This window comes from Amblyraja radiata, chromosome 11 (genome assembly GCF_010909765.2).
Source record: "Amblyraja radiata isolate CabotCenter1 chromosome 11, sAmbRad1.1.pri, whole genome shotgun sequence".
Lineage (NCBI taxonomy): Eukaryota > Metazoa > Chordata > Chondrichthyes > Rajiformes > Rajidae > Amblyraja > Amblyraja radiata.
In genome coordinates, this window is record NC_045966.1 from 38,503,844 (window position 1) to 39,032,869 (window position 529,026).

The window sequence follows — 529,026 nt, forward strand, 5'->3', positions numbered from 1 at the left end:
GTGAGGGGTCAGCCAGAGATCCCTCCCCCCAGGGCATCCGGACATCCCACCCCTCGGAACAGAGAGAGACCCCCCCCCCCCCCTGGGGCAGACACACCTCTCCATCGTCAACGCCCCATGATCAACCCCCACCCCATCCAGCGGGCACAGGGGTGGGGACAGATGGGGGAGGAGGAGGGAGGGGGGGGGGGAAGGGGATAGGCGAGAGGGAATGTGGGAGGGTTAGGGAGGGGAGGGAGGGAAAGAGGTGGGGAGAGGGTCAGGGGGGTTGGAGGGAGGGTGAGGGAGGGAGGGAGAGGGTGCTCTAACGCATTAATCTGTTGCAGGGAAGGGTAGCGCGTGTGGTAACAGTAGCCCTAATACCACCCCTCGCTCCCCCCTCACTAACCCTGTGGCCAGGGTTCATCGGCCACTGACGGCAGCTTAGACGAGGTTTATCTTCCCGCTGGAATCCTCGTGCTCATGAATTGTGCTATTTTTACCAGTTGTAGACACTCTAATGTTGGACCAAGTGGCCTTCCTTGTGTGTAAAGCAGCATCTGCAGTTCCTTGTTTCGACATAGTTGCAACTTTTAGCAAAAGGTTTTGTTCATGGTAACCACTAATCACCAGTTAACTAGAGATCCCACTCAGCAGTGGTACTAATGTAGTCAGTGTAACCAGCTGAAGCATTTGATTGTTCAAAAGGGAACTGCAGATGCTGGAATATCGAAGGTAGTCGGGATAATTTAAGGTCCTTAGTGGAATTAAGGTAGGCCAGGAATTTTTTATTAAAGAGGTGGATCTTCCGGTCTGAAGAAGGGTTTCGGCCCGAAATGTCGCCTATTTCCTTCGCTCCATAGATGCTGCTGCACCCGCTGAGTTTCCCCAGCAATTTTGTGTACCTTCTGTAGCATTTGATTGTTAGCTTTGCCCGGCTCACCAGAAACATTAAACCTGGTAACTAAAGTTTAACCTCACTGTAATACTTTTACTTTTAGTTTCAATAAACATTAATTAACTCCTCTTGTTTCCATCTGATTTGCACCTCTTGGTCACGTTGGGTTTTTCAGTGACTGGAAACAAACGCTGAATTTGTCTAGCGCCGATCCGAAGCCAAGGGTTAACCCCACTGGGCGGCACGGTGGCACAGCGGGTAGAGCTGCTGCCTCACTGCGCTAGAGACCTGGGTTCGATACAGCCTACGGCTGCTGTCTGTACGGAGTTTGTACGTTCTCCCTGTGACCGCGTGGGTTTTCTCCGGGTGCTCCGGTTTCCCCCCGCACTCCAAAGACATACAGGGTTGAGGGTTAATTGGCTTCGGTAAAATTGTAAATTGTCCCTAGTGTGTAGAGGATAGTGCTAGTGTACCAAATAATGAAAGGTCTGGATAGAGTGGATGTGGAGCAGATGATTCCACGAGTGGGAGAGTCTAGGACCAGAGGGCACAGCCTCAGAATAAAAGGACGTACCTTTAGAAAGGAGAGGAGGAGGAATTTCTTTAGCCAGAGGGTGGTGAATCTGTGGAATTCATTGTCACAATCGGCTGTGGAGGCCAAATCATTGGGTATTTTTAAGGGGGATTGACATATTTGTGATTTGTATGGGTGTAAGAGGTTATAGGGAGAAAGCAGGAGAATGAGATTGAGAGGGAAAGATAGATCAGCCATGATTGAATGGCAGTTGACTTGATGGGCCAAATGGTCTAATTCTGCTCCTAGAACCTAAGAACTTATGGTTCCATTTTGTGAAGGAGTTATGATTTTGCCTCCCTCGAGCTGTATCAAAACCAATACTGGAAGTTTTGTTTAATTTACGCTTCAAGTGGTGGAGATTGCTTGCCTGGTTACAGGCCATTCGGCCCTTTGTGACCAGGACAGCCTGTTTGGTGGTCTGCACCGTGCTGGAGAGCCCAGCAGAGGGCGGTGGTGACCACAGAATGGCAGAGAGGTAAAGAGTTGAATCAATCCGCACAACTCCTCACTGAAATATTAAGTTCCAGATTATTAAACAATAATCCATCGCAACCTCCACCAGGTTATTTGTAAATGGCCAAAGCTCCCTAGACAAAAGATTCCTGAACTTATTTTGGATTCCACCATCTGCAAGTGAGATGTCACTGAAATCTGCTCAAGAAAGAGTCCAGAATGTTTGATCATCATGTGTATCGGCAATGGAACAATTAAATTCTTACTTGTTGCAGCTTTACCAGCCCGTAAACACAACAATACACTGATAAATACGTACTATCTACCTCATCAGGGACCCTTGGACCATCTTTGATCGGACTTTACCTTGCACTAAACGTTATTCACGCTATTCCCTTTATCACGTATCCGTACACAGTGGACGGCTCGATTGTAATCATGTACAGTCTTTCCGCTGACTGGATAGCATGCAACAAAAACCTTTCACTGTACCTCAATACATGTGACAATAAACTAAACACATAAACTCATAATAACAACAAAATGTAATAATCAATAACCACAATACTAGTGCAAAACTGGTCCATAGTACAACCAAAGACACAGTCTGTAGATCACAGTTGATGAGGTTAGTGTTGTGCAGCGTTCAAGAGCCTGATGGTTGTTGGGAAGAAACTGTTCTTGAACCTGGATATCACGGTTCTCGGACTCTTCGTGATGGTTACACGTGATGGTACCAGCGAGATGAGAGCATAGCCAAGGTGGTGTGGATCTCTGATGATACTTGCTGCCTTTTTGAGGCAATGCCCCCTGTAGATCCGTTCAGTGGTGTGGAGGTCAGTACCCATGATGGAGGCAGTGTTCACCACTCTCTGCGATCTCCATCGTTCCTGGGCGTTCGAGTTGCCAAACCTGTCAGTGTGCTCACTACTGTACAACTGTAGACGTGCAAGAGAGCATTGTAGATACAAGGAACTGCAGATACTGGTTTACAGAAAAAGACACAAAGTGCTGGAGTAATTGTATTATATTGTATTGTATTCAATTTATTGTCATTGTCTCAATTAGAGACGACGAAATGAATTTCCCTTATAGGCAGTATCATAAAAATAAATAAATAATAAATAATAAAACTTATTAAAAATAAAATGGAATTACAAAAAAGCACAAACACAGAAAGTCCACGACACAACATAACATAAATGGCACCAAGGTGAGGAAGGCACCATAGTCCAGCCAGCCTCCCCTCCGTTCTTCCCAGATGTTCATCCGTGGTCGGGGCCTTCCGAGCACCCGCAGTCGCCGCCCTGGGTGGACAATGTGTACAATGTGGACGGCTTGATTGTAATCATGTATAGTCTTTCCGCTGACTGGTTAGCATATAAAAGCTTTTCACTGTACCTCGGTACACGTGACAATAAACTAAACTAAACTAGTTGAGGCAGGTAGTAAAACAATATTTAAACGTTCTCCAGAGATGCTGCCTGACCCACTAAGTTCCTCCAGCATTTGTGTCTTTTGCAGTTCCTAGTGTCTATATTTTACAGCTCCACTTCAAAATCATCGCACGTATCCACCTATCACTCGCCAGGCTTTATCTTGCTCCCTCCTCTCTCTTCCAGCTCCCGCCCCCCACTCCATCAGCCTAATGAAGGATCCTGACCCAAAACGTCGTCTCCTGACCATTTCCTCCACAAATGTTGCCTGACCCGCTGAGTTCCTCCATCACTTTGTGTTTTATTCAAACTGCGCCTGCAGTTCCCTGTGAATCCTCTGGGGGTACTCGGCATTCGTGGAGACAGCGAGTTGACAATTTGACAGCAGTGTAGCAGGTTCGATCCTGACCTCGGGTGCTGTCGGTGTGGAGTTTTTACTTTCTCTGTGTGATCGTGTGGGCTTTCTTTGGGTGCTCTGGTTTCCTCCCACATCCCAAAGACGTGCGGGTTTGTAGATTAATTGGCTTGGGTAAATTGCCCCTAGTGAGTAGGGAGTGGATAAAAAAGTGGGATAATATAAAACTATTGTGAATGGGTGATCATTTGTTGGCATGGTCTCGGTGTATCCAAAGTCTAAAGTTAAGTCACTTTGTGTATTTTAGATATAGCACGGAAACAGGCCCTTCGGCCCAACTTGCCCATGCCGACCAAGATGCCTCATTTACACTCGTCCCAATGCCAGGGTTTGGCCCATATATCTCAAACCCTATCTTGTCAATGCACCTGTCCACATGTCTTTAAAAAACTGTTACAGTACCTGCCTCAACTACCTCCTCTGGCAGCTTGTTCCATACACCCACCACCCTCTGTGTGGAAGAGTTGCCCTTCAGATCCCTATTGAACCTTGGCCCTCTCACTCCATCGTGGTTTGTTGTTAGGGACTGATTTGTTTGGAAGTTTTCTATGTAAGGTGGCGAGGGGGCAGAGAGGCTGTATTGGCCGGGGACAGGGCTACACTGACGGGGAGTGGGAAGGGAAGAGTGGAGAGGGGAGGGGAGAGGGGAGGGGAGGCGAGGGGAGGGGAAGGGGCGCTGCCCGATGCTCCACTGCGTTTCCTGCCCCAGTCAGAGCTCGGCGTCCGGAGCCGGTGCTGCACTCCACAGCCTCGCAGCCCAAACCACAGCCGGGCAGGGAGCGCCCGAGAGCGGCCGTCAGACATGAAGGGAGCGCTCGGGATTACTCTCTGGATCTATGTGGGAGCGCTCTGGCCACCAGGTGAGCGTAGAAGTTCTGTCAACCTGTGGAGAGGGAATAGGAGAGAGGGGCGAGGGGAGAGGAGAGGGCGCTGGGGAGTGAGTGAAGAGGGCAATGGGGAGTGAGGGGAGAGGGTAGAAGGGAGAGGAGGGAGGGGGATTTGGAAATGAGGGGGGAATGAAAGGGCAGAGAAAGATGAGAGAGAAAATGAGAGGGGAATGGGAGAGTGAGCAAGGGGTGAGAGAGATGAGAGGAAGGGGGAGATGGGGGAGAGGAAGAGGGAGATGAAACAGAGAGGGGGTGAGAGAGAGAGAGAGAGAGAGAGAGAGAGAGAGAGAGAGAGAGAGAGAGAGGGGGGCTTGAGAGGGAGGAGGAGATGGGGAGTAGAGGGAGGAGGAGATGGGGAGTAGAGAGAGGAGTGAGGGGAGTGAGAGTGGAGAGGGGAAGGAAAGAGATCAAGAGGGGGGAATGAGAGAGTGTGAGATTGAGAGAGAGAGGGGAGATGGGGAGAGATGAGAGGGGAGATTGGTTGGGGATTGAGGGTTTGGTTTTGGGGGGGGGGGGGGGTTCCCATGTCGCAGGAGGGTCGGGCCGGTAGGCTGCTCGTAATCGGGCTCCGTGCTGTCAAAGCCTCCGTCCTGTCCCATCCCGCTCCCTGGGTGGGGGTCGGCATGTACCTCGCCCAGGGGGGCCGGCAAACGGGCAGAGGCGCGGCCGTTTTCCCCCACCCGCCTCTCTCCCCCTCCTCACCAACCCCCTCCTCTCCCCTTTCCCCCTTCTCCCCCCTCCCTTCCCCTCCCTCCAGCTCCTCTCCCCTCCTCTCCCCCCCTCCCCCCACCTCCTCCTTCCTGTTTTATTCAATATTCTATTATTTAGTTCAATGTACTGTAACCATTGACTCATTGGCCCTTGGTGTGTGTTTATGCCCATTGTAAGCAAGTGACCGCAGTCTGTACATCTACAGAGGGATTTTGGGGTCCAAGTCCCTAAAAGTGGCAACACAAATAGAGTGGTAAAGAAGGCGTATATTTGCCTTCATCGGTCGGGGCATTGGGCACAAGAGCAGGGAGCAACGTTGCAGCTCTATAGGACTTTGGTCAGGCTGCATTTGGAGTATTGCGTGCAGTTCTGGTCGCCCCATTACAGGAAGGACGTGGAGGCTTTGAAGAGGGTGCAGAGGAGGTTTACCGGAATGCTGCCTGGATTAGAGGGGTTCAGCTACAGGGAGAGGTTGGACAGACTTGGATAGTTTTCTCAGGAACGGCAGAAGTTGAGGGGAGACTTGATCGAAGTAAATAATATTAATAGACCTGACAGAAGCACATAACATTACGAGAGCTGTAGATAGGAGAGACAGTCAGAACCCTTTCCCCCCAGGGTGGAAATGTTAAAGACTAGAGAACTTAGCTTTAAGGTGAGAGAGGTAATGTTTAAAGGATTTTTTTTCCACAGAGGGTGGTGGGGTCCTGGAACGTGCTGCCAGGGGTGGTGGTGGTGGAGGCAGATACGATAGTGGTGTTTAAGAACTTTTAAATGACGTGAAGGGCTATGGATCACGTGCAGGCAAAGATTGGTTTATCTTGACATCAAGTGTGGGCCGAAGGGCCTGTCCCTGCGCTGTACTATGTTCTCAACCTCTCAGTTCCTTCCTACACAGTGTACAGATACAGGATAAAGGGAATAACGTTCAGTGCAAGGTAAAGGCCATTTAAAGATAGTCACCAATGAGGTAGTTGGGATGTCAGGACCGCTCTCTAGTTGGTGATAGGATGGTTCAGTTGCCTGATAACAGCTGGGAAGAAACTGTCTCTGAATCTGGAGGTGTGCGTTTGCACACTTCTGTACCTCTTGCCTGATGGGAAAGGGGAGAAGACAGTGTGATCGGGGTGAGACTGGTCCTTGGTTATGCTGGTGGCCTTGGCGAGGCAGCGTGAATAGAGAAACTGGTTTTCCTGCTGCATCTAAGTGTGATGTAGAAACAAGGAACTGCATATGCTGGTTAATGCACCAAAGAACATAAAGTGCTGGAGTAATTCAGCGGGTCAGGCAGCATCTTTGGAGAACGTGTATAGGCGATGTTTTGGGTCAGACATGTTCTCCAAATAACTTTGGGCAGAGCAGTGGTGCAGCAGTAGAGTTGTTGCCTCACAGCACCCAGAGACCCAGGTTCGATCCTGACTGCGGGTGCTGTCTGTACAGAGTTTGTACGTTCTCCCTGTGACTGCATGGGTTTTTTCCGGGTCCCCTGGGTTCCTCCCACATCCCAAAGACGTGCAGGTTTGTGGGTTAATTGGCTTTGGTAAAATCATAAATTGTCCTTCGTGTGTAGGATAGTGCTCGTGTGCGGGGTGATTGCTGGTCCGCACGGACTACATGGGATGAAGGGCTTGTTTCCGCACTGTATCTCTAAACTAAGCTAAAGTAAAGAGGTTGTCTGTCCTGCTGAGCTAGACCAGCACTCTTGTCCGTTTGTCATAAGGTCATAAGTGATAGGAGTAGAATTAGGCCATTTGGCCCATCACGTCTACTCCGCCATTCAATCATGGCTGATCTATCTCTCCCTCTTAACACATTCTCCTACCTTCTCCCCATAACCTCTGCCACAGAAGGTAGTTGAGGCCAGTTCATTGGCTATATTTAAGAGGGAGTTTGATGTGGCCCTTGTGGCTAAAGGGATCAGGGGGTATGGAGAGAAGGCAGGTACAGGATATTGAGTTGGATGATCAGCCGTGATCATATTGAATGGCGGTGCAGGCTCGAAGGGCCGAATGGCCTACTCCTGCACCTATTTTCTATGTTTCTATGTTTCTAACCTCTGACACCTGTACTAATCAAGAATCCGTGGATAAATGTGAGGTTATCCATTTTGGTGGCAAAAACAGGAAAGCAGACTATTATCTAAATGGTGGCCGATTAGGAAAAGGGGAGATGCAGCGAGACCTGGGTGTCATGGTACACCAGTCATTCAAAGTAGGCATGCAGGTGCAGCAGGCAGTGAAAAAAGCGAATGGCATGTTAACTTTCATAGCAAAAGGATTTGAGTATAGGAGCAGGGAGGTTCTACTGCAGTGGTACAGTGTCTTGGTGAGACCACACCTGGAGTATTGCGTACAGTTTTGGTCTCCAAATCTGAGGAAGGACATTATTGCCATAGAGGGAGTGCAGAGACGGTTCACCAGACTGATTCCTGGGATGTCAGGACTGTCTTATGAAGAAAGATTGGATAGACTTGGTTTATACTCTCTAGAATTTAGGAGATTGAGAGGGGATCTTATAGAAACTTACAAAATTCTTAAGGGGTTGGACAGGCTAGATGCAGGAAGATTGTTCCCGATGTTGGGGAAGTCCAGGACAAGGGGTCACAGCTTAAGGATAAGGGGGAAATCCTTTAAAACCGAGATGAGAAAAACTTTCTTCACACAGAGAGTGGTGAATCTCTGGAACTCTCTGCCTCAGAGGGTAGTTGAGGCCAGTTCATTGGCTATATTTAAGAGGGAGTTAGATGTGGCCCTTGTGGCTAAGGGGATCAGAGGGTATGGAGAGAAGGCAGGTACGGAATACTGAGTTGGATGATCAGCCATGATCATATTGAATGGCGGTGCAGGCTCGAAGGGCCGAATGGCCTACTCCTGCACCTAATTTCTATGTTTCTATGTTTCTAATCTATCTATCTCTGCCTTAAAAATATCCATTGACTTGGCCTCCACAACCTTCTGTGGCAAAGAATTCTACAGATTCACCACCCTCTAACTAAATAAATTTCCCCTTTTCTCCTTCCTAAAAGAAATGCTTTAATTCTGAGGCTATGACCTCTGGTCTTGGACTCTCCCACTAGTGGAAACATCCTCTCCACATCCACTGTATCCAATTCTGTATGTTTCAATGAGGTCCCCCCCTCATTCTTCTAAACTCCAGCGAGTACGGGCCGAGTGCCGACAATCGCTCACCACAGGTTAACCTACTCGTTCCTGGGATCATGCTTGTAGGCAGCAGTTTGTGAGCTGCTGTTTGGTTTCACACAGGAACCCGCTGCTCTCAGGGGTGAATCATAACGACAGGGCAGCAGTAGGAAAGGTTCTGATTCATCCAGACTTTCCGTTCCCTGCGCCAACGGTGAGCGTGAGTTAGCGAGAGGCTTCACCGCTGAGCCACAGTCCCTAGGCACTCCCGCCCAGCAACAACACACAGGGTCTTGAGATAACTACATACAAGAGAGAGTTAGATTTAGCTCTGAGGGTTAAAGGAATCAAGGGATATGAGGAAAAAGTAGGAACGGGGTAATGATTTTAGATGATCAGCCATGATCATATTGAATGGCGGTGCTGGCTTGAAGGGCAAAATGTCCTCCTCCTGAACCTATTTGCTATGTTCCTATGTTTCTTTGACTCTGCTGTCCACCATTAGACCAACACACAGACAGGACAGCAGGTGAAGGCAGTCAGGGCCAACCCTCACACCTTCCGCCCTGTAGCCGTGCCTAGGTTCACAGTCAGAGTCATGCAACGTTCAAACAGGCCCTTCAGCCCAACCTGCCCACACCAACACTAGTCCCACCTGCCTGTGTTTGGCCCATATCCCAAACCTTTCATATCCCATGTACCTGTTTAAATGATTTTAAACGGTGCAATAGTCCCTGCCTCAACTACCTCCTCTGGCAGCTTGTTCCATACACCCACCAACTTCTGTGTGAAAGTGTAACCCCACTATTCCTATTAAATCTTTCCTCTCTCACCTTAAACCTATGTTCTCCCATCCTTAATTCCACTACTCTGGGCAAGAGACTCTGTGCTACCTGATCTATTCCTCTCATGCTTTTATACACCTCTATAAGATCACCCCTCATCCTCCTGTGCTCCTAGGAATAGAATCCCAGCCTACTCAACCTCTCCCTATAGCTCACACCCTCTAGTCCCGGCAACATCCTCGTACGTAAGTGTTCGCTGCACCCGTTCCAGTTTGACAACATCCCAAACAATATGTTATGGTCCAATTTCTCTGATGGGAGGGGAGTCAATGTGTGGGGAGAGTGGGTGATGGGGGAGAATGTGGTGGGCTGTAGGAGTAATCCCTGCCTTGGCAATGCCCCTCCCACGATGCCGAGATGTGTTGAGAGAGTCAGCCTGGAGTCTGGTCTTGATGTCTGGTCTTGGGCCTGGAGTCTCAGTGAGATGGGGTAGCGGTAGAGTTACTGCCTTACAACGCCAGAGTCCCGGGTTCGATCCTGACTTTGGGTGCTGTTTGCACGGTGTTTACACGTTCTCCCTGTGACCGCGTGGGTTTTCTCCGGGTGCTCCGGTTTCTTTCCACACTCCTAAGACGTGCAGGTTTGTAGGTTAATTGGCTTCGGTAAAAATAGTAAATTATCCCTAGGTACACAAAAATGCTGGAGAAACTCAGCAGGTGCAGCAGCATCTAGGAGCGATGGAAATAGGCAGGGTTTCGGGCCGAAACCCTTCTTATCCCTAGTGTGTGGGATAGTGCTGGTGTACAGGGTGATCGCTGGTCAGCGTGGACTCGGTGGGCCGAAGTGCCTGTTTCCACACTGTATCTCTAAAGTTTGAAAGTATTTAACGCTGAGATCCCCCTGGGAGAGTGGGAGTACAGGCGGCGGCAATCCCCAGAGCAGGGCCTTCACTGAAGACCGAACATGTGCTCGCTTTGTTTCATTTTGGTGAAATATAATCTTGAAAGCATTTCCCATCACCCTGGACTGTCTAGTCGTTAAGCTGTGAGACTAGTAGAACTGTGAGCAGTTTTGGGCAGATGTGTGACAGGTGTGTACGGTACTGGGGAGAGTGTGACAGACGAGTGTGTAATCCCAGGACTGCACAGTCCTTTGGCCACCTGCTTGGTGCTGACCAAAATGCCCCATCCACACTAGTCCCACCTGCTTGTATTTGGCCCATATCCCTCTAAACCTCTCCTATCCATGCACATGTCCAAATTTATTTTAAATGCTGTTATAGTACCTGCCTCAACTGTCTCCTTTGGCAGCTCGTTCCATACACCCACCACCCTCTGTGTGAAAATGTTGTCCCCCAGGTTCCGATTAAATCTTTGCCCTCTCATAGAGTCACACAGCAGGAAACAGGCCCTTCGGCACAACTTGTCCGTACCGACCAAGATGCCCGATTTAGTCCCACCTACCCACGTTTGGCCCATATCCCTCTAAACCTTCCCTGTTCAATACCTGTCCAAATGTCTTTCAATATCATAATTGTAACCACTTCTTTTGCTTCCTCTGGCAGCTCGTTGCAGATACGGACCACCCTCCTCTGAATAAACAAGTTGCCCTCTGAGGACCCTCTTAAATGTCTCCCCTCTCACCTTAAGCTTGTGCCCTCTAGTTTTGATAATCCTCTACCCTGGGGAAAAAGACTGTGAGCATTCACTTTATCCATGCTCCTCAAGATGTTGTACACCTCAATAAGGTCACCCCTCAGTCTCAGTCTCCTCCAAAGAAAGAGGTCCTAGCTTATCCAAACTCTCCCTGTAATTCAAGCCCACAAGCCCATGTAACATTCTGGTGAATCTCTTCTGCACCCTTTCCAGCTTAAGGACATCCTTCCTGTAGCTAATTGAGGCAATGTCTGTGTCTGTGTGTGTCTGTGTGTGTGTGTGTGTGTCTGTGTGTGTGTGTCTGTGTGTGTGTGTGTGTGTCTGTGTGTGTGTCTGTGTGCGTATGTGTGTGTGCGTATCTGTGCACACGTGTCTGTGTGTATGCGTGTGTCCGGGTTGTCTCAGGCACGTTGTACAGTAGTTTGTGGTGTGGGGGTGTGTAACAGGGGTATTCTGGTGAAACACAAAGTGCTGGAGATACCCAGCAGGTCAGGCAGCATCCGTGGAGGGAATGGACGGACGACATTTCAGGTTGAGATCATTCTGAAGACCGGTCAGTCAGACAATCAGTGTGAAGAAGGGTCCCGACCTGAAACGTCACCTATCCATGTTCTCCAGAGATGCTGCCTGACCCGCTGAGTTACTCCAGCACTCTGTGTGGATTATTTTGGAACCAGTATCTGCGGTTCATGTGTCCGTACCTGAGGGACTTTTGTTGCCAGTGGATATTTGATGTTTCGCTGAAGGTCAGTGTCCAGGCCGGGGAGTGGCGATCCGCGGCAGATCTGAATGAACCGCCCGAGGTTTCAACATGCGGTGTTTACGGAAACATCCGGTGGCTGGGGAGAGGTGAAGGTGAAGATGAGGGGGCTGTTTGTGCCGTTTCCTGCCGTGTTCTCAGGGACGGGACAGGGCTCCTTCCTGTAGCTACACGCACAAGGATCAGGCATTTCCGTGACCTACTCCACGCCCACCCGTGTGTGCTCCAAGCAGCTTCACAGGCAGGGAAATACATGCTCCATGCCCCCCCCCCCCCCCCCCCCCCCCCCCCCCATGCCTCCAGTCTTTGCCACTTACTCCACTCTGACAATCATCCCCCCCGCCTGTATCCACCCATCGCTTGCCAGCTGCATTTGGAGTATTGCGTACAATTCTGGTCGCCCCATTACAGGAATGATGTGGAGGCTCTGGAGAGGGTGCAGAGGAGGTTTTCCAGAATGCTGCCTGGATTAGATGGAATTACCTACAATACGATTCCACAGAATTTTATTAATCCCTAGAGGAAAACTGGTCTGCCAACAGTCATAAAACACAAGATACATGGCATGAAAGTGACAAGTGGAAAGTCCAGGATTGGGGATGTGCAAAGATTGGGGAATGGGTGGGGGGGAGGGGAGGGGAGGGGGGGAGGGGAGGGGAGGGGGAGGGGAGTCAGTCTACCCCACGACAGAAGGGGGAGGAGTTGTATAGTTTGACAGCCTCAGGGGAAAAAGGATCTCCTGCGGCTGCGTTCTGTACTGCATCTTGGTGGAACCAGTCTGTTGCTGAAGGTACTCCTCAGGTTGACCAGTGTGTCACGGAGGGGGTGAGCTGGTAATGTCCAGGATGCTCCGCAGTTTGAGGAGCATCCCCTCCTCCAAGACCACCTCCAATGAGGTTGGACAGACTTAGATTGTTTTTTCTGGAACGTCAGAGGTTGACGGGAGATTTGACACAAGTAATATATAATTTTATGAGAGGCATAGATGGGGTGGACAGTCAGAACCTTTTTCTGAGGAGGAAGGGATAGAGGAGGGAGCAAGGAGGGGAGGGCGGAGGAGGGAGGGAGGGTCCAGGGCGGGAAGTGGGATGTGGGAGGGAGGGGAGGGGGAGGGAGGGCTGGTGAGAGGGGCGAGGGGCGGGGGAGGGAGGTGGTTGGGAGATAGGGCCGTAGTGTGGCGGGGGGGGGGGGGGGTTGGGTTGGGTTGTGTTGAGTGCAGTGACAGGCCGGGAAGCCGGCCCCTCTCACTGGGATCATCCCTCTCTCCAGTGCCAGCTCCAGGTTCCTCTCCGGGGTCAGCAGTGCATGGGAAAGGAAAGGCTGGAGGATGGTGCGGAAATCCTCTTCCTCCCGTGCTCCTGGCCCGGCTTTATATAGCCCGGCTCGAAGGGACCGTCCGGTCCAGCCTGCCGGCCACAGATAAGTGGCGGCAAGCTGTGTGGCGATGGGTGTTAGTGTGGAAACCAGGGGGAGAGTCCACCTCCACAATTATCCTTGGCAGCGATCGATCCCCCCAGCCTGATGTTCAAGCTGGCTGTCGCAAGGCGAGGCCCTTTGTGCCATCCCTGCTAGCCCCAACACATTGGCCATTTAGACTGACAGCCCTGGTCACACAGTGACACACATAAACCTCTGCTGCTTGAGACACGGGTGCAGGCGGATAGGGACACACGGGCACGCTCGCACACGCATACACGAGCACACAGAGGCACAGATGCGCACATAGTCATGAATACTGATGCACGCACACATCATGACATAGACATATAGCCATACACGCACACACATGCACATGTACAGTATGTACACATACACATACACACACACTCCGGTTTCCTCCCACATGCAAAGACATGCAGGTTTGTAGGTTGTGCAGGAAGGAACTGCAGATGCGGGTTTATACCAAAGATAGACACAAAATGCTGGAGTAACTCAGCGGGACAGGAAAAGAATTGGCCCTCTGTAAATTGCCACGAGTGTGTAGGGAGTGGATGAGAAAGTGGGATAACATAGAACTAGTGAGAACGGGTGATCGATGGTCGGCATGGACTGGGTGGGCTGAAGGGTCTGTTTCCATACTGTATCTTTCGATCAACCAGTATCTCCTTCTCCATCAAGAAGATTTATCAAATAGAAAGAACTGTGATTTAGGAATGCCGAAATTAATTGCATGAATTCTGAACAAATTCCTGCCTTTAGACGTTAGAGGAACAGCGTGGAAACAGGCCCTTCGACCCACCGCGTCCGCGCTGACCTGTGATCACCCCGCGCACGAGCACTATCCTACACACTAGGGACAATTTACAATTTTTACCGAAACTACAAAACCGACAAAACCGTACGTCTTTGGCGTGTGGGAGGAAATCGGAGCAGCCAGTGAAAACTCATGCAGTCTCAGGGAGAACATACCTTTAGAAAGGAGATGAGGAGGAATTTCTTTAGCCAGAGCATGGTGATTCTGTGGAATTCATTGCCACAAATGGCTGTGGAGGCCAAGACATTGGGTATTTTTAATGCAAAAATTGGTAGATTCTTGATTAGTAAGGGTGTCATGGGTGTTAGGGAGAAGGCAAGAGAATGGGGTTGAAAGGGAATGATAGATCAGCCACAGGGAGTGTTGTTCCTCGGGGAACAGGCTGGTATGATCGCCCCCTGCTGCCATGAAGCCAGACTCCTGGGGTCAATGGACCAAAGGTAGGTTAATCACCCATATGATTGAATGGCGGAGTAGACTTGATGGGCCGAATGGCCTAATTCTCTTCCTATAATATAAATATACAAACTGCATACAGTTAGCACCCCAGGTCCGGGTCTCTGGCACTGTGAGGCAGCAGCTCTACCCGCTGCTCCACTGTGCAGCCCCATCAAGTCAAAGTCAACTGCACACACAAGTCACTACTTGCACTGTTGCACTCACTGGGTGAGTTTGAGACTGAGGGATCTCCGTTACACACACATCCTTTGCCTCTCGGGTGGAATTCATCCATCAGTCTCCAGCAGTGGCCATCCTTACACACATTTCGCCATTGTGTCTATCTTTAACACAGGAAGTGGTTCCAACAGGAACATCCTGTTCACAGTTCCATCCTTGCCCTCCATGAAGAGGAAGGAACTGGGATGAGATGGGACCTTTGGTCCTTTGACCCCAGGAGACTGGCTTCATGGCAACAGGGAGAGAATGGACGATCATACCAGCTTGTTCCCTGAGGAACGACACTCAAAAATACTTCGACCTAGAGAGTAGTACAGCACGGAAACAGGCCCTTCGCCCCCAACTCATCCTATTGTTTCTGTGCACTTTCGACGGCTCGATTGTAATCACGTATAGTCTTTCCACTGACAGGTTAACGCACAACCAGAGCTTTTCACTGTGACAATAAGGTAGAACTAGCCCTCGACTCCTGGCAACATCCTTGTAAATAAAGCTTAGCAACTTGGAGCGCAGGAGGGTGAGGGGTGATCTTATAGAGGTGTACAAAATCATAAGAGGAATAGATCATGTAGATGCACAGGGTCCTTTACTCAAAGTAGGGGAATTGAGATCCAGAGGATATAGGTTTAAGGTGAGGGGGGAAAGATTTAATATGAACCTAATGGATAACTATGTTATAAAAAGATTGGTGGGTGTATGGAATGAGCTGCCAAAGGCGATAGTTATGTAGGAACATAGAAAATAGCTGCAGGAGTAGGCCATTCGGCCCTTTAAGCCAGCACCGCCATTCAATATGATCATGGCAGATAATCCAGATTCCTGCTTTCTCCCCATATCCCTGGATTCCGTTAGCCCGAAGAGCTATATTTAACTCTCTTGAATACATCCAGTGAACTGGCCTCCACTGCCTTCTGTGGCAGAGAATTCCACAGATTCACATCTCTCGGGCTGAAAAAGCTTTTCCTCATCTCAGTCCTAAATGGCCTACCCCTTATTCTTAAACAGTGACTCCTGGTTCTGGACTCCCCCAACATTGGGGAAAAAATTCCTGCATCTAGCCTGTCCAATCCCTTAATCATTTTATATGTTTCTATAAGTTTCCCTCTCATCCTTCTACATTCTAGCGCATATAAGCCCAGTCGATCCATTCTTTCATCACAAATGTCAGTCCCGCCATCCCGGGAATTAACCTAGTGAACCTACTCTGCACTCCCTCAATAGCAAGAATGTCCTTCCTCAAATTAGGAGACCAAAACTGTACACAATACTCCAGGTGCAGTATCACCAGGGCCCTGTACAACAGCAGTAGGACCTCTTTGCGAAAAGATTTGAGTATAGAAGCAATAAAGGCCATTAACATGCCATTAGCTTTCTTCACTGCTTGCTGTACCTGCATGCTTACTTTCAGTGACTGATGTACAAGGACACCTAGGTCCCATTGCACCTCCCTCCAACATTCTGATCATAATCTGCCTTCTTGCTCTTGCCATCAAAGTGGATGACCTCACATTTATCCACATTATACTAGACCTGCCATGCATCTGCCCACTCACGCAACCTATCCAAGTCACCCTGCAGCCTCATAGCATCCTCCTCATAGCTCACACTGGCACCCAGCTTTGTGTCATCCGCAAACTTGGAGATGTTACATTTAATTACTTGTGTAAATCGTTATTATATATTATATATTATAAACTGGGGTCCTAGCACTGAGCCTTGCGACACCCTACTAGTTACTGCCTGCCATTCTGAAAACGGCCCATTAATTCCTACTCTCTGCTTCCTGTCTGCCAACCAGTTCTCTATCCATGTCAATACTCTACCCCCAATACCATGTGCTCTAATTTTGCACACTAATCTTTTGTGTGGGACCTTGTCAAAGGCTTTTTGGAAGTCCAGATACACCACATCCACTGGCTCTCCCTTATCTATTCTACTTGTTACATCCTCAAAACATTCCAGAAGATTAATCAAGCATGATTTCCCCTTCATAAATCCATGCTGACTTTGACCGATCCTGTCACTGCTTTCCAATTGCACTGCGATTACATCTTTAATATTTGACTCGAGCATCTTCCCCACTACCGATGTCAGGCTAACTGGTCTTTAATTCCCTGTTTTCTCTCTCCCTCCTTTCTTAAAATGTGGGGTTACATTAGCTACCCTGCAGTCCACAGGAACTGATCCAGAATCTATAGAATATTGGAAAATAATCACCAATGCATCTACGATTTCTAGGGCCACCTCCTTGAGTACTCTGGGATGTAGACCATCAGGCCCTGGGGGTTTATCTGCATTCAGTCCCAACAGTTTACCTAACACCATATGATGACTAATGTTAAGGCAGATACTATCGCAAAGTTTAAGAAACATTTGGAGAGGTATATGGATAGGATAGGTTTAGAGGGATATGGGCCAAACGCTGGCTGGTGGGACTAGTGTAGATGGGACATGTTGCCAGATGTGGCCACAGCCTTACTCTATGACTCCATAACTGTACACCTGACACTAGCAAACACTTCAGGCTGCTTCACCATTCACCAGCTCCGGCTAACTTCATTAACTTGGTAACTGAGTTACCAAAGGCCACATAAGTCCCAGCTAATCCATTGTCACTGAGTGGCTTGGTGATAGCTTTAAGACTGTAGCCCTTGTTCTAACTAAGCTGTCATTCCCACCCTCACTCCCAAACAAGTAGAACACTTCCTCATAGGCACATGGAACTGCAGATGCTAGTTCCAAAAGAGGCACAAAGTGCTGGAGTAACTCAGCAGGCCAGCGAGCATCTCTGCAGAATGTGGATAGGTGACGTTTCAGGTCGGGACCCTTTTTCAAACTGATTGGAGGGGGAATGGGGGGGTAAGGACAAAGACCGGCGAGTGATAGGTGGAGAAACAAGGAACTGCAGATGCTGGTTTACAAACAAAAGGACACAAAGTTCTGGTGAAACTCAGTGGGTCAGGCAGCATCTCTGGAGAACATGGATAGGTGACGTTTCGGGTCGATACCCTTCTTCAGACCGCGTTAGTTACCTAATATTGCTCCAAACAGGCACTTCAATAACGGGATATGTCATTAAAGCAGGCAACCAGGTAGGCGTGATGGCCAGCATTGATGTTGTGGGCTGAAGGGCCTGTTTCTATGCTCACATGCTGACTACAGGATGCGCTGGAGATTCAGGAGTGAGCTGTGAGTTGCAGAAACCAAGGTAACGTTTCAAGTCCATTCCCTTCTCCCTCCTGCAGGCAGCAGGGTGGCGCAGCGATATAGCTGCTGCCTTACAACGACAGAGACCCAGGTTCGATCCTGACCACGGGTGCTGTCTGTAAAGTATGTTCTCCCTGTGCCCCCATGAGTTATCTCTGGGTGGGTGCTCCAGTTCCCCCCCACATCTGAAAGACGTACAGGTTTGTAGGTTAATTGGCATCTGTACATTGTAAACTGTTCCTAGTGTATAGGATAGTGCGAGTGTATGGTGATTACGGTGATTGGTTGGCACAGACACGGTGGGCCGAAGGGCCTGTTTCCACGCTGTATCTCTAAAGTTAAAACAAAAAACTAAAATCTTCTGTCAGAACGAACAAACTAGCTTAAAGCAAGGACGGGGGCAGTGAAGAGGGAGGGGAAGAGGGGTAAGGAAGCTGGGAGCTAGTGCCGAGAGCAGCAGGGATTTGAGTGTGAAGGCGTGGCTCAGTGAGGAGGGAGCGCTGGATCTAGAGGTGTGGATGGATGTCCGTGTACGCTGGCCAGTGACAGCCTTGCCAGATGGCACTTGGTATGTAGGGCAGAGGGTCACGGAACAGAACGGTAACCTCCCCATCCCCAGCCTCTGCCACACTCCCTCTGCGTGCTGGTCCAGCCCCGTACCAATGAAAGATTATTGGCCTGACATGTTGCGATGGCTTCCCTTCCCAAAGATGTTGTCCGACATGTTACATGTCCGTGTTAGTCTGAACTAACCCCACAGGCCCATCACGCTGACAGCGACAGTATGTGTGTATACGCGTGTGTGCGTGCGTACATACCTGTGTGAGTATGTTTGTGTGCGTGCCTATGTGTGCCTGCCAGTGTGTGTGTGCATGCATGCCTGTCTCTGTGTGTGCATGTGTGTTTCACATTCCTAAACCTAGTTGGTGGGACTGCATGTGGAGTATTGTGTTCAGATTTTGTCACCTTGCTATAGGAAGGGTATTGTTCAGCTGGAAAGCTCAACATGGATGGGTCACGTTTTGTGCCCTAACACGTTTTGTGTCCTAACACCTATCCATGTTCTCTGGAGAAGCTGCCTGACCTGCTGAATTACTCCAGCACTTTGTGTCCATTTGTGTAAACCAGCATCTGCAGTTCCCTGCTTCTTCAAGAGTACAGAGAAGATTTACGAGGACTTGAGGGCCTGAACTATAGAGAGAGAGGTTGGGCAGGCTAGGACTTTCTTCCTTGGAGCGCAGGAGGATGAGGAGTGATCTTGTAGAGGTGTGTAAATTCATGAGGGGAATAGATATGGTGAATGTTCAAAGACTTTTACCTGGAGTAGGGGAATCCAGAACAAGAGGGCTAAGGTTAAAGGTGAGGGGGGATCGATGTAATAGGAACCCGAGGACAAACATTTTCACACAAAGTATGGTGGGTGTATGGAATGAGCTGCCAGAGGAGGCAGTTGAGGCAAGTTCTGTTGCAAAGGTTTGGAAATATTTGAACAGGTACGTGGAATGGACAGGTTTAGAGGGATATGGACCAAACACGGTCAGATGAAACTAGTGTAGATGGCCGAACGGCCTGTTTCCATGCTGTATAACTCTGACACAGGGTGGCACGGTGGCGCAGCAGTAGATTTGCTGCCTTATACTAGAGAAGCACGTTCGATCCCGACTATACATGCTGTTTGCACGGAGTTCTCCCCGTGACCTACGTGAGTTTTCTCCAAGATCTTCGGCTTCCTCCCACACTCCAAAGACGTGCAGGTTTGTAGGTTATTTGGCCTGAGTTTGTATACTTGGTATAAGTGTAAAGTTGTCCCTAGTATGTGTGGAGCAGTGTTAATGTGCGGGGATCGCTGGTCGGCGCGGACTCGGTGGGCCAAAGGGCCTGTTTCTGCACTGTATCTCTAAACTAAACTATACTGCACACAAGGTGTTCTTTGTTGCATTCAACTGAGGCCGTGCCCGCACTGGCATGCCGAAATCTCTCCGCACCTTATGTGGGCTGTGTCCACACTGGCCACTCGACAGCAGAGGCCATTAAACACTGACATGATAGCACCGATGGGTTTGATGAGGTCCCTGGCAGAACGTTCTGGCCAGCAGCCAACATTGTCACTACCTGTATTCCAAAGGGTGTTTCCTTATGAGAAAGAAAATCAAACCCGTTTAACTCCTGAGAGGAATAGATTGGGTAAATGCTGTCTTTTCCCCAGAGTAGGGGAATCAAGAACCAGAGGACACAGTGAGAGGGGAAAGATTTAAATGGAACCTGAGGGGCAACTTTTTCATGCAGAGGGTGGTGGGTGTATGGAACGAGCCGCCAAAGGAGGTAGTTGAGGCAGGCTCTATAACAACATTTGGACAGGTATATGGATAGGACAGGTTTAGAGGATTCTGGGCCAAACGCAGGCAGGTGGGACTAGTGTAGATGGGACATGTTGGCCACATGGGCAAGTTGGGCCGAAGGACCTGTTTCCGTGCTGCATGACTCTGTGCCGTTATAACTCTTTACAATTGAACATCCCGGCCAAAATGATCAGATTCAGCTTGATGCTTCCGAACAGCCACAGTGCCGGTGAGTAATGAACGGTTTAGGAAGCTGCCTCTATAGGGGTGATCACTGCAGTAGGTTTCACACAGTAAGCTTCACATAGGAAGCCGATCAGTAAGGAAGCAACAGCCCAAGTAATGAGGCAGCTTCTGCAAACATAGAAGAAAGCAGGGTTTGTCTGAACCATGGGTTACAGGTGCTGTCTGTGTGAAGTTTGCACGATCTCCCTGTGACCGCGTGGGTTTCCTCCAGGTGCTCCAGATTGATCCCACATCCCAAAGGCGTGCTGGTTTGAATGTTAATTGGCCCTATTGCGTGGGGTGTGGATGAGAAAGTGGGATAACATAGAACTAGTGTGAACGGGTGATCGTGGACAGTGGGCCGAAGGGCCTGTTTCCACACTGTATATGTAAACTAAATTGAGACTAAACATCCCTGTGTGTATCAACAGTACCCGATTATAGATCAGTCTGAAGATGGGTCACAACCCCAAACATCGTCTGTCCATTCCCTCCACGGATGCTGCCTGACCCACTGAGTTTTTCCAGCACCTTGTGTTTAGCTCAATAGTCATTGAGTCACACATTGTGGAAACAGGCCCTTCGGCCCAACTGTTCATTCATTCATTGTATTGTGTTCCCACTCCTAGCCTTCTGGGCAGCAGGGTGGTGCAGCAGTAGAGTTGCTGCCTCACTGCGCCAGAGATCCGGGTTCAACCCCGACTATGGGTGCTGTCTGTAAGGGGTTTGTGCGTTCTCTCTGTGACCTGCGTGGGTTTTCTCCAAGATCTCGTTTCCTCCCTCATTCCAAAGACATGCAGATTTGTAGGTCAATTGGCTTCGGTAAAAATGATAAATTGTCCCAAGTGTGAAGATTAGTGTGAAGGGGCCCGTCCCACACGCAGATTTTTTGGTGACTGCCGGCACCCGTCATTGGACGCCGAAAAATGTCAACATGTTGAAAATTCAGCGGCGACCAGAAAGACGCTACGCCTGTTGGGGTGACTGAGGTGACTACTCACGACCATACAGGCGACACCCTGGCGACATGTCGCGGGGTGAAGCTTGTATGGTCGTGAGTAGTCGCCCAAAGAGTCGTACCCTGTTCTAGTCGCTGCTGGATTTTCAACATGGTGAAAATTTTCGCCAACCTGTAACGACCTATGACGGGTGCCGGCAGTCACCGAAAAAATCGCGTAAGTTGGACAGGCCCTTGAGCGTGCGGGGATCGCTGCTCGGTATGGATTCGGTGGGCCGAAGGATCTGTTTCTGCGCTGTATCTCTAAACTAAACGAAAGCAATTCCATGCACCGCTCCTCGCTCCCTGTGCTCTAATCACTGGGACAGATTGGGCAGAAGATTAGGAGGAGGGTTGGAGACAGGATCGGTACATAAGGTTGCAAATCGACCTCTGCTGCTGGTTGTCCAAGGTTCATTGGTTTCTTTGGCAGCTTCCTTCCATGCTGGGTTGTGTGCCTGAGCTAAGTGACCCTGTTTACAGCTGAGCGGTGCCCCCGGTGAACGTAACCTGCCTGGATGCGAGCTGGTCTGACACAAACACTCCAGCTCTCCTTGGAAGAGCAGCCGGTCAGAGCGCAGGAGGAAGCAATCCAGCAGCGCTCCCTTTCCAGCTCGGAAAACTGCACAGATGGCCGGGAAGATCCGCCGGCTATTTATCCCCAGAACAGGAAAAGGGAAATGCAAAACACAAAACACACAGAGACCCGGGACATACATCACATGTAGACAGGCACACGCGGTGTCAGACCGAGGCATGGTCACACACACACACACACACACACACACACACACACACACACACACACACACACACTCACACACAAGCACACGCGCACACACACACACACAGTCAGACAGAAGCATGGTCACACGCACACACACACACGCACTCAGACAGCGGCATGGTCACACACGCACATACACATACACACACGCGCGCGCACACACACACATACACACACTGTCAGACAGAGGCATGGTCACACACACACGCACATACACACGCACACACACGCACACAGTGTCAGACAGAGGCATGGTCACACACACACGCACACACACACGCACACACACACGCACACAGTGTCAGACAGAGGCATGGTCACACACACACACACACACACACACACACACACACACACACACATAAACAGTGTCAGACAGAAGCATGGTCACACACACATACACACGCATACACGCACACACACACACAGTGTCAGACAAAGGCATGGTCACACGCACACGCACACACGGTGTCAGGCAGAGGCATGGTCACACACATACATACACACACCCACACACGCGCACACGCACACGTGCACATGCACGGTGCCAGACAGAGGCACGATTCACACAGAGTGGTGAATCTGTGGAATTCATTGCCACAGATGGCTTTGGAGGCCAAGTCATTGGATATTTTTATGGTGGAGATTGACTGACTTGATTAGTAAATCACCCCATACACTAGCACTATCCTACATATTAAGGACAATGAACCTACAAACCTGCACATCTTTGTAATGTGGAAAGTACCCGGAGTACCCGGAGAAAACCCATGCGGTCACGGGGAGAACGCACAAACTCCGTACAGACAGCACCCGTAGTCAGGATTGAACGGGGTTCTCTGGTGTTGTGAGGCAACAGCTCTACGAATGTTTGATTACCGATTACAAGGGAAATCGCACGGGAATAAAGGTTTCAAGACTGTGGATGAGGAATGTGAAATTACAGATTGAAGCGTGTGCAGTGTGCAATGTGCAATTTTCTGAGAACCAGTCGCAAACTTGCTGTGCATAAACAGTGTGAAGGTGCTCAACATCAAGAGTGTGTGACTGCTATAACCATTCTCAGCTCAAATCGAGTTGAATCTCTGAGTGTAAAGATGTGAAATGGTCAAGTATTGAGGCTGAGCAGTCTCTCCACATTGAGAGAAGGTGCCACGTAAAGAAGGTGTCATTGTTGACTTTAGACTGGGTAACTTCTCCGCCCAGTGTGGTCACTGCTCACGGTGACTGGTGTGACATCTTCGATTGTGGGGAGAGATTTCTGAGTATAAAGGGAAGGGTGATTGTATTATTGTGTGAAACGTTGTGTGAGAAATGGCCAAGTGCAAAGTATTAAACTGCTGGGGTTAAACTTGATCAGAATAAAGGCTAATAGAGTGAAACTGCTGTGAAAAGCGATGAACTTTAAAGTGTTTAAAGTGTTTAAAGTGTTAGATCACTGCATGCAGAGTGTGGCGTTACCGGGGCACTGGGTGTGAGCTTACAGGGGATGCAGAGTGAAGTGTTTGCGTGCAAACAGTGTGAATTTAGTGAACATCACACACAAAACCTCGCAGTGTGGTGCCAATAGCTGAGAGTATAAAATTACTTCTTTTTGCGTATGGCGTGCACAGCCTAAAGTTGTCGGACAACTTGTTCTATTTGATCTTATTTGATTGTGCACTCCGGGTTGATTGCATTCGTTGAAACAGGGCGGACCACGTTGCAATCTCCCACTGAGTTTTATGTACAGTTGAGGTGTACAAAGTGTGGACCTGCTGAGTAAAAACTGTGCAGCCTCTGAATTCAATAAAAATCTGGTTTCCGATTATTCAGAAATCTCTGGTTCAATATCAGGCAGGCAAGCAGTGCAGAAGTGTGAAAAAGCACACCTCCTGATTCTGGAACCGTTTCTCCCCAGTTGTTATCAGGCAACTGAACCGTCCTCTCACCAACTAGAGAGCGGTCCTGACCTCCCATCTACCTCATTGGAGACCCGCTGACTATCTTTAATTGGACTTTACTGGACAAAACATAATTTCCTTTATCCTGTATCTGTACACTGACAGCTTAATTGTAATCATGTACAGTCTTTCCGCTGACTGGATAGCACGCATCAAAAACTTTTCACTGTACCTCGGTTCACGGGACAATAAACTAAACGAAAAAAATAACAATGAAAGGCTTTTTGTTTGTATGCTATCCAGTCAGCAGAAAGACTATGCATGATTACAATCGGGCTATCCGGTGTAGAGATACAGGATAAAGAGAATAACGTTTAGTGTAAGATAACGTCTAGAAATTGCAATCATGTATAGTCTTTCCACTGACTGGTAAGCACGCAACAAAAAAGCTTTTCACTGTACTTTGGTGCACATGGCAATAAACTTGCACTAAATTAAACTTGCATTAAACTGAACATAATCTAAACATAAACTAAACTAAACTACTGTAACTCATTGGATGATTTTCCACAGTTGCTGTGAACAAAACAGAAGCTGGGCAAATATTCCCTTTAAACCCACTGGGGACTTGGTTCTCCCACTATGTCTAAACACCAGGGGCCTGTTTCCTGCGCTCCCTTTAAACTCACCAGGCTCCTCACTCAGGTCACTGGAACATTTATTGGAATGTTGTTGCAGTATCGGAAAAAAAGAGGATTACAAGCCTGTTGGGGTGTTTGTAGAAATAGCCCAGAGAACCTGCCAGCACTTGTGAAGATAGACACAACATTCTGGAATAACCCGGCGGAAGAGGCAGCATGTTTGGATAGAAGGAATGGGTGATGTTTCGGGTTGAGACCCTTCTTTAAACTGAGTCAATGGGAGAGGGGGATACAGAGATAAGCAAGTGTAAGGTGTGAAAACATTAACAAAGGGGATGTAGCTTAAAGAAAATGTAGAATAGATCATTTTTAGGCAGGATAAGGTAACAACAAAGCAAACAGAGATAAAATGTAAAAGAGGACAGTCAGACTAGTCGGAGAACTGGGAAGGGGGGAGGGATGGAGAGAGAGGGAAGGCAAGGGCTACTTGAAGTTAGGGAAGTCAATGTTTGTACCACTGGGGCGTAAGCTGCCCAAGCGAAATATGAGGTGCTGTTCGTCCAATTTGCGCTGGGCCTCACTCTGACAATGGAGGAGGCCCAGGACAGATAGGTCAGTGTGGGAATAGGAAGGAGTTAAAGTGATTAGCAAACGGGAGATCAGGTAGGTTTATGCGGACTGAGCGGATGTGTTCAGTGAAACGACCGGCGAGCCTGCGCTTGGTCTTCCTGATATACAGGAGTCTACACCTGGAACAGCGGATACAGTAGATGAGATTGGAGGAGGTGCAAGTGAACCTCTGCCTCACCTGAAAAGACTGTTGGGGTCCTGGGAAGGAGTCGAGGGGGGGGGGGGGGGTGAGGTATAGGGACAAATGTTGCATCTCCTGCGGCTGATGTGGTTTGGGTGGGAAGGGACGAGTTCCTGATTCAAAGAGTTTTACCAGATAAAAAGAGGGCCATTGTTCAGTATAAAAGTTTAAAGTGCAAAGTGATGAGTTTGAAGTGTGCAATTACTGAGCACAGTGTACAAGGTGTGAACTTTCTGAGTACAAGGTGTGCGCGGATGTTGGGTGTGGAGTGAATTAACAGCGGAGAAGGCAGAGTGTAGGGAGTGGGAATTTCTGAATGGAAAATGTGAAATGGGTGAGAGTTAAGAGAGTTAAGAGAGTGAACAAACTCATCATAAAGAGGGTGACATTTTGAAAGGGTATAGAAGAGGTTTGTCAGGATGCTGCCTGGATTAGAGGCCGTTAGCTACAATAAGACGTTGTACAGACTTGGAGACACAAGAAACTGCAGAAAAAGACACAAGTGCTGGAGTAAATCAGCGTGTCAGGCAGCATCTCTGGAGAGCATGGATAGGTGAGGTTTCAGGTCAGGACCCTTCTTCAGACTGATTGTATAGGGGATGGGGGAAAAGCTAGGAGAGAGATGGGGCAGGTTAAAACTTGACAGGTGGACACAGGTGAGGGGTTTTGATAGGCAGATTGTTTACAGAGAAAGGTTGAACAAGTTACGTCATTATTCTTTGGAGCGCAGAAGGTTAAAGGGGGACTTGATAGAGGTCTTTAAAATGATGAGAGGGATAGACAGAGTTGATGTGGATAAGCTTTTCCCATTGAGAGTAGGGAAGATTCAAACAAGAGGACATGACTTGAGAATTAAGGGACAGAAGTTTAGGGGTAACATTAGTGGGAGCTTCTTTACTCAGAGAGTGGTAGCTGTGTGGAATGAGCTTCCAGTAGAAGTGGTGGAGGCAGGTTCGATTTTATCATTTAAAAATAAATTGGATAGGTATATGGACAGGAAAGGAATGGAGGGTTATGGTCTGAGTGCAGGTAGATGGGACTAGGGGGAGGAAAAAAAAAAAGTGTTCGGCACGGACTTGAAGTGCCGAGATGGCCTGTTTCCGTGCTGTAATTGTTATATGGTTATATGGTTGTTGGAACAAAGGCACAGTGGTGCAGCGGTAGAGTTGCTGCCTCACTGCGCAAGAGATCCAGGTTCGATCCTGACTCCAGGTGCTGTCTGTATGGAGTTTGTACGTTCTCCCTGTGCAGGTGGAGTTTTTCCGGGTGCTCTGGTTTCCTCCCACACTCCAAATGCTTGCAGATTTGTAGGTTTGTTGGCTTCTGTAAACATTGTAATGTGTCCCTATTGTGTAGGATAATGCTAGTAGTGTATGGGGTATTCGCTGGTCGACTCGGACTCGATGGGCCGAAGGGTCTGTTTCCGCCTTGTATCATTAAAGTCTAAAACCTAAAGGCCAGAGTTTGAAATTAGAAAAAAATTACTGCTAGAGTAATTCAGCGGGACAGGATGCTGCCCGACTCGAGTCCGGCACTTTTTTTGGACAAATTAGGGTGATTTCTTTGGAGTGCCAGAGGTTGAGGGAATTCCTGATTGAAGTCTATAAAATTACGAATCGTAGATAGGGTAGACAGTCAAAACCTTTTTCGCCTGGGCATCATGTTCAGCACAGACATTGTGGGCCGAATGGCCTGTTCCTGTGCTGTATATTCCATATTCTATGATAAGATTATGTCCTATGAAGAGGTAGGAGACCGTTGCTGTAAAGGGTGCCGGTAGACTGGTATAAAGTGTGGCAGATTACTACTGGTGAATGAAGACAGAGCAGGCAGGAGATACTGGGCGGCAGTGTTGGTGTCTGTACAGAAGGTCCCAGCAGCACACATTATCTGTCAGCAAGAGAGCTCAGAGGAGAGAGAGGAGCAAGGCGGGTGAGTGATGGAGAGCAGAGGAATGTTACTGATTGTCAAAGACTTGAGGTCACAGGATACAGGGATGAGTATAAATAACACAAGATAAAGGGTGGATATTCCAGTGGGGAGATAGAGCTGGAAATGGCCAGAGTAGCAAGGAGGACGGAGAGTGACGGGTCTGTGTGTGTGAGAAGTGAGGGTGTCGCTATGCGTATGTGTGTGTGTCTACACATATATATTATGTACATATATACACGCACTGAACTTTTTTGTTCATTATATTGTTTACAGAGTACTATGTTTACACATTCTGTTGTGCTGCTGCAAGTAAGAATTTCATTGTTCATTGGAACATATGACAATAAAACACTCTTGCCTCATGAGTGTGAGAGATCTTTGAGTGAGGGTCTCTGAGTGTGTGAAGAGTAGAGTTGCCAACTGTCCCGTATTAGCCGGGACATCCCGTATATTGGGCTGAATTGGTTTGTCCCGTACGGGACCGCCCTTGTCACGTATTTGACTGCTACTACTCGCGTCGAGGGGACTGTCGGGTCGGAGCGCCACGTCCAGCCCCGCCTCACCCGTCCCGACCTAGTGCAGCCCATGGAGTGCAGCAGCAGCGCCTCGCCCGTGACCCCGTCGGTCAGCAGCCCGGCCAGCTGTCCGACCTTCAGACCTTTGCTTACCACAAACACCACCACCCCTCCTTCTCATGGCCGATCATTGGTTCATGAGTTGGATGGGGAGCCGGATTTTGCGTGCGACATTGCGCGGCCCGGGCCAAAACTCCTCAGCTGGCCCACCGGCTGGGCTTTGTGTGCAGTCCAGCATCCGGGCCAACTCATCATTCACCCAGCCACGGCCGAGTCGGTCAACGAATTGCCGTCGGGAATTTGTCCCTTATTTTGACCTTTAGTCCTTTATTTGGGAGTGAGAAAGTTGGCAACCCTAGTGAAGAGTGAGAGGTCGCTGAGTGTGAAGAGTGAGGGTGGGGAGTGAGGGGGACCTTTATATATGGGGAGAGTGTGAGGTTTCTGAGTGGGGAGAGAGAGCAGGGGTCTCTGTAGTGTGGGGTCTGTGCTCAGAGTGGGGGGGAGGGGTCTCTGCGTGTGGAAAGTGGAGGGTCTCATTATGGAGAGTGGGGGTCTCTGTGTGTGAGGAGTCTTTGGGTGAGGGGTCTGTGTGGAGAGTGAATGAGGGGGTCTGAGCACGGAGGGAGGGGGATGTCATTGAGGAGATGTAGGCTAACATCTGGAGTAAGAGGGGAAAATGGTGGAAACACCCTGCGGGTCGGCCGGCATCTGAGGGGGGGAGACAGAGAGAGAGAGAGAGAGTTAACATTTCAGGTCGATGGCCTTTCATCGGAATTGGGAGAAGTTGGAAGTCTGACATGTTGACTATTGCCGAGACGTGGGGGGAGGGGCGGCAGGGGGGAGGGGGTGAAGCGAATGTCCCTGGGGGTCGGAGGTCACGATGGAGCGACTGACCAGCGGGGGAGGGGCGGCAGGGCCGCGGAAGTCTGGTCATCAGAGGCGATCTGTCCACAGAGGCGTGACGGACATATGAAGGCGGGAGAGGAGAGGAACTCGAGGAACAGGGAACGTTGGCTGTGGGAGTCATAAGCCCAAGTTGGTGATCACAAATGGTGAAGGGTGCAAACATTCAGCTGTCCAGGGAGAGCAGCAGAGCTAACGTTGCAGGTCTTCACCTTCCATTAGAATTGGCCGGTTCTGTCACAAACTGGAAATGTTGGTTATCTGAAACTTGTTGAATTCCGTGTTAAACATCAAGGCTTCATAAGTCACAGGTACAGAATTATGCCATTTGGCTCATCGAGTCTACTCCGCCATTCAATCATGGCTGATCTATCTTTCTCACATAAACCCCCTTCTCCCCATAACCCTTGACATCCGAACTAATAAGAATCTGACAACCTCCGCCTTAAAAATACCCAGTCGGAAAATGGTCTACCGAGTCCGCGCAGACCAGCGATTATCCCGTACACTAGCACTAACCTACACACTATGGACAATTAACAACTCACAGAAGCCAATTAACCTATAAACCAGAGCACCTGGGGAAAACCCATGCAGTCACAGGTAGAATGTGCAAACTCCATATAGACAGCACCCATAGTCAGGATCGAACCCGGGTCTCCGGCGCTGTGAGGCAGCAGCTCTACCGCTGCGCCACTGTGTCGCTTTGCGTTCAGTCTCCAAGAATGACCCGGAACTTCCTGTTGCTTCTTCCCACTTCCTGTGTGAGTTCCCGGCAGTTGGCCTGTCCACGGTTACCGGGGAGACGAACACGGAACAAGTCTGTGTCTCCCAACCAGCGATGATACTGCACTCAGAGAATAACGCTGAATTCAACACTTTGTGGTAACAATTCCAGTTTGTGTAGATCCGACCAGGTCTGGTGAAAAGTCATCATCTAGGAATGTTAGATACAAGGAACTGCAGATGCTGGTTAATACACCAGGTACAATGTGCTGGAGTAACTCAGCGGGTCAGGCAGCATCTCTGGAGAACATGGATAGGTGGGCATTTCGGGTCTGGACCCTTCTTCAGACTCATATGTCACCTATCCAATATCCGCCAAAGATGCTGCCTGACCCACTGAGTTACTCCAGCACTTAGTGTCCAGTGAGGAATGTTAACTCAGTTCTCTCTCTCCACGGACATTCTCCACTTTTGTTTCAGATTTCCAGCACCGGCAACATTTTGTAACCAAAGATAGACACAAAGTGCTGGAGTAACTCAGCGGGTCAGGCAGCATCTCTGGCGAAAAGGATGGGTGACATTTCAAGTCGGACCCTTCTTCAGACCCCGAAGGTCTGAACCATTCTTCAGTCTGAAGAAGGGTTCCAACCCGATACGTCACCCATCCCTTTTTCCAGAGATGCTGCCTGACCCGCTGAGTTACTCCAGCACTTTGTGCCTAGCTTTGGTGTAAACCAGCATCTGCAGTTCCTTCCTACACGTTTTTATGGCCCACAGTTTCAGCGACGATTGGTTGCTTTTGTTCCTCACCTCTTCCTCCTGAGTCCTCGCCTGGTACGTACACCTCTCTCAGACAGATCGGATCTGAGGACCAAGGCGTCACCGCAAGCCCGGCCAACACCGCCACCTCTCACGTCATTCACTCGCTCCTGGTTCCCGTCCTGTCACGGACATTCCCTTTGCTCTCTCCACCTCCCTCCCTGCTCGGCAACACAAGACATGGCGAATTTCTAACACCTCAACCATGATGGAAGGTCATCGACCTGAAATATTAACTCTGTTTCTCTCTCCACAGATGCTGCCTGACCTGCTGAGTATTTCCAGCATTTTCTGTTTTTTTCTAAAGATTGAGTTGGGTGAGTATAATGAGTGTGTATTTGCTCAGTTCAGGTCACGGGCGACTCTTGTCCTTGGAGAACTGGACGTCATTCTGTATAGTTTGGTTTGGTTTTAGTTCAGAGATACAGCATGGAAACAGGCCCTTCGGCTCACCAAGTCCATGACGACCATCGATCACCCGTTCACGCTAGTTCTATGTTATCCCACTTTCTCACCCACTCCCTACACACTGGGGGCAATTTACAGAGGGCTAATTAACCAACAAACCCGCACATCTTTGGTATGTGGGAGGAAACCGTAGCACCTGGAGGAAACTCATGCGTTCACAAGGTGGCCGTGTAAACTCCACACAGACAGCACTCGAGATCAGGATCGAATCCGGGTCTCTACCACTGCGCCACCCTATAAAGTGTGAAATATAGCTGCCTCCAAAGTGTGCGAGATCTGAGCACAAAGACTTGGGAGAATGGAGAATGAAGAATAAGGGGTAAGCCATTTAGAACGGAGACGAGGAAACACCTTTTCTCACAGAGAGTTGTGAGTGTGTGGAATTCTCTGCCTCAGAGGGCGGTGGAGGCAGGTTCTCTGGATGCTTTCAAGAGAGAGCTGGATATGGCTCTTAAAGATAGCGGAGTCAGGGGATATGGGGAAAAGGCAGGAACGGGGTACTGATTGGGGATGATCAGCCATGATCACATTGAATGGCGGTGCTGGCTCGAAGGGCCGAATGGCCTACTCCTGCACCTATTGTCTATAATGATCATCGTTGATAATAGATAATCACTTTGTATGAACGAGGAGATTTGTCAAAGGCAGTTCTTGTCTCAGTAACTTGAGAGTTATTTCTTCTGTTATTACAGAGGGGGTCGATGAGGGAGTTATGTTGGAGGTGGTATATGTGGGCTTCTAAAAATGATGATAAGGTGCCAAATAATCTGCCTTTCAGCAAAACTAAAGCCATGAAGTAAATGGGGCTTTGGTAGCACGGTTTGCAAGTTGTCATGATGCTCGACAACCAAGAGTTGGGTATATCTGTGGGGTGAGAGTTTGTCAGCTGTCTCTGCAAAACAACTCAACGACTTGTTGTCAAGCTAGAAAGAATGCAGAGAAGATTTACAAGGATTTACGGGCCTAGGCTACAGGGAGAGGTTGAGGAGGCTAAGACTTTATTCCATAGAGTGCAGGAGGATGAGAGATGGTCTTATAGAGGTGTATAAAACCATGAGAGGAATAGATCGGGTAGACGCACAGTCTCTTGCCCAGAGTAGGGGAATCAAGAACTAGACGACATACGTTTAAGACGAAGAGGGGATGATTTAATAGGAACCCGAGGGGTAGCTTTTTCAGAGGGAGGCTGGGTGTATGGAACGAGCTGCCGGAGGAGGTAGATGAGGCAGGTACTATAACAAGATTAAAAATACATTTGGACAGGTACATGGATAGGAAAGGTTTAGAGGAACATGGGCCTACGCGGGGCAGGTGGGACCAGTGTAGATGTGGCGTGTTGGTTGGTGTGGGCAAGTTGGGCCGTGGGGCCTGTTTCCACACTCTGTGACTCCATGACTCGGGCTTGGATCTACAGGTCACATCCCAGACTGGTGAAACTTGGAGGGTAGTGTGGGATAGTGCTAATATGCGGGGATTGCTGGTCGGCGTGGACCCGGTGGGCCGAACAGCCTGTTTCCGCACTGTATCTCTAAAACGAAAACGAAATCTTTGATTTAATGTACAAACTCCGTTCAGACAGCGCCCCTAGTCAGGATCGAACCCGGGCCTCTGGCTCTGTGAGGCAGGGACTCTACCGCAGCACCACCGTGCCGCCCCAGTGGAGAGTGGAGAGTGGAGGGGTCTGTAGGTTTGGGAAGTGAGGACCAGAAATGGAAATAAGAACAGAAACTGCAGGAAACACTCAGGAGGTTGGGCACCATCTGTGGAGAGAGGATGAGAGATAATGTTTCAGGTCGATGACTTTGCATGTAAACTGAGGAAAGTTCCAGATCAAACATGGCGGGGGAGGAGAAGGCGGCTGGAGGGGGCGGCGGATGTAACGGAGGGGGAGGTGGAGCGACACAGGAAGTGGTGGCGCGGACGGGAAGGGGTGAAGGCGGGTGGCAGAGTGACGTCGGGGGGGGGGGCAAGGATGGATGGAAGGGGACGATGGAAAATGGAAGCGGGGAGAAACGAGGGCGACAAACGAGGTCGGGGCCGTGAGATACCGAGCCTGCAGACGTTAGAAACGTGACGTAAAGCGGAGAACGCTGGAATTCTCTTCAGAGATGTCCGTGGCTGGGAACAGAGTTCATGTCGCAATCTACAACTGGTCACCGGGACTGGTCAGTTTTGGTCACCAATTGGAAAGGCTCCTCGGTGAACAGTCACTACATAACCTAGTGCTGCAACTTGCCCAGGCCAAGATATTTCTCCTCCTTCCCTCCCGACAGCTTTGGGCTTCCTTGGACTTCATTTCGGGGCAAAGGGGGGGGGAGATCTCCCAGTGGATGAGTGGAAGTGGGAGAAGGTTGTGACCTCATGGTCACCTTTGCCCAACCATCGAGGGGTTGGCTGAGGCTGTGTCTGGGTTCCCCAAACTGTAGGCAAGACCACATCATGGACACAGATGCCCCGCACTGCACTGCACCAGAACTATCCTTCTTAGTGAGGCAGAGATACACTTGCACAGTTAGCGCGTTGCATTTGACAATCACAATTGGAGAAACTCAAGTGTGTGACTGCTCAGTGGGACATCTGTATTCCTACAGTCAGGGGGACACCACTAGCCAGTCTCCCCTCGCTCCAACCCTCCCTCCCTCCCGCTCCCACTCTTCCCTCTCTGGCTTTGGCCCCTTGCACGGCTCCAACGAAGCCCAATGTCGCCCTGCTCACCGCCCCCATCCCTCGGTTGCGTCTCTGCGGACGTGCCCTGGAATTCTGCCGTTTCAGATAGCCAGCCTTTCCAGTTCGTGCTAGAACTGACCAGTTGCGACAAAGGTGACCGACCTGCGATGCCAACACTGTTCCTCCCTCACGGATGTTTCCGGAGTATTTGCAGCAGCTTCTGCTTTATTGCGGGTTTCTAGGATCTGCCTGGATTGTCTCACCGCCACAGTGTCGTTTGTTCTCCTTCGTCGCTCCTTCCATTTTCATTCACGCCCTTCCGTTTCACGCTCCTCCTGACGGGATCGCTGCGATCAGCTGGCCTTCGCCTCCCTCTCCCTGTAATCACCGCCTGATCATTCAGTCTCTCCCCCTCTCCACCCCGTCACGCACAACCCGCTCATCCCTCCACCTCTACCCCTTCTCTGCAAGCATGTTTGATTTCCAACTTTCCCCAGCTCTGACAAGAAGCCATCCTCCCCGAAACATTAACTCTGTTTCTCTCTCCACAGACGCTGCCCGGCCCGCCCAGTATTTCTGGCATTTTCTGTTTTTATAAAGAGCAATAGTTGCCTGAGTATAAAGCGCAAGAAATGGGTGAGTATAAAAGGTGAGCTTTAAGACGGAGTCGCCATCGTTTATAAAGTGAGTGAAACCGCTCAGTACCGTGAGTGCCAGGTGCATCAAAGGGAAGGTCAGATCACAAAGTGCAAGGAGCAGTAACGGAGGGACATTGGTGTCTGTAAAACAGTGACACAGCACGGAAACAGGCCCTTCAGCCCAACCTGTCCACCCCGACCAACCTTTCCCATCAACACTAGTCCCACCTTCCCGCGTTTGGCCCATATCCCTCTAAACCCATCCTATCCATGTACCTGCCTGAGTGCGGTTTACATGTTGTTATAGTACCTGCCTCAACTACCTACTCTGGCAGCTTGTTCCATAGACCCACCACCCTCTGTATGCCAATGTTGCCCCTCAGGTTCCTGTTAAATCTAGCCCTTAAACCTATGTCCCCTGGTTCTTGATTCCCCTACTCTGGGTTAAAGACTCTGTGCATGCATCCTATCTATTCTCCTCAAGATCTTATACCCTTCTAAAAGATCACCCCACGGCCTTCTGTGCTTCAAGGAATAAAGTCCTAGCCTGCCCAACCTCTCCCTATAGCTCAGGCCCTCGTGTCCTGGCAACATCCTTGTAACACTCCAAAGTCTAGTGCAACAAAGGTCTATAGTTCATATCTGAGGAAGGATGTGCTGGCGTTGGAGAGGATCCAGAGGAGGTTTACGAGAATGATCCCGGGGATGACTGGGTTAACGTATGATGAGAGTTTGACAGCACTGGGCCTGTACTCGCTGGTGCTTAGAAGGATGAGGGGTGCCTCATTGAAACTTACCAACTAGTGAAAGGCCTGGATAGAGTGGATGTGGAGAGGGGGTTTCCACTAGTGGGAGAGTCTAGGACCAGAGGGTGCAGCCTCAGAATAAAGGGATGTACCTTTAGAAAAGAGATGAGGTATTTCTTTAGTCAGAGGTTGTTGAATCTGTGGAATTCATTGCCAAAGACGGTGGTGGAGGTCAAGTCATTGGGTATTTTGAAAGTGGAGATTGACAGATTCTTGATTAGTACGAGTGTCAGGGATTATGGGGAGAAGGCAGGAGAATGGGTTGGAAAGGAAAAGATAGATCAGCCATGATTAAATGACGGAGTAGACTCGATGGGCCGAATGGCCTAATTCTGCTCCTATGAATTATGAACTTATGGAGAGATACTTCCACAAGAGGGAACGTTCTCTTGCGCCATCTTGCTAACATCCCGCGGGATCTTAATGTTTTTACCGCGTCCTCTCTCACTCTGGGGACAAGAGAGTGCAGATGCTGGAATCTTGAGCAAAAAAACACAAAGTGCTGGAGGAACTCGGCAGGTCAGGCAGCGTCTATGGAGGGAATGGACAGGTGACATTTTGTCACGGGACCCTTTGTCAGGCCTACTGGGTCAGAACGTAATGGAACAGAAGGAGAAGAGTGGGTGTCGGAAACGGGGAGCAGTGTGAGAGGGTCTCACGTAACTCCCGCCGGAGAGGGGAGGAGAACAACCTCTGCAGAGAGGAGATACAAACCCTGTCTTCGTAAAACATCCTGCCCATTCCAGGTGTTAGTCCAGGAGTCCTTGTGTGTAATTGTCACGTGTACCGGTAACGGAACAATGAAATTCTTACTTACTGCAGCTTTTCAAGACCATGAAACGATAACACACATAGCATATGATAATAAATACAATAAATTAATAATCAGTAATAGTAGGTATATGTGCCATAAATGTGCAAAACTAACATCCGTAGTTCAACCAATGACACAGTCCGTATAAGATCATGTAGAAACAAAGAACTGCAAATGCTGGTTAATGTACAAAAGTGCTGGAGTAACTCAGAGGGTCAGGCAGCATCTCTAGACGAAAGAATGGCCCTGACCTGAAACATCACCTATAATACTCTCCAGAGATGCTGCCTGACCTGCTGAGTTTCTCCAGCACGTGATGTCCATAGAAGATCATAGTTGCTGAGGTTGATGTTGGGCAGTGTTCACGTGCTTGAAGATTACTGGGAAGAAGCTGTTCTTGAACGTGGAGGTCACGGTTTTCCATCTCCTGTAGTTTCCTGATGGTAGCAATGAGATGATGGTGTGGCCAGGGTGGTGTGAGTCTTTGAAGATGCTGGCTGCCATTTTGAGGCAGCACCTCCTGTAGATCCATTTGATGGTGGGGAGGTCAGTACCAGTGATGGACCAGGCAATGTCTACCACTCTCTGCGATCTCCTTCGTTCCTGGGCGTTCGGGTTGCTGAACCAGGCAATAGTGTTGTCTGCACAATAGTCTAACCCATGAGGTCAGCAGGATGGAAGAGTTGAAGCAAGGGGGTGAACACCCTGTCCTCATCAACAGAGCCGCTGAAGAGAAGGTGGGCAGCTTCAAGCTCCTAACTTCCATATCACCAGCAACCTGAGCTGGTCCCTTCACACTGATGCCGTGATCAATAAAGCACGTCAGCCTTTCTACTTTGAGAATATTCGGCATGTCCACGAGCATTAATAAGAGAGTGGGCAAAAAGAGATTCACCAGCCATTGCCTGGAGTAGAGGCCTGTGGAGGCAACGAGAGATTGGACAAACTTGACCTCCCAAAGTGCATGACTTGTCCAAATTACATTCCATCTGTTGGGGATCTGGCCAACTTTCAGGCTGTATCTTGAAACCACTCTCTGCGACCCCACCAGTTTCCGAGTCATCAGTAGACTCACTGATCATACTCCCTCCATTCTCATCCAAGTCCCTGATAGATGCTACAAACAACACCAACCATGAAAGGATCTTTCTGCCTTTTGGTGAAACCGCCTTTCTTGCTTCTGAACTCGAACACGTATGCTCTAATGACGAGTCATCGAGCTGCAATATTAACTGTGTTTCTTTCTCCACAGATGGTTCCTGACCTGCTGAGTGTTACCAGCGATTCGTGCTGTGTTATATTTGAGTCTGTCTAATCTCTTCTTATTCATAGAACAGAGAACAGTGCAGCACAGGAAAGGGACTTCGGCCCACAATATCCATGCCCAACATGATGCCTAGTTAAACTAATCTCCGATTCCCATGATCCATATCCCTCCATTCCCCGCATATCCATGTGCCTATCTACAAGCCTCAAATGCCACTATTGTATCTGCCTCCGCTACCACCCCCGGCAGCACGTTCCCGGCCCCCACCACCCTCTCTGAAAAAAAACTTCCCCCACACGTCTCCAATAACCTCTCACCTTAAAACTATGCCCTCTAGTGTTGGACATTTTCACCCTAGGGTAAAGGTTCTGACTGTCTACCCTATCTATGCCACTCATAATTTTATATACTTCTATCAAACCCCCCCCCCCTTAACCTCTGATGTTCCAGATAAAACAATTCTAGTCTGTCCAACCTCTCTTTATAGCTAATACTTTCTCATCCAGACCCCAGCATTCTGGTAAACCTCCTCTGCACCCTCTCCAAAACGTCCACATCCTTCCTGAAATGGGGTGACCAGAACTGCGAGCAATACCCCGAATGCAGCCTAACCAAAGTCCTATAGAGCCGCATCATGATTTCTTGACTCTTGTACTCAAAGCCCCGACTGATGAAGGCAAGTGTACTGTACGCCTTCTTTACCGCACTCTCTACTCAAGTGTTGCCACTTTCAGGGAGCTCTGAACAATATTGTATTCCATTCCAGGAAAAGAGCAGCTTCGGCAGACTGTTGAATAGTTGGAGTGATTTGAATCTCTCTGTTTTTCCGTAGGTCTGATAAGAGGTTCCTCCATGACAGCTCCCACCATCGTCAACGTCACCGGGACGGAGTACTCCATCACTGCAGGGGGCGCTCTCTCCATCACGTGCAGGTGAGTGCGGCAACTGGTGAGGCTACTACCATCCTGCCTAGTTTCCTGCGTCTGACCCCCAAACACAATCTCTCCTCGTCCCAACCCTGGCGGAAACAGCCACTAGTCATGGAACTGCAGGTGCTGGGATCTTGAGCAAAAAAACACAGAATGCTGGAATAACTCAGTAGGTCAGGCAGTATCTCTGGAGAACATGGATAGGTGATGTTTCGGGTCGGGACCCTTCTTCAGATTGTTTGTAGTAGCGAGGCATGAGGAATCACGTGAGGAATAGACTTGGTAAATACACAGTCTTTTGCTCAAAGCAGAGGAATAAAGCACCAGAGGACATAGGTTTAAGGTGAGGGGGGGGAGGAAGATTTAATAGCAACCTGGGGGGTAACCTTTTCACATAAAGGGTGGTGGGTAATCGGAACGAGCTGCCAAAGGAGGTAGTTGAGGCAGGTACTATCGTAACGGTTAAAAAAACATTTTTGACAGGTACATGGATAGGATAGGTTTAGAAGGATACGGCCAAACGCAGGCAGGTGGGACTAGTGTAGATGTGGCATCGTGGTCAGCATGGGGCAGTTGGGCCAAAGGGCCTGTTTCTACGCTGTATGACTATGACTCTAGCAATGGGCATCCAGCCGCCACTACGGAAGTTAGCTATCCAGCCCCTCTACTTATAGAGTTGCACAGCCCTTTGGCCTAACTCGTCCATACCAACCAAGATGCCCCATCTACTCTGGTCCCATTTGCCTGCATTTGGCCCACCCACTGTGGGTTTTCTCTGGGTGCCTCGGTTTCCTCCCACATCCCAAAGATGTGCGGGTTTGTAGGTTAATTGGCTTCTGTAAATTGCCCCCAGTGGGCAGGTAGTGGATGAAAGTAGGACAACAGAACTAGTGTGTACGGGTGATCGATGGTCGATGCAGACTCAGTGGACCAAAGGGCCTGTTTCCACGCTGTATCTCTAAACTAAACTCATCTACTTCCTCAGTCCCCTGCTCTCTTCTTCTCCCCAGCCAGAGGTCACCTGGTCTTCCCTATGCCATCTAACCCCACTGGCAAGATTTGCCCCCTCCTCCCATCCCTGCCAAAGAACACCCCTCCAACTCAATGTTCTAGTCTTTAGACTTTACTTTAGACTTTAAAGATACAGTGTGACAACAGGCCCTTCGGCCCACCACGCGGACCAGCGATCACCCCGTACACTAGCACTATCCTACACGCTAGGGGCAATTTACAATTTCTGGAAGCCAATTAACCTACAAACCCGCACATCCTGGAGAAAGTCCACATGAGTCCCGGGGAGAACGTGCAAATTCTGTGCAGGCAGCACCTGTAATCAGGATCATAGAAGCATAGAAACATAGAAACATAGAAAATAGGTGCAGGAGTAGGCCATTCGGCCCTTCGAGCCTGCACCGCCATTCAATATGATCATGGCTGATCATGCCTTCTCTCCATACCCCCTGATCCCTCTAGCCACAAGGGCCACATCTAACTCCCTCTAGCGTGGCTAGATCGAACCAGGGTCTCTGGCACCATGAGACAGCAGCTCTACCGCTGTGTCACTGTGCCACCCCGCTCCATTGAATACTTTGCCATTCTACTACCTCCCCTCCCCTCATCCCCAGCGCCTCTCTGATAGACATCTGGGTCAGCTGGAGTCTAATAGACAATAGGTGCAGGAGTAGGCCATTCGGCCCTTTGAGCCAGCACCACCATTCAATGTGATCATGGCTGATCATCCCCAATCAGTACCCCGTTCCTGCCTTCTCCCCATATCCCCTGACTCCGCTATTTTTAAGAGCCCTATCTAGCTCTCTCTTGAAAGCATCCAGAAAACCTGCCTCCACCGCTTTCTGAGGCAGAGAATTCCACAGACTCACCACTCTGTGAGAAAAAGTGTTTCTTCGTCTCCATTCTAAATGGCTTACTCCTTATTCATAATGGTTCGGCTCAGCTCTGGTGATGTTTGAGATGACGTTGATATTACCAATGGCTCAACTCAGTCAATTAAAACCAAACTAAGCAACGTGCTTTAAACTCACCTCACCCCCCGCCCCCTGGGTTCTCTGCCCCCCACATCTCCCCCCTTAGCAATGCCCTGGGATCAACAGCAAAGGCTAAGGCTTTCCTCTGTGTGTGTTTCTGGCCTGCAGCCTGCTCAAGCTGAGAGCGATTAGGGAGAATTTATTTTTTTTCTCTTGTCTGACCATCTACAAGATTGGCAATATCTGTGTAACTGCCAGAGAAAACAGCTTCCCAGTATATTGTGATAGATAAAGAGTGCTGGAGTAACTCAGTGGGTCAGGCAGTATTTCTGGAGAACATGCATTGGTGACGTTTCACAGAGTGCTGGAGTAATTCAGTGGGTCAGACAGTATCTCTGGAGAACATGGAAAGGTGACGTTTCGGGTCGGGACCCTTCTTCACACTCAATCTGAATTCAAGGGCGGCACGGTGGTGCAGCGGTAGAGCCACTGCCTCAACATCGCCAGAACCTGGGTTCGATCCTGGCTGCAGGTGCTGTCTGTGTTCGGAGTTTACACATTCTTCCTGCAACCGCATGCGTATTGTCCGGCTGCTCCAGTTTCCACCCACACTCTAAAGACGTGCAGGTTTTTAGATTGATTGGCTTAAGTTAAATTGTAAATTGGCCCTAGAATAGTGTTAGTGATCGCTGGTCGGTGTGGACTCTGTGGGCTGAAGGGCCTGTTTCCGTGCTGTATCTCTAAGCTCATCTATCTATTTTCTCCAGATGCTGCCTGACCTGCTGAGTTACTCCAGCAATGTGTGTCTATCTTTGGAATAAACCAGCATCTGCAATTCATTTTTATAATATCCCAATATCTTATATCCGGCCCTTGTCAATCACGACCGTTATATATCGGACAGCTAACACTAAACCAGCAACGGAAACTGGAACACAAAGTGCTGGAGTAACTCATCAGGTTGGGCAATATCTCTGGAGAACACACAGAAGATGTTCCCCACGGATGCTGCCTGACTCCAACATTTTGTGTCTGCTGATTTATACCGAAGATAGACACAGAGTGCTGGAGTAACTCAGCAGGTCAGGCAACATCTCTGGAGAAAAATGATAGGTAACATTTTGGGTTGGAGTCCTTCTTCAGACTGAAAGTATAGGGGAGGGAACTGGAGGTAAGAAAAGACAAGACCAGCAATAGATGACCAAGGAAAGGTGGAATCCATAAGGGCCCATTGTCGGCTGGGGAAGAGGTGATAATGAAGGGATACGGAGATGCGGACAGTGTAACTGTTAGGACTAGAGTGGGGGGAGGTGTGAGGAGAGAGAATGCAGGGGTTACTTGAAATTAGAGAAATCAACGTTCAAATCAAAAAGACTACCTGCCCTTTTGTGTATTAAACATCTTCTGAGGGATACTGTTTATGTCCCTTTACCCAGAGAACACCGGAAAAGAGGCTTCATCCTCAGCGGTTCCCTCTGGCCATGGTTTAGGAGGAATAAGAGTCAGACAGGGAATGGGTAGATAACGTTTCAGGTCTGGACCCTTCTTCAGACTGGAGGAATGAAGCAGGAAATTGCAGAGCTTAGGGGAGGCTTTAGTTTAGTTTAGAAACATAGAAACATAGAAAATAGGTGCAGGAGTAGAGGCCATTCGGCCCTTCGAGCCTGCACCGCCTATCAATATGATCATGGCTGATCATCCAACTCAGTATCCTGTACCTGCCTTCTCTCCAAAACCCCTGATCCCTTTAGCCACAAGGGCCACATCTAACTCCCTCTTAAATCTAGCCAATGAACTGGCCTCAACTACCTTCTGTGGCAGTGAATTCCACAGATTCACCACTCTCTATGTAAAAAAGAATTTTCTCATCTCGGTCCTAAAAGACTTCCCTCTTATCCTTAAACTGTGACCCCTAGTTCTGGACTTCCCCAACATCGGGAATAATCTTCCTGCATCTAGCCTGTCGAACCCCTTAAGAATTTTGCAAATTTCTATAAGATCCCCCCTCAATCTTCTAAATTCTAGCGTGTACAAGCCGAGTCTATCCAGTCTTTCTTCATAGGAAAGTCCTGCCATCCCAGGAATCAGTGTGGTGAACCTTCTCTGTACTCCCTCTATGGCAAGAATGTCTTTCCTCAGATTTGGAGACCAAAACTGTACGCAATACTCCAGGTGTGGTCTCACCAAGACCCTGTACAACTGCAGTAGAACCTCCCTGCTCCTATACTCAAATCCTTTTGAGATACAACGCGTTTAGGGATACAACGCGGAAACAGTCCCTTCAGCCCACAGAGTCCGTGACGACCAGCGGTCAAGTGTCAAGAGTGTTTTATTGTCGTAGATCCCAGATAGAACAATGAATTTCTTACTTGCAGCAGCACATCACAATATGTAAATATGGTACACTTGTGAACAATATAATAAATGAGAAAAAAAGTTCAGTGTGTGGGTTTGTATATATATACTAACACTATTGTTGAGTTACTCCAGCACTTTGTGAATTTTTCTGCGGTTTATCCATTCTGCTTGTTAGATCTTCACAAGGAACTCACATAAACCTCTTGTCCTTTCATAAGCAATGCCGGTTCCCCTCGTCCCGCTGAGCTCCCTCTGTGTCCATATCCTGATCTATTCATGGATGCCAGCATTTCCCACGCCTGATCACGGCTGCACTTGCCCCTGGTTCTCTGAACACCCTTGACACACTTGCTCTTAACAACATAAACAATACCGCACAGCAACAGGCCCTTCGGCCCACAATGTCTGTACCGAAACATGATGCCAAGAACAACTCTTATTAACCTCCTAACTAATCTTCTTGGACTGCACGTGATCCATATCCATCCATTCCCTGCATATCCATGTGCTTATCCAAAAGTCTCTTAAACGCCACTATTGTATCAGCCTCCAGCACCACCCCCAGCAGCGCTTTCCAGGAACCCACCACCCTCTGACCCACATATCTCCTTTAAACATTACCCTTCTCACCTTAAAGCTATGTCTTCTAGTCTTTGACATTTGCACCATGGGGGGGGGGGAAAGGTTCTGACTGTCTACCCTATCTAGGCATCTTGTAATCTTATAAACATCTATCAGGTCCGGCATTCCCTCAACCTCCGGCATTCCAGAGTAAAACAATCCACGCCTCTCCCTGTAGCTGACGTCCTCTAGTCCAGGCTCCATCTCTCACGGACCGTTCGTTCTGTGTGCTTGTTTCAGGGGTCAGAGTTCCCTGGGCTGGTCGTGTCCGGGGAAGGTGAGCGTGGAAGAAGACAGCAAGTCGCCGCTGTTCAGGCCGGAGGAGGCGGGAGGGAGGAGCGTGAGTGTCAAGGATTGCAAGGGTTCCCCTGCACAGCAGTACTGCAAGACCTTGGTGCTAACGAGGGCGAGAGCCAGCGACACCGGGTACTACCGCTGCCATTACCACTTCGCCGGACCGATAGTGGACGGGGTGAATGCGATCAGCGTGTACATCTTTGTGAAAGGTAAGGAGCACTCTGTCACGGCTGGTGGATGGGAGGGGACTGTCACCTTACTGCGTGCTGAAGGACCACGATTCATGGGACCTTTTACCAGATAACTGGTTAGACAATAGACAATAGGTGCAGGAGTAGGCCATTCGGCCCTTTGGATATTGAGGAGCGGTTGAGGGCAGCACGGTGCGCAGCGGTAGTGTTGAGACCCGGGTTCGATGCTGTCTATACGGAGTTTGTACGTTCTCCCTGAGAAGTTTTCACCGTGTGCTCCATTTTCCTCCCACGCGCCAAAAACGAACAGTTTTGTAGGTTAATTGGCGTTGGTAGAATAAAAAGGTAAATTGTCCCTATGTGTGGTGCGAGGCCAGTGTACGGGGTAACTGCTGGTTGGCACGTGTTCCACGCTGTATCGCTAAAGTAAAATCCAAACTACAAGCAAAGTCAAGCGGTTGATTTGGGAATACTGAAGAGTGGTTGAGGTCAGACAAGTGCCGGTGTAATTTTGACTGGGATTACTGGCTGGCGTGTAGCCCAGGCAATATCCGCCGTTATTCTGTCCTGGGATTATAATTCCCCATTCCTGGGTTGTGGGATTTGCTGCAGAACTCCAGAGGGACAGATCTCTGCCTGATAGACACCAGCCTGTTTCAATTTCCACATCCCAATCTCAAAGTGAAACGGGAAAACAAACTAATCTGCAGATGTTGGAATCTAAATGAAAAGCAGAATTGATTGATTGGTTGAAAGAAGCAGCACGGAGGCAGGCCCTTCGGCCCGCCGAGTCCATGCCAGCCTGTTCACACCAGTTCTATGTTATCTCACTTTCTCATCCACTCACTACACACTGGGAGAACGTGCAGACTCCACATACGTAGACACAGCACCTGAGGTCAGGATTGAACCTGGGTCTCCGGCGGTGTAAGGCAGCAACTCTACCGCGACACCACCGTGCCACCCCTTGTAGCCCACTTTCTTCCCAGCTGTTATCAGGCAACTGAACAATCCTGTAACCAACTAGAGAGCGGCCCTGACTTACTTTCTACCTCATTGGAGACCCTTGGACTATCTTTAATCAGACTTTACTGGATTTTATTTTGCACAAAACATTATTCCCTTTATCCTGTATCTGGACACTGTGGGCGGCTCGATTTTAATCATGTATAACCCTTCCGCTGGCTCGTTAGCACGTAACAAAAAATATTTTCACCGTACCTTGGTACACGTGACAATAAACTAAATTAAACAAAACAGTTGCCCGTTCCCCCTGGATCCAGCACCTGCCCTGGTCACACCTTCTCCACCCTCTGCCCTCGTGCACAGCTTCAGATGTGCGAATGTTGGCAGGATGTCCCACACATCACATCTCATCACATCCCTTAGTCTAAGGGCTTTAAACTATACGTAACCTTAAAGTGTGACAACTGTTTAACCCTCAAGAATAAGCCATGTTTTTGTTACTGAACTGATTTGAAGTAAGAAGGCACTGTTTTAAAATGCTGCTTAAGTTTTGCAAATTTTGAGTTCCTTTAGTGTTACATGGCAGAGAGGGAGGGAGAGAGTGAGAGAGAGAGATAGGGAGAGGAAAAGATGGGGAGAGATGGGGAGAGAGAGGGAAAGATGGGGTGAGAGGGTGAGGGAATGAGAGAGAGATGGAGAGAGGGGCAGAGAGAGAGAGACAGAGGGAGAGAGATTCAGAGAGAGGGAGAGAGAGAGAAAGAGACGGAGGTAGAGACACAGTTACGGAGGGAGAAACAGGGAGGGAGATACGGAGGGAGAGACAGGGATGGAGAGAGACTGGGAGAGAGAGATGGAGAGAGAGACGGAGAGAGGGAGACAAGGAGATGGAGACAGGGTGAGACAGAGAGGAAGAGACAGAGAGAGAGAGAGACGGAGAGACAGGGAGAAAAAGACGGAGTGAGAGAGAGAAACAGGGAGAGAGAGAGAGACAGAGAGAGAGAGACAGAGAATAATGGAGAAAGAGCAACAGAGAGAGAGAAAAAGACAGAGAGATAGGGAGATAGACAGGGACAGAGAGGGAGAGACAGACAGAGAGGGAGAAAGAGTGAGGGGAGGGAGAAGGGAGAAGAGGAGGAAGAGAATAATGAGGAAGTGTTTGTTCAGTCTGTATTTAGAAGAAATTGAATAATCCTACATCTGTCTGAACTAGTTATGCCAAAGAATAAGTTGAGAAAGGAAAAGACGAGGTTTTTTAAGGGTCAAAGTTTAAAGGAGATGTGCGGGCAAGTTTTGTTGCAGATGGTTTTCTGGTGCCTGGAATGTGATGTCAGGGCTGGTGGTGGAAGCTTTTGGATGGGTACATGGATATGCATGGAGAGGAAGGATATGGATCATGTACAGGCAGATAAGAAGTGGTCTTGGCGCCATGTTTGGCACAGATATTGTGGTCTGAAGGGGCTGCTCCTGTGCTGTTCTGTTCTATGTTGATATAAATGGGTGGATAATGGCTAGCAGGGACGTGGAGGGCCAAAGGGCTTGTTTCCGTGCTGTATGTCTCTCTGGTACCCACATAGTAACCCTGCCCACACTAACCCAACACGTGCACTACTCTGAGAGGGAGGGAGAGGACGAGGAGGGTGAAGCGAGGAGGAGAGGAGAGGAGAAGGGGAGAGAAGAGAAGGGGGAGAGTGGGGATGGGGAGGGGAGTAGAGTAGAGAAGAGGAGAAGGGAGAGTGTGGGGGGAGGGGGAGGGGAGAGGGTTGAGGCGAGGAGCCCCGGTGTTGGGGTCTCTCACTATCTCTCCCCAGGCTAGTGCCACTGCAGAATGAGGTGGGGATGGTGGGGGAGGGGTGGAGGGAGATGGGGACCAGGCCCAGATGGTGGTTCACAACCAGCCAGACCCTTGCCCTGTGTTGGAGCTCCAGGACGTGGCGACATCTACCCAGGCAGTACCCAGGGTTAGACCGAGAAACCTCGCTCTCCGAGCTCCGTCCTCGACTCCCCTCAGCGACAGCTTCTGCAGGGGCCTCAATGGCTCAGTGGCTCTTGGTTGTGATGCATTGCTGCAATGGTGCAATGTCTCAAGGGTTCAATGGGTCAATTGATCAATTGCTGAAGAAAGTGTGGAAACAGGTCCAACTTGCCCACACCGACCAACATTTCCCATCTACACTAGCCCCACCTGCCTGTGTTTGGCCCTATCCCTCCAAACCTGTCCTATCCACATACCTAATTATTTTGTGAACGGTGCTATAGTCCCTGCCCCAACTACTTCCTCTGGCAGCTTGTTCCATACACCTGTGAAAAAGTTGCCCCTCAAATTCGTATTAAATCATTCCCCACTCACCTTAAATCTATGTCCTCTGGTTCTCGATTCCCCTTCTCTGGGCAAAAGACTCTGTGTGCCAATGTTGCATTGTTAACATGGTATATAGTTCCCTCAGTGCCTCAATGGGTCAGTGGTGCTTTAATGTCACATGTAGGGAAATTCCTGTTTTTGTAGATTAATTTAGAGATACAGCATCAAAGCAGGCCTTTCGGCCCACCGAGCCCATGCTGACTATCAATCGCCTGTTCTATGTTATCCCACTTTCTCACCCACTCCCTACACACTAGGGCCAATTAACCTACAAACCCGCATGTCTTTGGGATGTGGGAGGAAACCGGAGTCCCCGGAGGAAACCCACGTGGTCACAGGGAGAACATGCAAACCCCGTCAGGATCGAACCCGGGCCCCTGACGGTGTAAGGCAGCAACTCTACCCGCTGCGACACTCTTTTTTTGCATACAGTCCTGTAAATATCTTACTAAACACAGGCACAATCACACTCAAGTACAATAGTGTAAGAATAATAGCTTCAGCTGAGGCAGTGCACAAGAGCCACCACATTTCTGCCGCCACCTTGTACCCTTCAAGTTCAAAGTTGTCCAAGAATGTAGAGTCTTAACTTGGAAAATGACAGCAAGTGCTGGAGTAACTTAGCGGGACAGAGGGCATCTCTGGAGAACATGCATAGGTAATGTTTTGGATTGGGAGCCTTTTGTGTTTTAACTGGCATCTGCAGTTCTTTGTTTCTATATACTGAGTCGTAACTTATGATGAGAGTTTGACAGTACTGGGCCTGTACTCGCTGGTGTTTGGAAGGATGAGAGGGTCTTCATTGAAACCTACCGAATAGGTAAAGGCCAGGCTAGAGTGGAGGTGGAGAGGATTTTTCCACTAGTGGGAGAGTCTAGGACCAGAGGCCACAACCTCAGAATGAAAGAAAGTGCCATTAGAAAGGAGATGAAGAATTTCTTCAGCCAGAGGGTGGTGAATCTGTGGAATTAATTGCCACAGACGGCTGTGGAAGCCAAGTCATTGGATACTTTTAAAGCGGAGATGGACAGGTTCTTGATTAGTACGGGTGTCTGGGGTTACAGGGAGAAGGGAGGAGAATGGAGTTGAAAGGAAAGATAGATCGGCCATGATTATATGGCGAAGTAGATTCGATGGGTTGAATGGCCTAATTCTGCTCCAAAACGTATCAACTTGGCTTCCTCTCTGGAATCTTCGCTGCTTTCCCATTTGCCGCTGCCACAATGCCGACCAAAGAATTCACTCTACATAGGTGCAGGTGGCAATAAAGTACCATTGAACCGTTGAACCCACGAGGCCAACCGATCTATGTTAAATATTAAATCTGACTCATCCCACCCAGCAGAGAGGATTCTGAGAACCAACCATTATATTGGGAGCAGACAAACCAGGTCATTGGTGCAGCGAGGGAGAATATTACAGCCGGCGGGCTTCCTCGGAAATGAATCGAGACAATACCCAAGTTGGGCTTTGATGCCGGATTGTGATCTTAGCCCAGGGGCTTGGTCTGCTCAATAGCAATTTTCAATAGTCACCAGTCATCAGATCTTCACTGGAGGTCACATTCCACAATCTTGGCTCAAGGGATGGCAGGCGAAGGATCCTGACGTGAGGACCCTGGGTTTGAGTTGGGGCTGGTGGGAGAGGGGAGCGTTGGATGGGTGGCTGGATCTGAGCAAGGGCAGGAAGCAGGGGAGTTTCTAAGCATCGCGGGGAGGGGGATGGAGAAAGTCCAAAGGATCGGTGATGGTTTTCTGCCCGGTGTTCCTCAGGCCTGTTGTGGGAGTCGTGTTGAGAGGTCGTTTGTGGCATTTCTCCGGTTGACTGCTCCATTTTGCCGGGGGTGGGGGGGCGGGGGGGGAGGGTAGTCCAGATGGTAAAGACGGGCAGACACCACACCAGGGGTGAAGAGTGCGTCAGCAGTGTTTTAATTGTCAAACGCTTCAGCAGGGGGAACAATAAAACTCTGGTCTGCTGCAGCTTTACACACCCATAAACACAGCAACTCACAACAAATACATTGTCATCTCTGGCCTTTGTCCAACCATCCACCTATCAGCCCTCCTCACATGTGTACCCATCTATCACTCACCACCCTTTGTGCTGCCCCTCCCCTCTTCCAGCTTTTGCCTCCCCCCCCAACTACAATCAGTCTGAAGAAGGGTCCCAAACTGAAACGTCGCACATCCATGTATATCTACCTTGACTCTTGTGTATTGCCACAGCTTCATCTACTATTCTTACCCTCTTGTATTGGACTATGATTGTGCATGTGTATCTTCCTCTTCTTCTTGCGTATGGCGAGCACAGCCTAAAGTTGTAGATCAAGAATAGACATCCAGGCCAGGACAGCATCAGTTACTGGGTGGATGGCTTTTCTTTGGGCATCAAAGCATGTGTGTAGTAACTATATGCAAAAAATCAGGGGTTGCAGAATGGCACAGCGGATAGAGTTGCTGCCTCACACAAAGACCCGTGTTCAATTCTGACGACGGGTACTGTCTGTACGGAGTTTGCACGTTCTCCCTGTGACCGCGTGAGTTTCCTCTGGGTGCTCTGGTTTCTCAGAAGCTGTTTCTGAATGTACAGTGGTGCAGTGCAACTTGTAGGTGTGGTGTAGTGTGCAAGAGGCTGATGGTTGCTGGGATGAAGGTCACGGTTTAGAGGCCCCTGTACCTTCTTCCCGATGGTGGCAGCGAGATGAGAGCATGGCCAGGGTGGCACGAGCTGCCATCGCAGAGTGTGACCAGCGTGAGAGAGAGGATGTGTCGTCCATCAGCCATGAAGAGGAGGCTGTTCAGCCCTTCAAGCAGCTAGCACCAATCCATGGGATCGTAGCCTATCTCGGGCATCTCTATGTCCACTGTTCCTCTGGAGCGGCACAGTGACGCAGAGGGTAGAGCTGCTGCCTCACAATGCTACAGTCCCGAGTCTGATCCTGACCATGGGTGCTGCCTGTACGGAGTTTGCACGTTCTCCCTGTGACCATGTGGTGGTGCTCCGGTTTCCTCCCACACTTCAAAGACGTGCAGGTTTGTAGGTTTGTAGGTTAATTGGCTTCTGTAAATTGTAAACTGTCTCAAGTGTGTAGGATAGTGCTGGTGTACGGGGTGATCGCTGGTCGGCACGGAATCAGCGGGCTGAAGGGCCTGTTGCCACAATGTATCTCTAAAGTCTAAAGGTCCAAAGCACAGAAACAGGGCCATCAGCCCACAGATACCATCAGTATCCATGCTGACCAAGATGCCCCATCTATGCTAGTCCTAAACTAGAAACTAAGAACTGCTTTATCAATTGCTTTAGTTCGCTACACTGACCACGTTCGTACTACTGCCGAGAGGGATCGCTAGTTAATTAGTGATTAGTGGTTACCATGAACAAAACCTTTTGCAAAAACATGTTAAGTGGCAACCATGTAGAAACAAGGAGCTGCAGATGCTGGATAACACAAAAAGACATAAAGTGCTGGAGTAACTCAACGAGTCAGGCAGTGTGTCTGGAGAACATGGATAGGTGATGTTTCAGGCCTAGCCCCTTCTTTTACTCAAGAAGAGTCCCGACCTGAAACATCACCTACTCATATTCTCCACAGACGCTGCCTGACCCGCTGAGTTACTCCAGCACTTTGTGAAACGCTACTTATCCACGTCCTCCATAGATGCTGCCTGACCCGCTGCGTTAATCCAGCACTCAGCGAGCCTGTTGCTGCACAGGGATGGTTTGGGTAAAGTGTCGGTGGGTGAGAGGAGGCCAAGTTGAGGGTTGTTTTTCTGACTGCTCTACCCTGCCGTGTGGGGGGGCTGAGGCTGTGAGCAAGAGTGGTGTCAGGGACAGGAAGTGTGTGCCGTGTGTTTGCATAGAGGCCGGGACCGTATGCTCCTGGGCATCCCAGGGGAACGCGGACAGGAAACCCTCCTTCCCCACTTTGTTTACAAAGCTGCCGCTTGGACCTGGTACAGAAAGAAGGAGGAGGAAATGGGACGGTGGTCTGTGTTGGGACCAGGGTTCAACATCAGTGCTGGGACATGCTCGTCCCGCACTCCCCAACCTCATTGGAAGAGCTGAATCCGACGCCTTGGGTCCTCCTCTGATCGGGGACTGTCTTGCCGTTATATACCTGAGGCAGAGGATTTGAGGGTGGTTTACTCACCCAGGAATGGTTGGGTTAACGTATGGTGCGCGTTTGACGGAAATGGGCCTGTGCTCGCTGGAGTTTAGAAGGATGAGGGGACCCCTCTTGGAACCTACCAAATAGTGAAAGTTCATGGATAGTGTGGATGTGGAGAGGATGTTTCCACTGGGCGAGTCTAGGACCAGAGGGCACAGCCTCTGAATAACAGGACGCATCTATAGGAAGGAGATGAGGAAGAATTTCTTTAGCCAGAGGGTAGTGAATCTGTGGAATTCATAGACTCAAGACCCTGTCCCACTTGGGCAACCTCCACCGCGACCTCTGGCGAGTTTGCCCGCGACCCATAGTCACGGCAAGGTCGCCACGAGGTCGTAGGAGGTCTTCGTCACTCTCCTTCATGGTCGAGAGTGGTCTCCGCGTAGTCGAGGCTTCAGCTAGGTCGCTGCGTATTTTTCCAAATGTTAAAAATTGACCGCAACTAAAAATAGGTCGCCGTGGGAAAAATCGATTATTTTTTAGTCGTAGGTCTAGTCGAAGTCGGTCGTAGTAGGTCATGATGCTAGTCGTAGGTACTCGAAGGTAATAACTCCGGGGTGAAAAAGAGGTCAGTAGAAAAAAAAGGTGATTTAAACAGCAGAACATCACCTCTTTCACTCCAAGGCATGTTCATTCGTAGCTGGAGAGCTTTTTGGAGAGGAGACTTGTGTTTTAGAGATGGCACCAAAAAGGCAGCAGCGCAGGGGGTGGGCACAACCCTAAAAAAAAACTGCCATGCAGGTGTTTCCCACCCAGGCGAAGGAGTGGCAGGAGGTGATGCCACAGGAGGTGATAGTGTAGGAGGAGGTAGCCCTGCATGAGAGACCCCTGGAGGAGGAGACCAGGGTGGTAGTATATGTCCCCACCACCACCCCATCCTTCACTGCCTCGTTTGAAGGCAGCAAAGCAGCCCTTTCTCCTGTGTCTGACACAGCATCAGAGGCAGATGCCCCATTGGTGGTGAGGGAGGGCTGGAGGAAGGTTATGCCCTACACCTTCACCAGGCATCAGGAGGGGGTCCTTGAGGAATATTTCCAGCAGAATGCCATCCTGTACGATAAGGATAATGAGGGGTACAGGGACAGGGACAAGTATGGCATGCTTGCCATCCACTGCCGCACATGTGTGCTTAAAGTTCCATCTTTTGTCAAAGCCCAGCACCACTCTATTCCAGTCATCTGCTGCATTGGGACAGTCCATCACATCATCTCCATTCACCCATTGAGACCTCTTCTTGTGCTGCCTCTTCACCCCTGCTCTTTGCCTTTCTTAAAAGGCTGCTGAAGCAAAAGGGCTACTGCAAACAGAGTAGTTGTATTTTTACTAACATCCTCCAAACTAGTTCCTTCCTTGCTTGCACGGTTCAGAATGATTTAGACAAAACCTGGGAGGCATTTTTTAGTGAGAAAAAAATGCAGACATGACATCATTTTATCAGGTGATCATTTGAGCTGTAAACACTCATCACTGGCCGTTGTTAGTTTTCAGTGTGGTCCTCTGAGGTGGAAGGGGGTCGTGCTCATTCACAGACCAATTTGCCGAAGACCATCCTCGAGTAAAACGTACATGGTCAAAGCCAGTCTTCAACATAGTCGAAGGAGGTCTTCTTCATAGTTGAGGGAGGTTTTCAACATAATCGTAGGAGGTCGTGCACATAGTCATGGAAGGTCAGAGGTCATAGGTCGTAGGTCACCGCGACCTTGATTTTTAAAAAAGAGTCGCTTAAGGTCGCCAGAGGTTGTGGTGGAGGTCGCCCAAGTGGGACAGGGGCTTCAGACGGCGTTGGAGACCAAGTCAATGGGTCTTTTTAAGGCGGAGATCAACAGGTTGGTGATTTGTAAGGGTGTCAGGGGTTATGGGGAATCAGGGGAATTACTTTCCTGAGAGGGAAAGATAGATCAGCCATGATTGACTGGCGGTGTAGACTTAAGGGGCCGAATGGCCTAATTCTGCTCCCATAACCTATTCACCTAAGAACTTATAATACCCCACTCAAAAACATGGGGTCACCACCAACACCACCTTAACTCTGACGTGATTTGCTGCGTAAAGCTTTGTTTTGCTTGCTATCCAATCAGATCAGATAATACCATACATAATTACAATCAAGCCAAGGTCAAGTCCAATAGGTGGGGCAAAGGGGAAGGTACAGAGTGCGGAGTACGTGGGCCCTCTGTCTGGGGGGAGAGGATGATGCTGCATTAAAGTGTTTGTGTTCATTTCAGATCTCCAGAGCCCGTTCCTCAGCACGTCGCCCAACGGCACCCTACAGCCTCAGGTTCTGATTGTGAACAGCTCGCTGGTCACGGTGCCCTGCTTGGTGACCATCCCATCCCTCAACGTCACTCTGCGAGAGGTGAGACATCACTAACCTGTCTCCCCACAAAGCCCCCCACCCCACAGAACCACCACGGTAGTGCAGCGGGTAGAGCCGCTGCCTAACAGCGCCAGAGACCCGGGTTCGATCCTGACTACAGGTGCTGTCTGTACAGAGTTTGCAAGTTCTCCCTGTGACTGCGTGAGTTTTCGGGTGCTCCAGTTTCCTCCCAATAGACAATAGACAATAGGTGCAGGAGTAGGCCATTCGGCCCTTCGAGCCAGCATCACCATTCAATGTGATCATGACTGATCATAGAAACATAGAAAATAGGTGCAGGAGTAGGCCATTCAGCCCTTCGAGACTGCACCGCCATTCAATATGATCATGGCTGATTATCCAACTCAGTATCCTGTACCTGCCTTCTCTCCATACCCCCTGGTACCCACAAGGGCCACATCTAACTCCCTCTTAAATATAGCCAATGAACTGGCCTCAACTACCTTCTGTGGCAGAGAATTCCAGAGATTCACCACTCTCTGTGTGAAAAATGTTTTTCTCATCTCGGTCCTAATAGATTTCCCCCTTATCCTTAAACTGTGACCCCTTGTTCAGGAATCTCCAATTACTATCCCGTTCCTGCCTTCTCCCCATATCCCCTGACTCCGCTATCTTTCAGAGCCCTATCTAACTCGAAAGCATCCAGAGAACCTGCCTCCACCGCCCTCTGAGGCAGAGAATTCCACAGACTGCAAGAAGTGTGGGTTTATAGATTAATTGGCTTCTGTAAATTGTCCCTAGTGGGTAGGATAGATCCAGTGTGCAGGGCGATGGTTGCGGCAGACTTGATGGGCCGAAAGGCCTGTTTCCACGCTGCACCTCTAAAGTAAACAAAACTAAACCACTGGATCCCAGAACAGTGGTGGAAATGTATATCCACGTTTTACACATCCCAGTGGGAGATCCCACCAAACGCCCCGGACAGTATTCCTGGATCCAAAGGGTCGACAGATGGCACAATGGGCTAAGTGTTCGGCTGGCAACCTGAAGGTGGCCGGTTTGAATCCTGCTTGCAGTGTGTACTGTCGTTGTGTCCTTGGGCAAGACACTTCACCTACCTTTGCCTGGGACTAGAGACGGAAATTAGCTACTGATTGGCTACAATCTCGCATATTTACATGCAAATGTTCATTAATATGCACTGTCCCTATAAACAAAAAAAAACAGACAAAAAACAAAAACAAAAAAAAAAAAAAAAGAATCAGGACTCTCCTTATCTTGGTGGACTCAAAATGCTGGAGTAACTCAGCGGGACAGGCAGCATCTATGCTGCCTGTCCCGCTGAGTTACTCCAGCATTTTGTGTCTACCTTCGATTTAAACCAGCATCTGCAGTTCTTTCCTAATCTCTTACGTATATTGTGGTGATCACCACAGGTTTAGACTTGAGACTTTACTTTAGACTTTGGAGATATGGCACGGAAAATTGGCCCACCGAGTCCGCGCTGACCATCGATCACCCGCCCCACTAGTTCTACGTTAAACCACTTTCGCATCCACTCCCTACCCACCCGGGGCAATTTATAGAGGGATAATGAACCTACAAACCGCTCGTCTTTGGAGTGTGGTAGGAAAACAGAGCGCCTGGAGAAAACCCACGCGGTCACAAGGAGTACGTGCAAACTCCGCACAGACAGCACCCGTGGTCAGAATGGAACCCGGGTCTCTGGTGCTGTGAGGCAGCAACACTACCGCTGCGCCACCGTGTTTTTGCTCTAGACCCAAGCATCACCGTTCCTGGTGTCTCCAGACTCTCTAATTCGTTCTCCTTCTGCCCACTTGCAGGATCCGACATCTGTCATCTATCCCGATGGAGTCAATGTCTTCTGGGACAACAGGAAGGGGATGATCATTCCTAGGCAGAGGCTTGATAACCTGCTGTACGTGACCTGCGAGACTGTCGTTGGTGCCAGAGTCTTCTCATCTGCACTTTACATCATCCAAGCCTTCGGTAAGCTTCAATGTACCGCGACCTCTTCATCCTCTCCCCCTGACTCTCTCCCACGGTCTGGGTTGTAATCGAGAGCTTTCATCTGCCACCATGAATGCCGGGTACATCATAACCTCCATTGCAATGGGACGGCACAGTAGCGCAGCGGGTAGAAATGCTGTCTCACAGCGCCAGAGACCCGGGTTTGATCCTGGCCTCAAGTGCTGTCTGTGTGTGTGGAGTTTGCACGTTCTCTCTGTGACAGCGTGGGGTTCCATGGACCATGGAACAGGTTGGCCTGTTTCTCTGCTCTATGGCTCAGTGGCCATGACTCTGTGAATGTGACTCTTTATCTCTATGACTGTGGGCAGAGCTGTTCCCAATCCAAGGTGCGATACATCCCAATCGGATACTTTCCATATTGCGTCTGCATTAGACCTGAGTTGAGGTCATCTCCACAGAACTGATTAATTGTCGTTTGAGCTCCAGGGACTGAGAGAACGCTCCCATTCATTCTCGCCTAGCTTGTATTTGGATCCGCTCTTGCCCTCTCACACCATATTCACCCCGTTAATATCCAACACCTGTGGGACGGCACAGTGGCGCAGTGGTAGACTTGCTGCCATATGGGCCTGTCCCACTTAGGCGATTTTTTCAGCGACTGCCGGCAACTGTCATTGTCGTAGCAGGTCGCTGAAAAACTGGCGACTGGACCCCCCCTAGGACAATGTCTACAACAACCTACCACCCAGTCGACGTCAAGCTACGGCAAGCTACCGACAACCGGCGACCCATTAGGATGTCCACCTACGACCGCCTACGACAAGATGCGACAAGGTAAGACAATTGAGTCACCGGTACCTGACGCCGGTTGACGTAGGTAGTCGCCAATGGAATTCACCAAAATCAGCACCGGCGATAACACACGCCATCCTGTCGACAACCTACAACAGGACCTACGTCAGGAGAAGCCAAGCTACGCTCGTTGGCGTCAAGCCATCCGTCACTGAAAAGTTTTGAACATTTCAAAATCCAGCGGCGACCAGAAAAACGCTACGATTCTTTGGGCGACCGAGGAGACGACTCACGACCGTACAGGCGACACCCCGGCGACCGTGTGGCAACAGCCTAGTCGCCTAAAAAAATCGACTAAGTGGGACAGGGGCATTACGGCACCAGAGACACGGGTTCGATCCTGACCACAGGTGCTTATACCGAAAGGATGGGACACCTAAATGCCAACAAACCGTTAGGCCTCCCATCCTTTCGGTTAGTAGGTGTGTCGTCTTTGTAATCTTTCGGTTTATTGGCGTTTCGGCCTCGTTTCCATTCGGTTCTTTGGCTTCGACTTCTTTGCTTCGGCCTCTCGTCCGTCGGCACCACGTCCACACACGGTGTAGGATAATGCTGGTATACTGGGTGATCGTTGGTCAGCACAGACTCCGTGAGCCAAAGGGCCTCTTTCCGTGCTGTATCTCTAAAGTCTAATGTCTTCACCCCCCCTTCTTCCTCCCTCCCAAGGACGGAAGATCTACAACATCATCCTGACCGTGGATCGGCCGCACCTGCTCGTCGGGGAACGGCTGGTCCTCAACTGCACTGTGGAGGCAGAGTTCAACGTGGCTGTGCACTTTGACTGGGCAATGCCGCGGGATGGGGTAAGACAGTGAGACAGGCGCGTGGTACCCCCCCCACCCCCCCAATACTGAACATCAGCACCGTTACCCACAGCCCACAGATTCTGCCCCTCACTGACCACATGAAGATAGACACAAAATGCTGGAGTAACTCGGCAGCTCAGGCAGCACCTCTGGAGAAAACCTCTGTAGAGACTTCTTCAGTCTGAAGAAGGGTTCTGACCTAAAATGTCACCTATTCCTTTTCTCCAGAGACGTTGAGTTACTTCAGCACTTTGTATCTATCTTCGGTGTAAACCGGCATCTGCAGTTCCTTCCCACACATCACTGACCACATGCCGGTTATCCAACACCAGTCACAGGCCATCGGTGCAGTTATAAATGCAGCGATGTCTCAGGTTTACCATGAAACAGGTGGGAACCCTGGGATTTGCGATTGTGTTCCCTTCACTGCAAGCCCTCACAAAATGGCTGCAAATCTACTGCTCTTATGGCGGGAGTCAGTGGGTGGGGAGAGTCACAGAGTAGCATGTGTAGCATGGGGACAGGCCCTTCGGCCCACCTTGCCCATGCCGACCAAGTTGGCATTCTCTATTATTCGCATTTGCCTGCATTTGGCCCATATCCCTCTAAACCCATCCTATCCATTTCTCTGTCAGAATATCCTTTAAAAGTCATAATAGTATACACACCGCCCAACATGTCCCATCTACACTGGTCCCACCTGCCTGCGTTTGGCCCATATCCCACTCAACCTTTCCAATCCCTGTACCTGTCCAACATTGTTTTTAATGAAGTAATTGTACCTGCCTTAACTACCTCCTCTGAGTGAAAAAGTTGCCTCTGAGGTTCTTCTTAAATCTCTCCCCTCTCACCTTAAGCCGGTGCCCTCTAGTATTACAATCCTCTATCCTTGGGGAAAAGACTGTGAGCGTTCACTTTATCCGTGGTTCTTGTGATCTTGTACACCTCAATAAGGTTTGCCAACTTTCTCACACCCAAATAAGGGGCAAATGGTCAAAATAAGGGACAAATTCCCGACAGCAATTCGTTAACCGATTCGGCCGTGGCTGGGTGAATGATGAGTTGGCCCGGGTGCTGGACTGCACACAACGCCCAGCCGGCGGGCCAGCTGAGGAGTTTTGGCCCGGGCCGCGCAATGTCAAAGTCCAGCACCCCATCCAACTCATGAACCGATGATCGGCCATGAGAAGGAGGGGTGGTGGTGTCGGCGGTAAGCGGAGGTCCGAAGGTCGGACAGCTGGCCGGGCTGCCGACCGACGGGGCCACGGGCGAGGCACTGCTGCTGCACTCCATGGGCTGCACTATGTCGGGACGGGTGAGGCGGGGCTGGACGTGGCGCTCCAACCCGACAGCCCCCTTGACCCGAGTAGTAGCAGTCAAATACAGGACAAGGGCGGTCCCGTACGGGACAAACCAATTTAGCCCAATATACGGGATGTCCCGGCTAACACGGGACAGTTGGCAACCCTACCCCTCAGCCTCCTACACTCCAAAGAAAAAATTCCCAGCTTAATCAACCTCTCCCTGTAACTCAAGGCCGCAAGCCCAGGGTAGTGTTGGGTGATGGGGGAGAGTGTGTATGGGAGGGGGTTCAATGGGTGGGGGAGAGTGGGTGATAGGGGAGAGTGTCGTGAGAAGTTTGGACACTAATGAGGTCTCCCCTTTTTCAGATTGTCAAAGGTGACCCATCGGTGGTGAGAAGGAACCACAAACGAACGCTGGAGACCGGCGTGGAGCTGAGCAGCAGCCTGACCCTCTACAACGTGTCCATGGCGGACCGAGGCATTTACACCTGCAAGGCGGACAACAGCTTTGTTGTGGAGGAGCGCACCATAGAGGTGGTGGTGCACGGTGAGACCATCACGCGGCACACCGGGCGTGGGGGAGGAGAGGGAGGGTGACTTCAGCACCGTCAATGTAGACCGGCGGCTGTGTACAGTCAAGAGTGTTTTGTTGTCCTATGTCCCGAAACGGAACCTTGAAATTCTTACTTGCAGCAGCACAACAGATATGTAAACACGTCGTTTAAGAAGGAACTGCAGATGCTGGAAAATCGAAGGTAGACAAAACTGCTGGAGAAACTCAGTGGGTGAGGCAGCATCTATGGAGCAAAGGAAATAGGCAACTTTCCGGGTCAAAACCCTTCTTCAGACTCTGTAAAACCCATGATAAACAGCAGGAAAAGTTCAGAATGTATACCATCTAATTAGGACTCTCTTTAATCAAACTTTACTGGACTTTATCTTCCACTAAACGTTATTCCCTTCATCAAGTCTATACACTGTGGACTGCTTGGTTGTAATCATGTATAGTCTTTCTACTAACTGCTTAGCTAGTAATAAAATCTTTACACTGTACCTCGGTACACGTGACAACAAGAAACTAAACTAGGTATGTATACTGTTGCAAAAAACAAAGTCTGTAGTGCAACCAAAGGCACTGTAGCAGTATTCACGAGCATGACGGTTGCTGAGAGGAATTTGCTCTTGAACCTGAATGTCACGGTTTACAGACTCCTGTACCTTCTTCCTGATGGCAGCAGCGATGTGAGAGTGTGGCTTAGAAACATAGAAAATAGGTGCAGGAGGAGGCCATTCGTCCTTCGAGCCAGTACCACCATTCATTGTGATCATGGCTGATCGTCCCCAATCAATAACCCGTGCCTGCCATCTCCCCATATCCCTTGATTCCACTAGCCCCTGGAGCTCTATCTGACTCTCTCTTAAATCCATCCAGTGACCTGGCCTCCACTGCCCTCTGTGGCAGGGAATTCCACAAATTCACAACTCTCTGGGTGAAAACGTTTTTTCTCAGTCTTAAATGGCTTCCCCTTTATTCTAAGATCCTCTGGTTCTGGACTCGCCCAACATTGGGAATATTTTTCCTGCATCTAGCTTGTCCAGTCTTTTTATAATTTTATATGGTGGTGTGGATCTTTGATGATGCTGGCTGCCTTTATGAGGCAGCGCTTCCTATAGATCCCTTAGATGGTGGGGAGGTCAGTATCCATGATGGACCATGCAACAAAAAAGCTTATCACGGTACCTTGGTACACATGACAATAAATAAACTAATGTAAAGTAAACTACACTAAACTAAATACACTACACTACACCAAACGACACGAAAGACGGACGAATATGCAGAGAATGGAGGGATATGGAATATGTGCGGGTTGAGGAGATGAGTTTAACTTGGCATCATGTTGGCACGGACATTATGAGCTGAAGGGCCTGTTCCTGTGCTATACTTTTCCATGTTCTACAAATAAGGAGAGATTAGACAGACAGATGATAAACACAAAATGCTGGAGTAACTCAGCGGGACAGGCAGCATCTCTGGAGAGAAGGAATGGGTGACGTTTCAGGTTGAGACCCTTCTTCAGACAGACTGATGTACTCAAATGTAACAAAGCAGGAACGGCTGCTTTCCTGTGCTGTACTGTTCGATGTGTTGGTGCCGGTTTGGATGCTGATGGCTCTGACCCGCTCTATCCTGTTACTCACAGAGAGGCCCTTCATCGTGCTCGAGTACAGCAGTGGGCCGGTGGTGCAGGCCAGGCTGGGCCAGAGGGGCCTGGTGCTGAGGGCAGGTGTTCGAGCCTACCCTCCAGCAGTCTTCCAGTGGTGAGTCTACCCGTCGCCGTCCTCCCCCTCCCCCACCTCTCCTCTCCTCCCCCTCCCCTTCTCCTCCTCCATTCCCCCTCTCCTCCTCCTCTCCCCCCGCCTTTCTCCTACCTTCCATGTATCCTCCCTCCTCCCCACCCACTCTCCCCTCTTCCCCAGCGCACAACTCACTCTCTCCTCCCCTTCTCATCCCTCCACCCTCCCCCACCTCCTTTCCCCTCACACCTCCCCCACTCTCTCTAACCTCCCATCACCCCACTCATGCCCTGTGATCACTCACGCCCCTTCCTCTTCACCCCCTCCTCCTCCACTCATGCCCTGTGCTCCTCCCCCTCTCATGCCATTCCATCTCCCCTCAACCCCCCTCATGCCCCCTGCCCCCCCATCCTCTGTCTTCCCCCCCCCCCCCCCCCCTCCACTGTTGGTGTGCCCGGTGCAGGTTGAAGGATGGGCAGCCGGTGCGGAGCGGGGGGCAGGGGAAGCCGAGCTTGGACATCGGTGAGGTGACGGAGCAGGTCGCTGGGGTCTACACCCTGCTGGCCCGCAACCCCCGGAACCACTTGCAGGAGGAGCTGCAGATACGGCTCGTTGTCAATGGTGAGTCATTACAGCACGGGGACAGGCCTTTCGGCCCATCCCACCCATGCCGGCTCCTATGCCAGCACCGCCATTCATTGTGATCATGGCTGATCGTCCCCAATCAATAACCCATGCCTGCCTTCTCCCCGTATCCCTTAATTCCACTAGCCCCTATCTAACTCTCTCTTAAATCCATCCAGTGACTTGGCCTCCACTGCCCTCTGTGGCAGGGAATTCCACAAATTCACAACTCTCTGGGTGAAAAAGTATTTTCTCACCTCAGTCTTAAATGGCCACCCCTTTATTCTAAGACTGTGGCCCCTGGTTCTGGACCACAGTCTTAGAATAAAGGGGAGGCCATTTAAGACTGAGGTGAGAAAAATATTTTTCTGTCAGTGTCTTTTAAACTGATGTCCTCGGGTTCTTGATTCCCCTCTGTACATTTCTGTGTGTTCACCCAATCTATTCCCCTCTTGATTTTATACGCCTCAAAGATCACCCCTCAGCCTCCAGCGCTCCAATGAATAAAGTCCTAGTCTGCTCAACCTCTCCTTGTAGATCAGACCCTCGAGTCCTGCCAACATCCTTGTAAACCTCCTCTGTACTCTTTCCAAGTTAACCACATCCTTCTATGCCGCAGTGGGGAAGACCACAGTTTAAGGTCGTTCCGCTGCTGGACTTTGAGGGGCAGAGTCCAGTGGGGACACCCCACAAACAAGGCAAAGGATATCACCCCAGGGGGCCACATGAATGGCAAGGGTGCTGGGGATAATGAAACTCGTGAACACTACCTAATACAACACTCATGAATGAATATATGTATGGCCGCGGAGAATGTCAGAAGTTTTTGCACCGTTCTTGTATTGTTTATAGTTTACTTGTATTGTATATATTCTTCATTCTGAATAAAATTTACTTTGGTTAATAATAATAATAATTTAAAAGAAATGAAAAGAAACAAAAAAGCTCTCCTGTGACAGAGGTGATCTCACCTGGATCTCAGGTGTGGAGGTGACCTCAGGTGTGATGTCCTCACCTGGACATAGTTGACCTCAGGTGTGTAGGTGATCTAACGTGGCCACAGTTGACCTCCAGTGTGGGCACTGACTCCTCCGGGTGTGTGCCGGGGTTGTTGGGCTGGGGTGGACATGGGCAGTCGGTGATGTATCTATTCCTGACCGGGCTGGTGATCCTGCTGCCCCAAGCCTCTCTCCACTCCAACTCTATGCTTCTCTCTGCCCCCTCAGTGCCACCTCAGATCCACGAGAAGGAGGTGGCGTCTCCCACCAACATCTACCCCAAGGGAAGCCGCCAGACCCTGACCTGCACCGTCTATGGAGTCCCCACCCCCCCGCGGGTGTTGTGGCAGTGGAGACCCTGGGGACCGTGTGGCCTCAAGTCCCACCGCAGTCTGTGAGTACCTCAGTCCCTGAACATCGCCCCCTCCCCCCACCCTCGCTCCTCCCCTCCCCCCCTCTCTCATCCCCCCCCACTCTCCCCCTTCCTCTTTCCCCCTCCCTCAATCCTCCCCCTCTCCTTCTCCCCCACTTTCTCTCCTCCCCCCACCTTCTCTCCTCCCCTCCCCCTCCCTCTCTCCTTCCCTCTTCTCCCTCTCTCCTCCCCCCATCCTCCCCTACCTCTCCCCCCTCCCTCTCTCCCCCCCCCCCCCCTTTTCCCCTCGCGGCCCAGCCTGCCTCTGCTCAGTACCGCCCCTCCTATTGGTCTTGGCTTTTGGGTCAACCATTTGAACAAAACCAATCAAGTGACCGCGAAACCAGGGAAGGTGTTAAAGTCTGACGTTGTACAAAGCTCACAACAAACACCAGGAAAACTGAGCTTCGCCAGTGGCAGAGAACACAAACAATCAAGGCCGCGTTCTATTTTGGGTGATAAATTTTGTCGCAGTTAATGAAGGTGTCACTGGGCTTTTTTGGAAGAGTAAGCACTTCACATTCCGCACCTCCAAATAACCGGTCAAACGCCAACATTTTCAGGAAACAGACAGGGCGATGAATCCTTCACACCCTGCATCCGGCCAATATCTTGCTGTTTGTTTCATGCGGGAGGATGCTGGAGTGATCTGTCCTTTCCGGCACCTTCCTGTTTTTCTGCGTCTGCCTCGGAGTGTCACCTCGAGAGTCCCCCTGGACAAGGCTCGGTCTTCACCGCACTGAATCTGTCTCAGCCACATCCTGTGCTGTCAAACGCTGCAGACACAACAGAGCGAATGGCTCAGCGCTCCTGTCCCTGCGCCGGGACCAATCTGCAGAGTCAGCAAGATCTCGCCGCGACCCCTCACTGGGAACCCGGGAATTTTATCACTCAACCCAAAACATCTTGGTTTAGTTTAGAGGTACCCGGAAACAGGCCCTTCGGCCCATCGAGTCCACACCGATCAGTGATCACCGCATACGCTAGCATTATCCTATATAATTACAGAAGCCAATTAACCGACAAACCTGCACATCTATGGAGTGTGCGAGCTAACCGGGGCACCTGGAGAAAACCCACTCAGTCACAGGGTGAAAGTGCAAACTCCATACGAGAGCACCCATAGTCAGGGTCCAACCGGGGCTCTGCCACTGTGAGGCAGCAGCTCTACCTGCTGCGCCACTGTGCCGCCCTAACTTCTTGTTTCATCGAAGCATGGAAGCTTACAAAAGGCTGCTCAGCCCTTTGTGGTCATGCTGTTTCCTTCCCGGTGCGAAGTTATCCACAGAGCTGTACAGTGTGGAAACAGGCCCTCAGCCCACCTTGTCCCTGCAGACCATGTTAGCATATTGGACAAATCCCACCTGCCTGCATCTCTCTCTAAACCCACCCGATCATATATCTGTCTAAATAGCTTTTAAAAATTGTAATTGTATCTGCTTTTATAACTCCATCTTCACTGCCCTTCTCACAGTGTGGCACTCCCTCAGTACCGCCCCTCACCCATCCTGGGCACCACATTTTCGGGTGGATTTATTGGGGGGGTTCAAGTGCGCTCTCGAAATTTTGTCCGGATTAAAGGAGGTACCGGACCACCAGTTGATGGAGTTGTAGATTGATCCTCGTCTCCGAGTGTTCTGACCCCTCCCAGCCCTTCCCTTCCCCGACTCGAGTCCCAACATTCATCTCCTTGTCTTCCTTGTTCTCCTGGTGTAGGGGTCGCCGGGACACAGCGCCACGCCACGCCCAGGATCGAACCCACGACTGCCAGGACTGGAGAAACATCTCGGCTGGAAGAATGGTCAACAACATCGAGAGCATTGAGACCAGCACCGAAATGCTGGAGGGAAGGAACAAGGTAGGACCCTCCCTCCCTCCATGCCTCCCATCCATCCCCTCCCTTCCCTCCCCCCTTTCCCCCTCCCATCCATCCCCTCCCTCTTCTGCACAAGGACCCAAAACATCACCCATCCACTTTCTCCACAGTTGCTACCTGACCCGCTGAGTTACTCCAACAGCCAAACACAAAATTCTGGAATAAATAGTGCTGAGGAATATTCTAGCATTTTAATTTAGTTTAGTAGTCTAGAATTTTATTCCTTGGAAGACAGGGGGCTGAGGGGTGATCTGTAGGCTTTAGAGATACAGCGCGGAAACAGGCCCTTCGGCCCACCGTGTCCACGCTGACCAGTAACCACTCCGTATACTAGCCCTGTCCGAGACACTAGGGACAATTTACAATTTTACCAAAGCCAATTAACATACAAACCTGCATATCTTTGGAGTATGGGAAGAAACTGGAGCACCCAGGGAAAATCCGCGCAATCATAGGGAGAACGTACAAACTCCGCTCAGACAGCATCCGTAGCCAGGATCGAACCCAGGTCTCTGGCGCTGTGAGGCAGCAACTCCACCATTGCGCCAATGTCAACTTTGTGCCTATATTTGGTATAAACCAGCATCTGTAGTTCCTTCCTACACATTTTACCTGCAATTCTTTGTCTCTAACATCAAGGAAGTCCTATTGTAGAAACCAGGAACTGCAGATGCTGGTTTACCCAAAATGGACACAAAGTGCTGGAGTAACTCAGCGGGTCAGACATCATCTCTGGAGAACACAGATAGGTGACATTCTGGGTCAGGACCCCTCTTAAGATTTACATTTGTATAGCACCCACAATGTGGTAGGAAGGGGTAGCATTATCTTGCAAATCCTCAAGTACTTAGGGTAGAACATTCGTTCTACCCTAATGAGGTAGCTGGGGCTCTGGCCTCCTCTCTCTCCATCTCTTCACCCACCTTCCCCTCTCTTCCTTCTCCCCCCTTTCCCCTTCTTTCTTCCCCTCTCTCTCTCCCTCCCTCTCTCTGCTTCAGTCACTCTCTCCTCTCTCGACAGACAGTCAGCAAGCTGGTCATCCTCGCTGCCAACATCTCCGTCATGTACAAGTGTTCCGCGTTCAACAAGGTCGGCCACGACGATCGAGTCATCTACTTCTATGTGACCAGTGAGTATCACGGTGCCCGAGGGAGGGCAGACAGCCCAGTGTCTGTGTATGTGTGTCCGTGTCTGTGTGTCTCTGTGTGTGTGTCTGTCTGCATGTGTGATTGTGTGAGTGGGAGAGACTTTGTGTCAGACTGTATGTTTGTGTGGCAGTGTATGTGCACGTGTGTGTGTGTGAGCCCTGCCTGTGACTTCCCGTGTCCGTGCCACCTAGTGTCTGTGGCGTCCCGTGTTCATGCCGCCTGTGACCCCCCCCGTATCCGTGACCTCCCATGCCGTGTGCTGCCCCATGACCACATGTGTCCATGACAGTCCGTGTCCGTGACCTCCGGTGTCCATGCCACCCCGTGACCCCCGTGTGCCCGTGACCTCAGCATGTCCGTGACCTCTGTGTGTCTGTGATCCCCGTGTGCCCGTGACCCCCGTGTGCCCGTGACCCCCGTGTGTCCGTGACCTCCTCGTGTCCCTGACCCCCGTGAGTCCGTGACCTCTGTGTGTCCATGACCTCCTCGTGCCCCTGACCCCTGCGTGTCCGTGACCTCCATGTGTCTATGACCCCCAAGTGTCCGTGACCCCCGTGTGTCTGTGACCTCTGTGTCCCTGATCTCCGTGTGTCCGTGACCCCCGCTGTCCCTGAACCCCGCGTGTCCGTGACCTCCGCCTGTCCCTGATCCACGTGTGTCTGTGCCACCAGGTATCCCGGAGGGCTTTGGCATCGAGCTGCAGCCGTCGGAGGCTCCAGTGGAGGGGCAGCGGGTGCAGTTGCGATGCAGTGCAGACAACTACACCTACGAGAACGTGCAGTGGTACCGGCTGCTGCCCAGCGCACTGGAGGGTGAGCTGGGGGACCCGCCCGTGCTGGAGTGCAGGAACATGCACCGCTACGCACGCAGGCTGCCGGCGCAGGTGACGACCGACCCACGGGTCCGGGGACTGGCGTTGGAGCTGCACATCAACAGCATTGCCCACAGCGACGAGGGCGACTACGTGTGTGAGGTGCAGAACCGCAAGACTGGCGAGAAACATTGTCACCGCAAATACCTGCTGGTGAGAGGTGAGCGCACCTGTAGAAAGGAGGCGAGGAGGAATATCCATGCTCAAGGTGGTGAATCTGGGGAATTCATTGCCACAGATGGCGGTGGCGGCCAAGTCATTGGGTATTTTCCTGGTAGATAGAGATTGTGCCGGCACAGTGGCGCGGTGATAGAGTGGCTGCCTCACAGAGCCACAGGCCCAGTTGTGATCCTCACTACTGTCACACGTAGTTTGGGAATTGGGAAAGTACAGAGGCCCAGGTGGACTGAGCATCCTGACCGTGTCCAGCATAGGGGGTGGCGGCGGGGCCCACTGTCGGAGAGTCCTGGCAGATGGACCAAGTAAGAATAAATCCCAATCTTCCCACAGCTCAGGAGAGGCCGGGACTTCTGGACAATCTCACCGACCTCTCCATCAACGTCAGTGCCTCCATGGAGATGAGGTGTCGGGTCACCGGTTCTCCACTCCCCTCCGTCGCTTGGTTCAAGGATGACAAGAGACTCCACCAGATCTCAGGTAGCTCCTGTCTCCTCCTATCACCCACTCTCTCCCCCCCCATCACCCACTCTCCCTCCTCCCCCCTCCCCCACGTCACCCACCCTCCCCCTGTCACCCACTCTCCCCCCCCCCCGTCATCCACTCTCCCCACTATCACCCACTCTCCTCCCATCACCCACTCTCCCCCCATCACCCACTCTCCCCCCTCCCCCCCATCACCCACTCTCCCCCCATCACCCACTCTCCCCCCATCACCCACTCTCCCCCCGTCACCCACTCTCCCCCCCCCCCACCACCACCCCTCCCCCCACCACCCACCCTCCCCCCCTCCCCCCCATCACCCACTCTCCCACGGCACCCACGCTCCCCCACCACCCACTCTCCCCAACCACTCGCCCCACTATCACCCACTCTCCCCCCACAACCCACTCTCACCCCCTCAGTCACCCACTCTCCCCCCGTCACCCACTCGCCCCCCATCACCCCCTCTCACCCCCATCACCCACTCTCGCCCCCTCCCCCACTCTCCCCCCCCACCACCCACTCTCCCCCCACACTCCACTACTCTCCTCCCCCCACCACCACGCTCCCCATTCACCACTCTCCCCCGTCACCCTCTCCCCCCGTCACCCACTCTCCCCTTCACCCACTCCCCCCCCCCTTCACCCACTACTCCCCCCCGTCACCCTCTCCCCCCCCGTCACCCACTCTCCCCCCCCACCCACTCTCCTCCCCCACCCACTCTCCCCCCATCACCCACACTCCCCCCCCACCCACTCTCTCCGTCACCCACTCTCTCCGTCACCCACTCTCCCCCCCCCCCACCCACTCTCTCCGTCACCCACTCTCCCCGTCACTGTCTCTCCCCGTCACCCACTCTCCCCCCCCCCCGTCACCGAACTCTCTCCCCGTCACTGTCTCTCCCCGTCACCATCTAAACACCGTATGCTTGACTGTAGGGGTGGTCTTCAGCGAGCTGAATCAGACTCTGACGGTGCAGCGGGTACAGATAGAGGATGCGGGGGTGTACCGCTGCATTGCATGCAACTCCAAGGGCTGCATCAACTCCAGCGCCGTCGTCACTGTGGAAGGTACGTCTTTGCCGCTTGTTCACAAGTTCGCAACGTAGGAGTAGAATTAGGCCATTCGGCCCATCGAGTCCACTCCGCCATTTAATCGTGGCCGAATTCCGCCTCCTAATCCCATTTTCCTGCCTTCTCCCCATAACCATTGACACCCGTTCTAATCAAGAATTTGTCTATCTCTGCCTTAAAAATATCCACTGGCGGCCTCCACAGCCCTCTGTGGCAATTAGTTCCACAGATTAACTACCCTCCGGCTGAAGAAGTTCCTCCTCACCTCCTTTCTAAAAGAGCGCCCTTTAATTCTGAGGCTATGACATCTGGTCCTAGACTCTCCCACCTGTGGAAACATCCTCTCCACATCCACTATATCAATGCCTTTCATTATTCTGTAAGTTTCAATGAGGGCCCCCCTCAACCTTCTAAACTCCAGCGAGTACAGGCCCAGTACTGTCAAACGCTCATCATATGTTCACCTACTCATTCCTGGAATCATTTTTGTAAACCCCCTCTGGATCCCCTCAGGGGAGCCAGCACATCCTTCCTCAGATATGGAGCCCAAATTTGCTCACAGTACTCCAAATGCGGCTTGACCAACGCTTTATAGCCTCAGCATTACATCTCAATTCCATCACACCACCAGTCGGAGAGGGTAGCGGAGGGGAGGAAGCACATCAGTAGCAAAGATACACACAAAATGCTGGAGTTACTCAGCGGGTCAGGCAGCATCTCTGGAGAAAAGGAATAGGTGACGTTTCAGGTCATGACCGAGAGTCGGGGAGAGGGAAACTAGAGATACTCCAGCGATGCTGACTGACCCGCTGAGTTACTCCAACATTTTGTGTCTATCTTCGGTGTAAACCAGCATCTGCAGTTTCTTCCTACACACCAGTAGCAAAGCTCAGTATCATCCAACAAGAACCCAGTAAAGTTGCTGCCTCACAGCGCCAGTGACCTGGGTTCAATCCTGACCTCGGGTGCTGTCCGTTCGTGGGGTTTGCAGGTTCTCCCTGTGGCCGCATGGGTTTCCTCCGGGTGATCTGGTTTCCTCCCACATCCCAAAGGCGTTCAAGTTTGACGGTAAATTGCCTCTTGTGTGTCGGGAGTGGATGAGAAAGTGGGAAAACATGTAACAAAACATGTAGTGAGAAAGGGTGATCGATGGTTGGTGTGGACTCGGTGGGCTGAAGGGCCTGTTTCCATGCTGTGTATTTCAATCAATAACTCAGGAAAGTGCACAGATCCCAACACCCCTCCTCTCCCCGCTCCATCGTTGGTCAATACTTTGGTCAATGCTCAGTGGTGCTTTATTGCCATGTGTACAAATGCACAGTGAAATTATTTTCTAACATACAGTCCAGTAGAGTGTTGCACATCCCCGATTAGCAAGTGTACAGGAATAGTCCACTGGTCCCGCATGCAAGGGGCGCTAGGTTATGGCGGCAGTTTCAAGGTCCAGTGCGTTCCCTACTTGTTATGAGCGGTGCCCGATCCAGGCGAGTCCCAGCCGTCGCCTTCCTTGGACGTTCGGGTCGACCAGTGAACTGACGTCTCACTCCTCGTCCGTTCCTCTGTTCCCGGGGAGGCCTCCCGCAGACGACTTTGAGGGCAGACCCTGGTTCACTCTCCTACCGGCCTTGCGCCTTCAATGGTTCAACAGTGCGTTATTCGTCACATATGCAACTGCACGGTGAAATTCTCGTTGCTTAAATTACTTATGCAGGCGCCACCATTTTTGGCGGCAATTAAAAGTCTAAAAGTCCAGTCGGCCCGCGCGCTCAATGTACTGGAGCAGTTCCTTCGAAACGACGTCCCTCTCCTCTCCTGGCCATTTTGTGTCCCAGGGGTGCCTCCTGCTGCCCACCTTGAAGGTGCTGGAGGCTTAACCACAGTGCACCCTTGTACCGGACTTGCTCCTCGTGTCTGATGTCTCCAATTCCCTCCCGGTCCCACCGACCGACGAGCCTTCGGGCAGGTTCCCAGTGCTGCTGACTGAGCGATCTGGTGGGCACCGCGGCATTTGCTGCCCACTCCTCACCCCGCCACACTTTCAACAGGAGCTGACGACAAATCGAACATCGAAGTGGTGATCCTGGTGGGGACGGGCGTGATTGCCATCTTCTTCTGGATTCTCCTCATCCTCATCTTCTGTAACGTCAAGCGAGTGAGATTCCTGGGGGTAAGTGTCACAGAAACCTCCTTTCCTCAATTTGATCCAATTTAAATGAAAGTCCAGACTGCTAAACTTTAGCACCGGTAAATTGGTTTATTATTGTCACCTGTACCAAGATACAGTGGATACCTCTGTTTGCGAGTGACCCAATTAGATCTTTGGTTTAAGGTGGGCAGGGCGCAGTTGTGAAGCCCTTGATCTCAGGGATGATGTGGTTAACGTACGAGGAGCGTTTGACGGCTCTGGACCTGTACTTGCTAGAGTTTAGAAGAATGAAACATACTGAATAATGAAAGGCCTGGATAGAGAGGATGTTTCCTCTAGTGGGAGAGTCTAGGACCAGAGGGCAAAGCCTCGTAATGAAAGGACGTACCTATTGAAATGAGGAGGAATTTCTTCAGGCAGAGAGTGGTGAATCTTTGGAATTCATTGCCACAGATGGCTGGAGAGGCCAAGTCATGGAGTATTTTTAAAGCAGAGATTGGTAGTTTCTTGATTAGTATGGGTGTCGGGGTTATGGGGAGAAGGCAGGAGAATGGGGTTCTTCTTCTTCTTGCGTATGTCTAGCACAGCCTAAAGTTGTAGGACAACTTGTTCTATTTGATCTTATTTGATTGTGCACGCCAGGTTGATTGCATTCGTCGAAACAGGGCGGATAACGTGAAGGTTGCAATCTACCACCCCAGAATGAGGTTGAGAGGGAAAGATAGATCGGCCATGATTGAATGGCAGAATAGACTCAATAGGCTGTATGGTCTAATTGTGCTCCTATGACTTATGAAGAGATACTCCCAGAAGGGGTGACACAGTGGCTCAGCGGTAGAGTTGCTGCCTTACAGCGCTTGCAGCGCCAGAGACCCGGGTTCGACCGCGGCTATGGATGCTGTCCGTACGGAGTTTGTACGTTCTCCCCGTGATCGCGTAGGATTCCTCCGAGATCTTTGGCTTCCTCCCACACTCCAAAGATGTATAGGTTGGTAGGTTAATTGGCTTGGGTTTGTATACTGGTAGAAGTATAAATTGTCGCTAGTGTGTGTAGGCGTGTGTTGGTATACGGGGATCGCTGGTCGGCATGGACTTGGTGGGCCGAAGGGCCTGTTTCCGCACTGTATCTCTAAACAAAAGAGAGCTTTCTCTTGCCACATCTTGCCAACATCCCTTGGGATCTTAACGTTTTAATCAAGTGCTCTCTCACTCTACAGACAAAAGGGTATAGATGCTGGAATCTTGAGCAAAAAAACTCCAAAGTTTCTTATGGTGGAAGACTGCTCCTATGTCTTATGATCAAGACCTTCATGGCAAAGACCATGAAGACCACATGGTAGTGCTACTGCCTCACAGCACCAGAGACCGGGGTTCGATCCTGACTACGGGTGCTGTCTGTATGGAGTTTGTGCGTGACCTGTGTGGGTTCTCTCCAGGTGCTCTGGTTTCTTCCCACACTCCAAAGATGTGCAGGATTGTAGTCGAATTGGCTTCAGTAAAATTGAAAATTGTCCCTCGTGTGTAGGATAGTGTTGGTGTACGGGGTGATCACTGGTCGGTGCGCACTCGGTGGTCCAAAGGGCCTGTTCCCGCTCCGTATTTCCAAACTAAACTGAACCATCAAACCGGCTTGTGCAGTTTGACACCCGAGTCCAACAATGCTCTCTGTTCCAGACCAGCCCAGCTGATATCAAAACCGGATACCTGTCCATAATCGTGGACCCAGATGAAATCCCTTTGGACGAGCAGAGTGAATACCTACCCTACGATTCCACCAAGTGGGAGTTTCCTCGGGCCAGGCTGCGACTGGGTGAGTTTCCATCCCATCCCATCCCTCTCGTTGACGGCACATTTGCCCAGCCGACGGTTCAGAGGCTCACTCACACCCGGATGCTGTGTGTTCTCCTCAGGAAAGATCCTGGGTCACGGCGCCTTCGGGAAGGTGGTGGAAGCCTCGGCATTCGGGATCGACAAGAGCAGCAGCTGCAGGACTGTAGCAGTGAAGATGTTGAAAAGTGAGTGAGTGACCACTGTGACCCAAGCCTCATTGCTGGGCCAGAATTCATGATTCATACCTCAACATCATGGTGGAAGGGAGTCAGACGTTTAGTTTAGGGAGGAATTGCAGATGCTGGTTTAAACCAAAGACAGACACAAAAAAGCTAGAGTAACTCAGCGGGTCTGACAGCAACTGTGGAGAAAAGGAATAGGTGACGTTTCGAATAGGTTGAGACCTGAAGAAGGATCTGTCTTTTGTGTCTGTCAGACGTTTCGTTTATTTCGTTTAATTTAATTTAGTTAAGTTTAGAGATACAGTGCAGAAACAGGTAGAAATGTGAAAACCCACACCTCCAGATTCAGGGACAGTTTCTTACCAGCTATTATCAGGCAACTGCACCATCCCACCAACTAGAGACCATCCTATCACCATCTACCTCATTGGAGATTCATCTTAGATCAGATTTTACTGGCTTTGTCTTGCACTAAACATTATTCACGATATTCAACTTTATCATGTATGTGTACACCGTGGATGGCTCGATTGTAATCATGTGTTTCAGTCGACTGTATAGCACGCAACAAAAGCTGTTCACTGTACCTCATACATGTGACAATATACTAAACTCAAACCGAGTCCGGGCTGACCAGCAATCATCCCTGCACACATACACCGACACACTATTGACAACTTTACAATTTATAGAAGCCTTTGGAGTGTGGGAAGAAACCAAAGTACCCTGAGAAAGCCCACGTGGTCACGGGGAGAATGTACAAAGTCTGTACAGACAGCACCCTAAGTCAGAATCGAACCTGGGTCTCTGGCGTTGTAAGGCAGCATCTCTACCGCATGGTTACCTGTTACCTGTGCATTTTGATGATGGTGCTTTCAAGGACCAGGAGCACTGTAACACTGATTTAAAACATTGTGGCGGCACAGTGGCACAGCGGTAGTGTTGCTGCCTCGCAGTGCCAGAGACCCGGGTTCGATCCTGACTATGGGTGCTGTCTGTACGGAGTTTGTACTCTCTCCCTGTGACCGTGTGGGCTTTCTCTGAGTTTGAGGAATAGATCGGGTAGACGGACAAAGTCTCTCGCCCAGAGTAGGGGAATCGAGACACAGAGGACATAGGTTTAAGATGAGGGGGGTAAAGTATAACAGGAATCGAGCTGCCGGAGGAGGTAGTTGAGGCAGATACTATCATATTGTTTAAGGAACATTTAGACAGGTATATGGATAGAATAGGTTTAGAGGGATATGGGCCAAACGTAGGCAAGTAGGACTAGTGTAGATGGGACATGTTGGTCAGCATGGGCGTGTTTGGCTGAAGGGCCTGTTTCCGTGCTGCATGACTCTATAACTCCATAACTGTAAGCTCTGCTTGCGTCTACACTCCAAAGATGTACAGGTTTAGCAAGTTAATTGGCTTCTGTAAAATTGTAAATTGTTCCTAGTGTGTAGGATAGTGCGAGTGTACGGAGTAATTGATGGTCAGCGTGGTCTCGGAGGGCCGAAGGGCCTGTTTCCATGTTGTATCTCTAAAGTAAAATCTGAACGACATTTGGACAGGTACATAGTTGAGTTTAACTTTAGTTTAGTTTATTGTCACGTGTATTGGGATACATGGAAAAGCTTTTTGATGCGTGCTATCCAGTCAGCGGTAAGACTACACATGATTATAATCAAATCGTCCTCAGTATACAGATATAGGATAAAGGTCAACAAGGATACACCATTTAGTGCAAAATAAAATCCAATAAAGTTCGATTGAAGATAGTTCGAAGGTCTGCAATGAGGGAGATATGGAGGTCAGAACTGCTCTATAGCTGGTGATAGGATGATTCAGTTGCCTGATAACTGCTGGGAAGAAACTGTCCCTGAATCCGGAGGTGTGCATTTTCACACTTCTATACTTCTTGCGTGATGGGAGAGGTAAGAAGAGGAAGTGACCGGGGGTGAGACTGGTCCTTGATTATGCTGGTGGCCTTGCCGTCAATGGAAGGGAAGGTTTGTGAGATGGTCTGGGCTGTGTCCACAACTCCCTGCAATTTCTAGTGGTCTTTGATGGAGCTGTTCCCAAACCATGCCGTGATGCATCCGGATAAAATGCATTCTACGGCGCATCTGTAGAAGTTGATGAGGGTTGTTGGGGATGTGCCGAAGGTTTACAGGGATGTGGGCCAAACGTGGACAGATGGGACTAGTGTAGATGAGGTGTGTCAGTCAGTGTGGGCGAGTTGTTCCAAAGGGCCTGTTTCTATGATCTATGACAATGACTGATACAGCATGAATTCCCTTGTTTAGATGGAGCCACAGCCAACGAACACAAGGCACTGATGTCTGAACTCAAGATTCTCATTCACATCGGGAACCATCTCAATGTCGTTAACCTCCTGGGGGCCTGCACCAAAGCAAATGGTAAGTAGGGCGGAAAGGTGGCACAGCGGTAGAGTTGCTGCCTTGCAGCACCAGAGATCAGGGTCCGATCTTGACTATGGGTTGCTGTCTGTACGGAGTTTGTACGTTCTCCCCTTGACCACGTGGGTTTTCTCCTGGGTGCTCCGGTTTCCTCTCACACTCCAAAGACGTACAAGTTTGTTGGTTAATTGGCTTTGAAAAGAAACATTGTCAATTGGCTTGAGTGTAGGATAGTGATGGTGTACGGAGATTGCTGGTCGGTGCAGACTCGGTGAGCCTGTGCCTGTTTCCGCGCTGTATCTCTGAACTAAACCGTTTTGCCAGCAGAGTGGTGCAGCTGGTAGAGCTGCTGTCTCATAGCCTCCTCTTGCGATGGGCCTGGTTCTGGCCGTTTTTCACTCCCTGCTCCCCCACAGGTCCGCTGATGGTGATCGTGGAGTATTGTAGATACGGAAACCTCTCCAACTACCTGAGGAACAAGCGGGAAGATTTCATCCCCTGCAGGGTAAGGTTTGCCTCTCTGCCCGGACTCTTCATGGTCCTTGTCCTTGCTCAGACATTGAATCAGCTCAGCTTTGTAAAATGGCCCAGCCTCTCCACAAAATCCCCAACCTCGGATCCTGGAACCATAGAGGAAAGCTCAACATATGTATCCTCTCTTTACACTTCCCAATTCCCTTGGGTGGCACAGCGGTAGAGTTGCTGCCTTACAGCATCAGTGACCTGGGCTCAATCCTGATTACGGGTGCTATCTGTACGGAGTTAGTATGTTCTCCCTGCGACCTCGTGGGTTTCCTCCGGGTTCTCCGGTTTCCACCTACATCCAAAGACGTATAGGTTTGTAGGCTACTGGGCTTGGTAAAATTGTAAACTGTCCCTAGTGTGTGTAGGATAGTGTTAGTGCACGGGGTGATTGTTCGTCGGCACGAACTCGATGGGCCGAAGGGCCTGATTCCAATGGGACACCCTTCTCTTTACGAAAAGTATAGATAGCCTTCAGCCCACAATGTCCGTGCCCAACATGATGTCGTTAAACTGATCTCTGCATGCACATAATCCAGATCTCTCCATTCCCTGCATTGCCTAAGAAAAGCCTCTTAAGCACCACTATCGTATCTTCCCACAGATCACCCCTGGCAGCGTGTTCCAGGCCCACACCACTCTCTGTGTAAATGAACTTGCCCTGCACATCTCCATTAAATAGCAATGTTACAAAATTTTGAGATTTAAAAAATCAAGTCTACAATTTATCCCATCAGATAAAGCATAAAAAGAAGTTTAATTTGACACCTAATTCACTTTCATATCTTAAGTATTAAAAAAGTTATGGCCATTTTCATAATCGGAAAATTAGCATCTTGTTCCCTATTGCTTTTCCATTGACAACACAAAAGCTGTGATCAAGGACAGTCAAAAGCCCATAACTTTCTTAACAATTAAGAGAACTGAATGAAATTTTCAGTTATTATAGATTGAAGCATTCTAAAACAAATATGAAACAATCTTACTTGGATGACCTGAAATTAAAGCATATAATTAGTTAGTTACCCAATTGTAGCTAATTACAAAATTCAATTACTAGATCTTAACATCTATCTATTTCTTAAGAAAAGGTTAACATTTTTAAAAAGGCTAAGTGTCCAAATAACATTCACGCAAGAATTCACAATATAACATGATTTTTAAATCTCATTGTCATGAATTTATAGGCCAAATGGAAGGAATTTAGTGTTTAATTCCTGTAAATTAATGGGCATTTAAATCATCTTGCGAGTGGGATTTTGTGGAACGCGCTGGTTTGGAACGTTGCGGTTGCAGTGAATTTAAACCCCATATTGGCAGGAAAAATACTGCCGGTTCGTATATTTACATAATTACATTTTCGCAACGTGAAATTTTGATTAAAGGCATCCTAAGAAGCAAGTTTATATGAAAAAATAAACGGCATACCTTGCCTTGTCCCCTACGTGAGATTCGTCCCGTTGTCGGCGTTGACGGCATTTGAAGTTGATTTTAATTTTATTCCAACAATTAAATTATCCAGCGGTAATTTTAATAAACTTAATAAAACGGCAGTTGAAGCGATTTTTCTTTAGCAACTGCCTGACAGAGATCGATTTGAATAGGCTGCAGAAAAATTGCATTTTAAACCCGCCCCCCTCTCAAAGGACCAAAGTCGCGCACACGGGCAGTGGCAGAACTGCAGCGCCGCTGAAGGTAAGTTTTGTAACATACCTAAATTAAACTTTTCCCTCTGACCTTGACATTTCCTGGAGAAAAAAGGTTCTGACCATCTACCCTATCTATGTGTCTCATAATTTAATAAACTTCTATCAGGTCTCCCCTCAACTTCCAAAGCTCCAGAGAAAACAATCCAAGTTTGTCCAACCTCTCCCAGTAGCCGATACCCCCCAATCCAGGCATAGTTCCGGTAAACCTCCTCTGCACCCTCTCCAAAGCTTCCACATCCTTTCTGTAATGGGGCGACCAGAGCTGCGCACTAATACTCCAAATGTAGCCTGATTAAAGTTTGATACATCTGCATTGTGATGGAGTTGGACCATAGGATCGCATCGTACAGCAGAGCTAATATTGCCATTGTTAACTCTTCAAAAACATTCTTCAATCAGCCTCCTCTCCAGAATTTCCCTCGCCACTCTGTACACTTTCCCTTCAGAAATCTCTCAAATTCTCTTTGCAAGGTTCCTGTTGGCTACATTACTACGCCACATATCATGGCAAACACTGCGTAAATATTCCTCCGCTCTGTGACCCTCTCGTCCTTCCTGCCATCAAAGGCAGCTTCTCCTCTCTGTCTCCCTCAGCGGCCTTCGTTATTATTCATCTCGATGTAAATGAAGCAGCACAAGGCTTGGCTCGTTAGATTGGCTCATTTCCTTGTCTATGTTTTCCTGGGGGGGGCTTGGCCTTTGATGGTGAACTGGTAACTCTATCCCCCTCAGTCGGTGGACTCCTGCCAAGAATGAAATGTTTTCAGACGATCTGGTGGTCCAAAGTGCACTGAACAACACAGCCAACTGCCTCCAGCACCCCCTGCACTAATCCAGGGTGACCCCTTCCCCAGAACCAACTCAAAGGATCAAAACAAACCATGAACATTTCCATCACCCGCTATTGCAATCTCAGGACATTCTGAGAGCTTCACAGCTGAGCAAATACGTCCAAACCTGGCCAGGTATTGAAAGGGAAGCACGTTGAGTAGCCCTGATGCAATGGCCGGAGAGCTGGCTGTGTCTGAAGCTTGTAGAACACAGCACGGTACAGCACAATGGGCCCTTCGGCTCACAATGTTTGGACCGAATATGATGTCATTTCAAATTGATCTCATCTGCCTGTTCATGACCCATGTCCCTCTACTCCCTGCACTTCCATGTGTCACAGAGTTATACAGCATGGAAACAGGTCCATCGCCCCAACTTGCCCACACCAACCAACATGTCCCATCTGCACTAGCCCTACCAGCCTGCATTTGGCCCCCTCGAAACCTATCCTATCCATGTACCTGTCTAAATGTTTCTTAAATGTTACAATAGTCTCTGCCTCAACTACCTCCTCTGGCAGCTCATTCCATGTGCACACCATTTAGCCCTCGGGTTCCTATTAATCTTTCCCCTCCCTCACCTTAAACCTATGTGTTGTGGTTTTTGATGCCTGTGCCCATCTAAAAGCCTCTTAGACCACCACCGTTGTATCTGCTTCCACCGCCAACCTGGCAATGCACTCTAAACCCCACCACTCTCTATGTAAATAACCATGGCCTGCTCATCTCCATTAATCTTTGCCCCTCTCACCTTATAGCTATGCTCTCTAGTGTTGGACATTTACTCCCTGGGGGGGAAAAGGTTCTGACTGTCCACCACAAATATTGGGTGATAGGGAGCAGAATCATGTGGGGAATAGACAGGGTGAATCCACAGAGTCTTTTACCCAGGGCAGGGGAATCAAGAATCAGAATAGATTTAAGGTGAGAGGGAAAAGATTAAATGGGAACCTGAGGGGCAGAGTGGTGGGTATGTGGAACGAGCTGCCAGAGGAGGTAGTTGAGGCAGGTACTATAACAACAGACATTTGGACAGATACATGGATAGGAAAGGTTTAGAGGGATCTCCTCTCCAGGGCTGTGGCGATGATTGGTTTATGTGTGGCAGGAGCGGGTGCCGATGGTGAGGAGCCAGATGATCTCCATGGTGGAGGTGGTGAAGGGTCTGGAGAACCGGGGCCAGGTCGGTTCCGGCGAAAGCCCGGTCTGCATTCGAACGGCCATGGAGAAGATGCTGAGTCACACCAGGGACCTGGTGGAAGGTGAGAGACAACAAAAACAGGGACACAAAGTCAAGTCGGTTGTCAAACATCTAAGTGCAGATGTAGGAACAAGGAACTGCAGATGCTGGATTACACAAAAGGACACGAAGTACCGGAGTAACTCAGCGGGTCAGGCAGCATCTCTGGAGAACGTGGATAGGCGACGTTTCGGGTTAGGCCCTTCTTGCACGAATCTGAGGAAGGGACTTGACCCGAAACCTCTCCTATCTATGTTCTCCAGAGATGCTGCCTGACCCGCTGAGTTACTCCAGCACTTTGTTTAACCCAGCGTAAACAGCTGGTTAGAAAACTGGAAGCTGAGGGGTGCAGAGTGTGTGAGGGCAGGTGAAGGGGGTGGGGGAAGGGTAGATGGAGGGGGAGGGGAAGTGGAGGAAGGATAGATGGGGCAGGCGAGGTGGAGGGGGTGGGGGATGGGTAGTTGGAGGGGGAGGGGAGGTGGAGGAAGGGTAGATGGGGGAGGGGAGGTGGAGGGGATGGGGAAGGGTAGATGGAGGGGAGGTGGAGGAAGGGTAGATGGGGAGGGGAGGTGGAGGGACGGGGGAAGGGTAGATGGAGAGGATGGGGAGGTGGAGGAAGGGTAGATGGAGGTGGAGGGGGTGGGGGAAGGGTAGATGGAGGGGATGGGGAGGTGGAGGAAGGGTAGATGGAGTGGGTGGGGGAAGGGCAGTGTGAGGCTGAAAGAGGTCACTCTGATGGAGCAGTCCGGGCTGTGGGGTTGACTGATGGGGAGGGAGATAAGGTAGATGTGGCGGATGGGAAGTTGGAGGTGATGTTAAGTTGGGGGGGGTTCATGGGTTTGGGGTGAATGGGAGTTGATTGGGGTTGCAGAGATGGGGAGGTGTCGTATGGGGTAATAGGGAGGGATAATAACCAGTAAGTAGGGACGTGGATTGTGGCAACAGGGAAGTGTTTTTACACTTCTGAACCTCTTGCCTGATGGGAGATGGAAGTGCCTGGGGTGAAATTGGTCCTTGATAATGTTGGTGGCCTTACCAAGGCAGCATGAAGTATAGATGGAGTCAATGGAAGGGAGGTTGGTTTGCTTTAAGGTCTGGGCTACATCCACAACTCTCTGCAATTTCTTGTGGTTTTAGATGGAGCTGTTCCCAAACCACTGTTCCTTCCAACAGTGGATGACCTGTGGCAGTGTCCCCTCACGCTGGTCGACCTCATCTGTTACAGCTTCCAAGTGGCCCGTGGAATGGAGTTCCTGGCATCGAGGAAGGTGAGACCTCGGGCAGGGTGGGGGCGGACTGGGGTGGCGGGAGATAGCTCGGAAGAGGCAGTGTAGCTGTTGACATTATTGTCAAGTCATCGAGTCATACAGCACGGAAACAGGCCCTTCGGCTCAACTTGTCACTGCCAACCAGTATGCCCCATCTGTGCTCGTCACATTTATCTGCGTTTGGCCCATAGCCTTATATAGACTTTAGAGATACAGCACAGAAACAGGCCCTAAGTCCGCAACGATAAGTGGTCACCCCTGAACGCTAGCACTATCCAACACACTAGGGACAATTTATATTTTTTACCAAACAACCAATGACCTGTGGGCATGTCATTGGAGTGTGGGAGGAAAATGGAGCATCCATAGAAAACACACGCGGTCATGGTGAGAAAGTACAAACTGAACACAGACAACACCCATAGTCAGGATCGAATACGGGTCTTTGGCGCTGAAAAGCCCCTGTCCCACTTTCCCGAGTTACTCACGAATTCTCCCGAGTTTTCCCCTGGATTCAAACTCGGAGAATGTCTGTAGCGAGTCCGTAGCAGGCCGTAGATATTTTGTAGTGGCTCGTAATGCCAGCCGTAGGTACTCGGGGCATCAGGTAAGTCGGGACGTTTTTTCAGCATGTTGAAAAAAGTCCTCGAGTAAAAAAAATAGCCCCGAGTACCTACGGCTGGCATCTCCGAGTTTAAGTCAAAGGGAAAACGGGATAATTCGTGAGTAACTCTGGAAAGTGGGACAGGGCCTTAAGGCAGCAGCTCTACCGCTGCACTACTGTGCCAACCTCTAACGCCTTCCGATCCACGTACCTGTCAAAATGTACTTTAAATGTTGTTATAGTACCTGCCTCAACTACATCCTCTGGCAGCTCGTTCCATACACCCACCACCTTATTGTGTGAAAAAGTTCCACCTCAGATTCCTATTAAATCTTTCTCCTGTCACCTTAAACCTATGTCCCCTGGTTCTTGATTCCTACACTCTGGGTAAAACAGAGCATTCACCCTATTTATTCCCCTCGTGATTTTATACGCCTCTTATACGCCTTATCCTGAACTCCAGGGAATATAATCCTAGTTTACCCAACCCCTCCCTATAGCTCAGGCCCTCAAATCTTTCGTAAATCTTCTTCCAGTTTATGGCGTAGCTGGAAGAGCTACTGCCTCACAGCGCCAGAAACCCAGGTTTGATCTTGATCCTGGGTGCTGTCCATTTGGAGTTTGCATGTTCTCCCCGTGACCGCATGGGTTTCCTCCGGGTGATCCGGTTTCCTCCCCCATCCCAAAGAAGTGCGGGTTTCTAGGTTAATTGGCCCCCTGTAAATTGCCCCTAGTGTGTAGGGAGTGGATGAGAAAGTGGGATAACATAGAACTAGTGTGAACGGGTGAACGATGGTCAGCGTGGACTCGGTGGGCCGAAGGGCCTCATTCCCTGCTGTCTAAACTAAACTAAAGCACCAGTCAGGAATTAAATTTCTCTAAACTAAAAAATAAATAAAACTAAACAGCAGGGAGGATTTTCTTCCCTGAATCTAGTGGTTTGCACTTTCAAGCTATTGCATCTTCTGCCTGTAGTATAGATGGAGTGGATGGTGGGGAGTCTGGTCTGATGGAAAAGGGGCAGCACAGTGGTATGGCGGTAGAATTGCGGTCTTACAGTGTCAGAAACCCGGATTTGATTTTGACTACGAGTGCTTGTTCCTAATATGTAGGATAGTGCTAGTATACGGGTGATCGCTGGTCAGCGCAGACTCGGTGGGCTGAAGGGCCTGTTTCTGCCCTGTATCCCTAAAATCTAAAGGTGCTATCTATGGTGTTTGTGTTGAAGTTGGTAAGAGTTGTTGGAGACATGCCGAAATTCTGAGGAAGTAGAGGCGTAGGTTTGCTTTCCTGACCATGGCGTCAATGTGGTTGGCCCTGGACAAAGTGTTGGGGATATTTATGCCTGGGATCCTGCCAGTCGTCCAGCTCTGTGAACGAGCAGTGGCAACGACTGCAATAGGGAACCGAATACGCTTCTGGGACAGAAGTATAGAAGAGATTAGAATCAAGAAATGCCAATGCTGGTCAATACACAAAAGGACCCAAAATGCTGGAGTAACACAGCGGGTCAGGCGGCATCTCTGGAGATCATGGATAGGTGACGTTCCTGGTCGGGACCCTTTTTCAGACTGAAATGCACCTGCCCATGTTCTCCAGTGATGCTGCCTGACCCGCTGAGTTACTCCAGCACTCTGTGTCCTTTTGGGACAGTGGTATGGAACGGCACAGTGATAGAGGTGCTGCCTTACAGCACCAGAGACCCAGGGTTTGATCCTGACTACAAGTGTTGTCTGTACAGAGTTTGTATGTTCTCGCTGTGATCTCGTGGGTTTTCTCCAGGTTTCCAGGTTTCCTACCACATTCAAAAGACGCACAGATTTGTAGGTTCATTGGCTTTGGTCAAAATTGTCCCTTGAGTGCAGGATATTGCGAGATTACAGGGTGATCGCTGGTCGACGCGGACTCGGTGGGCTGAAGGGCCTGTTTCCACTGTACCTCAAGTCTAAAGCGTGTCAGGAGAAATGGCTGGGATCAATCTTTCCAAGAGACGGCACGAGCTCGATGGGCTGATTGGCCTCCTCCAGCTTTGCAGAATGATTTAATGAAGTTGGGGCAATGCTCAGTGACACAGAGGATTCACCGGCACTGGGAAAGATTGAGGCAGTGTTCCTGAAACAGGAAGGGGATGTTAAATGTGTTTCCCCCTGCCACTGAAACTACACTTCAAAAAGTAGCTCACTGGCTGTAAAGTGCTTTGGGATGTCCTGAGGAGCGAGAGATAATCCTTCGTCCAAGCTCTCCTTCCTTTTCTCTTCTTTCCTGTTTGTGCTGGGAGTGTTCCACGGGCTCTGTGTCCCTCTGCCTTTGTCCAGCCACGACTCCACACTGCTCCCTGCTGCTGCCTGCAGGGAACTGCAGAGGGGGTGCAGAATACACTGATTGCTGGAATAATTCATGCAGGATGTTCCCCTGACTCTCAGTCTGAAGAAGGGTCTCGACAGGTGTAGGTGGGTTGGTGGTGCGTGTGAGGGATGGTGGTATGGCGGTGGCTGGGTGTATGGTGTGTGGGCAATGTGCTGTGTGGCAGGGGATGTGGTGGCACGAGAGGTGGGGGTGTTTCCTGGTCAGGACGCCCCCCCCCCCCCCCCCCCCGGGATCGTGAGATGAGCCGGTGCCACGGACTGACCCGCACACGCGTGTGCAGTGTATCCACAGAGACCTGGCGGCCCGCAACATCCTCCTCTCTGACAACAACGTGGTGAAGATCTGTGACTTTGGGCTGGCGAGGGACATCTACAAGGATCCCGACTACGTGAGGAAGGGCAACGTGAGTGTTCACACACCGACTGACTGAGTCCGGCACAGAAACTCCCCTTTCGGCCCACCCCATCCATGCTGACTCCTTCCCCTATCTACACTACGCTGTTAGCCTCCCTGTCGATACATCCTCGGGTGACACATGACCCATCCCAGAGAACGATCGGAGGAAATTGCCTCCAACACTGGCTATTTTAATGTCCCCAAACCAACAAGGAGGCCTCCTGACAGACTCGCTCCCCACCCTTTGCCTAAGACTCAGAAGAGGGGGCTGAGGTGCATCTGGAACTTGAGGAGCAGCCCCTTCGAATACCAAAAAGTGGTAGCAACCACTCATTCTTGCCCTGAGATTGAAGGATGGGACATTGTGAAGGCAATTTCATCTGGATTTACTCTTAGAGTTGTAGAGTCATGTTTCTCAGGTCCTTCGGCCCAATTTGTCCTCGCTGACCAAGATACCCGATCTACACTAGTCCTGTTTGTCCCATATCCTGCAAAACTATCCTCTCCACGTACTTGTTCAAATGTTGTGATATTATCTACCTCAACTACCTCCTCTGCCAGCTCGTTCCATACACCCACTATCCTATGTGTGGAAAAAGTCACTCCTCAGGTTCCCACTAAATTCTTCCCCTCTCACAAATCTATTCCATCTGGTTCTTGATACGCCTATCCTGGGAAAAAAGACTCAAACACTCATGTGCCATTAAGCTGGAAAGGCTGCTGAGATTTACGAGGATGCTGCCAGGACTTGAGGGCCTGAGCTACAAGGAGTGGTTGGGCAGGCTAGCACTTTACCCGATCTATTCACCCTATCAATTCCCCTCATGATTTAATACATCTCTGTATGATTTCTCCTCAGCCTCCTGTGCTCCAAGGAATAAAATCCCAGCCTGCCCAACCTCTCCGTGCAGCTCAGGCCATTGAGCCCTGGCAACATCCTCACAAATCTTCTCTTTTAGTTTAGTTCAGTTTATTGACACGTGTACATAGGTACCGTGAAAAGCTTTTGTTGTGTGCTAACCAGTCAATACATGTTTACAATCAAGCCTTAGATAGACACAAGATGCTGGAGTAACTCAGCAGGACAGGCAGCATCTCTGGAGAGAAGGAATGGGTGACGTTTCAGACTTCATTTGAACAAGTTCTCCTCTCTCGGATTCAAGAGTCAAGAGAGTTTTATTGTCATGTGTCCCAGATAGGACAATGAAATTCTTGCTTGCTGCAGCACAACAGAATATGTAAACATAATACAGAACAGTAGATAAAAGTTCAGTATGTCTATATACCATAGACCATATATATACATAATAAATAAACAGATAAAGTGCAATAGGCTGCTATTGTTCAGAGTTTGTTTGATGGCATGTTTAATAGCCTGATGGCTGTGGGGAAGTAGCTGTTCCTGAACCTGGATGTTCCAGATTTCAGGCTCCTGTACCTTCTTCCCGACAGCAATGGAGAGATGAGTGTGTGGTCAGGATGATGTGGATCTTTGATGATGTTGGCAGCCTTTTTGAGGCAGCGACTTTTTGAGGCATTGAAGAAGTTCTCCTTCTCTCTCCAACTTGAGGAAGTCCTTTACAATCAAGCTGTCCGCAGTGTACAGATACAGGATAAAGGGAATACCATGAATCATGTTTACTGCAAGATAACGTCTAGTAAAGTCTGATCAAAGATAGTCCGAGGGTCTCCACTGAGGTAGATATTAGCTCGATTGCTCTCTAGTTGCTGGTAGTATGGTTCAGTTGGCTACATTCTCTCCAGTTTAATGACATTTGAGCGTTTGTTTCCTGTTGGAGGGGGTGTGCAGGATGGGTTGTAACACCCACTCTCCCTGTCGTTTTACAGGCTCGACTCCCACTCAAGTGGATGGCTCCGGAGAGCATCTTTGACAAAGTCTACACCACCCAGAGCGACGTTTGGTCCTTTGGAGTCCTGCTTTGGGAGATCTTCTCTCTAGGTGAGGACTCTTAGATTTAGATTTAGTTTTACAGATACAGCGCGGAAACAGGCCCACCGGGTCCATGCCGACCAGCGATCCCCGCACATTAACACTATCCTACACACACTAGGGACAATTTTTTACTAAGCAAATTAACCTACAAACCTGTACTCCTTTGGAGTGTGGGAGGAAACCTAAGATCTCAGAGAAAACCCACGCAGGTCATGGGGAGAACGTACAAACTCCGTACAGACAGCACCCGTAGTCAGGATAGAACCCAGGTCTCCGGCGCTGCATTCGCAGCAACTCTACCGCTGCGCCATGGTGCCACCAGTGCAACCAAAGAAAACCCACGCAGTCACAGGAAGAACGTTCAAATTCCACAAAGACAGTACCCATAGTCTGGATCGATGGTAGGGTTTAGGAACTAATATTCTCTGTAGTTGTCACACAATATTTTTAGATTTTAGACATTACAGATAATGTGTAAATCGGCCCCTCGTTCCACCGAGTCCGCACCGACCAGCAATCAAACCGTACACCAGCACTATCCTACACACTAGGGACAATTTATAGAAGCGATTTACAAACCTGCAAGTCTTTAGAGTGTGGAAGGAAACCGGAGCATCAGGAGGAAACCCACGCTGGTTCTGGTCTGCCTGTTGCTGCTCTATCGTCCTTGATGCCAATCTGCACTCCTGTCTCTTTCCAGGTGTCTCTCCCTATCCTGGGGTCCAGATTAATGAGGAATTCTGCCAGCGATTGAGGGAGGGTACCAGGATGCGAGCTCCCGAGTACGCAACGGAGGAAATGTAAGGACGCGTGTCTGGACTTGAAAATGATCCCATGACCAAAAGGGCTCAGTTACAGTACTGTGTTCAGTTTAGCATGGAAACAGGCCCTTCGGCCCACCAAGCTCACGCCAACCATCGATCACCCGTTCACACTAGTTCGATGTTATCCCACTTTCTCATCCATTCCCTGCACACTGGGAACAATTTACAGAGGGCTAATTAACCTACAAATCCGCACATCTGTGGGATGTGGGAGGAAACCGGAGCACCCAGAGGAAACCCGTGTGGTCACAGGGAGAAGGTATAAATTCCGCACAGACAGCACCCAAGGTCATTATTGAACCCAGGTCTCTGGCACCATGAGGCAGCGGCTTTACCCGCTGTGCCACTCACAATAGTCTCCCCAATTACCAAGGTACCTGGAGCCCCCCTGGCGCAGTGGGAGAATTTATCAGAGCTCAGAGAATCAGCACAATGGGAGGCCATTAGACCCATTGTACTTGTGATAGGTCTTTGAAAGCGATCTCCAATTAGTTCTCCTGACCCCCCCCCCCCCCCCCCCATACACACACACCCACACACTTCCCGCATCAGTCTGAAGAAGGGTTTCGGCCCGAAACGTTGCCTATTTCCTTCACTCCATAGATGCTGCTGCACCCGCTGAGTTTCTCCAGCATTTTTGTGTAACTCCCGCATCAAAGGGTTTCCTTGTCCTAAATTTATACAATTTACTTTCTGTTCTCATCATATTTTCTGGCAACTATTTCCAAATGAGATTATACCTGTGTTTAAGAAGGAACTGCAGATGCTGGAAAATCGAAGGTACACAAAAATGCTGGAGAAACTCAGCGGGTGCAGCAGCATCTATGGAGCGAAGGAAATAGGCAATGTTTCGGGCCGAAACCCTTCTTCAGATTATACCTGTGCCGTTTGTGTTGAGACAGTGTAGAGGGAGCTTCACTCTATGTTTGATCCTGGCTGTGTGCGATGGGACAGTATAGAGTGAACTTCACTCTGTGTCTCACCCTGAGAGTATGTGATAGGACAGTGTAGGAGGAGCTTCACCCTGTGTCTGAGCGTGAGAGTGTGTGATGTGAAGTGAGGAGTGAGCTTCACTCTATGTCTGGCACAATGTGACAGAGGGAATAATGTCCTGAGCTGAGGGAGAGATGGGAGAATTGAGAGTGGGGCAGCTGTTAACCTTCGACAAGCTCTTTCTCGATGAGTTCCAGTGCACAAGTGACTAACACTAACCTGCTTATTCTGGTAGCTACCGTATTATGTTGAACAGTTGGCATGGGGAACCTAAAGACAGACCAATCTTCTCAGACCTGGTGGAGATCCTCGGAGACCTGTTGCAAGCTAATGTCGAGCAGGTGAGACTTCCTCCAGCGACCGTGTTACTGGGTGCAGCAGAGTTGTCAAATCCTGGCGTCATGGTCGGTTGATGTGCCGCCCCCTGGAACTCTGAGATCAGTCCGAGGCAGGAAACTCATCCACCTTCCTCATCTCCCCGAGTGGACCGGCTCTCACCCGGGGTTGCCCTGTAAATTCTGCTTCCTGAACCGTGGAAGAGTTGACCATTGAGTCCAAACCCATTCATGACCCATGGGGGGGGGGGGGGGGGGGCAGAAAAACATTGGCCATGGGGTCCATCCCATTCCTAACCCATGGGAGAATTCACCATGGTGTCCAAACCTATTTCTGACCTATGGGAGGCAGACGAAAAGTTGACCATGGAGTCCAAGCCATTCTTGACCCCAGCTAATGCCCCTCTTCCAATCCACAATGAGGGACAGAAGGCCCAGCATGGGAGTATGAAGAGTGACATACATGGGAGGAACAGCTTTATACCTCTCCGTCTCTGCAGATGTTCTCAGACCCACAGTGACCAGCGACCGGCCCCCTGCCCCATGGTCCTCGGTTCAAGTTCCGGTCCTCAATCTGACCGCGTCCCTACCCCCTTGCACATCATGGCCCCCATGTTCCTCAGAGATGTTGCCTGACCTGCTAGGTTACTCCAGAACTTTGCGTGAATGTTTTAGGATGTCCGCTTTGTAAGTTATGCCATGTATAGTCAAGGCTTTATTTCCTTCCAGGATGGGAAGGATTATATCCCCCTGAATATGTTACAGGCCAGGGAAGGAGAGCTGGCCTTTTCTCGTTTCCAAACGTCCTTGGCTCGTGGAGATGGCGAGATGTCCGAATGGAGAATACGATGTGACAGTATAGGACCGCGGTAAGCAATCTGTTGGATCAGGCTCCCACCCGACTCAGACACAAGCACAGAATCAGCCCCATCCAACTTCCATTACATTCCAATCCACTGTCCACTGGGTTGTTCCTCCACAACTATTCCACCTCATCCCCCTCCCATCTCATCCCACCTCATCCCCGTCCCACCTCATCCCCGTCCCACCTCAACCCCCTCCTCACCTCATCCCCGTCCCCACCTCATCCCCGTCCCACCTCAGCCTGGTCCCACCTCAGCCCCCTCCCCATTTAGTTGTGAGTTGCGTTGAGCTGGTGCTGGGAAGTGGGTCTTGTTGAGTGAAGCCCTCCGTCTCACTGGAACTTATTTCTCTACAGATACTACAACTGTCTCTCATTGCCAGGATGCACGGCCGAGGGACATCAGATGAAGTTTGCCACAAGGGTGAAAACGTTCGAAGATATCCCAATGGAGCAGGCTGGGAACTCCATGCAGAATGTGAGTAATCCTTCGCCAACAATGTCTTTAGACTTTAGACGGACAGCGCAGAAACAGGCCCTTCGGCCCACCGATTCCACGCTGACCAGCAATCACCCCTACACTAGCACTGTCCTACACACTAGTGATTATTTACAGAGTCCAATTAATCTACAAACCTGCAAGTCTTTGGGATGTGGGAGGAAACCGGAGCACTCAGAGGAAACCCATGCAGTCACAGGGAGGATGCAGAAATTCTGTACAGACTCCTACAGTCAGAATCAAACCCAGGTCTCTGGCACTGTGAGGCAGCAACTTTACTGCTGCACCACTATGTTGGGGAATCATAAAATAGAGGGAACAGGTTTAGGGTGAGAGGGGATAGATAGGAACTTGAGAGGCAACATTTTCATACAGATACAGGTGGGTATTTGGAATAAGCTGCCAGAAGAGGTAGTTGAGGCAGGTAGTCGAGGCAAGTGAAGACACTTGGATGGGTATATGGACAGGAAAGTTTCAGAGGAATGTGGGCTGAACGCGGGTATGGGACTAGTGTAGTGAGGCATCTTAGTCCGCATGAAAGAGTTGGGCCAAAGGGCCTGTTTCCGTGCTATATGACTCTACAACTACATTGTAGACTCTACACCCATTCATCATTGGTAGCATGGCAACTAGCTCTCTCTTTTCATACACATCTCCAAAATTAGTCTTGAATCAGAGGCAGACCTTCTGATGAATAGTAGGTGCCCAGGTCTGCCATCGGGCTGCATTAGGGCCACAATTTCATTCTGCAGGGTCCCAGGCAGAGGCTGGGACGACAGCACCAGCTGGTTTGTAAGGCTCACAGGTTAGACCAGGGCATTGCCTACAGAAACTACCTACTGGCACTTGAGTTGAAAAGGTAGCCAGTAACATCAGAGACCCACCATCTAGCAATGTTACAAAATGTTGAGATTTTAAAAATAAAGTCTGCAATTTATCCCATCAGATAAAGCATAATTTGATACCTAATTCACTTTCATATCTCAAGTATTAAAAAAGTTATGGCCATTTTCATACTCGGAAATTAGCATCTTGTTCCCTATTGATTTTCTATGAAAATAACAACAAAGCTGTGATCGTGGACAGTCAAAAGCCCATAACTTTCTTAAACATTAAGAGAACTGAATGAAATTTTCAGTTATCATAGATTGAAGCATTCTGAAACAAATATAAAACAATCTTACTTGGATGACCTGAAATTAAAGCATATAATTAGTTAGTTACCCAATTGTAGCTAATTCCAAACTTCAATTACTAGATCTAAACATCTATCCATTTCTTAAGAAAAGATTAACATTTTTAAATAGCCTAAGTGTCCAAATAACATTCACAAATAATTCACAATAAAACATGATTTTTAAATCTCATTTACATTAATTTATAGGCTAAATGGAAGGAATTTAGTGTTCAATTGCTGTAAATTAATGGCCATTTAAATCAGCTTTCGAGTGGGATCCTGTGGAACGCGCTGGTTTAGAACGTTCCCATTGCGGTAGATTTGTACCCCAAATGCACATAAAAATACTGCGGGATTTAATGGGGCCCCAAATTAGCTACTCGCAACATAAAACTTTGTATAAAGGGATCTTAAGCGCTTTTTAATGTAAAAATAAACAACCTATCTTCCGTTGTCCCCTGTATCAGATCCGGCCCGTTGTCGGCGGTCGCGGGTTTAGAGGATAATTTTTAACCTACTATAATAATTAAATAAACCCTATAAATGTAAAAATAGCTCCAGCGAACAAACCTCCAAGCGATTTTTCGTCAGCAACTAAGTAGGCTGAACAAGCTCGATTTGAATAGCCTAGGGAAAATCGCGTTTTAAACCCGCCCCTCTCTAAACGGCGCCAAAATCACGCACACGGGCTGTGACAGATCTGCAGCGACGCTTAAGGTAGGTTTTGCAACATACCTACACCATCAATTCACTCCTGCCATCAAGAGGAAGGTGCAGAAGCCTGAAAACCATGACCTCCAGGTTTAAGTACATCTTCTTCCCAGCAACGAGCAGACTCTTGAACACTGGACAGGATTAATCTCAGCAATAAACTGTCTTTGGTTGCACTAAGGATTTGAGATATTTTGTACTAATATTGGGGTTATTAAGTTATAGATTTTATTAAAATTATGTTATCTATGAGTATTATGTTTACAGGATCAAAGGTCTGGCAGCTGCAGTCCATTGAGTCTGCAGATACAAGTTCTGGACACAATGGCGCAGTGGTAGAGTAGCTGCTTCACAGTGCCCGGGTTCAATCCTGATTACGGGTGCTGTCTGTACGGAGTTAGCATGTTCTCCCTGTGACCACATGGGTTTTCTCTGGATGCTCCGGTTTCCTCCCACATTCCAAAGACGTGTGGGTTTTCAGGTTAATTGGCTTCTGTAAATTGTCTTTAGTATGTAGGATAGTACTAATGTACGGGTGATCGCTGGTCAGCATGCACGCAGTGGGCCGAAGGGTCAGTTTCCCCGCTGTGTCTCTAAATTCCAAATTGTAAAAATATCATGTGACAGCTACAGGGAAAATTAGCTCCTAATCTCTTCCGTCCTTCCTTCCAGGACAACCAGACGGACAGTGGGATGGTGCTGGCACCAGAGGAGCTTGAGAAGATGGACGCTTCACATGAACATCAACTGGCCTTCAGGTGAGACAGAAGGTGTGGGCGGCACACTCGGCTTTGCCTTCCTGAAGTCAACGATCAGCTCCTTGGTCTTCCTGACGTTCAGAGCCTTCTGTCTGGCCTCCAGGATGAGACAGAGCCCATGTCTCATCTTCAGCTCCAGATGGAGCCCATGTCTGACCTTCAATCCAAACAGAACCCATGTCCAATGTCCAGTCTAAACCGAACCCATGTCCAGCGTCGAGTCCAGGGGAACCCATATCATAGTCATAGTCATACGGCTTGGAAACAGGCCCTTCTGCCCTACTTGGCCATGCTGACCGAAATGCCATATCTACACTAGTCCGACCAGCCCAGTTTTGGTCCTCTAAACCTTTCCTACCCTCTACCTGTCCAAGTGTTTCTTAAATGATATGATAGTACCTGCCTCAGTTACCTCCTTTGGCAGCTCGTTCCATAAACTCACCACCCTTTGTGTGGAAAAGGTTGCCTCTTGGGTTCCTATTAAATCTGTCCCCCCTCACCTTAACCCTGAAGAATGTCTGAAGAAGGGTCCCGACCAGAAACGTCACCCATCCTTTTTCTCCAGAGATGCTGCCTGACCCGCTGAGTTACTTTAGCACTTTGTGTCTATCTTTGGTATAGACTAGTATCTGCGGTTCTTTTCTACACCTTAAACCTTTGTCCCCTGGTTCTTGATTCCCCTACCCTGGGTAAAGTATCTGGCCTTCAGGCCCCGGTGAGGCATCGTCTAACCAACTCCCCACCACTAGTGAGGACATGTGACGCTAACCCTCGTCCGCTCTCTCCTCTCCAGCAGGAAAGCCTCAAGTCCAGCATCGGTGCCCAGGGCATGCCGGCTGACCGATGGGCAGGCTGACCGGTGCCGGCCTGGTTCGGACTGGTGCCCCGGCGTCCACAGCGGTGACTGTGGACACACCTTGCAGGCGGGCGGGGAGTGCGAGGAGCGGAGGGTCCAGTCCTCAGAAGCCGGCCTCCTGAACATCATCTCCCCCTTCTAGGACTCATCCCCCATGGAGGGGCAAACGCTGCAGGATTCTGGCTCAATGCAATCCTCGGACGTCACTCCAACGAACCCCTCACTCACGCTCGGACACTGCTCTGGATCTGCCGCGGTGGCTCCGGATCGGAACCTCTGGAGAATTCCAAGCCTGGCGTGGTCCAGAATCATCCACCAACCACCCAGATCCACTCCACTGCCTGGAGTCTGTCAGTTCAAAACCTGTGCTGTCGAATATTAGCTAAATAACCATCCGGACTGGCCATTATCTCATTGTTCAAAGACTCCTCCTGAAAGATTCATTCGAATCACATTTCTTTCTGCATCTACTGTCTCAAAGTCGAGTCGCTTACTCGGAATCCATGAGTGTTTAAAATATGTTTTATGAAATATTGAACTTTTTTTTGTGAGTGCCCCTTTGTACCAAGTTGGGGAGTGGGATAAGTCAGTCCCTCTCGTGGAGGGGTCTGTGGTGAGATTGTCAGTGCTTTACCAAGAGGAATGTCTGTGTCAGTTCACCTCCTGCTGGGAAAGCTCATGAGGGTTCCTTCCTGCAGATCCGATCCCTTCAGTGATCTCCCCCTCCCTCCTCCAGACGTGCCCAGCCTCATTGCTGTAACAGACCTGGTTCAGGAGACCTCCCTCTCCCCCAGAGTTGCTCGATGGGTAGACTGACTTGGGTGGAAGATCACTGGTGGGTTTGAGGGGAGGACAACTAACTCTGGCAAGTGTTAAATCAACCTTTTGATCACTTTTTGGATTCAGAGGAATTCTAATGATGTTACTGATTGAGTTCGAGTTATTCTGATGCTTTGAAACTAATACTGTTGTTATTAATTCTGGGCAGGTGCCTTGCCCAGTGGAGGTATGTGATACTCTGGACTAATTATCCACTGGTCTCTTTCCACATCACATTCAATGTCGTAAAATGAACCAAGCCATCTTATATTGGGAGGGGTTATCGAACAAAAACTAACCATGGAGTCACCAGACAAGGTGCACGAAAATGGCGGCCAGTGGCGCAGTGGTAGAGTTGCTGCCTCACAGCGCCAGAGACCCGGGTTCGATCCTGACCTCAGGAACAGTCTGTACAGTTTTTATGTTCTCATCATGACTGCGTGGGCTTTCTCCGGGTGCTCTGGTTTCCTCCCACACTCCAAAGACATGTAGGTTAGTAGGTTAATTGGTTTCTGTAACCTTTAAATTGGCCCTATGTGTGTAGGATAGTGCTTGTGTAAGAGCTGATCGCTGGGCGGCGTAGACTTAGTGGATTGAAGGAGCTGCATCTCCACAAATCACCCTATTGCCCAAAATACTATCCAGTGTCAATGTCCCATCCAAAAACCTCATCCTCCTCATCTCAACATCACATCTACCAAAACTCCATAACTAACCTCCAGTCCCCATTGCTCCACTCACCCCACCTCTCCCTCCGTGTGTCTCTGCGGCCCGGACTCATTGGCCACAGTTGGTGCCTAGTTTCATGTTCATAAGTCATACGAGCAGAATTAGACAATTCGGCCCATCGGGTCTACTCCACCATTCAATCATGGCTAATCTATCTGCCTTTTCCTCTCAACCCCATTCTCCTGCCTTCTCTCCATAACACCCAACACCCATTCTAATCAAGAATATATCAATCTCCGCCTTAAACAGCCTCCACAGCCTTCTGTGACAATGAATTACGCAGATTCGCCACCCTCTGGCTAAAGAAATTAATCTCCTTTCTGAATTCCCCCCTTCCAACCCCCCACCCCGTTCACTGCTCTGAGCTCCATATTAAGGCCCCTGTGATTTAATAAGTGATATCACAGTGCCTAATGTTCTCCTTGATCGTGGATTTGCTGCTGACTCCTTTAATTATATTTCCTGGTTGTTATCACATACCTTCGCCTCAAAACTGGAAATGCAACCGGGGAGGGGCTTGTTGCCAACGGGTACACTGCAGCTAGTAAAGATGGAGGTTTGTAAGGAGCTACAGAGGTAACATTCACAGGCAGAGCTGCTACGTGTGACTCTCCTTCCTCTCTCTCCCTCTTCCGCATTGTCCTCATAGAGTCGTACAGCATAGAAACAGACCCAACTCAGCCACGTTGATCAACATGATCAATCTAAGCTAATCTCATTTACCTGTGTTTGGCCCATATTCCACTCTAAACCTTCCCTGTCCATGGGCCTTACATCTTGTATACAATGTAATTGTACCCACCTCTACCATCTTAGGGGCGGCACGGTGGCGCAGCAGTAGAGTTACTGCCTTACAGTGCCAGAGACCCAGATTCAATCCTGACTACGGGTGTTGCCTGTATGGAGTTTGCACGTTGTCCCCGTGACCACGTGGGTTTTCCCCGGGTGCTGCGGTTTTCTCCCAGACTCCAAAGACGGACAAGCTTGTAGGTTAATTGGCTTTGGTAAAAATTGTAAATTGTCTCTAGTGTGTAGGATAGTGCTCGTGTAAGGGGATCGCTAGTTGGTGCGGGCCGAAGGGCTTGTTTCTGCACTGTATCCCTAAAAATAAAAATAAAACACCTCCTCTGGCAGATCGGTCCATACACCCACCACCTTGTGTCGAAAACCTGCCGTACATGTTGAATCTTTCCCCACTCGCCATAAATCTATGCCCTCTAGTTTTGGACTCCTCCATCCCTGGAAAAAGGTCTGTGACCATCCACCTTATACATGCCCCTCGTAATTTTATTTACTTCACAAATGTTACTTCTCAGCCTCCTGCGTTCCATGTATCTGTCCAAATGTCTCCTAAATGTTGTTACTGTTCCTGCCTCAACTACTTCCTCTGGCAAGGCGAGTCACTGTGGCGGATCTGTGTCTGTCGCCTCCGTGTTTCACATGTTACTTGGTGTGGGGACACGCGTGTTTGAGAATGAATCCTGCAAAACCATTGGCGCTGCCCCTGATTGTTTACAGTTCCATAATAATAACGGGGAAAAATCTTTACAGATCATTTTATATGGCGGGGTGGGAGGGGGAATGATATCTCACTTATAGAAGGAATTGCTAAAAGTTACACTAAGAGTTATCTACATTTAACGATTTGCAGCATGATAAACGTTTTCCTGTGTGTGTGATGTATATTGTACATAGCATATTGTGGGCAACTGGATATGGGATGTTTCCGAAGCATGTATAACACGGAAATAAAAAACATCTTTGGATTGTGAAGCTCTGAGGAGCTGGCTCCCCTGATTAATTCCCACAGCAGCCAAACTTCTCGATCTTGGACTTTAGCCGCACAGAGAGAAAATAAAGCTTGCTGGTGCGGCTCTCGTTCACCCATCCAATCGCCCCGAAGGATCTTATAGCCAAGCCGCAACATTTCTAATGGAGAACAGGGGGCGGCACAGTGGTGCAGTGGTAGAGCTGCTGCCTCACAGCGCCAGAGACCCGGTTTGATCCTGACTACGGGTGTTGTCTGTACGGAGTTTGTATGCTCTCCCTGAGACCGCGTGGGTTTTCTCCGGGTGCTCTGGTTTCCTCCTCCACTCAAAAGACGTACAGGTTTGTAGGTTCATTGTTTTTGGTAAAATTGTAAATTGTCCCTAGTGTGTAGGATAGTGCTAGTGTATGGGGTGATCGCTGGTCGGTGCGGACTTGGTGGGCCAAAGGTCCTGTTTCCACGCTGCATCTCTAAAGTCTAAAGTAAAGAATGTTCAGCAGGCAGTCATTACACACTCAGGAATCTCCTAACAGCCAGATAACAGGGTCACAGCATGCAAAGTTCTTTACACAGAGGGTGGTGGGTGCCTGGAACTTGCTGCCAGGGGTGGGGGTGGAGGCAGATACAATAGTGGTGTTTGAGTGGCTTTTAGATAGACACATGGATACACAGGGAATGGATGAATGTGGATCACGTGCAGGCAGAGGAGGTTAGTTTAATTTGGCGTCATGTTCAGCATGGACATTGTGGGCTGAAGGGCCTGTTCCTGTGCTGTGCTGTGCTGTTCTACATTGGGGCACTTGTCTCCAGAAAAGAGTCTGAGAGATTTACTCAGTAAAGGCCTCCATAGCGATGGAAGTTCCTTCGGCCCAACTTGTCCGCGTTGATGTACTGGGCTAGTCCCCTCTGCCTGTGTTTGGCCCATATTTCTCTAAAGTTTCATATACCTAGATCTGCCAACATGTTTGGAAGTTGTAATTGTATTCGCTTCTATAGCTTCCTCTAACAACTCATTCTAGATACGGACTACCCTCTGAGTGAAAAAATTGCCCCTGAGGTCCCCCTTATATTTCTGCCCTCACCATAATATGTCCATTCTCTTCACCATTGGTTGAGGGGGTGACTGACAATCCTAAACCTCCTGTCTTCAACCGAGGGGGGGGGGGGGGGGGGTAGTAGTCATGCTGCCTCCTACAAAAATTGTAATCCAGTGTTCCCATAGACCATACCTGCAGCATCTGCCTGCATTCCCAGCTGGAAATCGAGGAAAGATTGAGGGAAAATACAGTCTTGGGATGTATAAACCTCGTTGAGAAAAGGTAAACACAAGTCGGAGATACAAGAGACTGCAGACGCTGGAATCTCAAGCACAAAACAAAGTGCTGGTGGAACTCAGCGGGTCAGGCAGTATCTGTGGAAGGAATTGACAGACATTTCTTGTTGGGGCTTTTCTTCAGACTGAAATGTCGTCTGTCCGTTCCCTCCACAGGTGCTGTCTGACCTGCTAAGTTCCTCCAGCACTTTGTGGTGTGCTCAACGTGTGAGTGGGATTTGGATGAATGGGTATAGGAATTGCAATATATGTAGTAATAAATAATTCTGAGGTACAGCAGCTCAGAAATAATGTGATTGTGGCAGGGGCCTCCAAATGATAACTTCTGAATATAACCATTTTGGGGCAGTGATTACTCGAGTGGGCACAGCCTATCTTACACTAAAGCATAGTTTCTGTGGAGGAGATTCAGTAGGTGGGGGGAGGCGGTGATGGGGGAGAGTGTCCATGGGAGGGGATTCAGTGGGTGGGGAGAGTGTATATTCGAATTACTGTAATCAATTCCCAATTCCTGGTTTGTTCCTTGTGTATATTTCTCATGCCATTGATCCACTCTCTGACAAGTGTTTGTGTCACTTGAGCTTCACAGATGTAAGTTACCTTCATCAATTAATTATTTTCACATTTTTTTTTCAAATTGGTATTTGTTGACAGTGTCAGTTTCCTGGAAGATTTATTACATCTTTCAGTTGGTGATCTTCAATCAATAGCAATTTGCTTAATAACATGATATATGAAGTAAATGACAGACTTTTGTTCAATCTTTAGTTACAGTTAATTGTGAAGGCCTTTTTAAAAAATGACAGACGTTCCCTATTGATTCCTATCTCAGGTTTTACTATAATAGTAAAATAAGCTGAAAATCGATAAATGGTTCTCTATTTCTTGTACTTTTGATTTAGTGTGGGAACATGAGAAGGGATTGGAAGCATGAGAGTTCAGTCTATTTCTCAGATAACAGATTCAAAAAGCATATTCATTCAACAGAGTCAGAAGAAACTGCAGATGCTGGAATCATGAACAAAGTACAAAGTCACAGAGGAACTAAGCAGATCAGGTATCCTCTGTGGTGGAAATTGACAGGTAATATTTTGAGATGGGACCCATCTTCTGAAATGTCATCTGTCAATTCCCTCCACAGATGTCGCCTGCCCCGCTGAGCTACTCCGACACTTTGTGTTGTATTCATTATAACAAAGAAAACTTAAATGAAGTACAATTCTGGAAAACTTCAATGAAGTACATTTCCTCACATTGATAAAGAGCTCAAATTGGTTTTTTTTTAATTAGAAACCGTCACATATCTCAAAATACATAATGCTCTGATTAGCCATAAAAATATAAAAGGACAAATTTTTTAAGTCAGAGACAATAAATGTTGTGACACAATGGCCAGAGATGAAAAGACAAAATGTGTGATATAAGGATGATAGAAGAGGCATGAACTGTGAAGCTAGAGGAAGGAATGTGGGTAGAAGGTGGGGAGGGCGGGAAGTTGGGGAAAATGTGTTAATCCAAGTTCATACCGTTCATATCCTTGCATGGATGCTGCAGTTTCACTGCTCAACACCAGAGGGAGCAGCGAGCACGACACAGTATCGTGATAGAGCCAACAGACGCAGAAACACTGGCCCGGGACAGAGTCGCAGAATATTTTATTTATCCGAGAGGGCATATGGAGCTACCACACTCGGTGCTGCCCCTACCACTTTCAGTACTGCCCCTACCTCTTTCAGTACTGCCCTCTCAGACAGCAAACGTCCTCACACCTGCCCTTTAATTGGAGTAATTTGAACCAAAGATAATCGATTTCAGTATCAGTATGTGTGTGAGATATCTTAGAGAGGAAACAAGAAGACCACCTGATGGTTGGCTAATGTCTTAAAGGGATGAAGGAGCATGGAATCAGATAGGACACAAGGAACTGCAGATTACTGGCTTACAAAAAAAAAGCCAGATACACTGCGGAAACAGGCCCTTCGGCCCACAGGGTCTGCGCCGACCAGCACTATCTTACATACTAGGGACTATTTATAATTTTACCAAAGCCAATTAACCTACAAACCTGCACGTCTTTGGAGTGTGGAGGAAACCGGAGTACCCGGAGGAACCTACTTGGTCACAAGGAGAATTAACAAATTCCGTAGACAGCACCCATAGTCAGGATCAAACCCAGTCTCTGGCGCTGTGAGGCAGCAACTCTACCGCAGCGCCACCGTGCCACCCCATTGTGTTGGGATGCATCACAGTTTAGTTTGGGAACAGCTCTGCCCAAGAGCACAAGAAATTGCAGAAAGTTGTGGATGTAGCCCCATCCATCACACAGACCAGAATTCCCACCATCGGCTCTTCTTGACCAGTCGAGCTCTGGTTCCCATCAATCCCTCGACAAGGGAGATGGCCAGTGCTGTTAGGCACTGGAGTGGGAGTGTTAGCTCCCTTGGCGGACTTGCCCCTGCTCCTGAGGTAGTCTCGCTGGAGTTTTTAGCTCCATGACCTTCCTCTGGCTTGGAGAAACAGACACTCTTGTTTCTTGTTTGAAGTGCTGATCCCATCTTCCGTGTCTGTCTCCAGCCTGAGGTTGGTCCTGACCTTGCTGTTAGAGGCTGTCTGCCGTTTTCGGGCGGCATTTCAGCGGTTCTCGGGCGGCGAGTCTCCTTGTCGGGAGTCTGCAGGGGTGCCGGCCGGTTTTAAATTTCCCTCCAGTCCGCTGCTGTTGGTCAGATAGCTGTTTTAGCGGACTGGGCATCAGCGCAGCACCCGTGTCTGTGGACCACAGCGTGTGCGGTCCCGTTGCCGCCTCTCCCCCCTCCACTGTCGGCTCCTTCCCTGGAGTCGAACGGGGGCTGCTTCCCTCTGCTGCTTTGCTCCCCCTGGAGCAAAAACAAACGCAAAGACCGTCCTTAAACTGAAGGTAAGTACTTACCTAATGTTCCTTTCCTTCAGACTCGTAGCGGGAGCGCCTGACTCCCGATGCGCCGCTGTTGCACTGCTGGCGTTAATGCCGCGCATGCGTGCTGAGCGGGCTCTTCACGGAATCACTCACGTGACTCCGAAGTAAAATCAAAGACTTGTCCCTGTCCCTGTCCCACCCTAGTCATTCTTTCTTCTCCCTGCTCCCGTCCGGCAGAAGATACAGAAGCTTGAAAACTTGCACCACCAGACTCAGAAACAGCTTCTTCCCCTCTGTTATCAGATTATATCTCTGTAGATATATTCTGCACACTTCTTATTTATTTATTTTTAAGTAATACCAAATGTACTCATGTATGGCATGATTGGCCCCAATAGCTTGTAAAACAAATCTTGGGACAAGTGACAATACAGTAACCCAAACATCTACCCCTCTAAGGCTTCCTCTTTCTAAGTCCGTGCCTCTGTATCAGAGGTCAGTGGGGTTTGAACCAGGCACAAAGATGACACAATGTTCTAGTGAACTAAAGTTGTCTGAAACCAAATCGGGCTTTGCGATGAATCCAGCAAGGAGACAGAAGACAAACTGAGAGAGTAGTGATTTCAATTCCCATTTCTGAATCCCACTTCTGCTTCAGCAGATTACGTAACCATCTCTGATCACATATCCAGCTAGAACTCTTGCCACATCTTCATCGTTCTTCCCCCAACTGGCCCTGAGGTATTTAAAGATGTGACCCCCCTCTCTCGCTCTGAGGTAACGTGCACATCTGCTGCAACATTTTTTGCTGCATAAGGAAATTTTGTAAGTGGCTTGTCCCGGAATAAAAGAGGCAGGAGGAACTGCAGGTTCTAGAGCCCTGAGCAAAACATCAACTGGAGGAACAGCTGGTCAGACAGCTTCTGTGGGGGGAATGGGCAGGTGACATTTCAGGTCGGGACCCTTCTTCAGATTGATCCAAACACTTCAACCTGAGGAAGAGTCCTGACCCGAAATGTCACCTATCCATTCCCTCCACAGATGCTGCCTGATCCGCTGAGTTACTCCAGCACTTTGTGCTTGCTCAAGGTTCCAGCATCTGCAGTTCCTTCTATCTCTGTGCCCCTTAGTTTGAGTTTCAGTTTGAGTTTAGTTTATTGTCACTTGTACCGAGGTACAGCAAAAAGCTTTTGTCGCATGCTAACCAGTCAGTGGAAGGACAATACATGATTACGATCGAGCCATACACAGTGTACAGATACACGATAAGGGGAATAACATGAATAACGTTTAGTGCAAGATAGAGCCAGTAATGTCTGATCAAAAATAGTCCGAGGGTCTCCAATGAGGTAGCTAGTAATCTTATATGTTTCAAGAAAATCCCCTCTCAATTTTCTAAGTTCCAGAGTATACAGGCCCAGCCGCTCCATTCTCTCAACATATGACAGTCCCGCCATCCATGGAATTAACCTTGTGAACCTACGCTGCACTCCCTCAATAGCAAGAATGTCCTTCCTCAAATTCGGGGACCAAAACTGCACACAATACTCCAGGAGTGGTCTCACTACGGCCCTGTACAACTGCAGGACCTCTATGCTCCCATACTCAACGCCTCTTGTTATGAAGGCCAACATGCCATTCACTTTCTTCACTGCCTGCTGTGCCTGCATGCTTACTTTCATTGACTGATGAACAAGGACTCCCTGATCCCATGGTACTTCCCCTTCTCCCAACTTGACACCATTTAGATAATAATCTGCCTTATGTTTTTGTTACCAAAGTGGATAACCTCACATTGTTTTAAATTTCATGTGCGATGCTCCGCTATTCCCTGGGAAACGTCTTTTCATTTTGCACTGTACACTGTTGCTTGCAAGATGACAATAAAGGTTCACAAAATTGCTGGAGGAACTCAGCGGGTGCAGCAGCATCTATGGAGCGAAGGAAATAGGCGACGTTTCGGGCCGAAACCCTTCTTCAGACAATAAAGGTTGATTGATTGATTTATCCACATTAAACTGCGTCTGCCATGCATCTGCCCACTCACCCAACCTGTCCAAGTCACCCTGCATTCTCATAGCATTCTCCTCACAGTTCACACTACCACCCAGCTTTGTGTCATCTGCAAATTTGCTAAAGTTACTTTGAATCCCTTCATCTAAATCATTGATGTATATTGTAAATAGCTGTGGTCCCAGCACCAAGCCTTGCGGTCCCCCACTATTCACTGCCTGCTATTCTGAAAGGGACCCGTTAATCCCTACTATTTGTTTCCTGTCTGGGTTAGACGGATATGGGCCAAAAGGCAGGCAGGTAGGTCTAGAGTAGATGGGACATGTTGGTCGGCATAGGTAGGGTGGGCCAAAGGGCCTGTTTCCACGATGTTTGACTTTAACACTCCACTCCAAAGCCCTATAGGGTGATTTCACGAAAGGTCACTGGAGCGTAAATCCCCACTCACGTGACCGAAAATTTTAACTGGGGGACAAGCGTCACTTCCGGTACATGTTAGTGGATGGGAAAACACGCACTTTCACACCCGTTAAAAACATCGAAAACGGCCAGTTTTTGAGCTGCAATTAAGTGAGTCAGTCGGGGTGACCGTGAGGAACAGCTACTTAAATTTACAGTCCAAAAAAAAGATAGAAACTAAGGTAAATACAAGAGGGAACTGAAGGTGTAAAAACGGCGGAAGTTGATTGCCGACATTTTTCTTGGAGATTTAAAGATCCAAAATATCGGGAATTATCGCGTTTGCTCGCTGCATTTCATCAAAAGTGGCATTATTGACTTTTTATCTTTATTCATTTGTTATATGAAAAGTATTAAAAGTTAGAAATCCTTCAGTAAAATTGCAAAATCGCCCATGGTTCTCGGGTGGGTTTTAACATGCAAAATGAAAACGCTTCTGAAGCTACATTCACCATTTAAATAATCGTAAACTCTCAATGCGTTTGGAAATCAATTTTACTGAGATGCAAGCTTACGATTATTTAAATGGTGAATGTAGCTTCAGAAGCATTTTCATTTTGCATGTTAAACCCACCCGAGAACCATGGGCGATTTTGCAATTTTACTGACGGGTTTCTAACTTTTACAACTTTTCATATAACAAATGAATAAAGATAACAAAGTCAATAATGCCACTTTTGATGAAATGCAGCGAGCAAACGCGATAATTCCCGATATTTTGGATCTTTAAATGTCCACGAAAAATGTCGGCTATCAACTTCCGCCGTTTTTACACCTTCAGTTCCCTCTTGTATTTACCTTAGTTTCTATCTTTTTTTTGGACTGTAAATTTAGGTAGCTGTTCCTCACGGTCACCCCGACTGACTCAGTAAATTGCAGCTCAAAAACTGGCCGTTTTCGATGTTTTTAACGGGTGTGAAAGTGCGTGTTTTCCCATTCACTAACATGTACCGGAAGTGACGCTTGTCCCCCAGTTAAAATTTTCGGTCACGTGAGTGGGGATTTACGCTCCAGTGACCTTTCGTGAAATCACCCTATTCATCTGCACCCGTTGGAGGTGCTATATAAATGCACCCTCTAATTCTGACAAGAACTGACCGCAGCGTTATTCGTACCTGGGGTGGCGAGGCCTCTCCCTCAACACAGTGTGAAGCGCGCCTCGTGTTCGGGGTGTGGGGGGGAGAGAACGAGAGAGCCACCGCGCATGCGCTTTGCCATCATGGGGGCTCGGAACCGCCTCTGCGCGTCTACAAAGGGGGCGGGGAGGGCAAGAGGCGCCGTTATGCGCGTGCGTGGTGGCGTCGCTGGGCCACGAGCCGCGCCGCGGGAACCGCCTCCGCGCGTGTGTACAAGGAGGGGAGGAGGGAAAGTTGTGCGCACGTGCCGAGCAACCGGGGTGGGGGAGGAGGAGCGGGACCCATGCGCATGCGTGTTGGGAGGGGAGGGGAAGGGGAGGGTGCGAAAGCTGTCAAAAGCCGGAGCGGATGTTTTTAACGGACACGCGGCGGGAGTTGACCGCGCACCGAGTGATTCGCGATCGACCTTCTACACACTCATCCCCCACTCACCTCGAAAACAATGGAAAAGCTGAAGTAAAGTGGGTCGGGCTTTGATCGGGAGAGTGGGAAAAGGCTGCTGGAAGATGAGGCGGGTGTCGCACGCCGGGCGGCCGCAGTGGGCCATCTACTTGTGGCTGGTGCTGGGGGTCGCCGGCCGCGCCGCCGCGCTCTCCGACCACCTGAGCGACCAGGGCAAGCCGGTGGTGGCGGAGGTGAACATGTCGTACGTGGAGCCGGGCAGCGGGCGTCTGCGGCCGGTGCCGGTGCCGGGCCGCGCCGGGGACGGCCGCTACGGTCTGGATTCGCTCAAAGCCGGTGTGGTGGACGGCACGGTGCTCGCCCCGATGCCCGCCTCTGCCCGCAGCCGCCTGGGCTGCGAGCCGCACACCCGCTTCGCCGTGCCGCCCAACACCCAGCGCTGGATCGCGCTGCTGCGCCGCGGCAACTGCTCCTTCAAGGAGAAGATCATGAACGCGGCGGCGAACCGGCCCACCGCCGTAGTCATCTACAACAACGTGAGCGACGAGGACCTGGTCAACATGGCACACAAAGGTGAGAGGTGGGGGCGGATGGAGGGACGGGAGGAGTGAAGGTAGAGGAGAGTGGGGTGACGGTAGATGGAGGGAGAGAGGAGGGGGTGAGGGTGGAAGAGTAAGGATAGAGGGGGGAAGGGGTAGCGATAGTGGAGGAAGGGGTAGTGAGGGTGAAGGGAACGGGATTAGAAAGGGAGGAGGGTTCAGTTGGGAATGTTGAGGAGGAATGAGGATAAGGGATGGTGTCGAGTGATGAAAAATCCGGGTGGTGTGGTGAAAAGGAGGAACGAGGGTGGGGGATGTTTAGAGTGAGGAGGAACATGAGAGCAGAGTGTGTGGTTCAGTCAGGAGGAATGAGGCTGGCGGAGGCTGCCTGGAGTTAGGAAGAGGATGGTGGAGGATGCTGCCTAGAGTTAGAAGGAATGAGGGTGGTGAGGAGTTGTCTGGGGTGAGGAAGAGGAGGGTGGATTATGCAGCCTGAAATCAGGAGGAGGAATGAGGGTGGAGGATGCTTTCCAGAGCGAGAAGGAGGAAAAGGATGGCGGAAGATGCAGTCATAGTCATACAACACAGAACCAGCCCTTTGGCTAAATACCGACAAAGATGCCCCATCGACACTCATGCCATTGTCCCCGCATTTAGCCCCTATCCCTCTAAACATTTCCTATCCATGTACCTGTCCAAAAGTCTTTTAAATACAGTCATCATACCCTGCCTCAACTACCTCCTCTGGCAGCTCGTTCCACCGCCCTCTGTGTGAAAAAGTTGCCTCTCGGGTTCTTATTAAATCTTTCCCCTCTCTCCATAAACATATGTCCTCTAGTACTTGATCCCCCTAATCTGGGTAAAAGACTATGCATTCACCCTTCTATTACCCCCATGATGCTATACATCTGTATAAGATCACCCCTCGGCTTCCTGCACTCCAAGGAATAAAATCCTAGCCTGTCCAACCTCTCCTTATTGCACGGCCCCTCAAATCATGGAAGTATTCTCGTAAATCTTCTCAGAAGTGAGGTTGCGGTATGACAGTGGCAGATGCAATTGGGAGTGAGGAGGAGGAAAAGAATGGTGGAGTTGCAGGGAATGAAAATGAAGAGGTGGGTGGAGGATGCTGCTTAGAGTGAGGATGATGCTGCCAGCAGTGAGAAGGGGCTGAAGTGGGGGAGATGGGGAGAAGTAGAATTTCTATGGATCGGAAGTTAGGAGGGAAATATGTGAGTGATGATCCTGCCGTAAGTGAGGAGAAGAGTTGGGGGGGGGGGGGGGGGGGGGGGGGGGGAAAGGAGTGGGGCACCCTGTCTGGAAAGCGGTGGTAAAGAAATGAATGGAGAAATGTGGGGGTGTGTGAGGGGAAAACCATGATGCGAATTGCTGGTTATAGGCTTTGCTCTGAGTCAAGGGGAAGACCCATACAGGAAGCATTTATAGAAATATATGTCAATTGTGAGTGTTATTCCGAGCATCTGAGATGAGAAATGTTTCAAACGTTGAAAGGTAAAATAAGAATAGACCAAAATGCATAACGTCATTTGAAGAGAGAGATGGGTTAAAACCGTTAGACTGACACACTTCCTCACATCTTAAGTATATTCCTTGTACGTTTCCATCCTGCACATCACTAGCCAGGCCCAGCAGCTGCTTATGGTTTAGTGGCATTGTTCTTTTGCATTTTCAGTCTGATTTAATTGTAAGACTAATGTATGTGTTTTTACAAAGGAAATATGCTCCATTTTGTACACTGAAAGTGAATTTTTTACATTATTTTGCTTAATTGCTATGTACTGCTCCGTATTGTCACCTTGTAAAGGGAAATGAAATTTTGAATATTAGTAGTAAAAAACAAAACTACTTTTGTAGTCATTTCAGTTAACCAACTGGGCCCTTTAAAAGAAAGTCAGCATTTTTCTACATCGAGTGGATAATCTATAATCAATTTTATATGTCTGAGTGATATCATCAGGAGGTACAACTCCAGAGCCATTAAAATCATGGGAGACCCCTTCCACCCGGCAACGGACTGTTCCAGCTGCTACGGTCAGGCAAACGCCTCCGTTGCCATGCTGTGAGAACGGAGAGGTTGAGAAGGAGTTTCTTCCCAGAGGCCATTAGGACTGTAAACTCCTATCTCACCAGGGACTAACTTTTACTGTACCACTCTACTGCTTTTTTTTTAAAATTGCTGTTTTTTTCCCTTTTTCCTTCCGCCCACAATATTTAATATGTAAAAGAATATGTGATTCTGTTCCATTCTGTTTGTAGTTTGTTTGGTTGTTTGTTTTTGTCTTTTTGCACAAAGTCCGCGAGCATTGCCTCTTTTCATTTCACTGCACATCTCGTATGTGTATGTGACGAATAAACTTGACTTGATATTTGTTTCTCTAAGTTTTGGATTTAGGTTTATTTTTTATCATGTGTACTGAGGTACAATGAAACGCCTTGTTTTACATGCTATCCAGTCAGATTAGATTTTGTTTCTAATAGAGATACTCAAAATTTTAAAAAAACATCCACTACAAGCAGAACACCACCAGATTGAGAAATTTAGATAAATGGAGTAATGGTCAGCTGATGTAATATTTCACTTTATGTGTAACTGTCTTAAACATAACACCAAATGTTCTTGCACTATTGCAAAAGCAATATCATTATAGCTGCACTATTGAAGTGTATATTCATAGATTCCAAAGGCACCGACTTTGAAAGAAAATCATCAGTTGATCACATTTCTAGAAGTAACAATTGTTTATAAAATATGCGAATCACACGTTGATGTGTAAAGTCTTCATTCCAAAATCAATCTATCTTAATTGAAATAAAAATACACCATTGGACTTCTACTGCCCTCTGGTATAGAGAATTACAAAGACTTGCTAGGATATAGGTTGAGGTTTTTGTGAAGAAACTTGTCTTAATCTTTGTGTTGTATAACTTGTTTATGGAATAAGAAATGTCAAATAAGATTAAAATTAGGAGAAATGTTTTATTCAAAAACCTCAACCTAGTGAATCTTTGTAATTCTCTATCCCAAAGGGCAGTGGAAGTCTAGTGGTGTATTTTTGAAATTGCGATAGATCCATTTTGTTTTGATTATTTGAGGCATTAAGGGTTGTGAACTATGACATCTAGTCTCAGACTTCTCAGCCCCTGGAAGTAATCCTCTGTTATCAACTTATTGACCCTCTCCAGGAATTTTGTATATTTCAATCTCCTGAAATCAAAAGAATTGAGGCCTAACCTGCTGTATTCAATTCAATTCAACTTTAATGTCATTGCACAAATACAAGTATGGGTACAACGAAATGCAGTTTAGCGTCAGTCCGTAGTAATAGTGCAATATAGAAATAAAAATACAGAATAAGCAAACAATGTGGACGGAGAGACTGGAGAAATCTATCGGCGGGACTCCGAGTTCAGCAATGTGATAGTGTTATTGTAGAAGCTGTTCCTCATCCTACTAGTACGAGACCTGAGGCTCCTGTACCGCTTCCCTGATGGGAGGAGGGCAAACAGTCCATGGTTGGGATGCGAGGGGTCTTTGATGATCTTCCCGGCCCGTCTCAGACACCGTTTTCGGTGGAGGGCATCCATGGCAGGGAGCGGGGCACCGATGATGTACTGCGCGGTTTTCACCACCCGTTGTAGTGCCTTCCTGTCCGCTACGGTGCAACTGCTGTACCATACCGTGAAGCAGGTGGTCAGGATGCTTTCGATGGTACAGCGGTAAAAGTTGGTCAGGATCTGGGGGGACAGGTGAGCTTTCTTGAGCCTCCTCAGGAAGTAAAGGCGTTGCTGCGCCTTTTTGATCAGCTTGGAGGTGTTGAGGGACCAGGACAGATCCTCCGAGATGTGTACCCCGAGGAATTTGTAGTTGGAGACGCGCTCCACCTCAGTCCCGTTTATATGGATGGGGGTATGTCTGCCCCCTCTGATCTTCCTGAAGTCAACAATAATTTCCTTCGTCTTCTTGGAATTGAGGACGAGGTTATTGTTGGCACACCAGATTGTCAGGTGCTGGACCTCATCCCTGTAGGCTGACTCGTCGTTGTCACTGATCAGTCCTACCACCGTGGTGTCGTCGGCAAATTTAATGATGGCGTTGGATCCATTCTTAGGGATGCAGTCATGGGTGAAGAGGGAGTAGAGGAGAGGGCTGAGCACACAGCCCTGTGACACGCCGGTGTTCAGTGTTATAGTGGAGGAGGTGAGGTTGTTGACCCTAACAGACTGTGGTCTGTTGGTGAGGAAATCCAGTGTCCAATTGCAGAGGGAGGTGGAGCTGCCAAGTCCGCTGAGTTTGGTGATCAAGCTAGCGGGATGACAGTGTTAAACGCAGAGCTGAAATCAATGAACAGCATCCTGATGTAGGTGTTATTGCTGTCCAGGTGGGTCAGGGCAGAGTGTAGGGCCGCCGTACCATCTTGTATATGAAATGATTGACCATAGATTTGTAGTCATGCTGCAGGAATTGGCCCTTTTCACCTATGCTTACCAGTCCTATTTTCCTGCCAGTCCAAATGAAGGGTCCCGACCTGAAATATCAACTGTCCATTTCCCTGTATAGCCATTACCTGATCCATTAAGTTCCTCCAGCAGATTGTTTGATGCTCCAGTTTCCAGCATATACAATCTCTTGTGGCGTCATTTTCCAGCTTGTAGACTGCTTGGTCTTGGCAATTCAATTGCTCCTGCATATACATCTTGTATGTTGTGACAGTTTCTGTATCTATCCACTGCCCTCTAAGGCAGTGTTTCCAACTCAACCCATCCTCCTCTTCAAATCTTCATCAAATCCTACTCACCTGGGACTTTGGGCCTTGTTTTGTTGTGCACTGTATTGTTTTTATTTATTGAACTTTGTTTGTTTGTTTTATTAAGTTATCCATTGAGAACTGTGTGTTCCAAACCTGTTGTGCTGCTGCAAGTAAGAATTTCATTGTTCTGTTTCAGTACCAATGACAATAAAACACTCTTGAAACCTCCCTGGCTGTAATTGAAGCCTATGCTTTGTTTTTTTGACACCTGTACAATAGTTATCAAAGAAACCCATCTGGTTAGTTTTTGCCGTGCTCTGTATGACAAGTATGTCTTCTTTTAGAGAATTGTAAATAATGTTCCATGTTTGGTCTTACCAAATCAGTATCAAATTATGGATACGGGCATCTTTACGAATGTTTTCCAATTATCCACCAATTACAATTGATTCACCTTCCTAACCACCTGCTGCACCTGCATGATAATGTTTAGTGATTTTTGCACAATGAAGTTTTGTATAATAACAGTCAGGTTCTTTTAGCCCTCAACACTTCAGTCTTTTACCATTTAAACTGTCGTGGAAAACCTCACATTTTTCCACATTGTATCTCTCTGCCAAAATGTTACATGCTCAATCAATCTATTTCTACCCATTTGAAAACTCTTTGTATCCTCCTAATTTTGTGTCATCATCAAACTTTGAAATGTTACATTTGATCTTCTCGCCCAAATGGTGACTGTTGTATTGGTGTGTGAGGTAAAGGGAAATGAGAGATGAGGAGATCATTCCTGTCTAGCTGTTGTTACTGTTGCTCTGCTGTCAAACTACCAGCCATATCATTGTGCAATATAATCCCCTAAATAGTGATTATGTTTCAAACAGTAATAATAATGTTTGAATTGCATCCAGTAGCGTCTAGCATTTGGAATGTTTTTCACAAACTAATTTCCCAGAACAAAGAAAGGAAAATGTTAATGATGTTCCTGTCAGTTTATGTCACGAGAATGTCCCTATAACAGATATTTGTAGATGGTATCATTGATGCTGGTGCATGTTCTGACTGCACATAGTTAGCATGTGACAGGTAGCATTTTGATTTGCAGCAGTATTAGTGACTACTCATAAAATATATTACAATCTCCTTTGGCTATATTCACACAAAGATAATCCATCATTTATGTGGAAATTTCATTTTAAGGTTACATTTTTCTCTTTAAATGTTGCATCATGCACTAATACCCTTAATCGAGCTCGAATTTTGGAGTGGGGTGTTTTAAGTTTTTTGATATTTGTGTTTCTCCCCCCTCCCCCACACCTCTTATGCTTTCATTAAAGCACTGAAGCTGAATATCAAAATATCATGTTTCACTGCATCATCCTGAGATCTGAAGATGATGGCAGGCTGGTAGGGCGCCAGCACTTAATGATAAAACAAAAGAAAAACAATGATTAATGTATGCTTTCTGGCCAGTGTTGGTTAAGAATGATTGTATATCTTATTCCAGAGACTTCAATTTAATTAAAAAACAGTAAATAACTTGTGGAACAGTGTGTCATAAGTTTGAACATGACTGTGAAAGACAAAAGTGACTATCAAAGATTTTGTTTGCGTATTTGATATGTTAAAGTAGATGCCGATTAATAAAGAAATACCAACCATCATTCTTGTAAACACACTGTACAGATGCAAAACTTTTAATCTCTTTGCAAATATCTTGGGTTACTTGAATTTTGCATTTCTGCATTTCTACATGACCAGGTTGGAGACTAAACTGGCTTGGCAACCAGAGCAGAAAGGCTTATGAACAGCCAGAGCTCTCATTCCATAATAATTATGCACCATGTAATTTGGCTACCAAATGCATTAATATATAATTTTGGAGAGCTTTCCTCTCTGCTCTTGTGTATGCACAAGAAATTGAAATGTTTAATTTAATATTTAAAATTCAGATAGGGGACTAGTTTCTCTTTTCAAATGAAGGTTATTTGCTTTTGTCTTTCTTATATTTAACAGCTTTATGATATAATTGAGAGATCTGTTATTGACTTAACTGGGCTCAGTGACCAGACAAACTGATAATTATATCAAATTCAAAGTATCTGGAATTCCCTATTGTGCTGCTTTTATGGTAATCATTATTGTGAAGGCCTTAAAGAAATGGAATGCTACTTTCCACATTTACCTTGTTTTGCAAAAAGGTTTGCAAAAACTGAATCTTTCTTTTCCCATCCATTGCAGGTTTTATTTATATGTTGTAAACCTTGTAGATATACAATGAAAATTAGCATACAAGAGCACAATATGAGAGTAGGAGTAGGCTAGACTGTCCTTGTCTGAGTTTCTTTCAGCATGCATATTGCATGGACGTGGTTATGTTGTTTTTATAAGATTTCTAAGCATAAGAAATGTATAAATGTTATTTGTATATTCATCTTTGGACATGTTTTACTTTTAAATATTGTATCGAACTCTGTTTGTGATAACCTAAATATGATTCATTTCCTGGCCTATTTTTAGTAGTTGGCAGTGCATCCTACGCTTGCAATTGTTATGTAGTAACGATCATGTGCACAGTGTTTCCAGATGAACAGATTCTATGCAACAACTTAGGGAGAAACATTTGAACTACTGAGAAGGATGTTGAGTAGGACCCTGGACTTGCCCTGGACAGACAGCATTGTAATTCTTTATGCAGGTGAAAGTGTCTCTCTTTGGTTATAATTATAGTGACCCTGATGACCTCTGTCACATACTCCTCTTCTGTCCTCTATCTCCAAAAGAGCTACAATTATGAAGAGGATAGTGAAAAGATTTGAAGTGTAGCATCTACCAGAGGCAAAGACATAAAGTACAAGAATTTGAAATAAAAATACAGTATTGTTCAATTAATATAGGATTCAAATAAGTATCAATTCAAAAGCAAATTATTTGATGATGAGTATAGATACCCATTTTTCCAGAAATTCAGCTGCTCTGACAAAATAATGGTAATATCAAATACTGAAGGAAATGGGGAAAATACATTGCATCGTTATGGTGGGCAAACATTAGCATATCATCATTATGAAGGAGGTGGTCTTGGAGGTCTTTAAATGCATGGGAGTGGATAAATCCCCAGGGCCTAATTGGGTGTGTTATGGTACGCAATCCCTAATATGTTATGAGAAGCAAGAAAGGAGATTGTTGGAGTCTTGACAGAAATTTTGGTATCTTCGTTAGCCACAAGGTGAGGTACCTGAAAACTGGCAGATGGCTGATTTATGTGCCTTTATTTTAAAGGACAAGCCAAGGAACACCAGGCCAGTGAGCCTTGCATCTGCGATGGAAAGTTATTGCAAGGATTTCCCAGGAATTTGTATTTGAAAAGACAAAGACTGGTTAGTGATAGTCAGCATAGCTTCATGCACCACAAATCTTGTTTGTGAATGTGACTTTTTTTAAAAGGATTGACGGATAGGACATTAGACTCTGTTGAAATTGACTTTAGCAAGACCTTCGACAAGGTCCCACAAGGTAGGCTGTCTGGTAGGAGAGAACATGGGATCCAGTGTGAGCTAACAAATTGGATTTAAAAAATTGGCTTGGTGGTAAGAGGCAGAGGATGGTAGTGGATGCTTTTTTTAAATTGGAGGCCTGTGACTAGTGACGTGCCATAGGGATTGGTACTGGGTCCTTTGTCATCGGTATCATCAATTTGGATGAGAACGTAGGTGGCATGACTAGTAAGTTTACAGAGGATACCGACATTGGCAGTACAGTGGACAGTGAAAAAGGTTGAATGTTATAATGCATAATGATCAACTGTGAAAGTAGGCAAGGGAAGAGCATTCGGACTAAATTTAATTCGGACAAATGTGAAGTGATGCACTTTGGGAAGATAAACTAGGGCAAGACATGGGGAATGGCAGCCCCCTGTAGAGTTTAGCGTACAAGAGAATTTAGCGTACAAGTGCCTTGTTCCCTGAAGGTAGCAACATGGGTAGACAGGCTGGTGAGGAAGGTACATAAAATGCTTATCTTCATCCGCCAAGTTATTGAGTACATGTTACAGTTATACAGAATGTTGGTTTTATGGGGTATTGTATTCAGTTCACTATAGAGAAGATGCAATTTATTTAGAAAGGGTGCTGAAACATTAACAAGGATGTAGTTTGAATTAGAGGACTTAATTTATACAGAGAGATTGCATAGAATGGGTGTTTTCTCTGGAGCGAATTGTACATAAAGCACAACTTTACTTGCTGTTGGTGGGATGACTACACGGTCACAGCTGCACAAATTGACTATATTAAACAAAGAAAAGCATCTGAGCTTAATCTATGACCATATAGATAGAGAATTTGATTTATTCGCTAATCAAGGATGTCGGACGTGGAGACATGGACGAGTAATTTTGCAAGGTCCTGAGAAAACTGTTAGATGAGTCGTACTCAGAATATACCGACTTTATAATAATTTGGAGTCAACATAGCTTATCAAAAGTGTAAAATGAAATGACCAAAGACATTAGAGACATACCAAAGATAGACACAAAAAGCTGGAGTAACTCAGTGGGCCAAGCAGCATCTCTGGAGAGGCGGTATGCGTGACGTTTCAGGTCGAGACCCTTCTTCAGAAATTCTGCCTGTCCCACTGAGTTACTCCAGCTTTTTGTGTCTACGGTTTAAACCAGCATCTGCAGTTCCTTCCCACACATTAGAGAGACACCTACTGATGAGGTGACTGACATGATTTTTTCAAAATATTCACCTTTTTGTCAAGAAGGAAATAACTTTTTAATCCTATCAATGCTCATTCTAAACATTGAAATAGAGATCTGTTGAACAACAGAAGATATAATTGAGCTACAGCAGAACATGTAATTGAGCTGGTACAAGTTTGTAATCCACGCTAAAGCTAGAGTGCTGCATAATAGGTTTCAATTTATGCCCTATCTATTTGAGAGGCGATTTGATGGAAGTGCATAAAATTATGAGGCACAGTTAGGATAGATGGTCAGTTTCTTTTTTTTCCCCAGGATGGAAATGTCAAATATTAGAAGGCATGGCTTTAAGGTGAAAGGAGGAAAAGTTTAAAGGAAATTCTGAAGCGTTTTTCCATGCATAGAGAAGTAGGTGTCTAAAGTGCAGTGTGAGGGTAGGTGGTGGAAGCAGATACCATAAGAACATTTGAGGTATTTATATGAAGTGGCAGGAATGGAGGGGTGCAGACCATTTGCGGGAATGCAATTAGTTTAAATTAGCATCAAAATTGGCACTATAGGCCCAAGAGGCTGTGTTATGTGGTTCAATATTCTATCTATCTTGTTTATGCCTCTTGTGATTTTTCTACTTCAATCAGGTTGCCTCTCTGATGCTCCTTAAAAAACAATTAAGGTTTGTCCAACCTGTCCTTATAGCTAATACACCAACCTAGGCAGCATCTTGGTGAACCTCTTTATTTCCTCTCTAACACTTCCACATTCTTCCTAATGTTTGGCGAGTAGAACTGAATCGAGTATTCCAAATGTGGGCTAACCAATGTTTTGTAAAGCTGCAACATGACTTCCCAATTTTTTGTATTCAGTTCCCTGACCGATGAAGGCAAGCATGTTGTTATGTCTTTTTTACCATCCTATCCACTTGTGTTGCTACTTTCAGGGAACTGCTATGGACAAGCACCCAAGGATCCTTTTGTACATCACTGCTCCCAAGGGTCCTACAATCTATTGTAAACATTCCTCTTGTATTTGGCTCAAAATGCATCACCCCACAATTGTTTGGATTAAACTCCATGTGCGATTTCAGTGCCCAAATATCCTACTGTATTCTTTGACAAGCTTTCATGCTATCCATTAATTTTCATGTCTGCAAATTTACTAATCTGACCATTCTGTAATTTAGTCATCTGACCCATCTGAAGAAGGGTCTCAACCTGAAACGTCACCCATTCCTTCTCTCCAGAGTTGCGCCCTGTCCCGCTGAGTTACTCCAGCATTGGGAAAAACTAAGGAGATGGTGGTTGACTTCAGGAGGGCAGGAAAACAACACCATACACCTCTGCACATCGATGGAGCTGATGTGGAAAGGGTCAGCAGCGTGAAGTTCCTAGGACTCCACCTGTCAGATGACCTGATGTCCACAACCAACACCACAGCACTGGTCAAGAGAGCCCAGCAGCGACTACACCCTCTCCGAAGACTACGTAAAGCAGGTCTCCCCACTACACATCTACGAACTTTTTATAGGGGGACAATCGCGAGCACATTAACCAACGGCATCACTTCCTGGTTCGGGAGCTGCAAGGCATACGAACGGCACCAACTTGACAGGATTGTGAAGACCGCCAGCAGGATTATTGGTGCTCCACTCCCTTTCTTGCTGGACATATACAGGAAGAGATGTATCAACAGAGCCATCTCCATCATCAAAGACCCCTACCACCCATCGCATCACATATTCTCCATCCTGCCATCTGGGAAGAGGTACAGGAGCATTAGCTGCAAAACCAGCAGGATGCTCCTCAGCTTCTTCCCGCAGGCTATAAGACTGTTAAACGGACTTTGCCCCCTGCCAAAGTATCGCGCACCAACCACCAACCTGGACAGAGCCACTGTCGTGCCGCTGCCGATCGGAACGCCTGTTGATGTTTAGTTGAGAGTAGTGTTAAACTTGTTCATGATATATGTATTTTTATTTCTATTTATTTTTTACTGCACACTGAATGGACACTGGTTTGAGTAACGTTTTTTTTTTTTGTTTCCTCTGGGTATGTGAGTACTCAGGAAAATAACAATAAAGATATACAATACAAATACAATACAATTATCTTACCAGTTGGGTTTTGTTCCAAATCGTTACCATTTTTTTTACAAACGAGGTTCCGCCACTGGTCACAGACCTCCAGTCAGAAAAATTACCCTCTACTATTTCCTTCTGTCTTCTGTGACCAAATCTTGGATCCAGTTTACAAGGTCACCATTGATCCCATGTGACTTGAGCTGAATGATCTGAAATTACTAGAAGAGAGTGGAATAGATGCTGGAAATAAGAAATAAAAATGCCGGAAGTGCTGATTACCTGAAATTGTAGAAGTCAGATTTGAGTCCAGACTGTAAAGCATCTTATTGGAAGATGGAATATTATCCATGGAATGCTGCCAACGTATTTTAAATAGAACATAGTAGAGTACAGCGAAACAGGTCCTTCAGCCCACAATGTCCATGCTACCAAGTATAATACCAAGTTAAACTAATCTCCCCTGTATGAATAAATGTTGATAAGATTCACCTAGATGCCTATTATGGAGAGGAATGGTCAATACTTTCTGTGTACCAAAATGTTCAGATTTTTTTTTTTTTAAGTAATTTTTCCAGCATTTGCATTAATTTGAATTTCATGGATTGAGTTTTGATGTGATTGATCCCAGCTGGGGGATCCCAGCAGATCAGGCCGCATCTGTGGAGGGATATAGTCTTAATCTGATGGCTCAATCTGATCTACTCTGGTTCTCTCACACACACACACATCCTTCTGAACATTATCCCCTAGTCCATATCACCCTGTTTCTGTATCCTCCCCCATCCACTCCATGTATCCATTATTCAAACACCCCTCCCACTGGGTTCCCTTGTCTCCTGCTGTTTCCATCTTCCCACCTACCTCCATTATTTAGTTCCAAACCACACCTTACCTTCCTATCGAATTCCATCATCTACAGCCCTTTGTTGCCTCCATATATCACCTCCCATCTCTATTTCACCTCTTCTTTAATTTTACCCTCCCGTAACAGACTCCAGCTGCCAATCAACCCTTAACCTGATCCATCCATCGCTTGCCCGAGCCCTCCCCATCTCTTTATACTGGTTACCTCTCCTCTACTTTTCTGTCCAGGTGAAGGGGTCCCTATCCGAAGCATTGACCTCCGAAAAGTTGCTTCCTGACCTGCTGAGTTCATCTAGCAAGATTGTTTGTTGCTCCAGATTCTAACAGCTGTACTTCTGTGCTTCCAAATTGTATTTGTATATTGGGAGTAAACAGGTATTTCAGTTTATATTTTTAAGACCTGTGAACTGTACTGTAGGTATGTTGCAAAGCCTACCTGAAGCGTCGCTGAATATCTGCCGCTGAGGTTGTGCGCGATTTTGGCGCCGTTTAGAGGGGGCGGGTTTAAAATGCGATTTTCTCTAAGCTGTTCCAATCGAAAATGTTCAGCCTAGTTAATTATTAACGAAAAATCGCTGATAGACCCCGTCGCAAAAGCTATTATTAGGTTTAAAGGCCTTGAATAATACTTATAGTAGTTTAAAAATCAATCTTTAAACCCGCGACCGTCAGCAACCGCAGGGTCTCATAAAGAAAATAGCAGAAGGTAGGTTGTATATTTTTACATTCAAAAGGGCTTCTAAAGATCCCTTTATACAAAATTTAATATTGCGAGTAGCTCAATTTGGGCCCATTATATCGCGCAGTATTTTTCTCGGCATTTGGGGCACAAATCTACCGCAATGTGAACGTTCTAAACCAGCGCGTTCCACAGGGACCCACTAGAAAGCTGATTTAAATGGGCATTTATTTACAGCAATTGAACACTGAATTCCTTCCATTTGGCCTATAAATTAATGTAAATGAGATTTAAAAATCATGTTTTATTGTGAATTATTTGTGAATATTATTTGGACATTTAGGCTATTTAAAAATGTTAATCATTTATTAAGAAATGGATAGATGTTTAGATCTAGTAATTGAAGTCTGAAATTAGCTACAATTAGGTAACTAACTAATTATATGCTTTAATTTCAGGTCATCCAAGTAAGATTATTTTATATTTGTTTCAGAATGCTTCAATCTATGATAACTGAAAATTTCATTCAGTTCTCTTAATTTTTAAGAAAGTTATGGGCTTTTGACTGTTCACGATCACAACTTTTTTGTTATGTCCATAGAAAATCAATAGGGAACAAGATGCTCATTTCCGAGTATGAAAATGGCCATAACTTTTTAAATACTTGAGATATGAAAGTGAATTAGATGTCAAATTAAACTTATTTTTATGCTTTATCTGATGGGATAAATTACAGACTTGATTTTTAAAATCTCAAAATTTTGTAACATTGCTATGTACTGTGCATCAAAAATATTTAATTCCAGTTTTCCTCTTATCCAGTTAGCCATATCTGCATTCATGCTTGTTATTTGTGATCTTGAGTGATGGTCAGTAATATCTTAATCTTTTAGATGCAACATTCCAGTTGTGGCCCAAAGAATGTTTAAAGTTGATGGTGTATGAGAGGTTCTTGAAGATGAAATGAATAATGGGATTGCTCTGAGAGCTGGCATTACTCGGTGGTCACCATGTGTTGTAAGGGAAATGAGAGAATCAAAACTTCCCTGCAATTGTAATCTGATTCTATTTATGAATCCCAGCTTAATTAACTGCTGTCACTTTCAAAGATGTGACCATTTATACCCATACTCCTGTTTCAGCACTTTTAGATGATTGTCAGGTGGATTAAATTCTCTCTTTTATCCTTTCTGTTAGAAGGGTTATGAATGGAATTGAACATTGCATTGTCAGCAACGAATGTTCCTCACTCTGACATACAATAGAGATATCATTGCTGTAGCAAGTGAAAGTAGTTGTGCCTAGGACAATGTTTCATAACATCAGGAACATTCCAGCACTCCCCCACACAAGAAAATGTGGGTGGTTGGCACCGACGACTATAGGGAATACAGAAAGTATTAATAACTTTGAAGTAATTTAGTTACATGTTTTTTTTTAAAAGAAATATATACCTAGTATGCTGGTTGCTTTGGCCATAGAAGTGTTCAGCTCCTGAGAATCCCAAGAACACCCATAAATCCTTAAAAGCAGTTCTAGATTTTGGGTAGGAAGGAACTGCAGATGCTGGTTTAAATCAAAGATAGACACAAAATGCTCCAGAGTAACTCAGCGGGACGGGCAACATCTCTGGAGAGAAGGAACGGGTGATGTTTCGGGTCGAGACCCTTCTTCAGACTGAAAGTCATGTGAAAGGGGAAACGGGAGATATAGACGATGATGTAGAGATTTATAGAACAATAAATGAAAGATATGCAAAAAAAGTAATGATAAAGGAAACAGGCCATTGCTAGCTGCTGGGTGATAATGAAAAGCTTGTGTGACTTGGGTGGGGGAGGGATGGAGAGAGAAGGAATACAGGGTTACTTGAAGTTAGATAAATCAATTTTCATACCACTGGGTTGTAAGCTGCCCAAGTGAAATATGAGATGCTGTTCCTCCAATTAGTGTTTAACCTCACTTTAACAATGAGGGAGGCCTAGGACAGAATGGTCAGTGTGCGAATGGGAAGGGGAATTAAAGTGCTTTGGGGTATTTTAGGAAGGGGCATCTGGGAGGTTTTGAGAATCATTGGTCCAAATAAAGGCCTGAGAATTTCCTCCAGCGATGATTGATTTCAGGTAACCATTTTATTTTGCACCATGTCACGCTATCACTTGAAAGATTTTCCCCGAGACTTGCATTGTCTCTTTGTTGCGTTATAGTTTGTAGCATGGTACAACAGAGAAGATGGTCATTCGGTGCATCATGACAATGAAACCTGTTTGAAAGAGCTTTCAAATTATCTCTATATTCCCTGCTCTTTTCTGACTAACCTGTACATTTTCCCACCTTTGAGTAATTATTTAATTCCCAGTTGCAATGAGGTTGGGTACAATAGCATAATGGTTGTTACTGGAATAAACCTAGAATAGGGAGCTTACATCATAAACAATTGTGAAACCATGAGATTTTTTATAAAACCCCATCTGATTATTAAGAAAATGTGACATTCTACCTGATCTGACTTCGTTTGACTCCAGATCCATAGCAAATGTGGTTGAATCCAGATCTGTAGCAACTCTGCTCACCACTTGGTTCATTGATAATTGGAGATGGACAATAATCGGTGTTGGTTTATTATTGTCATATTGTCTAATGAGATACAGTGTAAAACTTTGCTTTGATTTATCCTGAGTACATCCGCTAATGCAAAAGTGAAAATAAGCCAGTTCTGAGTATAATGTTACACCTTAAAAAAAGGGCTCCAATCAGGTAGATTAGGAGACCGGAATTCATTCCTACCATATGAGAGTTATGTGCTGTAGTCTGGTAACAGCAGATAAGAAGTTGTTTATGAATCTGTAGCCACATGTTTTCAAGGTTTTCTCTAAAGCCAGTGATGCCCACCTTCAATGAATTCGTGAATAGGTAAGTATGTAACTGGATTCCATAACCGTATGTGTGGAAATCAACTGCTGATGCTGGTTTAAACCAAGGATAGACACAAAAAACTGGAGTAACTCAGCGGGACAGGCGCATCTCTGGAGAGAGGGAATGGATGACGTTTTGGGTTGTGACCCTTCGTCAGACTTGAGTCCTTCTCTGCAGAGATGCTGCCTATCCTACTGAGTTACAGTAGGGCCAGCCTTGGGTATATATTTTCCATAACCATATAACTGGATATCTAAATTTATTATCATACTTGACCTTATTCTGTAATAGCCGGTTGAAAGGACCTGCGGCACATGGAGGAAAGCTGCTATTCCTAGCCCCTGCCCAGTCCCAAACACCGGAGAACCGGAAAGAAGGATGGAGGGAACCAGCGGAAGCAAGAGCAAGGGTTGGTAAGATAGTGAATTGTGGTCTTGCCTTCCACACTCTCAAGGTCAGCTGCGGGAGGTGCCCATGGGGCACAATGGCTGAAGGTGGCCGGGTGAAGAGAGGGACGACAGTTTACTGGATGATCCAGACAGAGGCGACGGCTAGAAGCCCTGCAGCAGCCTGGGGCTTACCTGGATTGGGTGGCGCTCCAGAAGACCGATTGCGCAGACTGGACTGGACTTTGAAAATGACGCCAAACCCTTGCACACAGCCTCAGTGGACTATTTCTATACACTATGTACTAATTCAGGGGTCGGCAACCCACGGGCCGGATCCGGCCCGTAACCCGAAAAAATCCAGCTAGCAGACTTTTTTTTTTTTCAATTAGTTTTTGCGACCTGGGAACTGCAGCCAGTCCCAGAGCACGCAGGCGACATGGGAGCTGCAGCTAGTCCCGGGGCTCGCAGGCGACATGGGCGCTACAGCCAGTCCCGGAGCACGCAGGCGACATGGGAACTGTAGCTAGTCCCGGGGCAGGCGACCTGGGCGCTACTGCCAGTCACGGGGCTCACAGGCGACCTGGGAACTGCAGCTAGTCCTGGGGCTCGCAGGCGATCTGGGCGCTACAGCCAGTACCGGGACACGCAGGCGACTTGGGAACTGCAGCCAGTCCCGGGACACGCAGGCGACTTGGGAACTGCAGCCAGTCCCGGGACACGCAGGTGATTTGGGAACTGCAGCCAGTCCCGGGACACGCCGGCGATTTGGGAACTCCAGCCAATCCCGGGGCTCGCAGGCGACCTGGGCGCTACAGCCAGTCTGGGGAACGCGAGAGATCTGGGAATTGCAGAAAACTAATTGAAAAATATGTGAAAACTAATGCGAAAAACAATACCTAGTGTTACACTAGTTAGTAAGTATTATTAGTATGTATTATTACTAATTTATGTATTATTACTAATTTAATTAGTATGTATTATTACCTCCATTTATTAACTATGGCGATAGATATGGCCAGCCATCCCCTCACAGACATGGATCCTGGACCCTATGCAGAACAAGGTTGTCGACCCCTGTACTAATTGATGATTGTGTTTAGGTATGGCATTACTTTACTGAACTGTATGCAAAAAAGAATTTCACTGTATGTCTGAACATGTGATAATAAAAAAACATTGAACCATTATAAATGCCCTCTTTCGCTTTGCATGAAGCAGGGCAAATGCATAATTCTGCTGTGTTGCACTCATTGTACTTGTATTTATTGTTGTTTTTATCATTATTGTATGTGTACCGTTATGAGCTTCATGTGAACAAAGAATTTCATTACACTCTAGTGTACATGACAATAAACTAATCTAATCTATTCTTCTATCTATTCCTGGTTCCCTATGCAATCGTGGTCATGACTTTACTATCCAGAAAGTTTTTTGTGAAAATATTACAGCTACTGTTTTACCCTCAAAGTTTTGTTTACTGTTTCAAGGCAATTAATAAAAGATCGCTCATGCACAGACTTAATTTGTGAAATCTTTCATTTACTCTTTATTACATTTTCTGTTTGTTCGCTTGTGTGTCAGATGACGTGTAGCTTGCTGTTGGCTTCTGTCGTCGTCCAACATGTTGACAGAATTGGTCGCCAGACACGTCACAGTGTGCATCGTGTCATCGTTTCAGGGGATCGGCTTCTGTCATGATCCCCACATTTTCTGTAATTGTGCGTTTTCTTAAACATTGTTGAATAAACATTTCTTTGCCTTTTTACCATACTAACCAAATTGATCCTTGGTTGGCTAAACCATATATTTTAACATCTGACAATGCATTTGTTTCGACCTGGGGTTTATTCCCTCATTTAATTTATCATTTTGTTCATTATACATGGGAACCCTGGGTTAAAATTACCTGACTATGGATGTTCAATTTTGTGCAAATTCTCCCATACATTAAACTAATGATAAAGTTTCATGGCATTAACTTATGTCTAGATACAGTATATCTTCCATTAGTGTAATTATTGGGGTGATTATTCAGTAATGAAAGAATTATAGCAACTGTATGTTGAGGAATACAATTTACGTAGCTGATGAAAACGAATGTTTCTGGTTAGCAAGAAATTGGCCTCAGGGCAGTGCTCAGCCATGACACCCTTGTATAATGAGAGGACTGCATGAATTTGTTTTTTAACTTCTCTTTATGCATTTTTAAAGGTGATATGTTCGGGCTTTTTCTTTCATCCATATATTTTGGCTAAGGCTACAGTTTCAGCTGACATATTTTAAATGTTCACCTTTTCATCGCATCTGCCTACATTTTCTTTGAAATTGATTTTTTTTCAAGTATTATACTGGGTCTAGAAGGTTTGAATTCAAAGGAGAGACTTGGATTTATGCTGGCTCTGCTTAAAGCATGCATATTTAAAATCAAAATTGAACACATTTCATAAATTTCATCTGTTTAAATGTGGCAGGAACATTTGTCTGCTTATGGACTTGCCAAATAACAGCTGCTCCCAATTTACTCTCCTTGACTCCTATCTAATAACATTGTAATTTGCCCAAGTCCAATTTAATACTCTCCCCTAAGGTCCAGACTTGTCCTAACTCATAAAACGAGATGAAGCCTGGACAGATCAGCCATTATATTGAGTGATGGGGTGGGCTTGGGGACAAAGTGGCCTAACTCCCAATCCTATTTTCTTAATTCTTGGGTAAATGCTTGGATCATTAAATTAATAAGGTCACAGAGAACGAGGACAGAATGCTCTATCACAGGAGGCGTAGATAAGACCATTTCATCTTGCCCTTCATGTGTCCTCCAATGTACTATATGGACACAAGGAACTGCAGATGCTGACTGACAAAATATAACATAGATAGATAGATAAATACTTTATTAATCCCCTCGGGGAAATTCAGATGTCCAGTAGCCAACACATTCAGAACGTAAAGCAGACAATACATAAAATACGGCCAATACATAAAAGCAATAAATACTTTAAAATAACCCAATAAATAACTATTAAAAGTGCAAAGCATACAGATTAACAGTTAGTATTATAAAATCTAATGACTGCAGGGGTGAAGGAACTCCTGAACCGCTCTGTTCTACAGCGCAGGGAGAGGAGCCGGTTGTTGTTCCGTGCTCATCTGACCGTCCAGAGTTTCATGGAGGGGGTGCCCTGAGTTGTTGAGGATGACCTACACCTTGCTCCTCATACACCTCTCAAGCACAGCCACCACAGAGTCCACTCTCCCCCCCAGTACTGAGCTAGCTCTTTTCACCAGCTTGTCCAGCTTCTTGCTGTGTTTATCAGTGATGTTGTTACCCCAGCAAGACAACAGCGTAGAAGATGACACTTGCAACACAAAGTGCTAGTAGCACAACCGGTCAAGCAGCATTTCTGGAAAACATGGATGGAGAACATGTATAGGTGACATTTTTTGGTCGGGACCCTTCAGGCTGATTGTAGTAAGGAGGAAAAAGCTGTAAGAGGTGGGGCTGGGGCAAAGGCTGGCGAGTGATATAATAAATTGTAATAAAAAGGAACTACAGATGCTGGTTTATACCAAGGATGGACACTATGTGCTGGAGTAACTTAACAGGTCAAGCAGCATCTCTGGAGAATATGGATAGGTGACATTTCGGGTCGGGACCCTTCTCCAGACTAATTGTGATGGGTGGGAAGGGTGGGGTCAAAAGCAAGAAAATACCAGGACAAAATTGGATTTGGCAACAGATGACCTCGGGCAGGGAGGTTCCCTAACAGGCCAACTGTAGCTTAGAGACGGTGTGATTCCAAGACTGATACATCCTTAAGAATTGTGGAAATGGTTACAGACTTTTAGTGGGCGGGGAGGGGGGGGGGGGGGAGTGGAGGGAAGAGGGAGGGGTGGATGCAAGTGAGGGATGTTTTTTTATTTGGTACATGATTGGATAAGGGCCTAAGATGAAAAGACAAAGTGTGAGATAAGTCAATAGGTATGGAATGTGAAGCCAGAGGAAGGAACATAGGTGGAAGGAGATGGGGAAAGGGAGAAATGGGTGCACATACGGGTGGGGCACAGGGAAGGGGAAAAGGAGATGTTTGTCCCCCCCCTCCACATTTCACTCCTATTCTATCATCTTCTTATCTTCCTTCCTCGGGCTTCACATTTATGCATCTTCTCCCCTTATCTCACGCATTTGTCTTTTCACCCCTGCCTTTGTCCAACCATCTGCCAATCAAAAACATCCGTCATCTGTATCCACCTATCATTTGCCAGGCTTTTTCCCTTCCACCAACTCTCTCCATCCCTACTACAATCAAACTGAAGGGTCTCGACCTAAAATGTCACCTAACTATGTTTTCCACAGATGCCGTCTGTCCCACTGAAGTACTCCAGCACTGTGTTACTGTTCCTGAATAATGTTACTGACATTTGTTTTTGATTAGTTATTTTTCTAAACGTCAACGAGGCCTGATGATTCCAGGAGGAAATGGGGATGGAAAAGAAGCTAAAATACCCATTCTCCAAACAATTTTGAGATTTTGATTCTGTTAATTCTGGCGATTAAGTGCATTATTTCTGTTTCTTTCAGGAACTGGTGACATAGTTGCCATCATCATTTCTCAGCAGAGAGGTCGTGAGATTCTGAGCTATATGGAAAGAAACCTCACTGTGTTGATGTCCATCACAGTTGGACCATCACATTCTCCAAAGTATGGCTCCCTGGTCTTCGTTTCCATATCATTTATTGTACTGATGATTATTTCACTGGCGTGGCTGATCTTTTATTTCATCCAGAAATTCAGAAATGCAAACTTACGTGGGCGGAATCAGGTCAGTAACTTGCTATTTAAAATATTCATTGTTTTAGATTTTACAGACGTGATCTGCTGCAAATGTTAAGTTTGATTGTAGTTTGCAAACTCTGAAAATATGTTTGTCAAATGACTGGTTCTGCAAAGTGGATAATTGTATATTTTGAACATGGTGTTTAATATTTACAGGAGTTTATTCATTTGTAGAACCTGCCAAATGCAAGTGAAATTGTAAAGAGCTGAACACTGGTGGAAGAAATGTAGTTTGTAGTTAAAGAATGAATGGAATGGAAGGCCTGAAAAGAAGGAAACCGACTGGATATGCACATTTAAAGCATGTTGATCAGGAGCAATGGATTACACACTTTAAAGTTTTAAAGAAATGCTTTGAAGCGTTCTATACAGGGTGATTGGTTAAAATTGAACAAAGGAAAATAATGAAAAATACTTGATACTGAAGGAAGAATATAGAAGGATGGGGAAGATTTGACAAATTTAAGTTGCACTTTAAAGTTATTGTAATTTTTTTGAGTTTACCTGTTTAGTTCTCCAGTATCATTCCATAACTTCAGGGACCAAATTACTGAAGTTATTTACAAGTATATCTCAATATTACAGTTATTTAAAATGTTTAAATTATCTTGAACCTAATACCTTTCAGTAATCAAATGCTATAATATTGTGTTAATATGAACAAAATACTGCCTCTACAAATGCTGCCTGACCTGAGTTATTTCAGCACTTTGTGTTTTACACTCAAGTAAAATGTGAATATTATTTCAAAGTAACCCAGGAAATGAATGAATGATGAATGAATGAATGAATGAATGAATGAATGAATGAATGAATGAATGAATGAGTACGTTTATTGGCCAAGTATGTACACATACAAGGAATTTGCCTTGGTGCTCCGCTCGCAAGTAACAACACGACATACAGTAAAACATTAAGAATAAACCATTATAGTTTAAGTAGAAGCAATGAACATTGTTTAAATTTTTTTTTTAAAGAAAATTTTCGATAAATATATGAAACGTGTTTAGCCTGTGAATATTTAATCTGTAAAGGTGAATGCAAGGCAAGAGGGGCCATTTCCATTGCAGCACTGTTTTCAAAATTATGATCAATTTTGATAGGTTGATGGATTATTTTCTCTCAAAAAGGATCAGTGTTGAGAGATTATCAATGGGGTGGCACAGTGGCGTAGCTGGTAGAGCTACTGCCTTGATGCTGGCAACTTGGGTTCCATCCTGACCTCGAGCACTGTCTGTGTAAAGTTTGCACGTTCTCCCTGTGACCATATGGATTTGCTCCGGGTTGTCTGGTTGAAAGACGTGGAGTTTATTGGTTAGGTCTAGGAAGGAACTGCAGGAGTAACTCAGCGGGGTAGGCAGCATCTCTGGAGAGAAGGAATGGGTGACGTTTCAGGTCGAGAGCCTTCTTCAGACGCGGGGGAATCATTCGGGTCTGACCCAAAACGTCACCCATTACTTCTCTCCAGAGATGCTGCCTGTCCCGCTGAGTTACTCCAGCTTTTTGTGTCTATCTTGAGTTTATTGGTTAGTTGGCCCACTGTAAATTATGTAGGGAGTGGGTGAGAAAGGGGGATAGCATAGAATGTGTGTGAACGGCCGGTATAGATTGATGGGCTGAAGGACCTGTTTCTGTGCTTTATCTTTCGATCCATTATCCTCATGGAGAATTAGGAGTGGTTTGAGGAGAAACTTGAGCATGGATTATTTTGATGCAATGAGTGGTTCTGTCCTTTGTGCTTATTGGGGAAAAAACGTTAAATTGTTTAAATATTTTATTTAGTGGAAGATAATGGGGCCATAGAGAAAGTGTATGATGACAATAAGCTTGGTTTGCCTCATTGAATTTCATCGACACAGGATCATGCATTTATGTAATGATTAACGTTAAAAAGATTCCAAGCCAAAGGTGACAGTATTAAAGTGAATGATCAAAAGCCAATGTATTTTGTAGTGTTGTATTTTAAGGGATATATTTTAAGTGTGGGCTTGAAAGGAAAATGGAGATGAGAGGGTCTGAAATTAAATTATTTAGATTCAATGCTCTTGAATTTATGATCTATGTGGTTGATACCACAGTGGCTAAAGGGCCTGTCCCACTATGGCAACCTTATTTGCGAGTTTAGGAGAGTTTGCGCTCGCCACAAGCTCGCAACATGGTCGACACATGGTCGTAGGTGGTCACTGGTAAGTCTCCTTCATGGTCGAGAGGAGTTCCCGCCTAGTGGTTACTACTCGCGGCCTCAGTTTGGTCGAGGAAATGTTTTCAACAAACTGAAAATGTTTCTGCGAGTAAAAATAGGTCGGCATGGAGAAAATAGATTATTTTGAACTGGTAGCCACTAAGAGTGGATGGGGGGGTGGGTTTGAGGGGGTATGGCGTGAGTGCGTGGGGGATGGGAATGGCAAGGGGCGAGGTGGGGGGTATTGGACAGTTTATGGTCTTCAGATAGGAAACAGGATTAAGAAGGTACAATCACAAGAGAAGGATCAGTCAAATTGAAATAATTGTGATTTTCAAATTGTAAAATAAGGAGGTGTTTAAGAAGGAACTGCAGATGCTGGAAAATCGAAGGTAGACAAAAGTGCTGGAGAAACTCAACGGGTCCAGCAGCATCTAAGGAGCGAAGGAAATAGACAACGTTTCAGGCTGAAACCCTTCTTCAGAAGCGGCTGAAGAAGGGTTTCAGCCTGAAACGTTGTCTATTTCCTTCGCTCCTTAGATGCTGCTGCACCCGCTGAGTTTCTCCAGCACCTTTGTCTACCGTAAAATAAAGAGGATTCAGGGAAGATTTTAGTGATTTGCAGCATTCTGGGCACAGAATCGTACAATGCTCTGAATGATAAGATACAGAACCGTGGTGGATTTATAAATAAACTGCTGAACCAATTCAACCTGTCCAGTACATTCCAGAGGATTAATAACAGATCATCCCTGTTATAGGCGACACAGTGACGCAGCTGTTAGAACTGCTGCCTCACATGCCAGAGACCTCGGTTCAATTCTAACTTTGGGTGGTGTCTGTGCAGTTTGCACATTCTCACTTTGACCAAGTAGGTTTTCTCCGGTTGTTCCAGTTTGCTCCCATATCGGGTTAATTGCCCCTTATGTGTTGGTAGTCAATGGGAACATGGGACTACATAGAAGTAGTGTGAACGGATGATCGTTGGCAGCAAGGACTTGGTGGGCCGAAGGGCCTGATTCCATGCTGTATCTCTAAACTAAACCTAAACCCAAAGATTTATAAGCAATCAAATCCAAATGTGTCGCATATTGCTGGGTCTTTTTGTGTTGATGGGACAGCAAACTTTGAGGGAGAGGATCATCAAAAAAAAGCTGCAGATGCTGGAAAATTAAAATTAAAATAGCAAATGCTGGAAACACTCAGCTCGTCAGGCAGCATCTGTGGAAAGACAACTCTGGTCCAAAACCCTTCATTAAACTCTTGTGAAAAGGGAATGCAGAAGGATAAAACATAGGTTCTATGTGGACAGATGAGACGAAGATTAACTTATATCAGAGTGATGGCAAGAGCAAAGTATGGAGGACAGAAGGAACTGCCCAAGATCCAAAGCATACCACCTCATCTGTGAAACACGGTGGTGGAGGTGTTATGGCCTGGGCATGTATGGCTGCTGAAGGTACTGGCTCACTTATCTTCATTAATGATACAACTGCTGATGGTAGTAGCATAATGAATTCTGAAGTGTATAGGCTCATCCTATCTGCTCAAGCTCAAACAAATGCCTCAAAACTCATTGGCCAGCGCTTCATTCTACAGCAAGACAATGATCCCAAACATACTGCTAAAGCGACAAAGGAGATTTTCAAAGCTAAAAAATGGTCAATTCTTGAGTGGTCAAGGCAATCACCCGATCTGAACCCAATTGAGCATGCCTTTTATATGCTGAAGAGAAAACTGAAGGGGACTAGTCCCCAAACCAAGCACAAGCTAAAGATTGCTGCAATACAGGCCAGGCAGAGCATCACCAGAGAAGACACCCAGAAGAAGTCCATGAATCACAGACTTCAAGCAGTCATTGCATGCAAAGGATATGCAACAAAATACTAAACATGCTGTGTCCCAAACATTATGGTGCCCTGAAATGGGGGGACTATGTATAAACACTGCTGTAATTTCTACATGGTGAAACCAAAATGTATTAAATGGCCTTTATTAAAATCTGACAATATGCACTTTAACCACATGTGATGTTTTGTTTTTCTGTTACTAATCTCAAAGTGTGGCGTACAGAGACAAATAAATAAATGATGGGTCTTTGTCCCAAACATCATGGAGGGCACTGTAGCTTCATTCTCAACTTCCTGTTAGTTACCCATGCTCCTGTCCACAATCAAACCCTGTTTTGTTTTCTTATCCTGTGCAATAATCCCTTATGTGGCACCTAACAGAATGAGTCAAAAGTCTTTTATTGATATATGTCCAAAAGCGGAACAATGAAATTCTTACTTGCAGCAGCACAACAGCTATAGAAACATAGTACTTTGTAGAAACCATAATAAACAACACGCTGATTTAAATATACAGTGCAAAGGCAAAGAAATGAAAATCGAAAGCTGCAAATGCTGGAAATAATAATGGTATAGAAAGAGAAACAGCTTTCATCTGATTAAACGTCTTGGACCTGAATATTGACCGTTTGTCTATCCTCAGCTGTTGCCTGACCTGCAGAATGCTTCCAATGTTTATTTGGGCAAAAGTAAGGAAGTTGGGATGAGCTTAAATAAAATTGGTTACATTGATTCAGCCCAACTGAAATCTGCCTCGCATCACATATTAGTTTAGTAAATTACTTGGAAGGGAACCTTCAGCTGAAGTACTTCCAAGCACCAGTTTAGAGATACAGCGCGGAAACATGCCCTTCATCCCACCGAGTCCGCACCGACCAGCGATCCCCGCACATTAACACTATCCTACTACTAGGGACAATTTACATTTACACCAAGCCAATTAACCTATATATCTGTACATCTTTGGAGTGTGGAAGGAAACCGAAGATCTCGGAGAAAACCCACGCGGTCATGGGGAGAACGTACAAACTCTGTACAGACAGCGCCCGTAGTCGGGATTGAACCCGACTCTCTGGCGCTGCAAGCGCTGTAAGGCAGCAATTCTACTGCTGCGCCACCGTGCTGCCCTGTTGTTATCAGACTCTTGAACGGACCTTACATGCTAGGTTTGAATTCCCCATTTTCCTATCTACCTCATTATGGACTGCACTTTCTTTTAATCTGCACATCTTTGTGGCTGTAACATTATATATTTTTATTTCTCTTTTGTACTACTTGATGTATTCATGCATAGTAGGGTGTGGCTAGATAGAACACAAAACACTGTACCACTGTTCATAGTATCTTGGTAAATGTGGCAATAATAAACCAATACCAATATTAAGTATTGAGACATTTAAATCCCCAGTGTGCAGAAGGCTGCAGAACAAATGTTGGTAGATGGGATTGGTTGAGATAAGTATTGATGGTCAGCACAGACGTGGTGGCCGAAGGACCTGCTTCTTTACTTAATTAATCTGATTATATAAAGAATGGAGGGGTACATGTAAAGTGCTTAGGACTCAGACAAATTGGATTGCTATTATAAAAAGTCAGCAAACCATTGATAGGTTGAATGGCTTTTGTCTTTGTTGTTACATTTCTGGGATCCTTTGATTTCTTGGTTCTAAAGCCCGTGTTCTCTAACTGGCAAATTAAGTGCAATTTTCTATTTTGATTGATTTATATATATGTGTTTTAGTTTTGATCTATCTGTCATAATTCAAAATGATTGACAGTAAAAATCAATACAAAATTCTATTTAAAGTTCTGATGTAAAAAATGTAATCGTTGGTGGGTTATTTTTAATGACATTTGTAAAAACACATGCAATTTTAAAAGACAAAACTTTAAAAATTCAAATGTTGGGTAGAATGTCATTGTTAAAATCTATTCTAGGGACTGCTATTTTGTCATATTAGTTTAAAATAAACAACATGATAAATTTATGGGGCAAAGTGCATAATTCATAAATATTTAAATTGCTGATATATCACTGATACTTGACTTGTTTATGGCATGCTGAGGCCTCTTTAAATGACCATTTAGTGTTTTATTAGACAATACTGATTATAGTTAATTTCACGGGAATGCACAACTTGTTAGTTTAGGTTTGCTCTGCACCTTCAGTCACCTTCAGTCTACCAGCAAGGCATGACAGAAAGTACAGAATAATAATAATCTTTGCAATTTTCTCAGAACATTGTGTTCAAACGTCTAGGTTTTGTTGTTTTCAACGACGGATGTTTTAGTGGTGCTAATGGTTCTGTCTTGAGCTTTCAAATGCATATCCTAATGCATTGGTAATTGCATTGTGTATTTGTTCGCTAAGGCGCATCATTTAGCTACCCCGTGAGTAGGTTGCCACGGCTACAAAGCAATAAAGAGTTTGATGGTGATGGGAGAAGCAGATTGTTTTTTTCCTTTTTCCTCCTCTCTCTACCAGGCATATGGGTTTAGTTAGATTGGCATCGTGGTTGGTGCAGACATATTGAGCCAAAGGGCCTCTTCATGTGGTGTACTCCTCTGTTGCTACAGTGCCCTCCATAATGTTTGGGACATAGCCCCATCATTTATTTATTTGCCTCTGTACTCCACAACTTGAGATTTGTAATAGAAAAAAAATCACATGTGGTTAAAATGCACATTGCCAGATTTTATTAAAGGGTTTTTTATACATTTTGGTTTCACAAGTAGAAATTACAGCTGTGTTTATACATAGTCACCCCCCATTTCAGAGCATCATAATGTTTGGGACACATGGCTTCGCAGATGTTTGTAATTGCTCAGGTGTGTTTAAATGCCTCCTTAATGCAGGTATAAGAGAGCTCTCAGCACCTAGTCTTTCCTCCAGTCTTTGCATCACCTTTGGAAACTTTTATTTCTGTTTATCAACATGAGGACCAAAGTTGTGCCAATGAAAGTTAAAGAAGCCATCATGAGACTGAAAAACAAGAATAAAGCTGTTAGAGACATCAGCGAAACCGTAGGCTTACCAAAATGAACAGCTAGGAACATCATTTAGAAGAAAGAGAGCACTGGTGAGCTTACTAATCGCAAAGGGACTGACAGGCCAAGGAAGATCTACACAGATGATGACAGAAGAATTCTCTCTATAATAAAGAAAAATTCCCCAAACACCCGTCCGACAGATCAGAAACACTCTTCGGGAGTCAGGTGTGGATTTGTCAATGACCACAGTCCGCAGAAGACTTCAAGAACAGAAACACAGAGGCTACACTCCAAGATGCAAACCACTGGTTAGCCACAAAAATAGGATGGCCAGGTTACAGTTTGCCAAGAAGTACTTAAAAGAACAACCTCAGTTCTGGAAAAAGGTCTTGTGAACAGATGAGACAAAAATTAACATATCTGAGTGATGGCAAGAGCAATGTATGGAGGAGAGAAGGAACTGCCCAAGATCCAAACTATACCACCTCATCTGTGAAACACGGTGGTGGGGGTGTTATGGCCTGGGCATGAATGGCTGCTGAAGGTACTGGCTCACTTATCTTCATTGATGATACACTGCTGATGGCAGTTACATAATGAATTCTAAAGTGTATAGACACATCCTATCTGCTCAAGTTCAAACAAATGCCTCAAAACTCATTGGCCGACCGGCAAGACAATGATCCCAAACATACTGCTAAAACAACAAAAGAGTTTTTCAAAGCTAAAAAATGGTCAATTCTTGAGTGGCCAAGTCAATCACCCGACCTGAACCCAATTGAGCATGCCTTTTAACCTCGGATAAAAATAAAAGAAACCCGGTAAACTTGGCGGAGTGAGTCTGAGTCGCGATCTGACACCATGTAATTGCAAGACTCAAACGCACGTAAAGATACAACACATCTTTATTAAACACTTACAGCATAGGATCTGCAGTACGTTACATCTCCGAGCTGCTACATCTACTGCCCTACGTAGGCGGATTCTTAATATTATAAAGTATGTATTAGGCGGGGCTACTACTAACAAGCACTATGATTGGCTAGCATGCAATAGCCGATCTACATCAATGATTTAGATGAAGGGATTCAAAGTAACATTAGCAAATTTGCAGATGACACAAAGCTGGGTGGAGTCGTGAACTGTGAGGAAGATGCTATGAGAATGCAGCGTGACTTGGACAGGTTGGATGAGTGGGCAGATGCATGGCAGATGCAGATTAATGTGGATAAATATGAAGTTATTCACTTTGGTAGCAAAAACAGGAAGGCACATTATTATCTAAATGGTGTCAAGGGAAAAGGGGAAGTACAACGGGATCTGGGGGTCCTTGTTCATCAGACAATGAAAGTAAGCATGCAGGTACAGCAGGCAGTGAAGAAAGCGAATGACATGTTGGCCTTCATAACAGGAGGACTTGAGTATAGGAGCAGAGGTCCTTCCTTCTGCAGTTGTATAGGGCCCTAGTGAGACCACACCTGGAGTATTATGTGCAGTTTGGTCCCCTAATTTGAGTAAGGACATTCTTGCTATTGAGGGAGTGCAGCGTAGGTTTACAAGGTTAATTCCCGGGACGGCAGGACTGTCATATGCTGAGAGAATGGAGCGGTTGGTCTTGTATACTCTCGAGTTTAGAAGGATGAGAGGAGATCTTATTGAAACATATAAGATTATTAAGGGTTTGGACACGCTAGAGGCAGGAAACATGTTTACGATATTGGAGGAGTCCAGAACCAGGGGCCACTGTTTAAGAATAAGGGGTAAGCCATTTAGAACGGAGATGAGGAAACACTTTTTCACGCAGAGATGAGTCTGTGGAATGCGAGTTGTGAGTCTGTGGAATTCTCTGCCTCAGAGGTTCTCTGAATACTTTCAAGAGAGAATTAGATAGGGCTCTTAAAGATAGCAGAATCAGGGGGGAAGGCAGGAACGGGGTACTGATTGGGGATGATCAGCCATGATCACATTGAATGGCGGTGCTGGCTCGAAGGGCCGAATGGCCTACTCCTGCACCTATTGTCTATTGATATGCAACAAAATACTAAACATGACTACTTTCATTAACATTACATTGCTGTGTCCAAAACATTACGGTGCCCTGAAATGGGGGGACTATGTATAAGCACTGCTGTAATTTCTACATGATGAAACCAAAATGTATAAAAATGGCTTTTATTAAAATCTGACAATGTGCACTTTAACCACATGTGATTTTTTTTCTATTACAAATCTCAAATTGTGGAGTACAGGCAAATAAATAAATGATGGGTTTTTATCCCAAACAATATGCAGGGTACTGTATATCCACCCTTTCCTCTCCCACCCGACCGTTTTCTGCCCATCTATCCCATCCTCATGTGTAGCTTGTGGATACAAGGAACAGCAGATGCTAGTTTACAAAAATGGGCACAAAGTGCTGGAGTAACTCTGTACATCAGGGGTCGGCAACCTTGTTCTGCATAGGGGATAGGACGCAAGTCTGTGAGCGGATGGCGGGCCACATCTATCCCGTGTACACATGGATCCCGCCCCCATCCTGCCCCGGATGGCAGGCATCCAATCTCGTGTTCACAGGTAGACAATATTGCTGGAGAAACTCAGCGGGTGAGGCAGCCTCATGCAATCCATGCATGTCTCACCCGCTGAGTTTCTCCAGCAGTTTTGTCTACTATCGTTTTTTCCAACATCTGTAGTTCTTTCTTAAACGTGTTCACAGAAGGTGCGCGGCCGTGCCAGTGGCTTTGCGCAGGATGCGGTACCGACAGAGCTCGGCCACGATCAGGGCGCCACTACTCGGGGCGCCCCACCGCTGCTGCTCGGCGCGCTCAAAGATTACGGGAAAAAATCTGCCTGCAGGCCGGATGATTTCGGGTTAAGAGCCGCATTCAGCCCGGGGGCCGTAGGTTGCCGACCCCTGCTGTACATCATGCACCATCTCTGGGAAAACATGGATAGGTAATGTTTCAGGTCGGGACCCTTCTTCAGTTACTCCAGCTCTTTGTGTCTTTTTTCTCTCTGTAGCTTGCTAGCTTTTACCCCACATTTCCTCTGACCACTTTATAGTGGCTTCTGTACCTCTGCTCTTTCAGTCCAGATGGAGGATCTCGACCCAAAACATCGACTCTATTTCTATCTCGAGATGCAAATTGACCTGCTGAGTTCTTCCAGCTGCTCTCCTTTTTTTTTTTTTTTGCTGTGCTGTCCTCTGATCTATTATGGATGCTGGAATTCTGACAACAGATGGAAAATGCTAGAAATACTTGGCTGTGCAAGCAGCAGTAGTAAAAAGAGAAACAAAGCTAACACAACAATAAAATCAATCAGTGCTTTAAAAAAACAGTTAGAAAAAGAACAGGGATTTTATTGCTCTGAGGGTGGATGGAATAGCATTTTGTGCTGTAACAGTTCTTTTCTATGAATTGGGAATAATTGGAGATTAAGCAAATTTTAATATTGGTGAAAGTGGAGAAGCAAGGAGGAATGAAGGAGGTTTGTTATGAGAAATCAATGACAAAATGGATGATAGAATCAGAATATTGTTAAATGATTGTTTCTATGTTAAAGGGACTTGTGCAATAGTGACCCCTGGCAACCAGAACTACTATCCATTTTGACTGGGACCTAGGTGACAAGGTATAATTTTTGAAGGACATAAATCTGAAACATGATCAATAAAGAGGAATAATGAAGCAGAATTCCAGACACAGGTCAAATGAGCAGACGTGACCTCCTCCAGCCTTTTTTCCTCTTTACAGTATTTGTATCAACACTTTCTTAATCCATACCCATCTTTCTCCAAGGCCCTGTTCAAATCACTCCACTTGCCATGGCATGGTAACATCCTGAATTAATGTCATAAATGGCACAAGATATGATTACCCAACAAAAGCTATGCTGACTCTTCCAAATAAGTCCAAGTTTTTGCAGATATAAGTAAATCCTATCCCAAAGAATCTTCTCCAATAATTTCTCTAACACTGAGGTAAAACTCACTAGCCTTTTAATTTGCTGGATTATACCTATTTCCCCTACAAAGGAACAACAGTGGCTTCACAGTCTTCATTCAAAAATACATTTTTTTTATTTTCCAGGAACTGAAACACTTCAAAGGTTGTGCATTAAAGTAACTGAAATGTCAATGATTTATTTGGGTACAGAGAGGGACATTTTGTTTCCTGAGGCAGGGGTCTTATTGCTGAACTCATTTTTGCTGAACCTATAGTGCTGCAAAATAAGTATATTATTAAATTAAGTGGTTTTGAAGCTGAAACACAGTTGCATAACGAAGCTTTAATGAAACTAAATGACTGTTGTGTATCTGTCAAGATACAATAGATAACTTATTTGAAGTCTGTTTATCTTTTCCCTAACCGGGACATGGGGAGAACGCAGGAGAATGGGTTTGAGAGGGAAAGATAGATCCGCCATGATTGAATAGTGGAGTAGAGTGGATGGGCCAAATGGCCTAATTCTGCTCCCATAACATGAACTTTTCCCCATATTTATTCCTCCCTCAGCAATCGTACTCACATCTTTTCTTTTTCAGGAAGTTCAAACGACAAGGTTCATAGACATTTAAAAACATATTATCTAACTATGTAGCAGCTTAAATGAAACACGTGAGAAAGCTGCACTGCTCAGTAAACATATTCTAGACTACTTGTCTAGAATATGGTCTGCTCAGACCGATAAGCTCTCATGTGTTGGAGGGAGAATGGTCGCACATTTATTGTAATCTTGATGGTGTTGGATTTTACACAATTTCCTGCCATCTTATTGTTTATATTTGAAATACGATAGCAGTTACCATCTTCCTCTCGTATAATTTCTGCTTGCTTGTCTATTTCAATTTTGCCATTTTAATTTGACTTTAATTTTTCCATTTTCATAAGAAGCTTCCAAAACCTCAAAATTATTTCTTCATGTTTTTCTCTTTTTGCCAATGTTCCTTCTGCAGATTGGGTTCTTGCAATACAATTGTATATTTAAAGAGATATTAGTGTTAACTATGCACATTATGTTTGATCTTTTTGCAGACTTGTTTTAAAGCTCGTGCAATTTAAATATATCTGCAGTAAGTTGTCAATCATTCTGCTCCATCACAGTGAGAGATTTAGAAACATAGAAACATTGAAAATAGGTCAGGAGTAGGCCATTCGGCCCTTGGAACCAGCACCACTATTCAATATGATCATGGCTGATCATCCAAAATCAGTACCCCGTTCCTGCTTTCTCCCCATATCCCTTGATTCTGTTAGCTCTAAGAGCTATATCTAACTCTCTTGAATACATTCATTTGTTTAGTGAGAAATTAATGTGGGAAATATTAAATATAGTGTGTGAAATATTGGTGTGCGCAACTCGGAAAAAAATAATGGTTTTCCTGTCTGCAGTGATATGCAGCTGTTCAAAGGATGTACATGCATTAAATTTAATAATAGCAAGTATTCCAGTGATAATGATTAGCAGATATGTAATTTCCCCCTTCCTCTCCATTTCCCAGCTCTCCCACAGTCTACTGTCTCTGCCTCTTCCTTTCTTCTTCCCACCCACCCCCACATCAGTCTGAAGAAGGGTCTCGATCCGAATCATCTCCTTTTCCTTTACTCCATAGATGCTGCCTCACCTGCTGAGTTTCTCCAGCATTTTTGTCTACCAGCAGATATGTCATTAATCATTAGTTATTTCTCCCGTGTATTTTTAAAGGAGACGTGCGGACACGTTTTTACACAGAGTGGGGTACGTGTCTGGAATGTGCTGCCAGTGATGGTGGTGGAGGCAGTTACAATAGTGGCATTTAAGAGACTTTTAGATAAGGACATGGATATGGATGGATATGGATTACGTGCAGGCAGACGAGTGTAATTAGGCATGTTCGGCATGGACATCCTGGGTCTGTTCCAGTACGGTATTGTTCTTTACTCTTTTTTTAATCTTAAAAGATCCCAATGTATCAAAGGTCGAAGGGAGGATACTATTCGTAAACCTATGGGCCCAGTAGATCAAGATCCTATTGTAATCTTTGATAACCTCTTCACTGTCAAAAGTAAGAATGGTGCAATCTTTCTGCTGGGATTATACCATAGGCCTCCAATAATAAGTAAATGATAGGTGATCAAATAAGTAGACAAATTATGTAAAGATGTAAAAGCAACAGGGTTGTTGTAATGGGTGGCTTTAACTTCCCCAATATTGACTTGGACAGTGCATGAGGCCTAGACAGGGCAGAATTAATTTGGTTCATTCATGAGCGTTCCTTGAAATAGTATGTGGATAGTCCAGCTAGAGAAGGGACCATACTGGACCTTGCAATGGGAAGCGAGCCTAGCCAGGTGGCTGGCATTTCAGTGGGAGAGCATTTAGGAACTGTGATCACAACTCAACTGATAAGTTCGTTATGAATAATAATCAATCTGGACCTTGGGGGAGGTAATAAATTGGGGGGAGGCAAATAGCAACATCATTAGGCTAGAGCTAAGGAGAGTAAATGGGGAGCAACTGTTATTGGGTAAGTCCACATCTCATACTGTATGTAGGAACCAGCTGATCAAAGTTCAAGACTGGTATGTTCTAGTAAGGAGGAGGGGCAATTATGGCAATGTAAAGCCCCTGTCCCAGTTAGGAGACCTAAACAGCAACCTCTGGAGACCACCCAAAGTTTCCATGAGGTCACCGGAGGTTTTGGTCACTCTCCCTAATGGTCGAAAGTGGTTTCCGCGTGGTCGAGACTTCATCTAGGTTGCTGCAATTTTTTCATCATGTTTAAAACCGGCCTCGACTAAAAATAGGTTGCCTTTTTAAAAATCGATAATTTTTTAGTCGCAGGTCTAGTCGAAGCCAGTTTTCTTCATAGTCGAGGAATGTTTTCAACATATGCGTGGGAGGTGGTAGGAGGTTGCAGGTTATCTCGACCTTGATTTTTTTTGGGTGGCGGGCAAGGTCACCAGAGGTTGCTGTTTAGGTCTCCTAAGTGGGACAGGGGCTTAAAAGGGAACCTTGGATGATGAGACCGGTGGTAAATAAGAAGTTGTAAAAAAACTGCTCACAAAAATCTAATTGCAGCCTGACCAGCATCTTATAAAGTCTCAGCATTACATCTCTGCTTTTATATTCTAGTCCTCTTGAAATAAATGCTACTATTGCATTTGTCTTCTTTACTATCGATTCAACTTCCAAATTAACCTTTTGGGAACCATGCACTAGCACTTCCAAGTCCCTTTGCACCTCTGATTTCTGAATCCTCTCCCCATTTAGAAAATAGTCTACGCCTTTGCATGAGTGCAAAGTGCATAACTGCACTATGCTATACTCCATCTGTCATTTCTTTGCCCACAACCTGTCTAAGTCATTCTGCAGATTCCGTACTTCCTGTGCACTACCTACCCATCTTCAAATCATCCGCAAATTTGGCCACAACGCCAGCAATTCCATTATCCAAATCATTGATATACAACGTGATGAGTAGTGGCCCCAACTCTGACCCCTGTGAAACACCACTAGTCACTGGCAGCCAAACAGAAAAAGCCTCTTTATTCCCAATCGTTGCCTTCTGCCATCCAGCCAACCTTCTATCCATGCTGTTCAAAAGGGAACTGCAGATGCTGGAATATCGAAGGTACACAAAATTGCTGGGGAAACTCAGCGGGTGCAGCAGCATCTATGGAGCGAAGGAAATAGGCGACGTTTCGGGCCGAAACCCTTCTTCAGACTTCAGACCTGATCTGAAGAAGGGTTTCGGCCCGAAACGTCGCCTATTTCCTTCGCTCCATAGATGCTGCTGCACCCGCTGAGTTTCCCCAGCAATTTTGTGTACCTTCTATCCATGCTAGTATCCTCCCTTTAATACCATGAGCTCTCATCTTCTTTAGCAGCCTCGCGTGCGGCACCATATCAAAGGCCTTCTGAAAATTAAGGTAAACGACATCCACTGAATCTCCTTTGTGTATCTAGCTATTTACTTCCTCAAAAGAATTCCAACCGATTTGTCAGGTAAGGTCTCCCCTTCACAAAACCATGCTGACTTTGGCCTGTCCATTGCTCCCCGCAGATGCTGCCTGACCAATTGCAGCTTGTTTTTAACTCCATAATCTAGTACCTTCATTCTCTTGTGTCTCCATGTTTAAATCTATATTCATTCATATAGGCCAAGATTCAAGCAAGAAAGAAAATGGGACCACCACAAAAAAAAATTATATTTATACCAATATTATTCCCTAGAAGGAAACAGACTGACCTTAGCGAGATATTTGTTGCCAACATAGGATTGTGTTGCAGCGACCAGGAAGTATCCTAGTTATGGCATATGTCCTCTTCTGTGATGCAAGTGGAACTGATATCGCATAGCAATATATTGGAGAGTGTGGGCATGAGGGTGTTTATTAGCTTGACTGCAGGAACTCAGTGGTAGATAGATGTGAAGTATAATGTATTATGCAGTTAAACAACTGTTCAGATTAAATGGCTGATTGTCAATATTTGATCCTGCAGATAGCTTCACAGCATACCATTTATTGGCCTTACTGCAAAATAGTATTGGTTGTGGTCTAGAATTAGCTTGAGTTACAGGAAGTGAAAATATGCTCATTCCATATTCTTACCTTCTACTATGTGCCTTCTCTGCTGGAAAAGTTGGAGCAGATTTTGCATCAAAGGGCAATTTACAGATCACTCATTCCTCAGATAAAGGTGAATAATAATTAAAAAATCAAGAGATTTAACTGAAGTGAGTAAAAATATTCAATTTTTACTTTTATACCAAATGAAAATTGAACTGTGTAAGTAAGCTGACAAGAACAAAGAAATTATAAGGAACAGGACGGAAGCAAGCAACCATGATGGGGTTGATTACTTGCTTCAGTTCAGAAGTTTCGTTAATTTAATCTTTATTATGGTTGCATTTTATCATCTGGACTGATACTTAATCCAGTTCTGAAAAGCTATAATGCCCTTTATGGTATGGAATATCTCTAGTCTGTCCATTTAGCGATTTGACACCATCACATCTGTTGTCAAAGGTTTCTTCCAGGAGTTAGGGGAACTATATTATCACTATATCCATGTATCATTCTGGAAAAGTCTCCTAATACATTAAATATGGTGCAGTACTGTTTCTTTGTGCATGCAGTGTGTGTATGTGTATATATAATATGTACATTATATATGTGTGACACAATATTTTATAAATACATATGATTAACATAAGATTTCAGATATTACTCTTGATATTGGAGAATGATTTACACTTAATCTGAGCAAAATTTTAGTTTAAATGTTATGAAGGAATGGAAGTTGCAGATATAGAAACATAGAAACATAGAACCTGCCTTCTCTCCATACCCCCTGATACCTTTAGCCACAAGGGCCACATCTAATTCCCTCTTAAATATAGTAAATGAACTGGCCTCAACTACCTTCTGTGGCAGAGATTTCCAGAGATTCACCACTCTCTGTGTGAATTTTTCTTTTCTCATCTCGGTCCTAAAAGATTTTCCCCTTATCCTTAAACTGTGACCTATTGTTCTGGACTTCCCCAACATCGGGAATAATCTTCCTGCATCTAGCCTGTCCAACCCTTTAAGAATTTTGTAAGTTTCTATAAGATCTATATGTCTGCTGAGTTAGGTGGCCACAACTTTGGTTCATTGGCTTTCCTCCTCCAGCCTCCATCATAACTGTCCTATCACCCTCTGCACTGCCAACAAACTTCTCTGTAAATTTCCCTATCTGCCGAGTTACCCTAGGACTTTGTTTTTATTCCTCCGTTAAGATTTAAAAAAAAATGTTTTAAAGGTTCTAAAAGGAAATAAGATTGAAGTATGTTATTGATCTGGAAATGATAGACAATTTTTTTTAAATTTTCTTTTTCCTGCATTTAGTTACTAAGTGTAATTAATCTTTACCTTATGAGGGGCTTCACAACTAAGCAGTGTCTGCTGCAAATAGGTGCACAGGAGTCCTATTCTATTGCCTTCTGTCCAACTAAAGGGCTGGTAGGTTGAAAGACCTGTAATGCCTTCCTGATGAAGATTGGCTGTTTCAACTCAGCACAGCTTGTATCTGTGGAAAATGATCATACAAATGTTGTATGTGGTATCCCAACTTAAAGATACCTGAAAGAGAAAATCAGACGATGTCTAGCTATCTATCTATATCATATAGTGTGTGTGTGTGTGTCCGCTGCTGTGGATTAATGCAGCTGCTGTCAACGTGCATGTGCAGTTTTCCACGAGGTACGTTCGACCACCCCCCTGTTCTTCAAAAGGAGCAGAAGAACGAGACTGTTCTGCAGCAAAGATCCTATAGCTATGCTCTGCTATAGGATCTTTGTTCTGCAGATCCGGAGGTGAGCGGCGCTCACGCGATGAAGCTTCTCCTCACAGTCGGCGCTGCTCGTGAAGCCCCGCCTCTCCCATCCCCCACCTGCCTGTGCGCTCATTCCAGCTGTGGGTTTCCAGAGAGTCAGAAGCCGCTTCTGTCTCTCTCCGCCACCCCCCCCCGGCTCTGTCATGCTGGTGGGTGCGCTTACCTTTGTGGAAGCCACGATCGGCTGGTCTCCCCGCTGCTTTTCACCGTCCTCCTTAGTGACGACGGATCCAAAGTATCTGTTCAACTTATCTGCCATTTCCTAGTTCCTCATTTCCTAGTTCCCCATAATAAATTCACCTTTTTCAGTCTTCAAGGGTCCAACTTTGGTCCTAACTATGTTTTTCTTCTTCACATACCCAAATAGGCTTTTACTATCCTCCTTTATATTCTTGGCTAGCTTACCTTCGTACATCATCTTTTCTCCCCGTAATGCATTTTTAGTTATCTTCTGTTGCTCTATAAACATTACCCAATCCTCTTGCTTCCCACTCATCTTTGCAATGTTGTACTTTTTCTCTTTTATCCCTAACTTCCCTTGTCAGCCACGGTCACCCCTTACTCCCCTTGGAATCTTTCTTCCTCTTTGGATGGAACTTCTGTAAACTACCCCTCACCAGTGTTCCACTGGCAGTAAGCAGCGTATGACCTCACAATGGGATCTCATTTACATAAATTGCCCATCAACAGTGTTCCACCCAGTGCAATGAGAGATTTATTACATTGTTGTAAGGAAAGGGAGGGAGTGGGGAAGGGGAGGAGGAGAAATATTATTTAAACATTGTGTTTAGCGGGAGAGTGGGATAGGGGAGAGGTGAGGAGTGGGGGAGCAGGGAGATAGAGGGAGAGGAGGGGGGTAGGGCGGGGACAGGGGTTATGGACGGAGGGTGTGACTGATGGTAGGGGAAAGGAGGGAGGAAGAGGTGAGGGAGGGAGGGGAGGAGGAGAGGGAAGAGAAGAGGGAGGGTGAAGAGGAAGGGAGGGCGATGGAGTGTTGGGGAGAGGGGAAATACCTGCACAGTTAGGGGCTCTGGGTGAATAGTGGAATATTGCATTGGGGGAACAGGTTGCGTTGGGGAAATGGGTGAGTGGTGGAATATTGCGTTGGGGGAACGGGGCCCAACGGGTCCCATTTGGTCTAGTACTTTAAAAAATCTGTAATCTGTTTTCAGCATTTGCATTTTCTTTTCAAATTAAACATGATTTTAATACTAATTTTCTCTCTTGTATGAATCTAGCGTCAACTGGGAAATGTTGCCAATAAAGCTATCAGGAAGCTAGCCACAAGAACAGTTAAAAGGGATGATAAGGTAAGAAGCCGATATTGATACTCCTGCTGCTAAATTGTTTTTTGTTTCAGTTATGTTGTACTAAGCCGAGGCTCAATACCTCATGCCACTTCGCTGAGTTGGCTCAAGTGGCGTACAGATGTTGTTTTACAATGTAATAATTAAGTCCCAAAGAAATCGTGTTATAGAAAATCATGTTATAAAGACAATTGTAGCAATGATAGAAAGGCGGTTAGGGGCTGGACAGTTTCAGACTTGCAATAACAAAGTCATTTTTCTCGCAGTTTCAAAAATAGTATTTTCAATAGCAAAGTCCAATTAACCTACAAAAACACACATCTTTGGGATGTGGAAACTGGAGCATCCCAGGTAAACATGCAGAGGGAGTCAGAGGGAGAACCTCCTCCACGAGAGCTTACAGGCTCATAAGCGCACAAAACAAAACCAATGTCTTTATCGCGTCTGCAGACCGCTAAAAGCCATGCCTCCCCAGGCCAGGCGGCACCGTTAAATGCCGCCAACTGTCGAGGTTTAGCGCTACTGCAGCTCAATGTTGAAGGCCTTACCACCGCCAAGCTCAACGTCATCGAACAGATTGCCATCAAAAACATGGCGTCTATAGTTCTACTGCAGGAGACTCACACCGCCGACAAACATCATGGCATAGCTACGTTCGTTCGTATGGCCTGGTCAGCCATAGCACAGTCCGCAGAGGATGCAGAGGTAGAATGGATCACAACCAAAGTGCAAGGCACTATCATCGTCAACATTTACAAGCCGCCTCCGAGCAGGTTGGTCCCAACATCTCTGCCAGATGTCCCAGCCCCTGCCGTGTATGCTAGTGACTTCAACAGCCATCATACAGACTGGGCATACAGCAGCTCCAACGCTGACGGCGACCTCCTGGCAGAATGGGCCTCGACCGCCGATGCGACGCTCCTATACGATCCAAAGGAGCCACGCACTTTCTACTCTGCACGCTGGGACAGCACCACCAACTCGGACCTGGCCTTCGCAAAATGTCGCAACAACGAACCGCTCCCAGTAAGACGCATCCTGGACAGGTTTCCCCGGTCACACCATCGACCATCGCTCATAACCATTCCATCTCTGGTCCAGCCCGTGGAAGGGAAAGACGTCAAGAGGTGGAACTTCCGAAAAGCAAACTGGGTAGGCTTGACATAACAAGTGAATAAGGCAGCCGCTGGCCTCCCACACCCACGCCCCACCAACCTGAACAACGCCTACGACTCATACTGCAAGATGCTGCTGGCCGCCGCCAAGAAGAACATCCCCCGCGGTGTACGTAAAGCCTATGTTCCCTGCTGGGATAACGAATGTGAAGACCTACTTCGCGCCTACACAGAATCACAAACCAGCGAGGACAGGGACAAAGCAGCGAACTACCTAATCTGCAGACTAAATGAGAAACGCAGGCAAAGATGGACGGAGACAGTGGAATCAATTGATTTCACACTCCAGCCGTCAGGCGTGGCAGACCATGAATAAGCTGATGGGCAGGTCGACAACCTCAGCACAGTGTTCCATCACTGCAAATTCCATCGCGTCGCTACTGCTGAGCAACGTCCGCTTCCCCAAAGCAGACAAGGACTTCACCAGAACTACATCGGCGAGAGTCCACGAGCTGCACAGGGCCACGAGCTGCAACTCCAACCTATCCCACGATTTCACAACACAAGAAATCGAGCAGGCCATCCGACGGCATCAGGCACTGATGGCATCCACCCGGAATACATAAAACACCAAGGCAAGAAGGCAACTGACTGGCCATGCTCCTTCCACGTGTTTCCGCTGCCTGAAGCAGCCAAAGATCTGGCGCCGTGCCAAGGTGATCGCTCTGCCGAAGCCAAACAAGTCTAGCAATGACCCCAAGGGATAGCGACCCATTTCACTGCTGTGTGTTCCATACAAGCTCCTGGAACGTCTCCTCCACATACGTCTCAATCCAGTGATCGACCCTCAGCTGCCGAAAGAACAGGCTGGCTTCCGAAGCGGTAAGTCAATGGCAGACCAGGTAACCCTCCTGTGCCAAGACATAGAGGACAGCTTCCAGGCTGGGGAGAAGGCAGGCACTGTCTCCTTGGACCTCACAGCTGCATATGATACTGTCTGGCTGCGTGACTACACATGAAGCTTCTGGAAACTATCCCAGACAAGCACATGGTGAGCTTCAGCATGGAGATGCTGAGCAACTGCAGCTTCAGGCTACACACCAGCAACGGGCAATGCAGCAGGGTGAGGAAACTTAAGAATGGCGTCCCACAGGGCTCAGTGCTGGCACCAATGCTGTTCAACATCTACATCCATGACCTACCTGCAACCCAGTCAAAGAAGTATGGCTATGCTGATGACCTTCCTACTCAGTAAGCCATCCTGGGAAGCAGCAGAAGAGGGCCTTTCTGAACTGGCGCCTTAAGCTCAGCATGGGTAAGACAACATCTTCAATGTTCCACCTCAACAACCGGGAAGCGACCCGCGAGATGAACGTCATGGTGGATAACGCCCGGTTGCGGTCCCAGACTGTCCCCACGTACCTCGGTGTGACGCTCGACAGAACGTTGTCATTCAAACAACACCTGGAAGGTGCCAAGACAAAGACAAGCGCCCGTGCCGCACTGATACGCCGCCTAGCCAGCACCACATGTGGAGGCACGATGAAGACACTGCGCATGTCCACAGTGGCCCTGGTGTTCTCAGCCGCCGTGTACTGCGCCCCGGTCTGGTGCCGTAGCCCTCACGCCAAGAAGCTGAATGCTGCCCTCAACAGCGCCCTGCGGACTGTCTCCGGATGCCTACAAGCCACCCCAGTAAACCAACTGCCCGTCCTCGCTGGCATCGCCCCGGCCAACATCAGACGAGAAGCAGCCACGCTGGCCCTCTCTCGAAAGGCACAGACCAGTGAATCCCACCTCTTCCATCAGATCGTCACAGAGACACCACGACGAGTGTGCCTCAAGTCACGGCACCCCTTTGCCACGCAAGCCCAAGAGCTGCTCTGCACAACACCGGCTGACGCTTCTAAGGCCGCCTGGGTCAAGACGAGATGGAGAGACCAGTGGAAGTCAGCGGAACCATCTAGGCTACACCATTACATCAATGACCCCATGGACGTCCCTGGCCAGGACCTGCCCCGAAAGCAGTGGACAACCCTCAACTGCTTGAGGACAGGCATCGGACGCTATGGAGTAGCGATGAAGAGGTGGGGCCTCGTGGACAGCGCCTCCTGCGAGTGTGGGGACCCAACACAGACAGTGGAGCACATTGTCACCAGTTGCCCCAAACAATGGTGAACGAGGTTTGATTGACCTGGACGATGACATGTTGGCCTAGCTTGCCTCAACGGAGCTGCAGGTCTAAAAGACATACGACAGAAGAAGAAGAAGGGAGAACGTGTAAACTTATTTATAGCATATATGGCACCCAAGTTCAGGATTGAATTGAGTCTCTAACATTGTGATGCAGCAGTTCTACCAGACGCACCACTGTGCCAAAGTGAGTGTTAAGGACATCATGCTATTTTTATCTGCTGAGTCAGAAATTTGGATTGGTAATTTTAGCCAAAGATGTGCTGACAGCAAAATATGTTGTCCTTTTTAAGGAAATCAGAATTAAAAGATAGTACCACAACCTATTGTATGCATAATAAAGACAATATATTTATCAAATGCTGTTTAGCTCCTTTCAATGTGCCCAAAGCTGTTTACATCCAATACAACAAATAGCAATGTGATAATGACCAAATAATTTCATTTGGTGATGTTGATTAAAGGATAGATAGTAGCTAGGATATGAGATAATGTACCAGCTCTTTTCAAAAATATCATACAGTCATACAGCACGGAACCAGGCCCTTCGGCCCAACTCATTCATGCTGCCCAAGATGCCCATCTAAGCATGTCCCATTTACCCACATTTGGTCCATGTCCCTCTAAACGTTTCCCATCCATGTACCCATCCAAGTATCTTCCAAGTGCTGTGGGATCTTTCGCAATACTTTAACACAACAGGACATTGGTTTAATGTTTCAACAAAATACAGCGCCTCTAACTATACAATAAAATGAACGACAGGAATTCTCAGAGGGTCACGCGGCATCCGTGGAAGCAGAGGGATGATTGACATTTTGGGTCAAGACCCTCCATCCAGATTACAGATTCTGCAGTCTCGTGCAACTCCAATGATATGCCTTTTTCTTCATAGTGCACTGGATTGACAGAGTTGAATTTTGTGCTCTGAAAGAATATATACATGAGGTTGCATTTTTATACATAGGAAACATTTATTGAGCAAGTTAGGAGTACTGGGAAGCAGCCTGAAATGCAAAGGACCTGCTCATCAAGTCTTAGTCATACTTTTTGTCTCTGCTGCCAATATTTACAGCACTTAATCGTTCTTAAATGTTCTTTTGACTTCATGAAACCAACTCTGAAATCAATCTGAAGTATTCTGACTTGTGGAAAAAAACCGCACCATGGTTGTCATCCAGCATTAATGTCCTGCCACAGTGGCAATTTTTCCACAGCGCTTTGAAGTGGCCCGGCAAATGACTTGGTTGTATCAAACCACTGCAAACATAATTAATCCCACAAAGTGGATGATGCTTTATCAGTAATGGCCACATCCGGAGAAAGATTTTTCATCAGGCTCCAGGGATTGATTATATTATTGTTCAAGCTCTGAGTAATCAGCAGCTTAATTATGGATATGTTATGGTGATCAGTCAATATGTTGCCTCATGTTAAATTATGCACAAGTTCTTAACATTTTTCATTGGATTTCAATAAGCAGAATTTGGTGTTGAAATAACAATCTTTGTGGGCATGTCCTTATTGTTGTGCACATTTCCAGCAAAGTGGCAAGGAACAGATACCTACTGAAATCTAAATTGCCTCTAAGTGCTAAGAATTTACACAGCTCAGCTGCAGACTTCTGAATAACCAAAAAGCAAAGCGCTGGAGAAATTTTGCAGGTCATGTAACATCTGTGGAGGGAAATGGACAGACAATGTTTCAGGTAAAGTCTGAAGAAGGATCCCAACCTGAAACATTGTTTGTCCATTCCCTTCACAAATGCTGCCTGTCCTGCTGAGTTCCTCCAGCACTTTGTGTTTTTCTCAAGATTCCAGTATTTACAGTTTCTTGTCTTCATACTTGTGGGTAGAGTCGTTTTTTTCACAACCTCCCTATGTTTGAGAAATTCCTTTTTGTGCTTTAATTAACTCTTCATAAAAATAATTGCTGTTACCTAACAATTAGGTGCCACTTAATGGTCAGATCTATTTACCTGCATTGTCAACCATTCATGCAGATAGTAAATTATTATGAGTTTGTTTCTGGTTTTCCATATTCTTCTCTCAATACAATTTTTATTTCCTTTTTTGGCACTATTGAGCTGATGAATCATGTTTGATTCTTTCGGTCTGGTTCTCGTTTCATTCTCAATCTCATTAGTTGAGATTTAGTTGTATTTGTTTATGGGACAATGATCTTGATAGAACAACATTTATATCCCATATCAGTGTCAGCAGCAAGCTCAGGATTTTGCATTTCCAAGGTTTTGGTCTGGTGATGATGGATACCTGGTGTGAATGTTCAGATGTTGCACACTGCAGCCAAGGGGCTGGATATTGAGGGTGGGGATGGGACCCACTCAACAGACTGTGGATGATAGCACCAGGAAATGTTCTAAGTTCCATGAAGGGAAAGTTAAAACAAAACCTTAAACAACAAGTAGATGGGTAGTGATGGTCGGCATGGGCATAGTAGGCCAAAGGGCCTGTTTCAGTGCTATATGACTTATAGACAAAGTGTCCTTACAAGTTAACTTGTGAACAGGTTGTTTTGCCATTTTGAAGATCGGCTCTTTTAATAAATATCTCTTATCCACATAACTATAACCCTGAAAATTCCCCAACAGCCTCTCCCAACAATGTTTCTCCCTATGCTCCGTTTCTATTATGTTGTGATGTTCAAGAGCACGTATCCCCAATCATCGAGACATAGGGAGCCATACATCATGGAAGCAAGCCCTTCGGCCCGATTTGCTTAGGCTGACCAAGATGCGCCATCTACACTAATCCCACCTGCTTACGTTTGATCCACTGAGTACTTCCAGCACTTTGTATTTTGCTCAAGATTCCAGCATTTACGGTTTCTTCTGCTTCCATAATATGTTTTGGGTGTTGGCTTGAGTGAAAAAAATATTGGTTCATTTGGATATTTGCACTCTTTTAAATACTATCATTATCATGCTTACAACTATCTGAGATGGCAGACAAAGCCTACTTTAACAATCCACTTGAAAATATTGTGCAATGTGTTGTGCCACCTGCGTTCTGTGCCTGTTTCGAAAGCAGCACGTAAACCCACAACTTTCTGATGTGTTTTTGCTGCTCCTGGGTTAAGGCTGGCACCATGGTAACTGTTCGAAACCTATTTTTTGTGGTACTTTTCACCTGCTTACAAATGCCATTGCACGTCACAGCCTTTTATTGCTTTTGCAGTGTTGAGGCAATGTGGTTACATACTAGAGCTGACAAAATGTATATAATTTTCTTGTTCATACAGGACGAGAGTGTTTATTGCCTGAATGAGAGTGATTTATTTAGTCCAATAAAACCATTAACTAAGAATGGTCTGCTCCCTACTACCCAACCAGTGCAGCCCAAAGGATCTTGCAGTGTTCAATAAAAACGCAAAGGACTGTGTAAAGGAATGGGAAACTGTCATATAACCAACCAGCTTCAAAGACACGAAAAGAAGAAGATTAACTAAGAATGAATCAAATACAATTTAGCGTAAGATGAGTGATGAGATGTGACCGTTTTCTTTACTTCAACAGTCAAGTTAAGTGTGTGTAATTGTCATATGTATCGACAATGGAACAATTAAATTCTAACTTGCATCAAAATAACAGGCTTGTAAACATAATACACGACAGGTAATATATCATAATCAAAAACACAATAAACTAATAACTAACAGTAGGCAACTATAATAGTGCAAAACCGAAATCCACAATGGAGCCAACCACACAGTCCATCGTAGATCATAGTCGGTCCACTGTATTTTCATTCTTTCAATGTTTTCAGGCCATTGAATCATCTCAAAATGAAATAGCTAGAAATTCTCAGTGGCAGGCTGGATCATGGAAAGAAAAATATTTAACTAGTTGATTTTGGACTGGAATAGCTGATGACTTGAAATGTTAACTCTGTTTTATTTTATGATCTGCTGGGATTCCCATAATTGTTCGGATTTCCAGCACCCATGTATTTTGCTTATCTTCGGATTTTAGATTGGAATTAGTATTAGTAACTAGCATGATTAAGAAGGAACACACTATCAGTTTCAACCCTGGCCACAATTTTCTTCTTCCTTTATTTCTTCGTTCTCCCTCAGCGAAGATTGATAGGCCTCTTGGAACTCCCCCATTTGTTAATGAAATCTGCAGGGGGTGTGTGGTGGGGAGGGCCGACATGCCTAAAATAGCTGAGAACCTAATGGTGAAAATCAGTGTTAATATCACAGTATAGGATGATTTCACGAAAGGTCACTGGAGCGTAGATCCCCACTCACGTGACCGCAAAATTTAACTGGAGGACATATGTCACTTCCGGTACATATTAGTGAATGGGAAAACACGCACTTTCACACCCGTTAAAAACATGGAAAACGGCCGATTATTGAGCTGAAATTTTCTGTGCTAGTCGGGGTGACCGTGAAGCACAGCGACCTAAATTTTCAGTCCAAAAAAAGGATAGAAAGTAAGGTAAATTCAAGAGGGAGTTGAAGGTGCAAAAAGAGCGGAAGTGCTTAGCAGACATTTGCCATGGAGATTTAAAGATCCAAAATATCGGGAATTATCGCGTTTGCTCGCTGCATTTCATCAAAAGTAAGGCATTATTGACTTTTTATCTTTATTCATTTGTTATATGAAAAAAATTTTAAGTGAAAAATCTGTCGTTAAAATTGCTAAATCGAGGAGAATTCCCTGCTATTGATTTGCACTAATTATGCTGATATCTCGGTTTGGTGGCGTGTCTGATTGAAAGTCCAGGAACCTGAGTTTGGAGTTGCCTGGCCGCCTGTTACCGAGCCCTGGGGTGGTGTCATCTCCCTCTCATCTCTACACCTCTAATGTGTTTGTGACCAGCCTTGCTCACCCGACTCCCCCGCTGGGAATTCTGCGTGTGTGGAATAAACCCTAGACTGTGTCAGTGAGGGGTTGTTTACATTGGCATTGGGGACGGAGGGAAGATGCCAGACAGACAGTCCCACTGCAGAGTACATACAGCCCTGTAGTCTGAATCCGGCCACCGCCGCGGCTCTCACTCAACTCACGCTGAAAGATCTCACCAGCCCTTTGGCTCGCTTCCACCGCCCTCTCTGCAACAACCAACTCACTCTGGGCGTTTTTGTCCAGTGCTCTGGTATCACCCGCCCGGCAGCCTCACATACAGAGCGACAACTGACATTCTTCACCATCCCTCAGGTTCCTTGACTTTCAATCAGACACGCCACCCAACCGAGATATCAGCATAATTAGTGCAAATCAATAGCAGGGAATTCTCCTCGATTTAGCAATTTTAATGACAGATTTTTCACTTTTAAAACTTTTCATATAACAAATGAATAAAGATAAAAAGTCAATAATGCCTTACTTTTGATGAAATGCAGCGAGTAAACGCGATAATTCCCGATATTTTGGATCTTTAAATTTCCACGGCAAATGTCTGCTAAGCACTTCCGCTCTTTTTGCACCTTCAACTCCCTCTTGAATTTACCTTACTTTCTATCTTTTTTTTGGACTGAAAATTTAGGTCGCTGTGCTTCACGGTCACCCCGACTAGCACAGAAAGTTTCAGCTCAATAATCGGCCGATTTCCATGTTTTTAACGGGTGTGAAAGTGCGTGTTTTCCCATTCACTAACATGTACCGGAAGTGACATATGTCCTCCAGTTAAATTTTGCGGTCACGTGAGTGGGGATCTACGCTCATTTGACCTTTGGTGAAATCACCCTATATCTCACCAGGTCATGACAGATAGTTCTGCTATATCATGGTTTACCCTAACACAAATTGGATATAACAGGTGCGATTAATCATGGAGCACTATTTGCATTATGCAGAACAAATTAGTTATAATGCGATTTTGATCAGAAACTAGAGAATTATTTAAAAATTACTTTGGAAATTGACAAACAGAACGAAAGCTGCCTTGGATTTAAACAGTCTAGGTGGCAAATAGCCTGTTTCCATGTAATTTCCACACAGTAATCAGACACTGGTGTCTCTTAAGAGCACATCTGCTACTTTAACCATGGAAGGCCATTGCAATGGATGTATTTACTTTTAATGACATTTGTGCAACCATACTATATTAAACAGTGTAAGAAACAGCCTTTTGTGTTTTTGCTTGCAGTAACAAAAATAAACAGATTTTTATTGAAAAGACTTATTTCTAAAAATCCTTCAGAAATAATAACTTTGTTATTGCAAGTCTGAAATTCTAGCCCCTAAACCTCTTTTCCCCCATTGATACAATTGTCTTTATAATGCTAGAATTCTTGGGAATACGACTACTGTGTTAAAGCTGAACACCTGTAATTGAGGATCACTTAGGAAGAGCACTGAAGACTTCACAATTGAGCTTGATAGCCTTTCTCTTTTCTACTCTGTTCCCTGGAAAGCAGGACAACTTATCTGGGATCAATTGCCATAGTATAGGTCTGGAATTCTTAAATAATTTAATGTCAAACCAAGTAATGTATTTACCCTCAAATCCACCAGGGTACTGGACTACCAAAACTATGGATGCTGGCAAATCCAAAATTAAAACAAAAAATGCCGAAAGCAGTGCATAATTTTGGGTTATGTTTTGTATTTTTGTTTAGTTTAGAGATAGAGCATGCCCATGGAATCCTGTTAAGGGAGATGGGCTGTTAGAAGAAGTAAATAGAGAAGATTCGGCTGAGAGATCTGTCAACTTTGTTTTAAGTAAACACAAGACATTTTAATAGAAAAAGGAAGACTTCAAACCCCCCTCCTCCTCTACCACCACCTGAGCTTATTCTCAAATTGAACAATTTCTCAAAGGCAGACACTTTCTATAAATCGAAGGTGTCACTTTGGGAACTCGCATTGACCCAAGTTATAGGTTTGTCTTTGTTGGATATGTGGAACGGTACCTCCCTCAACACTGTTTCTATTACTTTGATGATTGTATTGGTGCTGCCTCCTGCACTCTGTTTGTACACAAATGTTGCTTACCTACTAAGTTGCAATGTCATTACTCGCACTGACAGGTATGCTCCCTGTACTGAAAAGATAACTGCATGAATTAGGGTTACTGGGAAGATTGCATTTGTTTTTGTTTAGAGATACAGCATGGAAACAGGCCCTTCGGCCCACCGTACACACTGAATATCAACCACCCGTTCACACTATTTCTATGTTATCCCACTTTCCCCATCCACCCCCTACATGCAATTTACAAAGGGCCAATTAACCTACAACCCTGCTCATCTTAGCGATATGGGAAGGAAACCGGAGCACCTGGTGGAAATCCATGTGCTTACAGGGAGAGCATGCAAACTCCACGCAGACAACATCCGAGGTCAGGCTCGAACCCAGGACTCTGGCGCTGTGAGGCAAAGGCTCTACCAGCTGCGCCTCTGTGTAGTTCCGTATCTGCAGGGTTCTACCAGGAACGTGTAATATTTTATCCTTGTGTATCATTATGTAGATTGAAATTATTGTAAGAACAGAATTCCCTTTCCTAAATAAAATGTATATGTACTAACTGAATTATTTATTGCATTTATCAGGAAACGGATCCAGAATTCGATCATTGTGCAGTCTGTATTGAGGGATACAAATCTAATGATGTGATCAGGATTCTGCCATGCAAGTAAGCCTTTCATCTTTATTTTACATATGTAACTCAAATTTCACTGTACCTTAATTGGTACATGTAACAATTAAATTGAATTTTGAATCTAAAGGACATTTTATCAATACCGTTTGCATAAATTATATTACTGCAAACCTGAGAAAATATTATATGTTTTAAAATGGCAATTACTTAACCTCTTTCAAATGAAAAATGTCCCAAATAGCAATGGAAGTAAAAGCAAAATTCTAATTGCGGTTAGATGCCTCCTGAAGTGTGGTTAAAGAAGTAGGTTTAGGAGGGAATTTGAAGACGGAAGTAACAAGATAGAGACCAAAGCAGAATAGTTATGTGGAGTCACAAGAGATTGCAGATGCTTGAATTGAGGAAAAATTAAACTGCTGGAGGATCTCAGTGGGTCAGTCTGAAGAAGGGTCCAGATGCAACATGTCATCTGTCCATTTTCCTCTACAGATGCTGCCTGAACTGTTGAGTTCCTCCAATGTTTTTTTTAACACAAAATAGTTATGCATTGTATCACCAAGGTGAATGGAGGCTGGGCTGGTGAAGACAAAATGAAGAGATTTGCTGGTAGTTGGTACATAAAGGCAGGACCTATAGAAGACAAAGATTTCACATTGTGTAAGGCTGAATGGAATTCTGCAAAGGTGCAAAATGTTTCACATTCAAAATATCTATGGTAAGACGGAAGATATGTTCACAAGTTATAGGAGTAGAATTAGGCCATTCGGCCCATCGAGTCCACTCCACCATTCATTCATGGCCGATATCTGCTTTCTCCCCATAACCTTTGACACCCGTTCTAATCAAGTATTTGTCTATCTGCCTTAAAAATATCCACTGGGTCTCCACAGCCCTCTGTGGCAATGGGTTCCACAGATTATCTACCCTCTGACTAAAGAAGTTCATCTTCACCTCCTTTCTAAAAGAGTGCCATTTAATTCTGAGGCTATGACCTCTGGTCCTAGACTCCCCTCACCAGAGGAAACATCCTTTCCACATCCACTCTATTGTGTTTGCAAACAAAAGAGAGCTTAAGGTAAAGTCAGAATTAGCCACTGATTTTTTTTCGTAAAATGGAATTTATGGAGTTGAATATACAAACATAGTAATAATTGTTAGTTTCACTATGCACTTATATCACTGTATAGCATGTTCATATGTCAAAATACCTTTTAATGGGAATTAGATGTAATGAAGTGAACGTTGACTTGATGAAATGGCATATTTTAGAATTATGCCTTTTGATAATCAGATTAATCGTATCTAAAACTCAGAGAAACTATTTGCAACTAGAAACGAACCAGAAACAATATAGACAATCTGAAGTAGGGTCCCGACCCGAAATGTCACCTGTCCATGTTCTCCAGAAATGCTGCCTGGCCCACAGTGTTCTTGGTTTCTTGGTCCTCCAAAATATTCCAAATGGAATTTAAACTGGAGGTGTTACTTTGTCTTTTTTTTGTAAATATACATCTGCAGTTCCTGCTCTAATTTCCACCCACACTTCAAATAGGTGTGTAGGTTAATTGGCTATGGTAAATATGTGTAGGATAGTGCTAGTGTATGGGAATCGCTGACTTGGTGGGCGAAGGGCCTGTTTTGTGTTGCATCTCTAAAGTGGAGTCACTGATTGAGGGACTGTGATAGGAACTCTGTTTACAGTTTGCGTTGTGATGTACAGTAGACTATTCCTTATCCTTTTGTTGGACCAGAGTTAAAAATACCCATTTGTACAGAGGGAAGGGAAATACAAATATTGCAGATGCTGGAAATCTATAAACCCATGGGTCAAGCAGCATCTCTGGAAAGTTACCAGCTGTGATGCGAGGCTTCCATTGACCTGAAATGTTAACTTTTTTTTCTCTCTTTCCATGATGATGCTGGAACCACTGAGAGTTTCTAGAATGTTCTGCTTTTTTTAGCATTGATAGAGGAAATGCAGAAAATTATTGTCTAACTTCAGAACCAAAATACTTTGAATGCTGAATTTGGAAATAAAAACAGAAAATACAGGAAATGCTAAGCAGGTCAAGTTACATCAGTGGAAAAATAGGTATTAATATTTCAGGTTCATTGCCTTACATCAGAACTCTAATTCCCTATCCACGGATGCTACCTGATCAGCTAAGATTTTCCAATATTTTTAATCTGTTGTGAAACTATTTTTGTCAAATTACATTTACTGCTGTGCAATAGGCAGTGATTTACTCTCCTCAAATTTTCATCTAATTGTGGAGCTGGGGAAGTACTGAACTGCAGGATGCAGTTGTTTTCAAAACTTGTCTCAGCTCATAGTATCAGCAAGTGGAGAGAATGTTGAGTTATAAAGTTGTATTACACAGAAACAGGCCCTTAGACCCAACCCTTCCATGCCAACCAGCATGCCTATCTTATCTGGTTCTATTTGGCCTGTATCCCTCTAAACCTTTTCTATCCATGTAATGCATTTAGTGGAAGATTATTCAATAACCAGAACAAATCTGGCATTGTTTTCAGTCATTTACCATTCCTTCATTGTAGAAAGATTAGATTGAAAGAGGACAACTAGATATTTGTTTGCTGGTGTGAAATATTTCATTTTGTGTCCTTGTTTCTTTCAAGGTTCTCTGGTTTGTGTGTAACTCGGGATGTGATGTTTCAATAATGGATTTTTGGTCAGCCCTCGTCTCGAATACTATATTAACTTTCTAACATTGCACCATGAAGGATGGATTAACCTTGTAGGGAGTACAATGCAGATTCACCAAAGTAATAGAACTTAAATGATTAAGTGATAAACACAGATTACAGAACATTGACTCCTATTTCCTTTAGGAGGTTGCAGATTGAATTGATTAAAATAATTACAGGCCTCAGTCGAGTAGATGCAGAGAAATAGGTAATTCAATAGGTAATAGAAATATGACACTCTCTGAAGATTGTTGATGTTTAAGGAGAATTAGAGTTGTTCAAGAAAGATGTTGATCCTTTTTGTTAAAAGTATCGATGGATATTTTGCAAAGAGAGATAAATAGAATGGAGACACCGATCGGCTATGATGTCATGGTGGGACAGGCTCCAGAGGCTGAGTGACCTTCTCCAATTCCGAACAATGCTGCAGCTGTTATCTAGACCGCACATATTCCCAAAGGGATGAAAAGGGGACATCCAAAACACAAGTTTCTTGAATGACAGAGGCAAGTGAGGTTAGAGTAAAACTGAAATCTTTATCAAATATGTTAAATAGAAAATACAATTGAAAACCAAGCAAAATACAGCACAGCGGGCGAGAATGAAAAAGGATACAAACACCGAGGAATGAAATGAGAAAAGAAGAATAACTAATAGAAAAAGGGCCCAGAATTTTTTATTCAAAAGGATAGTTAAATAAACGATAGGCCAAAGTAGGGGCATTATGGGGAAGCTAAATTATGGGGAACTTAGCTGAGCAACTGCATTTCCCTTCACAAAAGAGGAAGATGAAATTAGTGTTGCAGAGGAACATGTAGTGGAGATATTGATTAAGCTAAAAGTAGACTGGGAGTGACTCATGTTGGAATCGCACGTCACTTGGTTCTGATGCGGTGCATTCTTGTTTTGGAAGTGGGGGTGGAGACATCAAACCTCCTTGGGATTTTGTTATATTAATTTATTAGGATATGGGCATTATCGCCAAAGCCAACATTTATTGACTGTCCCCAATTGCAAGAGAACCTGGCCTAAGCTGCTTTCTTTTCAACTGTTGCAATCTTTCTTGTGAACGCATTCTAGTAACATTGTTGTTGAGGAAGACATTAGACCGAACAACCATAAAGGAACAGTGATATATTTCCAAATCTGAATGGAATAGGATTTAGAGGGCAATCTACAGGGGATGGGCCTGGTGTGCGTGCACTTGGGGGGGAGCAGTCACATGGGTAGTCTGACAATGCCTGTGAAACAAGGCAAGTGACTGCAATGCATTTTGTAGATGATGTACATATTGCATCCATGGTTTACCTGTGGTGGTGGCGGGGAATGAATGTTTAGGATGATGGATGGAAGTCAGTCAAACTGTCTGCTTGGCCTTGGTTACTGTTAAGCTCTTTGTTTTTCTATTACACTTGAATTAATCCAGACAAATGGAGATTGTCCTGCAGACCCCTGACCTGTGTCTTGTAGTTGCTGGAAAGGTTATGGGAAGTCGGGTACGAATCTGACATCGCGGTGTATCCACCCTTTAACCTGGCGTTAGTTTTAGAGTATTTGTATGCCTGCTCCACTTGCGTTTCCGGTCTGTGGTGATTTCACACTCCTCTCCAGCCTCTTTCTTTCTCTTCTCCATCTCCCCACTCCCAACCCAAAATGTTTTAGTGCAAGAACTCAATGATGGGAATTCCATTGAATGTCAAGGGTAAATGATTTGAAACTGTCATGCTGGAGACGGTCATGGGCTGGCCCTTGTGTGACGTGAATGCTGTCTAGGTCCTTCTGCCTCCACACATGAACTGTTTAATTTTATAAGATTCTTAAAATGATAGTGAATATTGTACAATCATCAGAGAAAATCTGTGCTTCTGAGCTCGATGGAACAAAGGTCATTGGGGTGGAAGATTGCAACCTTCACGTGGTCCGCCCTGTTTCGACCAATGCAATCAACCCGGCGTGCACAATCAAATAAGATTAAATAGAACAAGTTGTCCTACAACTTTAGGCTGTGCACGCCACATGCAAGAAGAAGAAGAAGAACAAAGGTCATTGATTACGCAGCTAAAGATCTTTGAGCCAAGGACTATACCTTGGGTAAATCGTAGAATTATACAAACATACGACACAGGACTTTTCATCGGCCATAACCGTCTGTGATAACTACGTGTGTTAATCCCAATTGCCTTCAATAGGCTTTTATCCCTCTAACCCATTGCTATCAAAATACCTGTCCAAATGTCTACTGAGTGCTCCACTACCTCTGGCAACTCATACCAAATATTCACCACCCTCTGTGTGGAAAAACTGTCTCTTCACGTGTCCTCACCTTAAACCTGTGCCCTCTAATTCTAGACTCTGCCTCTAATGTTATATAAATTCTAGATTTTGCCTCTAATGTTTATAAACCTCTGTAAAATTCTAGACACTGCCTTTAATTTTATAAACCTCTGTAAAACAACCACTTAGCCTCCTACTGTATATTCCAGTAAGAATACACCCAGCTTATCTAGTCTTTCCTCTAGCCCACCATTCTAAGCAACATCCTGGTGAATATCTTCTGCATTTTTAAGTTACCACATCCTTCCTGTAACAGTGTTCACAGTACTCCTAAGTGTGGCGTAACGAATGTTTTACACAGCTGCAACATGACATGCCAACTCATAGCCTCTGCCTATGAAAGCAAGCATATTAAATGCTCTGTCACGACCCTATCCATCCTGGTCCACCAGTTTCAGACAGCTTATTTACTTGCACCCTAACAACTCATTGTACATTAGTACCCCTCAGGTCTTTACCACTTACCCTACATGTAGTAACAGAATTTGGCATCTCAAAGTGCATTACCTTGTATTTGTCTGGATTATGTTCTGTTTGTCAGTGTTCTTTCAGCTGATCTATGTCCCGCTGTATCTTTAAACAAACTTCTGAGTTATCTATCACTCCACAATTTTTTGTGTTGATTGTAAACTTGCTAATCAATCCTCTACATTCTCATCCGAATATATCTATATCTACATATCTATCTATATACACTAGACTAAGTGGGACCCGCTGGGTCGGTCACATAGGAGGCTTGGTCCCTCAACGTAATATTCCACCACTCACCCATAACCCCCAACTGCACAAACGGAGCTCGTTTCCCCTCATCCGTAGCACTCTCTCCCCCTCCTCTTCACCCTCACTCTTCTTTCCCCTCTCCTCCTCCCCTCCCCAATCTCTCTCTCCCTCTCCTTTCCCCTACTCTGTCACTCCCTTCCTCCATAACTCTTCTCCCCTCCCTACCCCCCTCCTTTCCCTCTATCCCCCACCACCCACTCCTCACCTCCCACTATCGCCCCCACTATCCCTCCTCACCTCCCTCACTGCCCTCCTCTACCTCTATTCCACACTCCCTACCTCCTCTACTCCCCTCCTCCTCTCCCTCTATCCCCTCTCCTCCCCCACACTCCCTCCTCCCCTCCCCAGGATCTCAAGGTTGCCGCACCTCTGCCTTCTTGTTGTGCTCGGAGGAGCATTAGCCGTCGGCGCCCTTAGAGCCAGGCCTCGGATCCTTGGCTCAGCCCAGAAACACCAGTAGCTACGGCCGCTTGGACGTTGGGGGGGGATGTAGGGTTGGAGGCGGGGGGGGAGGGCTCGGAGAAAAGACAGGGGAAGAGCCATGGGGAAAGGGGGGTATCACAGGGGAGGGAGCAGGAGCTAGCGAGAGGGGGGCAGAGGGGAAGGGGCTGGAGCTGCGGGGCATTGCGATGGCAGTGCGTTTGGGACTCACAGTGGGCGCTGGACGCTCTCCACCGGGATCGGACTCTCCGCTCTCCGTTTGGCGAAATCTCCGACTCCGGGCCACTTCCAGTTCCTCTGAAAATTGTGTCCAGTTGGAGCCCTCCGCCGGCCACCTGCAGCGTCCCTCAGCTCCAGTAAAGACGCTATGGTGCAGGAATGGGGCCGGGATGGGTCCCTTCTTCAGACCCGAAAAATGTCACCTGTTCATGTTCTCCAGGGATTCTGCCTGACCCGCTGAGTTCCTCCAGCACTTTTTGTGTAAACCAGCATCTGCAATTCCTTGTGTCTACTGAAAACTTCAAGTCTTTGTGGTAGACCACACTAAAGCCCAGCATAAACGATGGAAGGAGCTCGGCACCCTTCATTCTACCCACTCAGTCCGTCAAGCACTTCCTTCCATGCCTGTGACAAATTAAGTGAATCTCACATTCGCCTCATCACCTCAGACCCACAGAACTGGAGAGCAAGTAAGTCATCCTTGAAACAGGAGCTGCCAAATAGAAGAGGATAGATTGTTTAGGGAATAAGAAAGTAATGATGAAAGGATGTTTATTGACTGCCATGGGTCAGTGTTTGCATCATTACTTCTGTGATTATACGTAAGTGTCCAAGACTTGAGCACAGGATATACAGGCTTGAGGTTTATTGACAATATAATTCTTGGCAATGTAGTGAACAGGGTAACTGCACATGTTGGTGAACAGAGACAGGGTGAAATGAGCAGACATGACAGACGCAAGTTACCGTTGATCGAGGTGAAGTGACCCACTTTGAATGGCGTATTAAAATAAATATGCCTATTGTGTGTGGTGCAATATCAGAGGGATCTGGGGATTGGTGTTCATACATTTTAGATGGCAAAACAAGTTCATGTGGCAATTAAACGTAGAACCAAGCATTTACAAATCTCTGGTTATCAGCTGGAGTAGTGTGTGCTGTCTATAGTTCAAGAAGGAGGTCGGGCACTGAAAATAGTAGTAAAATTGTAATAAATCACATACATATCACAAAAAGGAACACCCATTGTACCCATCAATGCCATGCTGGTTCCAAGTAGTACAATCCTATCAGTACACTTTCCCCCTTTTCTCATATAACCTAATATTTATTTTCCATTGCATGTCCACCAACATCTTCCCCAATTGATTCATTTTTGCCACTTATAATTAAGAGGTAGTTATTAGCAGCCAATTATCCTACCAGCACAACTTTGGGATGTGGGAGGAAACTGGAGAACCCAGCACAGTCCTATCTGCTTATGGAGAGAATGTGCAAACTCCACATGTGAGATTAGAATTGAATCCAAGTTATAGCACTACCTGCTGCTGCATCATACCATACAATTGAACACCTAAAATATAAAAAAACTGAGAATGGCGATTGTTTTTTCACATCTGGCCATTCTTTATTTTTTATAACACTCGAATTATAAGACACTTCATGTTTACTGGGTTTTTTTTATTGCCCTGATTAAAAATAAGCAAGTTCCTAAAATTCAATTTCAAAAATAAATTGTTAAAAAAATCAATGTTGAGTTGTCTTTCTCCCTCCAGGGAATGAATATGTTTATGCGCATCCATCCTGTGTTTTAGTAATTCTATCAGCATTATGACCTTTACTCAAAGCCTTATTGTATTACAAATTCAAATATATTTACATGTTATTGATGGAAGTGATCTCATTCAAAGTACATCTCCCTCCACTATCAAGTTACACCAATCGTTCAGTCGGAGCTAAATATTTATTTACATATTTATCTGATGATTTTTTTTTTTTACCTTATCAAAGATCTAACTTGATGCAACTTGAAGGGTAGGCTGAAAGAGTTAAATATTTTAATTAATAACAGGTTAAATATATTAAAGAGAGGTTGCTAAACACTTTAACCCCTCCTCTCATTCCCACACTGACCTTTCTGTCCTGGGCCTCCTCCATTGTCAGAGTGAGGCCCAGCGCAAATTGGAGGAGCAGCACCTCATATTTCACTTGGACAGATTACACACCAGCGGTATGAACATCGACTTCTTTAACTTAAAGTAACCCTTGCTTTCCCTCTCTCTACATATCCTCCCCCTTCCCAGCTCTCCAACTAACCTTACTGTCTCCGACTACATTTTATCTCTGTTTGCTTTGTCGTTACATTCTCCCAGCTAACAATGATCTATTCCACATTTTCCTTGATCTCCATTTCCTTTGTCCTGTTTTCACACCTTGCGTTCCTTCTCTATGTATCGCTCTCCACTGACATCAGTCTGAAGAAGGGTCTCAACCTGAAACGTCACCTCTCCAGAGATGCTGCCTGTCCTGCTGAGTTACTCAGGCATTTTGTGTCTAGGGTTAAATACTGGTATGATCTCCTTTACTAAAAATCATTTGCTATTATTTTATTTCCTTTGTCCTGTCATATTTCCATCTTGCTCTAATGTTGAACTGAGCAGCAAAACTACTGAAGAGCATATATGCAGCACTCTAGACCATCCCATCCAGATATAGTGCAGACTAACTGTTGTTTCATCAGAAGATCTAGGAGAAAACCTACGCAGGTCACGGGGAGAACATACAAACTCTGTGCAGACAGCACCCGTATTTGGGATTGAACCCAGATCTCCAGTGCTGCATTGGGAGGCAGAGGAGCAACTACAGGACTGATTGGAGTCTGTAGACTGGGCAATGTTCAAGGACTTGGCAATGGACCTGAATGAATTCGCCACAGTCGTTACAGACTTCATAAGGAAATGTGTGGAGGACTGTGTTCCAACAAAAACCTTCTGAGTGTTTCCTAACCAGAAGCCTTGGATGAACCATGAGATCCACATTCTGCATAAGACCAGATCCCGGGCATTCAGGTCCGGTGACGCAGAGGTCTATAAGAAGTCCAGATACGACCTTGACAAGGCCGTCAAAAAGGCCAAAGGAAACTTCTGCTATAAGCTGGAGGATGAGGCCGATGTTCGGCAACTGTGGCATGGCTTGAATGCCATCACCTCTTACAAGGCAAAATCAGGAGGCAGCTCAAATGACAGCGAAGCATCACTCCCTGATGAGCTCAATGCATTCTACGCACGCTTTGATAGGGAGAACACTGATGTGCCTTCCCGAGCCCCCATTTTCACCCTGATGGTATTACAGTCACAGAGGCCGACGTCAGAAGATCCTTCGGGGGTGAGAAGATTACAGAGATTCGGTATGTCACAGAGGATTCTCTTGAACTTCTACAGGTGCACAGTAGAGAGCATACTGACTGGTTGCATCGTGGCCTGGTTCGGCAACTTGAATATCCCGGAGCGGAAAAGACTGCAAAAAGTTACTCCAAATATATACTTGTTCTTATCTTATACAGCTAGTGCATGTAACTCGTTTTTTAAAAAGGGCATTTGAAAAGCATGTGAGTGAAAATAAATTTCAAGGTTACAGAGAACAAAGAAAAAGGAATGGGACTGATGGGATTGGTCTGCTTTGAACCAGCATATTGTCTAAATGGCCTCTTTCTGCTACAGTAAATAAGAAAGACAGAAACAAAGGTGGAAGTTGGAAAATATAGTAAGCTAAATATGTAGGCAGTGTAAACAAAGATAAGATCACGAATAAGGTGCGTGGAACGCTCTGCCAGGTGTGGCGGAAGCAGATGCAATAGTGCCGATTGTGGTTCTTTTAGATAGCACATGAATATGGAGGGATAGAATATAGAACAGTCAGCACAGGAACAGGCCCTTCGGCCCACAATATCCATGCCGAACATGATGCCAAGCTAAACTAATCTCATCGGCCTGAGATATCCATGTGCATTTCTCAAAGCCTCTTAAATGCCACTATTGTATCTGCCCCCACCACCACCCCCGGCAGCACGGCTTCAAATACTAAAAGGCATAGCTTTAAGGCAGATTAAAGGAATTATGTATGGCAATTTTTTTACGGTGGTGAGTGCCTGAAACGTGCTATCAGGGATGGTAATTGAAGCAGATATAATAGTAGCATTTAAGAAACGTGGATAAGCATATGGATGTGCAGGGAATGGAGGAATATGGATTATTTGCAGGTAATTAAGAGTTGGCATCATATACAGACATTGTGGGCTGAAGGGCCTGTTCTTGTGCTGTACTTTTCTATGTTTGATCAGATTAAAAAAAGGAAGCATTAGGCAGTAATAGACATCTGGGATCAAGGTATTCCCTTGAGGAATATGGAGGATGTAAGTAAGAAATTAAGAATTTAGGAGGGCAAAAATAGGTTATGAAATATCGTTGGGACGTAAGATCAACGTAAATCCATTAGGAATTTATTTAAGAAAGACACAAAGTGCAGGAGTAACTCGGAGGGTCAGGCAGCATCTCTGGAGAACATGGTTAGGTGCCGTTTCGGGCTGGGACTCCTCTTCACCAATGTCACCAATGCACTCCAGCACATTGTGTCTGGTCCGGACCCTCCTTCAGACCGATTGTGGTTGGTGGGCTTCACGTTTCCTTTTTCAGCTTCCTGAACATCACACGTTTCCCTTTCCTTTTTAACTAAACTTACGGCATCTCCTGTCATCCAAGTTCCCACGCCTTTCACCCTCATAGGAGCATGCTGGTCCTGCATTCTGATCAATTAGCCTTTAAACAAAACTCCCATGTCAGATGTGGATTTACTTTCAAACAGCCTCTTCCAATCTACCCCCACATTTCCTGACTAGTACTGTTGTAATTAGCATGCCCCCAATGTAGTACATTCACCCATGGACCAGTCATATTTTTATCCATAGCTATCTTAAAACATGGAATTATGATCACTATTCCCAAAATGTTCCCACACTGAAACTTCAATCACCGGTCCAGGCTGATTCCCAGTTGAAGATACTTATTCTACGTATTGTTTTCAGAAATCTTCCTAGATGCACCTCGCAGACTCTGCTCCATTTAAACGTCTGGCACTCATAAAGTCTCAGTAAATGTTAAAGGAGTTGATATCACACACCACAACTGTTTTTATTTATTTCCATGATCTGCCTGTATATCTGTTCCTGTGATGTATATGGTATATCACTGTCATTGGAATTGCATCTATGTTTTTCCTGAGTTCTATCCATATGGCCTCGCTAGATAAGTCCTCCAAAATTTCTTTTCTAAGTAAACTATGACATTCTCCTTTATCAGTAGTGCACCTTCCCCACCTCTTTTCCATCCCTCTCTATCACATATAAAACATCTGTACCCTGGAACATTGAGTAGCCAGTTCTGCCCTTCTTTCAGCCAAAATGTGCAGGAAGGAACTGCAGTGCTGGTTTATACCAAAGATAGACACAAAATGCTGGTGTAGCTCAGTGGGTCAGGCAGCATCTTTGGAGAAAAGGAATGTGACGTATTGGGTCGGGACCCTTCTTCCTGAAATGTCACCTATCCATGTTCTCCAAAGAGGCTGCCTGACCCACGGAGTTACTCCAGCATATTGTGTCCATTTTCTCTCAGCCAAGTTTAGTAATGTCCACAACATTGTAATTCCATGTACTAATCCAGGCTCGAAGCTCATCTGCTTTGCCCATAATACTGTCGGTCCCACCTGTTCATTAGGTCTATCTGATCGAACCTCCGCCTTATCTTCAGTAACTCCACCTGCGGACTTACTGCTCCAGTTCCCACTCCTCCACCATACTAGTTTAATCCCTCCTGAGTAACGCTAGCAAATCTCACGTTAATCCTATGCTTTCTGATCAGTGGCACCAAGACTGACCTGGCTGCTATTGTTGCTTTTGTCTACAAGGCCACTTCTCAAACCCCGAAGTTTAATTATTGAAATTGGTATTATTGAAATTATTTGAGAGGGGAATAGTCACATGTAACTCCTGCACTTCCTCTCCTGACAGTCACCTCTCTGTCTAACTGAACCTGTAGCGTGACTACCTCTCTGAAACCCCTATCAATAAATACGTTCTGCGTCCTAGTCATCATATTGTAGGAAGAATGTTGTTGCGTTGTAATTATAATAATAATAATAAATTTTATTTATGGGCGCCTTTCAAGAGTCTCAAGGACACCGTACAAAAATTTAGCAGGTAGAGGAAAAACATGCAAGGGGAATGAAATAAATAGGAGAGACATGACTAGTACACAAAGTAAAGACAGAATTCAATACAAAACACAATATGAGGCAATTAGTGCACAGATGAAAAGGGAGGGGGACGTGGGGCTAAGGATAGGCAGAGGTGAAGAGATGGGTCTTGAGGCGGGACTGGAAGATGGTGAGGGACACGGAATTGCGGATCAGTTGGGGGAGGGAGTTCCAGAGCCTGGGAGCTGCCCTGGAGAAGGCTCTGTCCCCAAAACTGCGGAGGTTGGACTTGTGGATGGAGAGGAGACCGGCTGATGTGGATCTGAGGGACCGTGAGGGTTGGTAGGGGGAGAGGAGGTCAGTGAGATATGGGGGGGCCAGATGGTGGAGGGCTTTGTAGGTGAGGATCAGGATTTTGTAGTTGATCCGGTGGGAGATGTGAAGCCAGTGAAGTTGTTTGAGGACTGGAGTGATGTGATGCCAGGATTTGGTGCGGGTGATGAGTCAGGCGGCTGCGTTCTGGACCAGTTGGAGTCGGTTGATGTAGGTGGAGCTGATGCCAAGGAGAAGTGAGTTGCAGTAGTCCAGTCGGGAGGAGATGAAGGCATGGATGAGTCTTTCAGCAGCGGGAGGTGTGAGAGAGGGCCTGAGTTTGGCGATGTTGCGGAGATGAAAGAAGGAGGTTTTAATGACATGGCGGATGTGAGGCTCAAGGGAGAGGGTGGAATCAAAGATCACGCCAAGGTTGCGGGCCTGGGGAGATGGGGAGACAGTGGTGCCGTCGATGGTGAGAGTGGGGTTATTGATTTTGCTGAGTGTGGCTTTGGAGCCTATGAGGAGGAATTCTGTCTTATCGCTGTTGAGTTTGAGGAAATTATGTTGCATCCAGGTTTTTATAGCTGACAAACAGGAGTTGATATGGGAGAGGGGGGGATTGTGGGGGGATTTGGTGCCGAGGTAGATCTGGGTGTCATCAGCGTAACAGTGGAAGTCCAGGTTGAAGTGGCGGAGTATCTGACCAAGGGGGAGGATGTAGATGATGAAGAGGAGGGGGCCGAGTACGGAGCCTTGGGGAACGCCTTGAGTGACTGTGGCTGTAGCAGAGGTGTGGTTGGCGAGAGATGAAGTGGGATCTGTTGGAAAGGTAGGAACGGAGCCAGCTGAATGCAGAGCCTTCAATGCCGAGGTCTTTGAGTCTGGTGAGCAGGATGTTATGGTTCACTGTATCGAAGGCTGCGCTCAGGTCGAGGAGGATGAGGATGTTGAGGGAACCAGTGTCAGCAGAGGTGAGGAGGTCGTTGAGGACTTTGAGGAGAGCAGTTTCTGTGCTATGGAGGGGGCGAAAGCCAGATTGGAGGGGTTCAAGTAGGTTATACGCAAGGAGGTGGGAATGAAGTTGCGACGCAACGATACGCTCCAGGGTTTTTGAAAGAAGGGAGGTTTGAGATTGGGCGGTAGTTAATGAGAGAGGAGGGATCAAGACCAGGTTTCTTTAAGATTGGTGTAACAGCAGCAGTTTTGAAAGCGGAGGGGACAACTCCTTGGGACAATGAGGAGTTGAAGAGATTAGTGAGGTAGGGGCAGAGAACGGGGAGGCAGGACTTCAGCAGGGGAGTGGGGAGAGGGTCGAGGGAGCAGGTAGTGGGTTTGGAAGAGCTGATGAGGGGTGACCAGGTCAAACTGGGAGAGGAAGCAGTGTGGAGGAGGGGTAAGGAGGTCAGTGGAGATGTTGAAAGGAAGGGCCTTGGTAGGTAGTGGAGTAGATGCTGGGGAGTTGGGTACAGGGGATAAAGATTGATAGATGGTGCTGATTTTATCAGCGAAAAAGTGGAGGAATGAGTTGCAGAGAACCGGAGTAGAGGTAGGGAGAGTGTTGGCTCGAGGCTTGAGGACGTTGCCCACTGTGGAGAAGAGGGTTCTGTGGTTTAGGCAGGGATCGGTGAATATGGAGGAGAGGTAGGCAGATTTTGCAGCAATGAGGGCATCTTTGTAGTCAGAGTAGATTCACGAAGATAGAACGCCGAAGATTGCGGGGAGAGCTGATAGAAGTATATAATATTTTGAGGGGCATATGTAGTGTGGACAGTCTGAACCATTTTTTCACAGTGGAAATTTCAAATACCGGAGGGCATAGTCTTAAAATGAGAGGGACAAAGATTTAAGGAGATGTGCAGAGCAAGTCTTTTTACACAGACGTAGTGAGTGGTGTCTGGAATGTATTGCCAGGAGTGGTGGTAGAAACAGATATGATATTGGTGTTTTAAAGAGTTCTCGATAGACACATGGATATGCAGGGAGTGATGGGATAGGGATCATGTGCAGGATGATCAGAGTTAGTCTTGACATTGTGTTTGGCACAGACATTGTGGGCCAAAGGCCCTGCTTCTGTGTTGTACTGTTTTATGTTCTATTATGTTGACTGAACTGGAGAACTTTAGTTATAGGAAGTGACTGTATAAGGCTGGGGTTTGTTTTCCGTAGAATGAAGGAGGCTGAAACGTCAACCATTCCTTTCCCAACACAGATGCTGCTGTTTGCTTTATGCTCTGGAATCTAGCCACAGTGGTCTCTTCAGCGTCTATGTGAATGACTTGGTGTTCTGGTTGCCCAGTTAAAATATTTGTTTGCCTCATTGTTAACCATCTTTGAAGTGAAGTTAAAATAGTTGTGTGTCTATATTCTGGTACTTGTACAAATGTAGTTGACCAATTTTTAAATTAATTATATTGTGAATTTTTCAGGCATGTCTTCCACAAACAGTGTGTTGATCCTTGGTTAAATGAACACTGTACTTGCCCTATCTGCAAACTAAATATACTGAAAGCACTGGGAATCCTGGTAAGAATAAACTGCTACTTTTAATAAATAATGTGCCTACATTTTATATTCAATTGGACGGCCTTGTGCCATGCTGCTTTCAACAATTCATTAATTTTAAGTGAAGGTAACTAAAATAGCTATCTTAAAAGGACATTCTATAAATGTGAATTCTTTAGAGAATTGTCATCCTCTGAAATCTATTGAATGCAATCAACAAAATAAATACCATGCTCTTGTAATTTGATAAAACTGTTTTATCCATTATTTGAATGAAGTTTAGTTGAAAAGTCTATGACACCTTGTGAAACATGATTCCAGTTTTAATTGGCATCTTGGTGTACGATAGCAAGGAAATAGAACACAAGTCTATATCTTTCTACTTCCTCTTGTCCAGATATCTCTTCCCCCCCTCCCCCCCCTTAACAACCTGCCTGATCCTGTTTGGGACAACGCCCCTCCCCCCCCCAAACAGTCTGTCTGGGACTATCGCCCCTTAACACCCTGTCTAACCCCATCTGAGACTATTCCCCCTTAACACCTTGTCTGGCCCTGTCTGAGATTACCCCCCCCCCCTCCCCTTGCTTTCTCCTCAGGTTTTCAAAGTAGAAACCCCACATCAACAAACTCACTTTGTAGCATGTGTTTACCTTTCTACTTGGATAATGATTAAATTCACAAGGAACATCTAAATTTTAAAGATAAATGCAGTTATAAAATTATATCGGTTGTAAAATAAGAAACTGAGGCTTCTATAGTTGGAGATGAGTTTTGAAGTATTGTTATTATAATGTACTTCTCCTTTTGCCTAAGAGGACATTGCCATTGGAAATACTGGCATCACTGTATCGTAGTAATAGCTATAGAGTCATACAACATGGAAACAGGCCCTTCAGCCCAACTTGCCGACACCAACCAACATGCCCCATGTACACTAGTCCCACCTGCATGCATTTGGCCCATATCCCTCTAAACCTATCCTATCCATATACCTGTGTAAATGTTTCTTAAACGTTAAGGTAGTACCTGCCTCAACTACCTCCTCCAGCAGCTTGTGTCATACACCCACCACCCTTTGTGTAAAAAAAGTTACCTATTAAATCTTTCCCCCCTCACCTTAAACCTATGTCCTCTGGTTCTCGATTCCCCATATCTGGGTAAAAAGCACTGTGCGTTTATCCTCGTGATTTTGTCCTGACCAGATATTCACAGATTTGAATTGAGATGATGCTCACACCTCAGGCTATAACATGTATTGAAGTAATTTAGTTAATGATAGGCACTCGCAAAGCTCAATGATTGATCGATCCTTTGCAGCCAGACTCGCAGTGTGCAGAGACTACAGCACTTGATGTGGATCGAGCAGTTGGGGAATCACTTGCCAATCAGAGATCTATGCCTACTGATGTCAGCAGCGATGGCTCTATCAGTCTCGAACCACTACGATTTCTGGGGAGTTCGCAGATGGGTCAAGAAGAAGAATTTGTACCACGAACCAGGGAAATGAATGTCACCGTAACCAGTAAGATATCCTGTCGTTAGTATTGTTAAAACAAGAAATGGAAGCAGAAAACAGCCATGATTTTCTCATCCCCTTGCAAAGGAACTGACTACCATTCATGTCATCATTGAAAAGTATTTCTTGTCCTTATAGATTAATCAAAATAAATGTCTGCAGGTATACATGACACAATGTGCCAAAGATAGACACAAGGAATTGCAGATGCTGGTTTACCAAAAAAGACATGAAGTGTTGGAATAAATCTGCAGGTCAGGCAGCATCCCTGGAGAACATGGATAGGCGATGTTTTGAGTTGGGACCCTTCTTCAGATGGTCTATAACGTTTCTGGTTTGTTTCTAGTTCCAAATAGCTTCTTTGAGTTTTAGACTTTAGACTCCTTTTCAGGCTTCTGACGAAGGGCCCCAACCCGAAATGTCGCCTATCCATGTTCTCCAGTTATATTATAGCTGATCCCGTTGTACTGTGAGCAACCTTTCTCTTTATGAATGAATATCATGAATTTAACATGAATTTAATTTGATGGTAAGTTTTATAGGGGGAAAAAATCATGTTTGCCATTACTTTTACCTAATTGTGAGGGAGCCATATCTAACTATTGGTAGCCTGCTGGTATGAGACCGGATGACTGAAAGCTGCTTCCTTCTTTAAATGCTGGTTGCCTTGAAGATTGGTGCCACCAAGTGGCAGAAAATAATTCTGACTTCTCATTAAAAATTAGGTAGATTACAACCCAACAGTATGAATAATGAATTCTCCAGTTTTAGGTAACATCCCAACTCCCCACCACCCCCTCTCACTCCTACTTCCTCCACCCCCTCCCCTTCCTTGTGCCACACCCAGATGTACACCCATTTCTCCCACTATCCTGCTTAACCCCCCCCCCCCTCATCCCTTTCCACCTATGTCCCTTCTCTAGCTTCACATTTCACTCCTCCTTATCTCAGCCTTTTGTCTTCTTTCCATTTCTCCCCCTTGTCCATCCATCTGACAATAAAACTTTCTCCTCACTTGCCAATTGCCAGACTTTGTCTTGCCTTCACCTCTTTATCTAGCTTTCCCCATTTTACTACAATCAGTCTGAAGATAGGTCCCAACCCAAAAAAACATTGCCTTTCCAGAGACGCAAGCCTGTCTAACTGAATTACTCCAGCAATTTTTGCCACTCTTAAACTCACTTGGTTGTGGGCAGTCAGAGTTAGGTTGTATTCCACATCCAGTCATACTCTCTTTTACTTATTTTAGTTCACCCCTATTTCCTTCATTCCCCACTAAGCAACCCCTCCTTCAGAATATTGCTCATCCATTCACTTTAATGAAAATTTGAGTATTTTTAAGAAAAAAACACCAGGTTGCAATGAGTAACACAATGTATTTTGTGTGTTCTGTTGCTTTCTATTAGTATGACTGTATGGCAAATCAAATTCCTCGTATGTTGCAAAACATACTTGGCTAATAAAGTAAGTGTGAGTATGAGTAAGAACCATGCCAACGGTTAAAATTTCCTAATGTCTTCTTTCCTTTACACTTGTGCCAGTCGTGTTAAAATATTTTCTGTGATGCTTTCTAAAATGAATGGATTAGTGGATGGAATTATGGAGTGCATGCTGGAGCTGTTTACCTTGAAACATACATCTTCAATCAGACTGAGATGTATTGATTTAATAATTGTAGAATACTTTCTGATGGCTTATCAATCATTGAAACAATCTGTTATAATGCTAGCTTTGGTGCCACACTGCCTATTCAGTGTCCTTCTCACTGCTCTAACATAATACCTGTTTAGCTGAACATCTTTCTTGCTTTATTGATCAAATCTTCAATACTGCCGTGATGCTTTATGTACACTATGACAGAATGTGAAAATAATGGCAAAATACGCGGGAACTATTGGGTATTTCTTCCAAAATAAATGAACGTCTGGCTCCTCTAAGTTGCCTAATGGCTTAATGTCCTCATATTATTATAATCAGATTTAAGGTGACAGCAAAAAAATAAGCCGTAGGATAATGAGGAGAAGAAAAAGGTAGAAAAGGGAACTGCAGCTGCTGGTATTCAAAATAAGATACAAAGTGCTGGAGAAACCCACAAGTCAGGCAGCATCTCTGGAGAGCATGGATAAGTGACGTTTCGGGTTGGGGTCCTTCTTCAGACTGAAGAAGGATTTTAACGCAGTGATTTGTTGTGATCTGGAATCTATTGCCTGAAAGGATTACAGAAGCAGATTCAATGGTAATCTACAAAAGGGAATTGGATGCAGGGAAATAGCAGAGGCTATGCAAGTCAGTGGAGAGCCTTCCAAAGAGCAGGCATAGACAGCCAGCACTATTAATGTTTTCCAAGTTATGCAAAGGTGCTTTTCCATTAAGTAGTTTCAATTGGAGGTATCTGTTTTTCCACCTGTCTTAATGTGCAATATCACTAGTTTTAATTTTCTGCGCAATATCACTAGTTATAATTTTCTTTAAACATTCATCACACGCATCAGTGTTTCTATGTTGTAGGCAGACGTGTATTTCTTTATAGTGTTAAATGTCTTCAGGTTTACATTATGAGTTGAGAAGAAATTTCAAACTAAAGACAAAAGATCAAAGTTTTAATTGCAAACATTTCATTTTCTGATAACCAATGCAGCTTTGACGACTGTGGAGCATTGGAGATAAAATGTGAACTCGAAGCTAAAATTAAGCTGTGGTTGTGAGACAACACAGCTTTTAAAAAATGTGTTTTAATTCAGCTACAGCAAGAAATTACTATTGATTTATACCAACTGAATTAAAATGGGTAGTCTTATCTGGAATTAATTCTAACATTTGCTTGTACAGATTAATTCAGTTAATGCAAGTCTGAAAGCTGGCTTTTCAGATTCACTCCTCCCATATAGCAGTTTCTTGGCTGGTCATAGAAGGCCATGTTTGATTGAAATAATATTAGAAATGTTAGTTATGCATTTATTTGATTTTAGTTTTTTACGTGAGATTTTACATGTTCTTAAGTCAAGTAAGGTCAGGTCGAGTTTATTGTCACATGCACAAGTATAGCGAGGTACAGGTACAATAAAAAACCTTGCTTACAAAATCACAGGCACATAGACTCAGACAAGCACAAAAAAATCTTACATAACTTATACTTAAATTTCACATTACATTTCTAAAAGAAAGAAAACTGGGCAAAAACACAAGGCATTATTACAAAACACAATCAGAGAATGCAACCGGTGGTCCATAGTGTTCCGTGATCAAGATAAGATTAGGTTTGGCTGGGTCAATTGAGAAACCTGATATCTGTAGGAAAGTAGCTGCTCTTGAACCTGGTGTTGTGGGACTTCATGCTTCTGTACCTCCTGCCGGGCGGTGACAACGAGAAGAGGATATGGCTCAGATGGTGAGGATTCTTAAAGATAAGAGGCGAACATTAAAATAAATAGAGATAATAACTTGCAAGCAAACCTTGGAGAAAAGTGACTGAAGTGACCTGGTGACACATGGTGTACCACTGCCACAGTATCGTGAGAAGAACATTCTTCTGAAGTAGTGCAAAGAAATAAGCATGATGTTTATGTAGGGCAATATAAACTTTGTATAAAAAAGTGATGGATAAACTCAGCAGGTCAGGCAGCATATCTGGAGAACATGGATAGGTGACATTTCGGATTGGGACTTTTCTTCAGACTTTGTGTGTATTTCTTTCACCAGAGTTTGACAACACTAGGAGGATAATTTAAGGAACCAAGTTGCATGGTAGCTAGTAATATTGTTTAGTGAACTAGCATTTTAATGATCTTCACTTTTGAACCTGTCAACTAACACGTGGAATGATAGCTAATCTTGTGTCTATATGGACATGTGTTGTAGCATTCCACTGAAGTTCCCGGTAGCACAGTGGTAAAGTTGTTGCCTTATGCCCCTGTCCCACTTAGGAAACCTGAACGGAAACCTCTGGAGACTTTGTGCCCCATCCAAGGTTTCCGTGCGGTTCCCGGAGGTTGCAGGTGGTTGCCGGAAGTTGCAGGTAGTGGAAGCAGGTAGGGAGACAGACAGAAACCTCCGGGAACCGCACGGAAACCTTGGGTGGGGCACAAAGTCTCCAGAAGTTTCCGTTCAGGTTTCCTAAGTGGGACAGGGGTATTACAGACCCAGTGACCCAGGTTCGATCCCGACTACGGGTATTGTCTGTATGGAGTTTGTTACCCCATGGATTTACTCCAGTCTGGGTTCCTCCCACGCTCCAAAGACTTACAGGATTGTAGGTTAATTGGCTTTGGTAAAAATTGTAAATTGTCCCTCGTGCACTGGATAGTGCTAGTGAATGGTGATCGCTGGTCGGCGTGGGCCGAAAGGCCTGTTTCCCCGCCAAATCTCTAAACTAAACTAAACACTAGTCATAGTTGCTAAGGTTAGTGTTGTGTCGTGTTAAACAGTCTGATGGTTGCTGGGAAGAAGCTTTTTTGAACCTGAAGGCCACTGGTGGTTCAGACTTCTGAACTTTCTGGTGGTAGTAGTGAGATGAGCGCATGGCCAGGGTAGTGTGGGTCTTTGATATTGCCTGCCTTTTCGAGGCAGCACCTCTAGATCTCTTTGATGGTGTTCGAGTATGTTATTTATAGATTATACAGTGGGACCAATATTTCCATTAGGTGTATGATTTATTTTGAAGCCTAATGATCTTGCTGTCTACTTCCTCACACTGCACTCTCATTGATTCTGCTTCACTCTATGATCCTGGATGCTGTCTCTGTTGCTGCCATCACTGCTTCTGTCTAGAGGAATCTCACCATTTTCACGTGCAGTTCCTGGAGTGATTTACCTTTCCTTTGTTAACAGAGGAATGGCTTATTATTGCAAGTTTTGGCGTGCTTAGTGCTCTCACTCTCTTCTACATGATAATCAAAGCAACAACAGCAGAAGAGTAAGTATTTAGTTTTTCAATTTTGTTTCATAAATCATGGTATTTTCCAGCTGATGTTTCAAAGTATAACAATTTGAAAGTGATCTCCCAGTGAGTTACACATGAAATAAATTTACTGACTTAAGAACTACATGTATTTAACCCATGCTGTTTTTCAAAAAGTGTTTATATACCTCAGCCAATTGCCCTCCTAAACTCCTCCACTCCAGGAAGAACAGACAGAGTCCCTCCACTCTCTCCTCATAACTGGAAGCCTGCATCCCGGATCACATCCTGGTGGATCTCCTTACCCCTGCTCTGCAAGTCAATACGGATAGGGGTAGTTCAGTAAATGGTGGGGTACTAAGCAATTTTGATGAACAAAGGGATGTGGAGAGGATGTTTCCACTAGTGGGAGAGTCTAGGACCAGAGGGCACAGCCTTCGAATAAAAGGACGTACCTTTAGAATGGAGATGAGGAGTCATTTCTTCAGCCAGAGGATGGTGAATTTGTAGAATTCATTGCCACAGACTGCTGTAGAGGCCGTCATTTGGGTATTTTTAAAGCAATTAAAATACTAATTTGCGATTAGTAAAGCGTCAAATGTTACGGGGTGAAGGCAGGAGAACGGGATTGAGAGGGAAAAATAGGTCAGCCGTGATCACACGGTGGAGAAGATGATGGGCCGAATGGCCTAATTCTGCTCCTATGATTTATGGTCTTGTAGGTCCTTGAAAGTGACAACACCAATTGAAGGGTGCTGAGGCAGAGAGCAGGCTCGCCATTGTAGGTCAGAACGCTATGTTGTAACATGACAAAACACTTGTTAGAACACAAAATGAAGTATTGTGCACAGTTCTGATTGCCATACTATAGGAAGACATGGTGCTGGAGCGAGTGCCGAGGATGTTGTTTCGATTACAGGACTGTAGTGACAGTGAGAGTTCATAAGTTGTAGGAGCAGAGTTAGGCCATTCAGCCCCTCAAGTCTACACCGCCATTCAATCATTGCTGATCTAACCTTACCTCTCAACCCCATTCTCCTGCCTTCTCCCGATAACCTCTGACTCCAGAGATTGGATAGACTGGTCTTATTTCTCCAGGAGTGAAGAAAGCTGAGGGGTGTCATGATAGAGGTGTATAAAATTATAAGATGGTGCAGTTAATCAGAATATTTTTTCCCATGGTAACGGTATCAGATTGGAAAAATCAAAGACCTAAGGTGAGAGGAGGAAAGTTTCAAGGAGATGTGCGCGGCAACTTTTTTTGCACAAAGTGTGGTGAATACCTGGAACGGGGTTGGTGGTGGAGGCAGATATGACAGTGGCGTTTAAGAGACTTTTGGATAGGCATATGGATATGCAGGGAATGGAGAGATATGGATTCAGCAGGTAGACAAGAGATGGTATTGGCATCACGTTCGGCAGACATTATGAGGCAAAAGGCCGATTTTTGTGCTGTACTGTTCCATGTTTTTTATACCAAAAACAAGCAACCATATATTTAAGATGAAAGGATAGTTTTAAAGCAGATTTGAGGGAAAAGATTTTCACACAAAGCATGGGTTGATAACTGAAACTGGCTGCTGAAGGAGGTGATGGAATCAGATACATTCAGCATGTTTGAGAGATATTTAGATCGATACTTTCATCGATAAGGCAAAGAAGGAATTGAACCTAATGTGGGTAAATAGCAAATGATTTGGCATGGACATGATGGCTAAAGGACTTGTTTCTGTGGTGTACACTGAGATGCAGTTTGGTTTGCCCCGGATTTCAAACTCCTGTTTGGAACTCATCCAGTTCAATTATTTCTATATTGGTATTCCATCTTGGATGAGTTTTAGTTGATTCTAGAGTAGGATGACCGATAGATTTACTGGTGTGCATTATTAACCACCTACTAGTTTTAATATATTTAAGAATAACTAACTAATAATTAGCTCTGTGCTAATTCCCTCCCCATAACTGTAATTCATTAACATCAATAAAACTGTTCCGCTAACAGAGAAGCGTTATGCACTGGAAGTGGAGGAGAGAAGCAATTGTTAGTCATTCAGTCCCTTGATTATCAACTCTTCAAACCTGTTGGGCCATTCTATTAACTCATGGCAATAAACTCTTGACTTGACATCTTAACTCCATCCACATCTTGGTTCATCATCACTTAACATTATTGGATATTATAATTTTGTTAACCTCAATTCAAAATAATTAAATCAGCATTCACTGTCTAATACATAGTATCTAGATGTTTCCTAATGTCACTAGACCATGACTTAAAGATTGTATCTGGTTGGCATGAACTCTTCAACCAAAGTTAAAAGATCATTTATTTAAATTAAAATTTTTATTTCCCAAATTCTGAAAACTTTGATTAAATGTTAAAATAAGCTGGGAGAGGAACAAGCAGAATCTATCTCAGAACGGCAAGGAAATGTAACTAGGTTGTAAGTAATGTCATTAATAGAATAAATCAAAGATCAGCTTATTTGAGATCGTTGCATTGTCAGAAATATATTGTTGCCACTCAACTACTTAAAGCACCCTAACCCTCCAGATCATTGAAGAGTTTGTCATTGCATGATGTGGGATTTTTTAAGCTTTATATACTAACACACGTCAAATTGATGATGCGATCAGATAGAGCTGTACAGCACCTTCGACCCGCCTTGTCCATGCCGAACAAGTTGGCCAACTGAGCTAGTCCCATTTACAAGCATGTGACTCATTACCCTCCAAACCTTTACTATCCATATATCTGTCCAAGTGTCTTTTAATTGTATCTGCTTCTATAGTTCCCTTTGGCAGCTTTGATATAGATTGCCTTCTGAGTGAAAAAGTTGCTCCTGAGGACCCTCTTAAATCTCTCCTCTCACCTTAAGCCTATGCCCTCTAGTTTTAGAAAACCTCTAACCTGGGAAATAGACTGAGCATTCACTTTATCCATGCCCCTCATGATCTTGCACACCTCATGAAGGTCATACCTCAGCTTCCTGCGCTGCAAAGGAAAAAATGTTCTAAAACACATTGAATGAAGTTAAAAATGCTTGTTAAACAAATAGTATGATTCCCATTTTAGAAATGAAAATCAGACAGCACAGTGGTGAAAGAATGGAAGTGAAAGAAGATAATTGTACATGTAAGTACTTTACCAAGAGACTCCACCTTATTAATTTTAATGTAATTGAGAAGTAATAACAAAACTGCAGGTGCTGAAAAACCCAAATAGAAATAGAATGCACCAGGGATCCTCAGCAGCTCAGAAAGCATCTATGGAGAAAGAAACAGAATGAAAATGTTTTATTTCATTAGATGCTCTATCAGCCGTTGCGAATCCCCCAGTATAACAGAGAAAGAAACAGAGTAATGCCCCTGTCCCACTTAGGAAACCTGAACGGAGACCTCTGGAGACTTTGTGCCCCACCCAAGATTTCCGTGCGGTTCCCGGAGGTTTTTGTCAGTCTCCCTACCTGCTTCCACTACCTGCAACCTCCGGCAACCACCTGCAACCTCTGGGAACCGCACAGAAACCTTGGGTGGGGCGCAAAGTCTCCAGAGTTTTCCGTTCAGGTTTCCTAAGTGGGACAGGGGCATTACTGTTTTATTTCAGTAATCTATTATAACACTGCGAAAGTGAGAAACAGAAACTTGTAATGAGTTGCAGAGAGGGAAATAGGTGGAGAAGACAAAGCGGATGAATGTGAGATGGTAGGGATCTTGCATCAAAGGCGACTGATTCTGATACAAGTAGGAAAGATTAGTTATCTGAAATCAATGAATTCAGTCTTGAGTCATCAGTTTATAGGTTCTACTAGCAGAATTAGGCCATTCGGCCCATCAAGTCTACTCCACCATTCAATCATGACTGATCTATCTTTCCCTCTCAACCACATTCTCCTCCCCATAACCCCTGACACCCTTACAAATCAAGAATCTGTCAATCTCCACCTAAAAAATATTCGTTGACTTTGGCCTCCACAGCCGTCTGTGGCAATGAATTCCACAAATTCACCACCCTCTGACTAAATAAATTCCTCCTCATCTCCTTTCTAAAGGTACATCCTTTTATTCTGAGGCAATGGCCTCTGTTCCTAGACTTTCTCACTAGTGGAAACATCTTCTCCATATTCACTCTATCCAGGCCTTTCACTATTCGGTAGGTCACCAGGGTTGCAATGCATCTACTTGAAAAATAAGATGTTGTTTCTTTAGATTACATTGGGCAAGCAAAGGCCAGGAAGTTAAGGTGTGAGTGATTCAATGATACTTTATTGTCACATGTACCTAGGTACAGTGAAATGCTTTGTTTTGTATACAACCTGGTAAAATCATATAGCAGACTGCACCTAGGCAGTACACAAGTGGCGCCACGTTTTGGTGCCAACAAAGTTGGATGTGGGATTGAAGATATATTGAATTTCCCTAGTCTTTTTAGGAACTGAAAGGGTTAGTGTGCTCTTTTGGCTGTAGCCTTAATGTGCTTTCCCAAATTGTTGGTCATATTTGCACCTAGAAACTTGGAGCTTTCGACCATCTCTACATCAGCACCATGATACAGACAGGAACATGTACTCCATCCCGCTTACTGAAGTCAATGACTGGCTCCTTCATTTGCTGATGTTGAAAAGTTGTTATCTTGACAACTTGTTACTCTCTCTCTCTCTCTCTTTCCCGTACTGCATCTTGACCTTAACTGACATCTGGCCCAGTACTATGGTGCCATCTGCAAACTTGTAAATGGAGTTGGAGGAGAATTTGGATGCACAACTGTGAGTCAATAGGAAGTGTACTAGGCCATTGCGAACACTTCACTACACGGCACTGATGTTGAGAATTATCGTGGAGGAGGTATTGTCACGTATCCTAATGGATTGTGACCTGTGGGTAAGGAAGTCAAGGGTGCAGTTGCAGATGGGTTTGTTGACTTCTAGGTCCAGGAGTTTGGAGATATTTGATTGGAATTTTGGTATTGAGGTAGATCTATCGTTAATAAATAAGAGTCAATTTTTCCCTGTCCACTGAAATCCTCAACTATCTAGAAACAAGGAACTGCAGATGCTGGTTAATACAAAAAAGGACACAAAGTGCTGGAGTAACTCAGGAAGTCAGGCAGCATACCTGGAGAACATGGATAAGTGACATTTCGGGTCTGAAGAAGGGTCCCAACACGGTCCGTCACCTACCCCTTGTCTCCAATACAATACAATATGGTTTATTTGTCACATTGCACATAAGTGCAAGTGAAATGAATATGTCAGCAGCGGTACAATTATAAAGAACACACACAAAAACACAATAAAAATTTAACACAAACATCCACCACAGCATTCATCACTGTGGTGGAAGGCACAGAACTTGGCCAGTCGTCCTCCATTTCCCCCCGTGACCGGGACCTCAAACCTCCGCAGCCGTTGCTGCGGGCGTCCAGATGGTAAAAGGACAAGGTACAAGTCCAGGTAGGTCCAGAGTCGGTTCTTCCCCACTGGAGACCGCGGCTTTAAGTTGGTGTAGGCCGCAGGCCGGTGGTCGAAGATTTAAAGTCCCCGCCGCGCCGCAGACAGAAGCACCGCAGACTGCAGGGTCGGCGGTCGAAGCTCCCCTCCAGGGGTGATGGTAAGTTCACGCCGGGCCCGCGGTAGAAGTTGGCCGCGGGCCGGCAGTGATGGCTTCTTCTTCCCCCGGGTCCCCCACGAGGGATCCCGGGCTGCGGACGCCGCGCCAGCTGGAGCTGTGCAGACCGCTGCTTCAGGCTGCCGGCTGCCCCGGGCCAGCGAAACGGAGCGCTCCCCTACAGCGAGGGCTCGCCCGCTCCACGCCGAGAATCCACGCTGCGCCCGCCGCTGAAGCCCCGGGCGCGTCTCCGGGAAAGGCCGCGCCGATCCTTGCTGTTAGGCCACGGGGAGGCGACCTGGAAAAAGTCGCCTCTCCATGGAGGAGGCGGCCGAAACGGTTTCCCCCTCACCGCCCCACACCACCCCCCACACAAAACACACAAAGAAACATTAAAAACATACTTTAAAACATACTAAAAAAATTTAAAAAGTTGAAAAAACTAACGCGCTGCTGACAGGGCTGCCGCCATTGCAGCGCCCCCACCGACCAAAAATGCTGCCTGACCTGCTGAGTTAATCCACACTTTGTGACCTCTGGCCCTCAGCAAAATACTTTACTCAACCTATCCCTTCAGCAAATTCCAGGCCCCGCTTCCCTTTCAGAGATGAGACTTTACCACATATGTCAGAATAATACTAGTGTCGTGATATGACATGTCGTATGCACGCTACATTATGGAAAGAGGAATAATTGTTGGGAATGTTATATCTAATATACTGCATTCAGTTGTAAATGAAACCTATTTGCAAGTTCTCGGTTTAGTTATAATTTCTTGTAAACTAAACATGAATTTTTTTAAACAGCGAAAATGATAAAATTGAAAAATCTTTTTAGAGCACAACGTAATGAAATGTTCCTTCTCTTCACAGGCTTTTATCGTGTTGAATTCAGCCCTGCAATAGCAACAGAGCACTTGGAGCTGAATTTGGAGTTCTGCTGAAGCGAAATCTATTTTTTATATGTTATTTTTTCACCTTCTCCACTTAAAGAAAGCTTTGTTAGAATTGCCCTTCAATAAAAAAAATGGAAGTATATTTGTTTCCGCCGTTATTTATCAAGTTCATCAAATCAGGTTAGGATTTTGTCGAAGCACTTCAACTCTACTGAGCTGTGAGATGATTAGTCTTGAGGAAATCTTAACTATTCATGTTCCTAGGGAATGATGAGTTTGAAAACTAAATTCAATGCAATTTACTGAATGTGATTTTTACATTGCATACAGGTACTGTTATACCACAGTAGTTAGAAATGTTTCATTCCCCACAGAGGGGTGGCAAGAGCCAATGTGTTTGTGCAGGTTCCTGACTGTTTCCTTGAGTAAGTTGTATTGCGTGCTTAGAATCAGTGCTTTCTCTGTGACGCATTGGCACAAATAACAATAGACTGACTTCCTGGCATCTGTATTTATATTCTTGCAAAGAGACTTTCCATGGCTCATCTTTGTGTTCTCTGCAGTGCTTATTTCTAAACACTGAGGTGCTGATTAATATGTACAATTAACAAACATTGGCCACTTGGCCAGGAAACAAAATAATGACATTTAACATTTTACACTCTAGAATTTTAAATGTCAATGTCTTATTTTATGGCCACATTAGATATACTTTATTAATCGTACATACCAGCTCCTTTTTCTTTACAAAAAAAAATACTGCAGAGAACACAAGTTGAGCCATGGAGGATTTTCAAGCGAGAATATATATGTTAGTGCCAGGGAGGCAGTCTTGTCTATAACATTCAACACATCTTAAATTTTTGAATTTAATTTAGTTATTTCAAATTATTTTTTTTTGCAAGCTGAGCAGTGATCATGGCCGAGAGATTTTGTTGCATCCAAACAGGTGCCCGAGTTGGACATAGCAGTGTGGCACCAATGATGTTTCTGTTTGCTGACAACCCTATCCCCCCTCGCCCTTGGACTACAGATTTCAGTTGTGTACAGCATGGTAAGCCTGGCATTGATGGGTGGTCATAAAGGTATTAACTCTGACCTAGCTCTGACGACCTAGCTCATGGTTGGAGGATATTGTAGCCCAGCACCGATGGCTGTGAGCTTGGCACTGATCGATGTGACTGGAGAAGGGAATGGGACATTGGGAGCAAAGGATACAAAGGCTCTGGAGTAACTCAGCAGGTCAAGCTGTATCTCTGGAGAAGATGGATATTTGACGTTTTGATTCGGGGCCCTTCTTCACACCCTGCATTCTTCAGGAGCCTATGATGATGCTTGGTGGCTTGGTAGAAGATCGGGGCCTGATTTCAGGGAGATCAGCATTTGGAGCTGCAAAGGGAGGAGCCCAGCATAACAAGAACAATGTTTAAGGTTTGAGTACATTGGTTTAGGTTTATTATTGCCCTGTACAGTGTAAAGTTTTGTTTTGCATGCCATCCAAATAGATCAGGTAATAGTATACATAAATACAATCAAGTCAAACTCAAGTACAATAGGCAGAGCAAAGGGGAAGATACAGAATGCAGAATATAATTCTCCACAATGCGCAACAACATCAGAAACAAAGTCCAATATCTGCAATGGGGCAGAGGTGAATCGGACAGTACCTTGGCTTATGGAAGGGCTGTTCAGAAGCCAGATAACAGAAGGGAAGAAACTATTCCTGTCTGGTGGTGTGGGCTTTCAAGCTTCTGTACCTTCTGCAGGATGGGATTGGGGAGAGGCTTTGGTGTGTCTTCTTGGCTGTTGCACAATGTAATTGGTCCTCGACTTATCATCAGTAAAATAGTAAGATTAAACGAGAACTTACCAGTTTGAAGTTTGATCTGTATTTTATGAGGAGTTACGATGAGGGTATTACGTGAAGAACCCGCTAAGTGCGCAGGCGCGGCATACTTCCAAGCAGCGGTGTAGAATCACAGATAGACACAGTTATTTTAAAGTAAACATAGTAAAGATAAGGAGACATCAATTTATTAGTTTGATCCATATAATGAGGGTGGGAGCGGAGGGCACGTAATACCCTCATCGTAACTCCTCATAAAATACAGATCAAACTTCAAACTGGTAAGTTCTCGTTTAATCTTACTATTTTACTTCGGAGTCACGTGAGTGACTACGTGAAGATTTCAAAGCTCTGTGATTTCAAACCGTGTAACAGTTTCATTTCACTCACTGCCGAAGTTCTTGAGGGAGGAAGTGTTATCGTAATCAACCAATGAGTCTATTTGTAGAAAAACACAATGGTATTTTTTAAACAATAACAACAAAGAATTAAGTTGCTCCACTGGGCTTAAATTAAATATTTGCAGTTCGTAAATCTTTACTGCAAATAAACCAGGTTTTGCCAACGGCTTATTATAAAATTTTTGAACGGTCTTTTCCCCCCCCACCATCCTGCTGTAGCCAGGATGTGGTCTATAGGCATGTCCATTCTTTAGCCGTCGACATGGATGCTGCCCTGGTGGAATAAAATTTGTACATGTTAGTGTTTATCCCAGCAGTTTCTAGCACCTGCTTGAGCCATCTCGCAATGGTTTGGCTCGTCACCCGACCATAAGGTTTTTGTGACTGACCCACAAGGCTTTTCATCTCCCTCGAATATTTTGGTTGTGTCTATGTAGGATAGTAGGTGGGTCATGGCACATAACCGTGGTTCTGGTGGGTAAGCCACGACTGGATTAGGTGTTCCTGGTCTGCTCTGTTTGATCAGTCGCTGGATAACGACAGATCTGGTCTGGAGCTGTGATCATGTTGTCCAGTCGCAATAGGTGTAGTGACTGGACCCTCTGAGCGGATACAAGTGCCATCAACATGAGCGTCTTTAGTGTAGCTTGCTCGAGGCCGGGGGATCTGGCTGGTGGCCATTCCCTGAGATATGTCAGGACCACACTGATATCCCAAATATGGGTATACCTGGGCTTAGGGCTTGATATTGTAAATGCCCTTCATCAGTTTTACCACCAGTGGATGGGATCCCATCGCCTGTTGTCCTGGCGCTGGTTTGAGATAAGCAGAAAGAGCACTCTGCGCTGTGTTGATGGCACTGTAGCTGATCCCTACATCGTGGTGTAGATAGGCCAGGAACTCCAGTATGTTGGTGGCTGTAGCTGTTGCGTATGTTGTCCCTGTTTCCTGGCAGTACTTCTCCCTTTTTTGATGCTGGTTAAGTACTGCCTCTTGGTGGATGTTCGAAGGGATGCCGACATGGTGGTGATGGTTTGTTTGGACAATCCCAGTTCCAGGTAAGGTCTGTTCAAACTTGCAACCCAGGCGTTTAATTTTCTCATGGCATGGGTGTTTAGCTTACCTGGTAGGTAAGTAGCTGATAGCCAAATATGTCTTTCGACACACCATTGCCAAATCATGTTGACCAATTTGTCGCATGATAATGATTTTATGCCACCCATATGGTTAATATAAGCCATCACCGTAGTATTTATCAATTTGTAACCGAACATGCAAGTGCTGCATATTAGATACATATGCTTTTAAACCATAAAAGGCGCCCAACATCTCTAGATAGTTAATGCCCAGTGTAAGTAGTAATGATGACTCTAGGTTAGTCCATCTACCACCTGTGCTGGATATGGAGTTAGTCGCTCCCCAGCCTTGAGCACTGGCATCTGTTTGAGTAACTAAAGTAGGGTTAGTGATAAAGATAGGGCTGAAACTATGCCAAACGTTTTCTGCCCACCACTGTAGCTCTGATATTGCTTCAGTAGGTAAGTTCATGACACGATCATAGTGACCTGTATGTCGTTTTATTGCCTGTACCTTTGCTCTCTGTAAATTTTTTGATAGTGCAAAGGTCCGAATTGTGTAGCCGGAAATGCTGCTACCATTTCCCCAATTACTCTTGCTACTTGTCGAATAGTTGGTCGCTCGTTGACCATTAAATTGTTGCATGATTGTGCTAATTCAACCATTTTTGCCTTTGGCAAGGTAACAGTCATATGGACTGAGTTAATTGTGAAGCCCAGGTAGTCCATGATAGTGGATGGCTTCAACTTAGATTTATCTGGATGTAGGACGAACCCCAGAGTTTCGAGGAGCTGTTTTGTAGCTGATACTGCTGCCACAGCCAATTCCATCGTTTTCCCTACTATCAGAATATCATCCAGATATGCCATGACAATATGTTTTTCTTAGTATTGCCATGGCTGGGTTCAATATTTTGGTGACTAATCTTGGGGCTGAAGTTAGCCCATAGGGCAATGCTTTGTACCATCCAGATAAATTTTAGGTATCTGCGATGATCCTTGTATATGGGTACTAGATAGTAAGCATCTTTAAGATAAATGCTTGCCATGAAGTGTCCTTTGGAATTCAGTTTGGCAGTAACATATGTCTCCATTTTGAAATGTATATACTTAACAAATTTGTTTAATGATGTTAAGTCAATGATGATGCGACAGCCACCATCTTTTTTGGTTTTAGTGAATATATTCGATACAAATTCCAAAGGTTCATGTTTGGTCTTTTCGATGACCCCCTTTGTGATAAGTCTCACCAGTTCAGCTTGTCCCTCACGTTTCTCTTTGACGGAGGGAGAAATACCCTTTGGGGCCAATGTTGAACTGGCGGCGTTTTTTCTGACATGAATTGTATTTTATATCCACTAATGCTGTTGAGTATATACTTGTCACTCGTGACCATACCCCATGCTTCTTTAAACAAGTGTAATCTCCCCCCTGTTAATAAAGCACCCTTATTCTCTATATGCTGGTAGGGGCCAGACCCACCTACCTCCATGGTTATTGGCGATTCTGTTTCTTCATTTTCCTGAAGGTTTTGTTCTGACGTGCTGGCGATGTTGGGGGGAGGCGCATTTTCCAGAGGGTCTGCTGCGGGCCCTGATCTAAAAAGATCTTTGGGGATAATGTGCGGACCCCAAGCGTTCACCAGTCCCATATTGCGGACGTCGACTGGTGGATGCCGTGGGGTGCTGCCGCTTGGGTATCGGAGGTCTTGGTTTGCTCGTCCCGGGGCCTGCCCTCATTAGGCCGAAGGTTTTTGATGCTTCCTCCATCTCCTTCAGTTTTTTATTGAGATCTTTCCCAAATAGCAGCGCGTCCGTCTCCGCAGCTGGGGCTTTACACAAGCCAGCAAATTTGGGATTGAGGGCAGGTCTTATGTTTCCCTCCGGAGATTGTTGATCTCAAATTGTGTGGTACACATTAATGCCAGCACATCCTGCTGGCAGGTATCCATCTCCGTGGTCTCCACGGAAACGAGCAAAGGCTGTGATGGCCGACGTCAGGAGCCTTAGGATCCGTTGTAGCTTGAGTTCTTGGGTCCGGATGTGTGACCCCACATGCCCCCAGATTTGGCTGTTGACACTTTTTACTTTGAGGGCCTCACAGTTTTCTGGTGCTGTGTGTTGTTTCAGCACCTCAGCGAGCACCTTTTCCAGTAATGGTTTATTGGATAGATGGTTGATGCTGACCGCCATTCTTGGTTCCAGCGGTGCTCCAGCCCGTGGGGTTGCTACAAGCGGTCCATCACACCCAACAGCTCTTCATGTTCCTGCACCCCTGGCATACTCCCGAATTCGTCCGCCTGCCCCTGTTCCAGACCAGCCCAGCCCTGGTCACCAATGCTAACCTCCAGTAATGAGGGAGCAGAGGGCAGTGCATGAAACACTGTGGAGGGGGTGCCTGACCTCCCTCCGCGAGAGCGCTCTTTCTGTGCATCTCGCTGGAGCTGCTCCAATAGCTGTTGGATGCAGCTCAGGCGGCTGTCTCTCTTCCATTTAGGTGGAGACATGTCCCCGTCCGACGAATCGGACGCCACCGGCCGGATGCCTGTTCGGATGGCTAGACATCCAGCCCGCAATTCAGGCACTAGCGGGACTGGGCTCGGCGCGGTGATGGGGATAGCGGAGCGGCCGGTAATTGTTCCTACCGCCTTCTTCTGGAGCTTTTGTGCCTTGTAGATGCGAGAGCGCCCCTCAAGCAGCGCGTCTCGCAGGCACCTGCTCCAGCGGCTCAGGCGGCTCTCTCTCCCCCCGTGCGGGTGGAGAGACGTCCCGTCCGAAATCGGGAACACCTGCCGGATGCCTCTTCGGGTGGCTATGCATCCAGCCCGCTGCTCAGGTACTAGCGGGCTGGCCTCGGCACGGTGTCGGGGAATTAGAGGAACATCGGGTAACGCTCCTACCGCCTGTTGCTGCCCCCCTCCCCGACGGGAAAACGTTCCTCCTTGAACGGGGGACAGTTTCGTTCCAGAGCCTTTTTCTCTGCCTGTAAAAAACACAAGCAGAAAAAGGCTCACCTGTAAAAGAAAACCCGACCTCAGGGTACTCACCTGACGGTCCGGTTCATTCTGTAGCGGGAGAGCCTAACTCCCGTTGCAGCCGCTGTTGCACTGCTGGCGTAATGCCGCGCCTGCGCACTGAGCGGGTTCTTCACGTAGTCACTCACGTGACTCCGAAGTAAAATTAACAGCAAGGAATTATAATTCTCATTGCCTCTGTGTGAATTGTGGTTGCCCAGTAAACTTGATGATGTGTTACACCAGATCTGGAGCCTGGGAAAGGTGTTATGTAGATTCGGCAACTCTACCAGAAGTCAGGACTGTGAGGGCTAATTAAGCTAGAGTTTAGATGAACGTGGTAGGGCTTTGGGAGTGGATGGCACTGGAGGATGCTCTTTGAGAACCAGAGGACACAGATTAAGGTGAGGGGGGAAAGATTTAATGGGAACCTGAGGGGTAACTTTTTTACACAAAGAGTGGTGGGTAAATAGGCCAAAGAGCCTGTTTCCATGCTCTATGACACTATGATTTTAAATAATCAACCACTTTGAATTTCTCCAGGAGGTTCAGGTCTCTGTCAGAAACCAGGACATGTGGACATATGCAATGAGTGTCATATAGTCATACAGAGTGGAAACAGACCCTTCAGCCCAGTTCGCCCACATCGACAAACATGCCCCATCTGCACTAGTCCCACCTGCCTGCCTGCCTATCCCTCTAAATCCACCCTATCCATGTACCTGTCTAAATGTTTCTTAAAACGTCACGATAGTACCTGCCTTAGCTACCTCATCCAGCAGCTTGTTCCATACATCCACCACCCTTTGTGTGTAAAAAAAAAAAAAGTTACCCCTCAGATTGCCATTAAATCTTTACTCCCTCACCTTAAAGCTAAGCCTCTGGTTCTCGATTACCCTACTCTGGGCAAAAGACTCTGTGTGTTTACCCAATCTATTCCTCTCATGATTTTGTACACTTTTACCTGCCTTACCCCATCCTTCCCTCTCCTCTAGCTAAAAGTATCTGAGGCTGGCAGTCTATTGAAAATTCAATGCTGAGTGGGTTTCCTGATCAAACACAAGAAGGCATTTGGAACAAAGGCAGTTAATGTCATTAATTTGTCAATGGTTCAGTGGTACATTTGTCACATGTACTGAGGTACAGTGAAGTTTATTTTTGTATCATGAGACATAAGCACTGAGCTGCATCTTATATAAGCATCTCAGATACAGTACAAGTATATAGCAGTAGTACACCGAGACAGTAAACAATTTGCCATTTTCCAGTCCCAGTTATACGTACAGGACTCTTGACCTGACCAAGAAGGCGCATTGTCCTAATGGCGTTGCAGAGTCGGCCTGGTCAAGCATTGCCGTTATGTCCTCCACCGCTGCAGGTCGCATTCGGTCCGCGCGCTTAGCCTCTTTTAGCGGCGCCCTGACCAGCCGAGCCCCAGGCTGTTGCAGGGCCTTCAGCAGCCCACACCACCATCGAGGCACTGCACTCCCTCTCGCAACCGGTCGGCTTACCGGCCCTCCGTGTGACTCTCCGCTCTGAGCAGGCGTGCTGGGCGATCGACCATGAACATGAGGCTCCTTCACGCCCACATTGGTTTTGCATGCAGCCTGTCACCGCTGGCGACTCGCCAGTAGCCTCACGAGAAGGTCCAGCCACACAAGCTCAATAACAACTCCAAGGTCAAACCCACTAATTGGCTTTATCTGCACACGGGTTATGATTGGTGGGAATGTAGGTAAAATCGGTTTCTGGAATAAGCATGACACTTGGTGTCTGGATCAGCTAAGTGTCGTTTGTTCTTTGCTTTCTGTCGTAGGATTCAGTAGATCCTACAACTGGTGACCCCGTTGCTACACGCATCCTTCCACTTACTCACAAAATATATGACGATAAAACTGACACCGTAGCCATCGACCAGTTAAAGCCAGCATACATCGAGAACCAACCGACTACCTCACCCACCGAACCGGCGAAGTCACAAAACTCCAACACTTCCTGTCAAAGACCTCCCACACTGCACTACCAAGCCAGATCAGGCCATAAAATCAACCTGCCAGACCGGTACGGGGCACGACAAAGCCAGGCGGTCACCTCCTTGTATGACGGGGGGCTGAGGGGGGAGCTGTGGCGCCTTCACCCCCACGTTGGTTTTGCATGCAGCCTGTCACCGCTGGCCACTCACCAGCAGCCTCACGAGAAGGTCCAGCTACACAAGCTCAATAACAACTCCAAGGTCAGACCCACTAATTGCCCTTAACTGCACACGGGTTATGATTGGTGAGAATGTAAGTAAAAGTGGCTTCTGGAATAAGCTAGGTGTCTGGCTCAGCTAAGTGTCGTTTGTTCTTTGCTTTCTGCCATGGGATTCAGTAGATCCTACAAGCAGCAGTGCCCTCTACCTGTTCACGTGTTGCTATCAACAATAAGGCATAGAGCTGTACAGGTTCTTCAGCCCACCTTGTCCAAGTTGGCATTCTGGGCTAGTCCCATTTCCTGCATTTGGCCCATAGTCCTCTAAACTCTTCATAATCATATATCTGTCCAAATCTATATATGTATATATCACTAAAACTCTAACCTTGTTTGTTTGTTTGCAGGTTTTGTGTTGTACTTCTATTTGCGCAAAACGGTACACGATAGCGCTACAATTTTGGCCCACCTTACTTACCATTGTCCTGTGGTATAAATGAAAAAAGTTTTGTTCAGATTGATGGAATACTTTAAAAGTTATTAACGTTTAAAACTTAAATTAACATAACAGTACCCCCAACCGCACATGCGCAGTAGGGGGAAGGTTCCCATGCGCATCTTTACTGGCGTCACAAACGGCCGCGCCTGCGCAGTTAGGGCCTTTCCAGAATTCAGATCACCATATTTTTTTCACAACTGCAAAACGGGTAAGATTATTTCCATTTTACTGTTGCTCCGGGCGCGCGGGGATCTGCCACCTTGGCGCTGGGGCTCATCTGTGGGCGGCGGCAGCGGGCTCCGGGAGCGGGGAGAGGCCGCGCCGAGGATCCGAGGTCTGGGCGCTGAGTCAGGCTCTGAGGCCGACGGCTGCTGCTCCTCCGGGAACGCAAGGAGGGAAAGGAGCGGCACCCTTGAGATCCTGGGGAGGTGAGATGGGAGAGTGGGGGGGTTGAGGGAAAGGAGGGGGGAAAGTGGGGGAGGTGAGAAGGGAGTGTGGGGGAGGAGGGGGAATAGAGGGAGAGGAGTGGGGGAGGTAGGGAGAGGAGGGCAGTGGGGGAGGTGAGGAGGGATAGTGGGGGGATATGGGGAGGTGAAGAGTGAGGGATAGGGGGGTTAGGGAGGGGAGAGATTCGGTGGGCGGCGCGACTCTCGTCAGCAGCGGCCTCTGCAGTCCGTCTGTGTTTTATTATTTTTTGTCTCGTTTTTATGTAGTTTTTGTTATTTTTTTTGTTGGGGTATGTGTGGGGGGGAGGGGGTAACTTTAAAATCTTTCCCCTGCACGGGAGACCCGACCTTTTCTTTGTCGGGTCTCCGTTGTCGTTGGGGCTGCAACGTGGAGCGGCCTCCAACAGGAACGACCTGGGGTTCCAGCTGCGGAGCTGCCGACTACTCACCGTCACGGGGCTGGCCGAGTCCGGGGCAGGTGGAGCGGTGGTGGAGCGCTGCTGCCACCCGACCTCCGGAGTTTCGGAGGCTGCAACTGCGGGTTTGGCGGACGGCGGCACCGGGAGCCCGCGGGTCCCTGCTGGGTGACCGCTTTTCGGGGCTTCCGCAACGGCGACTTCTCCCGCCCGAGTTGCGGGGTTGAAGATTACCTGAGCGGGGCCTTACACCATCGCCCCGCGCGGCTTGGAATGGCCGCGGGACTCTGCGAGCGCACGCCGGGGGCTCTAACACCAAGACCCGGTGCGCGACCTTGCATCACCCGGCGTGGCTTTAATGGCCGCGGGACAATCGCCATCGCCAGCCGGGGGCTTTGACTTTGACTCTGACTGACATCGGGGGGGAGAGTGCAGTGGAGAGATAAGTTTTTTTTTGCCTTCCATCACAACGATGTGATGGATGTTTGTGTAAACTGTGTTGTGTCTCGGGTCTTTTTGTTTTGTAATGTATGGCTGCAGAAACGACATTTCGTTTGGACCTTAAGGGGTCCAAATGACAATAAATTGAATTGTATTGTATTGTATTGTAGAAGTTATGGAGGGAGTGCTGGGGGATGAGGGGAAATGAGCTGTGCCTGCGCAGTTGGGGGCTATAGGTGAGTGGTGGAATATTGCGTTGGGAGAATAGGTTGCGTTAGGGGAACGGGTGAGTGGCGGAATATTGCGTTGGGGAATGAGTTGCGTTGGGGGACCAGGCCTCCCGTGTGACAGGGACTCAACGGGTCCCACTTAGTCTAGTGTTACTTAAATGTCATAACTGTAATTGATTCTATAACTTCCTCTGGCAGCTCATTGCAAATACAGACTATCCTGAGTGAGAACGTTACCCCACAAGTTCCTCTTAAAATTCTCCCATTTTACCTTACGCCTATGCCTCTAGTTTGAAAATCCTCTCCCCTGGGAAAAGACTGTCAGCCTTCTCTTTTTCCATAGCCCTCATGATCTTGTACACCTGAATAAGATCACTTCTCAGCATCCTACTCTCCAAAGATAAATGTCCCAGCCTATCCAATGTCTCCCTATAACTAGACAGTAGACACAAGGTACCACATATACCGGAATCTTGTGTAAACTCATGGGTCAGGTAACGTCTCTAGAGGACATGGATAGGCGACGTTTCTGGTTGGGACCCTTCTTCAGACTCTCTCTATAACTTAAGCCTTTATGCCCTGCCTTTTAGTGTCAGACTAGTACAGAAAATAATGCTCTGAATGTGCTGTAGATCTACTTTGATTCTATTTATCTAGTTTCAAGTATCATGTGCTTGAGGTTGTTGGTGAAAACATGAGCAAATTGTGCTATTTTTAAGAAAGCAACAATGTTTTTTTGCTTACACTATCATAGTTTTAAAGTAAGAGGGGTAAAGCTTCAAGGGCAAGTTTAATTTCCATACAGAGGGTGGTATGTGCCTGGAACGTGCTGCAGATACAATAGCGGCGTTTAAGAGACTTCCGAATGTGCAGGGAATGGAGCGATATTCATTATGCACAGGGCAGATAAGTGTTGGTCCAGGCACCATGTCCGGCATAGACATTGTGGGCCGACTGGCCTGTTCTTGTGCTGTACCGTTCTATGTCCTATCTCTCCGTCTCAAACCCCTGCCCACCATGTTGTTTCTGTGTCTTCCCCAGGTGGTCAGATTGAAACCAGCGAGTCCAGCCTGCAGCAGCCCACGTTGTACGAGATCAAGCTGACTGAAATTCATCCTTCCAGCGAGCACCCTGACCAGGACAAAGCATGAGTTTGATTCTGTCCCTGCTGGACATCGGACCAGTCTTAAACTTTCTGTGCACAGTTTGTAGCTGCAAACCTTTACCACGTCTTGTGGACCCTGATCCAATGTAGGGAAAAGTAGAAGTGAACAGTACCACGTGCTGCCTGTCTTTACATCAGCTTTCATGTTATCATTCTTCACGATGTCACCAAACAAAGATGATCATGTTGGGATGAATGGATTAGATTTGCCTCATTCGACCAAGATTACTTACCAAACTTTTAAAAAGAAATCTGCCTTAAGTCTGCTCGTGAGTAGATGCTAGCCAAATGATCCCACTAACAGCCCCTGACCCAGCTTCCATTTCTCTTCCCTTGTGCATTTAACTCACTTCTCAGCAGCATTAAATACCCTTTCTGCTGTAAGACTCTTCATACTGACACCTGACAACTATCTGAAGTTTAGTTTCATGTAGCATTCTGATCTCATAAAGGTGTACAAAATCATGAAAGGAATAGATCGGGTTAATGCACAGTGTCTCTTGCCCAATAGGGGAATCGAGAACCAGAGGACATAGGTTTAAGGTGAGTGGGATAAAATTTAAAAGGAACCTGAGGGCTAACTTTTCACACAAAGGGTGGTGGGTTTATGGAACGAGCTGCCAGAGGAGGTAGTTGATGCAGGTACTATTGCAACATTTAAGAAACATTTAGACAGATACTTGGATAGGAAAGATTTAGAGGGATATGAGCCAAACCCAGGCAGGTGGGACTAGTGTAGATGTGACATGTTGGTCGGTATTGTCAACATGCCTGTTTCTACGCTGTATGACTATAAGGAATCTCAATCAGCATGTACTGTCTGAGGATGGCCTGCAGAATATTGTGGGCTTTCACTAGCAAGCTGTACTAATACTTTGTGGGCAGCAACCTATGTTGAATATGTGTCTGGAAGGGCAACTGGTTCCTCAGGTGCTGTTATTACTGTCTTCGACAGTTTCATTATATGTGAGTCTTCACAGTGTATTTGGGCTTGCCAAACCAGAATTATAGCAGAAGATAAATGCTTAAATTAGGACATTTTCCATAATTGCTGCTGTGTGTGGTGAAGAGAGATTTTATTTCCTGAATGATGTTATGTTTGGAACCCTAAGCTAACAGTTTCAATACACAGAGCAAAGGTGAATAAATATAAATGCTACAAATTTTTAAAGGGATAAAGTACAAGAGCAAGTTTTCAACCTGGCCTTGTTTTCACGAGTTTAGAAATATAGTAAATAATCAGATTGAGGCAGATAAAGAAATTCAAGAGGGTAGAAAGACGATGACCGCTTCGCTACACCACCCAGAACAAAGGGCATAGTGAGATTACACTTAACTGTGAGTGTGAAAGAATGGCTTCAGATGCGAAAGAAAAACGAGCATTTTTATGAAAACAGGAAGAGCTTCTCACGAAAGTGACAATATGTATAAATCTCGCTGCCAAAAAAGCAGGCAGTAGTTTTGAGAGGAAGTGAGGATGCTAGTCAGCTGTGTAGATCTTTCAGGTTTGAGTTCGATAAGGTTTTGTTGGATAAGGGATATTGAGTCATGGAAAATTGGAACAGAGGCACAGATAGACGTGAACTCAGTGAATAACAGGGAGTTTCCTGGCTTGTCCTAATGCTTTGATGATCACACTGAATTCACTGTGACGCTTGCTCCTTAAAGCTGCTGTAAGAAATGGTGGGCTAGACCAGTGCTCCCAGTGAAACGTTCATTGTGGGATTTTCAAGGGCTGGTCAGGAAACACTGAGGCTGCACTGGTATCACAACTGAAGAGTAAGCTGCAGGCTTTATCCCCAGTAATGTGAAAGCAGCAGCTCAGTGGTTCTCAAGGGAAGAAGGGGGATGATCCATGGTCCAGCACTCCAGATTGCTGCCCAGAAAGTTGCACACATGCCGTTTAAACATATTTGTACAAATACATGGTTAGGAACATTAGGAAGTTATGGACCAAATGCAGGCAAATGGGACTAGTGCAGTGGTTCTTAACCTGTGGGTCGGGACCCCCATGGGGGGGGGGGTCGTTTGGGGCCTTACCGGGGGACATGAAGGGGTCATAAATAACACATCCATTTGTTGAGCCCATTTACAAAATGTGGTATGTACCTAACAAAGGTACATACCACATACAGTATTTTGTTCCCGGATGCACGTACATATGCCAAAAAGGTTAAGAACCACTGGACTAGCCCGATATGCCAACTTGACGGACAAGGTGGGCCGAAGGGCCTGTCTCTGTGCTGTACAGCTCTCTGACTCTATGAGGTGTAGACACCAGCTGAGACCACAATGGAATGCAACAATGCACATTAAAGCAGCCAGCCACTGTCTGAATCCACGTAGACAAGATGCATCTCACAGGATTCGGTGTATGAGACATGGCAACAAAATTATCAGTAGAGTAGGCCTTCTTCAACATTCCCTTTTATTCCCCTCTTTTGCCTCACCCCGTCCCCTTCCACCCATGTCCCTCCCTCAGGCTTTACATTTCCTTCTCCTTATCTGACACCCTTTTGTCTCCTTTACCTCTAGTCTTTTGTCACTTCACCCACCTGCCAATCCCCTCCTCACCAGTATCCACCTATCGCTTGCCAAGCTTTGCCTCCACCTCTCTTTTCCAGCGTTCGCCCCCCACAGATGACGTTTCGGGTGGAGACATTTCTTCAGACAGATTAGAGTAGACAATTGTCTATTGTGTTTTGCTCAACGCCATCAGCAGCTATTCTCTCCTTGCATGATACCCTAGCACACCCCTGTGTGATATTAGATCCAGCCCTCCACCCTGCACTTACTGCTACACTACAGTCTATCATCAAAGCAACCCCTGGTGTGGATGCAATGTGTATTAATCTCAAACGACCTTCATCTACTTTTTGAAAACTGAAAAAGGAAGCTGACCAAAGCCGGAATGTGTGTCACTGGTTTTGAGAGCATATCTGCTTACTGGCACTCGGAACTAATGATGTAAAAACAAGGAACTGCAGATGCTGGTTTACAAAAAAACAAACAAACAAAGTGCTGGGGTAACATAGCAGTTCAGGCAGCATCTCTGGAGAACATGCATAAGTGACGTTTTGGGTCGGGTCCAAAGAAGGATCGCAACTCAAAACATCACTATCCATGTTATCCAGAGATGCTGCCTGAGCCACTGAGTTATTCCAACACTTTGTGTCTGGAATTAACAATTCTGTCAGGGCAGCACAGTGGCGCAACAGTAAAGTTGCTGCCTTAGAGCCCCAGAAACCTGACTACGGTTGCTGTCTGTATGGAGTTTGTACATTCTGCCATGTGACCGCATGAGTTCTCTCCGGGTGCTCCAGTTTCGTCCCACACTCCAAAGATCTACAGGCCTATAGGTTAATTGGCTTTGGTAAAAATTGTAAATTGTCCCTCGTGTGTAGTGTACGGGGTGATCACTGGTCAGCACGGATGGCGGGCCGAAGGGCCAGTTTCCAAGCTGTATCCCTAAAGTCTAAACTGAAATCTAATGTTTTTGTAAAGTTTCGAAGACTTGAGCATTACCATCGATTCTTGTTCATGTGGTATCATTGAAAGTTAATTTATAAGCACTTCTGGCAACAGACTATTAATTGCTTATTTATACAGGTTTGGAATGCCTTTTTGATTAGTTTAAAGCATGAGGCAATTCCATGTTTTATATTTGAAGGTAGCGAGTGTTCAGTGAATCAGTACTTCCTACGGCACTCAGCTTCACGGCTCCAGGGATGCTCGGTCTGTGCTGAGTTTAGCCAATTCAGTCTCAAGCATCCACCTCCCTCACTACATCATCCCTGGGAGCAAATCATTTGCCAATACTTAAAACTTTTTTAGGCGGTGAAAAGGTGTTTTAATCGATCAAAATGTATTATACTTTTGGTTACCTCGTTGTATTAAAGGAATTGGCTAGTGGATTTCAGATGTGGTAAATAAATGCCTAGAAATTAGATTGAATGTGTTTCTGGTTGCATTTTGGGATTGAACTCTCATTGGATCAACTGCAAAAAATTGCTCTCAGAGATAAACATGTAGTAGTGTTAGAACATAGAACTTAGAAAAGTACAGCACATGGACAGGCCCTTCGGCCCACAAGGTCTGTGCCGAACATGATGCCAAGTTAAATTGAACCCTTCCACTGCACATGAGTCATATTCCTCCATTCCCTGTATATTCATATGCCTATCTAAAAGCCCCAGTCCAATGAATGTAGGTGCGACAAGCTATCCAGTACTTTGGACCAGTGTCTTCTCCTTAAAGTGATTTTGTTGAGGAACTTAGCGATTCAGGAAGCATCTCTGGAGAACATAGAAAGGTGATGTTTCAGGTCAGGTCTGAAGAAGTGTCATGACCCGAAAGGTCACCTAACCATGTTCTCCAGAGATGCTACCTGACCCACTGAGTAAAGGATTTTACTGTGACCTGAACATTGCTACAATTGGACTTGATGAAAGAATGTTAGGTACAGGTAATTCTCCTCCTCACTACACCGGTGTGCAGCAGATCCACCATGCATCTTGCAGCAGAATATATGTGCCTATCTAAAAGCCTCTTACACACCACTATCGTATCTGCCTCTACCATCACCCCTGGCAGCACGTTCCAGGCACCCACCGCACCCTGTGTGAGTCTCACCCATTACTCCCTCTTCTCTGCTCTCCCATCAGGCAAGAGGTACTGAAGTATGAAAACGCACACCTCCAGATTCATGGACAGTTTCTTCCCAGCTGTTATCAGCAACTGAACCATCCTGTCACCAATTGGAGAGCGGTCCTGACCTACCATCCATCTCATTGGAGACCCTCGCATTGTCTTTAGTTGGATTTTATCTTGCACTAAATGTTGTACTCTTTATCCTTTATCTGTAATGTGGATGGCTTGATTGTAATCATGTATGGTCTATTCTTTGACTGGATAGAATGCAACAAAAGCTTTTTGCAGTATACATGACTATCTACCTCATTGGAGGCCTTCAGACTATCTTTAATCAGACTTTATTGGACTTTGTTCTCTTTATTTATTTTATTGTTCATTCTTGCATTCTTGTTAAATGTCTTTAATGTTATGTCTAATCTTTATCTGTGTGCTGCATGGCAAGACAAATTTCACTACACCAATTGGTGTATGTGACAAATAAATGTCCTTTGACCTTTGTCCTTTGCACCAAACATTATTTCCTTGGTCCTGTATCTGTACACTTTGGATTGATTGATTGCAATCATGTAGTCGTTCCGCTGACTAAATAGCACGCAACGAATAGGAGGACATAGGGAATTGGTACAGGAGAGGACAGCAGAGATTAACTGTGATCATATTGAACAGCAGGGAAGGTTCACAGTGCCACAGATCCTATGTTCTTGTGAATTGATTTTAATGCCCCTTTGCCTTACATTACTGGGACATAGCTGCTATGTCCCGGCATTTACACTGCCTTGGCGTGATCACTTCAGTTGCCAATCATCATGTAGCCACACCCCATCTCCTTTCACACAAGGAGAAACATTGTGAAGTCGCAGCCTGAAGTCGCGGTCTGCAGAGCTCCAGCTGGTGCGGCGTCTACAGCCCGGGATCCCTCGTGGGGAACCCGGGGGAAGAAGAAGCTTCCACCGCCGGCCCGCGGCCAACTTCTACCGCGGGGCCGGCATGGACTTACCATCACCCCTGGAGGGGAGCTTCGACCACCGGCCCTGCAGTCTACGGTGCTTCTGGCTGCGGCGGAGACTTTAAATCTCGACCGCCGGCCTGCGGCCTACAACAATCTAAAGCCGCGGTCTCCGGTGAGGAAGAGCCGATCCTGGACTGACTCTGGACTCTGTTCCTGTCCACGGGGGGGAAATGGAGGAGGACTGGCCAAATTTTGTGCCTTCCACCACAGTGATGAATGCTGTGGTGGATGTTTGTGTTACATTTTGTGTGTTCTTTATTATTGTATCGCTGCTGACAACCCAAAATTCCATCAGCCTGGCTGTGTGGTCATTAAAATACAATACAATACAATACAATTGTTACCAAAATGATTTCAGAGGCTACACAGATCAGAGGGAGTGTCGATGATGAGAAAGGGCAACTTTTTCACACAATGGGCGGTGGGTCTAAGGAATGAACTGCCACTGGAGGTAGTCACAAAATGCTGGAGTAGTTTACTTTATTGTCACGTGTACCGAAGTAGTAAAAAGCTTTTCTTGCGTGCTATCCAGTCAGCGGAAAAGCAATACATGTTTACAATCAAGTAATTTACAGTGTATAGATACATGATAAGGGAATATTGTTTAGTGCAAAGTAAAGCCAGTAAAGTCTGATCAAGGATAGTCCGAGGGTCACCAATGAAGTAGATAGTAGTTCAGCACTGCTCTCTGGTTGTGGTAGGGTGGTAGGATGCTGGAGTAACTCAGCGGGTCAGGCAGTATCTCTAGAGAAAATGAATAGGTGACTTTTCAGGTCAAGACCCTTCTTCAGACTGCCACTGGCGGTAGTTGAGACAGGTACTATCATAACATTTATAAGACACTTGAACAGTTATATGGATTGTAAAGGACTAGCTTAGATGGGGCATTTTGGTCAGCATGGACGATTTAGGCCGAAGGGCCTGTTAGCCTGCTGTATGATTCCGTTAAAGACACTGAATCAGTTTGAACAGAAATGGGACATGGTAAGAGCAGGAAGCCCCCAGTGGGAGTTGCAAATAGGGCTCTAATAACAGCTGTATTGTAAGTCAGAGAATAAATCACAAAATAATGAGGAATATAAAAAATCAGGTGCAACTTTAATCAAATTGGCAAGAGCAGCCTTGAGGACAGGTTCGTGAAGTGCATTTGACGTGGTTCATTCGAGCAATGCATTGAGAAACCAAGCTGCAAGCCGGGCCAAATCTGGAGACACAAGAGACTGCAGATGCTGGTAACACAAAGGAACCCAGTGGGTCATGTAGTATCTGAGAAGGGAAATAGACAGACGATGTTTTGGCTTGGGACCCTTCTTTAAATCGAGGGACTTACTTTCTGCGAGTAGTCTTCTCCACTCCAAATGTGGGCATGAATTGTATTTAAATTTAACTACGTCCTCCCCAACGCAAACCCACTAAATTTAAAGTAAAAATTCATTCCACATTTTAGCAATCTATGCCAATGAAGGAATAGAGCTTTGAGGTCTGTAAAATTATCAACAGTGAAAGGGAATTCTTCTTGTCAGTGAGTGTTTAATGGTCATTTGTACCGGCAATGAAATAGTGAAATTATTACTTGCTGCAGCTTAACACGCCCAACAAATGCAATACCACATAGATAAATAGATATGCAGTAATCAAAAATAAAATAAAGCAATAACCATAGTACTAGCTGGTCATAATAGTGCAAAACCGAAGTCCGTAGTGTAAATAAAGACACAATCTTGAAGATCATAGTTGCTGAGGTTAGTATTGTGCAGTGTTCAAGTGCCTGATGGTTGCTGGGAAGCTGTTCTTGAAGCTGGAGGTCACAGTTCTCAGGCTCCTGTACCTTCTTCCTGATGGCAAGCGGGGTGGGTCGGGTGCTAGGGTGGTGTGGGTCTTTGATGATATTGGCTTCCCTTTAGAGGCAGCGCCTCCTGGAGATCCCTTCGATGGTGGAGAGATCAGTACCTATGATGGGCCGGGCAGTTTCCACCACTATGTTTGTTTGAGTTGCCGAACCAGGCTGCAAAACACTCAATATACTCCTGGAAAAGTTTGATAAAGTGTTCATCCACATACCGAATCTCCTCGATCGTCTGAGGAAGTTGAGGCATTCATTGTTAGAAGGTTGAGGGAATGTTTGGTGAAATGGTGCAGGAAAAAATCAACAGTTCAGCAGCTGGGAAATGGGATGCGGCTGGATGGGTCTTTTTCAGACAGCATGGACAGAATGGGCAGAATGGACATGCATCTTAAATGTCGATGATTCACTGAAAAAGGCCTCTGCAACAAACAGATGATTCATTTTATACACTAATCCTACAAATCCGGATTCAAAAGCAGCTCGCTGGTGGTTTAAAGAAGCTAATGTGTGTGACTGGACACTCCAAATCCCCACTCTCTGACAACTGATGAATTAATGTGAGATGCTGTAATAATGAATAGCAATCTGTTTTTGGTTCATTTATCTTGTGATGCAGATGCATAGTAAGTTGGTGACAAACTGGGCAACTAAAGCTCCTACTGATGTGACAATCTCTCCCAACTATATCAAGGGCAACCATAGACATTTGTTCATTGTTCATTACCAATCCTGTATGTACTGTTTGTGCTATATATCAGATTACATCCTGTTCCAGTAACTAAGCTCATGGGTGAATTTATTACAAATAAATCTCCCTCTAATGCTTTTCATACAGCCTGACATTTCCTGTGTTGTTTTCCGGACTTCTACGTCAATGTTCAGGTTTATTCTGAAGCACTAATTAACAAATTGGACTCTGGCCACTCACTGTAGCACGGAATGGTTGCAATTCAGTTGTTTTGTGGTCACACTGACCGATTCAGGCACCGATTGAGATGGTTCTGGCTGACCGTTCAATCAACCACTGGTGTGGCATACACAAAGCCTTGTTGTTTTCCAGCACTAATCTCAAGAGTCGAGTCAAGAGTGTTTCATTGTCATATGTCCTGTCACGGAACAATGAAATTCTTACTTGCAGCAGCACAACAGAGTATGTAAACATAGTACTCTCTAAACAATATATTAAAGGGGAAAAAGTTCACACACACACTAACACACACATACACGTAAAACAAACAAACAATAATAGTGCCAAAAGACAAAACCAATGCCCCCAAGTCTATGTAGTTCAGAGGTTATTTGGAGGTTGTGGTGTTTAATAGCCTGATGTCTAGAGAATCTTCCATCTGAAAGAAGAGTCCCGACCCGAAACGTCACCAACTACATACAGTACCCTCCATAATGTTTGGGACAAAGACCCATCATTTATTTATTTGCCTCTGTACTCCACAATTTGAGATTTGTAATAGAAAAAAACACACTTGTGGTTAAAGTGCACATTGTCGGATTTTATTAAAGGGTATTTTTATACATTTTGGTTTCTTACTTAGACTTAGTTCCTCCCACACTGTTGAGTGTGTTGGGCAGCAAGCTTTCGCCATTCTGTTCGTTATGTGCAACATCTTCCACCCTCGTTAGGTTTGCGTCCCGGGCTTCCAAATCCTTCTGGAATGTTCGCCTCCATGTGAGTTTTGGTTGGCCCTTTTTCTTTCTTCCGTCAGGTTGCTATCTTACGTGCGCGTTCTGGTGCCATTCTGAGTACATGTCCTGCAAATTTCATCCTGCGTACCTCTGTCCTAGCTGAGAGGCTTTGTTGCAGTTTCATAGAAACATAGAAATTAGGTGCAGGAGTAGGCCATTCGGCCCTTCGAGCCTGCACCGCCATTCAATATGATCATGGCTGATCATCCAACTCAGTATCCCGTACCTGCCTTCTCTCCATACCCCCTGATCCCCTTAGCCACAAGGGCCACATCTAACTCCCTCTTAAATATAGCCAATGAACTGGCCTCGACTACCCTCTGTGGCAGAGAGTTCCAGAGATTCACCACTCTCTGTGTGAAAAAAGTTCTCATCTCGGTTTTAAAGGATTTCCCCCTTATCCTTAAGCTGTGACCCCTTGTCCTGGACTTCCCCAACATCAGGAGCAATCTTCCTGCATCTAGCCTGTCCAACCCCTTAAGAATTTTATAAGTTTCTATAAGATCCCCTCTCAATCTCCTAAATTCTAGAGTATAAACCAAGTCTATCCAGTCTTTCTTCATAAGACAGTCCTGACATCCCAGGAATCAGTCTGGTGAACCTTCTCTGTACTCCCTCTATGGCAATAATGTCCTTCCTCAGATTTGGAGACCAAAACTGTACGCAATACTCCAGGTGTGGTCTCACCAAGACCCTGTACAACTGCAGTAGAACCTCCCTGCTCCTATACTCAAATCCTTTTGCTATGAAAGCTAACATACCATTCGCTTTCTTCACTGCCTGCTGCACCTGCATGCCTACTTTCAATGACTGGTGTACGATGACACCCAGGTCTCGCTGCATCTTCCCTTTTCCTAGTCGGCCACCATTTAGATAATAGTCTGCTTTCCTGTTTTTGCCACCAAAATGGATAACCTCACATTTATCCACATTATACTGCATCTGCCAAACATTTGCCCACTCACCCAGCCTATCCAAGTCACCTTGCAGTCTCCTAGCATCCTCCTCACAGCTAACACTGCCCCCCAGCTTAGTGTCATCCGCAAACTTGGAGATATTGCCTTCAATTCCCTCATCCAGATCATTAATATATATTGTAAATAGCTGGGGTCCCAGCACTGATCCTTGCGGTACCCCACTAGTCACTGCCTGCCATTGTGAAAAGGACCCGTTTACTCCTACTCTTTGCTTCCTGTTTGCCAGCCAGTTCTCTATCCACATCAATACTGAACCCCCAATGCCGTGTGCTTTAAGTTTGTATACTAATCTCTTATGTGGGACCTTGTCGAAAGCCTTCTGGAAGTCCAGATACACCACATCCACTGGTTCTCCCCTATCCACGCTACTAGTTACATCCTCGAAAAATTCTTTAAGATTCGTCAGACATGATTTACCTTTTGTAAATCCATGCTGAAATTGTCCAATGATTTCACCACTTTCCAAGTGTGCTGCTATCCCATCTTTAATAACTGACTCTAGCAGTTTCCCCACTACCGATGTTAGACTAACTGGTCTGTAATTCCCCGTTTTCTCTCTCCCTCCCTTCTTAAAAAGTGGGGTTACGTTTGCTACCCGCCAATCCTCAGGAACTACTCCAGAATCTAAAGAGTTTTGAAAGATTATTACTAATGCATCCACTATTTCTGGAGCTACTTCCTTAAGTACTCTGGGATGCAGCCTATCTGGCCCTGGGGATTTATCGGCCTTTAATCCATTCAATTTACCCAACACCACTTCCCGGCTAACCTGGATTTCACTCAATTCCTCCAACTCCTTTGACCCGCGGTCCCCTGCTATTTCCAGCAGATTATTTATGTCTTCCTTAGTGAAGACGGAACCAAAGTAGTTATTCAAAAAGGAACTGCAGATGCTGGAATATCGACGGTACACAAAATTGCTGGGGAAACTCAGCGGGTGCAGCAGCATCTATGGAGCGAAGGAAATAGGCGACGTTTCGGGCCGAAACCCTTCTTCAGACTGATGGGGGGTGGGGGGGGGAAGAAGGAAGTAAAAGGGGAGGAGGAGGAGGAGGAGCCCGAGGGCGGGCGGATGGGAGGGTGGGAGTAGACAGCTAGAGGGTTAACATAGAAACATAGAAATTAGGTGCAGGAGTAGGCCATTCGGCCCTTCGAGCCTGCACCACCATTCAATATAATCATGGCTGAGGGGGAGGGGACAGCAAGGGTAGCAAAATTGGGAGAATTCAATGTTAATGCCATCCGGACGCAAGGTCCCCAGACGGAATATGAGATGCTGTTCCTCCAATTTCCGCTGTTGCTCACTCTGGCAATGGAGGAGACCCAGGACAGAGAGGTCGGATTGGGAATGGGAGGGGGAGTTGAAGTGCTGAGCCACCGGGAGTTCAGGTAGGTTTTGCGGACTGAGCGGAGGTGTTCGGCGAAACGATCGCCCAACCTACGCTTAGTCTCCCCGATGTAAATCAGCTGACATCTAGAGCAGCGGATGCAGTAGATGAGGTTGGAGGAGATACAGGTGAACCTTTGTCGCACCTGGAATGACTGCTTGGGTCCTTGAATGGAGTCGAGGGGGGAGGTGAAGGGACAGGTGTTGCATTTCTTGCGGTTGCAACGGAAAGTGCCCGGGGAGGGGGCGGTGCGGGAGGGAAGGGAAGAATTGACGAGGGAGTTGCGGAGGGAGCGGTCTTTGCGGAAGGCAGACATGGGGGGAGATGGGAAGATGTGGCGAGTGGTGGGGTCACGTTGGAGGTGGCGGAAATGGCGGAGGATTATGTGTTGTATTTGCCGGCTGGTGGGGTGAAAGGTGAGGACCAGAGGGACTCTGCCCTTGTTGCGAGTGCGGGGATGGGGAGAGAGAGCAGTGTTACGGGGTATGGATGAGACCCTGGTGTGAGCCTCATCTATGGTGGCGGAGGGGAATAACAAAGTAGTTATTCAATTGGTCCGCCATATCCTTGTTCCCCATGATCAACTCACCTGTTTCTGACTGCAAGGGACCTACATTTGTTTTAACTAATCTCTTTCTTTTCACATATCTATAAAAACTTTTGCAGTCAGTTTTTATGTTCCCTGCCAGTTTTCTTTCATAATCTATTTTTCCTTTCCTAATTAAGCCCTTTGTCCTCCTTTGCTGGTCTCTGAATTTCTCCCAGTCCTCCGGTATGCTGCTTTTTCTGGCTAATTTGTACGCATCATCCTTCGCTTTGATGCTATCCCTGATTTCCCTTGTTATCCACGGATGCACTACCTTCCCTGATTTATTCTTTTGCCAAACTGGGATGAACAAGTTTTGTAGTTCATCCATGCAGTCTTTAAATGTCTTCCATTGCATATCCACCGTCAACCCTTTTAGAATTAATTGCCAGTCAATCTTGGCCAATTCACGTCTCATACCCTCAAAGTTACCTTTCTTTAAGTTCAGAACCATTGTTTCTGAATTAACAATGTCACTCTCCATCCTAATGAAGAACTCAACCATATTATGGTCACTCTTGCCCAAGGGGGCACGTACAACAAGACTGCTAACTAACCCTTCCTCATTACCCAATACCCAGTCTAAAATAGCCTGCTCTCTCGTTGGTTCCTCTACATGTTGATTTAGATAACTATCCCGCATACATTCCAAGAAATCCTCTTCCTCAGCACCCCTGCCAATTTGATTCACCCAATCTATATGTAGATTGAAGTCACCCATTATAACTGTTTTGCCTTTGTCGCACGCATTTCTAATTTCCTGTTTGATACCATCTCCAACTTCACTACTACTGTTAGGTGGCCTGTACACAACACCCACCAGCGTTTTCTGCCCCTTAGTGTTTCGCAGCTCTACCCATACCGATTCCACATCCTGCCAAACTAATGTCCTTCCTTTCCATTGCGTTAATCTCCTCTCTAATCAGCAACGTTACCCCACCTCCTTTTCCTTTCTCTCTATCCCTCCTGAATATTGAATATCCCTGGATGTTCAGCTCCCAGCCTTGGTCACCCTGGAGCCATGTCTCCGTGATCCCAACTATATCATAGTCATTAATAGCTATCTGCACATTCAACTCATCCACCTTATTACGAATGCTCCTTGCATTGAGACACAAAGCCTTCAGGCTTGTTTTTACAACACTCTTACCCCTTATACAATTATGTTGAAAAGTGGCCCTTTCTGATTTTTGCCCTGGTTTTGTCTGCCTGCCACTTTTACTTTTCACCTTGCTACTATTGCTTCTACCCTCATTTTACACCCCTCTGTCTCTACGCTCACACATTTAAGAAACCCTTTCCCTTTAACTCCATCCTCCACTATCCCATTCGACACCCCACCCCCCTTATTCAGTTTAAAACCACCCGTGTAGCAGTGGCAAACCTGCCTGCCAGAATGCTGGTCCCACACCTGTTAAAATGCAATCCGTCCCTTTTGTACAGTTCCCCCTTATCCCAAAACAGATCCCAGTGATCTAAGAATCTAAATCCCTGCCCCGTGCACCAGTTCCTCAGCCACACGTTCAGGTCCCGTATCTCCCTGTTCCTGCTCTCGCCAGCATGAGGAACTGGAAGCAAACCGGAGATAACAACCCTGGAGGTCCTGCTTTTTAGCATTTTTCCGAGCTCTCTAAAGTCACGCTGCAGAATATTCATCCCCTTCTTTCCGACATCGTTTGTGCCGACATGCACTACCACTTCCGGATGTTCACCTTCGCCCTTGAGGATTTTCTGCACTCTGTCCGTGACATCCTGGATCCTGGCACCAGGAAGGCAGCACACCATCCTCGCATCCCGTCTGTTGCCGCAGAAACCCCTGTCCGTACCTCTCACAATGGAGTCTTCCACTACAATGGCGTTGCCTGCCTTAGGCCTTTTTGGTTTTGGCTCAACAGCCCTATTCGCATCACAAGCCAGTCCGCCGCCCAGTGTAAACACCTCTTCTGTCCCGACAGCTTCTAAGTGGGTGAACCTATTCACAAGAGGTACAACACCCGGGGACGTTGACATTCCATGCTTCCCTCCCATTCTCACTGTCTCCCACCTTCTCTCTTCCAGTACCTTAGGTGTAACAATCGTACTGTAGGACTTGTCGAGGAACGACTCAGTTTCTCGGACGAACCGGAGGTCATCCACTTGCTTCTCAAGTTCCCCAACACGGCCCTTCAGGAGCTCTACCTAGATATGTGAAAAGAAAGAGATTAGTTAAAACAAATGTAGGTCCCTTGCAGTCAGAAACAGGTGAGTTGATCATGGGGAACAAGGATATGGCGGACCAATTGAATAACTACTTTGGTTCCGTCTTCACTAAGGAGACATAAATAATCTGCCGGAAATAGCAGGGGAGTTGGAGGAATTGAGTGAAATCCAGGTTAGCCGGGAAGTGGTGTTGGGTAAATTGAATGGATTAAAGACCGATAAATCCCCAGGGCCAGATAGGCTGCATCCCAGAGTACTTAAGGAAGTAGCTCCAGAAATAGTGGATGCATTAGTAATAATCTTTCAAAACTCTTTAGATTCTGGAGTAGTTCCTGAGGATTGGCGGGTAGCAAACGTAACCCCACTTTTTAAGAAGGGAGGGAGAGAGAAAACGGGGAATTACAGACCAGTTAGTCTAACATCGGTAGTGGGGAAACTGCTAGAGTCAGTTATTAAAGATGGTATAGCAGCACATTTGGAAAGTGGTGAAATCATTGGACAAAGTCAGCATGGATTTACAAAAGGTAAATCATGTCTGACGAATCTTATAGAATTTTTCGAGGATGTAACTAGTAGCGTGGATAGGGGAGAACCAGTGGATGTGGTGTATCTGGACTTCCAGAAGGGGGAAATCCTTTAAAACCGAGATGAGAAGAACTTTTTTCACACAGAGAGTGGTGAATCTCTGGAACTCTCTGCCACAGAGGGTAGTCGAGGCCAGTTCATTGGCTATATTTAAGAGGGAGTTAGATGTGGCCCTTGTGGCTAAGGGGATCAGAGGGTATGGAGAGAAGGCGGGTACGGGATACTGAGTTGGATGATCAGCCATGATCATATTGAATGGCGGTGCAGGCTCGAAGGGCCGAATGGCCTACTCCTGCACCTAATTTCTATGTTTCTATGTTTCTACCTGGATGCACTTGTCGCATTTGTAGCAGCCAGAGGCACCAGCGGTGTCCTTGACCTCCCACATACTACAAGCATCGCACTGAATCAGCTTGCCTGACATCTCCTTCTTTTGTTTCTACCTCTCAAGCGTATTGCGTGGTCTCCTCTCCGAAGACTCTTGAGCCAAAGACTCACACTTCACTCACAAGGCCGCTCACTCACTGTCGCTCGCTAACAGCCTTCTTGCTTAAATTGACTGATAAATTGCCTGATTTCACGGTGGATCTCCTCGTTTGTGATTTTGGTCTCTGTAGCTAGTCTTCAGGAACTCCTCAAGCAGCGTTGTTGGAAGTTTGTTTTCGCCATGTAGAAATTACAGCAGTGTTTATATAGTCCTCCCATTGCAGGGCACCATAATGTTTGGGACACATGGCTTCACAGGTGTTTGTAATTGCTTAGGTGTGTTTAATTGCCCCCTTAGTGCATGTATAAGAGAGCTATCAGAACCAGTCTTTCCATTACCTTTGGAAACTTTTATTGCTGTTTATCAACATGAGGACCAAAGTTGTGCCAATGAAAGTCAAAGAAGCCATTATGAGACTGAGAAACAAGAATACAACTGTTAGAGACATCAGCAAAACCTTAGGCTTACCAAAATTAACTCTTTGGAACATCATTAGAGAGCACTGGTGAGCTTACTAATCGTAAAGGGACTGACAGGCTAAGGAAGACCTCCACAGCTGGTGACAGAAGAATTCTCTCTAAAATAAAGAAAAAATCATAAACACCTGTCCGAAGGATCAGAAACACTCTTCAGGAGTCAGGTGTGGATTTGTCAATGACCACTGTCCGCAGAAGACTTCATGAACAGAAATACAGAGGCTACACTGCAAGATGCAAACCACTGGTTAGCCGCAAAAATAGGATGTCCGGGTTACAATTTGCCAAGAAGTACTTAAAAGAGGAACCACAGTTTTAGAAAAAGGTCTTGTGGACAGATGAGACGAAGATTAACTTGTATCAGAGTGATGGCAAGAGCAAAGTATGGAGGAGGGAAGGAACTGCCCAAGATCCAAAGCATACCACCTCATCTGTGAAGCACAGTGGTGGGGGTGTTATAGCCTGGGCATGTATGGCTGCTGAAGGTACTGACTCACTTATCTTCATTGATGATACAACTGCTGATGGTAGTAGCATAATGAATTCTGAAGTGTATAGACACATCCTATCTGCTCAAGTTCAAACAAATGCCTCAAAACTCATTGGCCGGCAGTTCATTCTACGGCAAGACAATGATCCCAAAGCAAGAAAGTAGTTTTTCAAAGCTAAAAATTTGTAAATTCTTGAGTGGCCAAATCAATCACCCGATTTGAACCCAATTGAGCATCCCTTTTATATGCTGAAGGGGAGTAGTAGCAATGTTACAAAATGTTGAGATTTAAAAAATCAAGTCTGCAATTTATCCCATCAGATAAAACATAAACAGAAGTTTAATTTGACACCTAATTCACTTTTATATCTTCAGTATTAAAAAAAATTATGGCCATTTTCATACTTGGAAATTAGCATCTTGTTCCCTCTTGCTTTTCCATTGACTTAACACAAAAGCTGTGATCAAGGACAGTCAAAAGCCCATAACCTTCTTAAAAATTAAGAGAACTGAATAAAATGTTCAGTTATTATAGATTGAAGCATTCTGAAACAAGCATAAAACATCTTACTTGGATGACCTGAAATTAAAGCATATAATTAGTTAGTTACCTAATTGTAGCTAATTACAAAATTGACCGTTGTGATGGAAATAGTAATAAACACCCAGACTGCCTTGAAAATTCAAAAATGTGATATTCTCAAGATCAGAACTTTAATGCTATTGTATTATATGCTGTAAGTCTGTAACAGATAGGTAAATAAATTACAATTTCTAGCAATATACCAAGTCTTTATGGAGAAGATCAGTTGCTAGCTGGTACATTGGCATATCATAATCAGTAGTATCATCATACTCCTCAGATTGTAACAAATAATCAACTCTGTACACCTTGTTTTTCCTCAATTATTCAATTTTGACATTGTAAACTACAAGTTTTTGCTCTTCAAACCACGCATGACATGCCTTTCTGCCCACTACTTTCCCATTAAGAATGTCCTGTAGATCATCACATTTGGAGTAGACAGAATTCGGATAATCTCTGCAAATGCTGTCTCTTTTGTCAAAAGTCTCTTTTGCTGGGCATTTGGATTGACAATTTTGCATTTCTTCTTCGGAGACATCTGTTTAAAATGTAAAGGAAAAAAACAACGAACAGCATTAACAGAAACAAGTTATTATTTGCAGTTTTAGAAAAAAGGTAGAAATTATAAAGTTAAATGCTAAAACAAATAGTAAATACTCAACAAAAAATTCATATTCATCAGTTTCATCAAATTAAATTAATCTAATCATCTAAATTCAATTACTAGATCTAAACATCTATCCATTTCTTAAGAAAAGGATAATTTTTTTTAATAGCCTAAGTATCCAAATAACAAACTAATTCCATTCACACAAGAATTCACACCATAACATGATTTTTAAATCTCACTGTCATGAACATATGCCAGATGGAAGGAATTCCCATAAATTAATCTAGAAAGATTCACTCTCAATATAATCAAAATTATTATTTTTTGCACAATACATGTGGCTAAAACTGTTGTGGATATTTAGTATAAAAATATTGACCATGGATAGAAAATAACACAAAATATAGACTATTTAGATGCTCTTATGACATGGTTGTCGAAAAAAAAAAGAATTTTATGCATCTTGCAAATGGGTGTTTCTGGAATGCGATCGATTGGAACGTTGCCGTTGCCGTGAATTTTAACCCCATATCGGCAGGAAAGTCACGGGCGAATCGTTTGGGGCCGACATAACATTTTCGCATCGTAAAATTAGATTAAAGCCACCGCAAGAAGCAAGATTATATGTGAAATAAACGACTTACCTTTTGTTTTGTCCTGATATTACGATCCGTCACGTTGTAGGCATTGAGGGCGTTAGAAGTCGCTTTTTACTTTAATCCAATGATTAAATTGTCCAGCGATTTTTTTTAATTAAATTTTTTTTTTTTAAACTGGGAACGTAAGTCCGATCGATTTTTCTTCATCGACTAGCAGTCCGAGGAAATCCCTCTCCAACAAGCGATACAAACCTGCATTTTAATCCCTCCCTCCCCCCAAAGGCTCCAAAGTCGCGCACACAGCCAGTGGCAGATCTGCAGTGCCGCTGAAGGTAGGCTTTGTAACATCGCTAGGACAAGCCCTCAAAACAAGCATATGCTAAAGATGGCTGCAATACAGGCCCGGCAGAGCATCATCAGAGAAGACACCCAGCAACTGATGATGTCCATGAATCGCAGACTTCAAGCAGTCATTGCGTGCAAAGGATATGCAACAAAATACTAAACATGACTACTTTCATTTACATGACATTGCTGTGTCCCAAACATTATGCTGCCCTGAAGTGGGGGGACTGTGTATAAACACCGCTGTAATTTCTACATGGTGAAACCAAAATGTTTAAAAATGGCCTTTATGTGACAATGTGCACTTTAACCACATGTGATTGTTTTCTATTACAAATCTCAAATTGTGGAGTTCAGAGGCAAATAAATAAATGATGGGTCTTTGTCCAAAACATTATGGAGGGCACTGTAACTTCTCTAGAGATGCTGTCTGACCCGCTGAGTTACTCCATAACTCTGTGTCCTTTTTCTTCCCCCTATATCCCAACTTATTTGTACCCAAATAACTTGTGATTGCTGAATTAAATTGACTGTGCCAAGCAAAGGCTCTGTTCTAAAATTTCCAGCCTCACATTCAAAGGTCAAAAGTGTTTATTTGTCATATGTATTGACAATGGAACAATGAAAGTCTTACTTGTTGAAACTTAACAGGCCTGTAAATGCAATAACACACAGATAAATATAGAATAATAAAAACAATAAATTAACAGTAATAGTGGGTAACCATAATAGTGCAAAACCAACGTCTGTAGTGCAACCAAAGACAGTCCATAGAAAATCGGGCAGAACGGTGGTTCATCAGAAGATTTGCTGCTGTACAGCACCAGAGACCTGGGTTTATACATTCTCCCTTTGACTGTGTGGGTTTTCCCCGGGTGCTCCAGTTTCCTCCCACATTACAAATACATACATATTTGTAGGTTAATTGGCATTGTTAAAGATTGTAAATTGTTCCTAGTGTGTAGGATAGTGCTAGTGTATGGGGGTCGCTGGTTGGCTGTTTCCACGTTGTATCTCCAAAACACAGTTGCTGAGATTAGTCCTGTGCAGTGTTCAAGAGCTTGATGGTTGCTGGGAAGAAGCTGTTCTTGAACCTGGATGTCATGGTTTTCATGCTCCTGTACCTTCTTCCCGATGGTAGCAGTGAGATGTGAGCCTGGCCAGGCCAGGGTGGTGTGGGTCTTTGATGAAGCTGTCTGCCTTTTTGATGCAGCGCCTCCTGTAGATCCCTTCGATGATGGGGAGGTAAGTATCCGTGTTCCCATTGAACTAGTCACGGTGAGCAATTGGAATGTAGGATGTTGGCTGAGACCCAGTGTGTAGGAAACGTGAGGTTTGTTTCAAACATTGAAATGTAGACTAACTTTCCAGTGAAATCTGAGGGAATGGCAGTAACAGACGGATGTTCCTACTGATGAAATATAGTGCAAAGGAGCCTTATTTTCTTGGTTCTTGGTCACATGTTATTTGTCACATGTGCAACTGCACAGGGAAATCCTTTTTGCACACTTACTCATGCAGGCGCCATTTCCAAAGTCCAGTCCGCCCAATTTACTGGAGTGGTTCCTGATCCAGGTAAGCCTCAGGATCCTGCAGGGCCTCCCTCTGTCACCTTCAACTGGCGCAGCTCACAAACCGATGTATGTCTCCTCACCCAGCCATCTTTGTGTTCCGAGGGCGCTTCCTGCAGTTGACCTTGAAGGCACTGGAGGCATTACCCCGGTTCACCCTCCCGCCCTTGCTCCTCACATCCCACATCTCCAGCAGCTCCCCGGAGGTCCACCGAGCCTCCAGATCTTCCAGGTGGGTTCCGTGGCCATAGTTCCACAACATCTTGGGAAGGCGATCCCGAGGGAAACGTTAAACTCCAGCGGACTCTCGGGTGGCTGTAGAATCTCTCAAGGCATTTGAAGATGTAGGTAGGTCACCGGTATCTTCCCTGTTATGTTATACTTGGATCTACAGGAACAGGCCCTTCAACAAACACCAACATATCTACCACCACTACATCCCCAGGCACCCACCACCTAAAACATCCCTCAAATTTTCCCCGCATTTTAAAGCTATGCACACAAGTCTTTGACACTTCCATCCTGGGAAAAAGATTCTGACAGTCTACCCTATTTATGCCTCCCATAATTGTATAAACTTCTATCAAGTCACCCCTCAGCCTCTGACACCCCAGAGAAAACAATACAAGTCTGCCTGGCCTCTCCTAATCCAGATAATATTGATAGAAACGTCTTTGCACCCTCATTAAAGCCTCCACATAGCCGAGGTTTTGACCATCCCGGCACCACTGGCGCTTACTATGGTCTCCGGCGGGCGGCTGCGGTGCGGCGATGGCAGCAGAGGGCTGGACGTCCCTGCAAGGCTGCTGGTGCGAGGGCGTGGACACCCGGCTGATGGACCCACCGTCCTGCTGCTTGGCGAGCCACAGCTCATCGGCCCATTCAACGAGCTGCAGGGGGTCGGTGAAATTCGATCCAGTGAGGAGCAGGCGGATGTCGTCAAGCATCTGCTCCAGAAAAGCCTGTTCGAAAAGCAGGCAGGGCTGGTGGCCATCCGTTAGGACGAGCATCTCGCTCATCAGCGCGGACTGCTTAGGAATCTCCGAGGCCGTCCATATGCAGAAGGCGGGCGGCGCGATCGCGGCGACTGAGCCCAACAGTGCGGAGCAGCAGTGCCTTGAGGGCAGCATTCATTTTCGGGATCCGAAATCACGATCAGACCGGCAGGGTCACCTCTTTGGCGAGGCAAGCAGGTTGAGTAAAGTAAATCTTTAATTGTAAACGACAAACAAAAGAAGTATAGGAAAACCGCGTGCTGGGTCAGCCAAATATATAACAGCTTCTGCTACACGGGAGGAGTTCTGTCAACTGAGGAATAAAAAGCCCGTGAAAAACACACCCGCGATCAAGTGATGGCGCCAGCCAATAGCGAGGGTTCGCATTGCCCCAAGCCACCATTTGATTGCTGCTACAATAATTGAAGGTAGACAAAAAGGCTGGAAAATTGAAGGTAGACAAAAATGCTGGAGAAACTTAGCGGGTGCAGCAGCATCTAATGGAGTGAAGGAAATAGGCAACGTTTCCTGCCGAAACCCTTCTTCAGACTGATGCAGGGTGGGGGTGGCAGGAAGAAGAAAGGAAGAGGAGGAGCCAGAGGGCTGAGGGAGAGCTGGGAAGGGGAGGAGACAGCAATGGCTACCGGAAATTGGAGAAGTCAATGTTTATGCCACTAGGGTGCAAACTGCCCAAGCGGAATATGAGGTGCTGCTCCTCCAATTTCCGGTGGTGCTCACTCTGGCAATGGAGGAGGCCCAGGACAGAAAGGTCGTATTCAGAATGGGAGGGGGAGTTGAAGTGCTTAGCCACAGGGATATCAGGTTGGTTATTGCGAACCGAGCGGAGGTGTTCGGCGAAATGATCGCCAAGCCTACGCTTGGTCTTACCGATGTAGATCAGCAGACATCTAGAGCAGCGGATGCAATAGATGAGGTTGGAGGAGGTACAGGTGAACCTCTGTCGCACCTGGAACGACTGCTTGGGTCCTTGAATGGAGGGGGGAGGTAAAACGACAAGTGTAGCATCTCTTGCGGTTGCAATGGAAAGTGCCTGTGGAGGGGGTGGTGCGGGTGGGAAGGGAAGAATTGACCAGGGAGTTACAGAGGGAGCAGTCATTGCGGAAAGCAGACAGGGGGACGATGGGAAGATGTGGCGAGTGGTGGGGTCACGTTGGAGGTGGCAAAAATGACGGATGACTATTTGTTGTATGTGACGGCTAGTGGGGTGGAAGGTGAGGACTCGGGGGACTCTGCCCTTGTTCCGAGTGGGAGGATGGGGAGAGAGAGCAGTGTTGCGGGCTATTGAAGAGACCCTGGTGAGAGCCTCATCTATAGTAGGGGAGGGGAACCCCCGTTCTCTGAAGAATGAGGACATTTCCAATGCCCTGGTGTGCCCCGCTACAATAGGTAGAGTTAGTGCGGGTGTCAGTGGTTATGGGGAGACGGCAGGAGAATGGGTTGAGGGAAAGAAAGATCAGCCATGATTGAATGGCCGAGTAGACTTGATGGGCCGAATGGCCTAATTCTTCTCCTATCACTTATGAACACTCCCATCACCGTGACTCTTATTCCCACAAGCTGTGCTATTCTATTCTGAGCCTGACCCTCGGGGTAACTCCAGCACTTTGTGTCCTTTATCATGTCCATGCCTCTTATTATTCTGTCAGCTGGAGGAGGGATGAGTTTAGCTTGACACCGTGTACAACACGGAGCCTGTGGGCCGAAGGGCCCGACCCCAGTGCTATCCCGCCCCTCTCTGTCCCACCTCCCGGATAGCGGGACATGCGCGCTGCCAGTCCCCGCCCCGGGTGTCAGCAGCCGCTGCCGACTGACCGCCCGCCCGACCAGCCCAGCCCAGCCCAGCCCAGTCGCCGCCGCTGCTGCTGCTGCCCGGGCACCATGTGGCTGAGTCCCGGGGAGGTGACGCTGGCCAGCGCGCTGTGGGTGAGCGAGCGGGCCAACCCGTTCTTCGTGCTGCAGCGGCGGAAGGGTCACGGCGGCGGCGGCGGCCTGGCCGGTGGGTGAACCGCGTAACCGACGGGCCGCTGTAGCGTTCCGCCAGACTGACGGCCTCCCCGCCCAATCACAGCGCGCCCGGCCGCGCCGCCGGCCAATGGCTGCACCCGGGGGGCGGGACCGATGTGCAGTTTGTTTGCGACATCTTTGCCATTGTTGTTGTCAGCTATAGGTTGTCAGATACTAGAGGAGTTCCGCTCTATAATCTTTAGTTGCCAGTATCTGGTTGTTGCTGCTGGAAAGTTGCGTTTAATGCAGCAATATCTGATGCAAGGAAGGTTGCGTTTAATGCAGCTCTGCCTGCTGCAAGGGTGGTTGTGTTTAATGCAGCTCTGCCTGCTGCAAGGGAGGTTGCGTTTAGTGCAGCTCTGCCTGCTGCAAGGGAGGTTGCGTTTAATGCAGCTCTGCCTGCTGCAAGGGAGGTTGCGTTTAATGCAGCTCTGCCTGCTGCAAGGGTGGTTGTGTTTAATGCAGCTCTGCCTGCTGCAAGGGAGGTTGTGTTTAATGCAGCTCTGCCTGCTGCAAGGGAGGTTGTGTTTAATGCAGCTCCTGGCACTGTTACTGCTGGAAGTTTGCATTTAATGTAGCTCTCGGCTCTGCTGCTGCAAGGAAGGTTGCGTTTATTGCAGCTCCCACCTCTAGCTGCTGCAAGAAAAGTTGCATTTAATTTAGCTCCCGGCGATGTTGCTGTAAGAAGTTTGCATTTAATGCAGCACTCAGCTCTGCTGCTGCTGCAGGAAGGTTGTGTTTAATGCAGCTCCTGGCGCTGTTTCTGTTGCAGGAAGGTTGCATTTAATGCAGCTCCCAGCGCCACTGCCGTAGGAAGGGTTGCAGTAAATGCAGCTCCCGGCTCCTTGATTTGCGACTGCAGGAATGACTGCAGTTCATACAGCCCCGCTACCCCACTGCAGCCGCCAGCGATGTGTTGTAATGGCTAATACCTGCATTTGACTGTTTTCCAGCAACGAGGTTGTCTACGGACTTTGCTCCCCCCGGACTGTCCCGTTCCCAGCCCCCCTCCGCTTTGTGTTCCGGTACCTTCCCTCCCCATCTCCCACCACCACCTCCGCCCCGGGACTGTTTCCTGGTCCAGCCCGCCTCCCGGTACTGTACGGCCTGGCCACGTTTGCACATTCACCTGTACGCCGCTCACTTTCTCCACAATTCTGGTTTAAACCCTGTGCTTGCATGTGACAGAGGCGCTCCACTGAGGGAGTGCCACAGTAATGCCACCGAAGTCGTTGCCTGTGGTTAACTGAACCAGCTCTCCCTCACTGGTGTATTCTGACATGGTTAATCAGCGCCTCGACTTTAAAATTCACAGCAAAACACAAAGTGCTGGAGCAACTCGGCGGGTCAGGCAGCATCTGGGACGGGAATGGACAGATGATTCCATTTGGGATCTTTATAACTTAATTTCCTTCACACCCTCTGGACCTCCCTCCTGTTTATCCCAGTATCCACCAGCTGTTCGTTCTTCAATTCCAGCCTCTTGGATTTTCCTGAGTTTAGTTTATGATTGTCACCTGAACTAAGGTACAGGGAAAAGCTTTTTTGTTGCGTGCCATCCAGTCAGCGGAAAGACAATACAGATGCTCCCCGATTTATGATGGGTTAATCAGAACGTAACCCCATTGTAGGTCGAGGAGCAGCTGTACATGATTACAATCAAACCGTCAACAATGTACAGGTACAGAACAAAGAGAATAACATTTAGAGCAAGATAAAGTCCAATGAAGTCTGATTAAAGACAGTCCGACTGTCTCCAATGAGGTAGATGGTAGCTCAGGACTGCTCTTTAGCTGGTGATAGGATGGTTCAGTTGCCCGATAACAGCTGGGAAGAAACTGCCCCTGAATCTGGAGGTGTGTGTTTTCACACTTCTGTACCTCTTGCCTGAGGGGAGAAGAGGGAGAAAAGGTGAGACTGGTCTTTGATCATGCTGGAGGCATTACTGAGGCAGTGTGGTGTAGATTGAGATAATGGAAGGGAGGTTGGTTTGTGATGGTTTGGGCTGTGTTCACACATGGAGATCTATCACCCCATCAATGACCAATGTCTCTCCACCTATCGGGGCCTCTGTCCTCTCGAATCCCCTTCTGAAACATCTCTGTCTCCCTTCATGACATTTTGTCAGCATCAGCAGACTCAAGAGGAGATGTCACCTATCCGTGTTCTCCAGTGGTGGTGCCTGACCCACTGAGTTACTCCAGCACTTTGTGTCTTCTTTTATTCCCTTCTTAGTTTTATAACTAAGCTTAGTCACCCTAAGCTTCAGACGGCTTGATTGTAATCATGTATAGTCTTTCCGCTGACTAGCTAGCACACAACAAAAGCTTTTCACAGTGCACGTGACAATAAACTAAACTAACTACTTTAGAGTTACATCATGAAAACGACCCTTTGGCCCATTGAGTCCACACCGAACATCGATCACTTGTTCACAGTAGTTCTATGCTATCCCATGTTCTCATCCACTCCCTACACACAAGGGGCAATTTACATTAACCTACAGACCCGCACGTCTGAGGGAAGTGGGAGGAAGCTGGAACACCTGGTGGAAACTCTGACGGTCACAGGGAGAACATATAAACTCCTCACACAGACAGGACCTGAAGTCAGGATTGAACCCGGGTTTCTGGTGCTGTGAGTTAGCGGATCTACCCTCTTCACCGCCATGCAGGCCCGCCCCTCGGAAGAAGTGAGGCCTAACCTGGCCAGGTCAATCTCTCCCTGCAACCACGGCGCTCCATCCCGGACAATATTCCCACCTCCTGGCTCACGCATTGCCTTGCTTCTGTTGGCAGGACTCCTGGTGGGAACGCTGGACGTTGTGTTGGACTCGAGCGCAAGAGTCGCCCCTTACAGGATCATCCACCAGACGCAGGAGTCCCAGGTGTACTGGAACATCGCCAGTGGTGAGCACCAAGCGGAAACAGCCGATCCTCACACCCCGACTGCAGAGGGTGGGAACTACAGGAAAGGGTCATGCAGCATGCAAATCTGCCCTTCGGCCCTAATTTACTGGACATTATCTCACACTAAATGTTATTCCCTTTATCCTGTATGTGGACACTGTGGATGGCTTGATCAGCTTACCAGCTGTTATCAGGCAATTGAACCAACCTATCACAAACTTGAGAGTCGTCCTATCCTCCCATCTACCTCATTGGAGAACCTCGGACTGGTTGGTGTAGGCAAGTCGGGCTGAAGGGCCTGTTTCTACTGTATGACTCTTGACTCCGATAATTATCTCCAATCTCCCACCCTGTGCACCAGAGAACTCTACACCAGTCAATTCCTCGGATGAATAATTAATGGTACATAAAACCCTTGTATAATGGTCCCGGGGTCTGGTACTGTTGCAACGTTTAAACAGGTACTTGGAGAGGCACAGGTCTTTGACAGGTACATGTTGTTAAGGAGTGCAGTGTCACACAGCATAGAAACAGGCCCTTTGGCCCAACTCGTCCATGCCGACCAAGATGTCCCGTCTACACTAGTACCACCTGCCCACATTTGGCCAATATCCCTCTAACCTCTCGTATCCATGTCTTTTAAAATACCTGCCTCAACTCCCTCCTCTGGTAGCTCATTCCATATACCCACCACCCTCTATGTGAAAAGGTTACCCATCGGGTTTGTATTAAATCATTCCCCCTTACCTTAAACCTATGTCCTCTGGTTCTTGATTCCCCTACTCTGGGGAAGAGACATGCATTCACCTTATCCCCCCCCCCCCGTGATTTTATACAACTCTGAGATCACCCCTCATCCTCCTGCGCTCCATGGAATAAAGTCCTAGCCTGCTCAACCTCTCCCTGCAGCTCAGGCTCTCAAGAGCTGGCAACATCCTTGTAAATTAAGATGTAATTCCGTATAAATTTTGTGAAGATTAAAAGATTTAAGTAGATGTGTGAAAGGCGGTCTCCTCCTCGTGTATGGGAGTGTGGATAGGGTGGTGCAGCACGGAAAGGTGATTTGATTTCTCTCCGTGTGATCTGATTGTTTAGGCAGCTCCAGGAAGGAGATCACGAAGCACTGGGAGTGGTTGGAAGCCAATCTCCTGCAGACTCTGTCCGTTTTCGAGAACGAAGAGGATGTGTCGACCTTCGTCAAGGGCAAGATCCAGGTCAGTGATAGGCGCGGCACGGTGGCGCAGCGGTAGAGTTACTGCCTTCTAGTGCCAGAGACCCAGGTTCAATCCTGACTATGGGTGCCCTCCGTACGGTGTTTATACGTTCTCCCTCTGAGTTTGCTCCGGGTGCTCCGGTTTCCTCCCGCACTCCAAAGATGTTCAGGTTTGTAGGTTAATTGTCTTCGGTAAAATTGTAATTTTTCCTGAGTGTGTTGGATAGTGCTAGTGTAGGGGGTTGATCGCTGGTCGGCATGGAAGTAATGGGCCGAAGGGCCTGTTTCCATGCAGTATCTTTAAACGGTAGATGTCGGCATGCTGTGGATATCTGAGGACATCCATCCCCTGAGAGGGAGACGGAGAGTCCGGGTGGGGCAGGGCCAGCAGCGTTGGATAGACAGCACTCAGACAGGCCCCGCTCTGACATCCAACACCACCTCTCTGTTTCAGGGAATCCTTGCCGAGGAAAACAAAAACAAGGAAGCCAAAGAGGATCAGGATTCGGGGAAGTTCAAGGAAGCGGAGTTGAAGATGCAGAAGTTGTTTGGGATGCCGGAGGAGGAGAAGCTGGTGAATTATTATTCGTGCAGCTACTGGAAGGGACGGGTGCCCTGGCAAGGATGGGTCTACCTCGGTGTCAACCACCTCTGCTTCTACTCCTTCCTGCTGGGCAAGGAAGGTGAGGACTGTTCGCTCGTGCCGGGGCATGCCGGGTGACAGCGCAGTAACGAGGTACAAGGGAACCCGCCTCAGCAAGGTGTCAGTCTGAAGAAGGGTCCCGTGTTCTCCAGAGATGCTGCCTGACCTGCCGAGTTATTCCAGCACTTTGGGTCTTTATTTGTAAACCAGCATCTGCATGTTTGTATTTCAAGGAGCAGTAGAGCCGCTGCCTTACAGTGCCAGAGACCCGGGTTCGATCCTGACTCTAGGTGCTGGCTGCACAGAGTCTGCACGTTCTCCCTGTCACCGCTTACGTTTCCTCTGGGTGCTCGGTTTCCTCCCACATTCCAAAGATATACAGGTTTGACTAGTAAATTTGTACATTGTCCCTAGTGTGTAAGATAGTGATTGTGTATGGGGTGATTGGTGGTCAGTGTGGACCTGGTGGGCTGAAGGGCCTGTTTCCACGCTGTATCTCTAAAGTCTAAAGTAATGTTCCGTGTGTCTGCAGCATTGTAGTGGCATTGTTATAATTGACCTTGGAGTGCAAGAGAATAAGCGAGTTCAGTATTCCGACTTTGCATGCTCAGGTCATATGTCACAAGCGAAAAACACTCAGCAGCCGTGCCACGGCATGGACATAGACCTGCGCCTCGTCTGCAGCCAGGATCGATGCCGGGTGTCCGACGCCGCAATCGCTGCAGAATCACCACTGGACCATTCCCGTCCCCTCCCGAGTGCCCCCCCCCTCCAGTCCGGGGGCAGCCAGAGACGTCGAGAGTCAGACGGGTGGGCCCCCCCAGGCCCACAGGCAACACGGAGAAGCAACGCTAAATCCAGCTCAACTCTGCATGTCTCACCGGGTTAACCTACAGCCCTGCCTGGACTGACGGGACACCAGCCCAGAGCCGTGGAGTTAGCCCTGCTTCTCCGCGCTGGATTAAGCCTGGGCCGTCGTTCCCGTGCGTCCAGGTAGGGCTGGTAGGTCAATCCAACGAGACAGGCAGAGTTGAGCTGGGCACCAGAGACCCGGGTCGATCCTGGCTGCAGATGAGGTGCAGGTCTATGTCCATGCCACGGCATGGCTGCCGAGAGTTTTTATCGCTTGTGACTTTTGACAAATCCCATGATTCCTTGTGGTTTTCAGAATACCGAACTCGCTTATTATGGAAGGAGTTTTGGAGGAGTTTTCGTTTTTCAGTTCTAGAGATACAATGCGGAAACAGACCCTTCGGCCTACCGAATCCACGCCGATTGGCGATCACCCCGTTCGCTAGCACTATCCTGCACGCTGGGGACAATTTGCAGAAGCCAATTAACCTACAAACCTGTACGTCTTTGGAGTGTAGGAGGAAACCGTAGAATCCAGAGGAAACCCACACGGTCACGGGGAGAAGGCACAAACTCCATACAGATTGCACCAGTAGTCAGGATCGAACCTGGCTCTCTGGTGCTGTGAGGCAGTAACTCCACCGCTGCCCTAAAGTAGACATAAAGACGTTTCCTGTTGTACGGAGTGTGAAGTCAAGGGCTTTGGATGTGAAATGGTCACTGACAAACCTGTGGTATGGACAGAAGGGAGACTGTTTTCTTTTGGTTTATTCTTGTTTTGGGATCTGAGCGGCACTATTACGGCCCTTGAGAAGGTTGGGGTGAGCTACCTTCTGAAACCACTGCTGTCCCTCTGTTGAAGGAGTTTCACACAGCTGTTGGGGAGGGAGTTCCAAGATTTAGTCCCATGAGAGACGGGCTTGGACAGGTGAAGGCATAGAGTCGCGGAGGGATGAACATCGGGAATGGTCCAAAACCTGGAATTGGAGGTGCTCGGATCTTGAAAGCGGTGCAGATAATGGAGGAATATAAAACCATGTGGAATAGATTGGGTGAATGCACAGTCGGGGAATCAAAAACCAGAAGGCATAGATTTAAGGTGAGGGGGGAGAGGTTTAACAGGAACTTGAGGGGCAATTTTTCACACAGAGGGTGGTTGGTGTATGGAACGAGCTGCCATGGGAGTTGGTTGTGGCAGGGACTATCACAACGTTTGGACAGGAAAGGTTAAGATGGACATGGGCCATACGTAGGCAGGTGGGACAAGTGTAGCTGGAACATCTTGGTCGGCATTGGCCAGCTGGGCTGAAGGGCCTGCTTCCGTGCTGTATGATTCTTAGACTATGTCGGGTGATGTGATTGAAAACGATGATGATGATCTTAACGTAAACGACATGCTCGGAGTTGGATAAAAAAAGACACAGTGCTAGTGGAACTCAGTGGGTCAGGCAGCATCCGTGGAGGGAATGGACAAGCGACGTTTCGACGATCTCATTCCTACCACAAATATATAGGAATTTGATTTCCAAAACATCAAAGCATTGCAGTCTGGTCTCTCACCTTGTTGAGGGAGGAGGGCTGAGACTGGTGTTGCTATAGAGTTTCTGCCTCACAGCGCCAGAGACCCGGGTTCGAACCTGACTACGGGTGCTGTCTGTACGGAGTTTGTACGTTCTCGCTGTGACCGCGTGGGTTTTCTCCGAGTGTTCCAGTCTCCTGCCACATCCCAACAATGTGCGGGTTTGTAGGTTGATTGACTGGTAAATTGTCCCTAGTGTGTAGGATAGTGCTCGTGTACGGGATGACTCGGCGGGCCGAAGGGCCTGTTTCCACGCTGGATCACTAAAGTCTAAAGCACCCGTAGTCAGGATCGAACCCGGGTCTCTGGCGCTGGCTGCAACTCTACCACTACATCGCTGTGGGTGGGACGTCCCCTGGTTGCCCATTGTCTGAGTGGGTGGAGGAGAAATGTAGAGGGTACAGGAGGGAGGGAGGGGGCGGTGGAGGATGGAGGGAATAGCTGGAGGAGGAGGGAGGGTGATGGTGGGGGAGGGATGGGGTGGAGGAGGGAAGATAGTGGAGGAGTGGGGGGGGGGGGGGGTGGTGGAGGAGAGAGGGAGAGGGCAGGGGAGGGATGGGGTGGTGGATGAGGACGGGCGTGGGTGAGCCGATGCTGGGGTTTGATGGAGCTCGCTGTGGTTTCAGTGAGGTTGGTGGTGGGATGGGTGGACGTGACCCAACTGGAGAAGAATGCCACGCTACTCCTCCCGGAGTGCATCAAGGTCAGCACCAGGGACCAGGAGCACTACTTCTCCATGTTCCTCAACGTGGGCGAGACCTTCAAACTGATGGAGCAATTGGCCAACATCGCCATGCGCCAACTGTTGGACAACCAGGGGTTCTCCCAGGACAAGGATCTGCCCAAAGCCACCAACACCATGAAGCACTCGTCAGCACTCAAACGGTATGTTGCTTCCCTTCCCTGACCCTGACCATGACGGCTATAATGGCTCCGTCTGTAGGAAGGAACTGTAGATGTTGGTTTACACTGATGATAGACACAAAATGCTGGAGTAACTCAGCGGGTCAGGCAGCATCTCTGGAGAAAAAGAATAGGTGACTTTTCAGGACGAGACCCTTCTTCAGACAGTCTTGAAGTGTGTTGGCGGTCATAGGTCCATAAGTCATAGGAACAGAATTAGGCCATTCGGCCATCGAGTCTACTCTGCCATTCGATCATGGCTGATCTATCGTTCCCCCTCAACCCCATTCTCCTGCCCTCTCCTCATAATCCCTGACGCCTGTACGAATCGGGAACCTATCAACCTCCGCTTTTAAAATACCCATTGACTTGGCCTCCACAGCCTTCTGTGACAATGAATTCCACAGATTCACCATCCTCTGGGTAAAGAAATTCCTCCTTATCTTTACAAAGACTTGTCCTTTTATTCTGAGGCTGTGCCCTCTGCTCCCACACACTTCCCACCATGGGTCCCACCAGGTTACTGACTTGTGGGACATGTCGGAGTGTTGAGGCTCTCGTGGATGGTGTTGGGAGAGAGGGTGTGACCACTGCTTCTCTATCGGCTGCTTCAGAAGGAAAAGAGGAAGGAAGCTGATTCATTCCAGAACCTTCCATGATGCCACATGGTTAGTGAATGCTTTGGACAGTGAGTCACTGGGTGGATAATATCGCCAATCACAAGCTCCGGCAGATGGTCTGTGATCACAAGGAACACAAGGCACAAGGAACTGCAGGTGCTGGGTTACAAAAAAAGACACTGGTAAAAAAAAAGAAGACAAAGTGCTGGAGTAACTCAGCGGATTCGGCAGTATCTCTGGAGAGAAGGAATAGGTGATGTTTCGGGTCGGATCCCTTCTTCAGACAAGAAGAATCCCGACCCAAAACGTCACCCATCCGTGTTCTCCAGAGATGCTGCCTGACCCACTGAATTACTCCAGTACTTTGTGTTCTAGGCAAGATTCCATCATCTGCAGTTCCTTGTTTAGTTTTAATGTGGTTTATTGTCACGTGTACTATGAAAAGCTTTTATTACATGCCAACGAGTCAGCGGAAAAACGACATGATTACAATCGAGCTGTCTACAGTGTACGTTTTTACATGATGGAGGGTATATTATTTAATGTAAGTTAAAGTCCGATTACAGATAGTAACGAGGGTCTCCAATGACGTAGATGGGAGGTCAGGACTGCTCTCTAGTTGGTAATAGGATGGTTCTGTTGCCTGATCACAGCTGGGAAGCAACTGGGACTGAATCTGGAGATGTGCGTTTTCACACTTCTGTACCTTCTGTACCCTCTGATGGGAGAGGGGAGAAGAGGGAGTGACCGGGTGAGACCGGTCCTTGATTATGCTGGTGGCCTTGCCGAGGCAGCGTGAAGTGTAGATGGAGTCAATGGAAGGGAGGTTGGTTTGTGTGATGGCCTGGGCTACATCCACAACACTCTGCGATTTCTTGTGGTCACCAGTGTCTCTACTCAGTGACGTTCCTTGTAGGGAAACTTCTGTATTTTTGGTGTCCACCTGACAGCAGACACAGACCGTGGCAGAATTGCAGCTTCGATCCTAATCTGTGTGGAGTTTGCACATTCTCTCTTCGGCTGCTCCGGTTTCCGCCCACATTACAAAGACAGGGTTGGTAGGGTAATTGACTTTGTTAAAGATTGTAAATTGTCCCTAGTGTGTAGGATAGTGCTAGTGTACGGGGTAACCGCTGGTCGACGCGGACTCGGTGGGCTGAAGTGCCTGTTTCCATGCTGTATCTCTAAAGTCTATCGTCTGAATTTGAAATCCCACCATGGTTTGTAGTCATACTGTCCAACTTGTCCATGCTGACCAAGAAGCCTGGTCTAAACCAAGTGTGTGTTGTTGCCACAGGGACCTGGATGCTCGGGCTAAGAGCGAGCGTTACCGCTCCACCTTCCAGCTACCGCGGGACGAGAGGCTGGACGGCCACACCGAGTGCACGCTGTGGACGCCCTTCAATAAGATGCACATCTCTGGACAGATGTTTGTCTCCAACAACTACATCTGCTTCGCCAGCAAGGAGGAGGAGAGCTGCAACCTAATCATCCCTCTGAGAGAGGTAGGCCGATCACCACGGCAACAGCAGCAGGCCCTTCGGCCCGCACGCCCTGCCCAGCGTCATGCCAAATTAAACTATATTTAGTTTATATATATAGCACTGAAACAGCCCCCTCCGCCTATCCCACCCATGCTGACCAAGATGCCCCATCGAATTTCTATTTATTTTTGTTTATTGTCACATGTACCGAGGAACAGTGAAAAGCTTTTCCACTAGTCCCACTTGCCTGTGTTTGGCCCATATAGCTCTAAACCTTTCCTATCCTTGTGGTTTAGATTGGTTTCTTATTGTCACGTGTTCCGAGGTGCAGTGAAAAGCTTTAATTTGCGTGCTATCCAGTCAAAGAAAAGACTATACATTCAATTCAATTCAATTCAATTCAATTTATTGTCATTTGGACCCCTTGAGGTCCAAACGAAATGCCGTTTCTGCAGCCATACATTACAAACAAATAGACCCAAGACACAACATAATTTACATAAACATCCATCACATTGCTGTGATGGAAGGCCAAAAAATCTTCTCTCTCCACTGCACTCTCCCCCCCGATGTCAGAGTCAAAGTCAAAGTCAAAGCCCCCGGCGGGCGATGGCGAATTGTCCCATGGCCATTAAGCCACGCCGGGTAATGCAAGGTCGCACACCGGGTCTTGGTGTTAGAGCCCCCGGCGTGCGCTCGCAGCCCGCAGCCATTCCAAGCCGCGCGGGGCGGTGCTGTAAGGCCCCGCTCCAGGAGCTCTTCAACCCCGCAACTCGGGCGGGAGAAGTCGCCGTTGCGGAAGCCCTGAAAAGCGGTCTCCCTCCAGGGACCCGCGGGCTCCCAGGTGTTACCGTCCGCCAAACCCGCAGTTGCAGCCACCGAATCTCCGGGGGTCGGGTCGCAGCAGCGTCCACCACAGCTCCACCCGCTCTGGACTCGGCCAGCTCCGCGACGGTGAGGTGAGTAGTCGGCACCAGAGCTCCCGGTTTTCCTGTTGGAGGCCGCTCCTCGTTGCAGCCCCAACGACAACGGAGACCCGACAAAGAAAAGGTCGGGTCTCCCGTGCAGGGAGAGATTTAAAAGTTACCCCCAACCCCCCCACACCACCCCCACCCCCCCACACACATACCCCAACAAAAATAACAAAAACTACATAAAAACATAGACATAAAATAATAAAAACGCAGACGGACTGCAGAGGCCGCTGCTGACGAGAGCCGCGCCGCCTACCGGTTTACAATGCATCCATCTACAGTGCATGGTTAAAAGGTACAACATTTAGTGTAAAGATAAAGCATTGAAGTTCAATAAAGTCCAATTAAAGATAGTTCAAAGGTCTCCAATGAGAAAGATGGGAGGTCAGGACCGCTCTCTAGCTGATGTACCTGTCTAAGCATCTTTTTTGAAAAAAACATTAAATGCTGGAGTAACAGCGGGTCAGGCAGCATCTCTGGAGAATATGGATAGGTGACGTTTCGGGTCGGGACACTTTTAATCTTTAAAATATTTTAATCTCCTCTGCCTGCACGTGATCCATATTCCTCCCTACCCTGTGCACATCCATGTGCCCATCCAAAAGCCTCTTTAACATTACAATCGTATCTGCCTCCACCATCACCGCTGGCAGCGCGGTCCACCACCCTCTGTGTAAAAGAAAACTTTCCCTGTCTTGAAAGGAAGATCTCGTGATATAGATTCAGAATTTTGTCAGTGATGCTTCCTGGTAAGTTCAGTAAGACTCAGATAATCCACTTCCCAATCGCTGGCACTTAGGGCAATTGTAACCTGTCCCCAGAATTTAACCAAAGGGTTTGCAATATTTAAGGAATGTCCTTATTCCTCCCTTTGGGATGGTAAGAATTGAAGGGAATGGAGGGATATGGATCACGCAGAGGCAACGTTTCACCTCATGAGAACATAGTACAGCACAGGAACAGCTCTTTTGGCCCATAATGTCCGTGCCAAACACGATGCTAAGATACACCAGTCTCATCTGCCTGCACCTGATCCACCATCTTCCCAATTGTAGCAGTGTGGCCAGGGTGGTGTGCGTCTCTGATGATACAGGCTGCCTATTTGATGCAGCGCCTCCTGTAGATCCCTTCGATGGGGGGGAGGTCAGTACCCGCGATGGATCGGGCAGTGTCCACCACACTGTGTAATCTCCTTTGTTACTGGGCGTTCGAGTTGCTGAACCAGGCCATGATGGCATGCTCACCAGGTCAGTGTGCTCTCTACTGTTCACCAGCAAAATCCATCGACTTATCGAATCTCCTCAATCTTCACAAGATGGAGAGGTGTTGATGAGCTTTCTTTGTGATTGCAGAGATCAGCGTGGCCAGGAATGTGAAGCTGTAGCCTTTCTCCTGATTGTTTAGTTTAGTTTATTGTCACATGGACTGAGGTACAGTGAAAAGTTTTTTTTGTTACGTGCTATGCAGTCAGCGGGAAGACTATACAGTACATGATTACAATCAAACCGTCCACAGTGTACAGATACAGGATAAAGGGAATAACGTTTAGTGCAAGATAAAGTCCAGTAAAGTCTGATTAAAGAAAGTCCGAGGGTCTCCAATGAGGTAGATAAGAGGTCAGTACTTAGGTTAGTTTAGATTATTATCACATGTACTGAGGTACAGGGGAAATCTTTTATGTTGTGTGCTAACATGCTGGAGTAACTCAGCTGGTCAGGCAGCATCTCTGGAGAAAAGGAATAAGTGGTGTTTTCGGTCCGGACCCTTCTAGATGGGAAGTCAGATCTGCCCTCTAGTTGGTGAAAGGATGGTTCAATTGCCTGATAACTGCTGGGAAGAAACTGTCCCTGAATCTGAAGGTGTGCGTTTTGACACTTGTACCTCTTGTGTGATGGGAGAAGAGGACTGGTCCTTGAGTATGCTGGTGGATGTTGATGTTGGGTGTTGTGTGCGCTTTAGGTGAGCATCGTGGAGAAGGCGGACAGCTCCAGTGTCCTCCCCAGCCCTCTCTCCATCAGCACCAAAAACAAGATGACCTTCCTCTTCGCCAACCTGAAGGACAGGGACTTCCTGGTGCAACGAATCTCCGACTTTCTACAGCGCACCCCATCCCGAAAACTGGCCCGGAGTCCCCTCAGCCCCACCGCCCAGGTAACCAGTCATTCCTTCAGGCGGCACAGCGGCCAGCGCAGGTTCAATCCTGACCTCGGATGAGTGGAGTGTTTGTGGGGAGGGAGGGAGAGGAGGGAGCAGGGAGGGGAGTGGTGGGTTGGAGAGAAGGGGGGCGGAGAAGGGAGGGACCGTGGGGGGGAGAGGGAAGGGTGGGAGCGGGGAGGGGAGTGGTGGGTTAGAGGGGGGTGGAACGCGGACGGGGGGTGAACGAGGGGGTGGGTTAGAGGGAGGAGGGTGGGGTATTTAGCCGAGGTTTTGACCGTCCTGTGTGTGTCCTGTCTACAGGTTTCGCCCGGGACGGAGCTGACCCCCTCAATGTGCTCTCTGACGCCGAGCCCAGACTCTGCCACTGACAACAACCGGCTCCTCTTCAGCGACGAGACCACCCCCACCGCCACCCAACCCCTGATGTGCATCTTCCGCAGGGACTCCCCCGAGGAGCTCACCCCCAAGATGGTACGCAGTTCCGGAACGTTCTGCAGCCAGTTTGTTACCACGGTGGCGCAGCAGTAGAGTTGCTGCCTCACAGCAACCTGGGTTCGATCCAGACTAAGGGTGTTGTTTGTACAAAGTTTGTACATTTTCCCTGTGACGGTGTGGGTTTTCTCCAGGTGCTCCGGTTTCCACCCACACTCCCAAGACTTGCGGGTTTGTAGATTAATTGGCTTCAGAAAAAATTGTAGGATAATGTTAGTGTACGGGGTGATCGCAGGTCGGCGTGGACTCAATCAGCCGCAGAGCTTATTTCCACACTGTATCTCTAAAGTCTACCAGGACTTGCCGGCTTGTGTTACTGGGAAAGGTTGGATAGACTGGGACATTTTGGAGCGTAGGAAGCTGAGTTTAGTTTAGTTCAGTTCAATTTGGAGATACAACGTGGAAACGGGCCCTTCAGCCCATCGAGTCCATGCCCACCAGCAATCACCCGTTCACACTAGTTCTATACTACACACTCGGGACAATTTACAGAAGCCAATTAGCCTACAAACCTGCACGTTTTTGGGATTTGGGAGGAAAAACAGAGCACTTGGAGGAAACCCATGTGGTCAGAGAGAGAACATACAAACTCCACAGACAGCACCCGCAGCCTATCTTTCCCTCTCAACCCTATTCTCCTGCCTTCTCCCCGTAGCCTTTACTGATCAAGAGCCTTGGCATTAATGACTGACTCTCCGTTTGTCCGTGCAGGCCAAAGAGAAGATGAAGGAGGAGTCGTGGAACATTCACTTCTTTGAGTTTGGCCGTGGGGTGTGCATGTACCGCACGGCCCGGACGAGAGAGCTCGTGATCAAGGGTCTTCCCGAGTCACTCAGGGGGGAGCTCTGGCTGCTGTTCTCAGGTAAGTCAGAGTGGCTACAAGCCAACAGCCCCTTCCCGCAGAGAACCTGGCACCAACACCATGGTCACAGTGTAAGATAGACACACAGTGCTGGAGTAACTCAGCGGGTCAGGCAACATCTCTGGAGAAAAGGAATAGGTGATGTTTCAGGTCGAGAGTCTTCCTCAGACTGGGAGTCAGGGAGAAGGAAACCTGAGGTATAGAACAAATCAGATAACCAAGGAAAGGTGGAGCCTACAAAGGTCCATTGTTTGCTGTGGAAGAGGTGCTAACGAAGGGATGCGAACAGTGAAACTAGCAGCACGACTAGGGTGGGGGAGGGACGGAGAGAGAGGGAATACATTGTTTATTTGAAATGAGAGAAATCAATGTTGTAAGCTGTCCAAGCGTTATCGTTTAGTTTATTGTCACGTGTACTGAGGGCTGTAGAATTATGGCCGTTGCCCAGACCATCACATAAACCAACCCCCCCCTCCACTGACTCCATCTACACTTCACGCTGCCTTCGGCTTGATTGTGATCATGGATTATCTTTCTGCTGACTGGATAGCACACAACAAAAGCTTTTCACTGTACCTCGGTACATGTGGGGTCTGCAGTGAGGTAAATGGGAGGTCAGGACCCCTCTCTAGTTGGTGAGAGGATGGTTCAGTTGCCTGATAACAGCTGGGAAGAAACTGTCCCTAAATCCACAGGTGTGCGTTTTCACACTTCTGTACAGGAGAGGGAGTGACCGGGTGAGACTGGTCCATGATTATTCTGGTGGCATTGCCGAGGCAGTGTGAAGTGTAGATGGAGTTGATGGATCCATGGGTTCACCTTGTGTCCCGACCTTGTTCTCGATGGGCCATATCCTTTACAATGGAGCGGATTCGTCACTCGACACCAGCATCAATGGAAGGGAAGGGAACCTCGATCAGCCTCTTGAAGATGTCCTGCCGTCCGCTCTGATCTCGTTTGATCCACAGCTCACCCCCTTCTCCTCAAACCCATCACTAACATTAAAACCCAAAGATCAGATAGTATTGATGTAATCAGTTCTACCCGCTGCGCCGCCCCGTGCTCACCCCTCTGCTCCTGGCAGGCGCCCTGAACGAGATGCAGATGCACCCCGGCTATTACGCGGGGCTGGTGCGGGAGTCCATGGGCAAGGAGAGCTTGGCTACCGAGGAGATCGAGAGAGACCTGCACCGCTCCATGCCCGAGCATCCTGCCTTCCAGAACGAGCTGGGCATCGCGGCGCTGCGCAGGGTACTGACTGCCTACGCCTTCCGTAACCCCACCATCGGCTACTGTCAGGTCAGTGTATGACACCCCCCCACCCACCTAACCCTTCCCACCCCCACCCACCCACCAACTCCATCCCCCACCAACCCAACTCCACCCTTCCTACTCCCTCCCACCCGCCCCATCTACTGAACCACATACTCCCACCCTCCCTCTCAATCCCACCCACCCACCCCCACCCCATACTCCCTTCCACCTACCTCCCACCCAACCCCACCATCAGCTACTGTCAGGTCAGTGTGACCCCCCCCCACCCAACCCCCACCCAAACCCTTCCCACCCACCCACCCAACCCCACTATCGGCTACTGCCAGGTCAGTGTGTGACCCCACCCCACCTACTGAACCACACCCTTCCACCTCCCTCCTCGTACCCCACACTCCCAACGGCAACCCTACTCCATCCCCCCCTGTGCCAGCTCCCTCCTCCCAACCGCACCAACCCCCACTCCGCACGCTGCCAGCACCCACATTAACCGTCTGTTAACTGCTGTGTACGAGGGTGGGGGGCTTTCTCTGTCGGACTGGGCACTGACCTCTCCCCCCTTCCCCAGGCCATGAACATAGTGACCTCGGTGCTCCTGCTCTACTGCAATGAAGAGGAGGCCTTCTGGCTCCTGATCGCGCTGTGTGAGAGGATGCTGCCCGACTACTACAACACTCGAGTTGTTGGTGAGTCCCACAGTGGCATGGCACACTGTTCATCAGGAGTCCTTGCTAACTCAGGCGTACAGCACAGTAACAGGCCCCTAGGCCCCTCACCTCCAGTTTGGCTTAGTATAGTTTTTGTCACGTGTACCAAAGTACAAGAACTTGAAGGGCAGGTCCTGGATCGAGGGGGAACAGGCAACTGTTTAGTTTAGTTTATAGTCACGTTTACCGAGGTACGGTAAAAATCTTTTTTGTTGCATGCTATCGAGTTAGCGGAAAGACTATACATGACTACACTCAAGTCGTCCACAGTTTACAGATACAGGATAAAGGGAATAGTGTTTAATGCCAGATAAAGTCCGGTAAAGTCCGATTAAAGACCAAGGGTCTCCAATGAGGTAGATGGGAGGTCAGGACCGCTCTCATGGTGATAGGACAGTTCAGTTGCCTGATAACAACTGGAAAGAAACTGTCCCTGAATCTGGAGGTGTGTATTTTCACGCTTCTGTACCTCTTGCCTGATGGGATTGGGGAGGAGAGGGAGTTGACTGGGGTGAGACTTGTCCTTGATGATGCTGGTGGCAGTTCAGAGACATGGTGCGGAAACAGGCCCTTCGGCGCACCTATTCCATCCTAACCAGCGATCACCCTTACACTAGTTCTATCCTACACACTAGGGATAATTTATAGAGGGCCAATTAATGAATGATGATGATGATAATGAATACGTTTATTGTCATTGCACAATACTGTGCAACGAAATTCCATTACATCTCCTCCGGTTAAAAACAATACAAACACGACAAACATTGACACATATGTACACTTATTAGTAAAAATAAATAGGTGTTTTAAAAGAATTTAAAAGAATTTAAAAGAATTTGGCGGCATTTCTTAGAATTACATTTTGCTTCCCCAGCATTCTCTGTTGGAATTTAGCTCTTTTATCGCACATGGGTAGAAACTATTCTTTAGTCTACCGGTGCGAGCCTTCAGAGTCCTGAATCGCCTCCCAGAGGGTAGCAGAGTAAAAAGGTGGTTGGCAGGGTGGGATGTGTCCTGCTTGATATTTGTGGCCCGGCGCAAGCATCGGGCCCTATATATGTCATCCAAGGAGGGCAGTTGGGCGTTTGTAATGTTCTGCGCAGTTTTTATAATTCCCTGCAACGCCCTCCTCTCGGCCACAGTACAGCTAGCAAACCACACCAGGATTCCATAGGAGAGGATACTCTCCACGGCGCATTAACCTATGAACCTGCACGTCTTTGGGATGTGGGAGGAAACCGGTGCGCCCGGAGAAAACCCACGCAGTCACAGGGAAAACATGCAAACTCCATGCACAGACGACACCCGAGGTCAGGATCGAACCCGCGATCCTGGCACTGTAAGGCAGTGGCTCTACCCGCTGCTCCACTGTGCCACCTTCTGCCATCTTGTTTGTGCTTTGCCTGAAAGATGATGTAAGCTATTCAATAATAATATTCAAAGACTCTGCCCTCTAATCCTTGACATTTCCACCCTGGGGGGAAAAGGTTCTGACTGTCTATCCTATCTATGTCTCCCATATTTTCCAGAGAAAACAATCCAAGTCTGACCAACCTCACCACACAGCTAAATACTCTCTAATCCAGGCAGCATTCTGGTAAACCTTCTCTGCACCCTCTCTAAAGCCTCCACATCCTTCCTGCAATAGGATGACCAGAACTGTACGTAATACTCCAAATGTGGTCCTGAATGCTTCCTGACTCTTATACTCAAGAGGGGAAAAAAGACACGAATACTGGAGTAATCCAGCAGTTTAGGCAGTATCTCCATAATTTTAACGTATCCCACCTCACCTATATCCACCTATCACTCGCCAGCCTCTGTCCTGTCGCCCCCTCTCTTCCAGATTTCTTTCCCCCATCCTACCACAATCAGCATATTGTGTCTTTTTTTGTAAACCAACATCTGCAATTCCTAGTGTCTCTCTCTCTCTCTCTCTTTGATTCTGTTGGTACCCTTATCCAGTCTGAAGCAGCGTCCGAAAGGTCACCTATCCATGTTCTGCAGAGATACTGCTGGACCCGCCGAGTTACTCCAGCATTTTGTTTCTATCTCCGTTATATAGAAGGGCGGCACAGTGGCGCAGCGGTAGAGTTGCTGCCTTACAGCGCCAGAGACCCGGATTTGATCCCGACTACGGGTGCAGTCTGTGTGGAGTTTGTACGTTTTCCCCGTGACTGTGTGGGGTTTCTCCGGGTTCTCCGGTTTCCTCCAACACTCCAAAGATGTACAGGTTTATAGGTTAATTGGCTTCAGTAAAATGGTAAATTGTCCCTAGTGTGTGAGGTAGTGTCAGTGTGTGGGGGTCGCTGGTAAACCACAGGGCCTGTTTTTGTGCTGTGTCTCTGAACGAAACTTAACTAAGGTTGGTTATTGTGAGGGTTTGCTGGAAGTTGTACCCCTTTCTGGAAATTGAGTTGCTGTGGTGTTGGATCACAGGTGCCCTGGTGGATCAGGGGGTGTTCGAAGATCTGACGAGGGAACACCTTCCTCTCCTGTACGAGTGGATGCAGGAGCTGGGAGTCATCGGCACCATCTCCCTCTCCTGGTTCCTCACCCTCTTCCTCAGCGTCATGCCCTTCGACAGTGCCGTGGTGGTGGTTGACTGCTTCTTCTACGAGGGCATCAAGGTCATTTTCCAGGTGTCCCTGGCCGTGCTCGACGCCAACCTGGACCCGCTGCTCAGCTGCTCCGACGAGGGAGAAGCCATGACCATCCTCGGCAGGTGATTGGTTGTTTACGTCGCCACAATAACCCAAGCCAGCCAATCGGACATTGGCTCTCTCGCCCCTACTGACTCCGCTTCCCATTCCCATTCTGCACCTGATCCAAATCCCACCATTTGGTCCGCCATGGCCTTCCGGATCTCCCGGATGCTAACAACTGTAACTCCCCTTCCCGTTCCCACACTGACCTTTCTGTCCTGGACCTCCTCCACTGTCAGAGTGAGGCCACATGCACACTGGAGGAACAGCACCTCATATTCTACAAAGAAGCTTACAAACTAACAGTATGAACATAGAATTCTCTATTATAAGTAACTGCTACTTACACTTTCCTTCCCTCCAACCTTGTCCCCTTCCTCCACTCTAGTCGTTTATCACAGTTTCCCTCAAGATCACATCTTCCCTAGCCAGCAGTGGGCCTACCAGGCAACGCCCAGCCTTAGTCATTTGACTCTTATAGAGATATACAACTCCTCTAAACCTTTTCTATCCATGTACCTGTCCAAGTGTATTTTTAATGTTGTTTTAGTACCTGCCTCAACTACCTCATCTGGCAGCTCAATCCATACACTCACCACCATCTGTCTGAAAAAGTTGCCCCTCAGGTTCCTATTAAACCTTTCCCCTCTCATCCTAAACCTACAGTATGTCCTCTGGTTCTCGAACCCCTGCTCGAGCTAAAATACTCTGTGCACGTCCACTCCGCATTCAGGCCTCAATCCCCCCCCCCCCCCTCCGCATTCACTGCCAGATCAGGTCCAGCCTCTAAAGCCCAGTCCCAGTCTGTCCATCCCCTTCACAGATGCTGCCTGACCCACTGAGTTCCCCCAGCACTTTGTGTTTTGCACATGAATCAACTAGCTCCAGTTCCTTGTGTCTCCTTTTATCACCCGTTCATCCATTTGGACAGATATGTGGACAGGAAGGGTTTAGAGGAATATGGGCCAAATGTAGGCAAAAGGGACTAGCCCAGAATGCCAACCAAGAAGGCTTCTGACCCGAAACATCACCCATCCTTTTACTCCAGAGATGCTGCCTGACCCCTTGAGTTATTCCAGCATTTTGGTGCCAACCAACTTAGTTAGCATGGGCACGTTGGGCCATAAGATCTGTTTCCTTTGACTCTATGACTGACTCTTTCAGAGAGATACAGCTCTGGAACAGGCCCTCGACCCCATCTAATCCAGTCTGACCATCAACCACTGATCCTACATTATTCCTTTTTTTTTTTTAATTTCTTCCAACCCTCCTGACAATTACCCTCTAAACCTTCCTATGGATATACATATATTGGAATATCTTTTAGCAGTTGTTTTTAGAATTTTGAGCATTACAACACAAAACAGAAAGTGCTGGAGGAACTCAGCGGGTCGGGCAGCATCTGTAGAGGGAATGGACAGATGACGTTTCGGGTTGGGACCATTCTTCCGCGATCAGGCATTTGTTCCCGCGTATTCAGGATGACTGAAGTTGGGAATAAGTTAACTGTTCATTGGGCTGTCGAATGTGACTCCTTCAATCACTGTTGAATTTGACTCATTTCATAAGTTTATTAGTAATTGGAGCAGAGGTAGGACATTCGGCCCATTGAGTCTACTCTGCCATTCAATCATTGCCAATCTATCTTTTCCTCTCAACCCAATCTCCTGCCTTCTCCCTGTAACCCCTGACACCCTAATCAGTCAAGTATCTGTCAATCTCTGCCTTAAAAATACCCTATGACGGCCTGCACAGCCGTCTGTGGCAATGATTCCACAGATTCTAAAGGTACGTCTTTTTTATTCTGAGGCTGTTCCCTCTCGTCTTAGACTCTCCCATTAGTGGAAACATCCTCTCCACGTACACTCTATCCAGGCCAAATAGGCAGCCTTGATAGGTTCTTGATAAGTAACGGCGTCAAAGGTTATGGGAAGTAGCCAGGAAAATGGGGTTGAGAGGGAAACATAGATCAGCCATGATCGAATGGTGGAGTAGAATCGATGGGCTGAATGAATGAATTCTGCTTCAATGTCAGGGTTTTATGGTCTTATTTGCAGTGACCGCGGTTTGGAGTAAGTTGACTGTTGGTTCTCCCCAGGTACCTGGACAATATTTGCAACAGGCAGGCTGCCTCACCTCCCATCCCGCACCTCCACGCCCTACTCACCAGCGGTGATGACACCCCGACACAGGTCGACATCTTTGAACTGATCAAGGCGTCGTACGAGGTGAGTGGTGACGTGGAACATCAGACCTTCTCTCGTCCACCAGTAGACCAGGCCTGATGGAGCCAATGGCCCACTCTACTTTGGGAACCAGAGCAATGTAGTTGCTGCCTCACAGTGCCAGAGACCCAGGTTCGATCCTGACCTCAGGTGCTGTTTGTACGTTCTCCCTGTGACCACGTGGGTTTTCTCCAGGTGCTCCGGTTTCCTCCCACACTCCAAACAAGTGGAGATATGTAGGTTGGGGTTGAGAGTGCTACATCTCTAAAGTAAACTAAACTAAATTGCTCTTGTTTATAACTTACTTTGTGTTCTGCTGCCTAAACCGAATCATAGAGCTGTGGAGCATGGCATCGGCCCTTTTGGCCCATCTTGTCTATACTAGCCAGCTTGTGCGAGAAGCACTGCTGTTACTGACCCTCTGTTGTTGGGCGACTTGTTCAGAGAGGGTAGGTTGGGGTCAATGTGAGTTTAGTTTATTGTCATGTGTACAGAGGTACAGTGAAAAGCTTTTGTTGCGTGCTAACCTGTCAACGGAAAAACTAAACATGATTACAATCAAGCCGTCCACAGTGTACAGATACAGGATAAACGGAATAATGTTTAATGCAAGATAGTCCAGTGAAATCCAATTAAAGATACTCCGAGGGTCTCCAATGAGGTAGATGGGAGGTCAGGACCACTCACTAGTTGGTGATAGGATGGTTCAGTTGCCTGATAACAGCTGGGAAGTAACTGTCCCTGAATCTGGAGGTGTGTGTTTTCACGCTCTGCTCTGTACCTCTTGCCTGATGGGACAGGGGAGAAGAGGGGGTGACAGGTCCTTGATTATGCTGGTGGCCTTGCAAAGGCAGCGTGAAGTGTAGATGGAGTCAATGGAAGGGAGTTTGGTTTCTGCGATGGTCTGGGCTGCGTCCACAACTCTCTGCAATTTGTTGTGGTCTTGGATGGAGCTGTTCCCAAACCATGCTGTGATGCATCCGGATAAAATGCTTTCTACGGCACATCTGTGGAAGTTGGTGAGGGTTGTTGGGGACCTGCCGAACTTCCAAAGCCTTCTAAAGAAGTAGAGGCGTTGGTGTGCTTTCTTGGCCATTGCTTCAATAAATCTGGTCCACGGTAAGTTGCTGGTGATATTTATTCCTAGGAACTTGAAGCTTCCAACCATCTCTACTTCAGTCCCTTCAATGTATGTACCACTGGTGTGTGTACCGCTTTGCTTCCAGAAGTCGATCCCTATCTCCTTTGTGCAGCACACAAGAAAAAGCTTTTCACTGTGCCTCGGTACACGGGACAATTAACTAAACTAAAATCCTGCCGTCGTTGGGCAGGCATTGTTCTCGAAGGTCTCCAGCTCTGGTCTTGTGGGTCGGTGAGGTGGGAGGTGAGGGTCATGGGGTCAGAGTTCGTGGGCTGAGATCACTGCCCTCAGAGGCCGCTTTGTTCTTTGTCCGTGCAGAAATTCGGAGCGATCCAGGCGGGGGCCATCGAACAAATGCGGTTCAAGCAACGACTGAAGGTGATACAGACGCTGGAAGATTCGGCCAAGCGGAGCGTGGTAAGGGAAGCTCACCACGTGGGCTCGGACGGGAGAGTCATACAGCACGGGAGCAGGCCCTTCAGTCCAACCCACCCATACCCCATGCCCCATCTACACCAAGGTCATAAGGAATAGGTGTAGAATTGGGCCATTTGGCCCATCAAGTCTACTCCGCCATTCAATCATGGCTGATCTATCTCTCCATCCTAACCCCATTCTCCTGCCCTCTCCCCATAACCTCTGACACCTGTAGCCCCACCTACCCGTATTTGGCCCATATCCCTCCAAACAATGTAATAAAAAGTAACTGCAGAACCTGGTTTACACCATAGATAGACACAAAGTGCTGGAGTAACTCAGCAGGTCAAGCAGCATCTCTGGAGAATTAGGATACATGATGTTTTGGGTCGAAACGTTCCTCAATCTAAAGCTTCTTTCACTGACTGACATTGATATTTATTTCCAGGTGCGTGCGATTCTGACGGACACGGCCTTCAGCATTGAGGAGCTGGAGAACCTCTACGTACTATTCAAGGTTAGAGCTGTGGATTAATTGAAAGATACAGCATGGAAATAGGCCCTTCAGCCCAGCGACTCCATGCTGACCCTCAATCACCCGTTCACACCACCTCTACGTTATCCCACATTTTTATCCACTCCCTACACATTAGGGACAATTTACAGAGGGCCGATGTGGGAGGAAACCAGAGCACCTGGAGAAAACCCACAGTCACAGGAAAAACGTGCAAACTCCACACCGGCAGCACCAAGGTCGGGATCGAACCTACGTCTCTGACACCTTGAGGCAGCAGCTCGACCCACTGCGCCACCATGCCGCCCTCTTGGGACGCTATTAATGAATGGCGCCTTTAGCAGGTGATTAGCTTAGAATTGGTTTGGGATAATTTCCTGGGTGAAAAGGTAGGAGAAAAGGCAGAGACCCGGGTTCAATCCTGACTACAAGTTCTCTCTGTGTGGACTTTGCACGTTCTCCCCATGACCACGTGGGTTTTCTCTGGATGCTCCGGTTTCCTCCCACATCCCAAAGACTTGCAAGTTGTAGGTTAATTGGCTTTGGTACAAATTGTAAATTGTCCCTAGTGTGTAGAATAATGTTAGTGTACGGGGTGATTGCAGGTCGGCGTGGACTCAGTGGGCCGAATGGCCTGTATTTTGCGCAGTGTCTCTAAAGTCTAAAGGGGGTTATGTTTGTTGCTCTGTGGCCTGGTGGGCCTTGCATTGAGGTTTCTGGCCGTCGTGGGGGAGGGTGGTTTACCGCTCGCGCTGATCCCGCCATGTGTAATGGCCGCCTCTCTCCCCCAGGCCCAGCACATGAGCGGCTGTTACTGGGGCGGAGGCAGCACGGTGGAGCGGCGGGATCTCAGCCTGCCCTACCTGGAGCAATACCGCATCGACAGCGCACAGTTCTGCCAGCTCTTCACTGCCCTCAAGCCCTGGGCATGTGGGCCCCACTCCCCCATACTGGCACAACGCCTCTTCCGTCTGATCAACTGCGGCACAGACTCGCTCATTGGCTTCAAGGAGTTCGTCACAGGCCTGAGTATGTGCCCTCTCCTCCTCTCCCCTCCCTCTCCCCTCTCCACCTTCCCCCTCCCCTCTCCCCCCCCCCTCCCGTTTCCCCATTGTCTCCCCACCCCTTTGCCCCTCCTGGTTCCCCGTGGCACTGGGTGGTGGCGGGGTGTGTGACTGCCCTGCGTTGACCCCTCTCTCTCCCACAGGTGGGATGTACCACGGGGACCTGGCCGCCAAGCTGAAGGTGTTGTACAGACTACACTTGCCACCAGGTAAGAACGAGTACCCCTCCCCCCCTCGCCCACTCTGCTCCCCCACCCACCCACCTCCCTCTCTCTCCCTTTTGCACCTCCCTTTACATTTGGAAGATAGGAATGGTCCACGCCGACCAAGATACCCCATCTACACTGGTCCCATCTGCCCGCGTTTGGTCCATATCCCTCTAAACCTTTCCTAGCCATGTACCTGTCCAAATTTCTTTTAAAAGTTGTTATAGTTACAAATGACACATGGGACAGGTACATGGATAGGAAGGATATGGAGGGATATGTGTCAAGCACGGGCAGGTGGTTCTAGTGTAGATGAGGCATCTTGGTTGGCCTATTTCTGCGCTGTATGGTCTATGAGGGGGAAAAGATTTAATAGGAACCTGAGGGATAACTTTTTCACTGAGGGTGGTGGGTGTATGGAACGAGCTGCCAGAGGAGATAGTTGTGGCAGGTACCTTACATAACAACATTTAAGAGACATTTAGACCGGTACATGGATAGGGAAGGTTTAGAGAGATATGGACCAAACGCGGGCAGATGGGACTAGTGAAGATGGGGCAAGTGAAACTCGAAGATGATCACCTGAAACTTGGGAGACTTGACTCAAGTTGGGCTTTGCTTCCACAGACACTGGTCAGACCCCAACACTTCGGTCCAACTCGTCCATACCGACACACATACACGGTCAGCGTCCGAGGTCAGGATCGAACCTGTGTCTCTGGCGTTGTGAAGTGGGGGGGGGGGGGGCGGGGGGCTCTACCCGCTGCACCTTGCTGCCTCTGTACAGAGAGAGAAACATTTAAAGTCGGGACTCCCAAGCAAGCTATTCACCTGGGAGGTGCGGTGATCATTCCTGGTTCCGTTGCGGCAGTGCCAGCTGCAGCCACACAGTACACCGCTGTTTGGGAGCCCAGCCTCCACGAGTCCACAGTGTTTAATTGCCATCTGTACTGACAATGGAACTAATTATTTCACAGCTATTTGGCCGGAAGAAGAATCGGCGCTGGAAGCCACTCGGTACTTCACGGAAGAAACTCCAAGGGACAAGCCTTGCAGTAGGTGTACAAGACAAACTCTCATACTGTTGCCACCTCTATTGTCCATTTATTTGTCTTTGTTTTCGTTTATATATACTGAACTTTTCTTTGTTCTTTATGATGGGGTTTTACAGAGTACTATGTTTACATATCTGTTGTGCTGCTGTAAGTAAAAATTTCTGTTCTATTTCGGGACATACGACAATAACACACTCTTGACCACCCTCCTCTTCCCCTAGAAGCCTGAGGTGTACAAGATCATGAGGGGCATAGGTAGGGTAAATGCACAGTCTTTTACCCAGAGCAGGAGAATCAAGAACCAGATGACATGGGTCTAAGGTGAGGGAGGAATGATTTAATAGGAACCTGATGGGTAACTTTTTCACGCAAAGGGTGGTGGGTGTATGGAACGAGCTGCCAGACGAGCTGCGATAGATCCCCTCGATGGTGGGGAGGTCAGAGCCGATGATGGACTGGGCAGGGATTATCACAACGTTTAAGATACATTGCTTGCTTGCTGCAGCACAACAGAGTATTGTAAGCATAAATACAGAACAGGTCAGTGTGTCTATATAGCATAGACCATATATATACGCATAAATAAACAGATAAAGTGCAATAGGCTGTTGTAGTTCAGAGTTTGTTTGATGGCTAGTTTAATAGCTGATGGCTGTGCGGAAGAAGCTGTTCCTGAACCTGGATGAACCAGATTTCAGGCTCCTGTACCTTCTACCTGATGGCAGCGGAGAGATGAGTGTGTGGCCAGGATGGTGTGGGTCCTTGATGATGTTGGCAACCTTTTTGAGGCAGCGACTGCGATAGGTCCCTACGATGGCGGGAGGTCAGAGCCGATGATGGACTGGGCAGTGGTCACAACTTTCTGCATTCTTTTCCGCTCCTGGACGCTCAAGTTGACGAACCAAGCCACGATGCAGTCAGTCAGCATGCTCTCTACTGTGCACCTGTAGAAGTTCGAGAGAGTCCTCTTTGACATACCGACTCTCCGTAATCTTCTCAGGAAGTAGAGGCACTGATGTGCTTTCTTTATAATTGCATCAGTGTGCTGGGACCAGGAAAGATCTTCGGAAATATGCGCACCAGGAATTTGGAAGTTCTTGACCCTTTCCACCGTTGATATGAATGGGATTGCTGGTCCCTATCCTATCCCTTCCAAAGTCCACAATCAGTTCCTTGGTTTTGCTGGTGTTGAGAGACAGGTTATTGTGCTGGCACCATTTGGTCAATCGGTCGATCTCACTTCTGTACTCTGACTCATCACCATCAGTGATTCGTCCCACAACAGTGGTGTCGTCGGCGAACTTGATGATGGAGTTCGCACTATGTCCGGCTATGCAGTCATGAGTATAGAGTGAGTACAGCAGGGGGCTGAACACGCAGCCTTGAGGTGCTCCCGTACTGATTGTTATCGAGGATGTCACATTTCTACCAATACGGACAGATACAATACGGACAATACAATACAGACAGGTCTGTGGATGAGGAAGTCGAGGATCCAATTGCAGAGGGATGCGCAGAGACCTAGATCTGAGTGCTTGGTAACCAGCTTTGGAGGGGATGATGGTGTTAAATGCCGAGCTGTAGTCAATGAATAACAGCCTGACATATGAGTTTTTGTTGTCCAAGTGGTCCAGAGGCGGAGTGGAGAGCCAATGAGATCGCATCCACCGTTGATCTGTTGTGGCGGTAAGCGAACTGTAGTGGTTCGAGGTTTTTGTTGAGGTAGGAGTTGATTTGTGCCATAATCAACCTCTCGAAGCACTTCATCACCACAGACGTTAGTGCCACTGGTCGATAGTCATTGAGGCATGTCACCTTGCTCTTCTTGGGCACCGGTATTATTGATGCCCTTTTAAAGCAGTTGGGAACTTCAGACCTCAGAAGTGAGAGGTTGAAAATGTCCGTAAAACCTCCAGCCAGTTGGTCTGCACAGGTTTTTAGAACACGACTGGGTATAACATCAGGTCCAGGTGCTTTCCGAGGGTTCACCCCCCTGAAGGGTCTTCTGACGTCGGCCTCTGTGACTGTGAAATACCATCACAGCGAATGGGCGCTCGGGAAGGCACATCTGTGTTCTCCCTATCAAAGCGTGCGTAAAACGCATTGAGTCGTCAGGGAGTGATGCTTGGCTGACAATTGAGCTGCCTCCTGATTTCGCCTTGTAGAAGGTGATTGCATTCAAGCCTCGCCACAGTTGCTGAACATCCGTCTCATCCTCCAGCTTGGAGCAGATGTCCCTTTTGGCCTTACCAAGGTCATATCTGAACTTCTTGTAGACCTCTGCATCTCCAGACCTGAATGCCCGGTATCTGGACTTCAGAAGAATGCGGATCTCATGGTTCATCCAAGGTTTCTGATTGGGAAACACTCGGAAGGATTTTGTTGGAACGCAGTCCTCTACACATTTCTTTATGAAGTCTGGGGGAGGGATAGAACGATAGGCGTCTTTGATGGTTGTGCAGCAGTGGTCGAGGGTGTTTGATCCTCTGGTGCTGCGGGAGACATGTTGGTGGAAGTTAGGGAGCGATTTCTTCATGTTGGCATTGTTGAAGTCCCCGACTATGGTGGTAAACGCCTCGGGGTAAGCCGTCTGGTGCTTGATGACCACGGCGTGCAGCTCCCCCAGTGCCAGATGGACATCAGCCTGGGGTGGGATGTAGACCGCGGTCAGGATGATGGAGGTGAATTCCCTCGGTAGGTAGAAGGGACAGCACTTCACAGCCAGGTGTTCCAGGTGTGGAGAGCAGGAGTTGGACAGGACTGCCACGTCTGAACACCACGCAGAGTTGACCATGAGGCAGACGCCCCCTCCTCTCCCTTTCCCAGATGCCAGTGTACGGTCCATGCGACGGATGGAGAACCCTTCAGGCTGGACTGCTGAGTCTGGGGAGATGGGGGTGAGCCATGTCTCTGTGAAACAGAACACAGAGCATTCCCTCAGCTCCATTTGGTAAAGCAGCCTTGACCTTAAGTCCTCCACTTTGATTTCAAGGGACTGTACATGTGCCAGTAGGATGGTAGGCAGAGGGGGCCAAAGTCCCCTGCGCTTCAGTCTGACCTGAAGTCCTGCCCGTCAGCCACGTTTCCGGACACAATGGAGGCCTCTCCGTTGTTTCCAGGTACTGTGTTTACTGTACCTGCTGTTTCTGCGAACCTGCGCTGGAACGGGAATTCACTTGCAGATGGCAGCTCCAGCTCCATTGTAATCGGGGATTCCCTCACAGTCGGCAGCTCCAGCTCCATTGTGATCGGGGATTCCCTCACAGTCGGCAGCTCCAGCTCCATTGTGATCGGGGATTCCCTCACAGTCGGCAGCTCCAGCTCCATTGTGATCGGGGATTCCCTCACAGTCGGCAGCTCCAGCTCCATTGTGATCGGGGATTCCCTCACAGTCGGCAGCTCCAGCTCCATTGTGATCGGGGATTCCCTCACAGTCGGCAGCTCCAGCTCCATTGTGATCGGGGATTCCCTCACAGTCGGCAGCTCCAGCTCCATTGTTCCTGGAATATGGTACATGGATAGGAAAGGTTTATCTGAGGGATATGGGCCAAACGCAGGTATGTGTGACTAGTGTAAATGGGACATTTTGGTTGGCTTGGCAAGTTGGGCCGAATGGCCTGTTTCTGTGCTGTATGACAATGACTATACATGGAGAAATTAAGTCAAACTCAAGTACAAAATAGGCAGAGCAAAGGGGAAGATACAGAGTGCAGAATATAGTTCTCAGCGTTGTAGGGATTTGAACACGTTGGTCCAGTTGAGTAATTTTATTTGGTAGGTTTGTACATAGAAACGTAGAAACATAGAAAATAGGTGCAGGAGGAGGCCATTCGGCCCTTCGAGCCAGCACCGCCATTCATTGTGATCATGGCTGATCGTCCCCCATCAATAACCCGTGCCTGCCTTCGCCTCATATCCCTTGACTCCACTAGCCCCTAGAGCTCTATCTAACTCTCTCTTAAATCCATCCAGTGACTTGTCCTCCACTGCCCTCTGTGGCAGAGAATTCCATAAATTCACAACTCTCTGAGTGAAAACGTTTTTTCTCACCTCGGTCTTAAATGACCTCCCCTTTATTCTAAGACTGTGGCCCCTGGTTCCGGACTCGCCCAACATTGGGAACATTTTTCCTGCATCTAGCTTGTTCTGAGGAGTGATCTTGATTTCTTCCAGATGGAGCGGAACCTGGTGGACCACGGATACAAGAGGGAGCGGGGAACGGGAGATCAGAGACAGGTACGGTGGGTTTATCTGACAACTCCGTACGTTCACAGAACATTTTGGAGTCGGTAAATTAATAAATTTGCATCTTGAATGTATGACTGGATGAAGTCTTCACCATTGAGGGAGCTTCTGATGAACTACGCCTCAGTACGATAATCCATGGAGAGGTTCAGGAAAGACTTGCATCTGTGGAGTACTTTCTTCTGCCTTGGTTGTCCTAAAGTGCTCCATAATTGGAGGGGTCGAAGCAGACGTAGGAAAGATTACTAAGCAGTCTTCTCTCCGTGCAGACGAGAAGAGCGATTCACAGGACTACAGATACCACCTGAGGGTGTGGGCGCGTGAGAGAGAGGGCGCCAAGCAGACCATTAAAGAGTTGACTAAAATGAACCAGGTAAATATCATATCAGACGGCAGAAGGAAATGGCTGTTGTTGTGTCGATGTCCTGTTACACCCCTCCCCTGTACACATATACACACACACACCTCCCCTGTACATACAGCTCATTCCATACACACCCTGGGGGGGGGGGGGCGGTGCCTGTGTGCGTATGCCTGTATCTATTGAAGCGCCTTGAGTATTAGAAAGGCGCTATATAAATCCCATCCATTATTATTATTATTATTATTATTATTATTATTATTATTATTATTATTATTATTATTATTATTATTATTATCTATGTGTGTCTGTCAGTGTATGTGTATGTCAGTATGTGTGTATGTATATACGTAAGTATAATGCTGAAAAGCTGAAAAGCAGGACCTCCAGGGTTGTTATCTCCGGTTTGCTTCCAGTTCCTCGTGCTGGCGAGAGCAGGAACAGGGAGATACGGGACCTGAACGTGTGGCTGAGGAACTGGTGCACGGGGCAGGGATTTAGATTCTTAGATCACTGGGATCTGTTTTGGGGTAAGGGGGAACTGTACAAAAGGGACGGATTGCATCTTAACAGGTGTGGGACCAGCATTCTGGCAGGCAGGTTTGCCACTGCTACACGGGTGGTTTTAAACTGAATAAGGGGGGTGGGGTGTCGAATGGGATAGCGGAGGATAGATTTAAAGGGAAAGGGTTTCTTAAATGTGTGAGCGTAGAGACAGAGGGGTGTAAAATGAGGGTAGAAGCAATAGGTAACAAGGTGAAAAGTAAAAGTGGCAGGCCGGCAAATCCAGGGCAAAAATCAAAAAGGGCCACTTTTCAGCATAATAGTATAAGGGGTAGGAGTGTTGTAAAAACAAGCCTGAAGGCTTTGTGTCTCAATGCAAGGAGCATTCGTAATAAGGTGGATGAGTTGAATGTGCAGATAGCTATTAATGACTATGATATAGTTGGGATCACGGAGACATGGCTCCAGGGTGACCAAGGCTGGGAGCTGAACATCCAGGGATATTCAATATTCAGGAGGGATAGACAGAAAGGGAAAGGAGGTGGGGTAGCGTTGCTGGTTAGAGAGCAGATTAACGCAATAGAAAGGAAGGACATTAGCTTTGAGGATGTGGAATCGATATGGGTAGAGCTGCGAAACACTAAGGGGCAGAAAACGCTAGTGGGAGTTGTGTACAGGCCACCTAACAGTAGTAGTGGTTGGGGATGGCATCAAACAGGAAATTAGAAATGCGTGCAACAAAGGTAAAACAGTTATAATGGGTGACTTCAATCTACATATAGATTGGGTGAATCAAATTGGCAGTGATGCTGAGGAAGAGGATTTCTTGGAATGTATGCGGGATAGTTTTCTAAACCAACATGTAGAGGAACCAACGAGAGAGCAGGCTATTCTAGACTGGGTATTGAGTAATGAGGAAGGGTTAGTTAGCAGTCTTGTTGTGCGTGGCCCCTTGGGCAAGAGTGACCATAATATGGTTGAGTTCTTCATTAGGATGGAGAGTGACATCGTTAATTCAGAAACAAGGGTCCTGAACTTAAAGAAAGGTAACTTTGAGGGTATGAGACGTGAATTGGCCAAGATAGACTGGCGATTGATTCTTAATGGGTTGACGGTGGATATGCAATGGAAGGCATTTAAAGACTGCATGGATGAACTACAACAATAGTTCATCCCAGTTTGGCAAAAAAATAAATCAGGGAAGGTAGTGCATCCGTGGATAACAAGGGAAATCAGGGATAGTATCAAAACAAAAGATGAAGCGTACAAATTAGCCAGAAAAAGCAGCCTACCAGAGGACTGGGAGAAATTCAGATACCAGCAGAGGAGGACAAAGGGCTTAATTAGGAAAGGGAAAATAGATTATGAAAGAAAACTGGCCGGGAACATAAAAACTGACTGCAAAAGCTTTTATAGATATGTGAAGAGAAAAAGATTAGTTAAAACAAATGTAGGTCCCTTGCAGTCAGAAACGGGTGAATTGATCATGGGGAACAAGGACATGGCAGACCAATTGAATAACTACTTCGGTTCTGTCTTCACTAAGGAAGAGATAAATAATCTGCCGGAAATAGCAGGGGACCGGGGGTCAAATGAGATGGAGGAACTGAGTGAAATCCAGGTTAGCCGGGACGTGGTGTTAGGTAAATTGAATGGATTAAAGGCCGATAAATCCCCAGGGCCAGATAGGCTGCATCCCAGAGTACTTAAGGAAGTAGCCCCAGAAATAGTGGATGCATTAGTGATAATTTTTCAAAACTCTTTAGATTCTGGAGTAGTTCCTGAGGATTGGAGGGTAGCTAATGTAACACCACTTTTTAAAAAGGGAGGGAGAGAGAAAACGGGGAATTACAGACCAGTTAGTCTAACGTCGGTAGTGGGGAAACTGCTAGAATCAGTTATTAAAGATGGGATAGCAGCACATTTGGAAAGTGGTGAAATCATTGGACAAAGTCAGCATGGATTTATGAAGGGTAAATCATGTCTGACAAATCTTATAGAATTTTTCGAGGATGTAACTAGTAGAGTGGATAAGGGAGAACCAGTGGATGTGTTATATCTGGACTTTCAGAAGGCTTTCGACAAGGTCCCACATAAGAGATTAGTATACAAACTTAAAGCACAAGGTATTGGGGGTTCAGTATTGATGTGGATAGAGAACTGGCTGGCAGACAGGAAGCAAAGAGTAGGAGTAAATGGGTCCTTTTCACAATGGCAGGCAGTGACTAGTGGGGTACCGCAAGGCTCAGTTCTGGGACCCCAGCTATTTACGATATATATTAATGATTTGGACAAGGGAATTGAATGCAACATCTCCAAGTTTGCGGATGACGAGAAGCTGGGGGGCTGTGTTAGCTGTGAGGAGGATGCTAGGAGGCTGCAAGGTGACTTGGATAGGCTGGGTGAGTGGGCAAATGCATGGCAGATGCAGTGTAATGTGGATAAATGTGAGGTTATCCACTTTGGTGGCAAAAACAGGAAAGTAGATTATTATCTGAATGGTGGCCGATTAGGAAAGGGGGAGATGCAACGAGACCTGGGTGTCATGGTACACCAGTCATTAAAAGTAGGCATGCAGGTGCAGCAGGCAGTGAAGAAAGCGAATGGTATGTTAGCATTCATAGCAAAAGGATTTGAGTATAGGAGCAGGGAGGTTCTACTGCAGTTGTACAGGGTCTTGGTGAGACCACACCTGGAGTATTGCGTACAGTTTTGGTCTCCTAATCTGAGGAAAGACATTCTTGCCATAGAGGGAGTACAGAGAAGGTTCACCAGACTGATTCCTGGGATGTCAGGACTTTCATATGAAGAAAGACTGGATTGACTCGGTTCGTACTCGCTAGAATTTAGAAGATTGAGGGGGGATCTTATAGAAACGTACAAAATTCTTAAGGGGTTGGACAGGCTAGATGCAGGAAGATTGTTCCCGATGTTGGGGAAGTCCAGAACAAGGGGTCACAGTTTAAGGATAAGGGGGAAATCTTTTAGGACCGAGATGAGGAAAACTTTTTTCACACAGAGAGTGGTGAATCTCTGGAATTCTCTCCCGCAGAAGGTAGTTGAGGCCAGTTCATTGGCTATATTTAAGAGGGAGTTAGATGTGGCCCTTGTGGCTAAAGGGATCAGGGGGTATGGAGAGAAGGCAGGTACAGTATACTGAGTTGGATGATCAGCCATGATCATATTGAATGGCGGTGCAGGCTCGAAGGGCCAAATGGCGTACTCCTGCACCTATTTTCTATGTACAGGGGGAGGGGTGTGTATTTGCGTGTGTATATATATATATATATATATATATATATTGGGGTGGTGTGTCAGTCTGTGTGTATTACTGGGGTGGTGTGTGTGCATATGTATTGGGATGGTGTGGGGGGGGGGGGGGGGGGGGAGGTGTGTGTGTTTTGCTCAGGATTCCAGCATGTGCTGACCCCTCCTCCTTCTCCCCTCCACAGGAGCAGTTTATTGAGCTGTGCAAGACCATGTACAACCTGTTCAGCGAGGCAGCGGGTGAGAGTGAGCTGTACCAGGCCATTGCCACTGTTGCCACACTGCTGCTGCAGATTGGCGAGGTGGGTAAGCAGTTTGCCCGGCCCGCCCAGCGGCCGTGTCTGTGTGCGGGCGGCCGGGGGACCCTGGACCTGGCCGGGGACCTCCTGAAGGACGCGCTGAAGGATCGTACGGAGGGGCCGGCCTTGGAGAAGACCCCGCTGTCGGAGGAGGAGGGGCAGGATGACACTTCCATGTCCTCCTACTCCATGATCAGCTCGGGCTCGCTGCCCGGCGAGGAGCTCTCCGATGAGGCGGTGCTGGTCAGCTGTGAGCTGCCGGGGATTCCCACCGCTCCCCAGCGCCCCCCCGAAGCTGAGTGGTCCATCTCCTTTGAGCAGATCCTGGCCTCCGTGCTGACCGAACCGGTTCTGGTCGGCTTTTTCGAGAGGCGGGTGGACATAGCCTCGAAGATAGTCGCCTGCAAGGGTCAGAGGGTGATGGAGCGGCAGGTCAGCTCGTCCAGTGAGCAAGAGTTTGCTTCGTCCACCAGCTGACTCAACCCAGCCCGTCCAACACCAACGTTCGGGAGGAGCTTCCTAACAACTCCACCGTCCTCGAGCATTAAATCCACTCCACAGCCACATCCCACCACGGACAGCGATTGTCCTCGAGAATTTGCCCACTGAGATCTTCACCCATTTCTACGGGACTGGTGGGTTTGTAGCCCTGATTCCTGCCAATCGTCTGACGAAGGGTCCCGACCCGAAATGTCACCCATCCTTTCTCTCTCTAGAGATGCTGCCTGGCCCGCTGAGTTTCTCCAGCGCTTTGTGTCAACCTTTGGTGTAAGTCAGAAGACACACTTGTGATTGTCCTCGACCGAGTATTGACCTGATCTTGGCCTTTGTTTGGTGAGATCTCCATCAATGAGAAGGACACAAGGAGTCCTGGTTCCTGATTTTAATGACAATACTCTATCTTAACACATTATACACAATTGAAGAGAACATTTTTATATCTATTTATATAAATTCCCCCTGCCGCTGACGTATTTGTAGATCCTGGAAATTGCCTGTTGCCTCTAACCAGTATGGCTGTCTTAGTTTAGTATAGAGATACAGTGCGAGAACAGGCCCTTCAGCCCACCAGGTTCGTGCCTCCCAGCGATCCCCGTACACTAATACAATCCTACACACTAGAGACAATTTACAATTATACCAAGCCAATTAACCTACAAACTTTGTGTACGTGAAAACTGGAGATCCCGGAGAAAACCCACGCAGGTCACGGGGAGAATGTATAACTCAGTGCAGACAGCACCCATGGTCAGGATCGAACCCAGGTCTCTGACGCTGTTAGGCAGCAACTCTACTGCTGCGTCACCATGTCTGTGTACCAGATGTTTGCACACAGGCGTGTGACACAGGGCTGCATTACCCTGAGTAAATCCACCTCTGGAACAAGCGGAAATATTTCACGTTAGCTGAATGTCCACAGTCCGACACACAATGAAGGAAAGACCAGAAAAAGGACACAAAACTGCTGTGGTAACTCAGTGGGTCAGGCAGCATCTCTGGAGAACATGGGTAGGTGACATTTCGGGCCGGGACCCTTCTTCAGACCGGAAACGTCACCCATCCTATTTCTCCAGAGATGCTGCCTGGCCCGCTGAGTTACTCCAGCACATTGTGCCCTTTTCTGTAAAGTAGCATCTGCTATTCCTTGTTCCTACATTTTGTCTGCTCCACTGTGAAATCTCCCCCAGGTGTGCCGACTTTGAAGAAATTCTCCTCTTCTCTCCATCGGGAGTTCTGTGAGACCCTCTCTCACTGCTCCCCCTCTGTGATTCCTGCTTCTCTCCACCTTTCCATGTTTTCCAGAGATGCTGCCTGACCCGCTACATTACTCCTGCATTTGTGCCCCTTTTTTTTTATATACTAGCATCTGCAATTCCTTGTTTCTATAAGGAAAGACCAGAAGAGTGTGCGGAGAGTGAAGGGGTCAGTATTAACTTCACAGCATTGGAATGAATGTACTGCTGGGACAAGCGTGTTATATGGCCTCGGGTTATGGAGATTTGGGTCGGGGGGGCAGAACACTACCAGCCAGCCACGATTGTCACCCCCTGTGATGGATCACAGTTTAGTGAGTGCAAGGGGCCGGTGGGGAGACTCTGTGGCCACATGGAATAGAGCCTTGGATTAGTTTACGAGATTCATCGATGTGGGATGGGTTAGAATTGTATGGGCAGATGCAAAGGGTGCTCATGTGCGAGTGCCCAGTGACGGGAGCCAGGGAACAGGGGAATGCTCTGGGTCAGCGTGTCTCAGTGAGGTACTGTGCTTGTGTTCATTCTTTCTGGCACTTGACACTTTACCGCATGCACACGCATGCAGACACTCACATGCATGCTCACACACATACACATACCTTCCCACACTTAGACATTTTAAGACACACTTAGACATACCTTTAGAAAGGAGATGAGGAAGAATTTATTTATCCAGAGGGTGGTAAATTGTGGATTTCATTGCCACAGACGGCTGTGGAGGCCGTCTTGGGTACATTTAAAACGGAAATTGACAGGTTCTTGATTAGTCAAGAGTGTTTTATTGTCATATGTCCCAGACAGAACAATGACATTCTTACTTGCCGCAGCATAACATATGTAAACATAGCACTCTGTAAACAATATAATAAATTTAAAAAAAAACATACATACATACATACACATAAAAGCAAACAAACATCAATAAAAAGACAAAACCAGTACCCCTGTCTATGTAGTTCAGAGATTATTTGGAGGTTGTAGTACGGGTGTCAAAGGTTAGGGGAGAAGGCAGGAGAATGGGATTGAGAGGGGAAAATAGATCAGCCATGATCGAATGGTGGAGTAGGCTCGATGGGCCAAATGGCCAGGTTCTGCTCCTATGACGTGAACTTGTGCCTCAGAAGACGAGCCTCTCTCCTGTCTCCGATTGTGTGCAGTCGCCCTTCATCCACTCAGCACCTGCGCTCCTCAGGACAGTCAAACCTCTTGTGAATACATGTCGCAGCAGAGCGAGGACCAGCCTTGTGTTATTGTCAAATACTTCCTTGCACTTTGATGTAAACACTAGTGTAGATGAATTAAAGGAACGTTGAATGGTACATTATTGTCATGTGTACCGAGGTACAGTGAAATTCTTTCTTGCATACAGTTCAGTACAAGCATCACTCTACATAAGCACAGCTTAGATACAGTGCAAGTGCACAGAAATAGTACACTGAGACAGTACGCAAGAGTTGCCGGATTTGGCGCCATTTTCAACTCCCAGTTGTAGGTGCTGTGTTTCCTGACCTGATCATGAAGGTCTGTTGTCCTGGCAACGTTGCATGGTCAGCCTGGCCAAGCGTAGCCACTGGTGTCTTACATAGCGTGCTATAACCTTGTGTTCTACTTGTGTTGCTTGGTATGGACATTCTCTATTTTAAGTAATAACTCTCACCTTCCCCCTCTCGTTCCCCTGCCCCTCACCTGAATACCAACACATTTTTCCCACCATCTGCCACCCCTTTCACCCTGCTCCTTTCCCCTCCTCCAGACACACATCTCCCATCCCAGAGTCCTCCATTCCCCTTTTATTCTCCTTCAAACCATATCCCTCCCTCCGCCATGACATTTCACGCCTCGCCTTATCTGACATCCTTTTGTCTCCTTTTCACCTCTAGCCGTTGTCACTTACTCCACGCATCTGATAATCACCTATCACTTGCCTTGCTTTCACATGCCCACATCTCTTCACTTTTTACTTTACCTTCAAGAAACAGCGCGGGAACAGGCCCTTGGGTCCATCAAATCCATGCCAACCAGTACACTGGCTAGATCTTACACACTAGGGACAATTTACAATTTCACTGAAGCCAATTTACCTACAAACCTGAAGGTACACAAAATTGCTGGGGAAACTCAGCGGGTGCAGCAGCATCTATGGAGCGAAGGTGTTGCAAGAGCCACAAGAAATGCAACACCTGTCCCTTCACCTCCCCCCTCGACTCCATTCAAGGACCCAAGCAGTCGTTCCAGGTGCGACAAAGGTTCACCTGTATCTCCTTCAACCTCATCTACTGCATCCGCTGCTCTAGATGTCAGCTGATTTACATCGGTGAGACCAAGCGTAGGTTGGGCGATCGTTTCGCCGAACACCTCCGCTCAGTCCGCAATAACCTACCTGAACTCCCGGTGGCTCAGCACTTCAACTCCCCCTCCCATTCCCAATGGCATTAACATTGAATTCTCCCAATTTTGCTAGCCCTTGCTGTCTCCTCCCCTTCCTTAACCCTCTAGCTGTCTCCTCCCATCCGCCCGCCCTCGGGCTCCTCCTCCTCCCCTTTTCCTTCTTTCTCCCCCCCCCATCCCCCATCAGTCTGAAGAAGGGTTTTGGCCCGAAACGTCGCCTATTTCCTTCGCTCCATAGATGCTGCTGCACCCGCTGAGTTTCCCCAGCAATTTTGTGTACCTTTGATATTCCAGCATCTGCAGTTCCCTTTTGAATACCTACAAACCTGTATGTGTTTGGAGTGTGGGAGGAAACACCTGTGGTCACAGGGAGAACATACAAACACCGTACAGCCAGCACCCGTAGTCAGATTCTAACCTGGTCTCTGGTGCTCTACGGCAGCTACTCTACCGCTGCGCCACTGTGCTTTCTCGTCCAGCGTTCTCCCCCCCCCTACTCCCCCACAGATGGCACGGCGGTGCAGCGGTAGAGTTGCTGCTTCACGGTGCCAGAGACCAGGGTTTGATCCTGACCACAGCAGGTGCTGTCTGTATGGAATTTGTGTGTTCTCCCCATGACTGCTTGGGTTTTCCCGGGTGGTCCGGTTTGTGGTAACTGGGCCAGATTATCTGGCTGTTTGTACGTACACTCACTGAGGATGCAGAAAGTGAACGCTGGGAAGCTGCAAGGAAATGATTGTGGATTCCAGAAAGATAAAAACATGATTTCACAAAGTAATCTTCAAAGTCTTTCCCTGCAACTTGGAAGAGCCAGGTTTATACCCGTTTGCTTGGAGATGCGACTTGAAGGAGTCATGTATCTGCAAGAGCGGAACTCGCTATCAAAACATGGAGGGGACAGGGGACACAATTTTTTTGGCGGCCATGCGCGCATGCGCACACTCACACACGCGCGAGGCTTCGGAGGCTCAATCCAGCGCTAAAAACGGAGATTTTAAAATCGGGATCACAAAAACTTGGGGGGGATGTCCCCCACCTCTCAAAACATGGGGGGGGGGGGGGGCGTGTCCCCTCTGCCCCCGCCGGGTTTTCCGCCCTTGTGTATCTGTATAGCACAGGAACAGGCCATTATGCCCACCATCTCCATTCCGGCCAAGGTGGCATATTGGACTTGTCTTAATATCTCTTAAAGTGTTGATTGTATCTGACTCCACCACTTCTACTGGCAGCTTGTTCCACATTTGTTTATTGTCACGTGTCCTGAGGTCAGTGATGGAAATGGGTTTTAAGAACTAGGGGTACGCTAAGGTCCGTGAGGCTGAGGTTGGGAAGGAAGGGGGGGGGGGAGGGGATTGTTTTTATGTGCGGTCATACCCATGTAAGAGTACAAGAATGCATAACTTGTTTAATGTGTATTTGTAATACAGTTTATTGTGTATTATATGCCATAGCTGCTTTCTTGCTTTCAGAAGATGCCCGTGCTCGTGATCCGGAGCCCTCAATGACAGCGAGTTAAGAAATTCTCCCGTGAATTTTATTCAAAGGAACGCGGCGTCATTAATACTTGGTCAAAACACAATTACATTTACTGAGGAATGTGGATCGATGTATTGATGACTCATTGTATAACTACGTGTTAACTACTGGCTGTTAACAAGTGCTAACAGTGGTAGTTAACAAATCGTTTTCGTCTCATGGCCGGTGCAGCGTGACTCATTGGAACGATTATCCATGGTCTTTTTTTTTTTTAATCCATATTTAACAACTCTGACTCCCTTCTAGTACAGAAATTGGACATAAACTGGAAACTGAAAAGTGGGGAACGCTGCCTACCTACCCATTTCCATCACTGACTGAGGTACAGTGACAAGCTTTTGTTGTGGGTTAACCAGTCAGCAGAAAGGAGTACATGACTACAATCGAACCATCCATAGTATACAGATACAGGATAAAGGGAATAACGATATACACCACTCTCTGTAATAACAAACACCCAATTCCTCTTTAAAACTCCTTTTAAACCTACTTGTTCATACCCTATTGATCGATTGCAAGTTATAGTACGGAAACAGGCCCTTCGTCCTCCTGAGTCCGCACTGACCATCGTCGTCTTTAATTGTCATATGTACCAAAACGGACAATGCAACACAACAGGTTTGTAAACATAGTACTCAGTAGATAATGTAATAAACAAAATAAATAATAAACTCAATACAGTGCAAAACATCTTTGGTTTGGAGTTTAGTTGAAGTTCGTAGTATTCAATAGCGTTGTGGTTGTTGGGAAGAACTAAATGGACGTACCTTTTACAGGCTCCTATGCCTTACTACCCATTCACACTAGTCGTTGTCCCACCTTTTCATCCACTCCTCACACACAAGGAGCAATTGACAGCAGCCAATTTACCAACAAACCCGCACGTCTTTGGCATGTGAGAAGAAACGGACGCGGTCACGGAGAACGTGCAAACGCCACACAGACAGCTCCCTCGGTCAGGATCGACCCCGGGTCTCTGGATGCTGTGAGACAGCGGTTCGACCTGCTGCACCGCCGCCCCGCTGCAGTGGGAATTGGATAGAACCAAAGATCTTAGAGCAAGATCTTTGGATAGAACCTCACTGCGACCAAAGATGATGGCGCTCTGCCGGGCTGGTGCGTGTGGCCATCCCCACCATTAGGTGGTGCTACGGATTGTCCGAGTAATGCGCATGCTCCCGCCGGCAAGGCGACGGCTCCGACCTCCCACCGACAGGTAGCGCTCGGGGACGGTGGTGCGTGTGGCCATCCCCGCCGTTTGGTGGCGCTGCCGACCGACCGCCTGATTGTGCGCCTGCGAGCTGCCAGTTAGTGGGTGGCCGCTGCTCCAGTATCTTTGGTGGAGACGTGTGGAGCCTGAGACCCCAGGCCCAGGCCATGGCGCAGCAGTTCCAGGCGCTGAGGTGTTGCTTTTGCACCACCTTCCAGGTCCAGCAGGTGAAGAGCGGCGGGAGCCCAGCGCAGGGGACGGCGGGGGCTCGGCTTTAATGTCCTGGGGGTCAGTGTTTCGAGTCCCTGAGGTCTGGGGTCCACAAGTCATAGGAACAGAATTGGGCCATTCGGCCCGTCGAGTCTACTCTACCATTCAATCATGGCTAGACATTAAATGCTGGAGTAACTCAGTGGTAGCATCTCTAGAGAGAGGGAATGGGTGACGTTTCGGGTCGAGACCATTAGATAGTCATAGAGTGGAAACAGGCTCAACTTGCCCACACCGGCCAACATGTCCCAGCTACTCTAGTCCCACCTGCCTGCGCTTGGTCCATATTCCTCCAAAACTTTCCTATCCATGTACCTGTCTAACCGTTTCTTAAATGTTGGGATAGTCCCAGCCTCAACTACCTCATCTGGCAGCTTGTTCCATACACCCACCACCCATTGTGTGAAAACGTTACCCCTCAGATTCCTATTAAAGGACCCCCTCATCCTCCAGCGCTCCAAGGAATAGAGACCCAGCCTACTCAACCTCTCCCTATAACTCACACCCTCTAGTCCTGGCAACATCCTCATAAACCTCTGAACCATTTCAAGATTGACAATATCTTTCCTGTAACATGGTGCCCAGAACTGAACACAATATTCTAAATGTGGTCTCGCCTACGTCTTATACAACTGCAACATGACCTCCCAACTTCTATACTCTATACTCTGACTGATGAAGGACAATGTGCCAAAAGCCTTTTTGACTACCTTATCTACATGTGACTCGACCTACAAGGAACCATGCACCTGTACTCCTAGGTCCCTCTGCTCTACAACACTCCCCAGATGCCTACCATTCACTGTTTAGGTCCTGCCCTTGTTAGACGTCCAAAAATACAACAACTCATACTTCTCTGTATAACATTCCACCAACCATTCTTCAGCCCAACTGGCCAATTGGTCCAGATCCTGCTGCAATCTTTCCCAACCATCTTCACTATCTGCAAAAACACCCACTTTTGTATCATCAGCAAACTTGTTAATCTTGCCCTGTATGTTCTCATCCAAATCATTGATGTAGATGACAAACAGTAACTGGCCCAGCACTGAACCCCGAGGCACACCATGAGTCACAGGCCTCCAGTCTGAAAAACTATCTTCCACCATCACTCTCTGCTTCCTTCCATGAAGCCAATTTGCTATCCATTCAGCAATCTTTCCTTGGATCCCATGCGATCTAACTTTCCAGAGCAGCCTACCATGCGGAACCTTGTCAAATGCCTTACTGATGTCCATGTACACAACATCTACAGCTCTACCCTCATCGACCTTTTAAAAAACTCAATCAGATTTGTGAGACTCGACCTCCCACGTACAAAACCGTGCTGACTATCCCTAATCAGTCCTTGCCCGTCCAGATGCCTCGATAACCTATCCCTCAGAATACTCTTCAGTAACTTTCCAACTACAGATGTTAAGCTCACCGGCCTATAGTTCCCAGCATTTTCCCTGCAGCCCTTCTTGAAAAGAGGCACAACATTTGCCAACCTCCAGTCTTCCCGCACCTATTCTGTATTTAAGGACGACGCGTAAATTTCAACCAGGGCTCCCGCAATTTCCTCTCTGGTTTTCCGCAATGTCCCCGGATATATCGGATCAAGTCCAGAAGATTGGTCTACCTTCATTCAGGATAGTACCTTCAGTATTTCGACGGTACACTAACTTCAGACTTTACAAGTTTCAGACTGAAGAAGGAACACGACCGAAAACATCACCCATTCCTTCTCTCCAGAGATGCTGCCTGTCCCACTGAGTTACTCCAGCATTTTGTGTCTACCTTCAATTTAAACCAGCATCTGCAGTTCTTTCCTACACATTCAATCATGGCTGATTCATCTTTCCCTCTCAACCCCATACTCCTTCCTTCTCCCCATAACCCTTAACACCCGTACTAATCAAGAACCTGTAAATCTCTGCCTTAAAAATACCCAATGACTTGGCCTCCACCGCCGTCTGTGGCAATGAAATCCACAGATTCACCAAACTCTGACAAAAAATTCCTCCTTGTCTCCTTTCTAAAGCATCTGCAGATCCTCGTGTCTACTCCTTGACTCAGCAACATTTTCTTTTACAAGTTATCCAGTTTCGTTTTGAAAACTCCTTTTGAATCAGTTTCCATTGCATTTCCAGATTTTAGTTTAGTTTAGAGATACAGCACAGAAACAGGCCCTTCATCCCACTGAGTCCACGCCAACCTGTTCACACTAGTTCTATGTTATTCCACTGTCTCATTCACTCTCGACACACTAGGGCCAATAACCTACAAATCCATACATCTTTGGGAAGGGCGAGGAAACCGGAGCACCTGGATGAAATCCACACCATCACACAGTGAATGTGCAAACGGCACACAGACAGCACCCAAGGTCAGGATCAAACCCGGGTCTCTGGCGCTGTGAGCCAGTGGCTCTACCAGCTGCATTAATCTGCATTTTCATGAAACTTAATTAGTCTTATTTATTTTAGGTTAAAAAGAGCAAGAAGTGGAACTGCAAACTATGCGCAGAGAAACAGTCAATGCTGAAGGTGAGGATGTTGAGATAGTGGCATTGGGTCACAGCCTGAAGTAAGGACTTTCTGGCCCTTCTTCTTGGTATGGCGTGCACAGCCAAAGTTGTAGGACAACTTGTTCTATTTGATCTTATTTGATTGTTCACGCCGGGTTGATTGCATTCGTTGAAACAGGGCGGACCACGTGAAGGTTGCAATCTCCCACGCCTTTCTGGCCCTTACAAAGGGCGGCACAATGAGGCAGTGGTAGAGTTACTACCTTACAGCACCAGCTCCTGACTACGGTTGCTGCCTGTATGGAGTTTGCACATTCTCCCTGCGACTGCTTGGGTTTCCTCACACACCCCAAAGACGTACAGGTTTGTAGGTTAATTAGCTTCTGTAAATTGTCTCTAGTGTGTTGGATAGAACTAGTGTACGGGTGATCATTGGTCAGCGTGGACTCGGTGGGCCGAAGAGCTTGTTTCCACACTGCATCTTTAAACTAAACTAAAGATAGAGGAAACAAATGCACAATTCAGTCTGAGAATAATTATCCTTTGGTATTTCTCCATTCAGCCTGTTAATTGGTGCAAAGGAAAGAAAAAGTAAATCTCTGGTCATTGCAGTAATTAGTCATTGACGTACTGTCCCAGTCTTTCGTTGTGGGATCCACAGACTGTAAATCAGTTGAAGCGCAGGCATTGCTTGACAGATATATAACCATCAATTCTTGGATGACAATCTCACCTCTTGAGTCAGAAAGTCATGGGTTAAAGTCCCAGGTCAGAGCCATGAATATGTAATCTAAGCTGGAGCACAGTGCTGGAGTAACTCAACGGGTCAGGCAGCGTCTCTGGAGAATATTGCTAGGTGACGTTTCGTGTCAGGGCCGGAGCGTCTGAAGAAGGATCCTGATCTGAATTGTCACCTATCCATGTCTGACATGCTGCCTAACCTGCTGAGTTACTCCAGCACTTTGTGTTCCAGCTTAGATTCTGGCATCTGTGCTTCCTTGAGTCTATGTAAACTAATCTGTTAGTACCCCGTCTACCCATTCAGTAAGATGTAAAAGATCCTTTGGCTTGATTATAGAGGAACAGGGTTCTCCCTGATTTCCTGGAATATTATATCAGCCTCAAATGAGCTAGCTATACACAAATTAGCTGCATTCCACGTTAAAAATGTTTTATTGCACTGTGACAGGTGGGACTAGTGCAGATGGGGTATGTTGGTAGTGTGTGGGCAAGTGTGGCCGAAGGCCCTGCTTCTGCCCTGTATGACTATGACTATTATGCGTTGGGATATTCTAAGGTTGTTCAGGTTACAGGTTTTCTTCCTCTGATCCCATCCCCTGTGCTTAATGGTTTGTCAGGTGTATGGCCAGGGCTCGGGGGCTGATTGCAGAAAACATGTACAGAGACTAAACATGCTGCAAGGACTGAAGATGCAGGAGATGGAAGCCACAACCTGGTAACCTCATTCTTTTCCATGAGTTTAGTTTGCATAGAACATAGAACAGTACAGCACAAGAACCAGCCCTTCAGCCCACAATGTCTGTGCTGAACATGATGCCAAGACCAACCCTTACCTACCTGCACATTATCCATATCCCTTCATTCCCATGTATTTATCTAGAAGCTTCAAATGCCACTATCATATCTGCCTCCCAGGTACCCACCACCCTCTGTGTAAAAACAACTTGCCCTGCACATCTCTTTTAAACTTTTCCCCTCTCACCAAAAAGCTATGCCTTCTGGTATTTGATATTTCCACCCTAGGATAAGGGTTCTGATTGTCTAATCTTTCTATGCCTCGCATAATTTTATATACAGGTACTTCTATCAGGTCTCCCTGCAAACTGGCGTTTCAGAGAAAACAAGTTTACTTAATGTAACACATGGAAGTTCATCAGTCCATCAAGTCCACGCCAACCATCGATCACCTTTTCACACCAGTTCTATGCGATTTCACTCGGGTTCCTATTAAAGCTTTCCCATCTCACCTTAAGCCTATATAATCTAGTGTTTGATTCCCCTACCCTGGGATAAACCCTGCGTATTCACCCTATCTACTCCCCCCGTGATTGAGGTGGATTGGCTTGGTATTGAGCCAAAAATGCAAAAAGAACTCCATTATTTCAAGATCAGTAATAATTAGTTGCATTTAAGCATTAATAAGTTCCATTGAATCTGTATGAACCTTCTGCCAAGATCAGATTCTGGGAATTCTCACACACAGCTTTCCCAGGTTTGGCTTAATATGTTCATTTACTTTATCTATATGTTTATAATGTGGGTACTGTGTTTTTGATAAGGCCCACTGAGGAAGGAGCAGATTCCAGCCAGGATTGCCAACCTCAAACAGTTAGTGCGGAGAGTGGACAGGTAAGAAGAACTGAAAAGTTAAGTCAATTGCTCATCGGTGTGTGATAGAAAATGGTTCTTCATAAGCTAGGATACCATTCTGATATTCCAACCTACCTCATTGCGGACATTTGGTTCTTTCTCTGGAACTGTAACGCTATTACGCTGAAAATTATATTCTGTACACTGGTATTTTTCTCTACTCTCCACCATACTTGTGTATGGCTTGTTTGTATGCATTTGTATGTATTAGTTAGCATACAATAACTTAGTCTTAGTAGAGACAAAATGCTGGAGTAACACAGCGGGTCAGGCAGCATCGCAGGAGAAATGGAATAGGTGACGTTTTGGGTCGGAACCCTTCAGTCTGAAGAATTAGAGAATTCAATGTTCATACACAAAGTGCTGGAGTAACTCAGTGGGTCAGGCAGCATCCCTGGAGAAAAGGACCAGGTGACGACCCGAAACATAACATATTCCTTTACTCCATCGATGCTGCCTGACCTGCTGAATTATTCCAGCATTTTGTGTCTATCTTTGGTATAAACCAGCATCTGCAGATCTCTCCTACACACTGAGTATTGGTACATGTGACAATTATAAACCACTACCAATAGCAAAAGGCAAAGATGCCAGATATTCTGGCCATTTCTCAGCATTTTCAACATTTACTGTTTTTATTTCACATGAACATATCAACTGTTCGTCAATTTGGGTGTTTGGGTTTTGTATCAGATCACCATGGCTTAATGTTGGGTTTACAGTGCTTTTAATATTGGCTGAAATAAAAGGCATACTTTAGGAATGATGTATTCCCCTTGAATTGTGTGCAGACATATTTACTGGGATGATGCCTGAACACCAATGTAGAAATGTGTGAGATGATTCTGCTTGGAATGGAACTTAAAAGGTGTAAGTTAATGGGTGAGTTGGTGAAATATTTCAAGAAGTTAAGGGGAACAGATAAGGTAGACTGAGAAACTATTTCCTCTGGTTGGAGAGCCTAACTAAGCCAGTTCGGTATTCCGAAAAACGCAAGGAATCATGGGATTTTTTAAAGGTCATTCGAGAATTTAAAAAAGCGAACGGGGTGCCTGGTAGCGGGGGAGAGCGGGTTGTAACAGCGAGAGAGAGAGGGGGTAGATGCGAGTGGGAGACAGGGAGAGACAGTGAGAGGTGAGGGTAGAGAGGTTTCAGTTAGAGAGACCACCACAGGTAAAGCCATGGCTCGTTGCTTCTTTGAGAGTCGAGAAAATGTCCTCGTTCAAGATAATCCAACTTCAGAACCCTCTCGTCTCGACCACGCTGGAGATTTCCATGGGCGCAAGGAACAAATGACCTAACGTTTGCATTGAGTGAACTGAGTGTTCTTGCCGTCCTCGTCGTACTCCGGCGTTTTGTGAGAGTGGTTGGATCCCGGGATCGAGGAGTCAGCGCCCGACAGGTGAGGTGGCTGCGGTAGCTGGTGCCTCTCCGCTCGCCGCTGGAAGAACTGACACCTCTACTCCCCGGGTTGGGCGCTGCCTCCTTGACCCCGCTGCTTGGCGGCGGCCAACTAGGATTCCAGAGGATCGCCGATGCCTCACTTCAGCTCCTGATTCCCCTGTCCGGATAATGTGACCGATGTTGGTTGAGCTAAAGCTGGGATCCAACCACTCTCACAAAACAGCGGTGTACGATGAGGACGTTAACACTCAGTTCACACAACGGAAACTATAGGTCATTTGTTTCTTGCGCACGTGGAAATCCCCGCTCCCATCTATCCCAACCACGGCGCAACTGTCTAGGAAGTCTGAAGGAAGGTCTTCTATCCAGAAGTCCGTGGACGGGAATGTCGGCCCAGGCTGGTAGGCAGTGCGGAGGGGAGGCGCCAGCCCCAGCTCGACTCTGCCTGTCCTGCCGGCGGGACGGGCGGGGTTGAGCTGGGGTCGGTGCTTCTTTTCCTGCGGGCCTGGGCCGTCGCTGCCAGCGCCCCGCCGGGACAGGCAGAGCCGAGCTGGAGCAATTTACAGAGGGCCAATTAACCTACAAACCAGCACAGCTTTGAAATGTGGGAAGAAACTGGAGCACCCGGAGGAAACCTACGCGATCACATGGAGAACATGCAAACTTCATACAGATAGTGCCCGAGGTCAGGATAGAACCCGGGTCACTGGCGCTGTGATGCAGCAGCTCTACCGCTGCTCCACTGTGTCGGCACTGCTGTTGTTGGAATACTGAATACTGAATAGCTACTATTTTTAATTAACAACCAGTTAATTAACAACAATGACAGAGTAGTGGCTTTTTGAAATGAAATTGGTTACAGCCAGCGATTGTTAAAATTGTGCTTTAAAGTGAAAATATTTGTAATAAAGTATCATTGAATTCATTGAACCTCATTTCATAACACCGTTCTAACTGTATACTTTATAAATTGCTTCCTGATGGATACAGAGCCACGCAGCTAGTCGTTGGAACGTTTATCTGGACCAGAAGCTGGTAGAAGAAACAAAAGAAGGAGGAGGAGGAGGAGGAGATGACGAGATTGTGTACACTGACAGGCAACGGTTCCAGACAGACATGAAGAATGCTGGCAGAGGTCGAAGGTCAGAGCTGAAACTAGTTGTATTCGCAAAGGGCATTACGTAGAACAATGCACAGGGACAGGCCCATCAGCCTACAATGTCTGTGCCCAATATGATGCCAGGACCAACTCTTCTTCTTGCGTATGGCATGCACAGCCTAAAATTGTAGGAAGGACCAACTCTTATCTGCCTGCACATGATCATATCCTTCCATTCCCTGTATATCCATGTGCCCATCCAAAAGCTTCCACCAACACCCCTGGCAGCACATTCCAGGCACTGTAAAAAAAACTTGTCCCGCATATCTCCTTTAAACTTTGCTCCTTTCAACGCAAAGCTATGCCCTCCAGTCTTTGACATTTCCATCCTGGGAAAGGGGTTATGACTGTCTACCCTATCTATGCCTCTCATGATTTTATATACTCGATTAGGTCTCCCCCCAATTTCAAGTGATCTGGGGAAAACATTCCAAGTCTGTCCAACCTCTCCCTACAGCTAGTACCTCTTAATCTATGCATCATTTTGAATAATCAGAAGAAGGGTTCCAACCCGAAACATCACCTGTTCTTTTTCTTCACAGATTCTGCCTGACCTGCTGAGTTACTCCAGCATTTATGTCTATCATTCAGGCAAACCTCCTCTGCACTTCCTTTAAAGCCTTCCTGTAATGGAGCGACCAGAACTGCACACAGTACCCAAAATGCAGTCTAACCAAAGTACTATGAAGCTGCATTATGACTATCTGAGATCATCTGCTGTGGGTCAGGCAATCTTACTCTTTGACCATGATGTGGTGAAGATGCTGCAGATATTGACTCGCTGCCCTGAATAAAGCAATTAGTTAAGAGCAAATTAGAAAGCCTAATATTAAACATAGATAGAGTAGAAATCCCTTTCCCAGGATTAGAGGGCACAGCTTTAAGGTAGAGGGGTAAAGTTTAAAGGAGACGTGTAGGGCAATTTTTTTTACAGATTGCGCTGCCAGGGATGGTGGTGGTGGCAGATATGATAGTGGTGTTTAAGAGGCTTTTAGATAGGCACATGGAGATGCAGGGAATGGTGGGATATGGACCACGTGCAAGCAGAGGAGATCAGTTTATCGTAACATTGTATTCGGCACAGACATTGCGGGCTGAAGGGCTTGTTCTTGCGCTGTACTGTTCTATGTTCTATTGAGGAGCTTATTAATGTCAAGAGAAGACTGAATGTGGGTAATTCACTGGTTCCTGGGAAGCGAGTTACTGAAGTGTTGCTTTATTTCATAACTTTTGAAGAAAACGAAAGCCGTCTGTATTGGAAATCTTTATCTTTTCCATTCTTAGTAAACGTAAAAGAGGATCGCACTTTGACTCTGAGAAACTGCGTCCATATGGAGATCGTACTGATATCAATGCAAAGGAGACTGCTGGAATGAAAAAGGTACAGTACCTGGCGAGAATTTATCTGTCTTCAAATGCAGCAGGGGCAGCACAGTGGCACAACGGTAGAGTTGCTGCCACACAGCGCCAGTGTTTCATCCTGACCTCGGCTGCTGTCTGTGCAGAGTTTGCACGTTCTCCCTGTGACCATGTGGCTTTTTTCCGGGTGCTCCGGTTTCCTCCCACATCCCAAAGACAAGCAAATGTGTAGGTTAATTGGCTTCTGTAAATTGTCCCTAGTGTGTAGGATAGAACTAGTGTGAATGGGGTGATCGATGGTTGGCACGGACTCGGTGGGCCGAAGGGCCTGTTTCCACGCTGTATCTCTAAAACGAAAACACTAAAAACTAAAATGCCACAGACCCCTCCCGCCACGACTCAGCCTGTGGTACACGGCGGGCTTAAAGGTGATAATCCCCCAGGCATCGACTCACAGAGCAATAGAGCAGGGAATCAGGCCCTTCGTTCAAACTCTCCTTCCACTAATCATTCACTCTAATTCTACTCAAAATCCCATTTTATTATAACGTCATACAGCCATGGAAACAGGCCCTTCGGCCCAGCTCGTGCAGGCTGACCAAGATGCCTCATCCCGGCTTGTCCCATTTGCCTGCATTTCACATATCCCTCTAAATCTTTCCGATCCATGAAACCATCCAAGTGTCTTTGGCATGGACATTATGGGCGAAGGGTCTGTTCCTGTGTTTAGTGTTAAGGGAATCGTTGCTACGTTCAGGAATGTGCAGCTGAGGTTATAGACCGGCTACGATTTATTGAAATATGAAGCCAGTGCAAGGGCAAAATGTGTCACCTCTGTCCCTGGTTCTAACACTTGTGAAGATAGACACAAAATGCTGGAGGAACTCAATGGGTCAGGCAGCAGCTCTGTAGAAGAGCAATAGGCGAGGTTTTGGCTCGAGCCCCTTCTTTAGACTGAGATTCAGGGGAGAGGGAAACAAGAGGTATGAAAAGGTTCAGAAATCAGAGTCAGCACCGATGACCAAAGAAAGGTGGAGTCCACCATGGTTCATTGTTGGCTGTGGAGGAGGTGATCATAGGATGTGAACAGTGGAACCAGCAGGACGACTAGGGTGGGGAGTGGCAGAGAGAGGAAATGTAGGGGTTACCTGAAATGAGAGAGATCAATATCCATATTGCTGCCCCACCATTTAAAAGACACTTGGACAGATAGATGGATAGAAAAGGATTAGGGGGGTATGAGCCACATCCAGGCACTTGGGACTAGCGACCCGAGGCATCTTAGTTGACATGGACGAGTTGGGCCGAAGGACCTGTTTTTGTGCTGTACGACTCCTTGAATTAGGGCTGAGCTTTGGGACTGTTTGTCTGAAGAAACCGACTACAGTGAGCTCAGGCAGCTTTATTGTCATTGACCTGAGTGCTTTACTGTTTGAATAACTTTATGCAGGTATCAACTCGAAGATAGACATAAAATGCAGAGTAACTCAGCGGGGCAGGCAGCATCTCTGGATAGAAGGAATGGGTGACGTTTTGGGTCGACACCCTTCTTCAGTATGAACATCACCCATTCCTTCTATCCAGAGATGCTGCCTGTCCTGCTGAGTTACTCCAGTATTTTGTGTCTATCTTCGGTGTAAACCAGCATCTGCAGTTCCTTCCTATGCAGGTATTAATCTGTGTTTCAGAAGCACATGAATTCCTCAATGATTGAAGGCAGCAAATGGAGCTCCGATACTGGAGAGGAGAGGGATAATTTACACCGGTCCAACTCGGCAATCCAGTTGGCTGACAAAGGCCAAAGTAATGAAGATTTGTTGACCAAACGGACAGAAGCCTCGAAGTGGGATAAGTTCCTCCCTCTCAGCAACGCGGCTGTCAGCTGTGAGCAGCACTCTGCCACCGCTCGCCTCCCCCTTCCCCTGGCAGATGAAGATGATGAGGCTGTTTCTGCTGCTCCTGCCAGTGTGCTGCGGACCGCTGATCCTGAGCCAAGCCTGTCGCCCACAACACAAACAGCTGCGAAGATAGAGACTCAGCCAGTGACAGCAGCCACTGTGGAACACGTGGAAGGAACCAGTGAGGTGATGGATTTATCTAGACTTTGTGACTGTACAGGAGTGAGCATCAACGCTGGTGGGGCAGGGAAGGACTGCCAGGCACAACTGGCATCCACTGTATCTGTTTATCGTGCTGCCAGAGTTTCAAGCTCCCTCAGCTCAGGGACCTCCTTGTCCCCGCTGGTGTCTGCTCCCCATCAACGATCGGCCGCAGAGTCACCACAATCAGCTCCTGGATTAACCTCCAAGCAACCCTGTCCCTTTGTGTCACTGTTTCAGACAGATGAGGACTTCGATTTGTGATTTTATTTTCTTGGAGGATTTTAAAGGGTTAGGGTGAGTACCCCATTGGATAGGTGATATTTTGGGTCGGGACCAGAAATGTCAACTATCCATGTTCTCCAGAGACGCCCTGTGACCCACTGAGTTACTCCACACTTTTGTGTCCTTTTTTGTATTATCCAGCATCTGCTGTTTTTTGTTTCTACTGTTGTACTGTGTGGCTAGGCATGCATTTCACAAACTTACTCTCAATCCTCCATGACACTGCAGTGTTGAGGTGAATCTGAAATGATTTTACAAAAAAAAGGTAAAACTATGGGTGGGACAGGAAGTTTCTAGAGCCGCTTCGTGTTGAAACAATCCTGCAGGTTGTCAGATTTTGGCATGTTTCACTTTCTTTAATGTTTTTCACTTTGCTTTGCATCATATTCAAAAAGTATATAAATCTGTTCATATTTCTGACCTCATTAAAGTATTAAACCATCAGGATTAGCAGTAGTTATTGTTGGTCGCCTACTGAGATTTTGAAGTCTTCTACACTTGAGATCATGTTCTCTGGGCCAGTTGGCTTCACTAACGCTGGTCCATTGCAGTGTAAAAGCCCAGAAGAAATTCCCTGGAGGTGGGATTGCGGGGTTTAATTTGCCGTCATGTTCGGCATAGCTAATGTAGTGTGAAGGGCCTGTTCCTGTGCTGTACTTTTCAGTGTTTAAGTACTGACTGATACTCGCTTGGAGTTTTCCTGTGTGAAAAATGCCATATTTTCACTTTGTTGTGTGTGTGTACTCAGTAATTTTCCACCATTTTGCTTTTTCAAATGCATTTTTTTATTGCTAGTAATAGAGTAACAAATACAAAGGTTCAATTGCTGAATTAATTTTAAAACAGAATCCTACTAGGGCTGAGCAGGAGAGGAACTATGACAGGAGGTTGGTGGGAGAGAAGGAAAGTAATTCAAGTAGTTTCAGGCCACCTAAGCTGAGAAGAGCCAATACCATCTCCCCGAGAGTGCAGACAAGCCGCCCCGAGTGTGATGGGGCTGCACTGATGTGCCTGGCCTCTAAACTGTAATTCACACCACCCCTGGTCTTGCCCCTTCCAGTTCTATAATGTTCCCTCTTACTCGCCCATGCTAGTGCCAGCTGCAGTTGCTAAAACCCCCAAGCTGTGAAATTCTTATCCCATTCTTCTCTGTTCTCCAAGATGCTTGGGAAGCCCCATCATTCTACAAAAGGAAGACTTTGTTCAATAGCTTGGCACCTGAACACACAGTCACCCTCCCCTGACTGCTATTGGGCAGAGCCACAACTATATTTACCCTGCCAGCATTCTGAAGAGCTCAGTGATTCTTAACATGCTGTTCCCCATTCTTTGCTTCAGACAAAAACAAATATTTGAGCATCAACTCTCTCCTCCACACAGAACAGAAATTGGTCCCCGCTTTATTCTAAAGTGATTGTTGTGCAGTAACAAGTGGACATGCAGACTAAACAGACATCCCATATGAGAGTTTACCACCCGTTATCAAGCAACTGCTTCCACTGAGCCTGTGCTTCACCGGCAAACAAGCAGTTGTTTCATGGCAAAAGGCTGCTTTCAGTAATTTGGTCGTGATGTTTGTTAATTCTCTTGAATTTGTCCCAGCTTTCTCAGCAAGAAAAGTGACTTGACTGGCCATATTTTGAAATAGTGTAGATGAAGTGAAATTATGTAAACTACAAAATCAACAAAGTAAATATCTTCTACACAAGGGGGTTTGGGTGATCTGGAATAATTTTGACCTTAACTAAAGAAAAGAAAATCTAATCGTGCTCTCAGTGAGACTTATCAACTCAGGTTACGAATTAAAATAGTTTGCTGATTCCTTGCTCAGCCCCAAACTTCTCAAAAGCAGAATGGTTTAACAACAGTGAGTGCAGTTAGGCCCCATTTACAGAGTGCAGCAGCTGAAGAATATTGCAGCAGTGGGTTACATAGAGGCTGCTGCTGGTGGCTGTGCTCTCCCTCACGGCGCTTCATTGGCGCGCCGGCCCCTTGGCAGGCTGCATTGCATCCAGCGCCGATCCAATGTCACCCTGCTTGGCCTGCAGCAGCCGCGTCAGCCACCCCTCCTCGTCGTGGAACCCCATGGACAGCATCTGGGACAGGGCTTCTATCAGCCGCGGCTCCGCATCTGCAAGAGAGTGCACGTTACCTGAGGAGGAATGGAGGCAAGGAACTGCAGATGCTAATTTACCAAACAAAAAGACTCAAAGTGCTGAAGTAACTCAGCAGGTCAGGCAGCATCTCTGGAGAACATGGAAAAGTGATGTTTCAGTTCAGGACACTTCACAACAATAGTGGGAAAGAAAGCTGGAAGAGAGGTGGGGGTAAGACAAAGTCTGGCAAGTGATAGGTGGATACAGGTGATGGTTGGACAACGGCCAGAGATGAAAAGGCAGAAGGAGTGAGATAATATTTATAAAACATTTATTCAGGTATATGGATCGGATAGGTTTAATGGATATATGTAGGCACGTGGGACTCGGGTAGATGGGGCATCTTGGTCGGTGTGGGCAAGTTGGACCCATTTCTGTGCTGTATGACTGACTGTAAGAAAATACAATAAGTAACAGACGTATCAGTACAAATATATAAATAGACATAGTGCTGGAGTAATTCAGCAGGACAGGCAAATGTGGATAGGTAACGTTTCAGGTTGGGACTCTTCAGACTGGGGGGGGGGGGTGAAGTCTGCATACAAGTGAGGGAGGGTTTTGATTTAGAGATGGTTGGACAAAGGCCAGATGCAACAAAAAACAGGTGGTGGTCATTTTACATAACAAAGATGAGACTAATCTCTATTCTTAAACCCTATTAGCTATCGGGAGAGGTTGGTTTGATTTCTCTGGAACGCCACAAGTTGAGGGGAGACCTGATAAAAGTATATAAAATGATGGGAGGCTCAGACAGGGTAGAACACCCCCTCCTCACCATTGACCAAACATTATCTTCCCCCCCCACCCTCACCAAGGTTTAATGGGAACTTTCCTTCATTCCCACACACAGAGAATGAGGGGAACGAGCTGCCAGAGGGGGCAGTTACTATAAAATACATTTGGACTGGTACATGTATTGGTAAGGTTTAGAGGGACATGGGTCTACGTGTGTAGATGGAGCACCTTGGTCAGCATGGACGAATTGGGCCGAAGGGCCCGTTTCTGTGCTGTCAAATGGCAACAAGTGATAATGTTTGGTCAATGTAATTTTAACAAAACGCAATTGTGTTTTTAACATTATGTACAGTTAATAGCTTTAAAACAGGAGTAAATTAGTCAGGTGAATAACAACACAACTGGGGATGAAACCCCTGCTCACCTTGTGGGAGGTGAGGATACACAGCTGCCTCTCTCAGTCCAGTTGGTCCCTGGATATAAGAGTCTGGGCCTTGTTGCTGGTTTGAGGAAGCCACTCCCTCGGGGTCTTGCAGGTGAAGTTGTTGCATTGATTGCAGTTCCCCTGTGGATGGATCAACTCCTTTTGGTGAGAGGTGAGTCCATTCCTCCTCACTGTCAACGCCGGGACTCTGTCAGGCAAGAGAGGGGCAATTAATTTTATAAACATTTAGCACGCAAATCTGGGAAGATCATGAATGTTTCACAAATTAAATGAGCAGATTCTTTTGCTGGCACTTAAAGATTACAAAAGTGGCAACCCTCAAGCAGACACCATTTACTGAATAAAAAAGGACACAAAGTGCTGGCCTAATTCAGCGGGTCAGGCAGAATTACTGGAAAACATGAATAGGTGACGTTTTGGGTTGGGACTCTCCTTCAGACCAGACTATCCACGTTCTCCAGAAATGCTGCCTGACCCCGAGTTACTCCAGAACTTTGTGTTCTCCACCGCTAAAAACAGATAATCTGATCACTGGAATAACTTAGCGGGTCAGGCAGCATCTCTGGAGAACATGGATAGGTGACGTTTCAGGTCAGTTCCCTTTTTGAGTCTGAAGAAGTGGCCCAACTTGAAACGTCACCTTTAGAACTTAAAAATACAGCGCAGAAACAGGCCCTTTGGCCCACCCATTCCGCGCCAACCAGTAACCAACAATCCTGCACATCTTTGGAGTGTGGGAGGAAACTGGAGAGCCCAGAGAAATTCACGTGGCCACAGGGAAAACGTACAAACTCCACACAGACAGCACCCATAGTCAGGATCAAACCGGGTCTCCGGCACTAGAAGGCAGCAGCTCTATCAATGTGCCGCCCTAATGGATCCATAATCCATGTTCTCCACAGATGCTGCCTCACTCACTAAAGTACTCCAGCACTTTCTATGTGTTTGTAAACCAGCATCTGCAGTTCCTCATTTCATCATTTATTAAATAACTGCTCAAAGATGTAGTCTCTGCTGCAAAGCTAAACTGGCTACTGGAACACTACCTTGGGCTCCCCGTCTGTTGGGTTGAAAGCCACCAAGGAGCTGTGACTGTGGGAAGACTGTTCCACGTCCATCAGGTCAGCTTCACTCTGCTGCAGGCTGGAGGCGGCAGATCCCCCCGGTGTCTTCTGCTTCTGGTTGGCAACGAGCAAATCAGGGCGGCTGCTGCTGTCTGCAGACTCAGGTTGGCTGTTTACCGAGCACTCGGCTGCCTTAAAGCGATGGCCCTTGTGTTCCACATCAATGTCTACATCAATACCTGTAATCCAAAGCAAGCACATGTTTGCACCTCTCACCTATATCTCACACATGCTTTTCCCTTCCCACCTACATGCACCTATTTTCCCCTCCCTCCATCTACTTTTCCCTTCAACTTTCACTTATTCATCTATTTCTCCCCTCCCCATCCATTCCTTCTTCTAGCTTCATAATTTGAAATTCTTCAATCCTTTTGTCACACCTTGTCTTTACATCTCTGGGCTTTGTCCAACCATCTGCCTCTACATTCCATCTCCTCCCCCCCCCCTCCCCCACACGTGCAATAAGTCTGAAGAAGGTTCCCGGCCTGAAACGTCTCCTCTCCCTGGAGAACCTTCCAGGCTTTGATCTGCCCTCCTCCTCCAGCCTCCTGCACAGTTTTCCTCCCACCCCACACCCCCCCCCTCCTTGCGTGGTGTTAAGCTTGGAGGTCACAGCAGTGACTGTGCACACCTCTCGGAAGCTCATCCTCCTCCTCCCTCTCCGTCGACTCAGCGTTGGACCAGTGCGCCGTTGGGCAAAGGCTACGACAGGCGACCAGGGTCCGGGACCTTTCAAACTCACCCAGGGGACTGAGCATTGCAGCCACATTTCGGCCCACACTCTGCAAGTAGCTCACGTTCTTGTCCTGCCTCTGGCTCTCAGATGATGCACCTGTAGAGAATATGCGGGGGACATTCCTCAGGGGGTTACACAGTATGGAAACAGGCCCTTCCCCTAACTCATCGACTCCAACCAAGTTCCACACTCCTGTGCCTCCACGCACCTGTCCACGCATCTTTACTTTAGAGATACAGCACGGAAACAGGCCCTTCAGCCCCGAGTCCATGCTGACCAACAATCAAACGTACACTAGCACTATCCTACACACTAGGAACAACTTACAATTTTACCGGCCAATTAACCTGCAAACCTGTACGTCTTTGGAGTTTGGGAGGAAACCGGAGCACTAGAGAAAACCCACACTGTCACAGAGAGAACGTTCGGGTCAAACCAGATCTCTGGCAGCGTGAGACAACTGTTCTACCCGCTGTGCCACTGTGCCCTCAGGTTCCTAACATGTATTTTCCCTCTTTCCTTAATCCTATGCCCTCTAGTTCTTGTTACCTCTACACTGGGAAAAACACTATACATTGACGCTTGTATTTGTATGTATGCATGCATGCATACATACAAACATACAAATGGGGGGGGGGGGGGGGGGATAGGGTGAAAATAAATAAAATAAGTCTATATAAGCCTTCTGCATTCCATGGAATAAAGTCTTAGCCGGTCAGACCTCTCCATATAGCTCAGGCCTTCAGGTCCCAGCAACATCTTTTTACACACTTTCCATTGAGCAAAACCCAAGACAATGCTCGATAAGTGCGGCCTCACCAGTATCTATACAACTGTGACATGGTGTCCTAACATCTATGCTGACGAAGGCCAGCATGCCAAAAGCCTTCTTCCCCACACTATCTACCTATGACGCCACTTTCAGGGCTGCTGGTTCTCTTTATTCCACAACACTCCCCAGGTCCTGTCTGCCGTTCACTGAGAAGGTCCTGGTTTGACTTTCCAATATGTGGGACCTCCCACTTATCTGAATCAAACTCCATTTGCCATTAGAGTCATAAAGTCATACAGCGTGGAAACAGGCCCTTTGGCTTAACTTGCCCATGCTGACTAACATGCCCCATCTATACTAGTCCCATCTGCCTGCTTTTGCCCATATCCCTTTATCCCACCAGACCAAATGTTTCTTAACCATTGCAATAGTACCTGCCTCAACTACCCCTTCCACTAGCTCGTTCCATACACCCACCATCCTGTGTAAAAACAAGTAACCCCTCAGGTTCCTATTATATACCCCCCCCCCCCCCCCCCCACTTGAACCCATATGCTCCGATTCTCGATCCCACTGTAATATTGACAACAATCTTCACTATGATACCACCTATTTTTGGTGTCATCTGCAAACTCGCTAAACAGTTTTAAGTTTGACAGTCAGAGCCCGCTACAGCGAGGTGCCAAGGTGGGAAGGGTTGATGTTCTCAGCATGAACTAAGTTACCTTGCCCAGCAGGGGTTGGGTCAGTTGCTGGCGACTGCTGTCTGCCTGGGCATGTCGCAGCCTGGGCCGTGGAATCTTGCTGTCCCATTGCCCAGCGACACATTCCCGAGTTCCTCTTCTTATGGAACCACATGCCTCTGGGAATCCGCTGCACATGGCAAAAGAAAGGAGGAATATTGTTTTTTAAAGCAAAAAAAACAAATGCAGAGATTACCATGATTGGAGTCACTGGAGGAAAAAGGTCTGTACAGTAGCGCAGCTGGTAGAGCAGTTTCCTCACAGTGCCAGAGACCCGGGTTCGATCCTGACCTCGGGTGCTGTCTGTGGACTTTGCAGGTCTCCTTATGACCACGTGGGTTTTCTCTAGGTGCTGCAGATTCCTCCCGCATCCCAAAAACAAGCGTGTTTGCAGGTTAATTGGCCCTCTGTAAATTGTAATGTGTGTAGGGAGTGGATGAGAAAGTGAGATAAAGTAGAACGAGTGTGAATGGTGATCGATGGTCAACATTCTGTGAAGGACACTTGAGCTGTCAGAGCTTCTCACTCAAGTGGTCATTGCCAATCTTTTGAATTGTTCCTGCCTCCAGCAGCTGGGGTTATTCAATACCTTTATTTACTCCAAGTTATCAAAAGTGTAACCGGCTCTAGACCTTAATGCTACACAAGAGTTGGCCCGCTCATGGGAACACAAGGGAAAACTTGTTGACAATAGAAAGGGTGAATCCAGTCTTTTACCCAGTATGGAGGAATCACGAGGACAAAGGTTCAAGGTGAGAGGGGAAAGATTTAATAGGGACCAGGGGGGCAACTTTTTCCACATGGTGGAACAAATTGCTAAGGAGGTAGTCGAGGCAGGTACTATAACAGCATTTAAAAGACATTTGGACAGGTACACGGATAGGAAAGGTTGGAGGAATATGGGCCAAACGCAGACAAATGGGACTAGCTTGGACGGAACATCTTGGTTGACGTTGAGTTGGGCTGTGTTTTGAGTTTTGTAGGACTGTGAATAAAAGACTCAGAAGCACCCAAAAGCCCACAAAATGTGGCCTGCCAAGTGGATGCATTTATTAACTCCACAAAACAAAACATGTTTTTTACCTCAAATGGATGGAAGAACTGCGGAGACTGCAGGAGTATCATCTCATGTTCCTTGTGGAACCCCTTCCCCTTGCAGCCGCTGCACAGATCGTAGTCCGGACACATGGAGCACTTGTAGCGAGCACCCACCACCGGCCCATTGCAGGCGTCACACACAATGTTTGGATGAACCACCCCGGTCTTGTCCTGCCCGTGTTTGTATTCCTTCTTTTCTAGGTCGGGAAAAGAGTAAAGGCAATTGTGAAAATCCCAATTTGTTTCCTAATATTCAGGAAAGAGTTTCTCCATTCTTCTCCAAAGACTCGAATCCTATTGAAACATGTTTTGGCACCTAATTGCACCAATATTTACCGAGCTGTGTCAAAAGACACCGCTCCTCATTCAACATGGAACAGTACAGCACAGGCCCTTCATTTTTATATACAAACAACAGAGGTCCGAGCATAGATCCTTGTGGAACACCACAGGTCACAGACCTCCAGCCAGATAAAGCTTTCATCACTTTTCATACGTTATAGGAGCAGAATGATGCCATTCAATCTGTCTTTCCCTCTCAACCCCATTCTCCTGCCTTCTGCCCACAACCCCCAACACCCGTACTAATCAAGAATCTATCAATCTCCACCTTAAAAATATCAATTGACAGCCTTCACAGCCTTCCATGGCAATGAATTCCATAGGATTCACCACCTTCTGACTAAAAAATTCCTCCTCATCTCCGTTCTAAAGGTACATCCTTCAGACACGAGATACAGCATGGAAACAGGCCCTTTGGCCTAACAAGTCCATGCCAACAGCTATCACCACATACACTAGCACTATCCAACATACCAGGGACAATTTGCAATTTTTACAGAAGCCAATTAACTTACAAACATGCACGTCTTTGGAGTGAGGGAGGAAACCGGAGCACACAGAGAAAACCCAGTCACAGGGAGAATGTACAAACTCTGTACAGACAGCACCTGTACCCAGGATATAACCCAGGTCTCTAGTGCTGCAAGGCAGCAACTATACCACTTTGCCACTGTGCCGCTCTATCTTCTACAAGTAAGTCAGTTCTAGATCCAAATGTCCAGGTTGCTGTGAATCCCACCCATCTTAATCTTCTGGATCAGCCTACCTTGAGGCACAGTTTACCTCTTCCAGCCAAAGAATAAAAATTGCTACTGATCCTCAGTATAATTTTTTTTAAATAATGGTTTCAAAAGATTTAAAAATTCCATTGCAGTACCATCATTAGGCAATGATGTTTTAGTTTCTCGTAACACGCAGTTTCAATACTTCAAATCACCATTTCAAGCCCAACACATAGCTGTTCATTCCAGATTGGAAACAGACACAAGATTAAGAGCAGATACTAACCGATGCATTTTCTGAGGCTTTCTCCCTGGGCTAATGATTAAATGAAAAATAGCACAGAATAAACATTTATTGAAAGTGTAAACTGATGAAAAAAAGGTTATAGCCACTAAATAGATTCCAAGTTTAGTTAATTGCACTCAAGAACTTTAATGTGAAGTGGCAAATAGCTCACATGTTGACAATCATCACTGGACCACTTGGGACAATAAGAACACATTCAGGTCCACCACTGGTGGTCCGGCACCTCCTTAATCGGGACAAAATTACGAGAGTGCACTCGAAACCCCCACCCCCAAATTCCCCCTGAAAATGTGGCTCCTAGGCCGGGTGAGGCGGCCAATCGGCGGGTCGAATTTTCCCCCTACCGCTGGGGCTCTGGAACTCCAGCCCGGCCAGATCCACTCCCATATCTGACTTCCGAGGCCGACTTTGCGGGCCGGTATCTTGGCCCCCCCCCCCCCCCCTGGTGGCCTAGACGGACCATTCCAGTACTGCTGGGACTACACTCGGCGGCTGTGACCTCTGTTGGTCCGGCAAAACGGATAATCCAGAAAGGCTCCGAAACCAAGGGTGCAGCCAGGGTCTGTACAATTGACAAATTCATATCACATGTTGCTGCCGTAGACAGCAATACATTAAACCGGAACAATAGTCAAAGCTACGAATGAAAAGTTACAGCAATGTGCCATATGTACAGTACAAGAGCGTTTCATTGTCATATGTACTTACAATGGAACAACAAAATTCTTCGGCTGCACCAAGTAACAGGCCGATAAATGCAGTAACACCCAGATCATAATAATCAAAAATAGATTAAATGACTGTATTACTAGGCAACCATAATAGTGCTAAACCAAAGTCCATAGTGCAACCAAAGACACAGTCCATAGATCGTATCTGCTGAGGTTAGTGTAATGTTCGAGAGCATGATGGTTGTTACAAGTGCTGATCTTATTTTGATGTTTTATGGATCTTATTTGTGTTGAAGTCACCACCTTTGTTCCCCTCCACAATAAGAAAAGCACTTGCCAAGATCCCAGTGGGTATTCATACCTTTAATGTAGACGCGAAAAGTGCCTTCCTGAAGGTAGGACAGGGCCATGGACAGCTCATCGTCAGTGGAGAAAGCGACCATATCCCCTTCCTCGTCTGAATAAAGACCAAAGGAAAAAGGTTACCAAAGGGACCAGAAGGATTCCGACCTGAAACGCCACCTATCCATGTTCTCCAGAGATGCTGCCTGACCTGCTGAGTTACTCCACTCCAGCACTGTGGCGTTTCGGAATACATTACACCGCAATCCCATCTCAAACCTTCAATCTACCAGCAGGCAATTTGGCACGCTGCTCGTTTGAGGAAGGAGATTGAATTCTTGGTGAAAAAAAAGTTGTGATTAATTATATGGTTTGATGAAAGCAAACCTGGAGTTTAGCCCAAGATCAGCCAGTCTTAAATAACAACAATAGTCAGCAGATTCATTTCATGTAACAATAGGGTTACTGTGTGGAGAGAACAGAACACACCCAAATTCCTCCAGGTTTAGAAACATTATAGAGGCAACCTATTTAAAACTGAAAACTCAAGGGCTGAAACAGCGTCTAGCCATTCTCTACACAGGCCTGGCCCACTGATTCCCTCCAACATCTGTAGTCCCTTATGTCAGTGGTCACACGGTCACAGGGAGAACATGCAAACTCCACACAGACAGCACCTGAGGTCAGGACGAACTCGGGTCTCTGGTGATGTGAGGCAGCAACTCCTCCCACTTGCCACATTCTAGACGCTTCTTAAACTTGAGCTTTTGGTCTCTATCCCAGGAGCTGCGGGGCTTGGTGTCAAATTCAACAATGGAAAAATGGCATCGGCAATTTAATTTAATCTACGTGCCTTGCTTTTTGAAAAAAAAGTAGTGGCCACGTATTGAGGAAGGAATTTAGAGTGTTTAAGGTAAAGAACTCGACCTTCAGCAAAATGCCAACTCGTCAAAGGTTTCTGGTTGTTTGTTTTTTTCTGTTGCGTTGCGTAATTTAAACACTAACCCATTTGGATGGGAGCCAAGACTCACATCTGTTAACAGCCGAGTGTGGAAAGTCCCTTTTCCATTCAAACCAAGATAGAAACATAGAAAATAGGTGCAGGAGGAGGCCATTTGGCCCTTTGAGCCAGCACCGCTATTCATTGTGATCATGGCTGATCGTTCCCAATCAATAACCCGTGCCTGCCTTCTCCCCATATCCCTTGATTCCACTAGCCCTGGAAGATGACCTGATGAATTCTACACCTAATATCTGCCCTCCAGCTCATAAACCGTCAATTTTAAAACTATGTCACGCTTAGAGCATGGCTACAACATTACATTTGTCAAACCTTTAACAGTGCGGTAGCATCAAGCTTACATCCAACTCTAAAATATTCTCCTCTGTGTGAAAATTAAACACAATGGAGAATATTTCCACAATGGAGATAGCAGGCACTATTGCAACGTTTAAGAAACACTTAGATGGGTAGATGAATCGAGGGATATGGGCCAAACGCGGGCAGGTGGGACTAGTGTAGATGGGGCATGTTGGTCAGCATGGGCAAGTTGGGCCGAAGGGCTTGTTTCTACGCTGAATGACTGACTCTATGACTTAACATTTAGCAATCAACAACCAGAGGATATAGGTTTAAGGTGAGAGGGGCAAGATTTTCACTCAGTGGGTACATGGAACAAGGAGGTAATTGAGGCAGGTACAAGAACATTTAAAATATATTTGGACAGGTACCTGCATGGGAAAGGTTTAGAGGGACAGGAGCCTAATATGGTAAAGCGGGATTCATGTCAGCGTGGACTAGTTGGGCCGAATGGTCTGTTCTAGTTCCAGTATGACTGTCCTAGTTTAGAATCCCTCCAGTCTTCCATCGTCTCCTACACCTCTGGCATTTTAGTAATCCCCCAGATTGGAAGTGCTCTGCCATTGGTGGCTGTTCAATTCCCCGAGTTCTTAATAGTGTTATTCCCTCTCTCAACCACTCCCTTCTTCAGTCTTTGGAATTGTCAGTCCAACTGATCGGGAAGCCTTGACGTTGATTAGATACAAAACAGCTCGATAAATTGCTGGATATTAAAGGAATCGAGGGATAGGAGAGACGTTTACATAAAACAAGAGAGCGGGTAATAAGAGCCAGAGTCGATGGTCTGGAACTGTCAGACAGCTTCAACGTTCAACAAGATGATGGAGGCACAAGAAACTAGATGCTGGAAAGTTGAGCAAAACAAACACGAGCAGCTGGAGGCAGTGTCTGGGGAGGGAAGGCACAAACGACGTTTCGGGCGAGTCTAACGAAGGTGCGGGGAGGAAGACGAAGGGAGGGATGAGAGGTGACCATCAAGAGTTGGAGGGCAAGGCCTGTTGACCCAGGGAGGGAGCGGGAGAGGGAGGGGTAATGATGGAGGAAAAGAAGAGACTCTTAAAAATGTGGTGAGCGGTGTAGATCCGAGGAGAGGGCAGAGTAGGAATTGAGAGACGGGAGAGGGGAATTGAAGGGAGAGGGGACGGAGGGAAGAGCTCCTGACCTTTGTAGTACATGAGGAAGCTCTCGGAGCGCAGTCCATCGAAGACGCCGGCCACCTTGTTGTAGAGGTGCCGGCAGCTGGAGGACACGGCAGGGTCTAGGCTGAAGCGCCGGATCTCCCGGCTGCTATCGTCCTTGCCCAGCAGGTAGACCTTGACGTTAAGATCCATGGCCCGATGGCGCAGCAAGAAATCAGCGGCGTCTAGTAGTCTGTACGTGAACGGACACTCAGCGTCTGCGGAAGGATTGCGGCGGCTCCGCAAACGCTCCGCTTTATAGCCGCCGCTGCTTCCGGGTGTGGCTCTGTGGGGAGACAACCAGGGGGGTGTGCGAGCAACGACAGCACTAGATTCAAGATTCAAGAGAGTTTATTGTCACTAAAACACAACGCTGCAGTCCGATTGTAGAAACAAGGATCTGTAGATGCTGGATTACAAAAAAAGAGGCAAAAGTGTTTTATTGTCATACGTCCCGAAACGGAACAACGACGTTATTATTTTCAGCAGCTCAACAAATATATAAACATAGTACTCTGTGAACAGCATAATAAACAATAAACAAATATACATGTGTGTGTATGTGTATGTGTGTGACTGTGTGTATACAAATATATATAATTTTTATATATTAATAAAAAAAGCCTTAAAAACGGCCTTAACAATAAAAAAAATGTTCATTGCATATATGTGTGTGTGTATATATATCACTCTGAAGAAGGGACTCGACCTGAAACGTCACCCATTCCTTCTCTCCAGAGATGCTGCCTGTTCCGCTGAGTTACTCCAGCATTTTGTGTCTACCCTATACATATATATATTGAACTATCATGGTACTCTATAAACACCATAAGATGTCCTAATTCGTTAGGGAACAGGGATTCCCCTCTTCCATCGTAGATGAGGCCCTCCGCTCTTGCTCCCGCTCTCCCCAGTCGTAACAGGGACAGAGTCCTCACCTTCCACCCCATCACCGTGCACACAGCACATATTCCTCCAACATTTTCGCCACATCCAACGGGATCCCACCACTGGCCACATCTTCCCATCTCCACTTCTTTCCGCTTTCTGCAGAGACCGTTCCCTCCGCAACTCCCTGGTCAACTCGTCCCTTCCCACCCAAACCACCCCCTCCCCAGGTTCTTCCCCCTGCAACCGCAGGAGATGCAACACCTGTCCCTATACCTCCCCTCTTGATTCCGCCCAAGTACCCCAACAGTCTTTTCAGTTGAGGCAGAGGTTCACTTGCACCTCCTCCAACCTCATCTACTGTATCCGCTGTTCCAGGTGTGGACTCTTACATCGGCGAGACGAAGTGAACACTGAACATCTTTCCTCCACTCAGACCGCCTAAACCTACCTGATCTTCCGGTTGCTAAACACTTTAACTCCCATTCCTACGCTGACCTTTCTGTCCTGGACCTCCTCCATTGTCAGAGTGCGGCCCAGCGCAAATTGGAGGAGCAGCACCTCATATTTCGCTTGGGCACTTTACACCCCAGTGGTATGAACATTGACTTCTCTAACTTCAAGTAACCCTTGCTTCCCCTCTCTCTCCATCCCTCCCCCTTCCCAGTTCACCGACCAGTCTTACTGCCTCCGACTACATTTCATCTGTTTGCTTTGTTGTTACCTTCTCCCATCTAACAATGATCGACTCTATGTTTTTCTTGATCTCCATTCCCTTTGGCCTGTTTTCACACTCCACTTCCTTATCTATGTATCTCCCTCTCCCCTGACATCAGTCTGAAACATCACCCATTCCTTCTCTCTAGAGATGCTGCCTGTCCCACTGAGTTACTCCACTAATTTGTATCTATTAGCTATATATATATATGTATATGTGTGTGTATATATATATATACACACACACACACACATATATCCATCTATCTATCTATACCCATATACATAAGTATATTGTGGATGGCTAGATTGTAATCATGTATTGCCTTTCCACTGACTGGTTAGTAAGCAACAAAAGCTTTTCACTGTACCTTGGTACATGTGACAATAAACTAAACATATTTTTACTACCTGCCTCAATTATATCCTTTGGCAGCTCATTCCATATACCCACCACTCTGTGAAAAAGTTGCCCCTCAGTTTCCTAATCTTAAACCTCTCAGCTCTCAACCTGTGTCCTCTGGTTCTTGATTCCCCTACTCTGGGTAAAATACTCTGTATATTCAAAAGTGTCCTCTGTACATTCAAGAGGATTGACTGGGCTTATATCCACTGGATTTTAGAAGGATGAGAGGGTATGTTATAGAAACACATAAAATTCTTAAGGGATTGGACAAGCTAGATGCAGGAAAAATGTTCTTGATGTTGGGGGAGTCCAGAACCAAAGGTCACAGTTTAAGAATGAGGGGTAGGCCATTTAGGACTGAGATAAGGAAAAACATTTTTACTCAGAGAGTTGTGAATCTGTGGAATTCTCTGCCACAGAAGGCAGTGGAGGCCAATTCACTGGATGTTTTCAAGAGAGAATTAGATAGCTCTTAGTGCTAATGGAATCAAGGGACTTTGGGAGAAAGCAGGAACGGGGTACTGATTTAGGATGATCAGCCATGATCATATTGAACTGGCCCGAAGGGCCGAATGGCGTAGTCCTGCACATATTTTCTATATTTCTATGTTTCTGAGAGTCAAGAGTGTTTTATTGTCATATGTCCCGAAACGGTACAATGGAATTCTTACTTGCAGCAGCACAACAGATATGTAAATGTAGTAATATGTAAACATCATAATAAACAATTTAAAAAAGTTAAATATATAAAAAAACAATAATAGTGCAAAGACAAAAACAATGCCCACTCCTGTCTATTTGGGGAAGAGTGTAGTTGGAATTCATAATGCACAATAGCCTGATGGTTGTCGGGAAGAAGCTGCCCCTGAACCTTAACTGTTTTCAGGCTCCTATACCTTGGCCAGGGTCTCTGATGATGCTGGCTGCCTTTATGAGGCAGCGACTCTTGTAGATCCCTTTGATGGTGGGCAGGTCAGTACCTGTGATGGACTGGGCAGAGCTGGAGTAACTCAGCTGATCAGGTCATCTCTCTCTGGAGATCATGAATAGGTGACATTTTAGGTCAAGACTATTCTTCAAACTGATTGTGGAGGTGGGAGGGGGAAGAAAGCTGGGCGAGAGGAGAGGCCTGACAAGTAATAGGTGGCCCTGGGCAAGGGGTGGTGTGGCTGATCGGCAGAGATTAAACCAAAAGGTGTGAGATCACCCCTCAGCATTATGCACTCCAAGGAATAAAGTCCTAGGTAAACACAATCAGGGCTTGGTTTCTGGATAAAAAGGTGCCAGTGTGCATATTGTTCCTTGCTGTTGGCACATCATCATATAACCATATAACCATATAACAATTACATAATCATCAGAGGAAGGGTTCCGACCTAAACGTCACCTATTCCTTTTCTCCAGAGATGCTACCTGACTCACTGAGTTACTCCAGCATTTTGTGTCTATCATTGTCCTACAAGCCGCTTAAGTTGTTTAAGAGCCTGATTGCCTAATTTAATTAATATATTTTATTTTTGAAACTGTAATATTATAAATTCTCAAAGTCTAGAAGGTTTTTTTTTACTGTTTGTGAAAAACAGTTTAAAAAAAAGCCTTGTGATGCCTTGTGACAATGTTGCAAACTAAAGGTTTGAAATTCTAAAAGTCTAGAAGTTTGTAACATTTTAGAGATGCCTTACGACTTATTGTTATTAAACTCTGTTGCAAACTGGAGGTTTGAAATTCTAAAAGACTCGAAGTTTTTAACTTTTTAGAGATGCTTTGTGACTTTCTGTTGTTAAACTCAGTGTTGCAAAGTAGAGGTTTGTAATATGAAAAATCTAGAAGTTTTAAACTTTTTCGAGATGCCTTGTGACTTTCTGTTGTTAAACTCTATTTTGTTGCAAATGTTGACTCATGCAGCCACTCCCCACTGCTCACAATGGAAGAAGTTCACGTCTCCCCAGAACAGGCCACTGCTTTGAGGGCCGGTATAGATATAACTTGTTTGTTAGATTGGGAGCACATGCAACGAAGGGGGAAACCTGGTGACAATTAGATGACCTCGAGAGGCCAGAGGCCCAAGAGAGTAAATTGTTCTTTTATCCATTGCAAAGACGGAAGAGATTTCTTGCGCTTTGATGGATATTCACCGCACTATTTCTGGTCTGATAAGAGTCATCAGACAGCAGGTCACATGCTGCGAATGAGGATTATAGTTCTAATTTGCTTCACTGTGGCATTATATATATCAAAAGACACCCCACACATGCCTAGTTTATGTAATCTTGTTTTGTAATTTCAGAAGAAATAGTAGCAAAGAATATAGAACAGTACAGTTGCAAAGATAGACACAAAATGCTGGAGTAACACAGCGGGCCGGGCAGCATCACTGGAGAAAAAGGATGGGTGACATTTCGGGTTGGGATCCTTCTTCAAGCTAACCTTTTCCTCCAGAGATGCTGCCTGTACCGCTGAGTTACTCGACACTTTGAGTGTCTTTGGAATAAACCAGCATTACAGTTCTTTCTTTCAACAGTACGGTGACAGGCCCTTCAACCCACAATGTCTGTACCAAACATGATGCCAAGTTAAATTAATCTCCTCTGCCTGCACGTAATCCATATCCCTCCCAGATGCCTATCCAAAAGTCTTTTAAATGTCATTATCATTTCTGCCTCCAGCACCACCCCAGGCAGCGTGTTCCAGGCACTCACCACTCTCTGTGTAAAACAATTACCTGGTACATATCTTTTAAACTTTCCTCCTCAAACTTTAAAGGTATATTATGCACTCTTTGACACTTCTACCCTTGGAAAAAGGTTCTGGCTGTCTACCCTATCTATGCCTATCATAATTTTATACGCTTCTATCAGGTCTCTCCTCAGTCTCTGATGCCCCAGTGAAAACAACCCACTTCTCCTTGTGCTAATACCCTCTAATCCAGGCAGCATTCTGGTAAACCTGTTCTACACCCTCTCCAAAGCCTCCACACCCTTCCTGTAATGGGATGATCAGAACTACACGCAATACTTCAAATCATCTGGCCCTATATCTTGCACTCAAAGCCCCTCTGCCTGCACATAATCCATATCCCTTTATTCCCTGCATATATTTATGTGCCTTTCTAAAAGTCTTAAACGCCACTATCATATCTGCCTGCATCACCACCCCTGGCAGTGCGTTCCAAGTACCCATCACCCTCTCTGCAAAAAACTTGCCCTGGAATCTGCTTCACTGTGTTGTTACACCCTATGAACCTACAACTATATTCCATTCCATCCTTAAAAGATTCAAAGTGCATGATCTCAAATTTCCTCCCATTGAAATCCACCTGGCACTTTGCCTGTTCATTTGATCCACCATTATTGTGTTGTAATTCAACACTTTTATGTCTACTGCCAAAAGTGCTAGCTATTTTTGTAATATTGACAAACCTAGACACATCTCTTCCAGTCTCATTAACCTGATCGTTGATCACTACAGCGAACAAAACCAGCCTTACACAGATCCTGTAGATCCCCACAATCAGAGAGTTGTGGAAGCAGCCAAAACCAACCTCCCTTCCATTGACTCCATCTACACTTCACACTGCCTCGGCAAGGACCAGTATCACACCCTTAACTCCCTCTTCTCCCCTCTCCATCAGGCAAGAGGTGCAGAAGTGTGAAAACATACGCCTCCAGATTCAAGGACAGTTTCTTCCCAGCTGTTATCAGGCAATTGAACCATCCTATCTCCAACTAGAGAGTGGTCCTGAGCTACTATCTACCTCATTGGAGACCCTTGGAATATCTTTAATCGGACTTTACAAGACTTTATCTCACACTAAACTTTATTTCCTTTTTCCTATATCTGTACATGGTTAACGGCACGTTTGTAATCATGTATAGTCTTTCCACTGACTGGTTAGCACGCAACAAAAGCTTTTTTTACTATTCCTCGGTACATGTGACAATAAACTAAACTAAACATCTTTCCAATCGGCTCAACATCACCATTCTGTCTCTTGCTAATCGCCCAGACTACCTCTTCACCCACTGTCTTTCACTAAGATGCCTTCCACTAATTCCAGTAATTTACCAGGATGTTGCCAGACTCAAGGACCTGAGCTATAGGGAGAGGTTGGACAGGTGAGGACTTCGTTCTTTCTAGGTTTATAGGTTTAAGTTTATTATTCTCATGTTAGGTATAGCTAGATGGAGCATCTTGGTCGGGATTGGCAAGTTGGGCTGAAGGGCATGTTTCCATGCTGGATGTCTCATCACTCTCTCTTTCTCCTCTGCTCACCACCCCTCCTTCGCAGATGCCCATTGATCAGCCCTGACGAGCCGTGGCCGTACCCCACCAGCAGCCCTGGATCCCCCACTGTGGAACTGGGAGAGGGAAGCCGCTGAGCCCAGCCCCTGCTCAACCCGAAGACCGGGAACCAGAGAGGAGGGTGGAGGGAGTCGGTGATGATGGCAGACACTGGACAAGGGACAGTAGGAAGGACTGGGGGGTCTTATCTTCCATTTCCTCAAGGTCGGCTGCGGGAGGCGCCCCCGGGGCACGAAGGCTGAAGATGACCGGGCGAGGAGAGGGACAATGGTTCACGGGATGACCCGCACGGAGGCGACGCCTGCAATGGACCAATATGGCCAACTGCAGCTGGGACTGGGAAATGTTACCAAAACCTGGCAACTCTTGCATATAGACTCAGTGGGCTGTTTCTGTGCATTATGTGCTTAACCTGGGATTGTACTTATGTGTGGCAATAATCTTACTGATCTGAAGACAAAAAAAATCATTGTACCTTGTATCATGATAATAAAAGAACCATTACACTGTCTGTCTCCACAGATGCTACTGACCTGCTCAAAGTTTCCGGTATGTTCTCTCTGATTACCCCTGCTTCTCAAGTGAGTTACTTCTCCAAATGCTTCAGTCAGATTCAGTGATCATGACCAACCTTTTACAAATTAATGCTGGTTTCCTATGCCCACTAGTTCTTGATTCCCTTACTCTGGGTAAAAGACTCTGCATTCACCCCATCATTCCCTTCATGATTCTGTACACTTCTATAAGATTATGTGTACTCTTCTGTGCTCCACTATGGACATTCAAGTTTAGAGGTACAGCATGGAAACATGCCCTTTGGCCCACTGAGTCCACGCCGACCAGTAGTCACCCGTACACTAGCAATATCCTACATATCAGGGATAATTTACAATTTTACCAAAGACAAGTCACCTACAAACCTGCACGTCTTTGGAGTGTGGGAGGAAGCCGGAGCACCCGGTGAAAACACACGCAGTCACAGGGAGAACGTACAAACTCTGTACAGAACATGTCATGAACGAACCCTGGTCTCTGGCGCTGTGAGGCAGCAACTCTACCGGTGCACCACTGTGCCGCTCTAAGGGATAGCTATGTCCTAACTCGACAATTGAAAGCTTTCAAGATGTTCAATTGCTCTACCCTTAATCAGAGCCTCAGGTAGTTTCGAGCAACAAATGTTCGGATAATTGGTCTGTCAACTTCCTTGGATAATGAAGTGATGGGCAATTTTCCAATCTGATGGATTCAAGAGGATTGTGATCAGATTTCTGTGCTGTTCCCACCGAACACTGATGTACCTGGGATGTAAAACCATGTGTACCTGGGGATTTGTCAATCTTCAGTGTTGGAGTTTACTTCAGCAGTGATGCTGGAAATCCATAACAAAAAAATAGAAAAAACTCAGCGGGTCAGTCCGCATTTGAACATCAAACAGTTCAGCCCACAATGTCCGTGCAGTACGTGATGTCAAGTTAAACTAATCTCTGCCTGCACGTAATCCATATCCCTCCATATCCATGTGCCATCCAAAAGCCTCTTCATCTCCACTATCGCATCTGTCTCCATCACCACCCCTGGCAGCACATTCCAGGCACCCACTACTCTGTGTGGACATGTCCCACACATTTCCTTTAAACCTATGCCCTCTGGTCTTTGACATTTCCGCCCTGGTAAAAAGGGTCTGATTGTCTACCCTTTCTATAGCTCTCCTAACGTTATATACTTCTATCAGGTCTCCCCTCAGTCCCTGACGCTGCAGAGAAAACAATCCAGGTCTGTCCAACCTCTCTCTGTAGTTAATACCCTCTAATCCAGGAATCATTCTGGTAAACATTTCTCAGCATCCTCTCCAAAGCCTCTACACCCTTCCTGTAATGGGGGGGAGCAGTACAGCACACAATACTCCAAATGGGGTTCCTGATGCTTATAGTCAATGGCTCAACTGATGAAATCTGAATGAAATCTCCTTCATCATAACAATTCCATGAAAACTACTTGGAGTGAAATTCAGCTGCCTTGAGGCAGCACAGTGGTACAGCGAGTAGAGCCACTGCTTCACAGCGCCAAAGACCCGGGTTAAGTCCTGACCTCGGGTGCTGTCTGTGTGTAGAGTTTGTACATTCTCCCTGTGACCATGTGGGTTTCCTCCGGGTTCATAAGATCATAAGTCGTAAGATCATAAGTGATAGGAGTAGAATTAGGCCATTCGGCCCATCAATCATGGCTATCACTCCCCCCTAACTCCATTCTCCTGCCTTCTCCCCATAACCTCGGACACCTGTACTAATCAAGAATCTATCTATCTCTGCCTTAAAATATCCACTGACTTGGCCTCCACAGCCTTCTGTGGCAATGAATTCCACAGATTCACCACCCTCTGACTAAATAAATTTCTCCTCATCTCCTTCCTAAAAGAACGTCCTTTAATTCTGAGGCCATGACCTCTAGTCCTAGTCTCTCCCACTAATGGAAACATCCTCTCCATATTCACTCTATCCAAGCCTTTTACTATTCTATATGTTTCAATGAGGTCCCCCCTCATTCTTCTAAACTCCAGTGAGTACAGGTCTAGTGCCGACAAACGCTCATCATAGGTTACCCAACTAATTCCTGGATGTTTGCAGAGGATGGTTTCCTCCCATATCTCAAAGATGTGCAGGTTTGTAGGTTCATTGACCCTTTGTAAATTGCCCCTGGTGTGTGGGGAGTGAATAAGAAAGTAGGATAACATAGAAACAGTGTGAACAGGTGATGATTGTCGTGGACTCAGTGGGCCAAAGGGTCTGTTTCCATGCTGTATTGAAACTAAAGTAGGCTAAATTGTCCCATTTTGAAAATGAAGACATTTTTGTAGGCTTCCCTGATTTATTTTGCTTTGGCAACCATGGTTCAGTGAGTTCGCAGTTATATGACAAAATCGTAAACAATTAACCCAAATATGTATCTTGTCACATGACTTTGTGACTCAGTGTCAGCTGACTGAAACTCTGGAAATGGATGATGCGATGGGGGACCTTTAGGGAGATTCAAGTCTCCCTAGCAATGTCTGAGTCACTGCTGAGGTACTATTGCTGACTCACTGTAGGCCCTCTTTTCAATAGTAATGACTGGCAGCATAGTGCCTTCCAGCTCTCCACTAGGTCCTGTACCCTCTCCCATAGGCCCTCTACCCTCTCTACTAGGCCCTCTACCCTTTCCCATAGGCCCTCTACCCTCTCCCATAGGCACTCTACCCTCTCCCATAGGCCCTCTACCCTCTCCTATAGGCCCTCTACCCTCTCCATTGCTCTGTTTGTGGTGTGGGCTTCTACTGGCGATTAACAATCAAGCTTTCAAGTGGGTCGGCACGATGGCGTGAGTGGTGTCTACGGATTTTGTATGTTCTCCCCGTGACCGCATGAGTTTTCACCGGGTGCTCCGGTTTCCTCCCACATCCCAAAGACGTAGAGGTTTGTAGGCTAATTGGCTTCGGTAAAATTGTAAATTGTCCTCAGTATGTGTGAAGGATTTTAGTGTGCAGGGATTGCTGGTCAGCATGGACTCGGTGGGTCAAAGGGCCTGTTCCGCATTGTATTTCTAAAATTAAAAACAAAACTGAAGTGCTGGAAGAAGGGTCTTGACCCAAAACATTACCTGTTCCTTTTCTTCAGAGATGCTGCCTAACCCGCTGAGTTACTCCAGCATTTTGTACCTATCTTCCGTATAAATCAGCATCTGCAGTTCCTTCCTCATTTTGTCTGCTCCACTGTGAAATCTCCTCAAGGTAAGGACCAGTTTTGGTCACCTTGCTATAGCAGGAGTGTTGGAAAGAGTAGATTTATGATGATGTTGCCAGAACCTGAGGGACTGAGCATCAGGAAGAGGTTGGGCAGGCTGGGATTTTATTCCTTGGAGTGCAGGAGACTGAAGGGTGATCTTATAGAGGTGTATAAAATCACGAGGAGAAAATATAAGGTAAACAGAGGTTTTTACCCAGGTTTGGGAATTAAGAACCAGAGTACATAGGTTTAAGTTGAGATCGAATAAATTTAAAGGGAATTCCTCTTCACATAGACCTGGAACGACCTGGAGGTAGTTGCGGCAGGTACTATAACAACATTTAAAAGACAATTAAACAGGTATATGGATAAGAAAGGTTTAGAGGGAAATGGGCCAAACGTAGGCAGGTGGGACTAGAGTAGATGGGGCATGTCGGTCGGCATGGGCAAGTTGGGCCGTGTTGTCTGACTCTATGACTAGGTGGAATGCACTAAGGTGCTAGTTATTACAAATGAAATGAGGGCCGCCAGTGAGTCAGCAGTAGTGCCTCAACAATGACTCAAACAATGAAACAGGGACCTGAATCTTCCCAATGGGGCCTGTCTACACAAAGCACGCGGCATGAAGCTTTTAGATTGTAATGTTACAAGTAGGTTTCAACAAAGATTCTAATGTGTTTCATTGTCACATTGACGGAACAAAGAAATTCTTACTTGCCGCAGCATAACCGGTTTGTAAACATAATATTCTGATATGACATATAATAAACAAAAAATTAATTTCAAGAAATGAATCACCCCAATTAAGGATTCAGATCAATGATGGAAAAAGGTTACAAAGCAACTAAGTTTATTTTAACGGTGGTACACAAAATTGCTGGAGGAACTCAGCGGGTGCAGCAGCATCTATGGAGCGAAGGAAATAGGCGACGTTTCGGGCCGAAACCCTTCTTCAGACTGATGGGGGGTGGGGAAAGAAAGAAGGAAAAAGGGAGGAGGAGGAGCCCGAGGGCGGGCGGATGGGAGGGTGGGAGGAGACAGCTAGAGGGTGAAGGAAGGGGAGGGGACAGCACAGGCTAGCCAAATTGGGGGAATTCAATGTTGATGCCATAAGGGCGTATGGCATCAACATTGAATTCCCCCAATTTGGCTAGCCTGTGCTGTCCCCTCCCCTTCCTTCACCCTCTAGCTGTCTCCTCCCACCCTCCCATCCGCCCGCCCTCGGGCTCCTCCTCCTCCCTTTTTCCTTCTTTCTTTCCCCACCCCCAATCAGTCTGAAGAAGGGTTTCGGCCCGAAACGTCGCCTATTTCCTTCGCTCCATAGATGCTGCTGCACCCGCTGAGTTCCTCCAGCAATTTTGTGTACCTTCGATATTCCAGCATCTGCAGTTCCCTTTTGAACAAGTTTATATTAACTATACCATATTAAAGTTTAGCTGGGTCTTTGAGCGGGACAGTGGCGCAGCAGTAGAGTTGCTGACTCACAGCGCAAGAGACCCGGGTTCGATCCTGACTGTCGGTGCTGTCTGTATGGAGTTTATATATGTTCTCCCAATGACCACATAGGTTTTCTCCGAGTGCTCCGGTTTCCTTCCACACTCCAAAAATGTACAGGTTTGTGGGTTAATTGGCTTTGGTTAGATTGCAAATTGTCCTTTGTGTATAGGATAGTGCTAGTGTATGGGGTGATCGCTTGTCGGCACGGTATGGTACAAAGTGCTGGAGTAACCTAGTGGGTCAGGCAGCATCAGAGGTGGGGATGGATAGGAAACTTACGAGTGTGAAGAATTGTCCCGACCTGAAAAGTTGTCTGTTCATTTCCCTCCACAGATATTGCCTGACCCACTGAGTTCCTCCAACACTTTGTGTTTTGCTCAAGATTCCATCATCACCATTTCTTTGTGTCTCTGTCTCCTTAGTGATGAGTTACATTATATCAGAATTGAGCTACATTACAAATGTCTCTGGGATGGAAAGTTTGTTGTCTTATTACGATATTGGTTTGATTTAATATTGTTGCATGTACTGAGCTATGGAGAAGAGCTTATGTTTGCATGTTATCCAATAAAATCAAATTGTACCATACATGAGCATAATCAAGCCCTACACAAGTACAACAAGTAGTGCAAAGAGAAAAATACCAGTGCTGAATATAGAGTTATAGCTTTATAGTTACAGAGACAGTGCAGATAAAAAAGTATAACGTTCACAATGAGATAGTTGTGAGATTGGGACTATACTTTATAGTATAGTCTATAGTCTATAGAAGCTGCTTCCAAGTCTGATCGGACGCACTTTGTGGGGCCAGCACACACAGTCATGTTCAAGGAGCAGAATTAGGCCATTCGCCCCATCAAGACTTCTCCGCCATTTAACCATAGCTGACCTATCTTTCCCCCTCAATCCCAATCTCCTGTCTTCTCCCCATAGCCCCTGACATCCGTACTAATCAAGAATCTGTCAATCTTCACCTTAAAAATATCCATTGACGGCCTCCACAGCCTTCCGTGGCAATGAATTCCGCAGATTCACCACCCTCTGACTAAAGAAATTCCTCCTCATCTCCTTTCTAAAGGTACGTCCTTTTATTCTGTGGCTTTGCCCTCTGGTCCTAGACTCTCCCACTAGTGGAAACATCCTCTCCACATTCACTCTAGCTAGGCCTTTCACTCTACGGTATTTTAATGGAATTGTTATGGTGAAGGACAAGACTGTTGGCACATTAAGTTTCAATGAGGTCCCTCCCTCATCCTTCTAAACTCCAGCGAGTACAGGCCCAGAGCCGTCAAACGCTCACCGTATGTTAACCCAGTCATTCCTGGGATCATTCTCGTACGCTCTGGCTCTCGTACGCCCAATCACCACGCTCTGGCACCATACGTTTGTGTTGAACTCTATAATGTGTTGTGTCCATTTAAAAAAAAAATGTTTAACCTTTTTCTATGGTTTGTATGGAAACTTATTATTTATTTTATGTAAAGCACTTTGGTGTCAATGCGAGTTGACTTAAAACGTGCTATATAAATAAATCTTACTTACTTACTTACTTACATATGTCCCATTGGCTGTATGATTGGAGGTCTCCTGATTTATTGGTCTTTCCATGTGAACCTAATTATTTCCCCAAACACCGAATTGTTTATCTAAAAGAGACGGCTGTATTGACGTGGAGATGGTTAGCAGACAGCTCCTTTATAGCTGAAAAGCCTGCTTTAACCCTTACATTACTCACATATTAGACCAACAGGAAGTTAGCTAGGTTTGCGGGCTTGAGTTATAGGGAGAGACACAAAATACTGGAGTGATTCAGCGGGTCAGGCAGCATCTCTGGAGAAAAGGAATAGGTCAGTCTGAAGAAGGGATCTGTCAAAATATCACTCTATCCATGTTCTTCAGAGATGCTGCCTGACCCACAGAGTACTCCAACCACTTTGTGTCTACCTTCAGTATAAACCAACATCTGCAGTTTCTTCCTACACAGTTATAGGGTGAGGTTGGGTAGGCTGAGTCTTTCTTCTTTGGAGCATAGGGAGGTGAGGGGTGAGTCTTTTTCCCAGGGTAGAGGATTCTAAAACTAAAGGGCACAGGTTTAAGGGACAGATTTATGAGGGACCTCAGGCGCAACTTTTTTCCACCCAGAGGCTAGTCCGTATCGGGAATAAACTGGCAGAGGAAGCAGTAGAAGCGAGTGCAATTATAATGTTTAAAAGATATTTGGTTGTACAAATGTATGGATATGCAGGGAATGGAGGATTTGGATCATGTGTGTACAGATTAGTTTAACCTGACATTATGTTCAGCACAGACACTGTGGTCCGAAAGGCTAGTTCCTATTTTGTACTGGTCTCTGATAAGGGTTTAGAGGACTATGGGCCAAATTAGGCAAATGGGACCAGCCCAGTATGGTTGGTAAGCAAGGACAAGATGGGCTGAAGGGCCTTTCTCCGTGTTGTACAGGTATAGATCTCATTAATGTTAAGGTTTGCCAATTTTATTAAGCAGACATGACTAACAATGGGCAAGTTATAGAAGGATAACGCCTGTGGTGATGGTGCTTCGAGAGGTTGATCATGGCGAAAATCAACTCCTACCTCGACAAAAACCTGGACCCACTGCAGTTTGCTTACCGCCACAACAGATCAATGGTGGATGCGATATCGCTGGCACTCCACTCCACTCTGGACCACTTGGACAACAAAAACTCATATGTCAGGCTGTTATTCATTGATTACAGCTCGGCATTTAATACTATCATCCCCTTCAAGCTGGTTACCAAACTCGCAGAACTGGGTCTTTGCGCATCCCTCTGCAATTGGATCCTCGACTTCCTCATCCACAAACCACAGTCTGTTCGTATTGGTGGAAATGTGTCAGACTCAATAACAATCAGCACGGGAGCACCTCAAGGCTGCGTGCTCAGCTCCCTGCTGTACTCCCTCTATACTCATGACTGCGTAGCCGGTCATAGTGCGAACTCCATCATCAAGTTCGCCTGCGACACCACTGTCGTGGGACGTATCACTGATGGGGATGAGTCCGAGTATAGAAGAGAGATTGAGCAACTGTCCATATGGTGCCAGCACAATAACCTGGCCCTCAACACCAGCAAAACCAAGGAACTGATTGTGGACTTTGGAAGGAGTAGGATGGGGACCCACAGTCACGTTTATATCAACGGGTCAATGGTTGAAAGGGTCAAGAGCTTCAAATTCCTGGGCGTGCACATCTCTGAAGATCTTTCCTGGTCCGAGAACACTGATGCAATTATCAAGAAAGCACATCAGCGCCTCTACTTCCTGAGAAGATTACGGAGAGTCGGTTTGTCAAGGAAGACTCTCTCTAACTTCTACAGGTGCACAGTAGAGAGCATGCTGACCGGTTGCATCGTGGCTTGGTTCGGCAACTTGAGTGCCCTGGAGAGGAAGAGACTACAAAAAGTAGTAAACACAGTCCATCTTTGGCTCTGACCTTACTTCCATCGAAGGGATTTATCGAATTCGCTGCCTCAAAAAGGCTGGCAGTATCATCAAAGACCCACACCATCCTGGCCACACACTCATCTCAAGTTCAAGTTCAAGTTAGTTTATTGTCATGTGTCCCTGTATAGGACAATGAAATTCTTGCTTTGCTTAAGCACACAGAAAATAGTAGGCATTTACTACAAAACAGATAAATGTGTCCATATACCATGATATAAATATATACACACATGAATAAATAAACTGATAGTGCAAATAACAGAAAGTGGTTGGTAATAATCAGAGTTTTGTCCGAGCCAGGTTTAATAGCCTGATGGCTGAGGGGAAGTAACTATTCCTGAACCTGGTTGTTGCAGTCTTCAGGCTCCTGTACCTTCTACCTGAAGGTAGCAGGGAGATGAGTGTGTGGCCAGGATGGTGTGGGTCTTTCATGATACTGCCAGCCTTTTTGAGGCAGTGACTGCGATAGATCCCCTCGATGGAAGGAAGGTCAGAGCCGATGATGGACTGGGCAGTGTTTACTACTTTTTGTAGTCTTTTCCTTTCCAGGGCGCTCAAATTGCCGAACCAAGCCACGATGCAACCGGTCAGCATGCTCTCGACTGTGCACCTGTAGAAGTTAGAGAGAGTCTTCCTTGACAATCCGACTCTCCGTAATCTTCTCAGGAAGTAGAGGCGCTGATGTGCTTTTTTGATGATTGCATTAGTGTTCTCGGACCAGGAAAGATCTTCAGAGATGTGCACGCCCAGGAATTTGAAGCTCTTGACCCTTTCAACCATCCACCCGTTGATATAAATGGGGCTGTGGGTCCCCCTCCTACTCCTTCCAAAGTCCACAATCAGTTCCTTGGTTTTGCTGGTGTTGAGGACCAGGTTATTGCGCTGGCACCATATGGACAGTTGCTCGATCTCTCTTCTGTACTCTGACTCATCCCCATCAGTGATACGCCCCACAATAGTGGTGTCGTCAGCGAACTTGATGATGGAGTTCGCACTGTGGTTCGCTACGCAGTCATGGGTATAGAGTGAGTACAGCAGGGGGCTGAGCACGCAGCCTTGAGGTGCTCCCGTGCTGATTGTTATTGAGGCTGACACATTTCCACCAATACGAACAGACTGTGGTCTGTGGACGAGGAAGTCGAGGATCCAGTTGCAGAGGGATGCGCAGAGACCCAGTTCTGCGAGTTTGGTAACCAGTTTGGAGGGGATGATTGTGTTAAATGCCGAGCTGTAATCAATGAATAACAGCCTGACATATGAGTTTTTGTTGTCCAAGTGGTCCAGTGCGGAGTGGAGGGCCAGCGAGATCGCATCCACCGTTGATCTGTTGTGACGGTACGCGAACAGCATCTCCCTGCTACCTTTAGGTAGAAGGGACAGGAGCCTGAAGACTGCAACGACCAGGTTCAGGAATAGCTACTTCCCCACAGCCATCAGGCTATTAAACCTGGCTCGGACAAAATTCTGAACATTAATGACCCATTATCTGTCATTTTGCACTTTATCAGTTTATTTATTCATGTGTTTTGTAGTCAATGCCTATTATGTTCTGTGTGCTGAAGCAAAGCAAGAATTTCATTGTCCTATCAGGGACACATGACAATAAACTTGAACTTGAACTTGATACTAGACCAAGTGGGACCCATGGGGGGGGGGGGGAGACTGCGGCATCTCACACACACAAAGGGGGGGAGAGAGGGGGGGAGAGAGGAGGGGGGAGAGAGTGGAGGAGGGAGAGAGAGGAGGGGGAGAAGAGAGGAGAGATGGGTGGAGGGGATGGATTGGGGAGAGAGGGGGCAGAGGGGGGGAGAGGGAGTGGGGGGGGGCCGGGAGTGGGGGGAGGAGAGGGGGAGATCTGAGAGGGGGGAGAGAGGAGAGCGTGGAGAGGGGGGAGAGAAGAGGGGGGTAGAGGGGGGGTGGAGAGAGGAGGGGAGAAGAGAGGAAGCGGGACGAAGAGAGGACGGGGGGGTACGTAGGGGGAGAGAGGAGGGGGGTAAGAGGAAGGCGGAGGAGGGAGGGGGAGAGGGAGGGGGGGGGGAGGAAGAGAGGGTGTTCGCCGAGGGGGATTGAGGGGGAGAGGGCGAGAGGGGATGGAGGGAAGAGAGGGCGGTGGAGGGGAGCGGAGAGAGCGGGGGAGAAGGGACGAAAGAGAGGGGGGAGGGCTGGGGGGGGAAAGAGGGAGGGGCGACAGAGCGGGAGGGGGAGAGGAGGAGGGAACCGGGGCGAGCGGCCGGGCAGCGCGAGTGGAGGAGGGGAGAGAGAGGAGGGGGAAGAGGAGGGCGGGACGAGGGCAAGGGGGAGAGGCGACGGCGGGGGGAGGGAGGTGGAGCAAGAGGGGGGAGAGAGGGTGGGAGCGGGGGGAGGGAGAGGGGAGGGAGGGGGGAGAGGGGATGGAGGGGGAGAGGGGATGGAGGGGAGAGAGGGTGTGGAGGGGAGGAGAGAGGGGGGGAGAGGGAGGGGGAAAGAGGGGGAGAAAGGGAGGGGGGAAGGGAGGGGGAGGGGGGAAGGGAGTGGGGATGGGGAGAGGGAGGGGAGGAGGAGGGGAGGTGGGGGGGAGAGGGAGGTAGAGAGAGGGGTGGAGGGGATGGATGGGGGAGAGAGGGGGCAGAGGGGGGGAGAGAGGGGGGGAAGAGAGGAGGGGGGAGAGAGAGTGGGGAGAGAGGGGGAGAGGAGGAGGGGAGCGGGGCGAGCGTCTGGGCAGCGCGAGTGGAGGGGGGAGAGAGGAGGGGGGAGAGGAGGAGGGGAGAGAGAGGAGGGGGGTGAGGAGGGGGAAGAGGAAGGGGAGAGCGCGGGGGAGAGGGAGGGGGGAGAGGGGTGGGAAGGGGATTGAGGGGGAATGGGTATGGGGGGGAGAGGGGGGTGGAGGGGAGGAGAGGGGGGGAAAGAGAGGGGGAGGGGGAGAGGGAGGGGGAGAAAGGGAGAGGGAGGGGGAGGGGAGGGGAAGAAAGGGAGGGGGAGGGGGAAGGGAGGGGTGGAGGGGGGAGAGGGAGGGGTGGAGGGGATGGACGGGGGGGAGGGGGAGAGAGGGGGAGAAAGGGAGGGGGAAGGGAGGGGGGATGAGGGAGGGGGGATGAGGGTAGGGGAGAAGGAGGGGAGGTGGGAGGGAGGGAGGTAGAGAGAGGGGTGGGGGAGGATGGAGGATGGGGCGAGAGAGGGGGGATGGGCAGGAGGGGGAGAAGAGGGGGAAGAGAGGGGGAAAGAGAGGGGGGGAGAGAGATGGGGAGAGAGGGGGGGAGAGGAGGAGGGGAGCGGGGCGAGCGTCTGGGCAGTGCGAGTGGAGGGGGGAGAGAGGAGGGGGGAGAGAGAGGAGGGGGGAGAGAGAGGAGGGGGAGGATAGGGGGAAGAGGAAGGGGAGAGCGCGGGGGAAGAGGGAGAGGGAGGGGGGGAGAGGGAGGGGGGAGAGGGAGGGGGAGAGGGGTGGGAGGGGGATTGAGGGGGAATGGGGATGGAGGGGGGAGAGGGGGTGGAGGGGAGGAGAGGGGGGGAAAGAGAGGGGGAGAGGGATGGGGGAGGGAGGGGTGGAGGGGGAGAGGGAGGGGTGGAGGGGATGGATGGGGAGGAGGGGGAGAGAGGGGGAGGGTGTGGGGGGAAGAGGGAGTGGGAGGAGAGAGGGGGGAGAGAGAGAGGAGGGGAAGAGGAGGGGGGAGCGTAGGGGGTAGAGAGGGGGGAAGAAGGGGGAGAGAGGGGGGAGAAGAGGGGGAGAGAGGAGGAGGGGGTAGAGAGGAGGGGGGAGAGAGGAGGGGAAGAGGAGGAGGGAGCAGAGAGGGGTAGAGGGGGGGAGAGAGGGGGGGAGAGAGGGGGGGAGAGAGGGGGAGAGAGAGGGGGGGAGAGAGGGGGGGGAGAGGGGGGGGAGAGGGGAGGATGTGGGGGAGGATGTGGGGGAGAGGAGGAGGAGGAGGTGATGAGGAGGGGAACGGGGTGGGCAGCTCGCGGGGGAGACGTCACTACCAGCGCAGACGCAGCACACAGAGCCATTGTGACATCATCAGCCAAAGCCGCTTGGTTTTATTTTCAAAGGTATTTCAGATTCTTAAACATTTTGATTAATAACGAGAAATAATGCATGAAATTTTCAGATTAGGCGATTTTTGCATAAATCTCTATCAGAATATGTAAAAACTTTACCGCTACAAGGTCGTTTTTTCATGGAGATATGATCACACACAAACAAATAAATACACAAATCCACATACAAGATCAGAATTTCATAGTTATAATAAGGATGTGATGGACTGATGGAATTAGTGTAGATGGGCAAAATGGTCAGTATGGCATGGTGGGCCAAAGGGCCCAGTTATGTGCTGTATAACTCAATGACTCAGATATGATAAATCAGTGCTGGAATAACTCTGGGTCAGGCAGCATCTGTGGAAGGAATCCTTTTCCTCCACAGATGCTGCCTGACCCGTTGATCCGACTCGAGCACTTTGTATTTTACTCAGCATCTGTAGTTCCTTGTGACTCAGAAGTAATGTTATTTACATAACATTTAACTCTCGATGAAAAGAATCAGTCCTTTGACTGTGAGATGTTATATAAGGTTTGTGGTTTAGAAAGGCCCTGTCAGCACACAAGACTTTCCGTGTCCTACAATTTATGTTAGAGCATTGAATAAGACACAAAAATCAATGTTATACTCTGTAAATGTGTACAATACTGCAGCAATCCAAGTTAGCTGCTGAATGTGTTTCCAGCATTAAAATGCTTTGGAAAAACAGAAACAAAGGAGGGAAGGTGCGTGGGAAGAGATCAGCCACATCTACACTGAATTGTGGGAAAGGGAATTAAAATGACAATAATCACACCAATGGTGCAGTGGGTAGAGCCGCTGCCTCACAGTGACAGAGACCCGGGTTCATTGGGTGCTGTCTGTGCATGGAAGTTGCATGTATTTCTGTGACCGCGTGGGTTTTCTCCGGGTGTTCCGGTTTCCTCCCACATACCAAAGACTTGCGGGTCGGGTTTGTACGTTAATTTGTAGGATCCGCTGAGTTACGCCAGCACTTTGTACCCTTCTTTGTATTCCAGCATCTGCACTTGCTTGTGATTATATCTGTATTCCAGACCAGGCTCTGTTTTGCCAACCTGGCAGTTTGCACACTGCAGGGTTCATGCTGTGGAAATTCCCTGCATCAGAACTGTGACTGGACGCCAACAGCCGTAAATCGTGTAGAACAGCGCACCCAAAAGATGCAATAAAACCTTTTAAACAGAAACACATGCACAGGCACAGATGGCCAGCAGGTGGTGCCAGGAGCCAGCAAAGCCATGTCCAACTCCACACCGCCTCTCGTGATGCTGCTTCAACTTCACGCAATCTCTTCCAAGCCCTCCTCATCGTGCTCTCTGTCACCACACCCTTCTGATTCCTTCTCCCTGCTGCATATCCAATATCCTACTCAGTTCTTCTCTACGATCACTCACCTGCCTGTTGGATTTATTATTACACCACCGATTTTCTGGCACCTTTCGTTCCACGACTGTTCTGGATTATCTGTATTGCTGGACCAACCGAGATCATGGCCTTGGGAGGGCCAAGATACCAGCCCGCGATGGGAACGGATCTGCCAACACCGATCGTGCCGGAGTTGCAGACTCCCAGCCGCAGGGGGCAAATTCAACCCGCCAATCAGCCAGGGTAGTCCTGATGAGGTTGAGATCGGCTGTCTCATCCGGCCTTGATACCACATTTTTTAGATAAAGTCCGGCAGGTGTGGGGAGGATAAATCTGTTCTGATTAAAGGGGGAGCCGAACCACAAGTAGTTGAAAAGTAGGAGGTGGACCTGTAATAGTTCATAAGTCATAGGAGCATAATTAGGCGATTCGGCCCCTCCTGTCTACTCCGCCATTCAATCATGACATCTATTTTTCCCTCTCAACCCCAATCTTCTGCCTTCTCCTCAACACCCTTGCTAATCAACAACTTGTCAATCTCTGCTTTAAAAATACCGTATGACTTGGCCACAGCCGTTTGTGGCAACGAATTCCACAGATTCACCATCCTCCGACTAAAGAAATTCCTCATCTCCTTCATAAAGGTATGTCCTTTTATTCTGAGACTGCCCTCTGGTCCTAGATTCTCCCACTAGTGGAAACATTCTCTCCACATGCACTCTATCCAGGCCTTTCACTATTCAGTAATTTTCAATGAGGTTCCCCATAATTGCCTCGGGACTTATTCTTTGAAGCACAGGAGGCTGAGTGGTGATCTTATAGAGGTGTATGAAATCATGAGGGGAATAGATAGGGTAGGGGAATCAAGAACTAGAGATATAGGTTTAAGGTGAGGGGGAAAGATTTAATAGGTACACGAGGGATACATTTTTCACACAGAGAGTGGTGGATATGGAACGAGCTGCCAGAGGAGGTAGTTGAGGCAGGTACAGTATCAACATTTAAAAGTCACTTGGGCAGGTACATGGATAGGAAAGGTTCAGAGGGATATGGGCCAAATGTGTGCAAATGGGACTAGCTTAGATGGGGCACCCTGGTCGGCTTGGACTAGTTCGGCAGTAGGATCTGTTTCCATGCTCTAATGTTCCATGTAGACCGTGGGCCGAGGTGCTTTGTCATTTCATTTTGTGACCCACATCCCACATCTACCTGTATTTATAACATTGTGTAAAAGTATTATAGAAATCATATCAGAAACACATCAAGAAAAAACCCTGCACATATTTGTAAAATATGGAAAAAACCTCAAATTTTCCGAGTTAAAATTGGCATGTCACAAAGGTAATGCTAAGCCAAGAAAGGGAGTTTGTGGAGTGCCTCCGTGATGGATTGTTAGAGCAGCTTGTACTGGAGCCTACCAGGGAGAAGGCAATTCTGGATTCAGTGTTGTGTAATGAACCGGGTTTGATAAGGGAACTCGAGGTTAAGGAGCCATTAGGAGGTAGTGTCCATACTATGATAAGTTTTATTCTACAATTTGAGAGGGAGAAGGGAAAATCGGAAGGGTCAGTATTACAGTTGAGCCAATGGAGCCATGAGGGGAGGAGCTGGCCAAAAGATGAAATAGCAGCACATTTGGATAGCAGTAACAGGATCGATCCAAGTCAGCCTTTACATAGGGGAAATCATGCTTGACTAATCTTAAGGAATTTTTTGAGGACATAACTAGGAAAATGGACAAGGCAGAGCCAGTGGATGTAGTGTACCTGTACTTTCAGAAAGCCTTTGATAAGGCCCCACATAGGAGATTAGTGGGCAAATTAGAGCACATGGTATTGGGGGTAGGGTACTGACATGGATAGAAAATTGGTTAGCAGACAGGAAACAAAGAGTGGGATTAACGGGTCCCTTTCAGAATGGCAGGCAGTGATTAGTGGGGTACTGCATGACTTGGTGCTGGGACCGCAGCTATTTACAATATACATTAATGATTTAGATGAAGGGATTAAAAGTAACATTAGCAAATTTGCAGATGACACAAAATTGAGTGTCAGTGTGAACTGTGAGGAGGATGCTATGAGGATGCAGGGTGAGTGGGCAGATGCATGGCAAATGCAGTTTAATGTGGATAAATGTGAGGTTATCCACTCTGGTGGCAAGAACAGGAAGGCAGATTATTATCTGAATGGTGTCAAGTTAGGAAAAAGGGAAGTACAACCAGATCTGGGGGGGTCCTTGTTCATCAGTCACTGAAAGTAAGCATGCAGGTTCAGCAGGCAGTGAAAAAAGCTAATGGCATGTTCGCCTTCATAACAAGAGGAGTTGAGTATAGGAGCAAAGAGGTCCTCCTGCAGTTGTACAGGGCCCTAGTGAGACCACACCTGGAATATTGTGTGCAGTTTTGGATTCCAACTTTGAGGAAGGACATTCTTGCTATGACAGAGTGCAGCGTAGGTTCCCGAGGTTAATTCCCGGGATGGCGGGACTGTCATATGTTGATAGAATGGAGCGATTGGGCTTGTATACACTGGAATTTAGAAGGATGAGAAGGAATCTTATTGAAACATATAAGATTATTAAGGGATTGTACACACTAGAAGCAGGAAACATGTTCCCAATGTTGAGGGAGTCCAGAACCAGGGACCACAGTTTAAGAATAAGGGGTAGGCCATTTAGAACGGAGATGAGGAAAAACTTTTTCACCCAGAAAGTTGTGAATCTGTGGAATTCTCTGCCTCAGAAGGCAGTGGAGGCCAATCTCTGGATGCTTTCAAGAGAGAGTTAGATAGAGCTCTTAAAGATAGCGTAGTCAAGGGATATGGGGAGAAGGCAAGAACAGGGTACTGATTGTGGATGATCAGCCATGATCACGCTGAATGGCGGTGCAGGCACGAAGGGCCGAATGGCCTACTCCTGCACCTATTGTCTATTGTCTGTTGTCTATTGTCAGTTGCCTGACACCAGCTCAGTAGGATCCACACGTTCAAGGGAAGGCGACGGCTGGAGGCCCTCAGTAGCCTGGGGTTTGCCTGGATCGAGCGCCACTCATAATACCTAGAATGCGGACTGGACTCTGAAAATGGTGCCATAACCCGGTGCCTCTTGCATGCAAGATCAATGGACTATTTCTGTACACTTGCTAATTGGGGATGTGCTTAGGTATGGCAATACTCTACTGGACTGTTTGTAAGAAAATAATTTCACTGTGCGTTTGCACTTCACACATGTGACATTAAAAGCACCATTGAACCATTGAATGTTGCCTGAGCCGCTGAGTTACTCCAGCACTTTGTGTCTTTACAGGAGGCACACATCTTCTTTGGTCTTCGCAGTTACACCAAAATGCCTGAAAAAAATTCGCCCTTGTTCTGGTTTCTCTCAGCAGAGAAAACTGTTTCTATCCGTGCTATCAACTCCTTTAATCATCTTAAGCCACTTCAATTAGATTATCCATTAATCTTCTTTGTAAAGCAATACCAGCTGAATCTGTGCTTGTCTTTTTTTCGCACTAGGGATTGGCATCTGCATATTCCGGGGGATCATGACACTTGTATTTCATTAGATAATCATTGAAACTACGTTCGAAAAAGAGGCATGTAGACAGCTCAACTTTTAACAATGATTTGCATTGATGAAATCTCTCTATTTCAGAACATCAAAGCATTTATAAATGTTATATCGGTTAAAAATATGAAGCTATACATTAATCAAACAGTCAGTTCACATTAATGAACAAAAGAAAACGGATATTAAGAAAGTATTTTGAATGCTCCTGCAGTCTAACTTGTGAAGTAAATTTGAAGGAGATTTTGCTGCAATTGACTCACGAGTCACGCAGCTTCGGCCCAACTCGACCAAGATGCCCCATGTAAGATAGTCCAATTTTCTTACGTTTAGACCATATTATTCTAAACCTTTCCCATCCACATCTTTTAAATTTTGTTATTGTACTTAGTCATCCACATTCTCCGGCAGCTCATTCCATATATCCATCACTCCCTGTGAAAAGGTTGTCCCTCAAGTTCCAATTCAATCTTTCCCAACTCACTTTAAACCTATGTCCTTAATGGCATCTTTCCAGCAGCAGGGTGACCAAAACCGAACACAATAGTGCAGCTTCACCAGTGCCTTGTACAACTGTAACATACGATGCTGATTAACCTGCTGAGTTACTCTGCCACTTTGTGTTTTGTTCCAGATTCCAGCAACTGCGGTTCCTTGTATCTTAACATCTATACTTGTGTTCCTTGTGTCTCTATGGGATGGGAGGTTTGCTAGCAGGGCAAATCTGACTGCCATTGAAAGATGGGGGTGAGCTGTCATTTGGAACCATTGCAGCTCTCTGGCAAAGGTATTGTCATGATAGATTTGCATCGTACCATTGGGAAGGAAACTCAAGGATTTACACCCAGCGGTGAGCAGATATAGATATATATATAGGTCGGGATGGTGTGTGACAGGTACTTTAGAAGGTCACTGTGGCAGACATCATTCATGATTGAGTCTCTCTGAGGATCCTTCAGCCCTTCTACTCTGGGGCTGTAGAAAGCATCTTGTCTGGTAACATCTCGATCTGGATTGGGAACACCTCTGCCCAGGTCAGAAAGGCTCTGCAGAGAGTAGTGCGTTCGGCCGAACACACTATGGGAACTACACTCACCCCCCTGAAGGACCTATACATCAGGAGGTGCAGATCCAGAGCCAGAAAGATAATGAAGGACCCCTATCACACCAGCAACGGACAGTTCCAGCTGCTATGGTCATGCCAGCTCTTCCGCTGTCACGCTGCAAAAACAGAGAGGATGAGACGGAGTTTCTTCCCACAGGCCATTAGGACTGTAAACTCTAATCTCACCAGGGACTAATTTACTGTTGTGTCTTTTTTTCTCTAAAATGTAAATACTGGTTCTGTTCTGTTCTGTTGTTTTGCACAATCCGCAGGCATTGCCACTTTCATTTCATTGCACATCTTGTATGTGTATGTGACAAATAAAGTTGACTTGACTTGAGCTAATGTGGATGTATTTTGATTGCGTCTGCGATCTACCTTGAGGAGAAACATTGTCACCAATTTTGTAGTGACGAGGCAAATGATCTTCAGGGAGCATTCAGGGAGATTAGTTCTATTAACTCCAGGTGAATGTGTGCTTTAGACAGATGTGGAGGATTTGCAAGGGCGTAGAAGAGTTTTGCAAGAATGCTACCTGGATTAGTGAGTATTGGTACAAAGGAAAAGGACATAAAGTGCTATCCATGTTCTCCAGGGACAAAATGCTGGAGTGACTCATTGGGTCAGGCAGCATCTCTGGAGAACATGGATAGGCCGAACAATCTCTAGTTTAGTTTAGTTCAGTTTATTATTGTTACGTGTACCGAGGTACAGTGAAAATCTTTTATTTATGTGCTATCCAGTCAAAGGAAAAGACTATATATGAAGAGCCGTCCACAGAGTACAGATAAACGAAAAATATCACAACATTTAGTGCAAGATAAAGTCCGATAAAGTTTGATTAAAGATAATTCAAAGATCTCCATAATTCAGTGATTATGTACAGGTGATACTTAGCCAAGAAATTTCCCATTCTAATGAAAAACATTTTTAAGGTGGTTGTAAATATCATTTTCCAAAATACTGGGTGCATTCATAGTTTAAAAAAATCATATAACATTCTTTGTCAACATGATAAATTACATTTGTCAGTGCAAATTTACAATGTAATAAATCACTCTAAAATATTGCAGTCAATTAAGTCTCACGATTTAAAAATGTTCGCTAGTTGCATGAATAGGAAAGGAACATGGGCCATTCGTGGGCAGGTGGGACTACTGTAGATGGGATATCTTGGTCGGCATGGATGTGTTGTGCTGAAGGGCTTGTTTCTCTGCTGTATATGACTATAACTCTAGTTTCAGGCTGATTAATATTATTTTTGATTTAATTCATTAGAAAAGGCACCTTAATTCAGAATTTAGACCATCGGGGCCTGCAGCCTTTCCGTTTTTTAAAGATTTGATTGACTCTTCGATGTCTTTTATCGTAATTTCAGCCCCTAGTAATTCTCTCTCTTTCTGATCTAGACCCGCAAACTTACAATTCTATAAAAATGTTTCCATTCCCGTTGATTGTTCTGTTATTTTAGATGAATACAATTTTTGGTAGTATTGTAGAAATCTATCATTAATATCTTTAGGCAGTGTTAATGTTTCTCCCTTGTCTGTTCTAATTTTGTATATTGTTTTTTCCCCATCCAATTTACGAAGTTGACGCGCTAGTAGTTTTTGTGGTTTATCACCAAATTCAAAATTTAATTGTTTTGTATGTTGATAAAGTTTTATAACTTGGTCTGAATATATCTTGTTTAATTTATATTTCAGTACTGCAATTTTATTGTGTTTTATCGTGGATGGTGCTGCTGCATTTTCTGTGTCTAATTGCTTTATTTCCATTTCCAGTTTCTGTTGTTTGGCCCTATTCTCTTTATTAAAAAATGATTGGGAAGAAATTAATGCTCCTCGTACAAATGCTTTAAATGTTTCCCAAACAAGGGAAGCAGAGATTTCAGGGCTATCGTTCAGAGCTATAGCCCTCTTAAATACTGATCAGAAAATATTAACTAAAATTTTATCTAATAGATTGAGCTTAGTGATCAGTAAATTAATACATCCCGACCAAACAGGGTTTATCCCAAAACGTTATTCATTTTATAATCTGAGAAGATTATTTAATATTATATACTCCAATAGAATTCCTAATGCAGATCTAGCAATTATTTCGTTAGATGCTGAAAAAGCATTTGACCAGGTAGAATGGCCATACTTATTCTCGGTGATGGAAAAATTTTAACTAGGAGAGAAGTACTGTACATGGGTTAAATTGTTATATTCTAATCCAACAGCCAGAATATTAACAAACAAAATGTTATCAACTAAACTTAATCTCTCTGGAGGCTGTAGACAAGGATATTCACTATCCCCACTATTATTTGCTCTTGCAATCGAACCCCTAGCAGAAAGCGTTAGAAACCATCCAGGAATATATGGATACAATACTAGAGACACAAGGAATAAAATTTCCTTATATGCAGATGATGTACTAATATATATTACAAAGTTAGAAACTAGTATTCCAAACTTATTAAATCTAATAACTCAATTTGGTCAGTTTTCGGGATATAGAATTAATTGGAATAAAAGTGAAATCATGCCAATAACAAAATTCAATTTACATACAATACAACAATCCCCTTTTAAAATAGTTAAAGATAAATTTAAATACTTAGGAATCTATGTAACTAAGACATATACCTCTTTATTTAAACTAAATTTCCAACCCTTACTGAATAAACTACATAAGAATATTCAATACTGGAAAACACTCCCCATTTCTATGCTTGGGAGAATTAATGCTATAAAAATGATTTTTTTACCGCAACTGCTGTACCTATTTCAATTAATTCCGATATATATTCCAAAAACTTTTTTCAAAAAAGTCGACTCCATTGTTACAAGTTTTGTCTGGGATTATAAGAATCATAGAATAACTAAAAAACATTTATGTAAGTCAAAGATAAATGGAGGTTTGGCTTTGCCAAATTTCTTATTTTATTTTTGGGCAGTCCATATTAAAAACATGAATTTCTGGCTGGAAGAAATGGATCGACAACCAGATTGGTTAAATGATGGAAAAGGAAGACTTTGAAATAGGTCCGATCATATTTGCCCCCACAAAACTGCACAAAAAAACCTATAAAGAAAACCCCATAATACATAGTGGAATACGAATTTGGAAACAAATAAAAAAAGATTTAAAATTGAATAATATACCACTATGCCTTCCCATTGTAAATAATCCTTCATTCAAATCATCCTTTATGGACAAAGGTTTCACACGGAAAAATTATGGAATCAAAAATATTGGACATCTTTATGGGAAAGGCACTTTTCTTTCATTTCAAGAGTTACAACAGAATTATGGATTGCACTCAAATACTTTCTTCAGATATTTACAAATTAGAGATTATGTTAAATCTAATACACAAGTCTACAGGAGTAGGGAATCAGAAATTCTTGATGAATGTTTGAACAAGCATCCTAATACTGAAAAACTAATAGCTTATATTTATAACACCCTACTAAACAAAGAGGTACCACCGACCGAACCATATAGATACAAATGGGAACATGAAATAGGTCACCCTATAACGAAAGATATGTGGGACGAAAGTTTACAACAAATACATCAATGTTCATTAAATGCCAGACATACTTTAATACAATTCAAGGTCTTACATAGACTACACTACTCTAAAATAAAACTAAATAGAATCTTCCCACAAATCTCTCCTATTTGTGATAAATGTCTACATCTAGAGGATAATTTAACACATACGTTTGCAAACTGTATAAAACTTAAACATTTCTGGACTGATATTTTTGAAATAACTTCAGAAGTTATTAATACAAAACTGGACCCAAACACAAAATTAATAATACTTGGAATATCAGAACAAAGTTTAACACTCACAACAAACCAAATAAATTTCCTCGACTACAGTATAATAATCGGGAAAAAATTAATATTAAAATTTTGGAAAGGCCCTACAACCCCCACAATTAATATGTGGATTACGGAAATGTCGGAGACCCTATACTTAGAAAGAATTAGACTTGTCTTAATGGACAAACAAGATATTTTCAATAAAATCTGGGCTCCATTCATTAACTATCTGAAGGGATAGATTGGCACAGCACGAGGACCCAACTGAAACTTGAACTCAGGATCAGATGAAAAGCTATACTTTATAATCTACGAACCTATCTCCATTGACGTATTACAGGTAACCCATTCCACCTCCTCTGTTTTTCTGTTTTATTTAATTTGTAACTTTCTGCCCTCTCTTTCTCTCTCTTTCTATAAAAAATAAAAACACTAGAAGCAGAAGTAATTGATATTTGAAAATTTTAATAATGTATGACTGATGTATATGAAAAGTCTTTTTACTATAATATGTAACTATACTTTATAATATGTCTACTTCTAATAAAAAAAATTTTTTAAAGAAAAAAAAGAAAAGGCACCTTAAAAACCTAGACCTGATCATCATCACAAAGCTGTCACTGCGAGCATCCTGTGTCCAAATTGTGCAAATACTTTAGATCATTATTGTCTCTAGTTAGTGATAGGATGATTCAGTTGCCTGATAACAGCTGGGAAGAAACTGTCCCTGAATCTGGAGGTGTGCGTTTTCACACTTCTGTACCTCTTGCCTGATAGGAGAGGGGAGAAGAGGAAGTGACTGAGGTAAGACTTATTTATGCTGGTGTTCTTGCATCCTATCCTAAATATAACAACAATAATGAGACCACAGAAACACTTCCTTGACTGAAAAGTTGTTTGAGAAATTGAAATCTTGAAAAGCATTGTAGAAATGAAAGTTTATCTTCCTGTTTTAGATCATTTGTGGTGTATTTTGTCTTTTGATTGATAACCAAAGTGAATGAGCAGTTTTGATTTGTCCAGATTTTAGCTGTTTTGAAACTCACACTTTCTAGAATATTTATGGTCTCTCCAGGAAAGATGAGACTGTGAACAAAACCATGTTTCACCGCAATCAATCAAACAGAAACTCTCGCCAAACTGTGACAAGTGTAAGCAGGCTATGAAACGTAAAATGTTTAATTCAATAACAAATCACGGAGAGAACAAAGTTGCTATCTCACAGCAAAGCCCTACTCCTTACTGCGAGACACCAGCAACACTGAAAAGAATACAAGAGAGGATGCTGTAAAAGAGAAAAGTTCGTTATTTTCTCCTACTTAGGATCAGAAATTGCTGAGTTGTGGACATAGCCCAGACCATCACGCAAACCATCCTCCCGTTCATTGACTCCATTTGCACTTCACACTGCCTCGGCAAGGCCACCAGCACAATCAAGGACCAGTCTCACCCCAGTCACTCCCTCCTCCCCTCTTCCATCAGGCAAGAGGCACAGAAGTGTGAAAACGCACACCTCCATATTCAGGAACAGTTTCTTCCCAGCTGTTATCAGGCAACTTAACCATCCTATCGCCAACTAGAGGGCGGTCCTGACCTCCCATCTACCACTGTAGACCCTCCGACTAATCTTAAATCGGACTTTACTGGATTTTATCCTGCAGTAAGTGTTATTCCCTTTATCCTGTATCTGTACACTGTGGACGACTTGATTGTAATCATTTACAGTCTTTTCACGGACTGGATAGCACGCAATAAAATGCTTTTCACTATACCTCATTACACGTGATAGTAATAAACTAAACTGTCATATTTAAACTAAGAATGCTGCTTTAAAAGAACCCAGGTCTGTGCCGGAAGGCATCCTGATTGGTTGCATCATGGCCTGGTTCAGCCACTTGAATATCCAAAATGAAGGTGACTGCAGAGAGTGATGGACACTGTCCGGCCCATCACAGGTTTTGACCTCCCCACGTCTAAGAGATCTACAGGAAGCAAAACACAAAGTGTTGGAGGAACTCAGCGGGGTAGGCAACATCTGGGACTGTCTCAAGAAGAGTCCCAATTCACAACGTTACCTATCCATTCCCAGCACAGATACCACCAGAACAGTCTGAAGACTGCACTAAAACATCGCCTATCTGTTCCATCCACAGTCGCTATCTGACTTGCTGAGTTCCTACAGCACTTTCTGTCCAATCGTGCTTTGCAGAAAACACTGCCTCAAGAACGCAGTTAATATCAACAAAGACCCACACCATCCTGGCCATGCTCTCAACTCGCTGCTACCATCAGAAAAAGGTACAGGAGTGAGAATTATGACCTCCAGATTCAAGAACAGCTTTGAGCAAGAACAACCTCAGCGGGCTGCCGAGAATGAAAGGGGACCCTACAGAGGGTGAGGGAAGCGGAGAATGAAGGGGGACCTGGTGGTGGGGAGCATATGGGGGGGGGGGGGGGGGTAAAGGAGGGGCGCAGGAAGGGCGCAGGAAGGAGGCACCCAGTGGGGGAGTAAATCTGAAGACTAATCCAACCTAAAGGCAAAGGCATGCAACAAACTACAAAATAAAATAGATGCAACAATCACAGATTCAACGTAATCCTACAGTATAAAGCAAACACGAAAAAGAAAAAGAGACATACTGCACCACGGTCATAGAGGAACCATGAGTGCAATAGCTATGAGATGTAGCAGTCTCGGTAGCTGTGACGTGTGGATGCAGGCAGTAGATAAGACTGAAGTTTTGCAACTGTCAGCACCAAAATGTGGCGTCACTTGTGCACTGCCTAGGTGAGGTCTGTTACATGATTTTATTGGGTCGTATGCAAACCAAAGCATTTCACTTGTACCTAGGTACATGTGACATTAAAGTATCATTGAATCATTGAGCATCTTCCCAGCAGCCATCAGGTTCTTGAACCACTCTGTACAACCCTACCTCAACAATAAACTACTATGGACTTTGAACTACTGAGCTTACACTATGTATTTTGGCTTGACCTATCATGGTCTGGTTTATCTAGAATAACTGATTGACTTATTATAGATTAGTTGTGTTGTTCTGCTTAATGTGCCTGTAAAGCTGCAGTAAGTTAGAATTTAATTGTTCCAATCCTGGTGTACTTAACCATTAAATACTCCAGACTCATTTCAAAAAAACTTTCTAGTTCAGACACTGGTTTATTAATCTATGTCGTTAATATGCTACTTTTTTGTATTCCTGGGCTGGATTAAATTATTCTCTTTTACTCTTTGCTGCCTCATTTGAGCGAGGGCCACTTTTAATGCAGGCGAGCCAAACAGGACAGTCATAGTGTCATAGAGCACAGAAACAGGCCCTTCGACCCAACTCATCCATGCTGACCAAGATGCCTCATCAACACTAGTTCTATCAGCCCACGTTTGGCTCATATTCCTCGAAAACTTTCCATGTTTAGTTTAGTTTAGTTTGTAGTTCAAATGTCTTTTAAATGTTGTTATAGTCCCTGCATCAACTATCCCCTCTGGCAGTTCGTTCAATATACCCTTTTGCCCTTCAGGTTCCTGTTAAATATTTCTTAAGAATCACCTTAATCCTTATTAATCACCTTAATCCTATGTCTTCTGGTTCTTGATTCCCCTCCCGTGGGTAACAGGGGCATTCACCCCTTTGTGCATTTACCTTATCTTTTTCCCCTCAGTAATGTATACACGTCTATAAGATCACCCCTTAGCCTCCTGCACGCCAAGAAATAAAGTCCTAGCATCCCAACCTTGCCCTATAGCTAAGGCCCTCAAGTCCGGAAACATCCTTGTAAATCTTCTCTGCACTTTTTCCAGCTTAAGTTAATCCTTCCTATAGCAAGGTAACCGAAACTGAACTCATTACACCAAATGCGGCCTCATCAACGTCTTGTACAATGCCTGTTCCCAGTGGCCAGTGTCAACGTTGGGATTCTTCATGGAGGCCATTTACGACTGAGATGATGAAAAACCTTTTCACCCAGAGAGTTGTGAATCTGTGGAATCCTCTGCCCCAGATGGCAGTGGAGGCCAATTCACTGGATGTTTTCAAGAGAGAGTTAGATTTAGCTCTTAGGACAAAGGGAATCAAGGGACATGGGGAAAAAGCTGGAATAGGATACTGATTTTGGATGATCAGCCATGATCATATTGAATGGTGGTGCTGGCTCGAAGAGCTGAATGGCCTACTCCTGCACTTATTTTCTAGTTTCTATGTTTCTATGTCCTAAGAGAATCTTTAATTCTCACTTTTGTCCACCACTCAGACCGCACTCCAGAAAGTGGTTGCTTTAGTATTCTGTGATCAGAAAATCTCTGACACATCCTGCCGACCTGATCTGTGATTCTTTTAACAACATCTCAATAGTCATACAACATGGAAACACGCACTTCTGCCCAGCTTGCCCATGCCGACCAAGATGCCCATCTACATTAGTCCTACCTATTCGCATTTGGCCATATCCCTCTAAACCTTTCCTATCCATGTATCTGCCCCAATGTATTTTAAATGTTGTTATAAGTCCTGCCTCAACCAACCTCCTCTGTAACTGCCCCCTCTCCTCTGGCAGTTTGTTCCATATACCCATTATCCTCTGTTGGCCCCATAGCAGAAGCGTCCACGTCACGGGGCTGGAAACTGGAAGTATCCTGAGCTAATTCTGCTACCACCATCATCTATTGTGACAAGTGATGGCTCCCACTGAATGGCGCCAGAAGCTTGCATCCTTTTCAGGATGGACGATGACAGCAAGGTCAACATTTGTATGGACTCGTAAGAAGAAGATGGACTCGTAAGAAGAAGACGACCCTCTGTGTGAAAATGATGTGTCTAGATGAGAAGCTTTGTCTGGGACAGAATCTGTGTGTCCAGAATCTTGTTTTACCAGAATGATGCCTGGATTAGGGGATGTTAGCCACAGGCAGTGGTTGGATAATGCCTGTACCACGCATAATGCCAAGTTAAACTAATCTCCTTTGCCTGCACATGATCCATATACCTTCCATATCCATGTGCCTATCTAAAAGCTTCTTAAACACCACTATCATATCTGCCTCCACAGTGGTGCAGCGGTAGAGTTGATGCCTTACAACACCAGAGTCCCGGGTTCGATCCTGACTACAGGTGCTGTCTGTGCGGTGTTTACATGTTTTACCTGTAACCGCGTGGGTTTTCTCCCACATCCCAAAGACGTGCAGCTATGTAGGTTAATTGGCCTCTGTAAATTGTTCCTAGTATGTAAGATAGAACCAGTGTACGGGGTGATTGTTGATCAGTACAAACTCCGTGAGCTGAAGGGCCGGTTTCTATGCTGCATCTCTAAACTAATCCAAACCACCCCTGTCAGCATGTTTCAGGCACCCACCACTCACTGTGTAAAAAAAACCAGATCATGAGACTGGTATACACCAAGCTATACACGCCTTTTGTGATGGCAATTTTAAAACTATTGGAGGCGGAAGGAACTGCAAATACTGAAATCTTGAACAAAAAACAAAGTGTTGGAGGATTCAGTGGGTCAGGCAGCATCTGTGAAGGGAAATGGACAGATGATATATCAGGTCAGGAGCTTTCCTCAGACATTGGAGTGGGAGGGGGGGAGAGATGGGAATGGGACAAAACCTGGCAAGTGATAGGTGGATACAGGTGAGGTGAAGTGGATGATTGGCAGATAGGCAGATGTGTCCTATCTAGGACACATGACAATAAACTCTCTTGAACTCTAAGTGTCAAAGGCTGAGGTGAAAAGGAGACAAAATATGAGATGTGTCAAATGTACAGACAGATGGAGGGATATGAGTGGAAGGGACAGAGGGAGGGTAAGAGGGGGGCTTTGTCCCACCCCCACCTCTTTCTTCCAGCATTCTCCCCCCTAGTCCAATCAATCTGAAGAATGGTCCCGAAACGAAACATCACCTACCCATTCCCATCCACAGATGCTACCTGACCCACTGAGTTCCTCCAGCACTTTGCGTTTTGCAGAAATCAATGAACAGTACAGCACAAAAAAAGGCCCTTCGGCCCAATGGCTGTGCCGAATATGATGCCAAGACCATCACTTATCCACTCACACATAATGTATATCGCTCCATTCCCTGCATATCTATATGTCTATCCAAAAGTTATTTTAATGCCACAAATTCACCACCCCTGGCAGTGCTTTACAGGCACTCACCACAATCTGTAAAAGAAATTGCCCCGCACATCTCCGTATCTGATTTTTCCATCCTGGGAAAAAGGTTCCAACTTTCTACCTGATCAATGCCTCTGATAATTTTATAATTTCCTTAAGTTTAAAACTACCATTTCCTTATCAAGCCACTTGAGTACTTGGAAGAATATTGCGTGTAAATTAGCAGTCATGTTTTTCATGTAACAGTTTCAAAGTGTTCTCTATTGTAATGAGTTTCAGGATGTCCTTCTCTTTGATGCATGCAAGCACAGCAAAGGGTAGCACAGTGGCGCAGCGGTAGAGTTGCTGCCTCCCAGCGCCATAGACCTGGGTTTGACCCTGACTACGGGTGCTGTCTGTATGGAGTTTGTACATTCTCCCTTTGGCTGCATGGGTTTTCTCCGGTTTCCTCCCGCACTCCAAAGGCATGCAGGTTTGTAGATTAGTGGATAGTGTTAGTGTACGGGGTGATTGCTGGTCAGCACGGACTCGGTGGGCCGAAGGGCCTGTTTCTGCACTGTTTATCTAAAGTCGAAAGGGATTGACAGGTTGGAGAGTATAGATTTGGGGGGTTATAGTCTAAAAAAGACCAAGTATTTCAGCAGGGTGTTTATGCTACTCAAGCTTGTAATTAAAACACCTGGAATGATCTGAATACATAAGTTCAAATCCCAACACGGAAATTGTGAAATGTAAATGCACTGTTAGTTAAATAACCTGGAAACAGAAACAAGTCTATAGTGCAGACCGTAACACGATTGCATTGTTGTAAAAGTTAGTCTACATCCCCAACTTACCTAAAGTTTGTGGTTTATATACAGTACATGTCCAGAGCCACAACAAGAAGATGGATTTTATATATTCCTATGACGTAACTCACTGAGCACTCAGTTAAAGTATAATAGATGCCAATTGTATTGGACACCTATATCTCAGGCAAAAATAAAAAGGATCAGTATATGAAATTAAGAAAGACACAGATAGCGTGGAAATGTCATGATGGCAGAGCTTTAAGGTGAGTGGGGCAAGGTTTAAGGGAGATGTGTGGGGTAAGTTTTTTTGCAGAGGGTGGTAGTGTGATAGTGGTGCCAATGAACAATAAGGGGAAATAGTGAGGCTCCCTTTTGTTGGAGATGTTTAAAGCCTGGCATCTTAGACTCAAATGCAACTTGCCACCTCAACCAATGCATAATAGCAAATGGAGATAGAGCAGACCTTGGCCACACAGTTAAAGCATAAAGGGATCACAGTAAAGGGTTGAGAATGCATCCTTGCAGGACACTGGTGCTGGGAATAATCGAGGATGTCTTGTTACCTATCCTTACTGATTGTGGTTTATGGGTCAGGTAATCAAGGAGCCACTTTCAAGGTGGGGTGGGGTGGGTCCTAGATACAGGGGAATTGAGATATTTGGATGGAATTACAGTGTTCCTTTGGTGATTACCATGGACTTCTCACCTTAAACCAGTGTCCTCTGGTTCGTGATTCCCCTACTCTGGGCAAAATACTCTGTACATTCTACTCCCTCATGATTTTGCACACCTCTATAAGATCACCCCTCATCCTCCTGAATGATATATCTGCGAGTGTTAGAATTATTTATATAAAAGTAAACATATATTAAATCCAAAGAGGTGTGATTTTGGGATCTTTTAATCCAAAAAAATGTAAATTCGTCTATTTGGCCTGTCAGAAGCTTTGGTTGCCATGGATACTGCAGGGAGACTGGTTATTCAGCATGAACACCTGCATAAATGTCTATATATATTAATTCGTTCACACAACACAGAATCAACATCTGCTTTTAATGTACCTCTGAGTGTTTTGTTTTCATCCCAAAACCTTTTCGTGTGTCTTCGGATACAAATGATAATAAATTCGACCGACCGAGGGGGCAAGCGAGCGCCAACCGCAAAATCTGGGGTAGCCGTCCGCGGTGTGAGAGGCCGACGCATGCGTCATGGACCGGCGGACCGCCACCGCCGGCGGCTGTCGCGAGGGAGAGTCCGCGCGGGGATGTAGTGCCGGCTGGCGCGGCCGCAGTGACAGAGGCTGCACGGCGGGCGCCGCAGGAGATGCCGTCGTGAACCCGGCACAAGAATGTCTGTCCGATGAGATGAGGCTCCGAAGTGGGACTGTTGTGACGGCTGTGGTCCTGTGCAGCGTGGTGTCGGTATCCTGGTACGCGGCGTTCTCCGCTCAGAAAGGTGAGGACCCCCCCCCTCACTCTCGGAGGGGCGATGGCGGAAACGGTGAGGGGCCCACCAGCATGGGCGGGGGTCTGCCTCCCCCCCCCTCCCCCCCCTCCCTCCCTCCTCCCTACGTCCAGAGTACTCGCCCTCACTGCCAGAATGCTCCCCCTACTCACTCCCAGAGTACTTCCCCCTCCGCCTCACTGCCAGAGTACTCCCCCTCCTCACTCCTGGAGTTCTCCCGAAGTACACCTCATATACAACATGGACCGGAGTACTCACTCCCCGAGTACTCTCTTCGCCCCTCACTCCACACTCCTGGAGTACTCCCTCTCCCCTTCTCACTCTGATTATCCCCATATTCCAGAGTACTCCCCCACCTCCACACCCACTGTACCTCACTGCCAGAGTAATCCTCACCCCCTAACCTCACTCACAGAGTACTCCTCCTCCCACTCCAAACGCCATCACTTTCCTTCCCATCCCTGACTCCTGCTACCCCGTTCACATCCTAGTCTTGATCCCGCACCCACCTGCATGCTCACTCTGACCCCAGCCATCTCTTCCCCACCCCTTCCTCCCTAACTGAATCCCATCCCTTCTGCTGTCATCCCTGCCTTCTCTTCCAAATCTCCTTTAATCCTAGGAATCATTTCCCCCACTGCACCAGCTTCCCAAATCTTTGATCCCATTATATCTCTCCACACCTCAAACAACTCTCCACACCTTTCCCCCCACTCTATCCCCATCCCACTCTATCCCCATCCCACTCTATCCCCATCCCACTCTATCCCCATCCCACTCTATCCCCATCCCACTCTATCCCCATCCCACTCTATCCCCATCCCACTCTATCCCCATCCCTCTCTCCCACTCTACCCCCATCCCTCTCTCCCACTCTACCCCCATCCCTCTCTCCCACCCTGTCCCCACCCTACCCTGTCCCCACCCCCCTCTCCCACACTCTCCCCACCCCCTCTCTCATGCTTTCCTTATCCTATCCCTCCTTCCCACCCTTTCCACTTCCCTCTCTCCCACTCTTTCCCCATCTCTGTCCCCTTCAGTAATTCTCTGATCGACCACCCTTCTCCCTGTTTACCCTGGGTTATCCCAGGGTACTGGTGTTGGGCTTATTTCAGACTTTCCCTCCTTGTCTCAGCTGCCAAGAGATGTCCATGGCCCTGGGATCTGGTCAACAATGCCCCAAAGCCATGCCCTGTATTTGGGTGGAGTTGAGATATTGACAGCTGTGCGTGTGTGTGTTTTCAGTGCTTCATTTTCCTCTTGTCATTTTTCTTTTTTCCCTCCGTCCCTCCTATTTGGCACAACCAAAGCTAGTTTGGTCATCCGGAGAGCGAATTGCATTCTTACCAAAATTGGTTTTAACGTTAACTTTGAAGCTTGGTCGCTGGACAAAAACAAATCATGAATACCCTACATTAGGATTAAGCATAGCAAGTCAATGTTTTCTGCTTTATTCTCTCGGGAGCTGGTGTGTCTTGTAATGCTGTTGCTTTATTGTTGTGGACTCGGTTTTATTCCTTGCTAGTGGGAAAAGGTTTGCATTGGATCAACGCCACTACGACGCTCATGAAACTCTCTGCTCATCTAATTGTGCGAAGCTTGTTGATTAAATGCTTGGTTTTGGCAAGACCAACTGGAAGGGGCAATCATTTGGTGGTTTCTTTTGTCTGCAGGGTCTTTCTGTTTAACTCTCCTCTAAGATCCCTGTGTGTATTTTTGCGTGTGGAAAGGCACGCATGGGTTTGTGTGTGTGTGTGTGTTTGTGTGTGTGTGTGTTGGATTTGCAATCACCGTCACTGTTTACAGCAACCCAGAATTGAGTAGGTTGTAAATAGAAGATGCTGGAAACTCCCTGGCTCGCCAGATTCTGTGGAGAGATGGCATTATGTTTCAGCTCCGTTTAAAATGCGTCTGTTGAAAGGTCAGTGACCCAAAACTATTCCCTCCACTGGCAGAATATACCCACGTTGCTTTTTTGTTAAAGTTGATGCAGGGTTTCAACGTTCCTTTTCCCCCACAGATATTGCTCGACCCACTGAGTTCCTCCAGCAGTTTTTAAAAAAAAGTGTCTGGTGCATTTGCAAAGCTATCAGATCTGAAGAAGGGTTCCGACCCGAAACGTCGTCTACCCAAATTCCTGCATCTGTAGTTCCTTGTATCTCGGATTTTCTTTAGTCGAGATGCCTCCTGTTCATAGCTTTTAAACTGAACTCGGGCGTGAATATTGGTGTCATTGGAGGGAGGGTTTTGACAAAGGCCCAAAACTATTCCCTCCACTGCTGAGCACACCCACATTGATCTCATGATTGCATTTGTTGCTGTATTGTTTTGTGCAGGAGGTATACAACAGGTCAGGCATCATCTGTCTTCGACCCAAAGTATTAACTTTTTCTCCACAAAGGCTGCCTGCCCAACCTGCTGAATGTTTCCAGCAATATCTGTCATTGTCATAGAGCTTTATTTGCCCACCTTGCCCAAACCGACTACATGTTGCATCTAAACTAGTCACACCTGCCTGCTTTTAGCCCATATCCCTTTAAACCTCCTATCTATGTACCTGTCTAAATGTTTCTTAAACATTGCGATAGTGCCTGGATTGTCACCTTGTAGTGGTGGAGAAGCATGTGTGGTCCTGGGATCCTGAGAGCGATGCCGTCTGGAGCAATGCTCCTGGTAGGGCCACCCATGGTGGTAAGTTCGAGGGGGAGGACTCTGACAAAGAGCAATCTAACCAAGACCTCAATGGTGGAACAGGCGGAGGATGATGGCTGACCTCAGTGGAGCATCACAACGGCTGGGAAGGCGGATGAAGGCTGCAGCAGAAAAGGGACTCCATGCCACTGGATCCTGACCTAGATTTTTTTGCACTACTTTGGGCTGCCATACAATCTTAATGCACCATTCTGCTGTTTTACACCGCTGCTGAATCTATTGTTATAATCATCATTACTGTAGGTATACTGTTTACTCTGAGCTGTATGTGAACAAGGAATTTCTTTGCACTGTGGTGTATATGGCAATAAACTAATCAGAAATTTGATCTGACTCTAAAATATTTTGGGTTAATACATGCTCTCTCAAATGCTGTATTTTCTCGACACATCTGCATCATCTTATGAAGTAACAGCTGAAAATACTTGAAATCCTCAGTCGGATGCATCTGCAGAGAAATGGCAATGTTTCACATTTATCAAACATGGGGGGTGGGGTGGGGGGGTTAGCTACGAGTTGTTAACTTGTAATGAAAGGTGGAGAGAGATCCAAAGAGGGAATAGTGATATGTCCCTCGACACCCGATTATAGTCCAGCCCCTTTGGCCTGAATCCAATAATTGGTTTAATTATTAACACGTGTACCAAGTTGCAACCACAAGGGAGATATGCTGATTTAATGAATATATTGGTCTTTGTACTTGAGAAGACCAATATATTCTCCCTGTTCAAAAGGGAACTGCAGATGCTGGAATATCGAAGGTACACAAAATTGCTGGGGAAACTCAGCGGGTGCAGCAGCATCTATGGAGCGAAGGAAATAGGCGACGTTTCGGGCCGAAACCCTTCTTCAGACTGATGGGGGGTGGGGGAAAGAAAGAAGGAAAAGGGGAGGAGGAGGAGGAGCCCGAGGGCGGGCGGATGGGAGGGTGGGAGGAGACAGCTAGAGGGTTAAGGAAGGGGAGGAGACAGCAAGGGCTAGCCAAATTGGGAGAATTCTATGTTAATGCCATAAGGACGCAAGTTGTGACAATTGGGCAGGAGGGACAACTATTTATGAAGCATCAGAGATAGTGTGCCCATTTTCTGGTAGACACAAGGAAAACGTTCTATATATCCATGCACTGGAATATCATGGATGTCTGGATGTTGCTTTTCATTCCTGTTATGACATCATTGTCATTTGAACCATTTTATCAGATTCAGCATCGAGAAACTAAAAACCTTAAAAGGAAGAAAATTGGCAAATAATATGTTACTTCCTGGTTGCTTAAAGTCATAGTCATGTTATTAATATGTAACTTTTTTTATTTCTGTGTTGCATTAGGTGATTCTCTTATCCTCTTTGCTTCATCATATGAGCGAGCACTGTTTTTAATGCAGAGGCACCAAACAGGACAGTCATAGTGTCAAAGAGAATCAGAGTCATACAGCATGGAAACGGCCCTTTGGCCCAACTTGCCCATGCTGACCAAGATGCCCCATCTACACTAGTCCCAACTATCCATGTACCTGTCCAAGTGTCTTTTAAATGTTGTTAATGTACCTGCCTTAACTACCTCTGGCAGCTTGTTCCATATACCCACCACAGCCTCTTGTGTGAAAAAAGTTACCCCTCGGGTCCCTATTAAATCAGTCTTCTCTCACCTTAAACCCATCTCCTCTGGTTCTTCATTCCCCAACTCCATGCGTCTGGTGGCTGGGTTATAGGTGTGTGGTCAGCAAGATAATGTGTGAGATTATGGTCTAGCAGTAGGTGAACTCTTTTTGAAATGCAAGCAGTGGAGTAAATTTTCAACCTGCCTCTGGGGGTCTCGCTAAAGTTAATGCTTGAACAGCAGAATAACACAAAATGGGAGAAGGCCACGTGGTTCATTAAGTCTGCCTGGGCATTCAATACGATTGTGGATGATGCACCAAGATTTCCATGGCTCTCAATTCCCTGATCGTATAAAAATGTATCTATCTCTTTTTAAGTATTGGTTTATTGTTGTCACATTTACAAAGCTGCATTGAAAAATTGTGTTTGCATGCTATCCAGTCAATGCATACTATACAATCAAGCCATGCACAAGTACAGATAGTGCAACGAGAAAAATACCAGAATGCTGAATATAGTGTTACAGCATTAGAGTCATTGCAGTTACAAAGAAGCTAGTGCAGATTAAACAAAAAAGTGCAAGTGCTGCAATAAAATAGGTTGGCAGATTAGGACTATACCCTTAATTTATGGAAGGGCCATTCAGTAGTCTGATAACAGTGGGGAAGAAGCTGTTTCTGAATCTGGTGGTATCTGTCTGACGGTAGAGGGGAGAAAAGGGAATCACTGGGATAGAGGTCCTCAATTATGTTGGCTGCTTTCCTGAGGCAGCATGAGGTATAGATGGAGTTGATGAGGGAGTGTGGGGGAGGGAAGGGGGGATGCTGGTCTGTGATGGACTGGGCTACATCCATAACTCTCGGCAATTTTTTGTGGCCTTGGTTGGAATTGTTGCCTAACCAATCTGATGCATCCTAATAAGATGCTTTCTTTGGTACATCTGTGGAAGTTGTAAGAGTAATTGGAGATATGCTGAGTTCTTTAGTCTTCTGAGGAATTGGAGGAGTTTAGTTTTGTTTAGAAATACAGCGTGGAAACAGGCCCTTCGGCCCACCGGTTCCGCGCCGACCAGCGATCCCTGCACACTAACACCATCTCCACACACTAGGGACAATTTTTACATTTACCAAGCCAATTAGCCTACAAATCTGTACTTCTTTGGAGTGTGGGAGGAAACCGAAGATCTCGGAGAATACCCACACAGGTCACAGGGAGAACATACAAACTCCGTACAGGCAGTACCCGTAGTCGGGATCGAACCCGGGCCTCCGACGCTGGATTTGCTGTAAGGCAGCAGCTCTACCATTGCGCCACCGTGACCGCTTTCATGTCTATCGATTCAATTTAATCATTGGTGTGCTTTCTCGTCCATCAATTCAATTTGATCGATTAAGGACAAATTGTTGGTGACTTTTACGCTCAGGAACTAGAAACTCTCAGTTGTCTCCCCTTCAGCCCATTGATGCTTACTGGTGCATGCACATACCTTGTTGCCTTCTCAATAACCAGTCTGAAGAATACTTCCTACCAGAAATATCACCTGAGTTACAATCCAAGTCTATCCAACCTCTCATTGTTGTTAATCCCCTTAATCCAGGCTTCATTCTGGTACAGATCGACACAAAGTGCTGGAGTAACTCCGCCGGTCAGGCAGCATCTTTGGGGAAAACGGATGGGTGACGTTTCGGGTCGGGACTCTTCATCAGGCTAATTGTAGTAGAGGAGTTTATCATTGTGGTAAACCTCCGCACCCTTTCCAAAACCTCCACCTTCTCCTTGCAATGGGGCGACCAGAACTGCACACAATACTCCAAATGCAACCAAAACAAAGTCCGATAAAGCTGCATCATGACTTCCTGACTCGTATACTCAATGACCCATGAAAGCAAGTGTAGCATATGCTGCCTTTACCACTCTGCTTGCATTGCCACTTTCAGGGAGTTATGGATTTGGACCTCCAGGTCTCTGGAGAATTCCATTGATTCACCGCTTTTATAGAAACTGAGGTTTCATACAATGTATCTGTGGTTACAGATTTAAAATTTACGACCTGCGTTGAGATTTTGCAATTGGCATTTGAATTGACGTAAATAAATGAAAGAATAAATAAAATGTATATTTAGACACTTTTGTGGGGCAGTTGGCGTGAGGCAGCTTGCTACTGTTAATCCTGTGCAGAACTCTGTGACGGCTACAAGAACGTCAGCCCATGAAGATACCGCAGAGACGGAAGCCAGGCTTAAACATCAGCAAGTCTCCTGGTGTTGTTCCAGCTATTATTCTGTGGAAGGCTGATAACCAGACCATGTTTCTTTTGGTGTTTTGAGGAGGTGGCTCCTGGCAGGCTTTAGGCAGTCCGATTGAGTCATTGGATCTCTCTAACTTCATACTGTACTGGGAGCCAGGATCAGCACATTCTATTTAGTTTTCATTTAACCCAGGTCTCTGGCGCTGTGAGGCAGCCACTCTTCCACTGCGCCTCTATGCTGCCCTGGTGTTGCACACAGACAATCATTTTAGTTTAGTTTGGAGAGACAGCATGGAAACAGGCCCTTCATTCCACGGAGTCCACGCCGACCACCTGTTCACAGTAGTTCTGTATTCCACTTTCTCATCCGCTCCCCACACACTCGGGGAAATTTAGTGGCCAACTACAGTCCCGCATATCCTTGGGAGGTGGAAGGAAATCCGGAGGAAACCCACACGCTCACAGATTGAACGCACAAACCCCACACAGACAGCACCTGAGGTCATGATCAAATTTAAAAAAAATAGCAAGCAAAAAACACTATAGCTATAGCCCACCCCGCTTGCTCTCACTTCCTGAATCATGGTGGTTAAATCACTGGATTAGTAACCAGAGGTCTCAGCAGATTCACTGGAGGAATGACAGAAGCTGAGGAATTCGAAATACAAAGAAAATGTGGAATATAAAATACTACTATAAATAGCCATGACTGTGAAACCAATGAATTATTCTAAAATGCTCGCTAGTTTATTAATGTTTGACAGGAAAGAAAGTCTGTTGCCTTTACCAGGTTTGTGATAACAAACTGATCAAAATCCTAACTGCTTCCTGAAGTGGCCAAGGTATTCAGCTCGGAGATGAAGAATCAGCATCAAATGCTGATTTAGCCAGCTGAATCTGTACCCTGCGAATAATTAAATTAAATTTATTTAACATCATGTTCTGATGAAAGGACAATGACCTGTTTCCCTCTGCACAGATACTGGCAGAAGATCTGAATATTTTTAGCATATGAAATTCTTGAGATTATTGCTATCCATGGTGTCTAGCTTTTACCCTATAAACTCTAAAACAAGTGTTTTAAAGCCTCATCTATTTTTAGTCTTCTAATTTGTGGAACATGCCACATGATTTATTACACCATTACCTGTGATTTCTTGGGTAACAGTTGGTATATTCAATGTATTGGAAATGGTGGTTGTTGCCTTGAGGGTCCCGTAACGTTGAGGATAACTTGTTTCTACTCCGGGGTTTGAGGAAAGGTTCCGACCCGAAACGTTGCCTGTCCATTCCCTCCATATTTGCTGCCGGACCCACGGAGTTCTTCCTGCAGTCTGTATGCTGTACAGATCTTTGTTTAAGAAGGAACTGCAGATGCTGGAAAATCGAAGGTACACAAAAATGCTGGAGAAACTCAGCAGGTGCAGCAGCATCTATGTCTGAAGAAGGGTTTCTGCCCGAAACTTTGCCTATTTCCTTCGCTCCATAGATGCTGCTGCACCCGCTGAGTTTATCCAGCATTTTTGTGTACCTGCTGTACAGATCTGTTTGGTGGTGGTGCAGCTGTTAAATTCCAAGACATTCAGGATCCCTGAACAAATAATCCAGAGATGCGAGTTCAACTCAGCACCTTCTTCCTCTGAGTGCATGGGCTTCCTCTGGTTGCTCCAGTTTGTTCTCATATCCCAAAGACGTGCGTGTCTGTAGGTTAATTGGCCTCTGTAAAAATTGCCCCTGAAGCATGTGTGACAAAGTGGGTAAACGTAGAACCAGTGTGAACAAGTGATTGATGGGCGATGTGGATTCGATGAGCTGAATGGCCTGTTTCCATGTTGTATCCCTAAAACTACAAACTTTGGACCCCTTGGCCGTTGAACCAAGGCATGACTCATGACCAAGGCAAGGTGTGATAGCTAGACAAAAATGCTGGTGAAACTCAGCGGGTGCAGCAGCATCTATGGAGCGATGGAAATGGGCAACCTTTTGGGCCGAAACGTTGCCTATTTCCTTCGCTCCATAGATTCTGCTGCACCCGCTGAGTTTCTCCAGCATTTTTGTCTACCTTCGATTTTCCAGCATCTGGAGTTCCTTCTTAAAAATTCTGTGTGATAGCTTATGTTTAATAGTGATCCCACATGTAACGGAATCGTGCTTTTAGTCATCGAAAGGACATATTTGGGAGTTGCGGTGAATGCCTTGGAGAGGTTCTGAGATGTAAAGCGTACACACTGAATATATATGCTGAATGTGGAGGGAACACATGTAATAATGTGATGCCAATCAAGTATCCTTTCGTTTTGACTTTAGGCTGTGTGGTGGAATCTGGAGTGAGTTGATGGGCGTGTACGGACAATAAAAAGGCATTGGTGTTAGATTTGTGTAATTTGATACTTGATGGTTGGCGTGAACTTGGTGGGCTGAAGGGTCTGTTTCTCTGTTGTATCTCTCTGACCCTGGCTGCACCTACCTATCTGTGTCCATGACTGAATATTGTTGATGCATATAGTTGCTCTCTGCTTCATTGTATCTGAATTGTGGATGGATTTGATTCCATAATAATGTGACATCAGCTTCACTTTGGATCAACTCCATCTCCCAGTGTATTTGCTGGGTAACTATATAATTGCATTTCCAGCTCGGGTTGGGTTTATTGGGCTAACTATTATTAATTGTACACATAGTCTTTGCTTCAATCGGCAACTCCAGTAACATATCATCCCACTGCCCAGTGCTGATAAACACACAAAACCTTCTGTTATTCTCTGCCCTCTGCCTTTTAGTCCTTGGTATTGTAGTTTCTCGTCTCTGTCCAGAAGGAGCCTCTATCCACCTGTTTTTGGAAACATCCCTTTAATTTTCGATGCCTCATGGAATTATTTCAGTCAGTTCTTTTGGAGATTCAGATTTTCACATCCTTTTGTCAATGTGTTTTCTCCTAAGAAATAGTAATAGTGCGGACAGCTCTTTGAGTTTGCTCCGTCATTAACTTATGACAATCCTCCAGCTTACTCTAAAGATAGACACAAAGTGCTGGAGTAACTCAGCGGGTCAGGCAGCATCTCTGCAGAAAGAAAATAGGTGACGTTTTCAGGTCGGAATCCTTCTTCAGCTTACTTTATTTGCCCTCTCAAACCCCATATCCCACTTGTGTAGGAAAGAACTGCTGATGCTGGTTTAAATGAAAGGTAGACACAAAATGCTGGAGCAACTCGGCAGGACAGGCAGCATCCCCAGAGAGAAGGAATGGAGAAGGGTCTCGACCCGAGGCGTCGCCCATTCCTTCTCTCTGGGGATGCTGTCTGTCCCGTTGAGTTGTTCCAGCATTTCGTGTCTACCCATATCCCACTTTACTTATTCTCCTTTAGTCCCATAAATCCATTCCTATTTGGCTTGATAATGCTTAATGACTAAGCATCCATGACCCCGAATTTTTAAGATGGTATCGAATTGATTTGTGTGAAGAAATGTCTCCGTTGATTCTGAATTGCTGATCCCTTATGAGGCTCTGGCTCGTAGTTCTAGACTTCATATACAGTGCATTCAGAAAGTATTCAGACCCCTTCACTTTTTCCACATATTGTTACGTTAGAGACTTATTCTAAAATGGGTTAAATTCTTTTTTTTATCATCAATCTATACACAATACCCCATAATTAAAAAAGCGAAAACAGGTGTCTAGAAATTTTTGCAAAGTAATTAAAAATAAATAACTGAAATATCACATTTACATAAGTATCCAGACCCTTCACTCCGTACTCTGTTGAGGCACTTTTGGCAGTGATTACAGCCTCAAGTCTTCTTGGGTATGACGCTACAAGCTTGGCACACCTGTATTTGGGTAATTTCTCTCATTCTTCTCTGCAGATCCTCTCAAACTCTTTCAGGTTGTATAGGGAGCGTCGATGCACAGCTATTTTCTGGTCCCCCCCCCCAGAGATATTCGATCGGGTTTAAGTCTGGGCTCTGGCTGGGCCACTCAAGGACACTCACAGACTTGTCACAAAGCCACTCCTGTGTTGTCTTGGCTGTGTGCTTAGGGTCGTTGTCCTGTTGGAAGGTGAACCTCTGTCCCAGTCTGAGGTCATGAACGCTATGGATCTCTCTGTACCTTGCTCCGTTCATCTTTCCCTCGATCCTGACTAGTCTCCCAGTTCCTGCTGCTGAAAAACATCCCCACAGCATGATGCTGCCACCACCATGCTTCACCGTAGGAATGTTATTGGCCAGGTGATGAGCGGTGCCTGGTTTCCTACAAACGTGACACTTGGCATTCAGGCCAAAGAGTTCAATCTTGGTTTCATCAGACCAGAGAATCTTGTTCAGGTGCCTTTTGGCAAACTCCAAGCAGGCTGTCATGTGCCTTTTACTGTGGAGTTGCTTCTGTCTGGCCACTCAACCATAAAGGCCTGATTGGTGTTGCAGATATAGTGCTGCAGATATAGTTGTCCTTCTGGAAGTTTCTCCCATCTCCACAGAGGAACTCTGGAGCTCTGTCAGAGTGACCATCGGGTTCTTGGTCACCTCCCTGACCAAGGCCTTTCTACCCCGATTGCTCAGTTTGGCCGGGCGTCCAGCTCTATGAAGTGTCCTGGTGGTTCCAAAGTTCTTCCATTTAAGAATGACGGAGGCCACTGTACTCTTCGGGACCTACAATGCTGCAGAAATTGTTATATACCCTTCCCCAGATCTGTGTCTCGACACAATCCTGTCTCGGATGTCTACGGACAATGCCTTCGTCTTCATAGCTTGGTTTTTGCTCTGACATGCACTGTCAACTGTGGGACCTTATATAGACAGGTGTGTGCCTTTCCAAATCATGTCAAATCAATTTAATTTACCACTGGTGGACTCCAATCAAGTTGTAGAAACATTTCAAGGATTAGCAATGGAAACAGGATGCACCGAAGCTCAATTTTGAGTGTCATAGCAAAGGGTCTGAATACTTATGTAAATGTGATATTTCAGTTATTTCTTTTTAATTACTTTGCAAAAATTTCTAAACAAGTTTTCGCTTTTATATTATGAGATATTGTGTGTAGATTGATTAAAAAAATGAATTTAATCAATTTTAGAATAAGGCCCTAATGTAACAAAATGTGTAAAAAGTGAAGGGGTCTGAATACTTTCTGAATGCACTATATTCTAAAGTACAGACCCTCTGAGGTTCTCTTCAGAATTGTTCCAGTGAGATCATTTATAAATTGTCAGCCAAAATCATAGTGAATCAACAGCATATTCACTCAACACTTTTTCAAACTGCAGCACCTCAAAGCTCTGCGCTTGTTTACTAAGTGCAAAGTGCTGGAGGAACTCAGCGGGTCAGGCAGCATCTGTGGAGGGAATGGACAGGTGATGTTTCGGATCGGACCCTTCCTCAGAGTCTGAAGAGTCCGAAACGTGCCTGTCCATTTCCCTTCACAGATGCCAGCTGACCTGCTGATTTCCTCCAGTACTTTGTGTTTAGATACCCTGAAGGGGCTGTCCCACTTGGGTGACCTAATTTGCGAGTTCTGGCGAGTTTTCCCTCGGCTCATACTTGCAGCATGGTCGACATGAGGTCGTAGGAGGTCTTCGTAACTCTCCTTCATGCTCGAGAGTGGTCTCCGAATACTCGAGGCCTCAGCTAGGTCGTGTATGTTAAAAAAATATGTTAAAAAATGCACGTGAGTAAAAATTGGTTGCCATGGAAAAAAACTATACATTTTTTACTCGCATGTTTAGTCGCAGTAGGTTGTAGTAGGTCGGCATGTTAGTTGTAGGTAATCGAGGGTAGTCGAAGGTAGTCGTAGATAGTCTTCATCATAGTCGAAGGGAAGTCGAAGGAGATCAAAGGAGGCCGTCTTCACTCTCCACTATTCGATGTTCAGTTTTCCCGAAGTTAGTCGTAGCTAGTCGTAGTAAGTCAAATCTGGTCTTCAACATAGTCGAAGGAGGTCTTCTACATAGTCGAAGGAGGTCTTCGACATCATTTTTTCAAACACTTCTAAACTCGCCAATTAGGTCGCCCAAGTGGGACAGCCACTTTATGAGCTTGCTTTAAAATCATCACAAGGTAGCCCATTGCAATCTTGCCAGCTATGAAATAGACAATAAATGCCAAAATTAACCTGGGATTTAATTGATCTAAGACTGCAGCTTGCAATTTTGGTGTTAATTACATCAAAGCTTTAATTCCGCTTAATTAACATGTATTTCTGTTTGGAGTGAGCAATATACTACAGATTTGCATGGGCAATCCTTTTTGTTTAAATGAAACAATTGATGTGGCATGCAGTGGAAAATGGACGAGTAAAAATAGTAAGCAGATCGATGAGCTGAAGTTCAAATCTTGTGTAAATTGGGCTGCAGTGTAGAGATAATGTGTCAGCAATTGGTTTTGACTTTGATTGCATTTTTAATTACTGTGTGCTCGAGGATAGATACAATTGTCAGCATGAGTAATTAATTTTTATGCTTTGAATTCTGACTTTTCAAGATTGCACAGTGGGTATTCCAAATTGTTTTCAACCATTGAAGCATCAATTTGTCTTTCATTAATGGGCATGTCCCACTTAGGCGACTTTTTAGGCGACTGCAGGAGACTATGCAGTCGCCACATGATCGTCACATGTTCACGGGTGGTTGCCGGGAAGTCGCCTTCATGGTCGTGAGTAGTTTCCGCATTCTGGGAACTAGACACTGCCTCATTATGGTCGCCGCGAATTTTTCAACGTGTTGAAAAATTAGCGGCGACCAGAATGAAGCCGCCATGGATTTTACGTCATCGGGTGGCACCGCGCGCGGCAGCCTCGCCAGCAGTGTGTCTGTCATTTCAATTTTTTTTTTTTTTTTTGGTATATCTAAATGTATGAGTTAATGTTTCTCGGTATGTTTTTATGTGGGGGTGGGGGGGGGGGGGGGGGGGGAGGGAGGATGGGGGAATAGGGGAAAACCGTTTCCAGTCACTTACGTCGGTGGAGGTGCGACTTTTCTCCTAGACGCATTTTCGCCCTCCCTCACGGCCTAACAACTAGGATTGGTGCGGCCTTTCCCGGAGACGGCCCAGAGCTTCAGCAGCAGGCGTGGACTTTAACATCGAGGAGCCAGAAGAAAGGCTCCGATCGCCGGCCTGCTGACTTTAACATCGTTAAAGCAGCAGGCATGGAGCGGACTTTACTATCCCGGAGCCAGGAATCCCTTGTCGGGGATCGACGGAGAAGAGCTCCGACCGTTGGCTTGCCTACGGCCTATAACGTCGAGAACTCGTGGTCTCTAGTAAGTAAGAGGCCGATTCGGCCACTCCAAGCCGCAGAGTGTGTTCCATCCGTCCCGCGTCGGAGCTTCAATCATCCCGACGAGAAGGCTTGTACATCGGGCTGTCCCTAGCGGCGACTACGGAGGGTCAAGGCCCCAAACAAGGCACAAAAAGGAGAAAGACTGATTGAACTTTATTGCCTTCCATCACAGTGATCACTGTGGTGGATGTTTATGTTAAGTTCTATCATTCTTTTAATTGTGTTGTGTTCTTTTAATTGTATAGCTGCATGGTAACTCAAATATCACGGTACCTTAATTGGTTTATGTGAAAATAAATGTGAATCTGAATCTGGAGAGTAGCGACAACTCTCGTGCCATAGGTGGGTCGCCATAAGGTCCTGGTGGGTTGCCAGGAGGTCGTAGGTTCTTGTAGGTTGTAGCCGGTGCTGCCCGATGAATTTCATTGGCTCATTGGGATAAAAAACATTTAGCAGTAGTTTTCAGAACCAAGGATCTCCAACCCATAATGTGTAACTCAGCCGTGTAACTCTGGCTTCTTAAAAGTTTTCTCCACCCCCTCTCCACCCCTTCTCCACCCCTTGTCCTCCTTCTCCCCCCCCCTCCCCTTTTTTGAAGGATTTATGTGACCCTTCCCGTACACTGTACTTTCTCCGTCTTAATTACAGCGGCAACCTTCCTGTTCATCGCGGTGTGTGTCTGTATCACATTGGCTTTGCACCGTGTGAATTTCACTCAGTGCTCCCCCCCCCCCTGCTTACCCTGTCCCCCGCCTGCATAACGGGCTGGTGAAGGAAGCGATGTGATTGTGTGTTCCACTCTGACAGTCGCCGTTCCAGGCGACTGCTGATGACTTGACAGTCGCTGGCAGTCGCCTGAAAAATTGCTTATGTGGGAAGGCCCATAATAAAGCTCCCCACTGCATTTTGCGTTCATTCAGCAGAAAAATGATGGCAAAGGTATGATAATGATAGCAGGTAGTTATGTTACAATGCAGGTTTTTAGAGATGCTGCCCGACCCATTGAGTTATTCCAGCACTTTGTGCCATAACATATATTGGATATAACAGGAGTGATGAATTGGGGAGACAATTTGCATTATGTGGGCCATGGTGTGATTTGATCGGGAGCTAGAGAACCACTTAAAAATTACTTTGGAAATAGACAAGCGGTAAAAAAAAAGTTGTCGTGGATGTAAACAGTATTAGGTGAAAAACCTGTTTCCATGTAAATCTCCTCGCAGTAATCAGACACCATTGTCTCAACACACACAGCCGTGGCCAAGTCATTGGAAAGAGAATTTGGTTAATTTGTTGTTTTATTGTCCCAACTGTGAGACTGGAAGACAGACTTGCATTTCTTGAATGCCTTTCATGGAATAATCTTTTCATCCCAAAGCACTTTGTAACAAATGAATTATTTTTGAAGTGTAATCATTGTACTATGGGAAACAACAGGCAGTTTGTAAAGGCAATATGATAATGGACAGGTAATCTGTGCTGGTCATGTTGACTGAAGAATAGACATGGCTAGGCACAAGGGATAAACTCCCCTGATGTTCTCCCTCTTAGATAGTCACTTGATTGAGGATGAGTATGCCTCAAAGCGTAAGAGATCCGGATACGGGTGCTGTCTGTGTGGAGTTTGCATGTTCTCCCTGTGACTGTGTGGGCTTCTTCTGGATGCTCTTCTTTCTTCCCACATCCCAAAGAGGTATGGGTTTGTGGGTTAATTGGCATCTGTAAATTGCTCCCAGTGTGTAGGGACCGGATGCAAAAGTGGGATTAACGTAGAACTAGTATTAATTGGAGATGGTTGGCCGGCTTGAATAGTTCATAAGTTGTAGGAGCAGAATTAGGCCATTCGGCCCATCAAGTCTACTCCACTGTTATGGCTGTGGCATCATGGCTGAGGTATCTTTCCCTCACAACCCCATCTCCCGTCTGCTCCCCAAAACACCTGCCACCCATACTAATCAAGAATCTATCAATCTCCATCTTAAAAATATCCATTGACGGCCTCCACAGTCTTCTGCAGCATTGAATTCCTACAGATTCACCACCCTCGCATTAAAGATATTCCTCCTCGCCTCCTTTCTAAAGGTACGTCCTTTTATTCTGAGTCCATGGCCTCTGGTTCTGCACTCTCCCACTAATGGAAACATCCTCTCCACAGGCCTTTCACTGTTCGGTAAGTTTTAATGAGGTCTCACCTCATCCTTCTAAACTCCAGCGAGTACTGGCCCAGTGCCGTCAAATGCTCATCGTAGTTTAACCAATCATCCCTGGGATCATTCTTGTAAATCTCCTTGGGTTCTTCTCCCATGCCAGCACATCCTGCCTCAGATATGGGACACAAAACTGCTCACAATATTCCAAATGCAGTCTGACCACTGCCTTGTGAAGCCTCAGCATTACATCCCTGTTTTTGTATTGTAGCCCTCTCAAAATAAATGCTAGCGTTGCATTCGCCTTCCTTACAACTGATTCAACTTGCAAATTAACCTTTTGGGAATCCAGCAGCAGCACCCCCAGGTCCCAATGCACTTTCGATTTCTGAATTCTCTCCTCATTTAGAAAATAGTTTACTTTATTCCTACTACCAAAATGGATGATGCACGCTTTGCTGCTCTGTATTCCATCTGGCTCTTCTCTGCCCACTCTCCCAACCTGTCCATGTCTTTCTGCAGAGTCCCTGCTTTCTCTACACTACATGCCCCTCCACTTATCTTTGTATCATCTGCAAATTTGGCTACAAAGCCTTCAATTCCCTCATCCAAATCATTGATATACAAAGTGAAGAGTAGTGACCCCAGCATCTTTTCTGGGCTTCATCCAACACTTCTTAAATGAGGATGCAGAAACTACAGAGTACTCCAGGTTCGATCTCACCAACACCTGTACATTTCAAATAAACTTCAACCCCTCCAAGCCATGAAAGTCACTGTGCCATTATCCTTTATTACCTGGTGCACCTGCCTGGTGAGCAGTGTTCCATGCACAAGAACACCTAGATTCCCCTGTGCTCGACTCATTTGCACCCTTTCCATTATGATTACAATCTGCCTCGTCAGTATTGCTTTTCAGTAATTTTGTTTTGTCTCGCTTGGAACCCAACCTCAGTTTTTTTTAAAGTCCTTCCTGCAATTTGGCTTAGGCCTTCAAGATTGTATGGTAAGTTGTTTGAGGTATTGGTAGTAATCACCACAGGCTCTTGAATGTAACAAGATCTGTTACGAGAAAGTGGGATTTATATTTCCTCGTGTCTTTTTTCCTTGGAGAAGCTTAAGATTCTGAGGCTTCTGAGGGTGGAGCGGGGTAGATTTCTTTCTCGGGTTCACACACCTGGGATATGGCCAGCTCAGGAGAGCAGTGTAATCACCTTTGTGGCATATATTTTGCAAATGCAACATGAAGTTCAAGCTGAGCCCAGAGAAAAGAGACCCTTGCGGTGCAAAGATTCTGGCGGAATGAGGGGTCCTCAGTGCCATTTTTGTTACCAGTGGGCCCTTGCTGTCGCTTTACCCAAGTTCCAGGCTCAGCACTAGGCCCATAACCTCCACGATTCAGTCTCCAACAGCACATGGCCTGACTCTGCTGGGTCCTACTGCTTCCCCCCCCCCCTCCTTACAGGGAACCTCAGTGGGGGTTCCACTGGTTATTCCCTTCCCCTTTTAACCATCCATACAATTGTCCTCATGTGCCCCTCTTGTCTAAGCACCCATCATCCCCCCACCAGACCGCCTCGGCCTCTATCTGCTCACCAGCCCTCCACTGACCCCTACCCTCACCCTTGTCATGTCTACATCATCCCCTCAGATACAGCAGAGGCCTCACCTTTGTTCCCCTCCGCCCCCACCTCAACGAGTTTCGGGTCTGCCACAACGTCGAGCTTTTCTTCCTTCGCCTCCGCGCCTTTTTCTATGAGAAATTGTCCTCACCACCCAGTGATGACCTCTTCACCAGTCCCCCTCCTCTTGGACTTCCCCCGGAAGGCCCTCGACCCTCTTTCGACTATTTTATTTCCGACTGCCAGCGTGACATCAACCATCTCAAGTTTTGCATTTCCCTTACCTACTCTAACCTCTCCCCCTCTGGACGTACAGCCCTCCGCTCACTCTGCAGCAACCCCGACATTATAATCAAACCCGCCGACAAGGGAGGTGCCGTGGCAGTCTTGCAAGCTGACCTCTACTGCTGAGGCCAGGCGACAACTCTCAGACACCTCCTCCTACTTATCCTTGGACCTTGATCCTGTAGACGAGCACCAGGACTTAATATCACACATCATTTCAGATTTCATTACTTCCGGCTGTCTGCCCTCCAAAGCCTCCAACCTTATTGTTCCCCAACCCCACGCGGCCCGATTTTATCTTTTCCCCAAAATCTACAAACAGAACAGTCATGGCAGACTCATTGTTTCTGCTTGTTCATGTCCCACTGAATTAATTTCCACACACCTCGACTCCATCCTATCCCCCCTGGTCCAATCCCTCCCTACCTATTTCCAATACACCTCACACACCCTTCGTCTCTTCATTGACTTCCATTTTCCAGGCCCCCACTTCCTCATCTATACTATGGATGTTCAGTCACTCGACACTTCCATCCCCCACCAGGAAGGCCTTAAAGCCATCTATTTCTTCCTCGACCACGGAACCTGCCAATTTCTGTCTACTAACACTCTCCTCGGCCTAGCAGAGCTGGTCCTTACCCTTAACAACTTCTCCTTTGACTCCTCCCACTTCCTCCAAATCCAAAGCATAGTTATGGGCACTCGCATGGGCCCTTGCTATGCCTGCCTCTTGGCAGGATAGTTTGAACAATCACTGTTCCAGGTGTACACTGGCCTTATACCTGCGGGGCCGGAAAACTCGGGGGGGGGGGGGGGGGGCCAGAGGGGACACGTCCCCCCCCATGTTTTGAGAGATGGGCGACATCCCCGCCAGGTTAACCTGCCTGGGCTTGCGGGAAATATGGCCAGCGCGGAGAAGCAGCGCTGGTATCCTGTCAGTCCAGACAGGGCTGTTGGTTAACCCGGTGAGACAGGCACAGTTGAGCTGCATTTAGCGCTGGATTGAGCTTCCGAAGCCTCGCGTGTGTGAGTGTGCGCATGCACGCGCGGCCGCCAAAAAATTGTGTCCCCCATCCCCTCCATGTTTTGATAGTGAGTTCCGCTCTTGGTTGGAATTACGGAGATATGGCTCCAGGGTGACCAAGGCTGGGAGCTAAATATGCAGGGGTATTCGATATCAGGAAGGATAGACAGAAAGGAAGAGGAGGTAGGGTGGCATTGCTGGTCGAATATGAGATTAATACAATAGCAAAGGAGAGACATTAGCTTGGATAATGTAGAATCTGTATGGGTAGAACTACAAAAGAGCCAAGGGCAGAAAACGCTTATTGGAGTTGTATACAGACCACCAAACAGCAGTAGGGAGGTTGGGGATAGCATCAAGTAGGAAATTAGGGATGCGTGTAGCAAAGGTACAGCTGTTGTCTTGGGTGACTTTAATCTACATATAGGTTGGGCCAACCAAATTGGTAGCAGCACTGAGGAGGAGGATTTCCTGGAATGTATACAGGATGTTTTTTTAAACCAATATGTAGAAGAACCGACTAGAGGACATCCTGAATGAATGAATGAATAAGTTTATTGGCCAAATATTCACATACAAGGAATTTGCCTTGGTGCTCCGCCCGCAAGTGACAACGACATACAGTGACAGTTAGGAATAACACATAAAACATTAAACATTAATAATAAAACATTATTGATTAAACATTAAGTAAATTAAGTAAAATACGAGAGCAAAAGGAGGCTACTGAATTTTGGTTATTGAGTAGAGCTACTACTCGTGGGAAAAAAAGCTGTTTTTATGTCTGGCTGAGACTGGGTATTGTGTAATGAGGAAGGATTAGTTAGCGGTCTTGTTGTGCAAAGCCCCTTGGGCAACAGTGACCATAATATGGTGGAATTCTGCATTAGGATGGAAAGTGACACGGTTAAATCAGAGACTAGGATCCTGAACTTAAAGAAAGGAGACTTTGAAAGTGTGAGACGCAAATTGGCTCGGATAGACTGGCAAATTATACTTAAAGGGTTGACGGTGGAGATGCAATGGCAAAGATTTAAAGACCGCTTGGATGAACTCCAAAAATTGTTCATCCCTGTCTGGCAATAAAATCAAACGGGGAAGGCGGCTCAGCCGCGGCTAACGAGGGAAATCAATGATAGTGTTAAATCCAAAGAAGAGGCATATAAATTGGCCAGAGGAAACACCAAATTTAGGACTGAGATGAGGAAAACCTTTTCACCCAGAGAGTTGTGAATCTGTGGAATTCTCTGCCACAGAAGGCAGTGGAGGCCAATTCACTGGATGTTTTCAAGTGAGAGTTTGATTTAGCCCTTGGGGCTAAAGGAATCAAGGGATATGAGGAAAAGCAGGAATGGAGTACTGATTTTAGATGATCAGCTATGATCATATTGAATGGCGGTGCTGCCTCAAAGGGCCGAATGGCCAATTTCTGCATCTATTTTTCTATGTTTCTAACTCTACCTCCGCCACATTGACGACTGCATCGGTGCTACCTCCTGCACCCATGAAGAACTCAGTGACTTCATTAACTTCATGACTAATTTCCATCCTGCACTCATTCACTTGGACCATGTCCGACACCCCCCTACCGTTTCTAGATCATGCCGTCTCCATCACGGGAGACAGACTATCGACTGACATCTATTTAAAAACCCACTGACTCCCATAGCTATCTAGACTACACTTCTTCCCACTCTGCTTCCTGTAAAGACTCTATCCCCTATTTTCAATTCCTCCATCTACGCCGCATCTGCGCCCAAGATGAGGTGTTCCATACCAGGTCATCGGAGATGTCCTCATTCTTTAGGGAACGGGGGCTCCCCTCTTTCATTTTCGATGGGGCCCTCACGAGGATCTCCTCAATATCCTGCAGCTCCGCTTTTGCTCCCTCGTTTTGCTGAACACCTCGGCTGAACCTACCTGATCTCCGGTTACTCAATACTTTAACACCCCCTCCCTTTCCCACACTGACCTTTCTGTCCTGGGCTTCCTCCATTGTCTGAGTGAGGCCCAGTACAAATTGGAGGAACAGCACCTCATATTTTGCTTGGGTAGCTTTGTCGTCGTGGCTATCCCTTGAGGTCGAGGATGATGGCCTATGTTCCAGTATTTTTATGGACTCCCAGGTGACTTATGAGTCCAATCCTGTCTTTGAAAGTTCTTTAACATTCAGGACACATAGTTCCAGATGGCAGATCGGGCTTTGTTTGTTGCTGCCTCTTTTTCTGGTTTCTTCTCTTTTCTTCTATATCTGCTCATCTGTTGGCTACAAAGGTCGCTGTTCCTTCTTGGATGATGGTTCGCCAGAGTTCCTGTCCTTGGCGTTGTCGATGTCGATTGCACATTTCTTCATGCTGGCTTTCAAGGCGTATTTGAATCCCTTCTTTTGTCCGCCTCTTACAGCTGGGAGTAGAAGGTTTGCTCTGGTAGACGCTAGTCTTCCATCCGAACAACATGACCGTCCCATCTTAGTTGGTTCTTGTTGATGAAGGCTTCGATGCCAAATGTTTTTGCTTCTTACAGCACGCTGACGTCGGTTCTTTTGTCTTCCCAGCTGATATTTAAGCTGCTTCCAACACATAGTTGCTGGAACTTTTCAAGTGTTTTCAGATAGTGTCGGTATGTTATAGAAACATAGAAACATAGAAAATAGGTGCAGGAGTAGGCCATTCGGCCCTTCGAGCCTGCACCGCCATTTGATATGATCATGGCTGATCATCCAACTCAGTATCCCATCCCTGCCTTCTCTCCATACCCCAATACCATTATCCAAGTTTCTGATGCATACAGGAGCGTTAGATTCACCACTGCTTTGTACACTTACATTTTGGTTTCTGTTCGGATGTCACGATTTTGAAAGACTCGTTCGAAGACGTCCAAAAGCTGTTCCAGCACACTTAAGACGATGTTGGACCTCGTCATCAAGGTCGACATTGGAGGAGAGGTGACTTCAAAGGTACAGATAGTGATCCACATTTTTCAGGGTTGTTTCACCGTTGAATTGATGGTTCTTTACGATTTGTTTCAGTTAGTGTCGATTGGTAGATAACTTGAGTCTTCTTGGAGTTGATGGTAAGTCCAAGGTTCGTGTATGCACTGTTGAAGGCAGTCAGGATCTGTTGCAGATGATTTTCTGAGAGAGCTGCAAAACAGTTGTCGTCTGCGTATTGTAACTCGATGAGGGAGCTCATAGATGTCTTAGTTTTGGACTTGAGACGGGCAAGATTGAATAGTCTGCCATCTGTTTTGTAGACAATTTTGATTGCTGGGGTTAGGTCATCATTGATGATATGGATGGTTGTCGCAATGAAGATGGTGAACAGTGTTGGGACAATCGCTCATCCCTGTTTCACTCCTGATCTGACTTGAAACGGCTCACAGTTGCTGTTGCTGGCCATGACTGTGGCAAGCATGTCATCGTGGAGGAGTCTCGGGATTCTAATGTACTTTTCAAGACATCCTTGGGACGTCCCATAAGAGTACCCTTGATACCGAGTCTTAGTGGGGTCGATGAATGCCATGTACAAAGGTTGAAGTTGTTCACAACACTTTTCTTGTAGTTGACGCATTGTGAAGATCATGACGGCTGTTCCACGTGGTGGTCTAAATCCGGCTTGTGTCTCTGGAAGGATCTTCTCGGGTTAAGGCTTGAGTCAGTTGTTCATGATGCGGGCGAGGACCTTGCCTGCTGTTGCTAATAGGGAAATTCCATGATAGTTTCCGCAGTCAGATCGATCGCCTTTCCTTTTTGTAGATGGTAACGTTTGCTGAGTCTCTAAAGTCTCCTGGTACATCTTCATTTATCCAGATCTTGATGAGAAGCTGATGCAGTTGGTAATGGAGCAGGTTACCTCCAATTTTGTAGGCCTCAGCTAGTATTCCGTCGAGTCCAGTTGCCTTGTTGTTGTTCAAGGTTTTGATGGCTTCCTTGATTTCTTCAAGTGATGGTATTCAGCTTAGGGAGTCGCCAACAAGCTGCTTTGGTATGTTGTTGATCACATTCCTGTCAAATGAGGCGGTTTGATTTAGAAGATCTTCAAAGCGCTCCCTCCGTCTAGAATTGATGTCAGCATTGCTCTTCAGGATGGTCGACCCATCTTTGCTCTTAAGAGGGGCTTGACCGTGAGTGGATGGATCAAAAATTTCTTTGGTTGTGTTGAAAAAGCCTCGAGTGTCATTGGCGTCTGCTAGTTGTTGGATTTCCTGAGCTTTCTCCCTCCACCATTGGTTTTTCAGGTTTCGGGTGCTCTTCTGGACTGCAGCCGTGCATTCCTGATAGCACTTCCTTTTGGCAGCCAACTGTTGCTCATTTTGTAAAGTGATGAAAGCTTTTCTCTTTTCATCGATGAGTTGTTGGAGATGTTTGTCACTATCGTCGAACCAATCCTGATGTTTTGTTTTGCTTGAACCCAATAGTTTCCTTGCAGGATGCGATGATAGCGTTCTTCAATAGATTCCAGTGTTCTTCGACAGATGATGGGCTTTGTTGAGGCAGTTGTTCTTGAAGTTTCTGTTGATACTTCTGTACACGGTCGATGTCTTGAAGGATGTCAACATTTAATTTCTTGATGGTGTTTTTGTCTGATTTTGATGTTTCCTTTTGGGCCGAATCTTCATTCTCATGGTGGACGAGATGAGACGATGGTCTGTCCAGCACTTGTCGGCACGGGTAACGGCTCTTGTTTTCAGTACATCTTGTTGGTCATGGGATCGTACGATAATGTAGTCGATGAGGTGCCAGTGTTTGGAATGTGGATGCTGCCAGGAGACGTTGTGCCTGTTTTTCTGGCGAAATAAAGTGTTTGTAATCACCAGGTTGTGTTCAGCACATGGTGAGGAGGAGTGTTGCATTGGCATTGACTTTGCCAACTCCTTCCTTGCTGATTGTTCCGGTACAGAGCCTATGATCTTTCCCGACACTGGCATTGAAGTATCCAAAAAAGAATGATCTTGTTGTCCTTTGGGAACTTTGTCGTCAAGTTGGGCGTAGAAGTTCATACCCCAGTGGTATGAGCATTGACTTCTCTAACCAAGTAGCCCTTGTTTTCCCTCTCTCCATCCCCTCCCCCTTCCCCGTTCTCTGACTAGTCTTACTGCCTCTGACTACATTTTATCTCTGTATCCCCCACTCCCCTGACATCAGTCTGTCTGAAGAAGGGTCTCGACCCGAAATGTCACCCATTCCTTCTCTCCAGAGATGCTGCCTGTCCCGCTGAGTTACTCCAGCATTTTGTGTCCATCGTCATTTTTTTAATGTCTTATTTTACATTCTAGAAATCTATACTATTACTAAAACTCTCATCTTGACCAATCTGCTTTGTAATTAAATTTATGCAAAAATTATACCCCATAGTGCTACGATTTTTGCCACCTTACTCGCCATTCTCCTCTGCTGCAAGTCAAATACGTTTTGTTCCAATAGGTGAAATAGTACAAAAGTTATGAAGGTTTAAAAATCGTAAAAAACGCCCCTTCCAGAACCCGCTGTCAATAACGCGGCGAGGAGAATAAAAAGCTGAAGGGGCGCAGTGTGTAGAGCGGTTCGCGTTGAGTCAGCAGCTCGCGGGCTGCTTCTGCAATGACCAACATGACCAGCCAGAAGCTGCTGAGTTGAACCGGATGCCTCTGGGTGAAGCCGGAGTGGGACTGGGATCTGCTGTGTGAGGCCGAAAGCTGAAGGTATGGGGTGAGCAGAGTGCGAGCCCCCCCTCCCCCTCCCCCATGCAAACTACTTGGTAGAAGTAAGAATGGAGCCAGATATTTCTTCATTGTTTTTAATTGTTTGTTATCTCTGTGTCTGTGTTCCTCGGTCAATATCACTAGGAGGACCAGGCCTTTATTACTGCAGGTTGTGAGACCTTGCTACGTGGAAATTGTCCATTGCATTACCCTGTGTCATAATGACTATATTTTTTAAAAAAAATTTCCAGATACAGCACATCGTTTTCCGCATGGATCTGAGCCTGTACTCACTAGAGATTCGAAGGATGAGGGGAGAACTTGCTGAAACCATTCGAATTGTAAAAGGCGTAGATGGAGTGGTTGTGGAAAGGACGTTTCCAGTAGTTGAAGAGATTTGTACCAGAGGGAACGCAGCCTTAGATTAAAAGGATGTACCTTGAGAATGGAAATGTAGGAATTTCTTTAGCCAGAGGCTGGTGAATCTGTGGAATTCATTGCCACAGCCAGCAGTGGAGGCCAAGTCACTTGGTATTTTTAAAGTTGAGATTGACAGGCTCTTGAATAGTAAGGGCCTCAAAGGTTACGAGAAGGCTGAAGAATGGAATTGAGAGGGAAAAATAGATCAGCCATGACTCGTTGGGTCAAATGGCCTGATTGCTGATGCTGCTGACCTGCTGAGTTCCTCCAGCACTTTGTGTTTTGTTTGAAAAGAGAAAATACTGGCAGGTTGGGAAGCATCTATGGGATGAGAAACACAGTTGGCCTTTCAAGTTAAATTCCATTAGGTTGTTATAAGCTAATGCACTATAGATTTTGGGCGGCTCCACATAAATAGAATTATTTTTCTGTGAAGGTTGCACATCAAAGTCATTTCTTGTGTGCAAAACTTTCCTGAATATTTAGAATGTGATGGTATGATGTTTCAGATTTAACTTTTTCTTTTAATCTAAATTGCAATGCAAGAACAAACTCTCTTTCATAATTATTACATTTGAAATGTATAATTATTATTGCTCCCGAGAGCTTTGGATTTTCTCTTTTTTGTGTGGGAATTAATTGAATATATTGATTAACTCTCCAGGATGATAAGCTTCAGGTAATGGTTGGATTGACCAAAGTGTTTGTACCATAGATGAAAAATCTATAGTTTGGAAATTGCTAATGTTTGATTTATTATTGTCATTTGTCAATAATAATTTATTATAATAACATTATAACCATTATATTTTAATATTAATTAAATTAATATGCAGTGTCATATTGCACGCATAACACTGCAATATAACACAAGTGTAACAGTTTTAACAACATAGATGCAGTGTACCACTGAGATGCAGTGAACATTTTACATGCTATCCAGGCAAGTCGTATCATACATTCATACAATCAAACCTCCCATGAAAGCAACAGCTAGAGCAAAAAGAGAAATGAAAGTGCAGAATACTATGTTACATTTACAGGAGAAAGTGTAGATTAAAAAAAACTGCAGTGGCTGCATTGAGGTAGTTTAGGAGTTTATGAACTGACAGTTCAAGAGTTTGATAATAGCGGGTATGAAGCTGATTCTTGAACCTATTCTTTCAGTGAAGATGGAGAGGATCTTGAGGGAATCTGGAACTAAGGATACCACTTTAGAAACAAGGGCTTGTTGGCTTTAGATTTCAGACAGATGATGTGAAATATTTTTTGATGGTGATGATAGTGATTGACACTCCTGAAACAATGGCAAAAGCAGATTTGGAGAGACTGAGCTGTACAGTGCGGAGAGAGGCCCTTCGGCCCACCATGACGACTAATTTGCCAAACTGGGCTAATTCCTTTTACCTGCATTTGTCCCATATCCCTCTAAACCGTACCTATCCATTTCTCTGTCCAAATGTCTTTTGAAAGTTGTAATTGTATTCACTTCTAAAGCTTCCTCTGAGTAACAGGATCACATCTGTCACAGGGCGACTTGACGCAAGATGTAACCAGAGTGAAGTGGTCGTGGTCTAGCACGATATCACACGATATAACGGGGGGTAGATAAAGAGTTCCCACGGTACTCGGCATTTCTGTTATTTGTGCGAGTGACTTGTCCGTGTCCCGAGCTTTCCCGTTAAATCTTGAATGAACATTGTGAAGTGTTGTTAAATCATCACGTGGTACAAATGATGTCACTTTTTTTTCACACACTATAAATATCCTCCCTTGGTTGAGTTGGCTCATTTGGAGACATGTTTTACTGTGTATGTGGGAGACACAGATGGACTGAGCACAGTACCTCGGTCTTACTGTGTGTGGGAGAGGGGGAGAAAGAGACGTACACTCACAGTGGCAGAGTCTCTCAGCCTGTGTAAGAGGGAGGGAGGGAGAGAGAGAGAGGCACACACAAGGTGGATGTGAAATCTCACCTGCCTGTTTCAGTGACAGACACCCGCCGCCAGTAAATGAAGACACCCCCATCTGTCTCTCCCTCGACTCCCCCACCTTTCCCTCCCAACTCCAGTCCCGTCCCGACCCCCTGGGAAACTGAATAGAGCAACAATCAACTGCTGCCTGTGCGCTGATATGACAATAAAGGCTACTTTACTTTACTTTACTTTACTGAGTTAAAGAGTTCCCACGGTAGACTGTAAAACTGGGACCCTGGTTCTGGACTCCCCCAACATCGGGAACATTCTTCCTGCATCTAGCCTGTCCAATCCCGTAGATACTGATTAGACCGGTATCTATTTATTTACTTTATTAATGATTTCAATTAAATATTGGGAACATCAGGCCGCAAACGTTATTTCTTGAGTGTTAGTGCTGGACTTGACTCGACCTTCCTAGTTAGCCGGCGCCTGAGACTGAGCCAAGCAATGTCCAGACCTGACTTCAACACAAAGTGATGGAGGAACTCAAAGGGTCAGGCTCGTCCAACGCTCTGTGTTTTGCTCGTGATTCCTGCATCTGCAGTTCCTCGTGTCTACAGACCAGAGTTGCCACTTGACTCCGAGATGACCATCACAGAGCATACGGAAGATAGACACGAAATGCTGGAGTAACACAGCGGGACGGGCAGCATCTCTGGAGAGAAGGAATGTGTGACGTTTCGGTTCGAGACCCTTCTTCAGAGTCTCGTCCCGAAACGTCACCCATTCCTTTTATCCAGATGCTGCCCGTCCAGTATTTTATGTCTGTCTCCAGTATTACTGTGTCTATCATCGGCGCAAACCAACATCTACAGTTCTTTCCGACACATTAGAGGATACCGTCTCGCCATCACTCGGATTACCCGCTTCATTTCCATAACGTTGCCACCTCTCTTTACTTTGCTTACTGAAGCCTGATCCTTGTCACATCCAGTGCTCTATCGCCCAGCCTCTCATCTTTCAATCGGGTTCGGCCAGGAAGGTACTGCAGATGCTGGATTAAAACGAAGATAGACACAACATGTAGCTCAGCGGGACAGGCAGCATATCAGAAGGGTCTCGACCCGAAATGTCACCCATTCCTTCTCCCCAGAGATGCTGCCTGTTGCGCTGAGTTCCTCCATTTTGTGGCTACCTTGGGTTTATCCAGGATCTCCCCGTTGATGTCCTAACTCGCTTTGGTTTGTTATTATTGTCTCGTATCGAGAACCAGCAGATACAGGTTTAGGTTCGGGGGGAATGATTTAATGAGAGCCTAAGGGGTAATTATTTTACGCAAAGGGTGGTGGGTGTATGGAATGAGCTATCCGTTAAGGTAGTTGAGGCAGGTACTGTCGCAATGTTTAAGACGCATTAGACTGAAGCATGGATAGGATAGGTTTAGATGGTTATGGGCCAAACGCGGGCAAGTGGGACTAGTGTAGATGGGACATATTGGTCGGTGTGGGCAAGTTGGGTCGAAGGGCCTGTTTCTACGCTGTATGATTCTATGCAGGGAATAAACTTTTGTTTGCGTGCTATACAATCATATCAGATAATGCTATACATGAATATAACCAAGCCACGTACAGTCTGAAGAAGGGCCTCGACCCGAAACGTCACCCGTTCCTTCTCTTTAGAGATGCTGCATGTCCCGTTGAGTTACTCCAGCATTTTGAACCGTCGAGTTACTCCAGCATTCTCTTTAAACCGGCATCTGCTGTTCCTACCGACACATGCACAAGAACACCAGGTAGAGCGAAGAGGAAAATACCAGAGTTCAGAATATATGTTTTCAGGACAGTTCCAGGGGGAAAAGGTCCAATGTCTGCATTGAGGTAGGTTGGTAGGTCGGGTCAGTGCCCAAACGAATGGAAGGAAGAACCGTTCTGAAGCCGGATAAGAATAGGTGGTCGGCGCGGACTCGGTGGGCCGAAGGGCCTGTTTCCTAAAGGGCCTATATCTCTAAAATCTGAAGTTAGGTAATGTCTAAAGGAACTGCAGATGCTGGTTAATACGCATAAAAGGACACAAAATGTTGGTGTACCTCAGCAGGTAAGCCAGATCTGGGAAGAAAAACATAAAAAGCTGGAGTAAGTCAGCGGGTCAGGCAGCATCTCTGGAGAAAAAGAATAGGTGGCGATTCGAATCGGAACCCTTCTTCAGACATCCTAATCGGAATTGAGTCTGAAGATGTGTCTCGTCCCGAAACATCAGCTATTTTTCTCCAGAGATGCTGCTTGACTCGTTGAGTTACTCCAGCTTTTTGTGTCTGTCTTCGGTTTAAACCAGCATGTGCAGTTTACTCCTTACACGGGTCTCTGGAGAACATTGATTGGTAGCGTTCCGGACCCTGCTTCGGAAAGGCATCGATCGCTAGTCGGCGAGGACTCCGAGCTGTATTTCTCAAAGAAGTACACGTGAAAAATTTCTCACGGACCATAAAAATGCGGGACCTTTCAGTAAAGTCCCTTTTAAAGTCCCTTTTAAAGATTATAGTAATTTTCTTGAATCTCATTAACATAACTCATGAATAAGTTGATGTCCATATGCGGATGCAAATCTTTATTTTTTAAATTCAATCCCACAGAAGACAATTTTTACTCACCTTCTGTCCCCTCTGTCCAGCTTCCGGGTTCACCGTTCGCAGGAGTTCCCACGGTAACCGCAAGAGTTATTACGGATATCGCACGGATATCGCACTGGCCACTAAATGCATATAATGTTGCAATGCTCAACCACAAGTGTACAAGTCACTCTTGGAGAAATTCAAACTTGCTTGAATTTTCTCCCGAGTCACCAAGTTACACGATTACCTGCCGTTAGCGCCACGGTGGTCCACGGTGGTCCACGAATGCCGTACTGTTATCGCACGAGGTTCCCACGATGTTAAACTCTGGTTAACTCTTGCGTCAAGTCGGCTTCTGTTTGTTGACTACAGATCACTGTTCAAATCTATCATCTCCTCCAAACTCGTCAACAAGCTCCAAGACCCAGGCCTATGTACATCCTTTGTAACTGGATCCTTGACTTCCTCATCGGTAGACCTCAATCAGGGCTACATTAAGTTTGCAAAGCAAATTGGAAAGAATGGAAGGATATTTAGATCAAATAGGAGTGGGGAGGCATGCATGGGCCATAAACCTGATGTGGCCCGTGGGCAGAATGGCCTGTTTCACCGGTGTGACATAAATTGCCTTAAAGGTGAAGGAAAGAAAGTGAAATACACTATATTTTCTAAAGTGGGTTTATGATTTTTTTTTTTCTCACCCCAAAGCCTGAACTTTGTACTGCATGAAGATTTCATCCTACTGATTCCTACTCATTATTTATGGCATTTACAATAGCTTTAATCTCAGTGGAATTTGACGGGGTGGATTCTGCAGTCGCGCTTTGATATTTCAATGCCAAGATGCTCTTTAATAAAACATAGAATAAGTACAGCAGAGGAACAGGCCCTTCGGCCCACAATGCCCATGATAAACATGATGCTAATTTAAAATAATCTCTGATTCGATACATGATCCGTATCCCTCCATTCCCGGCATATCCATGTGCCTATCTAAAAGTCTCTTTAATACCATTATCGTATTTGTCCCCACCACCATCCCTGGCATCGCATTTAAGGCACCCACCACACTGTGTGTTTTAAAAAAAATTGCCCGCACATCTCCTTTAAACTTTGGCCCTCTCACCTTAAAGCTCTGTCCCCAGTCTTTAATATTTCCACCCTATTTATGCCTCTCATAATTCTATATACTTCCGTCAGGTCTCCCTTCAACCTTCCGCGCCCCGGAGTAAGCAATCCAAGTCTGTCCAATCTCTCAATGTAGCTAAAACTCTCTAATCCAGGAAGAGAGATTTGAGGAGGTTATTGCCGTGTGCTGCAGAATTGACTATCAAAGCCTTGATTTTTTTTTTTGTCATGAATCTTTGTTGCTTTGTTTTCAGTCAGGGTTTTGAATCTATTTGGAAACCTTTAAGGCTGAACGGAAGTAAGAGATGTTCAGGCAGCGCTCTGTATGAATATTTAATGACAGTTTGAGGATTCGCAGTGTTGAGAGATGATCATGGGAGGCTACAGCAGTAATTGGGTCATGAAAGATTGTCCTGTGTTTTGTGAGCTTGCTAAGCTAGTTATTATATAGAATCTAGGGGACAGCACAGAAATAGGCTCTCCGGCCTACCATGTCCACACCGACCTTTTTTCCCATCAACACTTATTTTGGTTCGATTTTTTTTAAGAGGGAAGAAAAATATATTTTCTCTGTTGAATCTCATTCTTCTTCCTGAAACCATTTTGTTGTGTGGAAATGCCTAGCAACTCAATTGCCATTCCCATCCTGGACCCAAATAATCTGCAGTTCCTGGGTTGGACTGGGTCCCTGAGATAGAGCTCATTAAAACTTAACGCACTGTCTGTTCTGACAAATGGTCTTTGATATGAAACATTAACTCTGTTTCTCCACATATGCTGCCCTTCCAGAGTATTGCCAGCATTTTCTGTTTTTATTTCAGATTTCCAGCAACTGTAGTTTTCTTGATTTGTTAAAAAATATATATCAATCAGCCCCTGACCTTGCTCATTGGTTACATAGTTACTGGTCTGAGGAGCAATTTCTTTAGCCAGAGTATGGTGAGTCTGTGGAATTCTTTGCCTCAGATGCCAGTGGACGACAAGTCTTGGGTATTTTCAAAGCGGAGATTGATAGGTTCTTGATTAGTAAGGGTGTCAAAGGTTACGGGGAGAATGCAGGAGAATGGGGTTGAGAGGGGAAAATTGCAGAGCCATGATTGAATGATAGAGTAGACTTGATGGGTCAAAAGGCCTAGGTCTGCTCCTATGACTTGTGACCTTATGAAGAATCAAGAGAAAAAATCACCAGGAAGATGATCTTGCAGAATTACATAAAATGGCTCTTTGTCTATGCTGGTGTTTATGCTCGAAATGAGCTTTGTCCATACTTTAGAGATACAGCATGGATACTGCCCCTTCGTCCCATCGTCTGCGCCGACCAGCGACCACACCATACACTAACATTATCCTACAAACCAAGGACATAGAAACATTGAGAAATAGGTGCAATAGTAGGCTATTCGGCCCTTCGAGCCCGTACCGCAATTCAATATGATCATGGCTGATCATCTAAAATCAGTACCCCCGTTCCTGCTTTTTCCCCATATCCCTTGATTCCTTTAGCCCTAAGAGCTATATCTAATTCTCTCTTGAAAACATCCAGTAAATTGGCCTCCACCGCCTTCTGTGGCAGAGAATTCCACAGATTCACAACTCTCTGGGTGAAAATGTTTATCCACACATCAGTCCTAAATGGCCTACCCCTTATTCTAAAACTGTCCCCCCTGGTTCTGGACTCCGCCAACATCGGGAACATTTTTCCTGCATCTAGCCTGTCCAACCCTTTAAGAATTTTATATGTTTCTATAAGATGCCCTCTCATCCTTCTAAGTTCCCATGAATACAAGCCCAGTTGACCCATTCTTTCATCATACAGGTATGTCAGCCCCGCCATCCTGGGAATTAACCTGGTGAATCTACGCTGCACTCCCTCAATAGCAATAATGCCCTTCCTCAAATTAGGAGACCAAAATTGTACACAATACTCCAGGTGCAGTCTCACCAAGGCCCTGTACAACTGCAGTAGGACCTCCTTGCTCCTAAACACAAATCCTCTTGCAATGAAGGCCAACATGCCATTCGCTTTCTTCACTGCCTGCTGTACCTGCATGCTTACTTTCAGCTTGACAATTCACAAATTTACTGAAACCAATTAACCTACAAACCTGTATATTGTTGGAGTGTGGGAGGAAACTGGAGCATCCACGCGGCCACAGGAAGAACGTACAAACGCCGCACACACAGCACTGTAGCCAGGATTGAATCCGGGCCTCTGGCGCTGTAAGGCAGCAACTCTACCGTTGTGCCACCGTGCCGCCACTTGTTAACCAACAGTAACAGCATCAACATTCTGCACCTCAGCTTTTGCTGTAACAATAATTTTCACATCCTCAGCTTTCTTTGAGTAAACAAAAGCATTCTTAGAGTCATAGTCATACAGCACGGAAACAGGACCCCCCCCCCGACCAACCTATCCCTGTTGACCAACTTGCCCACCTAAGCTAGCTCTGTTTCCCAGGTTTGGCACATACCTATCCATGAACCTGTCCATCTTTCAGTTGTTACTGTACCTGCCTCAACCACGTGCTCTGACAGCATGTTCTATATCTTTAGTTTGACCTAATCAGAATTTATCTTGCACTAAATGTTGTTACCCTTTGGACGGCTGTGGACCGCTTGATTGTAATCATGTATTGTTCTTTGACTGGATGGCGCACAAACAAACGCTTTTCACGGTGCACGTAATTGTAATAAACTAAACTAAATATATGCCCCAGCATCTGTGTGGGGAAAGAGTTGCCCCTCAGTGACAGCACGGCCAAGAGCAGTTGGTCCATGTGGCCAGCTCCACATGCAAGTCTCAGAAGGTACTTGCTTGGAAATGGATTTCTAACTAACTCCAGGTTCATCCAGTCAAAATTATGAAAAAGCCATCAACCATACATTAATTCCATTTTATTATTCCTGCATTCCCATCTGCTATGCCCCACACCAGGGGCAAAACAGCAGCCAATTAAACTCCCAAGAGAGAAGTTCAAGAGTGTCTATTTGTTATCTACACCGGATACGACAGGAACAGTGAAATTCTTATTTGTTGCATTTCTAGAGACACTGCAACAACAATAAATGTAACAATAAGTTAACGGTAATTCAAAGTGTAGACTATGATAGTGTAAAAACCAACATACATGGAGCTACCATAGTAGTGCACAGTTCCTAGCTGAGATAATTGAGCTCCGCTCTATGATCTTTGGTCCCTAGTGGTTCAGTGCAACCAAAAGAGGCTGTTATTGAACCTGGAGGTAACAGTTCTCAGACTCCTTCCTGTACATCGTGCAACTTGCATGTGTTTGGGTTGTGGGATGAAGCTGGAGCACTGGGGTAAAAGTATCAACATTGAATTCTTCAATTTAAAAAAATATCCCACCCAGATGTGCCATATTTCTCCCATCCCCCTTCCCTTTTATCCCCCCCAAACCATATCCTTTTCTCCGGCTTTACATTTCACCTTTCCATATCCGACTTCCTTTTGTCTCCTTCTCACCTCTAGCCTTTGTCACTTACTCCAATCACCCCCCTTCTCGCCTCCAATTGTATCCACCCATCACTTGCCAGGCTTTGTCCCACCACTAGCTCTCTTTTCAAGGGTTCTCCTCCCCCCCACGCCATCAGTCCCGACCCAAAACTTCATCTGTCTGTCCCCACCACATATACTGCCTGTCCAGCCGAGTTCCTCCAGCGCATAATGCCCCTGTCCCACTTAGGAAACCTGAACGGAAACCTCTGGAGACTTTGCGCCCCACCCAAGGTATCCGTGGGGTTCCTGGAGGTTTTTGTCAGTCTCCCTACCTGCTTCCACTACCTGCAACCTCCAGCAACCACCTGCAACCTCCGGGTACCACACGGAAACCTTGGGTGGGGCGCAAAGTCTCCAGAGGTTTTCTAAGTGGGACAGGGGCATACAGGACACAAAGTGCTGGTGTAACTCAGCGGGTCAGGCAGTATCCCTGGAGAACATGGATAGGTGGTGTTTTGGGCCGGGACTCTTCTTCAGACCATCTGTGTAATCCAGCACCCACACTACCTTGTTTCGCAAGTTACTCCTGTTCTACATAAAATGTACATTTTCCAAATGGTCTATTGCTCATGTTAACTCTGCTTCTCATTGTGTAGCTGCTACTTGAACTGCTGAGTGCTTCCAGCCATATCCTGTGCTTGGCCTACATTAAAGCTGTTGTAGCCCTCTGCCACCTTCCCACGGGAAATGAATGCTACTGGCCTACAACTCCCACATCTGAATTAATTTGTTTCCTGCCATTCAAAGTCCATGCCAAGATGAAGGCAAGAAATCCCACCTAAACAGTCACTTTGTCCTTGGCTGAAATCCACAGTCTAAAGCTGTTCACATTTGGGATAGATTTTGGGAAACCATCTGGAGTTCAGAGAAGTGGAAGAAAAATAACAATGAGAAATTGGGGCGGTGCAGTGCTAGAGTCGCTGCATTACCGCTCCAGCCACCCGTGTTTGATCCTGACTACGGATGCTGTGTGTACGTTCTCCCTGTGACCGCGTCAATTTTCCCATTGTGCTGCGGTTTCCTCCCACACTCCAAAGACGTTCAGGTTTGTAGGTTAATTGGCTTCGGTAAAGATTGTAAATTGTCCCTAGCGTGTAGGATAGTGTTGGTGTACGGGGTCGGCATTGACTTGGTGGGCCGAAGTGCCTGTTTCCACGCTAGGCTCAAAAACGAAAACTAAAACTGTTTGCTGTTCCGAGATCATGGTTTGAAATTTCGGATTAAAAAAACATTGGCAGCAAAATGAATTTGTAATTGCTTATTGGGAGGCCAAAGAGACACAGGATTACTCAATGCCAACACCAGCTGCCAAGAAAGCACCAACTTTTCCATTCTTCAGCATTGGCATCATTTTCTTTGGAAATATAAACCCAAGGGATGGAATGAATTAGTTATTTTTAGTGAACTTGAATTTCACTGGATAGGGGATCCATGGGTGAACAAGCCAAATGGATACAAAATGATCTTGGTGGAAGCACGTCAAAGTTTGTGTTTCAGATTGGAGACCTGTGACCTGTGAGGGACATGTGCCTAATGCAGGCAGGTGGGATTAGTGTAGAAGGGACAAGTTGGTTGGCGCGGGCAAGTTGGGGGCGAAGGGCCTGTTACCATGCTGTATGACTATGATTATAACTCTCTGACCATTGGTGTTGGGTCCACCATGGTTTTAAATCTGTATGAAGGACTTGGATGAGATTGTAGTTGGCATGGTTAGTAAATTTGCAGATAACACTAAAATTGGACATAAAACATCCAGTGCCTTTTTGTGATAGCACACTTCTAAAAAGTCAAACTATATATTCAAATTTTTAGAATTTTTAATATTACAAAAATGTTACTCAAGTTTAAAAAAAATAAAATATATTAATTAAATTAGGTGGTCAGGCCCTTAAACAGCTTAAGCAGCTCATAAGAAGATGATCTGCCATAGACACCAACACCAAAGAATAATATGCATTCTGGCAACTTTTTGTCTATATATAAAGGACTACGATTACAAATGGATCTACATTAAAGGGGAAAATTGGCTAAGAATTGGCAGGTGGAATTTAATTTGGGCAAGTGCAAAATGTTGCATTTTGTTAAGTTGTACCAAGGAATGAGTTGCACGATAAATGGAATCCTTGGGGAATGGAGAGACAAGTATATAGTTCCCCGAAAGTGGTGATACAGGTAGACAAGGGGTGAAGAAGGCAAATTGCATGCTTGCCTTCATTGGACAGGGCACTGAGTTCTACAGTTGGGACGCCATGTTACAGTTATACAGGATGGTGTTAGTCCATACCTGGAATATTGTGTGCAGTTCTGGTCGCCATGCTGTAGTAAGCTCGAGAGGGTGCAGGAAAAATTTACAAGGGTGTTGCCCGGATTGTGTTAGGAGAAATTGGATAGTCTGGAACTATTTTCCCTGGAGTGAAGAAGATTGGGAGGTGACCTTGGAGATTTATAAAATCAAGAGGGGCACGGATAAGATGGATGGGCACAGTCTTTTTCTCTTGGCAGGAGAATCGAAAACTAGAGGGCATAGATTTTATGTGAAAGGGAAAAGATTTAGAGGGCCTGAGAAGCAGGTTGCTCCACACGTAGAATGATGCGTATGTGGAATGAGTGGCCAGAGGAAGTGGTAGAGGCAGGTACAATTACAATGTATAAAATATATTTGAATAGCTGCATTGTCAGGAAATGTTTGGACCAAATGCAGACAAATGGGACTAGCTCATGAAGACAGCTTATAGCCAGCGTGGGAAGATCGGCTGAAGAGCCCGTTCCTATGCTCTGTGACTCATGGTTGTTGCAAGATCAAGTAGTGGCTACATATTAAATTCCCTTTAGGGAAGCGCAGGGGTCATTTGAAAGGTGGAGTGAATGGAGTAAGCTCAGAATGGGCAGGGAATGTTTGACTAAGCCTTGGAACAATTAGGACTAGTCGTGAATAGGCACAAAATGCAGGAGTAACTCAGCGGGTCAGGTAGCATCTCTGGAGAAAAGGAATAAGTGACGTTTCGGGTTGGAACCCTTCTTCACTTTACTCACCTCATGTCCATGCTTATAGACTATTCAATATGAATGATTTGAGGTTAATCATTTAACGTGATGTGAATGATTTAACGTGCCACATGATTGTAATATGTGGGTGGCGCCGTACAATGGCAGCCTCGCTAACAGTCTGTCTTGTCCTTATCTTCTTGTGGTTTTTAGTCTGTTGTTAAATGTATGTTTTAGTGTACCTTTAGTTTTGTATTATGTGGGGGGTGAGGGAATCGTTTTTAATCTCCTTCCTAGACGGAGATACAACTTTTTCCGTATCGTATCTCCGTCCACACTGCGGCCTCCTATCGTGGAGCTGGCGGTCCCTTTGCTGGGGTCGACTTCGGGAGCTCCAACTGCGGGAGCCTGCGGACTTAACATCGTGGAACTCGCGGTCCCTTGGTTAGGGATCAACCTCGGGAGGTCCGATCGCCCTGACGCGGGAGCTTCGATCACCCCGACTGCAGGGGAAAAGGAGGGAAGAAGATAATACGTTATTGCCTTCCATCACAGTGCGCTGTGGTGGATGTTTATGTTAATTTTTATGTAGTTGTGTGTCTTGCTGCTTTTTTAGTATGACTATGGCAAATCAAATGCCTTATATGTTTTTAAATTCTTTGTATCTTGAATAATGAAGGCAAAGCAAATGACTTCATTTACAATTAATTCCAGTATTGCAATGTGCAAAACACATTTCTAACCATACCCAAAATGTACAGAGTCCTAATGGATACCGCGTCCTACACTAGCTTAATGTTAGATAACGAAAGGACTTGTCGGGGATCTGTTTTACCACAAATCTATGAAAAGTGGACTTTCAGCATGGAGCAACTTGTATCAAAGCACTGAACTGAGAGGTAAATAGATCTAAAAAGCTTGAAGTAATCTTGTTCAGTAGGACAATAATACTGAATGAAAAAAATATTTTAGGACTAGCAACAAGTTTGATCCAGACCAAATAATTATCAGTGCATGGAAGGATTCTGATACATTAGGAGTGAAAAGCTAAAATCATTAAGAAACTGGGTGTTTCTCGATGAATAAATGTGGATCAAATGGCTTCTCTTTGTCATCATCATTTAATCATGTGCAATTTATTCTTGTTCAGTGCTCGTCTTGGGTGTTAGAGGAATTCTCCCAGAAGAGTAGGAATTGGCATAATCTAACTGGATTTGGAAAGACATTTTTTATTATCGAAGTAGTGCATATGGTCTAACGTGATTTGAAAAGGTGAGTCACATGGAATAGATCCTCAATGAGTCAAATATGTACTGACAACAGAACAATGGAATTCTTACTTGTTGCAATTTTACATGCATATGAAACACAACACACAGATAATATATAATGAAAAATACAATGTTAATATCCTTGATACCAAATAACCATAATATGGCATAAACCAAAGTCTGGAATGCAACCAACAACAGTTTAGTTTGGTGTATAATTTTTATGTGTACCGAGGTACATTGAAAAGGTTTTGTTTGCCTGACGTCCAGTCCGAGAAAAGACTGTACATGAATACAATCATGTCCATGGTGCAAAAGGATAAAGGGTACAACATTCAGTGCAAGATATAACATTGGAGTCTGTTAAAGTCCGATTTAATAATAGATCCGATGTCTCAATGTCTCAGTGAGGTATATGGGAGGTCAGATGTCTCAATGAGGTATATGGGAGGTCAGGGCCGCACTCTGGCTGATGAGAGTTTTGTTCAGTTTCCGGATGACAACTGGGAAGAAACTGTTGGTAAATCTGGAAGTATGCATTTTCAAACTTCTGTGCCTCTTGCCTGATGGGAGATGAGAGACGAGGGAGTAACCAGAGTGAGACTTGTCCTGGTGGCCCTGTTGAGGCAGCGTGAAGTGTAGATGGAGTCAGTGGAAGGGAGGCTGGTTTGCGTGATGGTCTGGGCTACGTTCACAACTTTTGTGGTCTTGGCTGAAGCTATTCCCAAACTATGCAGTGGTACATCCCAATAAAATGCTTTCTACGATGCATCTGTAGAAGTTGGTGAGGGTTGTTGGGGACATGCCAAACTTCCTAAGCTATCTGAGGAAGTCTAGGCGTTGGTATGCTTTCTTGGCCATATCTTCGATGTGGAGTTGAGCAGTACCTACTTTTCCTCAACTCCTTTGTCCAGTAGCAGTGTGCAACTGCTGCACTGCTCTGCTTATCGGAAATCTGACAATAAAAATACAAAGTGTTGGAGTAACTCAGGCAGGCAGTATCTCTGGAGAACATGGCTAGATGATGTTTTGTGTTGGGAACCTTCATCAGACTTACCCGAAGTCTGTTGGCTCCATGCCAACCTCCATGCACCTTTAAAGCTCTCCCACTCAGTATAATAATAAAAGTTGTCACTCGTGTTTGAGTGCGATTACTGATTACGGGATCAGTTTCCATGTGGAGGATGCAGGAAATGAGCCAAGGTAAGTTGTTTTCTACACATCTTCCTGCTGCCAAGGCAGTGTGATGACATGCTGCTTGCTCTCCATCCTGAGCTCCCCTGTTATGAGCCATATCTTCTCAGCTCGTTAAATCCAGACTGCAGCCTCGTGCTGTCTTTGAACCAAAATGTGGCACAGTCAAACCTCCTCCTCCCTTTTTCAAATTCATTCCAGAGAAGCCTCTTAGACAGCCTATTATCTCTCACATACGATGTAGCCAGTCTTGCTGCCTTGCAGTGCTAGAAACCCTGATTCGATCCCGACTACAGGTGCTGTCTGTACGGAGTTTGCACATTCTCCCTATGACTGCGTGGGTTTCCTCCCACACTCCAAAGATATACAGGTTTGCGGGTTAATTGCCTTTGGTAAAATTGTAAATTGTCCCTAATAAGTAGGATAGTGCTAATGTGCGGGGTGATCGCTGGTCAGTGCGGACTTGGTGGGCCTAAGGGCCTGTTTCCGTGCTGTGTCTCTAAAATCTAAAGGCTGATAATTTGCTGTTGGCGATTATGTCAAACCATTTAATTTCCTCTATGTTATGTAGGTGATACAAGAATTGTCTTTTTTGATATGGCAACAATCAATGGGCCATGTCTCTAATAAGCATTGAAGACGAGGGAGTGCAACCTTAGACATTAACTCTTCATCATGTCTGGTCTGTGTAGTGACTGAGAGTTGAGATGGTCGGTACTGGCAATTTGTAGGTATCAATGATTTGAATCACTGGTTGTGTACTTGAATGGATATTACCCAATATTTTGCAGTTGTGTGCTGTGTTTGAGATGTAATGGACAGTACTTTTACATTCAGTTAAGATGCACTTTGGGAGAACTCTCCCCTTCCCACGATAAATAGTAATGACAAAATCCGTATATAAAGTGGCCCATTGGTTAACATTCTAATTACTACAATGTCCTATGAATATTTAGACACTATATCTGAGGAAACTAATGGAATAAAATGAAAGGCAGATATTTGTACTATTGTCAGAACAGACTTAAAAATCCAATATTTTATATTTGGAGAATAAAAAGCTATTTATGAATAAATTCACTAATTATGTAGTCAGATTTTTAAGTGAATTATTGTCATATTATGCCTTCTAAATCCCAGTTTAAATGACCTCCAATGGACATCTTTATTGGAAACAGTGAATTGTATTCCATCCTGGAGACCACTGCATCAAATGGTGTCGGAACTTCCATTCAACCTATCATGGTTTGACCAGATGTTTTGGAGTCCTCCAATTAGCCACAATTTCCTGCCCTTTATTTTTATTTTTGGACTTTATCCAGTTCCCTTTTACATGTTATTACTGAGCATTTTCGAGATCACACCAAACAATTAAATTTCTTGCTCCTGGTTCGTTTGCCAATTATCTTTAAACCATATCCTCTGGTTACTAATCCCCTCGCCGTGAAAAGAGTCGTCTTTATTGCATCAAAGCATCCGTCTAAAACTCCTTCATCCTCCTCTGGTCAAACTTAAACCGTCCAGCTTCATTAGTCTCACAGCAGAGTTGACGTTCCACCTTCCTGGCATCGTGCTGCTGAGCTAGCTGAGGTCTAATTAGTGAGTTGTCATGATTTAGCATAACTTCCTCACTTTTGTGCCCAATGTGGCTATTTATAGAGTCCAGAATAATATATATTTTAAAAAGCAGCTATCAATTTACTCTCCCTTTTCCAAACATTTCAGTATATATGAACTCTCAGATAATTGTCAGCTGATAGGACAATGATTCTGCCATACAGCTAGTTCATGTCATAGGAGTAGAATTAGGCCATTCGGCTCATCGTGTCTATTCCGCCATTCTATCATGGCTGATCTATCTTTCGCTCTCAACCTCATTCTCCTGCCTTCTCCCTCTAACCCCTGACACCCTTGTTCTGCATCAACTGGTAAATGGTAGAGTGTTGTAGAAGATTTAGGGAGATTTAGCGGCACAAGTGTACAGTGTACAGTTCTCTGAAAGTAGCAATCCAGGTAGACAGGATGGCAAATAAGGCATTACCTTAATTTGTCAGTACATTGAGTACAAGAGTTGGGACATCATGTCAATTGCACAAGTTATTACTGAGACCATACTTGGAATATTATGCAGAGTTCTGGTTGTCTAGGTACAGAAAGGATGTTTTTAAGTGAGAAAAGGTGTGGAGAGATTCAGAAGGATGTTGCCAGCACTGGAGGGCTTGAGAAGAGACAAGATAGCCTGGGGCTTTTTTCCCTGGAATGGAGGTAGTTGAGGAGTGACCTTTGAAGGCTTATAAATCATGAGGGGCAGTGGCAGACTGGGTCTAAAAATATTGGTTGCCAGGAGACAAAGGGGGCCCACCCACAACTACAATGCTATTAATTAACAGGGGCCCACTTGCCATCACTTGCTATGACTTCATCAGGGGCCCACTTGCTATCGGGCAAGCTGACACCCTGACCAGTCCGCCACTGATGAGGGGGATAGATGAGGGGAATGGTCACAGTCTTTTTCCCAGGGCAGGGGAGTCTAAAACTAGAGGACACAGGTTTTAGGTGAGCGGGGGAAGTTTTAAAGAGGATCTGAGGGACAACTTTTTCCACACAAGTTGTGCATGTGGAACAAGCTGCCAGAGGACGTGGTAGAGGTGGGTGCAATGAAGACGTTTAAGACATCTGGACAGATATATAGATAAGAAAGACTTGGAGGGAGATGGGCCAAACGCAGGGAAATGGGACCAGCTGAGGTAGGTGACTTGGATGTCACGTGTGAGTTGAGCCGAAGGGCCTGTTTCTGTGTCGTTTATAAATCTTAAAAATGTTGGAAATCTAAGATAGAAAGAAAATTTGCAATAAATACCTAGCAGATCAGGCTGCATCTGACCAAATTGCCTGCAAAATACCAAGCCTTTCATTTCAGGGTATTTTGGAGTGAGCACCTAACACGGTTTAGAATTTTTAAATAAATACACTCTGAGGTTAAGTTAACCACTGCCTGTTGTATTTGGTGAGTTAAGTCCCACAACAAGTTGGAAGTGTGTAGTTGTTATCCTTGGTGTCATGGGCATTGTTTATCCCCCGCGGGAAAATCTGATTATCAGTCAAAAAAATCCAAAAGTGACAATAGATGCAGGAGTAGGCCATTCGGCCCTTCGAGCCAGCACCGCCATTCATTGTGATCATGGCTGATCATCCCCAATCAGTACCCTGTTCCTGCCTTCTCCCCATATTCCCTGACTCCGCTATCTTTAAGAGCCCTATCTAGCTCTCTCTTGAAAGCATCCAGAGAACCGGCCTCCACCGCCCTCTGAGGCAGAGAATTCCACAGACTCAAGTGCTGGAGTAATTTGGTGGGTCAGGCAGCATCTCTAGAGAACATGGATAGGTGACTTATCCATGTCCTCCAGAGATGCTGCCTGACCCGCGGAGTTTTAGTCTTTAGAGATACAGCAAGGAAACAGGCCCTTTGGGCCCGCCGAGTCTATGCCAACCAGCGATCACCCCATACACAAGCACTATCCGACACATTAGGAACAATTTACAGAAACTAATAAACCTACAGACCTGCACAGAGGAAACCGGAGCAACTAGGGTAAACCCACGTAGACACAGGGAGAACATACAAACTCTGTACAGACAGCACCCGTAGTCAGGATCGAATCTGGATCACAAGCGCTGTAAGGCAGCAATTCTACTACTGCACCACTCTGCTGCCTGAAGTTTATCCAGCACTTTGTCTTTTATTGTAAACCAGCAGTTCCTCGTTTCTACTGATTATCAGACTGCTGAAGGTTTGTTGTGTGCAAGTTAGTTGGCATGTTAGATTCTTCGCAACAGTGATGACACTGCAAACACCTCGTCTGTCTCCGCATTACCTTAGATATCTTGAGATTTTACTCAGCCCACAGCATTTTAGTTTGGTAGCAAAGATGCAGAGCCTAAATAAACCAAATGTTTTAGCAAGATCAGTTTGCAAGTCGATTGCGTGAATTACAACAAATGCTGAATTACAACAAATGCAGATGTCCAGAATAACATCTTGAAGCGAGGCCATGTTTCTAAAAAAACTGTTTACAACTTGATTCTGGGCATCAGAAGCTCTTTCTGCTGCCAAAAAGCAAACTTAGCAGATACATGGATAGGAAAGGTTTAGAGAAATATGGACTAAATATGGGCAGGTGGAACTAGTGCAGATGGGACGTCTTAGTCAGCAAGTTGGGCCTATTTCTATGCTGTATGGCTCTATGGCTAAGGTCTAGACTGCAGAGATTGTGAAGGAGATTATGAAGAACGTAAAATCCAAAAGGGTCAAAAGTGTTTAATTTGTAGTATGTACTGACAACAGCACAATGAAAGGCTTACTTGCAAAGGAAGTAACAATACCTGTAAATGCAATACTGAAAAATATAATAATCATAAAGTTCCATAAGTTAAAACCACATATTTAGTTAGCATAATAGTGCAAAATCTGAAGTCTGTTGTGTCAAAGACACAAACAAAAACATAGTAGAACACAGTTACTGAGGTTGGTGTTGTGCAGTATTCAAGAACCTGATGGTTGCTGGGAAGAAGGTGTTCTTGAACTTGGAGGTCACAGTTTCAGACCCCGATGGGAGCAGCAAGATGAGCGGGTGGCCAGGTTGATGCGTGTCTATAACATCAGTTATTGCTTATCAACTTTACATTTCCACCAATGGTCGTTTAAAATTGTTCCTTTCACTCGTTTCACTGCTAAATAAGAACTTTGCATTCACAACATTAATTATCGGGACTGAAAATGGGTTGACTTGCCAATCTCAACCAACGTGTTCAGGATCCCAGTAATTCAAGTTCAAGTGCCTTTTGCACTTAACCTCATTAATTATATAAGAAGAACCATCTGTTCTATTGTGCTTATGCCACCTATCTTGTTATCCAGTTAGATCCATTCTGCTGTATTTTTTACACTTCTCCAAAATGTTTCCCTCATGTAATCAGTTTTCCTTAAATATGATTCCTCATGCCATACTTTGTAAAATGGTTTAATTTAAAGATACAGTACAAAAACGGGTCATTTGGCCCACCGAGTCCACACCGACTATCGGTGTCCCGTTCGCATTCATTCCATGTTATCCCTCTTTCCCATCCATTCCCTACACTGGACAATTTACAGAGACCATCTAACCAATAAACCCGCATGATTTTGGGATGTGGGGGGAAACCGAGCACCCAAAGGAAACCCACGTGGTCACAGCAAGAACGTCCAAACTCCACACAGACAGCACCCAAGGTCAGGATTGAACCGGGTCTCTGGCTATGTGAGGCAGCAAGTCCACCAGCTGCACAACTGTATTCTTGTCTTCCCTCTAGTTCCACCAATTGTTGTCAACCATAATAAACCGATTCTCCCTGCAAATTCTGTAAAATATTTGATTTTGAGCAACACTACTGAACTCCCCTGAACTACTTTCTTCAGTCTCCCCATGCAGCTGCAGTCCCCATTGGACCAAACCAATAAATATCTAATAATTACATTGCGCAGTGTCTCTAGCAGGTTGAACTGCATCTCAAGTTATTTCATCTAATGAAATTCTTCAAACCAATTTCTGTGCTGCTCACTGAACCAATCTGCGTTTGGGCAATGTCATTAGTCTCTTTCTGCTTAAGGCTATTGGCATGAGCAACATCTATACCACTAGTGCTAACAAATCCGCGGCAGCAGCTTCTGAATTTTTGATTTCCGAGGGCATGACAAGGTGGAGGTGGAGAGAATCATTCATTTTGAGGGAGCAATTGGAAGTCTGCGTCGTTGTTTAAAAATAGACTGTTGTCCTTTTAAGGCAGGGTTGTCCAAGACATTGGTGAGACCGCACTTGGAGTATTGGGTTCAGTTTTGGTCACACTGCGATAGGAAAGATGCCATTAAGCTGGAACGAGGGTGCAGAGATTTACAAGGAATGTGTCACGATTTGAGGCCTGGGATTTTGGAAGAGATTGGGCAGGAATTTATTCCTGTAGCACAGAAGGAATAGGGATGATCTTATAGAGGTGTATAAAATCAATAGAAAGGTAAATGCACAGTTTTTCCCAGCGTAGGGGAATCAAGAACTAGAGCGCACATGATTAAGGTGGGAGGGGAAAGATTTAATAGGAAACTGAGGAGGCAAATTTTTTCACCCAAGGGCAGTGAGTATATGGAGCGAGCTGCTGGAGGAAGTATTTGAGGCAGGTACAATAACAAAAGTTTAAAGACATTTGGATAAGTACATGGATAGGAAAGGTTGATATGGATCAAACATGGATAACTGGAACTAACTTAGATGAGGCATCTTGGTTGGCATAGATGAGTTGGGCCCGAGGCCTGTTTCTGTGCTTAATGATATTATCTATGACTGTAACTCGTATTAGGAATCACGTCATGAATTACACAAGGATTGAGGGAATTCAACTGTATGTAGAAATTTGAGATGCTGGGGTAATTCTCCCTGAAGCGCAGAGGTTGAAAGAATGAGAAGATATAATATCTTTTACGGATCATGAAGGACTTTGGAGTAAATAAAGCAAAGGTGTTTTCACAATTGTTTATTGGGTGGTATAGATTTAAATGAAGCATGGAGGCTTTCTTTATATGGCAAGCTGTGATCTGTGATGATCTGTTTGATAGACCATAGGAAATAGTTCCAATGTTAACTTCCAAATGAAGGAGATCTAATTAAGAACGGTTTGAAAAGGTTTAATAGGACACATAACCTCCTTCTGTTCCATTTTGTGAACTTTGCATTCTTCTACATTCCATAAACTTCCTAGAAATGCACATGAAGGGTGCGCTGGAATTCAGTGGGTTTAATCTGGACCATTGCTCCTTTGCTGTTTCATGCTGTTGTAACTGTTGGCAGGGCACATTTCCAGTCTGTAATGGTTTATGATATCAGGACATCTCAAAACATCAATGAGATACTTCCGGAAACAATCACTTTATTGTAGGAATTTCAGCAGCCAAATAGTACACTGGCATCGCGGTAGAGTTGCCGCCTTACAGCGCCAGTTCGGTCCTGACTAGGGGTGCTGCCTTCACGGAGTTTGTACGTTCTCCCTGTGACTGCATGGGTTTTCTCCGGATACGCCGGTTACCTCCCACATTGAAAAGACAGGTTTGTACGTTACTTGGCTTTGGCAGAATTATATATTGTACCTAGTGTGTAGGATAGTGCTGGTGTATGGGGTGATCGCTGGTCGGCATGGACTTGCTGGGCCAAAGAGCCCGTTTCCACGCTGTATATCTAAGGTAAAGTAAATCCATGATGTTGAAGGGATAATAAATATGTGCTGAGAAATTGGAGAGAATTTCCCATTTCTTATTTGAAAAGCTGCTATAGAATATTTAGTTTGCATTTGAGACCACAGGGCCTCAGTGAAAGTCAATTGTCGGGCTTGAGTCTATGAATTGGCACTGCGATCAGTGTGCTTGTAGTGGAGCTGATCTCCATATGAAGAAGGCAGATAGGTCTGTCATACAGCACAGAAACAGGCCCTTCAGCACAACTCGTCCATGCCAATCAAGATGCCACATCTAAGCCAGTCCCATTTTGACCGCATTTAAACCTGTCCAAATGCTGTTATTATACCTACCCCAACTATTTCCTCTTGCAGATTGTGCCATATACCCAACATTCTCTGTGTGAGAATAGTATTTGGAAGTTTTGCTCTGCCACGTTTAAGGAACTTGTATTTCAGCCACATGCCTGTTTGACCTCTGAAGGACATCATAATTGTAGCATTAGACTCTATTTGAATTGAGAAGATTTTATGATGTTAAAGATAGATACAAAGTGCTGGAGTAACTCCGTGGGTCAGGCAGCATCTCTGGAGAAAAAGGATATGTAACGTTTTGGGTCGGGACCTTTCTTCAGACCCAATACGTCACATAGAAACATAGAAAATAGGTGCAGGAGTAGGCCATTCGGCCCTTCAAGCCTGCACCGCCATTCAATATGATCATGGCTGATCATCCAACTCAGTATCCTGTACCTGCCTTCTCTCCATACCCCCTGATCCCTTTAGCCACAAGGGCCACATCTAACTCCCTCTTAAATATAGCCAATGAACTGGCCTCAACTACCTTCTGCGGGAGAGAATTCCACAGATTCACCACTCCCTGTGTGAAAAAAGTTTTCCTCATCTCGGTCCTAAAAGATTTCCCCTTTATCCTTAAACTGTGACCCCTTGTTCTGGACTTCCCCAACATCGGGAACGATCTTCCTGCATCTAGCCTGTCCAACCCCTTAAGAATTTTGTACGTTTCTATAAGATCCCCCCTCAATCTTCTAAATTCTAGTGAGTACAAACCGAGTCTATCCAGTCTTTCTTGATATGAAAGTCCTGACATCCCAGGAATCAGTCTGGTGAACCTTCTCTGTACTCCCTCTATGGCAAGAATGTCTTTCCTCAGATTAGGAGACCAAAACTGTACGCAATACTCCAGGTGTGGTCTCACCAAGACCCTGTACAACTGCAGTAGAACCTCCCTGCTCCTATACTCAAATCCTTTTGCTATGAATGCTAACATACCATTCGCCTTCTTCACTGCCTGCTGCACCTGCATGCCTACTTTTAATGACTGGTGTACCATGACACCCAGGTCTCGTTGCATCTCCCCCTTTCCTAATCGGCCACCATTCAGATAATAATCTACTTTCCTGTTTTTGCCACCAAAGTGGATAACCTCACATTTATCCACATTATACTGCATCTGCCATGCATTTGCCCACTCACCCAGCCTATCCAAGTCACCTTGCAGCCTCCTAGCATCCTCCTCACAGCTAACACTGCCCCCCAGCTTCGTGTCATCCGCAAACTTGGAGATGTTGCATTCAATTCCCTCGTCCAAATCATTAATATATATCGTAAATAGCTGGGGTCCCAGAACTGAGCCTTGTGGTACCCCACTAGTCACTGCCTACCATTGTGAAAAGGACCCGTTTACTCCTACTCTTTGCTTCCTGTCTGCCAGCCAGTTCTCTATCCACATCAATACTGAACCCCCAATACCGTGTGCTTTAAGTTTGCATACTAATCTCTTATGTGGGACCTTGTGAAAGCCTTCTGAAAGTCCAGATATAACACATCCACTGGTTCTCCCTTATCCACTCTACTAGTTACATCCTCGAAAAATTCTATAAGATTCGTCAGACATGATTTACCCTTCATAAATCCATGCTGACTTTGTCCAATGATTTCACCACTTTCCAAATGTGCTGCTATCCCATCTTTAATAACTGATTCTAGCAGTTTCCCCACTACCGACGTTAGACTAACTGGTCTGTAATTCCCCGTTTTCTCTCTCCCTCCCTTTTTAAAAAGTGGTGTTACATTAGCTACCCTCCAATCCTCAGGAACTACTCCAGAATCTAAAGAGTTTTGAAAAATTATCACTAATGCATCCACTATTTCTGGGGCTACTTCCTTAAGTACTCTAGAATGCAGCCTATCTGGCCCTGGGGATTTATCGGCCTTTAATCCATTCAATTTACCTAACACCACTTCCCGGCTAACCTCGATTTCACTCAGTTCCTCCATCTCATTTGACCCGCGGTCCCCTGCTATTTCCGGCAGATTATTTATGTCTTCCTTAGTGAAGACAGAACCAAAGTAGTTATTCAATTGGTCTGCCATGTCCTTGTTCCCCATGATCAATTCACCCGTTTCTGACTGCAAGGGACCTACATTTGTTTTAACTAATCTTTTTCTCTTCACATATCTATAAAAGCTTTTGCAGTCAGTTTTTATGTTCCCTGCCAGTTTTCTTTCATAATCTATTTTCCCTTTCCTAATTAAGCCCTTTGTCCTCCTCTGCTGGTCTCTGAATTTCTCCCAGTCCACTGGTAGGCTGCTTTTTCTGGCTAATTTGTACGCTTCATCTTTTGTTTTGATACTATCCCTGATTTCCCTTGTTATACACGGATGCACTACCTTCCCTGATTTATTTTTTTGCCAAACTGGGATGAACAATTGTTGTAGTTCATCCATGCAGTCTTTAAATGCCTTCCATTGCATATCCACCGTCAACCCATTAAGAATCAATCGCCAGTCTATCTTGGCCAATTCACGTCTCATACCCTCAAAGTTACCTTTCTTTAAGTTCAGCACCCTTGTTTCTGAATTAACGATGTCACTCTCCATCCTAATGAAGAACTCAACCATATTATGGTCACTCTTGCCCAAGGGGCCACGCACAACAAGACTGCTAACTAACCCTTCCTCATTACTCAATACCCAGTCTAGAATAGCCTGCTCTCTCGTTGGTTCCTCTATATGTTGGTTTAGAAAACTATCCCACATACATTCCAAGAAATCCTCTTCCTCATCACCCTTGCCAATTTGATTCACCCAATCTATATGTAGATTGAAGTCACCCATTATAACTGTTTTACCTTTGTTGCACGCATTTCTAATTTCCTGTTTGATGCCATCCCCAACTCCACTACTACTGTTAGGTGGCCTGTACACAACTCCCACTAGCGTTATCTGCCCCTTAGTGTTTCGCAGCTCTACCCATATCGATTCCACATCCTCAAAGCTAATGTCCTTCCTTTCTATTGCGTTAATCTGCTCTCTAACCAGCAACGCTACCCCACCTCCTTTCCCTTTCTGTCTATCCCTCCTGAATATTGAATATCCCTGGATGTTGAGCTCCCAGCCTTGGTCACCCTGGAGCCATGTCTCCGTGATCCCAACTATATCATAGTCGTTAATAGCTATCTGCACATTCAACTCATCCACCTTATTACGAATGCTCCTTGCATTGAGACACAAAGCCTTCAGGCTTGTTTTTACAACACTCTTACCCTTATACTATTATGCTGAAAAGTGGCCCTTTTTGATTTTTGCCCTGGATTTGCCGGCCTGCCACTTTTACTTTTCACCTTGCTACCTATTGCTTCTACCCTCATTTTACACCCCTCTGTCTCTACGCTCACACATTTAAGAAACCCTTTCCCTTTAACTCCATCCTCCACTATCCCATTCGACACCCCACCCCCCTTATTCAGTTTAAAACCACCCATCCTTTTTCTCGAGAGAGATGCTGCCTGACCCACTGAGTTACTCCAGCACTTTGTACTTATCTTTGGTATAAACCAGCATGTAATAATAATAATAATAATACATTTTATTTATGGGCGCCTTTCAAGAGTCTCAAGGACACCTTACAAAATTTAGCAAATATACAGTTCTTTGTTTCTAGATTCTTTGACGTCTTCACATCCCATTTCTATGTCTCAGTGGGTTGTGGAGGTGAGATCACGGAGGTGCTAAATAGCAGATAGCTATATATTTAATAGTTCAGGGTTCTGGGGAATAGACACAGAGTAGAAGTTAAGGGTTGGGACTGATCAGCCATGTGCACATTGAGTAGCAGGACAGGCTGGAGGGGCCGAGTGGCCTACTCCTGCTCCTATGTTGTTGTGTTCACAGCATCAGCTGCAGGATGGACATAGGTGGGAGAGCCTGGCGTGGTTGAACGGTGCTTTTGGTATCACATGTGCAACCACCCAGACAATTTAGTGTGTACACGCCTGACTTGAGGAAATAATAAGTGTGAAGTGGCCAACTGCCAAGGGCTACTTTACAGCATGTGAGTATTCCCACAGTGAGCATTCACAGACTGCACTCGTGAAGGGCTCCAGGGGAAATAAATTGGCCCACAGTGCAGACTGGAGTAGAATTGGTAAGTTGTACAGATGTGAAGCTTAGTCTCTCCGAAATTATTTTCTGACAATTTCCTCTTTCCTTTCCTGTGAGAATTCCTCCAACAGAATGAATGAATATTTTCCAGCCGATTTCTGGCATCATCTGTGGCTCTGGTGATCACTTTCAATCACAATTTATTTTTCCAACCTCGCCTGGCTCTTAAAATAAAGGGCATTTAATCTGTGACGAAGGTTGTAAACTGTTGAGATTGGAAAGTTAATTGTTCATGTTGAAAAGGTCGCATCATATTCCATGACAGGAGGGTGGATTTAAATATGTGCACTAAAGTAATGGAGTCAAACTCCATTACTGTACAGCACAGTAACAATCCCTTTGTCCGACCAAGTTGGCATTCTGGGCTAGTCCCATTTGCCTGTGTTTGGCCCATTGTTCTCTACACTCTTCCTACCCATGTATCTGTCCAAATGTCTTAAAAGATGTAATTGTATCCACTTCTATAGCTTCCTCTGGCAGCTCATTCCAGTTAGGGGCTAGTCTCTGAGTGAAAAGATTGCCTGCCCCTGAACTCCTTCTTAAATGTCTCCCCTCTCCCCATAAGCTCTCTAGATTTTGAATCCTCTACTCTGGGGAAAAAGCATCAGCCGCATCGCGGGGAAGATTTATACATGGAATCCATCAGCTATGGGGCAGTAGAAATTTGCACAGACTCGAGATTCTGCTGAGTGAGAGGCTGTGTTAGGGGAGTGGCGATAAAGAATGGAGTTGTCATTGCGTATCTGGCATGAACTCCCTAGTTATAATCGGCCCTCAGCAAAGCTAAACCACCTGATGCCGTGCTGCTGCTGCTATGTAAATGCAAATGCACATCCAGAACTTGGAAAAGGGTGTTATTGGTGTTGTCCCCATATCAGTAACTCAGTGGTTTAATGATGACCTTCTTCAATGGAGACTCAATATTGATTCGTCTTTGAGTTTGGCTTTGTATGTATCTGCCTGCCAGCGTTAGCATTGGCAATAGAAGTTGATTGAATAGAAATTTGCCAATAAAGAATATTATCTATTGATCCGAAGGTAATTATATAGAGATTAAAGGGAGACACAAGAAATTGCAGATCTTGAGCAAAACACAGAGTGCTGGAAGAACTCGGCACGTCAAGCAGCATCTGTGGAGGGAATGGACAAACAAATATTTGGGATGGGAAGCATCAGTTTGAAGAAGGATCCTGGTCTGTAATGTCATCTATCCATTGCCTCAAAAGATTAAAGTTTACCAGTTAAGACATACTATCCCTTAGGTTGAATGGTGTAAGCTGTAGATGAGGATCATTAGATGGAGAATATCGGCTTGGGCGCTTTTCCTGTGCAGTGGGAATATTCCTGTCTGTAATCTGTCAAGAGTTGCCCAAGGTGTGGAGATTTTGCTGACTGAGCTTTTTTGCAGTTGAGTAATCATGAAACAAATGCTGAAAGTTTGTACACATTACTGTGCACTTTGACTTATTGCTGCGGGGTTCTTTATGATAGAAGTAAACAAATGTTTTTAAGAAATGCTGCATACCAAATCAATCTTTCACAAAATAAGTTTGGGCTAATTTGCTTGTTTGCACAATGCAGAAGGAGGTCATACAGCCCATCAGGTCCTTGCTGGGCCTCCAGCGAAACAGTCCATTCTCTTTCTCTCTCCTTACTTCTCAGTATTCCTATAACTTATTTTCTCTCTATTGCCGATTAATTCCCCAGGTTTTTTTTGCCATTTGCCTACACTAATGGATACTTTACAACAGCCATTTAATCTATGCATGTCTCTGGGAGGATATCTGAGCACTCAGCAGAAACACATTATTGGTTAAAAGGAGAATATGCCATATGTATACTGTACATATGACAACAATCAAAGTCAGGAAGGACTGAAGAAGGGTCCTGACAAGAAATGCCAACTGTCCATTTCCTCCAGATATTGTCTGACACTGAGTTCCTCCAAAATTGTGTTCATAACACCATAAGACATTGGCCATTCGGCCAATTGAGTCTGCTCTGCCATTCAATCATATTTTCCCCTTTCAACACCATTCTCCTGCCTTATCCCCATAACCATTGATGCCCTTACTAATCGCAAACCTGCCTATCTCTGCTGGGACAAGTATAGATGGGGCATGTTGGTTGGCATGGGCAAGTTGTGCCGAAGGTCCCGTTTCCACGGTGTATGACTCGGTGTTAACACAATAATCCCCGGGATCATTGTCGTTCTTCTCAAGATTCCACCATCTGCAGTTCCTTGTGTCTTCAGGAAGAACCCTGGGCCTCTGGAACTGGTGGAGCCCTTACTGGTAGAGCCATACCACTACATTACACTGTGAATCTGCAGTCACTGTGCTCATTGTGTGCCTGACCATGGTGAAGGAGCTTGCAGGACGTTGAAGACTCTCAGCAGTTTAATCTTTATAAAAGCAAGACGCATCTGCGTTTTATGGGAGTGGAACAATGCTTTTACTGTTTTATTTACTGAAAATGAGTGGTAACAAGGAGCACAGATGGACTTCAGATTTGAAATGCTAAGAAATATGTGCTTGTCTCCAGAATGTTATCCTATTCCACACAATGTGGCTGTTTACATCAAAGTGTTGAGGTACTTGTCAGCATCCATCTGTTTACCAGCATCTTTTCAATGTCACCTTCCTCTTTGGCATGATTTTTGTTTAAGAAGGAACTGCAGATGCTGGAAAATCGAAGGTAGACAAAAATGCTGGAGAAACTCAGCGGGTGTGGCAGCATCTATGGAACAAAGGAAATAGGCAACATTTTGGGTCAAAACCCTTCTTCAGAATCCTTGGTATGGTTGCTTGTTTAAGGGTTTCGGCCCGAAACGTTGCCTATTTCCTTCGCTCCATAGATGCTGCTGCACCCGCTGAGTTTCTCCAGCATTTTTGTGTACCTTCGATTTTCCAGCATCTGCAGTTCCTTCTTATACACTCTCTTATTGTTCTGTGAGTTTTTCTCCTTTAGTTTAGCTTAGTTTATTATTGTCACGTGGACCGAGGTACAGTGAAAATGTTTGTTTGTGTGCTATCCAGTCAAAGAAAAGACTATACGTAAATACAATCAAGCTGTCCACCGTGCATAGATAAAGGTCAATGGGTACAATATTTAGTGCAAGATATAACATTGAAGTCAGATAAAGTCCGATTAAAGATAGTTCAGAGGTCTTCAATGAGGTAAATGCGAGGTCAGGACCACTGTCTAGTTGATGAGTAGACGGTTCAGTTGCCTACTGTCCCCAAATCTGGAGGTGTGCGTTTTTAAAACTTCTCTACCTCTTGCCCGATGGGAGAGGAGAAAAGAGGGAGTGACCAGGGTGAGACTGTTCTTTGATTATGCTGATGGCCTTGCCTAGGCTGCGTGAAGTGTAGAGTTGATGAAAGGGAGGCTGGTTCAGGACATTTTGAGTGACTCTTCCTTGTGCCATTTTTACTCAATATCCCCTCAGCCCCCTCCCCAACCCCCTTCCTCAGGTGAGAACCTGCTCCTATTTGAGGAAGATTTTTGTGCCAACACATTATTAATTGTGGTCTTGTAAACTTCAAATCTTAGTACTTTTCCCGTCAGGGCTCCAAGAACCCAGATTCAATCCTGACCTTGGGTACTGTCGGTGTGGTGTTTGCACCTTGCCCCTATGACTGCATCAATCCTTAAAAATACACAATGACGGCCTCCACAGCATCTCTTGCAATGAATTCCACGGATTCACCTCCCCCTGACTAAATAAATTCCTCCTCATCTCCTTTCTAAAGGTACGTCCTTTTATTCTGAGGCTAGACTCTCCAACTAATGGAAACATCGTCTCTGTGTCCACTATATCCAGGCATTTCACTATTCGGTAAGTATCAATGAGGTCCCCCCTGTTTAATACAGCAAATTGCCCTCAGTGTAGGTGTGTGTCGAAAGAATTAAAGGGGAGTTGATGGAAAGCTGAGATAGAATTAATTTAAAGGCCTCAGAAATAAGGAGAGGGGAATGGGACTGATGAAGTTGGCCTGGGCCATTTGATGGAATCCTGACTGGTAATGAGTAGGTAAACTACCTCTCTGGACTCCATGGTAAGTAGAATCGGTTTCCCTTGGGTATTGTGTAGGAAGAAACTGCAGATGCTTGTTTATACTGAAGACCTGGAGATGCTTGTTTATACTGAAGACCTGGAGAAATGTTGAAGTTCACAAAGGGAAAACAAAGGCTTTTGTTTCAAACTGAAAAGTAGACAGGATAATGAAAGCTAAGTTGACAATGCATTTGGGAAGATAGACTCAAAATACTGGAGTAACTCAGCTGGTCAGGCAGTATCTCAGCAGAAAATAGGTGACGTTTCAGGTCGGAACCCTTCTTCAAAAGTCTAAAGCGTCCCCTATTTTGTCTGATCTATCTTTCCCTCTCAACCCCGTTCTCCTGCCTTTTCACACAAAATTCTGGAGTACTTCAGCAATTCAGACAACATCTCTGAAGAAAAAGAATAGGTGACGTTTCAGGTCGGAACCCATTCTTCAGACTGAAAAGTTTGGGTTCTGACCTGAAGCGTCACCTACTTTTCTCCAGAAATGTTGTCTGAACTGCTGAAGTACTCCAGATTTTTGAGCCTATCTTCCCAAATGTATTGTCGACTTGGCTTTCATTATCCTGTCTACTTTTCAGTTTAAAACAAAAGCATTTGTTTCCCTTTGTGAATTTCAACTTTTCTCCAGGTCTTGAACAGTTGTCACTTCCACCTTCATGCGCTGCTGCCTGCAAATCTGTCCGTTGTCGGCAACTTGTTTGGATTCCTCCGGTCGGATTCCCTTCACTTCATTCAGCATAGAAGCAGGCAGTGTATACCAGGTCAATAAATTAACAAAACGGACAGAGAGCCAGAATCTTGTTTGCTGCATTGATTAGTAATGGTCCAGGAGCCACAGTTTGAAAACCAAATGGGCCCACTCCTCACTATTCTCCATTCAAGCTTACTCTGCCTTTGAGGATATTCAGTCTAGGCTGCAGCTGAAATTATGCCTTCATTTGATTAAATGCACATCTGACTTGGCTAAAAGTTATGAATACACAGGTGGAAATGTTGCAAGAGTCGTGATTAGAACAAGGAAGTTGGACTAAGCATATTACTGTTTCAAAGAACTGGCACAGCCACTTTAGGTTGCACTATGATCTAATAGACATACCAGAAACAAAGACCATATTATGAACTTACCAGATGACAAATCGGAGCCTGCCTTATAAATTCATACAGCACAGAAGCAGGTCTTTCAGACCAACTCGTCCATGCCGACCAAGGGCCAGTCCCATTTGCCCCATTTGACCTATATGTATGGAAAAAATTGTCCTTTGGGTTCCTGTTAAATCATTCTCCTCTCATCTTAAAATGATGCCCTCTTGTTCTTAATTTCCGAACCCTGAGGTTAACCCATGTGTTAACACACACACACAAACACACACACACACACACACACACACACACACACACACACACACACACACACACACACACTCACACTCACACTCACACTCACACTCACACTCACTCTCTCTCTCTCTTTCCCAGTCTTCACATTTAACTGGTTATTGGTTTGTAACTTGGAGACAAAAGGAACTGCAGATGATGGTTTTTTTAAAAAGACACAAATAGCTGCAGTAACTCTGTGGGTCAGGAAGCATCTCTGGAGAACATGGATTGGTGGTTTTGGGTCAGGAGCCTTCTTCAGAACAATGGTCCAAAACGTTGCCAATGGATGTTCTCCAAAGATGTTGCGTGACCCGCTGAGATTCTCTCACGCTTTGTGTCTTTTCTTGGGTGTATCTTGCCTTACCCAGCATTGCTGCTAAAGCAAGGGTTCCCAACCTGGGGTAAATTTTGCCTACCTAGGGGGTAAATTTGTTGATTCTGGATTTGTGCATATTTTTTCTCTTTGACTGACTGTGTTTGGTTCTGGTATACCTGTTCATCATTAGTTGTTCGTAAATAAGTGAAATATCATTGTTATGTGTTGTTAAAGTTGCCAGGGGTTAACGGGACGAAAAAGGTTGGGAACCCCTGTGCTAAAGGATGCCCAACTAAGGTCCAGTGCTGTGTTTTTCTAGTGAAAAGGTTGAATACAAATATTACAGTACATATTTACAGCCCAAAATCTAGTCTAATATTCCCATGTAGACCTTATTGTTCCTCCACACTCTCATTCATTCTGGAAGCTCTTTGCTAAACCCAGCCTGTAGACTTTAGAGATACAGTGCAGAATCGGGCCATGAGACCGCACCAACCAGTGATCACTGAACAATTTTACTGAAGACAATTAACTTACAAACCTGCACGCCTTTGGAGTGTGGGAGGAAACCGGAGCACCTGGAAAAAACCCACATGGTCACAGGGAGAAGTAAAAAGTCCGTCCAGACACAATCCGTAGTCAGGATCGAACCTGCGTCTCTGGCGCCGTAAGGCAGCAACTCTACTGCTGCACCACTGTGCCTGTTGAGCAATATCTTCCTCCCTCATCACACAGTATCCTGATCAAAGGATGAGACGTTGATGTAAATATTGTGTTTGTTTGTCTGACGATGTATCCGATTCTTGCTGAGATATGGAGGTGGGGTGAGAAATGTAAATGTTGATGCATTAATCAATCAGTCGTCCCAGGATGTAATGGGCTGCTTACTGTGCAGATAGTGATTTAAACAAATTAGAACATTTTCCAATTAACTGCAGGAGATATTTTCAAGCATCCTTTCTCCTCGAATTGGCTTCCACTTCTGACATCATTGCCAACATCTTGTCTCACGCTGCTTCAATATGTATCATGAAAAAAAAATGTTGACACAAAGAAATGCAGATGTTGGATTATAAAAAAAACGCCACCAAGTGCTGGAGTAACTCAGTGCGCCAGGCAGCATCTGTGGAGGGAATAAACAAACTACATTTCAAGTTAGGACCCTTCTTCAGATGTGGGGTGCCGACCCGAAATGTTGCCTGTCCATTTCCCCCATGGATGCTGCCTGACCTGCTGAGTTTAGTTTAGTGATACTGTTTGGCCCATCGAGTCTGCACCGACCAACAATCATCTGTACACTCGTTCTATCCTATACACCAGGGCAGTTTATAGACAGCACCTCTAGTCAGGATCAAACCCGGGTCTCTGCAATTCTACCGCTGCACCACTGTGCCACCCATATACTCCAGCACTTTGTGTTTTGCCGCATTTGGACAGGCAACAGTTTGGGTCAAGACCCATCCTTGGACTGAAAAACTGTTGCCTTCTGTCCTGAGGGACCAGCGATCATCGTTCTGGATGATGACATGTGGTGAAGAAATTATAGAGAGTCACATCTACTACAGGGCAGAGAAATGCTGGGTGGAAATTGGTTCTGAGATGCACCAGAAGGAAATAACATAGATAGAATGTTCCAGGACATTGTCAACCTAACGTGGTCGCTTGAGCCGTACGGCATCGCGGGGCCGATCCCACTTCGATCGCTGGAGCCGTATGGAGTTATGCGGAGCTGGTCCCGACATCGCGCGGGGCTCTGAAAAACTGACCGTGTTAAAAAATTCCGTGCGGCAACGGCCTACCGGCCTGCAGCCGCATTGAGGCCGTACGCACCGCCTCGACGCCGTGTGCAGCGTCTCGACGCCGTACGCAGCGTCTTGACGCCATACGTCACGCGCGAACTTCCCACGGACTTCGCTCGAACTTCACGTCACTCACTCGACCTCCGCGCGGCCCCTGCTTCTGGTTTGGTCGCGTTCGCCGCATGCAGGCGCATGCTGGTGGGACCGGCCCTGTACGGGGATCACTCGACCTCCGCGCGGCCCCTGCTTCCGGTTTGGTCGCGCTCGCCGCATGCAGGCGCATGCTGGTGGGACAGGCCCTTAAAGCATTTATGGATGCTGCAATCAGCTCCGTGGCATTTAGTTTCTGCCTCTTTGGAATAAATCCAAAGTTAATCATTCTTTTTTTCTACTCTTGTGAATGTGTTAATGTGTGATGCGAGCAGCCAGACTCTGTGCATTGTGCATGGCACACAGTTGAAATTAAAATAGTACTGGAAGCTGATCAGAGCGGCAGCACTTGTACAGAGAGATAAACACGGTTAACATATAAAGGGGATGATATTTCATCAGAGTTTACTTTAGTTTAGAGATGCAGCATGGAAACAGGCCCTTCGAACCTCCGAGTCTGCGCCGACCAACAATCACCCTATGCTAGTTCTACACCAGGACAATTTACAGAAGTCAATTAATCTGCAAACCTCCACTTCTTAAGAATGTGGGAGGAAACCGGAGCACCCGGAGAAAACCCATATGGTCATGGGGAGAACGTACAAACTCCTACTGAGAGCACCCGTAGTTAGGATCAAACTTGGGCCTTGGGCGCTGTTAGGCAGTAACTCTACCGCTGTGCTACTGTGCCGCCCAGTTGCTGAACCGAGATTGGGAAGGGATGGTTTTGGTCTAACAATGGTTAACAAGTTTAAGCAAATGGCTTTGGGAGAATGGGACTGTATTTTTTTTTTTTACGTGCTATCTCATGCAGCAGTTGACCTGAATTGGTAGATCCGTGGCAGTGTACTGATTTTGTCACGGGACCAATAATCCAGAAGGAGCTCAGACTCAATTGCTGCAATTGAGGAACTAATCTGGTTTTGACGAATCTTCAAAGTTGAGGAATACAGAAGATTAAAAGGTGATCTAATTGAAGTATTCTCAAGGCTCTTGAAGGATTTGAGGCAGTGGAATATAGCAGAAAATACAGGCTCCAGCTCCTGTCATCCCAGTATTTAGACGAGGAAAACGGCCTGATCACCCAATAATCTTTTCCATGTATCTGTACCCTGCGGATGGCTCGATTGTGATCATGTATTGTCTTTCCACTGACTGGTTAGCACACACTAAAAGCGAAACTAAACTCACTAAGCTAGAGATCGAGACTATTAATTTGGAGAATAAATTAATCCCACCATGACAGATGTTGTCAGAGAGACACAAGGAACTGCAGATGCTGGTTTACCAAAAAAGATTCAAAGTGCTGAAGCTTGGTTCAGTGGCACTTTATTGTCACGTGTGCCTGAATAAAGTGAGGTTTTTTTTGGCATAAGGTTCAGTGACAATCCCACTGTACATTAGGCACAATCATACTCAGCGGGTCAGGCAGCATCTCTTGCAAACATGGATAAGCCATATGACATAGGAGCAGAAATAGGCCATTCAGCCCCTCGAGTCTGTTCCGCCATTCGATCATGGCTGATCTATTATTCCCCCTCAAACTCATTCTCCTGCTTTCTCCCCATAACCTTTGACGCCCTTACTAATCAAGACCATTCAATCTCAACTTTAAAAATACCCAATGACTTGGCCTCCACATCCGTCTGTGGCAATAAATTCCACGGATTCACCACCCTCTGGCTAAAGATAGGTGACGTTTTGGGTCAGGATCAATTCAAGTAGTTTGATAAAACTGAACCTATAGGTAATAGTGACCATGGGATTGTGTCATTGGCACTGCCCTGGACTGCAATTCTCTCGAATTGATTCAGACCCACACCTTCAACAGATGTGAGCAAAGCCATGTAAGTTGTAACTATTAGCTGAATTTAGAAGCTTGATTGTGTTATGTATTTCATAAACTTGCCTTGTCCCCACATTGAATTCTTGTAAAAGAAAATGTAAAACAATCGGGTATATTAAATTAATTTGTAAAGATTGAACAGTTTGCCAGCTTTGAGTCTTTACATGATACTGGACTGTTTGTTGTAGCTGTTGAGTCTGCATTGATGAATGGATTTCTGTAGCCTGACTGACAGGGAATTTATTGAACATGTGCTCGGGTTACAAGGATGTTTAGTTCTGTCTGCTCTGAAATTCTTAAGCAAGATGAACAACGTGTTTACAGATCTCTTTGGGGGATGTCATCAACACTACATCATAAATCGATGAGCAAACATACAAAGTGCTTGCGAGACAGGAGGCAACTGCGGAGGGAATGAATAGACAACATTTCGGGTTGGGCCCCTTCCTCAGACCCCTGAGAGTGTTGTGTTCATTTTTCACTACCCTGCCACAGGAAATATGTCATGCTGGAAAGAGCATAAACAGGTCTACAAGAATGTTGCCAGGACTCGAGGGCCTTAGTTATTAGGAGAGGTAGGGCAGGTTAGGGCTTTATTATTTGTAGTGTAGGAGACAGAAGGGTGACCTTGAATTAGTCATAGTCATACAGCACCAAACAGGCCCTTCGGCCCAACATGCCCATGCCGACCGAGATACTACACTGTTAGTCCCACTGGCCTGCATTTGGCCCATATCGCTCTAGATCTTTCCTTCCCATGAATCATGTCCAAATGTTTTTTAAATGCCATTATACTACCACCTCTGGCATCTCATTCTTTTTACCCACCACCGTCTGTGTTAAAGAGTTGTCCCTCAGGTTCCTATTAAATGTTACCCCACTCATCTTGAATCTATGTCCTTTGGCTCTTGATTCCTCTACTTGATTCCTCTGGGTAAAATGCTCTGTGCATTCACCCTATCTATTTCCCTCATGATTTTATAAAGCTCTATAAGATCAGCCCTCAGCTTCCAACGCTCCAAGGAATAAAAGCCTAGCTTGCTAAACCTCTCCCAAAAGCTCAGGCCCTCAAGCCCTGGCAACATGCTTGTAAATCTTCTATGTGCTCTATCCAGCTTAACAACATCCTTCTTATACCATCCAGCTTAACTACATCCTTCCGATAGTGTATAAAATCATAAGGGGGAGAATAAGGTGAATACACACAGTCTTTTTACCAGGGAAGGGGGAATCAAAAACTATAAGGCAAAGGTTTGAGGTAAGAGTGGAACAATTTAAAAGGGACTTCAGGGGCACTAATATCTTGTACAACTGCAACATAAGGTCCAAACTCCTGTATTCTGGAGACACAGGGCACTGCGGAAGTTAGAATCTTGAACAAAACAAAATGCTGGAGGAACTCAGTAGGTCAGGCAGCATTTCGATCAGTCTGAAGAATGGTCCTGACCCGAAATGTCACCTTTCCATTCCATCACCGGATGCTGCCTGACCTGCTGAGTTCCTCTAGTACTTTGTGTTTTGCTCAAGATTCCAGCATCTGCAGTTTCTTGTGGCTCCATGAAGGCATAGAGAGCAGTGAGATACTGGAGAGAGAGAGAGGATGTCATAGGATGGCACAGTAACGCAATGGCAGTGCCAGAGATCGGGTTCGATCCTGACTATGGGTGCTATCTATATGGAGTATGCATGTTCTCCCTGTGATTGCGTGAGTTTTCTCTATGTGCTCCGGTTTTCTTCCACATCACAAAGACGTACAGGTTTGTTGGTAGTAACTTGGGTAAAAATTGTAAATTCTCCCTAGTGTGTAGGATAGACTAGTGTATGGGGATTGCTGGTTGGTGCGAAGTCGGTGATCCGAAGGGTCTGTTTCCACGCTGTATGTCTAAACTAAACTAAAGACCTAGCACAGGACACCACAGGAACAGGCCCTTCAGCCCGAATATGATGCCAAGCTAAACTAATCCGTTCTGCCTGCACTGACTGCACACTGCCTGCACTGACTGCACATCCCTCCTGGAACAATGAACAACTGCATCTTCTGCAAACAGGTAGAATGTAAGGTTCTAGACCATTGAGAAGCAAATTTACAGGAAAACTGCATAGATGTGCAAAAGCCACAATGTGGTGACAATGAGAAACTTCAACCTGTCAGTGACTGGGGTAGCAGCAACTATGGGACAGAGAAGAGGAAGAGTTTCTGAAATGTTTGCCTTTCAAGCTGCTCTTTCCGGATATCAGCCAGGTGAAGTTTGAACGAGCAGCAGCTGAGAGCTATCTAGGAAACAGCAGTCATTATATCACAAGGTTTACAGTATGCTGAACGGGATAGAGATGACTCCAAGGAAAAACAATTGGAGGAGGATTGCGATCAGATCTGGCCCAAGTAAACTCGAATCAAAGTGTGACAAGCAAAACTATAATTCAACATTGATTAAGCGAAAGCCAGGCTGATCCACGCTCAGAGGGAAGGAATATAAAAGGAGCTTAAAAATGGTAATTAAAAGACTCTTTAGGCGTGTGAAGAGAAAAAGAAGTGTAACAGGAGCCAAAAGGGAACGCTTCTAATTGAGGCAGAGGACAAGCCCAGTGCTCTGAATTAATAATTTATGTCAGCTTTACTAAGGCTGTGAGTGGAACCCCAGCAAAGGAAGATGTAGTTGTGATCGGGATGGGCTAAATATCGATAGGGATGGATCTAAAAGGCTATGTGCACACATCATCCACTCTTGATGGGATGCAAGGCAGGCGCTGAAGAAGTAAGAGGGGAAATTGCCGAGGCTCTGGCTGCACATGTGTAAATGAAGCGTTGGAGGGCTCGAAAATCCCAAACGTTGCACTCCTCTTTAAACTTTAGAGATACAGCGCAGAAACAGTACAGAAGAATCCGATTAACCAGATGGGGGGTCTTGAGATGTTAATCAGGCACAGGCACGGAAATCGCTGTCAAAACATGCGGGGACACAATTTCATGGCCTTTATTAAAATCTGCCAATGTGCACTTTAACCACACGTGATTTTTTTTTCTATTACAAATCTCAAATTGTGGGGTAGAGGCAAATAAATAAATGATGGGTCTTTGTCTCAAACATTATGGAGGGCACTTATCTCTGTATCTTTTTATGCCCCCAAGAAAAGAACAGAGAACAGCTCCACAATGTCTGTGCCGAACATGATGCCAGGTTAAATTAATCTCCTCTGCCTGTATGTGAGCCATATCCGTCCATTCCCTGCCTATCCGCGTGCCTATCTAAAAGCCTCCTTAATGCCACCATCGTATCGGCTTCCACCACCTGCAAACTTTACATCACCTTTCATTTTGACAGTATTGTACATTTTCCAGTGATTCCGTTAAGTTTAAAGGAAGCACGAGAACTGAGGAATTGTGATGGAAAGGGAGCCTGGAAACTATGAACTCAACAGACATTGTGGGCCGAAGGGTCTGTGCCTGTACTATAATATTCTATGTTCTCTGATGAGCCAGAGGCTGAGCTCGATGGATGTCCAAATCTTTGCAGAACCGATTATCAGAGTTTATTGCAAAGCTAATCCAGCACGCAATGTACTTTGGTGGCAGCACCCTGGCAGAATTTAAAGACTATTGGATGTTATTCCTAATACACCAGCACTCTACTTTATCTTCGATGTTATGCAGTAATTTCTCCAGCGAGCTCATTGTTTAATGACTGTGCAGGAAGTGGGCCCCTCGTACATTAAAGGTAATACACATTGTGCACTGAATACAGTACGCTTGCTTTCATAGGTCATTGAGTATAAGAGTCAGGAAGTCATGGTACGGCTTTATAGGCGGTATTTAGAGTGTGTGGTTTTAGTCGCCCCGTTACAGGCAGGAGGTGAAGTCTTTGAAATGATATCTACAGCAGGGGATATTAACCATAGGGAGACGTTGGACAGAATTGGATTGTCTTCCCTGGAACGTCAGAGGCTGCGGAGAGACCTGATAGACATTTATAAAATTATTAGATGCTTCGATGGGGTTAGCTGACAAGACCACGGTAGTGAAAGCATAAAGTACATTGAACAACCATCAGTCTGAAGAAGGGTCTCGACCCAAAATGTTGCCTATTTCCTTCGCTCCATAGATGCTGCTTCACCCGCAGAGTTTCTCCAGCATTTTTGTCTACCTTGAGCAACCATCATGGTGGTTTGGTTGGCTGTGCAGGGCGGTTCAGGTGCCTGATGGTTGCTGGGAAGAAGCTGGATGTAAGGTTCCTGTACCACCTTCCCAGTGGTAGCTGGGAGATGAGAGTGTGGCCAGGATGGTGTGGGTCTTTGATGATGTTAGCTGCCATCTTGAGGCAGCGCCTCCTGTAGGAAGGGCACTTTGAGAATGTTTTGTTTATCGACAGTGACTAACGTTCAGTCTCTCTTTCTCCAGGGGATGTGGTAGATATTTATCAGCGGGAGTTCCTAGCATTACGTGACAGACTCCATGCAGCTGAGCAAGAGAACATCAAACGATCTAAGGAACTGAACGTGGTTTTAGATGAGATCAAGCGAACCATTGCCGAGAAACAAACTCTGAGAGACGTCAACAGAACCTGGAGTGACCTATCAGGTACCCCGCGCTTTACAGTGGGCCTCCACTATATTAGATGTTCACAACACGAGGGCAGCACAGCGGTGTAGCTGGTAGAACCACTGCCTCATAGTGCCAGACCCCGGGTTCCATCCTGTCCTCGAATGCTTTCTGTGTGGAGTTTGCACATTCTCCAAGTTTTCCTCCAGGTACTCCGGTTTCCTCCCACATCTCAAAGACTTGCAGGTTTGTAGGTTTATTGGCCCTCTGTAAAATTCCTGGTTCCATCCTGTCCTCAAATGCTTTCTGTGTGGAGTTTGCACGTTCTCCATGTTTTCCTCCAGGTACTCCGGTTTCCTCCCACATCTCAAAGACTTGCAGGTTTGTAGGTTTATTGGCCCTCTGTAAAATTCCCCCGAGCCTGCAGGGAGTGGATGTGAGAGTGGGATAACATGGAACTAGTGTGGACATTCGATCGCTGGTCGGCGTGGACTCGGTGTGCCGAAGGGCCTCTTTCCATGCCATATCTCTAAACTAAACATCAGTGTGCAAGCAGTTCATAGAGTCACAGAATCATACAGCGTGGAAACAGGCCCTTCGGCCCAACTAGCCCACGCAGGCCAACTTGCCCCATCTACGCTACATGCCCCACCTTCTCGCCCTTGACACATAACCCTCTAAACTTATCCTATCCATGTACCTGTCCAAATTTCTCTTCAACGTTGTGATAGTACCTGCCTCGACTACCTCCTCTGGCAGCTCACGCCATATACCTGTGGAGTGGAAAGAATGAGCCAAAGTATGTCATGGGTCACCAAACTGAGATTAGATTTGAGGATCCCTGTTAACTTGTACAGTTTTGGGCTTAGACCATAGGTACAGCACTGGAATAGGCCCTTTAGCCCACAATGTTGGTGCCCAACATGATGCCAAGGCAGACTCTGCACGTGATCCATTTGCTGCATATCCATGTACTGTCTAAAAGCCTCTTAAATATCACCATTGTATCTGCCTCCACCACCACCACCCCTGGCAGTATGTTCCAGGAACTCTGTGAAACAAAACTTGCCCCGCACATCTTCTTTAAACTTTGCCCCTCTCACCTTAAAACAATGCCCTCTAGTCTTTGACAGTTCTTTCCTGGGAAAAATAATATTAAAATAATTTTTCAATTTAACAATGTTGCAAACTTGTACAGCTCAAACAAGTAACTTTTACCAATCATAATATTTATTCATGCACTTGACTTGAATAATCGAAAGATCCTGAAGTATCTTTGGGTGGCACAGTGGCCCAATGGTAGAGTTGCTGCCTTACAGCGCTTATAGCGCCAGAGACCTGGGTTCGATCCTGGCTAAGGGTGCTTGTCTGTACGGAGTTTGTATGTTCTCCCCATGACCGATGGGATTTCTCCGAATCTTTGGTTTCCTCCCATACTCCGTAGACTGGCATGTTAGTAGGTTAATTGGCTTGGTATAAGTGTAAATTGGTGTAGGATAGTGTTAATATGTGGGGATCGCTGGTCGGTGTGGACTTGGTGGGCCGAAGAGCCTGTTTCCACGCTGTATCTCTAAACTAAACTATTGTGACAACATAAGAGACGGCAGATGCTGGAATCTTGAGCAAAAACAAACTGCTGTAGGAACTGAACAGGTCAGGCAGCATCTGTGGAGGGAAATGGACAAACAACGTTTCGGGTTGGGACCCTTTCCCAGACTTAAGAGTGTGTCTTTGCCCAAAGTATTGTGTGTTTCCTTTAAAAAAGAAAACACAAAGTTCTGAAGTAACTCTGTGGCTCGGGCAGCATTTCTGGAGAACATGGATAGGTAATGTTTCGCGTTGGGACCCTGTTTCTTTTAATTGTGTTTTTTTGAGGCATTAATGTGCCTCAACATCATTAAGGTGTAAGAAATTGTTCGGAACAGTAAGATGCTATTAAGCTCAACAAGCTGAGCTTTTTCTCATTATGCACAACATTCTGGCAAGGCTTTCGATTGTCACAAACACATTTTATGCCAACAATTGCAGAGATCTTCCCTGTTAACTTATTCCATTTGTTTACTCCCTGGGAGGAAACAGTTCCACATGACTTCACTGAATCATACTCTTGTAAACAGTGTTTGAAAAGGTAGTTCCAAGTAAGTTTTCTTCTTGCCAGTGAGCTTTAACATTTAAACATAACTTTAAAAAAATGTTCCACAAAGAAAACCAATGATAGAAACTTAATTCTAATAGGTAACTCTGCAGACATTTGGACCTTAAACCACAGGGCTATGAGGGAGAAGTAAAATAATTTAAATGCATTGCCACTTACTCCCTCCCTGGGGTTTGCATTATTTTATTTTGTAAGAAACAATTCATGGTGCAGCTTTGCAGGACTTTGATCAGGCCGCATTTGGAGTATTGCATGCAGTTGTGGTCACCTCACTACAGGAAGGATGTGGAGAGGGCGCAGAGAAGGTTTGCTAGAATTATGCCTGGATTAGGGGGCACTCGTTACAGGGAGAGGTTGGACAGACTTGGATTGTTTTATTTGGAACATCGGAGGTTGAGGGGAGACTTGATAGAAAGAATATAAAATAGTGGGAGGCATCGATAGAGTAGACAGTCAGAACTTTTTTCCCAGGGTAGAAACGTCTAACAATAGTGAGCATAAGTGTAAGATGAGAGGTGGAAAGTTTAATGGAGATGTACGGGGCAAGCTTTTTTTACACAGAGAGCGGTGGGGGCCTAGGACTGGAGGTGGAGGCAGATACGATGGTGGCGTTTACGAGGCTTTTAGATAGCCACATGGAAATGCAAGGAATAGAGGGGTATGGTTCATGTACAGGCAGATGAGATCAGTTTAACTTGGCATCATCTTCAACACAAACATTGTGGGTCGAAGGGCCATATCCTATGCTGTACTGTTCTATGTCCTATGATACTCGGCAATACAAACATAGGGTAGAAACAAGAAACTACAGATACTGGTTTACACAAAAGGACACAAAATGCTGGAGTAACTCAGTGGTTCAGTCAGTCTTAAGAAGGGTTTCGCTCTGAAACGTAACTTATCCAGATTCTCCAGAGATGCTGTCTGACCCGCTGAGTTACTCCAGCAAGTTGTGTCCTTTTATATAAACATATGGGTTAGGAGCAGGAGGGTCAACTTTGCTCCTCCGGCCTGCTGCACCACTTGACAAGATCATGGTTGAAATGCCACATTCTCCACATTCTCTTGTACCTGCAGTAATTTTCTTAACCCAATACTTATCTATCTTTCTATTCTGGACTCAAGGGACTGAATTACCAGGTGAGGATTAGGCAGGCTGGGACATTATTTCTTGAGACAGAGGGGTGATCTTATTGAGGCATGTAAAATCAGAAGGGGGATAGAGGGTGAATTCACAGAATATTTTTCTGAGAGTTGGGAAATCAAGAATGAGAACACATACAGTGCCCTGCATAATGTTTGGGACAAAGACCCATCATTTATTTATTTGCCTCTGTACTCCACAATTTGAGATTGGTAATAGAAAAAAATCACATTGTCAGATTTTATTAAAGGGCATTTTTATACATTTTGGTTTCACCATGTAGAAATTACAGCTGTGTATACAGATGGATAGTACAGTATATGGATTGCAAAGGTTTAGAGGGATGCGGACCAAATTCAGACTAGTGGGAAGAGCTTAGACTTGGTTGGTATTTCCCTGTTTTATGACTCTTTGACTTCCCAATGGCAACATTCTGTTAGATAGACATCTTGGTTGGTCTGCATGAGTTAGGTATGCGTTTGGAGGTATCTAAATCTGGAGGTGTGTGTTTTCACACTTTTTTACCTCTTGCCTGATGGGAGAGGGGAGAAGAGGGAGTGACCAGGGTGGGACTCATCCTCGATTATGCTGGTGGCCTTGCCGGGGCAGCGTGAAGTGTAAATGGAGTTAATGGATCGGAGGCTGGTTTGTGCGATGGTCTGGGCTAATATCCACAACTCTGCAATTTCTTGTGGTCTTGGAAGGAGCTGTTCCCAAACCACGCTGTGATGCATCCCGATAAAATGCTTTTTACGTATGGTTTCTACGGTTTTAACCTACAAAAGCCGCACGTCTTTGTGATGTGGAAGGAAACCGGAGCACATGGTCACAGGAGCGTATAAACTCCACACAGACAGCCATCACCTGAGGTCAAGATTGAACCGGGTCACTGGCGATGTGAGGCAGCGGCTTGGTTCGCTGCGCCACTGTGCCGGTACCCAGTATTCTTTGCTGTGTCCAGTACTGTCAGCCACACCTTGGATCAGGCTGACTACAGAGTGACTTCTGTGTCACCGTAGATGTCGGGAAGAAGCAACGATCGATGCTCTACACTTCTGGCTAAAACTGATTCTAAATGCTTCAACTCTGTCTTCATCTCACACGTTTAATGTATTACCGAAGTGACTACACTTCAACAAAATGTCATTAGGTGAAAAGCACTCTAGAAATGAACTATTCCAGCAAAAGCTATTAAAGCAAAATGGTTCTCTGCTGCAAAATGCAAAATACTGTTGCCCAGCCAATATCTGTGAGGAGAGCTATTAAGCGCAGGGGTAGTCTAGTTTATCAGCATTTATTACAAACACACACATTGATGGCTGCTCAAATTGTATTGTATCTCTCTCTGCACCATCTCAAATGAAAATAGAAACTGCTGGAAATACTTAGCAGCTCTTGCCTAAACAGCAGATAGAGCAGCAGAGTTAAGGGCCTGTCCCACGAGCATGCGTCTGCATGCGGCAAACGCGACCTAACGTGGTCGCTTGAGCCGTACGGCCTCGCGGAGCTGGTCCCACTTCGATCGCGGAGCTGTATGGAGTTGTGCGGAGCTGGTCCCGACATCACGCGGGGCTCCAAAAAACTGACTGTTCAAAAATTCCGCGCGGCAACGACCTGCCGGCCCGCAGCCGCATTGAGGCCATACGCACCGCCTCGACGGGCGTGCGCAGCGTCTCGACGCTGTACGCAGCGTCTTGATGCCGTACGCCTTCGCTCGAACTTCACGTCAACTCGTACGCGATCACTCGGCCTCCGCGCGGCCCCTGCTTCCGGTTTGGTCGCGCTTGCCGCATGCAGTCGCATGCTCGTGGGACAGGCCCTTTAATGTTTCAGTCCAATGGAAAAATGAGATAACAAGCAGGCTTGGAGTTGTAGACAGGGAAGATTGGATCGAGCATGGATCGGCGGTGGAAGGAGCTGATGACATCGTGCTGGGCCAGGCTCACCCCTGCTTCATCGATTCAGTGCCACTGGGGCACCGGGCGTTAAACTTTAGTATAGTTTATGGATACAGCATGGAAACAGGCCCTTCAGCGCACTGAGTCTATGCCAACCAGTGATCACCTGTTCACACAGATAATTTACAGAGGGCCAATAAACCTACAAATCTGCAATGTTGTAGGAAACCGGAGCGAGTGGAGGAAACCCTGGCAGCCACATGGAGAACGTGCAAACTGCATACACACAGCACCCGAGGTTTGGATCACACCCAGTTTCTGGCGCTATGAGGCAGTGACTCTACCAGCTGCGCTCAAATGATAAAATAAAAAAATGTATATTTCCTTGCACCAAGGTAGTACGTTTCAGAGATTTAGAAGTTGCAAAATAGCAAATCTATGCGTGATATTGTACTCGTGTACCTTTGTCTGGATAAAATGCAGAATAAGTGTTTCACTGTATCTCTCTGCATGTGACATTAAATAAACCAAGGGGTGAAGAGAAGAAAGGGAATTTCGCTGATGGGGCGGCACAGTGGCATGACGGTAGAGTTGCTGCCTAACGTCGCCAGAGACCCGGATTCGACCCTGACTGTGGGTGCTCTCTGTACGGAGTTAGTAAGTTCTCCCCGTGACCTGCATGGGCTTTCTCCGGGATTTCCGGTTTACTCCCACACTCCAGAGTTTGTACTGTAATTGGCTTGGTACAATTGTAAATTGTCCCTCGTCTGTGTAGGATAGTGTAAGTGTGCGGGGATTACTGGTCGGGGTGTACTCGTTGGGTGGAGGGCCTGTTTCAGCGCCGTATCTCAAAACTGAACTAAGGTTGTCCAGCTAATGCAATGCCTCAGTACCATCCAGTTTATCGAGACTAAGAAAGAAGAGACACATGAGAGTACTGGAGCCATGCAAATGCTCAGCTTGCCATGATCTAACACAAAACAGTCCTGGAAATGCTCAACAGATGAGACCCCACTCCCTGCACTTTCATGTGCCCATCCAAAAGTATTTTAAATGTCATTGTCATATCTGCCTCCACCACCACCCTTGGCAGCCGTTCCAGGCACCCACCACTGCTGTGTAAATAACTTGCCCTGTACATCTCCTTTAAACTTTCCCCCTTTTACCTTCAAGCTATGTCCTCTAATTGTTAACATTTCCACCCTTGGGGGGGGGGGGGGGGGGGGGGGGAAGATTCTAATGTCCCTGTCCCACTTAGAAAACCTCTGGAGACTTTGTGCCCCACCTAAGGTATCCGTGCGGTTCCCGGAGGTTTTTGTCAGTCTCCCCACCTGCTTCCACTACCTGCAACCTCCGGCAACTGCACGGAAACCTTGGGTGGGGCGCAAAGTCTCCAGAGGTTTCCGTTCAGGTTTCCTAAGTGGGACAGGGGCATAACAGTCAATCTGTGCCTCTCCTAGTCAACGATTCCACATAGAAAGATTTTCCTGGCATTGATATTGTACAGGATAAAGTGAGTGTTTCATTTAGAGATCTTTCCAGAGCACACTAAAATTAATACTACATTCCGCATTCCACATGTGGTTCTGTGGTTCATTATCTATCTTTTCATTTAATGTGATATGTAAATAAAAATTAACTACATTGCTGCACATTGTAAATCAGGAGCGTCAGTGTGTCATTCAGCATCTTAAGATGAGAATGAAAATCTGACATTAATTAGAAATTGAAGTTATTGTACGAAATTTATATGAAATGAATTTCAATTGGTTCTTTAGAAGGTACCCGACCCGAGGACATTCTGTTTAAGCCTCTGAACACAAATTTATTTTTAATTGCTTTTAACTAACTGCTTTTATACTAGGTGAGATTTTCATTTTGTCTATCTCATAAAGTCAATCTAATTGCCAGCCATCTTGTTACACTTGACTGATAATTTGGTTGCAGCTCAAGTATTTTAATCTTGCGCTCACCGGGGGATTTCCATGTTTGAGGCTTTGAGTGATTTTTTTTTCCCCTCTACACAAGTACTTTTGAGTTAACGCTTCCAGAATCTGGAGCCACCTTGCAGGTCATAAGTGATAGGAGTAGAATTAGGCCATTCGACCCATCAAGTCTTTTCCGCCATTCAATCATGGCTGATCATTTGTTTACGAAAGAACTGCAGATGCTGGAAAAATCGAAGGTAGACAAAAATGCTGGAGAAACTCAGCGGGGGAGGCAGCATCTATGGAGCGAAGGAATAGGTGAAGTTTTGGGTCGAGACCCTTCTTCAGACTAAATCATGGCTGATCTGTCTCTTCCTCCTAACATATTCTCCTGCCTTCTCCCCATAACCTCTGACACCTGTACTAATCAATAATCTATCTCTGCCTTAAAAATATCCACTGACGACCTCCACAGCTTTCTTTCAAGGAATTCTACAGATTCACCTCCTGCTGATTCTTCTCTGGCATTTGACATTGTTCTGCTGGTGGGTGTCACTTGACATTTGCCATGGACTAGCATGCTGGGTCTGGACCATCATTGATAAAATGACCAGTTCTACATGGTGAAGTCCCGGAGGACCTTGCGTTATGTATCAATGTAATGTTGTTCGATGACTAAGCCAAGTGCAACTGTGCTGCATGACCCCCTCAAACCGTAGAGACAAGGAACTGCAGATGCTGGTTGAAACCAAAGAGAGACAAAAAGTGTTGGAGTAACACAACAGTTCAGGAAATATCTCTAGAGAAAAAGGATGGATGACGATTTGGGTGTGTCTGAAGAAGGGTCCTGACCCGAAATGTCACCCATCCTTTTTCTCCACAGATGCTGCCTGACTTGCTGAATTATTCCAGTCTTCGTGTCCATCAATGTAATGCCGGGTGACTAAGGCAGGAGCAACTGTGCTGCATGACTCCAAACAACTTCCCTACAACTGTTGGGTTAGGCAGTATTTCTGGAAAACATGGATAGGTGCTGTTTTGGTTTGGGACAAGTGATCCCGACCCAAAATGTCACCTCTCCATGTTCTGCAGAGATGCTGCCTGACCCACTGAGTTACTCCAGCAGTGCTCTCTGCTCTGTCTATTATTAAAAATCAATTGAGCAGCATTTGTGAAGTAGTTAACTTTAAAAAGGGAATGATATAAGAGAACTGAACTGCTGGACATCTGTGCTGTGCTCTAACTAGTTGAGTATCGGATTGCAGTCAAGATATTGGCAGCAGGTTGGAGCTCCCATATATCAGGAAGTCACATTGCAGCTTTATAGATCTTTGGTTAGGCCGCATTTGGAATAGTTTAGTTTAGTTTAGAGATACAGTGTGGAAACAGGATCTTTGGCCCACTAAGTCCATGCCAACCGACGATCACCTGTACACGACATACGAGAGGCATTTTTACAGAAGCCAATTAACTCTCCCACTGTGCCGCTGAAATATTGTGTGTGGTTCTGGCCACCCCATTATAAGAAGGACGTGGAGGCTCAGAAGACGTTTAGCAGAATACTGAGAGTAATAGCTGTAAGGAGATGTTGGACAAATTTGGATTGTCTTCTTTGGAAAATTAGAGGTTGGGGGGGAAACCTGGTAGAAGTGTATAAAACTATGAGGTAATGATAGGTAGAGTCAGAATCTTTTTCCCAGGGTATGAATTTCAAGGACCATCAGGCATAGTTTTAAAGTAAGAGGTGAGAAAGTTTTAAACTAATGTGTGGGGCAGGTTCTTTTACACAGAGGGTGGTGGATGCCAGGAATGCACTGCCAGGAGCGGTGGTGGTGAACATAAATACGATAGTGGCGTTTACGAGGCTTTTAGATCGGCACGTGGCTATGCAAGGACGGAGGGGTGTAAATCATGTGCTGATTAGTTGAAAGTGATGATTAGTTTATCTTGGCATCATGTTTGGCACAGACATTGTCGGGCCGAAGGGGCTGTTCCTGTGCTGTACTGTTCTGCGTTCCATTCTGCACAGGAATTCCGAACCAGATGGCATGTATGTAGAAATGCTTCTTCTTCTTTTTGCGTATGGCGTGCACAGTGTAAAGTTGTAGGACAACTTGTTCTATTTGATCTTATTTGATTGTGCACGCCAGGTTGATTGCATTCGTCGAAACAGGGCGGACCATGTGAAGGTTGCAATCTTCCACCCCATAGGAATGCTGATAGTTCCCTTTGGGTTTTTCTTCTGCAAGATCACACACATGTAATACAGAAATAGACAACAGTCCCCGCTGAGCAAAGTTGCTGGACCACTTTCTTTTGTGGGAGTTGTGCATACATTCATTGTCCCAAACCTCCCACGTAATTCAACAGTGAAGACTGATCTTTGTGATTCATTTATTGCAGTCGTGCCTTCAAGTAAAGTTGAAAGTGACTGGAGTAGAAAGTAGAGAATTCAGTTTGTCACAGTGATTTTAAAATTAGAAACATAGAAACTTAGAAACATAGAAACATAGAAATTAGGTGCAAGAGTAGGCCATTCGGCCCTTCGAGCCTGCACCGCCATTCAATATGATCATGGCTGATCATCCAACTCAGTATCCCGTACCTGCCTTCTCTCCATACCCTCTGATCCCCTTAGCCAATTTGATAGACCTATCTAGTTTTGGAATAGCTAGTTTAATTGAAACCACAAGGAACTGCAGATGCTGGAATCTTGGAGCAAAACACAAAATGCTGGAGGAACTCAGTGGGTCCCAGAAGGGAAGAGGGGAAAGAAAATTGGAAAAGAGAGATTTAGTTGCTCGGTGTGCACTAATTAGGAGGGACACCTCAACTTTCCAGGGTTTACTAGCAGGTGTTAAATAATACTTTAAATTTATTTTTCTTGTACAGTGGGGACATTGATAGACATGGGCCAGTTTTTATCCTTTATTCATCAAGGATTGGACAGGAGAGCAACCAGCTGAAGAGTGATGTTTACAGCTTCAACATGTAAGTTGGTTAGTGAGGAGATGAGGAACAATTTCTTTAGTCAAAGGGTAGTAAATCTGGAATTCATTGCCACAGACCGCGGTGGAGGCCAAGTCATTGGATATTTTTAAGGCGGAGATTGACATGTTCTTGATTAATCAGGGTGTCAGGGGTTATGGGGAGAAGGCAGGAGAATGGGATTGAGAAGGAAAGATAGATCAGCCATGATTGAATGGCGGAGTAGACTTGATGGACCAAATGGCCTAATGCTGCTCCTAGAACTTATGAACTTATGTTATACAATATTGCCATGTTGCAGCTCTGCGAGATGTTGTGTAGGTGTCTTGCTTCAGATAATGTCATCTAGTTGAGAGTATAGTCTTCTGCTCAAGCACGAAGTACAGGTACAACGAAAACCATGTCAGCATCTTAGCTAGACTCAGACATATACACACAAACAAATAGCACGTAAATAGCATGCAAAGTTTCGAACAGAACAAAGACTGTGCAAATGAAATAAGACATTAATGCAAAGAAATAATTAGGATGTTATGCCAAGCCACAGACGGTCTGGAATTTCAGCAGAGAGCTGGGCCAGAATGTAAAATATTGTTGAAACATCATCAAGCAAGTGACTTTGAGCTGCCATCTCACATCAGGCTCTTCTCCCACATCACTGCCAAGCACTGCTGACTTTGAACATCTTCTGTTTCCATCTGTCGAAATGTTGGATGGCTGCCTTGTTCTTTGTTGCTTGCAATTTGATGAGTTTTATTTGTTTTCCAATGTTGTTATTTAATTCTGCTGCTAGTTTCCAATAAAGCATTTTGTTTAGAGTGTTTGTACTTAAGCACAGGACCTTAAAGTCAGAGTCCGAGGCTAATGCAATGAAGCAATTCCTCACACACAAAGGGAATGGAAGTCTGGAACATAGTTGCAGTAATCACAACAAAAGCAAGGGTGGAGAGGAGGGGGGGGGGTCAGTTGGAAAATTCAAAGCATTGGTATTGTTGGGGGGGGGGGGGGGGTGCACAAAGTACTAGAATAACTTATTGGGTCAGGCAGCATCTCTAGAGAACATTGGTAGGTGACATTTTGCATGAGGCCAAACGGTCCTTCTTCAAACAGTCACCTATGCATGTTTTCCAGGGATGCTGTAGGGTAGTGTTAGTGTGTGGCCCACCGTGTCCACGCTGACTATTGCATTTACTAGTTCCATCGATCTATATTTCTTTCAGTTTTTTCTTATCACGCCTGCATCACTTTGCTTGTTTCAGATGAAGCGAAGCTCAAGTTGTGGAACGTCACCGTCAGTAAGAATGTACTGCAGCTTCCAAGTATCTTCAATCACCTCCCACATCTGCTGGCCAGGGAGAACACTTTCCTGCCGTCCGTCTACTTGGGACAGAGAAGAACTGGAGGTGAGAAATCAAAATATCAAGAAAATAGGCAGCAGGACAGCACGGCTGTACAGCGGCAGAGTTGCTGCCTTATAGGGCCAAAGACCTGGGTTTGATCCTGGCTACGGGAATTGTTTACGGAGTTTGTATGTTCTCCCTGCGACTGCGTGGGCTTTCTCTGGGTTCCCCACTACACTCCAAAGACCACAGGGTTGTAGGTTTATTTGCTTCAAAAACATTGTAAATTATCCTTAGTGTGTGTGTTGGATGGTGTTAGTGTGCGGGGGTCGCTGGTCGGCACAAACTCGGCGGGCCGGAGGACCTGTTTCCTCGCTCTATCTCTAAAATAAACGAAACTACTAAAAGTATTCAGCCCCTACATCGACAAGACTCGGCGACTATTTTGCCAAACTCTTGTGCTCGGTCTGCCAAGGCCTGCTGGATCTCCAGGTTGCTAACCATTTTGATTCCTCTGCCCATTCCCACACAGATCTTTTTGTCCTGGGCCTCCTCCATTGCCAGAGTGAGGCCCCACGCACACTGGAGGAACAGCACCTCATATTTCACTTGGGCAGCATATAACCCAATGGTATAAATGTCAGAGTCATACAGCATGGAAACATGCCCTTTGACCCAACCTGTCCATGCTAACCAAGATGCCCCATCTACACTAGTCCCAACTGCCCCCATTTGGCCATATCACTCTAAACCTTTCCTATCCACGTTGAATTCTCTAATTTCAGTTACCCACCACCGCCCTTTTCATCTACACAACCCCCTCACGTCCATGTATACATTTGTTTTCCATTCCCCCTGTCCCTGTCACACAGTTCCGTTCCCACCCTCCAATAGCTCATCACCCACCCCTCCCTACCATGTCCCCATTTGCTGCACTCTCCCGCCCCCACCCCCCATTTCCTTCTACCCAGCTCTGGTTCTACTTTTCATTTCCAACCTTTTTCTCTTGTCAGGTTCTACCATCTACACCCTTTTGTCTTCTCCACTGATCACGTCCAGCCCTGGTCACAATCTCCACCCATCCCTCCCCCACCCGACTCATCTGCCCATTCTCACCTGGATCCACCTATCACTTGCCAGCTCTTGCTCCAGCCCTTCCCCTCCTCTCTCTCTACCAGCAATCTCCCCTTAGCACCATCGGCCCGAAATGTCTTCCATTCATTTCCCTCCACGAATTCTGCCTGTCCCACTGAGATTATTCGGCTTTGGTAAAAATTGTAAATTGTCCCCAGTGTGTAGGATAGTGCTGGTGTACGGTGTGATCGCTGATCGGCACGGACTCAGTGAGCCGAAGGGCCTGTTTCCGTGCTGTATTTCTAAAGTCTAACTAAAAGTATGTGCTTCTCTATCCCCTACACAGTTGCTGCCCGACACGCTGAGTCCCTCCATGCCTTGCTCATTCAAGTGGGGTTGAAATGTGTGTTATCTGGGGTTATCCTGATGAATTCTTGAAGTTTGAACTGCATTGTTGGTGGAATCCTGATCTGTTTTTGTACTGTGTGCCTGCAGTTTCGATAGTGATGGGAGTTCCCACTGTAAAGCGGGAGGTGCACAGTTACCTGATCAATACCTTGAACTCACTCATTTATGAGCTGACCCCCGGGGAGAAGCAAGACTGTGTGATTGTTGTACTCATTGCAGAGGTGAGTAAGGAGCCTGATGTTTAAGATCAGAGTCACAGAGTCTGGAAACAGGCCCATCGGCCCAACTCGTCCATACAGACTAAGACGCCCCATTCAAGTTAGTCCTATTTACCAGCATTTGTGCAATATCACTCTAAACCTTACTTGTTCATGTACCTGCCCAAGTGCCTTTCAAATGTTGAAATAAGGAGCCGCAGATGCTGGTTTACAAAAAAAAGACACAAAGGGCTGAGGGATGATCTAATTTAATTATTTGAAATAGAGCAGTACCACCACCTGAATTAAGACAAGAGTAAATAATTACCGGTACTGAGATTTTTGGTGCCTTTTTCCTATAATCAGCTGCGTTATCAAAGGATTTGGAACCACAGTGAAAAATTAAAGTACCAATCATCCATGATTGCTTTCTTGATGGGTTTGAGAAGGTAAGTTCTGTGAGCGTCTATTCCCACGCAAGGTGGAACTTGGGGCCGTCCTTTTAGAAAAAATTGGCCGTTAAAACCAGTGGGTTTTTTTGTAGATAAAAGATGCCAGTACGCATTTTTAATATACATACCTTTCTAGTGGCCAGAAAACAAAATAATGACATTTAACTTTTTAGAGGTACCGTCATAAAAAAAGAGCACTGATTAAAACCATTAAGGTGAAAGGAAATTTTAAAGGAGATGTGCAGGGAAGGTTTAAAGGAGATGTGTGAGGCAAGTTTTTTTATATGGAGAGTGGTGAGTGCTTGGAATGTGTTGCCATGGATGGTAGTGGAGGCAGATACGATAGGGGCGTTTAAAAGGCTCTTAGATAGACACATGGATATGGATCACGTGCAGGCAGAGGAGATCAGTCTGAAGAGGGGTCCCGACCCGAAATGTCACCTATCCATGTTCTCCAGAGATGCTGCCTGACCCGCTGAGTTACTCCAACAGTTTGTCTTTTTCGTAACCCAGCCTTTTGTATCCATATCAGTTTAACTTGGTATTGAGTTTGGCACGGACATTGTGAACCAATTCCCTATTCTGTGCCCTATTCTGCACTGAACTATGTAAACCCTCCTTCTTTGAGGGTTGTGAAATACAACCCTTTTTTTATGGGAGAGAGTATCATTTAACATATTGAAGCTTGAGAGAAACAGAACTTTGACCTCTTGGAGAATTGAAGGTTATGGGGAACTAGCAAGAAAGTGGAATTAAGGTGCAGATCTGATCAGCCATTGTTTTATTGAATTGCAGGGCAGGCGGAAAACAGTGTTAAAATCTTGCCTCGATAGTTAATAACACAATCATTATTATGTTTTCCATTTATTGTTTAATTAAATAAGGTGCAGGGAATTGGGGTAGCACAGTTGCGCAACGGTAGAGTTCCTGCCGTACAACGCTAGAAACCCGGGTTTGATCCTGATCTCGGGTGCTGTCTGTATGGAGTTTGTACTTTCTACCTGAGACCACGTGGGTTTTATCCGAGTGCTTCGGTTTCCTCCCACACTCCAAAGACATGCAGGTTTGTAGGTTAATTGGCTTCGGTAAAATTGTAAATTGTCCCTGGTGCGTAGGATAGTGCTAGTGTACGGGGTGATCGCTGGTCAGCACGGACTCGGTGGGCCGAAGGGCCTGTTTCCAGGTATCTCTAAAGTCCAAGGTCTAAACATGTCTTAATTCATTACATAAGCAGTACAAACTCTTAAATGTTTTTTTGCAAAGTTGGTAATAGGGAATAGGCAACTTTCTCTACATCACAATTTCTTCTGCAATGAAGACGATTTGAAGTGAAAGCAATGCAGAACGTAAGGACGGGTTGACAATTCGTGATGGTCTATTTTCTGCTGTGCCTTCTGCCTGCCCCGTCCACAGGGAGTTCCACATGGACCCTGCTGTACGAAGGGAAAGAGGGAAGAGTGCAGTCGTCAGGAAGTGAAAGTAAAATAGAGCAGTGTTTTCCAAACGCCACTTCTTTGGATTTATTTGCACCCACATTTATTTGTGGGTAGTTAAATAACATCTCTGATTTAATTGTTTTTTGCAAAATCATGCTATTTGCTTAGAGTCCAGACACATTCATGCAAACAACACTGCAGGGGTTCAGTAATTATCAACAATATTGAACTGGCACCAGTATTAAGTGCTACAGTCCGCCTCTCATGGTTATTTGTGACACTGAAGTATCTACCCAATAAGTGTAGCGAAGAAAAGACGAATATGATAAAAATTATTATTTATGTGCACATAAATTGTACATAACTGTGGCCTCACAACAATTTCACACAGCTGCACTGACTTCACAACTTTGATTCTCCTCGCCTTGACTGATGAAGTCAAGCATATCGTACACCTCCTTTACCCCTCTTTACCACTTATGTTGCCACTTTCAGGGAGCTATGGACTTGGACCCCAAGATCCTTCTGTACACCAATGCTCCAAAGTGTCCTGCTATTTGCAGTATAGTTTCCCCTCATATTCGCCCTTCCAAAGTCACAGACCAGCAGTCAGAGAAACGCCACTCCATCACTACTCTCCGTCTCCTGTGACCAAGCTAATTTGAATCCAGTCTTCCAAGTAACCATGGATCCCATGTGACGTAATATTTTGAACCAGCCAACCACAAGGGATGTTGTCAAGCACATTGCTAACCTCACATAGACAACATCCACTACCTTCCACATCAATAAATATTGGCTTACTCTGAAAAATCTGAATCAGGTTTATATGACATGGCCTGCTCCACCCACAGCTGTGCTAGCTATCCCGAACAAGCCCATGCCCTTAATGCAAGTAAATCCTATCCCTAAGAATCCTTTCCAATAGCTCCCTTCCTAATGATTTAAGGCTTCCCTTCTTAAAAGGAACAACATTGGCTATTCGCCAGTCCTCCGGGACCTCGCTATGGCAAGAGAAGACACAAAGATCTTCATCAAGGTCACAGCAATTTCCTCTCTTGCCTCTCTCAATGACGTGGGATAGATCGCATCAGGCCCTGGGGATGTATCCACAATGTTCTTCAAGAGACCAAGCACATCCTCCCTCTTGGTATCAACATGCCCTGGAATATTAGCATACCGCACACGGATCTCACTGTCCTCCATGCCCTTCTCCTTGGTGTTTCCTGATGCAAAGTTCTTGTTTAATGCCTCACCCACTTACTCTGGCTCCAGGCATACATTCCCTCCTTTTATTTCCCATTAAACTACCCATGGGCAAACCAAATTACCCATAATTAGTATCATTATGGGTAAGTGCAAATTGGCATGATGGTTGGCTTGTTTGTAATGCTGTATCTCTCAACGACTCATGTTTCAAGTCACGTTGCAGTTGTATAAGACGTTGGTGAGGCCACATTTAGAGTATTGTATTTAGTTTTGGGCGGCATGTTATCGGAAAGATGTTGTCAAACTGGAAAGACTGCAGAGAAGATTTACAAGGATGTTGCCAGAACTCGAGGGCCTGAGCTTTAGGGATAGGTAGAGCAGGCTAGAAATCTATTCCTTGGAGCGTAGGAGGATGAGGGGTGATTTTATGGAGATGTACAAAATTATGAGAGGAATAGATCGGGTAGATGTACAGAGTTTCTTGCCCAGAGTAGGGAACCAGAGGATATAGGTTTAAGGTGAGGGGGGAAAGATTTTAATAGGAACCTGAGGGGTAACCTTTTCACACTAAGAGTGGTGGGTGTATGGAACGAGCTGCTGGAGGAGATGGTTGAGGAAGGTACTATTGTAATGTTGAAGAAACATTTAGACAGGTGCATGGATAGAACAGGTTTAGATGGATATGAGCCAAACACAGGCAGGTGGGACTAGTGTAGATGGAACAGGTTGGCCAGTGTGGGCAAGTTGGGCTGAAGGGCCTATTTCCATGCTGTATCTCTAAAGCCTAAAACTGTAAACACGTTGAATCTACCTAAGGTTGTGAGAAGCCCAATAGTAATATAATCACACTCTTAGCTGTAGAGACATTACAGCACAGAAATAGGCACTTTGGCCCAACTTATCCATGCTATCCAAGATGCCCCAAACATGTTAGTCCCATTTGCCTGCGTTTGGCCCATATCCCTCTAAACTTTTTCTATCCATGTACCTGTCCAAATGTATTTCAAATGTTTATATGTTACAGTAAATCTTTATTCCCCTACTTTGGGTAAAAGAGTCTGTGCATTCACCCTATCTATTCCCCTCATGTTTTACACACCCTTATAAGGTCACCCCTCAGCCTAGGAATGAAGTCCTAGCCTGTCCAACCTCTCCCTATAGCTCAGGCCCTCGAGTCCTGGCAACATCCTCGTAAATCTTCTCTGCACTCTTTCCATATTAATGACATAAAGCACTTCTTGTATCTGGTTTATTAATTTAATCATGGTGTGACCAATATAAACATAAAGAACAATTTGAAGTAGACTGGTTTAAAAAGGAAATAGCAGACCATGAATCATCAGAGTTTGTTTGCTCTAACTACTGGTGTGTGGCAGGAAATTCTGCTTCCTGCTGCTTCATTGTGGGAAGCGGATCTAGGCAGCTGGCTCAACCACAGTGTAAATATGTAGACGAACACAACTCAATGTGGAGTAAAAAACAATGCTGTGGGAACCCAAGCATCATCCGTGCAGGGAAAAGGCACAAGGCAATGTTTCAGGCTGAGACCCTGCATCAGGTTAGAGGTGGGTGTATGAAACATGCTGAAGAATATGGTACAGCACGTTCAGGCCTTTCCGCCCACAACGTCTTGTTCCGGACATGATGCCTAGACCATCCCTTGTCTACCTGCACATAATGCATATCCCACCATTCCCTGCATTACTATATGCTTTTCCAAAAGTCTCTTAAATGCCACTACCAGATGTGTCTCCACACCATCCCTGGCAACACCTTCCAGGCACCCACCATCCTCTGTGTCAAAAGAAACTTGCCCCATACACACTCCCCTGACATCAGTCTGAAGAAGGGTCTCGACCCGAATCGTCACCCATTCCGTCTATCCAGAGATGCTGCCCGTCCCGCTGAGTTACTCCAGCAATTTGTGTCCACCTTTGACTTAAACCAGCATCTGCAGTTCTTTCCTTAAAACTATGCCTAGTCTTCTTGGAGTTGACGCAGATGCAATAGCAACATTTAGAAGACATTTACACATATAGGATTGTAATAAAATGAAACTGCAGATGCTGGTTTATACCAAAGATAGACACAAAATGCTGGAGTAACTTAGCGGGTCAGGCAGCATCTCTGGAGAAAATGGATAGGTGATGGAAATGTCGGAGGATGATGTGTTGGATACAGAACTGGTGGGGTGAAAGGAGAGGACTAGTTGGATTCTGCCTTGTTGCGTCTGGGGTTTTAGAGGGATATTGGCCAAACAGAGTAAATGGGACTAGCTTAGATGGGATATTTTGATCCGTATGAAACGATTTTAGCCGAAGGGCCTGTTTCCGTGCTGTAGACAGACAGCTAACTCAATGTAATGTTTCCGTTTCCAGTGTATAGCAGTACGAGGGAGGAGTGGGTGGAACAGTGGATGACAGGTGGAACCAGATGCGGGGGGGATGATGTGCAGAGGGAACCAGGTGAGGGGAAGAGATGGGAAAAGTGATCAAAAGAAGCAGAATTCCAGGTGAACAGAAGAGTGTGTCGGGCCAGAGTACATCAGGAGGGTGGGTTATCAGGAATTGGAAAACTCAATTGGGTCGAAAGCGGTATATGAGATGCTGTTCTTCCAATTAGTGTTTAGCCATTCCATAGTAATGGCGAGAACAGAAGAATGCCACTAAACTGGTAAGAGTGATGCAAAGATTTATGAAGATGTTGCCAGGTCTCCTTACTTCAAGCTTTTAGAAACGGGGCCAAATTTCAAATTAGCATCTAATTAAGCAAAACCAAGAAATGAAATTGGCAAGAGTGACTGAGGCAATGACTGCCTGGGGTGACTCAAGAACTGAGGGAACATCACAAGATTGTGCGGGATAATTCTGTAAAACCAAAATGGGAAAACAGGTTGAGATGTACATATTGTTGGCCGAGCGCCATGTTATAAATAATTGATTGAGCTTCGCGGGTTTATTGTGAGAATTTTGTCATGGCAGAACCGATTTACGTCTTTAAAATTCTTTGAATAGAAATGTAGAATGTGAAGCCAGCGTGTTGTATTAAAATAAGAAGGATATCGTCAAAATGTGCAATAGAATCCAGATTCCAGAATCAGGGACAGTTTCTTCCCAGCTGTTATCAGGCAACTGAACCATCCTACCAACAACTAGGGAGCAGTCCTGAACTACCATCTACCTCATTGGAGGCCCTTGGACTATCTTTGATGGACTTTGACCGGCTTCATTTTGCTCTAAATGTTATTCACGTTACTCCCTTTATTCTGTATCTGTGCACTGTGGATAGGTCGATTGTAATCATGTATTGTCTTTACGCTGACTGGTTAGCACGCAACAAAAGCTTTTCATTGTACCTCGGCACACGTGACAATAAACAAAACTCAAACTCAAAAATCCTGGCCTTTATATTCGGAGGAGTAGAATACACACGTTTCCATGCGATATATTTCAAACCAAACACAGCTGTAACACACCAAGTGCTGGAGGAACTCAGTGGGTCAGACATCGCCTGTGGAGGGAATGGACAGGGGTCATCTTGGGATGGGACTCTTCTTCAGTGTGATTGGAGTAAAGGGCCTGTCCCACTAAACGAGTTTACCTCAGTGCTCTCCCGAGTTTAAAAAAAATCTAACTCGTGGTAAGTACGTAGAATGTACGTAGCAGGTACGTCGGAGCTCGGGGCGTCTCTTAGCGGCTCGTAACGCTAAAGGCAGGTAATCGGGAAACGCAGTAAGCTCGTGAAGTTTTTTCAACAGTGTGAAAAATGTCCACGAGAGCCCCGAGTACCTACGAACAGCTTTTACCGTAATTCTCCGAGTTCGAATCAGGGGAAACTCGGAGTGGGACAGGCTAATAAGCAAGAGAAAGCTGGAAAAGGGAGGATGAGGCAGAGCAAAACCTGGCCACCTCTTTCTTTTTAATCCTCCCTCCTGCCAATCTACCTGCTCCCTCCACACCTGTAAACACTTTGTTGGATAGATTTCTGGACTATAGGGGACCTGATGTTTTTGGGGATCTTGCAGGAAAATGAAACAGATGCCAAACCCATGCGGATTCCAATTTGAATGAAATATGGATAGGGAAGGTTTAGAGGGATATGAGCCAAATGCGGGCGGGGGGGACTAGTGTAAATAGGGCAAAGTGGTCGGCATGGGCAAGATTGGTCAAATTTCCATGCTGTAGGTCAAGTTTCCATGCTGTATGACTGTATGATTCTCTATTATAAAGCAGGTCTATACACTCATATTGCTGACGACTTTGAATTCTTTTATGTGGTAAATTATGATTGTCAAAGTATTAAAACCATCTGATACTTGCAGCTGTTTACATCCTCACTCACGCGTTTTCTTGCATTTTTGTTTTACAGACAGACCTACCATATGTAAATAGTGTGGCTGAAAATCTCAAACATTTGTAAGTAACTTTCATATCTTGTCTGTTTTGAGAAGTTTCATCCCTTCAGAATGTTTGGACTAAAGTAGTATTTAACAATGGGCGACACAGTGGGGCAGCGAGAGATTTGCTGCCTTACAGCGCCAGAGACCCTGGTTTGATCCTGACTACGGGTGCTGTTCTCGTTGTGGCCGCGTGGGCTTTCTGCATGAGCTCCGGTTTCCTCCCACGTTCTGAAGACATACAGGTTTGTAGGTTAATTGGCTTCTGTAAAGTGCCCCAAGTGTGTCGGATAGAACTAATGTAGAGGTGATCGATGGTCAGCGCAGACTCGGTGGGCCGATTAGACTGTTTCCTATACTGTATCTCTAAATCTAGGGAAATATAAACTCTGATGTGTCGATGTTAGCTCAGTCGGCAGCACTGCCTCCCTGGGCAGGTCATTGGGTCAAGTCCCAATACAGAGACTTAACACAGAGACTCAAGGAACTGCAGATACTGGTATATTTGGTATCACAAGGGCTGGACAGGGCGCAACAGAAGAGTTGCTGCCTCACAGCGCCAGAAACCCGGGTTCGATCCTCCCAACTGGTGCTGTCTGTATAGTGTTTGTACGTTCTTCCTTTGAACGCGTGGGTATTCTTCGGGTTCTCTGATTTACTCCCACATTCCAAAGATGTAGTTTTGTAGGGTCATTGGCTTCAAATCCAGGTTTGGAGGTTAAATGGCTTCTGGAAATTGTAAATTGTGCCTGGTGTGGAGGATAGTGCATCTCCTACAGATTCAGGGGAAAGTACCTGAGGAGGGGGTGGGGAAAGGTGGAAGGGACGAACTAACCAGGGAGTTGCGGAAAGAACAGTCTCTATGGAAAGCGGAAAGGGGTGGAGATGGGAAGATGTGGCTAGTGTTGGGATGCCGTTGGAGGTGGCGAGGAGTTTGTGTTGTATGCGACAGCTGATGGGGGGAGATTAATTAAAGTATTTTAAATTATGAGAGGCGGAATGTTTTTCCCAGGGTGGAAATGAGGAGAGAGCATAGGTGCAAGGTGAGAGAGGCAAAGTTTAAAGGAGATGTATGGGGCAAATTCTTTTACACAGAGAATGACGAGTGCCAGGGAGGTGGTGAAGGCTGATACGATAGTGGTGTTTAAGAGGCTTTTAGATAGACACATGGATATGCAGGGAATGGAGGGATATGGATGACGTGCAGGCAGAGGAGTTTAGTTTCACTTGACATCATGTTCGGCACGGACATTGTGGGCCGAAGGGCCTGTTACCATGCACTGCTGTTCTATGTTCTGTGACAGTCACCAGAAAAGGTGATGGTGTCAAAGGTTACGGGGCAAAGGAGGAGAATGGGGTTGAGATTGATAAATAGATCAGCCATGATTGAATGGCGGACTAGACTCCACGGGCCGATTGGCCTCATTCTGCTCCTATTTCTCATGCAAAAAGACACAATGTGCTGGAGCAACTCAGAGGGTCCGACAGCAACTCTGCCGGGTGGCTTTGCCAAAACCTCACCAAAACACAAGTCCTGTGTGTGGAAAGGTCACGGCAGTCGGCAAATGGAATGGGAACGTCCTTTTGGCCGACTCGTTGTTATTAATGATTTGGACGAGGGAATTGAATGCAACATCTCCAAGTTTGCGGATGACACAAAGCTGGGGGGCAGTGTTAGCTGTGAGGAGGATGCTAGGTGACTTGGATAGGCTGGGTGAGTGGGAAAATGCATGGCAGATGCAGTATAATGTGGATAAAACAAGAAAGTAGACTATTATCTAAATGGTGGCCGATTAGGAAAAGGGGAGATGCAACGAGACCTGGGTGTCATGGTACACCAGTCATTGAAAGTAGGCATGCAGGTGCAGCAGGCAGTGAAGAAAGCAAATGGTATGTTGGCATTCATAGCAAGAGGATTTGAGTATAGGAGCAGGGAGGTTCTACTGCAGTTGTACAGGGTCTTGGTGAGACCCTGTACAACTGGTCTCCAAATCTGAGGAAAGACATTCTTGCCATAGAGAGAGTACAGAGAAGGTTCACCAGACTGATTCCTGGGATGTCAGGACTTTCATATGAAGAAAGACTGGATAGACTCGGCTTGTACTCGCTAGAATTTAGAAGATTGAGGGGGGATCTTATAGAAACTTACAAAATTCTTAAGGGGTTGGACAGGCTAGATGCAGGAAGATTGTTCCCAATGTTGGGGAAGTCCAGGACAAGGGGTCACAGTTTAAGGATAAAGGCGAAATCCTTTAGGACCGGGATGAGAAAAACGTTTTTCACACAGAGAGTGGTGAATCTCTGGAACTCTCTGCCACAGAAGGTAGTTGAGGCCAGTTCATTGGCTATATTTAAGAGGGCGTTAGATGTGGCCCTTGTGGCTAAAGGGACCAGGGGGTGTGGACAGAAGGCAGGTACAGGATACTGAGTTGGATGATCAGCCATGATCATATTGAATGGCGGTGCAGGCTCGAAGGGGCGAATGGCCTACTCCTGCACCTATATTCTATGTTTCTATGTTGTGACCTGTGGACGACATAACTGGGCGGCACGGCTGCAATCCAACATTATCTTGCCGACCTACAAGAGCCAGCTCCTGAAACCAAAATGCAGGAGATTTGCCTCGGACTGACGCCAGTATCTGAAGCTTGATTTAATATCCTGAAATTTATAACCATGATGTTTACTCTTTGTTTGAAAGGCAAGCACAATCATTTAATCAGAATGTTTGTATTAAATTACATAACAATTACTATTTACGTAAGACCTATTTATAGACAAACATCTGAATCTGCAATCGGATTTATTTTACAGATGCTTCAAAAGCATTTAGCTGAGAAATGTAGGAGGCTTCTTTATAAATTTTTCCTGTAGAAAGATTTTCTTCTTCATTTCCCTTCTCAGTGGTTAGATATAAGCCTGACATGTTGAATTACACCAACTATGCATTCAATGGAAACAAAAGGGACTGCAGATGCTGGAAACTTGAGCAGAACAATCTGAAGCTGGTCAGACAGCATCTGTTGAGGGAATGGACAGGCAACATTTCATTTTGGGACTGCTTTCAGATTCCATTTAAATTAAAGATCCATTGGCAATGGCGTTGTGGGCCCCGGTCCAGATGTGGTTGGGATACAGCGGTGAGGGAGGTTTGGAGAGCAGTTAGATCCTGTAGTGTCAGTTTGGACACAACACCTACACTCCATCCACCAGTTCTCGTAGAGTGTAGAGCGGTTCTTCCTACCCATTCGATGCTCTACACACTCTGCCATGCATTGGTACCAACTGGCCTTTGCTTAGTTCTGGGTCTTGCTCTCCCAGTTGTGCCAAGGATCTCAGCTCACTTTGGATCCATACCTTCAACCAGTACTTCACCTACCTGACTTCAGTTAGATGATGGCAGATGGTGAAGAGAAAGTCATAGAGTCACACCGCACGGAGACAAACCCTTCGGCCCAACTTGCCCATGCAGACCAAGATGCCCCATCTACACTTGTCCCACCTGCCCGCATTTGATCCATACCCTTCTAAACCTTTCCTATCCATGTAGCTGTCTCAATGTCTTTTAAATGTTGTCATTTTAAATGTTGTCATACCTGCTTCAAGTATCAGTCTGAAGAAGGGTTTCGGCCCGAAACGTTGCCTATTTCCTTCGCTCCATAGTTGCTGCCTCACGCGCTGAGTTTCTCCAACATTTTTGTCTACCTTTGATTTTCCAGCATCTGCAGTTCCTTCCTAAACACAAGTATCACTTCTCAGCTGTGGTATCATTGAGTCAAACAGCATGAAAACAGGCCCTTGGCTCAACGCGTCCATGTGGACCAAGATGCCCCATCTCAGTTAGTCCCATTTGCCCGCTTTTGGCTCATATCCCACTAAACCTTTCTGATTCGTGTACCTCTCCAAATGTCTTGTATTTTTACTTGCTCTTCAGTGCATCTTTGGTCTTTTGCAATGTTGAAATCAGTTGTTTGATGCTCTGTGTGACTGGACAAAGCCCTTTATAAGTTCAAATCATGGTTTATTTTTAGTTTAGCTAAGAGATACAGTTTGGTAACAGGCCCTTCGGCCCACTGAGTCCTACATTGACCATCGATCACCCTGTCCGCTAGCACAATTCTACACAGGATGGACATTTTAAGGGCCTGTCCCATTTAGGCGATTTTTTAGGCGGCTGCCGGCGACTAGGCTGTCGCCACACGGTCGCCGGGGTGTCGCCTGTCTGGTCGTGAGTAGTCTCCTCAGTCGCCCAAAGAGTCGTAGCGTTTTTCTGGTCGCCGCTGGATTATGAAATGTTCAAAACCTTTCGGCGACAGTCGGAGACCGTGGGCTTGTCGTAGCTTGTCTTCTGATTATCTGAATGGTGGCCGATTAGGAAAAGGAGAGATGCAACGAGACCTGGGTGTCATGGTACACCAGACATTGAAAGCAGGCATGCAGGTGCAGCAGGCAGTGAAGAAAGCGAATGACATTTTTGCCATAGAGGGAGTACAGAGAAGGTTCACCAGACTGATTCCTGGGATGGCAGGACATTCATATGAAGAAAGACTGGATAGACTCGGCTTGGTACTCGCTAGAATTTAGATTGAGGTGGGATCTTATAGAAACGTACAAAATTCTTAAGGGGTTGGACAGGCTAGATGCAGGAAGATTATTCCCGATGTTGGGGAAGTCCAGAACAAGGGGTCACAGTTTAAGGATAAGGGGGAAGTCTTTTAGGACCGAGATGAGAAAATCATTTTTTACACAGATAGTGGTGAATATCTGGACCTCTCTGCCACAGAAGGTAGTTGAGGCCAGTTCATTGGCTATATTTAAGAGGGAGTTAGATGTGGCCCTTGTGGCTAAAGGGATCAGGGGGTATGGATAGAAGGCAGGTACAGGATACTGAGTTGGATGATCAGCCATGATCATATTGAATGGTGGTGCAGGCTCGAAGGGCCGAATGGCCTACTCCTGCACCTATTTTCTACGTTTCCATGTTGGTGATGTCGTAGGTTGTTGCCAGATGATGTAGGTTGTTGCTGGTGCTGACTTTGGTGAATTCCATTGTCGTCGCCGACAGTCGCATAAATAATCGCCTAAGTGGAACAGGCCCTTTACTATTCACCAAAGCCAATTAGCCTATAAACTTCTTTGGAGTGGGAGCAAACCAGAGCACCCGGAAGAAACCCACATGGTCACCGGGAGAATGTACAAACTCCATACAGACAGCGCCCATAGTTAGGATGGAAGTGGGGGTATTGTGAGGCAGCAGTTCTACCACTGCGCCATTGTGCCGCCCCAGTATAATTCTATTCCTCAAGAAATAAAGCCCTATATTTGTTTTCCTTTGTGCTGCCCATTAATCTGAGCTGCAAATGTTTTCCTCCCTGCGTCTCTGCCAGCTACCAGCAATGTGCAAGTCCCAACAAGTTGTGCGAACAGTCGGTCACACTTTAGGTGCCTCGTGCAAATTTATGTGTCACACTTTTGTAATGCGAAAAACAGTGAGCGCAAATTCCTGCTGGGAAAGTAACTGGGAACACTGAGCAACCGGATCGGAGCTGGATATAGAACGATAAACACTACAGCTCAGCAACAGGCCCTTCGGCCCACAATGTCCGTGCTGACCATGATGCCAATTTAAACCAATCTCATTTGCCTGCACATGATCCACATCTCTCTGTTCCCTGCCTGTTCCTGTGTCAGGTTAAACGCCTCTTAAGCAGTGCTGTCACATCTGCTTCCGCCAATATCCCTGGCAACACGTTCCAGGAATCCACCACTCTGTAAAAAACACTTGCCCTACACATCTCCTTTCAATCCAGAAATTAGTTTAACGATATCATGTTCAGCATGGACTTTGTGGGCTGCAATGTTCCATGCATCAGGTGAGGAGTGAGAGGTAGACACAGGTGAACAGGGTTGTTCAGACTTTGGAGATAAAATGCGGAAGCAGATGCTTCGGCCAACCGAGTCCGTGCCGACCAGCGATCACCCCATGCACTATCCTACAGACACCTGGGACAACTTTACCATGTAACAAAACCAATGAACCCACAAACCTATACATCTTTGGGATGTGGGAGGAAACCGGAGCATCCGAAGTAAACCCACACAGTCAAAGGGAAAACGTAGAAACTCCGTACAGACAGCACCCTTAGTCGGGTTTGAATCCGGGTCTCTGGCGCAGTAAGGCAGCGGCTCTACCGTTGCGTTACTGTTGTGGACATGCAGTTATATCATGTCTGGAGTGTTAATGTAACCGTTTTTTAATGAGATCTTTCCAGAGCAGTCTTTAACTGGTGATGTCTTTCCCTCCCTAGATTCCCAAATGAAATTCAGTCAGGGCTGCTGGAAGTCATTGCTCCTTCGGTGAACTATTACCCTGACTTCTCCCATCTGAAGGAAACGTTCGGAGATCCAAAGGAAAGGGTCAGGTAAATCCAGTTGAACATGGTCAGTGCTTGTGTCACTAAATTCTGTAAGATCATATGACAGATGGATCCCGGTGGGATTAATATTTAACACATTCATAAGCAAATAAACATAGATTTTTATCCAAATCCATTCGCCAACATTCGCAAAACGGAAACATAAGGAACTGGAGATGCTGGAATCTTGAGCAAAACACAAAGTGCTGGAGGAACTCAGCCGGTCAGGCAGCATCTGGGGAGGGAAATGAACAGACAACGTTTTGGGTTGGCTCTGTAAAACGGTCCCAATGTGAAACGTTGCCTGTCCAGTTCCTCCATAGATGTGGCCTGACCTGCTGAGTCCCCCAGCACCTTGTGATATGGCTATTTAAATGCGATTCCTCAAGTAAAAATATTAATACAAATCCTATCACTTCAAGCTAAGTTGTACAAAGTATAGTCTGGTGGTGTGGAAGTTTTACTTTAATAGCGGCAAGGAAATAAATTGGAAAGGAGTTAAAGCAGTTATTTATATCATATTACTCATGTTCTCGATGTTCAGTGTGGTTCGCAGCCAAGAATTTTTTATATAGTGCAGTCGGCGATGTCTATGAAGGCGGACGGAGCATGTTTGTATAGTTAACAATCCTTCCGACTACAGAAATAAACACCACTGAGTGAGTAAACACCAGCTGAGTTTTAACTCACTGCTTGCACTTCAGAAAAAAAACAAGCTCAAGCAAAGTATCACACTATCCTAACAATCAAATGTTAAAATACAGACAAAACACAAAGTGCTGGAGGAACTCTGCAGGTCAGAGTCTGCAGGGAATGGAAGTTGACATTTCGGGTTGGGATCCTTCAGACTGATGGAGTAGAGGTGAGGAAGTTGGAAAAGGGAGGTTGGGGGGGGGGGGAGGCAGGACAAAGACTGGCAAGTGAAAGGTGGATGCAGGTGAAGGGGGAGGTGTGATTGGCAGATAGCTGAGCAAGTGACAGATTAGAAGTGCAAAGGAGACAAAAGGGAGTTAGATAAGGAGTGGAGGAGGAGTCAAACGTAAAGTTTGTTGGAGGGATGTGGGTGAAAGGGGACGGGGAGGAGAAAGAGGGGGGGAGTAAATGTTCAATGGAGGACTTGGGGATGGGAGATGAATGTATGGAGTAGGGGAAAGGAGCGGGTGACCAGGGGGATGCAAGATGGTGGGAGAAACATTGAAATGCAATAGATTTGCAAATAGATGAGATGTAGCCTTGACCTTGGCAGTGCAAGTTCACTTGGAGTAAATAAGACACAAAGTGCTGGAGTAACTCAGTGTGTCAGGTAGCATCTGTGGGGGATATGGATAAGGCGATGATTTGGGTCAGGACCCTCCTTCACTTGGGGTAGTCGAGTTCGGCTCCTTTGGGAGACTCAGGGTTAATTCTTCCTTGACGTTGTCTCTCAAGCACACCACAGTCGTCGGTCTTTCATGGTGTGCCAGCAAGATTGCAGTTATGTTCCATTCTTTATCACAGTTTCCCAAGGCCGTTGGTGGCCGATGGTCACCTTTGTAACCGCTAATCTTGTAATCTGCTAGCTTTGTACACTCTGTGTGGCAATACCACTGGAGCTCGGTCAAACATTTGCAGAGCGGCTCTTTGTTACCCTGTGTGAAATCACCGAGGCAGCGCAAGGTTGCTGCCCACACTGCACTCCCCTGGCGACTGCGATTCAATCCATAGGTGTCCTGCTTTCATCTGTGATTGATTGGTTGTGAAGCATTCCTACCCCTCACCTCCTCCCAGGGGCAGCTCACTCGACCCCCCACCACCCCCCTCCCCCCCACCCCACACCCGCGCACAGTCGCCTCCACACCTCTATGAAGAGCTTATTACCTCCCCCATCTCCCCTCCCCAAGAAGTAAATTCCCTTCTCTTCCCCCCTCTCAAGGATCTCTCCTCCACCCGAAAGGACATCCCTCCCCTCCTCCGAGGGGAACTACCTTCCTCTGAAGGGATATCTCTTCCCCCACCCACCCTCTGGGGAAAACTGACCCCCTTCCCTTCTTCCTCCCCCCTCCTTTCAAGGGAGATTCTGCTTCCCCCTCCTCCTGTGGGGAAAGTCCCTCTGTCAATGAAATCAAAAGCTCCCAATGCAACCAGCAGTGGCCATTGATTTTAACCAGTAATTATTTTTTTAATCTACAAATGTTGTAAATCTAAAATTAAAATGGGAAATGCTGGAAAAACACAGCAGGCCGGGCAGCATCTGTGGAGAGAGAAACAGAAGAAATGTTTCAGGTTTCTTGCACTGACGTTATTCCCTTTATCCTGTATCTGTATATACTGTGGACGGCTCGCTTGTAATCATGTATAGTCGTTCCGCTGACTGGTTAGCGCGCAACAAAAGATTTTCACTGTGCCTCGGTACACACGCGCCAATAAACTAAACTAAACTAAAGAAGGTTGGAGACTTTTTGACACAACAAAGTACCAATGACGTATTACTGAGTGTCATGAATCATTATTTTTAAGATAAAAGTAATAAATTTGCATTTGTGTAGCGCCTTTGACCATCTCTAGACTTGCATCAGGGCCAGTGAAGTATCTCGGAGACACCAGCGGCGTTGTGGAATGTCAGCTAATTGACGTGAGAATGGAAATATCAAATATTAGAGGCCGTAGGCCCTAAAAGCGAGAGGGGGAGGGTTTTTTTTACATGGAGGCTGGTGGGTGCCTGGAACGCACTGCCAAAGGTGGTGGTGGAAGCAGATACGATAGTAGTGTTTTTTAGATAGGCACATGGATATGGGGGTAATGGATATAGATCACATGCAGGCCGTGGAGATTAGTTTATCCAAGCATCATGTTTGGAACAGACATTGAAGGTCGAATGGCCTGTTCTCGCGCTGTACTGTTCTTTGTTCTATGTAGAGAGATTCCAAAGCATTGTGTGGTCTGCATCTGTAGTCATTGAAGTACCTGTATCTTTGAATTAAGAGTGTGCTAGAAAATTGTGAGTAAGATGGGTTGTGTTGGCAACGAAATGTCCATGGATTTAAAAAGGAAGAAGCTGTTTTCGGACTCAAGAGGATCAGTAATCAGATCGACGTCAATTGGAAATAATTTCCCAAGAGCTGGGGAGAATGAGATTTCTTTTTTCACACAGTGAGTGTTGTGATATCCTGCTGAACATGTGGTGTGGAAGCAGATTCAGTCTGAACTTGAAGTAAAATTGAATAAATACTTAGGGGAGAAAGAAGCCGTTTCATGAAAAATAGTAGTTGTGGGATTAATTAAGGCTGGCACAGTGGCGCAGCTGGTAGAACTGCTGCCTCACAGTGCCAGAGTCCTGGGTTCAATCCTGGCCTCAGGTACTGTTTGTGTGGAATTTGCTCGGTTCCCCTCTGACCGTGTCGTTTTCCTCCGGATGCTCAGGTTTCCACCCACATCCCAAAGACGTGCATGTTTGTTGGTTAATTGAGTGTGTAGGGACTGGGTGAGAAAGTGGGGTATGCTGCCTGGATTGAAAGGTGTAAGCTATAACCAGAGAACATAGATCATCAAACAGTATATCATGGCACAACCACAGGCCCTTCGGCCCACAATGTCTGTGCCAAGCATGATGCCAAGATCATCAGTTTTGGTCAGACTTTGATTGTTTTCTCTGGAGTGACAGAGGCTGAGGTGAGACCTGATAGAACATTCTGAGAGCCATTATAAAGCTATTCATTGGGGTGGACAGTCAGAACCTTTTCCCTTGTGTGGAAATGTCAAAGACTAGGGGGCAAAGTTTGAAGGAGATGTGTGGGGCAATTAATTCGACAGAGTGGTAGTTGCCTGGGGAGAAAGTTATGGCTGTCTATCCCTTTCTGTTCTTGTGCTGGGATGTACTGATTAATGTTTTCTGTTCTCTCGTTATAGCTGATACCCTCTAATGTGGATAACCAACAGTGCCTGAGGTTGTGGTGGAAGTGGATACGATAATGGTGTTGATGCTTTTAGATAGGCACATGAATATGCAGGGGATGGAGAGATGTAGATAATATCAGGCAGAAAAGGGTTAGTTTACTATGTTTACCAGGGACATTGTGGGCCGAAGGGCCTGTGTACATGCTGTATGTTCTATGTTCACTTTCCCCACTATGGTACAGAAGTAAGCAACTGCAGTTCCTAGAGGTCACAGCCATACAGCATGCAAACAAGCCCTTTGGCCCACCTTGCAATGATTTAGATAAAGGGATTCAAAGTAACTTTAGCAAATTTGCAGATGACACAAAGCTGGGTGGCAGTGTGAACTGTGAGGAGGATGCTATGAGAATGCAGAGTGACTTGGACAGGTTGGGTGAGTGGGCAGATACATGACAGATGTAGTTTAATGTGGATAAATGTGAGGTTACCCATTTTGGTAGCAAAAACAGGAAGGCAGATTATTATCTGAATGGTGTCAAGTTGGGAAAAGGGGAAGTACAACGGGATCTGGGGATCCTTGTTCATCAGTCAACCTGAATCGACGTGTGAGGACGTGATTACTGAGCTATGTTTACCGTCAGCCCTCTGGGTTGATTACTCCCAGAGATGTGCCGACCTGTTTTGAACAATGTGCCCTTGGGTAAACTGTGCACTCGCTAGTTCTTCAAAGTAAAAGAGGATTATCTTTATTGTTGACAAACTGGAATAAACCCGTCCACACAGCTGACATTAAAATCCGACAAACTTGTCTTTGTTCTCGCTGATAAGAGGTTTGGCAACAATCACAAGAAAAGAACTTGCAGCCTGATCTCCAAAGAATTTAAGCTGGCAACGCTTTTATCTTGTGGGATGCTTTGGGCTTTGGAAGAACATTTTGCTAAGAATAATCCTGGTTTCTACTGTAAGGTTTGGTGGATTGCAGTTATGTGTTCTGGCCTTTGGCATTGTTCTATTTTAGTTTTAGAATAATATTTGTTCCGCATTCTATGTATAGGAAGGAACCAGGTGCCACAGTTTAAGAATAAGGGTAAGCCATTTAGAACGGAGATGAGGAAAAACTTTTTCACACAGAGTTGTGAGTGTGGAATTCTCTGCCTCGGAAAGCAGTGGAGGCCGGTTCTCTGGATGCTTTGAAGAGAGAGTTAGATATAACCTTTAAAGATAGCGGAGCCAGAGGATATGGGGAGAAGGAAGGAACGGGGTACTGATTGTGGATGATCAGCCATGGTCACGTTGAATGACGGTGCTGGCTCAAAGGGCCGAATGGCCTATTCCTGCACCTATTGTCTATTGTCTATAGTCTAACTGCAGATGCTAGTTTATACCGAAGATAAGCACAAAATGCTGGAGTAACTCAGCGGGTCAGGCAGCATCTCTGGAGAAAAGGAATAGGTGATGTTTTGGGTCGGAACCTTTCATCAGACTGAAAAAAGTGAAAAAGGATTTGAATGGTTTCTTTAGTGTGAAGAAGGGTCCTGACCCTCTGGGTTACTCCAGCATTTTGTTCCTCGTTCTAACTCCTCTCCCACCTCGTCTTCATGAGTTTGTCCTCTCCCGAGGATGCCAATTGTTCGATGTCCCGAAAGTGCCGGCAGGACTTGTTCCACAAAAAATCAAGATTTCTATATCGAGACATCCATTTCATTACAAACTTCTATCCAGCACTTAAATACACCTGGACCATTTCCGACATTTCCCTACCGTGTCCAGACCTCACTATCTCCATCGCAGGTAACAGACTACTGACCGACATTTACTATTAACCCACTGACTCTGATGGCTATCTGGACTACACTTCTTCCCACCCTACTCCTAATTCCTCCATCTACGCCGCATCTGCACCCAGAATGAGGTGTTCCAAACCAGGGCACCGGAGATGTCATTCTTTAGGGAACGGGGGTTCCCCTCTTCTACTATAGATGAGGCTCTCACCAGGGTCTCTTCAATACCCTGTAACTCTGCTCTCACTCCTCATCCCCCCCACTCGTAACAAGGGCAGCGTCGCCCTTGTCCTCACCTTCCACCCTACCAGCCGTCACATACAACAAAGAATCCTCCGACATTTTCGCCACCTCCAACGGGATCCCACCACTGGCCACATCTTCCCATCTCACCCCCTTTCGGCTTTCCTCAGAGACTGCTCCCTCTGTAACTCCCTGGTCAATTCGTCCCTTCCCACCCAAACCACCCCCTCTCCTGGCACTTTCCCTTGCAACCGCAGGAAATGCTACACTTGTCGCTTTACGTCCCCCCTTGACTCCATCCAAGGACCCAATCAGTCTTTCCAGGCGCAGGTTCACCTGCACCTCCTCCAACCTCATCTACTGCATCCGCTGCTCTAGGTGTCAGCTGCTCTACATCGGTGAGACCAAGCGTAGGCTTGGCGATAGCTTCGCCCAACACCTCCGCACAGTTCGCAATAACCAACCTGATCTCCCGGTGGCCCAACACTTCAACTTCCCCTCCCATTCTGAATCCGACCTTTCTGTCCTGGGCCTCCTCCATGGCCAGAGTGAGGCCCACCGTAAATTGGAGGAGCAGCACCTCATATTTTGCTTGGGTAGTTTGCACCCCAGCGGCTTGAACATTGCCTTCTCCAATTTCAGGTAGTCCCTGCTTTCTCCTTCTTTCCCCTCCCCGTCCCAGCTCTCCCACAGCCCACTGTCTCCACCTCTTCCTTTCTTCTTCCCGCCCCCCTCACCCCTACATCAGTCTGAAGAAGGGTCTCGACTGATGTAGGGGTGTCTACATCCTCGTAAATCTACTCTGCACCTTTTCCAGCTTGGGCCGAAAGGAATGGTCAACTTTTCAGATCGTAACCCTGTTAAGCCTAGAACTGTTCCATTCCCCCCTCCCCCTCTTCTCCCCCTCCCCCTCTTCCTTCTCCCCCCAAAGACATTGCCTGACCTGCTGACTTCCTCCAGCTCATTACTACAGATTCCAGTACCTGCAGTCTCTGGTGTCTACACTTTCTCAAGGATAATTGGTGATGCATAATAGATTCTGACCTTGCTAGAAGAGCCCATGTCTTGTAAATGAATAAAATATGTAAGTCTGTACTTAGAGACTCCAGTGATGCCTGTATAAATGCAAGCCGTGATTGTAACAGTGATTGCTCTAGCGTTAGAGCAAGTGTGATTGGCTCCTTACAAACGATTTGAAAATCTTTCTTTGCCATTGGTGTCACTGAACTTCCCATCAATCACTCTAAATCGTGGGCCGACAGACAGCGCTGTAAGCAATAATGTAAATCTGCGCAACCAGAATAATGGTGTTATCAGGCAACTGAACCATCCTACCTACAGTTGGAGAGCAGTCCCAAACCACTATCCACCTGATTGGAGACTCTCGGACTCTCTTTGATTGGGTTTTACTGGCACTTTATCTTGCACTAAACGTTATTCACTTTATCCTGCTTCTGTACACTGCGGATGGCTCAATTGTAATCATGTATTGTCTTTCTGCTGACTGGTTAGCACGTAACAAAAGCTTTTCACTATACCTCGCTACACGTGACAATAAACTAAACTAAACTGAATCTGCATCTATTCTATTTATTTCAGATGGAGAACCAAACAGAACCTGGACTATTGCTTTTTAATGATGTATGCCCAATTGAAGGGCACCTATTATGTACAGGTGAGACCTAGTGCGTCTTATTTTATATAACTGCTCCTTTAAAGAAAGTCATTTCAGTTGGAGAAAAAAATTACTTGATTGGTGAAGAAGCATAACTTACTACATGTCTAAAGAACAGCTAGCTTTTAGTTCCGAAAAGCATTTGTCAATTGTGTATTGATTTGTTCCGTGAAAGTGTTTCAGACACTTTTAATAGGGTCATCACCCTAAATTTTACAGTAATAACCTTGTTCGACAAGCAATTAGCAGGACCCTAGCATGTGGAATTGTCTGTGATGAACTTAAAGCACTAATGTTTCTGACAGTAAGAATTTGCTAGCATGATTCTATATGTTTTTGAATGCCTTCAACATGTTGAATGCCCCTTCCTGATTCAGTGCAAGCTAACAATCATAGAATGGCACAGAATAGAAACCTATTCAATCCATCATGTCGGCAATTCTAAAGAGATTATCTGATTAATGCGATTCATTTATTTGTCACTGATTAATGGGATCTGTTGAAGGTGGTGTTTTGCATCATGATTGAGTTTTTGTTAGTCTGTATGCAAAGGTTACAGCAGCAGGTACATTTTAGTTAATTGAGATCTTGTCAACCTTAAGTCTCAAGACTACAACTCAACGTTCAACACCATCATCCTCATCGTACCTGGTACCAACCTCAGGGAACTAGGCCTCTGCGCATCCCGATGCAACTGGATCCTCGACTTCCCCATCAACAGACCACAATCGGTATGAATCGCCAATAGCACTTCCTTCTTGATAACCATGAGCACAGGGGTACCTCAAGGCTGTGTGCTCAGCCTCCTGCTCTACTCACTCTAAACCCATGATTATGTAGCCAGACAAATTTCCAACTCCATCTTTAAATTCACCGATGAAACCACCGTTGTTGGACAAATTACGGGTAATGATGAGAGATGCAGGAGGGAGCTCAATTGCCTGATTGAATGAATGGTGCCAGAACGACAACTTGCTCTCAGTGTCAGTAAGAACAAGGAGCTGATTGTTGACTTCAGAAGAACAAGGCCGAGGATCCATGAACATGTCTGAGTCAACAACGTCAAGCTCCTGGGCGTGCATACCTCTGAAGATGTGTCTTGGGTCCGGTGCATTGATGCAATCATAAAGAAAGCCCCATTAAAGCCTCCACCTCCTTAGAAAATTGAAGAGATTTACTATGTCGACAAATACTCTCTTGAACTTCTACAGGTGTACGTTAGAGCGCATATTGACTGGGTGCATCATAGTCTGGTTCAGCAACTCGAATGCCCAGGAATAAAGACACTGCACAGTCCATCAAGGGTACTGACCTCCCCACCATTGAAGAGATCTATAAGAGTTGCTGCCTCAAAAAGGCAACCAGCATCATCAAAGACCCACACCATCCTGGCCAGGCTCTCATTTCATTCCTCAAGTCGGGATAAAGGTACTGTGGCTTCCAGGTTCAAGAACAGCTTTGTCCCAACAACCACCAAGCTCGTGAACACTACACCATCAACTAAACTTTGAACTACAATTCATCCTGGTTGCAATAAGGACTTTGGGCTTTTTTAGCAATAGTATCGGGTTTCTTATTTTATTGAACTTTTTTGTTTATTTTATAATCTAGAAGTACTGTGTTTACAGTCTCCTGCCAGTAAGAATTACATTGTTCCAGTTTCGGTATATATGACAATTAAACATTCTTGACACTTGACTCTTAAAAACTATCAAGCAGCAGGCTTTATAGGAAGTTATTAACTGAAGAGAGTTTGTGTTTCTACCTAGCTGGAAGATGATATTGTGGCGAGACCCAATTATTTAAGCACAATGAAGAACTTTGCACTGCAGCAGCCCTCAGAAGAGTGGATGATCTTGGAATTTTCCCAACTGGGATTTATTGGTAAGAGCCCAGAAATACTGTTTGTTAAAACTTACAATGTAGATCTTTCCCCATCTCACCCCGCACCACAAACCCAAACTTAGGGTGACTTCTCAATGAATCTAATACAGGTCCACCACCGATTTTCCGGCAACTAGTAGTCCAGAACCTCCTCTAATCCAGACAAAATGACCAGAGCGCATTTGAACCCCCTCCCCCCCTTAAGTCCCCCCAAAACATGGTGCCTATCTACCTCATTGGAGTCCTTTGGACTATCTTTAATCGGACTTTACTGGACTTTATCTTGCACTAAATGTTATTCCCTTGATCCCGCACCTGTACACTGTGGACGGCTTGTTATCATGTATGGTGTTTCCAATAGCGAGCAACAAAAAGCTTTTCATTGTACCTTGGTACACGTGACATTAAACTAAACTAAACTAACTTAACATTTCATCCAATCTATGGCACATCCAATAGTGCAGCACTCCTTGGTATTGTAGTGTCGGCGGAGATTTCATGCACGGGTTTGGACCATGTATCCATAGTTATGGCTTGGAAGCGAGAGTACATTCCACCACGGCACGGCCCACACCTCAGTGTGACAACCCGGATTATCAATTGGCCTGAGCTGATGGAGGGAGGCAAGTGGAATGTGCAGTTAGCAATCTCCCAGAAGTGAGCTTCTTTGTTCTGCTGAATGTTCACGTTGGCAGGCACTGTACATTGTTCTTGTTTTTTTGCTGATGACTTGGCTTGGATTCACCCACTCATAAAGCCTTATGCCTCAGCGCGCTACATGTTGGTTTTAGTTTTAGAGATACAGCATAGAAACAGGCCCTTTGGCCCGCCAAGTCCGTGCCTAGTTCTATCCTGCACACTAGGGACAATTTATAGAGGCCAATTAACCTACAAACCTGTGCGTCTTTGGGATGTGGGAGGATACAGGAGCACCCGGAGGAAACCCACATGGTCACAAGGAGGTAGACACAAAATGCTGGAGTAACTCAGCGGGTCAGGCAGCATCTCTGGGGAGAAGGAATGGGTCACAAGGAGAACGTACAAACTCTGTACAGACAGCACCTGTAGTCAGAATCGAACCTGGCGCTGTAAGGCAGCAACTCTACTACTGTGTCATTATGTTGCCCTTTCAGGAAAATAAATCATAAAATTGTTTTAAAATCTCTGTGAACACAGACAGAAGTTGTGTATTTAAGAACAGGGTCATTAACAACGTCTTGGGCTTAACCTAGCATATAATAAGATTAAGTAGATCTCAACACTATCAACCGTACTAATATCTTCACTCAAAACTTTACTGATTACTCTTGAAAGTTTTATTGAGTTCCGAATTTCCATAGTGAAAAGACACTTCCTAATTTGATCGTCCTGGTCTTAATATTAAGTTTGTGAACCTTGTTCTGGCACTCTCCCCTATCTCCCAGGGTGGAGGAATCCAGATTGCCTGGAACACGCTGCCGGAGGTGGTGGTGAAGACAGATACGATAGTGGCGTGTAAGAGAATTTTGGATAAGCACATGGCTATGAAAGGAATGGAGGATGTGTTTTATGTGCAGGCAGATAAGAGTTGGTCTTGGCATCTTGTTCGGCACAGACATTGTGGACTGAAGGGCCTGTTCCTGTGCTGCATTGTTCGATAAGGACATGCTTTGCAGTGAAATTTGCACAGCTATGTTTTAAACAGGCTGGCACTCGATGATCTTTCAGGCTCTTAGTAATGCAAAATGTTCCTGATGTTAAACAAGGAATCGTAATACTATTAGATGAGCAGCTGGAGCCGTGTCTTAGGAATTTATACCAGCTGTTTGCTCCTTTGAAAAGTAATGAAAATGTATAATATGTTTGACACTAATCCCTGAAACAAATAAGATTAGCATTTAAAAAAAAAAGAGGAATATGGGTGTTTCTGTAAATAAGGGTACCAACCTGTGATATTGGTGGCCAAATTTGAGAGTTAATAAATTATAACAAAATACCACAGCATTAAAAATGAGCCTACCTATGATTCTTTTGAGCTAATTTGTGACTAAAATTTAATACTTTTGAAATTTGGAAAAAAAACAAGAAAAAAATATTTATAAATTAATATTTTTTTTAAATATTCATAAATGAGAAAGAATATATTAACCTTTCATCGAATTTGATGTTAATTTACTCGAAATTTTCCCGAACGAAAGGCATCTGTGTAGACAAAAGCGTACTTTCAATGAGACATGCCGTTATCTGGGACCAGATCAGGTTCGATTCCCTTTGCTACAGTGCACTCACTTTACACCAACATAGCAACAAGCAATGAAAGTTTAACGGAATTTAAACATTTCTATAGCAAACAAAAAACAACATTTATGAGAAAAGAATGAAAAAGTGCAAAAAGATTTTTACTAACCAGTGATTCCATGCAAAAACAAAGCGAACACAGTGTAATTCAGAGCCCAACGTGCTCAAAACATGGCCACTGCGACACTGTCTCATGTACTGATTTCTAAGCTCCCTTACAAAATGTCGGCACGCAACCCACCACGAGGCCCATAGTTCACGTCAGGCTCATTACAATAGTGTTGTTTGAATTTTTTTTAAATCGCAACGTGCAAATAAAAACCGTTGTAGCATTGACGATGTCAAAAAACGGGAGGGACAATAGATTGAGACGTCGCTAAGATAGGTTAGCAAACTTGATTCTCATTTATTTCATGATTTTAAGTTCTATTCATTATTAAGTATTTCAATGGAAAGCTTAAACACAAAATATAAACAGTAAAAAATGAAACAATAAATACAAAAACGGTTACTCTGCTTTTAATTCACACACGTGACCAAATGGACACTGCTACTCACGTTGTGCTGCAAAAACCTGGGGCATCAGAAAACCATCTAATCGGGTGATAAATGATAAAAATCATAAGCTTAAACAAGAAATAGTTGAGGGACAGGACCAGGACTTGGCGGAGTAGAGTGTTGGTGGAGGTAAATTGGATGGTTCTGCGGTCAAGGAAGAAACGGAGGGCTTTAAGGCCTTCCTGGTGGGGGATGGTGTAGAGCAGGGGAACCTTTTCATGGTGAAATGCCGCATCAAGTTAGCTGTAATCCAAGAAACTACAATTAGATATACTTCAAAATGTACATTATTTTGTTAAAATAGCCCTCATGACTTACTAATGCTTTAATGGTGGCCGTCAGACGGGGAGGATTATTTTGTTGAATCTTCTTTTACTCTTTGGAATTTTAAATACGTTCATTTTAAGATTAAAATAAAAAATAATAACAGATGAACAAAAACATGTTAATGATAATAAAGATTTGTTCTACAAAATTTGGATTCATTCAAAAGGCCACACTTAATGGCCTAGAAGGCCGCAGGTTCCCCACCCCTGGTGTAGAGCGACTGAAGTCCATAGTAAAGATGAGGGAGTGGGGGCTCGGAAAGCGGAAGTCATTAAAGAGACGAAGGGCATGTGAGGTATCTTGGACATAGTTCGGGAGAGATTGGACCGGGGGGGGGGGGGGGTAAGATGGAGTCAAGGTACGTGGAAATCATTTCCGTGGGACAGGAGCAGGCAGAAACAATGAGTCTGCCAGGGCAGTTGTGCTTGTGGATTTTGGGGAGAAGGTAAAACCAGGCTGTGGGGCTGGGAAACAATAGATGCTGCAGATGCTGGTTTATACCAAAGGGTGACACAAAATGCTGGAATAACTCAGCGGGTCAGGCCTCATCTCTAGAGAAAATGAAGAAGGGTCCCAACCCTTCTGACCCGTCCTGAAACGCCACCTGTCCACATTCTCCAGTGATACTGCCTGACCCGATGAGTTACTCCAACACTTCGTGTTCATCTTTAGATATTGAACACATGCGGGCAGAGGAGTTCAGTGTAACTTGGCATCATGTTCCGCACAAATGTTGTGGGCCAGAGGGCCTGTTCCTATGTTGTATTGGTCCATGTGTAGGAAGGAACTGCAGATGCTGGTTTATCCTGAAGATAGACACAAAGTGCTGGAGTAACTCAGCGGGTCAGGCACCATCTCTGCAGAAAAATAATAGGTGACGTTTTAGGTCGGAACCGTTCTTCAAACTGAAGAAACCCTGCAAACTCTTTATCATCCTTTTCAGTCTGAAGAAGGTTTCCGACCCAAAACATCACCTGTTTCTTTTCTCCAGAGATGCTGCCTAACCCGCTGAGTTACTCCAACATTTTGTGTCTATCTTGTGTACTGTTCTGCGTTCTCACCCTCCCCACTCAAAACTCCATCAGCGGCACCAATATCAGCCGTGCTCAGGGCCGTGTTTAACACCAGCTCTAATCATCAATCACTGCTTCACACCAGCTGTATCAGTGGGAGGATTGGAGGACTAGCTTGCGATCTATCACAGCTATCGTTCATGCAACCCTGAACCATGGAAGTGTGGGCGGTAAATTCAGTCACACATTCCTCTCAGGGGCCATCCATGGAACCGTGCAAATTGACTGTAAACGTGGGGAAGCTGGGACCTGACTAGTTGGTGCTTGGCAGATTTTTTTTACTTCCAAATATAAATTTTTATTTTTGTAATTACATTTTAAAAAGAAATTAAATGTGGAAAGATTTAATAGGAATCTGTGGGGTGATACTTTCACACAGATGGCTGTGGGTGAATTGAACAAGCTGACAGAGGAAGTAGTTGGGGCAGGACATGTACCAGCATTTAAAAGACATTTGGACTGGTACATGGACAGGAAAGGTTTAGAGGGCTATGGGCCAATTGCGGGCAAGTAGGAATAGCTTAGATTTGGAATCTTGGTTGGCAAAGGCGAGTTGGGCCAAATGGCCTGTTTCCGTGCTGTATGGTTCTATGGGGCAAGTCTGAAGAAGGCTTCTGATCCGAAACGTCACCTTTTCTCCACAGATGCTGCCTGACCTGCTGAATTACTCCAGCATTTTGTGTTTATCTTTAGAAAAATCAAAGCTGTGTTTAATATGGTGATCAGCATTAAAACAGTATAACTGCATTGAATTCCCACTCTGATGGGAGTTCTATGAGACCCTCTCTCACTGCTCCCCCTCTGTGATTCCTGCTGCACCTCCAACCCAAAACGTCACCTATCCATGCTCCCCAGAGATGCTGGCTGAACCACTGAGTTACTCCAGCACTTTGTATCTTTTTTTCTTGTAAACCAGCATCTGCGGTTCCTTGTTTTTACACTATGGCTGCGTTGAGCACAGCAGCAATGTTGAATATACTTTATTTTAATCCCCGTCTCCTCCAGCCCAATACCCACAGAGTCATCAGGAAATGCCACTGGAAAGCATGGGATCGATGCAGATATATAACGCTCGATGTTAATTTGGACGGGCACTTCCTTAACACAATTGCACCATTGTGAGCGGCCTGGCATTTCCAGCCTGCTCCAGCATGCATCTATTGACGCGACCAGCAATTTGTTTCTGCTGAGTTGGACGCAGCACATTTTTTATTCACCGCCCCGGCAGCGACTCTTTGCTGAGCTGCATTCAAATGGGAACAAGCCTGGCAGTGGGTTCCTTGTCTGCAGTAGTCCTCACACATGTGGCCTTGTTTCCCTTGTGTTCGAGCTGGGGGTGGGGATGCGGGGATCTCTGGCACAGATGCAGGGCTGGAGAGTGGAACTGGAGTGAGTGTTACTGGTGTCACATCTGTGCAGGCTCCAATAGAGAACACCATCTGATGAAATCAAAGGCAACTGCAAACGGTTGTTTTTATCATCAGGGCTGTCATAGAGGTCCTTCAGCCCACCTTGTCCGCACTGATCACGTTAGCATTCTGGGCTAGTCCCATTTTTCCTGCATTTGCCCCATATCCCTCTAAACTCTTCCTGTCCATGGAGTCATGCAGCATGAAAACAGGCTGCACTGTATGCCTGGACCTACACGATCTCCCGGTTGCTAAACACTTTAACTCCCCCTCCCATTCCCATACTGACCTTTCTGTCCTGGGCTTCCTCCACTGTCAGAGTGAGGCCACTGGATCAGCACCTCATATTTCGCTTGGGCAGCTTACAATGCAGCGGTATGAATATTGATTTCACTAACTTCAAGTAACCCTTGCATTCCCTGTCTTTCCGTCACTCCCCCATCCTAGTTCTTTGACCGTTTCACTGTCCTGATTAATTTTCCTGTTTGTATGCCTCATTGTCACCTTCCCCTCAGCCAACAATGAACCGTTGTACATTCCCTTGATCATCATCTGCTTTGATCTGTTCTTTTCACACCTTACATGCTCTTTTTACCCTTCCATATCTCTAGTTTCCCTCTCCCCTGATTCTCAGTCTGAAGAAGGGACACGACCCGAAACGTCACCCATTCCTTCTCTCCAGAGATGTTGCCTGTCCCGCTGAGTTACTCCAGCAGTTTGTGTCTATATTCTGTACTGTATGACTCCTCCCCCTTGTTCTCCAATCCTCCCACTGATACAGCTGGTGTGAAGCAGTGACTGATGATTAAAGCTGGTGTCAAACGTGGCCTTGGGCGAACATGGCTGCTGATGGTGTTTTGAGTGGGGAGGGGCATATTTTTCATACACAGAGCGGTGGAGTTGCTGCCTTGCAGCACCGGAGACCCGGGTTTGATCCTGACTACAGGTGCTGTCTGTACGGAGTTTGTACGTTCTTCCTGTGACTGCGTGTTTTTTCCCCACGTGCTCCAGTTTCCTCCCACACTCCAAAGACGGGTGGGTTTGTAGGTTATTTGGCTTTTGCAAAATTGTACCTATTGTGTAGGATGGGGCTAGTGTACGGGGTGATTGCTGGTCGGCGTGGACTCGGTGGATCGAAGGGCCTTGTTCCTATGCTGTCTCTCTAAAACTAAACACAAAAACAATTTCTTCCCATCAACCTCCTGCAGATACTAATAGTTCCGTGCTGATTCTCTAAACTAAATAATTACAAAATGCTTGTTCTCAAAATAAACCTCTACGTGCATACGTGATACCACGTGTGTTCTCAATGTTAATAACAGGTATTAACAGTATTTTCAATCGCATTGTTTAGGAAAGATGTTCAAGTCACTGGACCTAAGTCTGATTGTAGAGTTTATCCTGATGTTCTACAAGGACAAACCCATCGACTGGCTACTCGATCACATCCTCTGGGTTAAAGTCTGCAACCCGGAAAAAGATGCGGTAAGTTTCCCTTTTCAAACCGTCCGCCTCCCCTTTAAAGAGAAAGACGCCAATTCCCCAGGGTGGGGAAAGTGTCTGCACCTGGGTCATAGAATCATAGTGTGGAAACAGGCCCTTTGGCCACAACTTGCCCACACCGACCAACATGTCCCATCTACACATGCCACATGTTGCATTTGGCCCATATCCCTCTAATTGTATCCTATCCATGTACCAGCTAAGGAGAAGCAAGGAGTGAAATCTAAAGGCAGTGGGAGGGATATGGGTGGGAAGGGAAAGAGGGCGGGATGAAAGGGGAAAGGGAACTTGGGGGGGGGGGGAGGTGGAAGGGGAAGAATTTGGGAAGAGAGAGACACAACATGTAAACAGGCCCTTTGGCCCACTGAGTTCATGTCGACCAGCGATCACCTGGTACATTTCCACTATCCTGCACACTCGGGACAATTTACAATTTTGTACCAAAGCCAATTAACGTACAAACTTGTACGTCTTTGGAGTGTGGGAGGAAACCGGAGCACCCAGAGAAAACCCACGCGGTCACAGGGAGAACGTACAAACTCCGTACAGACAGCACCTGAGGTCAGGATCGAAACCGGGTCTCTGGCGCTGTTAAAGCAGGGGGGCAGTGTTAGCTGTGTGGAGGATGCTAGGAGGCTGCAAGGTGACTTGGATAGGCTGGGTGAGTGGGCAAATGCATGGCAGATGCAGTATAATGTGGATAAATGTGAGGTTATCCACTTTGGTGGCAAAAACAGGAAAGTAGACTATTATCTGAATGGTGGCCGATTAGGAAAGGGGGAGATGCAACGAGACCTGGGTGTCATGGTACACCAGTCATTGAAATTAGGCATGCAGGTGCAGCAGGCAGTGAAGAAGGCGAATGGTATGTTACATAGAAACATAGAAATTAGGTGCAGGAGTAGGCCATTCGGCCCTTCGAGCCTGCACCGCCATTCAATATGATCATGGCTGATCATCCAACTCAGTATCCCGTACCTGCCTTCTCGCCATACCCTCTGATCCCCTTAGCCACAAGGGCCACATCTAACTCCCTCTTAAATATAGCCAATGAACTGGCCTCGACTACCCTCTGTGGCAGAGAGTTCCAGAGATTCACCACTCTCTGTGTGAAAAAAGTTCTTCTCATCTCGGTTTTAAAGGATTTCCCCCTTATCCTTAAGCTGTGACCCCTTGTCCTGGACTTCCCCAACATCGGGAGCAATCTTCCTGCATCTAGCCTGTCCAACCCCTTAAGAATTTTGTAAGTTTCTATAAGATCCCCTCTCAATCTTCTAAATTCTGGAGAGTATAAACCAAGTCTATCCAGTCTTTCTTCATAAGACAGTCCTGACATCCCAGGAATCAGTCTGGTGAACCTTCTCTGCACTCCCTCTATGGCAATAATGTCCTTCCTCAGATTTGGAGACCAAAACTGTACGCAATACTCCAGGTGTGGTCTCACCAAGACCCTGTACAACTGCAGTAGAACCTCCCTGCTCCTATACTCAAATCCTTTTGCTATGAAAGCTAACATACCATTCGCTTTCTTCACTGCCTGCTGCACCTGCATGCCCACTTTCAATGACTGGTGTACCATGACACCCAGGTCTCGCTGCATCTCCCCTTTTCCTAGTCGGCCACCATTTAGATAATAGTCTGCTTTCCTGTTTTTGCCACCAAAATGGATAACCTCACATTTATCCACATTATACTGCATCTGCCAAACATTTGCCCACTCACCCAGCCTATCCAAGTCACCTTGCAGTCTCCTAGCATCCTCCTCACAGCTAACACTGCCCCCCAGCTTAGTGTCATCCGCAAACTTGCAGATATTGCCTTCAATTCCCTCATCCAGATCATTAATATATATTGTAAATAGCTGGGGTCCCAGCACTGAGCCTTGCGGTACCCCACTAGTCACTGCCTGCCATTGTGAAAAGGACCCGTTTACTCCTACTCTTTGCTTCCTGTTTGCCAGCCAGTTCTCTATCCACATCAATACTGAACCCCCAATGCCGTGTGCTTTAAGTTTGTAAACTAATCTCTTATGTGGGACCTTGTCGAAAGCCTTCTGGAAGTCCAGATACACCACATCCACTGGTTCTCCCCTATCCACGCTACTAGTTACATCCTCGAAAAATTCTATAAGATTCGTCAGACATGATTTACCTTTTGTAAATCCATGCTGACTTTGTCCAATGATTTCACCACTTTCCAAATGTGCTGCTATCCCATCTTTAATAACTGACTCTAGCAGTTTCCCCACTACCGATGTTAGACTAACTGGTCTGTAATTCCCCGTTTTCTCTCTCCCTCCCTTCTTAAAAAGTGGGGTTACGTTTGCTACCCGCCAATCCTCAGGAACTACTCCAGAATCTAAAGAGTTTTGAAAGATTATTACTAATGCATCCACTATTTCTGGAGCTACTTCCTTAAGTACTCTGGGATGCAGCCTATCTGGCCCTGGGGATTTATCGGCCTTTAATCCATTTAATTTACCCAACACCACTTCCCGGCTAACCTGGATTTCACTCAATTCCTCCAACTCCTTTGACCCGCGGTCCCCTGCTATTTCCGGCAGATTATTTATGTCTTCCTTAGTGAAGACGGAACCAAAGTAGTTATTCAATTGGTCCGCCATATCCTTGTTCCCCATGATCAACTCACCCGTTTCTGACTGCAAGGGACCTACATTTGTTTTAACTAATCTCTTTCTTTTCACATATCTATAAAAACCTTTGCAGTCAGTTTTTATGTTCCCTGCCAGTTTTCTTTCATAATCTATTTTTCCTTTCCTAATTAAGCCCTTTGTCCTCCTCTGCTGGTCTCTGAATTTCTCCCAGTCCTCCGGTATGCTGCTTTTTCTGGCTAATTTGTATGCATCATCCTTCGCTTTGATACTATCCCTGATTTCCCTTGTTATCCACGGATGCACTACCTTCCCCGATTTATTCTTTTGCCAAACTGGGATGAACAATTTTTGTAGTTCATCCATGCAGTCTTTAAATGTCTTCCATTGCATATCCACCGTCAACCCTTTTAGAATTAATTGCCAGTCAATCTTGGCCAATTCACGTCTCATACCCTCAAAGTTACCTTTCTTTAAGTTCAGAACCATTGTTTCTGAATTAACAATGTCACTCTCCATCCTAATGAAGAACTCAACCATATTATGGTCACTCTTGCCCAAGGGGGCACGTACAACAAGACTGCTAACTAACCCTTCCTCATTACTCAATACTCAATAGCATTCATAGCAAAAGGATTTGAGTATAGGAGCAGGGAGGTTCTACTGCAGTTGTACAGGGTCTTGGTGAGACCACACCTGGAGTATTGCGTACAGTTTTGGTCTCCTAATCTGAGGAAGGACATTCTTGCCATAGAGGGAGTACATAGAAGGTTCACCAGACTGATTCCTGGGATGTCAGGACTTTCATATGAAGAAAGACTGGATAGACTCGGTTTGTACTCGCTAGAATTTAGAAGATTGAGGGGGGATCTTATAGAAACTTACAAAATTCTTAAGGGGTTGGACAGGCTAGATGCAGGAAGATTGTTCCCGATGTTGGGGAAGTCCAGAACAAGGGGTCACAGTTTAAGGATAAGGGGGAAATCTTTTAGGACCGAGATGAGGAAAACATTTTTCACACAGTGAGAGTGGTGAATCTCTGGAATTCTCTGCCACAGAAGGTAGTTGAGGCCAGTTCATTGGCTATATTTAAGAGGGAGTTAGATGTGGCCCTTGTGGCTAAAGGGATCAGGGGGTATGGAGAGAAGGCAGGTACAGGATACTGAGTTGGATGATCAGCCATGATCATATTGAATGGCGGTGCAGGCTCGAAGGGCTGAATGGCCTACTCCTGCACCTATTGTCTATGTTTCTATGTTAGGCAGCGTGATAGAGCTGTACAGGAAACGGGTCCTTCAGCCCACCTTGAACATATAGAGGTGGGGAAAGGAGCAAGGTGACTGGGTATTTGGGAGACAGTGGGGGAAATATGTGCCCACCCTGGTGGGGGATAGGAGAAAGAGAGGAGGGGGGGGGGGGGTCCCTCGTTTCATTTTACATTTCTCCCACCATCCCTCCCTCATGCTTTACATTTCACTCCCCCTCGTACTTCCATCTCTGACCCCTTTTTGTTTCCTTTTCACCTCCAGCCTGTCACTTACTCCACCCATCTACCAATCACCCCCCTCACCTGTATCCACCCATCACTTGCCAGGCTTTGTCATGCCCCACCTCTCTTTTCCAGCTTTCGCCCCCCCCCTTTCCATCAGTCCGAAGGAAAGTCCCGACCTGAAACATCGTCTGTCCATTCCCTCCACAGATGCTGAAACATAGAAACAAAGAACTGCAGATGCTGGTTTATACCAAGGATAGACACAAATTATTGGAGTAACTCAGTGGGTCAGGCAGCATCTCTGGAGAAAAAGGATAGCTGACTTTTCGGGTCGGGAAAGATTTAATAGGAATCTGAAGGGCAACTTTTTTTATACAAAGAGTGGTGGATATATGGAACGAGCTGCCGGAGGAGGTAGTTGAGGCTGGTACTAAGAAACGTTTAAGAAACACTTAGACTGGCACATGGATAGGATAGGTTTACAGGGTTCTGGGCCAAACGCAGGCAAGTGGAACAAGTGTAGATGGGACATGTTGGTCAACATGGGCAAGTTTGGCCGAAGGGCCTGTTTCCACACTGTATGACTCTATAGCTAATATTTGCAGTGTTTTGCCCAAATATTTCTCCCCTCATCCAAAGCCTGCAAGGAGCAGATTAACCCAAATTCCTGCTTTCCACAGAGATGCTGCCTGACCTGCTGAGTTCAGAGATGCTGCCTGACCCACTGACTTACTCCAGCACTTTGTATTTTGCTTAGGATTCCAGCACCTGCAGTCTCTTGTGTCTCCAGGGTTGTGGTGACGTTAATGTTGAGAAATGATGTGTGTTTTTAACAGATTAGTATCCAAGATCTGATGGATTTTTCTTCATCACGTTGACAACCTATTCCCTCAGGTAGTTTGCTGTTAGATTTCTGCTACACCGTCAGAAAGTCAGCTGTAACCCGTGTAACCCAACGGTGGATGATTAATGTACGCATTGTTGCAGGAGGGAGTTAGCAAAGGCTTTCTTAGCTCTTTGATTTTCCCCAGTCTACAATCCCTCCTTTGCACATTTTAGGTAAGCATCCTCAATTAGATGTGAGTTAATTAAGAGCTTTGTGTCTCAGTGCACTTCAAAGCCGAGCAATTGTTGTGTTTTTATGCAGATACAGTCCTTTGTGCACCCAACAGCCATGTAGAGGAAGTGAATACAGTGTAGAGCATAGAATAGTACAGCACAGGAACAGGCCCTTTGGCCCACAATATCTGTCCACACATGAAGCCAAAACCTAATCTTATGTGCCTGCATATAGTCAATATCTCTCCATTCCCATGTGTCTATCCTAAAGCCTCTTAAACACCACTATCGTATCTGCCTCCGCTACCCCTGGCAGTGCACTCCAGGTACTCACCACCCTTTGTGTAAAAAACCCCGCATATCTCCTGTAAACTTTGCCCCTCTCACCTTAAAACTATGTCTTCTGATATTTTATTTTTCCAGCCTAGGGGAAAAAGGATCTGATTGTCATCATTGTATATACTTCTATCAGGACTCCCCGCAATCTCCGGTGTTCCACGGAAAACGGTCCGTTTGTCCCATCTCTCCCTCCTAGCTAATACCTCCTAATCCAGACATCATTTCTATTAACCTTCACTGCACTCTCAACATCCAGCCTGTAATGGGACGACCAGAACTGCACACAGTACTGCAATGTGGCTGAACCATTTTTTGTCCTTTTGTTCACCAATCTGCCAATCAAAATGCCGTCACCTGTATCCACCTACCCCTCACCATGCTTTGTCCCATGCCAGCTCTTTTCCAGCTTTTTCTCCCCCACTACAATCTGTCTGAAGAAGGATTCAGACCTATCTTCCAGAGCTGCTGCCTGACCTGCTGAGTTATTCCAGTACTTTGGGTTCTACTCAAATTCTAGCGCCCCCAGTTCTTGAACTCCTTGCTGGACTGCAGATCCCCTGAGCACAAGGTGGCACAGTGGCTCCGCTGCCTCACAGCGCCTGAGACCCAGGTTCCATTCTGGCCTCGGGTACGATCTATTCAAAATTTGCACCTTCTCACTGTGTGACTGCGTGGGTTTCCTCTGGGTGCTCCGGTTTCCTCCCACACCCCGAAGCGGTGCGGATCTGTAGGTTAATTGACCCTCTGTCAATTTCCCCCTAGTTTTATGGAATGGGATGACATAGAACTAGTGTGAGCGGGTGATCTGTGGTCAGCATGCTCTCGGTGGGCAGAGAGACCTGTTTCTGTGTTGTATCTCTAAACTGAACTAGAGGTGAAGATAAGGAGAAAACAGGATGATGGAAATGGACTGGAAGGGACGGTGTGCGGTAGGGTCGGTGTGCGGGGTTAGTGTGGAAGGGTCATTGTGTGGGGTTAGTGTGGAAGGGTCATTGTGGGGATAGTGTGGTAGGGTCGGTGTGCGGGGTTAGTGTGTAAGGACCATTGTGTGGGATTAGTGTGGAGGGGAAGAGTCGTCGTGTGGGGATAGTGTGGAGGGGAAGGGTTGGTGTGTGGGGATAGTGTGGAGGGGAAGGGTTGGTGTGTGGGGATAGTGTGGAAGGGTCATTGTGGGGATAGTGTGGTAAGGTTGGTGTGTGGGATAGTGTGGAGGGGAAGGGTTGGTGTGTGGGGATAGTGTGGTAGGGTCATTGTGTGGGGATAGTGTGGAGGGGTCATTGTGGGGATAGTGTGGAAGGGTCATTGTGTGGGGATAGTGTGGTAGGGTCATTGTGTGGGGATAGTGTGGTAGGGTCATTGTGTGGGGATAGTGTGGTAGGGTCATTGTGTGGGGATAGTGTGGAGGGGTCATTGTGTGGGGATAGTGTGGTAGGGGAAGGGTTGGTGTGTGGGGATAGTGTGGTAGGGTCATTGTGTGGGGATAGTGTGGAGGGGTCATTGTGTGGGGATAGTGTGGAAGGGGAAGGGTTGGTGTGTGGGGATAGTGTGGAGGGGAAGGGTTGGTGTGTGGGGATAGTGTGGAGGGGAAGGGTTGGTGTGTGGGGATAGTGTGGAAGGGTCATTGTGGGGATAGTGTGGTAGGGTTGGTGTGTGGAAGGGCAACCTCTGTAAAAGTGGCTCTATACAAACAACGGTGAAGCCAGTTGTTTTCAAGGGGATACATTCAGGCCCCTGCAGAGCGACGTCGAGAACACACTGCCCATTTAAAACATTTCATCATGGTTGGTTATCCTGGGCAGCATTAATGGATGGATGCTATTAACATTGCATTTCCAGGCTCCAGGAAGGGAGCGAGAGACAGTGAGCTATAATGACCAAGTTTTCAACCCACAGGGAGGAAGCAGAATATGCAGTGGATAAAGTTACAGATAAGTAGCTCGAAGGCTTATGAGATTTGTAAACAGTTACTAATTGAGAGCATTAAAGCATTAGCAGACTTTGAGCTGGAGGAGGAAATGCCTGCATCAAAATTACAAAGTCAAACCGATAATCTGAATTCATGTGGCATCTTTACCATGGTAAGGGATCCCACGATAGTTTTTGGTTTATTATTATTACGTGTGGTGGTGCAGCAGTAGGGCTACTACCTTAGACCCGGGTTTGATCCTGACTAACGGTGCTGTCTGTACGTTCTCCCCGTGACCGCATGGGTTTTCTCCGAGTGCTCCCACATTCCAAAGACGTGCAGGTTTGTAGGTTAATTAGCTTCTATTCAAAAATTGTAAATTGTCCCTAGTGTTTAGGATAGTGCTGGTGTACGGGGCATCTGAAGTCTCCTGTGCCTCCAGTAGTGAAACTCTGAGAGATGTGGTTGAGGAATGAGTATTAGCCCTGGGGAATACCCTTGCTGCTTTGTATTATTGATGTTTCCTTGTGTTATTTAGACGTTAGAGATACAGGGCGGAAACAAGCCCTTTGCCCCAGTGAGTCCATGCCGACCAGTGCACCACTGTGGTGCTGGCCTAAGATGAGATGGCAAGAACCTCTGAGCCTGCAGCCCTCCCTCAGGGGAACAGCCCTGACCTGCGTAGTCGAGGGAGGGGAATTAGAACCAAAAAATGTCTTTCTGTAGCGAATGCTCACCACTGAATGCACAAACAGGGTTTTAGGTGTGATTTTGTTTCCAGTCTCAATTTATATCAAATCAACATAGGGATGCTGTACAAAACAAATGATTCTTCCACTGTCTGTAGCTCAGTCCAGCAAAACATTTCTTGCTGCATCAAACCTGCCTTTAGTCCAGAGACAAGAGAGTTTTATTGTCATATCTATCTACCGGCAACAGAACTATGAAATTCTTACTTGCTACAGTTTAACAGGTCTATAAACATAATGACATACAGATAATATCACCATAAAGTCAAAACCATAATACCAGGCAACCATAATAGTGCAAAGCCGAAGTCCGTAGTGCAATCAAAGACACAGTTCACGGAAGATCACAGTTGCTGAGGTTAGTTTTGTGCAGTGATCAAGAGCATGATGGTTGTTGGGAGGAAGCTGCTCTGGAACCTAGAGGTGATGGTTTTCACCCTTCTGTACCTTCTTCCTGATGGTAGCAGCAAGATGAGTGCGTGGCCAGGATGGTGTGGGTCTCTGATAATGCTGGCTGCCTTTTTGAGGCAGCGACTCTTGTAAATCCCTTTGTTGTGGGGGAGGCCAGTGGCTTTGATGGACCGGGCAGCGTCCAAAACATTGTGGTCTCCTTCGTTCCTGGGTGTTGGAGTGGCCGAACCAGGCCGTGATGCAACCAGTCAGTGTGCGGGTTGCACAGAGTTGCGAGTGGCAGTACAGAAGATCGCAATCTAATTACAGTCCAAGCCTGATCCACCAGATACTGTGTTCAGAAACTGCAGGACCTTGTCTCATCAGTACAAGGCAGGCAATCAGTTAAATACGTCAGACCTGCACAGAGTGTGAGCACAGTGGTGCAGCGGTAGAGTTGCTGCCTCACAGCGTGAGAGACCCCGGTTTGATCCTGACCAAGGGTGCTGTCTGTACGGAGTTTGCACGTTCTCCCTGTGACTGCATGGGTTTTCTCTAGGTGCTCCACTTTCCTCCCACATACCAAAGACGTGCAGGTTTGTTGGTTAATTGGCTTTGGTAAAGTTATAAATTGTTCCTAGTATGTAAGATAGTGTTAATGTACGGGGTGATCGCTGGTCGGCACGGACTCGGTGGGCTGAATGGCCTGTTTCTGCGCTGTATCTCTAAACTCTACAAGGCTGGCAATCAGATAAATACATGTCAGACCAGGCACACAGAGAGAGCACCCCAGTCGTTGTTGAGGGCTGTCCGAAACCCTGTTTGTGAGACGACTGATAGCTGGCGGTACAGAGCTATTTACAACAATCTAAATTCCACTCCCAGCTCAGGTACTAACTGGTTAGGGTAGGGTAATGCTGGCCCATAACTCCCCCTCCCCCCCACCCACCCACCCCTCCTCCCCCCAGCATGGTTCAATACCCTAACAACACTAGCTCATCGGATAATACTGTTCTCAGTGACAGGTTTTGCCCCACTACCTTGTTACCGATAGTTTCCTCATTACAGAGACACACAGTCCTTACGCCCAACTCAGAGATGCCAACCAAGATGCCAACAGCTGCATGTGAGTGCTTCTACCCTGTGTCATAGTGTCATCGAGACATACAGCGTGGAAACAAGCCCTTCGGCCCAACTTGCCCATGCCAACCAATGTACTCCTTCTAGTCCCATCTGCCTGTCTTTGGCTCATATCCCTCTAAACTTTTCCTATCTATGTACCTGTCTAAGTATCTTTTAAATGTTATTATAGTACCTGCCTCAACCCCCTCTAGCAACTCGTTCCATACACCCACCACCCTCTGTGTGAAAAATTACACTTCAGGTTCCTATTAAATCTTTCCCCCCTCACCTTAAACATATGCCCTCTGGTTCTGGTTTTCTCTACTCCGGGTAAAGTTCTCTGTGTGTTCACCCTTCTGTACCTTCTTCCTGATGGTAGCAGCGAGATGAGTGCGTGGCCAGGATGGTGTGGGTCTCTGATAATGCTGGCTGCCTTTTCAAGGCAGCAACTCTTGTAAATCCCTTTGTTGCTGGGGAGGCCAGTGCCTTTGATAGACCGGGCAGCGTCCAAAACACTGTGGTCTCCTTTGTTCCTGGGTGTTGGAGTTGCCGAACCAGGCCACCCTATCTATCCCCCTCATGATTTTATACACCTCCATAAGATCACCCCTAAAATATTTGTTTAGTTTAGTTTGATTTATTGTCACGTGTACAGAGGTACAGTGAAAAGCTTTTGTTGTGTGCTAACCAGTCAGCGGAAAGACAATATAGAATTACAATCGAACCGTTGACAGTGTCCAGATACAGGATAAAGGGAATTACGTTTAGTGCAAGATAAAGTCCAGTCTGATTGAAGATAGTCCAAGGGTCTCCAATGAGATAGATGAGTAGCTCAGGACCACTCTAGTTGTTGGTGGGATGGTCAGTTGCATGATAGCAGCTGAGAAGAAACTGTATCTGGAGGTTTTCATTTCATTTATCGCAGTAAAATATCTGTGCAGCGGTTCACTTTCCTTGGCAACCAAATGTCAGGGGTGCAAAAGATTGACTTATTTCTCTTCTCCTCCAGAAACACTGTGACCGGCAGAAGGCAAACCTCCGGATCCGATTCAAGCCTTCCCTATTCCAGCACGTCGGAACGCATTCCTCGCTGGCCGGAAAGATCCAGAAATTGAAAGTAAGTTCTGCAGCCGGCAACGTTATTCCTATTACATTCCTGCAGTGAACTGTGTAACTCAAGTAAAGGCCAGAAGCAATGGGCAGGGCCTTCCCCAGCTTTCTCACAGCCTCTCCCACTCTAACAGGATCAGACCTGACATTGTCCAAGCCTGTCTCTGTGAGGGAGAGCCTGCACTCTCCCCACTGACCCCAAGCATTTTCTCCCGAATTTCCTGTTTCCTCCTGATTATTTTGTTTCTGATCTGTATCTCCTTCAGATGCTTTCACAATTTTAATGGCCTAACCCGGGCAAAGGTCCCAAGTCTCTTCACCTTTCTGAAACTTTTGATTTTAGATTTCAGAGATGCAGCGCGGAAACAGGCCCTTCGGCCCACCGAGTCTGCGCCGATAGGAGATCACCCTGTACACTACCACAATCCTACACCATAGGGACAATTAAAAATTTTACCAAAGCTAATTAACCTACAAACCTGTACATCTTTGGTGTGTGAAAGGAAACCGGAGCACCCAGAGAAAACCCACGTGGTCACAGGGAGAACGTGCAAACTCCACACGGACAGCACCCGTAGTCAGGATTGAACCCGGGTCTCTTGCGCTGTAAGGCAGCAACTCTATTCCTGTGCCACTGCGTCACAGAAGTATATAAAATTATGAGAGGCCTAGATAGGGTAGACAGTCAGAACGTTTTTCCCAGGATGGAAATGTTAAAGGTTTGAGGGCATAACTTTAAGGTGAGAGGGGCAAAGTTTAAAGGAGATAGAGTTATACAGCACGGAAACAGGCCCTTCAACCCAACTCATCCATGCTGAACAAAATGCCCCACCGAAGCTAGTACCATTTTCCCACATTTGGCCCATTTCCTTCTAAACCTCTCCTATCCATGTGCCTGTTCAAGCGCCTTTTAAATGTGTGGGGTAAAATAGACAATTGTGTAGAGTTATATGGGCAAGTACTTTTTACACAGAGGGTGGTGGGTGCCTGGAACCCACTGCCAGCAGTGGTGGTAGAGGCAGATATGATGACAATGGTGTTTGAGAGGCTTTTAGATAGGCACGTGGATATGCAGGGAATGGAGGAAATGGGTCATGTGCAGGCAGAGGAGATTAGTTTAACGTGGCTTCTTTCGACACAGACATTGTAGGTATGTTACAATACTTACCTTCAGCGGCGCTGCAGTTCTGCCACTGGCCTTGTGCGCGATTTTGGCGCGTTTGAGGGGGGGGGGGGCGGTTGTTGGAGTGCAAGCTTTTGCTAAAGAATCGTTCCGACGGCCTTTCTGTGTGTTTTTAAAAAAAATTCGCCTGACAAGTTAATCGCTGGGGTGATTTTAAAATCAGCTTCTGAAGCCGTCGACGCCGACAACGGGGCCGGATTTTAAGTAATAATAATAATAATGGATGGGATTTATATAGCGCCTTTCTAATACTCAAGGCGCTTTACATCGCATTATTCATTCACTCCTCAGTCACACTCGGTGGTGGTAAGCTACTTCTGTAGCCACAGCTACCCTGGGGCAGACTGACGGAAGCGTGGCTGCCAATCTGCGCCTACGGCCCCTCCGACCACCACCAATCACTCACACACATTCACACACATTCACACACAGGCAAAGGTGGGTGAAGTGTCTTGCCCAAGGACACAACGACAGTATGCACTCCAAGCGGGATTCGAACCGGCTACCTTCCGGTTTCCAGCCGAACACTTAGCCCATTGTGCCATCTGTCGTCCCAAGTAGGGGACAGGTAAAAGAAAGTAGTTTATTTTTATGTATAAAAGTGTTTCTTAAGATGCATTTAATTCACATTTTAAGTTGCGAAACGGTGATTTTTTCCACCGAACGAACCGGCAGTGTTTTTGTTGCCGATACGGGTTTAAATCACCGCAACCGCAACGTTCCAATTGATCGCATTCCAGAAAAAAACCCTCGCAAGATGATTTAAATGGCCATTAATTTACAGGTATTAAACATTAAATTCCTTCCATTTGGCCTATAAACCCATGACAATGAGATTTAAAAATTATGTTATATTGTAAATTCTTGTGTGAATGTTATTTGGACACTTAGGCTATTTAAAAATGTTATTCTATTCTTAAGAAATGGATAGATGTTTAGATCTAGTAATTGAATTTTGTAATTAGCTACAATTAGGTAACTAATTATATGCTTTAATTTCAAGTCATCTAAGTAAGATTGTTTCAGAATGCTTCAATCTATAATAACTGAAAATTTCTTTCCGTTCTCTTAATTTTTAAGAAAGTTATGGGCTTTTGACTGTTCTCGATCAGAGCTGTGTTAAGTCAATGAAAAAGCAATAGGGAACAAGATGCTAATTTCCGAGTATGAAAATGGCCATAACATTTTTAATACTGAAGATATAAAAGTGAATTGGGTGTCAAATTAAACTTCTTTTTATGCTTTATCTGATGGGATAAATTACAGACTTGATTATTAAAATCTCAAAATGTTGTAACATTGCTAGACATTGTGGGCCGAAGGGCCTGCTCCTGTGCTATACAGTTCTGTGTTCGATCTGTTTTTCATTTTTACCCCCCATAAATAATATTCTTGCCTTTTAATGACCTGTATCCATCCCGTTGCAACCCTGAAAAAGACACAAAGTGCTGGAGTAACTCAGAGGGACAGACAGCATCCCTGGAGAGCACTTTAAAGTAGGCATACCATGGGGAGATTTTGCAGTGGAGCAATCAAAATCTGAGTCACTCCAGCACTCTGTGTCGTTTTATGTCATCTCCACAGATGCTGCATGACCCACTAAATTACTCCAGCACTTTTTTTTGTAAACCAGCATTTACAGGCCCTTGCTGCCCTGTGTCACTTAGCTTTTCATGTACCTCGGTACAGGTGATGATAATAAACTAAACTAAGCTTCGGGCCTAAGCTTCCAGGCTGAAGAAGGGTCCTGACCCAAAACGCCACCCAGTCTTTTTCTCCAGAGATGCTGTCTGACCTGCTGAGTTACTCCAACACTAAGCTTTGGGTTACAACACTAAGCGAGCTGGCTGCTCGGGGTTTGAATCCCTGGCATGAAGCTGGCCATCAGGGCGATGGGTGGGTGGGTGGATGGGTGGTACGCTGGGAGCGGGTGGGAATGTAATGAAGCAGTGTCTCCACAGATACTGAAGCAGTGTCTCCACAGGGGGAATGCCCCTGCACTCTGCCTCAGACAGCCACCCGATTTTCTGGTGATCGGAGATGCTTCTGTCCAGTTGCGGTGAACATGTGATTAAAATTCCCACACCTACACGCAGCTGAGTTATAGTCTACGACACCAGCTGCCATACAGCAGGGCCTCACTCCCAGCCCAGCAGCACCATCTGCTGCCGTCCGCTGGCATTGCAGCCACTACACAATGCCCAAATGTGGAAACGAGGAAATGCAGATGCTTGTTAATACACAGAAAGACACAAAGTGCTGGAGAAACTCCGGAGCAGCATCTCTGGAGAAAATGGATTCTTGACGTTTCAGGTCGGGACCGTTCTTCAGAATGGTGTCATTCTGCTCCTAGATCTTATGAACAGTAATACTCTAAATGTGGCTAAACCAAAGTCGAAAAATCATTCTGCTGCTTTGTAGTGGCAGCATTTTCTGTTTGTGTTTGATTCCCAATATTCCTGCATCTTTTAACCTGATTTAATCAGAAAATGTTCCTATGAATTGTAGAGATTAAATATATTGGAATAGTGTGGGGACATTGAATGGAAAGTCCTGTCCCAGTCTGCTATTTCGAGAGGCCTTTGTCCTACATCACTGTGACTAGATCTGTATCTCGGGGGTTCTTTTCACCCCATCTTCACCTCTGATGCTCTTGGGTCTCTCTTACATGCTCTTACAGGCTCTCTCTTACTAGCTCTATTGTAAGTAGACAAAAATGCTGGAGAAACTCAGCAGGTGAGGCAGCATCTATGGAGCGAAGGAATAGGTGACATTTCTGGTAGAGACCTTTCTTCAGACTGATGTGGGGGTGGGGGGAGCGGGAAGAAGAAAGGAAGAGGCGAAGACAGTGGGATGTGGGAGAGCTGAGAAGGGGAGGGGAAGGAGGGAGAAAGCAAGGACTACCTGAAATTGGAGAAGTCAATGTTCATACCGCTGGGGTGTAATATATTTTTAGTTTAGATAATTAGTTACCTTTATAGATACAGCAAGGAAACAGGCCCTTTGACCCACCGCGTCCACGCAGACCATCAATCACCCATTCACACCATTTCCATGTTATCCCGCTTTCTCATGCACTCCCTACACACTAGGGGGCAATTTATAGAGGCCGATTAACCTACAAACCTGTACCGTCTTTGGAGTGTGGGAGGAAACTGGAGCACCTGGAGGAAACCCACGTGGTTTCAGGGAGAACATACAAACTCCACACAGAAAGCACCCGTAGTCAGGATGCTTTAAACTCTCCCTCACTGCTCCGTATTTCCACTTTGCCAAATGTTTTATTAATAGCTTAATCAGCGAGCAGATTACTAGACTGATAGAGATTAGAGAACACGTTTTAGCACAATCTTTGGGAAGACCCTGGTGTCCGTTTTTAAGTTATTCCAAGAATGTTGCCTCCACTATTACATGGTGTTTAGTCAAAAGAACTTGAACGTACTCGTGTTATCTGGGCCTCCGGGGTAGTTTCTGGTCGATGTAATAAGAGACAGAGAGACATGCTTTTCCGACTCACCCTTTGTGACCTCTGGAAGTCCCCAGTAACTCAATGGTTCAATGATGCATTTATTGTCAAGTGTGTAAACCCACAGTGAAATTCATTCTTACACACAGTCCAGTACAGTATTCCCATGTCTATGCATATCCTCGACTAGCAATTGTACTAAAATAGTCAACTAAGCCCTCAAGCCAAATTGATTTGTATCGATAAGTACGGTGAGGTACAGGTACAATGAAAATCTTGCTTGCAGCGGCATCACCAGCACAGTCAGGTAGTGCACAAAATCATACATTTTATATAAGTTATTATACACAAATTGACTGAAAAGAAAAATGTGCAATAACAAATAGGTTCAAAATTCAATTAGAATTGTAGTGCAAGAGGTGGTCCGTAGTGTTTAGTTGCTGAGGTAGGATTAGCGTGTGTGGGTCGGTTCCTGGACCTGATGGTTGTAAGAAAGTAGCTGTTCCTGAAACTGGTGGTGTGTGACTTCAGGCTTCTGTACCTCTTTCCCGACAGCAGTAGTGAGTAGGGGGCGCGACCCGTATGGTGAGGATCCTTGATGATAGATGCCGCCGCGTTGGTGTAGCGCATGGTGTAGATGCTTTCGATGGAGGGTAGGGTTGTGCCTGTGATGGAGGGGGTAGAGTCCACCACTCTCTGCAGCTTCTTGCGTTCCTATGCGTTGGAATTGTTGTACCAGGCCATGATGCAACCAGTCAGGGTACTTTCCACAGGACATCTGTCGAGTATGTGAGAGTATTTGGTAACATAGACTCAAACGTCACGGAAACAGGCCCTTCGGCCCAACTCATTCATGTCAACCAAGATGTCCCATCTAAAATAGTCTCATTTGCGTGTGTTTTGTCCCCATCCCTCTCAACCTTTCCCATCAATGTACCTGTCCAAACGTCTTTTAAATGCTATTATAGTACCTACTTCAGCTACCTCCTCTGGCAGCTCGTTCCACACACCCACCATCTGCTAAATCTCTTTAAGCTTCGGAGAATGCGGAGGCAAATGAAGTGCCAGAAACATTGCAGCCAATTTGCACATATTTTCCATGAGCTTACTACGTCAATTTACAGCAACTGTGTGTAAATAGTAGAGTGATAAATGACCTGAGAAGCTGCTGGTTCGTTGCAATAATTTAAGAATAAGTATTTGTCAGCAGGGTTGTCCACAGATAGTGCCGCTGTTACACTTCCAGGGCTCGGGATCGATGCTGTGTGGAGTTTGCACGCTTGCCCTGTGACCACATGGCTTTCCTTCTGTTATTTTATTTTAAATGTTTTTCTGTTTTGGCATTGCTTCAAAAATCTGTTTTAAATAGCTGCATGCAGGTGAGTTTTACCTGCAGGAGGTTAATGGGAAGAAGTAGTTTTAGTTTTTAGTTTTAGAGATACAGCATGTAAACAGGCCCTTTGGCCCACCAAGTCCGTGCCGACCAGCGATCACCCGGAACACTAGCACTATCCTACACATGAAGGACAATTTACAATTTTACCGAAGCTAATTAACCTACAAACCTGTGCGTCTTTGGAGTGTGAGAGGAAACCGGAGCGCACGGAAAAAACCTTCACGGTCATAAGGAGAACATACAAACTCCGTACAGATAGCACCCGTAGTCAGGATCGAACCCGGGTCTCTGGCGCTGTAAGGCAGCAACTACCACTGTGCCATCCTAATGCCAGTGGAAACAAAGAACTACAGATGCTGGATTACAAAAAAAGACACAAAGTGCTGGAATAACTTAGTGGGTCAGGCAGCATCTCTGGAGAACATGGGAGTGATGTTTTGGGTCAGGACCTTTCTTCAGAATCAGATAGAAACATAGAAAATAAGTGTAGGGGGAGGCGGCCATTTGGCACTTCGAGCCAGCACCGCCATTTATTGTGATCATAGCTGATCATCCACAATGAGTAACCAGTGTCTGCCTTCTCCCCATATCCCTTGATTACGCTAGCCCCTAGAGCTCTATCTAACTCTCTTTTAAATTCATCCAGTGAATTGGCCTCTACTGCCTTCTGTGGCAGAGAATTCCACAAATTCACAACTCTCTGGGTGAAAAAGTTTTTTCTCATCTCAGTTTTAAATGGCCTCCCCTTTATTCCTAGACTGTGGCCCCTGGTTCTGAACTCCCCCAACATTGGGAATTTTTTTCCTCCATCTAGCTTGTCCAGTCGTTTATATAATTTTATACGTTTCTATAAGATCCCCTCTCACCCTTCTAAATTCCAGTGAATACAAACCCAGTCTTTCCAATCTTTCCTCATATGAAAGTCCCGCCATCCCAGGGATTAATCTCGCGAACCGAAGCTGCACTGCCTCAAAAGCATGGGATGTCCTTCTTCAAATTAGGAGACCAAACCTGCGCACAATACTCCAGATGTGGTCTCACCAGGGCCCTGTACAACTGCAGAAGGGCCTCTTTACTCCTATACTCAAATCCTCTCGTTATGAAGGCCAACATGCCACTAGCTTTCTTCACTGCCTGCTGTACCTGCATGTTTACTTTCAGTGACTGGTGTACAGAAAGCCTTTGATAAGGTCCCACACAGGAGATGTGGGCAACCAGGTCTCGCACATATCCCTTTTTCCTAATCTGACACCATTGAGATAATAATCTGCTTCCTTGTTCTTGCCGCCAAAGTGGATAACCTCACATTTAACTACATTATACTACATCTGCCACGCATCCGCCCACTCACTCAACCTGTCCAAGTCACCCTGCTGCCTCCTAGCATCCTCTTCGCAGTTCACACTGCCACCCAGATTTGTGTCATCTGCAAATTTGCTTGTGTTACTTTTAATCCCATCATCTAAATCATTAATATATATTATAAATAGTTGCGTCCCCAGCACCGAGTCTTGCGGCACTCCAGTGCCTGCCATTCTGACAGGGACCAGTTTACTCATATTCTTTGTTTGCTGTCGGCCAACCAATTCTCTATCCACGTCAATACCCTATCCCCAATAGCATGTGCTCTAATATTGCCCACTAATCTCCTGTGTGGGACCTTATCAAAGGCTTTCTGAAAGTCCAGATACACTACATCAACTTCATCCATTTTACTTGTCACATTCTCAAAATATTCCAGAAGATTAGTCAAGCATGATTTCCCCTTCATAAATCCATGCTGACTTGGACCAATATTTTGGACCAACTTTTACTGCTATCCAAATGCGCCATTATTACTTCTTTAATAATTGACACCAGCATCTTCCCCACCACCGATGTCAGGCTAACTGGTCTATAATTCCCCGTTTTCTCTCTCGCTCCTTTCTTGGAAAGTGGGATAACATTAGCTACCCTCCAATCCACCGGAACTAATCCTGAATCTATAGAACATTGTAAAATGATCACCAATGCATCCACGATTTCTAGAGCCACCTCCTTGAGTACCCTAGGATGCAGACCATCAGGCCCTGGGGATTTATCAGCGTTCAGTCCCATCAGTCCACCTGATACTAATGTGTTAATAGCCTTGTTGACTCAATTAATCCAATGTCAATTACAAGGAGAAGAATGTAATTACCATGTGGTGAATTTGTGTTAGCAAATTCTGATATCATTCTGGATTTAGGAATTTAGATAATGCATTGAATGTATGACATTAAAATGAATATACATTTTGCCATACACTCACAAGCCCATTGGGGTACAGTAATACTGTGGTTTTGCCACACTTCTTTTAATCCACAAGTTTAGATGAATGCTCCAAGTCAGATGGGATTTTAAGTTCAGTCAGAAAAAAATATCATTGATGATGAATATAACAGCACATCTGCTTCTGCAACATCTGTTGGGGAAGAACGGCAACTGTTTTCCCTGTGGTCCCGATACGTTAATCTCAGCTGCCTGCCCGGAATGCCAATGGCTGAGAGGAGACATGGTAGATGTATATAAAATGAACAAAATCATAGGGTAGACACAGATCCTTTTTCCCAGGATGGAAATGTTCACGACTTGAGAGCAGCACTTTAAGGTGAGAGGGGCAAAGTTTAAAGGAGATAGACTCATACAGCACGGAAACAGGCCCTATGTCCCAACTTGCCCATGCCAGCCAACATGGCCCACCAACACTAGTCCCACCTGCCTTTGTTTGGCTCATATCCCTCTAAACCGTTCCTATCCATTAAACATGAGCAGCATCGATTCTGCTCCACCATTCCATCATAGTTCATTGGCCATCTGTAAATTGCCCCCTGTGATCAGGGAATGGAGTAGAAAGTGGGATAACATAGAACGAGTGTGAACGGGTGTGGACCCAGTGGGCTGAAGGGCCTGTTTCGATGTTTATCTTTAAACTAAAACCAACACCATCACAGTCATTCTGTTTGATTATCCCATCCCTTCCTTGCAAGTTTAATGATTCTTGAAACATTTCCTTGCCCTAGTGTCGGTGCTTTCTCACCCTCCGCAGGGGCAGCCTGACCTGCTGGACTTTTCTTCGACTTCCAGCATTAGCATTTTCTTTGCTCTTTGCGTGGGTTTGTTTGTGACACATCTTGTTTATCTTCTCAGGACAAGGACTTTGGGAAACATGCCCTACACAAAGGTCATTCCAACCCACCGGCTGAGGTCACCACTAGCCTGAAAACCTACCAGCACTTCACACTGGAAAAGGCTTACATGGGAGAGGATTTCTTCTGGGCATTCACCCCGGTGGCTGGCGACTTTATACGCTTCAGATTTTTTACGCCAGTCAAAATAGACAGGTAAGTTGCAAAGTTAAGTAGTGCCGATGTTTTTTGGTGTGACATTGCCTGTTCACTCCCTCACCGCACTGAGGTGATCTTTTCCCAATCTCACCCACCCCCATCACCCACACACTGAATCTCCCACAGCCCATAGACACTCTCCCCGTCACAGACTCCCTCACCAATTGACTGGTGACTTTGATTTGAGTCTCACCTTCTGGCTCAGAGTGCGGGAGGAGTGTGTTGACATATTCGAGGAAACAAATAAGAGAAAAGGAAATGTAATTGTGGTCTGACTTTATTTTAGTCCGGCACTGGGATTATCATTAGGGATGACATGCTCTAATCTACTATGAGTCAAGTCTAGAGTGTTTCATTGTCATATGTACCAAAAACAGAACAATGACATTCTTACTCACAGCAGCATACTTACTTAGACTTAGTTCCCCCCACGCTGTTGAGTGCATTGGGCAGCAAGCTTTCGCCATTCTGTTTGGTGATGTGCGACGTCTTCCACCCTCGATAGGTTTCCCGGAGGCTTTGGCCGGAGCCCGTCATGCTTGTAGGGGGCGAGCTCCGTCTCTCATGCTGGTTTCCAGTTCCGTCTCTCATGCTGGTTTCCAGTATAGTTTCCGCCTGCTGTTTCCGTAGCGGGTTATGGGTTTTACGGGGTAGCGGTGCTAGCTCTACGCCCAAACCTTCTCGGAGACTTTGGACTGGCACTGGCTTGGGGTGTCCATAACCAGACAGCAGCATAACAGATCTGTAAACACAGTACTCGTAGATAACAATAAACAAAATGAATTAATTAATTAATTAATTAAAAAAAGATAGAGCGATATTGGTGCAAAACAGACCCAAAGTCTCTAATGCAACCAAGATAGTTCATATTGTTCAATAGCCTGATGGGTGTTGAGAACTGTTAAGGACGTTACAATTTTCACTCCTGCACCTTCTTACCTGATGGCTGGAGTGAAATGAGAGTGTGGTCAGGGTGGTGTGGGTCATTGATGATGCTGGTGCTTTTTTTGAGGCAGCGCCTCCTGTAGATCCCTTCGATGGTGGGGAGGTCAGTACCCGTGATGGACCGGGCAGTGTCCACCACTCTCTGTGAAATCCCACGTTAAAACTTACCGAATAATGAAAGGCCTGGATAGAATGGATGTGGAAATGATGTTTCCACTAGTGGGAGAGTCTAGGACGAGAATAAAAGGATGTACCTTTAGAAAGGAGAGGAGGAGGAATTTCTTTAGTCTGTGGTGAATCAGTGGAATTCAAAACCACAGATGATGGCTGTGGCCAAGTAATTGGGTATTTTTAAGGCAGGATCTTAGATTAGTAAGGATGTCGGGGGTTATGGGAAGATGGAGTTGAGAGGGAAAGATAGATTAACCATGATTGAATGGTGGTGTAGACTCGATGAGCCGAATGGCCTAATTCTGCACCTATGACTTATGAAGGCAAGGTTTAGCTAGGACATGCAGAGTAAATGGCAGGGAGCTTAGGTGTGTGAGTGTAAAGGCCATGTACACATCAGCTGCCCCCATTATCACTCTGCCCTCTCAAGCCTGATGTAACTACCCGCTTGGACATCTCATCTCTTGCTGTTCTGTCCACAGGTTTTTCTTCCGCAGTGGGAACATCGAACACCCTGGCGACAAGCTCTTCAACACCTCTGTAGAGGTTTTGCCATTCGATGTAAGTTCGGAAGCAGTGTTCCTTATGTTCCTTGCGTTAGTACGTTGGGAAGATGGGTTTAGTTTAGTTTTGTTTAGAGATAGAGATTGGAAACCACTTCGGCCCACCGAGTCCGCACTGAGCACCCGTTATCCCAATTTCGTATCCTACCACTGGGAGCAATTGGGATGTGAGAGGAAACTGAAGCACCTGGAGGAAACCCAAGCAGTCGCAGGGAAAATGTGCAAACTCCAGACAGACAGCACCCGTAATCGGGATTGAACCCGGGTCCCTGGCGCTGTGAGGCAACAGCTTTACTGCTGAGCCACTGTGCCATCCTAAAGCTGGACATTCTACAGGCCAGGCGTGACTCGGGTCCAAATTCCTCTGTAGACATAAGGAACTGCAGAGGTGTTTACAAAAAACGACATCAAGTGCTGGAGTAACTCCGCAGGTCAGGCAGCATCTCTGGTGATATGTGGCGTTTCAGGTTGGGACCCTTCTACAGAGCCTGTCGTTTAGAGATGCTGAGTTACTCCAGCACTTTGTGTCTTTTTTTTCCAATTGTCTTTTGTTATTCTGCTTCACAGATGGTACAGTCGGGGAAGGAAACCTTGCTGGATGGAAAAGACAAGTTTCCCAAATACCAGCGAACAGAGGATGGCTACATCCGCATCGGTAAGGCAAACATATTTAGCCCCAGACTTTTACTCCTGTTTTTGATAGATAGATCCATCAATGGAAATAGACTCTTCAGCTCACAAAGTCCATCGATTATCCGTTCATACTAGTTCTGTACACAAGGGCACAAAATGCTTGAGTAACTCAGCAAGTCAGACAGCATCCCTGGAGAACATGGATAGGTGATGTTTCCGCTTGAGACCCATCTTCAGACTGATTGCAGGTGGGAAGAAGAAAGCTGGAAAAGATGAGAGGCGGGACAAAGCGTGGCCGACACAGGCAAGGGTTTTTTTTTGCCCACCGACCAGCGATCCCCTTACATTAACACTATCCTACACACACTAGGGACAATTTACAATTTTACCAATCCAATTAACCTACAAACCTGAGAAAAATAATGTGGTGAATTTGTGGAATTCTCTGCCTGCATTCAAAAGAAAGTTAGCCAGAGCTGTTAGGGCTAGTGGAATCAAGGGATATGGGGAGAAGGTAGGAATGGGTTACTGATTGTGGATGATCAGCCATGATCACATTGAATGGCGATGCTGGCTTGAAGGGATGAATGGCCTACTCCTGCACCTATTGTCTATGTATCTATGAAACGCGAGTTCTCAGAGAAAACCCATGCAGGTCACGGGGAGAATATACAAACTCCATACTGTAGAAAATGCAATCTCGTTCAAACCAAGCTGTTTGAATGACAATAAAAGGCATTCTATTCTATTCTACAGCACCCAAAGTCAGCATCAAACCTGGGTCTCTGGCACTGCAAGGCAGCAACTCTACGGCAGCGCCACCATGCCGCCCTTAATGTTGATGTTGAGTAGAATAGGATAAAAGATGACCTGGAATGGTTAGATCTTTCCTCTCACTGATTTCCTTTTATTTCAGCTTACTTCACAAACGGTATCGCTGAGGGGGAGGTGGACCCATCGCTCGGGCCACTGGAGTTTGTTCGCTTGTCCACCCTGTCAGACTCGCCGGTTTGGGTGATACTTAGCGAGGTAACTTGTTCACTAACCTACCCTGTCATAGAATCATAGTATGAAAACAGCCTAACTTGCCCACACTGACCATCTACACTACTCCTGCGTTTAGCCCATATCCCTCTGAATTTGCCCTATCCATGTACCTGTCTAATTGCTTCTGAAACGTTGCGATAGTACCTGCTTCAACTACCTCCTCTGGCAGCTCTTTCCATACAGCCATCACCCTCGGTGTGAAATAGTTGCCTCTCAGGTTCCTATTAAATCTTTCCTTCTCACCTTAAGTCTGTGTCCTCTGGTTTAATTCCCCTACTCTGGATAAAAAACTGCATTCGCCCTTTCTGTTCTCTTCAGGATCTTATACACCTCTATAAGATCACCCCTCGTCCTCCTGCGTTCCATGGAATAATATCCTAGCCTGCCCAACCTCTTCCTGTAGCTCAGGCCTTCGAGCCCTGGCGACATCCCCGTCAATGGTCTCTGCACTCTCCCCAGCTTAATGACATTGTGTGACCAAAACTCAACACAATACTCCAAGCCTCAACATTGGTGTGGGCATTGAGTATAAGAGTGAGGACGTCATGGTGCAGTTTTAACGGACTTTGGTTAGCCGCATTTGGAGTATTGCATGCAGTTCTGGTCAGCCCATTACAGGAAGGATGTGGAGGTTTTAGAGTGGGTGCACAAGTGAGTCACCAGAATGCTTCCTGCGTTAGAGGGTATAAACTCAAAGGAGAGATTGAATTGTTAGATTAATTTCTCTAGAGTGTAAGAGGCTGAGGGGAGACTTCAAGAAAGTATACAAAATTATGATAGGCATAGACAGGGTAGACTTTTCCCCAGAGCCTGTTTCCCTGCTGTATTTCTGTTTAACAGTAGTTTTCAGAAGGGCCATAAGGTCATACGGAATAGTAGAATTCGGCCATTTGGCCCATCAAGTCAATCATGGCTGATCTATCTCTCCCTCCTAACCCCATTCTCCTGCCGTCTCTCCATAACCTCTGACACCTGTACTAAACTAGAACCCATCTATCTCTGCCTTAAAAATATCCACTCTACAGCCTTCTGTGGCAAATAATTCCACAGATTCACCACCCTCTGACTAAAGACATTTCTCACCATTCCCCTTCCCGAAAGAACGTCCTTTAATTCAGAGGCTATGACCTAGACTCTCCCTCTAATGGAAACGTCCTCTCCACATCCAAGGGATTGGAAAAAGATTTACAGGGATATGTTGAAGGGCAGGGTTTAGGATGTACTAGATTGCTTTCTGTAAATGCCAGCAGAGATTAGATGGGCTAGAGCAGTTTGACAAAGAGGAAGGAAGGAACAGGTCTGGTGAGGGGGCGTAAAACAACAGGGGGGGTTTCGGGGTTGTAAAATAAAATTCTATGCATCACTGAACAGTGGCGAAAGTGTCCTGAAATTTTCTTTCAGATATTTATAAAGAAAACCGAGACTTAAGAAAGGATTTGGGTGTGACGCTGAATGCTGCTCCCTGCAGCCTGCGATAGTTCGATTCAGGAATCTTCCTCCTCGGTTCTTGGCCCTTCGATTTCATCGCAGAGAGACTGCAGCAGCCAATCGGGGAGAGCAGGAGAGGCCATCAATGCCCCACAACACTGCACAAACATGCATATCTCGGAGCAGTGCTGTCTGCTGCGATATCTTTTCTACTCAACAAAATCAAAACGTTGTACGAGAGTCCATTTTTCATTGGATCTTCCATGCTGATGCTCACTTGTCCAATTCATTCCAAAAACGTGCCCCATTTTTAACCTGTACCTCACGGAATGTTCAAACCAGGAGCTGCTCATAGTGACCGGCCTGTTGCACAGAGGAGAGGGTGGGGAGAGCCTCTTAATGGAGGGAATGTGGGTAGGGAGAGTCTCATATTTGGAGGAAGGATTTCTAGGGAGAGCCTCTTACTGGAGATGGGGAGGGTAATTAGAATCTCTTATTGGAGGATGGAAGGATAGGGAAAGTCTCTTATGAGGGTAGGGCGCGTCTTATTGGAGAGTGGAGGGTAGGGAGAGTCTCGTTGGAGGAGGGGACAGCAGGGGGAACCTCTTGGAGGATGGGAGGGTAGGGAGAGTCAAATGGCAGTGGAGGGTAGGGAGTGTCTCTGATGGAAGTGGCTAGGGAGCGTCTCTAACAGAAGGGCAGTTAGGGTGCATCTCTAATGGACGTTAGAAGTAGGGACTGTCTCTGATGGTAGGGGGTCAGAGAATATCTGCTGGGAGGGGTTCAGGGAGCGTTCCTGTTAGACAGGAAGAAAGGGGTAAGGCGCAATTTTCTAATGGGCTGGGTAAGTGGAAATGTCTTGCAGGTGGGTTGTGAATGGTTGCACCTGAGGGGAGGAAGTGGCGGGGGAGCATTTCAAGAAATGGAAATAGTATCTTTCTGAGGATGGTGAGTGTTGGAATTGTAGCGGAAAAGTTCGGGGATAAGGGGTTCTCGCTAATGAGGAGAGCGTCAAATGAAGTCTGTCACACTGGAGGTAATCAGGAGGGAATGTCTGGGATGCGTCTGAAGAGGTTGGAGACGGGGAGCATTTGTGAGTGGAAGAAAAGCAGATGAAGACTGGATAATGGAACACAGTGCTGAAAGAGTGTCTCATATCAGGGATTAATCCAGGTTGTGTATCCTTAATTTTTACTCATTTTGGAGAAAATTTTATATCCACTACAGTCAATAAGGTTTGGATGCAAGCTTGATTACTAACCGCAACAAAAGTCCTGGCATATTTAACTGGAATATAGGGTCACGCTGTCTCCAAGGTGCTGGATAATCCTTGTTTCTTGTGTAAATTTGCTGATTAACGTGCTGAGATTCAAGATCTGGTTGGCCAGTTTTAAATACTCCATGTGGGGCTTTGACCTTTTTACTGCCAAAATGGTGCTGGGGAAATCTGACAGAACAAAATAAATGTTTGAGCTCTGATCCAAACTCCCTGGAGGCGATGAGGGCGACATTGATCAATTACTTATTCTTTGTCTAATGAATGCAGGTTCTTTGTGTGCAATCCTGGTCGGTTTTGTGCCAACCTGAACAAATGGTGTAGCAGACAAGGCTTTTGTTTCTGGGTCACAGTTGAAGGGTCGGAACGTTACTATGTCTATAATTGTACCGTGAAAGTGGATGTGAATAGGAATAAGGTGTTGTTGTGCTTACGTCAACCTTTTCAGGTAAACTTATTGAAAGGAGGGTTTCTGCTTCCATGGTGTTTTTATTATAAGTAATAAAGATTGCAGTGAATGGATGAAAAAAATTTAATATATTTATTTTATAATCTGTACTATTTTACACAATCTGTAAATGAGGTCTAATTTGTAGATAATAAATATGTATCATTACAAATCGATAATTGTGATTAGGAAGAAATCATTAGAATCAAATGGTTGTAAATTACTTTAAATAATTCTGGTTACCTCGTGTTTTCTGACATGATTTGGGTAGAGATTTTCTTTGGTTTCCTGATGGCCTTACTGGCTAAAGTTCTGTCCCCGCCACATCCTCCACGCCCAAGGTGTGCTGCTCAGCCTGGGAACGTCCATGGTTCATAAGATCAAAAGACACAGGAACAGAATTCGGCCATTCGGCCCATCAAGTCTGCTCCGCCATTTGATTTTGGCTGATCCATTTTTACCTCTCAACCCCATTCACCTGCCTTCTTCTGTAACCTATGACACCCTTACTAATCAAGGACCTATTAATCTCCACTTTAAAAATACCCACTGGCTTGATCTCTACTGCCGTCTGTGGCAATGAATTCTACAGATTCACCACCCTCTCTCTAAAGAAATTCCTCATCTCCATTCTAAAGGTATGTCCTTTTATACCGAGCCTGTGCCCTCTGTTCCCAGACTCTCACATGAGCAGAAACATCCTCTCCACGTCTACTCTATCATGGCCTTTCATTATTGATGATTCAGGTCTTGGTGTTTGTTTGAAGCCAGTTAAAGCAATCATAAGATGTACAACCACAATGCCGATAGGGAGGGAGTTGCAGGATTTTGACCCAGTGACGGTGAAGGAACGGCGATATATTTCCAGGTCAGGATGGTGTATGGCTTGGAGGCAACTTCAATAAACATGGAAATGTGACCGTTCATCCTCCTCAGCAAATAACTGGCATGAATTGTGAATAAATGGAGCCCAAGCATTGATTCTCAACAGTGCCCCACTGATCATAGGCCCCCCAATCCTGAGGATGATGTATTATTCCCAATCTCTATTCAATAATTGATTCTCAATCTATATTAATACATTGCCGCCAAATCCATATGTTCAACCATGTTGGCCAAGCACCTGTGGCCTTTATTCAAAGCTTTGAGAAATGAACACACACCAGATCCACTGTTTCTTCCTTATAGAACATGGAACAGTGCAGCATAAGAAATAGCCCAGTGACCCACAGTGTGCATCAACTAAGATGCCAATCTAAACTAATCCCATCTGCCTGAAGAAAGAGGCACAAGTGCTGGAGTAACTCAATGGCTCAGGTAGAATCTCTGGAGAACACGGATAGATGACTTTTCGAGTCGAGACTCTTCAGTGGAGAAACGTCCCGACCCTAAACATCACTTAACCATGTTCTCCAGTGATGTTGCCTAACCTGCTGAGTTACTCCCTTGTTTCTGCCATCTGCTTGCACATGGTCTGTATGCCTCTTTTCTCTGCCTGTTCATGTGTCTGTCCAAATTCCTCCTAAATGTTGCTGTCACATCTGCTTCCGCAACCTCATCTAGCATTATGTTCCAGACGCCTACCACTCTGCTGAAAATAATGAAAAAATAATTGTCCTGGGTCTCCTCCATGGCCAGAGTGAGCACCACCGGAAATTGGAGAAACAGCACCTCAGACTTGGGGACCCTGCATCCTGGGGGCATGAACATTGAATTCTCCCAATTTTGTTAGCCCTTGCTGTCTCCTCCCCTTCCTATCTCTCCCTCAACCCTCGGGCTCCTCCTCCTCCTCCTCCTTTTTCCTTTCTTCTCCCCGCCCCCATCCCCCATCAGTCTGAAGAAGGTTTTCGGCCCGAGACGTTGCCTATTTCTTTCGCTCCATAGATGCTGCTGCACCCGCTGAGTTTCTCCAGCATTTTTGTGTACCCTATTAAAAATAAATCCTGCCTCATAAATCTTTAAACTATTCCCCCCTCCCACCCCCCCCCCCCCCCCCTCATCTTAAACCTACACCCTCTGGTATTTAAAGTAGCTATGTAGCACTAAGACTTGATTTCTGAGTTTGAAAAAAATCAGCTCTTCGATTGTGAATGACAATCTGTATCAGCACCAAAACTTCAGGACTGCTCATCGCTCACCGGAGTTGCTAGAACTCTCACAGAACAAACGCAACATCGTCCATCCGTTCCCTCCACAGATGCAGCTGACCACCTGTGTTCTTCCATCACTTTGTGTTTTGCTCAAGTTTCCAGCATCTGCAGTTTCATGTCTCTAGGTCTCTTTTCCTCAGAGTTTGATGGTGTGCTGATGGACAGTGTGAGTTCCTGTAAACAATGGCAATCTGCCAAACAACATTTGGGAGGGAGGGTTGGGTAAAGGGATTTGAAGTATGCCGCAGATAGGCGTGAGTGGACACAGACAACTCAAATGGCAATTTACAAAACTGGCATGTGGATTACAGTTTGCAAGCATAAGTACCTAATGCCCGCTTCAGGATATATTGCAGACTGTGGTATTTCTGCAGATATTGTGGAATGATGTTTGTCCTTGTCCTTGGAGATTTGGGTGTGGTGCTGGAAGACCGGAGGGTGGCTAATGGTGTTCATCTAGTTAAGAAGGGCTTCAAAGAAAAGGCTGGGAACTATAGACCAGTGAGCCTAACATCTGTGGTCGGCAAGTTACTGGAGAATATTATTTCCCCCCTCAATGTAGAGAGCTTTCAGAATCACGGTCTCATTTAAAAGTTCTTCTGCCTGACAAGAGAGGGTGGAAGAAGTAATGAGTGGTCCTCGATATGATGGCAGTGTGAAAGAGTCGATGATGGGGGACTGTACAATAGACTGGGCTACATTCACAATTCTACAATTTCTTGGCACTTTGGGCAGAACAGTATAGTTTAGAAATACAGCATGGAAACAGGCCCTTCAGCCACCAGGTCCATGCCAACTATCGATCACCCATTCACACTAGTGCTACTTTATCCCATTTACTCATCCATAGTGTAGGATAAAATGCCAGGGGTCGGGATGAGTGGAGCAGGGTGTCGTAGGGAGCGAGAGATGTTCTTGCGGAAATCTGGAGTCGGGCAGCATCTAGAGAACATGGATAGATGATGTTTTGGATCAGGACCCTTCTTCAGACTGATTGTGGGGGTGGTGGAGGGGAGAAAGCTGGAAGAGGGGAGGAGGAAGTAGGACAAAAAGGATGCATGTAGATGGCCTGATTATGGATAGCCAAAGACAGTGTCCATATGGAGTTTGGCAAGTCATTTGATAGTCACTTTATGGTAGGCTGCTCTAGAAAGTTAGATCGCCTGGGATCAAGTGAAAGCTGACCGGCTGGATATGGAATTGGCTTCTTGGAAGGAAGCCAAGGGTGGAAGATGTACATGTACAAGGATCGGAAAGGTTAAGAGGGATATGGGCCAAACATGGGCAGGTGGGACTAGTGTTGATGGACATCTTAATCGGCATGGGCAGGTTGGGCCCAATAACCTGTTTCCGCTCTGTATGGCTAATTAAATTGTTTAAATGGTGCAACAGTGGTGAATATTTCACCCCCATCCAATGCACTCCAATTTCTCTGTTCAGGGAAGCACAGCGAGAGGAGAGAAACCAAGGGAACGTAGGTGCCAGGGTGAGTGTACGAGCAATCTGTTCTCATCCTTATTGTAAGCACCATGACAATGGGTAAACATACATAGTACAGGGGAAAGGAAGCAGCCCTACTGGAAGCCATAGTTTTTGGAGAGACACAGCATGGAAACATGTTCTTTGTCTCAGATCCACCCTGCCAATCAAGTTGCCTCACCGAGCTGGCCTCATGTGTGTGCACCTGCCCTGGCCATGATGTCCCATTCAAACTAGTCCGCATTTGGTCCATATGCCTCTAAATCTTTCCTATCCGTGTACCTGTCCACCTTCCACCATCATCCTCTTTCCATGAAGCCAATCCTCTACCCAGTCAGTTAGCTCTCCCTGGATCCCATGCAATCTAACCTTTCAGAGCACCTGCTCCATGTCCCTCCAATCCTATGTAGCTGTCCATGTGCCTTTTGAATGTTGTTGTTGTACCTGCCTCAACCAAATCCTCCAGCAGCTCGTTCCATATACACACCACTGAAATAGTTGTCCCACAGGTCCCTTTAACTTCTTTCCCCTCTCACTGTGGAGAGCTTTCAGAATCATGGTCTCATTTAAAAATTCTTCTGCCTGACAAGAGAGGATGGAAGAGGATACGAGTGGTCCTTGATTATGATGGTAGTGTGAAGTATAGATAGAGTCGATGATGGGGGACTGGTTTGTACGATAGACTGGGCTGCATTCACAATTCTACAATTTTTTAGGACCTTGGGCAGAACAGTTTAGTTTAGCGATACAGCATGGAAATAGGTCCCAGGTCCATGCCAACTATTGATCACCCGTTCACACTAGTTCTACTTTATCCCACTTAAACATAGTGTAGGGAAAAATCTGGACGGGGAGGTGGGAAGGGATGAGTGGAGCAGGGAGTCGTAGAGAGCAAGGGAGAGGTTCTTGTGGAAAGCTGGAGCCAGGCAGCATCTGTAGAGAACACGGATAGGTGACGTTTTGGATCGGGTCCCTTCAGACTGATTGTGGGGGTGGTGGAGGGGAGAAAGCTGGAAGAGAGGAGGAGGTAGGACAAAGCCTGGCAAGTGATAGGTGGATAGAGGTGAAGTTGTTTTTTGATAGGCAGATGGTGGGACAAAGGTCAGAGATGTAAAGTCAGAAGATGTGAGACAAAACTTATCCATTAAACTACTTATGTAACTTACAGTATATAAGATATGTAACTCATGTAAGGAAGCAAGGGGGTGAGCACCCTGTCCTCATCAACAGAGCTGCTGTAGAGAAGGTGGACAGCTTCAAGCTCCTAACTTTCATATCACCAGCAACCTGAGCTGGTCCCTTCACACTGATGCGGTGATCAAAAAAGCACATCAGCTTTTCTACTTTTGAGAAGCATTTGAGAAGATTCAGCATGTCCACGAGGATTCTCTCAAACTTCTACAGGTGCGCTGCAGCAATTATTCAGATGGGATGCATCTCAACCTGGTCTCAACTGCTCTGCCCCTGACCACCTGAACCTGAGGAAGTGGTGAACATAGCCCAGTCCATATCTGGCTCGCCACTTCCATCCATCCCGTCCATCTTCACAGTGCATTGCATCAGGAAGGCTGGAGATATTGTCAAGGGTGCCTGTCACCCTGGCCATTCCCCTTTCTCGCTTCTACCTACTGGGAGAAGATATCAGCTGTCGGACACCTAAACCAACCTCTCTCACACTTCTTTCTGTAGTGCTGCTAAGTACGCATTATTGTACGGTAATATTCTTTTGCACTAATCGGATTTTGATCTTCTGCTGTTTTGCACTCGTCATTGTACTTATTGTTACATTTATCATTACTGTATGTGGACTGCTTACTCTGTGAGCTTCATGTGAACAAGGAATTTAATTGTTGGCATATTTGTCGATAAATTAATATAATGTATTAAGCAGTCAGATAGTGAGAGCTGTGACATCTACTTAAACTATCTCCCAGTCAGCACCCACAGGAACACCAAGCTGAATGAGAGGATTAAAATTATCCCACGGCGTATGAATTACATCCCCACCCTGTTTTGCTGCTGTGAGCTCTCTAAATATACATGCCTTTTCAATGAGATCACAAAGGCCTCAGTCTTTGTCCTGTGCTTCACTGTTAGAGTAAACAAGATGGGGAACTGATTAATTAACCCTGCAGAGAACCTGACAGTTTGAGGCCAAATGCAAATTGGAGGAGCAGCACCTCATATTTTGCTTGGGCAGCTTATAACCCAGTGGTATGAATATTGATTTCTCTAATTTCAAGTAACCCTTGCATCCCCTCTATCCATCCTTCCCCACCCTAAGCGTCATACTAGTTTCACTGTCGTCTTGCTGAGTTTCACTGTTTGTATCATTCATTATCATCTTCCCCACAAGCCAACAATGGACCATTGTGGGTTCTGCATTTCCTTGATCATCGTTACTGGCTTCGATCTATCTTTTTGCATACCTTTCATTAATTTGTTTCTTGTACCTTTTCATATTTCTCGTTCCCTCTCTCCAGACTTAGTCTCAAGAAGGGTCTTGACCCGAAAGGTCATCTATTACTTTTCTCCAGAGATGCTGTCTGACCCGCTGAATTACTCCAGCTGTTTGAGTCTATGGTGTAAACCAACATCTACAGTTCTTTCCTACTCAGTTTCTACTTCCTGGACCATTGTATTCAATCATTAGTTTGCAATCCTGTGAACTATTTAATTGCCTCTATTTTTTCTCCCATAATATAAATACACCAAAGCCCCTGCCCCAATCATTATGCTCATCAGGAAGAATAAAATAAAGTGGTTTACAACAAGTTATTTCTAAGTCCTTTAGTTAAATATCAGTTGAATGAAACGTAACTACTCTGTATTGGAAACACATTAGATGCAGCATACTTTCTGATACACGTTGATTTAACTTTTATGAAGCAACTTGTTGTAAATCGCTTTATTTTACGTAATTCATGCTGCTGAATCTACTGAAATGTTTATCTGATTGTGAAAGATAGCGGAGTCAGGGGATATGGGGAGAAGGCAGGAACGGGGTACTGATTGGGGATGATCAGGCATGATCACATTGAATTGCGGCGCTGGCTCGAAGGGCCGAATGGCCTACTCCTGCACCTATTGTCTATTGAAACCTTATACTGCATGAATACAACGGTGACATCTAGCAACAGGAAGCTAGTGTGGATCTGAGTTTCCCCACTACTAATTATATGGTTTTAACAGGTTCAGTCGGAAACATTCTTACACTGGAAGGTTGTGAAATGAGGCAATTAATTCATCTGATATTACCTAGGGTCCCCAGTGATGGAGTCAGCACCTTCAGAATCACACCTTTGGTTAAGAAAACGATTGATATTTAAAAATAAAACATTGTATTCACAGAGACATGGATGAAAGATATTCTTCCTCAGAATATCTTTCATCTCTGAACCTCTTACCCCTTCCCGTAAACTGATGCGCACTAGTTATTGATACCTCAGCTAAGGGGAAACGTTTCTTACTATCTACTCTATAATTTTGCATGTCTCACTCAGGTTCCACGCACCCCCATCGCCAGACTTCTTCACTCCACGGACAACAAATCCAGCTTATCCAGTCTCACCTTGTGAAAGATTTGCACCACCCCAAGCAATAGGCTGGTGAATTTCCTCACCTTCTTCGTGCAGCCACTTGAACTGCACACAATGCTCCAGCTATGGCATAATAATATTTTATAAAGTTGTATAACTTCCCTGCTCCTACAATCTACCACCACCCCCAGTATGAAGGTAAGTATCCTCCACCCTATCTATCTGGGCTGCTAATTTCATGGATCCTTGCCCAAGTATACTGAGGTCCTTGTTTTCAATACTGCCCAAGACATCACCATCGTGTATGTCATGGGCTTATTAGACCTCACAAAGTGCATTACCTCACACATATCAGGATTAAATTCTATTTCACCAACAAATCGTTATCTCCCTGGAACTTACCATCCTATCATCAATTACACCAGTTTTCGTGCTTCCGTGGACTTACCTCCTGCATTCATCTCCAAATCGTTCGTGTGAACAGCCTCTCACCTTCCTCAGAGTTCTTCTTGACCATTTACTAACTATCCATCCTTACAACTGCTCCAGAACAAGACATGAGTGAACAAAACCCACAGACTCTTCTGCACAAGTTGGGCTGCAATACATGTTGTCCTCACTTTATCCATTGTTCTGGACCTCTCCGCAGTCGAATATTCTATAGCCTCAAGTCGGCACACTATCTCTTTGACCTTTAATTTCTCTTACTAATGAGAGTATTCTCCTGAAATGTAAAATGTACTCTGACTCAGTGGTGGCTAGACCTCAAATACATCTTCTCATTTCATAAGACATGATGGAAGAATATACAGAGGCAATATCCATGGTCAGCATAGATGAGTTGGGCCAAAGGGCTCGTTTCTGTGCTGTGCAACTGTGCTGTTCGTGAGTAGCACATCTGGTAGAGCCGCTGCCTTGCAGTGCCAGAGACTCAGGCTCAATCCTGACCTCGGGTGCTGTCTGTGTGGAGTTTGGATGTTCTCCCTGTGACCACGTGAGTTTCCTCTGGGTTCCTTCCATATCCCAAAGACATACAGGTTTGTAGGTTAATTGGCCCTCTGTGTATTGCCCCGTTTGTAAGGAGTAGATGAGAAATGGGATAACATATTAACAAGCATGGGATTTCTCCGCAGATCTTGAAATTCTGTTAAAAAACGGTCTAAATCTCCACTATAAATGGCTTTCCGCGAGACAGTGAGCTGCTGCGCTGATGGTTGAGTGCGTGGAAATCCGAGTCGATTTTAGCTGAAAGCGTGTACGCGAGTGCGGGCCGACCGTCTTTGCATGCACATCTCTGCGACTATCGCTCAGCTCCGGACATGAAGAATAGCGGTTTTCCTGTCCCCAAGGCCTACCCCAAGGTTGGTGTCATTTTAAGGTATGATTATCACAAATTTTCTGTGTAAATTAAGAAGTGACAAACAAGTAAAATGTGTTATTTAAAGGGACAAAAAAAATTACAGTATAAATTAAGGGTAAACAGGCAAGAAAACGGTGTAATTTCAAGGTACAATTATCAAAAAATCTCTGCATAAAGGGGGCGCTGCCCCCCTTTACCCTCGCCAGGGACAATACCCCCTGGACCCCCATCTCTCTTCCTCTTTTTTCAGTTTCCTGTCTCATGCCTGCATATAACTGGTGAATAATTGAGCAATAGTTGACGTACAATCGGTGGGCCGAAGAGCCTGTTTCCGTGCTGTATCTATAAACTAAACTCTGTGACTAATAACATCCTACCGACATACATTTCTGAGTGACATCTTCAAGTTGGATATGTGCTCCAGCTGGACACTGTACTGATTAAAACTGTGCTGACAATTTCTGCTTGTAAAGTCATACATAAAACATGTCCAAGAGCCTTGTTACGCCTCAGCACCAGAATAGGAGGCCATGAGCTGAACAGATGTTACCAGCAAATGAAAGTCTGAATAAACTGCAATAATGTAGTTACTACTGCTTCATGTTGTGGCTCAGATAAGAAGTGCAGGAAGGCAGCCAAGGGAAGCCACAGGAGCAGTACGGTATTCACAATCCCAAGCATCTAATCCTCACAGCTTCCTAGCAACCAACTATGTGAATAAGGCAGATCTGCTCCCCTCCCCTCAACAAACCCCAATCACAGCCACTAGAGCTACCTACCAGCACCTCGCCACTCTGTCTCCTTCAACCATGCTTCCTCCCCCTCCCCACTATCTCCCCTCCAATGACCCTAACTCCTCTGCTAATATAGTTCTCAATGCTGAGAACTATATTCTGCACTCTGTATCTTCCCCTTTGCTCTACCTATTATATTTGCGTTTGAGCGTTTGATTGTATTTATGCACAGTATTATCTGATCTGATTGGACAGCATAAACAAAGCTTTTCACTGTACTTCAGTACACGTAACAATAACAAACCTAAACCTCCTCTCTGCCTCCAAAGGCATTGCCAAATTAAGGACCTCAGAGATGCTGCCTGGCCTACTGAGTTACTCCAGCATTTTGTTTTTTTATATTTATTATCATCACAATCAAAAAAATTGTGCATTTTCCAGGCAAAACAGACCATCCATGAGTACATCAATTAAGTGCAGAATATAGTGTGACTGTTGCAGACAAATTGCAGATTAAAATGTGTAACTTGAATAACGAGGTAGATTGGGATCCATCCTTAGTTTATGAGGGGGCAGTTCAGTAGTCTGAGAACAACGGAGAATCCTGATCCTGAATCTGGTAGTAAAAGGAAGTGTTGGAGTAACTCGACGCGTCAGAACAGTTCTGGTGGTTCTCCAAGATCATGGACGAGGATCATGGATCACGAATCCAGGACGGATTGAAATTGGAGGTCACGTCGGTGCTCAGGAGTCTGTCAGTCGCTGGCTTCGAAGTGGATCCATGCTAGTTGGGTAACCAACCTAACACCTCATCCAATAAGAATGGCAGCAGCAAATGGAGTGTGAGGACAGGGTATCTGCAATATCCTGTGAGTGAGCGTGAAGAACATCAGTGAGGGAACTCCCTTCTCACGGGACCTGTTCGTCAGGAAGGTCTTGATGGAGACTTGCAAATTTGTGGACAAAAGGCTGGCGGGACAGGATCGAGGGTTTGGTTTAGCCCAGGGGTCAGCAGCCTTTTTTGCATAGGGGCCAGGACCCTCTGGGACTAGCTGCAGTTCCCAGGTCGCCTGCGAGCCCCGGGTCTAGCTGCAGTTCCGCTGTCCGATCCCGGCGGCCGCTCGCAGCCACCCGAGCTACTGAGTGAGTTTTTAAATGTGAATATCTCATAACGACAGATTTGTGGGTAAGATTGCATCAATCCACTCAATTTTAAATAATTCTACATCAAAATTCTTAAACAAGGATAACACTTACTTCTGTCATTCATGGTAAGATTTACATCATTTACATCGTTTTATGTGTGAGATATACATGGTTGCAGTGTTTCGCATATCAGCTAACCAGTGAAAGTGATATAAAATCCAATGTATTTCAAACAATGAATGCCCCACCCCTGCTTACCCCAAAGGACAAAATGTCTAACGTATATACAATAATACATAAATCGTCATTTGCATTATTTTGTGAGGCTAACAAATCACAATTTCACACTATGTATATAAACAAGGATGGCGTTCCCTCGATATTAGGCCACTCCTTGGGTCATCCCCCTCGGCTCTTGAGGGACAGGGACGGGAATCTGCCCACGGGGTTTCCCGGTTTCTGTTCGCTGAAGCTCCTGACTTTGTGATCGAAGAGCCTGATATCTCGTTCCAGCAGGCAGAGGCACAGTTTGTTCTGTGGGGGGTGAATGAAACTAAGTACTATTACGTTGTCTGTGGTCCTTGGGGCGCAACACTGCTGTGCGATATCTCCACTGGATCCATCGTCCCCGCCTCCTGGAGGTTCGCCTACACCACACTACGGCATATCATCCGCCTGGTGGAGCGGTTTCACCGCCAACTCAAGGCTGCCCTGAAGGCACAGCTCACTGATCCGGACTGGGTAGACGCCCTGCCGTGGGTTTTGCTGGGGATCTGTACCGCACCCAAAGAGGACCTGGCCTCCTCCTCCACCGGTTGGTGTATGGGGCCCTGTTGACGGTGCCCGGGGAGTGCATTCCGCCGGCACGGGGTCAGGTGGAGCAGTCTTCGGACGCCCCGCAACGTCTTCGGCAGGCGTTGGGCAAGCTGTCGCCGGTGCCCATGTCTCTTCATGGGTCCTTCCGTCCGCACATTCCCTCTGCTCTGGAGAACTGCCAGTTCGTCTTCCTGCATAGAGATGCTCACCGGATACCCCTCAAGCGGCCGCACGAAGGTCCCTTCCGGGTCCTTGAACATGGCTCGTCCACTTTCGTCCTGGACATGGGGGGTCGGCGTGAGAATTTTGGTTGCGTGGCTGAAGCCGGCGCATGTTTACATTGATCAGCCGGTGCCGGTCGCGCGGCCCCGCCTGCGAGGGCGCCCTCAGTTTAGGGTACCTCCTCCAGTGGCTACTCCATCCCCTGCACCTGTTGGTCGGTTGCCTGCGCCAGGCATGGTGTACACCCAGTCTGGTGTGCCCTCCTGTCCGTTTCGTGCCTCCGGTTCTTGGTGGGGGGGGGATCCTGTGGCGGTCACTGGATATTAGGCCACTCCTTGGGTCATCCCCCTCGGCTCTTGAAGGACAGGGACGGGAGGATGACCACGGGTTTCCCGGTTTCTGTTCATGTTAACATCATCAAATTCTGTCCGAAACACTTTCTCACACACTTCACAGAAAGCTAGAAAATATTCAGAAGGCACCATCAAGGAGCCGGTCAGACGCTCATGTGCCATATGCTTTATGATGGCTGAATATGAGTGCAGGAATAACTAAAGTGGCATCAGGTTGATGTAGAAGTTCTCTGCATGTGTGGTATTTTGAGGACAGTTCATTTAAAGTGATGATTCTGCGACAGACCTACGATGTAAGCCATTCCAATTTAGCCTGTTCTTGGTCTGCTTGTTGGAAAAACTGCTCAAGTTGGAAGTGTTCAGAACAAAAAAGGCAGTTCTTTGACAAGTACTCCGTAGTTCGGTGTAGCAGATCTTGTCGACGAGTATTCTGGACCCACTGTCGACATCTGAAATTACAGTAAAATATCATATAGAATTAACGTAAGAACAAATTTGATTATAACTACATACCTGCAGAATGAATGATATGTCACTTAAATACAATTGTTTTCAGGGGTGAGGAGAGACATGTATATTGAAGATGCATTTTTCCTCTAATAGGTCAATTTATCTTAAATGTAGAAGAGCTTACACTAGCATGCATGCCTTACAACAAGAACAAAAGCAAAAATGTACAGCAGTGTAAAAATTGATACCTTTATTATTGTTTAAGAAGGAACTGCAGATGCTGGAAAATCGAAGATAGACAAAAATGCTGGGGAATTTCTCCAGCATTTTTGTCTACCTTTATTATTGTGGTAAGTCTACTCTAGATCTATAAAAGAAGACTTTCTGATAACTTGCTCATGTACCAAAAAATGATGTCTTATATAATATAATACATTGTTGGGATCATAAGAATAGAATTGTATATGTTACAGTCATCATACATTGGGAAGGAAATTAAGGCTTTAACGTGTGCTCCTCGTGGCATGTCGTTGTTCCCTATAACACAATTTATAATGTATTTTAAACACCATTGATCCGTGTAGATTGTGTATATTTAACACCATTTATCCTGTCTTTTAAACACCATTTCAAACCGGCTTAAACACAAGCCAATTCGGGACCTTCGCGGCTTGGAGGTCCCGAATCAGCCGCTTCCTACCAGAGACCGGGGGTTCACGATTTGATAGGCCGCGGGCCAGAGCTCTTCTCCGGCGAGGAATCTTAGACTCCACGAGGGAAAGTCCACGCTACGCCCGTGGCTAGAAGCTTCAGGATGTTATAGTCCGCGGGTCAGCGATCGGAGCACATCATCTGGCGACCCCCGGCTCCGCGATCTGAGCTATAGGAAGAAATCGGGCAGGCTACACGACAGAAAGTAATAATTTTTTTCTTACCCCACTAGTCTTTAGTTGGGAACCTGAAGAAAGACAGGTCAGGTCGTTTACATTGGTGATACGAGCACTTTCTAGCAGAACAGCACGCTACGCTTGTAGATGTGGATGCCATTACTGAAGCCGATTTAAAAAAACCTTCATATAATTGATTCTCAAAATGGCGCAAAAAATTACCCATGACCAACTATGGCTTTTTTGCCTAGTGGTCTATCTTGCTCCTCTAGTATCTTTGGTATAATATGGATAAATGTGAAGTTATTCACTTTAGTGGCAAGAACAAGGCAGATGGTGTCAGATTAGGAAAATGGGAGGTGCAACGAGACCTGGGTGTCATTGTACATCAGTCACTGAAAGTAAGCATGCGGGTACAGCAGGCAGTGAAGAAAGCAAATGGCATGTGGACCTTCATAGCGAGAGGATTTGAGTATAGGAACAAGGAGGTCCTACTGCAGTCCTCGCTGGTGCCGGATCAGGTAATCTGCCCAACCGAGTCCTTCACTGTTTTCCATGCCGACAGAGCGGAAGAATCTGGGAAATCCAAGTGTGGAGGAGTCTGCTTCATGACCAATAATAACTGGTGCAACCCTGGAAATATTAAGACGCTTTCTCGTTCCTGCTCGCCGGACCTGGATCAATCTGACGATCTCATGCCGACCATTCTACCTTCCCCGTGAGTTCAGCTCAGTGATCATCACAACCGTCTACATTGCGCCGCATGCGGACACCGACGTGGCACTATTAGCCCTACACGATGTGCTATGTCGACACCAAAACAAGAACCCGGATGCAGCTATGGTGGAAGCTGGAGATTTTAATAAATCAAATCTCAAAAAGGTCATGCCTAACTTCTGCCAACACATCACATGTGCCACCAGGGGGGAAAGAACTTTGGACCACTGCTATACGCCGTTCAGGAAAGGATACAAGGCCGTTTCACTCCCTCATTTTGGAAAATCTGACCAGGCTGCCATTTTCCTGCTGCCGGAGTATAAACAACGGAGAGAACGGGAAGCGGCAGAGAGGGACGTAAAGCGGTGGTCCGACCAGTCAGAGGCCATGCTACAGGATGCATTGAACGATGTCGACTGGAATATGTTCCAAGCAAGTTCCAGTGACGTCAGCGAGTTCGCGGAAGCGGTCACAGACTTCATTGCAACAATAGCCGATAACATCGTCCCCACGGTAAGGGTTAGCATCTTTCCTAATCAAAAACCCTGGGTGTACAGGTCCATTCGCGTTGCCTTGAATGCTCGCACTGCTGCTTACAACTCTGGCCTGGCATCCGGAAATATGGACGACTACAAGGTAGAGTCCTACCGACTGCGCAGGGCGGTGACGGATGCAAATAGTAGGTACAGGGACAGGATGGAGTCGCAGATGGAGCAGCAGGACACCAGACAGGGGCAGGGGCTACGGACTATAACTAACTACCAGAGCAGTCCCCCCTCAATCGGAAGTGCTGGCACCTCCCTAGCTGATTACCTGAACTCTTTCTACGCACGATTCGAGACGGGCAACATCACCCCTAGCTCGCCGGCTAACGACAACACCGCCAGCGTGCTGGCTAGTGAGGCTGGAGGGAGGTCCTCCACTGGGGATGTGCGCACATTCTCGTTGTCTGAGCACAACGTGAGGAGGGCTCTGACACGAGTGAACACGAGGAAAGCTGTAGGCCCAGATGGTATATCTGGGCGAGTACTTAAGTCTTGTGCTACGCACCTAGCTCCGGTGCTCACTACAATATTCAACCTCTCCCTGGCCAAGTCCGTGGTCCCTACCTGCTTCAAAAGATCCACCATTGTACCTGTACCAAAGAATGCCTCTCCAGCTTGTTTGAATGACTACCGACCGGTGGCCATCACCTCGGTAGTCATGAAATGCTTCAAGAGGCTGGTCAAGAACCACATCTGCGCCTTCCTCCCTCGTAACATGGACCCGCTACAGTTTGGATACCGTCAGAACAGATCCATGGACGATGCGGTCTCCCAGGTTCTGCACACAGCTCTCTATCACCTTGACAGCCAGAAGGGGGGCTATGTGAGGATGCTGTTCATTGACTTCAGTCCAGCCTTCAACACGATAGTCCCCACCAGACTTGCTGAGAAGCTGCTGGAATTGGAGCTCAACACCCACCTGTGTGCCTGGGTCCTGGACTTTCTCACCGCCAGGCCCCAGGTAGTCAAGATGGGAGGAAATACACCCTTTCCCTGAACACAGGATCCCCTCAGGGTTGCTTTCTCAGCCCCCTACTGTACTCCCTTGTACACACATGACTGTGTGGCCAGGTTCAGCTCCAACTCTATAATCAAGTTTGCTGATGACACTGTGGTGGTGGGCCTGATCTCTGATAACAATGAGAAGGCCTACCGGGAGGAGGTGACTGATCTGGCACTCTGGTGTCAGGACAACAGCCTCCTCTTGAATGTCATAAAAACCAAGGAGCAGATTGTGGACTTTAGAAGGGCACAACATCCGAGGACGTATACGCCACTGTAGATAAATGGGGCTACTGTGGACAGGGTGAGCTGCTTTAAATACCTGGGAGTCCACATCAGGATCTGACATGGACATCACACACTGCCGCACTGGTGAGTAAGGCAAGGCCTTTACCACCTCAGGCAGCTGAGGAAATTCAGAATCTCTCTGAGGATCCTTCAGTGCTTCTACTCAGGGGCTGTAGAAAGCATCTTGTCCGGCAACATCACAATCTGGTTTGAGAACTCCTGTGCCCACGACTAGAAGGCTCTGCAGACAGTAGTGCGTTCGACCAAACGCACTATGGGACCTATACTCCAGGAGGTGCAGATCCAGAGCCAGCAACATAATGAGGGACCTCTACTACCCCAGCAGCGTACTGTTCCAGCTGCTACGGTGAAGCAAACGCCTCCGCTGTCATGCTGTGAAAACAGAGAGGGTGAGACGTAGTTTCTTCCCACAGGCCATTAGGACTGTAAACTCTTATCTCACCAGGGACTAATTTACTGTACCAATTTACTGTTGTGTTGTGTCTTTTTAAAATTGCTGGGTGTTTTTCTAAAATGTAAATACTGATTCTGTTCTATTCTGTTCTGTAGTTTTTTGCACAATCTGCAGGCATTGCCACTTTCATTTCACTGCACATCTTGTATGTGTATGTGACCAGGGGCGGAAATCCTGGGGGGGGCCAGGTGGGACACGTCCCCCCTCTGTTTTGAGAGGTGGGGGACGTCCCCCCCCATTTTTTGTAATCCCGGATTTTAAAACCCGGTGAAATCTCTGCTTTCCGCGAGACAGTGGGGGTGAGACTGCTGATCGAGGGCGCCGATTGGACGAGAGAGACGTCAGTCAGCAGGCAATAGGGGCGGGACATGATGATTCAGCGCGGTGATTGGAGGAGGGAGACGTGGCACAGACCTGCGCCTCATCCGCAGCCAGGATAAATCCAGGCCGGCTTACCCGAGTGCCCCCCCCCTTTCCCCCCCATCCCCCTATGCCATGGGGTGGCCAGAGACGTCGGGAGTCAGACGGGAGTTGTACCTCCAGGCCCACAGCCAGCGCAGAGAAGCAGCGCTAAACCCAGCTCAACTCTGCCTGTCCCGCCAGGTTAACCTACAGCCCTCCCTGGACTTGTAGGTATGTTGCAACGCCTACCTGAAGGTCACTGAAAATCTGTCCCAGCCCGTGTGCGCGATTTTGGCGCCGTTTAGAGGGGGGCGGGTTTAAAACGCGATTTTCCCTAGGCTGTTCAAACCGAGCTTGCTCAGCCTAGTTAATTATTAACGAAAAATCGCTGGAAGATTCCGTGGCTTGAGCTATTATTAGTTTTAAGGGCTTTATTTACTTGTTATAGTAGGTTAAAAATTAACCTCTAAACCCCCGACAGCCGACAACGGGCTGGATCTCATACAGGGGACAACAGAAGGTAGCCTGTTTATTTTTACATTAAAAAGGGCTTCTTAAGATCCCTTTATACAAAGTTTAATGTTGCGAGTAGCTATTTTGGGCCCATTATATCCCGCATTTTTTTTTCTGGGCATTTGGGGGCACAAATCTACCGCAATGTGAACGTTCTAAACCAGCGCAGCCACTTGCAAGCTGATTTAAATGCCATTAATTTACAGCAATTGAACACTAAATTCCTTCCATTTGGCCTATAAATTAATGTAAATGAGATTTAAAAATCATGTTTTATTGTGAATTCTTTGTGAATATTATTTGGACACTTAGGCTATTTAAAAATGTTAATCATTTCTTAAGAAATGGATAGATGTTTAGATCTGGTAATTGAGTTTTGTAATTAGCTACAATTGGGTAACTAACTAATTATATGCTTTAATTTCAGGTCATCCAAGTAAGATTATTTTATATTTGTTTCAGAATGCTTCAATCTATAATAACTGAAAATTTCATTCAGTTCTCTTAATTTTTAAGAATGTTATGGGCTTTTGACTGTCCTCGATCACAGCTTTTTTGTTATGTCCATAGAAAATCAATAGGGAACAAGATGCTAATTTCCGAGTATGAAAATGGCCATAATTTTTTAAATACTTGATATGAAAGTGAATTAGGTGTCAAATTAAACTTCTTTTTATGCTTTATCTGATGGGATAAATTGCAGACTTGATTTTTAAAATCTCAAAATTTTGTAACATTGCTAGGACTTGCGGGAAATATGGCCCAGGTTTACAGCCAGCGCGGAAAAGCAGCGCTGGTGTCCCATCAGTGCAGACAGGGCTGCAGGTTAACCCGGCGAGACAGGCAGAGTTGAGCTGCATTTAGCGCTGGATTGAGCCTCCGAAGCCTCGCTTGTGTTTGTGAGTGGGCGCATGCGCGAGCAGCCGCCAAGAAATTGTGTGCCCCCTGTCCCCTCCATATTTTGATAGCGATTTCCATGCCTGTATGTGACAAATAAACGTGACTTGACTTGAGTTGTACAGGGCCCTGGTGAGACCACAGCTGAAGCATTGTGTGCAGTTTTGGTCTCCTAATTTGAGGAAGGACATTATTGCTATTGAGGGAGTGCAGCGTAGGTTCACCAGGTTAATTCCCAGGATGGCGGGATTGACAGATGATGAAAGAATGGATCGACTGGGCACTGGAATTTAGAATTTACTCTTGTCTATAACATTGTCTATCTAAATGTTATAGTCCCTGCCTCAACTTTCTCCTCTGGAAGCTCGTTCCATATACCCACCATCCTCTGTATAGAAAAAGTTAAACCTATATCCTCTGGTTTTTGATTGCCGTCCACTCACAACGCGACTCACATGCGCCGCCGGCCGCCCTTCCTGACGCTTCTAGCACATTCTGACGATTCTAGCACATTCTGCAGCCCGCCTCTGACAACTGCTGACTCACGATTGGCTCCCCCTCCATCCAATGCCATGGTAACCGCCCCCTCATTGGCTGGAAGTCCACGTGTTCCCCTCCAGTCCCGTCACTTGATTGGCTGTCGGGTCACGCGGTTTCCCCTCCTGCTCCTCCCATTGGCATGATAGCCGTCTCCTGATTGGCTGTGGTTGAGCACGTGGTGACCCTCCTCCCCGGCCCTCCCCCCACGCTGCCGGCTCGCTCCCGCTTCCTCATCGCCGCTCTGCCAATCAGCGGCCTCCACGAGGGAAGCGGCGCGCGCTCCGAGCCAAGTGGGCGGGAACCATTCTGAGTGACGGCCGCTCCAGCCAACCAGAGGCGTGCGAGCGCCAGCAGCCGGCCGCCCCGGCCAATCGGAATGAGCCGGCGTGAGGGTGGGGGGGTTGGGCTACAGGTGGCGGCGGCTTCCCAGGGTCACGTGAGTGGAGCAGCGGCGAGCACCCAGGAGCGGACGGTGAGTGGAGACGCCCGGTGGGGTCTTACCCTAAGGGGGTTAATGGTCAGGTCCCCCCGCCCCAGCGTGTTCCCCAGTCATGGGCCGCGCTCTGGGCAGCGCGATTGCACCATGCGGCCTGGGCTGCCTGGTCTGTCCGTGACCGTGAGGCAGGTCGGCGCAGTGCAGGCTTGTCACGATCCCACTTGTACAGCAGGCCTCTTGCTTATGAAGGCTTGGTGCCTGTACTATAAGTCTGAGCATGTGGTTTACTTAGGCCAAAACCAGGCTTCAATCCTCACCTTCCACGGTCGACTTTCATTGCAGCAGTTGTCTTTTGGTGGGGGTGTGTCTATGTATGAAATATTGTGGTCTATTACGAAAATTATTTGTTGCAACATGTCTGGGATGGGTTGTAATTATCTTTTAAATTACTATCTGTTATCTTTGCAAAATGTGACGAATAACTGTGCGAGAAGCCACGAAGCTCCTATTGTAACTCGACCAGAATTTCTGTAGAACATGGATTGGCAATGTTTCAGATCAGGGCCCTCTTCTGAGATGAAGATGCTGGAACTTGGAGCAAAAAAATAACTGGTGGAGGAACTGAGAGGGCCTGGCAGCATCTGGAGGGACAAACTGTAGAACCTGGTTTATACCTCAGATAGACACAAGATGCTGGAGTAACATAGAAAATAGGTGCAGGAGTAGGCCATTCGGCCCTTCGAGCCTGCACCGCCATTCAATATGATCATGGCTGATCATCCAACTCGGTATCCTGTACCTGCCTTCTCTCCATACCCCCTGATCCCTTTAGCCACATCTAACTCCCTCTTAAATATAGCCATTGAACTGGCCTCAACTACCTTCTGTGGCAGAGAATTCCAGAGATTCACCTCTCTGTGTGAAAAATGTTTTCCTCATCTCGGTCCTAAAAGATTTCCCCCTTATTCTTAAACTGTGACCCCTTGTTCTGGACTTCCCCAACATCGGGAACAATCTTCCTGCATCTAGCCTGTCCAACCCCTTAACTCTGGGTCAGGCAGCATCTCTGGAGAAAGGGAATAGGTGATGTTTTGGGTCAGAACCCTTCAGACTGAGGACCGGTTTTCAGTCTGTAGAGGGTTCCAACCCGAAACGTCACCTATTTTAACCAGCGATGTTGCTTGACCTACTGATTTACTTCAGCATTTTGTGACCATCTGAGGTATATAACATTGTGAATGAATTCAATTCTGATGTTAGAAATACTTTGTGGCAGTATTATCAAATGTTTCTGTTCACAGATAATCCCTTCCGATTCAATTAACTTGACTCTGTCCTCAGATTTGCATCGCAAGTACAAAGTTTGGTGTTTCCTGGTCCTAAAGGGCAGGTTGTGAGAAGTTAATACTTTCCACGATGTGTGCCTCCAGTCCCACTGGGATTTCTATGCTCTGGCCTTGTCATCAGACCTAAACCTAATTACTTCACCTTAGCCATGTCTTCACATGCCCAAAAGTCCCAGTGTTGGAGTATCTCAGCGGGTCAGGCAGCATCTCTGGAGAACACGGATAAATTATGTTTTGTGCAGGACCCTTCTTCACAATGATTGTAGGGGGGGGGGGGGGTGAAAGCTGATATAGTGGGGGGGAGTACGACAGGACAAAGCGTGGCAAGTGATAGGTGAATACAAGTGTGGGGCTGATTGGCAGATGGTATAAAGACCAGAAATGAAAAGGAGACAAGGTTGTGAGGTATGGTGAGAAGAGGCATGAATTGTGAAACCAGAGGAATGGATGTGGGGACATGAGGAAATGGAGTTAAAATTTAAAAATTCAGTGTTCTTACTGTTGGGTTCTCTAGTTGGTGATAGGCAACTGAACCATCCTTTATCCAACTAGATAATAATAATAATAATAATAATAATACATTTTATTTATTGGGCGCCTTTCAGACATCTCAAGGACACCTTACATAGGTTAACTGGAAATATAAACATATAATCAGAATAAAATAAATAATAAAGACATCACAGAAACACAAATTAAAAACAGAATTCAGTCCAAAAATCAAAAACACTATGTGAAGAGAGAGCAGCGGCAGCTAAAGCGCGCCAGCGTCCACTCTCCCTTCACGGCAGCCATCTTGGACAAAGACTAACAGGATTACTTACAGACAAAAAATCATCCCCCCACAATGGATACCACTGTGGGGGAAGGCACAATGTCCAGTCCCTAGCCCAAGTTCACCCCAAAGTCAGGCCTATTGAGGCCACCGCAATTGCCTCTACGGAGGCCCGATGTTCCTGGCCGTTCTCACTGGGTGGTCTTGCCCCGGCGTCGGGAGAGTTCTCTCAGCGGCTGGGCCACCTGGAACGGCCGCTCTCTAGCTGGAGACCGCGGCTTCCGAAGCCGACAAGGCTGCGCCGATTTGGAGCTCCCAGGCTCCCGATGTTGAAATCGGCTCCGCTCCGCAGCCCGGAGGTGTTGAACACGGCGGTCTCAGCTCACCAGAGCTCCAGCACGGCGACCCAGGCAAGGCATCGCCCGCTCCGCTCCGCAATAGCGCTCCAGCGCTGTGCCGCCACCGAGGCCGAGGTGCTGGGCGGTCCCCGCCAGGAAACGGCGCTCCAAGCCCGCAGGTAGGCCACGAGGACGGGTCGATGAGCAGCCCGGAGAAAAAGCTGCCTCACCGACCAGGTAGGGACCTAGAAGTAAAATTAACCCCTACCCCCCACATTAAAAAGTCCATACCCCCTACGGACAAAAAACAGGACTCACTAAAAACTTTTTTAAAAAAGCGAATTAAAACGGACGGCTGCTGGCTAGCAGCCGTTCCCCAAGATGGCTCCTCCTCCTAGAGAGTGGTCCTGACCTACCAGCGGAAGCAGTATGCCTGCAGTTCCTTAGCTCAATGGTTTCTCCTCTCAATTTCCCTGTCTCTTTCTTCCTTTCTAAAACCCTCTTCTTTGACCGTGCGTTTGGTCATATTTCCCAAATAACTTGTTTTGCTAAAGCACGTTTTGTCACATGAGGCAAATTTCTGAAGGGTCTACTTAATGTTGCTTTCTTTTATTGTTAAATGGTACATGGTCTTAAACCCAATATTGGCTAGATGTTCATGAATCAAATGTGATATTTAATAGTAACTAAATTTTCTTATTTTCTGATTTCTTTATCACTGTCCCACTGAGTCAGACAGAACAAAAAGTGCTTTCAAAGAAACGATTATGCTGAACTTCCTATTTGGAGGAATTGGGTTTGGAAAGCGTCGCTTCATGGAGCAGCGGGAGTGGTTCCTTTCCAAAAGCCTAATCAAATTGTTGGCACTGGGATAATGGAACCAATGGGGTGACCCATGGAGCAAGTCGGAGGACTTAGACGAGCGACATTTTGGGTTTCAAGAAAGGTCCCGATCTGATATGTTACCTATCCATGTTCTTCAGAGATGCTGCCTGACCCACTGAGTTACTCCAGCACTTTGTGTTCTATGCAACATTGCAGCATCTGCAGTTCCTTGTAGTTTGCGGGGCAAGCCCAGTGGGACTGATGCTATCTTGTGGGTGTTGTCTCTGAGACACAAGCCAGGACAACAATTGAAGTACGGCAACTGGATTAGTTTAGTTTATTGTCACGTGTACCAAGGTATAGCGAAAAACATTTTGTTGCGTGCTATCCAGTCAGCAGGACTATACATGATTACAATCAAGCAGTCCAAAGTGTACAGGCACAGGATAAAGGGAATAACCGTATAAGGTGAAGTCCAATTAAACATAGTCTGAGAGTCTCCAATGAGGTAGATGGGAGGTCAGGGCCGATCTCTAGTAGGTGAGAGGACGGTTCAGTTGCCTGATAACAGCTTGGATGAAACTCTCTGAATTTGGAGATGTGCGTTATTGCACTTTTGTGCCTCTTGCCTGATGGGAGAGGGGAGAAGAGGAGGTGACTGGGGTATGATTGGTCCTTGGTTATGCTAGTGGCCTTGCCGAGGCAGCATGATGTGTTGATGGAGTCAATGGAAGGGAGGTTGGTATGCGTGATGGTCTGGGCTGCGTCAACAACTCTGCGATTTCCTGTGGTCTAGGATGGAGCTAGACCACAGTTGGGCTGTGTGTAATTTTGGAGAACAGAGGAGAGATTTTCAGGCTGTTTCTTGACCAGAGCAGATGTAGTTGCTGGAAACATGCCTCATTTCTCTTGTTGCAGAAAAGAAATGGCTGAGACTTCAACCAGAATAAGTGTTCAATTATATGAATGTGGAGAAACTCGCTTTACTGGTAGATGTGTTGCAGACTAAGTATTGTAGGTACACTTGGCAATAATAAACCTAAACCTAGTAACTTTAGGTTAACCCTAGTAACTTTAGGTTAACTAGGTGACTGGGTTAACATATAGACAATAGAAAATAGGTGCAGGGGTAGACCATTCGGCCCTTCGAGCCAGCACCGCCATTCAATGTGATCATGGCCGATCATCCCTGATCAGTACCCCGTTCCTGCCTTCTCCCCATATCCCCTGACTCCGTATCCGCTACCCCTATCTAGCCCTCTCTTAGAAACTTAGAAAATAGGTGCAGGAGTAGGCCATTCGGCCGTTCGAGCCTGCACCGCCATTCAATATGATCATGGCTGATCATCCAACTCAGTATCCTGTACCTGCCTTCTCTCCATACCCCCTGATCCCTTTAGCAACAAGGGCCACATCTAGCTCCCTCTTAAATATAGCCAATGAACTGGCCTCAACTACCTTCTGTGGCAGAGAATTCCAGAGATTCACCACCCTCTGTGTGAAAAATGTTTTCCTCATCTCGGTCCTAAAAGATTTCCCCCTTATCCTTAAACTGACCCCTTGTTCTGAACTTCCCCAACATCGGGAACAATCTTCCTGCATCCAGCCTGTCCAACCCCTTAAGAATTTTGTACGTTTCTATAAGATCCCCCATCATATAATGAGTGTATGACAGCACTGGGCCTGTACTCGCTGGAGTTTCGAAGAATGAGGGAGAGTCTCATTGAAACTTAACAAATAGTGAAAGGCCTGGATAGAGTGGATGCTGAGAGGATGTTTCCACTAGTGGGAGAGTCTAGGACCAAAGGGCGTAGTCTCAGAATAAAAGGGAAGACCTTTAGAAAGGAGACAAGGAAGAATTTTTCAGTCGTGTGAATCTATGGAATTCATTGCCACAGAAGGCTGTGGAGGCCAAGTCAATGGGTATTTGTAAGATGAAGATTGACACATACTTGATTACTACGGTGTCAGGTGTTATGGGGAGAAGGCAGGAGAATAGGGTTGAGAGTGAAAGACAGATTAGCCATGATTGAATAGTGTCGTAGACTTGATGTGCTGAATGGTGTAATTCTGGTCCTATAACATATGAGCAATTTAAACGTTACTTTGGAAATTGTCAAGCAGAAAGTCTTTTGCAAAAAAAGTCAAGGGAAAATGTCATTTCTATAAATCCTACTGGGAGTAATCAGATACCATTGTCTCTAAAGAACACATCTGCTACTTTAATGGTGGAAGGCCATGGAAATGGGCAAGCATTCGCTTTTATCGACACTTGTGCAACCATGCTCAATTATACAGTGTAACACACCGCCTTTAGAGTTGCAGTACCACAAATTAACTAATAGCCTTTTTTTAAATCTCACAGAGGACAAAAAGTTTTATTACAAGTCTGACATTCTCTAGCCCCTTTCCCCATTGACCCAATTGTTTTTCCAGCGTAATTTTCTATAACATGAGCTTTCTTGGGAATGCAACTATTGCTTTTGAAGGTTTTGTATCTTCTGTTTGGTAGTGAGAAGAGAAGACCAGGGTGTGAGTGGTCCTTGATTATGTTGGCTGCTTTCCGGAGGAAACGTGAAGTGTAGATGGTCGATGGTGGGGACTCTTCTTTAGACTTGAGATACAACGTGGAAAGAGGCCCACCAAACCAGCCATCATTCAGTACGCTAGCACTATCCTACACACTATGGACATTTTACAATTTTTAACGAAGCCAACCTACAAACCTGTATGTCTTTGGAATGTTGGAGGAAACTGGAGTACACAGAGAAAACCCACGCGGTCAAAGGGAGACAGTACCCGTAGTCAGGATCGAACCCGGGTCTCTGCTGCTGTAAGGCAGCAGCTCTACCACTACGCCACCGTACAGCCCCTTTGATGGTCTGTGTGATTGCCCAGGCTGTATCCATGACTCGCTGCAATTTTTTAACGGTCTTGAGCAGATGTCTTCCCAAACCAATAGGATGCTTGTCATGTTTACAAAGGCACGGGTCCACCATCGAATTCCAGCAGCTAGTGCCTCCTTTAATCCGGACAAAGCTTCTGTGCCCTCTGCCGGATGGTAGTGGGAGAAGAAGGAATGACCGGCGTGGGAGAAGTCTTCGATTGTTTTGGCTGCTTTCCCAAGGCAGTGAAATGGAGTTGGTGGTGGGGAGTCTGGTCTGTGTGATGGACTGGGCCACATTCTCAACTCTGCGATTTCTTGCAGTCTTAGGAAGAACTGTTCCCAGAGCAAGCTGAGATGCAACCCGACAGTATACTTTCTACGGTCAAATTTTGTCTCCTGAGGAAGTAGACATGTTGGTGAGCTGCCTTGGATGTTGCATCAACGTGGTTGGTCCACGACAGATCATTCGTAATGTTTATGCCAAGAAACTGAATTTCCTCATTTTCCTAGTAGTTGGATTTACAATAAAACCTGCATTTGAATTAGGAAAGATTTTTTAATTAGAAATTCTTCTTCGTCAATTCCAGCTGATAAGGATGGTGCAGTGGGGGAGTAGCTGCTTTACAGCGTCAAAAACCTAGGCTCGATACTGACCATGGGTGCTGTTTGTACGTTTTCCCTGTGACCACATGGGTTTTCTTCGGGTTCTCCCATTCCCTCCCACATTCCAAAGATGTACAGGTTTGTAGGTTCATTGGCTTTGGTAAAAATTGTGAACTGTCCCCAGTATGTAGGATAGTGCTGATGTACAGGGATTGCTGGACTCGGTGAGCTAATGGTCCTGTTTCTGTGCTTTATGTCTAAAGTCTCACATGTATTCTGGGAGTGAATGGAGATTTTAATCATCTTTTATTTAAGAAAGACACTTTGTTCCCACAGCTTCAGAACTGCTGTTCTTGCTACACGTCTTTAAATACACGTACAGGCACTCCCAGACTTGAGCAAGGGTTGCTTTCCGTGAACCCTTATCTACGCTGATTTTACAAATCAAAATCATCATCCCCATCCGCTGCCTGAAATAACTCAGATTATATTAACTGTCTCGTTGCGTCGGGGCACTTTCTGTGGTGCATGTCCTTCTGGGTAAGCACCACCGCCATAGCCGGCTTGTTTCGGATGTAAACATAAGTGCTCATCGTATGGAAATTGCAAACTGCCTTAATTGCACTGGGGACTGATTGTTTTCATAAGTGCGAGTTTACTTAAGTCACCCATTGCGCAAGTCGGGGAGTATCTGTACTATTTCTCAATGAAAGGTAATGCTGCATCTTACTTTTGATGGCTTGCAGACAATTGCCTTGTCATCATAGATTGTGCAAGGAAGCCACTTGGCCTATGGTCTTTATGTTGGGTCTGAGAGAATTCTCCATTAGTCCTACTGTAGAGATCTTCGCATCAATAAAAAACCTTCTGATAAAACCTTAGCCTGGATACTTCAGCAGAATAGAAACTGGTGTAAAACAAACTACTTCCTCAGGGCAGAAAAAGTTTAGAGGGAAAAAGGACTAGTGTAGATGGTTGGCATGGATGAGTGGGGCCAAAGGGTCTGTAAGATTCTGACTAATGCAAGCAAATAGGACTAGCTCAGGAGGATGTCATGGTGATATGGAAGAATTCGGCTGAAGAGCCTGTATCTGTGCTGTAAAGCTATGACTCTACTGCCTGTCTCTATATACTCTATATATATTTTCAAGTACATGTTACATTTGGGTCTTTCTAACACAAGTAGTCAGCAATCACAAAACAGGAGTTAAAACTAATTGACTTTAGGAGCCAGAAATAAATGAAGGATTGTTGCTTATTTCAGAGCATGGAGCTGAAGCTGTGGTTGGTGCTGGTGCTGGTGTTTGGTGCAGCTGTGATCCGTGCTGAAGATGAAGACGACTTGGTTGAGGATGAGGACGATGAGAGCCCAGTGGAGAGCGAGTCTGAGCCCAGCACTCCGCCCCCTCCCAAGGTGAGCCCCACCCCTCCCACCCGTGCTGTAAAGGGAACATGAGATCCGTTGGACGAACTAACTCACACCAACCATCAACGCTAGTCCTACCTGCCTGCATTTAATCCATATCCCACTAAACTTTTCCTATCCTTGTACATGTCCAAATGTCTCTTAAATGTTGTGATAGTAGCTGCCACATCTACCTCCTCCGGCAGCTTGTTCCATATATACAAATTTGTGTAAAAAAGAAAGTTGCCCTTCAGGTTCCTATCTTTCCCCCGCCTGACCTAAATTTTCCCTATTCTGGACAAGAGACTCTGTGCATTTACCTTCTCTATCCCTCTTATGATTTTGTACACCTCTATAAGATCACCCCTCATCCTTCTGTGCTCTAAGGAATAAAGTCGTACCCTGCTCAATCTCTTCCTATAACTCATGCCGTTGAGTCCTTGTAAATCTTGTCTGTACCCTTTCCAGCTTTATAACAATTTTCCTATAACATGGTGATCCAAACTGGACTACTCTAAATGTGGCCTCACCAACGTCTTATACAACTGCAACATGACCTCCCAACTTTTATACACAATACTCTGATGAAGGCCAATGTGCAACTGAACCATCTAATCACCAACTAGAGAGCGGTCCTAAGCTATTATCTACCTCATTGGAGACCCTTGGACTATCTATTCACAGACGTTACTGGGATTTATCTTGCACTAAACGTTATTCCCTTTATCTCAGATCTTTGGAAGGCTTGATTGTAATCATGTATAGCCTTACCACAACATAAAAGCTTTTCACTGTACCTCTGCACCCGTGACAATAAACTAAATTAAATAATCAACATCTTGCATCACAAAGAGGCTGATCAACTTCTCTCGCATTCCTGCAAAATAGATAATCTGCCGAGGCTATGGTGCTCTTACCTGTACTTGGTAAACGATAAGTTACTAAAGTGTATTTTTCTAACATTTTACTGTTGCCTTACAGGTCACTTACAAAGCCCCTGTTCCAATTGGACGAGCACATTTTGCGGAATCATTTGATAAAGGCACTCTAGAAGGGTAAGGATCTCAGATACCAGTGGTCGGCGTGGACTAGATGGACTGAAGGGCCTGTTTCCATTCTGTATCCCTAAACTCAGCTAAAACTATAGCAAAGATTTGGATTATTACAAATTAGTTTTTATTCAAAATGAACGAGCTCTATTAAAGATGTGAACCATAGAGGCATATAGTATGGAAACGTGCCCTTCGGCCCAATTTATTCATGCCACGTCATCTATCTTTCAGCTTTTTATCTCACCCCCAACCCAGGGCTCGAAATTAACGGTCGCCGATGGCCGCCTAAAGTCCCGCCGGGCAACCTAAAAGCCATGTCATTTTGCCCGGCTTGGCAAGCACCAGGACACCTACCGTTCAACTCTGAGCGGACCCCCCTCTCTATCACTCTCCGTCTCTACCCGCCATCCGTGTGCGGGCTGCCGGTTCTCCGCTCTCCAGCCGCTCCTCATCCACCGGCATGGCCGGCCGCCTTGCACATGGGCACTGCCCTGGCCAGCACATCCTCGGCTGCTCTGCACATGCGCACTGCCACGGCCTGCACATGCGCTCACTGCACATCCTCCCCCTGCACATGCGCACTGCCACAGCCAGCACATCCTCCCCCTGCACATGCACGCAACCACGGCCAGCACATCATCGGCCGCCCTGCACATGCGCACTGCCATAGCAACTGGTCGGCGCCGGGCACTCTCTCCCTCCCTTTGCATTGTGGGAGTTATGGCCGCTATTGCTGTCCGGCCGCTCGCCTCGCCGCGCCCGCTGAAACCCAACACAGAATCACTCCCTGGAGCTGGAGTCAATCCCTGGAGTAACTCTTGCTTGGTTTCCTGGTCCTCCAAAAATATTTGAAATGGAATTTAAACTGGGGGTGATGGAGGGTGCACTTAAGCAAATAAGGGTTCTTGGGGTAAAAAGAGCTACCTTAAATTTAGTTGTGTCTGGTTGGGTAACAATGGTAGGGTGAAGACTATTCCATGCTTTAATTGTGGGGAAACTCAATGGAGCAGCTAGCATCTCTGGATAGAAGAAGGTAGAGAAAAGTGCTGGAGAAACTCAGTGGGTGTGGCAGCATCTATGGAGCGAAGGAAATGGGCAACGTTTCGGGCTGAAACCCTTCTACAGACTGATGCAGGGTGGGGGGGGGGGGGGGGGGGGGGGAGCGGGAAGAAGAAAGGGAACCAGAGGGCTGAGGGAGAGCTGAGAAGGGGTGGAGACAGCAAGGGCTACCGGAAATTGGAGAAGTCAATGTTCAGGCCACCGGAATCCAGACTGCCCAAGCGGAATATGAGGTGCTGCTCCTCCAGTTTCCGGTGGTGCTCACTCTGGCAATGGAGGATGCCCAGGACACAAAGGTCGGATTCAGAATGGGAGGGGGAGTTGAAGTGCTGAGCCACAGGGAGATCAGGTTGGTTAAAGCGGACCGAGCGGAGGTGTTCGGCGAAACAATCGCTAAGCCTACGCTTGGTCTCACCGATGTAAATCAGCTGACATCTAGAGCAGTGGGTGCAATAGATGAGGTTGGAGGAGATGCAGGTAAACCTCTGTCGCACCTGGAACAACTGCTTAGGTCCTTGAATGGAGTCGAGGGGGGAGGTAAAGCGACACGTGTAGCATCTCTTGCGGTTGCTAGGGAAAGTGCCCGGGGAGGGGGTGGTACGGGTGGGAAGGGAAGAATTGACCAGGGAGTTACGGAGGGAGTGGTCTTTGCGGAAAGCAGACAGGGGTGGTGATGGGAAGATGTAGCGAGTAGTGGGGTCACGTTGGAGGTGGCGAAAATGACGGAGGACTATCTGTTGTATGTGAAGGCTAGTGGGGTGGAAGGTGAGGACTAGGGGGACTCTGCCCTTGTTCCGAGTGGGGGGATGGGGAGAGAGCAGCGTTGCAGGTTATTCATGAGACCCTGGTGAGAGCCTCATCTATGGTAGGGGAGGGGAACCATAGAAGAATTCCCTGAAGAATGAGGACATTTCCGATGCTCTGGTGTGGAACACCTCATCCTGGGAGCAGATGCGGCGTAGACGGAGGAATTGGGAGTAGGGGATGGAATCCTTACAGGAAGCAGGGTGGGAAGAAGTGTAGTCTAGATAGCCATGGGAGTCAGTGGGTTTATAGTGGATGTCAGTCAAAAGTCTATCACCTGCGATGGAGATAGTGAGGTCAAGAAATGGTAGGGAAATGTCGGAAATGGTCCAGATGTATTTGAGTGCTGGATGGAAGTTAGTGGCGAAGCTGATGAAGTTAGTGAGTTGTGTGAGGGTGCAGGAGGTAGCACCAATGCAATCGTCGATGTAGCGGAGGTAGAGGTCAGGGATGGGGCCCTGGTACGTCTCGAACAAGGATTGTTCGACGTACCCTACAAAGAGGCAGGCATAGCTGGGGCCCATGCGTGTGCCCATAGCTACGCCTTGTGTTTGGAGGAAATGGGAGGAGTCAAAAGAAAAGTTATTGAGGATAGACTTTTGACCGACATCCACTATAAACCCATGGCTATCGAGACAACACTTCTTCCCACCCTGCTTCCCAGGTGCTTTCCGAGGGTTCACCCCCCTGATGGATCTTCTGACGTTGGCCTCTGTGACTGAAATCCATCACGACGAATGGGGGCTTGGGAAGGCACATCAGTGTTCTCCCTATCAAAGCGTGCGTAAAACTAATTGAGCTCGTCAGGGAGTGATGCTTCGCTGATAATTGCGCTGCCTCCTGATTTCGCCTTGTAGGAGATGATGGCATTCAAGCCCTGCCACGGTTGCCAAACATCCATCTCATCCTCCAGCCTGGAGCAGAAGTCCCTTTTGGCTGTTTTGATGGCCTTACCAAGGTCGTATCTGGACTTCTTGTAGACCTCTGTATCTCCAGACCTGAATGCCCGGTATCTGGACTTCAGAAGAATGCGGATCTCATGGTTCATCCAAGGTTTCTGGTTAGGAAACACTCGGAAGGTTTTTGTTGGGATGCAGTCCTCTACGCATTTCTTTATGAAGTCTGTAACGACTGTGGCGTATTCATTCAGGTCTGTTGCCGAGTCCCTGAACATTGCCCAGTCTACAGACTCCAAACAGTCCTGGAGTTGTTCCTCTGCCCCCCCCCCCCCCCCCCCAACCAGGTCTGTGCAGTCCTCACCTCTGGGGGTGTGTTCTCCAATTGCTGCCTGTAGGCAGGAAGAAGCAGCACTTCAGTATGGTCGGATTTACCGAAGTGAGGGCGAGGGATACAGCGATAGGCGTCTTTGATGGCCGTGTAGCAGTGGTCGAGTGTGTTTGGTCCTCTGGTGCTGCAGGAGACATGTTGGTGGGAGTTAGGGAGCGATTTCTTGAGGTTGGCTTTGTTGAAGTCCCCGGCTATGGTGGTAAACGCCTTGGTTATTGCGAACCTGCGCTTGGTCTCACCGAGGTTGATCATACGCTGAATAATCCAACCACATTTTTGTTTGGAAGTGGAGAGAAATAATAGAAATTGCATTCATTGCAACGTGTAAAAAGAGTTGAGATACTGTATTATAATTTTGCTGCATGTCATTGTGGTATATATCATGTCTTGATTGAGAACATGTTTAGTTTGTGACTTTATTTGAAGCAGAAATAATATGTGAATGCTTCATTGAGCATAATTCCGACTGGTAACTACGCACTTCGTCTGAGCACATTATCGCACGCATCATGCAAGCTGTCTTAGATGACCACCTAAACTGTCATTTGGCAACCTAAAAAACTGCCTAGGTTGCCTGATTGGCAACAGAGAAAAAAAGTTAAGTGAGAGCCCTGCAACCCCTGCAATCAGTCTGCAGCAGGGTCCTGACCTGAAACATCACCTATCCACGTTCTCCAGAGATGCTGCCTGACCCGCTGAGTTACTCCAGCAGTTTGTGTCCCTTTGTGTATTATCCAGCATTTGCAGTTACATGTTTCTAAATACATTTAAACTTTGTTTTGCATGTAATTTAATAAAAGCATATTATACATACGCACAATCATACTTAAGTACAAGAGTGACATGTTTGTTGTGTAAGAATAGTATATTTCTTCTGCAGCGGTACATGAGTTGCTGTGTTTCCGACACCATCTTAAAATCATAGCCATACAGCATGGAAACGGGGTATTAGGCCCAACTTGTTCATGCCGACCAAGATGCCCCATCTATGCTTGTCTTGCCTTCCTGTGTTTGGCCTATATCCCTCTAAATCTATCCTATCCATGTACCTGTGTCGTTTAAATGCTGTTATCGTACCTGCCTCAGCTACTTCTGGCAGATCATTCCATATACCCACCACCCTCTGATTGTAGGTATGACCTCCCCCCCGCCCCCACTCCCCTTTACATTCTCGTCCCCACCACCACTTTCCTGACCCATAATGTAGACAAAAAATGCACCCATTCCCACTATCCACCCTTCCACCCATCTCCCTCCGGCTTTACATTTCATAACCTCTTCTCTGCTCATCTGACACCCTTTTGTCTCCTTTTCACCTCCGGCCTTTGTCACTTTTTTCACCCATCTGCCAATGACCCTCAAAGTGTCTTTTAAATGTTGGTGGCAATAAATTAATACATCTATACACGCTGTATGACTCTGACTCTATAGTAGGATCTTTTACCACTAATAAAACTGACGTTGAACGGCACTTCCAAAAATTACTTGCGGACATTAGCGCTCCTTTAGTGTTGAATCTGCCGTAGATTTTGTATTTTGATTCCTTCAGTAGAACTTGCTGTCACTTTCCTACAGTGGAAGTTTGGGTTTGTACTAAATTTAACCAACACAGTTTGCAAGCAGTGGGGGGAACTCTTAATCCTGACGACTGATTATAACCGTTGAGTCTTCAATGTTCCAGAAGAATAAAGTTGTCTTGTTTAATTTTGAGATGGTGTTACTTTTGACGCAACTGACCGATATGTTTGCTCTGCAGCTGGGTCCGATCCAAAGCCAAAAAAGAAGACACTGATGAAGATATTGCAAAATATGATGGTGAGATCACTTTCTCTCAACTTTAAACATCTGTACCAAATTTAAAGAAATGCGCTTTGTTCATTTGTTGTGTAGTTGGCAACCAGTTGGTAACAGGGTAGCACAGTGCTGTGAGGTACTGCCTCACAGTGCCAGAGACCTGGATTAGATCCTGACCCGGGTGCTGTACAAATTTTGCACGTTCTCCCTGTGACCGCATGGGTTTTCTTCGGGTGCTTCGGTTTCCTCCCACATCCCGGACGTACAGGTTTGTAGGTTATTTAGTATGGGGTGAGCGCTGATCTGCATGGAATCGGTTGGCCGAAGAGCTGGTTCCACGTCCTATCTCTAAAGTCTGAAGGAGTTTTGAGGTGAGTTTCCACTTGGATTTGCTGTGGATAAGAGATCAGACCCTTGCAAACCCCAAGATTACGATAGATGGGGAAACACAGAACTGAACATAGAGCATACAACAGTACAGAACACGAACAGACTAACGCAAAATGTCCGTGCTAGACATGATGCCATATCTAACTAATCTCCTCTGCCTGTACGTGATCTGTATCCCTTCATCTATATCCATAAGCTTAAATGCCACTATTGTATCTGTCTGCACCCCTGGCAGCACATTCCAGGCGCTCACTACCACCTGTGTTTTAAAAAAATATATACATTTCCCTGCCTATCTCCTTTAAACTTCTCCCCTCTCACCTTCAGCAATTCCCTCTAGTCTTCAACATTTCCACATTGGGGGAAAAAAGTTCCGAAAAAGGCACAGTGCTGGAGTAACTGAGTGAATCAGGCAGCATCTCTGGCAAATATGGATGGGTGAAATTTGTGGCCAGGGCATTTCCTCAGACTCTCCTCAAGTTCATGTCAGAGTGATACAGTGTGGAAACAGACCCTTCAGCCCGACTTTCTCACGCTGACCATCATGCCCCGTGTACACTAGTCCCACCTGCCTGCTCTTGGCCCATATCCCTCGAAACCTATCCTAACTATGTACCTGTCTAAATGTTTATTAAACATTGCGATAGTACCTGCAAATCATAGGGGCAGAAGTAGACCATTCGGTCCATTGAGTCTACTTTGCCATTCAATCATGGCTGATCTATCTTTCCCTCTCAACCCGATTCTCCTGCCTTCTGCCCATAACCCCTGACACTGTTACTGTTCAAGAGTCTATCAATCTCTGCCTTTATAAATACCCAATGCCAAGTCACAGCACTTTGTCCTTTAGTGTATTAATCAGCATCAGTAGTTTTTTGTTTCTGCATTATGTAAAAGGTGATTATAAAGATCGATGCATAAAATAGATATGTTTTGTTTTTCAGGGAAATGGGAAGTAGAAGAAATGAAAGACACCAAACTCGAGGGAGATAAAGGACTCGTTCTCAAAACTCGTGCAAAGCATCATGCCATCGCATCTTCTTTGGACCACCCGTTTGTCTTTGACGATAAGCCACTATTTCTTCAGTAAGTATCTCGCTATTGTGCAAGTCTTGCCTTGTGGACAGCAAGTAAGTTCATAAGCATTAGGAGCAGAATTAGATCATTTGGCTCATCGAGTCTACCCCGCCATTCAATCATGGCTGATCTATTTTTCTCTCACCCCAATTCTCCTGCCTTTTCCCCATAGCCCCTGATACCCGTACTAATCAACAATCTCTCAATCTCCTCCTTAAAAATGCCAAATGGCTTGGCCTCCACCGCCATCTGTGGCAATGAATTCCTCAGATTCGCCACCCTTTGACTAAATAAATTCCTCCTTGTTTTTCTAAAGAATGTTCTTTTATTCTGAGTCTGTGCCCTCCGGTCCTAGACCCTCACACTAGTGGAAACATCCTCCACATTCGCTCTACCCATGCCCTTCACTTTCACTATGAGAGTAAGAATTTCATGATTCCAGTGCATATGCAGTCTGGTACAAATAAACAGTCCTGAACACGTGTAAATTATCACTTTCTCTTTTCAATCTTCCTTTTAGTGAGGCATTCATCCACCCTTCCTCGCACTTGACCCAAGTGGGTACTGGGAAAATCTGTAAACTCCATACAGACCGCAACCGTGGTCAGGATCAAACCTAGGTCTCTGACGTTGTGAGGCAACAAATCTAGCACTGCGCCACTGTTTTGCTCAAAGTTGCTGACCTAAGCCTGCTCGCATTTGGCCCAGTTCCTTCCAAACTTTTCTTGTCCATGTCTGTCCCAGTATCTTTTAAATGTCATAATTGTACCCGCCTCTACCTCTTCCTCCAACTAGCCGTTGGGCGTTACCTGGGAGTTTTATTTTAGTGATGTTTTAATGAGGTGCAGCTCATCGGTAGAGTTGCTGCCTCACTGCTCCAGAGACCCAGGTTCAATCCTGTCTGCAGGTGTTGTCTGTACGAAGTTTGTACAATCTCCCTGTGACCGTGTGGGTTTCATACGGATACCACCGGGTTCCCACCCACACTTCAAAGACCCGCAAGTTTGTAGTTTAATTGGCTCCTGTAAATTGTCCCTAGGGTGTAGGATCGAACTAGTGTATGAGTGATCGCTGGTCAGCATGAACTCTTGGGCCAAAGGGCCTGTATCACTAAACTAAACTTTCCAATATTTCAATTTGATAAAGTGCAGTTCGTGGAAGCTTGTTCATTGTTACAATAAAAAAGATTTTTCAAGGCTTTTATGCTGAGCTAAATTTTACTTTTCTCCAAAAATGTCAGGTATGAAGTGAATTTTCAGAATGGAATTGAATGTGGTGGAGCATACATCAAATTATTGTCAAAAACTAAAGACATGATTCTGGTGAGTGAAATTTATTTGCGATTCATGTCTGAGAATTGCAAAGATTCCTCTTATTTGTATCCTGCCACTTGTGATTTAACAATCTCTTAGATTGCGCATCGACACAAAATGCTGGAGAGAAGGAATGGGTGTTTTGGGTCGAGACCCTTCTTAGATTGCGCAGTGATTGCTTGATTTTTTTCCCAAACTTAATTACCATTCTACAGTCTGATGGAAGACAAATGGTACATTGGCCTTTCCTGCAAGAGGATTGGAATACAAAAATAGGTATTTGCTCTGATCACAAGGGCAATTGTTTCCAATGAACGTTTTGCCACTTGTACCTCGGTACGGTGAAATTCTTTGTTGCATAATATCTTGCAGCAGACTTCACCTAGGCATTACACAGAGAGTCGCCACGTTTCAGGCGCCAACAAGGTTTTTAAAATTCTTAGCACAGTCCTGTCTTCCAGGCAAACCAGGCTTGCCACCGCACATGGCCGCAGGTGGCCCCCTGCCAGGTCCCTCTTTGTTCTCAACAGGCCCCCTCGCAAGATCCTTGGTACTCGGTAGCCCCCCGTAGGGCCCCGTCTTCAAACTTGTAGTTTCAATGGGTTGATAGATTCTAAATGTGTAGGAAGGAACTGCAGTTGCTGGTTTACACCAAGGATAGACACTAGAAAAATAGGTGCAGGAGTAGGTCACTCGGCCCTTCGAGCCAGCACCACATTCAATATGATCACCGCTGATCATCTAAAATCAGTACCTGCTTTTTCCCCATATCACTTGCTTCCTTTAGCCCTAAGAGCTAAATACTGTTTAACTCTCATGAAAACATCCAGTGAATTGTGTCCAATTCCACAGATTCACAACTCTCTGGGTGAAGAAGTTTTTCCTCATCTCATCCTAAATGGCCTGCCCCATATTCTTAAACTGTGACACCTGGTTCTGGCCTCCCCTAACATCGGGAACATTTTTCCTGCATCTAGTCTGTCCAATCCCTTAAGAATTTTATGTTTCTATAAGATTGCCTCTCATCCGTCTAAATTCCAGTAAATACAAGCCCAGTCGACCCATTCTTTCATCATACGTCAGTCCCGCCATCTCGGGAATTAACCTTGTGAACTTGCGCTGAACTCACTCAATGGCAATAATGTCCTTGGATTAGGAGACCAAAATTGCACAAACTACTCCAGGTGTGGTCTCACCAGGGCCCTGTACAACTGTAGTAGGACCTCCTTGTTCCTAAACTCAAATCCTCTCACAATGGAGGCCAACATGCCATAAGATTTTTTCCCCTGCTTGCTTATTTTCAGTGTCTGATGTATAAGCATACCCAGGTCTCATTGCACCTCCCCTTTTCCTAATCTTACCCCATTCAGATAAAAATCTGCCTGCCTGCTCTTGACACCAAAGTGGGTAACCTCACATTTATCCACATTATACTGCATCGGCCCACTCATCCAAGTCACCCTGCAGTCTCATCGCAGCTTACACTGCCACCCAGTTCTGAGTCATCCGCAAACTTGGAGGTGTCACATTTAATTCCCTCGTCGAAATCTGGGGTCCCAGCACCGAGCCTTGCGGCACTCCACTAGTCACTGCCTGCCATTCTAAAAAGGACCTGGTAATTCCTACTCTTTACTTCCTGTCTGCCAACCAGTTCTCTATCCGTGTCAATACCCTACCCCCAATACCATGTGCTCTAATTTTGCACACTAATCTCTTGTGTGGGACCTTGTCAAGTGCTTTTTGAAAGTCCAGATACACCATATCCACTGGCTCTCCCTTATCCATTCTACTTGTTACATCCTCAAAAAACTCCAGAAGATTAGTCAAGTGTGATTTTCCCTTCTTAAATCCATGCTGACTTTGACACTGCTTTCCAAATGCGCTGCTATAACATCTTTAACAATCGACTCGAGCATCTCCCCCCCCCCCCCCCCGCCCCTACCGATGTTAGGGTGACTGATCTATAATTCCCTGTTTTCACTCCCACTTTCTTAAAAAGTTGGATTATATTGGCTACTCTCCAGTCCACAGGAACTGATCCAGAGTCGAGAGAATATTGGAAAATAATTACCAATGCATCGATAATTTCTAGGGCCATCTCCTTGAGTACTCTGGGATGCAGACTATCAGACCCTGGGGATTTATCTGCCTTCAGTCCCTAACACCATTTCCTGACTAATGTAGATTCCCTTCAGTTCCTCCCTCCCACTAGATCCTCAGTCTCCTAGTATTTCTGGGAGAATGTTTGTGTCTTCCTTAGTAAAGACAGAACCAAGTACTCGTTTAACTGTTCTGCCATTTCCTTGTTTCCCCATTATAAATTCACCTGTCTCTGATTAGAAGGGACCTACATTTGTCTTCACTAATCTTTTCCTTTTTACATATCTAAAGAAGCTTTTAGAGTCGGTTTTTATATTCCCCGCAAGCTTTCTTTCATGCTCTTTCTTCCCCCACCCCAATTAATCCCTTTGTCCTCCTCTGTTGAATTCTAAATTTCTCCCAGACCTCTCACACAAACTGCTGGAGTAACTCAGCGGGTCAGGCTGCATCTCTGGAGAAAATAGTTTGGGTGACGTTTCGGATCGGGATTCACGCAGTTTCTAATGTGGTTTGTCATCTTTCCTCAGGAGAAGTTTCATGACAAAACCCCGTATACCATTATGTTTGGTCCAGACAAGTGTGGTGAAGATTACAAACTCCACTTCATCATCAGGCACAAGAACCCCAAAACGGGCGAGGTTGAGGAGAAGCATGCCAAACGTCCTGATGTGGACCTCAAAAGCTACTACACAGATAAGAAGACCCATCTCTACACCCTGGGTATGCACGTCAAGCGCTCTTTTCCCCTCCCACAATAGTCTGGACACAGCCATCACACAAACCAACCTCCCTTCCATTGACTCCATCTACAGTTCACGCTGCCTCGGCAAGGCCACCAGCATAAACATGTGCCAGTCTCACTCCCTCTTCTCCCCTCAACCATCAGGCTAGAAGTGTGAAAGCGCACACCTCCAGATTCAAGGACCTTGTCTTCCCAGCTATTATCAGGCAACTGAACCATCCTCTCACCAACTAGAGTTTAGTCTTGACCTCCCAACCATCTCATTGGAGACCCTCGGACTATCTTTAATCTGACTTTTCTGGACTTTAACTTGCACTAAACATTATTCCCTTTATCCTGTATCTGTACACTGCGGACGGCTCGATTGTAATCATGTATAGTCCTTCCGTTGACGGGTTAGCATGCAACAAAAGATTGATAATAAGCTTTTCATAAGAACAAGAATAATAAGAACAAGCCCCTGCTGCAAGCAACACTCTCACCACTCAGGCATCATAATTCAGCAGCATAACAGGCCTATAAACACAATACACATAGATTAGCTAATAAACAAAAAATAATAACCCCGATTCTAGTGCAAAAAACCCCAAAGTCCTTGGTGCAACTGAGCTATAGTTGAGGTTAGTGTTGTGCAGTGTTCAAATGTCTTTAGACACTTTGGAGACACAGTAGGGACAGTTTTACAACTTGGAATGTGATGGGAAACCGGAGCACCCGGTGAAAACCCACGCAGTCACAGGCTCAGCGAGAACGTACAAACTCCATAGAGACAGCACCCGTGGTCGGGATCGAACCCAGGTCTCTAGCGCTGTAAGGCAGCAATTGGAGGCGTGGGTTTGAATCCCACTTCTGACAACATGTTTTGAAATCACTTAATTACAAAGTGTTAGATGAACCACAAGGCTTTTATTAACACATATGCAGAGAGAATAATATATAGTATCAACTTACAGAGCTAGGGACAACAGTAACTGCATTCCCTATCCAAGTACCGCACTGGATTACATAGCATGGTGGAATATGTATCATGCATAGTATATGTGATGAAGATTATATTGGCAGAGATTAATATGTTTAATCTACAGCAACTCTACCGCTGCACCACTGAGCTACTTTAATCTAAGTCTGTTGGTTAGACTCATAGTTATGCAGGATGGAAACAGGCTCAACATGTCCATACTGTTCAAGATTCCCCATTAATTTATTCCAATTTGCCTGCATTTGGTCCGTATCCTTCTAAATCTTTCTTGCACATGCACAACACGCACGTCCAAGTGTCTTTTAAATGTTGTTACAGTACCTGCCTCACCTACCTGCATGTATGGGTTCCATATATAACATATGGAATATATAACATATATAACAACTCATTCCATACATCCATCACTCTCTGAGGGGAAACAAAGTGCCCCTCAGGATCTTATTAAACCTTAAACTTCTCACTTTAAACATATGCACTCCAGTTTTGCCCTGGATAAAAACCTGTCGGAAAAGTTGTCTGGAAGATGATGTGCCTGGACCTGAAGGTCACGTTTTTCAGACTCCTGTACCTTCGTGGTGGTAGCAATGTGAGATGAGAGTGTGGCCAAGGTGGTGTGGGTCTTTGCATGCTGCCTCTTTCAAACAATCGGCCATTTGAGTAGGTTTTGACAATCTAGTGTATATCTGCATAAATTTACCAAGTGAAGTACTTGTCCACCACCGATTTTTCTGGCAACTGGTGATCCGGCCCTTCCCCCCCCCCCCCCCCCCACCCCACCCTTGCGGCCGGGGCTCTGGGACTCCAGGCTGACCGGAGCTGGCAGATTTGTTCCCATAGCCGACTTCTGAGGCCAACATGCGGGTCGGTAGCTCGGCCCTTTGACGGCTTAGGCAACCGTTCCAGTACCATTAAACTCCTCTTGGAGGCCGTGACCTCCGTTGATCTGGCAAAACGGATAATCCAGGAAGGGTCCGGAAATTCGGTGGTGGACCTGTATTGTAAATGTGTTTAGCTGATATTAATTTATTTTCCTCCTCTTGCAGTGGTCAACCCTGACAATTCATTTCAGGTTCTGATTGACCAAACGGTGGTGAACAGTGGCAACCTGCTGCAGGATATGACTCCAGCGATTAACCCACCGAAAGAGATCGAAGATCCTGATGATCAGAAACCAGAAGACTGGGACGAGAGATCAAAAATATCCGATCCTGACGCCGTCAAACCCGATGACTGGTGAGTGATTGGTATCAATGTCTACCTCGATACAGTGAAAAGGACATAAAGTGCTAGAGTAACGAATAGTGAAAGGCCGAGTCGGAGTGGATGTGGAGAGAATGTTTCTACTAGTGGGAGAGTCTTGGACCGGAGGGCACAGTTTCAGAATAAAAGGACGTACCTTTAGAATGGAGTTGAGGTGCAATTTCTTTTGCTGGAGGGTAGTGACTCTGCGGAATTCATTGCCACAGATGGCGGTGAAGGTCAAGTCATTTGGTATTTTTAATGCAGGGGTGTCAGGGGTTGTGAGGAGAAGGCAGAAGAATGGGGTTGAGAGGGAAAGATAGATCAGCCATGATTGAGTAGACTCAATGGGCCGAATGGCCTAATTCTGCTCCTGTGACTTATGAACGTAGCGGGTCAGGCAGCGTCCCTGGAGAACATGCAAAGGTGATGTTTCCAGTTGGGACTTTTCTTTAATTGACTCAACGTCACCTATCTTCCAACTTTCTTTCTCGCTCCCTCCCCCCAACCCCTGCAATCAGTCCACAGAAGGGTCCTGACCAGAAACATTGCCTATCCATGTTCTCCAGAGATGCTGCCTGACTCGCTGAGTTACTCCAGCAATTTGTGTCCCTTTGTGTATTATCCAGTTCCTTGGTTCTAGATACATTGAAACTTTGTTCTGCATGTAATTTAGTAAAAGCACAATCATACTTAAGTACAAGAGTGACGTGTTTGTTGTGTAAGAACAGTCTATTTCTCCTGCGGTGGTACACGAAGTGTCGCTGCATTTCAGATGCCATCGTAGCATCATAGAGCCATACAGCACAGAAACAGGCCCTTCACCCCAAAATGCCCATGCCAACCAAGATGCCCCATCTATGCTACTTCCACCTGCCTACGTTTGACCCATGTCACTCTCAATCTGTGGTATCCATGTACCTGTTCAAATGTCTTTTAAATAATGTTACAGTACCTGACTCAACTACCTTCGCCAGCAGCGCGTTCCATAGACCAACACCTGTCTAATGTCCAAGTCTTGTTTGTCTTCGTTGGTTCCCTTTTTCTATTCCTAATACATACTTCAATTCTTCTTACACTTCTAGTGTCAGATTGTTTTCTCTGGAATGCTGGAGGCTGTGGGGAGACCTGATAGAAGCATGTAAAATTATGAGAGGCATTATTTTAGATAGGGTAGGCAGAGCCTTTTTTTCCCCAAGGGTGAAAAAATTAAATACCGGAGGGCATAGTTTAAAGGAGATGAGCGAGTAGTGGGTACCTGGAATGCTCTGCCAGGGGTAATGGTGGAGACAGATCACGAGCAGGCATATCAGAGTTAGTCTTGGCATCATATTCAGCATGGACATTGTGAGTCGAAAGGCCTGTGCCTATGCTGTACTGTTCTATGTTGGTTTAGCTTATTGGCACGTGTAACAAGGTACAGTGAAAAGCTTTTTTGTTGCATGCTATCCAGTCAGTGGAAAGACTATAAGTGATTACAATCGAGCCGTCCACAGTGTACAGATACAGGATAAAGGGAATAACGTTTAGTGCAAGGTAGTCTGATTAAAAATAGTCCAAGGGTCTCCAATGAGGTAGGTGGGAGCTCGGGACCGCTGTTTAGTTGGTGAGAGGACAATTCCGTTGCCTGATAACTGCTGGGAAGAAACTGCCCTTACCTAATGGGAGAGGGGAGAGGAGGGAGTGACTGGGGTGAGACTGGTCCTTGATTTTGCTGGGTGAGTGTGGGTTTCCTGTACATGGTTGGGTTTCTGACCTTGTTTCACTTTCAGGGATGAAGATGCTCCTGGCAAGATCCCAGATGACGGTGCGGTGAAACCCGAAGGCTGGCTGGATGACGAGCCTGAGTACATTGCAGATCCTGCCGCTGAGAAACCCGAGGACTGGTAAGCTCTGGTTTTGGCTCCAGCTCTTCAGATAACATAGTGGCTGCCTGTCCGCGTCATATCCTGCAAGCAGAGGCACCGGGTGTGGTGTGCTGTGCTGTTTTGGGTTGTGTGGTTATCAGACCCACACCACCCTGGCCAACCTCTCATTTCACTCCAACAATTGGGAAGAAGGTGCAGGAGTCTGATAACCCCAAAACCTGGCATCTATTGCAGACAGGCTCAGGGGACTATTTATGTACACTTGCTAAGCTATGGTTATACTCTACTGGGCTGTTTAAAAAAATAATTTCATCTGCGTTTGCACATGTCACAATAAAGCACCATTGAAAACGGTGACCGCCGGGTTCAAGAACAGCTTCTGGATTCAGCAGCCAAACAAAATCTTATCACTCTATTGTCAGAGTGAGGCAAAACGCAAATTGGAAGAACAGCATCTCATATTTCGCTTGGGCAGCTTTCAGCCCAGTGGCATGAATATTTTCTCTCACTTCAGGTAGACGACCTGAAACGCCACTTATCCATGTTCTCCAGGATGCAGCCTTATCCGCTAACGTACACCAGCACTTTGTCCTTTTTTGTATTAATCAACATCTGCAGTGTCTTGTTTCTACATTCTTCCCAACAACCATCAGGCTCTTGAACACTACACACAAACCTCAACTATGAGCTATAGACTGTCTTTGGTTATTAATTTATAGAGATTTTTTAAATTATTATTTATGGCACTCTAGACTCTTAGAGATGAGAGGTGTATATAGGGGTAATTTATCTTTATTGTAAATCAACCATTTGACCGGTGGGAATAATGTGGAAAGCCCTCATTCGAAGTGGCTAGTTCAATTTTTGGGTTGCTTATGGATGACATTGCTGAGTTTGCCATTTTCCTTACTGCCTCTGGCTCCAGGGATGAAGAGATGGACGGCGAATGGGAAGCTCCTCAAGTTGCCAACTCAAAGTGCGACTCTGCTCCTGGGTGTGGAGCCTGGAAATTGCCGATGATTGATAACCCGGACTACAAGGGGAAATGGAAAGCCCTAATGATTGACAACCCTGACTACCAGGTAATGCACTGATGGGTGGCAGTTTCCAATAGGGTTTTGCTGTGAAATATTACTCGTTCTCCCAAGGGTCCTTGGTTTAGTTTTAGAGTTTGCATGTTCTCCGCACATCCCAAAGACGTGTGGGTTTGTAGGCTAATTGGCCTCTGTAAATTGTCCCTAGTGTGTAGGGAGTGGATGGGAAAGTGGGATAACATAGAACTATTGTGAATTGATGATCGATGTGTGGACTCTGGTGGGCCGAAAGGTTTATATTTGAAAAACAAAATTGCTGAAATGTTTGAAGAGCATTGACGGGATAGGTCAATTTCAGAAGGATTGATGATAGGGAAATTATGCATAACCAATCTTCTGGAATGTTTTGAGGATGTAACAAGTAGAATGGATAAGGGAGAGCCAGTGGATGTGGTGTATTTGGACTTTCAAAACACCTTTGACAAGGTCCCACATGGGTTTCGTGTGCAAAATTATAGCACATGTTATTGGGGGTAGCGTATTAACATGGATAGAGAACTGGTTGGCAGACAGGAAGCAAAGAGTAGGAATTAAAAGGGCCTTTTCAGAATGGCAGGCAGTGACTAGTGGGGTGCCACAAGGCTCGGTGCTGGGAACCCAGTTATTTACAATTTAAATGATTTAGACTAAGGAATCCAAATTTGCAGATAACACAGCTGGGTGGCAGTGTTAGCTGCGAGGAGGATGCTTTGAAGCTGCAGGGTGACTTGGATAGGTTGGGTGAATGGGCAGATGCATGACAGATGCTGTACAATGTGGATAAATGTGAGGTTATCCACTTTGGTGGCAGGAACAAGAAGGCAGATTATTATCTGAATGGTGTAAGAAGGAACTGCAGATGCTGGTTTAAACTGATGATAAACACAAGGGTCTGAAGAAGGGTCTCGACCCAAAACGTTACCCATTCCTCCTCTCCAGAGATGCTGCCTGATCTGCTGAGTTACTCCAGCTTTTTGCATCTTATCTGAATGGTGTCAGATTAGGAAAAGGGGAGGTGCAACGAGACCTGCGTGTTCTTGTACATCAGTCACTGAAAGTGAGCATGCAGGTACAGCAGGCAGTGAAGAAAGCAAATGGCATGTTGGCCTTCATAGCAAGAGGATTTGAGTTTAGGAGCAAGGAGGCCCTACTCCAGTTGTGCGGGGGCCGTGGTGAGACCACACCTGGAGTATTGTGTGCAGTTTTGGTCTCCTAATTTGAGGAAGGACGTTCTTGCTGTTGAGGGAGTGCAGCGTAGGTTCACCAGGTTAATTCCCGGGATGGCGGGGCTGACATACGATGAAAGAATGAATTGACTGGGCTTATATTCACTGGAATTTAGAAGGATGAGAGGGAATCTTATAGAAATGTATAAAATTCTTAAGGAATTGGACAGGCTAGATGCAGGAAAAATGTTCCCCGTTCGGGGAGTCCAAAATCTGGGGTTAGTTTAAGAATAAGGGGTAGACCATGTAGGACTGAGATGAGGAAACTTTTTCAACCAGAGAGTTGTGAATCTGGAATTCTCTCCCACAGGAGGCAATGGAGGCCAATTCACTGGATATATTCAAGAGAGAGTTAGATATAGCTCTTAGGGCTAATGGAATCAAGGGATATGGGGAGAAAGCAGGAACAGGTAACTGATTTTGGATGATCAGCCATGATCATATTGAATGGTGGTGCTGGCTCGAAGGGCCGAATGGCCTACTTCTGCACCTATTTTCTATGTTCTGAAAGCTGTGAGGTGGAGCTAATTGAACAGCTTACAAAGAACTAGCAACGCTTATTTGGACTCAATAGTTGCTGTGTGTTGTAGGATTCTGCAAGTTTAGTTTAGAGATACAGTGCGGAAACAGGCTCTTCAGCCCAACGAGTCCACGCCGACCAGCGATCACTTTGTGCACTAGCACTATCCTACACACTAGGGGACTATTTACAATTTTACCAAAGCCAATTAAACAAACATGTATATCTTTGGAATGTGGGATGAAAGCAGAGCGCCCGGTGAAATCACATGTGGTTATGGGAGAATGTACAAACTGTATACAGTCGGCACCCGTAGTCAGGATTGAGCTCGCTATACTACTGTGTTATTGTTTGATTGTTATAAAACGATTGTTAATTCTAAATGTTGTCTTGAGATATATCTCTTGCCCATTTTGATATCCATTATACTTCATGACGAACTTTGCTCCTTGTCTGTAATGCTGTCGGTATTCCTGGCAACCATCTAAAAATGAAGTTAGAATTTCTCGATTGCCACATTGATTTTTGGACCGTATTTATTTATTGTTTAGTTTAGAGATAGTGCAGCAACAGGTCCATTGGCCCGCTGAGACCACGCCGACCAGCGATCCCTGTACACTGGCACTATCCTACACACCAGGGGCAATTTACTATTTTAACGAAACCTTTTAACCTGCAAACTTGCACGTCTTTGGAGTATGGGAGGAAGCTGGAGCACCCGGAGGAAATCCATGCAGGTCATGGGGAGAACGAACAAACTCCGTACAGGGTCTCTGGTGCTGTAAGGCAACAGCTCTACTGCTGTGCCACTGTGCTGCCCAAGGTCAAGGTCCTTTTACCACCAGCTCCATAATGTTGCCCACCCAAATCCATTTTCTGTAGCCCACATCTACAGCAAGATGCAGTACAGAACGTCACAGGAGTCCAAGATGCAGTACAGAATGCTACAGAGATCCTTCTTCCCTGTGGCTTTCAAACTACACAACTCCTCCCTCGTCTGTCGTGGGGTAGACTGACCCCCCCTCCCTCTCCCCCATCCCCAATCTTTGCACATCTTTCCAAACCTTTCCACTTGTCACATTAATTTCATGTTTCATGGCTGTATGCAATTTCCCTCCTGGGATAAATAAAGTTCTATCGTATCGTACATTGTTATTGCCACAGACGCTTCCATGCATTCCCGCCTGTCTTGTCCCACAGATGCTGTAAATGTCCATCTATACTCCCCGCTCCCTCAGCAAGGCCACAAGCGTAATCAAGGGCCAGTATCACCTCAGTCACTCCTTCTTCTCCCGTCTCCCATCAGGCAAGAGGTACAGAAGTGTGAAAACACACACCTCCTGGTTCAGGGACAGTTTCTTCCCAGCTGTTAACTGGCAAATAAACTGTCCACTTACCAACTGGAGATTGGTCCCATCATCCACCTCATTGGAGACTCTCGAACTATCTTTAATCAGACTTTACTGGACTTTATCTTGCACTAAACAATATTCCCTTTATCCTGTATCTACACTGTGGCAGGCTTGATTGCAATCATGTAGTCATTCTGCTGACTTCATAGCACGCCGCAAAAAAAGCTTTTTGCTGTACATCTGTACAATAAACTAAACTAAACTTTGCCTTCTCCACCTCTGCGTCCTAACTTGTACCACTCCATCGGTCACCATTCAGTGGCTTACACTGACTGCATGCTAACCCTTGTATAAAGTGCACCTGCTCTTCCTTATATAGAAACATAGAAAATAGTAGGCCATTTGGCCCTTTGAGCCCGCTCCGCCACTCAATATGATCATGGCTGATCATCCACGATCAGTAACCCTGCTTTTCCCCCATATCCCATTATTCCGTTCGTCCTAAGAGCTAAATCTTATTCTCTCTTGAAAACATCCGGTGAATTGGCCTCTACTGCCTTCTGTGGCAGAAAATTCCACAGATTCACAACTCTCTGGATGAAAAAGATTTTCCTCATCTCAGTCCTAAATGGCCTACCCCTTATTCTTAAACTGATTCCTGGTTTTGGACTCTCCCAACATGGGGAACATTTTTCCTGTATTTAGCCTGTCCAATCCCTTGAATTTTATATCGCCTCTCATCCTTCTAAATTCTGGTAAATATAAGCCCAGTCGACCCATTCTTTCTTTATATGTTATGAGAATGCAGGGTGACTGAGAATGCAGGGTGACTTGGACAGGTTGGGGAAGTGGGCAGATGCATAGCAGATGAAGTTTAATGCGGATAAATGTGAGGTTATGCACTTTGGCAGCAAAAACTGGAAGGCAGATTACTATCTAAATGGCGTCAAGTTGGGGAAAGGGGAAGTACAACGGAATCTGGGGGTCCTTGTACATCAGTCTATGAAAGTAAGCATGCAGGCACAGCAGGCAGTGAAGAAAGCGAATGGCATGTTGGCCTTTATAAGAAGAGGAATCGAATATAGGAGCAAGGAGGTCCTTCTGCAGTTGTACAGAGCCCTTGTGAGACCACACCTGGTGTATTGTGTGCAGTTTTGGTCTCCTAATTTGAGGAAGGACATTCTTGCTATTGAGGGAGTGCAGCGTAGGTTTACAAGGTTAATTCCCGGGATGGCGGGACTGTCATATGCTGAGAGAATGGAGCAGCTGGGCTTGTACACTCTGGAATTTAGAAGGATGAGAGGAAATCTCATTGAAACATATAAGACTGTTAAGGGCTTGTACACGCTAGAGGCAGGAAACATGCTCCCGATGTTGGTGGAGTCCAGAATCAGGGACCATAGTTTAAGAATAAGGAGTAAGCCATTTAGAACGGAGACGAGGAACTCACACTCACACTAACCACCCCCCAAACACACAGGTGGGGGTAGGGGGGGAGAGGGAGAAGGGGTGGGGAGAGGGGAGTATGAGAAGAGGGGAGGGGAGAGGAGGAGGAGGAAACGGGAGTGATTTGTGAGGGAAAGGAGAGCGGGGTATGGGGTGAGAGAGGGGGATGGGGAGGGAGGGAGGGGGAGAGGGGAAAGAGTGGGGAGGGATAGTGGAGGGGGGAGAGGAGTGGGGAGGGAGGGGGTGAGGGGTAGGGGGAGTAATGGAAGGGACAGAGTGGTAGGGGGAAGAGAGGTGAAGGGCGGTGGGGGAGCGGGATGGGAGGAGGAGGGTGAGGAGAGGGAGATAGAGAGGGGAGGGGGAGAGATGTGTGGGGGTAGGGGGAGAGAGGTGAAGAGTGGAGGGAGGGGGAAGGGGTGGGGAGGAGGGGAAGGGAGGGTGGGGGAAGAGAAGGATGGGGTGGGAGAGGGAGAGGGGTGGGGGAGGGGGAGGAGAGAGGGATGGGGGAGAGAGGTGTGGGGAGGAGGGAGATGGGGTAGAGGGGTGGGGAGGGAAGGTGAGTGGGAGAGAGGGATGGGAGGGGGAGGAGAGGGAGAGGGGTGAAGAGAGGGAGGAGAGAGGAATGGGGATGGGGAGGGGAGAGAGGTGTGGGGGAAGGATGGGGAGGAGGGAGATGGGGTGGGGGGGAGGAGGAAGAGTGTGGAGGGAGGGGGAGAGAAGTGGAAGAGGGGAGGGAGGGGGAGAGGTGTGGGGGGAGTGGTGGAAGAGGGACAGAGGGGTAGGGGGAAGAGAGGGAAGGGGGTGGGGTAGAGAGTGAAGGGGTGTGTGGGAAAGAGGGATGGGTGGGAGAGATAGAGGGGTGAGGAGAGGGAAACATAGAAATTAGGTGCAGGAGTAGGCCATTCGGCCCTTCGAGCCTGCACCGCCATTCAATATGATCATGGCTGATCATCCAACTCAGTATCCTGTACCTGCCTTCTCTCCATACCCTCTGATCCCTTTAGCCACAAGGGTCACATCTAACTCCCTCTTAAATATAGCCAATGAACTGGCCTCAACTACCATCTGTGGCAGAGAATTCCACAGATTCACCACTCTCTGTGTGAAAAATGTTTTTCTCATCTCGGTCCTAAAGGATTTCCCCCTTATCCTTAAACTGTGACCCCTTGTTCTGGACTTCCCCAACATCGGGAACAATCTTCCTGCATCTAGCCTGTCCAACCCCTTAAGAATTTTGTAAGTTTCTATAAGATCCCCCCTCAATCTTCTAAAATCTAGCGAGTACAAGCCGAGTCTATCCAGTCTTTCTTCATATGAAAGTCCTGACATCCCAGGAATCAGTCTGGTGAACCTTCTCTGTACTCCTATGGCAACAATGTCTTTGAGCATTGGGCATTGTGACATCACACGATGGAACGTTCACCAGGGGCTAGGGCTCCTGCAAAGGCATATGTAAATGGATCCATTCCGATTGGACATATGTGAACATTGGGCATTGTGACATCACACGATGGAACGAATCAAAAGGAAGAAAGACAGGCAGCCGGACGGACGGACGGCGGCAGGCACACAGTTTTATATAATAAGTTAGAAGATATGTGTGTCTGTGTGTAAAAACTATATACACATACATACCTCATCTGCCATGCATCTGCCCACTCACCCAACTTATCCGAGTCACCCTGCAGCCTCAGCATTCTCCTCGCAGCTCACTCTGCCACCTAGCTTTGTGCCATCCGTAAACTTGGAGATGTAGCATTTAATTCCCTCGTCTAAATCGTTAATATATATTGTAAAAAAACCTGGGTCCCAGCACTGAGCCTTGAGGCACCCCACTAGTCACTGCTCTTCTAGTTCTGGCCTTCACTTCAGTAGTCAAGACTCCAATCTCCAGAATTCCCTTTCACATTCGAAAACACAAAGTGCTGTGGTAACTCAGCGGGTCGGGCAGCATCTCTGGAGAACATGGACAGGCGATGTTTCGGGCCGGGACCCCTCTTCACACTGGATCCTGATCTTTAAATGTTAATATATTAAATATAGCAGACTGCACATCCACCCCCCCTCCCCCCCCCCACCACCATCTCCTCCCATATTCCTTTCTCTAGTTTCACAATTTGCTACTCTGAAATTCTTCTGTCTCACCCCTTCTGGTTTAATCTCGGCCTATCAACCCTCCCACCCCCTCTGTGACCCTGTCCACTTGCCAGGCTCTCATCTCTCCCAGCTTTCTTCCCTCACTGCCCCACCCCCAATCGCAATTGGAAGGGTCCTGACCTGAAATGGCACCTATCCATGCTCTCCAGAAATGCTGCCTGACCTGCTGAGTTATTCCTGCTCTTTGTGTCCTTTTGTATAAACCAGCATCTGCTGTTCCTGGTTTCTACATCCAAAATTGGATGTTTGATAATTGGTGTCTTCACTTCAGCAACCAAGACACCAAGCTCAGAATTCCCTGTCGCAGTCTAAAGCATAAACTGCTGAATTGACTCATCAGGTCACGCAGTATCCCCTGGAGGACATGCTTAGGTTATCTTTTGGGTCTTCTGAAGAAGGGCTCTGATCTGAAACGTTGTTTGTCCATTTCCCTCCACAGATGCTGCCTGATTCCAAGTTCCTCCAGCATTTTATGTTCAATACAAGATTCCAGCATCTGCAGTTCATTGTGACATCCTTGCCAATCTATCTTTTTCTCCTTTCATTTATCTTTGCCAGTCTTTTGGTCACCTGATCTAACCTCCACATGTGTCTGTAAATCTTCGCTATCGTCGCTGTGAATTTTAGTGCTTTAGACTTTAGAGATACAGCGTGGAATTGGACCCTTTACCCATCGAGTCTACGCCGACCAGAAATCGCCCTTTAGCACTATCCTACACACACTTGGGTCAATTTACAATATTTTTTCCGAAACCATACCTGCCCGTCTTTGAAGTGTGGGAGGAAACCAGAGTACCCAGAGAAAACCCATGCAGTCACAGGAAGAATGTTCAAACTCCACACAGACAGCACTGTAGCTCAGATTAAACCCAGATCTCTGGCGCTGTGCCACTGTTAAATAAATAGACATTGAGAGTTTGTCTTGTTAATTTATAATTGGTTATCTTTCAGGGTGCCTGGAAACCAAAGAAGATTACTAATCCAAACTACTTTGAAGATCTGCATCCATTCAAGATGACCACATTCAGTGCTGTTGGCTTGGAGCTCTGGTCAATGACGTCTGACATCTTCTTTGACAACTTTATCATCTGCTCCGACAAGGCAGTGGTTGACCAGTGGGCCTATGACAGCTGGGGGCTGAAGAAATCTGCGGAGGGTTCAGCTGAGGTAATGGTGGCGTCTTAACCAATTGCAACACTGTCCCTTTACCCCCATAGACTCCATCCTAGGACCCCAACAGTGTTTCCAGGTGAGGCAGAGGTTGACTTGCACCTCCTCCAACCTCATCTACTGTATCCGCTGTTCCAAGTGTCAACTCCTGTACATCGGCGAGACCAAGCGCAGGCTTGGCGATTGTTTCGCTGAATACCTCTGCTCAGTCCGCCTTAACCTACCCAATCTCGCGGTTGCTCAGCACTTTAACTCCCCCTCCCATTCCCAATCTGACCTTTCTGTCCTGGGCCTCCTCCATTGTCAGAGTGAGGCCCAGCGCAAATTGGAGGAACAGCACCTCATATTTTGCTTACACCCCAGCGGTATGAACATTGACTTCTCTAACTTCAAATAGCCCTTGCTTTCCCTCTCCATTCCTTCCCAGTTCTCCCACCAGTCTTTCTGTCTCCGACTGCATTCTATCTCTGTCCAGCCCACTCCCCAACATCAGTCTGAAGAAGGGTCTCGACCCGAAATGTCACCCATTCTTTCTCCCCAGAGATGCTGCCTCACCCGCTGAGTTACTCCAGAATTTTGTGTCTACCTTTGAGCAGATTAATGAGGTAACAGCAAAGCAAAAGTCTAACTGTCCTCTTGTGTCAGACTTAATAAATGCTGCTGACAACACTTTATTTTAATGGTCTGGTTTCAACATGTTTATCTTTAAACATTCAACGCTTCCAATCTCTAACCATCGCAACCTCCTTAATTGATTTTCATTTTGCTTGTATCTTAAACCCTTTTCTCCCACTCCCTCTCTGATCAAAGCGTAGTGCCCTTTTTTTATGAGCAAGTCATTTTTTGCAAGTTACTTTAACCACAGATCTTCCGAGACTGAAGAAGGGTCCCGACCCGAAATGCCAAGTTCTCCAGAGGTGCTGCCCGACCCGCTAAGTTACTCCATCTTTTAGTGTCTTTTTTGTAAGCCAGCATCTGCAGTTCTTTGCGTTTATTTCTTGCTCTCTTCTAAATTAGCCTTTTAAGCTTCCTCTCTCCACCTCGTCCCTATTTACCATAAACTCATTGATAGAAATTTGACCCTAATTAATCCAATCTAAGAAAACAAATTCTAGATATCGAGTGACATCTGTGAGGGACAATTTAACATCAATTGCCTAAATCATATCCTGGATGCTGTCTGTGTCCCACCTGAACTCTCACCTATTTCTCCCCCCACCCACATTCCTTCCTCTGGCTTCACAATTTGCAACTCTTCAATCCTTTTGTCTCACACCTTCTGTCTTTTCCTCACTGGCCTTTGTCTAACCATATGTCTATCAAATCCCCCCTCACCAGTATTCATCTATTACCTGCTTTGTCCGGCCTTCCTCATACTACCAGATATATGCGCACACACGCACTTAACTTTTTTCTCGTTTATTATATTGTTTACATAGTGCTATGTTTACATATTCTGTGTGCTGCTGCAACTAAGAATTTCATTGTTCTATCTGGGACACACAACAATAATAATCTCTTGACTCTTGTTTCTAGTCGGGGGTGGTTGGACAGCTGATGTCGGCCGCTGAGGAGCGCCCATGGCTCTGGGTTGTCTACATCCTGATCATTGCACTGCCCGTCTTCCTGGTCATTGTGTTCTGCTGCACTGGAAAGGTAGGAGACACCCACACACACACACACACACACACACACACACACACACACACACACACACACACAGGGTGGGGACAATGTGATATTGGTTAGTTTGTGAGCTGCTCTTGTACGGGGTGGTCAGCTGAAGCTATTCAGGTTTGGCCAAATTGGGGTGTCTGTGGTCAGACAGACTGTTCAAGGATAACTTGTCACTTTTCCTCTATACTTGATCATGATCCAGACCTGGGTTTGATCCTGACCTCTGGTGCTGTCTGTCTGGAGTTTGTACGTTCTCCCTGTGACCGTGTGGATTCCCTCCGGGTGCTCCGGTTTCCTCCCACAGACGTGTGGGTTTGTAGGTTAATTGGCCTCTGTAAATTGCCCCCCTCATGTGTAGTGAGTGGATGAGAAAGTGGGGTAACAGTGTGAACGGGTGATCGATGGTCGGTGTGAATTCGGTGGGCTGAATTGCATGGAAACAAACCCTGTCTCTAAACTAAAGTTAATTGTGTCCACACAGAAAGACGCTGCTGCAGAGTACAAAAAGACGGATGCTCCGCAACCTGACGTAAAGGATGAGGAGGGAGAGGAGAAGGAAGAGCAGAAGGAGGCGGAAGAGAAAATTGAGGCAGATGATGAGAAGATGAGTAAGTTGCCTCCGGTTACTTTTGGAAGGAGAACTGAGAGTGGGGAGTGGTTACCCTGAGTGCTACAATGCCACTATTTACCCCACAGCCTACATTTAAGAAGTAATCAAATCATACAGCATGGAAACAGGCCCTTCGGCCTAACTTGGCAATGTCGACCAAGATACTACATCTGCACTCGTCCCACCTACCCATGTTGCCCCATATCTCTCTAAACCTTTCCTATCCATGTGCCTGTCCAAATGTCTTTTAAATGATATTGTACCTGCCTCAACTATCTCCTCTGGCTTGTTCCATATACCCAGCACCCTCTGTGTGCAAATGTTGCCCCTTAGATTCCTATTAAATCTTTGCCCTCCCCCCACCTTAAATGTATGGTTCTTGATACCCTAACCCTTGATAAAAGACTGTGTATTCACCCTATCCCCCTCATGATTTTATATACCTCTACAGAGCTGCGAAGTAGTACGGATTTTCCGTATTTTGTACGAAAATGCGATTAGAATATGGATGTACGATTTTGTGTTGTTAAATACGGATTTTAAATATGGAGTTCAGTTCAGTCTGAAGAAGGTGACCAGAAACGTCACCCATTCCTTCTCTCCAGAGTCGCTGCCTGGTCCGCTCCAGGTTTAAACAGAGCGCTGTCAGTTTAACCCGTGGGAATTTAAACTAAGAGCTGTCGGCTGGAGCGTTGTGGGATCTAAATATAGTGCTACCGGCTGGAGCACTATGGGCTTTACACATAGCGCTGTGGCCACAGTGCTATGGGTCACACACTGTTCAGGAAAATTCTCATATAACAATGAATTCTCATATAACAATTCTCTTTCTCAGTGGAAGTTGAGCCATTGATTATTTTTCAGGCAGTGGTAGAATTCTGGGTAAACCTAGTGGTGAAAGGTTACCAGTGTGATTGCAGTCACATTGGGATTGGCCTTAATTTTACAGAATGGTGGGTGGGCTCAAGGGGGAGAGAGGGATGGGTAGAGAGAGGGAGAGGATGGAGAAGGAGGGAGGGAGGGAAAAAGGAAGGAGGAGAGAGGGAGGGAAAGGGGGAGGGAGGGAGAGGAAAGAGGGAGGGAGAGGATTGGCTTCCAAAATGGCTTCGGCATCATCATTTGGTTCTAAAAGCAGGAAGCAACTGTTCAAACAGCAGTATACAAAGAGATGACAATGAATGCACTGTCAAGTAAGGTGCGTAGAAGACGTCAATTGGTAGCGAAGTTATGCATTCTTGTACTCTTACATGGGTATGATCGCACATGTAAAAAAAAATTCAGCAAAATGGCACCGCGTAAAAATACTGATTTCCTCAGCAAAATACTAATTTTCAGGTACTAGAATACTGAAATGCTCTGACAAAACTTGGCAGCTCTGTCTATAAGATCACCCCTCAGCCTCCTGCACTCCAAATGATAAATTCCTAGTCTGCCCAACATCTCCCTTGAATCCTGGCAACATCCTTGTAAATCTTGTCTACACTCATTGGATAAATTGCCAGCGCAGTATGGGATTCCAGAGCCGCAGCAGTGACAATTCTGGAAGGACCCAAAGAGCCAAGAAATATATTGGACAAGACCCAAAATGCTGGATTAACTAGATGATTAAAACAGTATCTGTAGAGGGAATGGGTTTGGGGTCGGGACCCCTCCATCTGTTTGTATCTTCTGACGACCTGAAACGTCATCTGTCCTTTTCCCTCCATGGATGCTACGTGACCCACTGAATTCCTCCCGCACACTGTCTTTTTCCCCCTCAAGTTTACAGAATCTGCAGTTACTTGTGTCTAGATGCAGACTTTTCTATGGAGTTTTCCATTGGGAGAAGCAGTTTGAAGAATCGATTGTCTACGGCACGTGTGGGGAAAATTAAAAACTAACGTCAACCAGATGCATAAAACAATTATTTTTGTCCTCCAAAATTCCTCTGGGTGCCCCCACATTCCAAAGACATGCAGATTTTTAGGTTAATTGGCCCTCTATAAATTTCCCAGGTGTGTAGGGAATGGATGAAAAAGTGGGATAATATAGAACTAGCGTCAGCACGGTGGCGCAGCAGTAGAGCTGCTGCCTCGTAGCGACAGGATCGCAGATTTGATCCTTACTACGAGTGCTGTCTGTACTGAGTTTGTACGTTCTCCCTGTGACCACATGGGTTTTCTCCGGGTGCCTCCCAAACACCAAAGACGTGCAGGTTTGTAGGTTAATTGGCTTGAGTAAAAATTGTAAATTGTCCTTAATGTGCAGGATAGAGTTGATGTATGGTTGATCGTTGGTCGGCATGGACTCAGTGGGCTGAAGGACCTGTTTTTGCGTTGTATCTCTAAACTAAACAGCGGAAGTATCTTTGTAGTTGGGTAATAGAAGGTGGCATGGATATGATCTGAAGTCGATAAAGTAAATGTTGATTCAAGGGATTTGAAGTGTCTCATCGACAGTGCGTGGATTTCACTCCTCATCTGCAACTGTAAGTCTTAATGAACTTGTTTCAATATTTCAGCTGAAGAAAAGCAGAAGAGTGATACGGAGGAAGCTCCGGGAAATGCGAGCCAGGAAGAGGAGGAGGAGGAGGATGATGATGATGAGGAGGAGGAGGAGGAGGAGGAGAAGAAAGTGACGAGGGAGAAGCCAAGTGCTGAGCAAACTGATGAAGTAAGTCACGGAAGGATGTGTTGCGGGGAGGTAGAGAGGGGATTCTTGTGAGATTTGGTACCTATCGTCGTGTGTAGTTTGGTTTAGTTATTATCACGTACTGAGGTACGGTGTAAAGATTTTTGTTGTGTGCTAACTAGTCAGCAGAAAGATGGTTAGTCAACCCCTCCACTGTGTACAGATAAAGAATATAGGGAATAACGTTTAGTGAAAGGTAATGTCTGAAGTCGATGGGAGGTCAGGGTCGCTCTCAAGTTGGTGATAGAATGAATGAGTTGCCTGATAACAGCTGGGAAGAAACTGTCCCTGAATCTGGAGGTGTGTCTGAATGTATCGTATTCATGGTTTTTACTGTTATATTCCTCGTTCTGTTTTACAGAAAGTGGACAGTGCCAATCTAGAGCCACAAAATGATTGAGATGTTGTGTCATACATCGTTTGGACATGACTCGGGACTTCAAAGGCAAGACCATCATTTCTGGGACTTGAGCTGAACTTTTTACAGGATTTCATAAGACCCACTGCGTGCAACAGTAAATAAAAGCCCTATCCCATACTGACCAAACAATAGGTAGACCCGGTTATTGTATGTGTTTCAGCAAGGACTGCCATCTGAATTGAAATCTGCTTTTGTGTATTCATGACTGTAGAAACAAATTCTTGCATATTTGCAGTCTTAAAACTGGTACATTCGTTCAATTAGTTCCTGGAAATCTTCAGTTAGATTTCACGCTTGCTAAGTTTTAGAAATGCCCACTGAAAGCCAGCCCAGGGGAGGGATAGGGCGGGGGGGGGGGGGGGGGGGGGTAATGGGATTTGATGTAATGGCATAAGCTTGAACTACAGGTTATGTTGCTTTTCTTCCCCCCCCCCAAAAAAAGTCCTCATTGCATGAAATCCTGTTAATTCCAACCCAGACGGTTCCTAGTCTTATGGCCCTGAGAGAGATTCCTGGGATTGGCGGAATGCGCCAACTATTGCAGATGGAATCCATTTCCCTTACACATCCTAATTTGTCTTGAACTTATTCCTGTTGCATCCCCATCGAGGCACATGGAGTAGAGGCTTCACTGGCCCATGCTGCCTTGTCATCAGCTCCCTGAGGGGGGTAGGTGGAGAACCTGCATTTCCCCAGTGTTGTTGGTGTCCTGCTTTCATTTGGCTCCACCCTCTCCTCCGTCTCACCCCCTCCCCCCCCCCCCCCCCCCCCCCCCTGATCAAGGTAAGAAGGGTTAGGGTGGGAGAGTTAAATAATTTGAACACTGACACAGGAGAGCATTGAATGGATGTGCGACAAACAGTATTAATGCTACAATGCAAGTATATGCGTGTACAGGGTGTTTTCATTGCACAGGTCCACCACCGATTTTCCGGCACCCTTGGTTCCAGGGCTTTTCTGGATTATCCATTTGGCAGACCAACAGAGGTCATGGCCTGGGGTGGGGGGAGGGGTGGACCTGTACTACGTAGTTTGTCTTTATATGCAATATCATACCATTACATACCACTGACACTAGGTCAAAAGAAACAAATCTCCAATTAAATAATTTAATGTAATGAGAAAATGACCCATACTCGTTGGTAAAGCATGATTATGTTGTGTCGAGTTTTTGTTTTGCAACTGCCTAGCTCCCAACATCTTTCCCATTGCCACAAACCCAACTGAGCCACTGTACCTGTTTCTTTTCTCCCCTAATTAGAGTAGCTACGCTTTTTAATACCACTCTTTGTTGTCACTGTTTGTGCCATGTTTTATTAATGGTCTTTCTGTCGTGCTGTTGGGAGAATGTGTCCCTGAGATGCACTGGTAAAATGCTTCAATGGGTGAGAGGAGCAAGGGTGAAATTGATCCCCCTCACTCCTGAGTGAAATTTCCAATTCGCTAATTTTCTGGCACATCAAATGGCGAGCAAGCTGTGAGATGCTGGACGTACAAGATTAATTTGGGTGAGGAAGTGCTCGTGATTAATGCATTTATAGACTTCTATTCCAAACCCCGGTCCCTCCTGTTGGAACAGCTAAGTTATTGAAGGGCAGCGTGGGCTTTGTTCAAAATCATTTCCTATTAGCCATGTTCTATTGCACTGAATTGTCCAATTTTTTTTTGTTGTTGTTGCTGCTGCCACTGATTTGAAGAAGTTTCTATGAAGGGATCTAACTCAATTAACCACCATTCATATTCCAATCCCACCTCACCTCTCCAGCCCTGCTGAGCTCCAGAAATATTTAAGATTTGGTTTTTGATTTAACTTTGGTGACTTGTCTTGTTGAACTGTAATTGCATGTAATAGAGTTCATGATTTGTTTTAATCTGATTGATGTCTTACTGTATTCACCGGTAGTTTTGTGCTGGAGATATGGCTATTGTGACCTTGACAGTTGACCTGTGCTCACAATAAGAGTCTGTTTAAGCTGCTCAATGTCCTCAAGGAAAGGCTGGAACATAAATCATGGCATTTACCCATGAAATCATGTCATGATTCCTCCCTTTAGCTGAATATCTCCTTGGTGTTTAAGAGATTCCAATGAGCTACATGGTGATATATTTTCTCTCCTGTTGTGAGGCTTTTACAAGCAGCTGGTCTTCTAAAAGAGGAAACCTTGGCTTTGTTTCCTCAATAACACAGTTGATAATGCCAAGTATGTCTGTGTAGAAACAAAGAACCACAGATTCTGGTTTACAGAAAAAGGTGCAAAGTGCTGGAGTAACAGAGCGGGTCAGGCAGCTTCTCTAGGAGAAAATGGATGGGCAGCATTTCGGGTCGGGACCCTTCAGTCAGAAGAGGGTCACGACCCAAAATGTTGCCTATCCATGTTCTCCAGAGATGTTGCCTGACCCTCTGAGTTACTCCAGCAATCTGCCTGTGATCATTAAAGCTACCATTGTTATAGAAATGTGGTCATATTTTAAATTAAAATACCCAGGAGATACCATCATAAACTTGGCGACACCAAGGTTTTATAACAAACATCACTAGTGAATCCTTGATTAATACTGAGCAGGAGTAACATACTGTGACCATGTGAAACCTTGATCAGTGATACAAGTTCAGCAAATATTACACTTAGGCAAGTCTGACTATCCAATGGAAGATTAATGCAAATTTAACCTTGAGTCTGCAAAGATAGTTTACTGATTTCTTTCAAATTGCAGAATAATATTTCCTTTTCAACATTTAAGGTTTAATGTTTGCTGTTTTTTTAAGAAATATATATGTTTATACTTTTACCACCTAGTTTGCAGGGTTTCCACCACCGATGGATAACTTGATTGAGTAATGTAGACACATTAATCCCTGGATGGTGCAACAGTAGCACATAATGACCCTTTACAAAGATATTTTATAAGTTTTAAAAGTGCTGATTATGTATAGAGATTGGTATTAGATAAAATTGACCGAGTTTGTATCCCAGGTTAAATTATGTTTGAGAGCATCTCCTTACAGGAATGAAGTTCAAGATCATGTGATTAAAATTGATTCCTGCAACTAAACAAAATATTAATTAAAACATGTCTGGCCTCTTCATTGTGCTGACATCCATAATTAAACATGTTTTTTGTTTGCCTTTTATACCTCCAAACATGAAGATGTAAGGTGAAAGGAGCAAAGTTTAAAGGAGATGTGTGGGGCAAGTTTAAAAAAAAAAACAAAAAAAAACTAGACAGTGGTGGGTGTCTGGAATGCGCTGCTGGGATTAGTGGTGATGGCAGATACTATAGTGCCGCATAAAATATATTTAGATAGGCACATGGATATGGAAAAATATGGATTATGTGCAGGCAGATAAGTGTTGGTCTTGGCATCATGTCTGGTACAGATACACAGTGCCCTCCATAATGTTTGGGACAAAGACCCATCATTTATTTTTTTGCCTCTACTCCACAATTTGAGATTTGTAATAGAAAAAATCACATGTGCACATCGTCGGATTTTTGTACATTTTTATTTCACCATGTAGAAATTACAGCAGTGTTTATACATAGTCCCCCCATTTCAGGGCACTATAATGTTTGGGACACAGCAATGTCATGTAAATGAAAGTAGTGATGTTTAGTATTTTGTTGCATATCCTTTGCTTGCAATGACTGCTGAAAGTCTGAGATTCATGGACATCACCAGTTGCTGGGTGTCTTCTCTGGTGATGCTCTGCCAGGCCTGTATTGCAGCTATATTTAGCCTAATCTTGTTTTGGGGGCTAGTCTCCTTCAGTTTCCTCTTTAGCACATAAGGCATGCTCAATTGGGTTCAGTTCGGGTGATTGACTTGGCCACTCAAGACTTTTTTATCTTTGGAAAAACTCCTTTGTTGCTTTAACAGTATGTTTGGGATCATTGTCTTGCTGTAGAATGAACCGCCGGCCAATGGGTTTTGAGGCATTTGTTTGAACTAGAGCAGATCGGATGTTTGTCTACACTTCCAAATTCATTATGCTTCAAACATCAGCAGTTGTATCATCAATGAAGATAAGTGAGCCAGTACCTTCAGCAGCCATACATGCCCAGGCCATAACACCCCCACCACCGTGTTTCACAGATGGGGTGGTATGCTTTGGATCTTGGGCAGTTCCTTCTCTCCTCCATACTTTGCTCTTGCCATCGCTCTGATATAAGTTAATCTTTGTCTTCTCTGTCCACAAGACCTTTTTTCCAGAACTGTGGTTGCTCTTTTCAGTACTTGGCAAACTGTAACCTGACCATCCTATTTTTGTGGCTAACCAGTGGTTTGCATCTTGCAAGGTAGTCTCTGTATTTCTGTTCATGTCAAGACTTCTGCGGACAGTGGTCATTTACAAATGCACACCTGACTCCTTAAGAGTGTTTCTGATCTGTCAGACAGGTGTTTGGGGATTTTTCTTTATTATAGAGAGAATTCTTCAGTCATCAGCTGTGGAGGTCTTCCTTGGCCTGCCAGTCCCTTTGTGACCAGTAAGCGCACCAGTGCTCTCTTTCGTCTTAATGATGTTGGCTGATGTCTCTAACAATTTTATTCTTGTTTCTCAGTCTAATAATGGCTTATTTGACTTTCATTGGTGCAACTTAGTCCTCATGTTGATAAATAGCAATTAAAGTTTCCAAAGGTGATGGAAAGACTGGAGGAAAGACTTGCTGCTGAGAGCTCTCTTATACCTGCATTAAGCAGGCAATTAAACACACCTGAGCAATTACAAACATCTGTGAAGCCATGTGTCCCAAAAATTATGGTGCCCTGAAATGAGGGGAGAGGGAGGAGGAGAGAACTATGTATAAATACAGCTGTAATTTCTACATGGTGAAACCAAAATATATAAAAATGACCTTTAATAAAATCTGACAATGTGCAATTTAACCACATGTGATTTTTTTTCTATTACAAATCTCAAATTGTGGAGTACAGAGGCAAATAAATAAATGATGGGTCTTTGTCCCAAACATTATGGAGGACTGTGGTGGGGCGAAGGGCCTGTTCTTGTGCTGTCCTCTTCTACATTGTTATTTTTCCGTCAAAGATGTAGCTTTACTTGTCGCAGCTTATCAATTTGTTCTCTCATACATATTTTTAGATTAATCCCGTCTAATTCTGCTCCTGTCTGATCTGTCGACCTCCATTCTCTCCTCTATTTAACTTGCTCTTCAAATCTGCTGCTCTGCTGGAGATGTTTTCTAGAGTTGGTACCTCACAGCGCCAGAAACCCAGGGTCGATCCTGACCTTTTTATTGATACAAAATGCTTTTATTCAAAACAAACAAAAATACAGAGTCATAACACGATCAAAGACTGCCTATATTGGCAGTTTACAAATGAACAGTTATCAAATTAATATATCGCCAACTTTATCAACAATGCACTCGACCTCCCGCGGTGACCAGCGTTTATGGAAGGCCTCCAGAGTTCCCGTGGACAACGCTTGTTCTCTCTCCAGGGACACGCCGGCAACGACTTAGACCCAGAAGAAGGGGCAGGCAGCCAACTGGTGTGACCATCGACTACCTGCTGCCTGGACCAGGCCCAGAATAAACTTGAGAAGCAGCCCCTTCAGATATTAATCCTGACCTCGGGTGCTGCCTGTGCCGTGTATGTACATTCTCCCTGTGACCGTGTGGGTTTTCTTCTGGTGATCCAGTTTCCTCCCACATTCCAAAGACGTGCAGGTTAATTGGGTTCAGTTTTTAAAAAACTCTGTAAATTGTCTGTAAAGTGTGTAGGATAGTACTAGTGTACGGGGCGACTGCTGGTCGGTGCAGAACACATGGACGAAGAGCCTGTCTCCGTGCTGTATCTCTAAACTAAACTCTATCAAAACCAGAAAAGTTAAATTCTTTCTTGCAGCCGCAGAAAAGTCCTGTAAACACAAATCTTAAACGAAAGAAAGTTCATTAAATTAAAATAAACCTCAATATTAGTGGAGAAAAAGCATGAAATCTCCAGTACAACCAATACAGTTCCTGGTCTGGTGTCAATCTTCATCTTAAATAAGATTCCACCACCCTATATCCCTTTCAACACTTTGAAGGGATCTCTTCCTCAGCGAGTCCTTTTTTTTTTCTTTTCCCCTCTTCCTACCATTCCCATTTACCTAGGTAGGTTAATTGGCTTCTGTAAGCTGTCCATAGTGTGTAGACACTGTTTCAAATATTAGCCACCTCTTGTTTACTGACCAGCTAAGAGCAGAATGTAGAATATTACAGCTCATGCCGGCAGGGCCGGCCCTTAAGCCCATGTGTCAACCACAGGAACTAGGTCCATTTGCCCATCTTCCTATCCATATATCTATCCAAATGTCTTTTAAGCTTTGTCTTGGAAATGTGGAAGGAAACCTTTGTACATAGGGTGGTGAATAGTTAAGGGTTCTTTCCATGAAAGGTTTTGGAAGAATTCTGGGAAAAAACAACCTGCTGGAGTAACTCAGCAGATAAGACGGCATCTCTGGAGAAGGTGAAGAGGCGACGTTTCCAGTTGGGACAATTCAGTCTGAGTCAGAATTATGGATGTGGAAATGAGGAACTGTGGGTGCTGGTTAATATACAAAAGAACAATGTACTGGAGTAACTCAGCAGGTCAAGCACCATTTCCAGAGATGTTGCCTGACCTGTGATTTACTCCAACACTATGTCCTTTCATAATTCTGGATATTGGAGGAATCCAAGATGTGGGGACTGGGCTACTGATCTTTCTATCCTGTGCCTCCTCAACTCTCAGTGAGGCCACACGCAAATGGGAGTAACTACCTTTTATTTCGCTTGGGCAGCTTTCAACCCAGTCTTTGGAATTCTCTGCCTCAGAGGTCAGTTCTCTGGATACTTTCAAGAGAGAGCTAGATAGGGCTCTTAAAGATAGCGGAGTCAGGGGATATGGGGAGAAGACAGGAATGGGGTACTGATTGGGGATGATCAGCCACGATCACATTGAATGGCGGTGCTGGTTCGAAGGTCCGAATGGCCTACTCCTGCACCTATTGTCTATTGATCTCTCTAATGTTAAGCAACCCTTGCATTTCCTTTCTCTGTGCATCTCCATCATCGTCGTGCAACTAGTTTCACAGTCCTGCTTAATTTCCCCTTCGTTATCTCCTCTTCCACGGCCAACAATGGACCATTGTGGGCTCCACCTTCCCCTGATCATCCCTGGTTTGTTTGTTTCTCAGGCCTTTCATTCATTTGTCCTTTGTACCTCCCCATGTCTCCACTTTCCCTCTCAGTCTGATGAATGGTGGCCATAGGAAGAGCAGCCAGGAACGGAGGAGTTAAATGGTTCACTCTATGTCCCAACTTTCATGAGAAGTAAAGTTCCTGGCACGACTGGGGGAATTCCACTTCCCACGCCCAGACACAGCCCAACTGCGCTGCTCTGCTACTTTCCAAGTCACCCTGCAAAAACTTTTATCCCAACTGCATCACAGAAAGCCCATTATATCCCCACCGGATTAGTCCTTCCCCACCAAAATCTTTAAGGGGGGGGGATTGAGTTAACAACAGACTAGGGGAGTCAACTTTGAGTTAGTTTCCGCGACTCGGGTAAACTTTGGAGCAACTAGTTTCCGCGCTCTGATTGGGCCAAAGTGCGGGTTGGTCGGGGGCGCCGTCACTCAACCCCGTCACGGCAGTTGGTGGATCACGTTTAAAAGGCGGCGTTTTGTGTCGGGTCCGGTGACTGGTGACCGCTCGGGACTGAGCCGAGTGACCGGTGACCGCTCGGGACCGGAAGCCGCTGGTCCCGCGGCGCTGGGCATCGCAAACGCTTCACGGAGCCCACGGCCGCCTTTATCTGATTGGCTGCGCCACTTGGCAATCACGTCCCGGCGCCTTCTACCATTGGCTGCTCGAGCAGCGCCCGCCCACACCCATCTCTCATTGTTCAGAACGGCCGTCAATCAGGCGAGGGGCGGGTGTTCAATGTGATTGGTGAATCAATCGGCGGCCCGCCCTCTTCCGTCGTCGCAATTGGTGAGAGCGTGCGTCAATCAAGCCGCACTGCTGCCCGATAGGTGGAGGGACCCGCCACTCCGCCCTCTGGTTGGGCGGGACCTGCCGTTGATTGGCCCTCCCGTAGCGAAAACGCCCCCTCTCCGCGTCATCATTGGTGCGGACTGTCCGATAGGCCGTGGCGCCTGTCAGTCACCCGCGTCGGCGGCCGTCCATCGAGATGCTGGCGTGGGGGCGGGGGGCAAAATGGAGCGGAGGCCGAGCGGAAAGCCGGGTCGCTGAGGGCCGGCGCTAGCGTGCGAGGGGGTGCCCGTGGATGAGCGCGGTCTGAGGGGGAGCGGCGGCGGCAGTGAGCGGCAGGCCTCAGGCCTCGAGCTTCGGGCCGTAGGCCTCAGCTGCAGCCTGGGCTTCGGGCCCGGGCCATGGCCGAGTTCGCGCTGCCGCGGCATAGCGCGGTGGTGGAGCGGCTCCGCAAACGCATTGAGCTGTGCCGCCGCCACCACTCGGAGTGCGAGGTCCGCTACGAACATGCCGCGGCCGAGCGCCTGGAGCTGGAGCGGCAACACAGCCTGGCGCTGCACCAGCGCTGCCTACAGACCAAGAACAAGCGGGCGGCCAAGCAACGGCCGCAGCCCCCGGCCCCCGCGCCGCCACCGCAGTCACAGCCCGGCTACACCGACAGCCCGCAGCCCGCCGCCGACCAGAGCCGGAGTAGCACCCTGCAGGCGGTGAGTGGCCGCAAGATACTCCCTATCCCTACCCTGGACATCTGTCAGTCTCTGCGGGTGTACTAATTACCTAGAACTGGTTAACTGGAGCTGGTTAACCACCACAAACTAGTTCACAAACTTGTTGAGCAGCACTAGAACTAGTTTACTGGAACTGGTTAACTTGTTAACAGGAAATGGGACAAGAAACTGGTACCAGTACTTGAACTGGTTCTGGAGACCTGGAATGTTAACACGAGTTTGAACTAGTTAACTAGAACACTTGAACTAGTCAACTCGAATTAGTTAACCAGGACTTAAAGTACTTAATTGGTTCTAGTGAACTGGAACTTGTTAACAGGAACTTGAAACAGTTAGTAAGTACTTGAACTAGTTAACTCCCTCCATCAGTTAACTTGTTCAGACCCTAAGTGTCAATTTGGACCAGCTAAATTGTCACTTAGGACACAAAGTGCTGGAGTAGCTTGGATTAATTCTGAGCGGCTCAGGGTGACTTGGCTAACTGGCTGATTTACTCCAGCACTTTGTTTTGTGTGCAAGAAAACAACATCTGCAGACTCTGGTGTCCCCTCCTAAATAGTCACTTACATAGTTTGTAACTTGTAACTCAAGACTTGTTAGCTGCTTCTAACATTTAATCTTTTTACAATGGCCAAGCAGACTACAAGTTGTACAATGGAGACAGAAGGAAATGCAGATGCTGGAATTTGTGGAGGGAATGAGTCTGAGGAAGGGCAGCATCTCTGGAGAGAAGGAATGGGTGACGTTTCGGGTCGAGACCCTTCTTCAGACCCAAAACATCACCCATTCCTTCTCTCCAGAGATGATGGCTGTCCTGCTGAGTTACTCCAGCATTTTGTGTCTACCTTCGATTTAAACCAGCAAAGAAAAATACCGGGCAACTTCCTGGAATGAATGGCTCAAGAAATTAGATCTGCATTCTTTTGGGTTCTCTGAATGAGGGGGAATTGTTGAAATGTATTGAGTCCCAGGGGAGCATGACAGGTTAGATGTTGAAAATAGACACAAAGTGCTGGAGTAACTCACTGGATTAGGTAGCATCTTTTGGGGGGGAAAAGGATGGGTCTTCATTCATAACAAGAGGATTTCAGTATAGGAGCAGAGGGGGTTTTCTGCAGTTGTATAGGGCTCTGATAAGACCACATCTGGAGTATTGTGTACAGTTTTGGTATTCACTGGAGTTTAGAAGGATGAGGGGGAATCTTATAGAAGCATATAAAATTATAAAAGGACTGGACAAGCTAGATGCAGGAAAAATGTTCCCAATGTTGGGCGAGTCCAGAACCAGGGACCACAGGCTTAGAATAAAAGGGAGGCCATTTAAGACTGGGGTGAGAAAAAACGTTTTCACCCAGAGAGTTGTGAATTTGTAGAATTCCCTGCCACCGAGGGCAGTGGAGGCCAAATCACTGGATGGATTTAAGAGAGAGTTAGATAGAGCTCTAGGGGCTAGTGGAATCAAGGGATATGGGGAGAAGGCAGGCACGGGTTATTGATTGGGGACGATCAGTCATGATCGCAATGAATGGCGGTGCTGGCTCGAAGGGCCGAATGGCCTCCTCCTGCACCTATTTCCTATGTTTCTAAGTATCGTTTCAGATCCAAACCCTTCTTCAGACTGAGGTCTGAGTCTCCAGTCAGAAGGTCCCGACCCGAAATGTCACCCATCCTTTTGTTTCCAGAGATGCTGGAAGTTACTCCAGCATTCGATTTAAACCAGCATCTGCAGTTCTTTCCTACACAGAGTGTGAGGAATGGTCCTGACTTGAAACGTCATAAATCCATTCCCTCCACAGATGCTGCCTGACCTGCTGAGTTCCTCCAGCACTGTGTTTTACTCGTATGTCTTACAAAGCCTGTCTTTGTTTAACAATTAAAGATAACTTTGATGCAGTTTAAATCTCTTTGATGCAGTTTACTCAAAATTTAATCGTCCAGATAAAATACTGTTGGAACATGGCAGGTCAGGCAGCATCTGTGGAGAGAATGGACAGAGAACGTTTCGGGTTGGGACCCTTGTACAGGTATTGAGAAATGGAGGAATCTCTGTGCAAGTCCAAGAATCCTTAGAGGTAGCAGCACGAGTAGAGAGACGATGGTTGAAGAATGAAAAGATTTATTGCCCCAAGGACATCCTTGTGTCAGCATTGTTGTTTAAAATGGTAACTGGTTTTGTGTCGGTGCAGATGACTAGGAATCAAAGCTCCATGTGAATGTGTGTTAACTGTGTTTACTTTATGCATATTTGGAGATGCTGCCCCCTTGCTGTGGTGTCTTCTTGTTCCGAATGCAATGCAGTGATCCTTCCTTGCCTAGTCTTGTTCCAAATGCAATGCAGTGATCCTTCCTTGCCTAGTTAGGCCCTCACTCCCCCCCCCCCGCCCAAACTTAGAAAGAGAGAAGGAACAGTATTCTTGATTGGTAAGAGTTTCAAAGATTATGGAGGAAGGCAGGGGAATGGGATTGAGAGGGGAAAATAGACCAGCCTTGATTGAATGACTTGATGGGCTGAATGGTCTCATTCAGCTCCCATGACGTATGGTCTTGCAGTTCCTCAGATTCACACCTTATCTACTTTTCTGCCTGATCCCTTAATGCTTTGTTCACTAAGTGACCATATATTTTTTAATTTATTTATCTCAACCTTGAATAGAAAACAAAGTGGAGACATGAGAGACTGCACATGCTGGAACTTGGAGCAAAAAGCAAACTGCTGGAGGAACTCGGCAGGACAGGCAGCATCTGGCGAGGGAAATGGACAGGCAACGTTTTGGGTCGGAATGCTTCTTCAGACTGATGGAGTCCATCAGTCTGAAGAAGGGTCCTGACCTGAAAATTCACCTATCCACATTCTCCAGAGATGCTGCCTGACCTGCTGGATTACTCCAACGCTTTGTATTTTTTTGTAAACCAGCATTTCCCTGTTTCTACATTCTTCCATAATTTGAACGACATTGTTTAAAAGGATAGTGGAAGACATGACAAGGAAGTTCAAAAGAGAAATGTATGAACATTTGAAAAATGATAGAGTTTGGGCTGCTGGAAAAATTGCTGTTACTAAGATCCAGCATTGATTTCTTGAGCCAAATGCCCTCTTTGGACTTTAGGGACCTTGGAGCTATCGCGCGAAAGCACGCCCTTGGGCCCACCGCGTGTGTGCCGACCAACGATCCCCACACACTAGGGACAATTTTACAATGTTATCAAAGCCAATTAACCTAGAAACCTGTACATCTTTGGTTTGTGGGGGGGGAAAGTAGAGCACCTGAAGGAAACAGGGAGAACGTACAAACTCTGTACAGCTAGCTTCCGTAGTCAGGATCAAACCGGGGTCTCTGGTGCTGTAAGGCAAGAACTCTACTGCTGTGCCACTGTGCAACCCTCCTGTTTTACTCTGTGATTACATGTGAAACTTTTCATAAATTAACTTTGACGAAAGTGCTGATTGAATGTGATGTGCACACAAAATGCTTCAGATTTTTTCTTAAGTCTCAATTTAAAATGAATTATTTGGTTTTAATTTCATGCTTGGCCAGTATTATCATCTATATTGGTTTGTGATGAAGCAATAAAATGATTTGTAAATCGTAATTTTCTGAGCAATAATAATTCACCATTTGACACTTGCCCCATCACACTGTCTTGCAAGAGAATGTAAACAATTGTTGAACCACTTCAATTTAATGCTATCTATGTTTTGCATGTGATGCAAGTTATATTTTTCATTGCTTCTAATAGATTTATACCTTCTATGTTAGTATACGTCGATAGATCCAGTTGAAACACACCTTGGAGACAATTTGGATTTGTGCAAGATTTGTCGGGGCTTTGGAGATGACGCCATAGCGAATAGTGTAATAGATTAAATCAGCACACTTAAATTGAACTCCAAACCTAACATTTTATCCCAGTTGATCAAATTTTAGACACGAGACTACAGGTACTGGAATCTTGTGCAAAACAAAGTGCTGGAGGAACGCAGCAGGTCAGGAAGCATCTGGGGAGGGAATGAAAAGGGTCAGGACCTTTCTTCAGACCAATCTTTGAGTTCATATCAAATTTGAGGTACACCAAATGCTCAGGGAAAAGAGGGTTGGAAACAAAATGTTTTACTGACGGAATAGTTTCTTATTTGGTAGTTCCAGTTTGCACTTTGACACATTTTGCTATGAATGGAATGAAGATTCTTTGAAAAGAAACATCTGGCAGGAGTTTGTGCTGTGAAGCCTTTGCGAGAAACTTGAAATGGAGAGTAGAATGAACCCAAAACAATACTGACACAAATATGATCAGTGAGAGTAAAAATGGTCCCATGAAAATGTTTTGGCAGATCCCTTTTTCCTGTTTATGAATATTTGTATTGCAAACCATGTGGAAATGTTTCATCTATTAAAGATGATTAGTTTAGAGATACAGTGTGGAAACAGGCCCTTCAGCCCAACGAGTCTCCGCTGACCATTGATCACCCGTTCACACTAGTTCTGTTATCCCACTTTCTCATCCACTCGGTAGGAGGCATTTTCCAGACTCCCTACCGACCCGCATGTCTTTGGATGTGGAAGGAAACCGGAGCATCCGGAGAAAACCCATGCGGTCACAGGGAGAACATGGAAATTCCACACAGGTAGCACCCGAGGTCTGGATCGAACCTGGGTCTCTGGAACTGTGAGGCAGCAACCCCACTGGCTGCACCACTGCGTCATTGTGATATCACGGGAATATAAGTATGATTGTATTTGTGTGGAATCTTTGTTGTGGCCACTCCTCAGCTGTGGAAATGAAACTCCCAGCAGAGGCAAATATTTCTCCACTCCTGTTGTGTCTGAGTACTGTACAAACCAGATAAAGCATTACATGTAGCTCACAGGGCTGTTGCAGTGAGAACTGTGGAGTAGTTAAGTGAATGAATTGAGTGTCTTGGACAAGAAGTTGATTGTTTTTGCTTTAACTGTATTTTTTATCTTTTTGTGACTACAGTTAATTAGATTTTTATAAGATGAAGCACAGTTCCTGTAGTGATGCGAAAAATTAACTAAGCATCACAGAAAAATGCATTGGCTAAATAGAGTCACAGAGTATACAGCGCAGAAAAAGGCCAACCCGTCAATGCTGACCTTGATGCCCATCTAAGCTCATCCCATTTCCCCATAAACATCTCCTATTTGTCTGACTGTGTCACATCAGTTAAAATGGTTGGTGCCGTTGTTTGTAACAAAGTGAATATGGTACACCTGGGGAACAAAATACAATGCCCAAAATGCTCACCATGGCCGTCAGCATCTTCGGAGAGAGTACTGTGGCCTGAAAAGTCGTAAAATTGAAACAACTCTTTCTTTTGCAGCAGCTTCTGTTTTGAAAGCAATAAATAACATCTAAGGCGGCACGGTGGCACAGCGATAGAGTTGCTGCCATACGGCGCCAGAGACCAGAGTTCAATCCTGACTACGGGTGCCATCTGTATGGTTTGTACGTTTTCCCTGTGACAGCGTGGGTTTTCTCCGGGTGCTCCTTTTTCCGCCCACACACCAAAGACGTGCAGATTTGCAGGTTAATTAGCTTTGGTAAAAATTT

At 46.1% G+C, this 529,026-nt stretch overlaps 9 protein-coding genes and 1 long non-coding RNA gene across 20 annotated transcripts in view; 8 read left to right on the plus strand and 2 right to left on the minus strand.

Annotated features, from left to right (window-relative positions):
* The window catches only part of LOC116978520 (macrophage colony-stimulating factor 1 receptor-like), a 28,790-nt gene extending 28,624 nt beyond the window's left edge, over positions 1-166 (plus strand). For both annotated transcript variants that reach the window (XM_033029710.1, XM_033029711.1), the window contains exon 17: positions 1-166. This exon is cut by the window's left edge and continues 162 nt beyond it. The gene's annotated coding sequence lies outside the window, so the exon portion shown is untranslated.
* A 4,274-nt stretch (positions 167-4,440) lies between these two features.
* flt4 (fms related receptor tyrosine kinase 4) lies at positions 4,441-96,027 on the plus strand. Of its 3 annotated transcripts, XM_033029709.1 has the most exons (31): positions 4,441-4,618; positions 34,160-34,257; positions 37,966-38,065; positions 43,267-43,532; positions 53,233-53,363; positions 55,169-55,334; positions 56,835-56,971; positions 58,645-58,825; positions 60,483-60,600; positions 61,040-61,197; positions 62,427-62,592; positions 64,327-64,468; positions 65,507-65,615; positions 66,306-66,665; positions 67,016-67,162; positions 68,104-68,235; positions 70,284-70,405; positions 72,059-72,194; positions 72,295-72,399; positions 74,688-74,801; positions 75,218-75,306; positions 78,971-79,124; positions 80,240-80,370; positions 83,622-83,744; positions 85,586-85,697; positions 86,392-86,491; positions 87,744-87,849; positions 88,573-88,712; positions 89,063-89,183; positions 91,765-91,850; positions 92,647-96,027. In XM_033029709.1, exons 3-31 carry the CDS (start codon positions 37,986-37,988, stop codon positions 92,846-92,848), a joined length of 4,134 nt encoding a protein of 1,377 aa, XP_032885600.1. In that variant the 5' UTR covers positions 4,441-4,618; positions 34,160-34,257; positions 37,966-37,985; the 3' UTR covers positions 92,849-96,027. The 3 variants fall into 3 exon arrangements, with proteins under 3 accessions (XP_032885600.1, XP_032885598.1, XP_032885599.1); XM_033029707.1 differs by lacking the exon at positions 34,160-34,257 and having other exon boundaries at positions 4,445-4,618; XM_033029708.1 differs by lacking the exon at positions 34,160-34,257 and having other exon boundaries at positions 4,445-4,618; positions 80,276-80,370.
* Positions 84,289-196,105, plus strand: rnf130 (ring finger protein 130). 5 transcript variants are annotated; one of them, XM_033029713.1, is made up of 11 exons: positions 84,289-84,301; positions 92,749-92,750; positions 104,186-104,831; positions 125,776-126,017; positions 144,655-144,726; positions 155,556-155,638; positions 170,857-170,953; positions 172,250-172,454; positions 177,276-177,360; positions 180,422-180,481; positions 183,825-183,987. In XM_033029713.1, exons 3-10 carry the CDS (start codon positions 104,363-104,365, stop codon positions 180,447-180,449), a joined length of 1,281 nt encoding a protein of 426 aa, XP_032885604.1. In that variant the 5' UTR covers positions 84,289-84,301; positions 92,749-92,750; positions 104,186-104,362; the 3' UTR covers positions 180,450-180,481; positions 183,825-183,987. The 5 variants fall into 5 exon arrangements, with proteins under 5 accessions (XP_032885604.1, XP_032885606.1, XP_032885603.1 ...); XM_033029715.1 differs by lacking the exon at positions 180,422-180,481; XM_033029712.1 differs by lacking the exon at positions 177,276-177,360.
* Positions 176,815-200,909, minus strand: LOC116978523. Its single transcript, XR_004413466.1, has 3 exons — positions 200,822-200,909; positions 195,044-195,050; positions 176,815-176,829 (listed from the first exon to the last, which is right to left on the minus strand). It is a non-coding gene; the product is annotated as an uncharacterized LOC116978523 (long non-coding RNA).
* A 17,557-nt stretch (positions 200,910-218,466) lies between these two features.
* tbc1d9b (TBC1 domain family member 9B) lies at positions 218,467-254,298 on the plus strand. Its single transcript, XM_033029718.1, has 21 exons — positions 218,467-218,690; positions 221,497-221,607; positions 222,703-222,821; positions 223,275-223,503; positions 226,521-226,779; positions 228,715-228,922; positions 231,835-232,026; positions 232,333-232,503; positions 233,236-233,386; positions 234,471-234,685; positions 235,227-235,344; positions 237,808-238,093; positions 240,172-240,301; positions 241,758-241,856; positions 242,305-242,373; positions 243,162-243,399; positions 243,578-243,643; positions 244,618-244,695; positions 248,869-248,931; positions 249,210-249,313; positions 253,258-254,298. The coding sequence occupies exons 1-21, from the start codon at positions 218,573-218,575 to the stop codon at positions 253,846-253,848; spliced, it is 3,615 nt and encodes a 1,204-aa protein (XP_032885609.1). The 5' UTR covers positions 218,467-218,572; the 3' UTR covers positions 253,849-254,298.
* A 6,010-nt stretch (positions 254,299-260,308) lies between these two features.
* Positions 260,309-272,179, plus strand: LOC116978527 (MRN complex interacting protein). 2 transcript variants are annotated; one of them, XM_033029723.1, is made up of 7 exons: positions 260,309-260,486; positions 262,998-263,057; positions 264,397-264,494; positions 265,339-265,408; positions 267,824-267,975; positions 269,277-269,373; positions 271,040-272,179. In XM_033029723.1, exons 1-7 carry the CDS (start codon positions 260,427-260,429, stop codon positions 271,712-271,714), a joined length of 1,212 nt encoding a protein of 403 aa, XP_032885614.1. In that variant the 5' UTR covers positions 260,309-260,426; the 3' UTR covers positions 271,715-272,179. The 2 variants fall into 2 exon arrangements, with proteins under 2 accessions (XP_032885614.1, XP_032885616.1); XM_033029725.1 differs by lacking the exon at positions 262,998-263,057 and having other exon boundaries at positions 260,374-260,486; positions 271,040-272,041.
* A 317-nt stretch (positions 272,180-272,496) lies between these two features.
* sqstm1 (sequestosome 1) lies at positions 272,497-321,529 on the minus strand. Of its 3 annotated transcripts, none has more exons than XM_033029721.1 (9): positions 321,393-321,529; positions 284,451-284,875; positions 281,948-282,043; positions 279,530-279,741; positions 278,429-278,576; positions 276,938-277,027; positions 276,118-276,374; positions 275,051-275,258; positions 272,497-273,866 (listed from the first exon to the last, which is right to left on the minus strand). In XM_033029721.1, exons 2-9 carry the CDS (start codon positions 284,617-284,619, stop codon positions 273,709-273,711), a joined length of 1,338 nt encoding a protein of 445 aa, XP_032885612.1. In that variant the 5' UTR covers positions 284,620-284,875; positions 321,393-321,529; the 3' UTR covers positions 272,497-273,708. The 3 variants fall into 3 exon arrangements, with proteins under 3 accessions (XP_032885612.1, XP_032885611.1, XP_032885613.1); XM_033029720.1 differs by having other exon boundaries at positions 276,827-277,027; positions 321,393-321,508; XM_033029722.1 differs by lacking the exon at positions 276,938-277,027 and having other exon boundaries at positions 321,393-321,512.
* An 8-nt stretch (positions 321,530-321,537) lies between these two features.
* Positions 321,538-457,761, plus strand: mgat4b (alpha-1,3-mannosyl-glycoprotein 4-beta-N-acetylglucosaminyltransferase B). Its single transcript, XM_033029719.1, has 15 exons — positions 321,538-321,786; positions 387,102-387,281; positions 398,615-398,758; positions 400,265-400,398; positions 407,840-407,886; positions 414,176-414,289; positions 421,780-421,855; positions 423,625-423,739; positions 430,738-430,868; positions 441,564-441,671; positions 450,878-451,071; positions 452,673-452,751; positions 453,321-453,408; positions 454,303-454,415; positions 455,835-457,761. Exons 1-15 carry the CDS (start codon positions 321,540-321,542, stop codon positions 455,859-455,861), a joined length of 1,797 nt encoding a protein of 598 aa, XP_032885610.1. The 5' UTR covers positions 321,538-321,539; the 3' UTR covers positions 455,862-457,761.
* An 18,686-nt stretch (positions 457,762-476,447) lies between these two features.
* Positions 476,448-517,815, plus strand: canx (calnexin). Its single transcript, XM_033029726.1, has 15 exons — positions 476,448-476,572; positions 484,575-484,724; positions 485,697-485,770; positions 490,674-490,732; positions 492,046-492,187; positions 493,419-493,500; positions 496,119-496,311; positions 498,359-498,548; positions 500,327-500,440; positions 501,348-501,504; positions 509,148-509,363; positions 510,903-511,022; positions 511,525-511,651; positions 514,154-514,305; positions 514,685-517,815. Exons 1-15 carry the CDS (start codon positions 476,477-476,479, stop codon positions 514,721-514,723), a joined length of 1,911 nt encoding a protein of 636 aa, XP_032885617.1. The 5' UTR covers positions 476,448-476,476; the 3' UTR covers positions 514,724-517,815.
* Positions 517,816-522,831: 5,016 nt separating this feature from the next.
* The window catches only part of maml1 (mastermind like transcriptional coactivator 1), a 51,521-nt gene continuing 45,326 nt past the window's right edge, over positions 522,832-529,026 (plus strand). The window contains exon 1 of the mRNA XM_033029727.1: positions 522,832-523,434. Within this exon, the coding sequence (XP_032885618.1) occupies positions 523,129-523,434 (306 nt within the window). The 5' untranslated portion in view covers positions 522,832-523,128. The remainder of the gene's footprint in view (positions 523,435-529,026) is intronic.

Excerpts from the sequence above, each read along its gene's own strand:
- rnf130 (XM_033029712.1), top strand. The coding sequence starts at position 104,363 with ATGAGGCGGGTGTCGCACGCCGGGCGGCCGCAGTGGGCCATCTACTTG. Across the intron at positions 104,832-125,775 it reads GGTCAACATGGCACACAAAG|GAACTGGTGACATAGTTGCC; the intron begins GTGAGAGGTGGG and ends TGTTTCTTTCAG. Across the intron at positions 172,455-180,421 it reads AATGAATGTCACCGTAACCA|AAATGAAAATCAGACAGCAC; the intron begins GTAAGATATCCT and ends TTCCCATTTTAG.
- LOC116978527 (XM_033029723.1), top strand. The coding sequence starts at position 260,427 with ATGGCGCAGCAGTTCCAGGCGCTGAGGTGTTGCTTTTGCACCACCTTC. Across the intron at positions 260,487-262,997 it reads CCACCTTCCAGGTCCAGCAG|GTTAAAAAGAGCAAGAAGTG; the intron begins GTGAAGAGCGGC and ends TATTTATTTTAG. Across the intron at positions 269,374-271,039 it reads AGACTGCTGGAATGAAAAAG|AAGCACATGAATTCCTCAAT; the intron begins GTACAGTACCTG and ends TCTGTGTTTCAG.
- mgat4b (XM_033029719.1), top strand. The coding sequence starts at position 321,540 with ATGGACCGGCGGACCGCCACCGCCGGCGGCTGTCGCGAGGGAGAGTCC. Across the intron at positions 423,740-430,737 it reads TTCCCAACTGGGATTTATTG|GAAAGATGTTCAAGTCACTG; the intron begins GTAAGAGCCCAG and ends CGCATTGTTTAG. Across the intron at positions 453,409-454,302 it reads GGATGGCTACATCCGCATCG|CTTACTTCACAAACGGTATC; the intron begins GTAAGGCAAACA and ends CTTTTATTTCAG.
- flt4 (XM_033029707.1), top strand. The coding sequence starts at position 4,561 with ATGAAGGGAGCGCTCGGGATTACTCTCTGGATCTATGTGGGAGCGCTC. Across the intron at positions 72,195-72,294 it reads TCGGGCCAGGCTGCGACTGG|GAAAGATCCTGGGTCACGGC; the intron begins GTGAGTTTCCAT and ends TGTTCTCCTCAG. Across the intron at positions 80,371-83,621 it reads AGTTCCTGGCATCGAGGAAG|TGTATCCACAGAGACCTGGC; the intron begins GTGAGACCTCGG and ends ACGCGTGTGCAG.
- sqstm1 (XM_033029720.1), bottom strand. The coding sequence starts at position 284,619 with ATGGATCTTAACGTCAAGGTCTACCTGCTGGGCAAGGACGATAGCAGC. Across the intron at positions 277,028-278,428 it reads CCCAACCCCTGCTGGGCAAG|GTGCATCATCTGAGAGCCAG; the intron begins GTAACTTAGTTC and ends TATTCTCTACAG. Across the intron at positions 275,259-276,117 it reads CAACAGACGGGGAGCCCAAG|AGTCCCGGCGTTGACAGTGA; the intron begins GTAGTGTTCCAG and ends CTTGCCTGACAG.
- tbc1d9b (XM_033029718.1), top strand. The coding sequence starts at position 218,573 with ATGTGGCTGAGTCCCGGGGAGGTGACGCTGGCCAGCGCGCTGTGGGTG. Across the intron at positions 221,608-222,702 it reads GTACTGGAACATCGCCAGTG|GCAGCTCCAGGAAGGAGATC; the intron begins GTGAGCACCAAG and ends CTGATTGTTTAG. Across the intron at positions 241,857-242,304 it reads ATTCGGCCAAGCGGAGCGTG|GTGCGTGCGATTCTGACGGA; the intron begins GTAAGGGAAGCT and ends ATTTATTTCCAG.
- canx (XM_033029726.1), top strand. The coding sequence starts at position 476,477 with ATGAGCCGGCGTGAGGGTGGGGGGGTTGGGCTACAGGTGGCGGCGGCT. Across the intron at positions 476,573-484,574 it reads CGAGCACCCAGGAGCGGACG|AGCATGGAGCTGAAGCTGTG; the intron begins GTGAGTGGAGAC and ends TGCTTATTTCAG. Across the intron at positions 493,501-496,118 it reads AAACTAAAGACATGATTCTG|GAGAAGTTTCATGACAAAAC; the intron begins GTGAGTGAAATT and ends ATCTTTCCTCAG.